We start from the raw sequence: 519,310 nt of genomic DNA on the forward strand, positions 1-519,310 counted from the left end.
TGTAGTACTTTAAGGAAGGATAGAGAGTTAGAAAATAGAATTTATTTGCAACTGTGGAGAGAACTTGGCAGATTTTTTAGCTGAGAAATCAAGACTGGTGGTGGGAGCTTGTCAAATCAAGGCTCCCTAACCATTCTCTTCAAACCAGCTTAACAAATTCACCTGGATTAGATGCATGACCCAAGTAAAATTAATTCTTTAATCTTTTAATAATACCAAGCAATTAGCTTGTCAGACATTTGTAGCTGACTCAAAAAATATTTATTTTTTTTAGACTTGAAATGGAAAAGACCATTTTGCCCTAATGTCTTTAAAACTGCCAGACATTCAGCTGACAGCAGCAGGAACCTGAGGAGCAGAACGCCCTCAGTGGAGGCCACACAGGGGTCAGGTTCAGATCCCCATCTCCAAAGCTCTGCTGGGTCTTTAACTCTTGCAATATTCCCTCCCAGACCTTCTGGTTAGGGTAGTTCCAGGACACTGACACCTCTTTGCTTTTTCCTTCTTTCCCTCTCAATTACTCATCACATCTATCTCTGTTTATTTTGAAGTTTGCTATGACCACCTACCACATAATTGCAGATCTGAGTGTAAATCAGGAAAGGCACCTGGGGCATGAGTTTTATAGTCAATAAATCATCAGGACAATCTGGGAGCTGCAGCAGGGTGAGGTGTACCTGCAGGCCAAAGGGGTAGGACGCTGTAAGTGCAGTGAAGCAGGGGAGAGGAGAAAAAAGGACTAATTAATGCTTATTGAATAAAACTATTCTGCTCTTTATCTGTGGGAATTAGATTTAGAAAGAATTAGATTTAGAAGAGGCTCGAGCAGGCTGATTCAGTGCCATGGATTTTGGTGTAGCACTGAGGCCAGCGTTGTTTGCAGAAGCAGACACCAAGGTCGTGTCTTTGAACTACACATGTTTTTGATGGGAATAAAAATGAAAGACATTTGTGGTGTCTTTGAACTGGTATCAAAAACAAGAGCTGGAGGTCACAAAGTGACAGTGAAGGAGAGGATGCACCCGAAATATTCATGACACAAATTTCTTCAGCTGGGTAGAGCTTGGTGCTGCACAAGAACTTGGCTGCTTAAAAATACCCTGCAAGAAAAGGCTGGAAGAGAGCAGAATGGGTCTGCTTTGGGAAAGCAGTGCTGTAGCCTGTAAATCAAATTGTTTGGAGTGATGGTTGGGCCAGTGCCTCAAAAGTCTGCTGTGGAAGCAGCAGCAGCCAGGGACCAAAACAGGACCTGGTTCCAAAAAGGTCCCTCCACGCCTTTGGTGGGGGACAGATGCTCCTCTCTGCAGCTGGTTTGCTACAAAGGACTGGCAGGTTGGTGGGTGAGGTGAGAGAGGCAATGGGAGTTCAGGCTGGTTCCTGTTTTCCACTGCTCTCTTGCAGCTTTTCCTGGAGGTTTTACCCCTGCAGATATCTTGGGTCCCTGCAGCAGAGCTGCTGCTGGTGCAGCAGCATCCCTCTGTGCCATGACATGATGGGCATGTCCAGGAAGAGTCCCCAGCACAGCCGTGCCACTGGCAGGTCCCTCTGTGCCGTGACACGATGGGGCATGTCCAGGAAGAGTCCCCAGCACAGCCGTGCCACTGGCAGGGCTCCTTCCCAGGTGGTTTCTTGGTTTTTGGTGGGTGTACCATGTCTGCAGCCTTGGAGCTGGAGCCAAGAGTCTCCCTGAGACAAAGGCAATACAAGGAGGTTGTTTGAGTTGGGCAAGGCTGAGCCAAGTCTCTTGAAACAGGTAATAACTGTCGAGTGTCTAAAATACCCCACATTTTTTCTTTATGGACAGTACATGGCTGCAACAGGAGCCTGCTGAGACCCCTGACCCAGCTCTCCATCTCCTCCCACCCTGTGAGTCACAACTCAGCTGACGCAGAGCTCCTTGGAACTCAGCTGAGCTTAAGGAATAAAGTTTGCCTTGACTGTGTATCTGGTTTATTCCCTCTTACTGACCTTTCCTGGCTGCCTCCTCACCCTTCCCTGTGATGATGCCTTCCTCCTGCCTCTGATTGTGTCAGCCTTATCCATCCATCGAGGAGGAGTGTCCTTGGGAAGGGCTGTCACTCCTGATGATTGACAAAAGGAAGGGCACTTGTCCTTTTGTCTATCAGTGTGATAAGCAAATCCAGTGCCAGTCATTTGCATGCAGGGAGGACGGTTTCATTAAGAATTTCATTAAGATGGTAATGTTTAATGTTTCCTGGAAAAAATGAGTTTTTAGGTTGTTCAATTATATAATTAAAGTCAGAGAATTAGGGAAGATTGCAAGCTGCTTGCATAATGTGGGCAAGTTTAATGGTAAAACTTGTAAATAAGTTCAAAGGAAATGAGCTTTCTTTATGTTACTTGCCTTGAATGGAGTTTGTCTCCTGCAAGGGTGAGGGATATGGAGAAGGGCAGCCGGGCACTTAACAGGCTCTGGCAGAGGAATAAATTAACAGACAGATGTCAGTTTTCCCTGAGTTTGAGCAATGGGAGATGGGTTACATGGTAAAATGCAGAATGTGCTGCCAGGCTGGATCAGGCTGCTCCGTGAGCTGTGCAAGGCTGGGATTTCAGGGCACTTCTTCCACTTTATTCAGCACAGCACTGGGCTACAGAGCTTTGGTGTTCTGCAAGGTGGATTTTCCCCCTCTGTCCCCACACAGTGGGGTTGAGATCTGCACACAGGTTGTGCTAAAACTGCCTGCTCCATGAGTGCTTTCCAGAGCTCAGGAGCATCTGGACCTGGAGTTCATTTGTGTCCCACTGGCTCCTGAGGCTCCCTGACTCCTGTCCTGCACCAAAAGCCCTGATCTGTAAGTGGGGATCTCCCAGGGAGCTGCTGTGCTCCTGCCTGCTCAGGGTTACCAGCTCCATGGAGTCATTCCAGAAAATCTCCAAATATTTCCATAGCATCCCTCAAATGTCAGTCCTGAAAAGTGACATATAAAGGGAATTTATTAGGGAGAATTCCCAGCAGAAGCTCAAGCAGTATAACACCTTAAAAAGAAAATGGTGACCTGACAGAGCTGTAACAGTGCCATGTATTATGTGCCTCTCCTTTAGTACTTTATAGAGGTTATTTTAAGGAAATAACCGTTTTGGATGCACCATTATTCTTTATAAAGAAGATCTATATTTGAGTGATTTGAGAATGACAGCTGTTTCCTTCTTGCTTATTTTTCCTGTTTTTCACAGTATTCCAGTTCATTTCATTGCAGGCTTTTATTTTGTTTAGTTCATGACTTTTGATTGCTGTCCAGCATATTAATATTTCATATGGAAAATAGTTTATATGAATTAATTTATCCAGTACTCTTCTACTAATTCAGCTTGTGAAATACTAAACCAAAATTCTTTAATTTATTAAATCCCATCATTTTTTTCCCTAACTCAATATACATTTTGTAACCATTCCTTGGGTTGTGAGATGGTTTAGAGCACTTCTTTTGGGGAATGTGGTGATGTTGCATTTTTGGACACAAGATCAGGCTGTGTATTTTCCAGTGCTAATAGTCTGGTCTTGGTGGAAGAGTCCCTTTAGCTCCTGAGTGAGCTTTTGCCTCAATATCTGTTCTCACAGATGAACACTTTTGATTTTCTTTTTCTTCCCCTCCCAGCCTCTGTGCATTCAGCAAATTTTAGCACATTGACAAGAATGATGCATAGGTCTTTCATTATTATTTATCTGCAATGTTTTATGCATCAATGAATCCCATATTTTCCTTCTGCCTGATAAATACTTGGCTGCAGGGAGAAATGTGCCCACCTGGTCATTAGCAGTCAAAGAATGGTGCGTCCTGGGAGAATACTGCTGGGTCAATAAAATTGTGTCTAGGCATTATGCTGGACAAAAGGGGATTACTGGGGTATTGAATGGGAGGTGAGTGATTATTGATTGAAGTATTTGTGTTTTGAAATAGCTCTGAATAAAAACATACCTCACGTGTTGTCACTTGCCAAACTTCTGGTTTTTCTCTGTGCTAATGGGAGGAGTCCTTTTGTGCTGCTCATTACCAGTGGTGTTATTCATTCACCTGCTCACTTGTGGAGCCTGCCCTGTACAGTGTTCCAGAGTTGATTTGTGGTTCTGAGTTGTTGCCAGTGAAGCTGGGAATATTGGGACCCACAAGGTCCAAAATGCACCGTGTGGATTTGCCCCTGACTCCTGGGTCCAGCCTTGCCCCACGGCTCAGTCTGGTGATAACAAAGTTGTCTGGAGCAACTCTCTGCTTTAGCACCACTCTCCATTTAACATTTCCGTATTTCCTGTCATCAGAGCATTGAGAAGATTGGGAATGTATTTTGCTTCCCAAATTCCCCGGAGGGATTGGATTTCCTACTGCAAAGTAGTTAAGAATGCTGCATAGATGGGGAAGATTGATGAGCAGTAAGTAAAATATTTAAAGACGTGTGTAAGACAAGCTTTGCATGGTATCCATTTATCATCTTGAGCAGATTTCATCTCCAAGCTGAGTTCAGACTTTTAAAGGAGCAAATGAGAGCCTCTGCTCTTGGAACTGCAGCTTCAGAGAACTTCAAGGAGCAGCAGCCCCTGCAGAACAAGTCTGTGGATCTTTATTGAACTGGTACTCGCTCCACATTTACTGCTGCAAAGGTTTGCTTGCTGCTGATGGCAAGAGGGACACAATCAGACATTTCAACAGTGTAATTAGTCTGGTGTGGAGGCAACAAAGTTGTTCCAAGGTCGTGTTGTCACATCAGAGCAGGCTGTTTCCTGCATCTCATTTTTATGCCCACACACAAAGAGACACTTTTCTGGCTGATATTTATAGAGAAGTCCTACAGTCATTTTAATTATGCACAACATACTGATGCCTGCTTCACTGATCATAATTGCAGCTCTGACCTGTTTTATTTTGTGATTTAGATGCTTTCTCTTAAGCATTGCTCTGGGCTATGATTTACAGCAGCAGGTACTGGAAGTGAGGAGACAGCCATTGATAACACAGCTTTGGCTGGTGGAGGCTGAGCTGAGCTCTGGGCTGTCACTGAAGGGCTCCCACATGTCTTGAGCAGTCTTGCCATGTCTCAAACCCCTGGGAGGGAGGAGACCAGGTGTTTGAACCATGGCCTGTCCAATTCTGCTCCAATGGTCTTGTCCACCCCTTCTAACTTTGTTTTCCCTCCTGGCACTTTCCAGCATGAAAAGTTCAGCCAAAACCTTCACACTCTGTCTGTTCCTTCTCAAAGGGATTTTATTCCTGATCTGAATGACTGGCCATGCAAGGGGAATGCCCTACACAGGCAGCCTTGTGCAGGGTGGTGTCCAACAAAAAGCATCCCAGCAGTGCCCCTTCCTTTTGTCACATTAAAGTTTCACTGAGAGGAGAATTCCATTTCTTGTAAAACAAGGAAATGTAGGAGCGTGGCTGCAGCAGTGCTGCCAGTCTGCATGTTGTAGCAAAAGCACCCGCAGGGAGTGTCTGGGGAGACTTAATTTTTTAAATCCCTTGTCATGCTGTTGTGCCACTGCTGGCTTACCAGCAGAGGTGTCACAAGACAAGTTCCATGGGGCCTCTGAAGTGCTTGACAACAAAACATTTGTCACCTAATGCTTTTAAGTGGTTCCTCAGGGCAGGAAAGATGTGTTTGGGAGAGAAGATGACCCATTTCCATCTTTCAGAAGTCTCCCTCACATGGAAGCTTTGCTAGGAGGGATTTCTGCTGGTGGAGGAAACACAGGATCCAACAAGCTCTTTGGAGAGGTGTCTGTCCATGGAGAGTGGGTTACAGAGCTTTGTTTTGATCACTTTAGCCCCATTAATAGGTCAGGGCTTGCATCTCTCCTATCACAGTCAAACCCACTGTAACCAGCACAGCAGTACATGATCCCTCTGCACACAGACCTTGTGGTGCTGAGCTGAGTCTGGAATCATGGATCCTAGAATTGAGTCCTCCCATGTCTTGAGGCTCCAAATAAAATCATTCTGGCTGCAGCAAAGGCTTGGGGAATTCCACAGGGTGAAAGGATCCTGGTTGCTGGGTCAGTGAAGGCACCAGGCCCCCCTCTCACCTGGTAGGTACAGAGCAGGGCTGGTCCCTGTGACTGCTGAGGGACCTGGAGGCCCTTAATTTCTTGTTGTGCATATTCTTTTTTTCTTTTTTTTTTTTTTAAACAAATTTAGCATTTCCCCATAATTCTTCACTTTGTCTTAAAGCAACTGGTGGTGGTGGTTGGATGCACTGGAGAGCCACAACCACAAATGACAGAAGTTTAATCCAGAATTAGTGATCAGGAAGGTGGCTTGCTGCTTGCTCTGCTTCTCCCCTGGAGTCAGTCTGACTCTATTCCCCTCCAAGGATGGAGTCTGCCTTTTTTTTTTATTTTGGTGTGTCTTTCTATGGTATTTTAAAGAAACATGACGTGACATAACTCTTGTAGGAGAATATTGTGTGTTCCATAACATGACACTTTCATGGCTGTGGGGCTGTTCAGCACAGGGCACCAGCAGCCCTCTGCAATGGACTGTGGCTTTTCTCACCTCCAGAATAATGGTTTGCAGTGCAGTTACCTGCTCTGGATTGGGCTTAATGCCACTTGCTGAATCTAGTTTGGACAAGAAGCCTTAGGAAGAGAGGAAATGTTGAGATGTATTTCAATAGGGTTGTTGTTTTGTCTGCTTTTTTTATTTTTTTCTGAGGGTAAAATAAATGCAGGGAGTGTTGGCCTTATTCTGTAGCATTCACAGGCTATTTCTGCTGATTTTTTTAGCAGAAGCTGCAACAAAAATTCTCCTTGTCTCAGTGTATCTCAGCAATACCTCTTCATCCCAGGTTCATTGCACTGGTGTGAGAGACTTGGGAGCAGCCATTCACTCCATGCTGCCCTGAGGTGTGAAATTCATTTTATCTAAGCTACTGAGTTGCTGTGATTGCTCCTTATTGTGTGAGAGGACACAGTATGGGAATCCTCTGTGTTCCCTCACCTTCTGTAGCTGCATCACATCATCTGCTCTACAAAGCCTGGCAGAAGCTGTAAACTTGTGCAGGGGTTTCAGAGTGGTGTGGGGTTTGTTTGTCTGGATTTGGTTTTGTTATTGTTTTGGTTTTATTTGTTTTCATTAAAAAGAGGGATAAAAAGGAAAAACAGCCCACTGACATACTGAAAACTGACAATTTAACTTCTAACAGAGGGGTGATTTCAAGCATGGTGCTGCTCTTCAAGTAAGGCCAAGTGTTCTCAGTAAGAGTAACAACCTCTGGAGTCCAAAGCAAATAAGTAGCAGGTTTGGACTGGTGTTTGCTCTGTATCAGAGCTGCATCCTCAGGCACAGAGCTCATGCTGTCATTCTATCCAGAGTGTTTTGCAGACCCTGCTGCTCCACCTGGCTCTTGCTGACATGGCTGGTCACTCTTTGTGGTGTCTGGACCCGTTCCCAGTGGGTGAAGGTGTAAAATAAAACCAGCTTCCACTGCCCCAGCTGCTTATCTCCTTTTCCTTGGGCTCTTTCCCCCACGGAGGTACAAAATTCTGCAATTTCCAGAAGCAAATGCCTCAGTCTGTTGCAGACCAGGCTCCAAGTGGCAGGTCCTTGAAGCAGATGTGACAGCTGCAATTGGGTTTGTCACCCAGCTGGTGCCATCACAGCCAGTGACAGCCACAGCAGAGGCCCTGCCAGAGGCAGAGGAGCCCCTGAGAACTCCTCAGCACAAACCAGCTCCTGGACAATTGACCAGCAGTGCTTAGGCACTGCACAACCTGCTGGGATTGGGATCTGCTGCTCCCCTGACCAGGGCTGCAGGTAGATGGAGCAGCTTTCCCCTGAAGGGGGATATTGCTGGCTGCCTTCCTGAAGAGGGGCTGCAGGGATTTCAGAGCTTAAACAAGCCCTTGGAGCGTGGAGCATGCATTTTTCCTGGGTGCATCTCTGAGCCTTGCAAGGAGGCTCAGGCTCTGTCTGTCCTTGCAGGGAGCTCATTTCAGATGCTTTCTCTGCTGGGTGCTCATGCCACCTCTAGAGCACAGCTGGTGAAAATAAACTAGATGAGATGGATTATGTAGCTACTGAGTGATGATCTGTCTTGAGGAGCTAAAGGCTGAAAGCTGTTTTGCTTTTTGTTTTGGTATCCAATGTGTTCCTGCTTCCTTGCTTGAGTCAAGTGGAAGTTGTTTGGAAGCTTTGAGTTAAATGGATTTGGGTACTTGGCTCATTCAGTGATAAACCTCTTGATGTTCCTTTGCTTTCTGTCCTGACAATCTCCAGGTGTCAGTGAGTGATTTCTTCTGTCCTTTTGCATGATGGAAAGAGGTCTGACAGTGTGGATAGATGTCACTTGCTATCAGGTGCAGATATGAAATGGCCAAGAAAAGCATAATGAAATCTTAAGTAATTTCCTTTGCTGTCTTCTGAAGCTGGGAGGATGTTTTATTTTGACGTGTGGTTCCTTCTTTTACAAAAAGGCATTTCTCCTTCATTCTTAACCTTTGGTATTATCAGGTCAAATGAGGTTGGCAGGGCACGAGCAGAAAGCAGCCTCTGAACCCTGCAGCGTCAGCACCACACACCTGGGTGAAGCACTGCTCTCCTGCCACAGCCTCCAGCTTGGTCCTGACTCGCATCCATGTGGACACTGGTTTTTTAAGCATAAATCTTGCTGGGATCTGCCTTCCTCACTTAGCAGTTGAAGCTTTTGTGCTGGCACGCAGTTATCGGAAATCACCGAAACGCTGCCCGCTTGCATGTCATTAAAACCATCACTGTCAGCCTCCTAATTCCAGAGCACAGCAAAATGCTGACAGCAAAGACTGAGGAGAGTGATAATGACACCAGCAGGACAAGCAAGGGAGCTGTGAGGGGTTGTGTTTGCCCCGAGAGAGCCTTCCCCAGCAAGCAGCAATTGCATGGCTCACCTTCCTGTTCCGACCTGGCAGTAATGCACCATCAGCTGAAAGCCAGGAGCTGTTTATTGATTATTACACACCATCATTAACCTGCGCATGCTGAACAGAGGCATTGAAGTAGAGAGGGAAAATCTGGCTTTCAGCTCCTGGGACTGATTTTCCAGGGAGGTGAAAGCAAACCTGTGACAGTCAACAAATTGGGAAATTCCTGATGTGTCACACATCACTGCCAGCCTGTGGAGCAGCTCAGGAGGTTCTGATGCAGAAATATGAGCCATTAACAGGCCTCATATGTTGTCCATATCCTCATGGATGGGCCAGGGTATAAAATTAGCCAGGCAGTACAACAGACTGCAAGCCTGGCATTTCAGGAAAGTTCACCTTCCAGAAGTGCCCAGGATGGGGTGATGTTGCTTTGAATGTGCTGCCTTTCTGTTTCAGAAAAAAATTGGCCCAAACAGCTGGGGCAGGCACAATGTGGCATTGCCAGCTCAAACAGGGGAGGTGAGCTTGTAGGCAGGCAGAAGAACAGGACTGGTTTTTTTTTCCTGTTTGTGGAAATGTGAGCTGCACACTAAATATGGAATCCTTCAGAAGCGATGCCAGGGTTTGTGGCTTTGCCCTTTTTTTCCTCAAGCCAGGTCCTTGGGTGTTGGGAGTGTGTTTCTGAGGCTGCTACCAGTCCACCTCTGCTCATCACCTGAAGCTATCTTATGCTGTAATTGGTGAGAAAATGTGCCAGAACAGGCATGTGTTAGAGCAGCTTACTAATTTTTATCAGACAATAAATATTTTCATTTATTCTCTGTTGCTGAAGAGGCCTTGGTTACTCTTTGGGAAAATTGAAAAGAGATAATAGGTTTCTTCTAATGCTGCTCTTCTATCTTGCTTACTCAGAGCTGACCCTGTCTCTGTGGTGGGGGACCAGCCTGTGCACTGAACATGTCACTGCCAAAGCAAACCGTGTAAATCTAATGATATTACACACTGCTCTCAAAGATGGAGAAAACATTTGTAATACTCTGGCTTATCACTAAGCTGCCCAGTCATGAAAGAAGCAGAAAGCTGATGCATTCAAATAATAGTATAAAAAGTAACAGAGGAAGAAAAAAATGTTTTAAGAAATCCCACTGTGGTCTTAGCTTTTCCTGTCAAAAAGACCAATGTTTTGGCTGGGTCAGCATGATTCTAACAGAATTTCTGAGATGTGGTTTGATGCAATAGTTGTGAAGGTATTGTTTACTAAATTTATTCTAGTTTTTCCCTACCAATCTCATTCCCCATTCCATAGTTACACTGAAAAAAATAGTCATTATGCACACTCTAAATTATTAAGTTTTTCTTTATGGCGACTACCCACTGGTGAGCTTTAGTAACAATTATCTTCCTCCCAAAGTACAGGTCTGCACAGCAGGAGATTAGATTGGTTTTGTGACTTTGCAACCAACTTTGTTTCTAACCTTGAGTGAACCTTTTGATCACAATTATGTCTGAGCACACCATTGTTATTAAACCTAATGATACTTAAACACAGAATTTAAAACAAATATTGTGATATTAATGGGCACTCTGACATTAGCCTGCTTCTTTTTTTCCCCCTGAAAATCTCACCTCAGGGCTTTCACTGAGCTTGGGGACAGCTGACCTTTTGTAAGGCCAAGGACTGCAGGTCCTGTGCAGCTCATGGGGCTCAGGGAACCCAAGGCAGCTCCTGTGCTTGGAGAGGACACCCCAGCTCCTGCAGCACTGTGCTCTTGGGCTGTGCAGGGTATCTGGGGGTTCAGGGGCACCTTGTCGTGGGCTGCTTTGGTTCACATCCTTCTGGGGCTGTAGGCATGGCCTGGGATCTGCTCCCAGTCACACCAGGAGTGCTGTGCTGCTGGGCAGGTGCTGCTGTGTAAGAATTCAGAGCCTCACGCTGAGCATGGCTCCCAGCCAAGGTGATTTTGCCATGACTGAGCTTCCCCTGTTGATGGTTTTGGTGCCTTGAGCCTGATTGAGTTGGTGTCTTCTGCCAACAGAAAAAGTGAGAAGACCTCTAGTGTGCCCAGTGTGGTTGATGTGAAATTCCCAAAGAATGGAAATGATTGCTGCATCCCTGATCTCTCTTATCTCTGGCCGTTTCTGTCTCTTTAGTAGAGCAATATCCAGATAAAGCTGTCTCATTGCTTGGGAAATCTCCTTTCCAGGCTCTCCACCACACCTCCCAGGAGGTGCAGCTGATAAGGAGTGCCAGGTGTAGCCCCAGGGACATCCCCCTGCTTTGCTCAGTTTCCCTCTCAGGAGGGGACCGAAGGTCACAAGGGGGGTTCCCAGAAATGATCCATCAGCACAGTGAGTGCTGTCACTTCCTCCCCATCACTCACTGCAAGGGGACACTGCATTCTAGATATCGGGCTTAATTGCTTTCTGAATGACAACACATTAGGTTTAATTACCCATAAAATTGAAGTACAGAGACTTTGGGTCCAAAATAATTTTCCAGCTCAGTAATCTATATGTGCCCAACCTCCCAGCACAGTGTCCTGTATTTCCAAAGGCGTCTCAGGGTGCACTGGTTACACGTGTGCCCATCAAAACACTTTTACCTGGAAAGACTCCTTTTGCATGTGACATTTTTTGTGATTGCAACCAAAAACCAAGAGTTTTGCTGGAGCTGAAGTCTGCAACTGAAATAACCTCTAGGATTGCTAAGTAAATGTGAAATTTTCCTAGGTCAGAACTGTAGCATTGCCTTTTATCTTTAAGCTGATTGCTCTTGTAAAAAGTTGCACTGGGAAAAACTAAACTCAATAAAATAGATGACATGCATCCTCTTTTAACTCCATTGATATTAAAAGAAATAAGCCAGATCAAATGCAGAGGAAATAACTACAGAGAAACTTTAATCTGGCTATGAAATCTTGTAAAATTAAAAGAGAAAGTTGCTCTTGCTCCTATATTGAAGTGAATAGAAACAAGATTAAAAGAGACATCCTTAAAAATTCTATTTCTTTCTGTTTTTGTTTGTTTCCCCCTCCCTGAATCCAGCCATTGCGTTCTCCTGACCAGGGTCTGTCTGTCTGGAAAGTGCTTGGGCACTTTCAGCTGCATGTGGTGTCTCAGGTTTTCATGTTGTCATCTGCTGGGGCTGCAGAGGGAATCAAATTGGGCAACACTTAAATTGCTTTAAAGCGTGGTCGAGAGGCTTGACAGAATGAAAACAGAGCCATTCTGCCACTGCTTTTAGTGGGTTTCTTGTGGCTTTTCCCCCCTCTTTTTTTCCCCTTTTCCACACACAGCTCTCATGTACTTGTAGGAACCCATTGCTAGAACCCCCTTTACACTCCACAAACATTTCAGGGAGGGAATGTTGTTCTTTTTGTGAATATCTGGAATGCAATAACTAGCATTAGAAGCATTGAATATTTTAAAGAGGTTGGGAGATGACTCCTTCATACATTGGGATTTTTTATTTCAGAGGGAAAAATTGCTAAATAGTGAGAGTTCTGTGCCAGTGTCCGTGCACAGGCCACAGCACTGGGAGCCTGTAGCCCTGAATCTTGCACCTTCAGCTACACCCTGAATAATTCCTCCTTCATCTGGAAGGAAAACAGCAGACTCTAGGTTTACCCTGTGTAGCTGTGACTCCCTTCCCATTTCTGCCCAGTCTGTGGGAAGAAGGCACAGCAGAGTCTGTTATTCATGGTGGCCCTGAGTTCAAGGAATTAAATAAGAGGGTAGAGGTTAGGTGAGCTCAAGCACAAGCACATATTAATTACCTCCATTTCCATGGTGGCTGGCTGGGATTCTGCTTGCCTTGAGTCACAGCTTTGCTTATGCCTGCTCTGTATCTCAAAACCATCATGAGATTTCCTGTTGCTTTCCCTATAAATCATTCTTTGTCGAACAAGCTGCATACCTCACTGAGCAAAAGCTGAACATTCCCTCCTTTATCTGGAGTATATATTATTCTGCTAATGCTCATATGGCTACTTTTTATTTTTTTCAAGGTCATTAGTCACTTGCCACGATGGTAAAAATGTGATGAACAGCCCCATGAAAAGTTCAATGAAATGAATAACTAGCTTTAAACTATTTTATGGGAGGAAAAAAAAAGGCAGCAGTAAACCAGGCAGTGTGTTTCATGTAGATCAGTTTTCTATGACTAACCTTGCAAGGCTGAAATTCAGTCTTGTGCTTTGATTTTTAGATACCCTCATGAAATTACTCTAATGATCAAGAATTTCCTTTATTATTTCCCTGTATTCTTTATCTTCTCAGATAAGATGTGCGGTAACAGAAATTTCTCTGCCTCTGAGAAATAATGCTATTCCTTGTGTGTATTTACTTTTAGTAATTCCAGAGCTTTCCCCCATAAGCCACAGAGTAGATGACTAATGAACTGGTTTCACTTGGAGCTGTTCTACTCAATACAGAACATGCTGTGACAAAGTAATAAATTCACCACAAAAAGGGTTTATCATAGTAGTGGGTATCCTGATATAGTGAGAGCCTGGTTCTTCAGGGGGAAGGATGCTATAAAGATATCAACCCTGGTGTTTGTATTTACTTCTTCAGGTGAATAAGTAAATAAATCAGATGCAACTGGTGTAAGAAAAGAAATAAATTATAGTGGCATTCAGGCTGAGCTAGGAGAATGACCTGTGCCATGGTCCAGGCAAATGATCCAACACCTTGCTGTGAACACATCAATCTTCTCCTGTAGTGACACAAAGGATTAAAGACTCATCAGTGGTGTTATCTAATTTAGAGGTGCCCAGTGAGACCTCAGGAGGGTTAGCAAGTTGCTATGAGCTATTGTTTGGAGGTTGTTTTATTTCTGGGTAAAACACTGAGCTTATGAACAGAAATGGAAGTGAGTATGACTTTTTTTCCCTGCTGCATTTGAAGGTTTTCATGTTTTCATTTCTGGAAAATTTTTGTTTCTTTAACTGCTGCAACGCACACAAAGGTGAGATTTGTCCTTCTGGGAAGCTCAGCACAAGTACATTAATCTATTTGAATCCCAAGGGCTTGCTGAGAGAAGCCTTGCATGGATCTTGATTCACCTTTGAATAGGAGTTAATTTTTGTTACAACCATAAATGAGTAGCAATTTCAGTGTTGCCTTTCCCCCCTCCCCCAATTTTTTTTCTTATGGTTATATTCTAAATTTTATGTTATTTCACTTAATAAATAAAAGCTCTTCAAAAGGGTCTTTAAAAAGAGCAGGCTTTTGCATAGAAAAATTTTGTTTCTGCCCTTCAATCAGAGTCTCCCATATAAGTGAAAGCCCAGGGAACAAGCAGAACTAAGTTTTTTCTTGTCATGTCTTGCCACTGTAATTTTTGGAATATGGCAGATTCAGGTTTTTTGACAGTTAGTTGGTGGCAACTGCTGTAACACTTTGCATTCCTTCCAGTTAGTGTCCTGTGCAAAGGTAAAAAGGCATCTAAGGAACTTGTTATATTTTGGAGGACCACCAGATGCCAGCAGAGCTGGGAGACACCTTTTGTCACCTCTGTCCTGGTCCCTGGGGTGGCACTGCTGCTGCAGAGGTGACTTGCCCAGAGCTGGAGATGCTCAGAGAAATCACTCTGAGCCAGTCACCATCTCCTCTGAGTCCTGCTACTCCCAAAGCTTTATGCTCCCAAATAAATGAGGGATAGACCCCCTCACTTCGTGGAGTCAATGTGCTAAACCAGCAATATTTTGGAGATATCTGCTCTGAGTTCTGGAGTGCTTGATGCTGCCCAGGGCCAAAACGAGCTGCTCTGCGGACAGGCCTGGTGAAGAAATACCTCCCTGTGTTTCTCCTGGGGCTATAAGTGGCTTGAGTTTCCTGAGGATGGCTTCTTGTTGTCAAATTATCAGTTATTATGCTGTTGTTGAAATGCTAGAGTGAATATCTCAAGTGCCACTTGAGCTGCAGCAGCAGATTTGTTGGCGAGCGGAGGAGACTGCGAGAGAACACAATGCTCGCCCAGGGAGAGGTTGGAGTTGTCACTTCCCTCTTTAATGGAGACAGGAAAGGTAATTAACAGCCAGCCTTGTGTACAGATTCCTATTTCATGGGGAAGATGACTCATTTTGGCTCTGAGCAAGCATGAGAATGAAATTAAACCAACTCCTGGTGCCACGCCAGTGACTTTGGCATTTTAGAAATATCTCCCCTCTGTGTCCCAACACAAGCTCACTATATTTTCAAAATCAGTATGTGCTTTGTGGGAACAGGGGTTTCCAGGCTCTCTCTGTAGGTGAAATACAGCCTTTATTTTCTTACTTGCTTCCAAATTAATTCATTTAGTAACCTCAATGTATTAGTTGTGTGTTTTTTATGTGCACTAGCTTGTTTCCATAGAGTATTTAAAGTGTAGTAGCTCAAGGTTAGATTTATTGGAGCAGTCAAGAAGTTTGTAGAAGGGTGTGTTGGGCAGGATACATGGAACATGATGCTGGCAAAGGCTGCAGTTATTGCCTCTGCTAAGATTGTGCTCCCTACAGCTCTCTCCTGCATCCCTGATAGGATGGATGAGCCATGCTCTGCCTGGAGCTTCTCCCCATCTCCAAAGGGCTGTAGGTGTTTTGTGTGTGATGAGTCAATGAGAAACTCCGAAGAAAGCTGCAATTTATGCATTAAAGTTTGGACAAAACTGCTGCAAACAAAATGCAAGACACCATAATAATTAGAGCAATGTATTCTTTGTTCAGTGATATGGGTTTACTCTGTTGTCCTCTTTGGGAAGTGACTGATGACCAGTTAGCCCTGCCTTGTCCTTGCTTCTGTTCTTCATGCTGCAAACCTTTGGTTTTTCCCTCTGAACAATCTGTTTCCATATTTGTGTCTCTCAGTGGGTGTCTGGGTATCCTCCCCAGCTCGAGGAGAGGCTCTGAAGGCAGCGCTCAGGTCTGCCCCAGGCTGGGTGGGGAACATTTGTGCTGGGTGGGATGCAAGGGGGCAGTTACCTGCACCCTCAAGGACACAACTTCCTAAATGGCACATCCTGACACGTGGGGATTGCTGCTGGATGTGCCTCCTGCTCTGAGAGGGAGCTGGGCATGAGCAGCAGCTGGCTGAGGGCAGGACTCTGCTCCCTGCCCTGTGCAGCAGCCAGGAGTCTGTCCCTCTGTGCTGGTCACAGTTTCTCCAGGGTCACCTGTGCTAACACTGAGCAGTGAACAAATGGGTTGGAATTCCAGCTTGTATTTGCTTTTCACAGTTGTAAAGGACTATCCAGTGCCTTTTTACTACCCTGCCAATGTAATAACCAGACATTTCTTGAGATATTCTAAATAAATTCTGGTGCTTATGCTGTCAATTTTTTGTACAATGTGGTAGAGACCTTGGATTATTTTTAAGAATTTATTTATTAAGGAAAAACAGCCATAAATAACCCTCTGCTGATGGACTGATTCATTACCTCCTCCCCCGCCCATTTCCAAAATAACAACCCAGATCCAGCTCCCCACCAGCTTTACCACAGCAGGAGCAGAATTTAGATAATGAGGGCATGAGGAAAAGGTTACTAAACAAAGCTAAGAGAGTTAAATTTAGAAAAGAAAGAGCTAACAGGTGGCTGGAGAAAAGGGAGGGAGGAAGACTTTGGAGAGGCAGTGAATAGAAGTGTGATTGCATTCGTTATGGGGTTTGTATAATAGAGAAAATGTTGGGAGTAAAATAAACTCCATAAAGAAATATTTAAAAATGTATTGTTTGCAGAAAACTGTAATCAATCTAACTGACAGTCAGAAAGGTCTATTTAAATTGCAGGGCTTCTCTCCCTTGCACTCCTACCAAAATCTGCTTCAATAAATTGGGAAGAGTATAGAAACAGATACTGAACATGACAAGTTAAACAATTTTTAAGTTCTAACTGGATTTGCACCTCCCTTTCCTGTATTTTATGGTATGGTCTGACATGATTTTGGTCCAAGAGCTCATCTTGGGATGATAATGCCAAGATCCAAAAGACTTCCAGACTTTTGCTGGCTCATGTGTCTTCATACCAAGTTGTTTTTTTTGCCTCAAAGCCAACTTTTATCAAAGGAAGCATATAAAAGCAGAGATATAGCACAAAGTCATTTACCTGCTGCTTTCATTTGGCAATGATAGCTTTGACTGCAACTGTGCTCCATAGACTGACTCCTAAAGCAGAGATTAATTGTCCATGTGGGGGACTGAGATGTAGCTAAAGAAAGAAACTGAAGTTTGGCCAATGCCCTTGGTCTCACTTCTTATGTTGGAGGATATTGCCTGGAAGAAGGATTTGGTTCACAGTATGTGATAAGCGTGACTTTGTGAATAACACAATGCTGGGATTTTTGTTGCTGTTTTTTCTTCCTTTTTTTATTGGTACCAAGGCTTCTTTAGTTTTTTGTTTTATTCAAAATGGAAGAAAACTCTGTCTTGGCCACAGAGCCCAGAGAGTTTTCAGATATATTTGACTACAGAAGTAGTATTCATTTTTCACATTACTTATCTGCAGTGCTTCTTGGCTCAATCTATCAGTAATGGACTCCAGAAATGCCTAGCTCTTCACATATGGAGCATAAATGAATTTTCATATGTAAATATTAACGTTGCATGCATTTGAAGTTGGACAGATGAATCCCAAATGAAGTGCTCCCTGTACAGAGCTGGAATTTGGGAGTCTCAGCTGCACAGCATTTCTGAAGTTTTTGTCAGTAGAGCAGTATTAAGCCCTTAGGTAATATATTATTGTTTATACTTAGTGGAAATCCTCCAAGGATTACTTTCTTTCTTCTCGTAGAGTTTGACTAGATTAAGGAGGTGTATTATGACAGTGCTGTGTCACTACTGGGCTTTAGCTGAAGGAGTAACTTTAATTTCTACTGTCCCTGAACCATTCATTGTCAGCTGTGCATTGATAAGGCCACAGCCCTTTTTTGGTACCTATGGTACACACCTGTGCCTGGTGTGTCAGAGCACAGCATCATCCTGAAGATGATGTTTCAGTCTCTGTTTATGATTCAGGAACAAACTGTTGGATTTCTTCTTTGACATGATGGCAACTGACACCATTTTCAGAAATATTGGTTCTGAACAGGAGCATTTAGGTAGTGCCACAGCCATTGTTCTGAAGAGAATAATGAGGTTTTTCTTTCTCTCTCCTTTGTTAATCCCTGGAAAACGTAGCCCTGGCTGCCTCAGTCAGCTTTAGAAAGGAAAATGCAGCATGCAGACTCCTGGTCTCCACTCAGTGGAAATACTTTTATTTTGGACATCCTTTTTATTCAGCAGATTGGCCCAATCTCAGATGGCCTTTCGATCCAATTCTGCCCTGACTTTGATTGATGCTATCTCTCTATTTGGGGATTGACTAATTAAGGCTATGCTATCTAAAATCAGTTTTCTTTGTTTGTTGGTTTTTTGTTTTGTTGGGTTTTTTCCCACTCAACTACTTTGAGTTTGAAATGGAGCAGGGCACCCTGTTGTACAACTTCTTTTAAAATATTTTGTTTCCCAATGTTAAAACCAAATCAGATTTAAACTCTTTATTTTAGAGTTTTCTCTGATCCAATCTACCTGTACTTATTTAACCCAATCACCCTGTTTCAGATTACTGTGTTGTTAATTATAGTATTGATTACCTCCTCCCCTCATTCATTTTTTAATTTTTTTGGCTTCTTTACCCAGTAGCTTGAAATACTGCAGGCAGGTTTGCATAGCACATCCTTGAAATTACACTTGGAAACTATTACTTGGACAGTTACTTTAGAGGCATTCTTGGAGGTCATTACAGTTTTTGTCAAGAACAGTTTAATTCTCTGCCATTTTCCACTTTTGTTATTATTGTGCATTGTCATGGGAGCAGGTTAATTTGGTCCAATTTCCTCCTCGTGTTCTGTCCCTCATCTCATGAATGCAAACACGTGGAAACTGGACTCTGCAGAAGATTAAACCTGTGGCAACAAGTAATTCCTGTGACAGAGGCTTTAATGAAAAGAGAAAAAGACCTTAAAATATCTCCTTTCACTTAATAAGGATAATGTGAGCAGTGGTAGGAAAGCCACAGGAGGACAGCTCTGCCCTGTGCTAGTCACATTGCAAGCCATGATGGGACTGGCCTTTGGGCATGAGCATGTGGGAAAGCGACTGCATGGGCAGGCAGGATCAAATCCCATCTCCCTGAAAAGCTGAGGAAGCTCCTCAGTGGTGCCTCAGGAGGAAATGTGCAGGAAGGGCCAGCTGCTCCAGTGCTCATTGCACGCTGTCCCCTGCCCTGCTCAGTGCCAAGGACAACGTGGAAATGGAAACAGCCATCACCTGGCTGGGGGCAGACGTGTAGAAAAAGGCAGGAGAAATGAACATTGAACCTGTCTCATACAAATCTTTCCAGTTTTTGGCAATTGCTGGCTTAGGGGTGTTCAAGCCATGCCTTTGGGTACTAAGTCTTCATGACTTTGTCTAATCCTTCACTGAATCCTTTTAAAACTCTTTGTCTCGTGCAGTAACTTGTGTCAAGGAGTTCCATAAATTAACTGTGTAAAAAAGCACTTTATTTAATTTGTGTTAGACATGCTGCCTGATCATTTCATCAAATTCCACCCCTCACTCACATTTATTAAGTTGGTAGTAGGTGCCCTCTCATTACCTTTCCACTCTGGATTTTGCAGACCTGGTGCTCCCCCTTCCATCACTCTCCTTCCATGATCTAGAGAGAGCCCTTAAGGAATTCAGCCCTGTTCAATGGGAGAGGCCAGCTTGGAGCTGCTCCTCAAGGTCAGAGTCAGTCCAGGAGGCTTTAGCATGGCTTTTAGGGTAGATTTTTGTAGCTGGAATCAGAGTTTGTTGCCACCTGCCTGTCATCCTAGGGAGAAAATCATTGCTTTTTGTGAGTTTATTGATAGCAGGGCTGTGATTGATGACTAATCCCAACTCTGGGCTTCTCCTAAGACTTGTCTCTTGCTGGCTCCTCTCTTGACCTAGCCCTAACCCTCAGCATCCTTTGACCAGAGGAGGAAAGGGAGCAGGATGAAGAATAGATGCTGTATTTCAGTGAGATTGCCTGGTCCATCATTTAGATGTGAGTGTGAACTTAGCTGAGCAGGTCAGTCAAACCCTGCTGTGCTGGCATCTCAGTGACTTCACTAAAAGCCAAACACACTTCAGCCATGAGCTTCTGGCCTCTCCCTGGATCAGGATGAGAGTGATCCCCTTGCTGTGGCTCAGCTGTGACCATGGTCCCCCTGATCCTGACCTGCTGGGGTAAGAGTCAGTGCCTGCTCTGTGCTTCCAGGCTCCCTGGGTGTCATTTGGAGCAGTAAGTCCTCTGCCTCCTTGCAATCTGTGCTGCAGCATCTCTGTATAACTCACAAGTGCTGCTAAAAGACTGCCCTGGCAGCAGCTTGGAGGTTACACCCACCAGCTGAGAGGCTTTTCTTGCTGCAAACTGGCTCCTTTTTATGTGAAGAAATCAATATTTTTATAAGCTGAAGGTTGGGGTTTTTTCCCCCCAGTTCTGGGTGTTCCCAAAAGCAAGAATGTTCCCATCAGGTATTAAAATCTGGCTTTTGCTTTCAGCAGCAGGCAGGGATGTGTGTTATTACTGTACTTGGACTAAATGTCACTCAGGATAATACAGAGCTGCAGACAAGCAATGCTCTGAAAGCAGGCCCTTGTCTCTCTGTATTTCCTCAGCACACTGAATGTTTGGCTAAGCTCCAGGAACTTTCCAAACACAAACAAGCATTTATGTTTTAAGCCTTTTTATCAGTCTATGCTCTGTCTGAGCTGGGATGTGGGCAGCCTTTCTAATAAGGTGTATGCAGAATTGTTAATGGCTTTCCTACCCACCTGTGCAACAAAAATATCCCAAATTTTGAATATTAAATCACTAAAAGTTTGGGTTTTTAGAAATACATCACTATCTTCTTTTCACTAAACAATATTAGAAGAATGGGGAAATTATGGATTTGATAAAAACCACAATTTTTTCTTAAGTAAACGGATAGCTGCATGTGTATGGTGAGGACATGAAATGCAGGTTGAAGCTTTTGGATGTGGCTTGTGCTGGAATGAACTTAGCCAGCACTGGCACATCCCTGTCCCCTGGTCAGTGGGTGACAGTCCCACCAGCTTCCAGTTAGAGCAAAAAACAACCAAGCTAATAACACTTGTGCAGCTGTGTGAGACAGCCAGCCACTCAGGATTTCTAAATGTATTTCTGACAGAAATAGCACTAAACACCTTTAGTGGCAGGGAAAAGTGGGAATTGGGAGCAGTAGGATGCTGTGCCATCTCCAGTGCCCCAAAACTGTTTGAGGGTGTTGCCCTGCAGTCATTGCAATCTCACTGGCACTTGATGAAGTTTGAATTGCTGATGCTCAAGATGAGCTTGTTGCAAACTCTAGTAAAGAATTCCAGGGCTTTTACTCTGTTCTCCTTCCTTCCCCAGACTCGCTGAAATGAAAAAGAGATGCATTTAAAATACATACATTTAAATATGTAGATGTATTTTAGATTTGAAGATGCAATCTGTGGCTCAGCCCTTAGTTTATGTCTCTTATGGCAGTGGGACAATCTCCAAAATAAGCTACTAGCTCTGAATGCTACCACAGCAAAACTTGGTCCCAAATAGTGCCTTGAAATAAAGTCTCATCAGCTGCAAGATGTGCTTTGTATTCAGAATGTTGATCATATGGACTCATTTCCCATACATTTATGGGTCCCATGCTATCCTCTTCCTCCTTAGGCAGCAGCAGCAAGTCCTCAAAAGTGAAATTTAAACATAAATGTTTGTCTCTTTGGATTCAAATTTCACTTGCATCAAATAGCATCCGAAATGAACTCATTTATGTTTTCATCAAATAGGTAAGTAGGAGTTATTGAGTAATACCCTGGATCTCTGTGGGGAGCTCAGAAGAAGCCAGGTGCAGGTGTGGAAAGGGACAGGACTGGGGTCCCCCAGCTGCATTTCCTGTGCTCCCTTATCAGGATCCTCCTCACTAAAACAGCTGAGAAAGGGACTCAGCAGCAGTGGGGCAGAGCAGCTCTGGAGAGCAGGGAGAGCTGGTGGCACCTCAGGAAGGTGGCTGAGGAACACCAGGTCCTGCCTGTGTCCAGACTGAAGGACACAGAGACCTGTGAGGGGGGACACTGCTGGGCCAGCTGCTGTCACAGGAGGGGGTTCATGTGCTGAATGAATTGGGCTTTGAGGAGTAGTCTTTGATATGCTAGATTTTTCTTAAAAAAATCAAATATTTGTGTTCAACCACAGTTCAGTTTTAAAACTCTAAGGCAGCGCTGGAGTTCATCGTGCCTCTCTTTCATTCCAGGAGTATTTATTTATTTTTTTTCTCATCCCTGTTTCTGGCTGGTCCCTGTTAGCATGCAGCTCTCCTTGCATCTAGATCAAAAAATCCTGTCTATATGACAGGACTATTGAAAGTAAAAAGGGGATAAAAGACTGATAGCTGGGAATAAAGCCAATGTTGTGATTTCTCTAAAAGCATCCTTCTGAAGTGCAAGTGCTCCAAAAAGGCACCAGATGTTGTGTGTGTGTATTTTTAATATAGCTTTGACTAGAGGGAAGAGATAAAGATGGTTATCTCTAAAAAAGGGGTTTCAGGGCAGGAGATGATGAGCTGAAGACCAAATGCTCCTGTTCATCTGTACTTGTCAGGGAGAGGAGGAACATTTCAGCTGATTGATCTTTGGGCTGGATCATCTGTGTCTAGTAGGCAACAGACACTTCACACCTCGAGTTTCTCACACATGAAGAGGGGATGTGTTTGGCACCTGCTGTGGCTGGGGATTCCCTTTATTCCTGAAATGGGATCCCCTCAGTGTGCTCCAGGCAATGAACCTTCCCTGCAGAGCAGATCCCCAGGTCTGCCAAGAGAGAAGGAAAAAGTGTCAACATCTGGCCCTGCCCACCCTGCAGTCCTGCTGGTCCTTGCACACCCATCCCAGCTTGGGATGAGTTGGTGATGGGGGTTCTTGTATAAAGCTGTTCTTGGAGAGCTGTCTGCAAGGTAGGGTAAGGCTCAGGGCTGCAGAGGGAGTCAGATTGGTCCCTGCAGTCCAAGATCAATGCTGGGGCTTGGCAGCCAGTTTCAATCCTCCCAGACTTCTCCCTTTTCTTTCTGTTCCCCATTTTAGCAGAACAGGGTGTCTCTGGCTGCCCCAGATGTGCATTATCCCATTATCCCCAAGATGCAAAATGCACTTATCTTGACCCCTGTGCATCTCTTCAGGGAGAGCTCCTAATGTGACTCAGGTCACTCTGGGACAACTGGGAATGCTCTGTGAGAGAAATCCCCTTGTTAAATGTTTGCAGGCACGCAGCTGACACAACCTCACTGAGATCAGAGGAGCTGTGGCAGAAGTTTCTGCTCAGCAGCTGTGAATTGTTAGCACTGCCAAGCCTGGGTTCTCTTTCTGAACACATCTCCACTGGCAGGAGAAGCTGTGAACAAAACAAGGTGCTTGGGAGGAAAGGGAGTCAGCTCAGTGGGCTGGGAAGGCTGAGAGGTTCTTTTTTTTCCCCAGTCATTTATCTGAACAACTCAAATTACAAAATGAGGCTGCTAATGCTGAGGTAGCCTGATGATTGCCACAGGGGTCAAGGAGCCACTGTGCTCCTGGTGCCAAATCACTAATGCTCTGAGCAGCTCTGAGTGGTGTGAGTCCCTCTCTGTGTCAGTCATTTCTGCTGTACAAGAAAAGAGAGAGAAAAAGAGCAGACAGGGAAGGAGCAGGCATCTCCTGGAAAACCTGGGAGACTGCACCAGAGCATGAGCCCTCCTGGGGCACATGAGCAATCTCAGTGTTGTTTGTGGGCATATTGTTAAGGAAATGTTTCTAAATAATAGCTCTGCTGCAGTTTGTCTATGAAGAAAGCTTATTTAAGCATGATTTCTCCCAGAACATTTAGTGGTTTTCTTTTGTTTGGACAAACATAGAAGGGTAAGATGGATCCATCCACAAAAGCCCCAAAAGCTTCTGCTTTCACCAGCAGAGCTGGCTGTCAGCTGGGATGGCCAGGAGCATCACTCTTGGAGCATCTCAGTAATTGGACTTTGCCAAGGAAGAAGTAAATAAAAGGTACCCAGTGAGGATTGCTCCAATAGCTTGGATTTCACAAATTGAAAACATATTAACTTCTGACAGCTCTGTTCTTCTATAGACAAAACAGCTGCATTCCCAGGAGCTCTGTGCTTAAAGTTTTAAACCTTTTCCCTTCTGGTGAATTCTTTGTGCATCTAAAGAAGGCTCCCAGAGCATATAAAATATAAAAAAATTTTATATTTTTTTATACTGTTTTGCACCTTGGTTTATCATTCAACACCAAAGCCAGAAGGCTCAAAATGTTCTTTCGCATCTGATTTGGCAGCATTTCACTTCCACTTGGCACTGGGACATGTGTTTATGTCTCTTACTCCATGGGGTATGAGGCAGTAACAAATGTGGCCCTCTGGATATTTATTACATTTGAACCCAGGGTTAGATATATTCTCTGGGACTCGGCAAGATTTCCATTCATTTTTTCTTTCCTCTGCCCATTCTCTCTCTGTTCTCGGTGCCTGCTGATAAAATTGAAGATAAAACCTTACTTTAAGTTTTGGAGACAAAAAATGTCAGGTGCATCTTAGAAACAAACTTTTAGTTCTAGTTCATGGCTGCTCTGCCCTGCTAGGCTGTGCACAGTGTATTCCAGACTGGAACAGTTTGGGAGGAGGGAGACTTGTTAATATCTCATAACAGTTCTTTCTCAGGCTCCTAGAGGGAAAGCTCACTGCTTTGCCTCAGTCTGCCAAAATATCTGAGTAGATAGGGGCCTTCTTTTTTTCCTTTTCCACATGAATGAATTTGGCTTGTGGATTTTCCAGTAAATCACTAGAAAACTATTTGTGATTTGGCCTTCTCTGTATGACTTCTGCTCCAACTGCCAGTTACACCAAATAGAAAAACTGACAACAAGGCTGATTTATACTCCTTGTCTTAATATAAATTTGGGACACTTGCTTTGTAATGAATTGCAGCCAACCCTTTCCTGTACCCATGAGAAGCAGAGGTAGATCCAAGGTTGTTTTGTTAACAAGAAAAGATGAGTGGAACATGGAAGACTTGTGAGGCAACCATGCCAGGTAATGTTGAACGGAACTGGGAGCACTGTTTTCCAGGCTTCTTGGGAAGCTGATGTGCTGCTTTTATGGCATTTTCATGCAGACATCCCTTGAAAACACCCTAGCCTTGCATACATCCTTTTTAGCCTCCAGTGATCAGATTTGTGCCTTTGCAGAGAAGATCCCCAGAATTCATTTCTACTGAGCCTTTCCAGACATTGCTAACTGGCTTTCAAAACTTCAGCTTATAATTACTTTTGATTATATCAATGTTTATATGCTACTGTGCGTGCTCTGGGCCAGATGGTACCTCTGTTGTTACCTGCATTGCAGATGCAATTTGGCCCAAATGGTGCTGTTAAGTCACCCCCAAATGCTTCTCAGGTGTCAGAGTTAAATATGAGCTTGTGTGAGTATAATTTTTCCCTCCTACATATGAAACAGGGCAAAGTAGGTAGTGTGAAAGGAAAAAAAAATAAACGTAACCAAGCAGTACAGCTGATACAAGGCTAATCCCTGGCAGCAGCTTGGGGATGTCACAGCACGAATGAGACAGCAGCCTTCAGACTTCACTAGTCATCCCAAAAGAACAGGTCCCAGACACCTGGGATAGGATTAGGAGAGTGCAGAAGCATAGAGGCTGTGCTGTTTTTGCAATCCTTTCCATCCCTGAGCTGCTCTCTGCAAAGGCATCCTGCAGACACAGCTGGGCAGAGGCGAGGCTGGAGACAGCAGGAAATGTCAGCGCTGCTCAAAGTGCTTCTTCCTCATCAGGGGGATTTAGTGTGGTCACTTGGAAAACAGGCAGCTGGATTGATTTAGCAGCTGTTGTACTGTGTGGTACCTAATATGCTTGACATCTAATGGAGGGAAGGCAAAGAAATCAGGGAGGCAGGTTGAATGACCATAATCACAGCTGGCAGCACTCCTGATTTCACCAAATGTCTTGGGGTGTTTGGTAGTGTTTGAGAGTCCTGTGATTATGCAAGACTGTTCCTTTGCAAAGAGGGAACTAAAAGGCATTTCAAGAGACCACAGTGTTCTCCCTTTCTGCATCCTCCCTGCTGTCTCTGCTGCATGTCCTGTTATCTGCCATGGCTCTTGTCCTCGATGTCTGCAATGCATCCAACCATAGGCTCCCTCCCTGCTGTCTCTGCTGCATGTCCCAACATACTCATCACCTTATCTGCCATGGCTCTTGTCCTCGATGTCTGCAATGCATCCAGCCATAGCCTGAGCATCTGAAATGACAGCTTGGAATTAGGCACCCCAATCCTAGGAGTTTGCTGGACTTCGGCATCATTACAAAACTCTGCCTTGGTGATGTAATAATAGTGACTCTCTTTTGAAAACCAGAAACCCAGGATGTGTCTCCCCATTTCTGTTTGCTATTTATAATAAAACTCGGTTTGTGCTCTGTCAGTTTTTAATCTCAGCAGTACGATCTGTGCCAAGCTAGGTGGGTGACTTTCTGGAGTAATTTCTTGTGTCTCTTCACTATCCTATCAGGTACCTCCTGATATTATTTTTGTGTGTTGCTGTTGTGTGCATAAAAACATCCATGGGAGCCACAGTCAGATGAGTTCAGTTCTTCAGGACTTCCTGAAGACTGTGTGCTTTTCACAGGCTGCCTATCCATTTCCCCAGAGGTCTCCCAAAGAAGTCAGGGTTTTCTACACATTTTATTGCCTTCTAAATCTTTGAAAAGCCAGTTCCCTCTGGGCTGGGCAGATGTTGCAGTGGTATCACATCACTGGTGGGATTAGCTGACTTGGGTTTCCTTTTGAGATCTGCTGTGAGTTTTCCACGTTCAGGTAATAAAACATGTCAAGGAACTAATATTTTCTGTTGTTTCTCAGCTGCTAAGTTGCAGTTCCTGGCAATGATGGTTATTTCTAGAAGCAGGCAGAAATTTGAAGTAGATGGAATGAAATGGTTTTATATCTGGATGGGTCTTCTAAGACTTTGGACTGCTAAATGTCATCCAATCTAGAATAAAAGGATGATACTCATTATAGTCACACTTGTATAAAAGGGAACAGTCTACAGGATTTGGGGGCAGCAATTTCTGGAACTTTTACACATAGGGGAGGTACTTAAAAATCAATTTTGCAGCTGTTCACATTATCAAAAGTGAGTCTGACCCAGCCCAATGCTCAGCTCCTACATCTCTCTGACTGCAAGCAGAGATGGTTATTTCTTGCAGGGTTTTTGCATTTCTAGGGGGGTTTGCTCTGCTTAGCTTAGGCTGGAGTCCAGGTACTTAATTTTGGAATTTCACAAAGAAAATTATGTCAATTTTTTTAAACATTAGCTTGTTGGGGATATTGAAATAGAATTGATGTGCTTGGTGCATGAGTCCTTTTCCAATTCTTTTTGGTTTGTGTAACTCGTGTTTTCCTCACGCTTCACATCCATAACAAAAAAGAAAAGTTTCTCATTTGCTTAGACTTTCTCAAGTTTCAATACTTGTTATTTCACAGAGCATGAAGAAGCTGAACGCTATTATATTTCCTATTTACTGTTTGCAGTTATAATACCCCTCTTAATGGTGTGAAATATAAATGAATTATGTGCCCTCATTTGTGGTTGCAAGTTGCTGTTATAAATAATGCAAACGGATGCTCATGTGGTATAAATGAAAATTTTTCAAAAAGAAACAGCAGGAAGAATGGAAGAAAATAGTGTTTTTGCTTGGCTTGTAGCATGCAATAATGCGTGTGACTGAGTGTGCAGAACTGTCCATAGACACACTCCTCTTTTTGTTTAGTTTGTTTTAATTTAAATCTTTTGTCTTAAAAACTGCTTATTTTCCAAAATGCCATTCTGGTGTTGCCTTGTTTTTCCTGTTAGAGATGAAAAGTATGCTTTAAAAATAACTTTAATTGCAGAAAAAATTAGAAACTTGACATATAAACCTTTTTCTAGGAGTGTGGAAATAAATGTTTTCTGCAGGGCTTAGAGTGCAGGTCTGGTTCTGAAGTCAGTGAAGCAACAAAGTTCATTTCTTATACCTAGGATACCATAAATAATTCATTTAGTGTTGTAATTTATCATTACTCACAAATAAAAAAAAATTAAATTTCATATATTTGTTTTAAAGAAGTTTTCCAGCACTGTTTTAGGAATTGCATCCTTAAGTGTAAGTACAGATCTCCTCAATTCAAGATTTAGATGTGCTGGTGCTATTTACTGGGACTGAAGCCATATCTGCCTCCCCCTGCAAAAACCTGCTGCTGCTGCTTTTGAAAATGAGAAACTGGTAGAAGAGAACCCAATGGCATCTGACAAAAAAAATATTCTGGTCTGAAATGAATAGAATTGGTCATGTAGTTCATATTATTCATTTAAATATTTTGTTGCATTGGAATTGCAACACAGATTGTACAGTCTTGAGTGATGAGGGTCTAAATACATTCTTCCAGCTTTATTCTTTAATAACTGAAGTAAAACTGATCATAATTCTTCATTATGTGTTAAGTTTCAATAAAGTATTTTGTTCAGAAAAATACATATGTTAACAGCTCTCTGAATTATGCAAGTATTACATTCAAATACTATCCTTCTTGTTCCTTTTGGCATTGCATATTTGTTCCCATTTCTCTTTTATTCTTCATTGCCACTTTTGACTGCTTGGCTCAGGCATGGGAGTTTATCAAAATAAAAAATGTTTTGTTTTAGATAAGTGTGAACATGGGCTGTGAAATGATTAAATGAAAACAGGAGTGAAAAATATCTCCTTGAACATCAGCAACTAGAGTGAGGATTGGGTTTGGGGGTTTTTTAATTATTATTTTGGTTGGTTTTAAACTCCCTGTTAAGGTTGTATGTAAATATCCCCAATTAGCTGTTGTGACAACTGCGGCAGCATCTTGTGCTTGCAGCTTTGAGGTTACCTAGAATAACTCCTATCCATGTTAAAGATGGGAAGCATCAGGGCTGGTTTGGGGGTTTTGGAGTGTCTGGATGCAGTCTGAGCTCTCTGCAGCTCTGCTGAGCCTCTGGCAGAGTATATTATATTATTATTTTTTGTGTGGAGCCCACAGTGGTGTGTCCAGCACCCCGCACCAGGACAACATTCACAGTCTCCAGCACACAGAGAGTTGTTCAGTTTCCCCAACAAAGCCAAGTCAGTGCTGTGAGCCTCAGCTAAGGATGTTCCTGTGGGTGCTGAGGTGTTACACAACACACACGGTGCTGCTTTTTGCCAGACCCTTTTCCCTGGTTGGGTTTTAGGGACATTTTGTCTTCCCTGGGCCCACTGGAAAGGGGATTCGATAAGTGCACGCTTCAGATGATGATGATAGAAGGAAAAGACTGCCATGAAATCACAAGGATCCTCCCTGACTCTTTTCCTTGCACTCTACCTTCATTTATCTGCAAGCCTGAATTGCAGTCCCATTGCTGTTAACCTTTTGAGTTCTGGCGTGCTCCCAGGGAGCTCAGCCCCAGCTGGCAGCGGGAGGGGGAGGATTGGAGCAGCTCTCAAGTGATGAATTGGCCTTGGCACTTTGCTCAGTAGCCACTCTCTGGAAAGTGGGAATTGTGCTGTGCAGCTCTGTGGTCTTAATGCCCTCTGGGTACCACCTGTAAAAGCCTAAAATCCATGAGCAACAGAAAAGAGGTGGAACTGCAGCGTTGGAAGGGTTATTTTATTTCTTGCCTTCCACAACTATTTGCTTCCTCTCTGAAAAAGGAGACAAACTTTGCCAGCTCTCATGGCAGCCTGCTGGAGGGGAGCACCAAGGTGGACTGATCTCCCAAGGGCTGGCCTGTTCTCTCCCAGTTCCAGACAGGACTGATGCCTTGTTGGGACTACCTGAAAACACAGGCCAGACAAAATTAAGGGAATAGAAAGCAGTTATATTTATTAAAGGGCCTTCAGGTACATTTAGGACAGACCACGCCCCCCTCAGGGGCTACACCCAAAAATGGGCAATGGGTGACAGGTTTTCACACTTTTATAAGTTTGGTCCATTTGCTTATTGGGGATTAATATTCCAATTATGGCTTCAGATAATGAAGTAATTTACTCCAAGCTTGCTCCTCCCTAACTCAGTTTTGTTTACATTTCTCAGGTTCTGAGACAGTGAGGTGTCCTTGATTCCCAGGCCTGGAGAGGAACTGTGTTGTCTGACCAAAATGGGAAGGCAGCAGCTAACCCTCTGTATGGAGTTCAGAGTTACACACTGAATAATCGCAGAATTACAAATATATGAAAAATACAAAAGCCAAAATCCTAAGGCACCAGGGCTGTGCCACCAGGCCTCCAGGTGTTTGCTGGCCCGAGGTGCTGATGCTCCACGCTGCTGTCAGTCCCTCCTGGAGCTGTGCTGGCTGGATCCTGGCTGTGCCAGTGCCAGCGCTGCCATCTGCTCGTGCAGGGCAGGGAACATTTTGTCCTGGCTCTGTGTGGCCTCCCAGTGATTCACACAGGTGCTCTCATAAAGCAGGGTGATGGAGCCAGTGCTCCCTGGCAGGCAGGGAGGGAGGGGGAGGCTGCTGTCCCTGGGAGCTGCTGGCAGATCCTCTGCAGCATCTGAGCCTGCTGGGCCTCCCAGGTACGGGGCTGGGCACGAGCAGCCTCTGTTCTGGTGCCTTCATCATTCTTCTCCAGAGAACTACACTACATAAATGTCAGCAAATGACTCTGTCTCCAGTTAATGAAGTGAGCTTTTTGCCTTAAAGAGCTAATTGTCCGTCTCTTCTGTATGAGAAATGCAGGGCTTTCTTTTTCTATTTTTTCCCCTAGCAATGTGGCAGAATTTACAGGTGTGCAAATACTGTGGGTGACATCTATTATTTAACTTTCATTACCATTAATATGAATTAAATTGATGGCATTTGTCAGGATGGTTTATGTGTTGTAGGAGATGCCTTAGGGAACTGCTTTTGAAAGAGGAGAATTTCAGGAAAAGAGAAGTTGTTTTGGTGGCTAGAGGGAAAAGGCTCTGGAGATTTGAGTTTAGCTCTAGTGAGAGCTGAATTTGCTTCTCTGTAGGACCTCATGTAAATATTTCAAGGCCAGAGCTTCTCCCAAACTCACCTCCTGTTTAAACACCTTCCCAAAGTTGCCAGATTTTCATAACAGTCCAGTAACACAACTGAAATATGAGTTTAATAATTTTGGACCCACTTGAGGAGAAAAATGTGCAAATACAAGAACAGGTGGAAGGTAAAGCCCACTTATATTTGTTCAGATGTGACCAAGAAATGTTGGCTGTGATTTGCACATTCTGTAGCCCCGATACTGCAGTGATAAAACTGGAAAATCATTCATGTTGGAGCTCAAAGGTGGCTATGTCTGAAAGGAAATTAGTGGAGATATCCATGTGTACAATTTGAGAGGTGTAAGGGTAATAAAATCACATATTTAAGCATCAAATAGCATTGTTGCCTGGGCAGGCTGGGCAGTGTAGAGGCTGGGTGAAAAGAAAAAAGAGAGGGGAAAAAAAAAGGAGTTTGAATAGATTTTCAGTTTAAGAACAGTGGAAGTGCAGCAGGAGCTGTTTCCTACCTCTGCTGGCTTCTGCCTCTCAAGGGGCTCTGCCCAGGCAGTGTCTGGCAGTGCCTGCTTTAGTCTTTATTGTGTCTGTGTGGGTGAGTGCAGTGCAGGCAGGAGTCCTGCTTCTCTTAATCCCTTTTACATTTCAATTCTTAAGCAATTTCAGAACAATAAACTCTTTTTCTTTTCTTTTTTTTAAGTGGATTTAAAGAAATGGGAGAAAACAAAAAGAAAACTCGAATAAACTCTTTTTCTTTTCTTTTTTTTTTTAAGTGGATTTAAAGAAATGGGAGAAAACAAAAAGAAAACTCAAAATCCAAGACCTTAATACCCAGCCACTGGTATTATGCTTAACTTAGGTTAATGCAGGGGACTCAGTGTGAGATAAGCAAACCCAAATGCCTGGTTTTGGGGTTTTGGTGCTGCAGATCTCCCTGCAAGTGGGAGGTTTGAGCTGCTATCCTCTCCTCTTCACTCTCTTTCATTTTTTTTTTGGTTTTTTTTGTTTTTTTTTTTTTTTTCTGGACAAGGAGTACTCTTTTAATAGAAGCATTGACTTGCACAGCAGGCTCTGTGAAGGAGCCTCTTACAACGAGTACGCTTTTAATAGAAGCATTGACTTGCACAGCAGGCTGTGTGAAGGAGCCTCTTGAAATCCCCCAGGCATTGGTGCTGGGCTAAAAGTGAAAGACGACCCCAAATGCAGTCGTTGCTGGTTTCACCTAAACCACTTAGGCAGTAGGTGCAGTGTAGCACAAAAACAGCCAGCAGCTTTTCAGCAGCTTTTCTAGGAGCAGGAATCAGTCCTGACTCGACACAAGGCTCATTGCTGTCAGCCTGTGGGTAAGGAGTCATGGTGTGCCAGGAAAGCACATCAGTGTTTCTGAGAGAGCAGTGGGCAGAGAGAGCTGCTCAGAGCCCTGGGGCTGCCCTGCTTGGGCAGGAATGTTCCTGGCATTGACACTGGGTGCAGATCTGCTGGTTTGATTTCCAAAGCTGTGTGGGGACTGTCTGCTGAGGGACAGTGAAGACTTCACCTTCTTTGGAGCTGAGCATGAAATGGTAGCAATTTCATAAACTTTCTTGGCCAGGGATGACCAGATAAGGAGGGAACTTCATCTCTCATTGTGAATCTCCAAAATCTCATGGTTGCATTTTTAATATCTACTAAAAAAACATGTATGGCCATGAACCACCTGTTTCTGATTCCTACACACCTCTGAGGAAGTGTTCCCATTAAAAATTCAGAGTTTCTGGCTGTCTCTTTGGTGTATTCATTCTGCCCATGCCCAGCAGTGGTTTCTGTAAATGCTGGCCAGCAGAGCAGTTTGAGCTGCACTTTATCTTGGTACAGAATATGGGCAGGAGTTCTTGTGAAGAGAGAGCTCCCCAACCTGGAATCACTTACACTTTAAGATGAAAGGTCACCTACCTGTCAAAATCCTCACAGCACTGATTTTTCAAGCCATTTTTCATAGCAGGATGAACTCAAGATCCATTCAATATTTTCATAGTTACTAGATATGGTCTTTATTCCTGTACCTTGGATCTAGAAGAATAAGATTTGAGAGAGGCTCTTAAAGCTTCATGTTCTGAGACAGAAAATGGGAGAAGGAACCCTTTCCTTTGTCTTATTTTCCAAGGGAAGGGGTGTCACTTCCTCAGAGGCACCCTGGATGGGACAAGTGCTACACACCAGGCTAAAGTGGTCTGGGAAGTTTTGAAGAAATATCCATGCCATCTATGAGGTTTTTATACATCTGTAATGGGTTTTCTGGCTGAGCTGTGGGATTTGGAATTCTCCATCTGGGTCCTCTTCTCCAGCTTCACCCTGTGTCTGATGCAGAAGAAGTATAGACATTACTTGCCTTCAGACATAGGGGAGGTTCAAACATTTTGAGATTCAAGACTTGATAGTCTTCTTCAAGTATTGAGGCTGCAGCTCCAATGTTTTCTTGAGAAGACATTTCATTTTACATTATCAGCAATGTTTGAGAGAATAAAAACAAAATGAAAAAGAAAAACCTTTTCAGAGAAACTGCTTCAGCACTCACAAAAATTCCATGGTTTTCCTGGGAAAAAGATTTCTCCGTTCTAATCTCTTTTTTGACCAAGGTTTCAACCAGATCTAATTAACAACAGCAGCTTGCTATTGTATCAGGGCTTTTGCATGATAAAGGCTCATTTCAAACTCCTGCTCTGCATTCATGTTATTTATTCAATGTCAGACCACTGCCAGGGGACAGGTGAGGTCCTCCTGAAACAAGCAGCAACCAGCAGGGGAGTGAAGGGGGATCAGAACAGGAGCTTAACTCACATTTCCTTCATTCTATGCAGGTGTTCTCCCTTTATATTGGGAGTTTTAAAATTGCCATGACGCAGAATGAGAAGACTTTCTAAATCCTTCAGAAATTTTACAAGTCCCTGAATTCGATGTCCCCAAATTAGTAATTATGTCCAGAGCACTCAATATTTTAATACAGTAGATCTCTACTCATGTGAGAAACTAAAGGTTGGTCTATACATTTACATTCATGTTTATTTGAGGAAACTTTTCACTGACCTTCCAGTCTCTGAAAAGCAACAAGTGTGGAGGTGTTGGGCATGTAGTTATCTGGTGTAACATCCAATGGGTAATTTGTTCTGACAATTTTTATGAGCAGGAAAAAAACCCCTCATCAAATGCGTGTCTCACTTTCTGACCCCTCTCTGTGGCTCATTTAGCTCCTGGAAGAACCACCTGCTTTCTGCTTTGCTGCTCCATTTGCAGCACTTGAGGGAGGAATGATTATAGTGGCATGCAGCCACTGGTTAACTTCTTTCCAGATGTGTGCTCCAGATGGCCATCCTGAGGATCCACCCCAGACCCAGATTTCCTGTTTAGCACTGACAGGCTGGATTCAGGCTGGAACACAATCTTCTGCTGTGCTGTCCTCCTTCCTAGCTGGTAGCATCCATGGAGTGCTGCAAGCCAAGCACAATCCATACTTTATCTGTTCTTGAGACACAGGAAACATTAAAGGTGATGGGTTTAATTAGCCCTTTAAAAGCCTCTTGGTGTACACAAATGGCTAAAGTTTGCTGTATTTCATGAAGATCAGGACTGACCCTCAGAAACTCAGTGTGTTGGAACTGGACAAACTGTCTGAGGAAATGCAAATACTATTTTTATTAAGCATTCAGTGGGTTCACACAGAATAATGGCTTCTCTCCTTGTTGTCTCTCTCACGTTTTCTGTTCCATCTCTCTGAACAATAGCACCAGCCTCTCTATTCTTGAGCTCTCTAAGGATATTTTTTGTTTATCATCTTTCTTTAGTAACAACCAGTGTAGCTGGGTGATATAATTCAGCTTTGTGGAGTCCCAATCTCAGCAGAATGCAAAGTGGCTCCTCTCATTCCTCTGGAGTTCAGGAAAGCTGAAACAAAAGGCAGAAAACAAGCCATGCTCTCCTTGTGCTCACTTCTCTGCCTGCTTCCTAACAGAAGTCTTGTATCTCTTTTTTGTTTTTTAACATGGAATCAATAATTTTTTTTCCCCACAAGTTCTCTTGATCATCTCAGGGTACACAGCAGAGCTAGGCTGAGCATTGTCCTCTCAAACCACATCTCCTGCAGATGTGAGCTGGGCACACAGAGCATGTGAGGGCAGCTCTGTCTTGAGCTGGGACCAAGTGACCCTGGGGCATTGTGTGACTCTGCAAGGGAGCATCTGCTGGGGCACCAGGATGCAGCACAGATCCCAAAGAGACAGGGCAGCCTGGAGACCTCCAGCAACTTTGCTGTGGGAGATTTGTTGTTCCCTACCAGGCTACAGCACAGAGCTGTGTGATCACAGCACGGGGAGGTGCTGCTGCTGCTGGATCAGGAGAGGTTCAGATGGGACCTTCTGGAAGAAGTCACACCTTTGAAGCTGAAAAAGCCTCTCAAGCAACACGCTGCTCTGCCATTGGTGACACCTGTAGGAATTACAAAAATTTAGAAATTATAGAAACCAGGCAGGAGAGCATGGTGCTCCATATTGTCACTTTTAAAAGGCTTTGCCCTTGATGTGTGTGTCTCATAACTCTTTTCTGGGACAGAGCAAGGGGATGTAGCAAATGCTTGAAATTATATTGTTAATTAGAAAAAATTAGAAATTATAAGAAACCAGGCAGGAGAGCCTGATGCTCCATACTGTAACTTTTAAAAGGCTTCACCCTTGATGTGTCTGTCTCATAACTCTTTTCTGGGACAGAGCAAGGGGATGTAGCAAATGCTTGGAGGATGTGAAATCTGGCCAAAGCCACAAGGACACTGAGCTCCCCAAAGCCTCTGTGTGGGATTGTGCCAAGGAGCCTGATGACCTCCAGGGTCACCTGCAATCACAGGACACAGGGTGTCCAGCACAGGATCACAGCATGAAACCCCAGGTTTTGGGAGCCTGTGGCAGCTGGAGCCTGGCTGTGTGGTGCTGCAGGAGGGGAGCAGCACTGCTCACTTTCCATCAAGTCTGTGAGAACACTTTCAACACCTTATTCCAGGAAATATGCCAGGAAAGGGCAAACACACCAGTTATTTATAGGCCTTCTTATGGCCCTCCTTATTACTGCCTGGAGTCCATCAGGGTAGGCATTTATGTACTGCTCTGACCTTTTCTGCCAGTTCAAAGAACACAGACCCTCTGGTTCTCCACTGACCTTCCAGTGTACTCTCTATTGGGAAGACTGGAATAAAAAGAATCTTGAAAGGAAGAAACATTTTCTCTCATTAAAAGATCCACTGTAAGCATAACTGGCAAAGAAAGAGCTTTTGTAGTCTTCTGGCTTCCTTTGTCATGGGTGTGAATCAAGCAAGGAATTTTTTGTTTTGTCACCTTGGCTCAGGAGGATAGGGATCATTTTTGTTTGTGTGAAGTCACTGCTGGGAAAGTTTTCAATATCTCTTATGAACAGAAGTAAAACTCCCACAGCAGAGACTCCATTAATCTCTGCTGCCCTGATCCAGACTGACTTATTCAGTGCATCACCAGACCATCAGCAGCATCAGGGATTTTTCCTGGTCCTGTGCTGGAGAGAATGAGCCAGTGTGGGTGAATGTGCAGGTTGATTAGTGAATGCACACATATTTTCATGCTTGGAGACCTTTGTAATACCTCCCCTGGCATTAGGTGCTGCTTGTTGACTCCTGTGTTGCAAAAGGTCAGTGGTATCCCCCTCCCCAGGGCCACTGCTTATCACAGATGGTATTTATGTTTGGCTAAACTTCAAACAATTCTGACTTTTTTTTTCTTAATCTGTGTGATTTAGTGGCTTTGGAGGGTGGGTGGAAGAAGAACTCTTCTTCCAGTCTTTCCAAGAGTCACCCAGGGGAGCTGTTTCTTTGCAAAGGCCAAGTTATCTCCTTTAAGATATAATTTCTCTGAGAATAGAATAATTTAAAACCTAATTTTCTTACTTAAAACTCAGAAATCTCTGGTGTGTGGGTGAGGGAGATGCAGATGTTTTCAGACACTTGGGAACTGCTTACTGGTTGGTTTAAAATATTTAGCTATTTGCATGCTTCGTTTTGAGGTATGTAAAATAAATGGAACCATAAATCACTTCTTAAATATTCTATTTTGTCCTGGGTGACTGGAAATAACAGATGGTTGCTTACAGGTGGGATTTAATTTTGCTCTAAGTTAGCAATGGGTTAGAAACCAGAACACCAGATCTCAGCCCCCTAAAGCTTTGGGTCTATTTGCATCTGTTTGAGGAATTTTGTGAGGCATAAGACTTGCACTAAGTGGGTAACAGCTGCAACTCCAGATCAGAGGCATCTTCAGCACGGGGACAGCTGAGGTCCAGGGCTGAGGGAATGTTCCCAACCTTCTGCTTAAAACTGCTGTGAAATTAAGGAGTTGTTTGGATGCTGTGTGTGGGGCTATAATTTCTCCCTTTTGTATAAGCTTATTGAAAACACTAAATCTGGAGAGTAGGAGGGTGCCAGAAGGAAACCCCTGGCACAGGCTGGGTGGGTCAGAGGTTTGAAGCCCACTCAGATTCCACCCAGCTCCTCCTGGCAGTGTGTGCAGGGAGGTGAGGCTGAGCCCTGGCTGCAATGTGCACACCATGTCCTCACTGCCTGTCTGCCCTGCCAGTGCTTTTTTCTTTTCATGCAAGAGAAGAAGAGAGTGGGATAAAAGAGGTTGTGATCCTCTGCCAGGAGACTCGTGCTCTCTGCACAGCTCCCTTTGCAGGGACATTCTGCAGGTCCAGATTCAGTCATGAGGAAGGCACAGGAGAATCAGCCATGCCATGTTTCCTGCATCTACACAAATTTATAGAGATGTAGAATTGTACCCAGCAGCCAGACCATGGGTTTTAAGCAAAGTCTAAACTGGAAGTCCAGCTGATGGGACCAGGCCTCTCTCCAGGGTATTTCTGAGCAGGAGGAGCACAGTTTACAGCTGTGTCTGGAATCTCTGCAGGCAGCTGCTCTTCAGGGATCCAGATCTGGGCACTTGTGTGGTCACCAGCTCTTGCTGCAAAGATGAACCTGCTGAGGTTGAGAGCTGCCCATTTCTGTGCCAAATGACTTCCACAGAGCTGTGTGTTGTGTCAGACCATGCCCCGCTTCCCCAGAGCCTGGCTGTGCCATGGGGGGCTCCATAAGGATGCTGGGGTGAATCTCTGGAGGAAGAGATAGCCCACTCCTGGAGATCTGCTCTGAGTAGTCATGCTGAGTCTGGGAGTACCTGGAGGTCCAAAACTCTCATGACTGACAAGAAAGATCATTTGTCTTGCACCCTGTCCTAATTTATCTTTCATCTACTATGCATGGAATTTGAGATCATTTTGTCAGGCCACTTTAAGCAGGTTCCTGCTAATATATTTAGAAATTTGACTTACATTTAACATTTTTCCATTTCCTTACCTGCTTTTTCTACTTAATAGGATCCCCTGTGACTCGGAAGTCAAGAAAACTGCAAGTGATTCAACAGCAGATGTGGCTCCTGTTTTCATTTGCCAAGTCACTGCCTGGTTCAGTGCAAACATTTATTTTTTCTTTGAGCTGCAGGTGAAGGAGTCTCTCCAGCAGTAATCCTATAGAGCCCAGTGTACACATTTCATCTTCTGTGCTGGGCCCACAAGGCCAGATTGGTGAGGTTTGGCTCAGAGAACACTTTCCAAGTTTACATTTAAAGTTCAGCCTTGACTGGGAGGATTCTCCAACACAACAGCATCTTCATTACTACCAGCCTGCAGAAATGGGGAGAGAAGGATCAGCACTTTTGAGGTGGATTTGCAGGCACAGTGCTCTTAGCCTGTGAACAAACTGGGTTTTGAGGTGGTGCCTATGATTTTCTTGCATCCACCAGAGAAAGGTTATTGAGCATTCAGTAAATCTCATGGGGATCAGTTATAAAGAATGGTATTTACAGGAGGGTAAACCATAAATCTTTATGACCTTCTAGCAGTTAGCAGCATTTAAAGTTGCATTATTCCTTTCTTCCTGTAGACAAGGCTTTGATAAAACTATCTGTCAGTTAACTTAAATTATCCATGGACAGCAGGGTCTTTCCTGGCTAAGAGGAGAAATTACTCAGTTGAATTTTAACTTGTTTGCTTGTTTTACCTCTTGACAGGTTTCTCTTTCCCCTCAGAAGATTAAAGATGAATTTCATGTTTTGATGTATTCTCTGGGGAACATTTGCCTTGACAGAAGGCAAACCCAAGCCCCCCATGGTCACCACTGTCTTCCTTTCTGATCTTGTCAGGTGGGCGATGACAACAGGACTGTGGAGAGTTGAGCAAGGGAATCTCTGTCATTCAAATTCTTGCATGTTTGATCCCTGCTGTCACTTTTCCATGAATTTCACATTCATAACACGTGTCTCCCCTTGTTACTAATTAGCACTTGGGATTTTTCAGGCTACATGGGATAACCTCTCTCTTAAATGATTGAAATGTATCTTATTTTGATTTTACGGGTTTTTAGTCATGGTGTTTTGATTCTCAGTATTTTATTTACATAATAAGAAATTTGAAAGCTGCTCCTTTACCTTGTTCTTTCATTACTCTCGTTCAATGCCGTAATTTCTTGTCCTTTGAGTTTCACTGACTCTTTGACACTTAGTGTGAACAGATTGCATGTCTTATATTTATCAACTTTCCAAATCATTCTTCATCTTTCTGTCAGCAGTTTTGGGCTGCAGTAGGCTATGGGTGCTACAGAGCACCCATATTTGAAGTAATGTGTGATTCCCTACAAAAGGAGACATGAATATTTGAAAAGAAAAGCAAGTGTCTGTGGCTTGGAAGCAGACAGTTTTGTTTTGTCATTTTTAAATTATGCAGTGCAAGAGCTTTCATAAATAACTGGTAATGTATAAACATTTACCGTCTGGAGCAAGATTAATTCATACATTTGTTTGAAAGAAAGGTACACGTTGCTCCAAGGGTTTGGTTTGTGAAGCGTTTAAGTGCTTGCTTATGTCCTGCCGAAGCCAGGGAGATACTGTAAGTACAGATGGAGCCAGCTTTCCCTATCAACTTCTGCTCAGGTGTGATTTGCAAATGAAGTATTTTGGCTGGGGGGAAGCCTTTCCCTGGAAAAGCAAGCAGTGACACATGGCACAATCATTGCTGGCTCCCAGGCGCTGCGTGGGAACGCGCCCGCCGCAACAATGGAATGGGAATTAACTGATGCTGACAACACTCTGATGGGGCAGGCATGGCACAGCGTGGGGAGAGTGGTGCTGCCTCCTAGTTCTGTGTGCCCTTTGCTTGAAAATTAAGAAGCAGATGGCTGGTTGGAATGACTTGCTTCCCCTTCCCTCCTCAGGTGCTCATTTTATGCTAACGGCAGCCATCTGCTTAGGACTGTTGACTTGAACCTGTGGAAAATAAATACTGAATAGGTTTCATTCCACTGTAAGTGACTTTTAAGCTTGGAACATCGTGCTGAAGTATTGCCACGCTCCTGTTTGTGCCTGTTTCTGCTGTGACACAGGGATGTATATTTCATACCCTAGCAGTGGGGTAGTAAGGACTAGTTCTGAACATCAGTGTGTGATGTTATGTTTTGCTTCTGTCTGGGGGGTGATTCCTGCTCTCTAATGGGCATCTCACTGTGCTGCTTTGTACAGTGCAGCTGGACTCCTCATTATTTACCCTTTTTATTCTAAAATTATCTGCCAGTGCTCCTTCTGCTCATGACCAGCTGAAGGCAGGCAGCAGTTTCCTGCAAGCCCCTGCCATACATGAATGAGGGCACCATGCTCTATTTTACTTGCAATCTGCTCATTTAAGGAAATACTTTATCATACAATTTCCAGGCTCCAAAGCAAATGCCTCATTATTTCTCTTAGTCCTCCCAATCTCTGGGGATCCATCTTTCTTTATTTCCCTCTTTACCTTTGTTGCTGTCCTCTTCAGTGGATGCCAAGCTCCTGGTAAAACAGGTCTGACTGATCTTTTTATTGGCACTTTGCTTCCAGCTCTGAAATGCGTCGAATTTGTTTTTGAAATCCTACAGCACTGTGGGAACAATGTTATCCCGGTGCTGCACACCTCTGTGGCCCTTCCTGCTGTGGTGTGTGCCCAGCTTTCTGCCCTGCCAGGCTCTGGGCCAGTGGCTGTGCCCCCCATTTCGTGTATGTGGGTGCAGCTTGTGCTCTGAAGGGCAGGTTTTGTCAGGAAGGGAAGCATGAAATAGGATGGCATGAGCAAAATACGTGCAGATGGAAAGAATAAAGCTCAGAGCTTTAGAAACTGGCTCAAAACCTTTTTGAAAATGCAGCCAGTTGGGCTAGATGCATCCCAGGTGTAAAACTGTGGACTTGAATTCAGCACTGATGTAACCCTGGTGCAGTGGCTGTCTGATGCACTCAAAAACAATCCTGGAGCAGAAACCATTGTCATGAGGGGTTTACTTCTTTTACACCAGCAGACACTGTGGTCTAATGGGGTTTTTTTGCATGGATGAAGGCATGTGTACAAGGAGATCACTTGTGATCTTCCCACACAGAGGGCATGTATTAAATATTGAAAATTTTAACACTAGATTCTGGCTCAGACAGAAAAATCCCTTTGCCATTACCACACTCCCTTGTGTTGTAAATGGTGCAGCTTCTCCAAAAGAAGGGCACCTGTGAAATAATGAGCACTGCTGTCCATCAATTCCTAGCAGAAAGTCAGGAGAAATGTGAGTTGCTGCTAAAAACTTTACTGAGGAAAATCATAATGGGGGTGAAGTAAAATAAATTAAAAATGAAGGCAGCCAACATAGAATAAAAGGAATATGACTGAAAAGGGGTGAAAAGCATAATTTGAGTAAAAAAGAGTTCAGTGAAATCATGTTCAAATGGGCTGAGTTTGCAGGTGAAAGGTGCTCTTTATTTATCCATTAGAATTGCATTTTGAGTCTTTTGTCTGCTTCTTTGTGCAGCTCTGCTACCTCTTCTCAGGATTAAGTCTCCCCAAATGAGCATAACTAATCCTTGCTTGCCTACTTAATGCCTGCTCCCTTTTTTCTTAGAGCCTCTTTGAGAAAGCTGTGGGCACTGTTGCAATTCTTAATTCAGTCCTTCCAGGCTGGAGGAGGGAAAAAAAGAAACTGAGCAGCAGCTGGTGATGCAGGAATTTGCTAAGCTTTGCTCTCAGGTCTGCACAGGGCTAGATAATTCATTTTTTTTCAGCTTGGGGCTGCAGTTACCTGAGAAGGTGAAGCAATGTTTGCATGAGGCTTGTGAGGTGCTGGGGGATGCTGGCAGTGTTAGTTTGGGATTAGCCACTGCAGCAGGAGAGCTGTGGTGGCAGAGCTGCAGTCAGAGCATGATCTTCTCCAAACCTGGTGCTCTCAAAGTGAAAGCAGCAGAGGAAATGGGCTGCTTTGTGTGTTTATAGCATTTGCAGAACTCAAAACTTCACCTGTGTCTGCTGCTTCTGTGAGGAACAGGGCAGTGTGCTGTGCAGCAGACACTGTGTGAGCACCCAGGGTTGCTTAGGTTTGGGTACCATGTTGTTCTTGTTGCTCTTTTCTGGTTTTCAAAGTACAACAGTGCTGGAAGTCTACAAGGGAAACTTCTGCTGTGTTTCTCTCTGTCACAGCAGACATCAGGAAAGCTGGAGGTCCTGGCAGCATTTATGGAGTTTTTCAGCATAGTTTTGAGGTCTGATGGTAATTTCAGATATGCAACTTGGATGTGGTGATTTCAGTTGCCCTCTGAGACCAATTTAGCTTCTTAACATGATAATTTTTTATAGTTAGAAATTGTCTGCACCAGTAGCAGGTTTTACCAGTCAGTATGATTAACCTGGAGACCAATGACTTGTTTTTCAAAAAATGACCAAAGTGCTGTTCCCATCTTGTACACTCCTGCTGCAATATTCCTCTTGTCATGCAAAGAGAGGTTAAAAATACACATATTTACTACAGCCACACTCCCCATGTATATGGAACTCAAAACACAATAAGATAGGAGTATCAGGCAAAAAATATACCCCTAAAAGTTCAAATTAATTTAAAGAAATTAAAAGTATCAGAAATTCCTTGGTTGTGGGTGGGACTGGAGAAAGCGTTGTGGAGGTTCTTGAACCTGGACTTTTTGCTTGATTTCTGCTTTGAAGGAGGGTTTGTTTTCTATGGCAAATTCTTCATGGTGTTTGGACTGTGTGATCTGTCAGTTGATCTTTACCTTGAGGAAAAAAATATCCAGAAAACCAAATCCTGACAAAGGACTGTGGAATGACACAGGTTTTACTGTATCTCCTATTAGCAATGAAAAGTGAACTAACTGCTGGTTCCTCTGGGTCTGCTTCTGCCTTGATGATTTCTTAATATCTTTTGTTTCCTTCAAAGGTTAATCTCCTTTAGCTACCCTGTGATATCTGGCTCCTTTCCACAAGCAGCTGCTTTCCTCAGCTGGGTCTTCAGTTAGTGACCTTATAACTCTGTAGACAAACACGATCATTGTTGATCTGTCAAGTCCAATATCCCTTTGCTTAAATGTTAGATGGATTTATGTTATTGCTTTGGGAGGCTATAATCCAGAAGGGAATTCATTTTTCAGGGAGGTCTTCTGCCTTGCTAAAGGGCTGTTGGTTGAATGAGTCACCTCTCTAACATCATCCCAGTTGGTTTGCTTCTTCATTTGCTCATGCATCGATTTGTTTCTTGAATCAAAGTCTGATCCTTCCACCTGAGGTTTGGTAATCCTTGCTTGCAGCCAATGAAGGGCTGTCTCTGACTTAGCAATGCTGGATTTACGTGCCTGAGGCTTTTCTGTGTAATGCCTTTGCACAGACAAGGCAGCAGATGAAGGCCAGTTGTCGTTTGGACCCGGCTGCTGCTTTGTTTGCTTACCATAGCAGTTTGGGAACTCAGGGAAATGAATAGTAGGGACAGCAAATAAGAGTTAACCCAGCCAAAAGCCACAAAACCAAGTGCAAGTGGCTTTGCTGGAGGCTTTAGGAAACCACTGTAGATGAATGGCTGGGATCTCTGCTGCTCAGACCTCCAGATCAGTGCCAGAACTGGAGATGAATGCTGCTGTGCTAAACATTATCACATGCTCTTCTTTCTAGGGGTGGGGAGAGTACACTGAGCTTAATGGAATAAAAATCCATTGCAGCAGAGTGACTGAAATGAAGTTTGTTAATGGAGGGACATTTAATGTACCTTCTACGGTTGTTTAGCCAGTAAAAAAGCATTTTCCAGCTGGCTGTGGGTCTGGCTTGGCTAGAAGATGAATAAATATGCATTTGGTGTCCAGGGTTTGTGAGCTCTCACCTGAATAGCTGGGCTGTGTGGGGGCCTCTCTCTGGAAGCAGGATGTGTTTGCCTGAGCTGCAGATCTGACAGACCCCCCTTTCCTGAGACATTGATGTCACTTTTGGCACCTCCACTGCTCAGTGGTTGCAGCAGCAGCATTCACTGTTTCCTTTAAAACATGCACTTTTAACATTTAGCTGAGGAGTAAAAACATCTTAATGTGACTAAGAGTTGTTTTTTGCTGACCATGCATTCAGCTCAGACAATTGTTTCCCCTTCTGACCAGAGAAAATAGTTGTAAATAAATCAAAATCAGCACTTTAAGCACAGGCTGTTCCTTTCATGGGTACCCATGTGGAGAGCAGCCAGCCCAATGGAGCCCAGCTCCACAATGGAGCTGCTACTCAAGGCAGGAATATAAATATTAACAAATTCAAAAAGGCTCCTCAGAGTGATAGATAACCAAAAGTAGCTTGAGGTGAGGTTACTTCACTTTATTATAGACTTGTGAAAAGACACAAGGACCCAAATAAACTGCTGAGCTAATTATTTTTCAGAAGTGTTTACAGCTTTAGTTTATTTGTCTAGTAAAACCTCACAGTGATGTTGTCTCTATATATAACTATTTAATTGTCATGTTGTTTGCACAAGCCCTATCTGTTCATATATTATGTTCCCTGATTTAGCCCAGGCAGGATGTGATGCAATTTCTTGGAGCTGGTATAAAAGCAAATGCTTGCATTTATCTCCTTAGAAGCTGATCTATTATTTCATGATGTGTATTTGCTTGAACAGGCCAGAAGGAGGGTGCATGCTGAATGCTTTGTACTCCGTGGTGCCTGAAGGCAGCTGCACTTGTGCATTTGAAAATCTCCTTTATTTGCAGCTGTGAGCATAGCAATGCAGGATGTGGGCACCTCTGCATTATGAATATTCACAATAAATGTCAAATCATTCAATGCATTTGCTCTTCCTTTTCTATTTTTTTTTTGCTTCATTTCTTCCTTATGTGCCCAAGAAAAGGGAAATTGTTGAAAGCCATTCTCTACCTGAATGCAAATTACTAGAAACATCCCATGGTCATTCAGCTGTCCTTTCTTTTGTGTGCTTTGGGTAGAAAAGACAGATCCCATTGCAACTGATTCTAGGGGAGCTCGTGCCTGTGGGGGGAAGGAAATCATGGCTTTTTCCTCCATAGGACTCCAAAAGTTTCTCAGAATATTTTTATTCTGATGTTCTCTGTGCACTTTCTTCCTTGAGGTTGTTTAGAAGTTCTAGGCAGATTCATGATGTGGTTTTTGGTCAGGGTCATTTTGAAGGGATTACTTTGCCTCCTCTGACCTGATTAGAAAGTTAACATTATTGCAGTCATCTGTTAGCAATGGGACTCTTTATGGATTACACAGAGCAGGGGCATGAATTGACCTGGAAAACAATTTGTTGTGAGTCCCCAAAGGAATGTTAAAATTTCAGTAGTAAAAGATTGTTCTTTGCTCACCTCTGCAAGTTGTGAGTCATTAGGGATAAGCTCATTTTTTAGGGAGTGCTTTCTGTGGTTAAAAATTCATCCTGCTAAATATTGCAAGAGGAAATACATTGATAAACTTGGAGCATCCAGCAGTCACAAGTACTCAACTTTTCCCAACTTTATAACAAATGAATACCACAGGGCTAGGATGTGTTTTCCATCCCTTTTTTCCTTTCCCAGCCTGCCATGGATGGCTGGGCAGTTGGAACCCTTGGAGTCTGTGTTAAGAGCAGCAGACCTTAGAGAAGGAGATAAGGTTTTGTGAGGGTTCAGAAGGAAGCTGGGCAATAGCAGCTGGTCTTTGCCATGGAAATAAGCTTAGCCCAGCTTTTGCAAATTCAGTCAGAAGGTGGCTTTGCTTTTATTTTTTTTAATCTGGAAGGACAAAGCAGCTGGAGCAGCACAGTGGGAACCCCCCTTGCCTCAGCCTCAGTTACCCCCAGCATGTCCTTGTGCCTGTCCTGATGGTTTGGACCAGGTGCAGCACCAAAGGCAGAGAGCCTTTCTGTCTTGTTGACAAAAATACAGGCTTAGATTGACAAAAAAAATGCAGCAAGTGGCATTTATTCCTTAAATTCTGTTTGCTGGCAACAGAACCCCATGCACATCATCAGTGGCACTTTCAATGTCTGCTGTGTTTTGAGTACAGATGTTTGCTTAGGTATCCTCCTCTGCCAGATGCTAGATTAAAAAAATCTTACCATTAAAAAAACAAGGCATGAAATTATGTTTCCAATATTAAATAAAACTCCAGAATTGTTCTTTAACTGAATTTTTAAAATGAATCTATGTGGATGGTGAAATGAGTTTTGAGGGAGATTAATGTGGTACTGTGGAAAGAGCTGAAGTAAAGTTTGTATTTCTGCATGCTGCAGTACTGGAGAGATATTAGAGAAATAAATAAAACCAGTGGTGGTCAGTATAATTGGGAGGAGGATAAAAAATGGAGCCGTTTGGAAAAGTTTGGAAATTATATTATTCCTGTTAAAAAAAGAGGCAGCTGCTCAATGGAATGAAGAGCTAAAAAGCAAGATTTGAAGGGACTGGAAAAACTCCAGAACTGCATGGAGTAAGCTCTGAAAGGTGATTTCTACAGCTGGTGACTCCTGCCTGTTGACTTGTGCAGGAAAGATGAGCATCCTGAGATCCCCTAAGAACCAGGAATGGCGTGAGGTTGGTTCACCTCTTCCACTGTTAGGAAGGGCTGTATTTATTTGTAAGCCAAGAACTTTCTTCCTGTGATGTGACACGAGCAGGCAGCTGCTTCTCTGGGAGGGATGAGGGCTGGGATCAGAGTTTAGCTCAGGGCACCAAAGCTCCCAGTCCTCATGGATGGGGAAGGGCTGGAGAGAAAGGAAAGCAGAGCAACAGCTTTTTTAGTGGGTGAACTTTCCCTGTTCCTGACCCACACAAACCATTTCTGCTCTAAGTTGCAATAACTTACAGTTAATAATCCCTTTAAAATGACCCTGACCAAAAACCACATCATAAATCTGCCTAGAACTTCTAAACAACCTCAAGGAAGAAAGTGCACAGAGAACATCAGAATAAAAATATTCTGAGAAACTTTTGGAGTCCTATGGAGGAAAAAGCCATGATTTCCTTCCCCCCACAGGAAGGAGTTCCCATAGAATCAGTTTGCAATGGGATCTGTCTTTTCTACCCAAAGCATACCAAAGGACAGCCGAATGACCATGGGATGTTTCTAGTAATTTGCATTCAGGTAGAGAATGGCTTTCAACAATTTCCCTTTTACATGTGTTTCCAATTTCTGCTCCTGGAATCAGTCATTTTCTATTTGGAAGAACACTTCGTGTGGGTATGAAGTCAGATTTTGCTTCCACAAGGAGGGAATTATTTCCGAGGTCAAATGTGCTCATCTTGTGTGCAGCCTCACTGACTGAGTGAGGTCCACTCAGCCCCATGGCAGCAGCAGGCACATCCTCCCTACTCCATCTACGTTTTGGGCCATGGGCTGTCCTGAGAATCACAGCTTTTATTTCAAATTCCCTGTGTTTTGATTTTAGTTCATTCAAATAGAAATTAGAGTTAGCAGAATACCTCTGACTTAGATTTTTGCCCTCTCATTTATGCTCCAGGCATTCTGCTTTAGGCATCAGCTAAAATGGGATCCAAACTAAGAAAAAGCCCACAGGTCCTGACTCAAAACGCTGTTTCATGTTTAAAGGGAAAGGTTGAGTTATCAACACTTTGTAGTGATGCCTACTCAGTGGGGATGGTCCATTGAAACTTGCAGCGTGTTTGGATCCTGCTCTGTAGCCACAAAGAAAGCAAAAGGCTTGAGGTCCAATTTGAACTGAACGAGTGAATTTGTGGGATGCATAGTAAATTGTACCTGGAGACTTGAAAAGACCCAATTTCTCTTTTTATTTCTCTTTTTGTACATGACTTCAAAAACGCAGCAGGACTCATCTAGAAAAATTTAAGTTTAGAGTTTTTTACATGCAGTTGGAGCTTTGCATACATAAGCATTTTTGTATAGTTTGGGGCTTCTGCAGTCTTTGGATACAAACTCAGTTCCAGAGGTGTGTAACAATTTCCTAGAGGAAAGGCTGCTGCTCTCCAGTGCTGCCCTGGCACTACACCTGCTCCCACACGGATTTACAGACCTTGGTGTACACAGGATATCTCAGTTTTACTTGCTCTGCCTCTGCTGTTTTTACAGTTGTGCCATTCAGGGCATAATTTTCTGATTCAGTCCAATTTGCATTGCTGCTGTCTCTTTTTACAGCTATCTATTTCCAGCTATGCCTGCTTGCTGCATTAGCCTGTAAATGTAGACATCAACCTCTGGAACTTCCCAGAGATTGATTTTATGGGACTTAACTGGAAATAAAATGATACCAATAAAATCTTTTTCTTACTTTGCCTTGACAAACTGCAGGAACACTCTGCCATGCATCTTCTGAAGGGTTTTCCTTTAGCCTGTGAGTGGTCCCATTTTCCTGGGGAAAAGGGAAGAGGGGAATGCTGCTCATGGTGTGTGCTTAGAGCAGAATCTGTAGCCCTGTAAATAGGGGACTATTGCTCTCAATTGGAGTCATAAACTCCTCCACTTTTTTTTTTTTTCCCAATTACCAGCAGTTGCCATCATTTGAAAGGTGGTAGCAGTGCTCTAGCTGAACAAAACTGCTTTAAAAATGAGAGAGAAGGGTTTTTCCCTGGTTCTCATTTCTAGTGGGAGAGGAGGGGATGAAAAAGGATCTGCATCCAACGCTGCTGAGCGTGGGAGGGCTCTGACCTTGGCAGAGCTGGTGTTTGAACTCAGGAGTCCCTGCAAGATCTGTAGGAATTACTTACACAGGAAATAGGGGAGAGAGGATATGAAAGATTCTGCCTCAGGAGAATGAGTCTTGTGACTGTGAGCAAGTGGAAACCTTACCTTTCAATGGGGAATGCTGGAATCTGAGAACAACATGGCAGGGAGGTAAATGCTGGCAGCCTTCAGAGAGTGAAAGATGCTGGGAGAGGTTATAGGGGAAGGGATAGGTTAGAATAGAGTGCATAGCAAAGGAAAACCTGGCACACAAATCCTTCTTCAAGAAAATCCCTTTCTAATAAAACCTCTCTCATTGTATAAAACTCTTTATTGCTATGCTAATTATGCACCTTTCTTTTATGCTACTTTCTTTCCTTTATCTCAGACCAAAGGTTATTTCCTCCCTTCTGTTCCAGATATCATCAAAATACATTTATTTGTCCTTGAGAAACAGTTTTGTTGTCATTAATAAAGCAGTAGCTGTGTTCACAGGGTAATGAAATATCAGAAATGCTCCAGGTTGCTGAGCTAAAGAAATGTGATATACAGGAAAATAGTAAAAGTATGGTGACATAAATTTAGAGAAAAAGCAGATGGATTTTACTCTCACTTATGTGGGATTTACTTTTTAGTGCCTTATTAACTTCTTCTTTCCTGATGACACTTCCTGCTGGTCAGTTGTTTAGATTGGGGCTAGGAGCACATCTTCATGGCTTGGACATTCTGATTTTGATGGCTTTTTAAAAATTGTATGTTTGCCAGCATAAAATCTGTGTCTCTACCTGCTAGGCTGTAGGACAGAAATTATATTAAAAATTAAGCTGATTATCCATGTGAATGGAAACTTTTTAAAATTTAGCTGCTGGCTGTTTGTGCCAGCTTGCTCCTTTCTTTCCTCTCCATCCTAGCAGAGGTGCCAGTGGCAGGCTCATGCCCATTACTTTAATCCAGTTTTAGGAATAATTTCAGAGCAATTCCAATTTTAAAAATGCACTTTTACTTGAGGAAAAGCAAGGTGATGTCACAAGAGAATGTGAAACTGTTCTGAGTTATTCTCTATGTTTCAGTTCAGGGTTTTCCTTTCCTGTTCCTTCAGTCAGTGGTCCAGTGCCTCCTGAAGCACCTGTGAAGTGGTCACAGGGAAAGATCAAGGGCAAGACCAAGAAAATATAAATATTTTTGTCTTCACTTGATCTGTTTCCAGTGTCTTGTCACAGCCCTGCTCTCTGGTCAATGTTTATGTACAAACTCCTCATCCTTCAACTTTGGTGCTGGTACCTGAGGAACCAGCTGGGATTAGAAGGGCTTTAACTGCCTGGCTTTACATCAAGAAAGAGATAATTTTATTTTCCCCACCTCTCCATCCCCACCCTCCCCAGTACAAAGGAGAAATCCAGGGAAGCTGAAGCCTCCTAATTTTCCAGATTCCAGTGCTCCCAAGCCCCCGAGGGAGCTGCAGACAGATCTGATCCCAGCTGCATTTGGCTGCCCTTGGCTTGTGGAGGCTCAGCCAGGAGGTGGCTGCTTCCCCTGGAGCAGCAGTGCCTTCCAGACTGGCCCATGACCACGGGAGCTGCCTCAGAGCCCCCGAGCCAGCAAAGAAAAAAAATTGTGAGAAACCCATGTTAATATGCCAAGAGCTGGCCAGGCCACTGGGGCACACATTGGCAGAGCTGCAAAGCAGAGAATGGAGCTTGAAGCGCTCGCAGTTATTTACAAAAATTACATTGTTTTACAGAATAAATTGCTTCATGGTGCTTTTATATAGAAAAGAAGGCAGGGGACAGGTCCTCGGCTGCCTTCCCCGCGACATCCTGACCATAGTGCAGCTCTCCTGCAGGTTCTGAATAGCAAACCAGGCATGGGTGAGGAGGAAAAGGAAGATTATCCATTAAGGAAACAGATTCAAAGACACTTTTTTTTCCTCCAGTTTTAAATAACAATATTTTCCACAGATTTTCTTGTTCTTTGATTTTAGAATGTGATTTTAAAGATGAATTAAATGCCCTTGGTGGTTGAGGGGTGTCACCCTCTCTTTTGATTCAGCAGGCCTTCTAAGGCTGAGGTTTACCAGTTCTGCCTGCAAACTTTTAATGCAGCTTGAAATCACACCCTTTCCAAGTCTGTCAAAACCACTTTTAGGGAGAAGGGGTGAAAATGCCTTTGCAGCTGGTTTTAATGTGTTTCTGAGCCATAGATCTGATACATGATTTTTTATTAATATACAATCCCAGCAATTCTCCCCCAGCATAACTCAAATCTTTTTTTTCTCCCATGAGACATGCTTTTGGTACTAACCCACAGCATTAAAATCTCCTGTCCTGTGGCATTTTTACCCATTGCTCTTTTGTTACCATATGCATGTGTCTGATTGACAGAATTACTAATCCATTATAATCATATTTTCGTAATTAGTCCCACTGAGCCTTCAATGCCTGCATGCAAGCATAGGTAAACTACAGCCTGCCACAATATGTTTTTACTTACTGACAGCTCAGTGTGAAGGAAATGTCTGTCTAGTTCCTGCCATGGTTATTAGAGATGCCCTTTGTTTTTCCTTTCACTCTTTCGTTCTCTTTTTTTAATTTCCAAGTCTCTATTGATGTAGAGTCTTTGTTGATTACAAAAATCACAATTATCAATTTCTAATCTTTAAGAAAATCAGGAAATACTGGAACTTTCAAGTCAGTTCTGAATAAAAACACATGGAAATGCATCAATTATTCACCAGACAAAGCCTGAGCAGACATAGATGCCAATATCTGTTTGCCTAATGGAGGAAAAGTTGCCAAAGCTTTCAGATTTGTCTTTTTGCATCTTTCACATTTAGGTGTTATGCCTGTGTTCTACATGACATGAGCTCTTGTTGCCATCCAGCCTTTTTCAGTCTTGGATGACTTTGAGGCATCAGCTTGTTGCCTGGCACCTCATTCCAGGTTTGCTTCTGCCAGTGGTCATGGATGAGTCTCTGGGAAGAAAGATCATGGGGAGAGCTCAGCAGAATCCTCTGAAGGCTCTTGAGCAGCAAACACTGTCCAGCTCCCTCTCCCTGCACCTCCTGCCATTCCCTGCTGCTTGCCCCACTCCTCCAGACATTGCAACCATTCTGGACTGCTCTGTGACTTCACTGTTGGTTTCAACAAGTCTCTGAAATTTACTTTATTTCTAGCAAGATTAGAGTAAATATTGGATAAATTTGAAGTGTTATCTTCTAATTTAAAAGAGAGAACAAAAAGTATTTAAGAACATCCAAACAAGATAATTAAAAAAAAAATCTGCTAAAGGTAATGGCTTGGGTTGGCCATAACTGTAATTATTTAGAATATTCCAGAAATCACTTAAACAAAAGGTTTGCAAAAGTTCATCTCATTTCAGTCTGCCCTGATGTTTCTACACTGTGTACCAAACCTTTTCCCCAACAACTCCAGGGTTTCATTAAAGCAGAACACCTTATCTGCCTTGTGAGTTCTTGATTAGGATGGAGGGCTGCAATCCCCAGGCAGCGAGAAGTGAGACATCCCATGCATTCTCTGATAGAAAGATAAATCACTGCTGCAGGCACTGTCAGGAGTTACCTGACTGCAGAAGCTGAGGTCCAGAGGGGAACAGCCAGGACTTTACATGTGAAAATCAGCCACCTTCTTAATTACTGCTATCATTAATCACCTGTGTGTGTCATACGCTCTGTTCTGATCACACCGTGGATGGCTCCTATGGCAGCAAAGGTAACTTAGGTGACTCTGTCTGGCTCTGTGGTTTGAAGAAGAAGGGGGAAAAAAACCTGCACAGCTGCAGATGGGAGAGAGGAGTAAGAGAAAGGCTTGACCCATGAGCCTTTAATTTTATTTTCTCTCCCCTGTCCAGCTGAGGAAAGGAGTGATGGAAGCTTTGGTGGGCACCAAGAGTTCAGCCAGGGTCACCCCACCACAGCTTTACAATTTTATTGCTTAACTAGTGTGCTTTATGAGGGTGGCCTTAGGGTCTGAGGGGAACAGAAGTACCCCTGGGCTGTGCCTGGCCAGCACCTTGTCTGTGGATCAGGACAGATGGAATACACAAGTAAAAAGAAAATTTCCCTCTCCAGCACCTTGTGGCTGGAGCACACCCAGAAGGGTTCAGGCTGATGATCTGGTAATGCAGTTTTTTGTATGCTGGGAGCTCCAGCTGTAACACTGTGAGAGATTTTAGAAGTAAAAGGTCTGCTGGCTCTGATCTCAGAAGCCATATGCGTGTGGTATGGCTTTCTGTGCCTTTATGACCTGGATTTTGCCTTTTGGCCTCACTGCGACACAGTGGTTGAGTTTGCAGTCCCCAAAGGTCTCTGTAACAGATTGTGTGGCCTGCCAGCCCCACAGTTACCAGTCTTTGTTCTGGTACATATTTGAAATACATTCCTTATGCCCAATACAGACTGGCTGGCATAGTTTTTAACTTAATTTTCAAAAAGAGCAAGTAGCAGTGAATATTTCTGTATCTCTAGACACTCTTGAAAACTGTGAGGGAATGGAATGGAATGGAATGGAATGGAATGGAATGGAATGGAATGGAATGGAATGGAATGGACAGCAGAGCTTTGGCTTTTTGGCATGGGGTGCCTTGCAGTTGCAAAGGAGATGCCTTGAAGTATGAGAATGTTAAGATTTACGTAAGCTGATCTCATTACTGCAGGAGATGGGCTGATGCTCTCCAAGGGCAGTACATGGCTAAAAAATGTAAAAAGGCACTGAAGCAATAGGAAAGCAGCATCCTGGCTTTTCTAGTAGGAGTCATAGGTGAGTGTTGGTTAACTAAGCCTGTGGTGGTGTTTGATGGAAAACTCGGGTCTTGCAGTCTTTCATGAATAAATTCATTAGCAAACCCTTTAAAAAGGTCTAATTCAATTTTCCTTTCCATTACCCCCAAAACAGATTCTAGCAGAGAGTCAGTTAAGAGGAACAAGGAGGGCAGAACCTGATCAGATCGTGCCAGTGTCTTTTCTCCCTGCCTGATGGGAGGTGAGGCTGTGCACGGGACAGGAGATGATGGTGTCCTGCTCCATCTGTACCTGCAGATGCAGAGCCCAGGGAAGGGCTGCTCAGGGAACAGCTTCTGCCCTGGTTCTCTCTCCAAGCCTATGTGGGGATGTGAAGTAAGGCTGGGATTGAAGGTGTGAGCTGATAGATCTGTGTCTGCTCTCTCCTTGTTAGCATCAAATATGTTAACAGCAATAATATGTGTGGGAGAAAAGAACCAGTGTGTTTTCATGTTGTTCATTGGCTTAGACTTCCAAGCAGAGCAGGAGACCAACTTATCTTTAGTGCCTGGAGTCAGCACTCCCTTATCTATATAGACACAGATAGAGGTTCACAGCAGAGAATTCTCCATGGAGAAAAAAGTGGACACATTTCTTGTCATACAAAGCATTTCCATGGGCTGTGTGGGCACTCAGGGGTGGGTACTCCTCTCTCTGGCCCCGGGGCTGTGGCAGCAAATCTTTCCACCTGCTGTGGGGAAGCCATGGATGGCTGATCTTTTGAGGAGAGTTCAGCTCAGGGTTATATCAGGAGGTCTGTTAGGTGCTGAATAATGCATCCTGGCAGCAGGGTTTCAGTCAGTGACACAAATGTGGCATTTGCCTGCATCATGTCTTTTTTCATCCGCTTCTCTTAGATCAAGGAGGCTTAAAATCTCTCTGGTGCTTTGGATGATTGGTCATCTGTGGAAAGGGGACCAGTTGAAGGTGAAATGGCTGAGACAGTTGCATCAAAACATCCTCAGAGAAACAAATAGACCCCAAATGTGAGCATGGTCCTTTCCCCAACAACTCATACGTGATGTGCAGTCATGAAAGGAAACATTCCAGGAAATCAAGGTAACAGGCATGGCTCACACTGATAATTGTCTGAGGACTTTGAGGAACACCTGCCTGGCATGGACATATTGTTCTTTGTGAAAATGCTTAGGGTTACTATAGACTCCACAGAGTTAGGTCTGCAACTTCAAATGCCACAGGGGAAATAACTCTTATTCTTGGTGAGCTTGCCACAAATACATATTGAGGAGGCTAGTAAATAAGAAGTTGAGAAAAAGCTCAGGAAGGGGAAGAGGTACAGCCAAAATACCCTGTGCATGTGTAATTTATGCATAAATTAATTCAATGCTTGGCAGTCCCTCAGAGAATTTTGGGTACTTTATAAATCTTGACTTAAGTAATATAGGCAAAAAATACCTCCATACCAGAGGCCATGAAATTTTATTCTTGGTAAAATTAGGTCAGCATCAGGATTTTGCATGGTTCAGGTCATCATCTTTTGGTGAGGTTTCAGGGCAAGTAGATTTCTCAGTCCTGTCTTCAGGGCAGATGGCCTTGATGCCTGCTAGTGAGGTCCTGCTGAGGACCACCTCAGAATCCATCCTGTCTTTTGTATTCTGCAGAGAAGGAAAAAGGGATTGCCAGCCTGGGAACTAATGGGAGTTTGGTTCTCACAAATCCTTAGCTCACAGCCCTGAGGCAGCCTACCCCAACTTTCAGCCTCAAGAGACATCCCTTGAAGTCTTTTCCCTTCTTTAAACACTACAAATTCTTTCTTTCTACATGTTTCTGGGCAGGACTGATGCCCTAACACTTTACATAGACAGTAAATCTAGATGCTAATAGATGTGAAAGGAAGAATTTGTGAAGAAGATGTGAAAGGTGAATTTCTTCCTCTGATGGTGATGTCAGGCCATCCTCCAGCTGGGTCCCCACCCCTTTTGGAGAGGATTACTTGGGGAGGGACACTCTGGAAAACACCTGGTGTGGTTGTCCTGCCTGCCCCTCAGAACAAAACAGCACTGGGCTGCTCTGCTGTGTGAGAGGACAAACAGAAAATGAATAGACAAACCAGCTCCAGGTGATTTGATCAGAGGAAACCTATTGTGAATAAACTTCCCGAAGTGGACAAACTGAGCCTCACTTTTGTCACCTGTCAGTTCACCTCCCACCCTCAGTGCCACACTGCTGAGCACTGAGTGCTGCCTCAACTGCTTCAGTTTGCTTGATTTACATGTACAGGAGGGAATGGGGATGGAAAAGCAAGTATTTACCTCTCCATCAAAGTGTGGGATCTGGGGAAGCAGAGGAGTGCATGGAGTAACAGCCTCTGTGGGATAATTATAAAGAAGACCAAACACACTGCAGAAAGACTAATTGTAATAAATTGGCCAAGGAACTTAAAACTTTGGTTGTGCATTGCAGCAAAACAGGAATTAATTCTGGGGAGCAGATAAGCCCCAGGTTGGCAGAAGGCTGATGTAATTGGCTCTGGGTGCAATCAGACAGTGCTGGCAACTCAGTGCCTTGGCATTTGAGAGGGCGGCTAAGGAATGAGAGCCTGCCCTGCCAGCCACAGCACTGGAACTGATGGGATTTGGTGCATGTTAAAGCAACAAAGATCCTGCAGTGTGGCCTCTGGATGATCACAGAACAAGTGAGCAAATGTAGATAATCACACAGTGAGAGTCATGGCAAAGGAAAGGCCAGCGGGGCCTCAAGCTGGGAGAATCAGAATAGGCTCTAGATACAGGAAATATGGGATTGCTGGCTGGAAAATGACACTCCACCTGGGCTGGGAGGATTGCAGGCATCGGGCTTTGTCTTGCCCAGCTCTTGCTAAAATAGATTAGCAAAAAGAAGCGGGAGCATGGCTGGAGTCAGAGCTCCCTTGTGTGTACAGATGTATAAACATGCTGCTTGCTGTATAATGTAATGGTTTTTGGGGTGGGATTTTTTTGTTTGTATGGGTTTGCTGTTGATGTTTTTTTAACTGTAGCTACTATATCCTTCCATGTCAAGAACAGGACTACACTCTGAAGTAAGAAAGGTGGATTCATTGGTCACAGTTTGCTGAAAAGACTGTACCTAAGGCAGTCTGAATTAGTTTCTCAGTGGGGAAGGTGATCTGGGGTAACCCATACAATTTAAAACATTTTAAATGTTTTAGATTGTGGTGAAGATATAGAGTTATTCATGCTTTACAAGCCCTGAGAGAATTAGATGTCACATCCATGTACAAGGGAATAATAATGGATGGACTGGATATGACAATTCACATTTGCCAATGGAGTAAAAGCATCTCTTGCCCTGCTGCAGTCCTGCCCTGTGGGCTGCAGCTTCCTACACCACTCTTGCCTCTCCTGAACCCCCACATTTGGGTAGATCCCCTTGCAGTAAACAAAGGCTCTGCTGACACATGGAAGAGCTGGCAATGGGATATACCAAGTTTTGCAGCCCTTCATATCTAGTTAGCTAAAAAACCAAAAATACAAAATACAGACTATGCATTTCATTCATTCTTTCTCTTACTTTACCTTTGGTAGTCTCCCCAGGGCCATCTGAAATCTGCTTTGTTTCTTTGTGAATCATTTATTGCCAGGGTCTGAAATAACAGATCTGTAGTTGTGCCTTTGCTGTGTTTGCTCTCAGTGAAGTGGGAAGCACTTTGTTCCTGGGCACTGGCTACACCCGGGGTGGTGTAACCTCCAAGGGGGGCTGCAGGGTGAAGAGATGCAGAGGAGGAGCCCCACAGGAGCCAAATGCTTCAGGAAAGTCAGCATTTACACCCTGGACAGGTAAAGGACAGGCTGTCTGAGCACTAGAGGAATTGTTCTGTTAATACCCACAGCTGTGTCAAAAATTTCTGCAAGTCCCCGGTTGCATTTTGCACATTAAATGGGCTGCACTGACAAAAGCTCCTCTGTCCCGAGACCCTGGTAGCTGCTCATTTGCTGGGCTGGGTTCTTCTCTCCTGTCTGGCATCTGCAAAAGGGATTTGGAATCTTTGTAGCTGGGGTTGGTTGGTCTCTTTATGTATCACTGATTTGTTTATCACAAAACATTGTGAATAATTTGCCTCTGGGTAACTGCTGGTATTTGTGCCTGGAACCTGATGCTTGTTGTGTTTATCTGTTTTGGAGATGCTGGCTTCTTGCTCTTCATACACATGTATTGTGTACATGCAGTTACTTCAGAAGGGGCCTCAGGAAATCACATTTGAAATGGATGTATTATTCCTAAACCTGTCCTGATTCACTCTGGGGAGAATGTGGTGCACAGCCCTGGAACAGTAAAGATAATTCCATCAACTGCATTGGCTTCATGGCAGACAGAGAGAACCTCTGAATCTGTTTTCAAGGGGTCATGCAGCTTCTCATTTTGTTTTTATCTGCAAAGCAAAGGCCAGTTATTCCACTTGAGCTATTACAGCAGGAGCACAAGGTAGAGAAATCCTGCACAAGATCCAGCAGTTCCCTGGGACTGCTTTCCCCCTCAGTTTCCCTGTCCAGGTGCTGTCTGTGCAGGGTGGGGCTGTCCTGTCCCAGACCTGGGAGCAGCTCTGTGCTGGAGGGATGTCACTGCCCTCCTGCTGCTGGACACTGCTCCTGGAGACCTCTCCTCCTGCAGTCACACAGAGTGTCCACAGACTCCAAACATTGCTTTTTGCTTCCCTCCTGCTACTGCCGAGCTAACAGACGGGTGCTCTAATCTGCTGTGCAGATGTCTGGGTTGCCTGAGAAGAGCTTTTCACCCTCAGTAGTTCAGAAATGTATTTGTAATAAGATATGTGACAAACTGTTATAACCTGACAGTTCTTCACAATCATAGAAAAATACCAATACCATGTGTTCAAAAAAGAAAAAAATAAGTTGTCTGTGGTCCAGTAACTTTTCAGACTACTCAGTGGTATGAAATTACCAGCACAAAATGCTTCCTTATATAAAACAGTAGGAACTTCTCTGTTATAAGTATATTTACAATGCATATCTCCTGGGTAGTTGTTAAATGCATGAACATTACACTGGCATTTCCTCTTTAAACATTGTCATTTTATTGCTTTATCTATCTAGAGGAGAGCAGAAATTATCCTTTAATTACTATGAATGTAATAGCATTGGTTATACAGCATTTTAGCTCCCACACAGCAGGACTGAGCTTAGTCCTATCACACATCATTGATTCATCTTTTCACCCTGGAGTGCTGAGTCTTTCCTAAGCCTTTGCTAAAAGCAGGTAAAGGACTGTAAGCTGATGCTCAGACTGCCTTAGTCAAAAAGAATCAAAACGGGACTGCTGGAAGGTGTGGGCAAGGGGGGTTGTGCTGCTACTTTGCTACACTGATTCTGAGAAGGAAGAGGAAAGCATGGGAATAAAAAGCCTGTCATTATCAAAACACAACACAGTAACACGGAGAGGTGGAGTAATTTATCTTTAAGTAACAGGCTGACCTATTCAGAACTGTAATTTTAAATGTAAGACTAACCTTTGAAAATAGATCAAGTGATATGAATTATTAAGGAACAGACATTTGTCAGATAGATGGTCTCTATTAGTAATTTTATGCATGAATGGTTATCTTCAAAGGTAGTGTTGCTGTCTGCTGAGAAAGAGAGTGCAAAAGAAGGTTACCTTAAACTGACGTGTAAGACTGACTTTTAATCAGTGTTTTTCTAATCCAGTAAAAAAAAAAAAGGCTGAAGCAGGGTTGTCTTGCTACCCACACTGTGTAACTTCTGAATTTCTTTGCTAGTAAAAGAAACTCCTGTAACATTCCTGAACTATTTCCCAGTAGTTTCAGGATCAAACAGGTTGGCTTGTTCCCCGTTTGAGAATGGCTGCTCCACACTGGTGCCACTGGGATGTCCCAGTCCCTGGGCAGAGCAGAGCAGGGACCCTGCTCTGTGCCATGGCTCCTTCGAGGTGCTTTGAATCCTGCCTGCAGAGGAAACTGCGGCTCCTTCCTCTCCCTGCCCGTAATCAAAAGGAATGTTTGATGATGGATTAGTGTCTGTTACTTTGATGGTGCTTGGTCCATATTTTGGACTTGGAAAGGGAGGAGAAAAAGGCAGAGATGAAGCTATTTGTGGAAGATACTTTTCTACCCCCTGATCACTCTGCCTTTATTTTTGCTTTCCCAAATTTCTCTTTTCATGAGTTTCCCTCTGCTTTATTTGCTTGTTTATTTTATATGCAAACTACTTCCGTGCCCTTGTGAACTTGTGATCCAAGTACTGCAGAGCACTTAATGTAAAACTGAATTTGACTTCTTTTGAGAAGCTGTTGGAGGGAGCCTGTGGCCATAAATTTGCTTTTCCCCATCCTCCATTCTTTGCATATCTTTAGCATGGAAAAACAAGAGAGCAAATCTAAGTTTAAGCTATGCCCTCCTAGCCTGTTTGCTCCTGCAAACAAATGCAATTTCATTTTTTAAAATTAATTTTTCTTCTGTCTGCAGCTTTTTTAAGTCTAGTCTTCCAGACAGAGATGCTACTACTGCCTGTCTTTTGAATGGGATGTTGGTGGAAGGAATTAAAGCTTTTCCTCCAACCTGCAGTCACTCTGAAGCCTGTAGCACTTCAGGAGAGATTGTGTGCACACTGGAGCATGTCCCTGTCAAATGGGACTTTTACTCACAAGGTCCCTGCACTGATGGATTTGCACAGTGGTTCCACCATTGTCTTGTCTCTACAGCAACACATAATGTATTTGATCTCTTCTGACAACTTTATTCACTCAAAAGTTGAACTGGGGCTAATCTACAATGTTTGGTGTCTGCAATTCTCCTAGACCTGAATTAAGGCCCCAAGAATGAGATTTCTAAGGGTACTGGAATTTATGACCCTTTTGACGATATCTAAGAAGAGATTTATTTTCTGAATCCTATTTTATTCAACTCCACTTGAGCAATTGACAGGGAAAAATTGAAATATAAACAATTACTCTGGTGTGCGTAATCCTACTGACTTCTCTCTTTTCCTCTTTTATCTTCATCTGGCTCATTGCTGTGCCAGGATGAATGGTTTATGGTTAAAGCACTGCAGTGGGATGCAAATGATGCAAGCTTAAATTTCCAGATATGTCAAAGGCTTCCTCTATGACTACAATTGATATTTCTGTGATCTCTGCATGTACTGTTACGTACAAAAGGTATCTAAAAATATGACCTTCTCTCACATTCTTTTTGTCTGTTTAGGCATTCAAAACCAGGCTCTGGATGTTTGAACCCCCTTCACTCTGTTCCTTTGAACAAAATGCCTCCTGTTTGTGTTGAAGTGATACAGGTTAACACTTTGAACAAGAAAAAAAAAAAAAGAAAAATAGATAAGCATTTGGTGTACTAATTTCAGGAGCAACTGTTTCCAGCAGCCTGGAACCTTTCTGCAGTATATTGATGTTTCAATTTGTACAGAGTAGCAGCTGCCCTTAATGATAAAGAAAAGCAAGTGCTCTGCTCTGTGAGGATTTGACATGGCAGCAGTAGTCTTGTGGAAAGTGACATGACAACTTGAAGTAATGATATGTAGATACGATGCCACAGACATGTCACAAAATAACACAAATTACTAAAAATTATGGAAAGAGAAAACATCTTCAGAGCAAAAATATTGTCACTTATCACATCTGAGGGGAGTATGGCAGTTTGTGATTCCTGCTGGAAACAGCTTAGCCTAAATGGTCCTTTATAATTGGAATTTTGCAAATCAACATTAGTAGACTCCAACTTGTCATATAGAAAAGAAAGATGATTTTCCAGCATCTGCAATGCTTTTTAATGCAAACTCTTTGTGGCTATGGACACGTGTGACCATGCTCAGGAGGCCATGAAGGCTCTGCACATATTAATGAGCAGTGTTCTCAAGGGGGACACAGCTGTGGAGAAAAACTGCAGGTGCTGCAGGTTCAGGCCCCACTCTGCACATTTCAGAGGATTTATTTCAGGTAGCTGCAGCATGAGGGGTTTCCTGGAGGGCATGAGTGGATCCTGGACTGGAACTTCCAGTCTCATTTTACCCCAAGATAAAATGGGGTGTTCCAACACAGGTGATGGGAACCAAAGCCCAGGAAACGGAGATAACCATGGCAGTATTTTGAAAAGCACACCCTGCTCCACAGTAAAGCACTGACACATGTCCAAAGACATCTGGGCTCTCTGATCACTTCCAAAAGATGAATCAAATTGTTTATTCAAACAATCAGATTAATCCTGCTGGAGGTAAGAGAATTGTCATTGTGCTGATTAGAATTGGATCAGTGGTTGATCCTTTTATCCAGGAGCTACCTTCATCCGATTGGGCTGACTGATTCTAATAAAATGGAAATTGTTCTGAGTCCTCTCTGATGATGGGTAATGGAGAAGCCAAAGCCTGACCTCTTTGTATCATTTCCATTACAAATAATGTCAGTGTGATTCCTTAGATACCAAGCTGGACAGAATCATACCAATGCCTATTCTGAATTTCCTTTTTCCCTTCAGCCTCCACTTGCTGTAAGAAGAGAGACTGTGCTTCACTCTTCTGTGAAGGCTTCTGCTGAACAAAAGCAGTTGACTCTGAGACTCATCCTCTGACATCAAACCCTTGGACTTACCAATGCATTGCTCAGGGTTTTAGATGTGAGTTTCCAACTGGATTTAATTGGAGCTGTGCAGCTGCACCAAAGCTTTCAGGATGCACACCCTGAAATATTCATGTTGTCTTTCTCATTTTCCTTTCTCTCAGTCACGTTTGTTAAGGTCTAAAGGAAGTGTATTCTACTTGTTGTAGGTGCAAATTCGTGCTTGTGTAGTCTATGAAGACATTAGCATTTAGACACTGAGCATCCTTGATTTGTATGCACCAGTCACTTGGTAAACAGCTGAAGTGGTTGCATTTATGCTGTCAGTTAATTCTGCTAAAATGGATTTCCAGTTTTTGAAAGTTGGGTCCTATCAGATCTCTACTCTCCCGTTGCTTGCACGTGGGATGATTTTGATTCCAGCCTTTTCACATTCCCCATGTCTAGGCAGAAGATTCCAGTTACTGGTTGGTTTCCTCTCAGGTTTGCAGTATCCCAAGGTAGTCCAAGGTTGCCTTCCTTCTGGAAGGAGAACATGACACAAGACAGAAGTAGCGTGCTAAAACATGAACACGTTCCCTCCATTTGTGTACAACCCTTGAAGAGAAGGTCTGGGAGCAAGACTTGCCTTTGTCTGAGAATGACAGAATGACAGAATTCATTCTGTCATTCATTCTGAGTGGGGAGGGACTCACCAGGATCATTGAGCCCAACTCCTGACCTGCACAGACCCCAACACTCCCACTCTGTGCCTGAGAGCATTATCCAAATGCCCCTGGAGCTCTGGCAGCCTTGGGGCTGTGACCATTCCCTGGGGAGCCTGGGCAGTCCTGACCACCCTCTTTTCCTAGAGAGTGTGTGAATTCTAGGCACAAGTGCACTACAGTCTAATAAGGATGATTTATCTTAATGTAGATGATATCACTAATTTTAGAGCCACACATGTAGTGGGTATTTATCCCAGAGGAATCTCATCTTCAGAAATAATTGTACTTACTTCTTTTCACTTAAATATAGATCCTTCAAAATTTGCTCTAATTTTATTTCCAGTCTTACCCATCTCTGAAGGTGGCTTACCATGGAAGAGTTCCTAACTGGTCAACTGCAAAGCAAGTCTGCTAAAAATGTTGTCTGCTAAAAGAAGTGGGAGTGTTTCTGTTTATAGGGAAAAGTCCATGAGAAAATAGCAGGAGTGCAGCTTTTCAGTCTCTGCCTCTTTACTCATAAACTGTGTAGCCTTGATTCAGTAACCTCTTGTTGCCTTGACATGCCCATTGGTAAAATGGGTAAAAACATTGGTAAAAAGGGTAAAAACAAGAATAATAAGAATAATCAAGGGCAAAAGCTGACTTCTTCAAGGTACTCACCTTTTCTTAGAGTTGCTGATATTCCAAGCATGTGAGCTCCTGTGCCTCATAATTTCCTGCTTGTTGCTGTACTGATGAACTGACCACATGCCTGGTCCTAATCTATTGCAAACACAGACTGAAACGCATTATCTTGAAATACCATGAAGGCTGATAAGCAGAAAATCACAGAGATCTGATCACTCATTTGTTTGTAATTGCAGGTCCACACCCATAATTAATGTTTCTGGGCTGATTTGAGGCAAGCAGAAGCAAAGGGATTTAGGAGAACTTGTTGTACTTGGGTTTGTGGTTGTCAGGTTTTGTAAAATCTCTTGCATGAACAGACTTTGGAAATACTGCTTTATCCTTCAGCCTGGGAAAGATTTGCCTCATCAGCAAGGTGCTGCTGTTTTAGCTGCCTCCCTTTCTAATTGAATTTGGAATATAACAGAATCATTGCTAGCAGCACTGCAAACCTTCCCAATTTGCTCTGGATAATTTTCTCTCACTGCTGCAGGGTTTTCTGCATCGTGTTGGGAATACCCAGGGAAAAATGCAAATGGTGACATTGAATTGCTCAGCTCCTTGCAACAGCTGACAAGATCTGAGAACATTCTCTGTGTCTGTCTCTGACTGCTTCTGATTTCACTTGTTGCCATGTGTTTAGATTGGCAATTGTTTTGTATAGCTAGACCTGTAGTGTTAATATCCTGCTTTGATAATAGCACTCTTCAGGAATATTAATGAGTGGCTTTTGTATGTGCCATCTTTAAAACCTTCCACTACTTGTATGTTCTTTTTAATTTTTTTTTAAATGGTGAAAGAGCATTGCTGAAGGCCCCTTGGGTAAATAGTGTTTAAAGCAGTCCATGCATTTTAATTAGCAAAGAAATACATAGATAAGGATGAAAGATTTGTTTTCCTCAGGCAAACAATAAGAACATCAGGCCCACAGGTAGCTTGGTTTAACTCCTGAGAGATTACATTTATATCTCTTCATCTTAATCTTAAAAATGCCATTCTGATACAAGCAGTACAAATTAAGGCAAGATAAAGGTATCTTCTCTGATGGAGGTTTAAGGTCCTTTATTCTGAATGTTATTAAGGTGTCCTGTTCTGGAGGGGGAAAGGGAAGCAAAACTAGATTATGAAAAACACAGTATTATGTGTATATGAAACTGTATTTCTGTGTGCACAAGGAATTTAAATTAATGATTGGTCATAGAAGATGGGTATGCTGTGTTTTCTGGTCATAAACCAATGGAATCATGATGCAAATTTACATATTTTAATTATTAAAGACTAATTTTCTCTGCTAGTTAGCCTTTGGTAGAAGATGCATGTCTGGTACTCACCTTTGCTGTGCAGCCACAGGCTGGTCATTTAACACCCTGAGCTGGGTTTTGTTCTTAAACTTGAGGTGTTTAACCTCTTTTGGGAGGTTAAATGACTAACCTTTGGCTACACAGCATTTTTATGAGCACTCCTGTGGTGCCCAGGGGGGATGTTTTGAAGGGAGGATACCAACAGCTCAGAGAGGCAGGATTGTTTCAGTCTGGTCACTCTAAACAAGAGTTACTGCTTGCTTCTCAGAGAGAGGAACTTAAACACTGAAAGAAGATGAGGCCATCCATGGAAAAGATGTTTTGCTGTGAATTTGGCTGCCGTAGCACTCCCTCTCCCTGAGGGGCATGGAGATTGCTGTGCTCGGAGGGCAGCCAGGGGTGCTGCTGCTGGGAATGTCAGGAGGGCAAGGATGGTGCTGCCCCTGCAGAGTTCCTCATAGGGCTGCAGCTCATTTCCATGTATTCTCTAGTTTTCTAATGAGGGCATCAGCTCAGCAGCAAGGAAACCTACACAGAATGTCTGATAGCAAGGGGAAGGAACACAAACTGATCAGGGGCACCAGAGGTCCCCAGGGAGAAGGCTGAGCCACGGATGCTGCTGCTGCTTCCTCTTTCTTCTCTCTTTCAGAAGCACCTGGACTTGCTCATGCCAAAGCAGAGTGAGTGACTGAAAAATAATGGTGAGGTTTTTCTAAATGCCTGCCTAGAGACCAATGTCAGCTCAGCCCAGATAAAGATATCTGTTAGGCTGGAGATAAAGGAACCTGTCGTGGTTTGCGGTGTTCATGGTGCAGGAGCTGGTCTTAAAAGGTGTCTGGTCCTGTGCTGTGACAGTGCACAGACCCAGCACTGCCTCAGGAGGAGACTAAACATGCCACAGACTTCACTGAGATCCTGTGAGACCAAAAAAAAAAACCCTGTAGGGCTGTTGTGTGTTATCCAACAAAGCAAAACGCTTTGGAAAGGTGACATTGCCAAGTACATGCAAGATTGATTTTATTTCCAGGCCTAAAACAGATTATTTAGTATTCCTGAGCCCAAGACCCAAATGGGAAAGGGATGGTGTTTGCTCCCAAGGTTGAGCACTGATCTAGGTAGCCTCTGGACTGCTCTAATTAATCTCTCCCCTGATTTGGGATATTCTGAGCAAGAAGGGCAGGCTGGCAGCCAAAACCACTCGGTCTGTGCTGGCTGAGGGTGCCACGCACGGGTGGGGTCAGCAGCTCTGGCTCCCAGAGCCCTTGCTGTGCTGGTGCTGCCCAGGTGTGGAAGCTCAGAGCTGGGAAGGGTCAGTTTTTAAGTGAAATGCTCTGAAAAATGTGTGCCAGGATCATAACCAGCATCATGCATGACTGTGGCACATGGAGGGGTAGGTTTGTGAGACAGAACACAAGCTGGAAGAGTCTTCCACCTCCTCAGCAGAAGCCTTTGCTGTAGAAGCCATTTAATGGCCATTTTTTGTGGTCTTTTGAGAAATAAGTCAGTGCTGTCTCCAACCTAATTACCAGTGTAAAAGACAATTTATCACTTACCCAAGCTTTGATTGCTTTTTCAGCCTTCAATGGCCTCTTGGTTGGTAGGTGGAATTGTGTACAAGATTGGCATTTTTAAGGGGAAGTTTAAAGAAAAAAGAAAGAAAAGAAATAAAGTAAGGACTCAAAACCTCAACTTCCAATTCTGTGGTTTACTGTCTGCATCATGTTTTTATTTTTTTTTCAATGTAAGCTTATGGTATTTCACATTTAGAAATCAGAAAAAATAAAGCCTCATTTAAGAATTCTATCTCTGGGTTCATATTTTTTAACAATGTTGCCCCTGAGAATGAAGATGCAGTTTCCCATAGCCTAAAATGCAAGAGTCAGCAGGAGAAATAGCTCACTTGAAAAAAATCTGAGGCATAATTACTAATTAATGTACAAGAAAAAGATTTGGTGTGCAAAAAGCTCTGTCTTTTTCTTACAGTTATCATTGATTTCTTCTGGACTTTAGATGCAACCCTGAACAAGCCATCTTATGTTGTATTTTTGCAGATCAAATGATCAGAAGAAAGCAGGTCATATGTTTTGATATGTACCACATAAAAAGGAAATATTTAGACTGGTAGAGCCATAGTCAAATTTAGGAAATTAAGTTTCTTCAAAGCAAATGGCTTTCTTGTGCTTCTCATGCAATTAGCAAGTTGATTATATTAACTTGCCTGACAGATGATATTACTGATCTTATCAGCTTTCACTTATGTATACAGGGCTTTATTAATTTCTTGTTTGCTTATGAACTTCTTTGTCAGCAACGAATTAGTTGGGTAAATGTGGAACACACGTGTCAGGGTAATACGTCGCTTATCAGTAAATAACAAACTCTTGGCAAATAAATAAGAACAACGAGGGAGCAGGTGGGTCTTAGGGGGATCTTTTGCACTGTTGGTCATGTTGCTAAGTTACAGTAGCTTCTGGCTCCTACTTTAGAGAGCAGAAGTTATTTTTAAATGTATAACAAGCACAGTACCAGGGACTCCCAAAACTGCTCTGGAAGCGGCTGGAATACAGGAAGGATTGCGAATGCTGGTCAAAGACCAGCCCTGAAAAACACTTGTCTTACACAAAGCCAGTTCCTACCATCACATTTCACTTAGAGGTGTGCATGTTATTTAATTTTTTATAAGCAGCAAGCAGCAGTGATGAGCTGCTGGATTGGATGGCACCTGCCTGTGCCTCGCAGAGTGTAGGAGGAGTGTGGCCCAAAGGGCTTGGAAAAAAACAGTGACAGTGACGTTTTGCACAGCCAGATAGTGGTAGGACAAGGGGGAATATTTAGATTATATATCAGGAAGAAATTCTTTACTGTGAGGGTGGTGAGGCCCTGGCACAGGTTGTCCAGAGAAGCTGTGGCTGCCCCAGCCCTGGAAGTGTCCAAGTCCACGTTGGATGGGGCTTGGAGCAAGCTGGTCTGGAGAGTGGAATCCCAGTCTGTGGAAAGGGGTTAGGATTAGATGATCTATCAGGCCCTTTCCAATTCAAACCTCTCTATGACTTTTTGAAACTGTGGGAATGATTGTGACTAGAAGTAAAAACTTTCAGATTAAACTTCATGGAGAGAATATTCCCAGAATAGATTATATTTCCTTACTGAAAACTTCATTCTTTGCATTACTAGTAAAAGTTTTTATTCCTCCTATTGCAAGAGGGATTTCATTATTACTGCTATGAAGAGAATAAGCAATAACACTTGTTATTCCTTGAGCAGGAATTTTGTACACACTGTGAGGTTGCCTGGCATGGTCTTCTCTAATCCCTCTCAGACACCAAAGGAGAAAATGAGTGGCATTACTTAGACTTCAGTTGCTTGGTGGCATTATGAATGCTGAAGCTCTGAATTGAAAAATGGAATCGGCTTTCAGACTGAATTTGGAATACACAGTCAGCTTTTTATTGATATTTCAGTTTGTGAGAGGAAAGCATCATTTTCCTGCTGGTTAGAAGTTGCACTCCACCATCTGTTGCTGGGCAGTTGAGCCCTTTGGAAGGGCTGGAGTTCAGATCCACTTGGCTTCAGGTTTAACCTCCTCTCGAGTGGAGGAGAGGAGTCCAGGGGGTCAGATGGTGGCAGCATATGACTCAAAGCTGTTGGGGGACACTGAGGGTGGCCTGAGTCCAGGGAGATGAGCACAGGGGTAGCTCAATGCAGAAAATTGCAGAGTAATGTGTTTTGGCAGCAAATTGTCTGTGCAAGTGCCATGAGATCATATGGCGCAGTGGGAGGGTAAGGGTGGCTTTGTAGCAGAGGATTGAAACCCAAAGAGAGATGTGTGAAACCAGCGAGTCTAAAAAAAAAAACAAACCAAAAAAGACTTACTGTCCTTTAGTTAAGTTTCTGATTTATATAATTTAACAGTTTCCAGGTGGGGACATAAACCCAAAGTACTCTACTGAACAGAACTGGGCAGTTTTGGTAGATCCCAATGTAGCAGGAGGTGAGTTGACGGTGTGTTCTCTAATCTCAGTTCTTCTGCATGGAGATATTTTTCTATCCAGTCTTTCCTTTCCCTCTGAAATGGGTCCTGGACCCACTGTATGGTATTTTTTAAGAGTTCATAGGGATGTCTCAGCTCTGCTTCTGATGAAGTTCAGAGGTGTCCTGTTCCTGCTTTGTCCATGAAAGGGAAACGCTCTTTGCTTGTGCGGAAGCTGATAAAAGACTGGATTATTTTTTTTTCTGGATACTTTCGTTTTCTCACAGACTGAATTGTCTAAATTATAGATTCTTATCTGTAAGTGAAGAAAGTCTGTGAGCCTCACAGACCTGGCAGGGAGAAGCAGCAAGCCCCAGGACATTTGTCTAAGGGTAAAACCAGAACAGCTGTGAAGATGACACTCATACTAAGCACCTCTCTGGCCAATGGTTACAGGTCTAGGCTGACTGGCACAGGCACTACCTGAGGCACTTCTCCCTTCTGCCTCTAGGATCCAGCTGGGATGTCTGATTCATCCCTTCAGGCTGAGCCAGAACCATCCAGCTCTGAAAAATGGATTTCAAGGGGATTTTGCCTGTCTTGACATGGCACTCTGCAAGACAGCCAGTCCTCTGAAATCATCATGACTGTGCCCACACTTCTCAGAGAAGGCTGTGCTGGGTTTCAAGCCTCCCCTGGGATCTGAGCTCCTTATGCAGAGTGACATGGCTTTGGAGATGTCCTTTCCTAGAACAGATGAAGTCAATGGGAGGTCTGCAGAAACGAGCTTTTGAAAGAGTCAGTGGATGCAAGGGGGAAGAGGAAGCTTTTCATATTTAATTTTCCATCTTAAATAATATTTAATCTTAACCTACCTTTCTGGAATCTAAGATGATTACATCTGTGCTCAGATTTGTAGGTAAGGCTCTAAAATGCAGACAGAGGGTCTGGTCAGGTCTCAGTCCTTCTCTGCTCATATATGTTGGGGGAATACAAACAAAAACAAGAGTAGAAGATCACAGCCTTGGGTGAACTTTGAGGAGACTCAGTGGCCAGAGCCAGGTCTGCCTTTTATTTTTCTTTTTCTTCTTTTATTTTTCTTTAGAGCACAGAGAAATTCTTAATTCTTACCCCTCCTGCAGGACTGCTGATGGAGGTTTGTGAAACAGGAGCCACAGCTTTGTATTCTCAGTGATTCAAGAGCAGACTCAGCTTAGAGCTCCTGCCATCTGTCACTTGTCACCAGCACTGTCCTTCCAGGCAGAGCTGTGGTGGGACAGTGCTGCAGCAGCCAGTTGTAGGGCTGGGAGTGGAGAAGCAATGCAGAAGGGTGATCATTCACTGTTTTTCACAATAAGGGAACAGGGGAGCATCTGAATCTCACAGCAGGCTAGAAACTCAGAAGAACCATTATTTCCACATCGTGCATAACTGAACTGTGGAGTTTGTTACCCTGTGATTTGGTGGGGATAAAAGGTTTGGATGGCTTCCAAAAGCCATTAGGAAACATTCTGGAAGGGAAATGCAGTGCCTCGTAATCACAGCGATGCAGAAAAGTCTGAGGCTGGTAACTCCCCCCAGTTCCTCACCATGGAAGGGTCAATTCAGACCTTTTCTCCACCATTCTGCCATGGCTGAAATGTGCTGTGTTAGAACTCAAGAGCACAACCACCACTTTGACAATTTCCATGTTTCTTATGCTGGCTTTAAAGCCAGGAGCTTTGTAGGTTGAGAAGATTTTTTACTCCTTTTGATATTCAAGCTTAGTTCAAAAAATGACAAGAAGAATGAAGAGGGAAGGGACAATATATGCATGAAGGATTTGTTAACATGATTTGCTATGGAACAGTGTGGCAAACCATTTAGTTCAGCACTCAGTTTGTAAAATAACACCTGTGTGACCATGGAATGTCTGTATTGAAGGATTTTATAACTGAAGTAGTCACACATGCTGGTGAGAACAGCCACAAAGGCATTGCAGCTTGATGGTTCCTGGCCATGAAGAGGAGCTGGCCTTGCTTATCCTGCCAGCCCAAAGTCTCTGCCAGCATGGATCTCAGGCTTCTTCAAGCAGCAGCAGCTTCTAGAGAGGCTTGGCTTGTCAGACAGCCCAGGGTAAAACACAGCAACCTCAACCTAATGAAAGCTTAAAAAAAAAACCTCTTCATCTTGGTGGTGAGCTGATTTGTGCATGTGTGCAGTCACTGCAGATCACCAAGGTGGCAGAATTCATTGCACTGCAGCAGTTTGGTCCTTCTGGTGAGCCCTTGAGCTTCCCACTTACTGCAAGGGACTTCATTCACAGCCAAGCTCAGACCTCTTTGTCTTTCAGTGAGCAGTTCCACTGGTGTTTTATGCTCTTATGCAATTCCTGCAGCATTTGTCTGAAACACACCTCAAATTCCAGCATCAGGGTATAGAAACTAGTAGATGTTGTTCTTAACCTTTCTTGGAACCTCTGAAGGAACAGCCCTGGAGCTCTTTCCACTGCAGAGCCCTGACCCATTTATATCTATGACAGATGCCTGAGAAGTGCCAAAATTCAGGTTTCCCACCTTGGGAAAAAGTAAAGGTCTGTGCTCATTCAGCCCTATAGAGGGTTAATTATTGTTTTGCTTAAAAAAACATTCAGCTGCCCTTAGGTATAGGAATTTATTTAAGCCTTATCTGCATAATTATCATGTTTATTGCTCAACACAGCTGGATGGATATGAAGCGTATGCAGTTTTTGATACACACTTTATGTCAGAACCATTACAAGGGAAAATGATCATTCTCTTATAGCCCCAGCAAAGAGGCTGGCAGTAATAGTTTTCTGACTTTAAAAAACAAATCCTAGGCCCAAATTTATTTGGTCTATTTACATATTTTTGTAAATATGTAAATAGGCCCAATAAAGCTCTTCTTCCTTTTATGGGCATATGTGCTGTGGTGATGAACAGCCTGGATTTTGAAGGGTGATTGGTGACCTGAGATGTTTTTGCTTAACAGACTCAAATTGCAGAGAGGAAGGAACTGCATCACATAAAAGTCATTCACCTCTTTCAGGGACTCCTGTCAGGCACACAAAATCACTGCTTTTCTTCAGAAATTTCACCCACTTGTGACATTGTCGTTATTGAGATATCAGCATAGGAACTCTAGAGTAGCCAGAGAAATGTAGAGAGCATTTTGATATATGATTTATATTTTTAAATTACACTTGTAAGATGACTGGCGCTGTGTTGGAAGCCACAGTTTGTTGTATCCTTTATAGATAAACTATCATGAGGCATTGGTGGGTAGTTCTGTAATTGTAACAGGGTGCAAGCATTAAAACAGTCCAGCATTGACCCACTCATTACAGACAACTTCTTATTTCAAATTCAGATTATTGCATGAGGCAGCACACTGCAGTCTGAGGGTTTCTTGGTGCAGCCTGCAGTTTACAGAAGTCTTGCAGATACCTGCATCGCACAACCCTGGGGCAGCAGCTGCCTCCTATACTGCTGTGGCTGCCAGCAACCCAAAATAACACTGAAAATAAGTATGAGATGCACACAAGTGCAAGCTAGGGCAGGAAAGGGATCTCTGCTGTACATTTTAGCCATGAAAAGCCCTTTTTCTTTCTTAAGTGGAGGGCTGTGTGGTGCTATACTGGAAAAAAAATAGCATTTAGTATCATTTGGACAAAGCTAATATTGTCATAGAGTGGTTTAAAAATAATCTAATTCCAGCTCCTTCCCTTGGTTAGGGTCACCTTCCACCAGACCAGATTGCTCAGAACCTTATCCACCCTGACCCTAAACATTTTCAGTGATGAGGCATCTTCAACTTTTCTGCACAACTTGTGCCAGGACCTCACCAGCCTCACAGTAAAGAATTTCCTCCTCTTGTATTATCTTATCTAAACCTGCCCTCTGTCAGTTTGAACCATTTCCCCTTGTTCTGTCCCTATGTGTCCCTGTAAAAAGTCCCTCTCCAGCTCTCCTGGAGCCCCTGGAAGGAGCTCTAAGCTCTCCCTGGAGCCTTCTCTTCTCCAGGTGAACACCCCCAGCTCTCCCAGCCAGGAGCAGGGGGGCTCCAGCCCTCACAGCATCTTCTTGGTCTCCTCAGGGCTTGTTCCAGCAGGTCCTGTTGAGTTTCTCATCAACCAACACCTCAAGTCCTTCTCCTCAGGGCTGCTCTGAATTAATTCCCTGCACAGGTTGTGTTTGTGCTTGGAATTACCCCATCCTCTGTGCAGGACCTTGCCAGGCTGCAGCTCATGCCAGACACCCACAAGCTGTTTTTAACAGGTCAAGGAAGTGTCACAGCTGATGTTAGTTATTTAAAATTTTATTTGCCTCTAATTTGTTCTCATGAAAACACTCTAGTCCATTTGGCTTTTGTATTAAGACATATCACCAGGTAACAGCTGATCTCAACAACTGGGTTATGAAATGAGAATACAAAAGATCTAAAAAAAGTAGCATTTCAGCTATGATCACCTTCATGTGAGAGCTATTTAATTTAAAGCCCAGATCTGGTGTGGTAGGAGTAGGTACCAGGTACCAGTCAGTCTGTTGTCATTAGCTGGAGTGCTAACTACTTCTGTCTCCTGTTTGTTGGTTATACAAATGAACCTTTTAGTTGTGGCTGGCAAGGAGAACATGGTGAAGTGACAGGATGGAACTTTTGCATAAAATCCAAATTAGCTGGAAGGAGAACATGGTTGGCAACACCAATAATGGTGAAGTGACAGGATGGAACTTTTGCATAAAATCCAAATTAGCTGGAATGGAGGCAAACACCCATCAGCCACGACTTCTCTCCTTCACTCTGCTAATCTCCCCATGTTCCATAGATGATAAATTACCCATCACTTCTTTCTTTGGGAGGCATCTCTTCCCATGCTAACTTCTTGCCCTACTCCTCAGTTACGCAACTATCTTCTCTTTTGGTCTAATCAGTATCTCTAGTCAGACAAATTGCTCTGACTTGCTTACTCTGTAGAAGAGTGTGTGTGTAACTTCCAGCTCTATGAGCTCTCTTCAAAGTTACGTTTTCCATTCCTACAAATATTATCTGGCTCTCAGTTACTGTTATTCACATAAAATAGGGATGTCATTATGGCCTGATGATCACGGTACAAAATACTGATCACACTAAACAGCTGCTCAGATGTGGGTACCACCTCAAGATCATAAATATTTATAAATCCCTTTGGCAGTGAGAAGACTTCCTGGGCCATAGCACAAAAAATTATTTGCCCTTTATTCTCCAGATTGTGAAATGTGAGTCAAGAATATAGAAAGCATTTGATTACCATTTTCTCTCCCAAACAATGTAAAGGCATTTCAGGACTGAGCAGTTGTTTAATCTTCTTTCCCACTTCTGGTCTACAGTTCTGCAGATCAGCAGAACTGCTGTGAGAACAAGTGTGAACAACTTGTTGGATGGGCCAGGGGATCTGTGTCAAAATCAGGAGTCTGAGCCTTGGTGGTGAACTTGAGGCTGAAGCTGAAGGATACAGGGCTAAGTGTATTTAAAAGGTGTTTTAATTGTTCCTGACCATGGCCAGGTGACTTCCCTGGACCTGGACATGGGGAGCAGAGCACATCAGCCCTGAGGGGCACCATGGGTCCTCTGCACATGAGGATTCCTGATTATATTTTTTGGCATCAGGTTTTAACAAGGTTTGAAAATGCACAACTAAGCTTTGGCATTCAAATATTTTTCTCAATCTTTTTTTTCAAGAACGTTTTAAAATTGTTTTCCCCCCAACTTTTACTGGAAATTCACTTGCTGTTATTCTGATTCCAAAGTGTTGAAGTGAGAATGAGAAATTGGTGAAATGTTTTCATTACTCTTAACAGACTGGCCATGGTATGAAGAGTAATGGGAGAGACTTTACTCAGCATTTAACAGAACTATTTTCCCACCTTGCCTTGTTAAATTGCCATCACAGACAGCACTTTCAAGGCATTGATTGCACAGAGGGGTCTGCAGTTTATTAAAACATCTTCCTTTCTCTTCTGTGGCTACACTTCAGCATGTTTCCTCACTGTGGGGTAAACAAACCTTACCACAGGTGATCAGTACAACATATGGCCTCAAATTAGGAAGCAGCCAGACCTGGCCATTTCCCTTCTTGAGTAGTACCTTGCTCCAAATGAGGTGTCACTGGAGCGAGAGCAACCCTGTGGAGAGGCAGAGGAGCTGCTCCTCAGATTGCTTTGGTTTTATTTCCTGTTGTGTCTTTGCTGCAGGGAGAAACAGGTGTTTTAAGAACTCACCCTGTGGCTGAGGCAGTGTTACAAGCCTTGCTGGTCGAGTTAAATGCCCTGGAGGGGAGATTTCATGGAAATGCCTCTTTTGAACCTCTCTACATTGATGCTGGAGTGTGGAATTCCTTGTGAGAAGTTGCTGGGTGAAAGTAGTGTTTGGATTGCTCAGAACAGAAAAAAAAAAAAAAAAAAAAAAAGGAAGAGGGGAAGAGTGAAGACCATAAAAGTTTCATGAGCAATGAAGAGCCTGGTTCCTTGGGAACTATTGAAGGATAAACTTCTGAGGCATTTAAGGCATGGTCCTCCACTATCTACATCCCCAGGCAGATATTCCTTCTTCCCTTTAAAGGCTGCAGTGCAATGCTCTGGCAGCCCAGATTGCATGCAGCAGGGCCCTGCAGTATTACACCATGTCATGGTAACATGGCACGAGTGAGCTAATGTAGCTAAAGCAGCTATGATGGTGTGGGACATCACAGGAGCTGAAGTCAAGAGAGTGAAAAAAAGTTGAAGAAAAAAAAATTAAACCACAAACCCCTGTTGCTTGAAAAGTACAGGACATTGTTGAATTATTAGCAGAGATTTCAGCAATTTTGTCTGGGGAGGGGGGAACTTACCACAATCTATTTCTGGCTTTTCAGGGTTTATTATCTTAAAGTATTTGCCAATGGCTTATAGAGTATTCTCTAAATATTCAGCTTATTTTCTATTTTTGGTAATTGATTTCTGAAGACATATGTTATAATTTTTGCACCTTAGTCAGCTAAAAATAAACAAGGGATTTGAGGTTGTTTCTGCTAATTTCAAATTTCCTCTTAAGAAAACACTCATGACCCATAGTGGTTGAATTGAACAGAAAAATGCCTTCAGGAAGAATTTGCTGGTGCTGTTATCAAAAATGTCTCAAAATCTCATGTTAATTCCAACAGCTTTTGGGGAAACAACAGCACTGTGGGCTCTTTAGAGAAGCAATCTATTAATTTGTGCTTTAGGAGCAATGTCTGGTGTGCCAGTCCTCATAAAACCCCAGCTGCCCCCAGCCCCAGGCAGCTCCTCAGGGACTGAGCCCAGTGCCAGAGCCTTGAACCCAGTCCCACTGATGTTATCTTGCACCCTTTTGCTGTGCACCAAACCTCGCCCCAGACTGGCCAAAGTGCAGGTAGTGAAGATGCTCCTTGACATTTGTGATTCAGGCAGAGAAATGAATTCAGATACCCCCTCTGCAGGACAGGGTGTTGGGCTAGGTTCCTCCCTGCTGGACCAAGCAATATTTACTTATGTAAAGTAAATTTTAAAAAAGTTAGATGATAGAGATGTATTTCTGGTGAGGTGGTCTAAATGTCATATCTCATTTGAATGGAATTCTGCTCTGAGCAGGTTTTTAAATATGGAAAATCAGCTTTTGACCACTTCAGGGTACTTAAATCTGTCTGATTTGACCACTGACTCTCTATAGAACATGGGGAATCTCTCTAATTAAGGTCTTTTCTATCCTGATTCATCTCCAAGAAATTTTGAATCAGTCTTCTAATAAAAAGCCCACTGTCCTTTTATATTAAAAATGAATTCCTTACAAGTCCCATTATTCTGGATTCATATTACTTTTTATGTGTTACTGCACTCTCGCAATGAGACACAGTTATGTGGAGAACACCTCTAATTTCAGATATCTCCCTCCATCTTCATTGACATATTCCTGATAAAGAGCTCAGAGAAAAGAAACAAAGTACTTATGAGCTCAAGTAAATGAAATTACACAGGAAAATTAAGATCATACAGTGTGGTATCTGTGGAAAGAATGATTAAGTGGAGTGAAACAGCAAAGAAGGTCTTAGAAATACCTAAGAAATATGAATTTTGGGACAGAGGAATTATTTACAGGTAGAAGGATTAAGGGAGAATAACATTATGAAACGAAGGAAAAGTTATTTCAAATATCAGCCAACCTTCTGACACTGAGGATTCTTGTGTTATATGGTCTCTCTGGGCAAGTGGCAGTAGTTCAGTGTCTACTATGATTAAAGCTATTCCAGGTGAGATATTTAAAAATTAATAATAAGAAACAACCCACAAGTGACAGGAAGATGGACTGGAAAACCCAAGTTGTTGCTATTAATATCAGGTTTCTGTGTTATCACTCCACATACATAGAGCCCAGGAAAAAAGGATGTTTTTCTGTATTCATGCAAGGCTAAGTGTTTGACTGTTACTGTGTAGTTATCATGTCTTGGCTGGGGTGGAAGGAGAGGTGGTGCCTCAGCTGGCCTGAGCTCTGAGCTTGGAGATCCAGGGCTGGGAGCAGCCCTGTGTGTTGGCTGGGGTGTCTGAAATGCTTCTGTGAGAAAATGTAGAACAGCAAATGTAGTAATCTGTCACTCTTCTGGATGTCTGAATAAGTGATTTCTCAGGGAACTGCTAACCACAACCTTCAGATTGCTTTATTTCCACCACCCCTGCAGAAATAGCACTTGTTTGGTGGCATGGCTTGTGACATATGACAAACTTAAGTGGCTTGAGCAAGGCAGAGTTGAGTTTACAGCAAGGGCAGTGTATAAACTCTGACCTTGACTCCTTCTTGCAGCAGCTGGGCTCTGATGTATGGCTGGGAGTTTGTTGGACCCAGTGGTCAGTGGTGAATGGCTAACACCCAGAGAATGGTGCAGTGTGGATCCCCACACAGCTTTTACAGGGAAAACACTCCAGCCACTACAGAAATGCTGACCCTTCCCCCTGGGGCTGCTGCAGTTGTTGTTGCCATGGTCCTGGGGTGCAGAGCTGCAGAATCTGTTGGTCAGTGCTGTGGGCAGCAGCTCTTGGTGCAGTCTGTGCCCCTGCTGTGACCTCCAGCCCCCTCCTCTGCCCCTGCTCCCTGCTCTGAATCCCCTCGTGCCTCCTGGCCCCTTGCCTTGCCCTCTGTAACCCTCCCTGTCACCTGACAAAATTCAGAAGATGTTCAATCTCCTTCTGCAGAGCTGTTTCACTGCTCTCCCTGCCAGCCAGCAGCAGCTCTCAAGGTCCCTGGAGGGTCAGTCCTGCCTTCAGCACTGTTAAAGTGGACAAGGATAAACTCTTCCCATCCAGAACAGAGGGAAGTTTGTGTTGTCTCAGTTGAAGGTAGCATCTCCAAGTCCTTCCAAGAGAGGCATGGACTGAGAGAGGTTTGAGGAAGCCCAGAGTCAGAGCTGGGAGCCTGCTGGTCCCAGCCTGCCCAGGGGACGAGCCTGCCACTCTCCTGGCTGCTGCAGAATTTCAGGCAAGGACGCTTGAATCAATATTTCATTCAGTGTAACTGCTCTGACTTAACCTTCCTATAACCTTTGCATGACTGCAGAGGCTGCTGGGTGTGAGGAGATCCCAGTGGGGCATTTAAACCCCTCCACACGGGAGAGCTCATTTCATAAATACAAGCTGTGCAGGCAGCTTGCTTGGGAACTCCCTAAATTATTGAGCAGTAAACGGCACTTGTGATCTGAGGAGAGCACTGCAGACTGGTAAACTGACTTTGGAGAGGTCAGCAGCTGTCACTGGCTCACTCCAGGGTCCCCACTCGGGGTGTCCCCCAAGTGCCCCTTGCTGCAGTACGTGCTGGCAGGGAGCACTCCTGCCTGGGTGGAGCAGCAGCTCTTGGGGCCAGAGGAGCTGATGCTGTTAGAGCAGGTGGTGCCAGGTTCAGTCTTCCAACCTGGCCAGCCAACAGTCCTCAAGTTCTCATCCGAATCTAAAAGACCCTCAAGGAATTCTGTGCAGGTCCCATGGAGCACAAGTTTGGGCTCTAAAGAGAACTCATTTGAAAACTTTTACACTTTTACCTGCTCTTTTTTCCCTTCCTATTTTACCTTTTCCTCTGGTACTCCCTGAGCTGATGCTACTATCCTGATTTGGTCCCAAACTAGCAATTTCACACCTGCTGTTGTCTCACTGGCCTTTTGTTATATTTTGACTAAAAAATGTCAATTATGGACACAATTATTTGCATTGCTGAAGAGATTTGCACAGCGCTCTAAATTTCCCATGTGTGCAATTCTTTTAATTAAATTTGCATTTTCCTTGCATCTTTCCCAGGGTTTTGGCTGGTAGCACTAGTCTGCAAGTGATGAAGCTCCAGTTTCCCCGGATTGTGAAGGGATTTCTGCTAACAGGTACGTTTCTCTCCATGTTAAGCTATCAATTTTGTGAGATGATCATTAAGAAGTGATAGTTTCTTTTGGAGGTTGTACGAGTCAGTAATTTTGGAAGTTGTGACTTGGCTGTTTCTGTATTGCTGAGTGGCAAATTTGGGTTTTGCTGAGGGATAAGTTTTGGTTTTGCCAAGTTGTGACCTATAAAAAACAGCCAGTTGTGCAGTCACAACTTGCTGAGAGCTGGAGATATCCATGGTGCTTGGGGTTCTGAGAGACAGTGATAAAGTTGTTCTGTTTAGGCTTTTAAATGTGCTCCCAAACGGGCATCAGCATAATTTCTATGTTAACAAAACATGGAGCCACAAATTCTTACTTTTAGATGTGTGACTGTTCTCTCCTAAGGAGAAGAAAGGACACCTCTGTCCTTGTCTTCTACTGGGAAAGGAAATAACTGCATTGATTTCAAGGGATACTGGGTTTGGCTCCATAAGAATCTTCTGCATTTTATTTAATTTTAGTCCCACCTCTTGTGTTGGTGGTGACCTAAACACAGCCCCCTGACCATTCACAGGGAATGGTGGCTCTCAGCCCTTCTCACAAGCTGATTTTAAAGTTGTTTCAGAGTTTCCCTTGGAAATAACCATTTTAAGAGCACAGGTGAATGGTGAGCATCCAGGGCTAGAGCGCTGGAGTGCTCAAATGGTCCTGATGTCAGCCAAATGAACTGGATCATCCAATTATTTTCAATTACAATCCTGATCCTTTCCTTAATGTTTTCCTATGCTGATATCTGTGTGGGTAATGCAGCCAACTCTGGCTTTATGATCCCCCTTGTTGCAACGTGCTGTGCTTAATTACTTTGTCTCTGTAACAAACAGGCATTCTGAACAATTAGACAATAATATGGAAGCAGGAAAGGAAAATAGCTCAATATACTTTCATTTTAATTATGCTGATAGTGCACCCCATGGTTTTGAATCAATGCTGGAATAATGTTCTTTTGATAGTCTTCAATAACTTTAAACGACATCTAATAAATTTGTATTTTTATGTGAAGTTTAGAAGGAAAAATCCCTCATCGTTGATTTTATTTTCAATGGAAAATCGCAATGCCCATGATTTGTACACTTGTGTTCTAATTGAATGTCCATCCCCATTGAACAAATCACTTAAACACCTTAATTACTATACCTGAAGGGATTACACTTCAAGCACATGTTTAGTACTTTTCTGAGTTACTGCAAAAGCAACCCTTTTGTGTTTTAGAAATTATTGACATATGAAAAATATATATTTAGGGCATCCTGTTCCTATACACAATCACAAGCTTCTATGTATAATTAAAAAAAGGAAAAAACAAGGCTGAAGCTGGCAATAAGCAGAATAGACTCCTTGCAAGTAGGAAGGAAGGCTGGTGTCATAAAATGAATGCCCATCTACTTTGTTCTTTAAAATTAAATTGATCTGATTTGGGAAAAGCTGCTACCAAGGTATGTTGACATTAACACACAATTTTGCTGTGTTGTGCTGCACAGCCACGGGTGTGCATTTAGCTACCTACATTTTCATCACCAACAGCCCTCTACTAAAACAAGCAGCACTAAACCAGTCAGTTTTCACAACTGGGAACTTATTTTGCCTATTAAAATAAGACATTTATTTTCTTACTGTTTTGGACTGCACAAATTTTTACAATTTACTTGGAAAAAGAATTTCATCAGAGGTTTTATAAACAATTTCAGAGTGTCTATATAAGCATGGGCTGGATGCAGAGTCAGCTTAGGGTTTTTAAAAAGTCAGTGAATGATGTGTAGCAACCTTTGAAAAAGGGTCTCATGTAAGTGTGTGACATTGCCTGTCATACAAAGCAGGTTCCAAAGTTATTACCCACTACTGAAAACCTTGGCTATGCACACTGAAGCCCTCACTGTGCTAGACCAGGCTAAATCAACATGATTATTTCTATTGCTGCTCAGAATTGTGGTTTGATTTGCTCTTCTCCAAAACTGAGTGTAACACTACTGCTGCTGAGGTAGATATAGCTTGTCAAACGTTTTTATAAACATTAATTTGTTAAGCTAACCTTTGTATCAGCTGAACACAGATCCCAGATACTCAGGCAATAGCATTGCTGCTGGAGCCTCCAGACTGACTCCTCAGTACTTTTCTTTGCCCAGAGGAACCCTTGAGCAAAAGTTTTGGAAGGAAAGGCAGAGATCTGCTGGATTTACAGTGATTAGGAGGACAAGCTGCTGCTTTCCAGGCTCAAAGTTGTTTTGTGCTAAGCAGCAGGTACAGCTGTCAGTGGGAAACATTATTTGGTATCAGCTGAGTTTCTCAAGCACAGCATTAATGAAGTGCTTCCTGTGATATGGAGCATTTATGGATAATATTTGTAGAGTAATTGCTGTGCAATCACTGCTCCATTGCTGAAGATCTCAGTCAGTTGCTATGAATCTTGCAGTAAAAATCCCGTTATGAACAGTGCAATGAAAACATCACAAGTGTTTGGGAAAATGAGGTGAGGTCAGTTGGTTTGATTTGACTTGATGTGGGTATTCAATAGACTGCACTGCCTGGTGTTAAGAGCACTTTCATTTCAAATCTGAGGAGTGGGAAGCTTCTCAGAAGAAAAAATGAGTGGAAAGTTGGAATGCAATTACCAGTATTCATGTTATCTAGAAAGGAACAAGAACCTGTTGTCCTTTGGGTGACTCCATAGGTTGTGCTCTTTTGGAAAAGGAACAAAAAATCCAGGTCCAAAATACAGTCATTTTTTTCTTGTAACATGGCAGATTTTTGATAAACATTCTTATCCTTTTCTTGAAAGATGCAGTCTTTTCTTTTTGTTTGTGGAAATTACATTCCTGGCAAATCCTGCTAATCTTTTCTCTGAGTTTTCACCTAACACAGAAAAATTTATATCTAATCTTAATCCAATGTCTTATATTTTTTATTTTTCTTATCTAATATTGAACAGTGTCCCATTGTATTTAATTTTAGCTCTGAGAGTTCACTGCTTTGTCTGCCTGGTGATAAATATTTACTCGATTACGCTCCCTGTGGGATACCCCTTCATCATAATTTTTAGCATGTGTGATATAACTTTTTGATGACTTCTCCTCAAAAGCACTGAGAAAAGGGATCAATTGTCAGCTGCCTCTTGTAACTTTTAAAAAGTTGAGCCATGATGTGGTTTCCCTGCTGTTCTGCAAACTCTGCTCTTTCCAGAGTGTCTGTGCTGAGTCACTAAAAGCAGGATCTCACTGTATACCTTTTGCTGTCTACATTACTGACCCACCTGATTCCAGTGTTTTACTGCCCAAACTGAGCTGTCAGAGGAGCCAGCTGATTGTTTCTCGTTAAGGTTCTGCAAAATGCTCAGCTGTGTTTGGAAGAATTTGCTGTAAGGTGGCTGAAACTTTCCCTGACCTTTAATATAATTTATTTGGTTTTCTCCCACCAAAGTTCTCAGTCAGCAAAAGAACTATTCTTACTGGGCTGATTAACCTGAGGAAGTGGCTCACTTAGATGAGGGTGTAAGTTAGGTGAGGGACTTCTTTGGCAGAGGGAGTTGGGCAGAGATGAAGCAGCCAAAGGCTGGCTGGTGTGAAATGAATTTTAATGGGAATGGGCATTTTGGTCCAACTTCTGTGGCAAAACTTCTCCTTTGACATACTATCACATTCAGTGCCTTCCCCTGAGCTCTGCCCAGAGCAGCCAAGGTTGACATGGTCAGCAAGGACTGGTTTTCCACCCAGGAAGGCTGGGGCTGGATGCCTTGGCCTGCAGGGGTGCTCCAGAATTCTAGTGGGAGTTTTTGTTCAGAGAGGAGCAAAACCTAAATGCCATCAGTGCTGTCCTTCCTGTTGACATTTATCCCTGTGAAATTGATTTATCCTTTTGCTTCCTTTACTTTTTCAGCTCCCTTCCAAAGAGGAGCCATTGCTGTGGGGGTGCTGTGGCTCTGTGTGATGTGGGGGTGTCCTGTGGGATTCATTTTGGGTTTGCTGCTTTCTGACCTGCCAGCACCTGCAGACGTCAAGTGTGCACTTGGGGTGCTCAGTGACCCAGAGTGGAGGCTGGCTCTGCATGAGCACAGCAGCTTCTCTCACAGTGGTTGTGGTATTCCACTGAGACTTTTTTTCCTTCACAATTTCTTCCCTTTTCTTGATGTGCTTCACCAGTTTCCAGAAGCTCCCTTCTTAAGAAAGCAGTTTTAGAGTCTTGCTCCACAACGACCTGGAAATGTTCTCATTGCTAATATTTTCTTTATAAATGTTGTTTCTGAAGTCTTCTAATCTAGTGTTCACCCAAACCAGGAGCTAAAAACATAATTTTTGCATTTGTGTGATGGTTCTGTTGTAAGCTGGTGTTGTTACTGTAGCATTGGTAGAAGTCCAGTGGGAATTTGTACATTGTGTTTGGGGGGACTGCTTGATTCTTCCCTTCACTGATCTGCTTTTTTTTATCAATATTTGTCACACTCCAGCAATGTTATATTTGCTCTTTCAGCACAAGACCAACTTCTGGTCTGAAAATTCTGTATTTTACTCTCCACTGAGTAAGGAATGGATTTCTTCTTGCTGCATAGTCGGGGTCTGCACAAATATCCTCTCTCTGCCACTTGGAGGAATCTAATAGCTTAACCAGCTCATTAGCAGAGTACCAGCTTCCTTGCTATTTCCTGTTGGCAGAAGGGGCACTAGAAGAAATATTTAATATTTTCTTTACCCTTTTCTTTTGGTGCATCCACAGAAACAAGCTTATATTCAGCTTTTTGTGCTGGGAAAACTGGCATTTTTATTCAAAACAGGAAAGTTATTTTGCATTCAGTGGATGCAGAATTGGGTGAGATAAAGTGTGTAACATGAACCTGCAGGAATCAGTCCTGTGGGTGAAGAAGAATCAATGACCCTAAACATAACTAAAAATAAGTGTAGTGCTCTTTGAAGTGTTTGCATTGTCACTCTGGAGTAGCTATGAATGCAGGGCAGGTTGGGTACTGTCAGCTCACACCACCACGATCCAGAGAGAAATTCTATTTCATACACACGCAAGGATTCCTGTGGCTTTAGGTAAAGACTTTGTAGCTAAGTTGGCAAAAATTATGTGGGAAAATATGATGTTCCATAGCTGATTAGCTCTGGAGCACATGATAGTAGAGTCAAGACGTGGGATCCTTTGGAAACAAATGAGCAAATTTTATTGAAAATTATTGATTTTCATGGTCAGAGGTTAACGAGGTTTGTCTTTCATTTAGCTCCCCAGCTCTTGGGAGAATAATGAAATTGCCTGAAGACACAGACCATTCAATTAAAATCAACAGATGAGTCAAGCATATTAGAGTTGATTTCTGGTACTCTATCAATTTCTTGGGCATTTTACTATCTTGGGCTTTTGAAGAAGTGTGTGAAGGGACATTTTTTGAAATGCATGGCTTCTCTCAGTTTGTTTTCTATATTTATATGAGTCTCCAATGCCTGAGTGATAGAAATGCACCCTCAGAGAAAATTATGTGCATTAGACTGGCAGAGCAGGATTGATTAGATGAGAGTGCTGGGGAGAGGGGATGCATATAGAAGAGAATAGGGCAGGGAAAAAATATCAGAAGATGGCAAGATTATTTGTCTTTTCTGTACTTAAAAACTTCATTATCAGTTTCTCTAGTACATTAGATAGAGCTAAGGCATGCCTTTCATCCTTTCCTGTTTAATTTCTGGTATTGTATGAATACACACAAAAAAATAGGGGTGCCTGAGGGCTGCAACTCTGATGCCTTCCTCTCTCTGTATCTCATTCCAGTACCAGGATGCTTTTTTCCCCCACAAATTCAGAGGAACTTAATACTTATGAGATCCCTGTACCTCTGACAAACCCGGGTAAAGCAGGTCATAGGCTCCTTGCGAGAGAAGATGGTGCAGTTTTCACCTTCTCAGGGCTGGCTAATGTCATTTCTGTGCTGAGAGGGAACTACTCAGCCTTTCAGCTGGCTCTCTACTCCTTCAGGTTCCTGAATTCTGAGGGAATCCCTGTCTGCCTCTCTGTGGCAGTTGTATTTCATGGTCTTCTCTCTCAGCTGGACCAAGTTGCAGAGATGCTGGTGGGATTCCAGGGGGAGCTGGGGGGCTCAGCAGGCCACACCACGGTGTTCTAGCTGCTTCTGCTCAGGGAAGCTGCTTTTTTACCCAAAAATAATTCCCATCCTGCTTCCCACACTGTCGTTACCCTGGCAAAAAAATTGAGAGTCTGCTGAAAACTGCAGAGCTGTCACCACGAAGAAGAGGAAGCTGAAAGTAAAGCCTGGCTTTTTCCTCCTTTCATTTCTCTTCCTGTGTAGCCTCCAGACCATTTCAGGATAAAATGAGAAGCAAAGACAAAAACAAATGCCTTTTCACCTAATTTTACCGTGTCAGTATTGCTCATTGCTCAGGGAAGGGGAGTTTGTGGTTAAAATGCCCTTTTTGTTCACTCCAGCTGGATTAGACACGACTCCAGCCGACCCAAGCAGTTAGCATGTACTCAGTGAGTTTCAAAGCTGCAGGCTTTCCTAGGTGTTCTTTTCAGAACAAGAAGAAATGCACTGGGGCTCAGAGATTGCAGTGGTCTGTGCAGAAGGGTGTCCTGGCCACACAGAGACCACAGAGGTTGAAGTTACCCTGGGGGTTGCAGGAAGACAAATGCATTGGTGAACTATTGCAGCAAATCTGCTGTTTGATCTTTGTCTAAAAGAAATAGGTGTGTGTATCTACGTAAAATATCACTTTCTTCTGCATTTCTCTTATTTCATTTCCCTGTTTTGAAAGTGCAGAAAGTAATTTTCTACCTCAACTGTGACTGACTCCGTTCTGCCAAAGCACAGTGGCACATAATTGTTATCCTCTTGTGTATGAACTGAGGTCTCTCAGAAAGAATTATTTGTTAAGTAGTTTAGAAAAAAAGGAACTAGGGGAAATGTAACCTTAGTAGGTGAAATTAGTTGCTCTGTGGTGGTTATTCACAGATGCAGATCTGAGTCACTGACCAAGAGGAGCTCAAAAGTGGGTGCCAGTAAAATCTCAGCACTTGCTTAATGCCCCAGTGGCATTCTGGCTGGCTGAAATGCAGAAAAAGCTCCTGGGTGAATTTATAAAGGCAAATATTTGGACAAAGAAATTTAATGAGAGCCTGTGGGGCTTGGTAAATGAGGTTTGTGGTGGTTTGAACATGCTGGTCCCTAAGGAACTCTGCCTCTCTCCCTCTTTTCAGTTCTTGTGCATCTTCCTTGCATAATGGGGCCAAAGCACTCTGCAAGTTTGGTTTAACAAATCCCAGAGCTCTGCTGTTCCAAGAGGAAAAGGTGAGTGGGAGGGCTCAGCCTCACCATGGCATGTGCCTGAGGTGGGACCCCCACCCTGTTGCAAACTGTGAGCAAACCACAGCAGAGCAAACACACAGGAGGTGACTTTGTCCCATCACTGCTGCAGGTGATGAGCTGGAAGCACTGATGTGGGGAGGCCTGGGCTCTGTGCTCCAGGGGGAGCGTTGTTCAGCCCAGCAAGGTGGTTCAGAGGGCCAGCACACACAGCTGATGCTTCTGCAGCGTTTTTGACCTTTTACACAAAGGAGTAGAGAAGGTGCCAAATGACTGCAGCCTGGTTTTTGTCCTCTCTGTGGGCAGAGGCAGCAAAGAGGATTGTTTCCTCTGAAACCAAGCTGATTTCTTCACAAAAGGCTGCAGGACAGCCTAAAAAATGGCACAAGGTCTTTAGAACTTAAAATTCCACCCCTGTGGGATACCAGAAGTTGTCTGATAATCAACAAGGAAATTCTTAGCCCAAATCAGACTGGAGTGGCTAATATTGCTTCTTTTTTTTTCTTTTCATGCTGGTGACCTATGCTACATAGGCCAAATTCCTATCTGATGTAAGGATAAAGCTTACAGACATGAAGGAAATCTTTGGGCTGTGGGACAAACCAGGGTCATGTCAGGGACATGCAGGACAGCCACCAGGATAGTGGCTCTTCTTGGTGCTCTGAACCATCTATTAATAGCAGATTGCTGAGTGATGCTGCTGCCCTGCAAAATGGAGGATTTCTGTTACAATATGCATCTGTTGCAAAGTACTTTTTGAGAGAAGTGTCTCTTTGAGCACACTTGGATCCTGGAAGAAATGCTTTCTATTTTGGAGGGGGTGATTTTTCACACCAAGTGAAATATTCACCATTTTTTTCACCAAATATTCCCAGGACAGGACATGTCCTTTATTTTTCAGAGGGACCCAGAATGACCTGGAAGCACAGGCAGTAGGCAGTGACAGTGTGTGTGATGTCACATGTGTGAAGTGAATGTGAGACCAGGCAAAAACACCTCCAGAAGGTGCTGGGCAGAGGGGGGAGTCCCAGTCTTACTGCTGGGAAGGTTCTGCCCTCCCTACCCTGTCGTTTGCTGCTGGTTCATTAAACTGTCACGTTTTTGGGAGAGTTCAGAAAGATTTGATAAAATTTGCCAAGGAAATTATTATTTTGAGGGTTTTCCCTTTTTTTGGTTCAACTTCAGTGGTGCTGGTGTGGTCCAAAAGGTGGATTTCCATACATATCCTGCTCAGGTACCCCCTGACTAATCATGACCTACAAGGAAATGAAATTTTATTAGTCTCTCAGAGGCACCAAGAGCTGAAGTTGCTATTACTACCTGGTTTTGTTTCTAGGGTGTCCACAGCAGCAGAACATTGTAAAAATCAGCATTCATGCTTTAGTCTTCACCAGTTACTCTGTGTGAATATCATGAGTGCTATTTCATCATCATGAAGATTAACCAAATGAAATAGAAAGGTCAAACAGTAAAAAACAATTAGATGAGCATTTCCATCTACTGAAAAAAATCAATCAAGAATGAAATTTGGTTTTCCAGTTCCAGTGACCTCAAATGTATTTGAATGTGTATCTCTGAGGAGCTGAAAAGACAAACTGCTCCTGTCCCTCCCCTCCAATGAAACACATTTAGGGAAAAATGAAGAAGGGATTGGTTTATTTCAGAAGTTCCAAGCACCAACAGCTTCTACTCAGCTCAGAAAGGGCTTCTTGGATGGCTTTGAACTACAGGTTTGTGCTTTCCATGGTTTGCTGACACATTTTGAGGTTTCCCTTGCACTGTGATGTTGGCTGTAGCTGGGAGAAGTCGATGTGGCCAAAGGTTTTCTCTGCAACACTGAAGAGAATAACTAGAATATATCTTTAGGAAGGGAATATAGGCAGCAGTGAGTGTGTATAACAGTTCTCCTCCTCCCATCTGCTTCTGCCTGGAACCCAAGCTTGGTGCTTTTGGATTATTGTATTTATTGGTCCTGCTAGATCTGTCCTCGATAAAGGCACGCACACCCTTTGGGAAATGTTTTGTCTTCTTTTGCCTCATCCAGGTGCACTGATGGTGCCCTTCATTTGTTTCTTTAAAATTCTCTAACAATCTCTCGTGGTTTTCTTGCCATTTGTTGAGGATTGGTCTGAGTTTCCCTGGGAGCTAACCAGAGGCTGCTGCGTCCATACCCTGAATGGCAGCAGCCAGTGCAGAGCCTATCGATTGGCATGAATAGATGCTTTTCCCAACATGCAATCCTTTCATCAGCAAAACTGGATTTCCTCTTCCATTTCATCATCCACTTCCTGAGTACTGCAAGTTCCTTATGCAACAGTTCACGGTCTGCTTTAGATTTGATTATTCTGAATGATTTTGTATCACCTGCAGAACTTTGTCTTTTCACTATTCATCTCTTTTTCCGGATCATTTATGAATAGAAGTGAACATTTTCTAGTCCTTAATGATCTACCTTCAGAAACATTGATTTTTGCCTCTGAAATTTGCCTTTTCAAAAGCATTACAGAATTCAATAAGAATTGAGAATTTTCACAGAATCCTTTTGGGGCTGTTTCATGAAAGGCACATATTCGGTAGCAGAAAACATCAAATACCACCACTTCTGAGCAACTGCCCTATAATTTTTTTGATAGAAAAGAGCTGCATGTGTGGAAGAGGTTGATATTGAATGTGTTTAGTGGTGAATAAAAGTGACTAAATAAAAGTGAAAAGATTTTTTTGTTAACTTCCCAACCGCTGTTTGTGGGAAAACAGCCTGAAATTTAGGACCACAAAACTTTCCACCTGTATGTTTGGTGTTTTATATTAGAAGGATTTTTATTTACATTCAGTTTGACAGACTTACAGTCTCTTATCAAAGCAGTGAAACCTCTGTCCCTAACCTTGGCAGCAGTAAGCAGTCTGGTTTTACTGAGCTGTCCATCTTTGCTAGAACATACTGTCTAAATGCATAGTTTTTAATAAAAAGGTACAAAATTTGTGGCCAAAATAGTTATTTCCTCAGGGATAAAATTGTTTGGAGCTTATTTTCCTGCTCCCAAGAAGATGTTCTCATTCACCTTCTGGCTGTGTGCCAGGACTGAGATGTCTCCTCTACATGTCCAGGGTCATGAGATTACAGAATCTGAGTCTTGAAGCCACCAAATCTAGGCTTAAGGCTCCAAAAACTTCATTACTTACATGTTTCCTGATGGATGTTATCACCCTGAATTGCAATTTACCTTCGTTGTAGATGACAAATTAGGAAAACAAGGAGTAAAGTGTCTTTGCGGAACTATTGTGAAAATCGGCCTGGATTTATCCAGATATCTATAAAATAACAACTGGTCTTTTCTTGTGTTCCCTTCACTAACTTCTGTGTCTCTTGTTCCAACCAGGAATTTGATTTTGTCACCTGTTTTTTTGCATGTTCTTCCTTGTGCCTGAGAATCCCAACTTTTTTTTTTTTTTTTTTTTTTTTTTTTTTTTAACTTTTGCCACATAACCTCATCAGTAAACTCTGGAACTCTAGGTCAGCTTCTCACTTTGACACTCCTGTAAAGAAAATCTGAGTTCTGGTGTCATTGAGCCAGTGGCTGGGTGACAATCACAGTTAATACTATGCCAATTTCAAAAGTGTCAAGGTTACTTGTCTGGGTCACAGCACAATAAACCTATTTTAACCAGATTAAGCCCTATTCAATTCCTATTACAGAGCAGTTCACTACAGGTGCAGCCCATTCTGACATGGCACCCAAGACATGAATTTATTTTTATAATTTACACTATTAGTTCGAAGGACTGAAAATATAAAAGTGATATGTCAGCATTCTTATGTCTAGCTACTTAAAAATCCACTACTGTGGTTTAAAATAGCTTATTTGAGGCTTCATTTCACTGTTCCTCAAACAGATGAGCAGCATTAGCTATTATACAACTGTTACTGCCTAAGGAATCCAAGTAGAGCAGGAACCAGACACAAGCAATAACTTTTCTCATGTAGCTGATTATTTCAGTGTGTCTCAGGTATTAAAGAATACCAGGTTTTTAGAGCAGCAGACAGTTGTAAGATGACTCTGAAACATGAATGCTTTCATAAGATGGATAATATAAAAGAATGTAAGAGGTAATGACCAGGGGACAGCTGCCTCACTGACGGCAGTCACAGTTCCTGTGCTGAGAAAGTCAGGCTGGAATTTTACCCTGCAAGTTCAGCACAGGAGCCTGTTTTGCCATTAACACCTTGGCTCCATCAGCTGAGAGTGAATCAATTCTGCATTAGCTCTTTTCAGAGTTCAGAGCAGTTTTCTGGGGAGTCACAGTCCTGGAGAAGCCAACTTCAGGCTGAATCGGATTACCATGCGAGTCCAGCCACCAGAACAGTAATTACACCACGGTGATTCTGCCTTGCCTCTAATCCTGTTTTCCATTCTGTAACTCAGCTATCTCTTTTTTTTTTTAAATTTGCAGTTATTTCTGATTTAATTCGCTATGCTTATTGCATCCTGCTGCCCTGTCCTGAGTGCAGGCAGAGGTGTTGTTTCCTATCAGAGACCCAGCAATGGCAGTAGGATTTTTCTGTCTAAAACCTCACAAAATGCCTCCTGTGCTGTTTGCTGGTTCAGAGTCAGAGCTGTCTGCTATCACAGTGCATGGCTGAAGAAGTCCAAGCACTTCCCAAAAGAAGTGTCAGGGATGGTGACACTGCCACTGTGGACTTTGACAAAGCCCACTGGAAAAGGGCTTAGCTGCAGCAAGTGACATCGGTACACGTGTGCCACTCTGAGGTGACACATCTCTGCCTTCAGCACAAGGATATCAGCGCCATCTAGTCAGCTGGGGACTTGGGTGCAAAATCCTTTTAAACAAAGGTGACACTTCTGGCACCAGCTGTGACAGCTGACCTTTCCTCAGATCATTGCACTCCTAATGGATCTCTTAACATGAGCGGCACTGACACATGACAGGATTCCTCAGGCGTTCAGACGCTCCGCACAAGTCCATTAGATGTTACAGTTTACTGTCAGCCACAGTCACATCCTGCAGCTGCTGGGGGAGCAGGGCATTGCTGCAGGTGATGGCAAGAATATGTCACCAAACTAGTGCTGTGCACGGTCCGGGCAGCTGGCACTGTCAAGTGCTCTCAGGCGGAGAAATCTGCCTTTCAGGATTGGAAGGGACAAGCGTGCGAGAGCAGCCGAGGTGGAGACAGAGTTATTCTTTGCTTTCTGTCTCAGAGATGCAGTTAACTTTTCTGGTGATGCTGTTACACTTTTCAGAGGATGCAGATAAGACACCGATCTGGAAGGCCACAGAACAGGGCTCTGGAGCTCAGAGAGTCACAGGGCAGGCTGCGGCTGAGCGAATGTCAGCCCAGGGGTGTGTGCTGAGGGCACTGGCTTGGGGAATGACACTGCCTTGTGCTCCTTCCAGAGCCCACATCCAGCATTATTTGCATGGGTAAAACTTAAATGTATTCTACTGGTGAAGTTTTGCTGATTTTCACTTTAACCCCGTTGTGAAAACCCTTCTGTGATTCTGCGGCTCCTGACTGTGAAATCCTCCCTGCTTGCAAAGGAATCTCCTGGATTTACTTGTGGTTTACTGGTGCTGGGTTGGACTTGATGAGTTTAAAGGACTTTTACAACCTACCCAATTCTATGACTTTAGCTTCTCAGTGGAGCTAACACAGCAGGCCTCTCCTCTTGCCTTTGGAGGTCCTCTCAGCACACCCTGCTCATCTCCTGTCCAGCAGCAGACACTGATTAGATCGTAGGCATGGGGAGTATTTTCCAGTATTGCTTGAAATCTTTTCCAAGATATATAGTAGGTCATGCCAATCGAAATAATTAATCCACTTGTTTTGGATTACTTTGTGGTTGGTTCAGGAACAGGAGAGTTATGGCGTGTTTTGTCCAGCACTTCAAGAAGATTTCTAAGTACTGGCCACCTTTGTAAACATCGCTGTTGGCAGGGCTGGGGGTTATCCTTGAAACAAATCTCTTTGATATTCACTTATTGCCCACTTCAGTGAAACTTGAACTTTATAGATCCAGAGATCCACAGGAACACATGTAACTGATATAATCAATTAGCTTTTATGAAATTAATCTTCCTGGATTAAGTGGGAAGCCCTGTTGTGGGCTGTACAAATTAGGGAGTGCTGCTTGTAGTACGGCTCTCCTCAGACTACAGTCAAAGCTCAGGGGATACTTTAAGAATCTTATTTTTAAGCTTTAAATACTATTTGTGGCACGAGTAAGAGAATATTCTTTCATTACCTGTCAGCTTCCTGAATAACACAAGAAGCACCAATGAGAGATGAGTCGTTAGTGAATCACAGGAACTGGAAAGGAGCTGAAATTTTAACTGCCCCTCATAAGTGAACTCTTTAAAGTTGTAGACAATGCATATAATGCATGCATTTTCCCTGGGTACTACTTGGGGATAAAATATGTGTCGTTTCAGTCTTGTGCTTACGAAATTCAGTTTCTGTAGCAGACAGCAATGAGAGCAAAGTTCTGCCTTCCCCTGCTGCCAGCCATGCATTTTGCCCCCCTTTCCCTATAGCTTTAATATTAATGCCATCTCACAATGAGTTGTATCTGTCTGATGTAACTAAAAACAAGCTCTGCAAAATAAATTCAGCTTGCAGTCAGTGTGCAGCTAAGCCTGGAGAAGCAAAGGGTATGAGCTGCTTGTTACTGAGAGTGAGCAGGGAGAGAGACAGGGCAGCCCCTTCTGGTCATCACACAGATTGTAGATGATCAGCTGTGGAGATTCACCTGAACTTCCAGGAGTTATCTGGGGATTCTTGGAAACATATGGGCCCCTTTCTTTGAAGTTTAGGGGCTTCTCTTGGAGTTTTTTTTTTAAATGAAAATATGACAATGTCTGCAGTATAATATACTTCTGCCACAATACATATGAGTAACTCCTTCCACTATAAATGCATAAATAGGCTTGTGCAGGCTAAATAAACCTTCTTGTGTTCCAGTAAGGCAGGCGAGATAGAAACCTTACAAAATCTTTTGTAAAGTTTATTTTTTGATTCTTCTAAACAGGAATTGCCTCTGCATTGGTGCAATTTCTGGTGCCTTTTGCATTTGCTGGGGTGGGTGTGAATGTGCTGCACCTCTGGAGTGCACAAGGTAAACACAGCTATAATTTCTAAAGTAGTCTGAAAGCCATGAAGGGAGTTCTGGTAAATCTAGATCAGGGGCTAAGAAATGATGCTGCTACCTGTCTACTCTCTGAGTCTACAGGCATTAGGGCATTTCTCTAAATGAAATATGTTCACTTCATATCAAGTTACAATACATCACGTTGTAAAACAACATGACAGCGTGTCAGGATGTGACAAACAACTGGTGCACTGCATTAAGAAATTTAAATGAAAATTAGTTTAGACCATTTTTCTTCCCATCAGCTGGAAGAACAAGGGCTTGATCTGACATTTGTGGATCAGTTAAGTAACAGAGAGGAGCTGCGTGTGTTTTTGTGCCTTTGCAGTCCCTTGCAGGTGGTCTGTGTGGGTGGGCATCTTTGGATGTGTTTAATTAACTGATGGGGCTCTTTGAGAACACAGGATGCAGTCTTTGGGAAAGGAAAATGGTCAGTTGTCACTAACCTCAAGTGCTGTTTGACATAGATTTTGGTAGCTTCAAAGAAAATTTTTTTCATATGCACACATTAACACATTATTCTGCAGTCACGCTGAGTGTTCTGTCTTTTTGAAGAGATAAGAGTTTCTAGCTTTCAACTTCTCTTGCTTGGTCTGCTGGGTTAAATTTTATTCTTGATTGTTTTGGAAGGCAACAGATTTAGGTCCTTAGAAAACATTTCCCTTTATTATGTTTAACAAAGAGCAGAATGTGATCTGTAAAACCAGGTATTCTAGAAGTTATATCCAGCCAATCTTATTACAGAAGACTGGGACAACTCCTATTAATATTATGCTACAATGAAAAATGGCCAGTTCTTAAACCTTGTGCTTTAGTTAGGAAGCCAGAATCTTAGTTAAGATTCAGAACTCATTCCTGCTTCTGAGTCCATGACTGCTTAGTTTAATTAATGAAGTCTTATGAAAAGCTTCAGGAAAGGCTTTAAAAAAGTCAAAGTTTTTGGTGAAGATGGTTTTCAAGACTTTGCTGACCCTTTGGAAGAATTTCAGGGTTGATTTTTCTTTATAGACTTTGTGCTGCTGATATCAATTATGTGATTCTCATCTAGATACTTTATAATTCCATTTTTAATTGACTTTGAATTAAGTATCCATTTTTTCATTCAAAATCACTCTCTTATCAAAAACTCCTTAGCCAGTCTAGATGGCACTTAATTTACCATTTCAGCAGTTTCTTGCAAGAGCGATATTATGTGAAATGATTTCAAATGTTAATATTTTGCAACCTTGGGGGGAAAGAAACTTCTAAAAGTAATTCTTTGAGAAGGAGTTCGTGCAACTTGTTACAAAAGTTACTGAAATAAGACAGACAAACAGCTTGTTTGGACAAACCTTGTTTCTGTAGGAAAACCAGCTGAAGGTAGAAGGTCTCAAACCTGCTGGACACCTGATAAACTCCTGATCTGGCATGGAAGAGTGTGGGAGCTGGAGAGTATTTTTACATCAAATGTTTCAGAAGAATCCAAAGCAGCACAAGTCCTTTTTTTTAATACACAGAATTGGGATATTTAACATTTAATGTGCTCTATTCAAAATTAAAAACGTGTTTATTTATTTATAATTTCTTGGTACTTGGACTTTCAAGGTAGATATAACTTTAGCCAGTGTTTTTCACCTCCCTCAAAGAGAAGAAAGCAGATAGGCATTACAGACCATGCCCTCTTCCTTATCATTAATTTAAATGGGATCAAGATCTGACAGGGAGCCCTGTACTTTCTCCTGGTGTAGTAGGTGACTTGGCTGATAAGCTCAATCCTGGGGAAATCCTTGCAGGAAAAATACTCTCAGGAGGAGCTTTGCCTAAATCTTACAACAGCAGTTGGGAACTTCATTAGAGCTGGTGAAGGGGATGGTAATCACAGGGCTTGGAACAGCATGTCCTGCCCTCAGGGATATGAAAATCTGTGCTCTAAACAAGATTTCTCCAGGAAATCTCAGAGAGTTGAGATTACAGCACTTGCAGTGTTTTTTACCTCACTTTTTGAGGCTAAGCATTTTTATCTGCACCTCCAAGTGCAAACTTAGACTTGTTTGCTGAACTAACGATTGCAAATTTTTGGCGTGTTGCTCTGCAGGTAGGGAGCTGTAAGGGTAATTGAAGGACTGAACTTAGTGTTTAGTCCTTTGGAAAATACATTCTTTTTGTGCACTCAGAAATGTCCATTTTCTTTCCCTAATGTATTAGCCATGAAATAAATGCTCATTCAGGTAATATACTGCATTAGTATTTCCTGGAGGTTATAAAACCAGGTTTGGTTCCCTCAGTTGGTGTGGAGGAGACAACACACCCCTGGAATGGGGCATCCTAAAGAAGGACCAGGAGTCCAGGGAATGGTGCTTCTCTCTTGAAGACCCTCTGGAATTGCCTCTTCCAGACCTTCAGGAGCACTTTGGAACTTAGGGGAGCAGTGGCAAGGGAGTGGAGCTGTCACTGCTTGCCCAGTGGTGCAGTCCAAGGCTCAGGACGAGGCACTCAGGGTGCTTGGCTGTGCCTGGTGGATCCACTGGACTGATTTCACCTCTCCCAGCAGGACAGTCAAGGTTTCAAACACATGTGCCTCTCACTGGGTTCTGTCCTGGGTGCTGTCCCTGCTGCTGAACCAAGAACTCATCTCTGCAAGGGTGGAATTCCCCATGATCTAGGGGCAGGAAGGTTGCACCCTCTGTTCCCTCTGAGATGCTTTTGGGAAGAAAACTCTGTAAAAAAACACCCTTGCAAAATTTGGGTGATATTTGGAATAGATGGAGTGATTTGGTTGCAGCTTTGCAAAGGTTCTCCCTTTTTCACTTTGTCATTATGAGTGCTATCATGCAGAGTAGTTCAGTCCCTGTTGAAGACAGTCCCTAAATGTCAAACCTGAAAAGATACAGCCCTTTAATTAGCAGAGCCATTTTATTCCATGGATGCTCCTTAAGAGCTTCCCTAAACCCTATAATTTCTGCTCTGATAGATTGAAAATTTTTTTATGTTCACTTCTAAATGTCTTTGTTTCTTCTGTAATGGATTAAATGAAGTTTTAACAAGGCTTATGGTGAGATTCCTCATCATTAAAATAACAAATGGTTGAAAAGCTGCCTTCTGTCTTGCAGAAATCTAACAGCATTAGTGGACCATAATCCAGCTGGTAACTGATTGCTGAACAACTGCAAAACCTTTCATACTTTGAGATGCTATCAGTTCATAAAATATGTTTTCATGAAGTTTATTGAGCAGCTTATTAGCAGAGGTTAAGGCAATGGAGCTTCACAGATTCCACTTAGCATTCAAAAATATTTTATCTGAGCGTTTCAGATTTTTCAGATTTAATTGAGTTTCTTTAATCTATTCTGGATACATCAAGGTAATGGTTTCTGAAATATGTGCAATGTTTTCTGGTTCTAGCTCAGTGTTTTTCTGGTTCTAATCAGATTTGAGAGACTAAAAATATTTGTAGCCTCCAAAGAGGGATCATTTTGTTTTTTTCATATTCTTAAGGCCCTTTTTTTCATCAGAAGGATTCTCTCATCTGTCCCTGGAGCTTTTGCAAAACACTAAAACATTGCCAGCATCGTCCCAGTGATTCTGTCCTCATTTACAACTTTCCTTAAAATCCTCCCTGGTGAATGTGCTCCATCCTAGCTGGCTTGCCCAGAGACACATCCATCCCAGCTGGGGGCTTTGCTCTCCATTGCACTGCAGGTCTTTGATGCTGTTCCTGCAGAGCAGAGCTGACACATTTCTAGGATTTCCTGGGGCCAAGGGGAAGCACTGGGTGATGCAGGGCTGCACGTTCCTCCTTCACAGATGCACAAGAAACAAAGGACACAAAGGTTGTAGGAAAAGCACACACGCATCCTCCAGCAATTCCTCTCTGCCCTTAACAGTTTCTTGGAGCTTGTGGGCACCCAAGCACAAGCTAAAGTTGTCCTGAGGCTATTCTTGTTCAAATCACAGATCAGCAAGGAAAAGTGCTCCAGCCCACTGCATCTAATTGAGGGACAAGGCTGGAGCAGTGCTGGGAAACACGACCTCTCTTATCTCTCTCTCTTTGACAGCCAGAGCCCTTCCATCAGGCAGCTGGCTGGGAGCAATCACTGGAAGCTCCTGCTCAGTCCATCTGTCTGTCTGCATCCCTTGATTGTGAGAACCTCAGCCTGTGGATGCCTTTTTAAACCCATCCTTCTCTGTACAAATCAAAGCTCTTTTTCTGACTATCGCTACGGTCTCATCCCAATTCCTTTCTGGACAGTGCCAGCCTGTTCTCTAGTTAAATCTAATGATCATGCCTTTTGTAGTGTGTTAGCAAGAGCATAAAGCATTTCTTGACACTTCTTATGCCTCCTGGACACTGAGTGCTTGACAGTGAGTTTTATGGATTGTTGGCAATGAGCGCTATGAGTGCTCAGCTCGCAGCTGAAGAATGGCACCACACAATTTCCTCCTGGAATTGCAATTTTCCTTTGTTTTCTTTAACACTGATAAGCGATTTGGGTCTTGCTTACATGCTCTGCACACCAAAATGAAAGGGGAATTTTGTTGCTGTTTTTCATGCTGCCAGATACCAGACTTCAGATTCATCTTGCTGGATACAGCATATTCTCGCCTGTATAGGAGTTTCTAAGATCTATGTACATTTTTGTGTCACTTATTTTTGCCTCCTGGATGCGCAAAGGAGTTCTGATGTCAGAACTCAGTCTGAGGAATTTGGAAATTTAGCAAAACTAAACCCAGTTTACACTGTTCCTTAAACATAAAGAAACTGTAACAGTTCTGTAAAATTCTGTAACCAATACCCTTGAATTTTAAAACATGTTCTTCATTTCTTAGATAAGCCTCTACAGATGATTAAAAATATTTTCATTGTGTTCTGGCTAGCAGATACAGAAACATAAATGTTGAAGAATTTTTACTACCCAGGATTTGCATTTGAAGCCATTTCATTAATTTCATGTTAGAGACTATAAATGTCCTATTAAAAATTAATTGAAATATTGCATGGAAACCTGTAACTATTACTAGTCCAGACTTGTCTTTCTGACATGGCAATTTCACAAAATTTTAAAAAATGAGGTTTTAGTTTTCTCTAGAGGTGCTTTGAGAGAGCTCCACGTGAACAAGCTCCAAGGTCACTGCGGTGCTGTTTTGGAATGCCTTTAAAAACATGACTGGCAAGAGATCTCTCAAAATTAAAAGTCTCTGCACAGATAAAATATGACAGCCCTGTCTACTGTGATTACTTCAGTTCTGCAGAGATGTCAGTCATTCCCAGTCATTCCCTTTGACTTTTGGAGTCATGCTCTCCACGCTTCCTCTCCGCTGCCTGCCCACCCTGGGGCAATCCTGGGACGAGACAAGAAAGGTCTCATTCACCTCCTTGGTCATGCCTCCCCTCCCTGTAATTTCTCTGTCTGCCTTGCTATCTCCCCCAGATAACAAATCTGATTTTCACCTGTCTTTACCCGGCGTCTCTTGAAATGCAAAGACACTTGGCCAAAAGGGATAAGGAGAGAAGGAGGATTTTCATCTCTGCCCTTTGGCTCCAGAAGGGATATATAACCTGTACCAGGCTGCAAGAGGAAATCCCTTCTAGGTTTATCTATCTATCTATCTATCTATCTATCTATCTATCTATCTATCTATCTATTTATGCTAAGGCAGGGCTACACTTTGTAGCCTCTTCCTGTGTCATATCCCCATGACAGTCTTCAAATACCAGGGGGAAGTCATTGGTTTTATTTCCTTAAGGAAAGTCAGTGCCTTTTGTTCCTGACCTGGGTGCCATCTGGTCTCTGCTGCACTTGAGTCTCTGAGCAGCAGGAGGTGTTTGTGTGGGTCCAGGGAAGTATTTTTATATAATTCCTAAACCAATTCTAAACTGATCTGTGTGCTGATGATCTGTGTGTTAAAAAATAGGTTGCAGAGCTTTAAAAATCAGGACTGCAAGTAAATATCTGTTTACTGCCTTGTTTCTAGAGGGGGAAGTGGAGAGAGGTCAAGGGAGGAGAGAGAGGCAGCTTGAGGCAAAGATTTGTATTTAGGTTTAATTGGTGAGGTAAGCAGTGGAGATACCCAAGGGCCTGAAATGTATCCAGTCCTGAGCAAGTGCAATTAAGACTTTGGCAGAAATGCTGATTGACCTAGTTTTGGAGTAAGGGCATGGGGAAGTGAAGGGACAACCTGGCCAGTCCCTCCCCTGTGCTACTGCCAATCCCTTGTGAGCAAAGACAGCCAGACCTGGCCCAAGTGTGGCAGCTGTCCTGTGCCAGCAGCTGGCCTGGGGAAGCAGGAGGGGAAAAACACAGCTGGCCTGGGAAATTTGGGGATTAGATTTAGAAAATGGTGGTGTAGAAATTACACATGTGGAGAAGAAGGACCTGCTAAAGCACAGGATGGGTCCTTGCCCTCTTACCTGAGTGTGCACAGCTGATACCCCTGTTCACAGCTTGGTGACAGCTTCTTCTTCAAATCCCCAAAGCTTCTCAGAAGAAGCCTCTCAGTGAGCCAAGTATAATCAGCAATGGAGGAATTTGCATTTTTTGAGCTGCTGAGCTCTGCTGTGATTCCCTGTGCCTGTCACCTCCTCAGCATGGCTGAGTTAAGCAGAAACTCCTTTCTGAGAACTTACTTGATCACAGTTGGGTTTGGGGACAGCTGCTGCTATTGCAGCCTGCTGGGAGTTCATCCCTTTCCTCCCTCCAGTGCCAATCTCATTTTAGTGAGGGGGTGACAGCAACTGGCTTGGGTGAGGAATTGATCAGCTGAGCTCAGTAGCATGAGGTTAACAGCCAGGAATTTTGGTAGATCCCAGAGCACAGGAAATTGAGCTGGTGGTACATTCATCTCTACTGAGGAGTCACATCTAATTGTACAATTTCACAACGAGGAAAACTGGTAGGAAGCAGAAAGAGACTGAGAGGTACATGTTGGTCCTGCCCTGTACATCAAGGCTTCTTGGTTCCCATATGTGACATTCTGTCATTCCACAAGTCCAGAGAGACTGCAAAGAGAAAAGGATGTGAATCTCATCTCAGCTACGTGCCTGCCTCTCTCAGACAGTTTGCCAAAACTACTTGTCTCTTCCTGAGAAAGACATCAGGAGAGGGATGTGTTTCAGGTGCCTGTCACTCAGAACAGTGGTAACAAGCTGTGCATCCCTCACTGTTATCGATCATGAAAAATGCTTTAAATTAGCCAGATACCCCCTAGATCTCTACCATGTTCTGTTCTCTATCAATAAAATTGATAAAGGCATCGCTCTTCTTCTGTTGCTTCCTATTGCACTAAATTCACCTTGTGTTTAAAACCATTGTTGGGAGCCTGTGAAGGATTATTGCAGTAATGAGGATAATTCATAAAGGGGCTTTGTGTTCTCCAGAAGTATTAGTGCCGGAACTACAGTGAGGGCTGTCCCAGAGAGGGTAGAACATGCTTTTCCATGAACTTAGGAGTGTGCAGGTCTGGGGCTTGGTGCATGGAAATTCCCACCAGCATTAGTGACTCATGAACGCCACTTCAAGCCTGCTTCTGGATGCTGCTGCTGTAATTGAGCATGCTCATTATTTATAGGCTCCCAAATTAAGCATTCATTTATGCTGTGTTTGGAATAAATGGAATTAACAACATGCCTTTTGGTGAAAGAGCTGCAGATGCAAACAGAAGCGTTCACAGCTTTCAAGTCTTGTGTTTGTTTACGTCAGTGAATGTGGACTGTTAGAACAACTTCCACCGCTGATTATTTTCAATTAAAGCTTGAGGAATTCTGAGAGGAAACTGTCACAATACTGTGATCAGGGATATTATAGCCTCTGGATGCAAATTAGCCACCAAACTTTCAAACAACAGATTTACAGGATCTGCTTCAAATTAATTGCCAACTGGCCGGGAGCACCTCCAGCTCTGTCTGCCTCCACGGCGGGTGGAGGAGCTGCTGTGAGGGTGGCCAGGCTGCAGGTGGTGGTTTGCCTGGGAGGAGAAAGGGATGGGGACAAGTTTCTGAAGTGTCCTTCAAGGATTTTCCACCAGAGTCTCCTCACTGCCAGTGCTGGATGCAGCTCGGGTCCAGCTGATCATCTCTCTCTTTCTCTCTCCAGCCACCCCCCAGAGCCCCTGAGCTCTGCAGTCAGGCAGAGGAAAAGTGGGAAGCCAGGTCCAGACTGCACTAATTTATTCCAGGCAGAACAAAGGTGTGTTCTTAAAAAATGCATGTTGGTGTGGGATTGAAACAGAAAAGACTTGTTGTACCCAGGACTGAGGTCTGCAAGATTCTAAAATGCAGAGAAAATTTACCTGCTGTCTTTTTGCACTGGCCTGTGCTTACTTCTACTTCTGTAAGCATTTAAGCATTCTGTAAGCATGTGAGTAAAAGAAAATACCATTTTTAATACTCCTTCAAGACGTAAACACTGTTTCTTAGATTTGTGTCTAGTGTATAGTCAGTAGAGAGAAATCATTTTTCATTCTCCTTTTCTGTGGCATGAGATCTAATAGTAACTTCAGATGCTTAACAATTTGTGCATTTACTTTTAAGGCAATAAGACAGAGCCATTTATTCCCACAAAAGAAGTCCTAGTAAATTTTGGCAGTTAGTGTTTCTATCCTAATACACATTCCTTTTTATAATTTCTTACGGGAATCGAGGTAATTTGCCTACTTAATGTTATCTTTAGTAAATCTAAATAAAAGAAACTTGAGCAAGATCTCCTGTGGCTCTGTGGTAGATTTATGCTTCCTTTGCCACAGTCACGGAATACAGGCGTGATGTTGGTAAAGAATTTTTTATTTTGCTCCAAGATCTTTTGATGTGCATAATTCTTACTGGCATGGGCTGCAGCTTAAATTCAGGATGGTTTTAAAGACCACCAGCTGTAGCCTTTGGTCAGTAGAGAGTGTGGAGAAAGGATGAATTGTTTATACTTTGGTGCCAGAGCTTAGACCAGAAGAGAGTTTGGGTCCAGTGGAGTAGTTGTTAATAATTTGAAGGAATTAATAAGTACCATTAATGAAGTGACATGTAAAACCAATGCAGCATGTGCAAAGCATTAATGCATGAAAAAAACAAAAACCAAACAACAACACCAAAGATAATTTGAAGGAATTAATAATTACCATTAATGAAGTGACATGTAAAACAATGCAGCATGTGCAAAGCATTAATGAATGAAAAAAACAAAAACCAAACAACAACACCAAAACCACCACCCAAAGGACCCAAAAAACCAAGTCGTATGTGAACCTGTGAATATTTTTGGTGTTTTCCAGAAATAAGAGAGATTTTAACTAGTAGAAATCTTTTCTCACATCAGCCCCATGACTTGGCAAATTCTAGCTCACAGTTGCATCATACTGAAACACTCTGTATGGACTGTCCCTGCCTCCCTCAAATGGGAGCCTGCAGGGAAAGGAAAACATTTACTAGATCCCACCTGTTGGAAAGATAAATCAGAAACCTCAGCATGAGCAGCCCCACTGGAAATCTCCTCACCTTTGCATTGGTGTGTTTAGCCCAGGGACTGAATTAAATAACTGCATGTGAATTAATTGCTATTAGATTAGTTTGTGTATTGTTTGGTGCTTAGATCATAGAATGATAAAATAGGAGCTGCAAAGGAGTAGTAAACAACTAAAAGAAGTTGTTTGGCACCTTCTAGCTGATCTTTCCTGTGTATTTCATGTGTCACACAGGGAAACCTGGGACAAAAGGCACAGCAGTGAGTGAGTTCAGCACTGGAATATTTAGGTGGAAGCAAAAGCAAACCAGAAAAATGCTGGCTTTTGTGCATTGTCCACCACAAAATCTCTTTATAGCTCTGCTGTAGCTCTTAGTTTCCCTTCATCATAAACCAGAATAGATTAATTTCTCCAGCTGTGTAGATTGTAGAGCAATACGAGTAGTTTTATGTTCAAGTTTAATGCAGTAATCAGTCTTTTGGAGGATGATAAGCAATAAACAGCATGCAATATTTAAAGACAGATGCCCTACCATGACCTACAGGAGGGTGGCTGTGGCAGAATAGCCAAAACGTTGTTAAAATGCTTAATATTTAATTTGAAAGTTATGAAAGGTATTATGCTATTGAGCGATTAACAGCGTCCCCACTGAGATAAACTATTTTTACCAGACACAAGTAATTTCTTCTGGCCTCTTGTCTTCAAAAGAGATGAGAAAAGCAAACATTTTGCAAAGTTGATGCATGAATATAAATAATGCTAGGAATTAAACTATCAGCTTGACCCTGTGTTAATCTGTGTGTGTGACACAGCTTCGAAGAGCCACAACTCCATCTCAGAGCAGCAGAAGCTCTAAGAATAGAAAACATCATTTCATGTTTGTTTGAAATCTGTGGTCGATTCTGATTCAGCTGCCATTGTCATTCTTTTGTGTTTGTTTTCTGTAAATGTTTCTGTGCTCAAGCTCTGTTAATGAAATTACATCCAGGAAGTAAATATTTATCTAAAATAGTCACCAAAAATCAGATTGTGAATCCCATAATAACATTTGGCGTTGTCATTTTGTACTCTTGTGGCCATTGCCATCCAAAATGCATGCTGCAAGTCCCAGGGAGCCATACAACATTTATATAAATTACAGCATAAATGAGGAATTATGAAAAATTGATTGCAATGTACATTATTCAATTAATTTGCCAACCAAGATTATTTGCTGCTGACAGGCTGAGCAGATGTATTGAAGTGACTGGATGTCCACCAAGAGAAAACGTTCAGAGAAGATTGTTTTTTGGATGCCTTTAAAACTAGTTCAGATAATGACAAAACTTTGATACAGACTTTTTCAGTGACTGGTAAAGCCAAAAAGCAAAATGTTGCCAGTAAAGGCAACTTTTCATCCTTAAATACACTTAATATTTTTTTCATTTCAGAAGGAACTATGATCATCTCATTAGATGTAAAATACAGACCAAGTGCTTATCACCCACAACATTTGCAGTGAGCTCCTGGTTTCTAAACAAGACCAAAGACATCCATTCTCTGGCCAAACCAGAATAAACTGCTGTTCTCTTTGTAGTGGAGGGACAGAGGTCTTTAGATCTTGCTCCAAAGGTTTAAGAGTGCTGCTCTTTTTTGCATGTGTGTGTTATCTACCTGGGAAAGATGGAGATCAATGGGATCATGCAGCCGTGAAGCATGTTCAGCTTGAAATCATATTTTCAGGATAACTTAAAAAAATATTGTGTTTTCTTTTTTGAGGGGAAGCTTTGAAAGGAACCTTACAACACCATTCTCTAAGTGATAAAGTACAATTGCTGTGTAAGAAACACATGGTGGAAAAGCATAAGGAGGAGAAAACTTGGCAGAAGCAACAATCCATAATTTAGAAATGATGCTGTCTTATCGCGTTCTGCAAATGTCATTCCCACCAGGAAGTTAAATTACTGCACCAAAGCATAGGCAAAGAGAGCAAAAAATGACCCAGAAGTCTTCCTCTCATATGGCTGGGGGTGCATTCCCTGGGCTGTGTGCACAGCTGGATTAATGCCTGGGAGCACAGTCCTTGTGCTGCGCTGTCCTTGCACGTGTACCACGGCACACAGGGGTTCTCTTCCCCCACCCTGGAAACTCTGCTTTTTCCACAGGCAGAATTATCCTTGCTCACAAGCTTTCTTTGCTTTGTCTTCCCAGAGAGAAAAGATGCTGAGGTCAGATGGTTTTTTAAAAATTAAGCAAGACACAATGCAAAGTGTTTCCAAGGAGCAGAAGAAGGAAAGTGATATAAACCCCTCTCATGTGGGCAGTAACTAGAGGCTTCTTGTTGAAACATGCAAACATTTGGTGTGATTGCCTTTCCTTGGGTTCTCTGCTGCTGTAGCTGCAGTTAATTTGTGCTGCAGGAGCAATTCCCAGCTCTAAGCAAGGAATGGCTGTCCCAGGTCTCACGGGCCAGGTATAACAAAGCATTTCCTCTTCCAATAAATGTCATGTGCTTTTACCCCAGCAGATTCAGCTGTAACTGTCCCTCCCTGCCTGAGGTCTTACCTGCTCAGGTATAAGCCAGTTCTAACGTTGAATAAGGCAAGATTCACCTGTGCCAGGCTGTATCCAGGTGTGTGCCTGGATTTGGGAGTCTAAGCACCTCAGCTCAGCCACTGGGATGCCATTGGAGTGTTTGGTTTTTATCCCAGAGCTGGATCACATCTGGCTGAATTGAAACACCAGCTGTGGGGCTTAGGTCCTCTTGCACCTGCCTCAGAATTGTGCCTTTGGGAATATTTCAAATATAGCTGCATTTTCAGGGGACAGAGAAATGTTCATGTTAGAAGTGTTTCTTAATTAACTGCATCTGAGTAAATAATTCACAGTGAATAATTAACTGATGGATTTAGCCTGCTTCTTTTCCCTCCTTCCTCCTCTTTATTTCTTTCTTTTTTTTTTTTTTCATGCACAAAACGTCCTTGAACAGATTGCAGGTTTCTTAACTTCCTACCGGAGTGAGTCTGATATTTTATCTGCCATTTTTATTGGGTTGTTTGGAATGGGTTCCTTACTTGCCTTAGTGAGACTTCTAAAGACAGGAACTGAAAAATAGAAACACTGCTATCTGCAGGGCAATTTAAGCACCCATGCTAGGGGGGGAAGGAAATTTTAAGATTTGCACACTGTTTTTATGGGTAAAGCTCATTTCAAGGTGTTAATTCTATGTCTGTACATAACAGACAATGGTGCTTCCTTTGATGGGCATTTCCTAAAGCATAGCAGCTGAATTCCAAACCTGAAACATATTCTTTTTGATCTTCATGGGCCTTTTCCTGTCTGAAACCTCCTGACAGAATCAAGTCCATTGCTAAACAAAGAGCCTCACCCTGTGCAGAGACAATGTCATTACTCAGTCCAGAACTGCCCTGCAGGACAATGCTATCCCAGAAGCTGTGTGGCAGGGACAGCCAGCTGAGTCTCACCAGGTTATTCTGTCAATAAGATGGGCACTTCCTTTTTAGCTAGGAAATCATCACTTTTTGGGATGTGAAACTCGCTGCCAGCTCAACCCATCCATCTTTGTGGTGCTGCTTTTGCAGCAACATCACCCAAATGTAGCAGCTCCTCTTGCTTGCAGACAGACAGATGCAGCCTATTTGCCTCCTGCCTATATAAGCAGAAAATTTTTGCATAAATCTCTTTTGGGCACATCACAGTGAAGCGGCCCTGGAGCAGAACCCAGCTGAGTGGCAGTTCTGTGTGGCTTAGGTGACACTGGGATGTCACCTCTGCATTCTGGGGGGCAGAGGAGAGAAAGCAGCCGAGAGGCTGCAGGTTTAGTGATGCCTCTAGGTTGATGTAAAAATGGGGAAAAAAGAAAGTGGGACAACAAAATGCTCACATTTGGGGGGTGGGTGGGTATCAGATCTTTCGCCCCAAACCTTTGGAGTGGTAAAATGATGCTTCTAAATTCCTGGTGAGAAACATTCTCATGCCTTGTGAAAGGGCTGCAGGCACGATGTGAACCCAGCTTCAGCCCTCTGAGCTCTGGCTTGGAACAATATGGGCAAAAAAAGCCCCAAAGCTGAAGTGCTCCTCGTTGGATTAGCATAATGGGAGGATAAAATAAAGCAGATCATTTGCAGCTGCTTCATGCACCGTATCTGGGGCAGGGAGTTTCAGCATCCTGCTGGAGCTCTCAGCCCCGTAGCATCCTGTGGCTGCTAGGAGGAAAGGCTCAGCCATGTGGGTTAATGAATGCTGTTTCTCACTCAGGAAAACCAACAGAGAACAGCATATGGACTCTGTGACAGGAGTGACTGTAGGGTGCTGGACTCCACTGATTTGATAGTTTTCCTTACATCCTCCTTAGCTGTAAAATTCTAATAAAGAAGAAAGAGGCCATTACATGAATGGCATTATAGGGATTGCAGCGTGGTCTCTTGGACTCATGGGGATTCCTCTGATGTCCAGAATAAATTCTCTTCTATTCTAATGACCATAAACGACCTCTCTTCAAACCTGGTATTGATGAAATAGCTTTAATGTTTCAACATCAATGCTCCAAGCTTTGCTGAACAGTGACATTAATCTGATATCACACAGCACATGGGGAAGAACAGCCAAAAAATATGCTGGCACTTATGAAGTTATGCAGCTTCCCAGCCTGACAGCCTTCATGCTATTTTCCCACCAAGTGGAAACAAGTCGTGGGATACAAATGACAGAGAGATTTTCCCTTAAAGCATGATGGAAGGAATGATGATGGAAGGAATTCAGAAGTGGTTGGAAACTGCATATAATTTCGAAGGAAACAGAGCAAAAAGAGGAAGTTTAGAGAAAAGTTGGTGTACCTGTGCTCCTGTGTTTGCTTCTGTCAGGATGCAAACCATTTTCTTTTTCCTAGCAAACGTTTTTGATTACTTAGCATATCTTAATTAATATGCAAACACAGACATGGATTTTCACAGCATAGAGGCAGAGCCATTGGCTGATTTATGATTTTAATCAGGTCAGCCTTAGCTGATATGCAGTAAGAAATAATTAGCTGGCTGTTTGTACACAGAATTGCATTGTACCTAACCCCTAGGAATCAGTTTTTCCTGATACTTCACCCCCCTGCTGATTTTGTTTTCTTAGCATTCCTTCTGGTCTCAAAATAGGAGCATGTAGTAGTTTGGCACCTCTGAGGTCATTGTCCTCAATTCTTAACTAAGACTGGGTTGGTCATTTGCAGGCCTTAGGAAGAGGTCTGGTATAGAATTGGCTGAAAGACTGAATTAGGGGATTGACTAATCATCACAGTGGCCAAAAGAACTGCCCAGGAAAATCTCTTTCTGGGTATTTCAGGGCAGCTCTTGCTTTCTGCTTTGCTGTTTTGGATGTTACCAATGTGTTTCAAATGCATCTACACATTTTTTAAGTACACCTAGGGGCTCAGAGAAGTGTAATGTAGACCAGTTAGGACATACTGGTATTGACTGGTCTAAACTGGACCCCAGCCTTTGAAAAACTGGGGCACAGATCCAGGCTTCCCTCAGAAAGAAAAATTCTGCTGCTACAAAGTGAGTGACTGTTTCCCCCACTCCTCTCCCAAAATCCCAGCTGTACCAGCATCCCTGGCAACCAATTATGCTGCTGTTTCTGTCCTGTGAAAAGAGGGGTTTAGCTCACAAGACTATTTATCACTTGAATCAGTTCCATCTGTGTATTTTGTGTGCCTGGCACACACTGCAGCTGCTGGACATTTTATGTCACACTGCACCATGTGAAGAGTAAATGCTGTTGGTGGCTCTTACCTGCTGCTTCCATGCTAATGTGGGAAGTTTGCAAAATACGGAAACTTTTCTGGAATCCTGAGTTTCATTAACCCTTTGTGAAAACCCGTAAGCCTCTTGTGTTGGAGCCCAGACACAGGACATGGTTTCTAATGTTGCCCCTCTGCAAACTAATTGATGTATCTGGCACCAGCCAACCGACATCAAGACACTTGTACAGATGTGAGGCTCTGTCTAGACTGGATAATTGCTTCCCCTTTTGGCTTGATTTCCCTGGTTGCCAAGTTGGGTAACATTTAACCTTGCCTTCTGGAGGCACAGCCACTGCCCAAGCCCTCCTAACGAGGAGCCATCCAGCAATCTGACATGACAAGACCACGTTAATCTGAGCCTGTGAGGCTGCTCTCACTGCGGTCAACGCCGATTAATGCAGCTGCATTAATCCTCTTTCTGCCCATACATCTTAATTCACCCTCAGAGCATGGCTAAGTTCTGTTAATTGTTTTCTCCCTGCCTCCCCCCGTGAAGCGAAGTTCATTCCGTGAACAGCACCGATGCAGCAGGTTAATAACTACTGATGTCGCCACGTTAATAATGGCCCTGCTGCCCATGGATCCGAGCCTCCCCCTCACGAGGTGCTGGACACGACCTACTTAATCATTACATCTCTCTGTCCATGGATCTCAGCTCACCCTGCGAAGTGTTAATCATTCTGACTGGCTAATCACGACCATTTCTCACTGTCCAAGGGTGTGAGCTCAGCCTAGAACAGCTCCGGTGCCCTTGGTACTCCTGGCAATCTCTCGCTGCTCAGGGCTGCAAAGGAGAGAGATGTCTCTGCTGATCTCTTCAATCCCTCTCTGCCTGGAGGCCGAGGAGCTCCCAGTGCTGTCCCAGTGATGCCCAAGACACTTTATTCTCCTTCCAGCCCAGTTCTGAGCCGCTGCAAATCCTCTTCCCCAGCAAGGTTTCCCTCTGGCAGGTGCCTCAGTGCCACCTCCCAGTGTCACACTGAGTTACAGAGAGTTTGCCTGCAGAGCAGCCCGGCTCTGTGGGCTGGATGCTGAGCTCCTGAGAGGTGAGCTCAGAGCTCAGGAATAAGCATTAACTCCACGAGACATTGCAGCTCCTTCTGCTGAGGTGCACGTTGTGCTGGGCAGGCCTGATAGGAGTGTAAAACTAAATAGGTGTTGATGTGGTGCCCCATGCTGCTCCCTTATGCTGGCTCCAGCATGGGGCCCGGGCTCTTAATGAACACTTGGAGCTGTTAATGCCTCTGCCTCCACCAGCCGGGAGCATTGTGCCAGCTGAACGGGCATGGAGAGGGAAGATCAATCACAACTTCAGGGCATTGTAAAGTCCCACCACTCTCCCACCTGTGCTTGCAGGATGTGGTGGTGATTGAAGCTGGAAAGGGCATCAGGGAGCTGTTGAAACCACACAAATTGCAGAAGGCATTTTGTGAACTCAAGCCCATGTCTTTAATGCAGACAATATAATTGCATGTAGTACCTGAACAAGAAACCTGGCTCCTTGTCAGCAGGTTTCCCCTACGTGCTCTGTACAGCTCCTCCCAAGGCTCCTTGAAGTGCTGGCTCTCTCTGGAAGCCCAGCTACCTTCAGCTGCAAGCAGAACTGAGCAGCAGCTTTAAAGGAATCTGCTGAAAGCAGCTTTGTGAGCCGAAGAGGTGGAAGTAACAGCATGAAGCAAAATCTAAAAGGAGCCACCTCCTCCTTCAGAGAGCCACAGAGCCACTGTCAGCAGGACCTTCGGGAGGCAGAGATCTTTCCTGCTGAACCCCGAGTGCTGCCCTTTTCCCAGACACTTGGGCAGCTCACTGCAGTTTTATTAGGTGGCACAGCAAACTTGTTGTCAAGTTCTTGTTTAATTTTGCAATTTATTTCCACCCCCTCCTCCATCCTCAGATTGGTTTGGGAGTTTAGTTTAATAAACAGGCAGTTAGTTGATTAAAAGTGGCATATGTTTTGCTGTGGCAGAGGCAGACTCAGGGCATTTCATGCATATGCTTTGAGAATAAAAAAGTGTCACTCTTGGGTACATGGCAAATAACTTTGTCCCCAGCAAAATACTGGGAGTTCTTTCATGCAGATGATTTTATGTTTTATGAAAATGCAAGGGAAAGGGAAGACTGGTGTTTTGGAAAACAAGAAAGGAAAAGGTGGAGGGAGAGCAATTTATACCTACTGTAACTAATTAAAATAAAGCAAACTATGAAAAGGTGAAACCAAATGCAGCAGAAATGCTGAATTAAAGGGACAGCAGCTAACAAAGACGGATCTTGAAGAGGTTTATGGTGACATTTCCCACCGGTGTAATCAGAGGAATATGGAAATGGTGCTGCTGCTTTTGTACCAATGCTGCTGCCAGGAATGAAGGGAGAAAATGCATCCTTTTATTTGCTCATGTTAGGCTGTCTGGTCGAGGTTGTTAAGGCAGGTGAGAGGAGCTGAAGCTTCCATGGCCATTCCTGGGTAATGAGAAGTGACAGCTCCCCAGCACCTGGGCTACTGCTCTGCAAAGGGAGCAGGTAAATAGACCAAATTTTCATTATTGTTTGTAAACATCTCATTTGCAAACACGAAGTGGTTTTTTAGCACTTCACTTCTGGGATGCCCTGAGCACACAGCTCCCAGTCCCTCCCTTCTCTGATTAGCTCTGGAGTGAAGCAGCCCAGCCTCAGTCCCCCCGACAGCTCCATCCCTTCACACAGATTTAAAACATCTCCATCACTGCAGCAGATATACTGTGCGTGGGCAAGGAAGTCACATTTTTTAAAGGAGCTCAGGAACAGAAATCTCATTCCTAAAGATAATTTCAGCCATGTCTTCACTGCCATAAAGCCCAAGACTAGGTGTCAGGCTGCTGTTTATACTCACCTTAAATCTTAAAGTGTAAGCTTTTAAATGCTGTGGGGGTTTTTAACCAGGCCAAGAAGCTTTCTCCAAGCCAAGATCAGAGCACACTGACTGTATTTACCACGTGTAATTCATTTTAAGGAGAGTGACAAAAACACTTATCTCAAAAAACATGAAAGCTGGAAAGAAGAAAAGGCAGCAGGGACATAAAGTGTGAACTATCAGAGATTTTTTCATAAGCCTAGCTTCATGAGAAATGGAAATATTGAAGTTTCTAGTTTGGGTGTGTTATTCTGGAAAGCCCCTTGGAGAACTGTAGTAACCAGACTGGTGTAGCATCAGGAGAAGGTATGAAGTGATCCTGTTAGTGCCATGAGGATTTGTTCTGTGGAGTCCCCAATATTCATCCACTGTGTTTATGCTGCAGTTTTTCTTATGCTGCTGTGTTTGTATCTCACACCTGACAGGTAACTCTGGTTTTCTAGACAAAATTACAGCAGGATCTCAGTGCTGTAGATGTGATAATTCAGGTGTGATAACTTCTCAGCCCTCTGTGGAGTTATCTTGTGAAATCTGTTCAGCCATGAGTTCCTGACTCTGTTCAGGGACTCCTCAAGATAAAGCCTTCTTGGGTTTTATTTCAATATAAATGTTTATTTGTTATCAATGGTTTAGGCTCACCAACTGCTGGCATTTTAAACTTTCAAATAGCTCTGACTAGCAAACATTTGTATGTTTTCCACCTAATGCTCATGGTTTAAGGGGGAAAGCCAAGTGTGGGACTTAATCCAGTCCCCACAATTTCCTCCATCTGAAGCCCTGAAGTAGCTCAAAATCAAGGGATAAAATAAAACAGAGGATCTTCTGGCTTAGGAGTCTGGGAGGATTTTCTCCAGCTTCCTGACACTGCTTCAGGATTTGATTCCACAATACCCTGCACCTACCCCTTCTTAATACAGACACTTCCCAGGTTATTAGATTCTGTATTTCCCCTCGTCCTGAGAGCTCTGCAGACACCCCATGGCTGGGCACAGCACCAGCTCCTGCCTTCCACAGGCTCCCAGTGCTCAGTGCCACCTCAGCCCCACCCCTTCCCAGTCCGCCCCAGATGCACACCCAGTGCAGGCTCCCTGCTCTCAAATCTCAGCTCCCCCAACTCCCCAAATCCTCTTTCTAAGATGAACATGATAAAATAATGAGGAAAATGTCATTTGTGCAGGTCTGCCCCTGCTCTTTGCCTGATCTCAGACTCCTTTGGGGAAAAAAAATAAAACCTGCAAAAGGAAAAGAAAGGGAAGGTCACCATCAGGAGGGCTATCTCTAATGAATATATTTAGGACTTTGGTGCAAATGAAAATGAGGAGCATCTTGGGAAAAATATGGACTTTATTTTGATTTTATATTAAAACTCTCATAGTCTGAATTTGCTTGGATTTGCACAAGCCTCCTCTGCTAAATTACTTTAAAAGAAAATATAATTTCCAAGCCAAATTATCTGCTGGGATGAATAATTTTCCTGATTTTGAATGGATTTTTTCCAGGAGAAAATCTGGCCCATGTTGCTGAACCAAATCACAGCTTGGACTGTGGGCCTGGAAGCAGGACACATTTGGATGTTTTAACCTCCAGTGAATAGCAAATAGAGGATGCTGATGTCATGCAGTGCAAAATAAAATAAAACAATATGTGTAATGAGCTGATTTAAAATGCAGCTTTGAAAAAAAAAATCACTTTCCATTTTCTCACAATCCATCAGGGCGTCAATAGGTCTTGTATGGCTTCAGCACATTGTTATTAATAGTGCAGAAAAATGCAAACCATAGGCTTGTGGGGGCTCCATAAGTTTCTTGTGAATATTCCAGGAAAAGCAAAATGCAGGTTAGATGTGCAGTGGCACAAGGGAAGGGGAAGGGTGGGAAGCACCCTGGTGAGCCCTGGGCAGCCTGGAGATGCTCAGATTTTGTCAGAAATCGTTGCACACATGAATTAACTTAATCCAGTGAAGTTCCATGTGGGTTTCTCTGTTCATTACTGTGAGTAGCTTTCAATGAATTTGGTGCAATCCATCTCCAAAGAGAATAAGATGAATTCCAGTAGAGCCATTCCTAACCAGAACTCCAACTGGCAACAATCCTGGTTAATATGTTCAAGGGATGGATTTCAAAATTTCATTTGGATTTGTTCTCCTGAGGACTCCTGTGTGTGGAAACCCTGAAGCCTGTCACCATGTCCACACAACCTTACAAAAGTTATAATTGCCAGTGGTTTCCTGTTCCTCCATTTCCTGCAGCTGATCAGTAAATATTGTGCCTCTCCATCCTCCACCCAGTGAGACTGGTGTGTTTCACTTCTGACTTCTGAGTGCCATTCAAAGTTTATTACAAAAACATTATAAAATAGATCCTTATTTTGTTCCTGATGTCAGATCTGATGTTCTTTGGAGTCACAGCAGCTACCCACACAATTTTGACCTGAGGTCTCTGGTGATTATTAACCTATTTATAAGGAGTACCAAGGGCTGCAGGAGTATTTTATAGCCTTGAAGAAGATGTTTCTCTGAATGCTTCAGTTTAAAACCCATTAATAGGGATTAAAGAAACTTTCTGGTCTCCTTCAGATTGTGGTTGTTTTTGTCAGTCAATGCAGTATAAAAACAGAGCTACATTTTTCAATATTAATGATCAGCTGTAAAAACCTGACATAACATTTTTAGAGCACTATAACTAATCTTTTTATTATCAAGTTACAATGCTTTGCATCAAATATGTATCATCTGTAGTTAACTTTAAAACTTCTACAACTTGATGGTGGACTAATTAAGTTTATAAATATATGGGTTTTTTCAAAATACTGAGGATTTTGCACGGAAGAAGTAAAGCTGTCTGCCAAACTTTTCCTGCTGGAACAGCTCTGACAGTGTATCTCTGTTCACAGGCGGAAGCAGAGCCTGGGAGGGGAATTATGGCTTTGCCTGTGGTGTTAGCTTAGGGCACAAACCTCTCTGCTGGGGTGGCAAATTGAGCTTATCTCTCACTTGACCCATTAATAGAACTTAAAATTCTCCTGTGCTGGGCTTGAGGGGATGCACTGTTGCCTTGAACTCCTGGGAGTGTAGCTTTCAGAGGTCTTGCACAGTTACAGTACTCTGGGAATTTTCATTCTTGAGGAAATAAGAGGGAAAGGGGTGAGGAGAAGGAGGGAAGGATGAAAGAGAAGCTCTCTGGACTCATAGGTAAGAGACTACAGGAAAGCAAAATGGGCTGAATCACAGTGCCTTGGCTAAATTGCATAATGGAAGTGCTGGAGAGATAATTAAAGCCTGTTTTAAACTGCTTCACCTTGCTTATTCTCAGTGACTTGCCAGAAAAAGGAACTGGTACAGGCTCATCAGAAATTGCTTTTGTTTTACCAGAGCCAGCTCTACTCTCTGATGCTTTGGCAGTGATGCCACCTCTGCCTTCACACAGCATCCCCTCCTAGAGTTCTGGCAGGGTCTGCAGAGTGTGTCTTGGCCCCTCTGGGGTTGCTTTTGAAGGGAGGCACAGGGAAGGTGGAGGGACCTTCTCTGCCAGGGGAGCCTGGCTGGTCACGCTGTCTCTGAAGGCTCAAAATACATTTTGCAGAGCTTGTGGGGACTGGGATGACTAAAATATTTGCTTGGATCTGCTGGAATTGTCCCAGCAGTGCCCCTGAAATATCTTTTGTGTGTGAAATGGAACCACTTAAAAGAGCTGCAAAGGTTTGACCATGTGCTGGATGTACCAGTGCTGGCCTTGGAACAATCCCAAGTATCCCATATATTCCTGAGGTATTTTTTATCAGTGAGGTACCAGTGATGCAAAGGTATGATGATGCACTGGCTGCATCCTTTTAGCAGACATATAAGTTAAAAACATGGCTATGAGAGGCGTCACAAATTGGAGCTTAATTACAATGTGTTGAAAAAGCTCAAGTGATTGTGATTTCTGAGCCTTCAAACCGAAGAGGGGGGGACTCACTGAAGCAATTCCAGCTGATTACAGATATTCTGAACTTGCCTGGTCTAAGTGAGTTTAATTTTTTTCACCTGTCATTTATCTGCTTTCGAGAAGCATAATTGCAACATTTGTTCAGAGCTATAAGCCTCTGGAATGGCAAAGGGATTTTGTGTTTTTTCCTCTATGCAAACATTAAAAAACAAAAGGGGAAAGGAAAGACTATTTTTGAGACAGACTGCCACACACACATGCCTGTGCACAGACACATGGCCTCTTTTAGTTTTTCTTTCTTTATTTTAATACCTTAAAAATACATATATCTCTGGGGGAAGCTTAATAAGAGGCAGCCAGCTGAAGCAAGGATTTTAGGAGGAAAAAGAAGGCAGGGGACTTGTGCTACAGAGACAGCAGTCCAAACAGTGAAAAAGAGAGCACAGCTGTGCACATCACAAATCCACAGCTGGGCAAGTGAAAGGAGAATATTCCCACTCCTTCCCTTATAAGTCTTCCCTCACCTTTCATATCCCTTAGTTTTCTGTTGTGCAGAATAATTTTATATAGCAGGAGAGAGAGTTATTTGCATTTTGCTCCTCCTGCTGTTTGTGATATCTAGGTCAGTGATACCTACCAAAGCCCCAAAAAAAGCACTGAGGATTTCTTCAGTGTCCTTCCTAGCAGGGTGTTTTTCTTATCCTTCAAAGTCAAGGATTTTCCAGGCTAAAGAGCAAGGGAGGCCTTAGCTGCAGGTGAATGAACCAACACACACAGACTCTGTGTCCAAAAGACTCCTGAGGCAAGGTCTGAGGAGAAGGTGAGAGCAGATTTGTTTTGAAAGCACCTCTCAGGACCTTGGCTGAGCATCCAAACAAGCCAGGCGTGGGCACTCCCTGAAACTCTGCTGGGAATGGGGGTAAAGGAGCAAAGCACTGGACCTTCTGCAGCTCCAGGAATTGTGGATTGCCTCCCCATTCTTAACCAAAGTTAAAGACAGAGCAGCAGAAATGCTGTTTACACTGCTTCTCAAGGTTTGAGTCTGAGCAGCACAATGGCCAGAGCAGGTTTGGTAGAAGGATTGCTCAATACAAGTACAAATAGATAGATCAAAAAAAATTATTTTGCTAAATTTTCAACAGAACTGTGCAAACTTGGTACCCTAGCATCAACAAATATTCAAATGTTGAATATCCAGATTCCTATTTAAAGTGAAGCTGGGCTTGGAAGCTTTTGGTGTTTGTGTGTTCCTCGGTTTTGATGCAGAATAACTGATCATAAAATCTGTGTAGAGCTGGTCTACATCTGCAAAAGTACAGGTGCCACCACTCATAGACTGGAAACTGTGCTCCAGAGTTGAACTTTAGTAATAGAAACTAGAGAATTTTGCTTGTTCTGGCTAAAACAAGAGGTTTTTGTGTGAAGTAAATCACTGAAGTGCCTTTTGCTTGAATAATACACATTACCTAAAAATTTAAAAGAGAATTTCCAGCAGCCAGCTTGGTCTGCAGTATTCCAGTCCTTCAGTGCTGTAGTGCATCATTATAAAATGAGCAGAAGGGAGGGAGATTCTCCCTGGGTGAAGGAAACATGGTGAGAAAAGACAGAATGGCATTGTGGCCACTTCCAGGTTGGATTTTCTGCCTCTTTAGCTATAGTCAAGTGGAAAATTACCTTTAGTTGTAATAACTATAGAAATGCTATACTTTGGGAGCACCTATTTCCAAATGAAGGATGACAGCTTTGGAATGAGTCTATAAATTATTGTTGTTCTAGGAAGGAAAGAAGTTGGGCCTTATATCATTATAATAAAAGTTTATCTAGCAGTTTAGTAAGATTATATCTAGTAGTAAGAGGAGATCTTTCTCATACCAAATCTGAGCAAGTTAATGTTCATTTTTTATTGCACAGTGGGGCTGAATACAATCCCTGGTGTAATGCTAGTGAAGCTAAGCCAAAGATAAATTATGTTACTGATTAATTAGTTCGAGAAATCTGTGGATAATGTGGGAGACTAAAGAATGGACACGTGGAGTTCACCATATGATAAAAGCTCCCCTGCTTGTCTTCTTCCCCCCGTCCATGCCTCACATTGAACAAGGCAGTTTGCTTCCCCAGAGGTGGCTGAAAGTTCTGTTTTCCACAAAAAATAAAAAAAGAAAAGTCTTGCAGTCTATTTCAAAGGTCTTTTTTAAAATATTAATGAGAAAAATAATAAGAATGAAAATGTTTTCACTTCCTGAGAGCTCCCCAGAAAAAAAGAGTGAAAGCTGATAACCATTCTCAAGTTTCTAGTTAATTCTTTTAAATGCTTGACTTGAAAACAATCCCTAAAAAGACAGATTAGGTCTAGGCTTTGTAGTCATAAACACCCTGAAGACATTAGATGCCATTTTATAACAATGAATCATTTCTGTTTCTGAAAAAAGACTATTTTGAGAAAATATTTTTAGCTGTTCAAATCAGTGTTTTTCATCAAGCGCTGTAAGAAAACATTTAAAAATGACCAGCAAGTAGAAATCAGAGTAATCTGGACTCACTTTTGCCCAGAATCTGTAAGCTTCCAATACTGCATGGTGGGCCAACATGAGGGGAAACATAATTAGTACAGCACAAAAGCAGAGTATTGACACCCTGTCATTGGATCAACTGGATCTGTTCTGGAGGCTCAGGGAATAAATTGCTGTGTTAAAATATGATGTTTTCTTATAAAACACATTAATTTTCTCTCTCAGCTTTTTAAAAATAACTTTTCATAAGCAGAACTTAGGTGCAGCCTCTCTTTACCAGGCTGCCTGAGCAACAACTTGCACAAAGCCATTTTAGAGGGGATGCAGATCTCAGAGTTGGTGTCCTTGGGTGACAAGGGACAAGTGGCAGAACAGACTTGAAACATGCCTTACAGCAGCCTAATTATCTCATGTCTGGATGCCTATCTACAGTAATCTAGACAAGTCTGTAATTTGCTTTTCAGTACAGTAGGATGAGTCTAATTAAATATTGTCCACTGCATAGTGTGGCCAAAAAGCCAAACAGGGCCACAGTGTATGAGAATAGACTGCAGCCAGGTCTTAGCCTAAACTCTTGTGAATGTACAGTGATTTTGGGGACAAATATTATTTTGTGACGCTTAGAAAGCTTAGAAAATTGCTTGTGTTCCCTCTCTGTGGTCTCAGAGGTCAGTCAGGGAATGAGGAGAGCTGGAGACATGTTTGCTCAGTCAAAAATATACAGGTCAAAATCCTGCTCTTTATTTATAACAGGACTCAGACTTGTGAATTTGCATTTTCTCATCTTTGCAAGCCACTCTTAAGTCCCTTTAGTTTTCTTGAGTTAAAGCTTGTGACAGTCCAGGAACCTCCCAGCAGCAGCGAAATGTTGCCTGGATTTTTCATTCCCGCGGTGTAAGTAGTTAATGTCACAGGATTTTCTGCTCTATCATAAGCTCAGTGATAAGGCACTTCAATTTATTGTCCCCTCGTGTAAGGGATCAAGTGACTAACTGAGCTATGGGAGGGCATCAGTGATGCCTGCTGGTTTATGGATGTGCCCTATTTCCAGGAGTCGTGTCTGCCCTGGCCATTTCTTGTGTGCCTCACTGGCCACAGCCATGTCATCACTGAGGTCTGCCCAGATCCTTCCTTTTTTTACCCACCACCCTCCAGGCTACCTCACTTTTTCCTTTGTGTGCTGTCTTCCCCCTTGCCCTTTTTCCAGCATTTTCCTGGCCCCAGTACATCAGTCTTGTTCCCATATGATTCCCACTAATTACAGAGCTACTTGCTGCTTGGTGCTATCACCTCTTTTCTAGCTGGTTCTTTTAAAACACCATTAGCTAGAAATACATCATCCTTCAGCTGTGGGCCTCAAGTCCACTCAGTAAGCATTTTATACAGTCTTAAATAATGAGGAGACAAAAGGAAAACAGCAGAGGAATACAAAAAGGATCCTCTGGGAGTAAGGTTGTCACAAAGTCATGGCTACTTCATAACTCTGGGCATTAGTAATTTTTCTTGCCATGGGTGGTCCTAATATGGGCTGAATTTTTATTATTTTTTTCTTGCTGTTCAGCAAAGATATGACATTGTGGAGTGCTGGAGGAGAGGTGAGACCTGCAGGTGCTTGCCCTCCCTGCCATGAGAGGGATGAATCTTTCTTTCAAAACTGAATCCTGCTTGTTCTGAGCTTAATTTGGTGCTTTGTGGGAAACCCTGACTGCTGGGAGCAAGGTCCTGGGCCTGGAGCAGAGGTAAAGGAGAAGTTTATCTCTTTCTGTGGCTGCTGGGAGCAGGGTGGTGCAGCTGGGCCTGGAGCAGGGGTAAAGGAGAAGTTTATCTCTTTCTGTGGCTGCTGTGGACTGATGAGGTAGAAATCTAAAAGGTAGGAAAAGGCAAATGATGTGATCCTGATTAATTGCTGCAGTAATTCAGAGGAATGAACTGAGGGCAGTGTTGCAGCTGCTGGGGGTGTTTGGATGATGCAGTGGTCACTTCCAGAGTGTGGAAGGAGATCATTCTGTTGGTTTTCTTAAAACCTACCAAGCTGAGTGGTTACAGTGAAATATGGAGGTGTGGTTCCTCCCTGCTTGGTGCTGCCTGAGCAGGTGGTGGGGAAATATTGCCCCATTTCACACCACTCACTCCACTGTGTCACACAGCACCACGTGCACACTCTTGTCCTGGGAAGTCCAGAGGCTGAGGAAAGCTGCAGCTGTGCCAGGCTCCTGTGCAGTGGCTCTGGTGGCTGTGGAGCCCGTGCTGAGCAGAATTGCTGACCCAGATATCTGTGGCCCTTGTTTTTATGTGCCCAGATGGTCCCAAAGGGCTGCATTTCACTGTGTCGCTCCTGAGCTCACATTACACCCACCAGCCCTGATATGCATTAACTGAAGCTCATTAGAATGAAAGGGGAAATACACATATTTTAAAAATATTTTATTTGGAATACTGATCTTAATTTAGAATTCATGTTAAGCTGTTGAATCCTTGGCAACTAAAATGAAAACACACTGAATCATAATGAAATACAGTGCTACTGTATTCCATTACACACCACACCAGCATGACAGCAGCCTTTTCTCTTACTGAAAATAGGATTGTTTACATTTTATTTTTATTTATTTTAGGGGAACAAGTAAAAAAGCATTTTATAATGAAATCCAGCTGTTAGCTCCTATCTTGCTGCATGTAGTAGCAATGAGAAGGGAGAGGGGAACTGATGACAGCACAAAACTATAGCAAGTATTTTACTGCTTGGTATTTCCATTCTGGACAGTCTGGAGAGCCAAATAACAGAGAGCAGTGATGCAAGTGCCTGGCTGGGGGCTGCAATATACAGCTCAGGGGCCAGAGAAGGGATCCAACGTGCTCTATATCATCATTGCACCTGAGGCAGAGAACATGGTGGTGAAATAGGGAATAATCCATGGCTGGTGCTGCTTCATGGCAAAGAGTTGCTGTGCAGCCATAATTCCCTGCAGGAATTAACACACCACAGGCTACGCCCTCCACCCTCTTGTAGAAACAAGCAGCTGCAGAATAGGGATTATTGAGGACATTAATTGGTGTAAAGCCCTTCATATCCCTTCCCTTGACAGATGTAAGATTGGGGCTGAAGACTGAGGCTGGGCTGCTTTGGGAGCTGCAGTTCAGAGATACTGATGGAGCAGAGCAGAAATACACAGCACCCTGAGTGGGCTGAATCATCCCAGCTGGTTCACTCCCCTTTATGCCGAAGCACTTTATTTTTAACAAACAGCCTGAGATACAGAGATTTAAGGCCCAATAATAGCATGGTATGAATGAATCAGTCTAGTAACACCAGACACTGCCTTGGAAATGCACCACACTTGCCTCGATAATTACTAATTTTAAGAAAGTAGATTATACCAAATACCCTATATTTTAAATTCCTGTTTTCATGAAGAGTGTTTCTTTTGTGGGATACAGCAGAGAAAATAGCAGTCGTTCAGAATCAGGGGGAAATGTAAAGAGCAGAAGGATAAAAAACCCTTAAATATAGGGGTGTTTTATTTGTATTGTAGTTCAAACCAAGTTGTTTGTAGGTTATGGATTCCTTTCCTCAAAGATGTTACCAAGAATTACCCAGCTCAGAGGAAATGTTAAGGGCAGTCAGGAGAGGATGCAATATATATTCTCTGTTCTCCTGCCCAAGATGTCAGTCATAAGTTAATTTTCCTCTGGACTTCAGATTTCAGTTAGTTCTGCTTGCTGTGTCCTTCATCCTGCTGGATAAGCACCTGAAATACCCCCTTGCACTGTCTCTGTCCTCTGCTTCATTAAAGAAGTGAAAAAGCAGGAGATGCTATGTAGAGGAAATAGGAATTACAAGGGTGGAAGGGACCTTGGGAGATCATCTAATCCATCTCTCTGCCTCAAAGGAGGTGAACATGTAATTAACTGCTCCTAAGGTCTGTGTGCCTGATCTGTTCTTCAAAACTTACTGCACAGGGATTTCCATCACCTCAGAGTTTAGCCCAGCGTTTCATTAGTTTCACACTGGAGAATTTTCCTGAGTCTCTTACTAAAATCTTCTTTGCTTTTATGTAAGCCCCTTGAGACTTATTTTCATGCTTTTCTCATACTTTGTGAGAACTTTTGTTATTCTTGTGGTTCTCCATTGGAGTTTTTCTCACTGGCCTCTAAACTTTCACTGAAAGCCCAGGTTAATCTGTCAGTGCTGCCCCCAACACTGAGAAGAAGTGAATTATTTCATAGTTCATTTCCAGGTAATGACTGAATCTATAGCTTAAAGATATTCAGTGCTTCTGCAGTTTGGTCACTTAGCTTTCCATTTCAGATAATTCCACTAAATATTAATCTAGAAAATTTTCAATTTTCCCTTTTAGAGAAACATTGCTTATAGATTTTTCTTTAAATTTGCTTTTAACTTGAAGAAAATAGACTCATGTGAACTCACTTATAACAAAATAATTTCTTATGAGTAGAGTCCCTATCTGAATTTATTGCTCCCCTAAAGCCAAATATTAAGCATCTTCTTTACCCAGAATCCATGCAGCAAAGAAATGTGTTGATAACCATAATCAAGTATCTGAGGCTCACTGTAAGAAGTAGCATTTGTTTTCCTATTTCCATCTAGAACATTAAAGCCTTCCTACTACAATTCCTGTAGCCATAACTGCAGTGTCATTCACATCTCTAATAACATCATACAGATTTCTGTTCATCTCATATCAGATATAGCAGCGACTCATCTTGTTTTTCATCTCTGTCTTCAAAGAAGGCATCATTGTTCTGAAGATGCAATGATCAGCTTATCTGAAGTGTCCTGAAGAGATATTGGCTCTTTTAACAGCATTTTTATCAGCTCTTTAATTACTTGGAATTTTGTCATGCAGCCTGTGGAGCTGTGTACACATCATGGAGAAAATTCTGGGTTTCCCCCAAGCTGCTAGAACAAATGGGGGTTTACACAGAAAGCTGCTTCAGATGACCTGCTGCTGCATTCCCAGGTACAGCCCCAGGGAGAGATGTCCTAAAATACTCTGCTGATCTCTGGAGCCAGGGAAACACCCAGCTGCAGATCCATTTTTTCTTGTTTAACTCCCCTGAAATGCCTCTCTGCAGTATGCTAGCAGAGAATCCCAGACTTTTTCATGCTCAGAACATCTTGTTCTGCCTCAATCTGATTGTGCTTTAACATCTTTACTTGCCTTCCTTACCTTTAACCTTAGCACTTTCTCTGGGTTCCATTCCCCCAACCCACTGCTCATGTATTTCCTGATGAAAACTTGAGGACTGAGGGACTGAAGTTTCTGCATTTTAAAGCAAATAATGCTGGCCAGAGACTGTCCCTTGCTGGCATAGAAGCACCAATGTATCAGCCTTATCTAACTAGTGACAGCCTAATATTAATGTAGCTAGAGAGCCATTTTGTTGTTTATTGGAGACAAAACTCCATCTGAAGTCCAAGAATGGTTTTGCCTAAATAAATGGTGTATGGTAGCTGCAGATAAAAATAATCACCTGTCTAGTTAAAGTGAAAGATGCAAGTAGGGATTTTGTGGGGTTTTGCTAGAAAAGTAAAGTTTAACTCATGTTAAACAACCAGGTTTGTTTAAAGTGGTGAGTTTTCCTGCATTGCAACAACACCTGGATGTGCTTTATTACCTTTGTCTGGTACTTCTGTGCAGAAGCCCAGTGAATAGCAGTAGAGACATCAGCAAAACCCTGGCCACAGAGTGGGATCCACAGCTCCCAGCCAGCACGGCTGAGACCTGCAGAGGTTGCTGTGGGTCTCTGTTATCACCAGCAGAAGGAATAATTTGGCCAACAAGGGGGCAAGGATGAGCTGCAATGCAAAGAACCTAAATGTTGTCAGCTTTCATGCTGGGTGGTTGCAGTTGGCTCTGGTGGATCCCAGAATTTGTTTAGCTGTTCCTTGAGCATTGCCCATGGGGAAGCACTGCTGAGGCAGCACAGGTGAGGTACAGCATCATTACCTTGGCAAGGAGCTGGACCAGCACAGCTCACCCACAGGATCCCCAGCTAGTCTGGCTACCCAGCTTTGTACAGAGCATGGAAAAACACCAGCTACAGCTGGTCTCCTCTCCTACATGGGTTTCCAGGATGAAGTGTAGGTGTCCTTTCATCACTGGGGTTAGGCAGTGGGTTTTCAAAGAGCTGGGTAATTTTTGTGTCAGCCCTCTCCCAGCCTCCCTACTGCCTTATCTTACAGCTCAGAGGTGCAGCAGCACCGGAGCAAACCTGTCTGCTTCTTTCTAAAGCCTCCTGCAGTAGCAGCTCTAGAAGACCCCTGGAAAAGGACTGACTTCCCTCAAAGGACAGCTCATTTTTTTTTCAGGGGAACAGTGGAGTTATAGAGCTCTTTTTTTTTCCCCCAGGAGCCTTCCTTGAAAAGTGAAAAATAAATTCAAAGAAAGGTATGTCCTAGTTCAAGGGCAGAAGATTGAGGTTTATATGAGGAGTGCTGAAGTGTGTGCATTCTGGTTCTGTGTGCAGAGAGCCCAGTAAACTCACTGCCTAAATCTGAACTGAGGCATGGAGGAGACAGAGACATCATTTTCCCACTCTTTGTCTCCTCCCAGAATCTTAGTAAGCTGAGGAGGCAAAGGGAGGGAGTATCCAGCAAGGGAAGGTAATCTGTTGTCAAAGCAGGACACAGAATCCAGCAAAACGCACACCCAGCCCTTTGTTGTGAACACTGCCACAGGTACCTGGCCAAAGGTCCTGATACAATTTATTCCAACAATTTCATAAGAGCACAAGGGGGTCCTGAAGTCCTTGCCTCCAATATCAGCTGTAGCAGTAATGGGTAAAAAAAGAAAGAAAAAAAACCCAGTTATAAATCTGTCCCTCATACTGTGAATACAGTCTCAGATACCCCAAGCACAATTTCAGCTGAGCTCTCTGAGAGTTGAGACCTTCAAGAGGAGGCACAGCACAACTTTAAAGGCCTGATGGTTGGAGTTCAGAGCCCAGCCACACACACATCCTGTGAGCAGGAGACAGGCACATGTGACACCTTAGAAGAACAATGGAAGCAAAAACCAAGGTGTTGAGCAACCCTAGTTTAATATAAACTCTTTCCAAGAGTCCCATCCTCGTCACTGCATGCACAAGATGATAACGTTTTATCTTGACATTCCAACTTCTCTTTGCTTTCCCCCTGGTTTTCTAGAAGTTTTCAAGCCCCTTTTTTTCCACAGCACAATTGGACCAGAGTGACATGAAAAAGGACAGGAAAATCTCTGATGAGAATGAGAATGGTTGGCCTGTCAGGTGTGATTAACACCAACATGGCTAAACACCTTTCCAACAAAGACCTGCAGGATGTGCAGGATATTTTAAAAAGCCATTTTCTTTCCAGCCATGCCCTCTTGGTAAATTATAATTTCAGTAAATTAAGCAGAATGCTGATGAAAAATATAATGTGGAATGGAATCTGGCCATTTTGACAGCCCAGCAAAGTCTATAATGTCCCTCAAAAAAACTCTTGATACGATGATGCAGCTGAGCATCAACACAGCCACGTCCATCCTCCAGCAGGCTGCACACCAGAAGCCGATGAGCGCAATTAAAATTAAATGGTTCTCAAACAATCACAACAAAGGCAGATTTACTCAGCATTATCTTTGCCTCGTGGAAAGGCCCCTAAGAGAAAGTTCAGCCATCGTAATGGAATTACAGGCTGCTTCCTGGCCCCGTGTTAGCAGAGCTTGTGACAAGACGAGCCGTGAGCAGGGCAGCCTGCACTGGGTGCCGTCAGCGGCGCCACATCACTGGAAGCAGAGTCAGAGCTCCCGAGCTGTCATGTACAAATCTTGTTATAATGAGAAGAGCATTAGTAATAGAGGCTGAAATTTTCAAGCTGCCTAAGGGATTTAGATGCTCAGTTCCCATTAAATTTAATGGGATGCGGGCCTCAAAATCCCACCCACAATAAATTTTTACCAACCGTTCCTTGTGCAAAGGAAGCAGCGGGGAGAGAAAAATAGAGAAGGATGGAGAGAATCAGACATGAGAGTGTTTCTTCCTGGGACTGAAGGCCAGCTGGGTGCTGTAAAATAGCACCTAAAAGGGGACTAAAATGAAATATGGCATAGGGATCTCATCTAATACTCAGGTAATTTGAGTCTGGACTCCACTCCAAACTGTCCTGTAATGCCCTCTGCGCTTTGAGACTTCTATTTCTGGACTACAGACCTACTTGCAGTCATTAAAGCACATTTGAAAATGAAAATTAGGTAGAGAGACATAGATGGGATAGCAGTGGTCTTCTGAGATATGTAGGGAGAGGATGAAAGGAGGCTGTGTTACACCAGTTCACTTCTCTAATTAGGTCTGGTTGCATTTACTTCTTCAACCAGATCTATCTGTATTTAAGTCAGGTGCTTTTTTAAGTGTCAAAGGCACTAAAGATCAACATGTTTCTTTGTTAACCGTGGAACCCATGACTTTGCTTCCAGGAAGCCACCAATTCCTTGGCCCAGCTCCAGCCCACCCAGGTTCAGGCCCCAAATTGAGCAAGAGCCAGTCTAAGCTTTCTCAAAGAGAGGAGAAGAATGATGCACTCATGGTTCAGATCTTGCCCCTAGGGAAGAGAGGGGTTCACCTCATTTAACTTCACCCACTCAAATGTTGGGCACCAGCTCATAGATCTCTGCCTAAACTTCCTCCATAGACTGTCAGGTAGTTATGTATTTTATGCACTCATGGTTCAGATCTTGCCTCTAGGGAAGAGAGGGGTTCACATTTAACTTCACCCACACAAATGCTGGGCACCAGCTGATAGATCTCTGCCTAAACTTCCTCCATAGACTGTCAGGTAGTTATGTATTTAAGATTGGCGTTAAATACTTATATATTTAAGGTTGGTGCCCTGGTAGGAGCCTATGGTTCCATGGTCCTGGCCCAAATGAATGCTCACATTTAGCCAGGATGCCCAAATAGGCAGTGAAGAGTGAATCCCATTTGGCTCCAGTTACACATGGTTTTGATCATTATTTTCATATTTGCTTGTAATGAGGGATTCCCTCATGCCCCTTCAGTAAATCACCTGCAAGAACCCCAAGTTAACAGCAGAAAACAAATCTCAGGTGTGGATACTTCCAAACTTCAACCTGTGACTTGTATTTCAGTTTTTTCCTGGAGAAGAGTCTCTTATCAAGATGGTTAAAGGTGTTTTTTTGTTTCAGTTTTTTTGTTTTAGTTGCTTGTTTTGTTGGGTTGTTTTTCTTTGTTGGCTCTTTCCACAGCTCGATTTTTCCATCTGGAAATAAATAAGGATAAAACACTCCCTTCGCCCTGTGTTTGCCCTGCCTGTTCAGCATGAGTGATGTGGAGGTGGGTAGGAGGGATTCCAGGCAGCCTGCTGCAATGTGGCATCTGGAGACACAAACTTGGAGGGGTTCCCAGGAAGGGAGTATAACATTTGGCAAGGAAAGAAGGAGCTTAGATGAGAGAGGGCTGAGAGGTTTCCCCCTCTTCTGTCCCCATCCTGTTGCTTATTTCTGAATATTTGTTTTATTCCTCAGCCATATTAGAAGTGTAAATTACACAGATGAGCTAATGAGATCATCTGTGCCTGTGCCATTTGGGGAAGTGGGCATGGAGATGCTTTCTCCTTTCTATCCTTTCTAATAATTTACCTTTGTTTTGAGACTAAGGATGCTCAGATTCTGCACCCTCAGCTCTGCAAGCCTGGAACAGATCCTATGACATTTCCTCTGTAACTTGATATATATTTCTCCTTAGTGTTTACATGGCTTGCCATTCATCCCAAAGATCTTTGTTGTCTTTTGCCATATGTATGGGGTGAAGTTGTGGTCCAGGGAAGTTTTGAGTTTATGGGAGCAAGATTTGGATTTCACCCATGTAGAGCGTTAGGTTAAATAAATATGAGTCACTGTAAGGAAAAACGGGGTTGATAGCAATCTCCTTGTCCTCTTTGTCTCTAAATTCTACTGAGAAATGACTGTAGGCAGTCCTGGGTAAATGTTCAGCTGGCATAAAAGTAGGCACCTTCACTGCAGCATGGCTGATTTATTGGGATGTGACCCTATGTTTGCAATTAAGATTATGCCCATAGAACAGATGGGTCAGAGTGATGCATTTGCCTTTATGAGGCACTGAATCAGATTCTCTGCAATAGATCATTCATATCCCAAATTGATGCCATCTTGCTTTGAATGAGCGGTGAAAAGGGGGATTTCTTGCAGCAGTTGACAACTTTCAAACTTTAACACATGAAGTTGCCTCTCTTGTTAAACATTGATTTGCATGGAAGGAAAGCAAGGCTGTAAGACATTCTTAGTTTCTGTGCTGAATTTACAATTCCATTTTTAAACCGTTTGAAAGATGCTTAGCTAGTAAGAAGCCTTTTGGTGGGAGGATGAAGACAGTTCTTTATTCAGCAATAGTTTGTAGATTTTGGTTGTGAATCCCTCCACAGAGGCACTGTACTTACATTTAGCCTCACTCCTGGTAGTTGCCTCAAACGTAAATTATCAGAAATACACAAACTCCAGTTGGGAAACACACACTGAGTTTCTCAGCTGAGACAGGGACATTATTACTTAAGTGCTCTGATGCTGGAAATGTGCACTAAGAAGCAATATTTACTTGGGGAAGAGGAAACTTCCATGAGATCATCAGGCTACTGTCACATCCCCATTACCTGCTGCTTTTAAAAGACATTTCCTGGTCAGTGGAAGATGCTGCTTCTGCTGAGGCCAGAACTGGCAATGCTGAATTTCATTACTGTCACTCCTTTAGGAGTAGAATAAATGGTTGTTGGTTCATTCACCTCAGTTGTCAGTAGATATTAGAAGACATGAAAAGGAAGTACTTAACAAGAGAGATCTGCAGTATCAAGAGAAAATGATAAAAAGATAAAATGCCTTCTGTAGCACAGATCTTTATTCTCAGCTTTGCTCCCCACCAACTTGCCCTACCTTCTTTCCTTTCTTACCTCACAGGTAAGCTTAACAATAAAGTGGAATTTTGTTACTCTGCATTGTGAGGGGTCTGTTCTCTCCCTCCTGGGTGGGAGGAGGGGAATATGGGATGCCCAGTCCTGCTCCATGTCCTCTTCCAAATTTTACTTGCACTGCGATAATCTACGAAAGAGAGGGAAGGAGGAATTATATATTTTAATTTTTCTGCACAAGATCCTTTGACAAACACTTTGATGGTGCTGCTAAGGTCTGGCTTAAGGCTGCTTTCCCATTTGGATGCCTCCAGACAGCAGCTCTGGGAATGCAGAGGTTAAACTGGGCAACCCTGCTCAAGGTCACTCACACGGTGGGGCTGGGCTGCTGGTCTTTTGGACAGTGCCAACTTCTATCTCTTTTTTTCTTTTAATTTTGAATAGGAGAGCAGCAAGGGTTTCTGTGGAATTCCCCATCCCCTCCAAAGAGAAGGGTCACATCTTGTCCCTGTGAGTTCTAATCCTTAGGCAAGGAAATGCTAAGGCAGGAATTATATCAAAGGGATGTCTGTGCTCTGTGGTTGGGGCCTGAGTGGAAAAGCCCTGCTCCTTCCTCTGTCTGAGGGGTCTCTCCCACCACCCAGACCAAGGTGTTTTCTATTCCTGACTCTGGTGCACTTCAAACATGGCACAGAAGACAGTAAGAGCCCAAAATAAGGGCTTCCCTCCTTAATCCATAGCACAGCGGGAATTCTTCTTTTTGCATATGAGTCATTTGAATTCAGAATGCTTAACCTGTGGCAGAAATAATTCAGATCTGTACACATTAATTGTGTCAGGTCAAAGGAACAGTTGTTTTTTGCATGGATCATTTCAGAATGTTTTTTTTGCGGGTGTTTGTAGCAAGCAAATCACAGGATGCAGTTGTTGCTATAGCAATGAGCCTCCCTAAGTGAAGGAGGTAGGGCAGCCCCCTTCAGATAGACTCCCACCACTTATCACTGCAATGGAGGTACCTGAAATGCTTTAGTTACCAGGGATGTGATAGGTATCAATAAATCCTCATTTCTAGGAGTAAATGGATCCCATGGGATTTACATATTTCTAAAAATACTCCTTTGTTTGAGGTTTGAGTCACCAGTGAATCTGAAATTTGCTGACTATAATTGCATTAATTATGCTAACAAGTGATTTTTTTAAGTTGTGTATGAGCTGAGTATGGGATGTGTCATTTAGGTGTGTGTGATGTGTTGTAATTTAATTTGGAAACTCAGGAAAACACAGTAGCTTGGAGAGCCTCTGTGATAGCTCTGCAAACAGTCTGGACCAAGCAGGGCAGCTTAAAAAGCATCACCTTAATTCTCATGGAAAATATCCAGTAAAGTACCCTTGAAACATTTCACCGGAAGCCAAAAATTAAAGCATGAGGAACACTTACATAATAAGGCTTATAATAATACCTGTTTCCTGGTGCCAGCTTTGTTTAGAGGTTCTACAGTGATCATGGCACAGAGTCTCCAGGGAATGGATGCTTTGTTTTTCAGCAGTCTGTGGGCAGATCCCAGGAGATCAGCCAGGCAGGGCTGCCTGCATCCACACCATGGGAGGTGCCTAAGCCTTGTTCCTCCTGCTTCATGAGGAAATGGCTCCAGTCCAAATCCTTTGGGAATCAGTGCAATGATGGCCTGGGATTCTTTGAAGGGATCTCTTGGATTGTGTCCTGGAAACGGGATTTAAGGCTTGACCATTCAGCTCAGCATCCTGACTTGCTTTCTGAGTCATTGGAGTGATTCTGAATTTATGCTGATGTAAAGAGAGGGAGAAGCAACCCTTCTTCCCAACACCAGCACATAATGAGGAACTACCAGCTCAGTTCACTGCGCTGCTGCTTCTGTTTCCTCCCATCTCTTCTCTCCCTCATACTCTTCAAACACTTATGTTATATATGAAAAACAGATCCTTCCAGATGGCTCCTGTAGGTGCCATCTAATTTGTGGTGATGATGGGCCAGTGGTTGTTGGAGAAACAGAATAAAAGAGAAAAGCAGTTGCAAAATTGCTACTTTTTGTGGGCTGCTTGCACTTGCCTGTAAGTGTTTATTATCCTAGATGGTAATCTCACTGATTCTTCTTGATGTACTCCAGCACTAATAAAGGAATTTCGCAATATTATTACAGCAATTTTAAATCAATTCACTCAGTGAATGCCGTTGTGCTCCAGAAGTCAATTATAGATATCACGTAAAAAAAACCAGATAATGCAAACCCAGCCCTGTGTTTTCATCATTATGCAGAAAGCAAAATAAAAACACAATGAGGCAAATGCACATTAGAAAACCAGAGGTGCTGTGAAGGGAGGGGAGCAGGAAAGGTGATGTTTCTGCTGCAAGGTTTTCTTCAGGCTTCAGAGCATCACTGACACCACCACCTGCTTTGCCTTCCCCTGCAGCTCCCCAGGGGCCTTCAGGCACAAACAGCACATCTTTTTATGGCTTTTCTTCTAGAACAGCCCCTGCTAAAGATCATCATGAAAGCATTCAGGAGCCATGTCAGGACCTCAGGCAAATTAAAAGACACTGCTTGAGGTTAATGGTGGGTGCATCCTTCGAGGCCAACAACAAGCCAGAAGTTGATAAATATAAAGCACATCCCACCATCTGAGGTAGATGCCTACTTTTTTAATATTATGTTTCATTCCCTAGGCACTGAAGGCCCACATAATTTTCAGTTTCTTCTGTCACCATGTCCTTCAGAAAAGTGTTTTTTTCTTGCTGTTAAGCATCCCGGAAGCATTAAGAGGATATCTATTATTGTGGCTAGAAACAGTGACTAGTTTTTACTTCTTAAATTCCCTTTTCCTCTCTTTTACAGAGATCAGCTTGGAAGGATTTTGGGTTGTCAACTTGGGCTTACTGCAGGGGCAACCCTAGAAATAAGAAATAGAGTTAATTTGTAATTGCTCATGACTTGAGAAATTGAGTCCTGATCATTCAATAAAAACATTGCCTAAATTAGGGTACATATCAAGCAACTGCTGACAAGAGATCTTTGTAAAATAAGCATAATAATAGCCTTTTTCTATTTTTTTTCTGTGTTACAAAGACTCTTCAGCAAAATCTTACTTTATCTATAGAAATGTGATTCTGATTCCTATTATCACACCTCTGGGCAGGGGGAGTCTGAAGTTTCAAGGTAGATAATACCATGCCAACACTATGATAAACAGCCAAGCAACTGTGCTTTATCTCTGGTAAAAGATAAGCTGGAATAAGGAGTGTGATTAACAGTTGTGTTGAAGATTTATGTAATCAATTTGGAGAGCAGGCCCATGTGTTGTCTTGACAGGATAGTTAAGGTAAAGTTGCAAGTTCAAGCAGCTTTGACCTCTGTAAACTTGCAGTACAGCCAGGGAGCCTCTCTTGATTATTCCCTGTTAAGGTTTATAGGATAATGAAAAGAAAGCAGAGGGGAAGATAGAACATAAAATGTAATTGCTTTTTCCTCCATCCACCCCCTCCAGAAGCTGTGCTGTCACACAGGGCATGTCCTAGTCCCTGCCAGTCTCTGAACCAGGATAGATGAGCTCTAGCAGCAACAGTTTTGCAGAAGGGGAGGATAAAAGGGTGTTCTGGGCTTTTTGGTCCCCATCAAATATGATCTCCTGGCTTCTCCACCCAGAACATGTGTGCTCATGGAACCTCGCTTTTAAACAACAGTTTAATTTAATTTTATTTTAATTTTTTTTTCATTTTAAAAATGTGTGTGTGTAGACACGGAAGGGAGAGGAAGTGAAGCTGGAGCAGCAAGTCCTCCCTGGTTTCCACTCAGGATGGATCCACCATCAGCCCACAGCCACCTCCATGGCAGTGCCAGCTCTCAGGGAGAGAAAGCCCCAGGAAAGGAAAGAACATAAGCACAACAAGCCTTAACATCACTCATAATTGCACCAGTACAACATTTTAGACCACTTCCAGGGAATTCTGTTCTGTTCTCCTTCCACTTATAAGCTCCTGTATGTCCTGGGCTGATAAGAACTCTCAGCAGCCTCCTGTTGCTTGAGAAGAGGTAGAATTGCTCAGCCAGCCTTGGGGCAAAGCTGCTGCCACGTTGTGCTCCCAGCAAATTGGCTCCATTATTTGTCCCTGATGGAGATGTGTACAAGGCAGAGGAGGGGAGAATTATTGTATATAAATGTTGCAATATACACAATTCCCACTTAGAATTGATTTTTCCCTTGTGAGATGCGTTCTCTCATTGAAAGAGGGAGAAAAGTATCGTTTTAAACCATACTCCTGTAAGAGGAATTAAACAAGGGGGGAAAAACAGCTGAAAAAGAGGAGGCATTATCTCAGGGGTGCCATTAATCATTTTCTTAGGAAAATGTAGCCCTGCTGTGCACCTTCCTAAAGTGGTGAAGCAAACATTCCTGTATCTGCCCACTGTAATATTTACTACTGAGCCTCTCCAGCTCTTTTTCTCTGTATTCAACACCAGTGTGGCTTGTTTGTTGCAAGTGGCAGATTGGAAAGAAGTGGAGGTTACCTCTGACAGAATTGTCAAATTAAATTTATCCTGTTCCCTGTACCTTCTCCAGGAGTACCCCTATTTATAGTAAAGTACACACAGCACTAAGCATTGGTTTTCAAAATCACTTTGACAGCAAATAATAAATACAAAATAATCTGCAATACAATATGCAATTGACTTGTGTGCCTCCCAGTCAATGCAAGTGTTATCCAGCATATAAAATTACATTGCAGGCAGCACATCCTTTGCCTGGGAATGACATACTCTGATAAAAAATAAATAATTATAATAGACCCCCCCTAAGTATGCACCACTGGGTGTCTTGTCTAAACGAGGCTATGAAGAATGAATGTGAAATTAGCACTCGATTAGAACTGAAGGAAATGCAGGATGTGAATGCAAAGCAAAGGACTATATCAATGTCTAAATATGAATGTGACATTTGGATGGCTGAATAAATAATCTCCTTGTGCAGCATGGTTCAGAGAGGAGATCTGCCACAGGAACGAGAGAGGGTAGGAGAAGTCTGGATTTAAGATGGTTTTCTCAAGTGGAAGACCTGTCCTTCACTCCTCCTCCCATTCTCTGCTTCCCCTGGGATTAGCAGGGACCTGGGAGTACTGCAGTTTTTTCTTCCTGTCCTATTTATCTACTGTCACCATACAAGATTCATAGCAAGTGGTTTTCTCAGAATTTTTTTCCCTCAGGTTTTTCCATAGAGTTCAGACTCACTAAATCTCTGAAACGGGCTGATGATATTTGTATTTATATCTTGCTCTTCCTCCCCGGAACACAAAGCAATGAAGGTGGAGTGTTGGTCATCCCTTTCCCACAGCCAGGCACTGGCCAAAGAGCTTTTGGCCAGGCCAAGCACTGACTTCATGTCACACAGGGTCTGAGGGCAGTTTTCTGCCCCACCAGCATGAGATGTTCTGCAGCTCTGCCCTGTCACCAGACAGCTTCCCACCCCTCCAGGGGTGCTGGTGTGCTCAGCACCACCCTGCACCTTCCAGCCCCTTTCCCAAGCACCAGGTTATGTGGGTCCTTGGTAACTTCTGTCTTTTGTTTTCACACCCTGAGCATTCCTCTGAAAACAACAGAATGTGTTTGCTTCCCTATTGGTTTTCACCATGAGAATTAAGATGGGACCAACATCTTTTTTCCTGTGAGCTGTCTCCAGCCAAGGCTCTGTGTATTATTTTTGAGTGTTGTGTTTCTTGCCAACTCCACTTAAACAACAAGGCAAGCTAAATTCACAGGTTTTGCTCCTGGTGTGTGTGGTGCCACCCTCAAATCAGATCAATTCAGGATCTAAGAAAAACATCCATTTTAGGAATTAGTTTTTGACATCTTCCAAAGCTATCAGGAAAAGTTTGCATTTGTTACAGCCAACTTCACCATCTACTTGACCTTAAAGCTAAGAATTTATGTGCTGCTTCCCAAAATAGGTATCAGTAGGTCTGGGAGAATGCCTCAAGGGTGTGCAAGCCAAATTGTACCAGTCAGAAAGATGCTGTTTTTAAAATCAGCTCTACGGGTGAATCTTCCCATCACTGTTAACGTTTAACATATCCCCCTAAGCCTGGATGCTCTTTGAAGCAAGTTACCAGCTTAATTGGGACTCTTTAATAAAATTTAATGCTATTTTTTTAATGAAGAAAGATGAAAAGTTGCCTAGAGGGGAATCTTGAGCACAAGGTATTTAAAGAAATTATTCTTTGAGACTGTTGATCTCTTATCTCATTCTTCACAAATCATTTAATGAAATAACATTAACATTTCACTTCTAGTTATATTAGCTTCTTCCCTTGCACACTTTTCCTTATTTTGAGGGTTCTTTTTCTCCTTTTCAAGGAAAAAATAAAGTCCAACAGGGCTCTTGAACAACAACCTTGTGTTATTAAGAGACAATTAATATTGTCTCATTCTTTCAAATGGAGTGGCATAGTTTTTTTTTTCCAGGCAATTAGGTAGATAACTTTCTCTTGCATTTTTAAATGCTGATCTAAAGTTTAACAGGCTTGGCTTTGCAAGTTACATAATTACTGCAAACTTGGGCATCTGCAGCCTGACTTCAGACACAAACAGCCCTATCACTGCTCCCTGTAGGCAAAAACCTAAAACAGGAGATGGTTTTCTGCTCCAAATGGAGATATTGAGAGCTCTCCCTTTAGATTAAAGAATTATTGAGTCCTGCTCTCAGTACCTGTCACTGAATTCAGGGCTTGATTCCATGAATGGGAAAAGGAGGCATTAGCTTTTCCCTGTAACTTCCTTAAAAGCCCCAGCTCTCCACAGCCACCTGTAAGAGAGGGACTGTTGTGTTCTGAGCTAGAGAAGGGAACATTTGTGATGTCCTTTCCTTGATGAATCATTTCACCTCTTTGCCACTTCACAGAATCACAAAATGCTTTGCATTGGAAGGAATTTTAAAAATAATCTTGTTCCAGACCCCTGCCATGGCAGGGACACCTCCCACTGTCCCAGGCTGCTCCAAGCCCTCTCCAGCCTGGCCTTGGACACTTCCAGGGATCCAGGGGCAGCCACAGCTTCTCTGGCACTCTGTGCCAGGGCCTGCCCACCCTGACAGGAAAGATAAACACTTGTTATTTTGGGTCCAGTGCCCCCTTCTTAAATGAATTATTTGTCCAGTTTTGGTGCCACAGGTGTTGGATGGATCAGTGCTGTCAGCAAATCCATGTGTCACTGCAGGTCTGACCAGGAAGAAGAGGGATGGGCTATAGGAGCAATGAGAAAGATAAATCCAGCCCATTAGCTTTACCGTCCAAGGCAAGAATTTATCTCTTCCAGGCCTGTCTATAAATAATTGTTTCATTATTTTGACCAATTCATAGTGGTTGTTCAACTTTCAATACACTAGACACTTCTTCCCATATTTGTTAGTGCTTTGTTTCTCTTCTGTTTTCAGCATAAAAGAGACAAGGGTAAATAATTTCCATAGAACCTGGCTCAGCCACATTTCTCTCTATGACATTTTCACCTAATTTCAAGGCTCTGTTATTTTCTGTAACACTGTAATATGATCTTCATGGTTCCTGCAAGCTTTAGGAGAGAGTGGCTTATATGAGAATTTCCTGAGCAATCTCCAGTTTTGTCTCACATTCAAATCACCACACACATCCATAGGAAACAGAAAGAAACAGGTCGTGGTGCTCCTTCCCCCAGCATACTAATTTTACTCCTCCAAAATGAGTGGGGATAGCTCTCCTTCAGCACAGAGGGAAATGAATACACACCCTGGTATCTGACTGTGGTGCTGAATCTCCTCATCTGTCTACAGCCCCACTGACTTTGAGTCAGGTTGAAGGAGTAGGATGTAGCTTTGCACTAATATAAAGCTTGTTGACCTTTCCAAAAAAAAAAAAAAAGAAAAAAGAAGAAGAAACCTGTTTTTAAATGATGGAGATTTGTATAGACACACATATAATACAAAGATATTTTTTAAAATTTCAATTTTTATGCCCAAGAGAAAACAGGCATCACTGCACCTCAGCATGCAAAGAAACAGGGTCAAAAGAGGGAAACTTCTGTCTTCATTCATATCTAAAGTCCTTCAAGGTCCTTCTGTTGTTTGTGAGCTCTCTGTCATGCCTTCAACACTCAATAAACATCAGGTCAAGCCCTCTTCCAGGCTGGCAAATCTTTTCTCCCCATCAGGCTGATCCCGAAAGGCTCCCTCACACCCAGCCCAGGATTCCTGCTTCAGAAAAGACTCCAGATAAGTCACAAGCCAGGCAATTAACTAAATGGCAAAACATGAAAACCACTTTTACTTCCTAATGAGGACTCATAATAGCTATGCTGGATTTTTTTCTTTTATATTTATCAAGGTATGATTTAATTGTCATCAACATCCAAAAGACAAAAAAAAGCCCCTAAACTCAAACTGACAGACAATTCTGGGGGGTTTAGGTACTCTGTAGTAATGATTCATGCATTTACAGCTGGGATAATAATAGTCTAATACCTTGATCATATTGCATTTTACATAATTTTACATAATTGTTCATAAGGGCTACAATTATTGTGACTGTGAAGTGTAAAACTACAGGAAGAGAATGAAAAAGCCAACTCAAATTAATACGTTTAGCCTGATTTTCTTGTACTAATTACCACTGGGAAAACACATATTTTAACCTAGCAATGTTTGAGTGTTTTTTGTACCGCAGTGCTGCCACAAATGAAACAGTATAAAAAATACAGTTGTGGTTTAACCCCAGCTGGCAGCTCAGCCCCACGCAGTGGGGTGGGGGAGAGAATCACAAGTGTGGATGGGAGGAAATGAGGCAAAGACAGCTTAATAGGCAAAGCAAAAGCTGTGCACACACGCAAAGTGAAGCAGGGAATCCCTTCTCCACTTCCCCTGGGCAGGCAGGCTCACACAACTCCAGGAAAGCCAGGCTCTATCAGACATAACGGGGACTTGGGAAGACAAATGCTGTCACTCTGGAAGTCCCCACGTTCCTTTTTGTCCCCCCATGCTGAGCATGACACCACATGGTCTGGGATATCCCTGGGACAGGTGGGGTCAGCTGTGCTGGCTGTGTCCCCTCTCAGCTTCCCGTGCACCCCTGAACCAGGGGATGGGGAGCAGAAAAGGTCTGGGCTCTGTGTTAGCCCTGCCTGACAGTCATGGAAACATCCCTGAATTATCAGCACAAACCCAAAACACAGCCCCACACCAGCTACTATAAAGTAAACTCTTCTCCAGACAAAAGCAGCACAACAGTGATTGGCATCCCAAGTGACAAATTACCAAGGACTGTTAAATGTGCTCACAGGGCCATGGAGGTGTCCTGGCTTCCTGAAATATTTCTAGCAAAGCAAGAGTGGTTATGAGTGATTTAAAGTACAGATAGTGCTCACCTGTTTGGTTTTTAAACGTGTTATGTTTCTGCTCTCTGCCATACCACACAGCACTCTGGCTGTCAGTGCCGTGAGGAATGTGATGGGTTTGTGTTATTTTTACCATTTTCTTATTGCTCTAATTGTTCCCCAGTGTTTCTGAGGAAAAGCAATGCTCACTTTCAGGAAAAGAAGCAAAACCCACTCATTTGGAACACCAAGGCAGGTCTGAGGAAGGAGAGGCTGGAAAAGCTGCTCGCTTTGGTAGATGCAAATTTCTGTGCAAAAAATAATCCCTTTGGCTGGTCTGGTCTGGGTGGTGGCTTGCAGGGACAGACAGACAGACTCCCACTGCAGGGAGCCACCTGCAGCCACAGCTGCCCACTGTGGGCACCAGCACCAAACCTCTCTCCAAACAGCCTGGCCAAGGAATCCTGCAAGAAGCACAAACACCGTGAAGGGCAGGAGGCTGAGAGTGTGAGGAGATGGGCTCCAGGGATGGGGCTGGCAGAGATCTGTCCCTGGCTACTGCCAGGAGCCAGAGCCACACACGCTGCCCCTTCAGGGTGAGTTCAGTGCTTTGGCTGAAGGTGGGCTCACATTGGTATGCCATCCTCCACGCTGAGGGCATTGAAATGCAGGCACATGTTTGCCTCTAATTGTTTGGGGGAGAGTGGGCTGCTGGGAGCACTGACTTTTTAAATTGCCTGTGTTAGATCCCTCAGAGCTCAGCTGCAAGAGCTGTCAGCCCTGTTTAGAGTTGTGGAAAGCCCACCAGACTAAGGTGGGAACAGGTCTTGGGTATGGTCTTCACCCTGTGCAAGGGATGGATTTTGCCCAGGAAGCTGCAAATAAGCTGCAATTGTGTGCATTAAGGGCACACAAACTGTGCCTCAGAATGCTTTTCATTTAAAAGGAACAATACAAGGCAGGAGCAGACACAGGCTTCTGGTTCACAGGAAACCACTTGTGTGCTGCTTTTGTGCCTTGTTGGAGCAGCCTTTAGGTGTGATCAGTCTCTTCTGGTTCAAAAGGACCCTCTGGCTTGTTGTTGGGTGGAACAGGACACAGATTTATGTGCCCCACCTAAATTGCTCCTGAGGTGTGAGAAAACATTGCCTTCCCTGCATTTCCTCTGTGAGCTCAGGAGCAGGGTGAGATCAAATATTGTGGGCACTGACTTATGTTCTTCATAGGGAAAGATTTTCACACAGATAAACTCAGACTGTTGGTACATTTCTGTTCTCTGTTGGCTCCTGCAACAATGGGAGGGAGGAAAATAAATAAAGTGTGGCTGTGGAACAGAAAGGCCACCATGGCAATTCTGTTTGAGCAAAAGGTTTGTTTTCTCAACAATATCTTGAGTTTAAAATCCTTCAGGATGGATTATAACAAAATTTGCTCAGTCCAGTATTTTCAGGAGCCCTAATGACCATCAAAGCAATGACTTCATGGTAGCACTTCTCCAAATCAGCTGTGTTATCTTGGAGCCAGCTGACCTCCTCTTTTCTGATTTCCCATCCCTCAAAGGCAAACCACGCTGCCAGCACAGCACTTGGACTTCTCAGGACCTGCTGTTCTGGCAGATCAGAAATAGATTTTTGTGCCCCTCTTATGTCAGTCTTCAATCTCTGGAGACTGACCTGCACAAGTTTAAATTAGCTGGTTCAGACAGTGTGTAAAAATTAAAGCAGTCAGCTCGAGTGTGCTGGTGGCTGTGCTCGTGGTCCCTGAGCCAGGCTGGAGCTGACACTGCTCTGGCTGGGGAGGGCTCAGCTCTCTGGGTCTCCTCGTGGAGGGCTGGGATGGGCATGAGGTCCTGGGTGAGGCTGAGAGGAGATCTGGAGCTTCCTGCAGGACACATCCGAGGTGGGATCTGCATTCAGCCTCCCCTGAATGAAATGAAATTATTTTCCCTCCTCACCTCCCCACTCACAGGATGACTGCTGTACAGTGGGTGTTTTCCATTTGACTGACAGTGACATTCCTTCATGCTCTGTCAGAGGGTGCTTAAGGCAGGAGAGAAACCCCACCATCCCTGTCTAATGTGGGACACTCTTTGTGTGTCCCCTGTGCCTGTGTTGACTGTGAGAGGGTCACAAAGCACAGGAGACACACCAGAGCACGCTGGCACTTCTCTGTGGCACAAAGGGCTGGCAAGCAGCAATACTAGGTCAGGTCTGGAAGACAACATTAACTGCATTCTCTGCGTGTCACCAAAGCATTCAATCCATCCCTCTGCGGGATCAGCACTTGTTTTATTCAGTGAGACTGTTCCTCTGAGCTATCAGAATGGCAGGAAGCAACCAGAGTGAGGAAAGCATCTGGTGCCCAATTTAAAAAGTGCTACACTTAATTTAATTTATTAATTTGGTCTTGTGGTCTGCAGTGTTTTTTGGCCGTCCCTGTGTCCTGAGATTTCTTCTTGTATGTGAGAAGACCCTGCTTAGGAGTGAGCACCCACATTTCCCTACTTCAGGAGCTCAGCCTGCCCTGCAGGGCTCTGTATGGGGCAGATTAGCACAAACTGCTTGATGGGGCTGCAAATTTCCCCTATTAGCAGCATGTGTGGCTGGCAGTGCTGCGTTGTACTCCTTAGTTACACGTAAAGTTCTCCTGAAACAAGAAGACAAAGGCAATATTCTCTGTCGTCATTCTCAGTTATTTCAAAATTGCTACCCACAGCAGAGCATCATCAGTCATTAGAGTCACATAGAGGAGCATTATATTCACTTTGTGGTCTCCCAGCTCCATCGCCAAGGACATCACAGCCACAATGAGACATAATCAGCGTGCTGTTGCCAATTTCAAGACATTGTAATTTAGCAAAAAAATTTCCTGTGTTCGGAGCCCTCTGAAGCTGGAGGGAGCTGCTCTGCATTCCTCTCATCAAGCTGGGGGTGAGTGGCATGGAGGGAGCAGGAAGGGCTGAGGCTCCTGGTTAAGATGGCACAGTGATGCCCAGGAATTGCAGGGCATGTGTGCTGCGTGATGCCAGGCACGACTGACAGGACAGGGGACAGCAGGAGGGGGCTGAGGAAAAGCCTCAACCTTGAATGACCTTGCTGTTGTGAATTTTTAACTTGTTCTTCTCCCTGTTGCTGCTATGAATTAAAAAAAAAAAGTTGCTACACACAGAAATACTCTTTTGCACGGAAGTTTTGGGGGGGAAGCTTCAAATGACACAAATGTGAGACAGTTGATCTGGTCCCTCAGGTTTCTCCAGATGGCATTTAGCTGTTCTTATCTTTGTTCTTGATTGGTGATGGCTTGATGGGAGACATCAAGCAAATCCCACTCTGCTATGCCTCATTTTTACCATGCAGAATTTTATTTACTCAGGGTTTGGTGAGCTAAGGAGGTTTTTAAAAGCCCTTATAAGAGCTGGGGAGCATTTGACCACTAACTGCACACTGGTATTTCATTTGTAATGTATCTTACAGCAGCATTTTGTAAGTTGCAACCATTTAAAAGCTGTTTTTTACTGCTAAAAATCTGCTAACAGTGGGGCTCAAGAAATTCTCTATCCTGTCTAAAAGAAAATAAAAAGTGTGAATTTTCACAATCTGGAAGTGGGGCTGTTCCCAGAAACTTTCCTCTCTGCTCAGGAGAGAGATGATTGCCCACTGTTACAAAAACATTGCCTCCCCTGGTCCCCTTCCAGCCTGGCCAGGTTGGGTTGTTATCATTTTTGATTACCAGTACTTGGACTTTATTTACCCTCTGTGAAATGCTTATGAGCATTTGGCCATGCACTTAATGTATGGAACTTACTTTGGGGTCCTCTGCATGAAGAGACATAAACATAAATGCAGACAGATTTATTACAGTCTAATTTAATAAAAATGTCAGCAAATAAATGCACATTTGACAGGGGAATAAATATCAAATAGGAGCGGAGCAGACAGTGGAGTAGGTTGTAAGAAATTAACATGAAACGTTTTGGTTTGACAGCGACTATAAAACAAAATTGTACTTTGGAGACTCTGGGAGTCATTTAGCAGAGGTGGAATCACTTTGCACCAGCCGGGCCCAGGGAGATGGGTTCAGGATGAGACCACATCGCTGCAGAGGGGAATGGTTTGTGATCTGTCACTTCCATTTGTAAACTGACATTTAACGCGCGGGGAGCGCGATGCTGCCTTGATTGGTTTTCTGAGCAGGCTGCGGGCTGTGCCTGCACGTTGCTTAGCAGCAGCATGGCAGCCTGGGCCAGGGCCAGGACGCTGCTCCTCCTGGACCTGCTTGGCCCCTTGGCTTCGTGCATTTGTGCTGGTGTGAGAGGCAAGGAGGAGATGTCACCTGTATTTCGCACCTCGCTGCATGGCAGCGTGGGGAGTGAGGTACCCAGGGTGAACTAGGAAGGAGAAGCTGCAGCGATCCTCTTGGTACCCCACATGCTCACAGCTCTTGAATTTTAAATGTTTAATGGCCTCAGCCTTTTCCCTGTGTCCAGTGCCAGTTCCCCCCAGGACTTTCACCAACACAGCAGCAGAGTGAGTGTCCCACTCTGCTCCTCCCAGCCCTGCAGCCGAGCGAGCTCACCAGCTCCTGAGCTCCAGGTGAGCCTCACCTGGAGGGAACCTGCAGTGCTCCAGCTGTGGGCCTTATTTTTGTGTCAGGCAGAATTAAAGAGGGCTGTACAAGGAGAATTTGAGGGCTCCCATGGATATGAGAGGGCAGAAGCAAAGCACAGCAGCTGGCTGTGATGCTAATGGACTCCTCTGGTGCTCTCCATTGATTTCATCAAAAAGAAGAGTGTTAGGATGCAGTTCCTAAAGAAAGCACATGGCAGATTCTTTTCTGTAGCAGTGAAATAGCTGTTTGGGTGTCTTGCAATATTTGTTTTCACATTTTTCTTTCTTTTTTTATTTTATTTTTTTTTTATTATTCCCTCTTTCTTTTGTCTTTTGGGCTTCAGTTTCTCACAAGGTTCCCAGGCAATTACTGAGGTTGTGGTTGCCACAAACATTGTTCATTTCATTTTATTGCAGAAATGCACTGAAATCCTGGGAGTGGTTTTGTTTTAATGGCCCAGTCGATACGTGGTGCTTATTCCACCTCAAGCATTAAAAAGAGATTTTAAAAGCACACTTGTTCATCTTAACACTCCCGTTAAGTTTCTGAAATGCTTCATATATCCTATGTGTTTCTTAACATTTCAGCACAAATCCAATACCCTACTTTCACTGTAGGCATGGAACCATCACTCACCGTGCTGGGGATCACATCTCAATGCGTGTGTGCAGAAATTTAAGTTCAGCCAGTTTGCAGAGGGTAGAAGTGCAGTGACTAATGGGAAGGAGCACGTGGGGACAGAGTTTGCCTCACCATAAGTGGAAAAACAGCTAAAAGTCTTCCACAGCACATGTTGAGGGGAGTGGAGAGTTGTGGAGTGGAAACTTTTGCTCCTAAAGTTCTGGAAGAATTGATGTGTGAAATTGCAAATCTGGTAGTAAGAGTTTTTAATAAATCTATCAACTCAAGGGTGGCACTGTGTGACTGAAGAATAGCAAACACAGTGTCTGTATTTGAGAAAGGGAGAGTAACAGAGAGACCAGTGTGTACAGGCCTTTTTAGTCTGGCATCAGCTCTACAGAATCAAAATTTCTGGACAAAATTATGTCCACTTTGTGATGAGTTGTGAAAAGGACACAGCTTACATCAGCAAAAGTACTGTCTGCATAGGTAAGGAGCTTTTAGCATCCTTGTTTGTTACAGCCATTTGTGACTATCTAAGCTTAAAAAAATGTGAATTAAAACAGAGACCCACAGATGTGGGTATTACAGAGATCAGGAGAATGGAGAGACTGATTTACAAGGGGAGGCTAAAGGAGCGTGGCTTGTTGATCATAGGAAAATAAAGGATTAGGAGGGTTATGATTACTGCCTGTAAAAACCTGAGGGGGAAAAAAGGACTATTTGCACTGGGGACCAATAAAATCACACAAAATCAAAGTAAGTTTTGTAGCCATTAAGACAGGGAGGTTGGAACAGCCTTCTGGAAGGAATGACAATGAACAGAATCCCAACTACCTTCCAGCCACAGCTCAGTAAGTTTATGGAAAGTCAATACAGTGGAGTGCACATGATAGAAGGGACTGCACTTGGTGACCCCAGAGATGACTCCCAGTCTGTATACACACGCAGGAACTCTATTTCAAAGTCCTCATTAAACTTTCTGTGTATTTCTTTTTCCTTATCTTCTTTTAAAAAAGGATTATCCTGTCATAAACAGGGTGGTGCCATCTGCCACAGTCTCTGGCACAGAAGGGAGGAGTTGCTGTTTTCATCTTAGTTAGCTGTATTGAGAGGGCTGGGGGGAGGATTTGGGGCTGCTTCCATCTGGCATTGGGGCTGATTGAAGGTGAGAGATAATCTCTTGAAAATCAGTGAGAAATGATGGGTAAGGCAGATAAAAGTTGGGAACGCCTTGAAGATACAGACCAAGCAGCTTAGGTTTGATGTGGCCACTAAAGAGTGGTGAGAAAGAACACAGTCTGAAGGGAAGGTAAGAAAACTCCCTTTACAGTGTTGTTCTCAGAGGATACAAGCAGGGCAAAATGGCAGTTTTCTGTGTGAGAGAGAAGAAAATTAGAGTTGATCTGTGGTCTGAGATGATGAGACACTCTGCTGTGCTGGGAGAAGGATGGCCCTATTTCAGCAGAGGGAACTGCTGTGATGATACATTGATCTAGTGAGAGCACACAAGGCAGATCAAAAATGATGCCCAGGTTCCAAAGCTGGGAGAAACTGAAGTATTTCTCCAAGGCATTGGTCTGCTTCCAGCACTGACTGTTCCAGTGGAGCAGATTAGCAGGAAACCTGTCTTTTAAGGTATTTGAAGTATGGTTCCTGCAGGCTCAGCTCCCTCCTCCTGGGAGAGTAATGTCCCAAGGAGGCTGGGCTCACTCCAGTGTGCTGTTGGACCCATCCTCTGGCCCTGGGAAGGAAGAACTGGGTCCTGACCATGCTGAGGCTGGTCTGGAATTCATGAGGAATTGGGAAAAGGTCAAAAGGAAAGGGTGAAATCTGAGTTTCTTTCTCTTGAGTTTGTTCCTTAGGGAGTTACATTTTCAGATGCTTCTCTCCAGGCACAAGAATCCGAGATGTCTGCATTGAACCACTCCATCCTTGGTTCTTTCTCAGAATTAAAGACTCAGAGGAGATTCTGAACTGCCAAACTCCTGATTTCATTTTTCACAAATCTCTGATGCAGACTCTTCTTGTCGTCCCTGGTCAGGACTGTAAGATTTGGCTTTTGCAGCATAGTTATTAAGAAAATTCTTATTGATAGTCACCCACATCCTGTAGTCCTTTCTTGTGTTTCTCCTTTATTTTGGGATGGTTTGTCTGTAATGCTGTTGGCCCAAAATTAAGGGTGTGATAAAGTGGATGATTAAAATGGCACTGAAAGCTTTGTGCAGAGGAGCTCAGTCAGGCCTTCATTAGCCTAGCTTAAATCACTGCAGGCTACTTTGATTCTGTGCAAGTTCACAGAGGATTTTTGGATTAGTTTTCCCACATAAATTCAGGCAAGCCCTAAAAAAAGCCAGTAGCATACACAGCATGACTTGAGGAAATGAGCTTCTTCTAGGGCTCCTTCTAGGAGCTCTTCTAGAGAAAAGTACCTCTAAAGAGATGAAATTCTGACAGCATGAGCTAGCAAAGGGGAGTGACATGACAGTGGCAATGGGCAACCACAGCCTTTCCTCCTGCTTCAGAGAAGCTTTCCCCTGAGCTGGCAGAGGCTCAGACTCAGAGAGAAGGTGACAGTAAATTAAAATTAAAACTCCAGAGTATGGCCTGTGAGAAATATCCATTTCAGTTTCTGAGCTGCAAGCATGTGCTTGTGTTTCTGTCTGACAGTCCAGATATTGCTCCTTTTCTCAGTTTTTCCAGATATAAAATGGGGTAAAAAATATTGGTCTCCTTGGGAAAGTGTTTTGATACCCAGCACTAAAGAACTTCCAAGAGTTCATTATCACCATCCTGTTAATGCTGCTGCTGTTATCATTCAGTGGTTTGCTTTACTGGAGTAATGACCCATTAATATTATTTTGTTGACTGTACAGATGATCTTTCAAAGCAGCAGTGAAATGTGCTATTAAGAAAGAGCTCCAGACAACTTACTGGCCTAATTTATAAGCAGATGCAACCAGTAATAAATAAGAGATTAAAATTAAGCAATGGTTGAGAAAGTTTTTACATGAAGAGCTCTAATCTCCTCTTGCTCTCTCCCCAGCCATCAGAACCTCTCATGCTTCAACACCCAGGTCTGAGGATAAGTAAGTGGCTTCTCTTTCCATTACTCTGCATCCACTGCTTTTGCAAACACTAAATTTAAGTATAAAAAACACTCCCTCGAGCAAGGCCTCTGTTCATACCTCCTGGAGACCCTGCTGGGGAGGTGGCCCAGGGAGATGTGCAGGTTTCCCTTGTGGTGCAGCTTTGCTGGAGCTTCTGCAGCTCCCCTGGCTGTTCCCAGGAACCCCGAGGAGCCCACACAGCCCCTGACTTCTAGGCTGCTACAAGCAAGACAAAGAGTGTTTTAAAAGTGATGTCAAAATAGCTAATGGAAATATTGGGATGCACTTTACCTCTCAGTAGGGAGAGTTTGATGGTAACCCTCCCTGCCCAGACACTGATGAATGTTTCATTAGCTGAGAAATGCAAAGTCGGCTTTTCCAGCAGAGACTGCAGAGGTGATGGGGGGTCTGTGATGTGGGGCAACATTTATTCTGTCTTAGCACAATCAAAAATTGTCTCAGCTCAGTCAAAAATCTTCACCCAAATAAGCCCAATTAAAAAAAAAACAACGTAACACAAAGGATGTGGCAATTACTGAAATGTGAAAGAAAGAAGAGAATACACTATTAGTTCGTGGAATACATTCTTGTATCCAGCAGACTAACTAGACATTTATACCAATAAAAGAATAGCATAGTTCAGTCATAATTCCTTGGCTTTTATTTACTTTCTTAAGAGATTAGGTAGAGGCACAGCAATTAAGGGTATCTCTTGCCACATCTGAAACAGAAACGGATACAAAAAATAGATCATCCTGTTATGAGCTCCTTTGAAAAAGGTAGGATTTTGAAAGATAGACTCTCAATGGAAATTTCTTCTTGTTTTTCATTAAGCTAACTATAATGGCTTCCCAATTCCCAGTGCCAGGAAACAGAGGCCCCACTATCCTGCCTGGTGTACCTGTTGCTCTGCACTAAGGATGGGTTAAGTTTCCAATTACATATCATCATTATTTTCTTTCCCTGTCTCTCTCTTTTATTTTTTTTTATTTGTAAACTTCAGAAGTCCAAGAGAGAATGTGCTGCTTTGCCTTCCCTGTTCCCTGCTGACTTCATTCCCCTGATCAAAGTGAAAATAAGTAGGGCTGGTTTGTTTAATAGAGAGGGTCTTACCCAGTCACGCCTCTTTGTTTGCAGACATAATTGAGGAGAAGACAGCTTGGGGAATAGTGCTGCTTAATTGCTCTCACACTTGCTTCGAGGCACTCACTGGAGGGTTGGGCTAAATTTGGCCTATTGTGGATTTTTCAAAAGCCTTGGTAACAGAGGAGTCAAAAAAAATCCCCACCTCAAGCCCTTATATAACCAGCAAAGTAACCTTCACTGCAGCGTGGGTTTTTCCTGCATAAAATTCCCTTGGATGATCCAGGGAAATGGTGCAGCTGCCCCATCCCCACAGATCTCTGGTGGGCATGGAGAGAGAAGGGGTAGAATGGAGCATCTGGGTGGAACATCTCTTCTATTAAAATGTTCAGCCTTTTAATAAAGTATATGTATGGTGGTAGAAGCTTCCTCCCTAATGAGTCCCGGAGTGCAGAAATCACTGCTTCTCAAAGAAAGACCAGGCTGTAACTCTCTTGATTTTAAATCAAAGGTTGGCTGTGACTCCTCAATCCTTTGCAGTCCAGAAAAAGTCAGCAGAGCTGCTAATTAGAGCACTGGTTGTGGTTTTTTTTGGCTTGAAACCTTGAAATGAAGGGCAGGTCTGCTCTGCGTGTTTGACAATGACGAGACCTCGGATTCCTGGTGAAGGTTTTTAGGTGAAAGAAATGGATAAGGGCTTCCCAGGGATAGACTTCCCTGGCATTGGAGTGGACAAGCCTTCAACAACTTGGGGATGACACTGAGGGCAGAGTCCCTGGGGGATCACAGGCTGGAGACTGAGAACTGGACTCTAAATTTAATGATGCTGAGACTAAACCTCTCCTGCTTTTAGAAACTGGTCTTAGTTCTGCAAAATTATTCTATTTTCTGCTATTATTAGGTGGGATTCAAACATAGTATTGATAAGTATTCCTGCACTGAAGGGGAGAGGGAGATATTTTATGTGACAATGGGGACAAAAGCCTCATTCTCTCCCTGTTATATTCATTAGAGTTTCTTTTGTTTACAAGACTGTCTTACTCCATCAGAGGTATGGCAAATTGTCTCCTGAAGGAGGCAATGAATTCACTAGACATACACCTAAACCTTGACAATTATTGTCTCTTCCTATATATTTTTAAAGCCTTGGATGCTATTTATCACAGAGCTCAGGTAAAAGCATATGACCTTCTCTGTATCAGTCTTAGAAAGATCTTATGTATTAAGAAGCTGTCTGACAACAAGAGAACTGCAAATGGCTGAGCAACTCCAGTCCCCGTGGTAAAGAGAGTTAGAGAAGCCGCCAGGAACCCTGATTTATCTGGGTACAAGTGCACACCTAAAGTTAGACATGTGGTTTCCCTGAGACTCTCCACAGCTTGGTTCTCTGTGCCTTCTTTTGAGCCCTGCAAAAATAAAACACCAGCAAATGTGTGAACACATCCTTCTCTCAGTCTTGTTTTCCTCTGGAGCTCTTTCAAAGCTTCTCTTTCCTAGAAGTAGATCACAAATTTCCCAGTGGCAGAAGGCATTCACAGTGCAAGGGGAGTTAAGAATTGCAGGTTACTTGATATTTTTGCCAATAACTTGGTGCCCTAAAGCCACTTTCAGGTTGCTGCTTCGTCACAGCTCTCTGGGTTGGGGACTATTCTGTATGGATCTATTTTGAAAAAAAATAAAAAAGTGCTGACAATAGTACAATAAATAATTCTAACATTTAACATTTGGCACATCCTTGAATGCCTTCCTGCAGTAGATTGAAAAGCCTGACCAGTATTCAAATTATAATGGGAAACTATTCTAGTTCAGACTTAAAGGAAATGGATTTTTGAAACTTCATATTGCTAGAACTTATCAAGCATATAGCTTCAAACAGAGAAAAGGTTGGGAGGGAATTTTTTTGCCAGACTTTCTCCTTTATTTTGCTAGAATGACAGCTGGGAGTAAACAGTGGCTATCCTCAAAGTTGAAAGGAGATGGAAGGTTGGGAGGGGATTTTTTTGCCAGACTTTCTCCTTTATTTTGCTAGAAATGACAGCTGGGAGTAAACAGTGGCTATCCTCAAACTTGAAAGGATGAGAGACAATTTAAAAAAAGAAAATTTTCTCCCTGACATGCTGCATATATGGCAGCAGTAGGAAAGAGTTAACAGGACAATAATGGGATGGTTTTCCTGTTATGTCCTTATCCTTCAGAACTTAAAAGCCCTGACATGGTTACAAAGTATTTTCTCATGAAAAAGAGGCTGTTAAGAAAAAAAACCCAAAAAACAACAACACAAAAAACCCAAAAGACAACAACAAAAAAAACCCCAAAACAACAAATCACAACAGATTTAAGCTTTGTTTCTTTTGGCAGTGCTGTAAAAGTCTCTCTCTATTTTGGAAGATCTCCAAAAGTTTTTTAAATGTATGTTCAAGATGGCCTTCACTTTTACAGATATTTTAATAACTGGGAGCAGGGAACCCACATTCTCTGTGGCTGCTTCTCTTCAGTCGCCCAGCAATCTATTTTTGGTTCAGTGTCACAGAGCATCATTATTGATGATCTAGAAGAAAATATCCAAATTCTAAGACAAAAATCATGGATGATAGAAAAACCAGCAAATTAGTAAATAATAAATCAGTTCTTCAGAGTGATCTGGATCCAATGAACAACAAGAGTCCTTGGAACAAAACAAAAAATATGAGGTTCAGGAACCAGGAAAATAGGTCATGCTGAGTGGCTGAGGTGACTGTGTTTTTGAAATGATAAACACCTCAATGTGAGCTGCCTGCAGTGGCTGAAAAATTAAATAGGAACCTTGAATGTGTGAACTGGAGAAGAATGAGCTCATGCAGATATTGCCATGATACAGAGAAATAAAGGCAGACCATTTCTGCCACGCTAATGTCACAGATTTAAAAGTGGTTCTGAAAAAGAAAAATTACAGAATGGTGTGTGTCCTAGAAGTCCTGGCTTATAGGATAAGAGTTCAGTTCATTAGTTTCTTTGAGAGGAGGTGGGACGTGTTTTACAAGCATTAACACTGAGGGAGGCTCTGGCAGCAGAGGACCCTTGGATGTCACAGAGAACATCACAGCATGATCTGAGAGCAGAAACTGGAGAGGGAAACACTCAGAATAGAAAAAAAGGCAAATGGTTTTAATAATTAACAGCTTGCCATGATGGATTTCCCAACATTAAATACATTTTTAAATGGGTTTGGGCATCTTTCTAAAACTCATGGCAGGGTTCAGCCCAAAGTGGTCGGTTCCTTGGTACAGTCACTGCCTGGAGGTTCTTCTGTCCCCTCCAGACCTCACCCCATGATGTAGAGGCCCATCCACAGTGTCTCTGTCAGGCTGCTGCTGCTCACGAGCCAAAAGAAGGAAGCACATTTGTGTGTTTGCCCACCCTGAGGAAGAGAAGACAGGGCAGGGAAGAAGTGGAGCCTCCAGGGCCAGGCTGTGCCCGCAGACACCGGGCACTGCCCAGCCTTGGCCATGCTGCCTGCTGCCTCCCACCATCTGGAAGCACTCACTGTGTTCTTTGAGGCTAATGCAAAGCACTTTGCACCAGGCAATCAGTGATGGCAAGTAGATAAGTCCTTCCCTTTTGCAGTGGAGAGAGACTATTAGAAATACTTCTCCTGGAAAAAAAAAAAAAAGGTGCCCTTTTAGAAACGCTCTTTGGATTTAGGAACTCTGCACAGTCCTTCATCTGTCAGCTTCCTCACATTTGATGGTTCACTGCTTTTAGATTTGCTCCTGCCTGGCTATCTGTTCCTGTTCTCCTGTGACTAATATGCAGTTGTACAGTACCACTGAGAGCCTCTGCAAGGTGGTAGCACGGTGCATATGGGGCCCAGAGGAATTCTGAAACGACCTTTTTAAAAAAACAACAGCATAAAATAAATTAGAAAAGGGAAGCAGCTTTGGAGAAGGCTTGATGCTTAGAGCAGCAGCTGCAGCAGAGAGAAGTGAACTGATTTAGATGGAGCTTTTCTCCACCTGAGGTCAATAGGGAAACTCTTCTTGGGTCTCAGTATTTACTCAGGTTCCAATCTCTCATCCCTCTTCTTGCTCTCCAGTACTTTTTTCATCTTCAAAACTAGAGAATTATGGTTCCATATTTAAAAATACTTAATATTTTAGACTTACTGGTACCCTGTTGCTGCTGCCCAATGATTGTGGCTGCTCAGGAGCTGATGGAGCAAACAGCAGAAGAGCATCACATGCAGAAGTGAGTGTCCAAACCCTACTGTTGGTTTTCCTAGTTTTTACTAGAGATAGGGTAACTGAGAGAAAAACCAACACCCCACATCCTTCTGGGGCCAGGTAAGGGAGGAGTGCCATGAACAATTCACCATGAAGCATAATTAAAACTCCACTGCTGTAATTTTAATATATGGCCACAAACTAAAAGACAGACCAAGCCAAGGGCTGCCAATCCCTCTTTCTCCTCTCTCTTCCCCTAATGTGCCCCCAGAAAAACACAGACCCTTCAGGGTACAGTGGTTACTACAAGAGCAATCCCATGATGAATGTTGCTTTTAACAGAAAGCCTCATGTCCAATTGTAGTGTGGATGAGGGGGATAGAAGGCTCTGCCACTTAGCAGAAATGATTTGGGACAGAAATTCAGTGCCTAATATGTTTGTAAGCATCTAGTGAAGGTCTGGGTAGTTCCTGGGCAGAGTAATAACTGATATTTTCTGTTTCATATTTATAATCCAGAAGAGTTAGCCCTACAGTAAGTGTAAGCAGCACTTCCATCATATTTCCATTTGGGTTATGAATATTTCACACACCTGCAGTCTCAAAAGCACATAATTGCAAAACCACACTCAGACAGGGACTGAATAAACACTGTTGCTGATTCTTAATGAGCCATTAATCAGATGTTTAACTACAGGTAATTCCCTTGAGTCCTGATGTCCCAAGAAAAATCTGTATTCCCTCTAAGTCACAGAGAAGCAGATGACTTAAGAACAGGAAATTTTGAGGTGTGGGCTGAATGAACAACATTGGCTTCCTGTAGCAACTCTTAATGGTGAAAAGTAAAATTTTTTACATTTTGTTTGGGTGTTAAGCCTCACTGCCATGAGCCATGGGCTCTAGCACCAGACAAGGACTTTGTAGGAGCTAAAGACTTTTGTTCCAGTTGTTGAAGGGTAAATTTGGGCCAGAGCTGTGAAGATGCTCTGCTTGCCTCCTGTCAGTCAATGTTACCAGCTTTTCATGGAGGGCACTAAGAGTGTGATTCTTCACACAGCGTGAAGTCCCCTCTGGAATCCACTGTCAAAGGAGGGTGTGTATTCCAGCTGCATTTCAACAAGGGATGGATAATTTTATGGCCACTCTTATTTGTAGCTTTGCATGGTAAATTAAGGGTAATAAAAGGATAATAAAAGCAGGTATTTCAAAGTGTTCAAAGTGTACTCTGCAGGAGTCAGGAAGGAAATTTCTTCCAGCAGCAGTATTGTATTGCTGTTTAGCTAAACTGAAATGGACATCTCTTTCATGGGGAAAATAATAATTTCAGAATTTTATTTAAGTCCAAATAAGCCCAGTGCTATATTTTGAGCATGAGTTGATGTGCTGAAAAATCATTGTTCAAAAGCATTGCAGTCTTCCACTAGAACAGCTCAATGTGTTTGAAGGTTTTTTTAAAAAAAAGAAAAAAAAAGGAAAAAAAAGTTTTTCCTAATTTCTAAAATTGTGTCAAAATATGTCTGGTTTCAGTCCCAGTTTTGCTGGCACTAGAATGTCATATTGTGCTACAATGGCTTGGTGAGTTACTGATGTTCATGACAGATCTCTGTAAACAGCATTTTGTAAAGGACACGAGGGTTTTAGGAGCTTATCCATTTCTCTTTGTCACACATTCTCCTATCAGCCAACTAATGAGTGTAGCTGGTGTTCCTCTGAAGAGCAGGCACATGGAGGTGAAGCCAACCTACACATATCAGACACCAGAGGAGCTCCAGGTTATTAGCTATGGAGAACAAAAGGTTTTAGAGGCTGTCTCCATCTGTTTCTCCCTCCTGTGCCAGACACACGGTGTAGCAGACCGTGTCTTCACAGACATTTTCCAGGTGGAAAATGTGCACACAAGAAGCGTCTGCATCAACTCCTATATCTCCTTCCCAAAGCACAAGCTCCTTCCCTCACAGCTAAAGGAGCCATATCCCAACAGCAGACATCCATAAAGTCTCACTCATGCTTTTAATCCCTTTTTTTTTTTTTGTGGAGCTGTGTGCAAGACCCTGCTTGAGAGAGCAGTGGATGTGTTTGTACCCACCTGCTTGCAGGAGGGATCCCATATGGCTGCACTCCTGCCTGTGTTGCCCTCTTCCCCAGAGACCAGCAGAGAGACTGAACTGGAGGTGGCTGGGGGAACATTTTGGGCAGCAAGGCACTGCTCTGTTGAACTGCCATGGTCCAAAGTGCTCCCAGGCCCAGGAAGGAATAGATGGAGAGCATGCACAGGTCTTCCTGAAGGGATCAGCCACCAGCAGAGCTGCCCAAACAAGCATGCCCCACCAACGTGGGTGCTAAAGAAAGTTCAGACGATGAAAACATGCAGCATTCACTAACAGGAAGGTGCTTTCTTCATCCCCTCCTGTGGGAAGTGTGGCTTGCTGTCAGCAGGCTCGGGATGTGCTGAGCAGTCAGGGGCTGCAGCACATGGCAGTGCTGTCCCACCCTCACAGCTGCAATCACCATCTCTGTTTTGCCTCTTCTCTGCTGCTGGCACAGCTCCCAGCAGCTTTCAGGCCAGGCATCATCTCCTCCTCCTGCCGCTGCTGCTGCTGCTGAGGGGTCCTGGTGTATGGCAGGGGAAAGGAAATGTGGGTTGAGGTAAAGGGTAGCAGGCAACACCAACAAATGAAAGAGGCACTTCTGCCTTCAGACTTGCTTTTGTAGGCAGAAGCATGTGCAAAACCCGCTCTGTGATTCAGCAGCATCTGCGTGGCCATTTCACATCCAAACAGGGGCAAGGTGCTCTGAAAAACTAATGAGAGCAATGTAGAAGTCTTGTTAGGCTGCCCTCAATAAAACAACACTTGTCATACAGGCGAGAGGGTATATCATTCATCATTGCTGGGCACACCTGCCAAAAGAGAGCTATAAGTTTTCTTTTTTCCATCCACAAATCTTGAAGTTCACTGTGATTCGTCTGGACAGTTTCTCTCTGGGGAAAAAAAAAAAAAGTGTTTTGAATTTAGTAAATAATCCTCAGGAATATTTACAGAAGATACATAAATGCCAACACCTCCTCTAAAGATATAGTTCAGTGTCTTAAAATCAACATATGCAATGGGGTGAATATTCTCCCTAAACAAAATCCCAGCCAGGGATCCCAGCAGGCCAGCAGGGAGCTATGCACATGGTGAAGAGCAAAGTTCTGCCTTCATTGCAGGCTTAATTTATGAACTAGATTTATTAGGTCTTTTTTATTGAGTTACTGCATATCCTGCTTCTTCCTGTGTCACAGCTGAGTTCAGGGAGAAGACAAAAAATAAAAAGAAAACTAAGGACCCAAAGCTTGGCACCACTTTGCACATGCAAATTCAATATATTCAATATTGCAGTGTGAAATGGTTTCACTTTCTGTCTTGTACCCAGAAGAAAAGAGGCCAAAGTGGGCACTGCAGTTGAGAGGGAAGCCCTCTCCCAGGGCATCCTCAGCACAGCTTGGCATTGCTCTCTTCCACATGGCAGCTCAGCCACAGAAAATGCTCCAGGCTCCTGCCCGACACCCCTTGTTCTCCACTGCCTCCCAGGGAGCAGGAACACAGCATGAGGAACTGGAATGGTGTGCTCAAAAATGGTCTGAGGTTGTAGCAGAAAAAAAAAAAATAGCAGGAAAAAATTATATTGTGCACATCTTGAGCTTCAGGTTACTGTCCCCTGCTGTATGCTGGGTGCTGCTGGTAGCTTTTCAGGACATAACTGAGTGTCCTTTGGCTGTAGCTCTGCAGTCCCATAAAAGGATCCACTTCCTGCAGACTCTGATTGCACATAATTACTTTTTTCCTTTCTAAATTGCAGTTTAGAGATTCCCCCAGCTTCTGCGCCTGACAGTTCAGGAATGATCTAAAGTCTAAAATCAAATTACAGACAAGGTAATAGAGCTAAAACCACCTTAATGTATTATAAGTATAACGTTTCACACACACCTAAGAAATATTCCTAGCACTGTTAGATCAAACATAATAAAATTAAGTTATGGACTACTAAAATCACAGCAATTCAGCATCTTGTCCTTGGAACACAAAACAAGAGACACTGAGATATTAGCCCTGATCTTCAAATCATCTCCAAAGCTGTATCTATTATTGTTGAGGTTTTTGTCTACATGCTGTGCTTTTTTTGATATCTATTTATTTTTCTGCTAAAACACAGATGTTTGTGCTGCATTGTATTCATATGAACCAGCCAGATAAGCATTCAGCTGCTCTGTGCATGTAAGTACAATCATTTTGTATGTAAGGCAAGGAAAAAACAGCCCCTGTCAGCTGAAATAGCAAAAAGGAAAAAAAAAAAGAAAAAGCAAAAATAGGAGTGTGTGTGAACAAGCATTCAGTGATAGACGCCTTATCTCTGAGACTGATCTCAGAGATTTTGGCCCTTTAGCATGAGATTGATGTGGAACAGTTTTCAGTTTTGACATTGTGTTGGACTCATCAGAGATGTTGCCATTTTTGCAAGGAGGGAAAGCTGGTGTCTGCCTCAGCAGGCAGCAGAGCAAAGCAGCACAGGCTCAGGGAGGTCTGATGTGTCTTCCTTATGGGATTTCCCTGCAATACTTTCTATTGATCTTATGTTGTCTTTTCCCTCAAACACCCCTGTGCCACATTTGCTGCTCTTGATCGTTTTTGGCCCCAGCTCCAAACAATATTTATTTGCCTGTAACTTCAAGGGTGTTCTGAGAGGTTCAGGGATCCCCCAAACACTTGAGGAATACTCAGGGAATTGGATGGATGATAGTGTAGGCTCTGCACACACACAACAGGGGGAAGCAGAGCCAAAGTCTGGGCTAAACTAACATGGGTATTTAAGTAGTTTAATTTTGAACTAATTTTAAAATAATGGAATTAGATTTTCTATGCTCCTAATGCTGCCTGAGTGAACAATAGAATCAAATTCCTTCAGCCCATGTACGCTGTGATCCCAAATATTCAAATAGAATTGAAGTGTCACTGAGGGCTGAGCCTGCCCATGTAAAGCTCTGGTGATCCTCAAGTGCCCAGGAAGGGGAACTCAAGGCATCACTTACATGGGCACAGAATAGAACAGAATCAAGGCCTTTGTGTTCAGTAATTTTGACATACTAATGCATTCAGCTCTCAATCACCTAAGCATCAAAGCAATTAAGCTTTGGTTTTCAGCAGTGCATCCTAATTGTGCAGTCTTCTCTGCAGAGATAGATGATCAAGCTCACATGGCAGTGCAGAGCTCAGGACAGGGATATCCATCTCCCACTCAGCTCCTGCCTCTTGGTTTTCCCTGCAGAGACAGTGGCTGGTGCTCAGGGACATGTACCCTCGACCTGCTTCCCCTTCAGTGTCATTGATCCCATTTTTGGCACTGCCTGACCTTGAAACACCCTTTGTTTTTTATTTTTAAGCAGATTAGGAAGAAAGCTTCTTGGAGGGCTTAAAGGACTGTATGCTAAAGATGATTTCTACAACCTGATATGGATTACCATAGTTACTCTGTCTGAGCATGGCAGCTTTCCAACTCCTCTGCCAGGAATGATCTAAAAGCTTTTCTTTTATTGTGTCTTGAGGTGAGAGTCTGGCTTTAAAAAGCTTTCAGAATTCTAATTCTTTCCTCCAGTTTGTTGGCAGGGGGAGTCCAGGGCTGCTCCATCTGATGTCTGATATCACCGATAACCTACAAACGGCGCGCTCGGGATCTCTGATTGTGCATGTCCAATCACTTCATTAATTGAGGGAAATGCAGCTCATGGCATCCCCATTATCTCTGCAATCTCTTATTCCTCCAGCCTCTTTCCAGGCATGCTGTTCAGGGTTTGTGGCACTCCTTCATGGAACATGTGCATTTGCTAGGCCAGATCTGCAGTTAGCAAGAGCAGCAGAATGTAAAGGGCAGTCTCTTGAGTCTTGTTATCTTCTTATGCACAGTAATAGCACAGTCTGCATGCCATTCATGATTTTTATTTAATAGAGTTTCCTGGTGTGTATTTTAGGATTCATTTAAAAATACATCAGTGATGAGCAGGGTAGGAAGAAGAAACTGAGCCAAAAATTCTCTCTAAACCCAGACCAATAACAGTCTTCTCCTGCCTGCAGCTGACATTTAGGAGTATTCTTAAATCATTTTAAGTGATTTTTAAAAATCACTTCCAAAAAAAGGAGTCTGAGGGAGAGACTATGTGTGGATTGCCTGATGCCAGCATGAGTAAGGTGAAGAAACTGGGTCCTAAGTTAATGTTGAATTAATGTTGATAAGTGATTAGAGGGAAACTGGAAATGGCAGACTGTGTGTGGAATATTTCAGCAGTGCTTATGGCACTATTTTAATGATGAAAAATCCATGTTTCTATATATAGCACTGATTTATTCCTTGGCATTTTAACTGGAGCTCTTTCAGGATTCCATGGACTGTGGCATGGACCACCCTGCTGGCCACACCTGAGTAGGGAGCACTTTAGCACTTTTTCAGTTTTTTGTCTCTATTTGGCAGGTCCAAGACTGGGACAGACCCATTTCTCCTAGTCTCAAATTAATTCTTTATCCATGAGACTATTCTTTATCCTGCTGTACTGTCTAGAAATTATAAATTATTGCTGTAGATAACAAATAACTTTCTTCTTCTTCCTCCCCACTGCTTAGCCCTTGTTCATAGTGCTGTCCTTCCTCACCTCAATAGTTGGGTTAAAGCCTGTACAAAACCCCAAGTCATAGTGAAATGTCAGCACGTAAAACCAGTCCAAAATTCCTGGATTGCTGATACAGAGAAGCTGCACATTCATCCATCTCCCTCCTGAAATCAATAAGGCTCTCAGCAGAGCCTTCCAAGGGGTCCCAGCAGAGCCTTCACTGTAAGTTTTCTGCTCTGATCCGTGTTTTTGGCCAAACATCCTGAGGTGCTGCAGCCCAGGCTGCTCGGGGACTGCCAGGGCTGGTTCAGCCCATCAGGTCAAGCCAAGCCCAGGAGATATTTTAAATACCATCAATATTTAAAAAGAGCAAAAATCAAGCCCTCGAGCATCCTGCTTTTCCAAATTGTGAGAGCTGTGACCAAATACTGACACAGGTAGTTTACATAATTAAAATTAAGCCTTCTTTTCTTTTTTCCTCCTCTTTCTTTTCCAGCAGCACCCCATTTAATGCCTGTGGCAAGATTCATCACCTGGAGGCTGTTTTTTATGAGATTTGACAAAGATCATTCAGGAGTCAATATTTTGCCAAAAGCTAAGTGATAAGTCTAGTGACTTGCATATAATTACTCCTTTTCTTTTATGTCTTTCTTTTTTCCCCCTCCTCTTTTCATTGGGGCTTTGAGTTACTGACAGCAGAGCAAATGAGCTATGCTCAGGAGTTATAAAGGCTTCAGGTTTGTACTTTGCTCACTGCCTCAGCTTCATTTTGCATGATTTCTGAATAACAGCAGGAGCACAGAGACACTGTCATGTCTTTATATACAAAACTCACAGCTCTCCACTGAATTCCTTGAGGTTTCCTTGTCATTTGATGAGGTAGGCAAGAGGTTCAGCAGGACAAAATGAACTGGTTTAAGGGAGCAGAGTATAGAATGGGCAAGGGGAATGAAGCTCTCAGATATATTTAGGCTCCTTTAAATAACCTGGGCTGGATTTTGGAACGAAGGTAAATTTTGGTACAAAGAAATTTTTGTCTTTGTAAATGGACCTTAGGCAGAAACCAGCATAAAAATCCTCTTGGCAGCTGGCTCCCTTCCTATGTACGATCACCCTTCAGCCCATAAAATTAGAGCTCTAGCTTTGTACCAATGCAGTTAAAAGAGCAGATTTATCTGGGGCCCTAAATCAGAAGCTGATGTGCAGCAGTGGCTGTGTGCTGCCAGACCCATGCACAAATGCCCCAAGTCACACTTGCTCAATTCTAGTAAAGATGTTTCTGAGATTTTGCAAAGAAATTTATATTGCAGATTTTTGGGTTTATTTATCTGATTGCCTGACAAGTACCAGTGGGCTTTTTAAGCAGGTCACATGTGAAGGAGCAGTAAAAGGAACTGGATACTGTGGCCCTGGGTCAGGAATCTGGTCCCATCAAACCCAGTTTACCTGTGAAACCTTCCAAAAGGGAGAAAATTCAGTCGTGTCTCCCTGGAAGTAAAGAGTTTCCTTGTGACTGAGTTAATGCTCACAGGGTGGTATGAAATGTGTCTATATTGATTTCAAAGAGAAGGTTGTTATGAGGAAGCATTTCCAAAGACTCAAGGCTGGTTAGTTCACAATCATTTTGTGTTAAATAATTCAGAAGCTGATGCAAAAGTAAATTAGTAAGTAGTCCAAACAACACGGTTTTGTGGCAAACTTTATCAAAGAGACCTAATTTTTACTCTCTGATTATATTATGAGTCTGGTTGACAAAAATGATCGTGCAAATTTAGTGCATTTAGACTTTGTGAGGTGTTTGACTTGGCGGTGAATGGCGTGCTGATTAAACATTAGCACCATTCAGCAACATTAGAATATGCAATAAATGGATAATGAAGTGCCTGGCAGAGCTCAAGGAGTGGCTGTTGATGGGGAATCAGGACTAAACAGACCTGTGGCTCCTGGGGCACATTAGGGTTAAGTAACAAAGCTCTCTGCTGTTTGTATCAATGGTCTACAGCAAAACACAAAATGAAAAATTTTTGCAAAATACTAAGAAGTAGAGAATGGTATGCAGTGAAGAGGAAAGGAGGCTGGCACTGGGGAAGGTGAACTTTTGGGTAAAGGGGATGAAGAGCCCATCAGGCCCATGCTGGTCTGTGCAAGGGCACAGCCCTGCAGGCTGGAGCACGGGGAGCACTCATGGGATGAAGGGAGCATGATCCAAGAAGCCTCTGCACATCGATCCTGCTGCGATGGCCTGACAGAGGGAATTTATGTGGCCTTTAAATATATAAACAGGGGAGCACTGAACAAGAGGAAAAGAGGTGGTTTTAACTTTTATTGCAGCGCCGCTAAAGCCAGGTCTCAAGTAGCAAAATATTGAGTCAAAACTTTGTAAGGATATGAAAAAGTTGGAAAGTGGGTAGGAAAGAAAGGCTAAAATTATTTGAGGGTATGATGAAATGTTTTACAGTAGAAGGACTGAAAGGTTCAGAGTTTCATAGACCAAAAAATGGTCTGAGGTGATTTTTTTTTTGGTGCATGAGTCTATTCTGGGAAGAAAATAACTCTGTCCTAAAAGGAGAGAAAAATAAAAGAAGAGCCCATCTCTGAAAGCTGAAACATATAATTAAATGAGGTGTGGGGTTAGTGAGAGTTTTTTGGGGTTTGTTTTATTTTAATTGGGAAGTGATTTTAGTCATTAGAGCACATAATCAAGAGAACAAAATAAGAAAATTCTTTGCTTTTTGATGGCTCCAGAGTAAGACTTGCTGCTATTCTCCACTGCTGACTTTTTTGGGACTTACAGTTCTGTTCAATCAGAAATAGCTGAGTAAAACACACTGGTCTGTTATAAGGTCAAAGGAAGATCTAATGAGTGTTCCTGATGTTTAATTTCTTGACACTATAACTGGGGATGAACACAGTGATATTAAAACAGCCTGCCCCAGTCTCCAAAGGAAAAGCTCTCCCACTGTTATTAGCTTCCTGGTGTGTGACAGTTGTTGTTCATACATTTTTAATGTTTTAATCTGGAAAGCTCATTGACATTTTGTTCCGGAACACACGGCGCTGCTCCGCAAAGGAGGACATTTGTTCCTGCAGCTGCACCATCTGGGCAGGGGAGCAACAGGGCTGCCCCAGAGCGCTCTGCCCTGCCCTGCAGAGGCCTGCCAGGACTCCTCAGGTGCTGGAATTGCTCCGCTGCCATCCACAGGTCTGTGCTGAACTAATATCAAGGCTGTCTTGGGTGGCTCCAGCATGGCCGGGACTCTGCTCTCTGCTCAGAAGGATCAGCAGCAACAGGCAATGGTTTGATAAAAGAGGGTGCAAACCTGATTCCAGCATCAAGCCTTAAAGTTTTGGATGCAAAAGGAAGAGCTACAGTTATGAAATGTGTCAGGAAGTATTTTCCATCAGAAAGTAGCGAATGAACTGACCACAGCTTGGTCCAGCTGTGTCTGTATCTTACCCAAGCTGCAAGCTGCTGTGTCAGATATTAAAGCTGACCTTGTGCTGTGCCTGTTCTCAGGAGGGAATGTCTCCCTGCTCTTCAGCTGCTACTCACCCTGAAATAACTCCTTTTAATCCGTCCCAAAAAAACCAAAACCAAACCAAACCAAAAAACCAAAACAAAACAAACACCCAAAAAACCCCAACCCCAAACAAACAAAAAAGAAAACACAACAAAAAAACAAACCCCCCCCAAAAAACAAAACCCCCCAAAAAACCCCAAACCAAAAAACCCCCAAACAAACCAACAAACTTTTGGATACAAATTCTGCTGTGCTCTCGCTCCCAAATCCCTGCCAGGCAGGAATTGCTGCCTTTTCTCCTCCCCATGCTGAGACTGAGAAAAGTTTTGTCTTAGATTGACCCAGCTCCAGCCTCAGCATCAGGGATTTGTTACAGATTTCCCCTGGTTCCATTCCTGCAGTGACTTACCCATTTCTAGCAGCTAAACCCCAAATGCATCCACGTGTCACCTCGCTGGCAGTGTCACAAGGTGCTCCAAGGCCAGTGCCTCTGAGCAGGGAGGAGGGAGTGGTGCACAGAAGCCTCTAAATTCCAAAGCAGAACTATAAAGAGCTGTAATTGTACCCAGAGTAACTTCCCTGCTATAATTCTCAGCAGGAAAACAATTACATTGCAGCAGTATAACCAGACAGACACGCTGTAAATACAAAACATCCTTTGGAAATATATGCTCCACATTCTAAATACATTTGGAATTAAGGCAAACAACTCTTTTCCAATTGGGATTCAAGGCAGACATGCCGAGGGGTTTGGTATTTTTTTTTCTTCCCCCTTATGCTTCTGCTTTTCTGTTTAGCAGACAGATAAAGGTGCTGTGTTAGTTGATATGTGGATGGCACTCTCAGGCTGTTGTAGGAGAAATGGCAGGGGAGAGCTCAGTCCCTCACCCTCCCCACTGCAGCTGGCTGCTTCTGTCCTCCTGAGATGAAGACAAGTGAGAAGGGAGGATCTGGTCGGTTTTTGGCACCAGAGAGGGCAGAGCCAGAAGCACAGAGCCAGCTCAGCTGCTGGTGCTGGGATGCAGCAGCTCTGCTGAGTTCAGCTGGTTCCATACCCTCAGCCTGCTCTGGGCACTAGGGGAGGATAGAGGATCACAGAGCCCCTGGGTCATGGACACAGCCCTGAGGAAAATGGGAATGCTGCAGGGTCTGCTGCCCGAGATCTGCTGCTTCTGCTACAGCAGAACCCGGAGAAGCAGCTAGATACAGAAAGGAAAAAACCTGTGCCTTGTTTTCTTCATGCCTTTATTTGGTGGACAGGACTCAGGGTTGGTATTTGGGGCACGTTGTCTTTCCCCAAACATTCAGGATTTGATTGATGGTCGTTTTTAAGTAGTAAGATGTTGGTCTGCCAGAGGTTATTTTAAATTACTGAGCTTGAAAGATATATCTGAAGTCTATTTAGAGAGCCTAAAACGTATATAAATGCAATGTTTTAGTATCTTCATTCATCTTTTGAGGGATTTTATGCAGCATATGTTCCTACACTGCTCAAAGAAGTAAAATTTGGCCATTTGTTGCTGCCTAGTCCAGCCCCTCTTGGAGAATGGCAACTTGGCAGGCTGGGAGAGTTTTTTAGTTTCTACCATCCCTCACCCAGTTCAGCAGGAGAAGGAGATGGGGCAGGGGGAAGCAAGGTCCTGAAGAAATATGTTTAAAAATATACACACTTCTCTGGGAACAGAGATATCTTCTCTATATGTATTTTAAAACCATTCTCCTGTAGTATGTTTTACAAACCTACAGAAATTTTTCATTGGATAATTTGGGAGGGAAAATACAAGTTTATGTGGTTGTATCAGTCAGGGTATGGTTTGCAATGCTTCATGCTGATTCTGGCTGTGACTTATTCAAGTTATTCAAGTTATTTTGAGGTATTGCAACACTTTCTATAAGTGTCCACCCTATTTCCACTGATCAGTGGACATTTCAGTATTGTCTTTAATAAGACTGCTGTAAAACTTAAGGACAGTAGGGTGAGTTGAGGTTAGGAATGGTGTATATCCACAAAAGGGAAGTATTGCCCAAGGCAGGAGATTAGGCCAGTGCTTTCTCCAAAGACAGGAACAAGAAAAAGTTCACATTTTGAAAATAATAATGCAGGACAGAGAGAGGGGAGGAAGAAATAAAAGAGAGATCTTCCAGAGATCACAAAGCCAAACCTAGCAGCACTTTATTGCAGCTCTCAAAAGTTTAGAAGTGAAGCCCATAACAGTGAAATGCATGGCTTGAGGGCCAGAGCTAAATCAGGCTCCCAGCACAGAGCAGGGGCTGTCCTGCAGATCTGTTTGTCACTGCAAGTAAAGGCTGTGAAGCCAACTAAGGGGAACAGAGCTAATGTTTAACAGCCACTCTGCAGCCACAAAGCTACTTCTGCCTCCTATCTGAGAGCTTCTATATGGAACAAGTGGTAGGTTTCTCCATGCTGGCAGGTCAGACACCTGAGTTTTCCCTACACGTGCCCCTTTTCCATGCTCATTCTCTCTTGCTGTGAGTAAGGAAAGACAGGTTGGGATGGAGCTTTTGATGAATAATTGAATTCCAGTCCTGAGTTCAGTGAAAACAGTGGTTTGCATGTACCAGAGCAGGAGCTTCTAAAAGCACAATCACTCAGTGCATGTGCAAAAGTGCACAGACATGTACACACACAGGTATACACACCACAAACACAAACAAGCATCATTCTGCTGTGCACTTGTAGAGCTTCTGGTCTGAAGCTGAACATGAATTTTCTCGTGTATTTGTCTTCCTTACAGTGTCTTCATTGCAATGATTTGATTTGCTTAGAGCAACAAACAACACACGGGGTAGGTAGGGAAATAAGCAATTGTCTTTATGTTTTGCCTATATATATACCATTAGCTCCACACAGAACATGACTCACCAGCAGCAGGTGTCCTGCTGTTATGTTCAGCAGATTAGTAATGATAGGGAGGGGGCTGCTCTCCCTATATGGCATCCCAGAGGGAACCTAAAAATAGCTCAGACTTACAGCAAAGTAAAAGTATTTGTGGGCTTTGAACAAAGTCTGCTTCTGAAGGTAAGAATCAGAGCTGATCTGTTTAATCTGCCATTCCTTCCTTTTTTTCTTTTTTTTTTTTTCTTATTTCCTCCTGTGTGAAGCTTGCCTTGGCAGGGAGTTTAGAATTATAAACAGTTTTGTTCTGTGTTTATAGAAACAGGGTGGGGATTGACCAGTTAGAAATCAGTGTTAACAGCATTTGCAGCCGAGGCAGAGGCAACAGGGGAATGTGGCTCTGTTAGGAATAGTTGCCTTTTTTCCCCTCCCTTTTTCTCTCTCAGCTGTTAGGGAATCTGAATGGCATATGAGCAATCCCAGCATGTGACTGCTCTGAGGAGCAGGCGAGCTATTGCTGGTAGTTACTCCCACCACGAAACAAGTCCAGTAAGCAAAGTTGTCTGCAAAGTTATTGTAGCAGCAGAATTTGAGAAGAGAGGAGCTGTTTGTATTTCCAAGGTGTGTGCGAATCAGGGTGCTGCGTGTGCTCCATGCGAGTGTGGCTGAGGAGGGTTTTCATTTTTTCAGCCTTGCTGCTAAATGTCTGTGTGTCTCTATGCTCAGGCATATTGTGGGTAGACAACTGGCCAAAGGTAAAATACTGCTTTTCAGAGGAAAGCTATGGAGGATAACTGTATGTTTATTATATTTACATGTGCATATCCACACCTGCACCTACGAGTAGAGATCTTGAGCTGCGGGCTGGAGAAAAGCCCCCCAAGCTTTGCTTTGAGCCCCTGCCTCTGTGCAGCACAGAAATGGAGTTGTGAGACCTGAGTTGCACTGCTGAAAAATGAGGTACAAGGGCTGCTCGTTACACCAGAATAACCTCCCGGGCTGTGATGGATTTCCCCTGACTTTTTCGAGTGGCATTGCCAATATTGCAAACAAGCAGCTTTGGTGTTGTGGGGAGGGGATGAAAATCCGACAGCCCCGCGCAGGGAGGGTCTGAGGACAGCGCTGTGTGTCACACACAGGTGCCAGCATGTGTGGGCATCCCCAGGAGAGCTGCCATCCCTGACTTCGAGCCCCCAGGGGAAAAGGATTTTCTCCGTGTGTCTCCTTCTCTGCCCTCATTTAGTGCTGGTTTTGGCAAATGAGCTCCAGAGGGGTGAGCACGGCCGGGGCCCGGCTGTGACCCCACTCTGCTGTGGGGTGGAGGTGGCACCTGGACCATGCTGGGTCCCACTGCCTCCTGCAGCAGGCACTGGAGCCCAGCAGAGTCATTCCCAGGATAGCTGGCTGTTCCTTGACTTAGTGCTGACTCCTGGCTAGGCCAGTAGCTCCCTTGGCTGCTATGGGGAAGATGGCAGAAACAGCCTAATTTTAGCTCCTGATGTTGGGCCAGCTTTTCCTAAAATCAGCATCAATGGCAAAACCTACATTAATTTGAGTGGGAAAAGGACTGAACCCAAATGAATATATGGTGGCCTTTGTAATTATCTTTATTAGCTGATAGGGAAGGAAGACCTTATTCACTCAGTGCATTTCTGTGGCTGCCTGGCTGTGCTCCAGTGAGGCACCAGCCTGTGAGCAGACGGGCTGGGACAGCAGGATGGGAGTGCTGCATTCCTGCACCAGGGGCTGGAATTCACTGTCATCCCCAAATGATGAAATCCTGCTTATTTCAAACTGCCAGGCAATGGGGCAACACCCACAAATATGGTGGGTAGGATTTAGCTCCAGGTGCTTGTTGAAAAACTTTTCCTGTTGAGTCCAAAGTTCAAAATCCTGATTCCCTGTGAGGAGAGCATGTCGGGTTTAGTCAGTGTTAAACATTGCATTTTTAGACTGGTAAGAAGAGTGAAAATTGAAGAAAGCTGAGAAGCACAAGAGGACAGGTCAGCTTGGCTAAGTGCTGGGGATGGACATAGACTAAAAACAAATCCTACTTGGTTGGCAGCACAGAGAATCTGCTGGGGCTGGCAGTCTGAAACCTGTTCCACAATAACTGTTTTCTTCTCCAGTAAACCAATGTATTGATGAGGATAAGCAGAAAGGATCTTGATAGAGCTCTGCAAGGTGTTTTGCTACGTCTTGGTTCAAATGGCCACAATTGATGTTCATGTTTTCTCTGCTAAGCAAATTGGATATGACAAAAGTCAATATAATTTAGGGATTTTTTTTCTCTTACTGAAGATGAAATCCTACATGAGATTTCATATGCTTGTGCTTGCATACTTATGGGGCATCCCCAAAATTTTCCATTGTGCCAGCTCCAGTTTAGCACAGATATAATTTTGCAACTTCTTTTAAATAAATTCTCTTGACAAAATATTATGGCATACTGAAACAAAGCAGACATTTCAATAGCAGCATGCTGAAAGCACACCCCTGATATCTTGGTGATAGCTCAATAAACAATTCAAACAAGGTAGGCCCAAAATGCCACAGAAATGTAGCGTTGGTTCTGACCCTTCCATGGTTTCTCCAACGCCCTTGGATGTCCCTGTTTGCTATGAGAGTGTGCACAAATGATTTGCATTTGAGAGGTCTTTCTAGCTTGTTTATTCCTCTTAATTCTTTACAAGGACATCAAGATGCAAACTATGCCAGGCGAGCTCATAGGAAGGAGGCCACCATGGTGGATGCTGTCAGTAATCCTCCTGCAAAGACTGGAGCAATTCCTTGGGCTGGTCTTTTTGCTAGCCATCTGCTTAGCATTCCCTGGTGGTACTTGGGTTTGGATCTCCAGTTTGTTTGTCATTTCAGTCTCCCACTTTATTATTTCCAGAGCCAAGTGAACGGCTGCCAAAGCCAATGCAATGAGATTGCATTGTGAGCTTTGTGACATGGTATACTTTTCTTTTTATCTTGAAGCCTCAGCTCCTGGAATTAGTTGATTATGTTAGAATCCCAGCATTCATTTAAAAAAGGGGAGAAAAAAAAGAGTGGATCTCTGCTCCTCAAGGACCAAGGAAAAAGCTTGAAAAAAAAGGATCTCTGCAGACTTAGCAATCACAGGCTAAATGAAAAGAGGCTTTTTTTTTTCCCTTCCCCTCGACATCAGACTGTTTTACAGACAATCATCCTATTTCTGAGTCTCTCACAGTTTTTGAGTTCTGGGTGCTGGCAAACCTGAGTAGCAGCTGTTCCTTTCTAAAGGCAGGGAAAATAAGTAGAGTAATCTCTAAGAGGAGCAGTTATTTAATCTTTTCCTGTGCTGCATTTCCCTCTGGCCATGCAGCCCAGTCCTGCCAGTGGCCAGCCCAGCACTGGGAGCCCTTGGCAGCAGCTCCAAGAACCACCCATACCCCAGTAAGCCCCAGCGAGAAATGGAGGGACAAGAGTTTGTGTTAACCCAGGACTGTGATTCCCTTGAGGTCAGGGCAGCAGCTGCTGCTGTCACTGACCCCATAACTTTAAATAATCTCAGCCATGGCTGTGTGTGGCACATCTGAAATGTGATTAGGGCTTGCCCAGTTCTGGGGTACACACTGTCCCCCAGCTTGGGAATATATTTGGGATAAAACTACTGGAGCTAGGAAGGGTCTATCATTTGTATTTCAGTTTGCCTAGTGGACTGTTTTCCTATTTTTATTTTTCTGTGGGAAAAGACAGGACACATAAGACTGATTTTAACAAAAATATGTTTGTTGATCTGGATTTTTCATCACTGTGGATTGAGGCCTTAGGGAAACATATTTTTTTTATTGCTTTTTTCCGGTAACTAAATGGAATTAGCATTCCCTGCCATTGCTGGCCAACTGAATCCACTTGCAAATCAGTGCAAGCAAAAGAAAACACCAGTTATGAAGTACAAAAAAGGGAAGTACTAAAATTAAAAGAATAACAGAAAAGAAAATGAAGACCTGTAGGTCAAATTTGTTGCTTGATAAAATAACTTGATAAAATTTACAGTGTAAATATTTTACAGTGTGAAATACTTGCCAGTTTTGCTGATGTGCTTTTGTTTTCTTTTGGTCTGTCAGATTTCTTCAGTATATTTTTAAATCTGGAGATAAGATTAACTTTTTTTTTGCATATAATGTACAACAGGAATTTTGCATATAATACAAAAGTGGAAGGAGTGCATGTGTAGAGGCTTTGGTGTAGGGTTATATGGAGTTCTTTAGTTGGGAAATGATTTTACACATTTGATGAACCAAACCTGGCACTTCATTGGAATTTTAAGGGAAGGGAGGGTCTCAAGCCCATTCAGGGAAGGGAACAGCAGCAAGTGGACATGTGATGTAAAGCTCTCCTGGAACACAAATTTAACCTGTCCTAGCAACCACTAGTCAGTAGCTACTGAGCTTATTGCAAATTCTACCTTGGTACTGAGCTCCAGAGTAAAACATGGAAGGAAAGCACTCATTGCCATCTGCTAGACCCAAAGCATTTGCATATGATTGCAAAACAACCAACTTTTTGGAGTACAAAAAAACCCATTTCCACTGATTCCCTCTCCAACACATGGAGCTCCAAGGGAAAAGGAGCTGTGTTGCTGCTGGAGCCTTTGTACCACTCTGGGTGGCCGAGCCCCTGCTGCCTCTTGGCTGCTGGGCACAGTCTGCTGTGCTAAAAGGCTTGGCAGGGAGAGGGATGGGGGGAAAAAAAGGAGGAAAAATCAATTAAAAAAGGAGGAGCAGAGAAACAGTATCCATAGCAGGGCAGCAAAGCTGTTGAAGGGTCTAGAGCACAAGTCTATGAGGAGCTGGGAGTGTTAAGCCTGGAGAAAAGGAGGTTCACAAGAGATCTTACCGATTTCTACAACCACCTGAAAGGAGGCTGTATCCAGGTGGGCTTTGGCCTCATCTCCCAAGGAGCAAGCAGTAAGAGGGAACAGCCTCAACCTCCCACAGGACAGGCTTGATAGGATATAAGAAATAAATTCTTCACAGAAAGGATTGTCAAGCACTGGAACAGACTGCCCTGGGAAGTGGTGGGGCCAGCATCCCTGGAGGCGTTTAAGTGATGTGCAGATGTGGTGCTTTGGGACATGGCTTAGCAGTGGACTTGGCAGTGCTGGGGTACCGGTTAGATGTGATGGTCTTGATCGTAAAGGTCTTTTCACACCTGAATGACTCTGTGATGCTACGAAATGCACGGGAAAATGGGGCAGGTGGTTGAAAAGGGGAAAGGGGGTAGGAAAAGGGAAAGGGGGCAGGAAAAAGGGAAAGAGGTCGGGAAAAAGAGCGATGGGAAAATAGGAGTGAATGGCGAGAAGGGCAGAAACGAGGAAAGAACAGCGGGGTGAAAAGGGAGAAAAAGATGAAAAGTGGAGTGAAAGAAAAAAAGCAATGAAAGGGGAGGGAGGGAAAGGAGGGCTCCGCCGGCATGATCTCCTGAGGGGCCGAGCCCGCCCCCGCCCCGGTGAGTGCCGCCGCGGGCCGGGCCCGCGCTCGGACTTGGCGGAGTTTGGGGCTCCGGCCGGCGCTGCCCTTCGCGGGGGGACGCGGCCCTTCGGGTGCTCCCCGCGCCCCGGCGAGTCGCGCTCGCCGTTTCCCCGCGCATCGCTCCTTCACATCGCTCCCTCGCAGCCCTCCTTCACATCGCTCCTTCACATCGCTCCCTCGCATCCCTTCTTCACATCGCTCCCTCGCATCCCTCCTTCACATCCCTCCCTCGCAGCGCGGTGCCTCCGTGTTGGCATTCCCTGAGGGAAAAGTGTCTCTTGGCAGCGGGCGGTCGCTGCCCGGCCCTCTGGAAGGCTCGGCCGGGCTCTGCGGGGGATGCTCGGTGCCGGCGCGGGGCGAGGCTCCCGTGGGGAAGGGACTCTGGAAGTGACCCTCGGGCTGAGTGCTCGCAGCGGGCATGCGGGGGGAGCTGCGGAGAGCGCCTTCGGCATCTGCGAGCAGCAGGTGAAAACGGGCACGGATCGGGCTGAATCGGGCAAAAGCGCCGGCAGCCGCGGGGGATGCGGCGGGGACCGCGGGCCAACAGGTGCGGTGGTCGCGGCTGCTTTGGTGCCGGGAGGGTTTTCCCCACCCCGGGCGGGTCCCGGGGGTCGGGGCCGCGGGCGGGTCCCGGCAGCCGCCCCGGAGCCGCGGGGCTGAGCGCGGCTGCGGAGCCCTGCTCCGTGCGAGCCCTGCTCCGTGCGATGCCGGCTCGGAGGTGCGAGGTGCTGCTTACAGGTGAGAGCGGAGCTCCAGTGCTTCTCCTGCGTGGATCGGTGTTTGCCCCCGTTGGGAAAATGTATCCGGTAATGGAAACTTTCAAAAAAAAGTAAGGGGTTTTCGATGAGAGGCTGATTTCCCTGGGTTTTGCAGAATTTCGCAGGGTTGTTGGTTGTTGATGATGCACTTTGTTTTCTGGTGGTCTTCTTAGGGAGTAGCTAATGTAGAAGATGTCTTTTGGTCTGCAGTATTAAGAATGCTTGTTGAAGTGCCTTTGCTTTAGCATTTGTGAATTTCATGTATAATATGTAACAGGAAAAGAAAAAAAGTCTGGTATAAATATATGTATCAGATTACGAAAGGGTATAAAGCCTATGGAGATAAGTGCTTCCTGTTAAGTCAACTTTTAAAACAGCTTCTCCCTGGGCAGTAATTCACATTTTTCAAGGGGAGAAAGGATGGGTGCAATTGAATTGTTCAAATTAAGTCAAAATGAATTGCTTAATATTCAGAGGAGTTGATGAATGAACCATTAAATCAACACTTGCATAGCGTTTCATTGAAAAGAAAAATGAACAACTCTCCATTGTGTGCCGGGCAGAATAGGTCAGCCAGTGACGTTGCTACATCAGTGTGCTGAACTGAGTCCTCCTCCTGCTAACAGATGTGTTTGCTGGGTGACATTCCACAGGCATGGAGCTCTTGTGCCCTGTGTGATGAGGATCAGCATCTGCTGGAAATGAATGTAATCGTCCCAGCCTCATCTCGAAGGAGAGAAATCTTGGTTAGGTTTCATTTGGCATAAATTAACATAATTTTATTGACTCCTCATGTTGATGTATGTCTGTTGAGAATCAACTCCTCTATTTCAAGCTATGTTTTTGTTTTGTTCCTCCCCTATGGAAGAGCTATATTTTTGAATGCCAGTTTGAGGAAGAAATTATACTGATAAATGGAAAAATAAGGGTCATTATTTTGAAACAAGGTTCCTTGTAGTAAAAGCTATTTTCAGAGCATCACCTCTCAGCAATACAGAGGATGAGCCTTGCTTCCAAACACTTTGATTAGCCTAGGCACAACTGTTGCGGTGATCTTCTTGCCACAGAAAAATTACATTTGTCTTTGCCCCTTGAAGTCCTTGAAGTCCTTCTGTTGGAATGCACTGAGGATGTTGACTGTATCCTTATTGTGCCTTCTGGAAACTTCCAACACTCTGAAGAGTCATGGATGGTATGCCCCTGATGTTTTCAGTTGCACCTCTTTGCTTTGCAGGTAGCTTAGAAGAGCTAATTTTGCTGAAAGCTTTTAAAACTGAAGACGTGACAGCTCTTCTGGTTTGTGCATGTAAACTGAGTGTTACAAAAGGGAAATTATGGAGGTGCGTTTTTTTTTGTTTGTGGTGGGTTTTTTTCTTTATTTTTGTTATTTTTTTTCTTTAATTCTCAGAGAAACAGATTATCCAGGCTCCAGCTGAAGGTGGGATTGTAAATTTATTTAGGACTTGAGAAAGCTCCCTGCCTACAAGTCCAAGAGAGAGCTGGTGTGCAGCCCTTCAGACAGGCAGGGACATTTATTCAGGTGTTCATAATTACACAGAAGTGTGTCATGTAATGTGGTCTGCTGCTGTTTATTTTGGGTGATGTTTGGACCCAGCAGTCCTGCACAGATCCTTGGGGTGATGGGTTATTAGGAGGGTGCAGTAGGAGTTGCTCGGATGTATGGGGAGGTTTTTTGAGGAAGCAGATGAACAAGTAGGTGTGTTTTCCTCATGGGAGAGGAGGTTCTGGATCTGGAAATGCCTTTAGGTAGTGCCTGATGGTGGTGTGCATTTTTCAGATATTTTGCTGCTCCTAAAGGCCAGGGTAGCTGCGGGTATTTTTGTGCACCAGCAGTGTCTGGTTTAGAGTAGTTTTCATTTGCTTCTAAGCATCCTTAGGAATAAAAGAAGTAAAAAAGTTTTTCTGAAAAGCTATTGTGCTTTGTAAGGTTACCCTGCTGTTTCTGTTTCTTTGCTTACTATTTTTCTCTGAAATCATAATGCATTTCTTTAGTTCTTTTGATAAAGACTTTAACTCAAGCTTACTGGAAAATAGTCACTCTATACTGAGAGAGTTCTGGCATCTTATTGACTTACTTTGGGAATAGTGGAGAAGAATATACAAGATTCACTTTCATTGATTAAATCCTCCAGGGCAATCTTCTAACACTGCAGTTCTCTGGGTGAAAAATTAACTTCCTTCATTGTCTGCTCCTGCTTTTATTTTGTTTGTGTGAATCCCAGGCTCTGTTACCAGTTTACATCAAGTCCCTTAGGTGTGCTTGGAGTGGAGAGTATCTCAGTGTGAAAGCTCACACACACTGTTGCTCTCTGAGCCCATTTGTCTCTGGCCACCACTGATGCCTTGATCCTGTTGGCCCTACAACAATCCCACAGGATTTGCACCAGCCCACGGTTCTTTTCACCTGTGAAATGTTTCCTGAGTGATTGTTAAAAAAATAAAAATAACAGCTACCTTGATGCTTTTCCAGAGGTTTGGGCAAGATGCACTTTAGGTGCAGCTTAATGACAAACTTTGATTTATGAGGTAACTGAAAATGTTTGTATTGTTGGATGTGGAGTGAAAGCATAGGAGCTTTCTGCATTTCATCTGCAGCTTTTCCAGCACAATGTACAGCTAACAGCTTGTCTCTCACTGATTTTAATAGATTTCTGCTGAATATGCCTGGAGTAGTTTGAAAACATACTAACTTTTTGGGGGGCAGTAGGTTACTAAACACTATAAAGAACTTTGCAATGTCTGCTTAGATAACCTTGAAAACTCTTAGGTTTTAGCTACTCTTTGCATTCTCCCCCTGCCTGGGTTTAAGGTGGACCCTATGGGAAGGCTGGTGTATTTTTCCCTTTAAGGGGAAATGTTTAAAATAAACATTCTTTTTTCCCCACCCACTGTCAAGGGCTGCTATGACTCCTGTATCTCTGTGTTTTCCCTGTGAATTCTTTGCCTTCTTCCTCTCTACCTCCATCAGCTGCTCTCAGTAACAAGTCACGTCAGGTGAGCTGTATCTGGCTTGTTTGGAAACGGTTCAAAAGGATCCCATTGACATTACCAGGCAATGGGTCACGCTTGAAATCTTGCCATTCTGGTGTTAAGCTTTTTCTTTTTTTTCTTTTCTTTTCTTCACTTGCACCTTGATTTCTGACATACTTTTAGCTGCTGTGAATTTGGATAGAGCTAGTGAAAAGGGATTTGGTATTGGGTTGTTTTTCTTTTTTTGTCTTTGAGAAATAGGGGATTTTATTTTTCACTAAAGATGGAGCCCTAGGGTGATTATCTGTTTTTCTGCTTAGCAAGGAAGGATAGTGGTTCTTCATGGAGGTGAATACTTTGTAAAATCTCAGGACTGCCACTCAGTTTAACCCTGGAATCTGATATGGATATTGGAGTCCTGTTATTTTTATTTTTTGAATTAATGGTGCTTTTAAGATTGTGGTGCTGCACGGAGAACTCCATGAATCTAATACATTGCAGAGTAGTAAGCTTGGTAGTATTGGGTTATGGTAATATACTTATTATTTCCCCTCCAGGTCCCATAGGGTTTGTCAGGTTGGGTGCTGGAGAATTCCTATGAATGCAGAAGAGCAGTGCTGGGCACATCCAGGGATGTGCTGCCCACTGTTGGGAAAGCCAAGCTTTGCTGTGACCTCCCCAGGAGATGAAATGCTGCTGTAGTGGCTTCACCTGTTCCTTGCATGCAAGCCATGTGAGCAGTTAGACAGTCTCATTTCTTTGGCAGTGTGGCAGCAAGGGGAAATGATTTAGTTAAAAGCTTCCTGCCTTCTCCAGGGGTTTCCCTGGTCAGTCACCAGCGGAGGTTCTGCTTTCACCAGCCTGGAGTAGTGTGGAGTCGGCAGCCCCAGCCCGGCTCAGTTCACATCTCTGTGGGCAAGGAGGGAGCAGGAGGCTGAGCACATCTCTCTGCCCTTTTCTTGTCTTTTTTTGTGCTGTAAGCCTGAGAAATAAAGTTTGTTCTTGTGTAATCCTGACACGACTGAAGAACCTCTTGCTGCAGGCAGCTCTGTCACTCTCTGTAGTGCTTGGATTGCTCAGCAGAGGGAGAAGAGACCATAATGCTGAAGGCACCCAGAAACAGCCAGAGCCACATTTCTCTGACAGACAGCCAGGAGATGAGTCCCAAAGCTTCCCTTCCTGCTTGATTTTTATTTTTTTTCTCGTCTCTGCTTGTTTTGAGGCTTGGAGCTACGCTGTGATTTTTCACCTCTTAATCAAAAGTAGCTGCCTCAATGTGTAGGTTAATGGACTATTTCAGATGGCAGAGTGGGTGACTGTGATAGAAAAGATGAGTCCAAATCCAAGAAGCAGCATGCTTGAAAAAAACCTCATGCATCCAAGCACTTCCTAAATATTCAGGAGCTTTCCTAAACACTGATGAAAAAATGTTGGAATTGACCTTTAGTGACTGAAGCTTTACAACACATCCAGAGATAAACAAAACATAACAAAACCAAACCCTTTGAATTAGTTGCAATTGAAGCAGCCAGTAAAGCCCATGACTCATCTCCAGGTCAGATTTTAACTGTCGTAAATCAGTGCAGCTCCATTACTTCCCTAGGCACTGTGCCAGTGCTGCCACTGGCTGGAGGGCTGGACTGCTATTTTTGGGGGGGAATGAAGTTTGAACAGAAGATTGTGATATTGTGACAAAGTTGTGGAGTTTCGTTTGTTTGGGGTTTTGCTTGTTTGAGGTTTTTTGTTTGTTTGGGATTTTGGTGGATGGGAAAGATACTTGTTTAAAGAACAAAACCTGTGTTGAGGCTGATTGACAGCATTGCTCAGTAGAGATTTGCTCCCCTGTAGCATATTGTGAGGAGATCCAGGAGAAGACATTAGACATTTGTTTTTTTTGTCAGAGATGTTGGTTTAATGTGATAAGAAAACAGCTGTTAGAACGCTGCCAGATAAAAGCAGGATGCTAAGCATGAAAGGGAACAAAACCAATGGGAAGTTCCTGCAATGTGATTGAGCAAATCAGTGTTGTGGAGACCTGGCTCGTTCCCTGTTGAGGGTGATGTGGTCAGCTTTGGGGCTGTGCTCTTCAGAGCAGAGAGTGTTAGTGCTCCTGCAGTGCTGAAATTAATGAGGTGCCATTTCCTGAGGGTCTGAGGAGGTGGAGCAGATGAAGCTGTTGGCCCTGGTGGAGGCAGCTGCAGTGGAGCAGGCTCCAAACTTTCCCCTGCACAATCAATGACCTGAATGCACTGGGCACTTCCTAAATAAACGTGTTCTCTTAAAGCATGAGCCAGGAGCCCATAGGAGGTGAGGATGAGGGTCTTAACTCTCTTTTCGACAGGGAAATGTGCCTAGAAGGCAAATCTGGAATGTGCTGTTAGGAAAGCAGAAGGAGCGTTGTTGAGAGGTGCTGGTCACCCAGGGAGGACCAGTTGATGAAGGCTTTTCCATCCTCTGCACTGGAAATCCCACCAAGGCCAGCTCTGGGTTCACTTTCCTGGTCCTTCCCTTCCCTCCAAACCAGTTATGAAGAAGGGTCTGTGTTCCATCCCTGCCACAGACCAGGCTCCATCCCTGATTCCAGCCCTACCTGTGTGGGCTTCTCGTGCTTGCTCAGGGCAGGCAGAGGGTGACCAGATGGAGCTGATGCTGTTTAACAGCCCAAGAAACACCTCTCTCCTCAGGAGGGTTTGTCTCTGCTGGATAATGAGCTCTGCTTCACTCGGGACGGAGTTGCTGCAGTAGGGATCAGAGAGAAGCACAAATGAGGATGCAGCACTGGGCACTTCCTACAGCCTCTTTTCTACATAGCAAACAGCTAATTAACTGGGAGCTCTTGGGCTGCTGCTGGCCTGGCTTCCTGGGGAAGAATCTTGTGCAGTTTGTCTTGCTCCAGTAAGTTTTTGAAGTCTTTCAAAACTGTGCATTGCAGCAACGCCCCGGCTTTTATTCTGACTTTTGGGTTTTTGCAAGTGTGACATCTGATAGTGGAGCTGGGCAGTGAAGCTTCAGCTGAAGGGAGAACTGTTCAGGTACAAAATTCATAGCCACGAGTTGGGGCTTGAGAGCCTTTCCATGACTTAAAAAATAACCTGCCAGTGTCTCTGTTTATATTTGAAGTACAAAATCCTTTATGCAGAAAGCATAAACTTTTTTTTTTTGGGTGGCAAGATGGGCAACCTTGTTCCTCTTGCAACTTATTTTATGGCTATAAATGGGATGTAAGTGGATTTTCTGCCTTGCACTGTCTGTCTGAAGGAGGGTAAATTTTGCTGTTTTTACTGTCCTGCTCAGGTAAAACGGTAACCCTGAATTTTAGTGGTTTCACCTTATGAAGTTCACAGATACTGCAACTTCAAAATTTTGTTTTTTAGTATACATGACTTCTTGAAGAAGTGAAGCCAAAGTATACTTTAAATCAAGAAGAATTTACCTTCCTTAACCTGACTACCCTACAGAAGAATCATAGCCCTCACAGGGTACAGCTCAGTTTTCTGCTTACATGTTGCTCCTGAAGAGCTGAATTATTTTGCAGGTTTTTTTCACAGAGCTTGCACTAGTGGTTTGCAGGAAATCATTAGCTGTGTTGCTGTTTCACTGTGGGCACTGGGAAATCCACTTTTATCTGTTCCTGCTTACCAGTGTGCTGCTAAACGCTTGCCTTGCATGTACTGAAACATGATTAATTTGGGGGGGTAATGATGAAACTGCAGTGCTTTGATAGGCTGATTATTTTCTGCTCTGCCAGAAATGGATCCTTAAAGAAGATATTAGATCTGAACAAGATATTCAAGAGCCAGTTACTGGCTTGAGTTAGCTAATAGGGAATAGGCCAATCCTACTGCCACTGATGTCAGTAAAAATACTGAGCGTGAAGTCAGGCATGAAATAATTAATTACCTACAGATGATGGTTTTGAAGGTGTGAATAAAAGATTTGAAGTGTTGGTTGAATTGTCTGAAAACTAAATCTGTTAGATATTTTTCTCTTTTTCCCCTTTTTTCTTTGTTTCCTTTCTTTCTGTCTGACTTCAGCAGTGGATTTCTGCCTGCTGAGCAACAGGTACTTCTGAATTCCTCTGCCCTGCTGGTGGATCTGGCAGATGTGGCCCTTACACAGAGTGATGTTATACACCATTGCATGTTTAATTTCTCTACTTGAAATTATACTTGAAGGTGGATATTTTATTGGTTTAGGGAAAAAGGACCTACACACTGATTCCTGAGTGTTACAGTAATGAAGTTTTCTGGAAACAGGTATTTCCTGAAAGAGCTTTGTGAAGTCAGAGGTGAATGATTTTAAGTATCATGTTTAACAGTTGTCTTATTACTGGCATGGAGGATATTATAGTTATTATGGTTGAGTCAGATATTGAAAAATGGTGCACTTAAATGTCTCCATTGTTCTTCTTTTCAACAGCACTGTTATGAACTGCCTTCACTGAAAGGTTGAAGGACGATAGTGCCTGTGAAGCTGAGCTGGTGTTTGTGAGAAAATAGTTAAATCTTTTGAAAAATAGTACAAAGCATGGAAATTTTGTAAGTAGCAGAAGTGTTTCTTACATGATTTTGTGAATTAGTAGTTTCTATGTAGGGATTTTCTCAGCATCAGAATGTCCAGCAAGCCAGGATTTTTGTCATTTAATTGTATTTTTGGCTCATAGAGAGGAAGAGGCATTATGAGCTATGGGGAGATTAAAGAACTAAGTCAACAATGATTTCTGCAAATTTTACATCCTGGGTTGGTGGTTACTCATCAACATGGTGGGAAAAGTTATGGTGAGGGTGGAAATTATGCTTTTAGGGATAGGGTCAAGATATTAATGTGTTGCTGATGTAACAGAGCAGCTGCCTCACATGGCTGGCTCCATCCTTGCCTATTGTTTGTCCAGGAAAATGAGATTTGATTTTCAGGTGGGAAAAGGCTGTTTTATCATTAATGGCACAAACCCCCTTGGTCTTCATGTGCTTCTTGTGCTAAGCAAGAATGTTCTTACAGGGATCAAAATACTTATTTTTTGGCACTTCTGTTTTCCTTTACTTATGGGAAGCTTCTGATCTGTTTGAATTTGGCTTTTCATTTAGTTTGGACCTGAATCTTTGGGTTACAGCAGCATAAATTGTCTAATGGACCTGGGGTGTTCCAACCCAACCTGACCCTATTATCTGGTATTTTAGATGTTCAGTGCTGTGCTTATGTGTACTCTTTATACACAAAAGTTGTTTTTTCCCTCAGCTTTTGAAGGCAAAAACCAGAATGTGCAGCTTTTCATGTGGAAATAGAAAATACAGAGTTCAGCTAGCTTGAGCCTGCCCTTTTTGGGATAGGAGATGGCTCTGGAGGGTGTTTTTTCTTCTCTAACTTATGAAGCAATTTGAGTCTAATCTACTCCATAATTTCAAGCCTTGTATGATATTTCCCATTTGTTACCCTAATAAGACCAAAGGTAAAATTTTATAGCACATTGTGAGCTGAATGGTCAACGTCTTATTAAAAATCTTTGCTTCCAGGGCAGGTGGAAATGAGAGAAGTCTCTTGCAGATCACAGCCCAATTAATACAATTTATCTAAACATGCCCTGGCTTATCCTGCTAACACTTCACAGGGAAGTAGAAATTATCCTTTCTGTGTGTTCTACCTCACAAGAAAATAAGAACAATGCAGGTGTTGAGAAAAAAGGCTCATGTAGCCCAGCATCCTGTGTGTGGTATGGATCACACCTGGCTGGGCTGGCTCTTCTTCAAGCTGTAGAGTCCAAATGTACTCCTACTTCTGATGCATTCTTAGCAAAGTGAAGCTTTTCGCTGTTCACAAATATTTTTGGTCTTCTGATCCATCACATCATATGATGTCTTCATATGTTTTCTTTTAAAGATGACATAAGCAGAAATAGATGCATTTTTAAAATGTAGATAAATCATGAGTTTCTGACATTCTGTTTTGTATTTCAGCCTTGATACCTTTCCCTAGCAGTTCCAAAATTATTTGCTTATTATTTTTGGGTTGCTGCTGAGCTGATGTTTCCAGAAAGCTGTCTGTAGTGACTACATCTCTGCATTAGAACAGCTAATTCAGAGCCTGTCAGTCTGTGTGGACAGTAATACTCCTTTATTTCAGTGCAATATTTTACATTTATTAACATTTAATTTATGCTGTCATTTTGCTATCCAATCACGGTGTCTTGAGACTCTTCTGCAGCCTTCACGTTGGTTGTAATTTTGCCTACTCCTGTTTGTTCTGTCTTTTCAGCATAGTTGGACATTTCATTGCCTCCCTGTCCCCTTTCTCAGACCAGTAACAGGTATTTGAACTTAGCACAGATGTTGAGGTGATGTGTTAACAGCCTCTCATCATTATGACAAATGATGTAAATTATTTCCTTTATTTCCTTTTTTATTTTTTTCCCAGTTGATGATCCATAAGATGCCCTTGTTTTCTCTCTCACCATAGCCTACCTTTTTAAAGGAATCTTTTCTTAAGATTCCTTGAGACTGTTTGCTGAAGGATTTGGGAAAAGCCCTGTGTACTGCATCAGCCACCTGCATGTCCCTTGTTAAGTCCTTCAAGGAATTCTAACAGATTTGTTGGGCATGACTGCTCTCTGCAAAATATCTGACTTTTTCCAGGTATATCATGCACCCACTTGTTCAATTCTTTATTATATTTTCTATCAACTCTTCTTGTATTGAAGTTAAACTCAGTGGTCTGTATCTTTGAACATTTGGTGTTTTAATGAAATGTTCAACTGTGGGAAGACAAAGAAGTGGAGTATGTTTTTTGTGTGATATTTTGTGGGTATTGTGTTTTTTGGGGGGTTTTGTCCCTCTCTGAACTGTAAGGTTACAGCTTTGTTCAGAGTTGTGGGGTCAGAATCAGAAATCATGGAAATGTGGCATGGGCATCACTGCCACATCACCACAGGGTTACCACTTTAAACTGCATGACAATGCCAAATTTCACCATGGAAATTTTCAAAGCAGCGCCCTGGGGTTTACAAGATCGACTTTATCAATGGTAATAAGCTTAAATCTATTTATTGCAAGGAATAAATCAAACATTAGAACTAATGTGGACTGAAACCAAATGTTGCATTACAGTTTTAAGCCTTTCTTATATATACAATTATCAAGACACAGGGCTGTGTGCCCACAAAAGGAACTTTAATTTCACATTTTAAAGGTTCCAGAAATAAATTTACAAGTTGGGAAGATACTTTTGTTTTACTCTGTGTTCATTGCTCTGCAAAACCCTAACAGAATGCCATTACTGTAGGCTTCTGATGCCAGCATTTGTCACTAGCCTTGGATTGTGACTCTGTTTTATAGAAAATTTAATGTTAGAAGCTTATCTATATTCTCAGCAGGAGAATCTGAAATGTATATATATGAAGTCTTGTAATGAAAAGCTGTAGGAGAAAGCTGCAGCTCTTGTAAATACCCACTTCAAGGAGGGCTGGCTGGCATTCCAGGATCTCGTTTGTTTTGCACTGTGGGTCTCTCCTGAAGCCCCAGGTTGTGGTGGGAACCTGTGCCCTCGTGTGCCAGGGCTAAGGGAGCTGCCAGTCCTTTTCACTGTGTCAGGAGAAAGCATTTACTCACTGAACTGTCCTCTTGTTCCCCAAAGGTTAGGGGAATCTTGTCCATGGGTTACAGGACTGTCAAGTGTAGATCAGCACAGTCTCCAAATTTTGCCACATCAAGAATGTTCTCTCTGGTCCACTATGGTGACCTTGCAATTAAAGGGCTCATTTGTTGTAGATTAATGTATTGTCCTCTTAAAGATGAAACCTGGGCTACCGATCTTGAGTGAGCAGATTTTGAGGCTCCTGTAATAGCTCAAAATCTTGTGATAAAATTGAAAAAAAACAGTCAGTGGAGGACCTGGACATAAAATTAAATGGTATTTCCACTTAATTTTGTTGTTCTCTCTTCCATTCTCTCTGGGATTTGCTGTCCTTCACTTGGCAGTTAAAAGGAAAAAAATTTTTGCCATTCACGGAGCAGCTGGGCTCTCAGTCCTGAGTCATTTTAGGGTTGTGGCACCCAGAAGGAATAAAATTTCCACAGTTCCAGTAATTTGGTCTCGAGGAGGCAGAGCCCTGAGTGTGACAGTAGCTCTTCATGTTCTTTGACATGGCTCTTAGTGTCAGGAGTTGTTTACAAGTGCAAACTCCATTCTGCCCTTGTGCTGTGTCCCCAAAACTGAGGGGAGTGGCTCTGGCCACTCCTTGCTGTGCCAGGTCACTGTTGGTGCAGCTCAGGCAGCCCAGTGACATTGCTCCTTGTGTCTTGCAGCACCTGAAATTCAAGCCTAGGTTTATTCCAAATGGGTGGTTGCTCCATGGGGTCTCTTTCCAATCACATAGGCTTTAATCTGGTGCCAGCAGAAGACCTTTCTTTTTTTTTCCACTCACTGCTCCTATGACATTACTTGAGCAAAAACGTGTTTTCTTTTCTGTTTTCTCTCAGCACTTTAGAGGGAGTCATGGGTTTGTTTGAAGAGGACTCCCAAAGATAGAGAGATAGAAAAAAAGTTAATAGGGAATTGTGGATCACAAGAAGCTCAGCTGAGCTCAGGTTACAGATGAACCTGCAATTGTCACTGCACTATTTATGCCTCCAGCTCCATTTAATTTCTGAGCTAACTTCTTGTCCCGGTGCTGTACTTTAGGGTTCCCCATACGTGTGACCGCTGGTTTAATTGTCCCTTTGCACAGAGAGTGAAAATACCATGGGTAGGTAGAAATAAGGCCTGAAGTCTGACTCATTCTTGAGTGAGGAGAGTTAGAAGCGCATTTCAGAGAAACAAGAGAAGGCAGCTCACCTGCTCCTGGGAATGTCTAGAGCTGCGTGGGAGCTGAGAGGAAATTCCTGCTGCTCCACTCATGGAGATGGAGAGAGCCCACTTTGGGATGGCAGGGTTACTTGTGCACACAGTTCATGGTGCTCAAGCCTTGCTGGTGCTGCAGTGGCTCGGAAGAGTGACAGGTCCCAGAAGCATTGGCATCTGTGTGTGAAGAAACCCTCCAGCTTTCCTTCCTCAGACTTGTGATGTCTTACAGAAAAATTTAAATGCTTCACTGGGGAGAAACCACTGAACGAATTTTGATCATTGCGGTGCCTTGATTTCCCACTTTGAAGTGTGCAGGGCTGATGGCCACATGGGTGTGAGCAGTTTCTTGTTCCAGGCTGCCCTGCCCAATTGCTGGCAGGGCTGGGCAGTGCCCTGGCATCTGCCTTGGCATGAGGTGTGTGGGATGTAAGCTGCTTTTTAAAGGTGCTGCATGAATATTCACTGTGTGCCAGGTGCTGGAAGGTGCCTTCGATCACATCTGATCTCGCTGGGTTTCATTGCTCTTGTATAAATAAAAAATCGTTGCCTCAGGTTTTTTACACAGCAGGGCTGATATTGGCAGTGGTACCTTGTTAAAATGAAGGAGTGTCTGTCTCATTACAGATAATGTGAGCCCAGCCTGCATTTTCTGCTTTGTGACAATATACTGCACCAGATGAAAGTCCAGTGAGAGTTATGTGCAAGTTCAGAACTTACTGTTCTCAAGAACTGAGAGTGTTTGTTAGTTGGGGAGAGATGAGAATTTTATATTTGCTTTCTTTTTAATTGTACAGCAATATAAGAGTTGTTGCAAAGGATAGACATGGCAAGGAATTACGAAATCTGATTGATGACTGTTTTTTGCAACGCGATTTGCATCAATGTTCTCCTTAAAACAGGTTTTCTGGTTTTGCTTGTATGCATCCTGTCAGCATGAAGTTTGCTTTGTTCATGTTTATAGCAAATACATAATTTAGTCTGTATTATTTTTAAGGCTGAAAGACGAGATATATGAGTATAGTGTGCTGCAGGTAGTAAATGTGTAATTTATACTTGTGGGTGGTTCAGGGTATCGTGTACTGTCATAACAGCATTGTCCTCACCAAAAATGAGACAAAACTCTTGAAACTGTTGTCGCTACAGTTAATCAAGAATTAAAAACAGCATTAGGTGTCCAAATCCCTCTAGCATTTACTGCAAGCAGCATGGCCAATAGCTGTAGACACATGCAAGTTCAGATATCTAATTTGGGAGCCCCAAGGCCACATACAGTCACCAGAGCTGCCACAGGGTGATTCAAAGCTCTGAATTTAGAGCCTGATTCTCTCCTCTTGACTATGTGAGGAATTGAGTTTCTTGACTTAATGTTTAAATTAGCTGCCCAGATTGAATTGATTCTCCACCCCTCCTCTCTGATTGCCTTTTGCTGTTTCCTGATTCCTTTCTCCTCTTGTTTTTTTTTCTTTTTGAAAATTATCTAGTAAGTGATAATGGATATGGATAGTGGATTCAAGTGATGGAAAATATACCTAAAGAAACTGAGAATGGAAGCACTTTCCTCTCTCTTGAAAAATTGCATCTTGTCTCCATTTTCAGCCTTGGTAGGTCTGGCTTTGATTTTTCAGACACTGGAACTCTGCTAGATGAGGGAGCCCTGTCACAGGAGATGTACTTTCCATGTGCAGGAATTACCTAGCTGTAATTAGGTTCCTTCACCTTTCCACTAATAAATGAAATATCCGTACTTCCTTTATTCTCAGGCATTTCATTCTGATTAATAACCAGGTATGGTACTGCTATTAAGCTGCTCCAGCCTCAGTGTATTTTTATAAGCATGGTGCCAGCACTCTGCACTAGTGTGTGTAGATAATGTGGGAGACATGGGGAAACTTTTGATGTGGTGACACTGCAGAACTCCCTGTAGTGTTATGGTTTGAGAAGGGTTGGGGGTCAGTGGACATCCAGTGTTTGTGCATCGAAGAGAAGTTCCCAGGAGTCTGTATCTCTCATAGGAGTTTCCTCTTACTTTTTGTCTTTTTTGTCTTGCTGGCCTTGAGACACTTCCCAGAGAGAAGAAAGAAATGGAGAAAAAGACTTTTTAAAAATTATTTTGTTTTGGTTTTATTTTTAGGCTTTTTTGGTCCTTCCAGAAAAGCCAGAATTGTTTTTGCTGTTTATAACTGAGATTTAGCAATGCTGTTGTTTCTGGCTTGCCAGCTGCAGAGACCCAGAAGGGAGCAGCTCCTCTGCCCCAGCCTACCTCTGCAGCCTGGGCTCTTTTGCCAAGGCAGGAACACATTTCTGGTTATCCCATTCTCAGAAGCAGCTGAGCTTTTCTTCTGTTTGCAAAGACAAGAGTTCCTTTTCTGTCACACTCATTTATTTTGAGTTGAGATAGTGAAATCCCAATCTTCTTTTGTGTTTACATCGGCCTGGATGACAGAGCCGTCATGTTCAGGGAAGGAGCCTCAGATAAAGCAGCTCTGGCTTCCTGTGCCTGAATTTCCCCCTGCGCAGGGCTCTGTCCTCTGCAGTGGAGACACAACTGTCAGGAGGCAAAATCAAGATTCCTGAGCAGGCTGCAAACTGAGCAAGCCATTCCTCAGTTCCCTGCCTTTCTTTTCCCTCCCCAAGGGGTAGAAAGGCGTGGAACAAGCCATGTGAAAACTTGTGTATTTCCATTGAAACCAGACAAAAACAGAAGTGAAAGTTAAAATGCAGTTTTTGTAGCAAAGCTGAGAGTATAACAGCATTGTTATTAGGATCAGAGAAAAGCACACCAAAAATATTAGAATGTCAAATCAATGAAAGTTATGCTGAAGATGACCAGTCCATCCTCTTGTTCACTTTCTGTTTGCATCCTTGCTCATGCAATTTTCAGAAGTTTATTTTAGCTATTTGCATGGGTTTTAATTTTTTTTTGTTGCTTTTTAAAACTGATTCAGGCTAGAGATAACTGTGCATTCTCTTCAAGAAGTTTTTGCTAAGCATGCCTGGTGTTTAGTGAATAATAATGATCAATAACAGAAAATTAAATCCAAGAGTTGTCTGTTCCTTTGTCTAATTAACCCTGAGAATTATCTCCCTGTGTTACAGCCCTCTCAAGCAGGATGAGTGAGGTGCACAGGTAGCTTTAGTAATAACATGGCACAAGCAGCTTAGGACATGTTTTGATGGCTCTTTAGTATTTTGGATCAGTAATACTTTTTTGGCAGCATCGAATGTGGGGAATGCATAATCTCTCTGAGCAGCCAATTAAAATGACTTGGATGGCAAATTCCTCTCCTTTTTCCTCTTGTGTGTGGCTGTACTCTTCCCATCAAAGAAGTTGTATCTTAATTGGCAATCCCCCTGCATCTGCTCACTCTGTCACCCCCCACAGAGAGGCACTGTGCTTAATTAAAAGGGAGTTTGTGTTTGTTTATCTCTGGAATTTCACTTGTGCTTTTGTAGAGGTTTCAAAGGCAGATGCATTTATAGAGACCTTGCTAAGTAATTAATCCTGTAATGTTATTACTTTAAAAAAAGGGAAAAAAAAAGCTGAGTTCACAGGAGATGGGAAGAAGCTCCAAAGTTGCCAAACTTGGGATGGGTGTTGGAAAGGGACCCACCAGAGGAGCCAGTCCTGCTGTGAGGGTGATACAACCACCATGAAATGTGGTGGTTTTGCTGCACCATTTCTGCAATGTGCTTCTGCGTGTGAAGGAGTGGCTGTTTCTGGAAGTGGCAAGATGAATCTACCATCAGAGACGACAGAGAAACTTCAACTTGTGGCTACTCAAATGGACTTCCTATGGGGGGGAATGTGTTCTAATAATAAAAAATACTGAAATCGGCAACTCATTTCTGCTAAACCTATGGTTTTATAACCGTCTCAGACCCTTTGGAGTTTTGTCTGATCTTTAACTCTCTAAATTACTTGCAGAGGACTGCATACTTTTGGCATCAAGGTTTTTGTTGAAATCACCTCTGAAGTGCAGTAGGATCCCCTGAGAGAAATGTGAAGTTCTTCACTTGGCTTCAGATACCAGTGGTCTGGAAAATACTGCCTTTCATTTTAAGAGGAAATGAGCTGAACGAGGTTCTTGGGAGCAGCATTTTCCCAGTGCCATGGCTTTTTTGCTACCTCATACCCTTCCTCTTGTTCTGCCCAAAGGAAGGCACGTTGCCAGGGATCCACTGGCTGGACTTTGGGAGCTGCTTGGAGAGCACAGTCATCCTGCCAGGCTCTTGCTAGGGCTGGACTGACCTTGGGCTGGGAAAGCTGCTCTGGATACCTCTTGCCCATCTCTTCTCAGGCTGAGGGGTTCAGCTTCTGCCATGCCAGACATGCTATGGCTCCAGCCCCCTGTGAAACTGAGGGGTCTTAGTATTTCACACCACTTGGGTTTAGAAAAGATGCTTAAAATCAGAGGATAAAATATATAATCATTCTGGACTGGGTTTCTTCCCCCTCTCTTTCTTCCCCCTGCCAGCTGCCTGTTTGCCAAGGCTGAAATAAAGGCAGTGGTGGCACAGTTGTGACTGGTAGCAGTGGCACATACATATTTCATAGACTCATAAGGGACAATGTTGGAGTTTATCTTGCATGAAACAATGCTGACATCTCATGATTGGAGCCACGCTTCATAGATGGGCAGGGAGTAGTCGTGCATAACTGTGACTGCTCTGGCATGGTTTGAAATGTGTGCAGAGTTGGAAATGCCATTTGAATAGAAAGCTGCTGAGTATTTGGGCTTGACTCAGTGATGTCCTTTCACAGTGACTTGCAGGGCACTTGGCACAAAGCTGTGGCTTAGTCCCTCCTAGACTTTGGCAGTGCTGGACCACAAGCACAGCACGCTCAAGGGGACAACAACAAAAATAAACAGTGAAATTGAATTTATGCTGGTGGTGTGGGCCAGAAATAAAGCTGCTGGATAGATCAGTGAGAGCTGTAGTACTTACTCTACCTCCCCTGGTTCATTAAATACAATGAATCTAAGCAAAAAAAGGTCACTCTCCTGCTTTCCCTTAAGTTCGGGGGGATCTTGCTAAAGTGGGCCTGTATTGAGCTCTCTGGTGTGTGGTAGGAGCAGGGATTGGAGCATGAAGTAGAAAGTATTTAGATATGATGTACTGTAAGCTGTGTTTCTGCTCCCCTGAGCCAGAGAATTTAACTGCATGTCTAATGTAGTTAGTGCAGAGGCAAATCAGTCCCTTACTGTGCTCACTTGGGTGGGGGAGGAGGAAGTCAAAAATCAAAGCATGAATTGCCTGAAATTTTGGTGGTATTTTCAGTTTTGTTTGTTTGATTCCTAGGAAGTGGGGGGAGAGGGTGTAAAGAGAAGCTCTTCTGGAGTGGAAGTGCTATAAAAGGAATAGGAAACCATTGAACAAATGGATTTTCTGTTTGCTTTATGCACTCTGCTTTTCAGCTCCATTAGGACACATTAGACTGACGAAGGTGACCAGCGAAATTGTCTTGACAAAGATTTCTGCAAGGAGATAAAAATAAATAAGTTAGCAAAGAGTGACTGGAAAGACCTCACCAATTACCAGTTCTTCAACCTCCTTACTTAATTTTCTTGTGAGCTAATATGATAGGAGGAGGAGGAACACACCTTCATCAGAATGCTGCACAGGAGAACAGGGTTGCTATTAAAAGCCCAATAATGACTTGTATCGGTTTATGCAGATTTGCTCTGCTGGGTTACTCTGTGCCTGGCACTTGGCAAAGCACAGATAACATTTAAATCAGGCAGTAAGTGTAATTAAGTACTACCCTTCAGCGCATCTCTCCTTTTAAGACATTTTTATACACCGTGATTTAGAATATGACAATTGGGTGAGATTAAAGCAGCAAATTGTGCCTATAAAACAAGCCCTGAGAATAGCAAGGGACTGTAAAATTTTATAAAGGGGAATACAGCACATGCCTCCAATCCGATAAAACTTTTGTGAGCTGGGAGATTAACTGTGAAATACAAATAAGATGATACAGTATGCATAGCATTCCGATAGTAAATTACTTGTTATTGTAACAACTTATTCCTTCTACCCAGAAGAATTTCTTACTTAACTTTTCCAGAAAATCTCACCATGTGAATGATTCATTAAGTGCTGGAGGTGTGGAGGGAAGGTAGGAAGTCAGCAGTGGTGTCCCTGTAGGGAGAGCAGTGGTGTAAATGTAGCATGAAGGATCATCTGTGCTGAAACACATGCAGTCAAGCTTGTGATTGGTTTCTTCCTCAGCTTCAGTGGACTTGTATTTGCAAAGTGAAAAAAAAAATTCTTCCTTTATTTCAAGTCCTTAATAAGACCCATTGGAAGGCTTTCTTGGAGAACAAAAATGTTGCTTTATGTGAGAAGTCTAAAATGTTGTTTCCTGGGGGCCTTGACTGTGTTTGGCTGATTTGGTTCTGCTGCACTTTGAGGGCATCTGAGCATCTTCATCAGCTTCACTGGGCACACCTGAAAAAAAGTGCTGTGAGCCTTTTAGGAACTTCTTATTTAATTTGTAACTCTCAAACCTAGTGGGCCACAAGTCACCTGGACACATCACACCGAGGTTGTCACTGATAGCAGTGAAAGACAGAGACTCCTGAGATATCACTGGTCCCAGAGGCTTCTGCTATTCATCAGCTGCTGTGTTATGGCATTGTCCTTCACAGTCTTATTGATCTCACATTTTCTCCCTTTCTTTTCCGCTCACACTAATCCTCCCTTATTCAGTCTTGCAATGCTTTTTTTAGATTTTTAAAACTGATTTCTTAATTACCCTCAATTGATAACTTCATTGTCCTTTATTAAGAGCCATAGAGCCTGATGATACTCAGCTTAAATGTCTGGTGAAGGCATGTAGAACCCAAAAGCCTGCTCATGTCTTCCCAGCTGTATTGCTGTACACAGAAATTGTGTTGCATTGAGCCCATTGCATGTCAGTCACGTTAGAAGGAAGATTTGTGCATGTGGAACAGGGAGGAGGATGATGCCTGGATTTCTTACTGTCGTATCATTCTCTGACCACCTGTGTTCTGCATAAAAGAACCCAAACAACTTTATGACACTTAGTTTTAATGATGTATTATGTAAGGAAATAGTAAAACTGGAAGGAGAGGTTTGAATTATTCTGGAGGAGAGTATTACATTTCAGTAATGGGACAGTTGGGTTTTAAAGGATGAGCATCACTGCCTTATGAACAAAATATAAGCCATGGACAAATAGCAGAGTGAGGAAGGAAATGGAGAAGAAATAAGTAGGAGCCTCTGATGAAAATGCAGCTGCATGGGCAATGAAGCATTTTGGGGGCACATGTCATGCTCAGCCCTTGTTTTGATTGGGGGGATGTTTATAAATGTGTGTTGCATTTATGCTTGACTTCCTTTTGACTTTCTGATTTATTATTCAGTACCATATTTATGTTTGAGATTGTTTTGATATTGTTAGGGAGATGTCAATACTTCTGAATCAACGTTAAAAACGTTCTGGTTTATAGAAATGTTGACCTTTTCTTCTTGCTTGGTTTGAAAAGTCAGTTCAAAATGGCAAGGTTTTGTACGGAATGGAAATTCCTTTTTCTGTGTGAAGCAGGTGCAGCTAAAACAGGTGTTCTTGTCCCACACTGGTCCCATCTTTCATCCTATCCTGTTTTCCTGGGGAAGACAGGAATTTTCTTCTCAGTATCCTGAGCAGTGAACCCACCCAGGATCTTCCTGGACATCCAGTTGCTGGTGGATGTCCAGGAAGGTCCTGGGTGGGTTCACTCCTGCAGCTCCTGCTGCAGTTCCTCAAATCACACCATCAGCATCTTGCTGAATCAAACCAGAACAGTTAAAACATTTCAAAACATCTGTAGGAAGTCATTAGCATAGAAAAGACTTTTGCGAATGGAAGTCCCAGACGTTCTAGGCATGGTTCTGACGAGCTGTCAGCGAGCAGTGTCTCTCCTGGTCCCTCTGGCACCCCTGCACCACGGCTGTGCAGGCAGAGCCCTGGGGAGCCCAGCCTGGCTCTCAGCTCACGCTGCATCTGACCCACCTTGGCCTCCTCACTTGCCCAGGAGCTGTTCCAGCTCACTAAACTGCTGCTCAGGGGAAGTTTTTCCCCATGTGATGATGTTGATACCAATTTTTGTCCATTCCAGCGTCCACACTTCTTCGCTTTTTGTTTGAATGGTATGAACCCACAGTCTTTCATTAGATGTGTTCTAATGGAAGCTTTTGGCAGTAATGGACTGGTCTTTGGGATTTTGCCTCTGCTGTTTGTATGTTTGTTGGTACCTATGGTGTGTACCAGAGAATTACCCAGCCCACAGTGAACTTCAGAGTGACCTGGAGCACAACTGAAACTGCAAGCTGAGAGTTGCCTGCACTGACTTGTTTGACTGGGACCAGAATACTTTAGTATTTAATTTTTTTCTTTATTTTTACCCAGGTTTGCTGATACCTCTTGTTGCTTAATCTGCCTTTCGGAAGCATCAGCTTAATTTTTTGTGTTGGAGCTGGTAGGGAATAAGCACAGAAACTGGTGGGATATTTGTTCTATTTGGAATGCAAAGGGCTTCATCTCAAAATTTGATCAATAAGCTGTATTTGACTTATCTGTATACTTTAGTATTAAAATTTGTTTTGTTATTTGAATAGGTTTAGGATTGGTCTATTGGGATGGCCATGCTTGTTGATTAAAAAACAAAAAAAAGCAAAATAATGTATTTTCTTCTCAAAGTAATGCTTATTTTTTCTAAAGTTTACATTTAAAGCTCCTGCAAGTGAGCAAAATGGGCAGAGGTTAAATAAAGTGAATTGCTCTGCCTTAACTTCAGGGAAAATGTGCTGCAGTAGGAATGCCAGTATTCCACCTCAGGTAGGGATTTGTAGGTCCAGCCCTGTTGACATTAATGGGAGCTAAGCAAGCAAATCCTCCATCATAGATGGGGAAAATGGAGCTATTAATTGAAACTGCTGCTCAGCAGTGCAAATGGTTATTTTCAGCTTTCCTGAGCAAGCATGTGAGCACTTCTGTGTTTGGGAATACTTTTTAATACTACTCAGCTGTGTTGGTGCTCCGATTGTGACTCTTGCTTGGGCTGAAGAGTTAAATTAAATGCATTTGGAATGTCCTGTGTCACCTGGGCAGTATGAGGAGATACCACATTAATTATCCTATTATGCTACATCAAAGGAGCTTCTGACTTGTGAGCAATGGACTGACAAATTCAGCTGTGTTGGTGCTTTGGTTGTGACTCTTGCTTGGGCTGAAGAGTTAAATTAAATTCATTAGGGATGTCCTGTGTCACCTGGGCTGTATGAGGAGGTACCACATTAATTATCCTGTGCTACATCAAAGGAGCTTCTGACTTGTGAGCAATGGACTGACAAACTCCACGGTGCTGATGTGTGGGACTGCACCCCAGATAACCTTTCCTGCTGTCCTGAAGCCATCCCCCCTCAAAGTATTTCATGGCTTCTTGAAGCAGTTGTATTGCTTGAGTAAAGACTGGGAAGTGATGGTTCTGAAAAATGTCAAATTGCCTCGCATGGTCATTCCTTTACATGTAACAGTGATTTGTCAGGGATTCTTGCTTAATTAAAGACTTAATTAACTTAGGTCAAGCATAACTATTATATTATTTTAAAAATTTAAGAGGATTAAAGCCCCTGAAGCCATCCCTTCTCAAAGTATTTAATGGCTTCTTGAAGCAGTTGTGTTGCTTGAGTAAAGACTTGGGAAGTGATGGTTCTGAAAAATGTCAAATTGCCTCGCATGGTCATTCCTTTACATGTAACAGTGATTTGTCAGGGATTCTTGCTTAATTAAAGACTTAATTAACTTAGATCAAGCATAACTATTATATTATTTTAAAAATTTAAGAGGATTAAAGCTAAAAATACCAATGGCTCAGGTGTTCTTTGGCTGAAAAGCCAGCAGCTAATGTGATTTGTCGTTGTGAGCTGCACTTGTCTCATACAAATTATTTTTGGTCTTTCATTCTCTGAAACACTGTAGGTTTTGGCAGGATTTTGTCCTTTGAGATATTTCTGCATTAAATAATGTATTCCATTAAAACTTCAGTAGTTTTGTAGCTTGGTTAATAGTTGATTTGTGGATTAGGTAAGAGGTAAATACAGGAAATATATATAAGGCATGGTATAAAGTCAGAACTTCAAGAAAAAGTTACTCTGTTTTGAGATTTATGCTTCAAAGTTTCTGCATTAAACCTTTGTGCCCTCCCCGGTCCAGAAAAAAACTTTCCATGTTTGTGGGTTGTTTTGTTTTGTTTTTTTTTTTTCTGAGTAATTCTCTTTACTGTCTGCATTTCGGTGATAAAACCCTATTCAGTGCTAGGTTGGGAGTCCTTTGAAGTCACTAATAAATAATTTCTCTTAAATATCTGCTTTATTGCTTCATGGTTGTACTATGACTGAATTCTGTAATCATGTAAAACATATTGTGTGTTTCTGGGAAGAGCAGTGGCAACAAAATATGCTGCTGCATCTTCTCTTCAGGGCTTGATTGATGCTGTGAGGACCTGGATCAGAGGAAGGAAAGGAAGCACAAATGAATATGGTATTTGCATCCTTAACAGTCTGCTTTTCTTTCTTATTAAACAAGAGAAGTCAAATGTTAGTTGAGGTATTATGATATTATCATGCATTACCTACCTAACCTGCAAATTAAAGTGATGCTGTTGTTCTCTAACCTCTTTTGGAGAAGCTGTGTTTGAAAATACAGATCATTAAAAGCCCAGGAAGTCATCCAACAACCCAGACATGTGTTTTGGCACACTTGGGTTCCCTGGATTTTATTAACACTAGTTGTTACCTGTCATTTCAAGACAAAAATAGATTTATCTTGGAATTTCTGAAGAACAAATCCTGGACTAACTTGGCGGTGCTGGGTTAATGGTTGGACTAGATCATCTTAAGGATCTTTTGCCCTGTAGAGGATTCTGTTTCAAATGAGATCCTCTTAAAACATTTTTCCTGTGAGACCGAAGGCAAACATCAGCAGGTCTGGAGAAGCATCTGGCCTGGTATCTCCTGTGCTGTTTTTCTGGAAAAAAAATAATAATAAAATCCTTGTAACATGCAAGCAAAGCATCTTGTAACTTTTTCATTTGAACACACTTATGCAGCCAAGTGTGGGCAGTGAGATTTGGGTGGAAAGGAGAAGCAGTAAATGTATATGTCATCTCAGAGAAACTTTGAAATGAGAGGTGATGGAAGAAGCACTAGGTGTGTTGGGAGAAAGAAAATGCAGTGGAAGCTCATTTTGGAATTTACATCAGTGCCATCACACTTGAAAAAAGCAATTCCTTCTTGTGCTGTGTGCTTGTTCCTCAGGCTGTGCCTCTCTGAAGAGGCATCTGGCAGAGTGAGCAATGTCTGGGTGTCTGTGCAGGTCCTGCTGTGCCACTGAGACAGAGCCACTAGCATGGAACCAATACTGAGAGCCTCAGCAATATGGATGGCTCAGATGGATTTCCTGCCTGGAGGAGTCTGAGAGAAGAGTGCAGCAGGTTATCTGTTTTGTCTCCAAGCCATACTTATTTCCTGTGTGGAAGTGTATTTCATAATCTTCAGCTGAACCGTGAAGTAAAACTGCTCCTACAGTTGGTTCAAAATAAATGGTTGTTTATTATCATCATCACTGCAATAGAGCTGAGTGGTCAACATTTCTGGGAAGTAATGTTTGGTTAAAAAAACCCTCTCCTTGAATGTGTTCAAGACTAAGAGTCAGACTAGCAAAAGCTTTAGCATGTTTGTACTTAATACCAAATCAAGTAGACCAAACTATTCCTTCTTCTGTTTATCAGTGAACTTGTATTTGTATTGCTATAAATTAAACGAGTTGTTCTTGTCTAATCATGGGTGCACACAGGGACCAGCTGTTCTTCTTCCTCATCTTAATCACTTTATACATTTGGTGGTGGTTCTTTCATGCTTTTCTGGGTTTCTCTTTTCTGTAGTGCTTGTTTAGTTGTTTTATTTAACATGAACATTCCATTTAGCATGTTGGTGTGTTTGGAGTGCCTTCTACTGTGCTTTCCGTGGTTTGACCCTATCTGTTTAATGAGCAGTACATGAAACTGAACACTCTGTGCTACCCAAAGTTGCCTCAGTGTTTAGGACATATTTTGACATAAAATATGGCTTAGATGACTCCTATATAGTGTTTGTGATAGTAGCACTTAAAAAAAAAAGTGTGATCCTAAGCACTGCTAAGGATTTGAGCTGTAGTAGTCCAAAGGCACAATATTGCACATCCTCCAGGCAGGAGCGAGTCTCCAGCAACTTAAATCTCAGGTGGGAGGTTGGATATGTCTTTCAAATCCAAATAGCCATATATTTTACACCATACAGACCAGAACAACTCACTGGGCAATTCTGCTGTTGGATTTATAATTTCTGCTTAAGACAGAACACAGTGTTCTAAAACACATCCCACCCTCTGCTTAAACCAATGCCATGAAGGAACCTTTCCAAAAGGAGCATTTAAAAAAAAGGGAAGGGGAAGACATTCCCAGCCTTGCAATTATTCAGTGCCTGTCTGTACCCAGTGGGGTGGCTCAGGACAACTGGCAGTGTGTTAGCAACTACACTGATCATAAACTGAAGAGAAATGGACGTTCTTGAGCCAAGAGAGCATAACTGCAAGTATGTTTATTTTTGGAGGGATCATAATGCCAACTGGCAGAGCAAACTTGGCTAGGTGGAGGGTCTGGTGCAGCTGCAATAAAACACAAGGATACTGAATTTAGCAAAGGAGCAACAGGAATTATCACTAGTATTGTTGCTGGGGAGTACAGATGCAGTCTGGCATTTTATCAGCAAAATCTTAGTTTCAACTTAATGAATAAAATTTAATATAGGGAGTTTCAAATAGCTGGTGCTGGATTTATAACCAGAGTGCAGGTACATTTAATTTCAGTAAGTACATTGTGCTCCTCCTCATTGTTTGTGTAGTTTGGATGTTAATTGTTGTTTATCCATCAGGTTTTGATCTTTCAGAGAATTTCTCTGGTATAAATTATATGTTTATGATACTTTCTTCCTGTGTAAGACTCTCCTCAAATAAAAACATGGATTAGTTTGTGAACTCCTGGTGAAATATCTGGATATATCAGATGGGCAGAATTTGTGCAGCAGCTCATTTATCAAAGACTGGAGTCATATTGTAAATTTTTATTCTTAGTGTTTATTCAATAATTTGGACTTGACTGTGGTTAATGCAGATCTGCCCAGGAACAAGTCAAGACAGGATGGTGACGTGCTGGCAGTGCTCTGTGCCATGATGAACAGGCATGGCACGACCCACTGCCCCTGGGGAATTTGCCATCTCTGGTGCTCAAGGTGTTCTGTGCAGGCTGGTTAAGGGACGCACGTCTGGGATTAACTGGAAGGCAGCTCCTTCGTGGTGCACATATCACAAGCTGAAAACTTGGCTCTGAACTGCTGCTTAAATCTGTTTCCAAATTCACAGTGGTTCTGCAGAGCTCTGAATCTCACCAGTTTCGCTGGGTGCACTCCTGCAAAATTTTGGGTGAGCTTGCTCCCTGAGTCAGTGGAGCTGAGCAGATTGCCTGAGGATGAGACACCTGGCTGGATCTCCTCCAGAGCAAGAGCACTGAATCCTGGCAAAGTTTCCCTCATCTTCACTGGGGAAGAGTGTTCAGAGAGTTTGCTGCAGTTCTGACCCATCCTTAAAAAGGACAGTCAGAAATAGAGGGAGTCTGCTCACACACTCTGGAATCCCAAGCAGAACAGCTGCTCCCTCCTAAAGAAAGGAGAATTGCAGACCCTGAAGGCAGAGTGGCAGTCTTTAGGAAGGATAACCAGCTTTTGTGTTAGCCATCATCAACCCAGAGGGGAACAGTTTTTGCAGTTCACCTCCACTTCAGCCACTAGGTATCAATGTATGGATTTAATTGTAGTTCAGTTGATGAGAACATTAACTGAAGAGCCTCTAGGTACAGCTCACACATTTCAGGTTGAAAGAGCACGTTTTGTAAAATTCCCACCTAGCTGTTCCTACCTGGCAAGTTCTGTAAAAATATTTTTAGACTCTTAAAGACTTCACAGTCCTCTTCATATGTGAGAAAACTTCTTTAAGCAGACCATTTTCCTAATGAGGCTACTCGATGGCACTCTGCTTTCAGTTCCAAATGGCTCAAAAATGCATTTTAACTGTATTTCATATGTTTTAAATTCATTATTGGTACCTTTGAGCATTCTGGAAAGAGACTTTCTCTATAGTGCAGATGGGGAAGAGAAGAAAAATACCTAATAATGAAGCATTCCTGTGAACCCAGTGGCAGTACGTGGTGTCTGGTTTTGACCTCTTCTAACCCACATCCCTTTGCTTTTATCTTTCTTTTAGATTCTCCTCTTTTCTTCAATAAAGCTCATCACAGGAAGAGCTTTGGAGCAAATCTCTTTTGTAATGCATATCTTTGAGTGGAGGGCTGGGAGGGAAGTGGTGTGGGATGTGTGCCATAGTGGAAGATCAGGCTGGGTTTATACCAAGCTTGCAGTCCTTTTTAACCCTGTGACTACTGGGTTTCAGAACTTGGTGTGTGTGGATGTCATCCTTATATTTAATGCCTCAGCCTTTGAGAGGTTGGAAATGATATGTACTGCTGATTATACTTATTTATGATTGTATGGTGGAGTACTTTTCCCAGTGCAGTTACTGCTCTTTCTGTCATACTGGCATCTATGACGATAATTTGTGTTTTCTTGTGCCATTTCTTGTCTTGGTGCACACTTTGAGGTGCTCACTCCCTTTACAATGTCCGTGGGAGAATTTGTGGAGAAGAAGCCTTGCCCAAAGCTGGTTATTGGTAAAGCTAAACCCCTTCCATTAGGGATTTCACTTGTGCTGGTAACTGTGGGAACACAGGAAAACATCATGGCCAGAGAGCAGAGCCCTTTTACTGAGCGAGTCCCTGCCTGCCCATGAGATGAGTTGGGTGCTCAGTTATCCTTCAGCCTGATGGCTGCACTGACAGTGCACTGTGTTTTCAGCTTGGTGGAGGTGCAGCTGCTGCATCTCCCAGAGTCCCAGCTACTCTCAGGGATCAGTCCAGGAGGGAATGGTGCACATTTAGGTCCTGGTGTAGATCCCAGCCCGAGGGGATCCCTCCTGCACCCTGTGTTCCACCAAGGTCTTTTTGTTAGTGCTGCACTTTCATTTCCTGCCTTTTGGCATGCTTAAATCAAATTAAAGGCAAGAGCCGAGTTCCAGCAGACTTCTGGTTTAGGTCTGGTCCTTTATCATTTACAGTCTGAAATGCCCTGTAGGAAACTAATGCTTTATGTAGACCAACTGCAGTCCCATTTGCTACACAGATAATAATAAACCCTGAGATTAGTGAAGGTTCTTTTTTGAATTAAAATATCACTTTGGGGAAAAGCTGTCTTCACTTGCTGTTGTGCACAGTCAGTGTCTTTTCCAGCTTGGATTGCTGCCAGAGCTCTGGCTTAGGGCTGGCTCCTGACCCTTTACAGGTTCTTATAAGTGTTGCTTGGGTTGTGCATGAAGAAACTGCAGAGTGCTGTTTGAGGGGGGTGGGATTAAGAAATGGTAGTAAGGGAGAGTCCAGCAAAGGTTTGGTTTAATGGCACAGTATTGAGAAATTGAATAATTCTTGAATTGTGGATTGCTTTCTTTTAAATGTGGCTGTGGTAGCTTGTTAGGCTAAGAATTCCTTCCTCCCCCTCCTTTTTTGTTTAAGATATTATAGATACTAAGCACAATTTCGAACCTAGACCCAGTTCAGTGTAACAATTCCTTGGACAAGTATCTGGCCTCTAAAAAAAAATAAAACCATAAACCCTTCTTGTGCTGTTTGACTTGTTAACTAGCCTCACCCCTCAGCTGCTTCCCTGGATCTTTACCCTGGGGCAATGCTGCAGTTTTGAAGCAAAGAGAACACTGAATGTTTTTTTCCTTTCCAGAAGAGGTGTACCCATGGCTGACTGCACAGTCTCTGAATAATGCATGACAGTTTATTTGCTTGTGTGTATGGGAGATATCTTCCCATTTAACATTTGTCTTATCCTTCCTCTTTCTTGCATGTATCCCTTTTTCCTCTCCTCTGTCCTTTTTGTGCACCTGAGCAGGACATGCATTCACTTTTGGCAGATGAGGACTTTCCAAGCTTGGTGTGAGTTTGGCTTGATACACATTTTTTCCATCTTATCCTGTTGTTGAGGGCACAGAACCACTGTGGTGGTGTTGAGCAGCACAAGGGGGGCAGATATTCCCCTGCAGGGAAATGAGTGTGGTTGAAGGGCATCTAACCAGTGAAGGTGGGAAGGGGCTGTGGCTGCAGGCACTGCCTTCACAAGAGATCTCTTCATTTTGGCCTCGAGACTGATGCACATTACAGGCACTGGTACATCCTGAACGTCAGATTGATTGACTTCTTGGAGATCCACCTGCATTCCAGCATATGGAACCAGCACCTTTTCATTTAGGTGGCAGTCTTAGCTTCAGTGTGGATGAGGGGAGGCTGTGATTTTAGAGGCAAATGAGTTGGAGAAGCTCTTTTTTAGTATGTGCAGAATTAGTTTGATTGATCAGATTTGACACCAGTCAGGGGAGAGAGAGGTATTCAGGCTGAGAGAGCAAGAACACATTCCAAGTTGGTTTTCTCTTCTGTATTCTCTGAGTATTATGAATATTTTTTCCCCTCAGCTGTCATAGTCTTCTAATAAATGCTTTCCTTCCATTAAATTTTTAAAAATTAGATTCTCTCTGTAACAAAATCCACAGTTTAAAAATAACTTCTGTGATGTACTTTTATGGTGGCAATTTCAAAGCCTGTGGAGATGGTGCTGGAAGATGCTTCTAATCTAATAATGAAATGTGTATAGCATACATGGAGAAGAGAAGAGTAGCTGGAATCAGCTTATTTTTCTTTTCTTGTTTTCTTGCTTCTTCAGCTGTTTCTGGTATCTTCCCCTTTTAATTGCAAGACAGGGCTGAGGAATATAGAATTGTAGCTGTCAGAAAAACTAGAAGAAAAGGTCTGTTTCCATAATCTTGCAGCTTTTTCTGTTTCAGGAGCCTGCTGGAATCACTGCAGCCTCTTTTCAGAAAAGAACAGCATAGTCTGCTTCATCTCTAACTGCTGTCAACTGTTTAAGCTTTCCGTTCCCCAGCCCTCACTCAGAACATGTTTTCAGCTCAGCCAGGGATGTTATTACTAACTGATGAACAAACCTGAATACTGAACGTGGCGAACGATTGACATTTTTAAAGGTAATCATAGAAACTCTTCATCCAGCAGCGGCTGAGGCTGCTCTGGATGCTCATACCCCATCTGATGCCAGCAGTGAAAAGCCTGTACAGTGTCAGCTCGAGACAAGTGGCTGTAAAATGGCAAAAAAGAAGTTTGATTTTCACGACACTGTCATCGTTTGTGTCGAGCACACTTTCTTGACTGGGAGACCAACAGGAGACACATTCCTGCTGATAACCTGCACACTCAAAGTGTTTGAAAACACCTCTTGCACAAAGCTTAAAATACCACATTAGTAAGAAACTGTCCTACTAACTGAACAAATTGCATCAACTATTTTTTTTTCTTTATTTCCCATTTTGATGTATTTCTGGAGAAAGAAATATGACAGATAACTGCTTTAGCACAGAGGGTGGGAGTTTGTGGGCAACTTGTAATATTTGGGATGAGCAGAAAAGCCATTGCTGAATTTAGAAAGGCAATTCATTCATGGGGAATTAAGCTCCTAACCCCATTTGTTTCTCTGGAAACATACTTATTTCAGAAGCTCTGATCAATGCCTACAGTGCAGGCTCTGCTGTGGCTGTCACCATTCTGTGCTCTGCTGACCACAGCGCTGACACCTGGCCTCTGGTCCTGTTTGTTTGACCCAAATCTAGCACTTTACTTTTTGAATAATTCAACGTATCTACTAGATGTAGATGTTGAATTTTCTCATGCTCCCATCTGCAGGATTGGCAGAATTGAATGGAGGAGTCCAGACTCCTTTCACTCATTCTCGCCGTTTGTGGTGGGCTAGCCCAGTCCTGTGAAGTAGCAAGTGAGATTTTTCTCTTCTTGGAAGTAGAATTTACACTGGTTTTGCTACTGTGGCTTGGTAGGATTTCCTTTAGGTGGGTAACTATTGCTTTGCAGTCTGCCCCAATTCTCCTCTTGTTTCTTTGGACTTTGAGCCTTTTGCTAAGATCTTCCCTCAAATCTGGGATGTTTTCTGCTGGTGAGGTCCCTCAGCAGAGAGCCTTCAGCTCTCACTGTGCTGGGAGCAGATGCTACCTCAGGGGCTCTGGGTTTAATTGTTTACACGCACTCAGATCTGCTGACCCTGCAGCACACAAGTGTGAAGAGGAATTGTTACACTTGTGCTTGGCAATGTGGATTTTTAGTAAGCACCAAAATGAGCTGCTTCTCTGAGAACAGGTGTTGCTGGGACACAGACGAGCACCAAAATGAGAACAGGTGCTTCTCTGAGCTTCTCTGAGAACAGGTGTTGCTGGGACACAGACTCTTAGAAATCCCAGTACTTTCTAGGATGGCTATTTCCCCCTTAATTTTCATTTTGTTGAAAACTGCCCTGTTTTGAGAAACAACTTGATTAGCCACCCTCTTCCAGTATTGTGTAACCCCTTCATCTCTATTGACTTTCATCTGCTGAGATGTTTGAAAAGTATCTCGCTGTAGTGATTGGCATGGTGGTAGGACAGGAGGTTTTTAGGTGAATTTCCAAGTGGTTTTTCACCTTTTCACCTTGCTGGATGGGAGGGCTGAGGGTCTATAAGGAAGCAAATGCATTTTCATCTGCCCTATTTATACTTTCAGAAGTGTTTCTCTCAATAAAGCAGTGGGCTGTACATCTATTAATAACATCCTTACATGGAAACAAGTGCTCAGTTACATCTCAGAGAGAACAGATCAGCTTTTTTGAGGTTTGCTGCCTCCTGTGAACTCTGACACAACCTGATTTAATTTGTAACAGCAAAGACTTTCAGTGGTTAATTACATTAACTCTAGGGACCAGCCACTTTGAGGTCATTAATATATTCAGTAGTATTAAATACTACCGAATATATTAAATAATTGAATAAATACTTAAATAATACTACTGAATAAATACTTAAATACCCAGAAGGAGCTCAAGTACAAATCCCATGAACGCCCCCAATGGAAAAAAAACAGTATCAAAACCATAAGGACTTGTCTTCACCGTCTGGAAAATATTCCTTTTGCTGTACTTCTACACATGTCTTAAGCTATTTTTTATATTAAAAATGCTCACTTTAGTAAAGTCCCCATGTGACAAAAAAATCCCCAAACCAAAACAAAAACCAAAGAATTAATCCTAGACATCAGGGTAACAAATCTGAAGGATTAATACATATTTCTGAATTTCAAGCTTTATAATTCAACATTTGTAATTTATTTCATACTTTTTTGCCTGGCCAGACTGAACATTTTTATTCAACAACTGCTCTCAGAGTAGGATTTGCTGAGCACTTTCAATAATAGTGACACTATTTTATTTCTGCCCTGGTGTTCTGGGACCACGGCTTGGTGTTGGAGGCCACATCTTCCCGGAATTTTATACAAGAAGCAACAGAACAGAACATTTATCTGACAGAGCCACAACTTCACTGCCAACTAAAAAAGAAGAGCCAACAGATTCTAACTTGGATTAAAAGTCACCTGTGAACAGAGGCAAAATATTCCTGCAGGCACAGGGCATCTCTCTGAAGAGAAATGGTTGAAAATGCAAATGGCTGCAAGAGGGTTCAGTGTGATTGCTTCGTGTTTCACAGGCACTGTGGTTTCGTGTGCCCCAGGTCAGCTCTCAGGAGATGAACAGCCAAGATTTCTGATTTCTGGAAGACCTGTGGCAGCTTTTCACATGCCACCTTCAAACTCCTCCCGTTTGCTTTGCAGGCAGAGTCACTCTTGTGAAGGATTCCTTCGGGGGCCTGGATAACAGATGTGAGCACGGCCCCCTCGTGCAGCCTGACAGCACAGGGCAAATACTAGAGAAGAAGAAAAGCAACTTTTAAAAAAATTATTCTTGTTTTTTTCTCCAAGCTCAGAGCTGTCACATTTAGCTCTTCCAGTTGTGAAGGCATCCTTGACAGGACATCACATCTTAATAATGCCAAGCATCATCTTCACCATAACCCTTAAAAGTAGGCAGAGACTCATAATCAGTTCAGACTCCATTGGAAGGCCATCAGCTGGAGGAGGAACAATTGACCTTTCAGGAAGAGCTGTACAATTAGAGGAAAGCTAGATAAAAGTACAGACAAGATAGAGTGAAATTGGAAAGCAGCATATTTGTATCAGATAAGAACAAGAGGGTGCTGGGATATAGGTTCTTCCCATTTTCAGGCGGAGAAAATGCATCTGAAATCTACTTTCCAGGAGGTGGGTTCACCACAACTGTGTGCTCAGAAGCGTGTGATAAAATTAATGACTGTCCTTCAATTTGATGATAAATCCACGTGCCAGTGGAGAAGCCAGTCACACACACACAGCACCATCAAACTCCCTCTTCTTGCTGGCTTAACTTGACAGCACAGTCTGTTATGTCCCTGCTTCACATCCAAGGCAATCCAGAAGTTTGCTGAAAATTGTTATTAAATTTTGTGCCTCCTATCTGCCTCTCATGTCTTGCTCAGGAGAGCAGGCAAGTGAGGATAGATTTAAGGAGGATGAGCATGAGGAGATCAGAGTGAAAGCATGGAAAGCTGAAATTTGGAGTTTCCAGTTGAGAAACTCTCAGGTTTGGCACAATGTAAAGGCCAAAATGTTCTGACCTGAGCAGGGGCCATTCATTTCTCTCAGAGGCTGTTGTGGTCCTGGGCTGGAGAGAGGAAAGGCAGGAGAAGCAAACAGGCAGCAGTCTTCCTGATAGGCAAGAGTGATTCCACCAGCAGTACTTAATGAGCAGAAAAATCATTGATTAGCTTAGTGTAGTGGGCAGACTAGAGAAGAGAAGCTCTTGAAATGAGACTTAGAGCAAACTGTTTGTGAGATAACATTAAAGTCTGTCTGGTCTTTGATCCTAAACTTGAAGAAAGTAAAGGAAAGGGATGGTCTGAACCAGTGGTCTGATGCCTTGAAAGATTTCAAGTTGAAGTGGAGGGGCGGAGAGGCACAGATGGAGAGAGGTACACAAATACTGTTCATGACATTTTATCTCAAAATGTCAAGTGCTAAAGCTCTGAAAATATGCTTACATGGTAGAGGCAGCACTGCATAATTGAAGCCCCATGAGAGTTAAGGAAATCTGTACTTTCTGGCCTTTATTTGTTTAAAAATAAAAGCTTTGTCAACAGTGTATGTACTGCTGAGTACATATGGCACTAAATCTCACTGCAAAGTGCTGAGGTTTCAGGGATTGAGCAGAGATGTTCCCTATGGCACCTTTGCCTTTGATCTCAGAGATTGACCTTTGGCGATCTTTGCCCCTACTTTACATCTGTCCTGCCCTTTCCTGAATTCCTGGGTACAAGCACTGACACCATTTTGCTCTGGAACAAGGGCATATGTGTGTTGAGTTGGTATATGTAAAAAAATGGTGAAAATGCTCATCTTTATTTTTATCATTGAGGAAAAGTGCATCACTGAGTGTTGAAATGTTAAACCAAGAATTCTGGAAGGGTCCTAGCTCAGCAATCTCTCCCAGAGACAAGCGAGTCTTTTGCTTCTTCAGCTTTTTGGTACCCCAAAAAATGTGCCCACACTTCTACAGGCGTGCCCTTGAGAGGGTCTGGCCTGGAAACTGGTTATGGATATTCCCCACCCACTCATGTTTTCCCAAGACTTAACTGACCCCTGCACCACTCTTGGCCAGAAGCTCCCCTGCAGAAATGTCGCTGGGCTGTCGGCAGGAATCCTGTGCAGCAGCAACAAACATGTGGGACACGCTTCCCTGGTATTGGAGGGAAGCCTATTTGTGTCAGCTGCATTAGAAAGATTGTTCCAGAACAGTTCATCCATGTGTAAAGTTGCCCCTGTAATTCTGCCAGGGCTGAGGAGCTCAGGGAGATGTGCTGGCAACAGCGCCGGCAGCTCTTTCCTCCACCCAATTTTTCCAAGGTGCTGGAGGTCAGAGAGGAGCAGATCTGTAATTTGCTTGTCTGAACCAGTCTTCTGCCTTGTTTAGTGTAGCTGGAGAGTTTTCATGCTGTGAACCGAACTTCCAGGGATAAAATACTGCAGAATTTAAATGGGAGAGCCTATCTCCCCACCCTGCAGTTCGCCTTATGCAGATAAAAATGGGGAGAGAGCTTGTTGCAGGCTCTCCCCTTTGGAAGCTATTTAGCATTATAAATCACAGGTACGCTTTGCAGTCGGCCTTCCTGGCTGTTTACCTTTACATAATTACACACCATGGGCTATTTTTTCCCTCTCTTTTGAGGAAAGTACTGTGGGAGTTACTTTGATTTCTTTGAATTTGACCTTTGTTAGCTTTGGAGGAAAAAAATATGTTTTCTCTTACTCAAAGTAAATTAGATGTATTCATTATAGCAACTCAGAGGATTAAGCACAACTACTGGGTTTTTTTTTCCTCGGGGTAATGATTTAATTGCTTTGATTTTGTTTTGTTCATATCCTGAGGAAAAAAAATTATGATAGTAGAAGAAAATGCCTTTAACTATTCTTTTCCATACAGTGTGTGCTTCTGTATGCCTGGCAGAACTTGCCTTATGCTAACCTTGTCCTTTTAGTGCTCTAAGTAGAGATTTCACTTCTTAAAATTTTAGGGCTTTGTGTGTGTTTGTAGGTGTGTGCGTATATATGCCAACACACAAAAATAAAATACATTATGCAAACATACCTAAATATATGTTTTCATTAAAATACTTTTGTGTGTGTGTTTATATATGTACACACATATATAAAAATAAAATAAATACTGGCGTTCCCTTTAACTTTGAAAGTGTTTTGTTTTCTTTCAGCTCCAGCAAACTGGATTGAATTACAACTGAATTGAATGCACTTCTACAGCACCTTCCCTCAGGGATCTAAACCAATTTTCTCACCATTGCTAAATGCTGAACTTCCCCTGTACCCTCACAGAGTAAGTAGGATGCTGCTATCTGAGCTCTAGGGTAGGAAAATTAGGAAAAGTGTTGAATGCAACATACTGGAAAAGAAAGTGATAAGATATTTAGCTCTTGGTTTTGAATATTGTTGTGTGTTCACACAGTTGTACTTTTCTGCGGAACTGAAGCCTTGCAACATGTAACCTTACTGTGGGAAAAGGGCAATACTCACCCCTGTAGCAGTGTGTTTGGTCAGTATTGGGCACGGCTTTGGCATGGAGTAGGAAGGAACAGTAAAAGATGTTTTTGAGAAATATGGAGCGTATTTCTGACTTGACACCTGATCTGTTTTATCTTGACCAGTCTCAGTATGGGCTCCAGCTTCTGAAAAAAGGCATTTAGAAATCAATTTAGGGAGGAGAGGGGAAGAAAAGAGCTGCAGTTCTCAGGTGCTTGACCATTGCAACACCTGGCCAAGGCCAAGGGAGCTGCTCTGCTCCTACATCAGATCTGATGCAAAGGGTTCAATGTATGGTGACAGGGACAGAAGATTTGCCTCCCAGACTTTTTTTTTTGGTTCAGTTTCTTGTGTGGCCATTCTGTGTGTTTAACAAACAAAGGGAGAGTGTGGTGATACTCACCATCCTTTGGCGATTCCTCGGTGGTTGTGTTCCTAATAAACTGTAAAAGGAAAGCTGACTGCAGGAAGGTTGGTGGCTAGGTTAATATACACTGTAGTGGAGTCATTTAAAATAACCCAAGCAAAGAAAGGAGATTTATATAAAAGTACATTTCCATTACTTGTGCCTCTGGCACAGTAATGTCTCATCTAGCATAGCAAAAAGCTAACAACATTATTCTTGTTTCTCTTTGTAACATCCATAGCCTTTAGTACTGCTATCCTTTGTTAATTTTCCAAAGACTAGTTGTTAATTAAGAGACATATTTGACTCAAAGGCAAGTCTTGACTGAAAAGAGCTCAGAGAACATGGCAGGAATCTTGTGTTTTGGGGTTTTTACATTATTTTTGAAACAACATCTAATTTTGAGCATGTCAAGATCCAGTTAAAATTTTGATGAGTGGGATCCAAGCTCCCATTGATGTCTTCCTGGCAATGGCATTTGGTCTCTCTTAGTTGGAACAGTAGGACAGGTCTAATTTTTAGATGGGTGAAAGAAGTCCACTTTAAAGCAAGGAAAGCAGACTACAAGTACAGTTAGGTTTTGGTTTCCTTCCTACCCTTTTCCCCCCCAGAAGACTCAAGATCAGTCATTGAACACCACAGGTATGGCAGCACATTTAAACCCACTTTCTTTTACATTTTTTGTAAGGGCTTAGCACCTGGTGAGCATGAAAGTAGAGTTACTACTTAGCAAAGTCTGGCTACTTCCTTTGGTACTGAAATAGAAGCAGATTTCTTCTAAAAATCAATCCCAAAGGGCCAAGACTAAAGTGTTTTGTATTCCCATTACTTTGAATGGAAATTTCTCCTTACTAAGGAGTTTGGCATTGGGATTGCATAGAGAGCCAGGCACTCCTTTTATGTAGGTCCATTAATTTCGATTCTGCTAAATGTGTACTCCTAATTGCAATAAGTCAATGTACCTAAAAGGATCAGAGGAAGGAACTGATCCAGAAGGGGGAAAACTTGTTACTGTGTGCTTTGAAGCTGTGAGATTGAGTGACCACATCTTGGCTGTGACTTTCAGACGAGTAAAGTGAATGTATGGCTTTTAAGAGATACATGGTATAATTAATGATTAATCAGGGCCCTTTGTTTTGCACAACTTTCAATTCTGCAGTCAAGGCTTGTGTGTATAATGGATGGTTTTTATTTTCTTTCTTCTACAACTTACCTTTGCTGACTGCACCTCTTTGCTCCTGATGTCTGTAAGCTCTAATAAATTGAGGAGTTTAGGCAGACAGTTCCTTAGGCAAGAGCTCTCCCTTGGCTGGTGATGCTGGTGAGACCTGCCTAGACTATAAAAGGCTCAGAAAAAGGGACAAGCTTTTGGCTGGAAGGCATAAGGGAAGTGGAACAACTTTTACATCCCTCCTTCATCTCTTTTCTTGGATATTTAATTGGCATTGGAAACAGAGCAGGTCATTGGATTAATAAACCAGAAAAAAGTACTGTTTGAGTCAGAAATACCCTTAGGAATTCTCCTGTTGGTAGTGCTTGTACTGATGTTATGAATTCCAAGACATTTAGTGGTTTTTAGAAATATCTTAGCTGTTGTCAGGTGGTGTGATAAAGCAAAAATCTGAGCTCTCATCCTAGAAAAGATGCTTGCCCACATATTTGGGGAGAACAGCCTGAAGATGTGAAGCTCTGGATTTGAGTGCACAATGAAAGCTCACCAAGCAAATACAAAGACCCCCACAGCTTTCATTCCTGTGGTGTTACTGTCTTGTATAAATATCCAGAAAGTACTGGCTTATAATTTTGTGTTTATTAAGAAAATATATCTTTCACCAGCTCTTGCTTCCTTGCTCTAAAAGCCTGCCTGACTCATACTTAATGCCATAATACTGCAGGTCAGATAAGAGATCCTATATAACACAGTCCATTGTTGTTTCCCAGGCAGTATCTGCATCAAGCCAACAGCTTCCAGTTGACTGGAGAACATGGCTTTTTTTCCTGTGTTTACCTAGAAACTCATCCCTTAAAAACATGGTCAACAGCTGCTTCTCTCCTCTGTTTATTGTTTCTCCCCCTTCCCATTTTTTAGTGTTGTCTCCTGGCAAAAGCCTGTGACTTGAAAGGGAAAGGGTCAGAGAGATGAGAATGGCTGGACTCCATATCCTCATAGAATACCAGCTCTGTGGTCATGGGAGGAAGGATCATGACTCTCCCTTCATCTTTCTCCCCTGTGCCAGGGCCTCTGACCCCTCACAGGGAAGGATTACTTCCTTTTCAGCTAAACCTGTCCTCCTTCAATTGAAAGCCATTACACCTTGTTCCATGGCTATTTGCCCTTTTCCAAAATCCCTCTCCAGCTCTCTGAGTCCCTTCAGACACTGGAAGGGTCTTGAAGGTTTCCCCAGGGCATTCTCTTCTCCAGGCTGAAAGAACTCTGGCTGTTTTCACAGCTGAGGTGCTCCAGCCCCATGAGCATCTTTGTGGCCTCCTCTGTCCTGACTCCAACAGATCCCTGTCCTCCTGTGTTTAAGAATAACCATTTGTAGGCAGGACAGATAATTTAATTTCTATCCTATTACCACATGTTACTTTTAATATGCCATCCAAAAAATCAGATTACAAACCAAACAGAGTAGAGGGAATGGCAGTGGCAAAAATTAAAACCTGGTGGTTGAGTCTGTCACGACATTCCTGCCCTTTTCTCCTGCTGCACAGGGGAGGGAAAACACTTCTTGTCCGTGGGGAATGAGGTGAGAAAGAATGGGCTTCAATTGTAGCAAGTGAGATTTACTTTTGTGACAAAAACTTTCTAGGATGAAATATACCGTTAGATTGCTTATGGGGGTTGTGGCAATTCCATCCTTGCAGGTCCTTAAGAATATGTTAGAAAAACATCTGTCAGGAATGATAGCTGTAGAGCTGCTCCTGCTGTGGGGTATGCAGGTGGACTAGATAACCTCTGGAGATCCCTTTCAGCCCTGTTTTCTATGAGCTCTAATCCAGGACTTCTCATTACTCATCCCTTGAAGCCCCAAAGGTGACAGGACTATCACACTTCATTTTTACACTTACACAATCTTTTTTACTGGATGGTTTTTGCTCATTCAGTGGTCTGGCTTCAGTTATATTTGTCATATGATTCCCTTACAGCCTCTATGTATTTTTTTTTTCAGTCCATGCCCTTTAGGCCTTTTGTCTCTGTTTTTTAAATGGATCTCACTAACTTTGAAACTTTCTGAAAGAAAAAGTTGCTGAAAACTTAGGATTTTTTTTTTCAATCTGAGATTTCAATTTAGACAAAATTAGTTAAAGCTGCTGTTAACTAGTAATGTCATGTTCAGTGCTGCAGCAGACACAGGAATAGGAACTGGTTTTGCTTTGTTGAAGTGAGATAAATGTGAACAGGAGCAGATGAATGAGGTGGGGAGCTGCCCAGGACAGAGGCTATTCTGCTTGTTTGTCCAGGGCTTGGTACAGCGTGGCCCTGAGCTGTGAGTGAAGAGCTGCTCTAATAACCTTATTTATGATGGGAAGCACTCGAGGGACCAAGTACATGTGTACAGTGTGCACGAGGTGCTGCTGAAAGGTACAAAAGAACTAAGGTTTGTGCTTTGAAGTGATGGTGTGGTGATTCAGGGGTGATTTAAAAACACAGTAAATTAAAAGATAACCAAACCAGTGTGATCCTCTAAGTGCTGGGTTTTTATTCAGGAGTCATAGTGGCAGTAAATACCCTGCATAGCCCTCTCTCTCTGGCACAGCTGGGCATTTCACAAGCTGGTGTGAAATAATAGGTTCCCATTATATTTGCCCTTTTTCATCTCTTCCTGACTTGGAATTAAATTTATTCTGTTATTGGTGTGTGTTGATTTTTAAGTGGTTTCCTTGCAGGTTTGTTTTAGGGCTTCCCTGACTCTCAAATTTGGATTGGTAAAGTGAAGATTTCACAGTAAAAACAAAGGTGTCAGGCTCGAGGTAAACAAACATCCTACTTTATTTCATTGTAGTTTTCCAGTTCAGCTCCAGGGTGCCTTGGTCTGTGAAACAGCTGTGCTGATTCTGCCTGTGGCTGGGTGCAATTGCTCCAGCCAGAGCTGGGCAGAGGAAGGTGCTTGGAGCAGTCCCTGCTGTGGTGAGTGCCCCACTCCCTGCTCTGGGTTTGGGGAGAAGCTCCAAACAGCTCCAGACATTCTCAGGACATCGTGCTCCTTTCCACAGCTGCCCACATCTTCCTTGGCCCTTTTGTTGGCCTTCTTCATTTCCTCCCTGGCTTAAACTGACAGCCAGAAGATGAGAAATCCCTGGGGGTGTTCTGCATGGGGCAGTGATTCACTTGGGCGTTTTACATTGCCCTGAATATCTGATGTCCTTACAAGGCTGTGAATTTGCAGCAGTGGAGCAGAGGGCAGTGCCATGTGGGGTGTGACAGGCACAGAACTGCCTTGGGACACCCGTGCTGGTCTCTGCTCATCTCTGCTACATGCTGCAGGGTTTTCAGGTTTAACTTGGGTAATAATATTTAAATCATCATATCAACCCCCGCTCCTCTGGACTTTAATAAAAGTTTCCTAATCCAGTTATGTTGTTTTTCTGAGGAGCTGACTTTTTTTAATAACTAATTATTTTGTGCTCAGCTGTTTGTTCTGAGTTCTATTTGCTTCATGGCTGGGTTTGATGCATTCTATTTAATTATGCACTTTTAACATTAAAAAAGGAGGAGAAAACTCACTTTGGTAGCTTTGGGCTGCATGAGTTGATGCTTTGCTTCAATCTGCCTGCTCCTTCTAAAGGCTGTGGAACCCATGGACCCCTTCAGCAAAGTTATGAAGGCAGAATTGGAAAAGCTTGTCTTTATGGAAACTTTGATTAATCTTTTTCAAGGGGTGACCAGAGCTGCTGTGTTACAGAACTGTCAGATACCCTGTGTACAGAAGCCCTGTCATCTGAATTTCAAAGTCAGAGCCATATTTTGAGAGACTTGCCCTTTTCATCCTATCTGGTCTGTGGGGGTGTTGCTGGGACTGAGCCCTGTTTGGCCACGTAAAAGCAGCCTGCCAGGCTTCCTTTGCCAGGGACTTTGAGTTTAAATATATTTCAGGCCTTTAAAAAGGTCACTCAAGGCTGCCAGCCAGAACCTGTGTCTTAATTCAGTGCTATTAGAATCAGAGAAAAATAAAATCCGCAATCTCGGCTTCTAGGGCAGGAAGTGGTGGAATTATCAGAGCCTTTCTAAAGTGCAGAATACGCTCTTGTTGCAGATTTCTGCTGTGGTCTGAGGGGAGCAGGAGGATCCCTGGGCAGCAGGAAGGCTGCTCAGGCACTGCTGTAAGCTTTGGGCTCCACCAGTGGGGTTCTCATTGCTGCTCTGGGGCCTGAAGCAGCTTCCTTTGCTTGCTAGGAAGTCAGGATCACATTTTTACCCTAGCTGTTAGGTGGTGTATCTTTCCAGGTGGTTTATACCTGGCTGTTTAGGCTCCCCACTGCTGTTTATTTGGGTTTTTGCTCTGCAAGAAGGCAAAAGGGAAGCAGGAGTTGTGTGGGGGTTTGGGGTCTGGATTAGGGATTATTGCCCTGCTGGCTGTGCCAGGTGGGGAGGGAGAAAAGCTGAATTTGAGCTCTCAGTGGCCCATTCCCACCCTCTGCTGATGATCCCAAAGAAGGGTCCGTATCTTTCTCTTGCTCTCTATCATCTGACACACCTAACTGCCCTACTGAAAAATTTGTGTGGACTCCTACTAGACTAATAGGTTTGTTTCTCCTTAATCCTTCAGTTTGTTCTCTTATTTGTAGTCCAACATGGGTTCTTTTAAGAGTGGAAGGAGCTGACATCAGCAGTTGGCAGAGCCAAATGAAAGATTTCTTATAACAGTAATCAGCCTGGCTGATTTCCCAGCAGCATCCTGGCCTGCCAGGGTATGGAACAGCCAGCACTAGGGACAGAGTCTCTTTTTCCACAGTTGAGCCTAATTTAATAATACTTCGTTGAATTGCATTACAAGTTTGATTCTGGATTTTGACTGGTATCTTGGAATGTGTTTTTTGTGATCTGGGTAATTTTATATTTGTTTGGAGTGATTTAATTTTGTTAGCATCTTTACCAAATAATCTGATGAATGTGAAAAGCAGCTTTAATGTGATTTCTCATTGATTATTTCAATATAAAAGTTCTGTGATTTGAAGAGTAATAGCTTTGCGCTTGCTTGCCATCTTATAAGTAGGCTTTAGTTTTAATCTTGTAGGTTTTCAAAATTGAATCAGCAGAAATTGCAGAAAGTATATTTTCATTCACTTGCTATCTTACTAATGGATTTCAGCTTTAATCTTTCTGATTTTGCAAATTGTTTCAGCAAAAATGACGTCACCAGGATTTGGTTAAAGCATTTCAGTTTCATCTTAGTTCTTTTCTAATGTGTTAAATTTTAATATGCCAATGCAAAAAAACCTTAACAATATTAACCTCTTACTAGATCCTTATGTCCCAAAGTACTTTGAAAGCTTTGTGTTAAGTTTACTGGGTTTTAAAAATTAAAATCTTGGCTGCTAGTAAAACATACTTGTCAATGTGTAGTTAATTGCTGCATTAGTTCTGAAGTTATAAATCAAGTTGGAAAGTAAATTTGGTATCTTGTATTATGCAGCAAAAAATAGTTGTTGAAGTAGGAATGCTGTCTGCTAATTCACTTGTCTCCTTTTAGCTAATCACTGCATTTATTCGTGTCATGCATTTTGGCTGGATGATCTCCATCTTGATACAATAATGGCTGGAATGCCTTTTCCCCCTTCTGGAGGCTGGTTTCTGTGGAACAGATATTTGTCCCAAACAAGAGGCAGATGAGTAAATAAGCCTTTAGGGCAAGCAGATAGGACTATGAATTTATTTCTATGATTCTTTTTTTTTTTAATTAAGATTTTCTTCTTTAGTTTTTTATTTCTTCTTTAATAATGCAAGGAGCATTAGTAAGAAAAAAGTTGACTGAAACGTGATTTTTTGGGATAAAATTATATAGCCCTAAAATGATAATCTCAGGTGAGGTAGTAGGTCTGCATCTGTATATTTTGACTGAACAACAAGGAAAAAAACATACTTACTCCTCAATTTAGAGTGAAGCACCACAAGTCCCCTCTCCTTCTGTACATGTACAGGGCTCCCCAAATCACCTCTTTAAATCCTGAAATTGCAGCTCTCTGAGTGGCTCCTGTGCTGTCAGCAGGCTGTGAGCACCAGTGCCAGGGTCCCCTCTCTTGCAGGGGATTACAGGATCAAAGTTGGAGAGCACTGCAGTATAACATGGTACTGTTTTAGGAACGTCTCAGTTTTTCACAGAGGGAAAACCGGTGCTAGGTGAGCTGCTTAGAAGGGCTTTTTACACAGCTGAGGCTGAGAAATGTCTTGAGAATTTTGGTAAGAAATACAAGTTGTGTTTTGCATGCAGGGAGCAGCACCACCCCTGATGCTGTAAATTTTTGAAGTCCAGTGCTCCCCAGCACCCAGGTGTGCCTTCAGCTGGCTTTACTATTACCAGAGCAGAAACCAATAAAACTCTGCCAAATCCCAAGAGAGCCTTGAGGAGATTTCTAGGAGCACTTGCCACATTTCACGTCTCCCACGCAGTCACGTTGTGGGAATGGTGCAGGCTAAATGCCTGTGCCTTGCTGCTGCTGCCTTTGTGCAGGGCTGGCAATTGCCTTCCTTGCATCCCCTCCTGGGAGCCATCCCCCTCCGTGTGCTGCCTTGCTCAGAGTTCACTGCAGCAGCCTCTGCGTTGCCCTGGAACTCTGCTTTTGCTTTCCTCATCACCCTGAGTTTTGCCTCTCCATTAGCAAGTTGGATAAAGAGGACAACAGTGTAATTGGGCAAAACGCTCCTAAATGAGCATTTCAGTTCTTGCTGAGGGCGTGTAAGGAGGGCTGGGCACTGACACCTGCGGGAGTGCGTGGCAGAGAGGAGCACGGAGTGGGAGCAAGGTCAGGTGAAGCTAAAATGATTTAAGCCCATGCTTTCAACAGCAAATGATCATTTTGGAGGTAAAATTTACCACTTAGGCTAAAAGTTAATGTGAGCTCTTGCAGGCTGTAACAATATCCTGCCCTTTATGAAGGCTGCCACCACTTACTGAGGAGATGCTGAAAGCATCTCTTAAGTGGCTGCTGGGGAAGTCAGTGCTGTAAACATCAGTGAGGTCAGGCTGCTGACCTTCAAAGAGAGTTTTCCTTTCTGGAGGAGTAAACTCCTGAAAAGGCAGTCTGCTAACAAGATTTTGGGTGTTTTATAGTGTGCAGTGTCCATAATTTTATAAATGGTCTCTCCCTGCTGCAGGCATGCCCTTTTTCATCCACTGTGCATGGGAGGGGTGGATCAGCACCTTTTAAAATATAAGTTTGGAAATTACGTCGCACAGGTGTAAAAGTCTGTGAAAAGATTAAAGAGGAATTATTTGGGGGAAGGAAGATATGACGACTTTGTGGCCAGAAGGAGAATGTGACTTGCTAACATTTTGAACAGTGTGAGGCTCTGCAGGTAATCAGTTTTGTAAGGTTTCATCATATGACACAACTCACTACACGGCTGAGCTTAATGCAGTAATAGATCAGTGTTCTTTCTTTCAGGTAGCGATGCTATTTAAGCAGAACATTCATTATATCATGATAACAGAGATCCTCAAAGAGCTAAATAATTGAAGCCAGGTGCTGGAAAAACAGTGGATACACATTGCAGTTTTAAAGACTGCTATTGTGGAAAGCCACCTAATTGCATTCTGCTGCAATTAATAATCATCTTAATGGCTTTGAATATTTATGAATATATAAAAATAAATAAAAAATACACAGGCTAGGATAAAAATTTGGTTCATAAAATTTTATTGCTGGAAAGTAATTAAGCATGCTTCTAATCACATCATCATTTTTCATTGTGGGTAGGTTTGGGTGGAATGAGAAAGTTTGGAAAAAGAAAATGTGACTGTTCCATAAATTACGTTGTATGAAAGATTTCATATCACAGATATTAAAAATCAGACACCTACTTGCTTTTCATTTTCCTGCCATTGCCTGTTTTGACCTGGGATACCCTGAGTATGGTAGGGGATCACTTTTCATCCCCATTCCACTCTCAGATGGGTGGTGAAGCTTTTAGCTTCCATCTTCTGGTCTGTATTGAACAGGAGGTCACAATGAAAGATTAGAGCAGCCTTTCCTGGCCTTTAAACAAATACTAATAATGTCTGAGGTTTTGAGATTAAAATTTGTCTCCTGAGCATGCAAATAAAAACACAGGATAAGAGCACAGAGAATATTGCTTGAAGTTTTGTCCCAGGTGGAATTCCTCTCTGCTTATATCCATGTAACTAGACATGAATTTGACTGGCTGAAGTTTCTCTTCAATCTGCACAATAACCACTTACTCTCATTAGAAATCTTTTCTTCTTTGCAGCCCTGTGCATTGCAAAATGTTCCTGCTTTGTTTTGACTTGACCTTTCATAGTCACTGCAAATCGATAGACTTTAAAGCATTTATTAAATAAGGAGAATTCTTGGGATTATCATGCAAGGTTCAGTGCTGGAGCAAGAGGAGAAGGTAAAGAGTGGAATATTCCTGCAGAGCCAAGCCAGGCTGCTGTGGCTCTGGAGTGCTCTGCTCCTGCTGATCAGGCAGCCCAGGACCCCATTGCTGCCTTCTCTTCACTCTTAAACTTCCTTCAAAGGAGGAAGCTTGCTCAGCTCTCTTTTCTTTTTTCTTCTTTCTTTTCTCCTCTGAAGAGAAATGACTTTTTTCTCCTGCTTTGGTTGAGCTGTACTTGACTTTGTAGGGATAGGGAGTAATGGGACTTCAAGCACAGCTGGATGTCATTTGGGCTGCAAAAAATATTGAAGTATTTACTGTGAACTATGCCTTGTTTCTGAGAATACTCTGGCTCTTGTGACCTGATTTTTTTAAGTAATAAGATTTGTGCAAAGCTTGTGCTCAAGTTTGGTGTTCCATACCTGTGTGTACTTACCCATCCTTTCTGTTTCTGAGTCTAGCTGCCCATTTTTGTGCAAATCTCTGGTTTGCATATTACCACAGGATGGCTGTCCTTTAGCCTGCTGCCACGCATGTGCCTGCATGGAATGTACAGTTTCAGGTCCTTTGAAAGGGGAATAAGAAGTTTGGCTTACTATTTTTATGTCTTTATTGCCAAATATGAACCTATTAGCTCATCTCCTCTGAGTGACAAGAGTAAATACTATTGATTTCAGCAGGTTGGCTGAGATGTACCTGATAACACCAATTTATGTACAAATATATTTGATTTGACTTGTTAAAATTCAACTGATGATTTTGAAGAGAGATTTAAGGTAGGCTTTTTCTTCAGCATTTTATCAACCTGTTCCTGATGGACTAAAATTAAAGAACATGGATGTCCTGGCACATCTTTTCTCTCAGTGTCTGTCACTGGGCTTTTTATTCCTCTTTTTTATGGGTGCTAATTAGGAAAGCATTGTTCTTGTGTGTTTAAAGCCAGTAATTTTCTCACTAATACTTTGTAATGCCTCTTTGAAAAGATTGCAGATTGATCCCCCACCTCATGATGAAATCAAAAGTAACACTCAAAGTCTGGGCATGACAAGCTTCTCGTGGCATGATCTGCTACAACATATTAAAACCAGATTTACATATATGAAAAGTTTTCTTTCAATGCATGACAACTCTCACAGAATTGTATCTTGATGTGTCAACATGCATTCAGATCTCAGCATATTAAGAATGATTTGGAAGGAAGCAGTGTCAAAACACATTGATCAAATTGTGGTGTTGCAAGATTAATTTTTTTTTTGCCCCCTTAGCTGCTACACAGGGAACAATGCTTTGTGTAGGTTAAAAAAAAAATCTACCACCCTAAGTAACAACATAAATAAAATCTTATACTGAACAAATCAGAAGTGGAGTTATATAGCATTTTTGCTTTCTTAGGACATAATCATGTCTAATCTGCAATAACAAGAGCAATAGGTATGCACACAGAGGCAGTTAGATGATCAGTAATTGATTGTGTTCTTCTTAAAGAGCAAACTTATTGTATACCAAAATGTGAGAGTGCTTTCCCTTTATGGGTCAGCATTGATTGTACATAAAACGTGTGATAGAGGGTTTCTGAAAACAGTAATTAAAATTGTAGGGTTTCAAAAGTGAGCATTGATTATATTTCAGGGCCTCTCAGTTAAAAGTTAAAGAGTAAACAGAGTTTTCAGCTGAGGCATCAGAACAAGGAGGGCCTGGAAACTTCAAGTTTTGCCTGGGTAGTTCTAGTCAAGAGTAGAACATCACCTGTTAATTACATTTAAGAGAGGAACTTACATGCTTTTCCCCCTTTGCTACTTCCAGCAATTTTAAAGTGATTAAAGCTCTTAATGAAGCAGTTACTGCTTCCTGTGAAACGGGGCTTAGGTGCCCAAAGGGACCCTTGTGGTGCTGGGCTGGCAGGCAGGGAGAGGGGACTGGAGGGAACCTGCTGCCCCAGTGACAGTAGCTGGGCTCAGATATTGCTCAGGTGGGCCATATCAAATACATTTCTGTGTCAAAATACATTTTGAAAGCTTGGGACTATGTGGATCAGCCACCCTTTGGTGTAAATCAACAGGATTCAGAATTATGCTAGTTTACATCACATCAGAAAGTAGCACGGGGGGATGCAGTAATTTGTATAACTCCAGCTGCACACTGCTAGAAGCAACACAATGTTTTAAAGATGTTTTCTATTCTGGTACCAGGAGATTGTGTTTAATTAAATAAAAGTACATGTTGGAGTTGCCTTATTAAGCACTTGTACAGAAGGTAAAAAATAAATTGTCCCCATATGATAAACCAGGACTTTGATTGTGAGACTTACAGCCTTGTCACTTTCCTTTAAATAGGTGAAAATTGAGAGTGCAAGTGTTTCTAAGAAACTGTGCTTATGTGATGTAACTGTTACTGTTGTTGGTTTCAGGGCACAGTGCTTTTGCTGCCTAAACCACACACGCTGTCAAAAAGTCCCAAAGTCTGTTTTGGCTTTTGGTAGAACACAGGCAAAAATAATGTCAGATTGTTGATCTTGAATCACTGGATATCTGCTCTGAAAAATTTGCATCAGTAATTTAGACCACAAATAGGGTCATATATAGTTCCTAGTCTACTCCAGACAAGTTCTGTTTCTGCAGAAAAATGTACCAAGCAACTGAAGTTTTACCACAAATGAAAATACTAACTGCCTTTGAAAATTAGGTTATTATTAGTCCTTAAATTAGTGTTTTGGCTGCTGGTAGTCCTTGCCTTGTCTACCAAGAATGGACATCATGTCATGTCCCTAATAAATGATCAGGTTAGCATTATGAGCAGCATTAGATGATCAGAGAACAGGAACAGGATCTGAAGTGCTCACTTCTCCTCCATGTCCAGCAGTAGTGTACCTGCATTGTTTAGAATGACCTTGGCTGCGAGGTGCTGTTTTGCAGTGAGAATTTGCTGCAGAAAAGCTAAATCAGCCCAGTTGATATTCCTGTTTTCCACCAGCAAAGGTGAACATGGGGAACCTGTGGCACTTGAGGTAGTTTGACCTGATTGTTCACAAACCGTGTGGTTGATCACTGGACTGGAAGACAGTGTCATCCCTGGAAAGGGACTGGGATGGCTTTAATGCAGTTACATCCCACTCCTGTCATAGCAGGTGTGGGAGGAAAAAGAGTTTATCACCCCCACATTTGCATTGAGAGGGTAAATTCCTGTCCTGTAAGACTTGGTGGCTGTGAGGAAGCTTCTCAAATCCTGTCTTGCTGCAGTCAGAGTTTTGTTTATTACTAGAAGAACTCTAGAAGCTGCAATGCAACTGCTGTGTTTCATTATTAAACAGCAGAGTTTTCAGCTTGGTTTTAAACCTGGTGTTTTTAAGTCTGCAACCTCTCATCTGAAGGACATGCTGAGAAGGGCTTCCTGCTTTCTGAATTAGTGTTTAATGTGTGGGAAGTGTACATCCCAATTGAAGTTTGTCTTCAGAAGCTTCTAATTAGGACAGAATGATTTGATTTTTCAGGTGGTAACTTTTGGGTTTCCAGAAATAACAAGGCAGCCACAAGGGTGATGCAGAGCAGGTATCACAGGTTACTGTCATCTTTGCAGCTGTCAGAAGTGTTTTAGTGGAAAGCAAACCCATGTGTTTGAATAAATAAATATTTTTTACTTAATTTATGGTTTTCAATCCAAAAGAAACTGTCAAGTTTGAGGTATAATGACTGACTTTTTTTTTTTGTTTGCAGTGGCATGAAAATTTTCAGAAAGACTGAGTGATGTTTTAAGCTACTTCCCTGCAGGATGCGGAGCCACTTAGGTATTATTTTCCATATAACTTTATACAACAAAGCAGGAGAAAGGAGGCAGGAGAGCCAAGTGTAAAGTGGCCTCTCAGGGGGTAATGATATGGTATGCATTGCAGAGAAAAAAAGGCAAGTGTTTGAAATCACTGCAGTCAATCTATGATGTGTGAATAAAGACGAGAATTACCCTGTGTCTGGTTTCCTGTCACAGCTCAAAGGCTGCTCATGCTTGCTCGTAGTGTTTCATTTGGAAACTAAGTTTTCCTGGTCCTGAAACCTGGGTGCAGAGGGGACACCTTGCCACTGATGGTTCCATTTCAGAGGGAGCTGCCAGAAACTGCTGGACAGACTCACACAGGAGATAGTTTTGTATTTAATCTCCCTTCCAGTAAGAAAAGCAGCATGTTATCCCAACCCAGGAAGTGTTCAAGGCCAGGCTGGATGGGGCTTTGAGCAACCTGGTCTAGCAGAAGGTTTCCCTGCCATGCTAGGTGTGATGATCTTCATGGTGCCTTCCAACCCAGACTGTTCTGTGGCTCTTATGATTCTGTGTTTGTGGGTTTTGGAGTGACCTGTCTTCATATTTTCCTGATTAACATTTGGAGGCACCTTGAACCTTCCAACTCCAGCAGGTGTGCACCTACAAGAGATTTCTGGAGGTTCAGGTCTTGCATTGGCAGTGTGACCATTGTGGGAAGCTGCACTTCAGAGCCTGGAGCTGTTGAGCAGTGAAGGTCTCCAGGCTGGTCTGTGTGGCCACAGAGTGCTCAGTGGGGTCCTCCAAGTGGCACTGGGCTCTGGCATCCTTTGCAATTTAAGTCTGTAAAATCGAGGCAGGATTTCAAAGCCAGGCAGCAGATGTGAGCCTTTGGCCTGTGAGTTCATTGTTCTTCCCTGGCACCAAGCTCCTCTGTCAGAGAGGGGAATTTAGTGCAAGCTCTGGTAGGTAGAGACACAGAGGCTTTCTGTTTCTGTCTGAAGTCACCTCGTCGAGCTTTTGGGCTGGTGTGTTGGCAGCTGAGCAAAAGGCTGTTTATTCTACATGACTTCTAACAGTTTTGGAATAGCTTCCAAATACAAATCCATGGCATGTTCCCCCAAAAAGCCAGTCAGAAATTTTTAGCTCATCTGTCAGTAGCTGCTCTGGCTTTTATGGGTCAGCTCTGAGGAGCCAGTGTGATTAGAGCACCATGTGTAGTCTCCAGGCACATTTTACAGCTTTGCCAGTGGAATGCAGATTTTGCTTATAGTTTTAAAATACTATCAGTATACTTTTGAAGACCTTGTTTATTTAGCTATGCCACTTGCCCGGTCTCAAAGCTGGCAGAAGAGAATCTTCCTCCCTTCCCTTCTTGCTTTTCCAAATAGACACAAATAATGCCCTTTTTCCTCAGTCTCGTAAAAATATAGGTTGTATTTCAATGAGAACTATGAAATTGCAGGTAACTTCTGTTCCTCTCATATTCCCTTTTGCAGAACAATTTCATGCAATTGCAGTCTGTCTGTGGAATTTGTTGATCCTTGTAGGATGAAATGCCTGAAATTCCTTTTGCTTTTCCTCCCTTGGAGATCCCTTGCACGCTGTCTGTGTGCTGCATATCAGCTGTAGCAGATACGTGCTGGTAGCTCTCTCCTCAGCAGTCTATTACTGTTCAAAGCTTTGAAATGATCAAAGAGGAGGATGAGGAGTAACAAACTGCTTGAACATTTGTTCTGGCAGGGATGGAGCAGCTCATGTGAGGTGTGTTGTGGGGCACGTGCTCTGGAAGGTGTAAAGTGTTACTGCTGCTGCTTTGACAGAGCCACAGGGAGTCTGACACAGAAATAAAGAAATTCCTCTTCCTATTGGCTCCTTTTGATATAGTGCTCCCCAAGATCTGCATTTCCCAAAGTCTTGAGCTTTCACTGGCTTTAAATTATTCCCCAGTTTTGAGGGGAGGAAGGGCATGACCAGGATTGTTAGACAGAAGTACCCAAATTCAGCTTTTAAGACCCTTGTTTATGGAAATAGTTTTTCCTCGTAGGCTCCTTTTTCCTCTGGAAGATGAAAGTGCAGATTAAGTAATGTCGCCCATGGGAGCTCTCATGATGGTTATTGGCTTCCTTTGAAATACTGAATTGTTCCCTGTTCCACAAACTGTGACGCTGGCAATAGGGATGTGGGGATATAGATTTTTGCAATAGTATCTATCCAACCACTGTTTGAGATATTGTTTTCTTATTTTATTTTTTAATTCCTCACATGTTGGCCTTAGGAAAAATGGTAATATCTTCTCAGTCTGAAAGGGACTCTGAACAAATAGATGGTTTTGAAGAGCAGCAGAATGTTATGCCATAGTTCCTTCAAGCAGCTTTGTAGGTCAGATCTGCAGTTTCTTTTCAGCTCCATGTGGGACCAAAAGTAACATGTAAGCTTCATATATGTAGCTTGAAGTCAGAATGATAGTTTTAAATTTAAAATCACTTTTTATGTTTAATTGATGAGTGTCTTTATTAGCTCAGTAAATAGAAAAAAGCAAAACAAATTGCTGCTGTGGCATTGTAAAAGAACTCGCGTCTACCTTGCTTAAAAGGAATTTCTGTGAAAATGATCTGCAAGAAAAAAAGCTACATGGATGCTTCAGTAATTCACAGTGAATATGAACTTGTCTACTAGCACAGGTTTCATCTTGTGGGAAAAGAAAATTGCAGCTGATTTATGATAGAAATGTGAATGTCAAGAAGAAGGAATTAATAGAACAGACAAGAAGGAGTTATTCATTCCAGGAATGTGCATTGCTCTTTTCAAAGAAAAGTTTTGGTTCAGTTGTGTTCTGCTGCTTCAGCCTTCTCCAGATTCATGTATAAGCATTTGGACTTCTGGGAAAGATGAACAACTATTTCGAGTAAAAAACTGCATCTGACTTATGGGGGGGGGTTCTTCATGTGAATTGTTCTACCAACCTAACAAGCTCTTGACATATTTTTATCCCACAGGATAAATAATTAATAATGATTAAATGTGACAGTTCAGACAATTGTTTTTGGCCTAATTCAACATCTGAAAGTTGAAAATTCTTTTGCTTGTGTGGTCCATTTACTTTTGTTTCAGTCATGGACTTACCTTGTACAGTTGTAAATGAGCACCATTGCGTCATATTTGCAGATAAAAGGTTATTAGAAATTCTTATGTCAGTGTGGTTGCCCAGCAGAAAAAAATCGGATTGCTCTGAGATACCTCAAGGGAGAATAGAATGCTTTATGGAATCTGATGTCACAAGTTAAATATATTGAATCAGGTACTTCAAAAAGCAGTTAGGAGAAAAAAACCCCTGAATTATCTGTTTAATAGAAGTTTGTCTTTTGAATTAGGTCACCTGTACTGTACTAAGCTTCCATAGTCTAAATCTGTATATCACACATGCAGTATTTTATCTCACCCAAACATTATGTGTGAAGGGGGGAAAAAAATCAGAGAAGTTCTGTTTTACTCAGCCCTGGCTAAGAGAATGTGTGTATGATCCCCAGCCTGCCTAGGGAAGGCTTTGTATTAATGGGGGTAGAGGAAGAGAGAAGTCAGTTACTTATCCTTGGGAAAAACCCCAACTTTCCATGAAAGAAAACACAGTAGGTGTTATCAGCTGCATTCCACTTCGTCTCTCCAGATGTTTGTGGAAATAGAAGTGGCTTCAAGTGTCCTTAAGAATCGTGTGATTAATGAAATCAGCCAAATTCAGGGATGGGCAGGCATCTTTCTGCAGCCTGTTTTAGAATTTGATTAATACACAGATTTCTTGCCTCCTGTTCTTGCTGTCATTAAAGTGTCTGAAATTAGTGGGAAGAAAGTGGCAACTTTGGTTTGAACTCTGTTCCTTTGATGCTGTATATAAAAAGTTCTAAATGTATTGTACTTCAACAGTGCAGTGTACAGGTTGGTCAGCAGAGACTCTGAACTTGTCAGAAACAAAAGTGAATTAATTTTTTTTTCCTTGAATGTTGCAATTTTGTTTCAGCTGATGTGGGCTCTGTCATACCAACTGCTGTGGAGTAAATTATTACTAAATGTTAGGTGGTAGTGGTGATTATTTCAAAGATAGGGTAATCTAGAAGAGACAGCTTGCACAGGAAAAGCAGTCAGTCATATTAACTAAACTGGCAATAACTGCCACAAAACATCATCATCATTTTATATCCCTTTTGGTCATGATGTTTAACTAGATGAACTATGTCCTTGTTTGTGTTTCACAGAAGAAATCTGGAATACAGTCACTTCAGGGAAAATGCAAGAGCCTTGATTTATTGATGTTATTTTATCAATTTTGCACAGGTTTTATGGGGAGGAGGGGAGGAAGGAAGATTAGGAATTTGAGATGAAGACAGAAAGAAATGGCCTCAAATACCTGTCACACCCAAGAGAAGTAATCAAATTACTGCCACCAAGTAAAATGATAACATTGATTATGAAATTTGAAATTGGTGCCTAGAGCACTAGGAAAGCTGACATGTGAGGCAGTGTATTTAAAAAGGAGACTGGGTGCAAACATATTAATATGCTTTTAAGGAGAAGGAATCTTCTGCAGGAGGGCATGGTGTCAGTAATTTATGGGCATGAACGAAACTCTGCATCAGTGATTTATAGTGTCAGGCAGGGCTATTAATGTGATTAGGGTTCAGAGTTTAATTTACTTCCCTCTTTAAAAGAGAAGAATTATCTACTGTAAAGACACACATGAGTTGTTTTAAATGGGGTGTGAGGACCCTTCTGGGTTAAACTGGAGGAACTGTTTTAAAGCAGTCAAGAGATTCAGTGGGCATTGCATGTTCGTTTTTCTTAGGTCTGTGGTATTCATGAGGAGTCCCTGTAGGTCCCACCTCTCAGGACAGAGCAAGCAGGGGCAGGTCTGCTTCTGCCTGGGCTGGTACCAGTGAATTTTGTTAGTTATTTACATATTTTTTTTCTAAACTGTGGGAACTGTTCTCTTGGCACAGATTTGAAGTTATGTGACTTTCTTAGTTTGAAGAAAAAGAGGTGTTTCATTCTTAGTGAAAATTACTTAATTTCTGCTGAAGATGGTAAGACCAGAACTGCCTCTTGTTGTGACTGTCTTGGTATCCTTTGTGGTAACATGAGTGATACTTGCGTTGTTTTCACAATAGTTGAAGTACTGCTTGCAGGAAGACTCCAGGAGCTAGACATGGCATCATTACTCTGATTTATGAATGAGAAATGAAGCTCAGAGAAAATTCTGGTTTTCAGGGTTGTGGAAGTCAGAGGCTCTGGAGGACTCATCACCCCAGAAGCAAGGCTTGTGTGTGTAAAAAAAGTGTGTCTCATTGCTTCTGCCATTAGGAAATCTGTTTGCAGTCCCAAGCCCCAGTGCCTCTAGACATTCGCCACCCAGTTCTCTAAATCTGCTTTTTAAGCACAGTTTCTCTTCCCTGTTTGCCCTGCAGAGCTGCTGCTTGCTATCTTGAGCATCCTCCTCTTTCTCAGTTTGCAGTTAATCTCTCCCCACTCATCCCAGCCTGTTCTCTGGCTGGCACAGAGCTCTCATCTGTGGGAGGGCAGTGTGATTTAACGGGGAGGAGAGAGAAGCTGAGTGCTTATGCCTGTGAGTGGTTTTTGAGCTGTGGGTTTATTGCCATATACACCTCACCTTGCTTAAAGTCTCCTCTAGAATTCTCTTCCATCCCTTGCAGCTTTCTTTAAACTTTTCTGGACAAACTTCTTGGCTGCTTTTTCCTCTGCTGCTCTGAGTAGAACTTGTGGCAGTTGCAGTGCTTTTGCTGTGACCTTCAGTATCACTCCCACAGCTGATATGAAATACCATACAAACCTTGATGCAATTTTCCACGGCTGCTGTAGGCAAAGTCTCACATTAATGGAGGAGCCGTGGGGGATTCTGATTGTGCTGTTTCTTCTGATTGTCACACTGGCTTAAAGATAAGTTATGCTTGTGGTCATCTGGCTGTATCTCCCTGTGCATTTCACTTAGGTATAAAATAATCCACACCTAGGTGCTTTTCTATTATCTGAATGCTTCAGGTGAGTTTGGACTTAAAGGCTTTCTATATAAGGTTGGTCCAGGGGAGTAATTTGTGAGGGATCAGGGAGCAGGAGGAAGGATTGAGTCTGTAGAGTGAGAGGATTTCAGAAGCTGGTGAGAACTGGATATTGGATGGGGAAATTCCTGCTGGGAGTCCAGGAAGGTATTTCAAGAATGGGTTTGGATGGATGTTGAAGTATTGGTTGGGTGTGTGACAGCTGTGGGTGCTGGGTGGAGTGGACATCCTCCAGCAAATGAAGAGGTGGAACCATCATATTGTAGCAAGGAAATAATTGGGCTTGTGTGAAGAGGAAAATAAAAAGAAACTAAAATGATTCTTTTGGTCTAAAATGCTTGGTTTGAAGGCAGCTGGAGTGATTGCAACTTTCAAAGAGCCTTTTTCCCAAGACGAAGTTTCAGCTGGCATAAAAGCTAGCATTTGACATCTTTTTCATATAATGATTATATTAACAAAAGCAGCCCTCGCTGTTGGCTGCTTTTGTAAAACAGCTCCAGCACGGCGCTTCATTCTCTTAACTCCTGCGTGCGACTTGAAGTCAGCTCCAAACTCCTGCTGGAATGCAAGCAGGTCAGCTCCTCTGACACAGTTAGAGCATTAGAAAGTGCTCCACATGGCTCGACAAAGGCTCTTTGCAATTGCTCATTTCTGTTGTAGCGGGCAGTTCTAATACACTGATGTTTGCAGCAGTCTCGTGTTTAATGTTCTCATCCCACAGGCAACAAGAGAAGGATTGCTCAGACATCTGCCCTGAGATGCTGCTGTACAGCCCAAAAAGCCTACAGTTACTAGGAATTCCTTTGTAATTAGTGATGTTTTAATTGTTGTAGCAAATACTGGCTTCTGCTGTTTGCTGAGGGTTAGGTATTCTTACAGCAGTGAAAATAGACCTCACTGACCAGAAGGGATTTGGGGAGAGCCTGTGTTGAATTGTCCTCATATTTCTGGTGTCCTGATATGAGGCTGGCTTTCCTGAGACTGCTGTTTGATTTCCAGGTTGTGTTACAGTTGTAATTTTCTCTAAAGTGCCCAAACAGAGATTTGTCTGTGCTCTCCCTTTTCCTTGTGGGATGCATCCACAGTTAAACCTTGCACCTTATGGGAAATCCATATCACCTCTTAAAGGCTCAAATCCCCAGTTTTTCTCCTGTGTGTTGCATGCTGTGTGATTTAAATAGCAATCCTGATTTCTTTTGTCTCTAAGAAGAGTGCAAGGGTTAGGGCAGGACTGTGTAAAGAAGGAGGCAATCTGTATTTTAAGCCCTTCCAATGACACAGCCTGGTGGGGTGTGTATGTGGGAGGAGGTTTCTAAATAGGAAACTTGTGATGTGAGGAATCCTAGGAGCCATGAGGATTGTGTAAATGTTTGCTCTTTAAAGCAGAAATAGTCTGCTTTCTCTACTGAGAGAAATCACTTTGCTTATGAGAGAGCACAGTTTATTAGCTGTGGTGACTGGAGATGAAGCAAAGGGAAGGGACTCATTTTGTAGTCTTAGAAAAACCAAACCCAAAGGAACATTTCTGCACTGTTCTGATTTATTTTTATCATGTTGTCTTCATCTGGTTGCCATCATTCAGATACAGCTGAGTAGAGGCGTAGGGAAGCGCAGAAATTTTGAGCAGAGCATAAATATGACAATGAACATTTGTTTCATTACTATGAACATAGCCTGGATAGGTGAGAAAAAAGAATGTGAGATAAGTGCTAGACATCAGCTTTGTTATAATACGCATTTTATTAATAAATATTATTGGAAATCATTATCCTTTAGCCCCTTATTGAAAACTACTGCTGAGATTATGTAGCTCCTATTTCTTACTGGTATAAATTGGTGTAGCTGAATTAGAAGTGTGATTTTCCACTACTCTTGGAAGCTGCTCCAGTTGGACAGGGAAAAGTTATCTCTCTTTGTCAGACTGAATTGCAGAACTGGGCTTTGCTCCATTTTGCATATCACTGGGACAGATAGCAGGCCTTTAATTTGGTGGAGGAAGGCATGTGAATAACCAACAGCTCCAAATTAAAGACAGGAAAATTAAAAGTTGGACACTTCTGGATAGAGTAAGCCTGGATAGAGAAACTGTGTGTTGATTGTACATTTTCTTGCTTTTCATGTACTCAGATCATGACAGAATGACTTTCTGGGAGACTTTTGATTGGACTGAAGGTATGAGCTTTAATACAGGGGGACTCTGGGAGACTGCCTTGTGTGACTGATCAAATGAAATGAGCTAATGGTGTGTTGTGGTCTTCAAAATCCCTGATATTCAGTGCAAGCTACCTTGCAAGATTCCAAACCCTTTGACAAGCAGGTGAATGTCTTTCTGAGATGGTTTGTGTAGTCCTTTTAAAATGTAATTCCACACAGAAAGAGAAATCAGCAAATGCAAAGCATCCCCTGACTGCAAAAAGGAGAATGGTTCTGAGTGATTACTGAGCAAATTTGAACAGGTGAGCATTTTTCCCCTGAGTTTTGCTTGTGTGGTGTACCCAGGAGCAGAAGTTCAATTCTTCCCAGCTTTCCTTTGGTCAGGTCAGCAATCATCCTCTTAGTCCTTTCCACCCACTCCAGGGATAAAAATCAAATTACCCACATGAGAAATTCTTCTCAGCAATTGCTAATACTCTAAAGGGGAAAAGCAGAGGAAACTTTAAAGGACAGCTGAACTGAGAATCTTTTAAACTTCTGTCTTCTGGTCTTTGTGAAGAATGTCATCAGTTTTTTTGTTTCATTGAAGCTGTGGCTGTTGAAAAATTCCAAGCTCAGCAGTGTGAGGAACATAGGGGTTTTCATCCTAGAGTTTCTCTAAGGAAAAAGTCAAAGAGGAGAGAACTGGGAAAGTATTTCTCATGTAGCACAAATAATTTTGGGGGGAATTGTGGAAAGTAATGCTGGATATGGTGGTGTGAGGTGTCATTGTAGACCTTGTGGCAGAGATGTTCCTCCTGAAAAGGGTTTTTGGTATTCTGGTGTGATCCAAAAGAATCTGGGCTCTCCCTTTACCAGCTCTGCTCAAGATTTTATCTCTTTTTAGATATGCTGTAGCTGCATATTTCTTTCTTCTGGTCAATGAGAAGTCAAATTTCAAACCATTCTTTGCCAGGCAGGTGATAATAGCTTTAAATTTAAAGAAAATGATGAAATGACTCAACAAATAGCTTTAAATTTAAAGAAAAGGATGGAATGACTGAACAATTTTGTGCATGGAAAAAGAGCTGGAAAAGAGGTGACAGTGGGAGGATGATGTTGAAAGTTTGCTAATCATGATATGGAAAAAGCTAATAGGGGTACTGTTCATTCTCTTTCATAATTGAAGAATCAGAAAGCATTGTATAAAAAAATTCGAATTAGTTTAAAAATACAAATCAAGACTATTCCTCACACAGAACCTGCTTCTGGAAATCTCTCTGGAGAATATTCTGTTAGCTGAAAGTTCCTGCAGGTGAAAGATGTGGCTGTGGGAAATACACTGGTGGTTTCCATGTGAAGAGAGACAACCTCTGCTGGCTCAGGAAGCCCTGGGGCCACACGTTTTGGGATTATTTTGGGAGAGGATGGTGGTTGTATCCTGTTCTGTTTTTCCCAGGTCAAACAGTAGGTTTTTTTAGTTCAATAATTTAGGTAAATTGATTTAAGTTCAATGAACTTCTGAACTCGTCAGGTCCAGCTGTTTATGAAGTGGTTTTGTATGTATTGTATGTTCTTGTGTGTCTTGTGAACTTTTCATCTTTACAACTGGTAAATATTAGGATGACTATGTTGGTTAATAGCTCCATTTAAATGCTGCTGTGTGATTTTTTTTTTCTAACATGCACATTGGCCCTTGTCTTTCCAACTGAAGATACCCAAAAATTTCAAAACTTTCTTGCTGAGACATCGTAATAGATTTTATAGGAAAAACTACTGGAAGAATTAGATAAAGAGCCCTGAAAACATGGAGATGGGAAGAGGCATTACAGTTTGTATTTAAGCTCAAGCCTCTCTGTTCCATCGTGGGGAGATGTTTGAAAAAAGCTGTACCAGAGCTCTGAAGGGTTCTTCAGCCTCCAGCACTGAGCTCTGGGAACTGGGCTGCAAACTCCTTGAAACTTAAACAGATGTTTTGGTACAGAGCTTCAAAGCTTTGAAAGGCTGTTTTCCCCACATGCCTTCTTATGTGAGGAGACTTTTAAGAGCTGCTGAATAGATTTTATTATCTCTTTTACAAAAGCACTATCCACAAGGAAGAGGCAGGCTTGGAACAGCTGTGGGCTCAGACGTGAGACAATGACCACGTAATGCAGCCCCAGCTGAAGAAAAATGGAATGGAGATGAGGGGGAGATGTGTCAGCCTGTTCAGGACCCAGAGGGGACAGAGTTTGGAGATGCTTCAGTAGCTCTTTCATGAAGATAAATAAACACAAGGGCTTTGGCTCTGCCATGTTACATAGAGGAATTCCTAATGTTGGGGAAGAACACTGATGAATAACAACCCAGATGTTCCTCCTAGTGCTTTATGTGCATTTGGAAATGAATCTGACAGTGATGAGTTTGAGTTGAGAACCCACAGAGATCTGAATGGGTAAAAATGTCAGGAAAAGGCAATAAATGTGGCTTATCCTGTATCCTTTCACCCCCTTCCCACACACTTAACTGGATGTGTGCTGGAGGCTGTGCTGGACTGGTGCTGCACGAATGCCCAGGAAAATAAAACCCGTTATAAGAATTTATCAAACTTTAAAAAGTTAAGACAAAGGAAAACATCTAGAAATAAGTGAATGGGACATGAGAAATGAGATCCAATTCAGTTGAATTACAGTGTTTCCAACCTGGAAGTCTGGGGTGCTTTTCAATACCTGCCATCTGCTACTAGAACAAGAAAAGATTGTGCAGTTATGTTATCACAGACATTATCATATCATCAACAATTCTGATTTCTTTTATTGTTTCTGGGGGGGAAATATAAAAATTTAGGTGGTTCTCTTATTAGGACTTTGTATTTTTCTCTGTCCAGGAGCAGACCAAATCATTTTAGGCGGGCATCATGCAAGAATTCCCTTACTGTTCCTTGTTGCAATTTTTGCAGTATTTGTTCTCCTCTGTGTAGACTTTTGTTTTCCTTACGGCATTGTAGTGAGTTGGGAGGTTGGGAGTGGGGAAAAAAAAAGAAATATTTTTATCATTATGAATTTTCAGCTTAAATCTGAACCAATAATAATTTTTTTCCCCCAAAAGAGAATGCAGCCCTTAACCACACAACTGCCAGAAACTATGGCCCAATTTTTAAACTATCTAAGGCAGGATGGAGTTCATTTGTAAGACCAAGATCTACTTATAAGTAATGGCACTTCCTGTGGGGAAAAACACTAACCCAATTTGTGAAAGTTATTTTATTTGATGGTCAAATAAACTCGATAGCACATCAGGAATAGGGTTCCTGGCTGTGATGTGACACGCAGAGCAGCATTTAGGCAGAAGGCTTTGTTTTTCCTATGAATGTATTGATGGATTTTCATGTGGATGTTTGACTTTTGAAATCATAGCTTTGGTATTCTGAAAGACAAATGAAAACTGCAGGATAAAGGAACAAAGCTAAACCAGCTCCAAAAATATAGAAAACATGGCAGCAGGAGGGTCCACTCAGGGAAGATTATAAAGCTTCACATTGCCAGAGCCTCTTTAGCAGCTCCTTCGTGTTGTGGGTTTGGCAGGAGGAGGATGACAGGGCTGCCAGCCTGCCTAATGATCTTCATCTAACATTTACCTTATTGAGAGGGGAATAATTCTGTTAAATTAACATCCTAGCATATTTGCTGTCCAGCCAGTTGATGAATTAAATAGCCTGAACAAAACGTTTCACGACTCGTTTATCCATAAAAAACGCTGAATTTTACGCGCCAAAGGGAGTGGCTTTTCAGCAGCTGTCTGCTGCGATGCCCTGTACCCCTTATCTGCAAAAATATACGTGTTGGTGTGTAGAAATAAGATGTTCATGAGGCTTTGTGAGGTGGGAGAGCACGCAGACAGACCCTGCTCTTGGAGTGACCTGGGCTCTGGTGCTTTGCCTCCTGGCATCCTGCTTGGAGGAAGCACAGGCTGTTAGTGACAGCCCACGAGCCTGTGACACTGGGATCACTCCATCCATCAGAGCTGGCACCCCGTGCCAGCCCTGCCAGCTGTCCTCCTCCATCAGTGTCCGAAAGTGCCGCGCCGAGGGCCACAGGTGCCAGCTGCCAGCCTCGAATAACCCCTGGGCCTGCCCCAGGATGGAGCGTATTTAGGCAACCTGTTCAGATTGAATTGTCTGTCCTGACAGTCCCTTTTGAGTTTGTTTGGAGGAAGGAGAATAAACAAATTGCAGACTAATAGACAAATCATCACATCTCTAACAAGAAATCCAAGCCTAGGGCTTTACACTCCCCAGTTGTGTGACACCACTGTAAGTGCCTGTGACAGCAGGAGATGATGCTGAGGGTGCAGTTGAGTTTTCCTGCTGGGTTTGACCAAAATTTGTAACCTCACAGTGAAGTCTGCAGTTCATGGATCCACCGACCCACTGAGAATTTATGTCACTTCTGTTGATGTTTGTTGGGTGTGCCAAAGAGGACGTGAAGACTCAGTTTTGTGAGAAAATATATTATAAAGATGCTCATTAGAATTGAATTAGAATTTGGATTAATTACTTAATTATTTATATATACTGGCATGCTTAATTATATTAATTCTGATAGCAATTAGAGTTTCAATGTGCAGCTGTGGAGAGTGTGGCTGTGAGCCCTTAGCTGAGGTTTGATTGCTGCTGCACACCTGAAAAGGCCCCATGTATGACAGGCCCAGCAAAACGGGGTGAGCAGGTAATCAAGTGATTTTCAGATCCATGGGCAGAGATGCTTCTGCATCCTTAAGCCTTGAGGACTCCCAAGATCTTGAGCATGTCAGGCTGGGGAGCCTGTAGGTATAAGAGGCTTATATGGGCAGTCGGGCTTTTACAATGAAAACAAGTATTTCAAGGCAAAAAAAATTTCTCTTGCTGCTGTAGCCCCCAGACTGATACACAACCAACAATTTAAACTGTTTTCACAAAGTTAGTCTGCTGCTCTTCTGGATTCCAGTGGTTCCAAGTGCAGTAGTTTGCCCTTGTACATATATATTAAGTATTTTTTCTCCTATTATCATCACCAGATTCTTGTCCTCACTTGATGCTTTCTAGGCTCCTCATTCCTATTCTCCAGCATGTATGAATTTTCTATTATTTGCTTGCTGAATGCAATCACTTGTAATTTCCCAGGTTCAAAAAAAGAAGTTCCTTTAAAAAAAAAAAAAAATGTAATGGAACATCCTCAAGTTGAAATGGGCCCTGAGCACAGCTGATGGCTTGGGGACTTTAATTTACTAAACGTCAGTGGTTTGATGGCAATTCAACATGACTGGTGATTGCCTGCATCGTGTTACTGCTGTGGCTGAAAAGGCTGTTTACTTTTGGAAGACAGAAAGCTCAGCTGAGCAACACAAAGAGCAATCTCCTGTGACCTGCTAATAATTTTTTTTTCCCCAAAGATTCCCCAATTGATGAGGAGCACAAACCCCTGGAGAAAAAACTTCTGTACGCATATGCTTGTTTATATATCTGTTACAAGAGGTCAATCCAGAAAAATGGTGTTTGCAAAAGAACTCTTTGTATCAGGAGTTTTCTTTGCTGCAAAGTCATCCTTAATTTGGCCAGTGCAAGACTTTTCCTTTTCAAGAGATTTCTCTTTACATTTATCATCCCAGCTTGACACAGCACTGAAATATTTCTCTGTATTTCTGATGTTTGTTGTGGTACTACTTAGAGCCGTGAGTGGCCCAGTACACGTTGGAGAGCAATGGTTCAAAAAGAAAAAAAACCCATCTGGTTCTCATTAATTTGCTGAAATGATCAAAACCTTTCATAAGAGAGACTATGCTGCATGTAGGGAAGATAGTGGCAGGGGCTCTTCATTTGTGCAAGTGGATGCAAACTCACCTGCCTAAGAATGATCTCGTTTCTAAAAATGAATTTGGGGTCCAAGGTCCTTAGATAACATCAGACTTGATGGACTTTCATCCATAAACTCCATTTCAGGCAGTGGTGTGTTCGCTTCCTCCCACTGCCAGGCAGGTGATTATGTAGGGAGGGTTTTTTTGTGTTAAAAAGACAGCTAGGCTCTTGCTTACTATTTAAAGAAAAAAGTTAATAGTTTAGAAAAAAGATTTTTAGACGTGCATATGTGCAAGTAGAGCAGCTGAAGCTGAGACACACATCCACTGTGTTTGGGTCAGCTGCCCCTGAATGGCAGGTTCAGGAGCTTTGCACAAATTTCTGCATCTCTAGTGTGCTGCTTTCCTTTTAACATTTGGCCTTTAGGCCTTTTCTTTTGGGCTTTTGTGCGTGCAGAGCAGAATTTGTTGAAATACTGGTGTGTGCACCCTGGGCTTCTCCAGCCTTTCAGGGCCCATCAGTGCTGGACAGGACTCACATCCACTCCCCGCTGCTGGGGAATCTATCAATGACCAGCTTGCTAGGGATGATTTTATAGGTTATGCAGCTGATTTGTTTAAAACCAGATTACTGTCACATTTAGAAACATTTAGCGCCACTGGACTAATGAGGAATAATAATTTAAAGAGGCTGACTAGATTTAATCAGTTTGTGGGAGATGAGACTTAATCAAACATAGGAGGTTGACGAGGCTGATAGAGCTGATGAATTTGAATAGATAACACAGACCCTGCCTGAACATTTTCTGTCCATGCTTGGTTTAAAATAGTAAAGTGTTTGCAAAAGTTATCGAACAGTTAATAGCTATAGAGTCCTTTGTGTGAGGAAGCTTGCAGTGGGGAGAGAAAAGTGCCTGAATTGAAATTTAAAAGTAGACATTGAAGGAGATTTCTTTCAATGTGGGAATTCTAAGACTTAGTTTTCGGTATCTTTTGTAATATGTAAGAAAAGAGAATTGGGAAATACCTTGAAGAAAAATACCCCTGTGAGCTGTATCCCCTGGGAGGCAGCTTTTGGTGCAGACCTGCAGCATGTACTTACTGGAGAGCCCTGGCACGTATTTTAACTTCCCTGACCTTTGGTTCTCCATCTGTAAAATTCATGTGCTCAACCTTTCCTACTCTGTTTTGTCTATTTTATGTGTTGTAACTAGAGAAGTGTTGACTTTATAAAGGCTGGCTGAGGTAGATGCTGTGAAATGTGTGCTACAGCAATCTCTGCCTTTCTATTACCAATCTTCCACCTTTATCTTACCCTCAAGCCCAAAAAACATGGATGCCTCCTCCTCAGTCCCCCCTTTTAATCAAAGTCAAGGACAGGTGCAACATTAAGATCAGAGTTTGTGAGACAAGTAATCTCTTTGATACTTTATATATTTGGGTTGCTTTAAGTGAACAAAAAGTAACTAGAAGCTCATAATTTGAAATCCATCTGTGTGTAGTAGGAGCCTGACCATCCCTTCATGTTTTCAGTGGAAAAAATTTCTGCCTATTCTTTCTTCAGCAAATGCAGCAATTGTAAATATTTTTCAGCTTCTGCTGAATTAATTGTGAGAGGTCCTGCTCTCTGCCCACCTCCTTCTGGCAGTGCTGGCAGAGCTTTGCTGGGCTTTGGAGGAAGTCTTGTCTCATACTTCTCCTTAAAGAGAATCATAAAATCATAGAATGATTTGGGTTGGAAGGGACCTTAAAGGTCATCCAGTTCCAGTTCCAGCCCCTTGCCATGAGCAGGGACACCTTCCACCTGACCAGGTCTCCCAGGGCTCCATCCTGGCCTTAAACACCTGCAGAGGTGGGGCAGCCACAACTTCTCTGGGCAAAGAGAAGAAATATGACAACAGAAATCCTCAGAGATAAATCCACACCATATCCTGAGATGTACTTTTAAAACATGCAGAATTTGGGGTGCCTGAGATTTTTTTTTTTTTTTCTCCCGGTAAAAAACCTCTTTCAGCTGAAGAAGCTGGTGGGGTCCATTCTCCTGCCTTAATCAGGTCAGGTCCTTCATGCTGCTGGAAGAAGGATAAACTCTGTTAACTGTTGACATCAAGGTCCCCTGTGAAAGACAAATATGCCATAGGACAGTGATGAGGGGAATTGGATTGGGATAGAGATTTTTAATCAGCATCAGGCCTGACAATGAGCTAGCACCACAACCAGCTGAATGATGGAGAGTCCTGAAATGGTGGAATATTCAGTAAATGCTATATTTTGTGTAATGCTGTGGCAGTTGCTGAAGCTGTGGCTTTGCTCTTTTCTTCTCAACAAAGATCAGAAATGTCTTGTTCTGTTTGGGTTTTTGATATCTTTTGTCATAGTGCTCAGAAATGATGGAGCTGCATGGATGGTGACTTTCCTTAAATCACTGCGCTTATGTGAGAGGCTTGGTTGATAAAAACATAAGGGTTGCAGAATATTGTTTTTGTTGTTACTGCATCAGTAATGTGAAGTTCTACTAGAAATTAAATCTTTATTGGGCCATACACTGTAGAAGGCTGTCCTTCATCCATATTTCAATCCAAGGTGACCATGGTCATTGTGAATTATGAGGGAAGATGTGGCATCCCTGCCTTCTACCTGCAGATTTGAGGTGCAGAGGAGTCTGTGGCCAGTTTATGGTCACTGAGGTCATTGCAGTAAAATCAGACTGAGCTTAGCTTTAGCCAGCAAAAGATACCTAGTGTTTTTATTTTAAATTCCCACTGTAAGTGTTGAAAATAAAGGCATGTCCATACAGTGAATTCCTTTATCTTTGACTTCTGTCTTAGGATATATTAAAATGTACACTAGACAGGGTGGTTTTTCTCCACTGACTCCATAAGGGGCCTCAATAATCACTTTGGATGGAGCTCTGAGGATCCTGGTCTGGAGGAAGGTGTCCCTGTGCATGGCAGGGGGGTCAGAACTAAAAATCTTAAAGGTCCCTTTCAACCCAGGACATTTTATGGTTCTGTGACCCCTGTAGGTGGGTAAATTTGTGATGAGCCCCATCTCAAGTAGAACAGAGAATGGACTTCAGTTTCCTCCTGAGTTCCCAGGGAACATCACACTCCTTTTTTCCACCCTGACACTCTTAACAACATGGTCATTTTATTACCAAAATTATTTAAACATCAGGTGTGCTGTTCTAACTTGCACTCTTACCTCTGTGAAGTCACATTTTCCTCCCCAAAACACCCAGTTTTAGTCCTGCTTAGTATTTTGCGTCTGCAGTGCAGGAAGGTGTCACTCGTGTCAGTCTCATTTTGTTAGGAGCAGTGCACATGTTCATTTGGAGTTTTCTTCATGTTTCTAATGGCAGGCAGCATGCAGAGCTAATTAATGGTGTATGGGCAGAAGTCACTGATGAGTACAGATTGAATATCTTCAGACAAAAAAGAGCTACGGGTCTCCTGTTGAGTTTAAAGAACAGCCCTGCTGAACCTTTGATATGTAACCAGATGCAGCATGCAGAAGCAACCAAATCAGGGGTTAGAGGGGATGAAATGAGTTCAGTTGACTCTTATTTTCTATGTGTACACTTCCAGAAATTATTATCACCTTGCGGGTAGCTAATCTAAATACAGAGCTGCTTAATTTTTTGCTCCCTAATTATAGAGGTCAGTACAACAACTTTCATTATCTCGTTCAGTGTTTTCTTGTGGATGGAGAGATTGGGATTGTCTTGTATTTTCAGCATATCAACCTATTTTGATGCCTTACAGTGTAGAAATTTAGCAGGGAAAACCAAAGAGCCATTCTTATATGGGGCTCCTTATGGTAATACATTTAGAGTTCAGATGTTTTTAGCTGTTTTCCTTTCATGGTGGGAACATCAGTGTAGGTAGAATGGTTGTTGATGAAGAACCACAGAATTGAATGGTTCATGCTCAAAGCAGCAGCTTTTCTGTCTAAAATGAAAGAAAGTAAAAGTATGAACAGACAGGAAATGCAGCAGGAGCTACTAAACCATTTTGATTATACTGGTTTCTGCTTTGAGGGTCGAGAGGGTAGCATAGGATGGGACTTGAGGTGGATTTCTTGTCCTGCTGATCTGGGGTTCAAGCAGAACTGATGGACAAGGAATGATTTATGACCACATACACATTTCATCAGTAGGAATATTTCTTCTTATCTTGAGTAGAGGAGCATTTTTCAAACCTACAGTCACTGAGGCACAACATGTCCTTGTTGCACATCCATTTACTGAAGGTTAGAGGTGGGTGCCCTTGATCTTTTCCACCAGATCTACTCCATGGCAAGTGTCTTGCCTTCTTTTTTTTTTTTTTTTTTGGTGGGGAATCCCATTGTGTCCTGCACAGACAGCTTTCAGTGCTGCAGGCATTTCAGCCTGGCACAGCACCTCCATCCAGATCTCTGCCCAAATCCTTGTTCCTGTGCAGGGGGACGAGGCTCACAAGGAACAGAAAGATGGGGAGAAAAGATGGAAAGGTTTTCATCTTCAGGGCTATTCTATGCCATTGCACAAACTTCCTGAAACAGTCAACCCAGAAGGAAATCCCTAATTTGGTGTATAATTTCTTTCTAATTTCAGTCTATAAAGTGAACAGGGGCGCATGATTCAATACTGAATGAAGGAGAACATCAGTGTTACTCCTTGAAAACCTTGATTTTGATATCTTCATGAATTTGTACCCTGAAGAATTTTCTGCCAGAACAGCAAGTGGCCTCATCATTTGCTGTGAAGGATGAGAAAGATTTGCTGTTGGATGCAGTTCAGCTGTGGGGTTTTGAGTTAATATGAGATTTTTCCTTTTGGGACAACGTGCTTGCTGTACTTCCTGCATTGACTAGTCATTATTGATATCCCCATCTTCCTCCTGCTCCCTCCTTGACTCCTTGGGAAGGTCATATTCCTGGGATTTACAGCCTTTTTTGGTATATGGTGAATGTTACAGCAAAGATGGATGGGAAGGAAAGCTCTTGTATGTTACTCTGCCTGAAAACTTTCTCAAGGTTAGAGATCATGGGTGACTTTTATTGTAACTTTTTCTGACAACAGCCTCTCAATATGAAATAGAAACCAAAATAGAAGAGTGGCAACTAACTGGAAATAGACCTGAAAGGATTGGCATGGAGATACAAATTGCTTATTGTTTATAGTATTTGTCTACTTAAAGCCCACTTCTCTCTTGAGAGCCTGGCTTACTTAAAAAGGAATTTCTGCACTGAGAGAAGTTTCCTGTATCCTCACTGTGTTACAGAAACATGTTGTGAAAGCAGTTGCCATGAAATTGAATTACAGGTGTTGTATTCTTCATTGCATAAATTGCTCTATTATATCACAGGCTTCATAGTTTTGTTTTGAGCAAATAACTGCAATTTAGTAGGATCCTAAGAGACGATGGTATTAGCAGTCAGGGGTTGTTTAAGGCTTCCTTAATGATGGAAAATTGTTCTTACCCATTTACCATGTGTTGTCTTCGTAAAAATGCATGTGCAGTGAATGGAAAACAAAAACTGTTCCCTCATGGCATCTTTTTCCTAAGTTTGTTTTTATATTTTTCAGTGTGTGAAACAAACCCTGGTAGTGTTTTAGATTAGTCAGGGCAATATGGTCATTCATATGTAACTTTGACACAGCTCTGATACATCAAATGGTGGCACTGGATGTGGTCAGATGTTTCACTTCATTCACTTTCACTTTGCTGGAATTAAATACATGGCTGCTCAACCTAAAACTTCCCAGGTTTTCATGGACTGGGGTTTTAAAAGATCCTTCAGGAAATTTTTAAAAATAACTCTCACTGGTGAAAGCAATTACTGGTTTAGACCAGAATTTAGAATCATTTTGTCTGGGTTTGTCTAGGTTTAGGTTCCTAATTGCTGCTCTGTGTGCTGCTTTCTCCCCAGCCCACTCAGGCCCAGTTGCCTTTTCTTGGATGTGCTTTGCAGCTTACCCTGGAGCTTAATGTATGTGAATTGCTGCATTTGGCTTGGAAACAGGGTAACTCCAGCAGAAAAGGGCTGCTTGCAGAGATCTCGGGCTTGAAAATTAACCTTGTTTCCCCTACTTCCTATCCCGGTCTGTATTAATGTACACAAGACACTCAGGACTGAAATTCAGAAGGAAAACCTGCTGTATCATGTGGCTCAGAACAAGCTTTATCAGTTTCCTCTGTTCCGACCCGTTACTAGCCTAGAGATTCGGTAAAGTGTTACATATTCCAATTTCACAGAGAAAATGAAGTTAGGAAGGATAGGGAGAGGTCAGTTCGTCCATCTCTTGCCTGAAGGCAGGACCTGTTCTTCCAGGTCCTGCTTTATCCTTGACAGATGGCTGTCTGACATGTCCTTAAAATTCCTCAGCCATCGAGATTTGCTTACTTGCTTCGAGGTGTCACTTGTGGAGAGCCTATTAAATCTGCTTCAATGGTCTTATTTTGCCCGTGTTCCATTAGCAATTAGGATCCATTTTCTTGCTTGTTTCAGGTTTTTTATATACATGTTTTTTGCATGTGTTTTTGTTTTATTTTCCCCTTTCCTGCTCCTCTCCTGATCTGAAATGTGATTTTTCAACATCTGCTTTTAGCCTGTTTATGTGTCAGGCCTCTGATGCTCTGCCCACTTAGCTGAAAGGAGTATGCAAGTTCCCCAATACTTCAGAAATTTCAATTTCATGGCAACCTTTAAGAATAAAAAAGGGAGTGGGACAATTTTTGGAGTGAGTTCTTTTGAATGCATATTTTTGCTGACAAAACTTCTGTTGGTGCTTTTAGTAAATCTTTTTCTCTTGTCTCTTGAAATGTGATATGAGAAAATAAAACTGCTTCACAAAGGTCTGTAAAAAATTAATGTGTACTGTAATTTAGAAGATGGATCACTGGAGGGCATTTAAATGTTATGTTTTTGTTTCCTGCAAATTTTATTTTAAGGGAAACCAAATACTTGGTAAGGACTATTTCAGAAATCCAACTAAGTGCTGCTGGTACTAAAAGAATTAAGAGATGAGAAAAGAGGGGCACAGACTGCACAGCCTAATGAGGGGACATAAGCCTAATGATGCAAAATTGCAAATTGCCCGAATTACAAAGCGCTGTCCCCTGCATGCAGCTCTGCTTTTAGGGCTCTCCAGAGCTGCCGTGTGGGCTCAGGATTCAGATGTGCTGGCAGGGTCCTGTGCCTGGTGCCAGTCCCAGCAGCCCCAAAGCCTCTGTGTGACTCCAGTGAGTTGATGCCATGTGCTGACAGTGGGCAAGGCAGGGAATGAACTTTTGGGATAACGGGAGAAGTGGTGGGGTGCAGTGCCACAGATGCAGGTTCCCTTGCTCAGCACCTCCTTGATTCTCTGCTGCTGGAGGCAAACTGGTTGTTGTGGTTTGACATTGACCAAACTCCAGGCACCCACAAAAGTTGCTCAGTCACCCTCCCCTGCCACAGCTGGGCAGAGGAGAGAAAAATTTAATGAAGGTTTCATGAGTTGAGAGGAGGACCAGGAGAAAACACCCCAAGGGCAAAACAGGCTCAACTTAGAGGTACAAAGTGAGTTTATTACTAACAAAATCAGAGGAGGATAATGAGAAATAAAATAAACCCTTAAAAACACCTTTTCCCCAGCTTCTCCCTCCTTCCCACAGATAGCTCAGAGGAACAGGGCATGGGGTTTTGGTCAGTTCATCACCTGGGGTTTTCATCTGCTGCTTGGGGAGAGGAGTCCCTCCCCTGTGAGGCCATGGGGTCCCTCACATGGGAGACAGCTCTCCATGAACTTCTCCAGTGTGGGTGCACTCTCACCAGCAACCACACCTGCTGCAATGTGAGTCCCTCCCATGGGCACACAGCCCTCCCAAAACTGCTGCACCATGGGCCCCTCTTCCACAGGGTGCAGTCCTCCAAGGACAGGCTGCTCCAGCCTGGAAGCAGGGCTCCCTCTCTCCACTGCATCACACTGGGTCACAGCCTCCTCCAGGTGTTCACCTTTCTGGGTGGATCTCTGAATCCCCCTGGATCCCCAGGGGCTGTGGGTGGATCTCTGCATCCCTTGGGGATCCCCATGGGCTGGGGTGGATCTCTGCATCCCCTGTGGATCCCCAGGGGCTGTGGGTGGATTTTTGCATCCCCTGTGAATCTCTGCATCCCCCATGGATCCCCTGGGCTGCAGGGTCACAGCTGTTTCACCATGGTCCTCACCCCAGCCTGCAGAGAAGTCTCTCCAGGTGCTCAGCTGGAGCACCTCCTCCCCTCCTTCTTGGTGTCTCCGTGGTGTCTACCTCACATGTTTTCACCTCCTCCTCCTCTTGTCTGGCTATGAAAAATCTGCACCCCTCTTGGTTTTGATTTCCTTCTTGCATGTGTTCCCACAGAGTCATTATCATCATCTCTAATTGGCCCAGCTTTGGCCAGCAGCACGTCCATCCTCAGAGCCATTAGGGGCTGGCTCTGCCAGACACGCTGGGAGCTTCCAGCAGCTTCTCACAGAATCCACCTCTGTGGCTACCAAAAACCCAGGCTGTGCAGAACCAGCACACTGGTGCATGAGTGATGGTGCAGCTTCAACTTCCCCAGCACATGAGGGCTCCTGCCTGCAGCCAGGGAAGCATTTGCTGCACCTGCTGCACTGCAGGGTGGGTGTGCTAAAAGGGCAAAGGTGTTTTGGTGGGACAGCAAAACCAGAGCCCGGGGCTGCAGATAAAAGAAAGGTGAAAATGCAGTTTTTTTACAGAGGAGTGTTTACCTTCTCGCTGCCTGCTCTTCCTGACCCATAAAAGCTTCCAACTGTGGTGTCAAGCTGATAAAATGTTCACACAGCTCTAGCCAGAGCAATGAACCATAACCAAAAAAAACCTGAGGGATTTTTGGGGTTTTTACCTTGGCTTTTGCCCAGAATTCAAACAAAAGTGTAAAAATGTATTTTTCTCACTGGTGTCACTTCCTACTCCTAAAATCCATCTGTATAAGCATGTCTGGCTTACCTTTGGGGTGCTGGTTATTCCTCCTTTAGTTTGTACAGGTCAAGGATGAAACACAGCCTTAGCTTCAGTTCTATAATTTTGATAATAGTGCGATAACCTGATAATCTTGTGCAGCACGTGTGCCTCAGAGATGTGATAACCAGATGTTTCTTCTGCTGATGGCTGACTGCTCATCTGAGTAAACTGGAATAATGCAGGGGAAGTCTTAGGTTTCCTGTAGAAATGGAACAAAGTATTTTGCATCGAATGCAAAATCGTTTGAGATAAGTGGTGAGATTACTCAGTCAAAGCAGAATAAAAACTGGGAGGGATGTAATTCCTTGTTTTATTTTTTTCAAGCTGCTGACATGACGTGAGAGTTGCTAATGCAGTCTGAAGTACAAATGATCTGCAAAATTCCCTGATAACTACCTGAGAATTCTCATTCCATCAGCAGCTTCTGTGTTATCATAAATGAGACAGCTTTAAAGGCACTTGTTGCATTTTGTATTGCATGCAGAAGTCATTTACACTTCAAATGAACTAGCCTAGATTATTTTTTATGCTTTTTTTCTGCCAGCTTTCATAAGCAATGGAACAACGCTGAATTACTACTCTATAACATTTAACAATTCAAGAATCATGGGGTGAGGAGATGTGGCAAATAAACACTGGTGAAGCTGCTTAGCAGCTGGGGTTGTAAAAACAGGGCTTCAGTGAGTCAGATTGGGATGTCTGATCACCTCCTAAAGCTGAAAAATGTTTAGATTTGAATTGTAATCTGTTTTTCTGCTCTGATAACAGAGCTCAGAGGGTGAATGTGTATTTGTCTCTTGGGACCCTCAGGCTCAGCCCCAGTGTGAGTGGTCAGAGGCATGGATTCAGGAGTGAAGCAGAGAGGGAGGATGAGCACAGAGTTTGGTTTTCATCCTGGAGCTGAAATAAACCCAAGGGAGTCTCTCCAGAGCTCCAGGGCTCAATTCTCAGCTGCTGAAAAGCAGCACAGTTCAGTATAACTGAGGCTGAGGATCTGTCCATGTGGCTTTATCTGTGCCTCGTACAACAGATGATGAAATACAAATGCATTTAGGTGATGTGTAAGGATGAAGCACGAATGTGCCTGCAGTTCAATTCCTGCTGTTTATCTCCCCATCACCATTCCAGTATCTCTGTACTAATCTGGAAGACTCTCCATGCTGAATATAATCAATGTACAGAGGTCCAAAAAGGCCTGGGATGCTCATGGTTGTGGTGTTAAAGATAATTATCTGGTGTTTCTAGTCCAGATGCAATCCTGGAAAGCATGAAAACAGCTTTGGGATGTACACTCATGCTGCTAGGAGAGGTCAGCAGGAGGTAGATGCTCACAAACTAATTGGACTTCTGGGATTCTGTTTTAAGGAGTGCTTTCATATAAAACAATGTACCTATGTACCCAGGATGTGCTGCTCAGTTGTTTCCTAAACTGACAGTTGTGTTGAGATAAGAGATGTTTTTATTTCACCAAAGCCCTTTTTCTCCAAGTCCAAAAGAGCCTGGAAACTAATATCTCATGGAAAAATACCCAGGGGTATGCATGTGAGAAAGGTGATGTGTTCTGCAGTGCTGGCAGGGTCACCCTGCGTGCCTCAGTCTCCTTTCTGAATGCTGTTTATGAAGGAGAAGAACTTGAAATGCAGAGGATGTGAGTGGCTGTGGGTTTTATCTAACACGGTACAAAGTGGCCCGTCGTGAACTGAGGGAGGTGTTGGCACCTGGGGGAGGCTCTTCATCCTCCCTGTGTGGCTGGAGTGATACAAATGCTGTGTGTTGACTTCCAATGAATATTCATCAGCTCTGTGTGTGTGTGGAGGGTTTTATAGCCTGTCACTGCAGCCTTATCTTAGGCTTTAGGGAGAGGAGGCAGCTCCTGGGTTTGGTGTCTGATGTTGGGCAGGGTAAAATACAGCACCCTGTGAGCCTGGAGGGGCCAAAGCTTGTGGGTACTGAAAGGGAGCCCTGCACTGCTCAGAGAATACCAAACAGGGAGTGCCCAAGGACAAGCAAACACAGGAAATAAAAAGGAATCCTGAGCAGGCAGTAAATATTGTGCTTAGGAGGCCTCTCTTCTCATCCCCTGAATTTATGGCCTCAGTGCCTGCATTTTCCATCTTGCATCACTGTTCTGGGCCTGCCTAGGTGATTGTGTGCTGACCTTTTTCATTGTTTATAGCTCTTGCGTGCCAGGATAGTACTAGTTAGGGTTGTGGGACACGTTTTAAAGCCCCCAAAGTTGGTTTTATTTCCCCTGTGATGGGGTTACCCATTCCCAGTACTCTGCTGGTCTCTCTAAAAGGCCCTTCCTGATTCCCAGTGCCCTTCCAGACACACCTGCATCCTCTGTCCTTGACATGTCTGGGGACATTTGGGTTCTGCCATCTTAGGCAAAGCTCTGAGTTTTGGGAGCCAAGTGGGGATACAGTGTGGATCCTGCTGCTGGCTTTTATTTGGATTCATGTTCTCTGGACTTAAGTTTGTAAGATTTAATAGTCCAGCCTAAACTCCTGGTGTGGGTGTCCCTTTCAGTGAGAGGGCAGAGGTGGCTGCAGGTGCTGTGTTTGTTGAGCACCATCTCTCTTCTCACTGTTGGGCACAACCAGTGTGCTGGTTATGGGAATACAAAACTCCCACACCAAGGGGTTCCTGGTCTTCCCTTCTGGGCTTCACCTTCTCTAGCACAAAGTACAGGGCAAAATAAATTAAAAACAGAAAGTTCATCTTTAAACAAGATTGCTCCACTGAGTATTCCCAGAGCCTTGTGTAATGCAGACATATCACTGTCCTTGTTGTGGGGAGGGGGGTGCTGGGGTGAAGAAGGGAAGAATGGAAAGAAAATTGCCTCTATAAAGCAGCTTCTGAGGTGGATGAGGCAGATTTGACATGTCATGCTTGGCCTGTTCATTGTTTGCAGGATAACTTTGCATCTCAGCTGATTTTGCCCTTTCTTTTCCTAGTACCTTGTATTTGGATAATTTTTTTTTCCTTTGGATTAGCAGAAAATCACTGTTTCTTTGTTAGGTGATTGAGAAGGTTTTAATTTTCCATGCTGAAAATCACCCAGCAGCTGTTTAAATGAAAAATCTGTTTCGTAAGAAAAACAGAACAACCCAAAAATTACCAGTAGCTAAAAAGTACTTGCAGCATCTGTTGTTTAACTGTATCTGTGTTGCAATTAACAACAAACTGTAATAACATATCAGCATTTAGCTCCATTAATTTTATTTTTTTTTATATTACTTTATTATTCTTTCAAGTGGGTTCTGCAAAAGCACAAAATATACGAACCATACTTAATAAATGAATAGGCAAATAGATAAGCTTATTATAACTTTGTGCAAAGTCTGTTGGAGATGTATTTTTCATAAAATAAACAAATTGATAGAAAATTATAACACTTCCAGAAAAAAGATATATGAGCAATGATTAGACTCACACCTGTTCAACCACTAAAGCTTAATTGGTCGTGATTTTGTGTTTGAGGGCCCCATATCTCACTCCTGTCATGCTCTTCAGTTTGGGATCTCTGTATTATTACTTTCTTATTTCTCACTTGCACGTGGCTACAGAAGGGTGTTCTATGAGTTACTACAGTTCAATATCAGCCCCTGAGTTGAGGTTTAAAGCTGTTTCAAATCAGCGTAAACTGGACACTAAGGTTGGTTTAAATATAAATGATGGAGGCAGCTCCTTGGGCACATTCCCAGCCCCTTGCCCTGCTGTGGAAGGACATGGTTGCAGGCTCACAGGTCTGACTCATCTCTTGCCTCTGGCAGTAATTTAGCTAATTAGCTCAAATATACCACCTGAACTTAGATGAACTCCTGTGTGCAGGTAAAATCTGGGGTCCCAGTTTCATGCACTGCTGACATCTATGTGTGCACTGTCTGATTGACTGTAATTTTTCTAATTTGTGAAGCAGAACAGGAGACCCATTCCATGTGTTCCACTTGCAGACAGTTGATTGAATAGTTCAATCAGCTATTGCTTAAATATATCTGCAGAAATACCCTCTCAAATGAGGACACTTGTATCAAATGGAGACACTTAAGCTGCTTTTTACTTTTTCCTTTTTTTACTTTTTTCCCTTTTTTTTGGTGTATGATGGGAAGATGATATATCATGTGTACATCTCTGTGTTCCACAGTATTCAATGTAAGATCTGTTTATAAATGCAGCTAATGAAATTGGGGACCATGTGGCCTCCAGCCATTTAAAATAATGGCATGAGCACTCTCACTCCATTACGTTTGAGTGCAGGCTGAAGTGCTGGCTCCCTCAGGAGCCAGGGAGCCCTGATTGAATCTTACTTGCAGAATGGCCAGTGAAGATAAGTTTGTTGCAGGGCAGATGACAGCTCTGACTCAACAGAAACTGCAGTGCTCAGGGGAAGGGCTGCCTCAAGCCTGTTAATGCATTTTTCTTTCTCTTTCACTGCTGTCTTTGCAGCTTTGCAGCAAAGGCAAGTGTCCTGTGTTCGTGTTTGCCAGAGGCACTGAGGTGCTGTGGTGCCAGCAGGGTTGTTCTGGGTGATGCTGCTCTGCTCTTGGCTGCCATGGCTTTGGGCTTTCTCCTGCCAGCTCTTGGTCCAGAGCAAATAGTTCCTTTAAGAGGGTGGCTCTCCAGCATTAAAAACTCTCTCCTGTCTTCTGGCATACTTTTAGCAGAAGACTAATTTAAATTGATGGGAATTTTCTTGACTACCACGAGGTCCTTCTAACAAGGAGGGTGCCCAGGCCGTAAAGCAAGCAACCCTCCTTTTTTGTCCTGTTGTAATGTGTTTCAAAACACAGAAGTTGTTGGAAGATGCTTAACAAATGAGTTTTGACAGAGGTTGATGAGCTGATGTGTGCTGTGCTGCAGTCTGTCTGTCTGGAGCGATGCCCATCGCTGGCGGGGTGTTGTTTCTGTGAGGAGACAGCCACACCATCCCCTCGTGGCCACTTGGCAAGGAGAACTCACTTTCTCACCACCACTGGTAAATGGTGTGGGGATGAGAAGCCTGGAGATACATGATGCTCCATCCTTTGGCTCAAGATTCACTGTGGATCCTGAGCCTGCTTTCTGTTCCTGCAGGAAAAGCTCTTGGGGACTATTTCAGCACTCTGTGCACCATCCACCAGCATGAAACATCCCTGGTTTTGCAGAGGAAAAACAAAATTGCTCCAAAGGCCTGTAATATTTGAATATAAATACATCTGACAGAAGTTGCAGCTGCATGCATATCAGGACAGGGCAGTACTTGACTGTAACCATGAAGACTGAAGTGAGCTCACAATTCAGTAAAACGCTACAGAAATGGGCTCGCAGGGTACTGGCCTGTATCGAGAGGAAACAGGAATTCTGCAAGACAAATAACAATTCCCAAATGCTTATCTAGCATAAACACATTGAGCAAAATAAAGTTGACTCTTTCAAGTGAACATTTCATGCTGATGAGAAAACCTGGTGACGTCTTCAGTGGTGGAAAATAACCAGAAAAGGGGACATTTGAGAGGGAGAGAGGAGTGGAGTTGGAGATGCAAATCTGTAAGAGGGACAAATCAGCTGCAGCTTCTTCCAGACTCTCTTCACCCCTCTTCCATCCCTGGGATTGTGGGCAAGGGCTGATGTGATGTGGGCAGCAGCTGAAGGGAGCAGCAAGGTGCATCTGCTGGACCTCCATCCCCCTGGACACAACAGATCACTCTGCTCTGTCTTGTCACCGTGGTTGCTAACTTTGTATTTTCTGTAGTGACATTGTGCAAGGCAGCCTCAGCCTTTGGAGAACCTCTGGCTGCTATTTTGCATCTTCAGAAATAACCCTCAGCACATCCAGGATCAATCTGAGACTGCCTTTTATGTGTGGCTTTTCCCAGCCTTCCCACAGTTTTACAGGCATATAATAATTCTACCAAAAGCAACGTTGCAAATCCAAGGAATTCAGTGTTAAGCTTAAGTACATCATAAACCTCAATGAGAGGGTTATTTTGCTGTACTGCTCTATCATATTGGGGAATTAATTTATCAGAAGTGCAAGAGGAGGTTGGCGCTCCTCTCTCCCACGTAGCTTAGCAATGTATGGGTGAATGTAATGGTACTTCTCAATTTCCTGGAATTGGAGTGCGATGGGATTTTTTGAGAATACTGAAGGACTTCTGTGTTTTTAATTGAAAATGGCACACGAACAATGTGCCACAAACATGGTTTGCAGAGCCTTGTTTTTCACTGCCAAGCTCAAAGCTTTCAGCCTTGAGATTCCCTTTGCAAGTTTGTGCAGGGAGAAGGAACACCTGGAAAAACTTGTGATGTTCTGAATGTAGGGGGTGTAGTTTATTGGTACAGTTAGCCTGGCACACTCACTGGGGTAAATCCAAAATCATGATGGCACATCACATTTCAGTGTGTGGACAATATTACATTTGAATGCCATTTGAAAAGTGTGATGATTCTAGTGCATAATTGCAAATCATCTCATGCTTTTATAATTAGCTTTGCCTAGATAAAATGTAATAAAATACAATATTTGTCCTCGTGTGAGACAGTTGATTAATTTAATCACAGCTGTGATGAAGAGCTCATTTTGCTTCTGAGTTTCTTTCCAGTTTAGTTTCTTTTGCCTTTGAAGATGCGATGCTGCTGATTTGGGGATCACTTGGAATTCCTGTCTTGTGAGAGGCAGGGCAGAACACTGAGTAATACAGAGTCTCTTGAAGCTGATTCACCCTCTCAGATCATTTTCAGATTTGGATTTCACTTGTGTTAATGATAAAAATTATGCATAAAATACATTTCTGAATTGGTTCTAAGTTTGGTGTGGCTCGAATCTGAGCTTTGGGTTTAAACCTGCACAAACGATTAAGTTTTGAGTTATTAATAACTTTTTTTACTAATAATTTTGAAAGAGATGGAAATATAATCCAGTATGCATATAACCTGCTACTGTCAGTTTGAATATTTGTAATATTTAGCACACCATGACTGCAAATGAACTTGTGAGTTGGGACTGAAAAATTCAGTGTTTCTGAGTTTCTTCTCTCAGTTGGGCAGGTAATCCCCCCACTAACCCCGTGAATTTAAATATTAAGCCTAGATCAGATCCCAAGGCTTTAATTTTTTTTGTTTGTGTAAAGGCTTTGTTTTGACCTGATGGAAAGGTCATAACTCAGGGCAGCAGTTTCCCATCAGTGTCTTTCAGGTGCGCTCACCTTTCACTCTGTCGTGTTTTGTGGTTTCCTCCCATTTCACACTGCTTGGTTTCAGATCTTCCCTCTGTCCTTCCTTTGCAACCATCTACTTTATTTTAATCTTCTTGACAGGACCCTCTTATCTGTTCCTGCCAAGCTCCATTTAACCAGGTCTGCCTTGAGCAGATTTGTCTTTCTGCGTTCCGATTTCTCCGCGGGGTGTGCCGTGAGCTGGCCCCGAGCTCCCATCAAAATATGGTTTTTTGATAATTTTAGGCTTTTGCATCCAGGATTTCTGTTCTCCTGGGAATATGAAAACTGGATGTGGCCATGGGTGGGAGGATCTGTTGTTTGTGTTTTCCACTCTTCTCCAAACCCAGTCCAGGTCTCTGCCAGTCTGAGGCCTCCTGTTGTAGGAAAAAAACCTCAAAAACCAAAGACCCACAAGAAAACTGCCTTGTGCCTCCTGCTGAATTCACCCCATTTGTTTCAAAGACCAGGCTGGCCGCTGGCTCTGTTTGAGTAGTAGAAAATGATTTTGTAGCAGTGAATTATTGCAGGGCTGGTGGCCAGCAGCCTCTGTCTGAAGCCTCTTTTTTGGAGCTTGTGAAGATTTATGGGCAGCTCAGCAAGTGCTGAGCATGCTGCTGTGTGCTGGGCCAGCTCGCTGCTCTGCACGTGGAAGCATCTGAGCTCGAGATCTTTTTTAGTAACTGAAATACATTCCTTGGGGAGCCCAAAGTGGTCAGAGGGTTGGGTTGTTTTTTGTCTGTTTGTTTGGGGTTTTTTAAGCGTCTAAAAATGCCATGTACAGAAAAGGTTATATGAAATTAAGAGCATTTGTGTTTTCTTTTTCTCATTTTTTAAACTCAAAATTAGAGACTTTTTAATTTTCTTTTCATCCTTGTGGCTGAATCTTTCACAGCAAAGAACTGCACTTTCTCTCCTAATTCTCCTCATTTCACGTATTCCTTTGAGTAGTAATTTCCATCCTTTCTTGATAAACAAAGAATTTTCATTTTGGGACACATTTGAATGCTATTTTAAAATAAAATTGATTTTCCATCTTTATGTAATTAAATTGTGTAGTCAGAAGGAAATTGTATTGGAATAACAAACCTGGTGTTTTTTCCTCTTTTTAGGTGTGTACTTAAAAAAACCCAAACAAACAAAGCAAAACCACTAGCAAAATATTGCTGGAAGGGAAGCTGTAGTGTCTGATCCAGCAAGGCAAAAAGACTTATTTTTTATTCTGTCAAAAGAGAGAGGTCACTCTGAGACTCTGGCACTGAAGTTGCCTTGTGTGAAATAGATTTTGGAATTGCAGTGTGATTCCTCACTTTTTAATAAGCAGAGAAGTGAATGAGAACTTTCACAAATTAGCATCCCTGTCCAGTGCCCTCTGTGGGGGTCAAAAGGGAAGAAAACCTCATGAGAGTAGGATGATTAATTGGTTGAAACATTGTGTAATTTAAAAAAATCTCTGACCTGGACTTCTGTTCAAGGCATGTGTCATCTGGTGCTATCCACACTTGTTTTATTTAGTGTGTTTAATATCACTGTAATCCATTAAAAGGTATATAATGGGTTGCTCCTCAGGTCTGGTTGTGTTCTAGTAGCTATTTTCTTTATTAGTATAAATATTAGCTATGAGAGAGCAAGCATGCTTTAAATTTCTCTTTGTTCCAAAGTCTGTAATTAGCTGAAGTTCATCCTTTGCTAAGGGGGAAATATCTTATTTGGGCTTTTGTTTTCCTTCCTCCTTGCCCAGTATTTGGCCAGAGCACCTTGTTGTGGTCCAGCAGCAGTGGGGTGTTTTGGATGTGTCATATTCTGTATATTCAGAGGTGTCTAGCAATAATTTTCTACTATTGCCTCAGTGTGAGCAGGTAATGGGCAGGTGCTCTATAGTAAAACATCTACTTCCACCTGTTATGAATGTGAGCTTTCTATTTCTACAGTTTCCCCTCAGAAAAAAACCCCAAAAAACAGAAACCAAAAAATAACCCAATGAACAATAAAAAGATCTTTTTGTGTGTGTTTTAACACAGCAAACTTGCTTTTGTGCATTGGGTCAGTCCACAAGCTTGTTTGTTGCCATACAGTGCAGTCAATGCCCTGATTTTGGGTGGCTAAAGATGCCTGTTCTGAGTTTCATTGCATCTTCTTTTCCTGCACCCTGAAGAATGAAGACTTCAAAATTGTTTCACCTGCACAACTTGTAAATTACATTAGGATTGGTCTCTGAGCTAACATTGGATCTTGTGAGGTGTTTGATTTGAACACATTTTTTTGTGTGAAAACATGCCAGAAAGTCTTGAACTTGAAGAAAAAGGTGTGCTTCTGCAATTCAAGGAATAACTGAGTACTTTGTGGTTCATACTGGCTCAGTGTCAGGCAGCAGCAGCCTGGCCTCAGCCTGCAGACTGAGGCTGTGTTTTGGCTGTCCTGAACCTGTCCGTGTCAGAAGCTCACTGCAATTAAAGTCCCAAATGTTTAATGAGATCCAGGCAGATAATTCCGTCTGGCATTTTAGATAATACTCAAGATGTTGGAAAGCTTCAAGGGGCATTAAGGGGAAAGGATGGGCTGTTCCTGTTGAGGACAGAGTGATTGGTGAGGAGATGCAGCTGCATCCCAGTGGGGTGGGTACCAGCCCTTCCCTCGCCCTGTCTGGCATTGCTGCCTTGGACCAAAAGCCTGGGGAAGTGGCACATCACAGCCATCTGCAAAAATGACATGATTGTGATTCTCTGCCTCCTGGGGATTTGTGAGAATAAATCTGATCATGATGAGGTGCTTATGGGTACAGCAGTAACAGGGCCAAACAAGGCTCTTCAGACAGGAGGTGGGAAGGGGCTGGGAGCACAGCCTGGAAAATGATTTTTTTTTTTAAAGCAACCAGAATTTGCATGCAGGAAGTTTGTATCCATGCAACACAGATTGTTGTCTGTCTCATCTGACAAAATCGTTCCTGTTCCTTCAGCATTGCCCTGTGTGTGTCTCAGGGGAAAATCAAGCTCTGAATTTTGCCGACTGCCTCGTGCTGCTCGTTCCTCCAGCCCCACCTCGGCCCCGCAGAGGAGCCAATCTTTCTCTGTGAGAAATCTGAGTGTTAATAATTTCTGGCAAGTGTTGTGCTGAAGCAGACAATTCCCTAACGCCAGGCAGGCCTGTTGAGGAGTTACACTGGACAGGGCAAGGAAAACACTTCATTCATGTTTGAATTCCACAGCCTCCCAGGGCAGCCCTGGCAGCCAGGGCAGATCCATTTCACACGGATGCTTTCCTTTGGAAATGCCTCTGGTGATGGTCTGGTATGCAGTGGTGGCTGCTTTTTCTGTGAAAATACCCTCTGGCTTGAGATTCAGTATTTTTGAAAATTTTTTCGTGCCTTTTTTAAGGTGGATGAAGTAGTAAGGCTATCCAAATTTAATCTTGCCTCACAATAGGGTGTGTGTTCCCTAATGTCACTCACTCAATGGGAACTGTGGGCGAGGTATATTCATTTGGGCATATTCAACATGTTTATTTGGTAAATGCAAGCGTGGTTAGTTATTTTATTGTTAGCTTTATTTTAAATTAGACCTTCCCTTTTCCTCTGCCCTCAGTATTTTTATCTGTTTTTTTTTCTTCAGTGTTTTTGAGCTGTTTTGCAAATTAATGTTAGAAATTGGAGTGACTGGAAAAAAGATTTATGATAAAGGAAAAGTCTTGACTGTGTTTCCAGTACAGTTTTATTTAAAAGTCATTGGGGAAAAGAAAATAAAGGTGGGCTAAACACTCCAGCATTTCCTTGTGATATTTTCAATCTAGAAAGAAAGGGTGCTTTAAGACTAAGTCTCACTTGGAATTGCTGGTGCTTGCCTGAACTCCGTGGGGATTTCTGGAGTGTGGTTGTCCATGCTACATAAGGATCTCCCTTCCCTGACAGACAGGAGATGTGTGAGAAATTAGCATCCGTGCCATGAGAATGTCATTAATAGGCTGCTTGCATCTGGGCAGGCCTTTTTCTGTTCTTTAGGGATGAAATCCTGGAGCTGTAGCCTATTGATTCTCCTCTCAAGTGAGGCTCTGTGGGGTCAGAAGGTGTGTGGGGGCTCAGGGATAACGAGCTGCTGGATCCCACTTAATCCACAGGAGCTGACCGTGGGTAAATATGAGGTAGCTCAAGGCTGCTTGACTTAGGTTTAGCAAAATATTTGTAATCACAAATATCTTTTTAATATCAGCAATTTCCAGGCCAAGGAGCTTCAAGGGTTTCTGGAACAGTTTCAGATTTCTGTTTCATTGCATTAAATAGGATATAAACACAAAATCAAGTGTCTTTTAGTCTTTATGTTCTCAGTGCAAAGGATATTTTTGTGAAATATGCACTTAAAGATTGTTGAGAGTAGTAGAATAGTTTTGTTTTTAAAATATAACATACTCCATGCAAGAAGAGATCAACACAGTGCAGTTTAATGCTGTGTAAATATTTGGATATAAATAGAATAATCCTTTTTTAAACAAATAACTCCAAGGAGAGTAGATTTCCTTTGTGCATGTAACAGTTGTCACCTAGCAGTTTAGCAGTGCATTCAGACTGTAATTTTATTTGCCTGAATTGTACCAGGGACAATGGCAGAGGAAGCTGCCAGCACTGCTCCCTACATGAAAACAGCAGTTCAGGCACTCACAGGTATTCTGCCAGTGACACTTTCCCTGTCTTCCCTGTCTCTTTCTCATGGATCCCTGATGGAAATTCCTGTCCAGTTTTCAGAGGGACAGTTCGTGGCAGTTCATGCTTCACTAAGAGGTTTCTAATGAAGTTACAAAAGTGTAAAGTGAGATCAAGTTTCACTAAGCAAAAGCATATTATTTCACAGCTAATATTTTTTTTTTTTAAAATAATGAGCTGTCTAGATGTACTCCATTCTAAAATGGATGCCCTTTAGATGTTGGTAATGAAATAGCATTTGTGTTCAGTGATACTTAATTTTTACTTCCCTCTTTTTATTTAGAACGAGTGAAAGTGACACGTTGCTGCAATATTTCCAGATTGCTGCATTATTCTTACGAGGTGGAAGGGTGCTTCGTATTTCTCCTGGCAGTCCTGAAAAAACACTGTTAATGATTTAAATTAGAAATAATTTTCCCAGACATCTGTAGGACTAAATCTGTGTGGCAGAGGCATTTTTAGAGATGAGGATCCAGCTTTCTGCACAAAGTTCCCCCATACCCAAGCAGGATAATAGAAGTGATTGATGTCTGAGCTGAGTTGTTTGGGTTTTTTAATTCTTCTCCTATTTATAATTTCCTCTTGCTCTCACCTTATGCCACATGAGGTGGTAGTGAAGCAGCTGTACTAGGATCTAATATGAGATATTTTCTCAGCATATGGTGGGAGTTTGAACTCGGGGTGTGCCTTGAATACCAACAGCTTAATCTGCTGCTGTGGAATAGAGGTGTTGGGATAACTGGAGGGAGACACAGTGGGGCAAATCCCAAAGGCAAAATCCACTTGCTGGGATGCTTCTCCTCCTCCAAACCAAGATGACTCCTTAAATCTGTTCATTTATTTTTATTTGTATTAAAGAATAATTGTTAGCACTGAAAGTCAGGTCTGTAACATGAGCTTTGAAACAATTCACATCCTGAAAGTGAAGTGTGAGCTGGAGCTGGTCGATCAAAGCCCAGCAGTGAGTGCTGGTGAGGGACAGAGCTGGCAGGACACACACGGGGACACAGCTCCAGCAGCTTTAAATTAGGTGAATTATTGTTCAGGTAGAGTCCTAGGGCACTGCCTGTGGTGTTTATTCTCAAATCCTGGTGCCCAGCATAACAATACATCTGCTTGATGTATGGAAAGAGTTTACGTGAATATCCAAACAAGCAAGTTTTTGGAGAACACCAAAATGAGCAAAATAAACAGCCTCAAGGGGGACATCACTGAAAATTCCAAAGGAAACAAAGCAAAAGGTTGGTGAGGTGCTGAAAGACATGACTCCCAAGTATTTCAGTAACATTCAAAGACCTCATTTTTTTGGGCAGCTATGGGCTCACTTTTAGTTATTTGGAGCCCACACTCAGTGCTGTCTGTCTCTGAAGTGCAGGAGTGTGTGCTTGGCTGATTCTCCTCACGCAGCTTGAAGGAAGCAAACAGCTCCAGTGCTGCTCTTCTGGGCTTTGGTGTGAAATGTGCTTCTTTTCCTTACAAGATTTATGTGCTGCCTTCAGATACACACTGGTGGCTTCCTGCTGAAGTTCCTGCTTCTAGACTTCCAAGTGGTAGAAATCCACATAGATTTGTTACCTTCAGTGGGGTGATGTAATTAACATGAGCTGAGATCTAGCCCTTAGGGAAATTCTCAACATTTTAAGCTAATTTGAGTATAATTTTTAAGGCAGTCGTAGATAAAATTTAAACTTCTTCTTTAGGAGTGGTTATTTTTGTTAATGCTATTCCCATTTTCTTGTAATCCACTTGGACATGAGTAAGCACAGCGGAATAAATCCCTCAATGTTGATTGTTTCTGGAAAGGGATGCTCTATGTTGACTAAGAAAATACTGAATTATTAAGTAGTTTTCTAAATATGTTGCCTGTCAGAATAAAATTAATGGGATGGTAGATACAATTGTTACACTGAGGTTAAGACCTGAGATCTGTGGATGGAATAGGAATTACTTTTATGTAGAACAACAGAAAGAATGTATGAAAGGCTTCTGTTCAGTAAAACCATGCTGAAGTCACCAGAATTGGTGTTATTTTGCATGGAAATGGTTTGTTATCTTGCACTGAGATTTTTCACCAGGAAGAACCAAAATTTTGTCTCAAGCATGATGCTCAAAAAAGCTTTCTAATATGTAAAAACGTGAAAGACTTCTCTTTATCCTCATCTTTAAAATATACTTATTCCCATCCTTAAAATAATAGAAGAAAATAATCATCTATGAAAGGCAAGTGTTAGAGGCCACAGAGGATACTGGGAATGGAGGCTTTCTACTTGTGTCATAAGATACCTGCCTCTAATTAGCAAAATCAAACTCATCAGTGGCCATTCGACTCTGGATGCCTTTCAGTGCCTCCTGGAATTGCCATTTTGTTGACCATATATTCTGTGGTGCCTCGGGACCATTGTTCATTTGCTCCTGTTAATTCCCAATTTCCACTGTGCCTATCCTTTAACCTCACATCCAGTTGTTAGTGAGGCTGCCTGGCCAGGGGTGTGTGGTGTTTGGAGCTGCTCCTGGTTCTACTGGGACCCCCTTGGCTGTAACAGCAGCCAGAGATTAACCAGGATTCATTTCCTTGCAGGGATTAAGGTGAAAAAGGAATTTCTCTTCAGATCAGAGGCAAGAACTGTTTTCAGGCTTGTTTTGTACATAGGAGCTGGTGTCTTCTGGGATAATTTGGGCGTTTTCATCCAACTCTTCCTTCTGCTGGTGTCTGACTCCTTTCTGCTTTGGGCAGGGTCCTTGCTGCTCGTTTGTGATGTGCCACAGGGAGGGTGGTGCAGCTGGGAGATGGGGACAGTGGGATGGCACTGCTGCTCCTCATGGACCAGCTCACCCCTCGGGGGCTTTGCATTCCTGCCCTGACCCCCAGGCTGAGCCCACAGCTGACAGCTTTTATTTTAAAAGCATGACTCTCTCCCATCCCCTTGCCATGGAATGTTGCTGTTCAGGGTGCCTCGTGTGCTGGTGTAATTATATCAAAGCAGGGAGATTTGGTGGTAGGGAATAGCATCTGTAAATTCTCGTTTGTTCGATGACAGAATGCTGGAAGGGCCTGGCAGTGCCATGCTAATTGTTGTATGTATTTAATAAAAGCGGCTGTGTGGTAAGTGTCAACTGAACATTAAAATCATATTATTAAATATGGATCTGTGCAAGCTGCTAACTGCTTTTGATCAGTTCGTATAAACATGATGCATCCCTTAATTGTATTAAATTTAAGTAAATTTAACAATTAATCTTCATTTAATTAACACTGCAGTTTTGACAGCCTATCATTTAGGGATTGTTGTAGACTCTTTTAAGCAGTCAAACCAAATGCTCCTGATTTATTTATCTGTGTATTCATTAATTTACTTTCACTGCTTTTTGAGAGGACATGTTTCAGAGAAGCACCTTCTAAGGTAAATGCTGGATAAATCATTTGAAGTGTGTGTGTAGCTAAAATACTGCCCTGATCAGCTGATCCGGCTTTGAAAGCATCGTGCTGCATTACAAGTGCACCAGAATCTTTAGATTTTTCTTTGAAACTTGTTCACAGAGACTGTCTGGCAAACAAGCCCATTCCTTCTGCTTAGGGAGGAAGTGCAGAGCTACAGAGTTGAAGAAACCTTTTTTATTAATCCTACCTCTGGTCCTTCAGCCTCACTGATTTTTGACATGGCTACTGGAAAACCACTAGCTTTTTATTAATTCACTGTTCCTTCAGCTTGCTTTTTTTTCCCTTTTCTCTCTCTTTTTTATTTTTTATTTTTTTTTGTGATTAGCTGAGGCTGAAACTTTCTGGGAAGAATTCAGTGAATATTAAAGAAACAGTAATTTAAATTACAGGGCAAAGGTAATAAATCACTGTGCTTGGTACTCATTCTAAACTTCATCTCATTTAGAGACTCTTTTCCATGGTGACAGAATTAAAATATTAATTTGGTTTTCAATGATTCTCTTTCAGCTGCACTTTATGTTTCTGCCTTAGGTTTCTATAGATTTTGTCACTTTAAAAAATGTACCACTGAGGGCAGGGGTTTAATTATCTGATTTGCTTTTCCATTGAAACTTCCAGAATGATTTTCATCTAAAGATCTCATCTGTTCTGTATTTGATTATTGGATGTAAATCAATCACATGGCAATATTTGTATCATCTGTCACATACGTTGGAAAGTGGCATTCAGAAATCAGAGTCTGCTGCTCATGTGGAGTTATCCCATTCAGATGCAGTACTGCTCAGGAAGGAAAATCCACTCTGGATGCACCACTGCTCTGTGATCATGGAACTGGACTGGCAAAAGAGAGCAAAGTGAGGCAAAGTAAGCTCCATTAAAGTTAAAAACAATTAGATAGGATAAAGTATTTCTATATCTTAAATCTCCAAAAATAAAAGCATGTTCCAAAGCCATACCTCATTGTGATGAGATGTGAATGATCTTAGGAAACAGGATTATCCTATTCAAAACCCATGGAATCCCTCAGGAAATGCACTGTACATATTTCCTTGTAAACTCTTCAATCCCTGCATTTCCAGTTATTCAAAAAAGCAAAATATGAACTCTTTGGTAGGGTTTTGCTGTGATCCCTTTGGGCTTATGCAGTCATGAGTAATCTCTTGCTGTGTAGAAACTGGACATCTCCAGCTGGTGCCACAGCTTTTAGTCTTCCCCAAAATTAAATTATTGCTTGAATACTAAGTGTGATGTAAATCTCTGGTTCTTCTCTGTGGCAGACAAATGGGATGTCCCCACAAAGGGGGTGCTCCTGCAGCATCTGCTGCAGTGATTGCAAAGTGATGGTTGATTAATTCTCTTCACATTTTAGATGGGTTTATGCTGTTTCAATGTCCTGCAAGGCTTTTTGCTCCAGCATAGATGGAAAATGGAGCATTCCCAGTTGCATGTGATGTAACAGTTGCTGACCTGCATCTGATGTCAGAGGCCAGCAGACTCTGTGGAGATGGGAAAAGGGGAGGGAATAGGTGAGATACAGGACAATGACATAATTTTTAGCTTAATAAAACTCACTGGCTGTAAAGATTTCACCCCAGGCTGCTCTGCCTTGGAGGATTCGTGCCCGAGGTGCATACCTGGGGTCTGAAATACAGACCTGGCTCCTGTGTCCCTGGTGCTAATTCCACACATAATGAGAACTTCTTAATTAGGCCTGTTCCACAGGAGCACTTACTCTCCACTTATGCAATGAATTTTCTGTAAGTAAAAGTCTAGTACAATAATTGTGATGCATGATGGGCGTGTTTAGATAACCCTCCTATTATTTTAGGAAGTGCAGTACTTCAAAGAAAACTTATCCCAAGGTGTCCCTTAAACTTTTCTTTTGTATTACCCTCTGGATTACTCTCCTATCTTCTTCCTTTGATATGTTAATTCAGTCATTTTTTCTACCAGGGCTCATTGCTTCTGCTTTTTTTTCTTCTTTTTTAAACTGTAATTTAATTTTGTGGAGAGTTAATGCTTATCAGTCTTGTTTTACTAGTTGACAATTTCTGGGACCATTTTTCTTCTTTGAAATGAAAGTCTGTGTACTGTTCTGCCTGACTTTTGTGTTTACTAATCCGTGTTACTATTTTTTAACAGATTTTCCTTGTTACTGTTTGTTCTTTTTGAAACAGCAGCACTAATTTTTTTTCTTGGTTTTAGTTTGAGCTGTTTGGATCTCATAATGCTTTAGCATAATTAAGAAACATATATCAAAGCTGCTGACTGAAAGGTTTTGTCAGTCTCTCTTCCACACACATACTTGTCAACTTTGAAACTTCAACCAAGATTAGTCAAATTTACCCACAGTTCATGAAAACTTGACTCTGGTGGGAAACAAATGCTTAGATTTGAAGCAAACTATGCCTCAAGCATTGGGAGCTTCAGTTTCTTGGCCAAAAGCTTCACCTGTCAGTTTTCAGGAAGGCTTGTACAGCATATGAGATCTGACTTCTTTTCCATCAGCTATACAGCAAATGGTAATGAATTAATTTACAACTCATTATTTAAGCCCTTTGAGCAATAGCTTTAAAGATCTGTCTGCTGTTGTCTCAAAAATTAAGCACCCAGCTCTGCCACCCATGTACAGTCTGGATGATGCAGATTCTGCAGGGCTGCAGTTTGCTCACATTGAATTGTAAAAATCTAATTCTTTATCCCTTTCTAACTCAGCATAAAGCCGATAAACCAGTTTTGTTGTTTGTGCTTCAAATTTAGCAGAAGTCATGTGGTTTAGCAGGAGCTTAATTATGTTTACTGATGAGTTCAGCCAGCTCTTCCAGTGGGTTTTTTCCCCTGATGGCACTGCAGAAACATGCTGGCAGTGCAGCTGAAAATATCCCTTCTCAGTTCCTTCCCAGCAGACAGTGGTGCCTGTATAATTCTGATGCACTAATACAGGAGGGGAGCTTCAGCCACCGAAAGAAGAGGGAAGATCCAGGTTTAGCAGTTCATTGCCATGTGGCTGTTCCTGTCACTGCAGTGATCCCAGTGAGGTGCTGCTCTTTGGGTTTGTGTGGTCACGGTGGGGGCTGAAGTGTGGTATGTTCAATCAGCCTCACCAGTCCCAATTTGTCCATCAGTGTGGAGTTACCTCCTTGGCTCTCTGTGGGTTTGCTTCCGTGCTATTGGTGGCATTTACCTCATGCTTAATTATTCCACTCGTTTTGATGTTTGCTGTGAGGGTGGGGAGGCCCTGGCACATGTTGCTCAGAGAAGCTGTGGCTGCCCCATCCCTGAGCTGTCCAAGGCCAGGTTGGATGGGGCTTGGAGCACCCTGGAATAGTGGAAGGGGTCCCTGCCCATGGCAGGAGGGTTGGAATGAGATGATCTTAAGATCCTTTCCACCCCAAACCATTCTGGAGTTCTGATTCTATGATGCTGATGTATTTAACAATACTTTTTAGCTCATTAGAACTGTACTGTGTCTTTGCCTCCAGGCTCTTGAATAGCAATTAACAGGATCAGTACATAATGAGATACTCTCTGTATGTTAAAAGTCCTTCTTTTCTATTTATGTGTCTAGAGTACATCAAATGAAATTCAAACCTCGTGGGTGACTGTTTTTTCTCCCCACCCTTGTGCTTTTTCATGGTGTTTGTGAATCTTGGTCTCCAAGGATTATCACTCATGCTGATGGAATTAGGTGTCTCTGGTCCATCAGCCTAGAAATATTCCACTGAATATCTCCATATAAGATTGGCTCACCATCAGAAGCAAAGCTGGACAAGCTCTGAGCTTTGGGAATATCTTCACCTATCTGAACTGCATCTTTTTGGCTGGAGCTAGATCCAAGAGCCAGCTGCACTCAAAGGCAGGGAAAGTTTGCATCTGGAGATGGATTTCAAGTCTTATCTGTGCCTGATTTTTCCCCAGCTCCTCTGTGAGCTCCCCTGTACCACTGTGCAGTTGCTCTGACAGGCAAGACAGAGATTTTGTAATTAGGAGCCTTCCATCATATGGTGTCCCTGCTGCGTTGCCTCGCCAGCTGTCTTCCCGGGGCTGAGGAAGCTTTGCTTTTACCATGCTTCACACAGCATTAAACTGTGTAGAAAAGGCTAAATATTGTAGGCCAGATGCTGCTTTCCCTTTGCCTTTTATCAGCCTAGAGAATAATCTCACTCCTGGGATGGCGCTTTGCTCCTGTTAACCACTGCCTGACTGCAGAAGGCTCCTGTTCCCCCTCAGTCCTCCTTGTCCCCTGGCTTTGGCAGAGGATTATTTCCTCTGTGGGCTGATTGTTTGGGACCACCTTTTCTTTTTCATTTTGGGATATTTTGGTGGGCTTCACTCCAGTTGCATCATGAAGGCAAGCAGAATCTGTAGTGTTTTCTCTTTTATTTTTTTCTCATGTATATATATTTTTAAGAAATCCTTAAAACAGGAATGGCAATGACATCTGTTGATATGACTGGAGCTAACTTCTCTAGATATTTATCTAATGAAACTGAATTTTTCTGCAGAAAACTGCAATTTTTTGTGTTCTCTTTCACAACACCAAGAGGCATTCTTTGAACTCCTCCCCATTTCCTTCTCCATTTCTATTTGGAAGTGCTCCTTATCTGGTTTTATCCTGCGAGGGAGGAATTTTTTGAGCCTGAAATGAAGAAGCAGCCCCTAAGGGGACTTTAATACAGAGAGGTTACAACTCAGACAATAATTTGGGTCAATTTAAATGGCATGTGGGTGTGGGTTTAAATAAATAGCTTTAACCTTTAGCTTACTGATGTAACTGAAAATAGATACAGGGTTGGGCATATAGGAAGAAATGTGCCATTGCTGCCAGCATTACTTTGAATAAATAGATCTCTCTTCAGGGCTGTCAAACCAGTACCTTTGCCAGTAAGAAGCAATAAGATATTTCTTCTTTTTTCCTTTTCTATTTTTTAACCAGCAGCCAAGTCTATAACAAGCTCTTACTCTTTTTTTCCTTTGGTGGTTTTGTATTCCCAGGCTTTCACTTTGCAATTTTCTTATATCACCTAGACTTTTAATAACATTCATAGATCTTTGTAGCTATTAATTTGCCCAGTTAAACCTACATGTAGACTTTCCCTAACCAGTTATATGCTAAAGGCAGGAATTAGAGAATGTGTTGACCTTACTCAATGTTTGCCATGTTTCAGCTAGGAACTCTGTGAACTGCTTTTTCCCCACCTTTTATTTGTGGCTTAAGTAGAGAAGAACTCATGGAATTATTTGCTTGGTTTAGAGGCCGCTTTTTGGCCTGCTCTAGTTTAATAATAGTCCTCTAGGCTGAGCTCTGCCCCTGCTGCCCAGGTAGTAGATGTGGAATAAGTGTGAGCTCCTGTGCTTTGCATCTTCAGGAGGACAGCAGAATGATGAGCAAAATTTGTCTGCAAGCATTTATCTGGTGAAGAAATACGAACTTCATTGTTATTTTAAGCTCATACCCATATGAAAATCTGATCCATGGTATTGTAATGTGGCAGCTACTCAGTTGTCCACAGGGTTGATTTAAAGCCAAAATTTGCAGGCAGTTGGTGGGAAGGGAGGAGCATGTTGTTGCTTTATCTGAGAGGACTGAAAAACCTCTTTGAAACTCAAATGAAATAAAGAAACCCACAAAGCAAACATCATGCAATAATTTTCTTAATATATCCGAGCTGATGGGTGATACTTTGGCACTAAGTAGCAGCCTTGTAAATGTTTACTTGTAAATGTGGCATCCTACAGCCCCTAACCCAGTCAGGCAGCTGAGTGCCCTTGCTCTTCCAAGCTGCATCTGCATTTTCTTTTCAAAAATCAGTGGCATTAACAGCAGTGCAGGTCTCCCACCCTCTGTAAGGTTGAAGCTCAGCAGCATGGGAACTGCCTCTGTAAATAAGGTGCTGATAAAGAACTACCAACTTTAGATCTTGTAAAGGCAGTGAGGCTTCTAGGAGGAGTGCAAAGCTATTTTCAGCTGCTGATTTGCTCATGGAGCATAAATGTGGGCATGATGAAATACGCAGATAATGTTTCATAGTAACCATCTGATAGCTAATAATGGTGAAGAAAAATAGAGTCGTAAGTTTGGCGTGGGCTGCAGTTTTAGTGCCATTGCCTTCTGCAGGTTGTTACTACTGCCTGTACCTGCTGAGCAGCAGATAGGTAGTTGCAAAGCGTGCCAAGGGCAAATAAATTCATTTTCACCTTTTATGCTTGAACAGGTTGCCACCCCACTACAAACAGGTTGCAGCCTTGTGTTCTGTAAAATGTAGTGCAGGGTCAGCCCAGTGTAACTGTGCCACACCACAGAGTGCCACACTCTGAGAGGAGATGTTCTGGCATATATTTCCATCATAAAACACCTTAAATTTGCCTATGCCAAACAGATTTGGAGTGACTCACTAATTTTGCATGGAGCCTCTTTCAGAAGAGCAGCACAGCTGGTCATGGGGTTGTGATTTCATTATTTTATGGGTGTGGGATGGGCTGTGGAGTTGCTGGGGTTGGGGGACAAACTTCAGCAAGGTGCCACCAAGGACAAAAGCTCAAGAGCTGAAGTCCAGAGGGTTGGACATGATTTCACAGCAGTGAGGCCATTCAACATCAGTGGTAAGGAGTGAAAGGGAGATGCTTGAGGGAGGTAGAGAAATTCTTCCTTTTCAGGTTATCTGGCTATGCTCTGGTGAATCAGGATGAGGAAGAAAGCAGCCCAGGTGGTTTAGTTGTTGTGTAACTGTTTGCAAAGGTTGCTCAAACTCTTCCCTGAAGCATCTGCTTTTGCTGCTGTCTGATTCAGCTTTATGGTCTAAACAGAGCACTCGTCTGATCTGCTATGGCAAATTTCAAATTCTGAATATCATAGAGAATAATCCATAAGTAAACAGTGATATTCTCTGTAAGGCATTCAACTTCATGCCCTGGGCATTTTCATGGTTTTATGTGCATCCCTTTGAAACTTCTGCTCTGCTAATCAGTGGAGTATTCAAGGATGTGTCCAGCTAAGGAATGCTGATCCCTGTGAGCACTGACGGCCAGTTGTTGTGTTACCTTCATCTGCAATTCTTGTATGAAGAATGGTCAGTGTTCTCTTCCCTCATAAGAGCAGTATTGAGCAAGCCCCTCCACCTGTGTGCCTGTGAGGGCCTGCAGGGAGCAGTCTGCTGCCTGGGACAGTGTCCATGGCTGTGTGTGCACAGAGGGAGGGGGACAGCCTGGCTGATACCCAACATTTTGGGTTACCTGTGCAGAATATAAAAGCAGGTGTCTGTGTGTGCAGCTGGAATCAGTTAGCACAAACAGCAGAAAAGGTGAATGTTGCAGAATGCCCTCGGGGGGAGTGGGGGACCCTGCAGTGACAAAACCTGTCCTGGCTGCACCACCTGATGTGCAGGAATCAGCAGCAGCTTGCCCTCTGACACAGGGTTGGGGTGGGAAGGGGGAGTCTAGGGGGAGTCTGGGGTGAAGATGTTGCTTATTCATGTAACAATTTGTGTCAAGTAGGCACTTTCTTATTCGTTCCTTTTGATCTTTTTTACATACCCTAATTATGGATACAGTCTTGACAAAGATGATAAAGGGCCTCAGGGGTTATAAAACAGGAGGCAAGGTTAAGAAAATTATGTTTATATTCATTAGAATAGAAGAGATTAAGAGGGGTCGTGACCAAGGTGTACAAAATCCAAAAAGTATTGAAGAAAAAGTGATGCCACCAGAATATTTAAAAGGGAAGCTGTGAAGACAGGGGTAAGTGGAGAGCAGCTGGCATTTTGGTTGGAATTGGTTGTGGGACATTTTTTCAAGGGTGTTGCTCTTGGTGCAGTAAATTAACTTGTGCTGACCAGTGGGCTATAGGCAGATAACTTAGGACACAGATATGTTGTGGGCCAGAATTATAGGATACATCATGTAACTTCATTTTGGAAGGTCTGAGTGGGTTGGATTTGGGCAGAGATTAATGCGTTAACAAAGGGATTCACCTTTTGAGCTTATTTGGAATAATGAGCTGGGGTGCCAATATTGGAAGAGGGAAAGTCCCACTTCTCATATTGAAAATGTTTTGTGCAACTTGTTGACTAAAGCAGTGCTGTGGAATACAGGCTTTGAGGGGCTCTGTGCACAAAGATAATTTTGGGGGAGTAGCAAAGAAGACTTTTCAGTATTGTGTATTGGTACAAATGGGACAAACCAAAGATGTGTGGCCAAGAACACCACCAGCCACATAGGCTAAAATCAGAAGGACATAGAGGCAAAATCAGTTGTGGCTATAAAATGAAATTACTTAAGACACAGTGGAAGTAAGAGGAAGAGAGAAGTCCATCAGGAAGAAAGGGAAGCAAATAAATGGACTAGAAGAGAGGACAGAAATACAAAGTGCCATTATTTTGCACTGCTCTTCACAGAAAGGTTAATAACTGTGTCAGATCTGTAACAGTGTTCCCTGTAAGAGGGCTTACGAGCAAAGGCAAGAACAAGATAAGGAGTATTAGGTAACTGTGATATATTTGGGTCAATGTGGCCTTATGAAATGTACCAACTGAATTATTTACAACTCTCAGAAGCTTATGGAGAATAGGGCAATTGTCAGAATTCTGGAGGAAGGCAAACATAGTACCTGTCATCACAGAGGACACTACAAGGGAAACAGAGATTTGTAAATACCCAAGAAGATCCAGAGCAAATTACCTGTGAGCACATACCTGTGAGCAGCACATAGTAACTGACATGCTTTAAGCCCAAAATCTGATTTCTTTTTCTGATTGTGTGACTAATACCCAAGAGAGGAGGAAAGCAAAAGCACTTTATAGCCAGGAGTGTGATGCTCACGTGAGCATCATGTTCTCATACCTGAGAGAAAGCTCAGACTTGTGACTGTCAAAATTCTTGATCAGTGGATCACTAAATTTCTTTTAGCAGAGTTTCATATGCCCAGGTAGCAAGGATTTCACTGTGCAACAACTACCACTGGCTATACACCTTGGCTTTAACAAAGTCTTAAAAGAAGTATATTAATGTTTAACTCAGATGTTATTGGATATTTTAGCCATGGGGTGTGAGAAGTATCTGCCTTAATAATTTGTTGTTTGAATGATGGACCAAAAAGTACAATTCTCAAGTGTGGGTGAGCCCCAGTCATGAAAGATGAAGCCAGTTGCACATATGGAATTGTTGTATGGGGACCACTGCTTCAGGTGAGCTCTGGACCCTGAACTGAGGGGTGGCTGCTGTGACATTGTGTTCCCTAAGGATGTGGACAGCTTTGGAGGGAAGCAACAAAACCAGGTCTAGTACCTCTGTTATTAATTTGGTGTCTGCTGTACTGAGAAAATGCTGCAGTTTTACTGAGGGGGGTTCATGTGGGGAAGTGCTGGCACATTCAGGACTGTTTTAGGGCAGCTTCCTAAAACCTGAGTCATGGCCTCTTGTTACCAGACTCAGAACAGGTAGACAGTTGCCTTCATAACAGAACCAAAATGTCACAGTCTGTATGACGTGGAGCAATTCATGCACTGGTAAATCCAGTTACAGTCCTGATTTAGAAAAACACTGAAGCATCTGCTTAAGTTTTTGTCTGACAGGTTTTAACAGGTGCTAAAAGCTCTGCCCTGAATGAATTACTTTGCTGAATCGAGACCCAATCAAGCATATGCTTGTGTTAGGAAAAGGATAGATGCTGTGCATAAGTTCTCTGAAGGGGGGAGGAATATACATTAGGATATTTTTAAATGTCTATTTTTATATGTGCTTTCTCTCAATGGAAATTGCATAGACTGCAGTACCATCCTCTTTGCTCTCTCTCCAGCATCCCTTTCCCCAGTGCATTTACTATGAAAGAGCTTTGCCGTGGGCCATAGCCTGTATTTCAGGGGAGTATCACATACTGAAAACTTACCTAACATCTGCAGAAATGTGATGGGTGGGTGGAGGATGGGGAGCTAGAGGTAAGCCTTTAAAAAGTTTTCATAAAGATAATTATTTTTAACCACTCCTCAGGCTTTTGCATAAAGATTGCAGAGTAGGCATTCCAGCTGCTTAGAGGAGCCCTGGATTTATGCTCTGTAATAAATGTATCCATAGGGTGCTGCGTTGTTGTAATGATAGCAAATGACAGTAAAATTAGGAGAATTAATAATGACCCAGCTGGAATAATTTAGCACTGTGATAAGTAAACTCTAACCTAATACTCAGCATACTGGCAGAACTATTTACAAAGCACATTGAATGCAGGAGTCTGAGGGGAATCTTCTATAGAAAACAAAGTGAAACCCTAATCACAAACAAATGCCATAGCATGTCATTAAGAGGATTAAGTGGCTTGAAATTGATGTCTAAGGCATTTTGGTTGATTGTTGCTAAAAATACCACATGCTTGACAATTATCTTCTGTTTGCCATCCTCTCTCCTGCTAGTAGTCTGTCATGCAGTATTATTCTTGTTTACCACCCCTGCCTCATACCAGGTTTTTATCTGTGAGGTTTGCAGCTTGGTGCCAGAGCTGATCTGGAACTCACAGTCTGATGTGTTGGCACTGGTTGGTGCCAGACCATTAATACCTTGGTAGCAAGGGAGAGGCCAGGTTCAGCAAACACTGGGCTGAAACCAAAGTGGAACAGCACAAAACTTCTGGAGTTAGCTTTTTGAATAAAAATGCTTGGGTTTTAGTTTGAAATACTGTATTTTCCCTAAGAAATATTTGTTACTTTAGAGTTAACAAAGTTCTTAAAAACATTTTAAATTCCAGTGAAGCATTTTACGAATAAATGAGTTTTATATAGACTTGAACTCATGGTAGCTTTTTGAATAATTAGTATTTCTGAAACTTTGACCTTTGGTCTAAGTAACAAATTTTTAAAGTTAGAAAAACTTCTTACTCTGCCTTGCTTAGTGATTCTGAGCTATTACCTCATTGGTGTGTGCTTTGCTGAGAGGAAGGAGCTGCAGATGTATTTAGGCAAGTCAGATATTTCTGAGGGAAAGCCTGGAAAGTAGCATCGTAGTATGTGAGTGAGTGTCACCATATGGATCCTTTCCGATCTGCTCAGGCTGTCAGTGAAGGGAGTGTTGCACCAAACTCCCAGATACAGACAGGAGCTGTGGCTGCTTCCATGGCTGTTGGATGTGTGTGAGCTGATTGCAGCCCTGAGCAGAGCAGGCAGCAGGGAAAGCTCCGGCTCTGATTTAAATCCCAGAATTTCTGGGGAGCCTTGCACCCTGTGGCCATGGGAATTGTGCACGTGGAGCCTTCACCTGCAACCCCCAGGATGTCCTGGATGTGGGCATGGACCAGCTCCAGCTCCAACCTGACTGAACATTCTCACTTGAAATATCACCCCATGTCATTCTGGGGGCACTGAATGGATCCAGTCAAAACTGTGTCTTCAGCATCACTGGTTGGGTGTGGGTGTGAGCAAATTCTGCTGGCTTCTCCACTTTTGTGTCTTGTAGCCATGCAGTGCTGGCTTATACTGAGCTGTGCTGCTTTTGTAGTCAAGGAAAATTGGTGCTGAGAGGTACTGGCGTATTGTCTGCCCTGTTGGCAAGAGGATCAGTGTCCTGCATAATTTGAGAAAAGACAGAAATCTCTTGTAGTGTGAAAGCTACACATGGACAAAGAAACCTCAGGTTTTCAATTAGAAGTTTTGGAGTTTGATTTTTCTTTCCCCTGTATAATAATAATAATAATAATAATAATAATAATAATAATAATAATAATGAACTGTCCTGAATCAGCCATGTGAGATGGCAGTGTGAGATGCAGATATTTAAAGCCAGTCCCCCAATACTGAGGTTCAGACATTCCATGTTTCTGGGCTTCAGGCAACTGCAGAGGAGTTGCAGGAAAGAAAATAAGGATAGCAAAGTTTTAAACTGTGGTTCAACCCATTCCTTCTCACTTAAGATGAGATGCCAAGTCCCCTGACCTACTGCCTCTCTTTGAAGGATGCTTCTGCCCTTGCTTGGCAATATAATTACAGCATGGTTGGGAGTTCAGACTGTAATCTGGATCTAATCATCCTGTATTGAGGACACCTGAATAAATAAATATTGATTGAAATCCTAGTTACTGTCTCCATGAGGCTGCCTCAGAGCTGCCTCTTCAGGTTAACCTGTGCACCCTGCAGACCTCAGTCAAAGAGGGTTTTTACCCCCAGGGAAGATGAAAGTGACAGAAGTCCTCCCTGGCTCCTGCTGGTGGCCGTGGTGCTGCAGCTCTTCAGTGATCCTGCACCTGCTGGGAAAGTCACATATTTAAGGAGCGTAAGCAGGAAGGGAAGGTGTCTGCTTGGTGAGACTTTGCCAAACGGAATTAGGATTTGTTTCTAGACAGCAATCAAAATTAGCCTTTCATCCTGCATCAAGGTAATATACAAATTGTTCTGTAAGCATTAGTAAGTTAATTGTATTACTTGGAGGATGCATGCATAAATAAGCATTGAATATATTTGCTATCTTGCAAATGGAAATGGAGCTAAAATAGCAGCAAAGGTGGAAACTCCTCACTACTGGTTTTTCTTAAACCTCCTGTTCTGGCTTTGAGGTGGATTATTTTGGGTCACTATTTCCCTTTTCTGTTGATTTAACCCAGTGTAATTCTACATCCAGTGAGTATTTAGATGACCAGGTGAGATGCAATCTTCATAAATTATTAAGACCAGTGGAAGTCCCTCACACTGCACAAAGGATTTTGGCTGCAGAGCAGAAAAGGAGCTTGCTCTGAGTCACAACCAGCATCTTTATAAAGGAAAAAAAAGTCTAATATTTAAAAAAACCTAAATGTAACAGACTATAAATGAAAGAAATGTAGTTGTATATCAGAGCAATCCATTAAACACACAACCTGCTGCGAGATGCTACAGTATCACTCACTCCTCTGTAAGTCAGTACATAAACTTGTTTTTAATTTTTTTGGCAGACTTATGAAGGCAATTATCCTGGTAATAAATATTCAGCTTTAATGGGCAAGTAAATAATTAATGTTATTGCCTTTGCAAATTTAGCTTTTCACTTATAAATTATCATAATTAAAATAGTAATGTTTCAGTACGCATTTTACCAGCCAAATTCTAAATCAAGCAATTAAACTGTAGGTTTTTCACATCAAATGAGTTGAGTTTATAATGATACAAACTGTGGGCATAAATCTGCTTTTCATGGTCAGATTCATTATAGAAACATGAAGAAAAATTATTCTGCAGTAGATGTAATCAAGCATATTATTTGAAAAACCATTAATATATGCTTTAACTACTTCTTGCTGTCCCTTCACAGTGAAATAGGAAGGGTAAAGCACATTTCCCACGAGTCTCTGGCCCAGCAATAATTGCCTGTGTATAATTGTAATGGCCACTGTACAATGGCTGTTAGTGCATAGTAGCTGTCACATCTCTTTGGATTGATTGGAAAACCACAATGCACAGTATGGATCTGAAAATGAAAAAAAATTACTCTGTAATCATTAGCTTAAAAAACTCCAGTCTGAGTTACACAGACTGCAAATTTGATGATACAATTTTTCTCCTCTACTTATTTTTATATTTTTTGTGAGGAGTGTGTGCTGTCCTCATGTCAATGTTTCAGCTTAGTGAGCGATCAGAGCAGAAAAGCTTTTCTTGGTAAGAGGAGATGAGTTAGTAGGAATGTGCAACTATTTCTACTCTGGATGTGGCTCAGAGCTGGTGAAATTGAGCCCTTTTGGTAGTTGATCCCCGGGAGCAGAGTGTGAGGCTGTAACTTCAAGCTGGCTCAGGGGTTCAGGAGGTTGCATCAAAATTTCTGAATTTTCTTGTGAGACGCAGTGAAACTCTATGGCTTCTGAAAATTAGAAGCTTCAGGGACATCAGACTGTAGGAACTTGAGCCTTTCTCATTTTGTTTTTAAACTGGGGATGTCACAAGAGCATTTCAGTTTGTATGACTGGTGTCAGATTTTGACTCTTTAAAAGACTACATTTTGTTAGAAATGGGAAAAGCTCAGAGGTGACTCTGACATTCATCTATAGACAAGGGCACACACAGATGAAAACTTGAAGTCTGAAAATTTGCTCAGAGAAGTCCTGAAAGCTTGTACTGATAACCCAGAGCTTTAGCCATTTCTGGTCTTGCAGTCTCCACAGATTATAATTTATCATGGGCTGGACAGTCTATTTATAGCTCCTCAAAATGTTTCTAAGAGCAGCATTTTGCAAGCTGCCAAAGGTTTGCAGATTTGTAATGAGGAGAATTCCTTGATGCATGGGCTTGCCCACATCCAGACCTGCTCATTGACATTTCTACAAGCTGTGATTTCATAGTCCTTTCGTGTCCCAGAACCCAGGGGGCAAATTTATCCCTGCAAAGGCCCACTGAAGTCACACCAAAGATAAATTCAAGTCAATGAATATTATTTTAGTGGTGTTTAAACCATTTGCAGTGCTATGCAGATAGGCAGCTGTAGGCTTTTTGCAGTGTCCAATTGTTTAAGCTTAAGTGGACTGAAAAAAAAACCTTTGAGCTGAATTTGTGCTAGTTGGTTTAAATGCATGCAGAACTGCAGGTAGATGTGGTTTTGACAACAATATTATCTGGAGTTTTAGAAGCACTTTAAAAAGAAGAAAAGCATGTTAGACTCTCACGTGTGATATCTGTGGGTCCATATTTCCGATGATATTTTAATTGGACACAAGTATGTGCTGGTGTGATGAGCTGTGGGTGGGAGAGCAGCGACGCCAGCACCTGATGGCACAGGCAGTTCTCTTGTGAGCACTGCTAACTCCATGTGTCAGTGTGCACCTGTAGGAAATACAAATTTTTATCAGTGAAAAGGCCAATTTCTATCTCAAATGCTGCCCTGTTAGAAGTAGTCTTAATCTGTATTTAATTACTGTACTTTAGCCATGTCAAGGTTTAGTGGGGGTTCAGGTGCCCTGTATGGTTTCTTTGCCAATAGTGGCTAAATGAGTTTTTTCATGTCATGCCAAGCTCTACGTGGGTTTAATGACATATTTCTGGCTGGGTCTGGCCCTGCAGTCAGCAGGGCCGTGTCTGACAAGAGTCCAGCCTATTTTGTAACAAGAGTATTCTAAACTTCCTGACGTTTGATGGTCCCCTTTTAGCTGTTTTGGTTTTCAGCACAAATCAAATTTTCTCTGAGGCACCTGAGCACTGAAGGCAGTTCAGGCACTGCTGTTCAGGCTGGCTCTGCTGGGAACTGTATTTTTGCTCCTTTCTTTAGGATTTACAGCACTTTAAGGCAGCGTTTCCCCATGGAAGCACTGTGACACTGCCTTGTTTTATGGGTGAATTAGAGTATTGCAGGTATTTGCTGACTTTGTCGAAATCCAGCAAACCTTCTCTCTCTCAGAGCAGGCAGCAGGAGGTGTTTGCATGGCTGAACTGGAGATCTCTCCCATGTGGAGGCTGAAGAGGGATGTGTGTGTGTGTTTGGAGAGGAGGGAGAACATTAAGGGAGTTGTGGTTTGCAGTTACAGGTGCATTGTAGTGGAAGGTCAGCTTCTGGGGCTTGCAAGTGCTTTTCTTTCCTTGTGGTGCTTTTTAACTTGCATCAGCTTCTCCAAACTTGTGACACTTTTTGTAGAGAGCTTCAGCATCCTCCCACAGCCCCAGGCCTGCTCTGGCCTGTCCTGGCTCCCCACTGCAATCCCCAGTCCCTGCTCACCCTTTTCTCATTTGATGCTGTGCCAGATCACATCCTGCCCTCTCCTGTGTCCTGCTTGGTCCTTTCTAGTAATATTAAGGCACTCAAAGGCTCTCGGGCTTTACCAGGCTTCTTTGCTGGCTACCAGTTCAAATTTAGTTTCTTTCTCTTCAGTTATGCAATCCACACAGGAAAAAGGACATTTTGGAAGTCGGGCTGGTATTTGGAAGTGTTGTTGAATTTGATGCACTCTCCAGGCTAACAGATCTCTGCACTGAGGGACCTTTCTGTGTCATTTATGAACTTTGTTGACTCCTGCATCCCCTGGGTTGTAAAAGCTGCAGCAATGGGTGGGACTTCGTAAATAACAAATTTATCCAAACTTTTCAAGGTTTGCAAAATGACCAAAACACAATTATTTTTTCTAATACAGTTAAAGCTGACTTAAAGCATCAAAGGAGAAGCTCATTCTCAGGAAATGTGATGCTATTAAAAAGTGTGGCTTTTAAAATCAAAAGTTTGAAAATAATAGCCTGATTTCATAATGGAAAACCCTGTTCAGATTCTAGCTTGGCTGACACCTGTGTGTCCCTCCAGGTGCCACAGAATCCAATATACTTGTATTTTCTCTAACATTTAGGGTACCAGCTTATCCCACTGTGTTCCACTGAGATGAACAATAACATTACAGGGTTAAGTGACTTCGGAGATAAGTAACTTAAGCAAAGGACAAAAGGTTTTCTTAGCAATGATATTGAATAATAGATGGAGGTATATGCATTTCCTTATTAATTTTCCAATAGGACATGGGTTAGAAGTGGCAGTAACATAAAACAAAAGTCTCTGAACAGTGACAGTTCAGAACAGCAGAGGCAGTTGTTATTTCTGACCATTGTAAATGCAGGCCATCATAAAACTCTCTGGTTCCAATGAGAGTAGAGTGCAGCCAGTGCCAGAAAGGTTGGGAAGTTTTATCTGAAGAGACAGTATTTTAAATTTATTTTTTTAAAAGAACAATCAAATTATTTTTTAAAAAAAAAAGAAAAGGGAGAAAAATAGAAAAAAAGTCAAAAGCACATCTGAAGAAGATACAGAGAAGTCAATTTTAGATGGCATAATAGAAATTTGCTCAGTTCAAATGAGATTAAAGTTAATAGTGGTCAAGTGAATACCTTTGATAGGGAAGTATAGTATGTGTATGAAAAGCTTATGCTCTAATGTCCTGATCCTGCTTGCTTTGCTTGTGTAGAAGTTTTTGTTGCATGGATGGATCAAAAAATGTTTTTTTCTGTGGTTAGTGCAATTCTGTGATGTTGCACATGTTGATGAATTTTGTTTCCTTTGGGTCAGCTGAGGATTTCAGAGCACATCCCAGCTCTGCAGTGCTGTGCTTGTAGAGTGGAGCACTTGCCCTGGGAACACCCTGGCAGAAATGTGTGGATATGTGAGCCACAGGAGGAGGGGGAGAAGCTGGAAAACTGGTAATCTATACTAATTTTTGCAAAATGACTGTCCCTGACTCAGTGTGAAATGGATGAAGTGATAATCTGTCCTAATTTTTGCAAAACATCTGTCCCCGACTCAGTGTGAAAGGGATGAAGAGGATAAAGAAAAGGAAAGGCACTGACTTTGCCTTATCAATGAGTTAAGGACTCTGTCATCCTAAATTTGGAAATGAAGCTTTTTAGTGAGCTGAGAAACAAGGTGATGTTGATGCTGTGCACTTGGAGAAACTTGTTTCAAATTTGTGATGAAGGGACCTGCTTGAACCTGTAACTGTGAAAGGGAGACCTGCAGCTTAACTGTGACACCAAGATGAGTGACGGGATTGTTTCCTTGTTAGATTCCCATTTCAGGCTAGAGTAAGAAGAAACCCACTTAGATCTTGTTCCATCAGTGAGGGTTGTATCACACAGCTGCTTCTGGTACAAGCCTGTCAGCTCTTGTTGGGAGAAGTGGCTTCATTTCATTAGTGTGAAATGGATGAAGAGGATAAAGAAAAGGAAATGCACTGACTTTGTCTTATCAATAAGTTAAGGACTCTGTCATCCTAAATTTGGAAATGAAGCTTTTTAGTGAGCTGAGAAACAAGGTGATGTTGATGCTGTGCACTTGGAGAAACTTGTTTCAAATTTGTGATGAAGGGACTTGCTTGAACCTGTAACTGTGAAAGGGAGACCTGCAGTTTAACTGTGACACCAAGATGAGTGACGGGATTGTTTCCTTGTTAGATTCCCATTTCAGGCTAGAGTAAGAAGAAACCCACTTAGATCTTGTTCCATCAGTGAGGGTTGTATCACACAGCTGCTTCTGGTACAAGCCTGTCAGCTCTTGTTGGGAGAAGTGGCTTCATTTCATTACTCGATTATTTTGATGATCTGTCTGGTTAAATGGAAGCTGCTTGCTACTCACCACTGAAGTGAGTTCAGCATTGCTTTTTTCCACCCACAAATGTGCTTCCAGCCCTTTGAAAGCATTATTTGACAAGGACATATGCATTGCAGTGACTTCGTCATTGCTTTCAATTGAACTGGCAGAAGAAACAATAATCTCCTGAAAGAGCTTCAGTACAAGGGCAGATGTAAACATCTAAGGGGCCCAAGAGATCTTATTTTATAGTCTAAGCAGACTGTAATGGTAGGAGTAATAATGATAAAAACACTTAATCGTGTAATGCAGCTTTGGCAGTTGGAGAGTTAGACAGTAACCTGCAACTTAATGCTTTTGAACTTGGGAAGCAGCTTTGGTTAAAACCAAATGCCTGCTGAAGAAAGGAGTTTAAGTTATTTCAAATTGGAAGTATTTCCATGGCATTTCTTGGGCTCATTTTCAGAAACTATTTACTTACGTGCAACAGCAGCAAAACCTGTTCAGTGTCATAGCATTTTGTAACACAGCAAGGTATTAATTACGCTCTTGAACCTGGTAATGTAACATTGATGCTATTATGATGGGAATAGTTCATTCAACAAGGGTGATTAACCACTTATTTCCTTTTTCCTGAATACCATTACTTTGTACCTGGATAACAAAAATCAATGCTGATCTTCAGCAGCATCACAGTATTCTATTGTATTAATCTCAGTCAACATATTCTTCATTTTATTATTGCCTGCATTCTTTAATTGAGTTCATTTCCCATCACACCACCAGCCCCCACCAAATTTCTCATTGTGGGTTTTATTACTTGAATTGGAGCTCTCCTATTTCACTATTTGTTTTGTTGGCAGGGAAGGGAGAAAAAAAAAGCCTCCAAACAGCTGAGTGCCAGTAGTGCTGATGACTTCTGTTTTATTTATGTTTTGCACTGAGCCATGGTGAATGATAAAGTGTGTCTGGGACACGGCTGTGGGCAGCACTCTAAGTGTTATAGTTGGAAATCTGCCAGAGTTGCATTGCTACCAATTTTTTACCCTTAGCCTTCTGGAAGGAAGGATTCAAAGTCTCATTTTATTCCCTTCTTCACCTGTGTCACCTTTGCAGTAAATTAATGTGAGATGTTTAGCAGAGATGGAGCTGACGTGGTGAGCTGTTGCTCCCACAGCTTCCCCTGGCACTGGAGCTGTGAGGAGTCAGGAGCATCCTTTGGGATAACAGAGAGCTTGGCTTGCAGCTGGAGCCTGTGGTGAGGTTGTGCTGATGTTGTCCTGGAGCTCAGCAGGAAACTCTGAGCTTGATCCCGAGGAAAAAGCAAAAAGCAGCAGTTGTTCCCTGCTCAGCTGTGTGGGGACTCGTGTCCGGGGCTGTAATTAGAAGATATACCTGCTAATGAATTGGTGTAATCCCCTGCTGTGTTCAGAGTCTGTTGGGGGATCTCTTTTCCTGCCTTTGCAGAGGCAGGTGACCTTGCTAAATACTTAGCAGTAAAAATGTGTTTTCCCTTGCTTGTTTCACAGCCTTTCTTCTGGCTCTGCCAGTGGAGCTCTTCTTTATTAATTGAAAATACTTACTCAAGCTTAGTTTCAGGGAAGGAGGGAAGTTAGAAGAATGAACATGAACATGTTCCATATGTGTCATGGATGCACACACATATGGAATTCTGTTTTCTTAATGGCCACACTAGCAATAAAAACAAAAGAAATGTAATATTTAAGCAAGGAATTACGTTTTCAATTACTTTTCAGTCACCAGCCACTTAAAATATTTTATCTTTTCTCCTCCCAACTAATTTATTCAATTGCAATTAGGTAGATTGTAATTAATATTTGATGAGACAAACTAATACTAATTTGAATATCTACTACACTGTAACATTTGCTCACAGATGTGTTGTTTAGCTCCTAGATACCTCTTTTCTGCCCTTGCTGAAGTTGCAAATGCTCATCAATGTTGCCACAAGGCCCAAGCTGTACCTCAAGCTGTATGACACACAAATATAAGGATGAGTGTGCTGGGTCAGAGGAGGGTCCAGCCAGCTCCTGTCCTCACCCCGACAGGGATCAATAGTTGATGCCTAAAGACAAGAATTAAGAACAGGGCAAAGGTACAGCAAGGCTTCCTGAGAGACAGAAAGTCTCCCAGACTTCATTGATTTGTGGCCTGGAAACATCCCAAGGTAGAAATGGTGTCTTCAAATTTAATATTTGAGCTTATTTGTTACGTCTAAAGTATATAGTTATTTTGTATAATTCATGCTTCCATCAGCAAAGGACTGAAATTCCTCCAAGGGAAATACTCTCTTTTTACTGGAAAAATGTCTTGTCTGCCTTTTCTGATTAATGAGAACATCCATATGCCGGCTTTTGTGAGTGGAAGACGGATCTGATACCACTTAACTATGTTAACTGAATGTAAAAATCTGAAGTGGTGGGCTAATGAAAGTAATTTGCAGTTTGTCGGCGTGTTCCCTCTGATCAAAGACGAGTGGGGGAGCACAGCAACTCAGAAACAGCACAAGCAGGCTGTGGGATTTCTAGGACATGGGGCATTTTTTTGCAAGTTCAGACTTGGTTTTGTTTCAGGTAGGAACAGCGGCAGCTCCTACAGCAGGTGCAGGCTTAAATGGATGATTTCTGTGTCAGGGATCATATGGATTTGGGAAGGATCTTAAAGACCATCCATGGACAGCTTCCACTGTCCCAGGTTGCTCTGAGCCCCATCCAGCCTGGCCGTGGACCCTTCCAGGGATGGGAAGCCACAGCTTCTCTGGGCACTGTGTCCTCACTCTGCAGCTCCTGAGGCTCTGGGCTTGGCAAGAGCTGCCCAAAGCCAAGGAGGTCCAAGGAGCACCTTGGCAGCTCTGTGGTGGGCTCTCTGAGGCTGTGAGAGGGAAACCAGCTAGACACTGACCATCAGGTCAGGACTGACCTACTGAATGTGAGGGGGTTTTCTTGCCAAACTGTACAGGTTTGGGCAACACAAATGGCATACATTCCTTTTTTTTTTACTATATTTTTTCTTCTTTTTTTTTTTCCTTTGTATGGTTCTGAGCCAACACAAATTATAGCTCGTGAGGGTTTCTATGCATTTATCTTTTGTAGCTTTTTACTTTATTGCTGACTAGGATGGTCCCTGGCCTGGCTCCCTGCCCCTGTATTGTGTGATACACATCAGCAGAGTGTGGAGGAAGCACACTGCCTTCAGACTGGAGCATCTGCCCTTTGCTGCTTCCTGGAAACCTGGCCATTGATTTAATTTCATTAAGTTGCCCCATCTTAGTTATATCATGAGAGATGGGAATTGTGCACACTCACTGCATTTTGTCGTGAATAAAGTTGTTTTCACCTCGACATCCATACCTCCTGTTACTTTTCTTCCTTCACATTGCTAGATATTCTTTGGCAGACTGTTCTAAACAGAAACATTCAGAACCCCACCTTTCCCAGCCTGAGCTCAGGCTCCTGCACTCAGGTTGCAGTGATGATCTGGTCCTCTTGCTCTACTCAGCTGATGCTCTGGTTAGTGCACAAAAATGTGGCACTGATTTTCTTTAGTGACTATTCTGTGTTACAATTTACGAGTAGAAATGAAAAAGTAATTGTAGCTGTGGTCTCCAGAGATAAAATCCTTAAAAGCAGTAGAATTAGGTCTTACTGCTGCCTGCAGATCAAACTGGTGCAGCATCAGCCATTCCTGTGCCCATAAGTCACTCAGCAGCCATTTCAGTTGGCAGTCTGATTTTTCATGGTTGGCCTGGAAGAGAGCAGGAACTGAAGGTCCAACTTTTGTCCTTCATGTCTGAGTTCAAGAAAGGCAGGAATTCTGCAAATGTGTACAACAATCATGGGGCTGAGATCTGCCACCCTGACTCTGTTGTGGGTGTCCTGCAAGGTGTTGTGGAGCCTTTAGGGGTGTATGGAACATATGAGGTCCAGTAAAGTAATTAGTGCTAAATGAAGTAAATTTATTTGATTGTTCTGATCTGTGTGACTATGCGTGCCGTGTGGACTTCAACAAAAAAAGAAAAACCCCATTATGTACATCTGTGTGTGTATATATATGTAAAAGGCACTATGATGCTGACTTCCAGAATGCACGATTTCATGTGCTGGTTGCTGAAATACTCGTTCTTGCAAGCCCAAAACCTAATGTGTTTTCCAGATAGGTGTAACCTTTCATGGGTTCAGGGTTTCTTGTGAAGGTATAATGGGATTTTGTAGGACTTTGAGCTACCATGGGCTTTCTACTCTCTGATGTTTTTCCCTTTGCTTTTTGTAAAATTTCTAGGCAAGGTCAGAGTACATTCATGGCTCAGAAAAGCATCTCTGGGTGTGGTTTAAGGCTATGAGCTGTGGATATATCTGACATAGGGAGCTCAGATCCTGCTCTTTCCTCAGTCCTCACCTGTTTTGTGCTGCTGGGCATAGTTTTGCTTCACAGGCTGTATTATCTGGGTGGGGGAAGGATGGTCGTTTGAGTGTTTCCCATCTGCCAGGGCTTAGGGATGAGCATTTGCACTTCACAGAGCTGCTGTGAGGTTTCTGCTTGCTGCTGGTGGTGCTGTCTCTCACCTGGAGTCTGCAGCGAGGCCCGCATCCCTGCTCAGTGCCAGGCTCTGACCTCTTGGGAGCTCTGAGCACCTCTAGCAGTGACAGTGGCTAGAAAATGTGTTGAAGGCAAGCCCCCAACTCCCAGAAAACCCCAGGACATTTCCTAGTCTCTGGCAGTTGCGTTGGAGTCAGAACTTTGGGAACTGCGGCGTGTTGGGCTGGCAGTCACGACTTCCCATCTGCTGTGAGCTCCTAAGCTTTGAATTTCTTGAGTAAGAGCCATTTTATCGTGCAGAGTATTAAGACTGAGGTGATGGCTCTGCTTTTAATATGAAAGTCCTGTTATTCTTCAGAAATGCCATAATGAATTAAAATATTCCCTACGGAGAAGTGCATTACATACTTTTGTGTTACAATATTGGACTGGAATAAAAAGCAGCCAGGCTGTCACTCATTTCCTGGACTAGGGACACTATAAAAGTACTGTAAAGCAAGAATAGCTTTGCACCACATTTCTTGAATTCAATGATTGCCCTCTGAAGGTGCCACACATGATGGATTGTCACAGATTCTCTGTCCTGCCTTGACATTTCATTCCTATCCAATGTTGTCTTGTGTTCTGCTCTGAATCTGCCAAACAACTGACCCTAGAATTTAATGCCACACCTTCTTCTCTTTTCTTTTTCTGAGCAGCATCCTCTGCAGCTGAGGCTCTGAAATACTGGAGGACACTGCATCTTCCTCAGGGACACGGGCAAGGGAGAGCTGGAGCCTCTGGGGGGCTCAGAAAGGAATTGTGGTTGGTGGTCGCCTGAGGAACTTACCTTCACCCCAATGTTGCTCTGAAAGGAGTCGTGTCCAACAGTCAGGTTTGGTAAGGTATGTATTTTTTCCCCTGCTCTTGTATTTTTGCTCTTTTCTGAATGTCTACATGTGGGGAAAGCAGAGCATTAGCAGCCTTTGAGTTTATTGCTGTATTCATGCCATGCTCATACTGTGTCTGTAAATAAGCTTTGCTCTCCCTGAATTTAGAAAGCGTTCAGCAGGAGTGAAGTGTTTTTATTGTCTTGGGCTTGAGGGGGTGTCTGTTTGTGTGAAGTTCTTTATTGAACGAAATGCTCGCTGATGGTTGTGTGTTGCTGCTGGTGATGGATACTTGGTGATAGGAATCTATGTTTTGAAAATCCCACTTGTTGTGTTTCACTAATGACTGTAATTCTGAGGGTCAGAGATGGGGAAAATAAAAGGAGATGAAGTAGCCCATTTGTAATTCAGCCCTGTGCTTTCCTTTGTGCTTTGTATATTCTCACTGTGTGCAAAGGATGGAAATACCACTACCAATTTCCTGTATAATAGTATTCCCTCTTTTTTGTGTAGCACTTAAAATTTTTATTTGTGTGAGTGTTCTCATACCCACACAAATGTTGCCCTGGCTGTGCTGGAACTGTAGCAAAGCAATATTGCAACCATTTTCTAACAAGAAACTGAAGGCCAGGATGTATTGTTAATGAAGATTGTGCTAGATGGGATTTTAGGGTAATACAGTCTCTATGGCTTCTTTTACCTAGGTCAGGTTATTTTTGTGAAGGCAAAGTTTTCTGAGTAAAAAACCCCAAACAAAGAAACAAAAAAAATCAGATTTAAAGCAATGGTTCCAAGATCTCTGTAGAGTGATATCTGATGACATTATCCTTTTTCATTTAGCACATGGGTATTGACTTCCTTCATATAACTGAACCAGCACTATAATGTTGCTGGGAAAAGTACAGCAGCAATATAACACCTGTGCTTGGTGTCAGTGGAGGAGCAGGGAAAAGAAGTCAAGACTTTCTTAAAAGCCTCTAAAATAAATCACAGTGCAGGTGAGTGTACATTACTTCTCCTACTTTTGATCTGGTTGGACTTGTCATGTTAGCTCTGGAAATTGTGGGCTCTAACTCTTATGCTCCAGCAGAGCTCTGCCAGTGTCTGGCAATTGCAGGGAAAAGTTGGTTGGAACAGCTTAAATTGGGTGCTTAACTTTTAAATGTTGAGGGTCAAGAAAGGTCTGTTCCAACCACAGCATGTGCTGTTAATTTGTACAGGAATTTCAAGCAAACAACACGGTTGCCAGGGCAAGGTTCCCATCATTACAGCACAGCACAGCTCTGCTTGTCTGCCTGCTCTGGTTTCTGGAAGAAGAGCTTGTTAGACATTGCTCCTGCCTTTATTATCCTCTTCACTTCTGTTTATTTCCAAGCTACTGCTCTTGTGATTATAACACTTAAAAGGGAAGGTTGTAGGAGAGGTATTTTGTAATCAAGAGAGCTTCTTGACTCTCGCAGAGAAAAATTTGGCACTGTTAGAATATAGAAATCAAAGCAGTTTTGTTTATTCCTTGTTTGGCTTTGAGATTTCTGACTTGAATTATGTAAATCTTTCTTTCAGTGAGGGTGTGAGTTTTGCTGGGTGCCCAGGGTGTCCTGGGGTGTGTGAGGATCTGCTCCAGAGATGTTGGTTGTTGGTATGTTGCTGCTCCTGCCTTGGATAGCGGGGCAGGAAAGAGCTCCCCTCTCATTCCTGAGCCAATCCAAGTCTCACTCTAGGTCTATATAAATGATTTGTGTGAAATTATTGTTAAGGCATTAAACTCTAGGTTGGATTTTGATTATACTTTTGCATTTTACTTCGTTACCATCAAATCTAAAACTTGGTTTTTATTTAAATCTCACACTTCTGGAACCTTCATCTTTAAGAAGAACATTTCACTTTGAGAAGGTTGTGCTAAACTATAAAGATTTGGCCAAACTGTTGTTGCTCACTTGAGTAGATGAGGCCTTTCCTTATTGTTTCTCTTCATCTTGGGGACTCGTGATTACCAAAGTACTTGACTGCCATCAACTTTATCTGTTCCCACAACACCCTTGTAAGACAGAAGTGCTACTTATCCCCATTTTGTAAATGGTGAATAAGAAACAGAGTCACTTCCAGGTCACTTTTAAGTGGCAAACATCTGTCCCTGATTTTCAGGCTGTCTTAGTGCACAAGCTGCATCTGCAGCCCTGGCTGAGCACAAGATTTAGTTATGGATCTTTCTGAGGTCACTGCTCCCACCCAATCCAGTTTCTTCCATGTGTCCTGCTCTCTCAAGTAGAGAGGGTTTTAATTAAGTGATTACAGTAACACTTAATGACATCAGGACTCAAGGTTTCCCTCTCTATCTCTACTGAAAACTGAAACATCTGTTCAAGTGATGTGGGCTGAATTCATTCATCTTTGCAGCACAGTGTTTGCTCACGTGAGACGAGCAGATGCCCTTTTAGCAACACTTATGAAATTGTGCTGATGGTAATCTTATTGCACAAGGAATTAGTTTAAATGGGTCTGAAGATGATGTGCAGAGCAGTAGTTTTTTTTCCGAAATTGCCCATTTTTAGATTAGTAGAATCTGGTTAGTAAAATGCTCTGTTCGGCTGAAAAGGCACATTTAATAAATATGTAAGAGAAATTTTTAAGTAGCCATTAAACATAGTTAATAAATTTTATCTTGCAAGTAGAATTGGAAAAAAACCTGTTCATTTAATGTGTTTTATGGCTCTCATAGCAATTAATTGTCTTCATTACATGAACATAAATCCTCAATGTAATTCACCTTTTTCAGATTAATTGCTATGGAAATTTTCCCTTTGCTTTGTTTAGACTAGTAATATTATTTCTCTTTTCTAAAAGCTGAATCTCAACACCACATTTTTTTATCTTTTCCAGATGTTCTGTAAATCAGTTCCAGTTAAAAAAAAATCTTTTTGTGCTCCAGGCCAGTGCAGGGGTGGTGGTGCAGCTGTGATGCTCTGATCAGGTGAAGCAGAGACTTCAAGCCTTGCTTGACCTGCAGCAGAGCAGTGGGCAGGTCTCCCTCTCTCATTCATTCTGTTATGTGGTCTGATAAAAACTTATTATTTCTTTCTTCAAATTTTTCTTTTTTCTTGCATGATTTCATTTATTAAATCAGGAAAAAAACCCTCTGACTTTATATGCCTCTCACAGTAAGACCCTAATGCAACTTTTTACTGTTTTTGCTGAGGGATACAAGTCTGAAAATTCATCAGTAAAATTGTCCTCCAGCTTTATTGTGGGAAAATTTTGGTTGGAGTGTCGCGGGATTGCTGCTTGAATTCCCAAAATTAAATTAAAAGCTGCATTTTGATTAAAGCCTTTATTCCCCTGGATTGAATTTTGCACACCAAACAGGACAAGAGGACAGCATGCAGGATTGTGTTTTACATACATTTTTTATCAGTGAGCAGGCTGAGCTTGTTTGCATGAGTAACATTTATGCAAATGTTTTCTAATGTTCCTCCGGACTGTTTTGCCAGGGTGAGGATATGAAACAGCTATAATATTTGCATGTTTTTGTTGCAAGATCAGCAGACTGGCTGTTAAGGTATCAATTCCCTTGATGACGCCACTTCTGCATCCCCATTCACTCAGCTTCTCCTCACAGGGCTTTTATTGAATCCATCAACCTGACACATATCAAAGCACAATTTCTGATAACAAATATCTTGTTGTAAAATGAATTAAAGAGGTGATAGCAGCAGCAGAACCGAGTTGAATTTCTGAAAGAAAATAAGAAACTCCAATGCTAACATGAGATTCTTAAGATACCAATCACAGAACAGAGATATAATAGTCCTTTACCTGTTCTCCTGAAGTACTGAGAAGTCAGTGGGTCTGTCTGAAGTCATTCAAAGGGCCTTGCTCCTGGGCTGGCAGCTTGTGGCTCTGCCTGCTGCCTTCTGATGTTTGTAGTGGTGCTTCAGAGAGCCTGGTGAAGTTGGGGTTTGTTTTCTTCTGGAGACCTTTCCCCTGCAAGGAGCAGCAGCCTCCTTGTAATAACTCTGCACTCCAGTCGTGCAGAGACCTGGAGACTGAGGAGAGGGAAAAGCTGGCTCTGAGTGCAGCACACATTCTTTCTCTCAGAAGCCAAAGCAGTTTGGAGCCCCTTGTCCTCTGCAGAGCTGCTGCTTGGCAGCCCATGGGCCATGTCTTTGGCAGAGCCCAGCCAGGGTGGAAAAGGGCCTGTGTTTCTTCGGGCTGCAGGTGTTTTGAAATTAGCTGGCTCAAAACCTTGGTCTGAGAACAGATTTTCTCTGTCTCCTTGCAGCCTTCTTCTATCTGTTTTGCTCTCTTTGTCCTGCTTTTTTATTCCCTTTGGTTTTGCATCTCTCAGAGGACAAGAAGCTTCTGGCAGGGCTGCCTTTGCACTGGTACTGCTCTCACTCTGCCCAGGCTCACTTACCTCTGATTTTTGGCTAGCAAGCCCTGTAAAATACTAGCTAATAATAGTCATGCTTTTTTCTCTGTGGCAGGCCTGCTTTCTGGATAAGTATCCACTGACAGTTTGCAGCCTAGCAGAGAGGAAGAGGAGGGCAGCCAACAGTTGATGTGGAAAATTAATTATGAGCTGCCATCCTCCTGCCATGTAGTTAAGGCAGTTCTGCATTGCAAGCTTTACATCCAGCTGTGCATTTCCTTCCTCACATAGTGGGAATGCTGCCAGAACAAAGCTTAGTGGAGAATGTCTCTTGCGGGACTGATCACTCAGGATGCTCTGGAGCCTTTACTGCTCTGCTTTCAGCTGTGACACCACCCAAGGAGTAATTTTTTACTTTTTGTTGGAGGAATGTTTAGCTTAATTGTGCATCCAAGTTGATAAAGATTTTTGTGTGTGGTGGGGAAGTCACCCGTGTCCCCTCTGCAGTCAGGGAGCAACATTTTTGTGTTCCAGTGTAGTGGTGTCCTGGTAACATTCAGGTTTAGAGGAGCTGCAGCTTTTTATATTTTCATCCTTCAGGATGACATATTTACTTCATAATGATCCTCAAAAACTGGCCTTGTCCACAGAAGGAGGGAGTTTGACAGGCACCAGGCAGCCCTGGGAATGCAATTACCCAAAGGAGCAGCTCTGTCCCTGTACAACCTCTGTCTTAATGATCCCAGAGGCATTTGCTGGAAGCCCCAGCACTGAGCAGTTCAGGAGCTGTTCTGGTCTCATAATTGAAGATTGGCTCCCACTACCTTGAGCTGAGCCCTGCAGAGCCAGCACAGCCCAGTCTAAGTGCCAGAGATGCCCTTCCTTAGGGAGCCCTTTAGGATACATGAAAGAGTCTGAAAGAGGGAGGGTTTGGGAAAGCCCTGACAAATTTTAAGTGGCAATTTGGGGCTGAGCTAAAGAAATGAGCACTTGGTGTAACTTTCCTCGATGAAGCCTTTGTTTAGTTCAAAGGGTATTGAAGGGTGTGGTGGAAACACAACAGTAACAGGTGTGAGGTGTTATGGAAATACTTTTCTCTATAACAGTGTCTCTTCAGACCAGAAAAACCCTTTTGGCTGCTCAAGTTTTCAGTTAAGGTACCAGATGTCTTCACTTTGTACATTTTTATTATAAAATTAGTTGTCACAGTTGCTAATTTAATGGTTAATTGAGGGGTGATCTCTAAGAAATACTGAGGATTTTGTAAAGGGCCAAATTGCTGCCTGGTGGAAGTCATTGACTGAAATCATGATGGTGTGAGCCTCATCCTCTTCCTGAGCTCTGCCTCCTGACTGACATAAATTCTACTTTCTTTCTAGTGCTGTCATGCTGATTTTTTGCAGCCAGGGGACTGTATTTGGAAGCACAAACCCATTGCACAGGTTTAGATGTGCTGCAAATAATTGTGAATGTCTAATGAAGGGAAGCTAAAACATACTGAAAATGTTTGGAAATAAGAGGGGATGTGTGCAGCCAAGCATTAGCTGTGAATGGGGAGTTCCTGTTGGCATCGTTTAATGGGAACTTTCCAGCTCCCAGTTTCTGTGGTGAATATGTAGATAACAGCAAAACCAAAAAGGCAGGGTTGCTGTAGGCAAATGGAAGGAGCCTTTCACCTCTGGGGTGAAAGGGACAATGAAGTGAGCAGCATTTCTGTTTATGGCTGACACCCCTTCAGTCTTTGCCTTCCAGTTACTGGGAAGGAGCCAGCAGAGACCCCAGAGCACTGCCCTCCTCTAAACAAAGTTGTGTCTTACTCCATCACAACACCAAATACCATCTGTTTTTTACTCCTGGCTGTCCAGGAAAAAACAGGGAGGGTTTTTTTTTTTTACCTTTTTTATTTTTTTTTCTCTTTCTCTGTTAGTTGGAATAAGGTACTTCTATTTATATCTCTCCAGACAAGCTTGGGCCTTTGGCTTGAGTGGCCAGATGACTTTTTGTCCACCTCAGGAAGTGGTCCCTGACCTTTGTGGAGATTCCCCTCTTCCTTTCTTCCCAGTGCTGCTGTGCTTTCCACTCTCAATGTCATGTGAGAAGGAACAGTTTAGTTTTACAGGTGTTGTATAAAGACTTGGGCTTGAGCAACCATCAAATTGATGTGCACTGAAGCTGTGTTGTGATGCCATCACCCACGTGGATGGAGAAGCTGAAAATCAAAGCATTCTGAATGAAGAAGCACCACGAGGGTTAGGAGTGTGCCTTTTCCCTGCAGACCTCATGCCTCTGTTGGGTATTGGAGTATGTCAGCTTCTCTCCTTCTGTCCAGTCATATTCTGGTGGGTCTGCACCAGCATGCTGGAAATACAAATATAATAAAGAGGAAGAGGAAATAAAATATAATAAAGATAGTTCCAGAAGTTTTCTCCAAACCCTTTTGCATTTTATGTGTTAGATTGAGTGGGAGAGGTGGTGCTTGACTGGCACTGTGGGGTGACACCTCCCAAAGTGTCCTGAGTTCATGACTGAAGTAGGGAGGTTGTGAGTCCTTCTCTGCACTCTCGTGCTGCCCCCACAGAGCATCACTGCAAGTTTCCCCTTGGAATGCTCTTAAAAGGGGGCAAAACAACAACAAAAAAGGTTTTTGTGCTTAGGAAGGCTTGTTGGCACCTGTCCTTGGCTCAGGAGCACGGGCACAGGGGGGTGGGCAGCCCTGCACTCTGCTTGCTTTCTCTCTGGGAGGAATTTCTAGTTATTAATGATTAATTCAAACGTTTCTTGTCATGAGTACAGTCTGCAGAGAGTGATAAATCTGTGGTGGGTTAGAGGTGGAGGTTGCTGAGTGCTGACAATTAGTTTGAGCCACAGGCTTTGCTTTCATTGGCATTTTCACAGAATTAACCTGGACCTTGTCAATTAAAATCCAGACACATTTTGATGAGGGACATCTTCTTCTAATGATAATTGTAATAATACCACTTTTCTTCATTTAAAACCTGTCAGGCAGGGCATGTTTCCTGCAAAATAACTGCCCAATTTTCACATTGCCTAAATAACTAGGAAGTATTTTTCAGTTTTTTTGAGCTGACACTTCATCACCAATAACTAAAAGCATATGAGGCCAGAGCTGTTAATCTTGGAACACTTACCAACTTCAGTCAAGGTAATTTGACTTTATCTGCTAAAATAAGCAGGTTTATTAGCCTTCACTTTGGAGGCTAATAAACATTTGATAATTGCCTCAAGTCGTTGATGGGGATTTATCCTGTTTAGGTCTTCTATTTGACAGTGTGGCTCCAGAGCATGTCCTAGGCAGTGATCCATTTCTGCAGCTCATGTATTCATTAGGTGGAGGAGGAAAGGTTGATTAAGGAACTCGTCTGAGTTGCACAAGAAGTCTGCAGTAGAAGTAACCCTGGAAATCCTCTGTCCTTGTATATTAACTACAGTGGTTTTTTATGTGTCTGTAAATACATTTAGAATCTCTCTCACACCAAAAAAATTACTATTTTATAGTTGCAATAGGATGATATATCAGGTTTCAATTAGAAACCCATTGTGGTTTTATTTTAGCATGGCATGAAAAATAAAAAAGGGAAAATCATGTTTAGTTTTGCATGGAGAAATACTTTTCATTTCTCTGAACGGTGGTTCAAGAGTGAAATCCTTCACAAATAGCCAGAGTAGGGAAGCAAAACACTCTTATCAAGTAGAACTATCTAGACCTTCCAGTCTGTCTGGTTTGAGCTTGTCCATGTGGGTGGAAAATGCTGCACTTCCTTAATAAAACTTGCTTCTCCTCTGGTCCTTCTCTGAGAGGTGTAGAAGAAGGAACTCTGATTAATTATGAGCACTTCTAGGTGATGCCATAATATAAGTAACAATAACCCACCTTATTTCTATAGCAGCTGGAAAAATGTCATCGGTAGTTTGTAACAAAACTCTTTTGTTTGTTTTGTTGTTTGTTCAAAACTCTGGCCATAGCATGGACTCTGAGTTGGAGATCCAGGCTCAAAATACTGCACTGGAGAAAGATTAAGGAATGATAACTGAGAACTAAATGGGTTTGGGCTGCTGTGCCTGTATTCTAGAAGTTTATAGTGTGCTTTTAGTCAATGCAGAGTAATCCACCTCCTCTGTGGCAGAGCTTTTCTCTTCCCTTTGCAGTGTGAACTGGCAAGCCTGTAATCTGCATTCTGGGGAATATGGAAATCACATTTACAACAGCATAGCTTGAAGGCTGTAAATATTGCCAGATATTTTTCCAGTGAGCCTTCATCAACTGAGCTGTGTATCTCACTGCTCTCATTTTTTTAAGAGTGCATTAGGGGTGATCAATAAAAGCTGACCTACCTTTGCAAGTTAAATAGGCCTGATTTTAAATGGCTAGACTTAAAGAGATTAAGATTTGCTAACAGCGATTTAAAGTGCAAGCAAGGTCCATTTACATGCCATTTCTTTTCCACTTTTGAGGTTTGAATTGCAGAGGAAAACGGGTCATGTTGGGCATTAAAGCATGGAAGTGGAAGCTGATGCCCTGTTGAACATGTCTTTATGTAGGGGCTGCCTTCCTACCCTGCATTCCACTGTGTCCTACTGGAAACATAATTTAATTCCTAGCTGTGGAACACTCCTGACTGCAGAGTGAATGCTCCCTGAACTCGGACTATAAACAGTATTTCTTGTTTGGTGCTTTTGATTTTTGGGAGATGCCCACGGAGGAAAAAAAGAATGTGCAAGAAACAAACAAACAGACACAACATAATAAAAATATGTATCTGCCTTGAACTACATTGTGGAAGTGGAGGCTGGAAGAGCAGAACTTCCCTGCAATGCAGGTCTGGTTAGGCATGGGGAAGGGATGGATTGGTGCTGTAGAGCTTTTATTTCCCTACCTCATGACTTTTAAGAACCTGAAAGCCGTGTGGAATGGTCTTGTGTCATGAAAGACAGGTTTGGTTACACAAATGAAATATTTTATTGCCTTAAAGTTAGTCTGAAGGGTGTTGTAATAAGCAGGTCACTGAGTCAAAAGTGCTGAAACAAAACCTCCTGGCATGAATGCTGTATCCTGCAGACATCATCTCTGTTACAAAGGACTGATTGAGAACATTTTAAATATTTTTGTGGCACTTGTTAATCATAACCACTCAGCTACCAGTCTGCTGGGCTAGTTCTGATTACTGTGGTGTGTAGTGTGGTGCCTCTGGAGATTCCAGCTGAGATTGGGTGTAGTACATGCATTTCTTGATGGTGTGTCTCAGTTTCACAAGCTCACAGTGTGCCAGCTGCTCTTCCTCTCCCCTGCATGGTTCATACTGAGAGGAAGAGGAGTGTGGACTCAGTGAGAGCCATCAGAAGGTGCTCAGATGTCTCCATTGTTTCACATGGAGCTTGTGTGTGTGACTTTTGCCTTTAGGCTTGCGTGCATGCATGCTCATACTCTGTTGGACTAGTTATTGATAAGAATTATCATCAATTTTGTCCCTAAATGATTTGATCAGTCTCTGTGGCCCTAGTTTGAGCCCTGCTATGCTCAGTGCTGGCGAGCGAGGTCATACATGACAGTCCTTGGCCCAGGGAGCTTCTGTGTGGAAAATCTGAGTGCAGTGGGAGGAGGAGGCACGGGTTCCATCCAGTGTGGAGGCAGCAGATGGAGCACAGCGGTGGAGATGAAGGATGTGCTGAGCTTTGTGTGTTGTGGGGCATCAATGATCAAAACTCCTCTTTGTTGTGGTGCCTGTACGAGGCTCACAGCAATCAGGGATTTGGTTTGCTGAGACTAACTCCTGCCTTGTTAACTACTACCTCTTGATTATTTCTGTCTATATCCATCTGCTGTCTCTTTGCTGTTAGATCTGCAAATTCCTCAGGGTTCAGACGGCTTTTTCTTTTAGTGTTTGTGCACTACTGAATTCTGTGGGGTTCTGGCCCAGGGTTAATGCTGGGAGTTGTTATCAGTGGCATTTGCACATGAAAAATAAGGCATTAGGAAAACAATTATTTTCACATCCTGATTATCTTTATTTGCATTCCAACATCCTCTGAATCTTTGAAACTGAAAACATTATTTAAATGAAAGATACATGATTATAATTATTGTCATAATGTTCTGTAACCACAAATAGGTCAGCGCAGGAAATGAAATTTTTTTTGGTGTGTGGTTGTTTATATATATATATACACACACATCTGTATTTGTCTGGCAGGTAGATTTTATCTTGCAGCCTCTGGCTGTTGCTTTCCTAGGTGCTTATTCATATTTAATTGAGCTCCCCCATGCATTTGCATACATAAATACACACTTGTTTTTAGCACCTGTTTGCATCTTTTAATTCTAGATGGCCCCTGAGGCTGCTGGCTTTGGGGTTTGTGCAGCCCCAGGTCGCTGGGTGTTGCACATTGCTCCTCTTTCCCCAGCCCTGAGCCCGTGTCACACTGACCTGCCAGCTGAAGTTTCCCCTGCTGGCACCACGCCACAGCCAAGTGCTTTCAGCGAGTTCTCAGCTATAATCCTGAGCTGATTTCTGGGATGCTTTCACTGCCACGGTTATCATATCAAAAGGGGAGCGATTTACATTTCCTGCACGTCTCCGTGTTGCCAGCCCTGGAGGATGCTGCAGAGAGAAAGTTAAGGCAATTTGATAAAATAACGAAAATGAGCCTATTTACAGCGCTGCATCTTACTCTGTGGAGGAATTTGATACAAAGTTGGCATTAAGTACAAATTTAGGCTGTGCAGTGAGATTATTTTGGGGACCTTCTTTGGCTGTCAGGGAAAAAATAGGAAGATTGTTCCTGAAGACTGAATGCGTGGAGAGCTGTGTACTTGGCTTTGTGTGCCGCAAAATAAATCTTTATCTTGATTTCTTATTGTGTTGCCCCTTAAAGTCTCTCTCTTCTCCTGATATTCATCCAGAGCAGTGTCTGCATAACACGTTATCTTTGGGTTTTGTCTGACCCCCTCAGCCCTCTGCAGTTTCCTCACTGAAAAAAGCATTGAGCAATCACAGCAGCATCATTTGTACAAAGTGAAACACTTTATGCTGAGGTATTTTAAGCACGTTCCTACTGGAAATGCCACAGGAATGGCAGGACTGCAGCGTTTGCTGCTGCTGCGCATTCAGCTGCCCGTATTTGTATGCAGAAGCACACTCAGTGGTGGCTTCACATTCATTTCCTGTGTATCAATTACTTATTAGTAATCCACAAGCCCAATTAAGGAGCTGGAGGTAGGATGTAATGCTGAGAGTGTGGCCATGCCTCTCCTGTTGGAGTCTGGAGAGGGAAGGGATGTATCTGGGGCAGGTGACAACTGGTGCTCTTATCTCTGAGACAGATTCCTGTGGTCTTGTCTAACTTTGCCTTAATTTCCTATTTTTTTATGAGCATCTTTCTTGGCTGTGTAGACTGTGCTGTGATGAGGGGTTGTGTAAAAGGGGTACTTAAGGAGAAGAGGGCAAAGCACTTTTGGATTTTCTGCACATTATCTTTGTCATTTGAGGTTTTGATATTGTGTACTTGCAGCTGCAAATGCAAAAATATGTGCCATAAGTTTCATAAGCTTTCCAGAAATGGCAGCAACTCCTCTGCAGGGTTTGTAGTCCCAGGTCAGGGGGTTTTTTAGGAACTGGTGAGTAGAGGTAAAAAAATTCAGCTTCAGACTGTTCAGGACAGGGTATGCTTTGCCTCTCATTTCGCTTCCCTTTTCTTCCTCATATTTCAGCAAAGAAATATCTTTGTTCATGCTTGTGTTTTACCTGCTCTTAAAAGCTTTGAAGCTTTACGTAGTTGTCACTTAACTTTAGCAAATCCTTTAAAAGCAGATCACAGAGATTGACCACACCAGGAAAATATCACCGTGTCACCTTGATTAGTTTGGGTGCCTGACCTCCTCTTCCTCCTAACTTTGACTACTGCTTCTTGTCATCTTTGATTTCATCTTTCTCTTTTCTGTTTTTCCCCCCTTTCCCTTTACTGTCTGTGAAGATTTACACTGCCTGATACTATCACCTCTCCACATTGCTTGAATCTCAATGCAGGTGCCCTGGGACGAGATTACTCTCACCCTTCAAACTGATACATCTCTTTTAATGCATGATGTCCAAAGAGAAGACCATTCCTGGATCCTGGGAATTAAAACCAACATGTTCACATGTTGCTTTATCCAGGAAAAATGTAAATCTAAGTGGAAGTCAGATGCCAGTGTGGGTGCTTGGCTGGCCTGCAGCAGGTCAGGGCACTTTCCTGTGCAAGTCATCACTGATGAAAAGGGAAGCTCTGCACTTTTCTTCTGTCTCTCTCCTTCTTTTTTTTTTCCCTCTCTATTCTACTTTTTTAAAAGAGCTGATTTCCTTAGGGAGTTGTTAATGCTCAGGGCTTTTTACCCTGACATTTCGGACAATGATGTGACAACACAAGTGCATCTATTACTCTTCCTCTGGAAGCTGACTGAAGCTAAGGACTTGATGGATAATGGCCACATTTTCCAGGAGCACCTGATGTACATGTGAGAAGAATGACTGAGTGACCTGCATATAAAGCCAGACTGTGTCAGGCACAAAGTCTGAGCTCAGTCCTGGGAGGGAAGACTGAGAACATGAACCTTTCATCATGAGGTCCTTATTTTGCTCCCCTTCTCTCTTGCAGGAAGTCTGGTGCTGTGTTGAGGCAGTGCAGGTTGTGATGTGGGAATGTGTAATCTGCTTCATGGGAAGGAGCAGGCTTGTGTGGCATGGGCAGCTTTAAGAGAAGGAGGCTGCACACCTGGAAATGGAGCATCACTTCACCTCTGGTTGCTGAAGAAAGCTGATTCTCCTCTGCCTTGGGTAGTCAGTTTACAAATTGAATGTAAAACAGCACTGGCTGGATCTTGCATTCTGTGCTGCTGTGGGTGCCCTTCAGGGAGAAAGGAGGAGAGCTGGAAGCCCTTGGGGCTGGTTGGGGCTTTGGATCTGGAAGTCACAGGCCACTGGAGCAGGTGAGGTGTGCTGGTAGGATTCTGTGCCCTTGCTGCTTTGCTGTAGATGTGCTGTAGACCTTTTGCTTTGCTTTATATTCTGCCATGCTGACTGGCTAAAGATGATTTTGAACTCGTGCAGCTGGGAAGGGATGGGGAGGAAGGGGGGTCACAGTGGCAGGGCTGGGTGCTCCCCCCTCCCTGTTCCCCAGGACATCACTCAGGCACAATCCCACTGACCCCTGACCCGTGTTCTCCCAGTTTCTCTCTCTGCAAGACCACAATGAGAAGTGATCAAGGGTTCAGGTAGTTCTCATGGAACTGGAGAAGGAGAAGTGTAAGAAGCAATGCAGGACCGTGTGCATTTGGCACCAGGAGCACAAGTGTGCAGGGAGTGGATGGATGGCAGTTCTGCCCTCAACTGTACTGTGCTCACGAGCTGCCAGAATGCCCAAAACTTTTCTTTGCTGATCTGCTCTGGGGTATCAGGAAAGTGCATTTCATTATGTACTTTCTTCTTTTAATGACTTTAATAATTATTGCGTAAGCTTTTAGGCTTAGGGAGTAGCTCACAGTGAGGTGTGCTGTACAGTCCATTGCATTCTTGATGTTGTAGCAGCCCAAGCTACAGTCATGCCTCAGGACAAGAATGTCCTGAGCAAGATCTGCTCCAAACAGACCTTGAATGTTCAGGTTTCATGGAGGACACACTCATACATATTTGTGAACCAATAAGAAGTTGCAGTGTGCCAACAGAAAAAAATAGCATAGTGGAAAAACCAATCTGAGGTTGAGTATCTGTTTCTGGAACATATTTTCTGTGAATAAATTCCTGGCTTCTCTGTGCTTCAGATTTTCCATCTTGCCAGGGGCACTCCCTCACCCTTACCTGGGATTTGGAGAAAACTAGTAATTTGCCAGATGTGAGGTAGTCAGGGGCCACTCTGGAGACACCAAAGAAAATCAGGCAGAGAAATCAGAGTGCCTTCTGTAGCAGTGCCTGCTGTCATGCTTGTTCTTCAGTTTGCATAAGGCAGAAGTGTCTGCAAAGCTTCCTTTTTTCTACCTACTGTAGCTTCTAACTGTAGTACCAGTTGCTTCACATGGAGTAGGGTGCTGTTGTTTCAAACAACAGAAAAAAAACCCTATAAAATATTCTCCAAAGAAATGATGATATCCCTTGTTCCTTATTAGCAAAGATTTTGCCAAGAAATATGTGCCTGTAACAGGGAGGCTGATAAACATCCCCACTGTCACAGCATTAAAACATAATTGCCCCGGGGTATCTTGATTATCTCCAGCACAGCTGTCATGCTGCCCCTTTGAAAAAAATGAACTCACATCACATGCACAAACTTCAAAAAGTCTTTTTTTTGGTTTGGTTTTTATTTTTTTCTAGAGACAGGCAAAATTATTTTCAAGCAGTCTCTGGTGTTTTTACCAAACTTGTTGGAATATTGCACTGAAGTGGGGACCTGTTGCTTCTACATCCCAAGTTAAATGATTGTTCAGGTTTCCTGTCACACTTGGGCATTACCACAGCAGGACTCCTGCCAGGATTCTGTACCTGCTGCCTACATATGTAAGAGTATTATTTATTAGCTGTGGCTGGAACAGGGGCTCTCTGTTCCCAGGATGTAATCCTCTCTCCACTGCAGGAAAGGTGCCCTCAGAGCCCTTGGTGCCTCCTGTTGTGGTCCCTGTGAAATGGGAGCAGTGATGTTCTTTCATATTGCTCCATCCTGGAACAATGAGTTGCTGCTGTTCAAAATGGGCCCATTTTCCAAGAAAAAAGAAAGGAAGTAATACAAGAACAGTAAAAAGAGATAATTTTCTGAGCTTTCAGCAAGTACAAACCTGCTTCCCCAATAACTGAATATAAATTTCCCTCTAATTGTGGGTGTTTTGAACCTATCTTGGTCCTTAGAATGGCCCCTGATTGGTAAGGAGGATTTTCAAAGCATTAATCACCCAGTTCCCTGTGGCTTTTGGCAGGAGTTTAGTGGCTGATTTCCCTTTGTGGCTGTTCTGTTAATCTCTCCTTGACCTCCTCTCCCAGGCAGACACGAGGGTTACACATCCAACCACCCTTCCCAGTTCCAGGGTGGTGGATGTCCATGGACAGCCCCAGCCATGGCACAACGTGGTTCTAAGGCTTGATGAACCACTCTGGGCTGAGCAGGACTGTTACACTTGAGCTCTTTTTTACTCTATGAGGAGGAGAAATGGCTTAATTTTAGGTTCAGTTGTTACTCTGGGGTCCTATGAGAGTTAAACCAAGATTTTTACGCTGGCCAAAGTGATTGTGAAGGTGAACACTTCAGAACTTGGGAAAAGCTTCAAAAGGCTGAGTATTTGGTCAAACAGAGGGGGTGTTGCTGGCAGGGGTGAGCTTAGGGAAGAGTTTCTTGCAGGATTTTGGTCTCGCAGTCTGGTCCAGGGCTGGTGGAGATGAGGGGATGGGATGGGCAGAGAGCCCAGTGTCTCACCTGGATCTGTACCCACCCAGCTTTTGGAGCCTGCTGGGCACAGCCTGAGCATTGCTCTCTTACCCTGGTGCAGTGGGAGATTGCAGATGGCAGAGATGTGGAGAAATTGGTTTAGTTTGAAAACAAATCTCCTTCTCTCCTCCAGATAATTTCTGTTTATTTTTGAAGGGGGAAAAGCAATCAGGCAGCTAAAAACAGCATAGCCATGACAAGTTGGTGATGCCTGGCCTCTTCCAGAAGGCTTCCTTGTGTGTAGTACAAAGTGTTTCTGTTTGTGCAGATGAATTACTAAAAAAGAAAAAAGCTCATAGCCTTTTGGAAGCCATGCTGAGACTGAAACTGCTCAAAGAGGAAAGGAGGAAAATATCCCCAAGTGGCTGAAATGGTGCTGATGCCTCAGGTTTTAGCTTTTACATTTTTCACATTCTGTGATGCTTTAGTGTGTGGGTCTGGTCATATGAGGGGATGGTGAGCTCTCTGCACAGAGCAGGGAGACAAAACAATTCCTGCTCTAGCTGGGGACTAAGGACAAATGATCCAAATTTCAGGCCCAAGAGCAGAAGCAATGTGGGCTGAAGAGAAAAAACAAGAAGGATGGGACTGCATGGGCTAAAGCTCAATTGGACAATGAACTCCAATATGCAAATGGAGCAGAACTTGTAAAAGTGTGAGACCTTGTGGCCAGTTGTCCATTTTGTGACCATTTTGGTTCATCTTGGGTGTATCCCTGGCTGGGCTTTTGTGCTGCCCAAGGTGGATCCATGGAGGCTTCTAATAAATCCCTGCTTTACTCTTGAGCTCTGCCCAGCCTCTGGTCTAGGTCAGCCTTCTCAAGGCATCAGTGTCACCTGGGGAGGAGCAGTGGCTTGCAGGGGATCATGAGAAATGTTTGCTTGGGCATCAGAGTTGGGCTGCAGCCAACCAGCCCACCCTCACTGAGGCTGGAAGGAGGTTTTTTCCTGTTTTTTCTGAAGGTGGAGAGGGAGCTGACACTGCTGGAACGAGCAGCCCCCTGCATGGGCCGTGCAGTGCCTGTGCAGGGTGAGAGGGAGTGTGAAATGCAGCAGGGCAGCAGCTGGCAGACGTGGTGATAGCCCTGTAAAGGGAAATGTTTGCAAGTGAGAAGAGCTGAACGTGTGGATGTGCTTGTAGGATCCTTGTTACCGTGTTATCGAGGATCTCCAGGGACAAAATAGCCACTCATGTGTGGAGCGTAAACAGACACACACTATGTATAAATAATGTGTGCAAGAGCAGCTTCTGAATGCAATTCCCATCATTATTTAAAAACCTGCTACTTAGGCAAATGATTATAATTCCAGTGACACTAACTAATCCATCAGTAATTAGGATGGGAAATGGGAATAAATTCCATGGAAATGATCTTGGTATTTCACCCATCCATTTGTATAGTAGTCTTCTTGAAAAATAAGCTGTCATTTGCCCAGAGTTTTTTGGAGGGTTATAATTTAGCTGATTAAAAAAAAAAAAAAACAACAAAAAAAACCACAGGAAAATTCCCATGGAGATTTCCATGTTGGGTTGAGAACACTTAAGTTTAGAATAATACAATTAGTAGTGCTTTTGCTGCTTTTGCAGTATCTTCTCTTAGCATAGCTGATTATGTAAATAGTGATAATAATTCCATCTTCTCTTGGCATCAGTGGCATCCTGTGGGCTCAGTCCTTCCCAGGCTCAGTGAAGCCTCATGGCTTTTTACCAGAGATGATTTTGCTGTTCCCTTTGAAGAGCTCCTCCATAGCATTTCAATTTTTCAAAACTTCTTCCATGAGTAACAGGAACTGCAAATGTATTTACTAGAGCTGGGGGTGTCTATCCTGGAGAAAAGGAGACTGAGGGAGGACCTTGCTGCTGCCTACACTGCCTGGAAAGAGATTGGGGGCATCAGTGTATATCAGGTATCAAGTGATGGGATGAGAGGAAGTGGCCTCAATTTGTACCAAGGGAGATTCAGGTTGGGATTTAGAAAAAATTCCTTCACCATAAGAGTTGTCAAGCACTGGAATGGGCTGCCCAGGGATGTGGTTGAGTCACCATCCTTGGAGGTATCTAAAAGCTGTGTAGATGTGGCACCTGGGGACGTGGTTTAGTGATGGATTTGGCATCCAGCACTGGGGTTGTTCAGCATAGCTCAGTATTCCTGCCTTGAGGTAAACACAATTTGCCAAAATAACAGTGCAATGTTGGGAGAAACAACTTGTGAAAGCCCTTGAGTGATGTTCCAAGTGCCGGGAGCTTTAAAATTCACCTTTTTTGATCTGCCAGCCCTGTGGCCAAGAATCCCAATTTTTTACATACTCCTAAATATGCCAAAGGAGTCAGCTCCCCTGTACAGGAAAATGTGTTTTTTAATACCAGTTTCAGTATCTTGCACAGAACCTGGTAATCAAGTGAGTTTGTTCCTTGGCTTTGCTCTCTCTGGGGAGTAGATTAAGATCATCAGATGTCTTTCACTGGCAGCCCAAAACAGGTTTAAATACCTGTGTTAGAGGAGTGAGGCAAATGCAATTCCTGCCTTACATTGCGTGCCCCTATTGAAGCAGGTCACTGTCAATGAAAAACTCTCTCACTAACCTTTAAAAATGGGTTTCTCTGTAATTCTGGTTCTGCTGAAGGGTAAAGCTGTGTACAGTAATTGAATTGGTGGGGCATGCAGACTGAAATTTTGTGGGATGAAATTACGGGGCTGTAATAGATTGTCTCTGTTTTCCCCGCTCTTCCCTCTATTGTATCTTTTTTTCTCTGCCTTACCTTCTCTTATTTCTGGGTGTTGGAATTGGTATCTGAAAAGTTTTAAGTCGTTCAGTGAGGAAAGTTGAAGTTGTGATTCAGGAAAATTTGGATTTTCAATTTGTTTTGAACTCTTTACATCTTGAAGCCCTGGTTATTTCTGCTGGCTAGATTATGTTGAAGCAAACATCTTGTTTAGAAAACCAAACCAAAATCCTCAGTAGAGTAGGACACCTCTTACACACATTGCCACAGAGCCCTTGAAAAGCAGGGGAGGAATGCTGAGATCCCTCTGTCACAGGAGGAGGGAGTTTTGGTTGCATTCCGATCCTTCCAACCTCCAAGCTGGCTCTGCATTCAGGACAAATTGACATTTGAAATTTGTGAGTAAGAACGTGCACAGCTGCTTCTTCCTCTTCAGATTTTAAAACCATGTAAAAAAATGATAACCATGGGGTTTTTTTCTTTGCCTGCTGTAACATAGAGGTTGTTCATCTTCTTTTTTAGGATGTGTTCCTTTCCTGATAAGATGCCTGATTCCAGTGCCTCTCTCAGCAGGCAAAATTGCTTGAAGGTTTTAGCTTTAATTCTGGAAAGTTTCTTGGAGCATCCAAGTAGTTGGGCCAGTAGCAGATACTGTCTCAGTCAGTTCTCTTTCTCCCCAAAGTATTGTAATGCTTCCTACATTTTTTTCAGCTATAACATACTTCAAATGAGCTATGATTCTTGCTAAAATATCTGGGAATGTTGAACAAATACATGACATATTGCATCATTGAACAAAACTCTGCTTTCCTTTTCATTTTGCTTTTTCCCCCTCTTTTTGTTTCAGCTGTTTGCTCATATCTTTCCAAAGTCAAAAGCCAAAAACTCACCTCAGCAGTGCCCCACCAGACCTATGCTGACCTAATTTCCAGGAAGCCCAGAATTAAATCCCCATTTATTCAGCAAGTGCTAAACCAACAGAATCTGCTTTCCAAATACCAGATCAATTGTGGATGTTGGAACAAGAGATTGAGTTTCATCAGGGTTTGTCTGGGTGAAATGAGAACCAGGTCTCAGACAAAGTGATGCCTCAAACAGAGGTGAGAAAAACCCCCAGGGGACATCTCTTCACAGCACCTGGTTTAGGATTACAAACAAAGCAACAGGCTTCTGATTTTTTTTCTTTTTAAGACAAAAGTATGCTATGCTTTTTGTTTGGAAGAGAGGTGGTTACACACTCAAAAAAAGGAAAAAAATGAAATAATGCTGTGATCAGATTTCCCAGCTACAGCAAGCAATGTGTAAAAGCCCTGAACACTGAATAGTTATGTGAAGGAGGCAGAAGACAATCAGAGTTTGTTCCTTGACAGTACTCGCTGAACTACATCTCTGCTGACACTTTGGCTTCTCAAATCCCTCCCCTGCTCCTCTCCTCCACCTCCAGGCTCTGAGGGCTGTCCTGCCTCAGTCCCTTTGGCCATTGCCCCACTTTGATCCAGCCTTTCCAGAGCTGTCCTTTGCTGCCACTGGCAATAAATCCCAGTGCACAAACCACAAAGGTTTACACACAACCCACCTTCAATTCCTTTTTAAAAAGCAAATTCAGCTGTGAGATAAGTTTTTTCCCCCCAGTGTTTGCTGGGAGTCTGCACTAGGATTTAGAAGTAGGGCTGAAAGTTTTAGATCCAGACGAGCAACTCTCCTTTCATTAGCTAATGCCTTTTCTTTAGCAATAAATAAATAAATAAATTACAAATCCCTCCTTTTTGGTCTTTCTGCTTCGTATGCCTGTGTCACAGCCTTTTTTCCATATAATTAATCAGCCCATATCTCTCATGCAGCTCTGCTTGTCAGCAGGGATTAAAACCTGACAGTATTTAATCATCTTGTATTTCATAGAAAACTAACACTCTCCCTTTGCTTCCTCTTCCCTTTTTTCCCTTTCATTTCCTTCTCTTTTCTGGGTATGTAGCACAGTGTCTGCTCTGTCTAAAGTTTTTATACAGGGAGTGACAGGTATAAAATTCCTTTCTTGGCGTTTTTCTTCTGTGACCCATGTAATTCCCTCATGGGATCATTTGCTGTGACATTTTGGGTGTACTGTGACCTACCCTGTTAGCACAGAGCCCCACCACATGCTGAGGCTGTAGGAGTATGTATTGAATCATGTTTTACTGTTATTTCTTTCCCGCAGGAAATAGAGTAAAGCTGTGAGCCAAGTGGGCTGAATAACTAAAACAATTATTATTTCATGTTTCTGGGGTGATTTAGCTGTTTGTTTTGAATATATGCAAGCAGCTTGGACATTGACTTTGATTCATTTTATTAATTTAGGAATCTCATTAAATTATGGATCTCAGTGTTTGACCTACTCACAGAGATCCCCTTCAAGGGTAATCAAGGGGTGGAAATGGATCCTTCCTTTAGGCACAATATCTCTATTTCAAGGTATAAATCCCCATGGATAGATGACTCATCTCCTAGAAGGGCTTCTTTGTCTCCATTGATGTTTAAATAACTTGTCCAAATAGAGATATTTTCGTTGTAGTTGTGGAGGGAGGTAAGCTCCATGATGGTGATGAGGTTTAAGTCTTTGCCTCAGGAGTTCTGTCCCGAGGTGGGAGGCTGAGGGAGCTGTCCATGGTCCTATTCCCTGGATTTGAGGAGTTCCAAGGGACTGATCTGGGTGCTGTGACACACAGAGGGATGAACCTGAGGGGTTGGCTCTCTGCAGAGGAAATGCTCTGTCTCCTTCTTCCAAGAGCATGGATTGCTAATTGCTCAGATTTAAAGCAATCACTCTCTTAATTTAATTAGACCCCCCTTTTGGCATGGACGATGTCAGATGTTATAAGGTCTGTAAATCGAAAGGCTTGAATGTATTCTGTTTAATTTGAATTTGTAGGTTAAGTAGTGTTGACCCTGGCTAGCTTTGATATGGGAGACTCCCAAGAAATCCCAAGTACCATCAATGCAAATGGCATTTTGCTTCCCCCACACCAAATCTAATGCCACTGGAAAATGTTTGCTTTCTGCTGGTTTTCTGACATGGCAATATTGATGGCTGAAAATTGGAGGAGGAAAGGAAAGGGAGAGAGAGACTTAAAACAGTTGAAAAAGCCAATTATTTTCATGTCCTAGGTGAATGTTTTCTTGCTGCAGAAGGAAGTTCTATTTATAGCAGGGTTCAGGTGCTGAGAGAGGTCATAGGAGGTCGCAGGGTAAAACCTTTGGCAGATGTTGTCCTAGAATATTCTTTTTCCTAATTCAGTTAAGAAGACTTCACCTTCACTAATTCTTGCTGTAGGAGGCAGCTTATTGTCTTTGGTCTCTTTTACAATCAAATGGTGGATGGAATGGTTGGTTACAGTTTTGACAACAAAAGTTGAAGAATAAGTCACAATCATTGATGAGAATTGGGTGTTTTTTCTTCATTGACTGAAGTGGTGAAGTGAAAACAAAAAAGAACAAACAGATCAAAAGACAGTGAAGAATGTAATATTTGCTGGTTTCTTTCAGTTCTAACATGGACAACTTCAGATCAGCAGACTGAAAATCCATACCTAAAAGCAGCCAGGTGGCTCTTAAATGGAATTTGCTTGTGCCAGAAATCTCAGGGACAAATGTTTGTTTTGTGTTGAATAGGCTGTCAAACTAATGATCAGAATAGGTCTTTTTGGCCTCAAACATTTTATCAATACAGATTCTTCATTTTTCTTCCAAGACTGGCTGAATGGATGTTTGTATTTTATGGGAAACAGCAAAACCATCAGGCTGAAGTAAAAGCCAACAACAGTACAAGAAGTTGGGGCTTTTTTAAAGGGAGGATTTATGATGTTTAAGCCTTGATTTATTTAAAAAAAGAGAGCACAAGCAGTGGTTTTTAAGCACATTTGCCAAGGAAGAAGAGGTAGAAAACTGCAAAATAAAAGTTAGGAAGTGATAAATGCAGACATCATTTAATGAAGAAAATTAATTCTACAAGCAGAGTGATACAGAAAGGAAACATCCGTTATTGAGGAAGGGGCATTGAGGCAGAGGACATTTGTCATCTCAAGTGACAATTAGATGAGCTCCAAAAAGAGCAGGGTAAAGGAGGTAAAAATATGCAAGGGAAGAAAATGAGGCGAGGAGAATTGAAGGAATACAGAGCAGGCTTTTTCAGGTCTGTTGCCCTGATTTATGCTTTTACACCCTCCTTAGCATACAAACATCCCTGAAACGAAGAGCCTGCTTTGCTCTCATTACTGTACAGTCCCTGTGAACACCACGCTGGGTAAATCTGCTTGGCAGCAGCACCTGAGAGCAGCTGGGGCTCTGAGCAGAAGGTGGTTCAGCCAGGGAGAGGTGAACCATGGGGGATGCCTTGTTCCCTGCCCTCTTTCCAGAGGCTTGGGCAGGAGGCAGCAGCAACCAGGTGAGGGATGAGCTCAGGGCTGTGCTCAAATCTGTGCTCTGCAGAGCAGAACCCTCTGCAAAGAGTCGAGCTCCACTCAGTGCATTTACCATGACTTGCCCTACTGAAAAAACCAAGCTCTGTTTCCTTCTGTGGAGAGCTGAATAGAGATGAGAAAATCCTGGTTCTCTTGGGGTACATTCCTCTTTACAAGTTATTTCCTCTCTATGTTTCTGCGTTTGGATAATACAAGACCCCCCTACATCCCATGGGTGCTGTTTCCACAGGGGTCTCAGGGCATTGGGTGTAATGACTTCTGCCCAAATATTCATGTTTAGAGAAGAGAGGGCTTTATATTTTTGCACTTAGTATTTTGCATTGGCAGAACAAATTGGCAGTCTGGTTTGGAATAGAAGTGCTGACAAAATGGGCAAGTTTTCTGTTGTTGATGCAGTTCAGATGATCCTGATGGTTTCTGTCACCAAGGGGCCCTTGTAATCCCCCCCTTCCCATGGACTTCAGATGTCTCCTGTGTTCACTTCCATGTCTCTTCCATTGCCAGCGCCCTTTTGACCCATTTTTCTATGGCTAATGTCAAAGGGTAGCCCACAGCAGAAACTTCCAGCAGTCCCTTTGCACAGAGCTCCTGTTCTGGGGACCCTCTCATTTAGTCCAGGATTAATAATTCAAACCCAAGCTGGGCAGGATGTGCCAGCCTGGCTCTTGTTTCTGCAGTTCCTTTGGAAGAATATCTAACTGATGATCCAGCCTGACACAGGTACTGGGATGTCATGGGGAAGGGGGACAGGGGGACATCCGTGCTCTCCAGGTGTGCACTCATGCCTCAGGTACCCAGTCCTGCACTTGAAAAGAAATCTTTAGCTACTCTATAGAAAAATCAGGCAGGGGAATCACCCATCAGGCTGTTTCAGCTTCTAGAAATTTAGTCTGTTTTAAAGATTTTATTGAGAGTTACAAGTGGAAGCAGATTCCTTCAAGATGAACAGCAGCTGTTTATGCCTATTTTTTAGAGCTTGCTTCTTGTTCTTGGTGTGTTTGGGGTGTTTTTTTTAAGTGTTGCATGAGTAAACTGTCAGTGTTAATCTGTGTGTAACACCCTTTCAAGTGGCCAAGTTTGGCAGGAATTGAATGTTTTGCAGAAAAAGGGGCTGTTCAGTCCCAGGTCAAGTAGGGTTTTAAGCTCCAGAAGCTGAGTGATCTTGTGTCAAATACTGTGCTTGTGGTTTTGATCCAGCTTTCAGCAGTTCTGTACCTCTGATTAGTGCTGTAAAAGAGACAGGAAGGTGGAAAGTCCTGTGGTTTTAAAAGTCAAACTTGGCCCAACTCAATAAGATTCATTGAGAGCCCTTGAGGCTCAATTCTTACAAACATAAACTTGTCAGGACTGCAAGCCACGAACCTTCCTCTTCTTTTGGGATTAATAAACTTACAACTTTTGCATGTGAAATGCTAGAAAAGTGGAGTTATTATTTATTTGGTTCTTTGTCATTGTTTTTTATTCTACCTATCTTACTAAAAAATAAAACAAACAAAACACAACAAAAATTGTTTCTTTAGGCACATTATACGGTAGGAAATATTTAGTCTTGAAGTCAGCAGCTGCAAACTGTGATTGTCTGTGTGGAATTGTTACAGGGAAGACCTGTGCTGAGGTGCTAGGCAGGACAGCTTCAATATAGTGGGAACTTCATGGTCTCTTTTCTGTTCAACAACTCTAAATAAAAGAGAATAATCTTTTTGAGCTGCTAGTCTGGAGTTGGTCTCCCCTCTGTGATACACACCAGAGGCAAAGGTTCTGTGGTCTGTGGCTCTGCTGTTTCAATCCTGTTTATACATCATTTATTTCAAATTAGTGAGACTTAGCAGGAATCTAGAAATTTGCATCTGCTCCACTGTCAGGGCCAGATAGGCAAAAAATGGAGCAAAGCCACAAGGACTACTAAGAATCTGGGTAGTATTGTTTAAATGCCATGGCTGCTTTCAGGGAATACCTTTGTTCCACATTGTTAGCTGCACCAACCCTGTGCAGGCACACAGGAGGAGTGTGCTCAGAGGGGAGCTGCCTTTGGGCAGTAGGGAGGGTGTTTTCAGCCCTGGGGGTTGTTCCAGAGCTGTGCTGGGTTACAGACACCTCCTGAGGATCTGCCCACTGGCTCTGTGTCATGCCAGGAGCTGCCTGAACAAGGCATTAATTATTCATTCCTGAGCGTTCTTGGTTCCAATTAATTTACAAGCTTAATCTTTCAGTTTGGTTATGCAATTTGCTCCATGAAATATGGCTTGTGTTCTTTCTAGTAATGAAAACCCACAAATAATCCCCATGCCCTAAGTACCTGCCCCCATTATCTACCGCGTTCATAAGCGCTGCCTGCAGAATTATTTTGCCTGGTTAATGTTTGATTTTGTATTTATTCTAATTGCCAGTGTTGCTATTTTAGAAGTTGCCAACCCATTGGTGGATATTCTGGTTTAATCCTTTTTTGCCATCCCCTACAAGCTCCACTTTGCTTGCTTTTACAAAAGCCATTCTGGGTTCCTGTGCAGACACAACTGTTCACTGGGGCTGGCCCCTGCTTCCATATGGTGCACATTAATCACAATTCAGATATCTAAACATAAACTTGCATTTCATGCTGCATACGGTTGCCCAGCTGAGGCTGAATGAAAGATTCATTTTTGTAAGTTGTATAAACACACCTGAGACTCTGAACACAGTGACTCTCTCTGTTCTATAGAACACATCAGTGTGCTAATTAAAAATCTGCTCTTATGGTTGATGCTCGTTTCTTTTTATGAAGCCCTGGAATGCTATTAAGCAGGTCTGGAATGGTGATGTGTGGTTTATTGTTTCTTCTTAAAGTTGTTTCCTGCCTATTTTGTCTGTGATTTCATTGTCTTGAAGAGTCACTCTTTGCTTTTCATTTATGGTTTTCATAGAGTAAATCTGCAAGTATTGTTTATAGTTGAAATGTTCTCAATTGTATATTTTCTGAGCAGCTTGGATTTAATAGCTGGTTTATGTTTGGAATAAACAAGTAAAAAAAAAAAGTAAAGGGCCATGAATCAACTGAAGGAAAATAAAAACAGTCTTTAGACAAGTAAGTAACAAGGCTGTATACCTTTTAACCCAGAAAATTCATCAATTCTTTTGTCCATGTGTACGCTCATGATTTTGCTTTGATTCATGTGTACTTCAGGGACTCTGGTGCTTACTCTATGTGGGAACTATCAATAGAGCTATTATAACAAGACAGAAGGAACAGAGACAGCCTGTCTCAAATATTCAGCTCTTTGGAATTTTTTCTAAAATACTGCCAGTAGATAAGCTGCAGCATGTTACTCAGGCATAAAGTTATCCAGCTTTTATAAGAGCAGGGTTTAATATAAAATAACATCTTAGGCTGCCAAAACAATATTTAATACTCATATAGCAGGGAATGTGTGCTTACAGCAAAGGGAGAGACCCAGAGGTCATTATGTCTCATATATAATTATTAATGAAGAACAGCTTGAGAATTTGATATACACAAATACAAAACTTCTGATGTGTCTTTCTATACTTGTGTGGTTTATAAGATTTGCTGTGACCAAGAGAGACTCCCACCTTTAGCAATTCTTAAGTGTAAGCACACGAAAAACCTAGTTTTGATCAATAGTTTTTATGGCAAAATCCATAAAACAAAACAGACCCTTTATACAATTCAGAACAAATAATTCTGACTGCAAGCCCTGAGACAATTTCTGGTCAAGCTTGGCTGCAGGATGATGCAGTAACATGCAAAGTGGGCTTGTATAACATTGGCATTTAAATATAATCATTGGAGTAGATGGTTGAGAGTCCAACAAGAGCCACAAGCAACTGAGTAAGTTGCTGGCAAGAGGAGCTGATGGGAAGGACTGCAGTGATTGCAAATGAGGCCTGACCAGGAGCTAATGTGATTAGTGTTCTCTAAGAGCAAAGTACGTTGCAGAAATTAAATGAAGCCTGGAGTGAGGTGGAGGTGGGGGAGAAATCCCATTATTCCTCCAATTTCATCTCATAAGAGCTGTATCATTTTTGGTTGTGGGCTTTTGGTTTTTTTGGGGTTTTTTTCCCAAGCCTTGTGCCGAGGGTGTTTGAGAGTTATGGTGAGATTTGAAAGAATGCTGAGGTTTTGATCTTGTCACGACTGAGAGTCCTTTATAAATGTCAGAGTTGGTGCCTGAAAATCTGGGACGCTGCTTGGCTGCTTCTCTCAGAGAGCTCGGTTAATGAGGCCACCAGAGAGCCACTGCTGAGCAGCCCGGGGTGGTGGCCCTGCTGCATCCAGCCTCTGGAGAGGGAGGAGGCACCTGATGTGTGATGGCCAACAAACTACCAAGCCTAATTAATTAATTAATTAATCATAATGTCTGGCATTCCCACCACAGGAGTGTTTTTGGGATGCACGGCAGTTGTGGTCACCTCGTTCTGTCCTGGCTCTCAGGATGTGGGGACCATGTCTTGAGGTTCTGGTGGTTTCTGCTGCACTCTCACTTCATCAGAGCAGGGTGAGATAACCAGAGCAAGGCACCCGGAGGGGCCCTGTGGGCTCTGCAGCTGGGGCAGAAGCTCTGTTTGCCTCATCAAGGTTTTAATCCAAGTTAAGCCACAGAAGCAATGTGACATCAGCAGTCACCAAAAATGTGAAGTGCCTAAATACACGGGAGATGTGATAAGTTTTTCTGGACAACTTTTTTTTGAAGTTTCATAAACATGCAGCTCTTTTAAGGCTCACTAAGGAGTTTGCTTTTTCAGGAGCAGTGATTAAAAATTTCCGCAGTGTATTTGAGAGGAACGGGAGGGTTGTTACAGGAGATCCCACCAGCTGCCACTCACATGCCTGAATAACTGATTTGCACTGGAGTCTGGGAAAATTGCTTTTTTGATGATACTGAACTAGAATAGTAACTTTCTCCTGGTGTACCAGGAAATTATATACGTAGGTATATATTGATGACATGTTTCTTCCCTCCAAACTACAGCTGTGAAAGGGCTAAGCAGTTTCCTGCTTCAGCAGGACACAGAGGCCCAAGTTGGCACACAAATAATTTCCTTGAGTTGAAGAAAAGTTCACATGTGCTTTAATTTATCTGCTTAAAAGGTTTTGGGCTGAGCTGTGGTCAGTAATGACACCAGTGTCCTGCAGACTTGTTCCTTCCCAAACCTCTGCCAACATCTGTCTCTACTGATCCTGAGAAGCTCAGAAGAAAAATCCTGTGTCTGAAGGGAGCATAAAGGATCCTCGACAGCAACTCAGATGCACAGATTAGGAAACCACTTTTCTAAAGCCGTAGGATGCCACTTTTCACTGCCTAAAAATTGGGTGCTTATGTTCTTCACGGGTTTTGGAAATGGCAGGTGTCAAGCAGAAACTGTGCTGGTGCTATACTAGAAAACTCTGTTACTAAAATGTATTTTCCCCAGGAGAAAACAGGATTTTCCTGAGTGCTTGCTGTGCAGGGCATGGGTGTGGTTTAGACAGGAGGTTCACTCTAGGAAACAGCAACACAAATGGGTTTGTGTCTCACAAGTATCACTTTTTAAATGTGACCGTGGCCGTGTAACTCTTGGTAAATCTACTAGAACATCTGGAGATCATTCTGTAAGACAAGAATGTGTAAATACCAGTGAGTTGTGTATAATACAGCAAGAATATTTCTACTGAATAATAATAATTTTTAATAAGAAGAATAATAATAAGAATTTTATTATTACTCATAAATAATAAGACCTTCCTCTGCCCCAGCCTGCTTGATCTGTACTCTCTTGCTTCAGGTAAACCAGCTTGAGCTGAAGTACACATGCAGGACTTTCTAGATTCTGTCCTGCTTTGTGAAATCAAGTCTCTGGCTGGTTGATTAATTAAATGGTGATGCGTGGCTTGGTTTTGGAGTTTCATGACCGTTGATTTGGAGCACTTTAACACCACATCCATTTGGAGGTGTCATTTATTGTAGGATCTCTGAGCATTCAGGCCTCACCTGGGATGTGTCTGCTGGCCTGTGCTGGGCAGGTTTGTTCAGTTTGGGTTTTGGGGAATGGAAAATAAAGACATGGTAGCTGGACAGCAGCAGCCCTATTAAACCATTGAGACCTGACATTGTGGCTCTGGAATTCCTGGAGGATCAGGAATCTGGGGAGAAGAAGATTCAGTCATTCTGGCACTAGCTCTTGTGTCTCTCATGGTAAAACAATGATTTGGAATTTGTTTCCACTACAAAATGGATCCTTGATCCCAAGGCAATAAACAGTAAAAAGGCAAGCAGCAATGAATCAAATACAGAAGCTCATGCTAAAACAAAACCTGAGATTTCTATTGGGAATTTTGTGTGGCTTTTCAGCAGCAGAATCTGGAATGCATCAAACACTTGTAGTATGATATTTTTAACAATTAGAAGTCCAAATATGTGCAATTAGCAACAGTAGGACTTCTGTCAGGAATGACTGCACCAAGTTTAATTTAATGTACTCAGCCTTGTAATTGTTTTTTTTTTAATCTTGCTGTGCCAATGACAACATTTTTTTGCTTTGTAGTTTTTATGTTTTATATCCTCCACAAATCACACATTTAAGACAGTTTTGTTTTGCAACATCTCTGAAATGCTGGCTTATTAGCAAGCCAGTCCATGCCATATTATTTTAATATTGATAGACCGTATCAGCAGTTGAGTTTAAGATTCATTCCTCGTGCTGTTTTGTTAAGGTTTAGTGGGACTAAATCACAAAACATTGCTTTGCTTGGAAATTGAATTGAAAAGATCCATCTACAGTAGGATTACTTGTTTAGAGAAAGCTGCTCTTGCATTCTGAAGATTTTGGTGGTTTTTACTTGGAGTTTGGGTGCCTGAACAATACCAGGCAAATTTGAAGTGCCTCAGTGCTCTAGCACTGTGCTGAGCTGGGATCTTGCTTACAAAGGATATTTTCATCTCCACTTCCCAAAGCTGTCTTTGTCATAAAAAAAAAACAACCAGGAGATAGGAAAGCAAACTTGAATTTAGAGTTGTATGTGACATTAATTTTCTATGCAATATAACCATGAGCTACTAGACCTGCTGGTGACAAATGATGCTGGTGCCTGCGTGTTCTTACTCAATCTTTTGAGGCTGCACATGATTTTAAGGATTAGTTGTGCAAACAGGGGTGTTTACTTTTTTATTTTTTTACTTGCTTTGCACTAAACACTTGCATGTGCATTCAGGATATTGCTTATTTCATTCTGGCACTTTTAATGTGAAACTTGCCTGATTTTTATCCTGGGCTTGATGGATGATTACCTCTGGGGTGTGTACAGCCAGTGTGCCAGGGTTTTGTGTGGGGCGGTGGAAGTGCCTTAAAGCCTCATGCTCCTGGACCTGCAGCAGCTTCTGCTGCCTTGCAGGGAATTACAGAAGGTAAGTAGGGAAAACAAGGCTTCTGTCAGGATTTCTGAATACAATCCCTTGGTCTGCACTTCCTTTGGAAATTTTGTAGGGTTTTGTCAGGCAGATCAGGTTGATCACTACTGACTGTGACTGCTTTTGTAGAGCAGATTACAGGGTATTTCAGCGTGTAGCATGTTCCAGTGCTTGAAGTTAGCTGGGTAATGATCTGCATAATCTCATATATACGCCTTTAGCAGACACAGCTGTACACCTTTAGCTTGAGTTGCTCAATACATAACTCTCTGTATCCTCAGTCATTAAAATATGAAAATTCACTGTGATAAAACATTCAGTAACTCCTGGAGTCTGGAATAAGAAGAATTATTGTTGGACATACCTTGCAGGCTGTGTTTCAGATTTTAGGAGAAGTCTGGCTCATTGTCTTTTGTGCTGTATGTCAGACCTCTGACATTAATCCTTTATGTCTCCTGGCAAGTATTTCACATTCCAAAAGACTTATATGCCTGGGGGGAAAACAAGAAAGAACCAGGAATAAAGACAATTTCAGTGACACAGGTTAAACTAATAGAGAGTGGGGCTTAGAGAAGGTGTGGAAGTGTTTACACTTCTGTGTGGCAGTGATTCCTGCCTGGACTGTGGCCCATTGGATCAATATTGCTGTTCTTCAGCAGATTTCCCCTCCCAGCCAAGTGCTGAGTTCCTCTGCACATCCCTTCTTGTGATGGGGACAGCTCAGACTTTCATCCTTCTGGATGGAAATGAAACCCCCAACATTCCCACTTGCTGTGTTTCATCCCCACTGGCTGTTCATGCCCTTAGGAATTGTGGAAAATCCCTGGTTGCAACCTGGTCATCCAGGGGCAACAAACGTGGCTGAGGTTCTGCTCCTTCCTGCAGCTTTGGCTAGAGATGCAGCTGAGATGGCCAAAATCCTACCTGACCTTGCCTGCAAAGAACTGGAGCCTTGCTCCCCTGGTCTTGAAGGTTCTGTGTTAAACTCTTGGGGTTTTTATACTCTTTTCTCCTGGAGTAATTTTCTGTGCTCCTTAATTTTCCATTAAAGCAGCCAGGGAAATGTTCTTATTTGGAGCAGTAAATTTATCCTCTTCCCCTGATCTGGTAACTGCCCTCTGTGGGTCTTCTTTGTGGATGGAGGAATCCACATCTGCACTGAGAAATCCAGATCAATGTGTTTGGCCCATGGCTGGAGGTGCATTTTGAAGGCTCATCTTGAACACCAGAAACTGTTGTGTTTAGGTGTGCTGTGTGTCAGTGGGAGAAGCTTTGTGAAATCTTTAGGAGATGATTTTCCCAGCTGGGCTTTTAAATGCAAGGTTTTCTTGCATTTTTGGCAAAAGAAAAATGGGTTTTGTCAAAGAAAAACGAGGCTTGTGGTCTCATTTTGAGTCCTAAAACAGAGATGTGCTCATGAACATTCCATGATGTAGACAGTGGCAAATTTCTTCAATATCTGTTGACTTTATTCTGCAGTTGTTAATGGAGAGAATTTTTAAGGCAAAAAGAGAGTGTGTGATTTGACTGATTGTATCCAGCAGTGGAATTGGCTCTCAGGAGGCAGGAAGAAATTCCCAAACCATCTGATCTTGTGGTACCTGCTGGTATGTAGCTGTTACCTGTTAGTTACTGAGTGTCACTGCAGCAGGGTGCAAGACCCTCAGTCTTCAACGCCTGGACATAAAAAAGTCTCCAAGAAACACAGACTGCACTTTTTCTAAGCGGTAGGTCCATCCCCCTAGTGTGTATTTCTGTGTGAATTATAATCAAACTCTAAGGACTGGCCAGTGTTTTGCTACCTTCTGCTGACAGCTTTTGGCTTTTTTGGAAATATTTTAGCTTGGCACATACTGTAGCTGTCGCTGTGATTCAGAGCCTTTGGAAGCAGAGCTTCCTCTCGTATTTGTTATTTGCTTAGCAGAGCTTTGACTTTATGGCTATGTATTTCAGAATCTTTTATGCCAGGGAATCATTTATATTTCAGAGATACGGGAAGGCACCTTGGGGCTTGCTGCATGTCTTGTTTTTTAACCTTAGCCCAGTGTGATATCCTCTCTAAAGAATATTCTCACGTAATCCTGCAGGGAAGGATAAAGGTAACACCGTTGCCTGGCATTAAAACTGTAAATCAGAAGTGTATAATGACAAGTCTGAGAAATGTACTAAAAATAATAACAAGACAGGCTTGTTTCTGAACAGTAACAGCCATTAAACTTTGCTTTGAATTCTGACTTCCATCCAAAATCTGCACCCACAGCCCTCAGCTGTGTGTCAAGGGGCTGTTTGCTTGTTTTGTACTTCAGAGGAGCTGACTTAACTTTATGTGCTGGTCCAGATGTGACTCCCCCTGGGGGTGTTCCTTGGCCCGGCTGTAGAATGATGTTTCTGAGAACCCAGAGAGAAATACAAAGCTGAAAACCTGGCCCGCACTGCCTCAGGGGCATTCCTTTCCCTGAGAGAAAATCTGGGAGTAAGGAGGGACAATGGCTAATTCTGTATGACTGAGAGCAGGAGGGTGACAAGCAGAAGAGTTTGATGGAACCTGAGCTGCTTCTTAAGCCCAGCTTGCATGGATAAGTGTGGCTGTGAAGTGATTACAGTGAGGATTTCTGGGGGAAAGCTCGGCAATGAGGCTTTCCCAAGGATTTTGGAAGCTCTGTGTATAGTTCTGATTTCCTTCTGGAGGTTTTGTCGGAGACTGTATCAGCTTTGCGGACATTTTTGGGATACAGGAGGCCCATCTCCATCCAGGACAGCTCACCTGGGCCTCAGCAGGGCAATTTTTGTGGAAACTGGTGTAGCTTTCTTCCCTGGTGTAGCTTTCTTCCCTGGGTGCTGGAGAGTGGGGCAGGAGCCTTTTCCGGGGGAGGAGGTGTGGACTGCACATTCCATTTTACTTCAAGGTCGTGCCATTTCTCTAGCAGGAAGGACATAAATGCCTAATTTATGATCTCATTAGTGGTGCTTGATTCACATTGGCATTCATGGGCTCTGAGAAGAAAATGTTTGCATTTAAATCTTTTGCGAGATTTGAAATTAAAGATATGTGAAATGGCCCGAGAATCCCTTAAAGACATAAGGGTGAATCATCCATTAAAATAAAGGTCCTGAACTGCTGACATGGGGAGTAGATGCTCTATTCAAGGCATTGTGGCTTCTCCTGACCCTGCTGTGCAATGCAAAACCAGCCCAAAGCAATGCAGCTCTGATAGACAGCACTCAGTCCTGCTGCATGGCAGGAACCCCACAAAAACTCAGAGCACAGACACACTCAGGACTATGGGCTGTGGAAGGTGGTTTATTCAGGGATTCTGGCAGTCAGAAGGGTGGAGAGGTGAGGGCAACATCTGCTTCAAAACTGTGTCATCTGGTGAGGGGGTTCATTGTGAACAGATGTAGTTTGTACCCAGAAACCTGCCTGGGAGTGATGGCATGAAGGCTCTCAGTGTCAGATGGGAAGTTACACACACACACACACACAATCCCATCTTGCTTTTTCCCTCTTTGACATAAGTGTTGAAGATTTCCAAGCCTGGATAATTGGCCATTCTGAGGATGAGAAAGCAAGAAAATTATCAAAGCAGATGCTGGACATGATGATAACATAGTGTGATCCTAACAAATCAGTGCCAAATAAAGTGAGAACTTTGACTGCTGTGGGAGGAGAGCTGCCCCAGCAAGCCTCAAAGGCAGGCTGGCTCATTTACCATGAGCCTAATCAACTGGCTCCTTCTAATTACCATGAAGGACTGACCTGCTTCTTTCATACGTATCCCTCTCTTTTGGCAACTTCTCTCTAGTGCCTGGTGAGCTAAAACCAGGAGACCAAGCTGGGCTGGTTGGGACAGTCCATGCCACCCTCTCTAGCCCATATATGCTTAATTTCCATGTCAGCATAATTAGGAGGTGGCTACAAATATTGGGTTGAATGTATTCTTCTGGGAAACTCGGTAGAAAACACTGAGTTTTGAGCAACTTCCCCCCATGCTTCAGGAGGGGCTTGCTGACAAAACAGCTCATGGCATGGATATTTTAATTGCCATCCAGAGCTGATGATTCACAGATTTCTCTCTTCCCATTCCCTTTTGCTTGGCAGACCCTGGATGTCCTGCTGACAACTGCAGCCAACAGCTCAAACCCTGAGTCTTGCCTGTCCTTCAGAGCCCTCCCAGCTGCCTCCTTTCCCCGTGGATGCTGACAGCTCCAGCAGCACACCGTGTCCCACGGGCTCACAGCAGTGCTGTCACTTCACTCTCCTCCCTCTGTGAGCTTTAGTGAAATGCTTGTGCTTATTTGTGCATCTCTGAATGCACCTTCTCTCCCGGGTTTCTGCCACAGGCACAAACTCCAGCACCCACCTCTGTGGCTTTCCTGGCTCTGCATTTCCCTCCCCTTTCCACATTTCTCCACACCACGAGCTGGTGCTGGTAAGGGGAGAAACGGGCAGTAAGGCAAAAGGAAACTGATTTTAATGTCAGAAGACCACAATACTCTTGTTGTTACTCCCAGAGGAGCACAGGCTTTTGTGTTAATCCAAACATGAGATTTCCTGGGTTCTTCATGCTTTTGTTTGACTTCAGTGACAGACACTGCTAAATTGGTGGAGGTTTTTAGCAGAATAGGGGAGATAGGGAAATGTGAGTTGCTCTAAGTTCATCCTGAAGTTCACAAATGGATATTGCTGCCTGCTGGGGGGGCTTGAAAGGTGTGTGTGAATGAATCAATTAATTTTTGAGATACTTAAGTAAAAATATATATAAAAAATCAACTGGGAATATTTCTGCCCTCAATTACACGCATAAAACATATTCAAATAGCTGTAGCATATTCAGTTCAAATCCTACTTATTCCTACAGCCTTAGGCCACCATATTTATGTCAAGGATTTCCCACAGAGACATGTGCAGTGCTCAGTGTAATGTCTGCAGAGAAAGTGCAGAGTTTCTGGGGTGCATTTATTTGCTACTCTTGGTCAACCATAATTTGCATAACGACATCCATATTAAACTCTAGCATGAGTTTGCATTAGTTAGCAGGTGTTGTTTATTTAGAAGTAGCTAAATACATTTTTTTTATATACATGAGAGACAGAGAAATCAGCTTTTTATGTTTCCTAGGGTTGCCAGGGTAGCAGTAGTAAAATATAGCAAATCAACAGTGAGATCTGCAAGAATGAATACAGACTATGCCCAGAGGCTATGGAAGGCACCAAGACATATTTCAGGCTTTATCAGGAATGAGGCAAACATTTGCACGGCCCTGAAAGAGCTTCTGGCTTTGCAGTGAACTGCCACAGAACGGTGTAATTAAAAGTTACATTCTGTTTGAGCCTTGTCTCACACTCAGTAATCAAACACCATAATCAGAAGGAATTATTGCATTTGTATTCTGCCACCCTCTGAAAAAGAGGCATTGCTTGGCTTATAGCCTGGGCTTGAGTTATTAGGTCTAAGTTCAGAGGCTGGCACAAGAAGTGAGTCAGATTCCTGCAGGACCTGTTGCACACAGGCACTGGTGCATGTTGGTTTTGGTTTTTTGGGGTTTTTGTTTTGTGAGCTTCTCATTGCTTAGAACAAAACTCCAGGTTGTTTTTTAAAGCTGCTTGGAGCATGCAGACAAGATGAAGGTTAAGCTGAGGAAGGGTTGATCAGGACATGGACGTGCCCAGGTCACTGAGGTTGGCAGCTCCAGCTCTGATGTGACCTCCAGGTGCTGTGGATAAAACCACAGGATTAGTAACAAGGCACACACTAAGCTGAGTCTCCTCTGACAAGACAGAGAAGGGGAAAAAGAATTTCTATTCAGAGTATCAAAATCAACCCTTGAAGCATAGCATTGCTTGTTGATTGCAAATAATGGAGCTGCAAAAATGATTTCTGCTCAGGAATGCACTGTTTGGCTTAGCTGCAGACTATTTTTTCTGCCCATTTCAGCACAAAGCTGGGATGTGATGACCATGAATTGTTTTGTTTGGTACAGGTAGGAGTTTCCTGAAAAAAAATGGGAAAGCAGAAATAGAAATCCTAACGTTTATAGAAATAGAAAGCTAACATTTTTTACATCAAAATTATGCTTATAAGAGAAAGTAAATTGTGCATAATCCAGCAAACTTTGAGGATATCTGGTAAAGCAGCAGTCCAGCTCTGTCCTTTCTGAAGGACACACTGTGCCATGCACTGGCATTCATCAGAATCCAGAAATGGCCAGGAAGTTGTAGGCAGTAGTGTGTTTGTTTCCAAGTGTTTTTTCAATAGATGTGAGACATTCAAATTAAAATAAACCATTCAAAAAAGTGGCAAATGTGCTGCAACTGTTGGAAATGTGTGAGAGTCTGCAGTAGGCACAACAAACAGTTGGCAGAATAAACAGTGTCAGGCTGTGGCTGATGATTTTGTGATTAACAGCTGCCAGTTGTTTGAACAAAGATCCTTTTTCCACCAAAGTCTTGCCACTCCTTCGGGGAGGACTTTCTTACTTGGTTCTGAATTTACCTTTCAGCCTGATTTCTGTACAAAACAGTCTGGAGAGCTGAATTCAGATACCAAAGGCTAAAACTGTAGGTCAGATCCAAAAGGTGGAAATCCAGTGGGGAAAAGGGAGTTTCTGAAGAGGATTGGGAACCTTCTTGGGTTGTCTCTCCATGATCCTCCCTCACACCCAACCACAACCTGTGTCCCAGCTCCAGGAGCAGAGATGTGCATCTGTGGCCCCCTCTCTGGTCAGATTAGCTCAGGTTAATGATCTCCAGCCTCTCAACACAGCAGCCTCCTGACTTCTGGTGGCTCCAGCTGCTTTGCTGGTGCCTCTTTTCCTTTATTCTTTGTCACTTTACCCTGCCTGGCTTGTCAAGTCAAAGCTACACGAGCCCCTCTGAGGAGGTACAGAGTAAACTTATTGGATGCTCTGCCCAGGGCTGTGATTTATTTGTCCCTGTGTGTTTATTAAATGGAAAATTGCCTTGCTTTTCTCACCCTGTGCAATGCCCACGTACTTCATTTCCTGCCAACATTTCAAATGCTGGGACTTGGCAAGCACACCCAGCTTCTTAAAATGTAGGCCTTGGAGGCAAAAGTTTTTTGAAACTAACAGGTGCCTCTGAACTTTGATTTAAACTTGTAACTGTCACCAGGGTTTTGACAGATGGGTAATGAAAGATCAAGACAAATGCTGGTAGGAGTCTTTTGAGATGTGCTGCTATTAGCATTTGCTCTGAGCACATTTTAAAGGGAACAGAAGACTAACAATTTAATGTCTGTTAGTCATCTCACACTGGAGAGCTCCTGCCAGAGAAGGTGAAATGTCTAACTTAGAATTGGTGGCAGGGGATTGGTAATAAAGAAGAGGCAAAGGGAGGCACCAAAACACCAGCTGTAACCGTGTGCCAGGAAAAAAATAGAAACAGAGACAGATCAAGTGTGAGTTTTCAGATTTGGGGCTATGTCAGTCAAAACCGAGTTTCACAGGGTATGGGCTGGGAAAAAAACACCTGTAATGAGGTCTCTGCTGGATTTGGTATTAGCTGGAGATGCTTGGGACACAGTGGAGGAAATAAGATGTTTCTTAGAGTGACTGTTAAAGTTGTCAGTGGAGAGTGGTACAGAACAATGCAGATAAGCTTCTTAAGCCACCCCTGGATGGCAGCTTAGTGGTACTTCTGCTTACCCTGGATCTGGCTTTTTACATATTCTTTAATATAATACCTGTACAAGGGCTCAGAGTGTGATATTTTATCATGCTCTGGTAGCCCCATATTCCATAAGTAATGAAGTGCCTGTGGAGTCAGAGGGATTGTCTTTCGAGGAGGGAGTCACTGCACACACCCCACCCTCCTCTGCTGCTGGATTTCATTGCATTTCCCTTGCACAGCACTGAGATGTCTCATAAGCTGCTAAACTGCAGCCCTAAACAAGCCAAGTAATTCCTTTTTGTGCCACCTGTGTGTGTCACCGATAAGGCAAATCCCTGTGTGCCAGGTGAGGGAGGGAGCGAGCCAGGGGATTGATGCTGTGCAGGGCTCTGCTTTCTCCCCTTCCAAAACCTGCACTGCCCTTTTTCACCCAGAGAAAGGAAAGAAAGGGACAGGGGGACTGTGCTGAATTGTGTGATCCTCCTCTCCAGAGCCTGCCAGGGACCTGCTGGAAAACCCTGAGGAGGAGAAGGCTCAAAGCAGCACCAGCTGCTGCTGGGGGGATGTGTGGGGCTCCTCAGTCCCCAGGGGAGCACTGAATCCCCTTTTTCCCTTCAGTGTGTCTCTAAAAGGATCCAAAACAACGACAAATTCCACCACAATAATTTTTGCAAAAGGCACAGGCTTTTTTTTTTTTCAGTTCCCTCCTCCTTCAGTGTTTCCTGGCATCTATCAGTGTGTTTTCTAATGCTGTGTCTGTCATAAAATAACAGATCAGGGTGTGAAAACCTTAAGACCCTGGGAGAAGTGTTGGAGGTCACAGGGTCCCCTCTTCAGGGCTATCACCATAATTCAGAGCCAGTGACACCCACAGATTAATTGCCCTTTTATTGATTCTGAATTGACTTTCTTAATTAAGGAGAGTGCCACTTGCTTGCATGATTGCTCTTTTTTCATTTTCAAATTATTAAACCAAAAGCTTGGAAGTGAAATTCTTTGCTGTGTATAAGCTCTTCCCTGGAAAATATTCTGCTGTGTTTAACAGACTTCCCTGCCTAAAGTTTTTATTTCCTTACTCAGTTTAGATTAATTGGTGTGATTATTTTGATATAAAGTGCACTGGGACAACTGCAGCTTGTGGGGTTGTTGAAGCAGCAAGGGGCCGTGTCTGTGTGGGATATTGTGATAGAGATGCTTTCCTCAGAGGAACCAAAATAACTGGAAACTTGGAGAAAAATGTTCCCTTTTCACACAGCTTGTCAATATGTTAAGTGCTCTGGAGACAGTGCTTTTGTGCTTCTGTGGACATTAAATCCTGTACATTTCCTGGGCTGTGACAGTCCTGGTTTCAAATGTTTTAAGCATTGATTGTGCTCAGGGTGATGAACCCAGTGGTAGAAACTCAGCTGAGGGGATAATGGTGGTTCTAGAAGGAAGAGGGTGAAGTATTTTTCTGGAATAGTAGCCTTTGGTCCTTCCCTCAGGCTGTTCTTTGCAAAGAGGCTTAAAACGTAAAGCAAACACTGAGATTTTGGAAAGGGAAGATGAAGGCCATAGTTAAAAATTTGAAAATTCCCATGTAATTTTTCCCGGTTCTTCCCACCAGGTGTGAGGTGGTGGCAGTTTGGGTTGATTCTCATGTGGGATTTTCCTCTTTTTCCACTTGACCAAGCCCACAGGGAGGGAGGTTATGCTGAAGGGAGTCATGTTGGTTCTCAGGCTGCAAGGCTGATGGGGATTTTGTTCCTTTGAAAGGTTTTGAACAAATTGGAGGGGGGAAAGCCACAGGAGTATTCTCCACACTGCTCTCACTGACATCCCCCATGCAACAACAGCAAAGTCAAAAAACTGTAGTTCTGGCAGGGTGAAGGGGGAGGTCTTTGGGGAAAAGTTGAAGTCTGGGGTAATGCGGAGCTCTGTGAAGCTGCTCTTCAGGAAAGCAAGAAAAAAAATGGGAAAACCAAGAAAAAAGTCTGTCATTGCCATCTGCTCCTGGCATCTCTGAGTACGCAGTACCCCCAGAACCTCCAACTCACAGGGAAAAAGACTTTTCTTTTCCTTCCCTTCTCTCTTCACCCTGCTGCTGCTGGCATCCCCCTGCCTCTCGCTGCTGGATCTTCCATGAGCTCCAGCTCCTCAGTACAGATAATTGCCATGGGAGGAGCAGGGTGCAGAGTTAAGCTGTCCTGGGTCACCTTCCAGTGCATTGTGGCTGCCTTAGAGACTCCAAGGAGAATAGCTGGTGGTTCTGTAAGATGACATGGAGCAGGTTGGATGTCCTGGTTAACTGGGAAGTTTTAGGAAAGCCATCACTGCAGGTGATGTGGAATTGGGTGGTTTTTTGCTCTTCCCATCTGCAGGATTTAACATCAGAGCAGCAATTTACTCTCTAGGGACAGATCAGGTGCAATCCCTGCTGCTTACTCTTTGTCAGAAGCAAAGCATAATATTCCTGCTTTGAAAGAGAAAAGTACCTCTCAAATGTATTATTCATTTTTAAGAGATAAATACTGGAGCTGAAGAAATAATCATAGTGCAAATATTTTCAAATATATTTCCATACATAATAGCTTTCTGAGTGTGTATATACACATGTTCTCCACAGTAAATATATATTCCAGTTAAAATTAATTTGTATAGTCATAATGGAACTATTGTGGTTATAGGTGATTTGCTTCTTTAATGGTTTGAGTTCTAGTAGGGTAAGAAAACCATGGGTTTGTTTTTAAGTGAGTGCAAGTTGGTGTAGCCCTACATTGTTGTCATTCTGGACTTGATATTCCAGAGTGAAGGTGGTGGCAAAACAGCATCAAGAGCATGAATTGAGCCAGAGGGAGCAGGTCAGGTCACCCTCCCTGGGTTTTGCCATGGGATATTTTTAGGAAATCTGGGCTGGATGCCCAGAGTTAGCTGGAATTTAAGACAGTTTGAGGAGGAAGAGTGTTGTTGAAATATGCCCTGTGGCTGCCGTCACCTTTAACAGCACCTCAGAATTGCAGCCATGACTCAAAGAAGTTCAGTTCTAATTTGGGATTTTTTTTGAGGCTCCTCTCTCCCCAGCTCAGAATTCTGTCATCAACTTGCCAAAAATCCTTGCTGAGTTTTTTTTTCCTCTGAAGATACCTTGTAGAGAACACAGAGTACAATCCACATGTGCTGCAAAAACTCTTTGAGGTTGTACTGCACTGATGGCATGATCCACCCCAGTGCAGCATCTTCCAGAGGAAATCCACCAAGACCAGCCTGTGTTTGAGAGATTTATGCAGAGAAAACTGTGAGGGAATGCAACTGGACCAGGAATCCTCAAGAGGGAAACAAATCCCAGCTAAAGACAGCATAGCTGGCTCTTAAAAACAATCTTCTCCCTATTTATGTCTTTTCCCAAACTTACCAGTAGCAAACACAGGTGGAGGTCATTACTTGTTTGAAACAGTAAGGAAGGAAATGGTGTGCACCTATTGGGTATAAGGCAATGAGAATGTGCCTTTTTCCTTGCCTGATGGCTGAGCTATGACAAAGGATCAGCCTTCCACAGCTGCTAGCCAGAAATTGCACCTTTGGGTTAAACAAGAAAAGCTCTCACTTTTAGGTTTTATTTCCATAAATTGTTGAGTTGCTTTGATAAATCCATGTGAATTCAGTAAGGGGCTTAAGCAGGCACGTCAGTGACCCTTAAGCAAACATCTCAAAACAGATGTGGCTTTATGGGCCCAGGTTAAAGAGTCTTGTCCCCCTTCTCCCATTAGGATGGTGCAGAATGTCTCACAGGCAGTTCTCTCTTGTCAAACACTTGGTGTGGATGTGCTGGCTTGGCTTTGTGGTGCTGTCCCACACCCTGGCTGCTGTTTGGCTCTGTGGAACACCCTCTAACCTGCTCTCTTCATGGAGGGATTATTCCTAGAGACATAAGAACTGTGGTGCCAGTCTGAATGAAGCACAGAACGTTTCTACTTTTATCTGTTGCTGGAAGAGGATGCTGACACACGAGCAGCAAGCAGGATGGATGGAGTGATCCATCCCAGGCCATATGCTCCTCATCTCTGGCAGTTTGTACTTTGCAAAGACTTCCTGAGCCAGCAGTCCTGTTTAGAGCAGCACGGACCTGCCCTCTAAGACTGTGTTAACTCCCTTTGAAAACCATTTAAACTTTTCAGTAGTTCATGAGCTTGAAAATCATCCGCTGGGATGATGGCTTTGCTAATTACAGTGGTCGCTGTGATTTAAAGGAGCACAGTTGCTTTTGTAGCCAGGCAGAGACTGGAGGCTGAAGGCAGGTAGGAGAAGTGCAGGGCTTTGCCATCTGCTCCTGCTGAAGTCGGTTGTTTTGGGTAAGTGGCTGCCCAGTGCATTAATGGCCCCTGGTAGCAGCACAATACCTGGCGTCCATTTCTGGCTAATAGAAAATGTCACAGTGTAAGCACCGTGTTCTAATTGCATTGGCACGTTTCCATCACAAGCATTAATTCAGTGTAATGCTGTTGGGGAATCTCAGTGAATTGCTGACGTGGGGCTTGCCAGCTGCTGGAGGTGCTGCTCTTCTCCCCATGGTGGTGTGGCTGTGCTGCTCCAGCAGGAGCAGAGCAAGGGCTGAACTGAAGCAACTGAAAGCATTTTAAAATAGCAGACAGATAATTTTTACCAGTGGAGCCAGGGCAGGAAGAAGCAGTGCCAGTTTGCATTGGGAAAGAGAGCAAAAACCAGAGGGTTTTGAACACTTTCCAAAGCTGCAACACTTTTAATGCAAGCTGACACTAATTCTGGTGTAAGCCATGAGAACGCCAGCAGATCCCGTGAGTTCCACCAACATCAAAAGTGGCAGAGCTGCATGGAAGGAGGGATGATTTACAATCAAACAACAGCAATTATACCAGGGATACAGATTACTTTATAATGAGACTGAGCCAAGGCCACATGTCAGTGCATTAGGCTTCCAGTTCACATCTAATCATAAATCTTCAGTATGAAGGTTATAAAACTCTTTTCACCAATATTTGTCTGCCTAAAAATCTATGAAGCATTATCAGCAGCTTGAAGCTATGAAGAGGAACCACTCAGCTTAATTTACATGTAAAATATATACAGTACAAGCTGCAAAAAAGATCTCTTGATGTTTTCCCATGATATAAATATTTGATGTTGTTTAGATTCCTTTCCTGTTCTTTTATGGAGGGTTTTCTGCTCAATTAGAGTTGGGTGGAAACACATTTTCTGCCCAGTTTTGTACCAGAATCATGGAGAATTATCAAATGAACAGATTTTAAAATTAAATTTGTTATTGCAAATGAGATTTATAGATATTTTCTCTTTGGGGAATATGTTGTTATATCGATTTCTTCAAAATAACAAATAATGATTTGAACTATTAGAAGCTGTAAGGTGGTGAATCCAATTCCTGACAATTTTATTATTCCATCACTCTGAAAAGAATTTGTTCAGCTAATTCTTGCTCTTGCTGGTACAAAGTAAAGATGAAAGGCTCTGTAACTTGATGGCTGAATTGATATCTTAATTTCTTAAGCTATAACTGAATGGACAGTACAACTTTCTCTCTAAAGAGATTTTTTAAAAATTATTTTTAATGGAAAAGAAATCTTGGCTTTGCCTGATTTTTAGGTACTGAAGAGCAGCTGTGCTGGGTGCAGTGGTTGGGCTGTCCTGAAACTTCTGAAGAAACAGATGTGATGCAATATTTTAGGGCCCAGCCCTGAGCTGTGCAGACATACCTGCAATAAGACTGAATCTGATTTTACTTTGTCTGGGAATCAGTCAAGAGAAATTTGCCGAGGGTAGATGTGTGATACTCATGTGAACCTGATCTCAGTATAGTTTACCATGACATTTGGTTGAAAAAGAACCAAAGAAATAGGGTTGTAAGGTGAAATCCTCCTCACATGGCTCTTAAGGGGAATTTTATGGACTAGAGAAGTATTTATATGACATAAGAGAGTAAATTTGGTCTGCTTATTCCCATCCCTAGTACTACAATTAAGGTGGAGTACTTGTAATTTGTATATTTTACATGTACTTGTATATTTGTATATTTAAATAGAATAGCATAGTTACTACCTGGTGGAAGTCCCCACTTTTATGGTCATAATTCAGTGCTTTTAAATATATATAACATATTTATGTAATGCACAGGGGGGAGAAATTCCTGAGTGTGTGGTACAGTCAAAATCAGCTATACAACAGTGCAAGCCTGGTTCCTGTTTTTGCACATTCTTCTAATGATCCAGCAGCCTGCTGAAAAAAAAAATCCCATTGCAAAGAAACACAGATAAAAACAAAAAAAGGAGTTGAAATCACTGATACCTAGCAATTATATCCAAATAATGATGATTCAAGTAACAAGCATATAACTACGTTTCCTGGCACCAGCATTTCCACTATGGCAAAACAACACTTTAACAGAGTTCCTAATCAGCATGTGCAACAAAACAGAGCCTCAGCTCAGTGCTGCTTAAGTGGATGCTTTTTTTTTTTCTCACAGTGTTTCATAAATATCTTTAGGAAGTGAATCTGATGATAATAATTATACTACTGCTGTATGCAGCTAAAGACTTCTCCCAGAATAACAAATAACCTGTTAGAAAATCTCTGAGAGCTCCCCATGCCTGCCTACACTAATAATACAGTAGAGCTTTGTGTATACATAGGCTTTTTAAAGGCACTTTCATGTTAATTATCTAATTAAGCCTTACAATTCTCTTTGAAAGTAAGTAAGTATGATTATACCTGTTTTATGGAGGTGGAAGCTGGAAAATAAAGGCTTGATGTCATTTCGTCTAATGTTCTTTGACCTTCCCTGGCTTTCTTTGACATTGATGAGATTGACTGAGGGTTTAGGTGGGAGCACAGGCACCCAAGATTCCCTCTAGGGAGCAGAGAAGGTGATTTAACCCATGTGAGCTCTGTCAAGAGCTGCCCTGGGATCACCAGTGGGATGTTAGGTCTGATCCCACTGCCAACACTGCCTAAAATTTGGGGGGGGGGAGAAAAAACCCCAAAGTCCAATCAGCAAAGCTCCCAAACTTGTTTCTAGCAGTGCTTCAGTGCCCAAGCTGTCTTCAGCATCCTCCTGAGGTGGAGAAGGTCCCAGCACGTGCAGGGTGCACTGGCAGTGCAGGTGATCTGCCTGGCCAGCAAGGAAGCCATCATCACAGCAGGGGTTTGTCACAGGCTGGGGCAGGGCTCCTCACCCCCTGCAGCCTTGTGGGGCTGCATCTTGAGTCCTGCAGGGCAGCGAGAATGAGGGGATGGCGTTTGGGAGCCCTCTTTGTTCTCTGGAGTGCAGCATTGCTGTGCCTGTGAGCTGGGGTCTGGCTGTGAGCAGCAAGGGATCCCTGGGCTGCCACAGCTCTTGTTCTTGCTGCAGGCCCTGGGCTGACTTCAGCACCTGTGGAGAAGCTGTTTTTTCAGCCAGGAATCCCAGGCTGTGCTGTGGTGGGTTTTTGGTGGCACTGAGTTTGGCAGGGAGAAGCATCTCCAGCCCTCCTCTCCTGCCTGGCAAGCCTACCCAGCTTGTTTCACTGTTTGCAGTGCTGTGAAACAACTTGCGGAGGCATCTGTGGAAGTGTTATGTGTATAGCAGCTGATGTGGTTTCCAAATGAGTATAAAAACCCCTAAGAACAGAAATGCTTATCACAAGACAAGAAATGAGTTTGGTAGATGATAGTTTATAGTGATGTCTCCTTGATGGAGTGGTCTGCAACCTTTCCTGGGGCATGGGCACGTGATACTGAAGGAACAAACACCATATTTAGGATATTTAGGATCAGGCTTGCTTTTCTTTACTGTTTTGTTGGAAACTTCTTAATTTCCCCTGGCTGCTGGTAGCACTGAAAGCTCTTACAGGCAAAGTACAGGCTGTGGGCTACTGCCTTAATAGCTGTATTTCCTAAAACTTTCCTGTGCAAATTCAGTAAATAATTCATAAAGTGACTGAGGCTGATAGAACTTCTTCCTGTGCTTGCAGTGGTTCAGACATCACTTTTATCTTTTCTAAGTCCTAATGTATAGTTGGTGAGTGGCTTCACAACTTCACAGGGAGCCAAACTGCTGAAAATTTAGGGCTTGGATGCTTAAGCTTTATAAAAATTATAACCAACATATTCAGGCTGTGATTGAGGCAGGGAAGTGCAGTGATGGAGGAGATCCAGAATCACATTTGTGTGTGGCCAGGGAGAACCACTGTAGCTGGGAGCCAGGCTGGGAGCAGAGGTTCCCCATCCACTGAGATGTCCCTGCTGGGGTGTTTGTCCCTCTGGCAGGTGGGGTTGTGGCAGCAGTGATTTTCAGATGCTCAATCCCCCTGTGGAGATGAATCAGTGCCCTTCAGTACCTGCCACTGTCACAGTAGAGCAGGCAGAAGTGTGAAGAGAAGCTGGATGGAGGGAAAGTTGTCCATTAAAACTCTGCATTCCATAAGGAAACGGGGAATTTAACAGCTCTGCTTGAACCTGCCAGGTATATTTATTTACTTCTATCCACACTGAACTGCTTACAATAATGAAAAAGTGAATATTGTACTGAAGTTATGTTTCAGAAAAGCAAAGGTAAGTCTTAGAGGAGGGGCCTCTCACAGGGCTTGTTAGTATTTGCTGTTCCCCTGAAAACCTCAAAGGAGGTATATGCCAAGCTGAAAAGAGAGCAGAGCTTTTCAGTTTCCTTTCAAGTGCTGGCTGGAGGGGAAACCACAAGGACTCTCCTCTTATGTTGACTGCTGTAATGATGTGCTGTACTATTGAATTTCCAGGTCTAACTGATGTGGATCAATTATTTGAGTTTGATGGGCCACCTGCTTAGGAAACTTCTGTAGTATTTGTAAAAAGACCTGGCAGTGCTCTCCTGGCAGGAGATACTTTTATATTCGCTCCTGTGGAAGTGCTGTCCAGGTTGAATTATAAAATGAACCAATGCCATGCTGGCAATGGGATGTTACTTGGGTTTTCAAGTTCCACAGTAGGACTTCCTCTGTGTGTAGTGCAGGATAGATAATTAGCTTAAAGTATGAGCCAAAACTTGAGACCAATTAAATGTTGCACATAAAAGCTCCTTTGTGTGAGAAACACTCGAGTCTGTGTCAGCACAGGGTGAGTGCATTGCAGGGTGTCACCCAGAGATTGTGGGTGGTGCTGGCAGCTGTGAGAGTTGTGCTTTTGGAATAACCCAGCCAGCTTTTATCAACACACTTCCCATGGGAAATGCCATCCCTGCTGCTCAGCAGGAAACCACTCCTGCTCCTGCAGAGCCCTGCCTGCCCCTGCTGCTCCTTTCCAGGTGTGTCCCTGCCAGTCCTCCTCTGCAGAAGGGGGATGTGCAGCACACTCCTTTTCTTAACAAAGGAGATGATTTTAGATCTCTTTAGTTCTACCTGTGTAGTCAATGAAATCAGCACTGTGGAGTTGTTCTTACACAGGTTTTTTATTCTGTGTTTAATAGCTGGGGCAGAATTCCTTACAGATGCCCAACATGTGAGGCATCTGCAGTTTCTCCCAGCACTGAAATTCTTCAACACTTTTCTTGTGCTATGACAAGAATTTGATAGTCACTCTGTCCCCACAGAGTATTTCTGACAACAGCATACGAATATTTTCAATATTTCATTTAGAAACATCTGGCTGCTTTAACCAAAAGAGAGATTCCTTTGGGATTAGGTTCATGAATTTAAATAAAAGTTATTAGTTGCTGTGGTTTGGTTTCAGTTTACTTGTTGGCTAAGAAAATAGTCTTAAAGTATACAATTATATTTTCTGAGTGTGCTTGCTTTGTTCCTTCTGTCCTTTGAACGTTCTGTTATGTCAAATGCTGTATTTTGATTCACCTTATGACTGGACTCCTTTTGCAGAGTATTTTCCTGCAGAAGGTGCAGTTACAGGTGTGTGAAAACCCTTGAAATTTTAAGTTTTCTCATTAAATGAGATCTTTGTACTCTTGAACTTCCAGCATGTAGAGATCAAACTGCTTTAAAATGCAGAAGTGGAAATATTTATGTGTTTAGATGGGTTTTTAGATGGGTTTTTTAGTTTGTTCAGCTTCAAAGAAATTGAAGAGGGGTATATAATGTATATATTGCTGGTTATTTGTAAATTTGCTGGAGGAGTAAAAGAATGTGACCAGATTCCATTTCGGCTGTAAAATCAGTGAAGCCCTGCAACCACGTTAGTGTTCCTGACATTTCATCAGAGCACTGATTTGGCAGCTCCTGACATTTGGATCAGTGACTAAACTTGTTTCCTTGTTGATAGCAAGTCATCTGCAGTTAGAGCAAAACATGGCTCCTAGACCTGACAGATCTTCCTTTGCCTTGAAAATAAATCCTAACATTGCAAGGTCATTTGAGAGCTCTCACTGGAAAAAAGATTCTGCTCTTAACCCTTATCTGGGTCAGTACTTCTTTACATTTCCATGGTCTTTACTGGAGGATCAGAAAGTGCTTTATAAATATTAGATAGTATTAGATAATTTTTCTGCTGAGTTTGATAAAGCAGTATTTCCTTCATTCCATGCTTTAGGCTCAGAGTAGTTAAGTGACTTGCCCAAAGGTAGAGCTGTGGATAAAATTTATGCTGATACCAGGTTGGCCTTTCTGTACTGTGGTATTTTGTTCAAAGGGTACCTTAAGTGGCTCTACTGATTCAAGTGAAAATAGGATATAATATGCTTTATAAACAAGTTCAGGAGCTGACAGGAGGGAAAGAGAATTATTATTTTAACAGAGGACAGTACATTATTTTTTTTACAGAATAAAGTAGAAGGGGTGTGAACACCTGGCTGCTCCCCTTGCCTCCCTAACACTGGACTGAGTGCAGGCGTGAGCAGGTCTGGTTAGTTATGGACATTAAGGGATGCTGTAAATCCTTTTTGCAGCACCAAGGTGTGTAGTCCTAATCCAGGCACACATTTCAGGCATTTGTGGAGAGCCTAAGGAGTGATATTTCATAGTTACACTACTAAACTCCTTTTTGGTTTGGTTTTTTTTTTTTTGGTTTTTTTTTTTTTTTTTTTTGGTACAGATGCAGAAAAAGATCCTGTAAGAGCTGACTTCATTAATCATGTGATTCTGACCTCACATATCTACATAACAGCCATATTCTATATACTCTGTTCTTCTGGCTTCACCTTAATCAGCCTCCTTATTGATGCTTGATTGGCAATTTGGTGATGTCGGATGGAATTCAGCTCAGCATGGGATTGTCAGCCTGGAGTGAATGGCTCCTCTCATTGTGGATGTATTTTTTCTGGAATATATCACTTTTGCATCAGTGATTCTCCACATGACCTCCTTGCTTTTGATTTCCTATTTGCAATATCAGCTTTTTCAGACAAAATCAATGATGAGTGGTATAATTAATTTTTACGTGTTTTAATTAAGTTTTCAGCTGCTCCAGTGCTTTTCATTATCTTAGCATGATCTCTTGCTGCTACCAAACATTACAATGAAAAAACCTGTTGATTAAATAAATTATTATTTAAAAAGTCCCCTGCAAGTTGTCAAAGTAATTAAAGCTCAGAGATGCAAAGTGAATATAATACCTATTGCACAAAGAAATGTCAGGTAGAGCAAGGTATTTAGAAGGGCTCAGGAACCAACAACAGCTTGGGGCAGGTTCTGTCACCTCTGCAGTGGTTTGTGTGGCACCTCATCATCCTTCTGACATCTGGTGCCATTTATGTTATCCCAGTCATGAGGCTGAAGGAGCCTGTGATGCCTCCAGGAGCTGAATTTGCAAGTTGAACAGAGATCACCGTTATTAATATGGGATGATACAGAAAGGTTTGAGTTCTTGACAACTTTCGAAACTCTGCTTTGCAGAAAAAAATACAATATTTAACCTGCTACTAGACAGGAAAGAAATTGATGGTACCTTGTCTCTCAGGGGTTTATTTTTAGAAGAATTCATCTTACTCTATTTCACTGGTAAATTAATCTGTTCATTGGGTTCTTGGGTAGAAGACAGACATTGCTTGGCTGTTGCCTGCTTAATTATACCCTGTAATTTTGATTGACAGTGGAATATGCATTGAGAAGCAGCTGGAAGTCTGTCAGCTAGTTTAGAAACTGGAGAGGGATCTCTGCCTCCTGCAGAAGCTGCTTGCTGTGCTAACCTAGGCCCAGTGAGAGGCTGGAGGATGGCTGGGGGGCGAAAGCAAGCAGCCATCACTCTGTTCTGAGCAGTCAGAAATTAGATGTTTAAAGTGAGCCACAGCTACTTTCAGCAAACACTGGGCTCCCACTCAGAATCTGAGGGTTGAGCATGAAGAGCTTGTGTTTCTGTGCAAGGCATTAATTGGGATTTCTCTCTGCTGGAGTGCCTGTGAGGATGCTTTTGTTGGGTTAAATTGAGATTCTTAGAGTGTGTTTGGCTTTTATGTGAGGCATCTATAAGTGATTCTCAGTATTTCAGTGAATTGTGTGACACTCCAAATCATGAAGGTAAAGGTATTTTCAGGGACTTTGAGGGGGGTAAAATGTGGGAATGGGGGGAAATTGAATGGACACACTTAATTGAAAGCTGTGAGCTATAAAAGGAAAAATACTGAACATTAATGATGGTGTGTGAAGTTTGAAGCTATTAAAGTGGCTGGGAGACAGTTTGTGCAGGGCTGAGCTGGTGCTTTCAGGGCCCTGTGCAGATATGTGGGGTTTGCCTGGTCTTCATCCCCTGTTTCTCTGTCCACGATGTTCTGCTGCTGCTGCATCACTGTCCTGCCTCCTCTTGATCACACCAGTGCTGTGGAGGAGAAGGAGAATGAGGAGACTGTCAGAACTGTAATATTTTTGCCAGCAGCCTCTATTCCCTTATTCCGGGATTTTCGTCCCAGGACAGCCTTCCCAGTGGTGAAAGCAGGGCATTTTTGCATTTTTGCATTTTTCCCTGTTTGCCAAGGAGCCGTGAGCCAGTGACTGGGGAGAGAACAGCAGATGGAAATGAAAAGCTGGGGACAGCCCTAGTGAATGTCACCAGCTGAGCAGACCTGCCCAGGCCAAGATCCTCCAAGCAGTGATCCCTTCTTTGGTCAGCATTATCCCGAGGTTTGTTGCCAAAAGGGAACTGGAGAGGGAGTGTGTCCATTTGTTGGGATGCTGTCATCAGGTCTGGTGCAGCAAGGAAAGGAAGTGGGCCATGGGGACAGCCCTGGGGACAGTTCCATGAAGTGATCTTTGCAGCCAAATCACAGCTCTAGCTCTGACTGCAACTCTCCTTTTCACAACTTTTAAATGGGCATGAAGTGCCATAGAAAATAAGCAGGATTCTCCATTCAAAACAAGGAGTGTGGCTTACCAAGTGATTTAAAAAACTGTTCTTTCAGAAATGTCTGTGCAACATGACTTGACTGATTTACCTTATAATGGCTCAAAGCCAAGAACATAATGAAATTGTGAGCAGAAGAAATTACTCTAGTGCTTTTTCCCTTTTGCTATCTGCTGATTTATTGGAAATGCCTTTCATTCAAATAACTGTCCCATTAACCCACATGCTGCCAGAACCCTGGGAAAGAAAAGAAAAGCAAAACAGAGGCAGTGACTGCTCTGGAAGAGAAGAGAGTCAACAAGCTTAGGCATTGTTGCACTGTGTGTTTGCAGTTTTGGAGGCAGAGAGGAAAAAAAAAGTTTATGGTTTCAAGCTTAACTGTTACTCGGGGAAGCTGGAAGCTTAAAAGCCCAATGGATAGCTAATAAAAATTTTGTGGTGGCATGTCTCAGCTCTTCTGACGTGGGCTGTTTAAATCCTAGACTTGTATTGCAGTAATACTGAGATATTCCTCCCGATATTGATTCTCTGCTCAGGCTGGGGCTGCCTGTGCATCCTCTCACTGCGGTTCGGGAATGTTGGGTCTGGATCTTCATGGCAAAATTTCCTGAGTGTCAGGCAGGCTCTAAGAGCTGTAGAGATGGTGCTGAAGACCAGCACCACGTTGGTATGGCCTTGTGGTGCCTTGTGGCTGGGGTCTCACAGAAAAAGGGCAGGAGGAGGAGAGGAATTCAGAGCTGGCAGGGAGGCTTGGCTGTAAAAACTTACTTCCAGCTCCTGAGGGCTGCCTCCAGTCCTTCCTGTGAGAGACAGAAAATAAATTGCTGCTGTTGAACATTTTATTTGCACTCACAGAATATTCATCCAAGGAGCAAAGAAAGCACCAGAGGAGTGTGATGAGGGCTCGTTTTTTCTTAGCAAGCCAGTAGGAAATAATGCCAGAATCAGACACGGTGGAAGATTTTTGACAACATGGAAATTCCTCTTTGTGCACTGCCAGCTAACTCCAGCTCGGTGCAATTCCTCTCACCTCGAATCAACAGCAGCTCCTAGAACTGCTGCAATTTCTTAATCAGTGGCTATTCAGCATGGCTTCATCAGTGAACCTTTCCATTGTAGACACAGACCAAGTGTAGCAACTAAAAAGCTTTTGTTTCTGCCCTTCTGGAAGAACAGAAAGAGAAAAATGCTGGCAGAATTTCTGGGTAGTGCCTCTGTTAGTTGGAATCTGTAAATTCTTCTGAAAACTGTGGAGTTTTTTTGAGGGGGTTAAAAAAAGGGGTAAATTCAATGCAAAGAGATGTTGTTGATCTGAATACATTTAAACAGAAAATTAGATTCTTTCCAATTGTCAGAATTTATGGAATATTTTCCTGAAGAGATGTTAAGGACTGAAAGTCTAACAAATCTCATTCGTTTGGGGTAAGTTTAGGTAGAAGTTTGGGTAGGTAAGTTTAGGAAGAAATGAGGTTTTGTCTGAAAGAACAAACACATATATAGATGATGTTCCTTTTGAAGTGGAAGTGTTCTTGAGCCTCTTAAAATGCTTCAAGTCCCCATTGTGCTCTGCTGGTTTTAGATCTTGTTTTATCTATCTCCCACTTTCTGCATCAGCAGATGGACACTGTGTCCATGCCATGGCAGTGGCAGATTTTGCACCTGCATCTGTTTTTCAGTTTTGAGACTGAAGAGGCTGTTTATTTCTGATGGATGTCCAAAAGGAACGTTGATGGATACTGGAAAAACCCAAGGGTTGGAAAAGTACATCCTCAGTGGAGGTGGAAAACTTTCTACTAGGAAAGCAACTGTGTTGTTAAAATTTGGCACAGCTCCTTGGGGTTTTTTTGAAGCTGGCTATAAATCAGGGGCCATTTGGGACTAGAAGAGAAGTAAAAACCCCTTTACAGTGATCAGGCAGCCCTTGGAAACTCCACATACAGGTTAAGATCGGGATTTAATTGTCAGTATAACCACTTGTAAAGCTCTTTGAGTTTGGACTCGCTGATCAAGACAGGCCAGGCTGAAAAGGCCTTGAGACAATGTGGAATTTGTCACAAAATAAGCGTTTTTTTCATTGCATAAGAGAATATCAGCTTGCAAGACAAAAATAACAATTCAAAGATGTGTAGCTAAATATTGTGCCTCAAAGTTATGTTGGAAGGGGAATTTCAAAGATTATTCTGCAGCCTTGCCAATTAAAATAAATGATAAATATTTGCATTCATGGATGCCCTGGAGTCCTTTCTCTGAGAAAGAAAGAAAAGGTAGAACAAGGTTTGGAATTCAGTACTTGCTAGGAAAATAAAGACCTGGGGCTGTGCACAAGTACTCACTTAATCCCTGTTGTATTTGCTGTTGCTTTGACACTTCTCTCTGTTACTTCCACTGATGCCTGGTAGATGGCATTAGCGTATAACAAATTTCTGAAGTTCTTTTCTTATTGGAGGGGGTTTATTTTTCATCCATTTTACTGATAATGCTGTCTTTTTCTGGCTAAGCAGTTTTAAAGCATTTTTTTTTCCCCTCAGTGTTTCAGTTATGATTTGACTAAATGCTTATATTATTCAACATGCTTTTTTTCCTCCTCCTTGTGCCATATAATTATTATTTCTTCTAGAGGGCATCAATCACTGAGAAAGAAAAACTTGATATTTTTGGCTGACTCTGAATTTAGAACCTCTGTTATATTGTGCACTGTTTATATGCAGTACCATATTTATTTCATATTCTGTCTTAGAAAGGGGGATGGTGCTCTGAAGGGAGAAGGAAAATTTCTCACACAGAGAGGAAAAATGCAGATACTCAGAGTAGTAAATAGAGGTGCTTACTACAGGGTTGAAGACATATTTGACTGCTTTGCAGAGAAAGAAGCTCCATAAATATATTTTGTCTTTTTTTTAGTCCACATAAGCATTTTTAGCTAATTTTGTGTGCTCCAAGAAAATTAATAGGACTTCCATGACAAGGGGCCATTTTGCATAGGAAAACAGTCAGTCCTAGGGATTTTCTTAATCTGGACCAGAAGGAAGTTTCATCCACAGGTAACCTTTGGCAATAGGGTTTATGGGTCTGCCAGTAGCTTCACCTTCATCAGGACTCCCTGGGGAAGCTTTTGTGCTGAGATATACATATTTGTCCTTGATTTTAGATTCAAGAATCAGGTAACATTTTGAGCAAAAGTTTTGGCTAAATGCTGGTTGGAAGACATTTGGAGCAGTGGGACAATACCTTTTTTTTTCTGCTCCCCACATTCTCCCCACCATAGAAATAAGACTTATTTCCTTCATAAATAACCAGAAGGATTATTCATAAATAGCAGAAGGGAGGAGTGGAGTGCTGGGGGAACATTTTGTGGGTACAGTAATGATTTTAAGCAATCCTCAAGAAGTGTCTGTTTATGAAAATGATCCTTTGCAGATCAGATGTGCTTGATAGCAAAGGACTAAAAAATTATAGAGATATCTTTGAGGTTAATTTTGTATAAAGACTATAAAAATGCAAAACATGCTAAGCACCAGGTTTTATTCAATCTATCTAATTATGAGCAACTAATCAGCATAATTTTCCTGCATTTTCAACTACATTTCTTTGAGATTGAAGTATTTAAGGCAATTTTGAAGAAATGTCAACACCTAATTGTGACAAATTTTATCTTTAAGGAATCCTTGGGGTTGTCTTTATATAGAAATGCAAATAACTGGGGACAGACACGGCTAAGCACTCTCTGGGTCCTGTTGTAAGAGGCATTTTTGTGGTGCTGACTCACTGCAGTGAGTAGAGAGCTGAACACAGGTAGCCAGCTTTCTTTTCTTCTCTTTTTAATACCTCCTAAAGCGTGTTGGTTTTGAGGTGTTTCAGGACCTACAAGCATTCCTTGCTTCAAAACACAAGGCCAGCTTCTTCATCCAGTGGATGAGGGAAGTGTGTGGGTGCATTTCTGTCCTTTTGCTGGCAACAACCTGTAACTTCCAGCATTAAGGTGTCATTTCTCTTAAGTGGACACCACCAGGGCTTCCTCTCGAAGAAAGATGGACTAATTTCACATGGGCATCACCATCTGAAACGTGCTGACTGCTGTAGCACAGCAACAGGCTTTTGCGGGTGGAGGTGCCCTTGCTGGGGTTTCTCTGCTGTGTTATTTCCCCTCTCTGCCATCCTGTCTTTATGGTGGTCTTCTACTGTCATTTGCAGGCAGGTTGTCTTACAGCTGTTATTGCACCTTTCCTTGGCCTCTGTCATCTCTCCCAATTACTGAAATAGTGCTGATTGTGGGCTGCTCTCCAGTGCAGAAATAGCATGTTGTTGTCATGTAGAGCATTAAAATTCATGGGCTGTAGCCTGTCTGTTTCTTGCACTTTCTGGACAGGCCTGTTAACCTTTGAGGATTTGCTGTTCAGATCTTGCTGTACAATAATAAAAACAGGGAAGTGGGAAGGAGCCCTGCTGGGAGAAGGTTTATGTGTTGGGATGATGAACCCATAAAACTCAGTGGCTGTTCCACACCGTGCTCCCAACACGTGTTCCCCCACCTGCTCCCATTCAAGCCTAGGAACCACCTGAGTGATTGAGGTTCCAGGAAAGGCTCAGGCTGGGCTCTTGTGCTGCAGGCAGATCAGTTTAACCTCCACATGGCAGCCAGGATGGAGACTCCTGTGCCACTGTGCTAAGCTGCTCCCAGATTTGTGTGAGGATGATGATGATAAATAGCTGCAGGGGTGAGAGGGGGAGGCTTTGGTTAGCAGTGCTGATGTGAACACAGCCCAGTGCTGCTCCTGCCTGATGCCCTGGAACTGAGGAACTGTTGCTGCAGAATTCACATCTAACCCCACTGCTACAATGCATTTTTTGTGACTTAAATATCACACTTCTTAAGTACATGTGTTTATTTTCATAGACAGCTGAGGGTAAATGCTCTGCATTGATTTATTTTGTGCTGGTCTCCAGTAAGGTGAGGAGTTACAAAAACACCCAGCTGTTGATTAGAACCACAGAATCACAGAATATCCTGATCTGTATGGGACCCAAGGATCGTGTGGGTCCCCTGCAGCTCCTGGCCCTGCACAGGACAATCCCAACAATCCCACCCTGTGTGAGACAGCATTGTCCAAACACTCCTGGAGCTCTGGCAGCCTCGGGGCTGTGCCCATTCCCTGGGGAGCCTGGGCAGTGCCCAGCACCCTCTGGGGAAGAACCTTTCCCTGATCTCCATCCTGAATCATCCCTGGCACAGCTCCAGCCATTCCCAGGGTCCTGTCACTGTCGCACAGAGCAGAGATCCGAGCTCTCCCTCAGGAAGAGCTGCAGTCCCTGGGGACGTCTGACCTCAACTCTTCTCTTCTCCAAGCTGACCAAACTTGGTGACCTCAGCTGCTTCTCATAGGGCTTCCCCTCTACACTCTCGTCTTTGCATTTGGAAATGGGCTTTGTAGGAAGGGGACTTAATTTTTCACTTTGCATATTTCCTGCTCTCATGGAGAGGGAGTTTACCAGCTTCAGCATGTCCCTAGCCCAGAGAAATGGAGAAGGCAGGACAGATTTGGAAAATGAGAATAAGACACAAGGCACTTATTTAAAAAAAAAAAAGGCAGAAGCAGATAAGCTTTTTGAAATTACCTGTTAGTGACTTCATAAACTATAATTGTAAATTAAACCTCTGGGTGAGGCATAACATGAAAAACACTTCTACTTTTTAAGAAGCATCCACATAAACTTTTGTCATAACCTGGGGAAAAATGTGGGCAGGTAAAATCCCTCACTTTTTTGGAACATCTCTCTTACCTCCCTGACAGCTGCTTTGCCCAAAAACAAAGTCTGGATGAAAGACAAAAGGCACCTCTCTCTCCTTTCCTCTCCTTGCCCTCTCTCCGTTTGTGATTCTTATTGGATAACACCAAGATATCCAGGAAGGTATTTTTAGCCTGAGGGAATGGAGAATTTAGGGCAGAAATGATGTTGACATTAATCACAGCAGTGATGAAATTCCACTTCAAAATGTACGAATGTGGCAAGGTTTTCCCTGTGTCCTACTAATGAAAAGAAGATCCTGTTGCTGCCAAACCACAGGATGTTTTGCTCACACAGAGGAGTCACAAAATGAGCCTCTTATTTTTCTGCCATATGGAGATGAGTATTGCAAGAGGAACTACATTCCACTCCTCTACCTCTGCAGTGGAGATTCCTGCAGCGTGGTGCTGGGGTCTCTGTGCTCACAAGGAATCCAGGACCATAACTGTAAGGTTATGTAGGATAACTGTAGGATAAAGAGACCAATGCCAGGAACCAAACTGTGTGCTGGCTCTGTGGAGGAAGGGATAGCACATTTGATTCTCTCTTCTGTACTCTGAAGGGAACAAACATTGCTACACCACCTTTAGCATGACCCTTGGGGTCACAGAGAGATTTGGGAGCAGCAGCAGCAGCAGCCCTCTGACACTGCAGTGAGGGTTAAACCTCACCAGCTGCTGAATCAGATAAATGTTTGGAAGAGGAGAGCAGACCAAGTGCAAATAGTCTCAGCAACTCTCTTGGATGTTGCAGCCTTTATGGATGCTGTTGAACACATAGGAAATCCTCCTAGCCCAGGCTCCAAAACCTGCTTAGCTATAGGACAGCACAAGGAATCCTCTCAGAAACTGAGAGGTAATAGCTGCAAAAATAAAGGGATTTCCCAATTAAATGGCTTTTTACCCTTTGTGACATCCTGCCAATAACTGAAGCAGAGATACTGAGATTGAGGGGCCCTTGAGTGTATCTCTGTAGAGAAATTCAGGTCTAGAATTCTTGCACAATGGCCTTCTCATGATTCTTGGAGTACACATCCTCACCAATATGCCTCTGCCATACTGAGTTCTCTGGCAAAGGTCAGGTGTAATTACTGACATACAACATGCATTCATTTCTCAAGCCATTGCATCTTTTTTCCTTCCTTCTGACACAATCTCAGTGTAGCTTAATTTTCTAAGGAATTAGCTTTTTAAACCTTCCCCAGTGTTCTCTGTTGAAACTCAAAATATGTGAGTATGTGTGCATTTGTTTATGTATCAGCACAATCATTCTTTAATGTGCTACAGCTCCAAGTGTCTGCATTCTGTCAGGAGCTGCTTTATGAACAGCACGTGCCTTAGCACCTCTTGCAGAATATAAGCAGAGAGAAAAATTTGCAAAATTTGGCCAAAGATTCCTCACTATTTTGATTAGCAGATCTGTTGTGTCCTTGTTCCAGAGCAGAACATCAGATTTTAGAGTCACAGAATGGTTTGGGTTGGGAGGGACCTCTAAAGGTCATCTGGGCCAAGCCCCCTGCAATGAGCAAGGACATCTTCAACTACATCAGATTGGTCAAAACCCTGTCCAACCTTGAAAGTGTGCAGGGTCCTCTCTGGGCAGCATGTTCTGATGCCTCACCACCCTCACTGTAAAAAGATTTTTCTATTTTATTTATTTATTTATTTTTTAGCTATATCTAGTGTGATCCTGGATGGTGATAGCCTAATGCTGCCACAGGAGGAGGAGGGCAAGAGTTCTCCTTTGGTCAGATATTATGGATGAAGGTCACTGCTGCCCATCCCAGGAGTCTCACAGGATCATGCAGAACTGTGGCAGTCCAGAATGACACCCCAGAGCTCATTAAAGCAGATGGCTCTGTCCTGGGCTGCTGACGGGCTGACAGGCCGCCTCGTTAGTGTTCTGCAAGAGTCCTGCTAATTGCTTTGAGAAAATACAGATCTGCTGCCTACGGAAATTGTTCCGTGGAGCCAAATTTGGGAGCATCGGGTGGTGCTAAACTTTGTGATATAATAGGATACCTAAGTGTAAGTACAAGCAGAGCTTCTTTCTTGACAGAATAAAAATAGTCAGGGTTGGAAAGGGAAAGGCTGTGATGAGCACAGGCTGCTGAACAGCTCTGCCTGACCAGAAACTGCTCTGCATCAAATGTAAGAGTGGCACGTCCATACTCAGAAACTCTCCACTACAACAGACCTAGCAGAGAAACTGAAATGTTCCCCCAGAAGATGATTACTGCAGGCTGAGGTGATGATGTGTCATGGTCAGGGCACATATCTAAGGAAAGCTCAGAGAGCAGCTCCGTGCCTTGAACCTAATTTCTGAAAGAACGAAGCCTGAGGCTGCTCAGATAAGAGTAATGAATTTGGATACTGTTAAGACTTTAATAGTAGAACAATTATTGGCCTTGCCAACTGAATATTTGCTCTTATATCTGTATGGAATTAATCTTTGCAGTGAGGTTTTTTTTCCCCTTGCATTTCTTATGCCAGAGGAGTAAAGCCAGGGACATGGCAAATCTTTTTGCCTGGTGACACCCATCCTGCTCCATTGTGGTGCTGCAAATGGACAGACCCTGTTGTTTGTAAATGAACACCTTTCTGATTATTGATAAATAACCTCTGGATGGGAAGTATGACACATGCTGGCTGGAAGAACAGGGCTCTGTAATGGTAATATTGCCTTGAAATTACAGCCCACGTAGTTTGAGAATTATGCAGGATAATTACATTAATGTTGCCAGAGAAATGAAAAGGAACACTTTCCATTCTACCTATTAACAAGCTCTGCTGGCCTTAAATTATTCCTGAGAAGAGCCTGAAAATGGCTGAAATCATCAAAATAATTATGAAGCAGCAGTTGGGGTAGAGGGGTGGGCTGGGTGAGGTCCTGGCTGTGGCTTTTTTGGCTGGCAGGTGAACACTGCTGCAGCTTTTGTGGGGAAAGGAGCACGGCACAGAGGTTTTGGGTTGGGAACACTGCAGGCTCAGGGCGTCTGCAGGTTTGGACCCTAAGGAGAAAAGAGTCTTAGGAGCAGTGTAGGTGCTCTCAGTGTAGGTGTTGCACATCAGTGTGTGCACAGGGGAGCATGAGCCTGCTGTTGTTCTGGTGTGCTGGGTACTTCCATCCTCCACCCTCCCCTGCAGACAGCTCTCCTGAGCCTGTGCAGTGGAAGGTGCCTTTGGTGATGACTTTTTGCCACTTTGATCCTTGTCTCATAGCAGCAGCAGAGATGTGAATGTTTCTGAACTCCAGAGCCAGAGCAGCAGCTCTCTGAGTCTGGCCTCTCATAAAATCTCAGTCCTTCTCTTGAACTCAGGTTGTGTTTTTGGCCTTGTGCAAGCATCACTGGCTCCTGCCCTGATCTGCTGTTGCCCAGCTCACTTGTAACATGACTATGAAACCAGGACTTTTTGTTGTGTTCCCATTGATTTGTTTATGTTATTGCACTATTTGCTAAGTCTGGGATGAATAGGAGGGGAAAACTTAGCACTCAGATCTAAATAACTCATTATCATGGGAATCAAGGTCTCCAGGGTCACTTCTACTGATACTGGAGTTTCTCATCTGCATCAAATTTAGAGCATCCTTGGAATGCATGCCTACAAGAGCAGCTCTGACCCTCTTTCTCTTTAGTCTCCAAGAATTAGCAGATCTTGCATCTTATGACCAGTGCTATATTTATATTCTTTCTAAAAAGTAGCCATATTTATCTCCTGTGAAGAAACTGGAGCAGTGGGTGAGGGCGTAGGGGGTGCAGGGACTGGCTGCTTCCAGCACACAGCCGTGTTCAAACACACACACACATTTCATTTTCTCCCATTTCCTTTTCACTTGTCCGACGAGTCCATCTCAGCCCTGTGTGATTACTTGATGACCTGTGTGCCTTCAGCACTCCCAGCACTTAAACAGGGTTCTGCTCCCTGCCATCAAGTCAGGCTCACTCCCTGCACACACACACACACAGAGGGAAGGGTTTTATCCCTTCACTGCAGCATTCCACCCCTACAGCTACTGCCACTCCCTACAGAAATTTGGGGAAGCCCTTCCTTGTCTCATGGCATTGCCCTCCATCCTCTCTGCATGCTCAGGGCTGGGTGAATCCATCAGGAATGCCAATAGCTGCCTTCCCTCAGCTTGCTGCTCCCGACCCAAAATAGTTAACTTTCTAATCCATCAGCTCCCTTAATTCTGCATTTAAGGAGATGGAGCTGAAATGAGTCTTGGCTTCTCCCTTTGCACATGGGTACTCGAGAGATTGCTTAAAAGACTCCAAGGCTGAGGGTGATTTAAAATAATAATAATTTGGCAGATGATTTCTTTCAGTTGAGACATTAAAAATATTTAAACATTTATATTTATTCTATTGTGATACTTCGAGAGATTTAATGGGTTTTAAAAGAAGTCATTTGGAGGGAAAGCTCAAACCAAGGGATTGCTTAATTATTTCAGATAATAAAATTTTCATTTTGACTTCTTCCTCTACTCCAGGTGCACCCACACCTGCGTTTACATGCTGATTCTTTCTGCATATTTGGTTTGCCCTGAATTTTTTAGGAAGGTTTGGGGAATGCTTGAGAGACTTTCTGGAAATCTGCACAGCATGAAAATCTCAAGTTTCATTTTGTATGCAAATAGAGATTATTTGCTAAACGAAATTAATTATGAATATTGATAATTCAGCAGTAAATATCAAATAAATTCCAGCTGCTTCTAGAAAATGCTGTCAAAAGTGAGGGTGGGTATAAATGGTAGAGAAGGAACTTTCCTTCCTGTCTTTTGCAGGTCTCTTCATAGTGTAGAAATTCATGGATCCAGGTGGATTGGATCTCCTGCACAAAATGGAAGTCCCTATGTGTTACAGTCTCCAGCTGCAAAGATACTGAAGCTTTGAGGGGGGTTAATTTGTTTTCATCTTCCCAAAGAGCTCTAGAAGGTTTTTTTAATCCTCATAACCCTGCCAGTTCTGAGGAATAATAGCAGTTACACAGATAGTTATGTCGACATCAACTTAAGGTTTATGCTTGCAAGGTTCATATATTTTTGGTCGTGCTGGCACTAATACAAATGATGGCTCAATAACAGAAAAATAGAACAGTCCCTGAGCCACAGTTCTGATGCTTGAAGCGTCTTTAAACTCTGCACCCAAATGAGAGAGAGATAAAAACAACCTACTCAAAGTGGCTTAGCTTGAAGGAGCATTTTATGTGTTACTTGATGACAAAATAGTGAGGCATTAATGCAGTTTACAGTAAGACACCCCTGAAGTTATCAGTGAGGTTGGTGTGATGCCTGACAGATTTAATGTAAATATTTATAGACTTGGCCTACTAATTATGCCAGTGGAAAAAATGCAGTATTAATGCTGTCACCTCCCCATGTCTCTACCTGCCAGCATGCTGCTAGCTCGCATAAATATTCTGAAGATAGAAAGTACCTCACATAAACAGAAGAGATCATTTAGATTTTTAATAAGGGATTAAGTTATCTCTAGCAGCAGTTTCCAGCCTGTGGTCCACAGATGTATGGGAGGCCTGGGGACTATCCCCAAGGGAAAAATGACAAGTTAAGAGGGGGTTTTGTAAGGTATGTAGGAATCTCTCTCTGTGAAATGATTACAGGGGTATGCACCACCTCTGTCAAATATTTAGGGGTTCTGCACAGCAAGAAAAATTTGAAACCCACTGATTTACTGTATTTATGTAAAGAACTAAATAATCTCAAAGTGCTGTGCTGCCATGTTTTAAATGATTGGACTAATGATCCTGCCAGAGCCAGGCTGCCATAAAAAGTCCTGGGCCACAAAGCACTAAAGCATGTGCTTAACTCAAAACACATGGCGATGCACTGACGTTGCTGCCTGCCCCATCCATAACTGGTTTGCTGAATAAAGACCACAGGGAAATTTAAGACAGAAGGCACGGACTGCTATCATCTTGCAAACAGCTCTGCTGATGCCTGATTGTCTTGTACAACTGAAAATCTAATTATGTGAATCTGCAGTTCATATTTTTCTGTTTCAGCTTATTTATACCAAGAGACTTTGGTACAGGCGCCTTTGGTTTCAGCTGGTGCTGGTTGCCAGCCCAAAGAATATTACCATGGCTGTGGCAGTTTGTTGAGGAGACTCTGAGCTGCACAGACAGTTCTTCTGATCTGTGATCCAGATCTCTGCCCTGGCACAAGCTGACTCCTCACAAGCTGTGCAAATAGATGTGAAATGCCACCACCAGTGGTTGTGTGTGTGTGTGTGCTCGCCTTTTGTTTGAAAGTCTTGCAAACTGAGGCAGGATGACTGTGTGGTTTCCTCCTGTCCCATCTTCTGCAGAATAGCATCCTAGTCTGGATCCATCCCCATGGATTGCAGCGTGGGGGCTGCCCACATCTGGCCTGTGCACGAGGGCAGTGCTGCTGACCCCCGTGTGGCTCTGTGCAGGAGGAAGGAAACAGCATTTTGGTAGCAGGGCAAAGTGCAGGCGAGAGCCAGGCATGGTGTAGCCACAGCAGCTCTCACAGCAGCTTGGGTGGATGAACTGTAGGCTTTCCCTCCATAGGGGCATCCCACGTGGGTTTTGTAAGGTCTCACTGCTGAGGGGTGAAAGGCAGGTCTCACATTCCTGTGGGTGAATGAGTCCTTGCCATGGGCTGAAGCCACAGCCTGTGGAAGGCAGCAGGCTTCCTCTGCCTTTAGAGAGTGCTGGGTCAGAGCTCCCTTTACTTCTAATCATCACTGTCTTTATTTATCCTTGTAAACACTCCACCTGCCCACCACACCTCTGCAAACCACAGAACAGAATAACCCCAAAGAACTGGAGTGCACGGTTTGAAAAGGAGCATTAGGAGGGGAAAATCTCTCTCTCTCTCTTTAAACTGTCTCTTTTCTATATTGTTACCTTGACAACTCTGCTGCTGTGTTTCATCTTTGGTGGGACTTAGCCGTGGTGGAATAAGGGGGACATCCATGTGTGCTTCCACATCTACTCCAGCTCTGCTTGCCAGGCACATGCCAGGCACAGGGCATCCCGAGCTGCAGAGCCCACGGTTGCTGCCTTGACCCATGGTGCTGCCTGGAAATGATTACAGATATTAAGAACTGGGACCCGTTCTGATTAAAGGTATAACATTATATCTTGTATTTCTTTTCCTTAAGCCAGTGCCACAGCGGTGTTAATGCTCTTTAAAAAGAGATGCAAGGTGCTTAAAATATTTTGGGTTATAAAGGTTAGGACAGCTGGAAAGCAGAGAGGGATGAAAGTACTCAAAAATAGTTGTATTATTTTTAGTATAAGCAGATACAGGAGTATGTGTCAAGATTAGGATACAGTTCTGATGTGCTGAACTGAGTCTAGAGATGCTAAAAATATGCTTTCTTTTCTCATAGTTTTAGAAGAGTCAGGCAAAGGTAAGGGGAGAGTAGTGGTAAATTGAAATTTTAATTCCTGTGCTCCCTTGCTTGTTGGGGTTTGGCAAAGCTGGCTGTTCACCTGGGAGCCCATAACACCAGCAAAGCACAGGAGACAGGGTGAGGTGTTATCAGTGGGAATGGGATCCCTCCCACCCCATTTTTCCTTCTCCCAAAGAAAATCTCCACCAACATAATCCCTTTATTCCTTTTAGCCGAAATGGCAGCGAAGGCAAGGCAGGCAGGCTCCGGGGCTGGGTGCAGACGGGGGTGTCTGTGTCTGAATGTGTGCAGGGAGAAGGGGGCTTTTAATGCAAAACACATGTGTTTTCAATTGCTTGCTGGAGCCAGCCCAGTAGCTGTAACTTGGCCTGACAAAGCCTTATTGAAGTACAGACAGTGTGGTTTCAAAGCAGTTAGAAAAAGAACGGGAATGCTGTTCAGGAAATTCTTCAGGCATGGGCAGGGACTTGGCTGCAGTTCTGCTGTTGGAAAATCTGACAGGGGCAGCTCATGAGCACAGGCCAGGCCTCGTGCTGCTCTGAACACTGAGCTGCATCTTCCCCAGGCTCCTGCACCCCCCAGGCTTTCATCCATCCCAAGGGAGAGGTAAGAGCTGCCCTGCTCCGTCCCGCCAGCGCCGCACGGATTTGCCTCCTTCTGTGCCTCTGCAAAGGGGCTTCTTGCTTTCACACTGCTGCTTAGAGCAAAAAAAAAGAGTCAGAATGGGAAGTTGTGGCATAATTGCGAAGGGTTGGGAGCAGCCTGAGGCTGGGTGGTGGTTTCTGGCTAAATTCGTGTCGATAGTAAAGCTGCAGGCAAAGCGACGCCCGCGCCGCGTCTCTGGCTGAGGGAATGCTGCACCCAAATAATCCCCAACTTTTCATTTTGGGGAGTAAGTGTGTGCATAACCTGAAGCTACTGAAAGGTTGGCTCTGGACCATGTGTCAGTCAGATATTTGGATGAAAAATGTGACTCAGTTACAGTAAATACGCTTATAAGTGCATTGTATTGTAGTTGTTTAATGAGTTGAAAGCATGTTTGTCTGGGGGTTGTTTGCCAATTCCTGGTACAGCGAGCTTGTGAAGAGAGGCAGCAACTCAGTAATAATCACTGCCTTGTGATTTGTCTGCGTGGTTTTTTTTCCTGTATCTTATAAAGCATGAGCAAACTGCAACAGACAGCACGGTCAGAAGCCACATAGAGAAGATTAGGAGGGAAAACATTAATTTAGGGGCTGTTCGATCTGCACCTTCTCTTCCCATTTGCGTTTCTTTCCCCAAATAACTGAAGAAACGTTTATGATGAAAAGCTCACTCCCTCTTTAGGGACCTGCCAGATTTAGGCAATGTTCTCTCATCCTTTTAGTTGCAGCATTAAAGCTTGTCTTGCCTTTGCAGAGATATCAGCACCTTATATGGCAGGCTTGGGCTCGGGATTCGGGAGCGCGCGTTCGTCAGGGGATGGAGGTGTCAGGAGGAGTCTGCCTCGCCTCGCCTCACAAACTTCCTTGCCTCTGCCACTGCCTCTGCCTTGGATTTTCAGAGCAGTGTTATTTGATGTGTTGAAAATGCTTTTTTAGCTGTGTTTTATGGTGGTGGTGGTGTTTTTTATTTCCTTTCAACAAGGAATGAATTAAGGGTATTGAATGATGAGATGGGGCCATGCTAAGAATCTCTGACTGGTTCAAGGGAGCAGACACACGGTTTGCTTTGTCTGCATCCAGCAGGGCTCAAACAGTCACTTATCTTAGGAACCCAAAAATTAAGGGAAAAGGGGAACTTCCCCACCAAAGGGCAAGAGATCCAGAATGTGGCAGGACCAGAGCTTTCTCCCAGTAATTCTGCTGAAGAGTGTTGAGTTTTTTGGAGCCAAGTGAAGACTCTGTGGGTTTGGAGTGCAGGAGGGGCATCCTACAGGAGACATGGATGTTCTGTGGCTTCTGGAGGCTGATGAGGGGCAAAGGCCATGAGAGGAAGGACAGAGATGAGCTCTGAAGGGGGGAGGCATATGAGGGAAATAAAGAGGCTTGATAAGGTTGAAATCTGCTTTGCATAAAATACACCTGCAGTGAAAATGCTGTGTTAAATGAAGATCTTGGATGATCTGGAACTTCTTGAGCCTTCACAGTCTACCATCTTACCCTGTGGACTTGGATCTCTATTGCTTTTCTCAGCAGCTGAGGCAATCACTCAGCCTATTATCTTCACTGCTAGCTATAAGCTTATTGTTAAAAAAACTAAATAAAATTAATGTTCCTGCCTCTGATCATGCAGCATGCCACCTCCCAAATCTGATTGTCAGTGTTGAAGAACTAGAGCTGTAAAGAGGCTGGAATATGTCCATCTCAGCCAGCAGCACCAGGGCCATGTGAGCTGGTGCTTCCTCCCTACTTTGGCAGCTCCTCCTGACCCTTGTGCAGCTCCTGGGTCAAGCATTCAAGCCTTGAATCCAGGAGGACTGAAGAATGTGCATGTGTGGGCAGGGTGGAGAGAGCCTCTTGATTTTGGAAGCAGATAGTTAGGAGAGCCATTAGCACACCCTAATATGTGTATCCCTTCTCCTGGTCCTTCCCAGCAGCAAGCCAGAAAGAGAGTCTGTGCAAAAGAACAAATGGATTAGCACAGAAGGCACATCATGTGGAGGGAAGATGGAAGATGCAGCAGAACAAGTTTTAACTTGTGTGAGCAGGAACACTGCAGAGACTGCACTCTGGATCCTGGCACATGCTCAAGCCCACAGTTCTCAATTTGTGCCGTGCTGGTTGGGTTCCAGCCGTATAAATCCATATTATGATCCTGCTTTGCACATTCCTACAAGCCATATCTCTTTTCTTGGTGCTGTGGGGTGAGAGTGTGTTGGGGCAGGAGTCTGCAAAGTGTCACCTCCTGTGGCTTGCTTTCTGATTCGAGCTCAGTTGATTATATCCCCCTTGCTGTTCCCACAGCCTCCTGCAGTCACACCTGCTGCTGGCTATTTTGGTGTAGTTCTCATATTTGTGCATCCTGCTTTGAGACACTCTGGTGGGAAAGAGCTTTTCTAAACTTGGCACCGATGGACAGAGGCTGTGAGTGCTTCACATCATCTGAGTGGTGCAAAGGAAGCAGCGTGTGAATGCAGCAAAGCTGGTGTGGTGTTTGCATGCAGCGTGAATTTTTCACCACAAATCATGGGGCATTTTGTGAAAGACATTCTCTGTTGACTAGCTTGATACATTAAAGGACTCACTGCAGAGACTCTTCCTTGCTAGCTTTCCATTTTCTTCTTAATTCTGAAAAAAAGTATTGAGACAAGCTGACTATCAAGGAAAAAGTGTAAAATTTAAAAGAGGCTGTCATAAATAAAAAAGCAGACATGTTTCTGTCCTTCTCAGAGAAGAGAAGCAATAGTGACATCACATCGCTCACAGATTCTTGCAGCATAATAAAATATCACTTTTGGCTTAGGAAATGCAATTCAGAGATGGAGCTGCCTGTTACTTTGGTTTGTTCTGGCAAATTCTAATAGGTTTAGAGTTTTACTGTGAGTGCTCTTTGAATGCAGAGAAGGGACAGGACAGTCCCATTGTTCAGCTTTTGGTTGAGTCCATCTGCTCCAAGCTACTGGTTTATAACTGAGGTTCTTGCAGTTCGCTTATCCTCAAGCACATTTGTTGTGGAAGTGCTGCCAGCCCAAGCAGCTGGGGAAATTACGAGAGCTTTCAAGATGTTGGAGGTGGGAGTAGCCTGAGGGGTCTGAATGAGATGCTTTACCAGGAGATGAATCTCCAGGGTCTCCCCAGCTGCCTGTGCTGAGTCCATTTTCCACAAGATGCAAGAGGAAGGAAAGGTGTTTTCCAGTGGACTGGGCAGAGTGTGCCCTGATGGAGTACAGATCAAAAAAAGCTTGTTGATGTGCTTATGTTTGCCAGAATCAGGCCAGGTGTTTGACTAACACTACACGTGGTGTACCCCACTGAAAGAGACTTCTCCTAAAAGGAAAGAACATTTCTTGGAATGTTTTCTTCTACTTTTTGTCCCTCTGGCCATGTATCACATAGCAGTGATACCTGAGAAATGGGCATTGAGTGGTGATGGTGTTCCCAGCTCAGGGAAGAGCTGCTCCTCATATGGAGGGATAGGCACTGTTGACAGAAATAGAGGGACAAGCAGGGAGCAAAGATGTAAGCTTTGGGGACACCAATAACAGTCACAGAGGCCAAGTACATGGCTTAGATGGTTCTGGAGAAAAGTGCTATGAGATTTAACTATCCCAGCAAGTATTTCATCACGTGGGTTGTCCCCCAATACTCAGCCCTTGCTGGCCATGCTGCAAGTGAGAAGTCATTTTCCAGAGCCTGATCCTTTTTATGGAGACCCAGGTTGTGGTCTGACCCATGTGAATGGCTATAAATCAATTTTGGGTCATGCTGCTGGTGGATTAATGGACCTGGGGGTGTCAAACTTGAGAGACTTTTATGGGGAGCGAGACGGAAAATGTCTTGTTGATAGATGGCTCAAAACACTCTTCTTCACGCCAGATTTTGTTCTCAGTCACACTCCAGAAATGTCTGTTCTTTTGAACCTGGTGGATACTGTGCACTTAAAAAGACAGAGAAATTAAAGAGGATGAATCTGCAGAGCATTTACAGATGGTGAATACAAGTACAATGCCTTCCAGTGATATGGCAGAGAGCACCTCTGAAGGTTTTTAGGGCTTTTTTTCTCCCTCATTTCAGCCCAAAAGAAAAGGTTTTTGTTTCAGGAAACAAAGAGAAAGAGAAGAGGATGTTGGTGATATGGACACAAAGAGAGGGCAGATGTGGGAGATGTAGGGCCAAGACCTGAGGGAATTTGAACCCCTCTCTCATCTCTGCAAACGTGTTCCCATCACCATGCTTCAGGTCAGCCTGGGCTCAGATGCTGCTGGTTTTTCTGATGAGGCTGTTGCACCTCAGTTACAGGCAGGCAGGCTGGGAGGGGAGATGCTGTGTTGGCTGTGCAAGGCTCAGGGCCATTCCTACAGCAATGAGCTGATTCCATGAGCTCCAGGACACTTCCAGCAGCAAATTTCAAGAGGGCCCATAAGACAGAAGCTGCCTTCCCAGACTGCATCCTCTTGCAGCTTGAAATTGTTCTGTTACTGAACATACATCCTTCAAGTGCTGATCAAAGAAACTCCCACGGCAGAGAAACATTATTGATTCCTTATGTAACACCTCACCCTGCTCATAGCCCTCACTGAGCCTACAGAGGCAGCGTGGCCAGGAATGTTACAGTGCCAGTGTTTATGTGGGAAAGGTGTTAATTCATCCCTGTGCATGTAAAACACTTTTCTGCCTGAGGAATTGCTAATGTGGGTTGCACACCCTGAGCGAGGAGCTCGCTGCCAAGAAGGACTTGGTGGAAGGAGGGAGGGGAGGCACGGAGCAAAGATTTGCCCTAACTGGTGAGTTCTGCTGTGAATTTTGGAAGCTCAGAGCCAGTTCTGCTTTCTGGTGGCTTTCAGCTGAGCCTGGTTTAGCTCTGCTGAAGGAAAGAGCTGAAGCTTCTTTGCAGAAGCACTCTGTGAGCAGCCTGTGCAGATCAGCAGGCGGGGTGACAGGGCTCTTCCAGTGGTCTTAAAAAAACTAATACATCTTTCTTGTCATGGGCCATATCTCTAAGGTATGCTAAAGCAAAAGGATGAATGGCTTTTCTAAGTGGACTGGATTTTGTCTCAGGCCCTGTTTGCAGTGTTGGTGTATGTAAGGACTCAGTGTACAGCTTTTGTGCAAAATCTTACTACATTTTTTGGTGCAGAACCAAGAACTCCTTGGTGAAATACCCACGTTCCAGGCTGTATTTTTGTAGTCATAGACACATTGTCTGTGGCTAAATTGCAAAGATTTGCTGCTGCAGTTTTTCTGTTGTAGGTGGGATTGTTCATGCTGTGGTGGTGATCCAGTGCTGTGCACGTGTGTCTTTAAGCCCTTTCCCTTTAAATGTTGACCTTTGGAAGGCATGTTTCTTTTCCAATTTTTGTATTTGTTTCAGTATTATCTTTTCTCCACTGTTACAGAATTAAGTGGTCAGTCCTAATATTTTCATGAAGAAGAAATGAAAAATCCTATTAAGCAGCAGCAGCCTTTCCTCTTAGTTCAGTAATTGAAAGGAGGGAGGTGTCACCAGCAAGTGCAGCCAGTGGATATTCTTTCAAAGCAGTATTTTTGTCTGGTGCCTTAATTCTTTTCAATGTTTGAGCCAGGAAAAGTTGCCAAAATTTAAATTATGACTAGCATACTTGTCCCTCCCACACAGTACAGATTATTGATAGTGGATATAGCTGGTTCCATAGGTAGTAGCCTTGCAGACTTTCTTATTCTGCTCATTTGTTTAACACACCTCAGCACTCTCTGTCTGTCATCCTGTCTTCTCTCTCTGAAGAACTACAGACATGAGCAATTTTTTGGTAGTATTTACATTTGTGGGGGGGAACACTAGCTAGAAACTAAATATTGCTTAAGTGTGGCCGTGTGAGAGTTTGTATAGAAAGAACATGATACCTACAATTGCCATGCTATTTTCTTGTAATGAATTTATACTGTATTGCTAAGTCTTGCTCATCACACATGTTGTAGTACTTCAGTTGCTCTATCTCTGTTAGGGCAGCTGTGAGTTAAATATTTTATCAGAACTAGAGAAATTCTCAAAACTGTGTGGATGTATGGATGCAAGTTGCTCTTTGTGGTTGTGTTCTGTTGCTGTAAATTTTTTTGATGCTTGTAAAGTTTTGCCCCAGCTGGATATGCTATTTTTCTCCATCCTAGAAAGAACAAGTAAAGAAAAAAAAAGCAGTGACAGCAGCAAAGAGATGCAGTGAATAAACAAGTTTTGCAATAAAGCGGTATTTTTAGCTGGGTATTTCATATTGTTTCTCCTTGGTCAAACCTTTTCCATGGTTTGAGAGGGTTAGCAATGCAATTTATTCATTTTTCTCCAAGGGAGAGGCTGTATTTAATATGTGCTCTCCAGGATACCCTGTTAAAATATTAGGCAATAAAATCCTTGACTGTACAGTAGTTGCAGTTATAATTTCCCCCAGGTAGAAGAAACTCTGTAATTTATTGTTGTTCAAGTGTGTGGTTGTGGCAGTGTGAAAAGATCTGCTTTGCTCCAGCCCAGTGTGTTTGTTGTGTCCCAGCTGCCCTCCCTGAGCAGCATCTCATTCCTAAAACTGCCTCATTCCAGACATGCACATCACAGTCCCTCAGGGGAGCTCACACTGTTCCCTCCTGGGATGTAAATTTTGTAATTCTCTGCATACAAACATCAGTGCCAACCACCCTGAGGAAGACACTCGTAGTGTTGAATCCACAGTGCAAGAACATGTTTGGTGGCTTCCTATCTGTCTAGAGTCTAAAATGCAAAACATTCAGCAAACTCTGTGTTGCTAGAGATGATCTCCCCAATCTGTGCATCAAAATAAGCTGAAAATGTCAGAAATGATCCCTGGGGAAGCCTGAGAACGTGGCTTTCCTCAGCCTGAAAATGGAGGGTGAGAACATGAATTCCTTCCTTCCTTCCTTCCTTCCTTCCTTCCTTCCTTCCTTCCTTCCTTCCTTCCTTCCTTCCTTCCNCTCCGTCCCTCCCTCCCTCCCGTCATAATTGTTAGGGATGTGGCAGCTGGAGAACCTTTCTTCAGCTTCAATTTTTTAGGCAAGATTGGTGTGTAGGAAGGGGAAAGGCAAACCACCCCCCTTTGCCTTGTTTGTCTTTGGTTGGAAGGAATGATTTTACCTGAGATATTTTATTTTTTTTTTAACTAAACCTCTGAGAAGTCATATTGCATGTTCCAAACAAACTGCTGAACTCAACTGCTTTTACCAAATGCATGCAGAATTTTCCCCTCAGGATCCTTGGAGGCCCTGGAGTGCCTGCCTTGCAAAACTTGGGGCAGTGAGCAGAGTCACTCCAGAGTGATTTCCATAGGATACCTTCAGACAGAGTGCTTACGTGTATTTATAAGTGCATTCATACACATTTAACACATCAGATTCTCTCTTGGTCTCTTACTGCGCACACCAGGCAGAAGGAAAAATAACCAAGCTTTCCAAAGAGCTGCTGCCCAGCTGGTAAACCCTGAAAAAACCCAGACCCTCCAAGAGGCACAGACAGAAGCAGTTTTTATCACTGGCTCTCTCCTGGCCCTGAATACACGTGGTTGTCTCTTTGTGATCATTTCAGATGCCTCAGGAACAGTACCCGCAGCGGAGCACCATGCAGACCTCGGAAGGACCCCAGGTATACAAAGTGGGGATTTATGGCTGGAGGAAGAGGTGCCTCTATTTCTTTGTGCTGCTCCTAATGATTTTAATCCTGGTGAACCTTGCTATGACCATCTGGATTCTGAAGGTTATGAACTTCACAATTGTAAGTAGGGGTTACCCTGGAAGGTCTGGGGAAGATGAGGGAGGGTGTTGGTCTTTCTTCTGAGCATGACTTCAGATACAGCTTCAATCATGGGGTGTTTCGTTGCCATGGACAGTCCTTTTATAGAGAGGAACAAATTTACACAATGATCCTCTCTTTCTACTGGACATTGCCAAGCTGAGGAATCAGCTCAGCACTGCAAATCACGTTCCTCTTGTCTGCTGTATATGTATATGTACATGTATTTATGTAAACAATACATCCCCAGTTTTCAATTATAAAGTGTTTTAAAATTAATGAAATTGGTTATTTTGAGCTTGGATGTGGAATGGGTTTGAGCTTTTGTCTTAGACTTTTTCTGCTTTTCTCTGTGACCAGGAAGACAAGAACCTTGATTTGTTTTTTTTTCTTTGGGAAAATCCATGTTGATGTAGTTCTGGAAGCTTCATGAAATAAAATAAAATTTACGGGGTATCTCCCTGTCTGTGGTCCTTAGGTGGAGCATGTCCTTATCCTGGTATTGCTGTGCTTGGTGCCCATCAGTCCCAGCAGCTCCCCCTTGCTGCACAGACTCCCTGGCCAGGGTTAGCTTTCCACTTCCAGGGCTGGTGAGCCTTTATGTATGGCACATCCTTGTTTTTCACTAGATAATTTGACCAGGCAGAGTGAAAATAAAGTTATCAGTCACCTCTTCTTCAAAGTAGTCATTGCCATCTTGTTCAGGTGAGATTATTCATTTTAAGATGTTTGAGTCTTTAGGAGAAGCCAAGTATGAGGTTTTAATCCTGGTTTTACTTCCCAAGGGAGCTGTAAAGCTACACTTTATATCCTAGACAACTTTCAAGGACCTTCCCAGCCAGGCTCTGATACGAGCAGCATGTTTGAAGTCTTTTTGGCATTTCTTCCTCTGCTTTGGTCTTGTGCAGTCCCAAACAGCTGTGGCCAGCATTATGTCATTAATGGGCCATGAGAAGTTGAATAAACAACCTCTGGCTTCCTGTACCCAGCAGATAAAATGCTGTGTCAGGGGAATGTGCAGTGTTCATTTTCTCTAACCAGGTTGCTGTCAAGGTGTGCAGAAGATTGCAGTGCCTGTGTGCATAGGGGGCAGGCAATTATAAAGCAGTAATCTACAAAAAGCTCCTGTGAGCGGGCAAAGAGTGGCCAAAGTGGAGCAATTAATGCTTAACCAGAGTTGTGGTTTAATCTGGTGAAATGGATGCTGTTTTGATACCCATTTCATGCTGAACTAGGGTCTTTAGATTAATGGAGTTAAGAAATAGGTGTTTCTGAGGTGGTGGAGGAGTTGATCATTCAATATACAGGCAGTGCTGTGGGTATGAACCTGAGAACAAAATAAAAAGATTTCAAATGATCACTTTTCAGGAATGCACTTTTCTAATAACATAATTCAATCCCATGCTTTTTTGCTAATTGGTGGTGGTCAGTCAGCTCCCTACAGATTGCCTGGGAGGTCAGGTGAACATCTGTGCTCTTTCTCCATCCCTGCCCTCTCATGATGCACTGCATTTTGCAGGCCAGGTGCTGAAGTGCCACATTCTAGGGATGTGTGCAGAAACCTCCCATTTCCAGCAGCTCTGTCCCCTCCACTAGGACACAGAATGGCTTTTGGAGGCATGCACTGATCTTCAGTTTCTTGTCTGATTCTGTTTCCTTACTTGCCCTCGGATTACTGGGGATTATTCCAGGGGAAAGTGTATTTGTGTATGGCTTAGTTAATTCATATCTACTAATGCCAGTGGATGATGAACAGCATTTGGTGATAAAAACACAGGTGGTGCTACTGAGTCCTGCAGTGGGAGCAGCTTTATGGTTGTAGGCATGGCCACACTAGTCAGGGTGAGTGTTTCTGGCACAGCCAGTTGGAAATAAATACAAGAACTGGGCATGTAAAATGTGAGTCTTGCCCCAGTATGCACCCATTCATCTCCTGATCTCCTGCTGCTCCTGCAGCCTCGCCAGCTGCTTTGGATCCTGCTCTGCAATCCCTCCTGCACCATTCCCTGAGGCTGAGAAAACCACTTGGCTAAGTGAGTTTTTAGAGGCAGACTTTTATCTCTAAATAACAAACATGGGAAAATTATCAAATGAACAGATGCAAATATGGAAAAATCTTTCATTTGTTCCTGTTCTGATAAGAGGAGCTGAGAGTCCTTCTGGAGCAGAGGAGTGATCTGAGTAGTCAGTGAGCAATAGCTGTTTAACAGGTCTGAGTTACCCCAGTGCTTGCAGAGCAGAAAGGAGAGGAAGGTTTGTGTTTCTGTTCTTCTGGAAAATGTCATATTTCTAGCATCTTCCTACCCCTGAGCTCTCCTTCCAGAACCTGAGTCTGTTCAACTCCACAGAACAGTCCTGGCGCTTACCAGAATTTAATGATGCTCATTATAGCCAATAAGTGCTCACAGTATTTTAATGAGCACAGCAAACCTGCTCAGGAAAACTCAGGGGTGTTTTAAATGCTGATAGTGGGGAGTGGAGAGTGGAGAAGGAGGAAGGAGATGAAGCAAGACAATCTCAGGATAAAAAACCTCATGATTGCTGTAGCAGTATCCATCCTCTCTGCTGCCTTGTCCAGCCTCCCTTTCTCTGCCCTGTGCCTGTCCTCCTGCCTTGTGCTCCTGGAGACAAATCCTGTGAAAACGAGCCATAAACTTCTAATCAGTGACTTTTTACAAGCAAACATCACTAATTTTTTTCTAGGTTTTGCTTTTATTTTTTTAATTAAATGCATAAGCAAATGTATGTGTGTCTATTGCCTCTTACCCAGGGCTGTCAAAGCAGTGTCACACCTCTGTGGGGACAGCTGGTCACTGTCTGCTCTGTCCTCTGGCACAATCATTCATTTCTCATGTACTGTTTGATACTCTCTATGTTTTAAATGCTTTTATCAGGCACAGGCTGTATGAAAAACAGGCCTAGAGGGGACCTCAAATGTCACCTGCCTGTCCCACGGCTGGTTCCCATGGCCAGGTCCATTTGCTGTGCTCATTTACATCAGGGCTGAGCTGCTCTGGGCAGGCTGCTGCCTCTAAACCTTGCTTGGATTTTTAAGGCAAACCACAGAATGAATCTGGACCAAAGCCACCCATTTGGGTGAAAACCAAATGTACCCTGAAGGTGGCCTAACCTAATGGAGGTAGAAACCACCATCCAGCACTCAACTTTCCAGTGATACTCAGATACAGAGTGCCCTGCTTCATTCAGATCTTGGCTGGTATTAAGTCTGTGGTTTGCACATACTGGGCTGGAGGAAGTGGTGTTACTGCCTGTGGGTTGTGTGAACCACTCAGTCTGCAGGTCCCAAACAGACACAGCTGCATCCTGCAGTGACACCAAGGTGGCAGAGGGCTCACCAGCAGCTGGGGAAGCCTGCAGCTGTGGTGGGCTCAGCCTCCAGCTGTGCTGCTCACAATGTCCAACTGTGCTGCTCTGAATCTCCAGCTGTGCTGCTCTAAACCTCCAGCTGTGCCAGGCTCAACCTTGAGCTGCACAGAGCTTGGCTGAGGTGGGCGCAGCCCCTGCATGGGTTTGTAGGTCCCAACTTAATTATAAAGCTGGAATGAGAGCTCTTAACCTTCTCTTTCTGGTCCACCTGCATGAGCAGCCAGTGATGCAGCTCTTCAGCAGCAGCATGGCCTGTGACTGTGCATATCAGCACATGGATATTTTATGCTGCACACCAGTGATGTGCTGGGGATCTGTATTTCACCTATTACTAGTGAGTTTAAAGCATTTTTTGAAAAGCTTCCTGTAGTATTAGTTTCTGAATATTACAAGAAAAAATGTGCTTACATAAACACAGTAAACCAATATCCTTATTTTAAGCAGTCCGAAGCTAGAAAGCTCTGATAATGGGCAATGACAGTGCACTGACCTCTTTCCACAAGGCTAGCACACAATGCCTGGTATTTTAAATGGTGTTAGGAGTCTGGAGCACAATGCATTAGTACCCCTTTATAGCCTGTTAGGCAGCAGGCAGAGCTTTAAACAGGAGAGATGAGGGCTGTGTCCTGTTGAGGCTGCATTTAAATGTCAAACACCCACCTACTTGTCTGCCCATCAAACCATATAGGAGCTTTTACTTTTTCTTTGCCCTTCACCGTGTTTCTATCCACAGCTCCTGTTGCTTGTTATGGATTGTATTTTATTGGGGCAGGAGCTGTTTGCATATGTAGTGTTAAATACTGACAGTCTCTACTAGACTTTAAACTGTAATAAATAGAAAAGAATAATATTTTGCCCCAGTCAGTTGAAATTCCTGGAGAACTGTCTTCTAAGAATCATCCAAAGTAAAGGCTTCAGATTAGTTTTGTAAATAAAATATTCTGCAACTTGGTATTCAGGAGTGCCTCCATGAGCCAAACTTAACATGTTCCTCCAGACTGGGAGAGCACCATCCCTGGAGGTGTTTACAGATGTGCAGCTGTGCTAGTTAGGGACAGGGTTCAGGGTGGACTTGGCAGTGTTGGGTTAGTGGTTGGACTCAGTGATCTTACAGGTCTTTTCTGACCTAAATAATTCTGTGACTGCATGTGCTGTGTCCAGGCCTGTGCAGGCTGCTTGTGCCACCTGTGTGTGCAGCTCCAAGGGGATGCAGGGTGGGATGGGCAGGCAGTGGCCCCCTCCTTCCACCTTCCACGGGGCACAGAGAGGGGGATCTTCCCCTCCTGGCCCAGTCAGGCTCAGCCCGGGGGTCCCTGACCACAGCCCTGCCACCTGTGGCTTCTCCTTCCAAAACCACACGAGGTTTGCACCCTTTAGCATGAAGTTCAGCCATATTTTATTATTGTAATTGAACAGGAACAAATTACTTCAATTGTTCAGATTTTCCCCTTTTTTTGCCTCAGGCTGCATTCATAGCTGAAGGGGTCTTGTTTAGCAACTTTGAATGAAATGTTGGCAATTTAGAGGGACAAAATGCTGCTGTGGATGGCACAAATGCTAAATATCATTATTATCTTGCTTTCTTTATTAAAAGTTGCTAGGAAAAATGAGCTTTTAAAATTTTGTTATGAGCAGTTATTTCCAATACAATTACTCCCTCTTGTGTGTAAACTACCTGCCACATTTCAATTACAGGAAAACAGTGGGGTAATAACACAGCAGTAAAGATGGATTAGAGTTAGGAAAGCTCATTGCCCTAGCTGGCAGGATTCTTCTATTAATGATTTAAAGGAATAGACTTTGTTCTGATTTTTTAAAATTTTTAAATCAGAGATTGGCTCAGAAGAAAATGACTGTTTTGTTTATGTTCCCTTTTTGTGATTTCTCTGGGGTCTCTTAGGTGCAATGGCAAGGCCAACATGGGAAGGAACTCTGATCAGCTTTTCAGCTTCTGCTGGTGCAGCTGTAATCAGTCAGCTGAAATTGGCTGGAGTTAGAATTAATATTACTATATCCTTATTAAGGAAAGAGTGAAGTTCTTTTCTCTCCCGCTCCCCCTTGCACACACACACACACATTACAGAATTGTGCACTTTCCCATCCTAATTCATGTTGCTCTTTCTGTAGAACAAGTAATTGTTCTGAGACTGCATTCACAGCCCAAGAGCTTTGTGTATTTCCCTCCTTTCCTCATTCACATGGACTGCATCTTCTGATATAAAGATGTTAATCTTGCAGTGGCCTGACAACACCAGCAGTGCTGTGAGTGATTGTACTATTAAGTGAAGAAGTTCCTATGGGTGAAATCCTTCCTGGCAGGAATTTAGCAGGAATCTTGGCACTGACATCAGTGGATCAAGCTCTTCAGTGTAATGCTTTTTATTTGCAGTTTTCTTTACAGCAACTTCTAATTTCTTTCCTCTAGATTGAGGATGAAGTGTGCTATGCTTTTCTTTTACTCTTTTTTAGACACTCAAATTTCATTCCTGGAGGGTTTTAGTTTGTTCATGAAAAGCAGCTGGGATTACTTATCTTTTTTTAAGATACATATAATACTTTTTGCTTTCACTCATTTGGAGTTTAGAATAATATAGTCAGTTTAAATAGGATATTGTGTGAAGCTGTTGAAAGTTTGCCCCTTCATTGCTGCATCCTCCAGGGCATCAAGGATTTGGTAGTGGTGACTTGTTGAGTTAAAGTGCATCAGTTTCTTCTAGTATTACACCTTTGAAACACTGGTCTCTCATAATATTTCATTTTTATTATCTTAATAACCACATTTTCTCAGCCAGTACAAGCACATAAGGCTTTCTTCATCCTTGTTACCAAAAAGTGATGAAAGGTCCCCATATTTTAACTCGCTGTGTCTACTCTCTGCTGAACTATTGAGTTTCTAGAGGCCTGCCATGGCATTGGATATGCTGACAGATTATGCAGTGGGAGCAAAAGGAATAGTGAAATATTAAGTGTTCTACTCGTGCCACTAACCCAAGCTGCATGTGCTGCACTGCATCACTTAGGTAACTCTCTGGGTTTTTTGTTTGACAATTGCTCAAGGCAGTCTGTGGTATACAGAGTATTAGGATGGCAGATGGCCCTTTGCCCTCACATATTTTGTGTTTGGTTTCACTAGTTTCACAGGTTTATGTGACTGTGCTTCCATCTTGATCAACAGGATTCCAGCTCTCAGTTCTCAGATGTTTCTGAGCCACTGCTCATACTCAAGTCATCTGAACATAACTATGCATCCAGGAGAAACAAATATCTCAAACAGATTTAGTTACTGCATTTTTCAGAGGCAGAACAAAGAAGTTTTATTTATTGGTACCTCTACTGTGAAAGAAGCTGCTGCATAAATTCTGTACTTACCACTCGCCAGGAGTGAAAGATTGTAAGTTATAAATGTCCCCACAGCAGAGGAATGTTTTATTGGTGCTGTTTTCCTACTGGACACCAGAGAATTTAGCCCTGACATGCAGATACTCCAGGAAACATCCCTTGGTTATGAGTACTTCTGATTTGGAGGATACTCAGCAATGCCCATCTCCTCACACCTGCAGTTCAGTGCACGTGTGCAGGCAAACCATCATCTGCCAGACTTGCTGTGTGGGCCATGCTGAGACTCAATAACTGGTCTTGTGTGTATCCACAGCAGGAAAATACCTGATTGCATTAAAAATACATGATGGCATTGTTTGCTGTCTCCAAGAACAGAGGGATACAAATAAATGGGGAAGGGAGGAGAGTGGCAGGGATTTGGGCAGTTTGCAATGGGAGGTTGATCATTTGGTTTTTGGAATAACCCTTCATTTCCAGGCATTTCTTCATTTCTCCATTTGCATTTCATTTCTGCCTGTGAGGAGAGAGGGCCCTGTCTGCTGGTGCCCCAGGTCTCTGCTGTGATGGGGGGAGCTCGATGGGAAGGGTTAACAGCCCAGGAGGAGCTGCTCAGTGTGAGGTGGAACAGCAAGGAGGGCATGGGTGGGCTGTGCAGGGAGTGAGTCATAAACTCTTGATCCCAGATCCTCCCTCCTGCCACCTCCCTCCAGAGGAGATTGTTCTCAGCTTCTTTCATCTGAGGAAATAAGATATTTCATATTAGCATTCATCTCAGTGCCAACAAAAGATCTTCAGACTAGCAGTTCTGAAGCAGAGAGAGATTTGTCTCTTAGAGAACATGTAAAAGGTATTATTATAAATGTGCAAAAGAACAAAAACAAGCTCGCTGCTAAAATGTCGATAATCAGTGAGTCCTCTGAATAGCTTACAACCTGATCCTTCCTCATATTCTCACAGTGCAGGAGCAGAAATTATTTAATTTGGGAATCCACACAGAAATGACATGCCATGCTGAGCCATAGAGTCAGTTTGCTGCTGCTACTTCTCTTGTTCCTTGAGTTCTTCTTTTTCTTTTTAAGCTTCTCAACATCCCTCCTGAACTCTCTGCACAGCAGAGAGCAATGGCCTTCCAGGCTTTCAAAACCTAGCAGCCACTGCTGGAACAAAAATACAGTTCCTCTGAAGCACCTGTTCTGCATGGCTGCCTTCAGGCTGAGGTGCTGCTTGGAGCAGCCTCCTTCCTCTTGTCCTGGCACTGCAAAGCCATCAGCTTTTCAGAAAATCTTTCTTGGCATTCTGAGCCCCTGCTGTTGGAGCATAACCATGGAAAGGGAAGGGAGGTGGCTTTCTCTTAGAACTGTAAATGGCTGAGGAAAGTCTGAAACGCTGAGGAGCAGAAATCTTCCTGTGCTTTGGGTGAAGCTGGGTCCTGCCTGCTCAGTGGGATGAGCTTGTGTTGGCTGAACAAAAAGTAAAAGAGAAGTGCCCTAATCTTCCCAAAGTTGTGCATTTACTTTATTTACCTTCTGCAAGTGTCTTCTGCTGTGATGACTGAGGGGTTTGAGGCCAGAGCTGCAGCCCTGTGCTGTGCAGAGTCTGTCTGTCCCCTCATGCAGGGGGGGAAATATTATCCCTGTATTAGCTCTTCTCCACTCCCATGCCTCATTTGATAGATGCTTTTAAAATATGTGCTGCCATTTCCTGTGCCTGTTCTTCCAGAGCTCTGCAGTGGAGATGAGCTTGAATATATCACTGGAATTCATCATAGCTTGAGTTTAGTTCTGGCCATTTCCACTTCAATTGCATCTTCCCCTGAACCTGTCCTGCCTCCGCTGCCATGGCCAACAGCAAGATGGACTGAGGTAATTATTTGTATTTTGGCCTGTTTCTGAGGGACTGCACTCCAGTGCACTTGCATGAAGGACAGCCTGTTAGCACGGAAATGATGTGGTTGCAGCCAGACTTAGAGAAGAGGAATAGATTCACACAGGTAATTCAGCCTTAACCTCTTGAGTTCTCATTACTTTGCGTCCACCCAGTGCTACTGCCCACCTCTTTCCTTTCCAAATGAGATCCAGTAACTAAAGCAGAAATTATGGCAATTTTCTATATGAAATTTGTGATTATTTGCATTTAATTAAAGGCTTCTCTTGGGAAAATGAAGGGCAGCTTAACCTCAGAGAAGCCTCTACATCTCCAGTAATTGCTTCTAATTGAAGTGCTTTGAGTTCCCATCCCACCACAAGAAAAGGAAAAAAAAAAGCCTCAAACCTGAAAAGTTCACTCCCACACACAGGGTCCCTGAAAATTATTTTATCCTTGTGCAATTAAGGTGAGTGAGGGTCCTCACAAATGATTCTTCAGTGTGGGCTAACCAGCTAAAATTAAAGTTTCATTACTGCAAAGGCTGGTTTGTGGTGTGCTGATGAGAAATCCAAGGCACAGCCCATACTCCTGAGCTGCTGTGCTGACAGGCATAGATGCAGGGGTGCAGGTGCACATCTTTTGCCGAAGTGCTCCTGGTGGTTTCTGCTTTTGTACAGGTTTTTTTGACTTCCAGTAGTATTTTGCTTATTATTGGCTGAACCTTTTTGGCTCAGTGTGTCCTGTGAAGCACAGGAGAGGGGTTTTCTCAGCTGGAGGTGTGCAGAGCTAATCAGCAGGAGAGCTTCTGGGCTTGGGAACATCTTGGACATTTCCCTGCATCTCCACCCATGTGAGCCTTAGTTTTTGATGCTGCAAAAAGTGTATCCTTCTCATGCCAGCTCCATCCCCTGGTCATCCTGGCACATGGAGTGTGTCCCTAGAGCAGGGGTGGCATTTTATAAACCACCCATCGCTGGCACAGGCATTTGGAACCAGCCCTGCCCTGCCCAGGGGCTGTGGTGCCCAGGTCAGTGGGACTGGGGGCTGTGGGGTGCCTGAGGGTCCCCTGTCTGGGGAGAGGAGTGTGTCACCTCATGGTAAAGCCACCACCTCCACTCAAGCAGCACTTCCATCTGCTTAATTACAGCTATCAGTATTTCCATACAGCTGCTGGCAGTGATGTCTCTGCTTGCACCCTTTGGTGCTGTTAAATCCCTCCTTGTGTTGTGGGTCTGAAAACAGGCCTGCCATAAATCAAAGTTTATATGTTGTAGCAGCAGGCATGGCCATTTTCTGCTGTTTATTCTTTCCACTGAAGACACCAAAGATGAGAAGCTTGGGAGTGTTCTGCTTTCCTGTGTTCTCACCTTGTTCATTAACATCTGGTATCACACCAGTCAGCAGGAATGTGCATCTGATTTCTGCTCTTTATCTTCCCTGAGGTTCTCTTTAATATACACTGAAACACAGAAAATCTCTAGATGGACTGAAATCTTTTAGAGTGGCCTCTGAGGTGGCCATGGGTGAATTGTCAGAAATGGAAGCATCGTTGTCTTTTTTTCCTGAAGTTGCAGCTGCAGGTAAACACATGAAAACATTTGTGACCTGCCCCTGCTAACTTGGAAAAGTGCACCTCTTCTTGTGAAGAATAGGAAAAAAAATGTTTTAATTCTTTATGCAGAGTCCTGAAGTACTTGTATTTCGTGTAGGTGCAAGTCATATAGACGTGTGTAGGTGCTGATTTTGATTCAGGTTATTTAACAGGGTGGTATTGTTTCTGACAACAAATATTAATCTTTCAAAACAAGACATTAGAGAATTTTGTTCCAGGAAACAAGGAAATCAAATGCCTTTTATAGTCTTTATTTTCTCTACTATAGTAAAAAGGGAATTCCTGCTAGTTACATATTTGTGCTAGTTGCACAAACCACTTCTGAATCAAGCACTTATTTACAGGGAGATGTCATCAGCAGAGGCTGATGGAAGGCTTGCAGCAATGCCTTGAGCCTTGTGAAGGGGAGGAAATTCAGCCTGAGCAGCTGATGGCTGAGTTGTGGAAATAGCAGGTGGATTTACAGAAAACTGCTTTGTCTAGAAGGGAGAACAATTCACTTCACCAGCAGGTATAGATTGAAAGGCAAATTTCATCTTTATTTGAAGTTTCCTATTGACCAAAGATATTTGTCTTTGTTGGTGTGATAAAGGATTCAGCCTTGTGCTTTGCCCAAGAAGCAGGCTGGATGTTAGAAAGCTGATGTGTAATTCCTTTCTTCTTCCCAGTGGAGCTACATTTACTGCCATTACACCTTTCTTCTAATAGGAAGCTTTTGTGCAGAACAGTTTGCCTTGTCAGTCCTTTTTATATTGAGCTGAGAATGAGGAGCTTTTACATATTCAGGGCTGAAATAACAATTCTCTGTACAGGAAGGCTGAGGCCAGTAAAGACCCTGTTGTTCTTGCCATGTCAGGAGCTGGGGCATCCTTGGCACTTTTCCCACCACCACTGGGGTCACTTTCCATCCTCCCAGCTGCCAGCCAGGGCAGCTCATAACAAATTTGCACTCACCAAAATGGCATTGAGAGATTTCCCTACAGGAGTAATCTGCACAAGGGAACAGCTTTTCAACTTGAGAGCAGAAATCTGTGCTGTAGGTGGGGTCAGAACCCGGGGTGGGAAGGCAGTTAATTCCAGTTTTGCTTGCAAATTATGCTAAACAGACATGGAGTGGCCGGTCAGTTGTTGCATGACTCGGTTCTCCTCTTGCAGGGATGTAAATGAGTGGCATCAAGTTGGGGTTGCACAGTTAGAAGTGAGGAAAGAACAGACTGGCAGCATAGAGCTCCAGAAGGCAACTGCAAAGGACAGGGATTTAAACTTTGAAATATGGACAGTGTCTGGGCAATTGCAAAGAAGTGTCTGTCCTGGTTTGGGGGTTTTTTGGAATTACTTTTCCCCCCACACAGGCAATAGAAGAGCCTATTGCTTTGGTTTGGTAATAATCTGCAGGGTGACACGTTAAATGGGTTTCACTCACCTACGAAGTTTGTCAGTTTAAAACAAATACATAGATACGGTGTGGATTTATGCAGTACAGAACATATACAAGGACCCAAGAGAGCTCTGCAGACAGAAATAGCTGGAAAAAAATAATACAAATCCATACTCTGAAGTCTTGCAGAAACAGGCTTCCAGTTTTGGAAACATGGCATAGGAGCCTGGACATGGTGGACAGTTACATCCCTGTAAATGAGAGCAAACTAATTAGTTGTGCTCATTTCTCTTTCCTTTTCTTCATTGCATGTTTTCCTGTTCTTGAAATGAATCCATCCATTAAGAAATGTGAAGTTAAATGGCTGAACTCTCTGCTCAGTCACAATTCTCCTTGATGCTCGTGTTGGAGGCGCTGGCTGAAATGCTCACTGAGAGCCAGTGGAGAGATGAGATCCATGGTGGGGAAATGACCACCATCCATCCAAAATGTTTTCAGCAGCAGCACTGGGAAGGGAATACACTGGTGCAATCTGTAGCTCTTGTTTCTGTTTTAAAGGTCTCTAATGAGCCATGTGTGCACTGCATTTCACCCTGGGAAATCCCACTGAAATCTGGCACTCGCGTTTCATTTCTTACACTGCTATATTTAGGGCAGAAAGCAGATCTCCCAGCGTGGCTCCTTCTGGCTTCTAGAAACCCTGCAAAGTGTCTTAGTAATATACACTAATTGCTTACCAAAGCTGCCAGCTCCCTGTGAAAATCCTTTCAAAAGATGGGAAGTGGAAGCAGAGCAGTTGCCTGCAGTTTCTGCAGGCACGTGGCAGTATCCAGTTGTGTCTGTGCCATGGGGTTGAGGGACAGATGACCTTGATGGACATGATGTTTTCTTCATTACTGAGGGCTCACACTCAAACACTGTGCCTCTCCCTTTTTCATTCTGTGGATGAGGAGTCCAATCAGAGGTGTCTCCATTGAGTTTTAATGAGTGAATTAGATATTTCTTACACCTGCAGTCAGTGGCAGTCTCAGAACATACATATTCCCTTCCTCTGATGTATTTATTTTTAATAAGTTCCCATCTTTCTTGACCTTAGTTCCACTAAAAGTCATTCACAGCCATGCCAAGTCAGGCATTCAACATCATCTTGTTATAATCAAAGGAATGGACCTCTGTGTTCAATAAAATCTCTTTCCTGTGCTGAGGCCTGCCAGCCCAGCTGTCCCCAGATTTCTGCAGTTGAAGTGAGAGGGTGGTCCATGCCTTGTGTTAAAGAAATCTGGTGCCATGCATGTTTTGCTGTTGTGGGTAGGAGGGAGAAGCAATGCATGTCAGTATTAGCAGTGTAAGGTGAGAGTATGGTATTTTTATATTCTGGTATTTAGAGAAATATTTCAGTATTTCTTAGCCTTTCCATACTTGTCTATATAGGAAAAAAAATCTTTAAAACTGAAGAATAATGGAATGACTACAGTTGGGTAGAAATGACATTCAAAATCTACTAAATTAAGGAGAGAACATGTCCATCCCAGCAGCTTTCTGTTTTCTTTCACAGTTCTCTGATAGTGATATAATTTTTCTGTAATCACTCAGAAAGATGGTTGGATATTTTTTCTATTAAATTCTGAAGGACTTAAACCTTTTCTGGCTTACCTTTGCTATTTTTCATGTTTATATACAACAGTATAATGCATCAGCATTTTTATACATTTCACATATAAAAATGAGCCATGTTTATAGAGGCTGTCAGACTTTCTATTCCGCAGAATAACTGGGGCATCACTGTCAGTTGACACCAGCCTAAAAATCACATATAGTTGCTGAAATGTCTTATTTTATGGCCCTGTTGCTGTTTAATAGCTAAGCTGTGCCCATTTCTTAATTTACCATCTCTTTCCAGGAGTGCATTGGTGTTGGGGATGCTCTGCAGAGGTTCCAGGGTGGCTCTGCTACTTTTGTGGGTGCCCTGATCAGCCAAGCTGCTGTTGGCTGAGGAGCTGCCCAAGCTGTGATAATTACCTGGTGAGGTAAACCACTCTACACTGCTTTAACCTTCTTCCAGCAGGTTTCTCCTACCTGGCACTGGAATATAAAATGATTACTTTTTTCCTCTCTCTCTGCAGCATTTAGCCTCGGGAGATTTTGGATAGGTTTTGGCTATTACAGACACAGTAGATGCCTAGCTGGAAGCTATCTGGTATTCATAACCTTAAGGTATTTAGGAAATCATAAAAGCTGAATGATTTTTTTTTCATTTTTTTTTCCCTCTGTTTTTTTTTTTTTTTTTTTTTCTTCTTTTTTTTTTTTTTTTTTTTTCTTCTTTTTTTTTTTTTTTTTTTTTCTTTTTTTTTTTTTTTTTTTTTAAGAAGAATAGCTCCCAGAGCTGAAGGCACTGCTTGCCTTTCAGGTAGATTCCATTCAGGATGATAAATTATGGCTGAACTGAACCAAAATGTTCCTAATGGCCCTAGTCAAAAGGCCTATTACAGGATGTCTAACTCACTTAAATTCCTTTTGGCTTTAAATTGTTAATGATTAGGTGTTTTAGGGCTAAAGTGATATACACTTAAAGGGCACTTTGCTTTCAGGTTAGCCAAACTGAGCACCTCAAGTGAGGGACACAGATTCACTTGAGTGACCTTCAGGCAGAGAAATCAGGATGTTGTCTCTGCAGCTGGGTAATTTTATGGGAATATTTGCAGGACACCAGGCAGGTTTGTGGAAGAGGAAGCAGAGGAACATTCTGGAGCAGAGAGCAACAGCAGCTTTGGCCAGCCCTTGTGGTTTTTAAATGGCACTTTTGACACTGCAGAGGGAAAGTTTATTTGTCTTTGGTTATGACATTTGGAGGAGTAAACATTCTGTGATGTTGAAGGTGTTTTCCCAAAGGAGCAGCTGGTCAGCTGTAAGGCACCAGTCCTGTGCTGACTGCAGTTCCTTGGGTTTAAGGGTGGTTTTGCAGCAATGGAGGTGCCAAACCTGTCTGGTAATTACAAAGGTTTGGACTCCTGTCCAGTTCTGTGCTGCTGACCAGTGAGCAATGCCATGTGTTTGTTTGAAAGGATGTGCAGTTCTGTTGTAGAAATCCCATCAGCATTGTCAGCTTTAGGAGCTTCTCAATTTCGTAGATTTTTAATGTCTTCTGACAGTGAATCACAGAAAATTCCAAGTCACTTCACACAGGCACTTATGGGACCTGGGTACTCACAGCAGCCTTGCTCACATGGATATTAATGTTCAGTTTGGCTTTTTTTAATTCATGGATGAGTTTATTGGAATTGAGTTTTGCCTTCTAATCCTTTTCCCTGAGCGTTATCAGCACATGGATTTAGCAGCTGCACATGCTGCCTTCTGCTCAGGCAAGATCAGAGGTGACCTGAAGATCCAGTCCCTGGATCAGACTCACACTCACCTTCCTTTATCCAGGGCTTTGGTTCGGGGCCAGCAGGCAGCACATGCAGGAAAAAACGCCAAGCAGAAATACCAAGAGTGGCCCCCTAATAAAACATATGCACAGTTGGCTTGCAGAAAAAGCTGAAAGGATATTTTCCAAAATATCCACATTGCTCCTCGGGCTGCACAGACAGCTTGCAGGCATCCAGGACCATAACACTGCCATCTTCTGACATTTTTATTGCAGAATAAAGGAGGAATTCTTTATAAATTTCAAAATACCCATTTTCCTTTGGTTTTTCCCCTCTTGGTGATGCAGCTCCCCACTGGGGAGTTTAAGCAAACATTGTTCCCAGCTTGTTTGGGATGCTGTTAATGGGAATTCCTGGCCCAGTGCATTGCAGACGTCTGGCTCCTCCTGAATGTTTCTATTCCCTGCTGATTCGCTTCCCCTTTGATATCTGACGAGTCAGCAGGTCTTTAATTGCTGTTCCTCTTAGCAGGGAGTTCTCTCGCTCGATACATTAAATATTTGATTGCCCCAGGTCTCCAGGCAGAGCAGGGCACACAGGGGGGTTTACAGCTCCCTAAGCAAAGCCTGTTGCCCTTCCAGACAGGGAATTTGGCAGCTCAGCCCGAGGCCATGCCTGGGAAGCCTCTCGGGGGAGCACAGGGATCTGAGCAGGCCAGGTGGTTTGGGATGCTGGGAGGAATTTTGGGATGGCAGCAGCTGTGCTCAGTAAGGCTTGCTGCATGAGAGTCTGCACATCACCAGGGAGCCCCTGTATGGCCAGGAGGTGAGTGTGGCCACGTGTCCTGCAGCTCCCAGAACTCCTTTTTTAAACTTTCTTTAAAGCAGCAATGCAGAAATACCCACTGGGATACTCCTGTGCTTGGTGGATTGTGGAGTGTGCCTTCAGGGACTTAGTAAGATGGGCTATTATAGCAGTAAAATTATCTTCTGGTAACTTTCTTGGATATTATGCATGTATTTCATACTCAGTGAGCTGAAATAAGGACACTTTTAATCGTGTTTTCCAAGTGTTTTAGATGAATGCACCATGCAGGGACAATATCTGTGCCCTGCAGAAGGAAGCCTGGCTTCCAGGTGGGGCTGTTCCCTGGGCAGAGTTGGGGTTTCAGCCTTGCAGGTGGCTCCTTGAGAGGGGAAATCCAGTCCAGCATCCACAAGCAGGCTCAGAAATTTGGGATTTGCTGATGGCTGCTGCCTCCCCGCTCTGGGGAGGAATCTCTGCACACGATGCTGTGTGGGAGTGTGCAGGCTCACACTGGGGGAAAGCAGCAGCAGTCCTGGGGATTGTCAGCACTGTAGGCTTGAGGCAGGAGCTGCAGTTCAGTCTGTGGAGGAGAATATCCCAAATGTACCTCTCTGCATCTGCCTTTGGGCTTCCTCTTGCTCTCAAGTCTCAGAGCCTCCGAGTTTCTTGTGGAGTGTGGAGTTGTGTTGGGAGTAGAACAGAAAGAAGGGCTGAGAAATGCAGACAGCAGCATGCACTTCACACACACATTCCATCACTTCATCCCTGGTGGGTGGCTCTGGATAGAAGAAAAACCTTGGTGGGGATAATGGGGGAAGGAAGAGCCCTACAGCCTCACTTTGTTAATCCTATTAGCCTGGTCCTAATGTAAGAGAAGCTGCTTACAGTGCACATGCTCAAGCGATGACTTGAAAAAAATCACACAAGTTTCCCTCCCACTGAGTCAAAGAGAAGCAATCTCACTCCCACTGAAATGAAGTAAATGTAGCTGCTATTAGAGCAGAGCAGTGAGCAGCAGAACTATCATTTTGTGGAGCAGACCTTTTAAATAGACCTTCAGATTAAGAAAAATCGGTGCAGAATAAAATTGTGTCCTGAAGCAAAGTTGGCAGTACTGCAGCAGTGAGACAGAGGAACCCTATGAATACATAAGTGGTGTTTTCCCACATTATTCAAAGTGCCCACTTGCTGAGCAAGTGGAGCAGAAAGTTCTGGGCAGATGAGGAATGGGGAGAGAGCAGTCAGTCCATCCACACAGAGCCTTGACTTCTGCAAGGCTGTTAATATCAGGGATGTCTGTGACCTTCCAGTCAAGCAGGGGAGAATAACTCTTGAGCAGTCAGGTTCAATCCAGCTACTGTTTCCAAGATTAAATGCATACTTGCAGACTAGATCTGATTGCCAGTTTTACTCTGAACCCTTCCTGTCTGCACAATTTCAGCGTTCAGGCTGCTGCAGGTTTGGAGCTGTGGTGCTGTATACAAGAAGAGAGCTGGCAAGAAATGTGGGAGAGCTTGAGAGGCTTCCTTTGCTCTGAGCAATGCAGAAAATCCCCACTGGAGAGATACCTGGAGAGAACCATCCTGTGCTTTAGTATCTGCCCTCCAGGTGGGACAGTTGTCCTTGTGTCCCTTCAGCCACATCCAGCTCTCCAGGAGCTCAATCCCAGTGGTTCTTCCAGGGCTGTGGAATCCCAGTGGTTCTTCCAGGCTGTGGAATGTGGCTGAACAACCTTCAGGGATGAGATTGGCCCTGTGGCACTGCAAGGCTTTATTTTTGAAGGATGCCACTTAGAGATTTAACCAATATCTTCATTAATGGAAACCAGTTGATGGTCCAGCCTTGTCTAAGGTAATAGAGCACACAAGGCAATTTCAGCTAAAGCTAAAGGCTTTTACAGCAGTAATAGGCAGTGTGTTCTAGATTGGAACATCAGGGAGTTTGCCACTCTACACAAACATCTCAGCTCTCACGAGTGGATTTGGAATGGAGGTGGGCTGAGTCACCTACTCAGTGCCCATGTCAGGGAAGATTTCCATAGAGCCAGTTTACCTGTCTCCTGTTGATAAAAATAATTGGAATTATTGGAGCTTCAAAGCCGTGGAGAAAGTAATGGATGACCAGCTGCACTTCAAATGAAAAAGTAATCTGTGGAATAATTGCTGCCAGTCAGCCCGAGCCCAGCTGTGAAATATTAATGGGTTGCTTGATCAGTGTATACAGAGCTCTCAATCATCCTCCTAGAGAGCAGCACAAACCCAGCAAACAGCTCAGGATTTGTACTCAGCCAGATTATTGACAGGGGCAGAATAAGATGTTCTAATGTGGTATTTGCTGGAAGCAAGTAACAGTTATTGGGTGCTAATGGAAAACTTTTTCATAATATTTACGTGTTCAGAGATGATCTGTCTTGCTCCTCTGCCAGCACCCACTGTGTCTCTCACTGGGGACAAGCAGTGGCAGCCTGGGGACAGCACTGCTGTGAAACCTGGCAGCCACTGATAGTCTAGGATGGAAAAAAAAACATTGCACAGACGGCTTGCTATATTTAATAGTGACCTGTGTGCCTCAGAGCCTGGTGAGAGGGAAGCTGCCACCCTGATCCAGCCAAGCTCTGCTCTCCAGGTGTGTGCATGCTCCCGTTTGCTTCAGAGAAACTTTGCATAAGCTGGAGCACTTTGTGAGATTGAAGTCTACTGACTATGAGTTCATAAGTAAAAGAGAAAGATCTGCACAGGATTTCTCTTTTGGAACCCTTGAAGTTTACAGAAGTTCAGCTTCAAAAAAGGGAGGCAGCCAGGGAGTGAACACAGGCTGCTTTGATTAGGAAAGCTGCAAAGTTCTGATTGTCCCACAAGATGTGGGCCTCATGCTGCATTTTTTAGTGGGAATTACCTTTTCTTTGATGTTTCTTTGTGTACCCCCTCCTGGTCACAGCAGGTCTGAGCATCTCAGTGTCCATCCTCCCACACTGCCTTGGTGTGGGCACAGGACAGTGCCAAACCTCAGGGAAAAATCTGGTTTGTCTCTGAAGAGGGTTCAGCTTTGGGATTGGGGACTGCCTTCAGTCTTTTGCAGAAGAGCAATGCATTACTTCAGAGCTTCTGTTTAAAATTAGGAAATGAGGGATTTGGATCTCTGTAGTGTACATGCTGTACAGCTTTGAGAGTGGATGGGTTTGGACTCCCTGAGAAGCAAGTGGCCCAGCCATCACCCTGGAGAGTGCAAGACTTCCCCTTGTCCCTGCAGCTCCAGAGCTGTGCTTTTGTGTAACCTCATGTCATTCTCTGGCCCTGTTTTCTCCTTCCCAATCCCTTGCTTATCATCACTGTGAGATTTTTTTGGAAGAGACAGCTTTTATATCATAAAAAACATTATTGTTACTATTAGATCTGTAATTATTATATTTGTGTATCACAGCAAACCTATGCTCAGATTTCAGAATTAACCATCCTCAGCACTCCATTTGTTTGGCTGTGGAGCAAGTAGTACAACCCAGAAAACTTTGATTTTCTGGGCAACATGACCTGGAGGAGCAGAGTCTTCCAGAGCCTGCAGGACAACACCAGACAGCCTGTTGAGCCACATGTTTAAGATGATTGCTTTAGGTATTATTGCATTATAAATAGCAGCTAATAATAGTAGCATAACAGCAAGGCTCTCAACTGATGTAAATTGGAAACTGTAATTCCGTAGAAGTTAATGGAGCTCAACTGATTTACACTAGTTGGCTGTCTGGACCTTAGCAAATGATTCTAAATCTGATAAAATTAAATGAGATTCAAAGCTCTCTCACATAAGAGAATATTAAACCCTATCTCTGCTGTCAGACTTCTGCGTGGCTGTCAGGCTTTGTAGCTGGGACTTTAAGATCCTGTTTTAAGTTCTTGATTTTATTATTTGATATTTTTTCACTTCTCTCTCTTTTATTTTGTTTAGTTGGTTAAATCTTATTTCCCAAAAAGGAGAATTAGAAAAATCCCCCATTTTGAGGCATCATTAGATGCCATTTGTTGGTATTAACGAGCTGTTGGCAGAGATTTTAAAGCCATAGACATTTGTGTCCTTTAATTTCAGTTCAGAATGCAGACACTGAAAACATCTGTTCAGCATCCATTCTGGAGAGGTCTGTAACCTCAGTGTTTTTCACTTGTCCTCTGGAAAGTACTGTAAGTTTTATTTAATGTGACTGCCTCTAACCTATAAATTAATTTAAAAAATCAAAAACCACAGGTTTTCGAATGTGGTGGAATTAAAACTGAGTGTTAAATTAGTTCATGACAAGCTGTGGGTTGATTTGGAGCATGGATCAACAAGGTGACAGCTCCTAGGGAAGGGGACCCAGTGGTCAGAAGTGACGAGCTGGGAGATCAGGGAGAAATTCACTCTTTGAAGATCTCTTGCATCTCCTGGCAGAAATGTACAAACCTTTTTCCTTCTGTTGGTTCTTCTGCAGGGATCCCAACTGGCTCGAGCAGTTTGAGGAGCAGAAATCCTGACTGGTCTGACAGGGGTGGCTGGGCGCGGGCGGGAGGCGCGAGCTCAGCAGCGCCTTCATGCAGAGCAGCCCCTCTGGCCACGGCTCTGCTGCAGGGATGGAATTGGCCTTACTGGGTGTCAAACACAAACCTGAAGCAGTGGTTGCCCCCTGAGTCCCTGTGGAATGGGACCTGTGTGTCTGAGTCAAAGGCACTGGGAATGTGAGGCTCCAGTGCAAAGCTTCCCGAGCATTGGAGCCACTGCAGACAGGATCTCTGAACAAGTCCCAGGACTGGGACTACTCAGAAGGGTGGAAAAACCTCTCATTTGTGCCCATGCTGCTGTGAGCAGCTTTGGGCAGCTTTCACAGATGTTCATGTGAGGTAAAACACCAGAAATTTGTTTGAAACCAAGCGTAAGTCTCAAACTATAGATTTGTTTTCTTCAGTACATTACTGCATGCTGAGGTCTCCACTAAAGCAGAAGGTAAATGAAATCATCAGCATCATCTTTGCTGAATTTGATTAAAAATGTAATGTATGTTTAAAAATTCATGGCACAGACCCACAGATGCTCATGCAGACATGCAGGGTGCAATCAGACAAGCCTATGTTTCTTGTAGGAAACTGGCACTAGAAGTTGCACCCATCCATATTTGAGTTAGAACATCTTGGTGGAGCTTTTTTTATCTGCTAATTTTCTCCCTGAATTCATCTTCCCAGTCAGCATTGTACAAGCAACTTCCCATTGCCTCGTTTCTTTTGGATCCATTCATAAAGCTGAAATCTCAGGGCAGACTTGAAAGAGTAATACATAAAAAAATACAGTCACATATATTTTTCCTAATTCTGGTAGCGAGCTGAGAAAATCTATATTCTTTGAATATTGGAGCTTTGGATTTCCCAAGGCATAAAAACATCCCTGGTGTGTCTCTTGCTGTAAATCAGAAGTGGCATCTCTCTGCTGGCATGGTTCCTTCAGCAGTGGAGGAACTCCACACTCTTGGGGCCAAACAGCTGCTGCTTGAACCATGTTTCTGTTAAAATCCTCCCAATGTTGTTGTTGTGAGCAAAGCTCATAATTGCTGCCAGTGAATTTAGAACAAACAGCAATAAAATATGTGTGAGCAAAAGCAAATTTCATCTGCAAGCCTAATGGAAAAGGAACCCTGTGTGGGTCTCTGGAAATTATGTGTTACTGGATTTGGTGAGACTAAGCAGAAATGCAGCAGCCCTGCGTGCTCAGATCGTTGAATTGCTGCGTGTGAATAAGGGTAACAGGATTTGGACAACACTGGGAGGGAGACAGGGAAATTAATTTTCTTGGTGTGCTGCCTGTAACTTTCAAACAATTCTGGGAGACTCCTGATAAGGGCCGGTGAGACTTGTTCTGGGAACAAAATGATGTTAACCAATCTGTGAGTAAACTCTGCTCGGCACTCCACTTGTCATTATTCAATCTGTCCTGACGAATAACACAGATAAAAGGATGCTCTCACTCCCTTGATGCAGAGGAGTGACACACACAGTGAATCATAATCAAGCCAGGGACCCGGTTTTTTCCCTTTTTTTATTATTTTTTTCAGATAAGAGAAGCAGTTACCGGCTTTTAAATAGCATCATAAATTATTTGTTCTCTTTTGGCAAAAATGCTTATTTGCATCTCATAGCGAAAATCATCTGGGCTTTGGCAAAATTATTTAAGACTTGTTTTAGTGTGTGTTGTTATGTTTTGCTTATCCAAGCTCTGGGCCAACTGTAATTTACTTGATATTAATTAGTCCAGAGCTCTGAAATGGGCATATTGAGCCAAACTGCTTTTGTGCTGTGTTACCCAGGTTTAAAAAATGAATCTACAAATGCCCAAATCCCTGTCTTTTCCTATATTTTACATCAATTCAAGTCCAGAGTTTTTGTTTGATATCATTGCCATATAGCTAAATATACTATGTAAGCTACTGCTTCTACTTATTCCATGCATTTTAAGAAATGTTTTTAGAGGTGTGTATGATAAAGATATTCCAGAGAATGCTTTTAGGACTTCTAATGGAACTCCAAAGGCACATTTCCTCTCATTTCAAGTGCAGGACCAGGGCTCCTCTACCATCATCCTGAAGGGGAAAGGGGTGAGGGAAGTCAAACACAGCTCCTAGAAATCTGAGTAAATGTTCTTAAATGTGGTGCTGATCAGGTTTTCCTGGAGCAGCAATTGACTGTGCAGTCTCCATGAAGAGCTAACTTTTGGCATCCTCATGTGCTGGTGGTGTTCCCAGGCTGGCTCCAGGCACCAGCTCCTGCTTTCCTCTCCCTTTTGCCCTCAACCCTTGTGCAGCCCTCAGCTCTTCTGAGCTGAGCCTAGAGAAATAGGATAACTCCATTAAACCACCCATTAAGCAAGACATTGGGTTTTTTTTTTCCCCTGTGGTAGAGAAATTGTGTACTAATTTGTCTAGACCAAAGACATAAATATTTGATTTTCATGGAGTCACCATATTAACAACAAGTATGCAGAGCTCACTTTTGTTTCATTAGTCACAATAAGCTAAGGCAATTTCAGTTCATAAACACAATTTTTGATTGTACTGGCACGGTTTTAAAATACATTTAAAATCCTGTTACTTGAAATCTGTAAACAAAATATAGTTCTTTCATCTAATTTATGTTGTCAAGAGCAAAGTAATTTACATAAGAGGGTTGATAGACTATCAGGAACAGCTATACTTTGAGAGAGAAAAGCCTATTAGATCTTAATCCATCTGATAAGCATATTACATCCACCAAAGCCTACTACTTTCGTATTCTGTATAAATAATTCCATTTAGTGTAATTGATTATTTTACAGCAGGAACCAAGATAGATATTGTTGGAGGAGAATCAGCCTATTAGTCACGTTTTGGAGGTTGTTCTGGAGAAGTCAGATTTCGATAAGCTGGAGGCCTGAGCGATTTGAGGAGAGGATCACCAGCCAAGTTGTCATTGTGCAGCTTGTGTTCACTCCCAAATATTGGCTGAGCTGTTGTGCTTTGGTTCACGAGAGCAGGAGGAACAAACCAGCTGCAGAGGGCTGCAGGGAGGCACCATCAGCACTGATCTGGAGCTGGGCTTTACCTTGAAAGGTGTCAGACAATTTGTGCAGGAAAGCTGTGGGCTGGGCTTGATGATCTGGGTTGGACTGGATGATCTTCAAGGTCCCTTCCAAGCTTGTCATTCTGTGAATTCTGTGAAAGGCTGCTGATTGCAGTGATGCCTCAGGTTTTAGCTTTTATATTTTTCAGATTCTGTGCTGCTTCAGTGTATATTTCTGAGCTTCATATCAGGGGATGGTGAGCTTTCTTCACAGAGTAGGGAGACAAAACAATTCCTTCTCCAGCTGGAGACCGAGGACAACTGATCCAAATCTCATATGAAACTAAAACCTGAGGCATCAGCAGAGCGTGTCAGGAATTGTCAGTGCCTGCTCTGGGGGTGCAGGGTGGGTACCCCAGCAGTCCTGCTCAGCTCTGCTGGGCAGGGATGGATGCTGCAGCAGTGTTGGTGCCTGGGGCAGATGTGAGTTACAGTGGCCTCATTGCAGTGCAGCAGAACTTACTTTGGGTTATTTTTTTTGGTGTAATGAAAAGGTTGGCATGGAACAGCTTTTGCCCATCTCTTTTGTCTTACTCCTTCCTTCTTCTCTCTGTCTTTTGGGTTTTGAGGGGTTTTTTGGCTTTTCTTTCCTGCCTTTTTGATACCTTTTTCTCCTGGCTGCATGATTACACATTCACCTTTTGTTTGTTGCATTCCTGCAGCAATTGGAATCCCACACTTCTCAGTGAAATGTGGTTCTGCCAAAGAGCATGAAGCCCTGTTTTGTGTGTGAGGACTTCTAAAGTTTCTGTTTAAAAGAGCAGGCTGTGGCTAAGCATAGGTAGAATCCATGTGGTGGCATTTCAAGGTTCTGGAAATCCAGAATTGGTTTCCACACTCAGTATTTAAACTTCAGCAATGGCAACAACTCTTGTCTTCATGGTGGTGGCTGTCACAGCAAGTTAGTGCACCTTGAGCAGGAAATAATTGGAAAAGGTGGTTTTCCTTGAGGGAATGGTGAACATATTTTTAATTGTAGCATTAAGAGGCTTTTTGCAGAAGATCTCGTCAAACCATTATCTATGCCAAATGAAAAAAAAATTGAAAAAAGGAAATTGTTCTTTTATTTCTGGGAGTGAATCTGTCCCATCTACCCCTGGACACAGCACCCTGCACAACCTGTTCTGGAATCATGGCATACTCTGAACTGTGACAGGCTGGATTTTGGTTCAGGCTTTAGTGCTTTATTCTCCACCAGAGCAGATCCAAATTGTGGGGCTGACTGCCCAGAGCCCCTGGTTCTTGCTCAAACCTGAACTGCAAAGTGAATCTCATTGCTGAATTCATTCCTCTTGCTCTGCTGCTGTCTCTGAAGTGCATTTCTTTCTTTATTTGTGTATTTTTCAAATTGAGAGAGTAAAACATTACATACAAAAAAGACATACGAGTTCGGATTTCCAGGTAGTAGAATAAATGTGAAGTTTGATGAATTTGTACCAGAAAAGTTCTTGAATGAAGGCACAATGTAGACTTCATTTGAGAGCTGGGAGGTTTTTTTTATTTTTATATTGCAGCCAAAACATGAGAATTTACCTTACAAAGATTTCTGAGGAAGAAAGTAAAACTAATAGATGTGCAGGGTGTTGTGTACGTGTTGTAGCTTTTATATTAGACCTGTCTAAGGCCAACGCTAGGTTTAATTGTTCCTTAGATGTTTAGATTTTTGGACTGTGGCTTTCAAGGAGGGGGAAAGTTTCCCTCATCTACAGCTAGGCATGCAAATATAGCAGCTACAACTACAGACACAGCTGTGAACAAATACGCACATTTTTGTCAGGAAATCCTTAAATCAAGCCAAAGGAAGCTCCTCATGTTGTTAGTTTGTAGCACCTGGTTGGTGGCATCCCACAGAATTACTTTGTGGCTTTTCCTTTACAGGTTTTTGTGCTCCGTGCTCCAAGGAAGGACAGACATGACAGAGTGACTGTGGTAATCAGTCATGGATTTATGAGAGCACATAGATGAATTTGATTGGGATGAATAGGGAATCAAAAATCAATTAATGGCTGATTATTGTTTCTTCCACAAATCGATTTCAGAATTTTGGCAGCCTTTAGGAAATGTTCTGCCAGGTGTGATGAGCTTAGCAATGTTAAAAAACCAGACAAGAATAAAGTCTTCATCTTGTGGCTCAGTCTTAAATACCTAAAAATACCTGAAGTGAAAGATGAGAATAAATCACACCTTTTCCATCTTGTGCCCACTTTCCTTTTATTTTATTTTTTTCCCTTTCAATCTCAGACATCTTTTCTTTCTAATTGTTTGTTAAAATGCATTAAACAGGTTTGGATGTGGATCCTTCTCCTTTTATACATGTGGTGGCTGTGTTTAAGTGCTGTCCCTCTCTGTGTGAATTACAAAAGGGTTCATTATCAGCTTCCAGAGACATGTGTCACTGTTATTCAACCCATCACCATGTTGAGGGATTGTTAGTTAGTCCCACAGATTGTCTGATCTCTGGGATTATTGTTGGAAGGACAAAAGGGAGAAGCTTGAATTGCAGCACAGGAGGAAGAGACGAGGGTCAGACACACTCGGGTGCTCAATGTCTTCTGCAAACTTGGAGCCTTTCCTGCAATTCAGGGTAAATTGAAAATATTCTGTGCAGGTGAAGAAGAAATCTTTTATACCCAGAGAAATGAATGCACTGGATTCTAAAGGGATTAGTGACTCTAATGTGCTTATAAAGAAAGAAAGTAAAAATATTTACTTTTGAAAATATGGGAACTGAGGAGTGCTGTTAGTAGGGAAAGAGAGGTCACCAGTGGGAGCTGAGAACATGTAAATATTATCCAGCAGCTCTATAAATGAAGGAAGTTAAACATGTCTTTGGAGATGGGTAATTGTTAAATACTCTCAAGCCCTTTATGAAAACTATGAAAGGTTTTTCTTTCAAAAAGGGAGGAGGACAGACTTCTTTATAAAGCTTCATAAAAGCAGGAACGGGAGTCTAGAGTGCAACACTGTTTCTGTGTGTCTTTAGGAGATCTTCTTTTGTATGACTTGAGTCAAAATCTGAGAAAAACCCTATTCTGAATAAATATGTTTTGCTGAACTGATTAAGGACTCGAAGTTTTGAACTGTAAAGTGCAGTGAGCACAGAAGGAGAAACAGGGATTCATTTTCGTAGTGTGTTCAAGTTTCACAGTACATGAAAAGCTCAAAGCATTTTCTTGTGCTTACACATTTGGTGAGTTTGGAAACAAGACTGGGGGCAATTTGAGGCCCTCAGCAGTGCAACAGTGTCTATGTGTCCCCTGCCCCAGCCTGCCTACCCCAGGCTTGGGCAATTTGAGGCCCTCAGCAGTGCAAGTGTCCATGTGTCCCCTGCCCCAGCCTGCCTACCCCAGGCTCTGCTTGCAGGTCACACGATCCCTCTCCTTTTTGCAGAGGTGGCACTCCGAATGCCCAGGAAGATACAGGAATACTTAGTCACAAATCATACTTCTTTCTGAAACTTCAGTCAGGAGCCAAAGTAATTCCTCATTCTAAATAACTTTAAAATTTTGGTGATGCTGTCTTCTTGCCATGTGTGTTATCACTGCTGCTGGAGGTGCAAGTACTGAAGCAAAACATGAAAACTTGACCGTTACTGTTGCTCACCCAGATCAGCTATAAATATGGGAATGTTTCTGTATTGAACAGCATGAAAACACATGATTTCTGAAGGGAAATGGTTTTGGTTAGTTGTGAAAACGGAGGAGAAATGTGTGCATTTACAGAGAGCACATAACATCCCTTTTGTCAGAGGCAGGATGTAGGTGAATGAGTCTGTTCCCAACCTCAGGGAATTGTGAGCTGGTGAGGGTGAGGCTTGAGTGCCCCACTGCTGGTAAAGCCCACCTGAGGCAGTCTGGATGTTCCCCTACAAAGCCCTCAGTCATATCTTCAGGAATTTCCATGTGTGAGCAAAGCCCAAGGAATGTTCTGTGCAGCTGAGTAGATCCTGTCCACCACAAATACAAGAGAATTCATGTTAGGTAAACCCTGCTTAACTGCAGAATGCTCATTAGAGTTACCCAACTCTTACCAGACACTAAAAATATGAGCAGGCAGGATAAAATGTCTCAGTAGACCCTCACCACTGCCTTTGGCTGTGAGGAGTTACCTGTGTGCCCAGGTCTTGATTCCACAGACATAAATGTGGGGTTTTCTGGCTGCAAACACCCAAAACTCAATCTTCCAGTCTGTTTTTTCTCTCAAAAAGTTTAGACTGCAACCTTTGAAAAGGGACAGGCAGAGCTATCAATTATTTAATAAAGATAATAGCCTTTTGGGGATAGGGGTAATAATGAAAGTAATTACTAATGAGGTTTTGGCAGATTAAATGGACTCTCCAGATGATGTGAGATTTAGCTCTTCCCTGTGTCAATATGGGTAGTGAAATATTTGGATGTGTTTTTCAGTGATATCTGTCAGCCTCTCCTTTTTACTCTCCACGTAGTCATTTACCTCAAGCAGTCCATGAATGAGAAAGAAAAAAAAAAATCAGTATGTAATGTAAAAGCCTGGACTGTTACATTCCTGCAGTGTCCTCAGGGTTTTGGTGGCATATTTGAGGCCCAACTCCTCTTACTTAATAAATTCTGGATGTGAAGCTTCACTTTTACACATCATATTAAAAAAAAAGTTTGGAACATTAACTTTAAGTGGAGTCCCTTTAACAAGCCCATTTTTCACTAACTTTCTTTGCTGTGGAAACATGCACTACATAAGTGTGGAATGAAAGTTTTTTCCCTCTGGCAACGGGATATTACTTTTACTACTCTAACTTCAGAAGTGAGGCTATAATGCGAGGCAAAAAAAAATGAATATCAATGTCACAGAACAGCCAAAATGATCCTGAAGAGCTTTTTTAGCACGACATTGCTGATGGCATGACTTGGTACAGAAAGCCAGCACCTGAGCTGTGCAGGTGGGGCAGTGCCCTGCTGCTTTTAAATGTGGCTGCTTATCAGAGCTTATATATGAAGTTTTCTGTTCGGTGTGGTGACACCACCAGAAATGGGTGTGCTGGAGTGCCAGAGCTGGTCCAAGAGTTTTCAGCACCCAGTAAGTCCTGACCCAAGTTCATAATGATGCTTCCCTTCATTATAAATTGCTTTTCTTCTTGACTTATGCCCCATGGTATATATATTATTGATCTCTTCTCTTGACTTCTCTGACCATAGAGTGATTTGTCTTCTCTTGCTTTCCTGACCACTCACAGAATGTGTCATTATCAGCTCCTTGTCTCCTTTTCTCTTTCTTTTCATGTTTCTATCCTTCCTTTTTTCCCCTGCTGTTGTCTCATTCAGTAACTCCCAGTGGCCTGACTTGCCAAAATCAACAGGATGGAACAACCCTTTCTTAATATGTAGTGATGTCATTAAATTCTTCTGTTTCACAACTAACTTGAATAAGCTACTTTTTATACAGAATTGATTTTTCTCTTTCTGGTGGCTTTCTTAGCTTTTCCCAGGTTTAACATTTACATGACCTTGTGAAGGTTCAGGTTCCTCAGAGGGCTCAGACCTCTGGGGCAGTGGTCACTCACTGGTGCTCTTGCCCAGCCCACGCCACCTCAGTGGTCAGGGAGCGTTCAATAAACCAAGTTTGTACTTAATGATTATAGTAAGACATGAAGCATCCATATTTCCTTGAGAGATTTGCATAAAATTTCAGTGAGGATGTCATACTTTCCTCAAGCTTTGGAGAACATTTTGTTGCCAGCAGAATGGATGTGGTGCATTGTACAGGAGTTCTGGGGTATTGCCACCAAAAACTGCAGCCCGTAACAAAAGGTGTGTGTCACCTCATCTGGCACACTCCATGTCTGTCAGCTCACACAACTCAAAGATGTTCAGCCACATTTCCACTGAGATCTGCAGAAATGTTCTAGACTCTCTCAGATCACTTTGCATTAATGGAGTAATGAATTTAATTAAAATATATTAATGTCACATTGGGCTTTTAGCCATGATTTTAAGAAATCACAGGGGAATCAAACTGCCAACATTTCTCAAAATATGTCTCAGACAAGTTGGAAGATATAATGAAAAGTAATTAGAAGCACAAAAAGAAAATGAAGTGGTGTTACCACAACTGGGAGAGGCCACTGGCTTAAGGAATCAAGAATATTACGCATCTGATGTGAAATTTCCTTTGCCAAGTTTCAGGTATCCAAAGATAGAGTTCAGTGAGCACATCCCATAGTAGGTATCTGACTTGGGCAGGATGAATTTGCTCTTTGGTAGCTGCTTTTATTTTCCTTGGCTCTGGAGTTAATCTGAGCACCTCCCTGGAATGGTGCACCTCGTGCTTTGGTGACTCATGTTTTGTGAAGGTGTAATGTGAGTTTGAAAGGACAAGAGCACAGGGAACAAAACGTTCCTCCCAAAGTTAAGAGCAAAATGCCATCCAAGTGATTTGGGCTGTGAGTGTCTTACTCCTCACCCAGGTAAAGAGAAAAAAGTATGAAAAAGCCTGACTTGATGCTGAAATTTCACAGTTGTCATTAAAATCCAGTTTTGTCTCTCTGTGTTTAGATTGATTTGTGGAGCCAACGGTTTTGTTTCAAATGGTCTTAAATTTTTCAGATTTTCAGGAGATTTTTGCAAACTTCAGTACTATTTCAGTGTTTAGTCTCACCTCATTACAGACCCACAGAAAAGCCAAACCCCAGTCCAGGCTGCTTTGCCATTTCACAGTGGTTTTGCTGGTGACTTTATTTTGATCTCGCAGATTCTGTGATTTCAAAGATTAAGAGATTTAGAGCTGTCAGCTTGCATTCAGTGAGTTATTCTGAAAATCCCCAAGGTGCCTACAGCTGGCCATTTATACAGCCCTGGGAATGCCCCTGATGAGCTTCCTTGGATATTAATCCCAGGCTAAGCAGCTCATACCTGATATTGGATGAAATCTGCCAGCTGGTAGTGAACAGGTCCCTTCCCCATGAACCATCTGCACAGCACTGAGAAATGAAGGCTGGAATTGCCAATTGTAATTCCAGAGCTCGGAAGCAGCAAACTGAGCACAGTTATATGAATATTATGATCCCAGAACTCTGTTATCTGCTAGGTGCATCCATATCGATAAGTGGTTATTATTCTGTTCTAGCTGGCTGACATTTATGGTTTTCAGGATTTAGACTGGGGTTTTCAGTTCACTTAAATCAGATGTCTGCAAATAAGCATCTGTTGTGTTTTAAGTTTCCCAAAGCCTTCCTTTCAAACCTGTTATTTTCTCTGATTCAAATGCTTAGCTCAGCAGAGCCTGAAAATGAAAACAAACTCCAAATGGTCTCCACAGGACAGTTTGTGGAAAAAAAATCTGTTTGAAAAGATAAGAAAAAGCCATGACTGGGATAAAATGCCTGTATCAATATTTATTATTTATCCAGAGCTTTCTAAAAAAAAAATTGTTGCTAGAAAAAAGTTGTAGACTTAAAATTTACTGCAGAAGTCTTGAATTTTAGTTTAGGTTCTTTATTAGGCAGGAAGATAAATGATGTGAGGAAAGACCATGGTATCATGCTTTTCTATCTCCAGCGTTTTTTAAGTTGGGTGGGAGTTGTTCTTGTCTGCTGCAGGTGGGTGATACCTGGTAGTCTTGGCAAAAGATGCTCTGAACTTTCTGCCTCTGTTTGTTTTTTGGTTTTTTTTTCATATTAATTCACTACTGGAAATTGAAGAGAAAAAATAGTCTGAGGTGATGCTGAGAAAACCAAATTAATCTTTCAAAAAACTCCTCAGAGGCGCTTTCTCACCCCATGCAGATGTTGGCTTTCGTAGAATGCCACACATAAAACAACATGGAAGATTTTTAATGTTTTGAAGGGTTTCTAGAAGAGGATGAAGGAAGAGATATTTTCAATGAAGCATGACATTTAGTGATGCAAGTGAAAGAGCAAAGCAAAAAGGTAAAACAGCTGGAGAATTTGTGATAAACATTATTCTATAATGGATTCACTGGCGCAGGTTTTCCAAGGCCTTATACCAGATTTGCAGTGCAGATTGCAATAATTATCATGAAAGATTTGATTTACTCCATAAAAAAATTATTTTATACGGATTTTTACCTCTGCATTAGATAAAATTGGAAGTGATGACTAATGAGTGCAATCCTAGCAGATTGAATTGTGCCAGTCACTGTTTTAGATGGGCTTTAAACAGTGTATTAAAATGTATTTAATTTATCTTGAATTTTTTAAAATTTATTTATTTATTGAGCATTTTAAAGGCAGATAGGGGTTGTCGGTATGAGAAAGCAGTCAGGAAAAAACCAAAATTACATCATCATGCAAATAATCAATATAGTCACAGTATTAGCAGGGTCTATCGAATTCTTCAAGGACCTTCTCTAATTGTCTCTGCAAACTGAATTAGCAAATTAGCAAGATGGTTTCACTAACATTTTTCTTTTTTTAGTGGCAGCTGCCTACCCAATTATATATATTCATTAGCTCCGGTATGATTTCATTAACCAAAGTACAGTAAGTGCCTGTTAAGCAACTTGTGCTTATGTTCCCAGACAAGCAGTGATGCATCTTCTGGTGAGTGTCCTCACCAGCCCACTGGCCTGGATAAACTGGTTTTATTTATATTTTCAATTTGTCATTACTCGTGAGCAGTACGAGCCGAAGGATAAAATGTAAGAAGGTAATTAAGCTGGTTAGTTTAATTATTTTCAACTGTCCCTCAGAACCACAAACCTGGCTGGCCAAATGAGCATTAATGGATGAAGGCACATAATTAAAACATCTGTCACTGTCCTAGTGGGTCGATTGAAGGCTTGGATTGGCTGTGGAAAACCAAATAAGCCAGAGTTAATGTTCTCCTAATCCTTCACCTGTTAAGGTGACAGTGATGGGTAGCAAACATGCACAATGAGCAGTAATGAAGTCGCTTTTGGATTGGTTCAGCACAGGTTTTTCAGGCTAATTAGGTAGACAAAAATGTTAATTTAATCAAAGGAACGTGTATTCATTAAAGAAGGTGCATAAGATAACTGAAGTGGAGAATTAGCTCAGTCAAGAGGTACGCTGTAGCTCCTGACTAAATTGTCCAGATTATAAAGAGAATGATGTATTTAGGTACAATATTTTTTAATTATTTTTTTTTTTAAGATGCAAATCCATGGTTTTGTCTCTGTGTGTCAGAGGATTTACACCAGGGATCAAAATGATCTCCCTGTATTCCTGTATCTGGTGGGTTGGGGGGCAACAGGGAGGTCAGGACTCAGAAAAGGAAAGCAGGGAGGGATTGAGATGTTCCTTGTGCATTCCAGGTGGCACAAGCCACACTATCTCATTATTGCTCAAATGAGCTCATTACCTTCCTTCACGGGACTTGGTGTAGCAGTGATGTAGCGTGGCTGGGTTTGTCTCGTTTTCCTTGGTCTTCTTTGGGCCCTGACTGATGTGCAAGGCACAAATTGAACAATTTTTTCATACTTTAGATCCACTGAGTGTCCTTTCGGGGCACATTAGGGAAAAAAACCCAATAAATACAGATTTTCAGCTGTTAAGATGTAAAATACAGTGAATTACCTTATCAGATTGTATCTCGTCTAAACCCAATAAAAAGGAAAGATGATTCCCTAAGATCACACAGCTGCGGTAGCACAGAAAATAATTAAAACATTGTATTAGAGGCTTGTTACAATTTTAACCTTCTCCAACCCCACATTCTATTTAGATTTCGGATTTAGATAAGCAGTGCAAATGACAGTTTATAGTTGGAGAATGAGACCATTTGGGTGCATTTTAAATACAGCCCTTCATCCCAAAACTGGCTGCCTTCAGCTCTCTCCGTGCCACCACCCAGGGAAGTTGGTGCTGATTGATGCAGCATTTCCCAGAACATGATGGAGTCTGTGATTGTACAATGACACATGGTGACCCACGAGACAAACATCTGGGAACAACAGATGTGGGAACAGGCTCAGTGTTTCCCACAGTCAGTTCTGAGGGATTGGACAGCACAAACATTATCTGAAACATAAATATCTTAAATAATTATATATAATTAACTGTGTGGTGCTTTAGATGAAATAATAATTATCACCTATTGCTGTGGTAGGTTGTATCTGTTATATTTCTTTTCATGGCTGGAAGTCTTTTATCTTATTCATTCCAAAAGGATGGAAAGTGTTCAGTGAGGCTTATGGATCAATTATTTATTTCTAAATAGAATGTGTGGTTGGTTGGTTGGTTGGTTGGTTGGTTGGTTGGTTGGTTGGAAAAACGTCTGGAGAGAAGGAATATTAGAACATGCTGGCATTCATGGATTACTTTGCTTTATAATATAATTTTCAGTCTAATGGTTAATGGGACTGCTTTAATTCTTTTAATGTCTGTTGTGCTGTGAAGACAAGTTAACAATTACCTTTTTGATTGCTTGTTTGTTTGTTTAGTCCATGGTTTCTGGAATTGGTCTTCTAGGACAGCAGATGGTAGAAAGGAGATTGAGGTAGAAATTAAGGTTTCTTGTTATAACTAACAGTTTTTATGGATTGCAATAGAAGTTTCATTTCTGTGGTTAACCAGCATAAACAGTTTTCATTAGCATCTAAATTTAACATAATTTTCAGGAATGTGCAAGTTCTGGTAACTGGAGATGATGATTGATACTGATCTAACAATGAAGGAAGAAACAATTAAAATGCTGAAAGTTGAATTTGAGAAGATGAAGATGAAGCTTTTAATTTGGGATAAATGAATCAACAGCATGCATGACTTTGAAAATGCAATTTTTTTATTTTTTTTTTTATGTTTATGAATAAATGATGCAGCTGTAGTGTGAGGTGTTAACAGAGCCCATGTAATGTGGACAGAACAGTCCTGGAGAGATGTCTGGAGGAATCCAAACTGGGTTCTTGGTTCATATAGTGAAATATATTGAATCTTTGAACCGATCATGGCATGTGGGTCTGTTCAGATTTATACGAATCATCTTCAGAAAGAGAATATTAACTAATTGCTTTAGTTTCAGCTAAAGGCACTTGAAAAATGTGCAGATTTGGCTGTAGCTCCTGATGCTTTACAGGTTCTTCTCCATGCACGTTGCACGTGGGAGCCAGGTCTGTGGCGCTGGGACAATTCCCCCTGCCCCTCTGGGGGGACCTGAATGGAAATTTGGAAATTTGTTCCTGGGGAAACTGCACTGGGAGGTCTACATTGGGAGGGAGGATGTGCAGGACAGCTCTGGGGCTCTGGCAGAGGGAATTGGGGTTACCTTTGTGTTTTAGGGGATCAGAGACACTGGAAAGATTTTCAGGAAACAGGTGTCCCTCAGCACCAGCTTCCCAAGGGGCTCTCAGGGAGCACAGAGGGCTTTGTACCGCTGGAAAATTTCCTCTTTTATTCTGATATGAGAGATTGGCAAGAACTGGCGGTGATGGGACCCCAAGGGGCTCTCAGGGAGCACAGAGGGTGCTCATTGGCTTTGTACCGCTGGAAAACTTCCTCTTTTATTCTGATATGAGAGATTGGCAAGAACTGGCGGTGATGGGAGCGTTGTGTTAGATTCCCTGTGAGCTGCTGTTGCTTTTTGGCTGCTGTTGCAGTGCCAGCCACGTGTCCTGCAGCCCAGCACAGCCCTGCTGCGGGACACACTCTGCTTGGCTCTTCCTTTTGGCACAGAGGTGCCACAATTCATCACTGCACCAGCGAGCAGGAGAGGGGCAAGGAAGTGTGTTGGAGTCCTGAGATCAGTGACACTGGGAAGTGGAGGATAGTAGGGATTAAACATGGCCTTCATGACTGGGGCTCATCCCAGCTCTCAGAGTCAGGGATTCTCCAGCCTCTGGAGCTTCATGGGGTGCCTCTGTTTGCTCAGTGCAGCAGTGCCCTGCAAGGGAGGCAGGGTAGCAGGGGCTGGAGCCCATTCTGCAGCATCCACGATCATCTCCTGCCCCAGTTCTCCACCTCTTCCCTGCAATGTGGCTCAGGGGAGGGAAGAGCTATGTTTTCCTCCCTATTTATGTCACTCCAGTGAGCAGAAGCAGGTAGTTCATTTTTCCATGGTTCAGTGGCTGTTATCAGAGCAGCTGATCTTACGGTTCTGTGATTCAGAAACAAAGAAATCTGCTGCTACTTTTATATATATTTTGTTTTGTTTTAAATACACTCCCAGAAAACCTGCATATTTTAATGCTTATTTATCCTTCACTTATTTTTCTTCTTTCTCTTCTATTCCTGTTGACCATTAGAGAACCACTGGTCTGCTGAGATGAGTTCAGAGCCAGTAGTGCCACCTCTGCCCATTTCCCAGTTAACAGGGGACACCAAACCCATAATTTTATTATTTTTCCTCACATTGACGAGGACCATAACTGGGAGAGCTGCAAGCTGCTCTGGCAGCAGTTGGGTGCGCATCCACACAAACACATATCCAAAACCCACTTTCACTTGTTTAGAAGTTGAGAACTTTAGCAAGTTTTCAAAATTTGCAAAGCTTCTCTCTTGGCATAGGCTAAAGAAAATTAGGAGGGGATTAGTGCTTATGATATCTTTGTTTTGTTGATGCTGTGATAAAATTCTCCTCTGGGGCAGAGAACTTTTCATGGGGTGAGTTGGATGTGAGGAGCTGCTGGGAGGGGATCCCTCCTCCCATACCCAGCTCACAGCAGAAGCTTTAGAGTGCTCGTTGGATATAACAACTTTAAAAGTTCTCAATTGTTCTTTTTTCATCTGATAGAGGTGCCCAGGAAGGGCTCCATTAGCTTAAGGAAGAAATGCTGAGTAGAAGTATATTCCAATGGAATTTACCAGTTTTAAAAACATTTATTACTACAACTTTGTCTTTGCTCTTAACTCTGACTAATACTTTTTTCTTACCTTTAATGTGGAGTTTCTGTTAAATTTTTTAAAAATTTACATTACCTTTTTTTTTTTTATGAAGTTGCACCCTAAGACCTTAACTTCTATCTCCTTTTCAAATATTCTGAAGGTATTGATTACTTCATTTCTCTTAAATACATTTCAGTGTTGGAGAGGGCTGCCAGCATATTACTCATTTGCTGCTGTGCTTTATTATTAAAAAGGTTTTGTGTCTTGCTGTGATGACCATCCAAGGTGTTTGTCAATTGTTCCTTGCTATTGTTGATCAGAATTGCTGTAGTTAGTGAAAAGAAAGGCTATGCTGCCTTTCAGTTAGCAGAAGCTATAAATATCAAAACATGAAATGGTAAGGTACTGATTTGAAATTTCTACTAAAAGGCTGTCAAAAAAAATCTTAAAAACATTTGAAAAGGAAATAAAAACCCCCTAAAATTTACTAAATGTCTGTCATCATGAGAGTATCATCCTCAGATAATCAGGTCAAATATAAGCTGTTCTTTCCATCTTAATGAATGGGTTGTATAAAAAAAATGATGACACGGAACATCTTTGGCCAAGTGCAGTAATAATAATAATAATAATAATAATAATAATAATAATAATAACAACAATAATAATAATAATGACCAAGTGTGCTTTATTGCAAGGAAGAAATGTTATCACTCCAATTACCCCATACAGGAGATTTGAAAAATCCTAATAAGAAACAGTTTAAGCGTAGCTGTGAAGTTATTATTTCAAAACTAGATGTAATCAGTTACCAACAATACACAGTATGGCTTAATTAATGGCTGAAGTACAGGAAATCTCCAGGGGGCCTGTCTGCACTGGTGTTTAGGGACATATTATAACTCAAGGTAATTGAATAGCAATTAAGTAGAGTTAATGAACGTGCATTCTTGGGAAGCCACACAACAGTTAATGGATCAGCCCGGAATGAACCACGATTAAACACAGACCCCTTTTTTTTGCTGAACAGGCATCTACTGAATGTCCACACCAGGATACATAAGGCCATTAATTAATTTGAATTAATAGACATTGGTTCTTCTCCCATTCCAAGTGAAAGACACTCTGTAGGTGATGCAGGGACAGCTGTTGATGTTTCATGGCCACACCAATTAAAGATATTGCCCCTATTAACCGTGGCACAAGCTTTTGTTAACTGTGGGTCTTTAAAACAATGTGGGCAATAAACAGGAGTTTGAAGTCTATGAGGTGGAATTCATGTTGCGTTAGAGAACTAACAGAACTAAACTGGAGACTGGCTTTCACCAAAATTTCGTGCAGTGGGGAGGAGAAAGGACATTTCAGCAATGCCTTGCCTGTGCTCCCCTTTTCCATGTCAGCTTCTTCCAGATTTGGATACAGGCAGCATCTAACCACTGAACCAGGGTCTGCATCTAGCAGTTGAAAGAGAAACTGATTGCCAAATGTTCTCTCTTTGTTCTGAAAATAAAAGGCTGTTTTATGCAAAATTCCTTGGGTGATTATAGGGACAGATAAGATTTTTCTTGGAACTTGAGGAACACAAATATTTGAATGCAGTCCCAAATGCTGCTAGGAGCCAAAACATGGAGAGCTCAGATTTAAGTGACTTTTTCTGAAAGATCTATGGAGAGCTTAACAAGACACTAATAATGTACACAGTACATTATTAAGACACTAATAATGTAAACATTCAATAGCCAGAGAAAATTTAAAAAGTGAATGTATATGTAAGTTGTTTGCATTATCCAAAATTAAGTAAACAAGACTTTATTTTTCACTGATTTAGGAATCACTGCCTTACTCCAACAAACAGGAAATTCTTTAGAAATCGAGCATAAGATCCAGCAGAAAAAAGAGACATTAAAAATCAGATACTATGCAGGCAAAGGATTTCTTTTTGATGATACAGCAAAGAGGAGGTCAGTTCATTCGGTGTAAATGAGAAACTGCTGCAAGATTCCTCTGAAAGTCTGGTGCACCCACAGGCTGGGCTTGATTCTTCAGTGATGGCTGCATTTGCTCTTCTTTTTAAGTAAAATGTGGTTTCACTGGAAAAGGCCAGCAAGTAATGAAAGAATGACAAAGGACCTGCAGGAAATGAAACAGGGGGAAATCATGTGGGTAAATCTGTGGTGTTGTGCAGTGCAGTTTTATGTCACTTCACAGTGAAGTGTGGCACTGATGGAGTTTGTGGTGCCTCCAGCAGCTCCCGGGGGTGTTTGGGGGCACTGGGCAGAGCCACGTGTGTGCCCCCTTGGACTGGGAGCAGCACTGGGCTGCAGCATCCAGTGCCAGCTGCCCAAGCCCTTGGGATGTGTCCAAACTCACAAATCCCTTGGGATGTGTCAGATTCCTGTGTGGCCGTTGGGGAGGGTGTGCCTGTGGTCCCTGACAGAGCCATCTCTCCATTCCACACCTCTGCAGAGCTTCCCTGTCCAGTTCCAGCTGGAAGGGTCCATCCAAAAGTCCAGAAAATTGGACTTGTTTCCTCTTGATCCATTAATTATGGTGTGGGGAAAAAAAAGTTTCTTAGCAGTGTCCTCTTTCATGTCAAAATAAACAAAGTAGCTCAGAGGTGGCAAAGTTTTGTTTAAGGGGGCCTTGGGTTCTCTTTGAGGCTTTAACCTGTTCAAAAATTGAAAAGGCAAAGGCTCCAAATTAAATCCTGCTATAAATTAACACAATTAGTGTGTTTCATTTCAGCTACCTGCACATCATTCAGGGAGCTGTCTTGAAAGAGACAAATTAATTACTAACAAGAATTCTATACCCTGCTATTTTCTCTATTTACTGATGTTACTTTCCAACGCTTTTCCAGAAATACTCAGTCTGATATTTAACAAGTGAAGCTATTATTATCTTAAATTACATAAGATTTTCTTCTCTCATGGTTGTGATAGAGAAGGATGAAAGTAAAAAAAAAGCCCCTTTAGCAGGACTTTAACAAATTCACTGCAGAATTTCATAGTGGATATGGAAGAGTTGAACAAGCTGAGACAAAAAAATATTGAGATCAGAGAAATGCTGAGTGAGGGAGGGTTTGAGTCAGAGATTATATTTTTGGCTTTGCATAGCCTCACTGTAAATTTCAATGTTTCTATGAAATATTTGCCCTAGACACATCAATAAGCTTTGAAAGTACAGGTTGTTAATGAGTTGCAGCTGAATCCCAATTTTCTTTCTGTTTATTTTTTTGAGTAGTAGAAATACTCCCTGTGTCTATATAATTAGTGTTTCCATATTTGTTTTCCTTTGGTAGAGTCTGCCTTTTGAGATACTCCTTTGGTTCTTTCATCATTACACAAAAATTAAAATCCTGCCCAAAATAACTCAAACCCATCCTTAAGTTATATACAGAGAATTTTCAGCTCCAAAACAGGTCTTTTCAAGCTTATTCTTAAAAAAGGTCTTTCAAGTTGCAAAGACTTGCACTGCCACTTTAGAAGAACAGTGGTTTGTTTTTTTTTTTTCTTTTAAAAAATATTTTATTTTCAAAAGGATGCTGTTGACCGTGAGAAAGTACTTAAATAAGCTTTTCCTTTAAGAGAAATACCCTGTATTTAAGCAATGTCTTTCATTTTTAAGAAATCCTAGGACTTCTGACAAAGTCATTTTGACCCACAGCATTTGCTGCTTGCATTTGGTAACAAATGTTGGGAATAAACATTATGCCATAATCTCTAAGCATTAGATGAATAAACATGGTTTTCTCAGGAATGTCTTCTACAGCCTACAGCAACTTAGAACAGTAATTAAAGTAAGACATTTTTGTCAGTCATTTCATAATTTAGAAATTGTTTGATAAAGCAGAAAGCAACCCATAGGAATGCATTCTGGTGTGCTGGTCCCATTTCCCATGTTAGATATTTATTCCCCATTTTAGATATTTTTTGAATATTTCCTAGAGATATTTCCTAACCAGTGTATTGCACTGGTTACCTAGATTGCTTAGGTCTTTAAGACCCCACCAATAACTAAAAGGAAATAATCAGATATTTTCTAATAAACCATGACTGAGAAAAGAGCAGTGATATGTAGCCATAGCCATAGCTATGAACTGTACATTTTTAACAGTGTCAACAAAAACAGACTGGAAAGAGCCAATTAGAATAATTAACATTTGCACTAGTACTTCTGCCTTGATAACAAGTCACTGACCACATTTAGCACAGTTACCCTAATTAACAGTCCCATTCAGGAAAGATATTTATAGGTGCAGTATTTCACCCAAGCATGGAAGGACTTCACGAGGTATCCGACAGCTGGCATTGAGTAATACATTCAAAAGCATATCCCCAGTAATCCATCTCAATTCCTTGTTTATTACCTTTGCAGCTTTCTAGCACTTTTGTCAATAAGATATTGCTTCCAGCAGTTCAACTTTATTCTTACATTAATATCCCAAATTTATCATAGGGTTCTAAATTTCCTCTGGTCACCAAAATGTCCCATTGAGCCATTTAAGCTCCTGGAAGCTCCGTTCTTTATTGGCAGCCTGGGAAAAATATTTTTTGCCCTCTCTCCCTGAGTGTTTTGAGATTAAATTCACTAACATTGTCAAGTTAGGTCGGTGAGGAAAGCCAAAACAAGAGAGAAAAATGTTGTTGAGGATTCAGGGGGATGAAAAGGGGAGGAGAGGGGACCGAGGTGCAGAGCTCTGTCACAGCTGTGTCCTGGGCAGAGCTGCAGATGTGCAGAGAGGGACTGACATCTCCTGGCTTCAGGCAGGCTGAAGGCAAGGTCTGGGTGCTCACCAAAGGACAGCCAAAGGGAAATACACGTGTTAGCTTCTGTGCTTTTTGTCCTTTTAATGGATAAAAGTTCCTTCTCCAGCAGTTTTGGTCCCTAACCAAGTGCAGCAGTTGTTGATGAATGTGTCCTTATTCCCCAGAGGTCCTTTTTCTTGGAAAGAAATATCTTATTCAGGCAGTTACAAGCACAGGCTGCCAAAAACAGTCAAAAAGCTGTAAGCAAAGTCTAGGTTACCCTCAGAGCCCTGACTGGAACATAATGGAGAGCTGAGTTGCCATTTGCTGCCCCTGAGCCAGCCCCACTCTGCCTGCAGAGAGCTGTGTGGAGGAGCATGCCAGTGACCTCCCAGCCAGCAGCACTGGCGGACCCAAAGCATTTCACCAAGTCCATTATTTTAATGTTAATTTAACATTTTTTAACTTAGCCTGATGCTGTCTCCCATCTCCCTGCCTGCAAGCACACCAAGCCCCGGGGCTGCCCTGTGGGACGGAGCTGCAAGGGCTGCATCCTCCTCCTGTGCTGGTTTGTTTATTTTCTTTGCAGAGGTCCCAGGGAGCATAACCAGGGGCTTTTGCCAAAGCCTGCAGACACCCAGTTGAGAATACAACCTGTTGAAATTGCTGGCATCACGTGCTCTGCTCACCCTTGCTCATTCTGCCAGGCTGGAGGGGAGGGAGCATCACTTCTGACTCACGAGGGTGTTGCTGCTAGACTTTGCCCAGCAGCAGCATTTGGGCTGCAGGAATGCTCAGAGGTTCTTTGTGATAAAGGAAATCCAGATATGACACTTAGTATCTATTTCAAAAGGTTTTGTGATTTAAATAATCTTGGTGCTGCTGGAAAAGATTTTTAAAGCTGAGGTTGCACGCAGTGGGTAAATTAATAATTATGCAGGTTGTGAGTCACTGCATTTGTTTCTGCTGGTGTCATGTTTCAAAAAGGAGCAGAATAAGGAGGAAATGCTAATATCCCCAAAGAAGACATATTTCTGCAAAGAAGGGGCACACAGAGCTGCGCTCTCTAAAGGCCAAAGCACAGTAAGAGCAATCACTTCCCTGTGGCTTTAAGACCCTCTGTTTAAAAAAAGTATTTTAAAAAGCTGCTGTCTCTTGCTCTGTTGTCACTTGCTGATGCCAGCTGTATATTTTTGCATGTGATTTTTGGCTATTTCAAGTAACCACCTGACTTTCACACACATAATATTGTACTCCTGAATTCCAAGAGAATCTCTTGGCATGTGGTAAAAGTCCCCTATGACTCAGTAAGCACCCACTCAATAAATAATTTGAAATGAAAAGCATCCCACGCATGAGTTCTGGGTACAAAAAAAAACACCCAAAAACCTTTAGTGTCTTTATTTTCTTCAGAAAGTAAACAGTGGGAAAATTATCTCACTGTTGCTTTGCAAATGTGTAATCTACCATAATGATAATTTGGGGTATTACATCAGGAAGTGCTGTCTTGCAGGAGGCTTCTGGATTTGGGTTGATGGCCAGCAAGTTCCTTGTTCCCTTGCTGTTCAATCATCATTGATTTTAGTCTAGTAAACACTTCTGCATGTGCATTAGAAAGCTGTGAAGAAGACAAGGGGCATTGAGCATAATGCACCTTCTGGCAATGAGGCAGAGGGATGCAAACTGCAGGGAGATGAGAGAGGAGCTGGAGTCTGAGTTACTGGCATTTGAAAGTTGCTAAAATTAACCTCTTGTTCCTCATGAGCAGGATATTTATAGTTTCTCTGCTGCAGCACTGTCACACAACAGGGTGTGAGAGACAAACCATGGCTGGGTTTCCCTTGGCAGTTTCCTCATGGATTGTTGGTGGATGCCTGACTTCGTGCCTCAGTTTCCCCTTTGAGGGGAACCTGGTCTAGGGGGGGTTGAAATGAGATGATCTTTAGGATCCCTTCCAACCCAAACCATTTTTATTTCATCAGTGATTTCCTCCTGCTGCTCCAGGGCCAGGTGGGTGTAAATTGATGGAGCAATTTGAAATCAATATCTGCACTCCACGGATCAGATCTCATTCTTTGCCCACCATTCTTGGTGGTGAGGGGCCCTAAACACACTCATATATTTTCCTCTATGAATAGTTATTTACTGGCAATTGTTCAAAAAGCAATGGAAGCAATATCCTTATTTCAGCCTCTCTGGGAGCAGCACTTTCAGTTCTCTCATTTCTTCGCTGTCCCCATTTCTTTGCTAAAAAAATGTCATAGACACACTGTAGATAAGTCTGGAAGACAGTTTAAATTATTTTTCTGTATATTCTGATAGTGAAAGAGCAAAATAATACATTTTTTGTGACAAATAACAGCTATAAAAATTCATTGGTGGTTCTTTGGTCGTGAGGGCAGTTTCTTAACCATGGGACTATGGATTCCTCTTAAAAAAGAGAATTTGATTTTAAAGAAAATCTCCTTTACCTTCCTGTGTGAATAAATTGAATGTGCTCTATCTCCTATCTCTTATTGAAAGTAGGAGTCTTGATTAAAAAAAAAATCATTAAGATAATCCCTGGAGTCCCTCTAGGTGGATATACTTGGAATTACATTTTTAAAATATACTTTATTTCATGATATCTGTTTATTGACTGGCAACCTGTTTGTTTTCTTGTTGAGTCCAGTTGCACTTTGAGTGCACTTGGCACTGAACTCCAGGTTTATTGTAGAAATTTGCATCCAGAAAAGATTTCTAGGTCACCTTAGAGGGTGACTTCACCCACAGCAGTGGGTAAGAAGCACTTCCAGGGAGTGGTTTGGGTTCTAGATGGACACTTTTGCCATTTTCTCTGCCCTGACTGCAGAGACAGCACAGGGTGATTATCAGCAGTGCAGGCTCATCAGCTAAATGCCTGATACTGGCTGATTGGGGGCTCAGAAGTGATTAATTCAGGAGCTTTTAAAATATTCCTCCCTGCCCACCCTGCTTTCTCCTGGCTTCTGGAAACAGAGGAGGTAACAGTGGAGTAGATGGAGCAACTGGAAATCCACGTTCACATGATGATCACCCTCCTTTGGAGGCTGGGGTGCCATGGCAGGAGTTTCTCCCACAGGGGTGGGGCTGGGAAGGTCAGTGCAGCCCCAGTCAGTGTCCCCACAGCCTGTAAATCCATCTGCTGGGCTGGGATCATCACATGTGCCCTGGGGATGGGATCGGGGAGAGCGGTCACAGCCCTGCTGGGTCTCCTCACCTGTGCTTTGAGCTCTCTTGGGTGGTGGTGTGAGTTTGGGATGGGACTGAAGGCACAGCATGTTTGCATGGGCCTCATTTCTTTGCCCAGACCTGGTGTTATGCTCTGATTAATGCCCCTGGGTTGTTTTGGCATGTTCACATCAGACAGAAATGGCCCAATAATTGCCCCATTTCTGAGAGCTCACCTTCAGACATGCCACAGGATCTCTGCTGCTTTCCCCCTCACTGTCAGGCCTCGATCTGCAGCTTCACTGCTGGCAGGGGCAACTGCTAAATGCTGTATTAGTCAGAAAAATCTTACTTTTGTGTGAGGACAGAACAGGGATCCACTAAGACAAAGGAAAAAAAAATCCTTCTTCTCTCTGGAAACTTCTTTCAGCACTATAAAGATGATGAGTCCAGTCAGCCTTGGTGTAACTTGGAGCACCAATGCCACAGAGGACTTTGTGTCCAAGATCTTTGTAGTCTGGAAAAAGAAGTGTTTGTTCTATTCTTCATTTGGTGATTGACAGATTATCATAGTTAAGGAGCATTAGGCCGTAATTTATAAGAACTCATTCTGCACCCTCTGCATCAGTGGGTTTCTTTGCTAATTTTATTATTAAATCCCTGCATTAGAAGACTTCTTGTTCCTATGAGTATAAAAATCTTTTTTTTTTCCCACTTCTGAGTGAGCACAAATTTGTGCAGGATGGGACTTTTCCCTTTTAGTTAGCATAATTATGGTAATGAGCTGGACTAAAAAAGATGGAGAATTCCAGAGACACATTTGGAATGGATGTTGATGGTAAGATGTGAAATCTTACTGTTTGTGTTGGAGAAAAAAAGCAGAAAAGTGCTCAAGAGAGCGTGGCTCATTTTGTAATGCTGCAGTGCCAAAGTGCTCTGTAACAAGGAGTTGGAGGGGTGAAAGCCAAGTTTCCATCTCTTCCCTGCTGTACCAGTGGAAGGGGAAATTATAACCCTAGAGGGAAATTGTGCATATGATGGTTGAGTTGTAGTAACAATGCTGGGATTCATAATAATTTCCCCAGAAGGTCTGCTAATCTTCTTCCCTGCAAAATGAACTCTCAGATGGGGTGGCTTAATTCATCGAAATCCTGCTTTTGTGGTGCCACACCTGACCATACTTTGAATAAACTCACTTTGCTTTGGAAAGAAATACCTCCTGCCTAGAGTAATTCCAGTACTATGCAGTAAATCCAGAGCTGAGCTTTCTTCAAGCTCTGGCTGAAGGATTTGTTTAGAAATTGTTCCAACAGTACTCTGGAATTGTTTCAAGGGGTGAGATTTAGTTGCTTTGGTTGGTTGTAACTTACTTGAAACAGTAATTGGAAAACCACATATGAGCCTGTTCTTCCTGTTCTTTAAGACGTTTCTTCTTAACTTCCACTAAAGCAAATTGATCAAATTTATTTATTTATTTTCCCTTCCACATGAGCTTCATGGGGCTCTCTGAGTATCTTTTGTCATGAATGGTGTTGGCTCTGGGGAGCACCTGGACAGTGTGGGAGGAACAGACAGAGGAGAAGGGGGCTGTGGGGATGTGCACATGGAAATCATCCCTAATGCCCTCCCTAATCCTGTGAGCCTCATGGGAATGAAGCCAAGATATTCTGCATCAAATCTCATTGCTGTGGCTGGGATGTCCTCTCAGGTCTTGTGCTCTTCTTGTTGTATCCTCTCTTCTCATTTTCTGCCTGTGTTTCTGCAGTCATGCAAAGGAGCTTACAAAACCATGAGTTAACATTGGAAAGGAAGGGCTCTGAGCTTTGCAAGGGCTTTTTTGGGTTGAGTTTTATAATCACCCATCATGGTGTGCAGGCAATTCCCTCCACTTGCACAAAATTCCTTCACAAGCTCAAAAACCATCTGGATTTCCTGTAGCTGTCACAAATAACTTCGTACCCATGGAAGGAGCTAAAAGTGCCTACACAGCTCACACTACTTCAGCATCAGCTTGCAGAGGTGTTTTTCCAGTGGGTGACTCCCACAGCTGGTCTGTGTTCGTTCAAATCCGTGTCTGCTGTGACTGATGGCTGCAGCACCAGAGATTATTTGGAGCTGTCACCTCACAGGCTGTCAGGAGGTTCTGGATGGAGCTTCTGCAGGGAGCAGTGGGTTAGCTGATTGCTGCTCTTGCTACATCTGTAATGTTGTTTTAGTGCACTGCATAGCTGCAGGATTTCAGCTGTGCTTCACCAGTGTCTCCCTCCTTCCCTGGAGAAGGATAAGCTCTGTCCCACAGGGATCCAAGGCACTTGGGGTCACCTTCCTTCACCCCCTGAAGTCTCAGCACAGTTTTTCCTGCCCCGTGCCTATCACCTTGAGAGGCAAATGCTGCCAGTAAGGCATCAGACAGGGACATCTGAGGTCAGGAAGCAGAGGAAGAGGGAGGGAGGTGATGGCAGTCGTGGACATGAGACCTCACAGTGCAATTCACAGCATAATCCTGGATCTGTGCACACAGGGAGATGGTTGTATATGCTGTGTAATGGTACATTGCCTTGGTTTTCTCTGCTGTCCACACAAACCTGAGTCTGTACACGAGGTCTCAAAGCAAGGTCTTACACCAGAGGAAGTTTTCACACATGATCTCCTTACCTGTCTTGCTCTGGACCAGATTTAATTTCTAGGACTGGTGCTGCTGGTGGGTGGCTTCCATAGGAAAATATTGCTGCTGATCCACAGCTGGATGCTGGGATCCTTATTAAGATGATGAATTAGCTGAAGAAAATCAGGGGAAGGAGGGAGGGCAGATGCAATTAGAACAAGTTTGAGGCTGTGAAGAACTGGCAGTGATATGTTCTGTACCTGGAATCTGGAAACATTTAATATCAAGTCAGAGAGAAAAGGACAGCACAGATATCGTCCCAGGAGGGGAGAAAAAAACGAGGTCACTTGCCTTTGCTGAGGGTTTTTTTCCTAACTTTGGATGTATTGAGCTGTGTAATAACTTGCACATATCTGGAAGCAATGCAGAGCACAGCAATCAATAATACAAGCAACGATAATCAGGTGTTTCAGCCATCTGACACAAGCAGTCTCCAAAGATAATTCTCTCCCACAGGACATTGCTGAACATAACTTCAGTTTATTCCTAGCAAAAAAATAAATGCTTACCTGCTGTGCAGAGACAAACCTTGCCAACCACTCTGCTCCTGAAAACTGGAGAGGGATGGAGGTGCAGGGAAACCCAGTGGGAACAAGCACTGGAGCTGGTGGTGGCCAGCAGAGCTGGAGCAATCTGTCACCCGTCACCAGTGTCCTTAAAATCCTTAGAAAGACCTCAATAAGCAGGAAATTTGTTCAGCAATGCCAGGAGAACAGAGGAAAGCACAGAAGAGTTTGAGGCTGCATTTCATGTTTGTAAAGGACAAAGGATCCTGGCCCAGGGGACACAGTGAATGTGTGTCACTGTCACCTTGGTTCTTGAGTAGGTTAAGCTGCACTGTGAGCCCAGCTGGTCTCATAAAGCTGCCACTGAATGAGACAGCACTGAGAATTCCCCCTGCCCCTGTGTGGAATCAATCCAGATCAGTGCAGCCAGAACCAATCCAGGTATTTACTGTAGAATTATAGAAAAGTTTGGGTTGGGAGGGACCTCAAAGAGCATCCAGTTCCACTCCATCTTCCATGGGCAGGGACACCTTCCACTATCCCAGGTGGCTCCAAGCCTCATCCAACCTGGCCTGGAACTCTTCCAGGGATGGGGCAGCCAAAGCTGCTCTGGGCACCCTGTGCCAGGGCCTCAGCACTCCCTCAGGGAAGAATTTCTTCGTAATATCTCATCTAAACCTACTCTCAGTTTTAAGCCTTTATCATGTCTCTGGTTAGGGTGGCTGTTTTTTTCTTATTCTGTTAGCTGAATCTTCCTGCTACTAGCCTTGTAATTAAAAAAAATATAAATAAAAAAAAAAAAAGTAAAATTAAAGTAACTCGTTTTTTCTTATTCTGTTAGCCGAATCTTCCTGCTACCAGCCTTGTAATTAAAAAAATATAAATAAAAAAAAAAAGTAAAATTAAAGTAACTCAGATTGTTAAAAAGCAAAATAAAACAAACATAGGGTGGGCTTTAACCACTTTTGTGGCCACATTGCTAATGAAAAGGCAGAGAGGAGCTTTGGTGATCAGACACCATCAATGCTGAGCTCTTCCCCTAAGAGGAATGCCAACATTCATAATTGGCTGTAAAAATGAGATGCTTCTCAAGCTACTAAAATCCAAAATTCCTTTCTCATTCAGCATCACCAAAATGACATTTATGTTATTCAGGATTGCTATCCCCTTTCAACCCAGAGCAGTCAGCAACAGCGCATAAATTTTTATGCCTGTCTAGTACAAGGCACTGCATAAAAAGAGAGAGGGCATAAATGATGTACTTGATGTGAAAGTTTTTGCCATGCCCTCCCAAAAAGCAGAAGAATTCACTGCAGGTGGTGAAGGAGGAACTCTGTGCCTCCTGTTTGGAGCTTGCCTCCTGGGAGCTCCCACAAACCAGGCTTGTGCCTGCACTATAAAGTCATTCACTCTGCTGAGGAGTCCATTAGTAAAAAGGAGAGAAACAATGATTTTCAGATGGCAGAGTATGAAATAATCAATGCTTCTCCTTATTCACAAGCAGAAGAGTGGCAGATAAGGATATATACCAGTCACAGACACAATGTTTAATAAAACATCTTGGTCTTTGTCACTCTAGGCAGTTTTCTGCTACATTTTATAGGTCACAGTCCATGAAATTTCATAGGAACTTTCATATCTATTCTCTGTAGCAGAATATGACATTTATTTGTTATTAAACCATATAATTTAGGGAGGATGAAGATACTTTATCCAAAACAACGTGTGAAGTAGTCTTTCCCACAATGATTTCTCTCTAATGTATCTGTATTTTGGGACCTCTATATAATCCTGCAAGCATCTTTATTTTTTACTAATGGGAAATAATAGAGGAATATAATTTTATAATGATTTTATGATCACAGGCCAAGATATTTGTTAAATTCAGGGTGCAACCTTTGCTTGTTTTTTCACCTGCTGAGGCAGACTGTCACCACAAAAAACTGTCAGCTTTAATCATGAGAAACATGAGCAGTGGGGAGTTAATCGTGGTAAGTCAGTGCTAAGCATTGATCCACTCCCAAACACCTGGAAGTCAAGAGAGGATTTGTGGTGGGCACAGCTTTTATTGCTTCTGGCAGATGCAGGAGGAGGGAGAAGTGAGTGTGGAGTGGAGGTTGAGAAGGATTTAAGATTGAGAAAAAAGCTGGGAAAATGTCTCTTTCTCTCCAATCTGGTTGGTTTGTAAGAGGATTCACCAACTTGATTAATCAAATGTGTCCTTGATGTTTTGGTTGTAGTACATTGTCCCTTAGGCCTGGTGCTTTTTTGGGATGTGTAGGACCTGCTGGCTGTCAGCTAAACTCCCCTTATGTATGGTTTTTATATGTAAAAATCCTTTGGACCACATCTTGTGAAGGAGAGAAAGAGAAACACACAAGAGAAGGGCAGAGTGGGATTCTGTATCTGTGTCATTACAACAAAATAGGGTTGTGAGTCGTTGAAATTGCTGGTTTGCCACAGCTTCAGTGGTGGCTTGAAAATTCCCTTTTTATCCCTAGGTCGATGTTCTGGAAAAGTATTGCCCCATTCAGCTGAGGAGCCAGCCCTGGAGGGGTCAGCAGTGCATGTCCGTGGAGCTGGTCCTTCCTGCAGCTGGCTGGGGCACAGAGCAGCTTGCCTGACCTGCAACTTTCTGATTAAAACCAGAGAAGACACTGCTATGTGAAAGCCCTCAGGGCTTGTAACCTTACTGAGATAATCTATTTTGGGGAAAAAAAAAAACTGTAGAGATTTTTTAGCAGCCCAAACCGTGTGAGGGTCTGTAGATAGCTGTAATAACTCCTGCTTGCTCAAATCGCAAAGCACACTGCTATCAAAATTTAATCTGGGTTTTTGGTGAATAATCATATTTCACTCATTTTCCGCCATACTTCTGCTTGAGATAAATGAACCCCTTCTATGCCACCACCAAACCAGAATTCATAGGCCAATATTTTACACCTAGGGCCAACAAATGTGGGGAGTGGCATTTTATGACCCATCTCAGTAGCATTTCCAGCATCTGCCTCTCAAATTCGCTCACAGCCTTGAGTTCTAAATGAGATGACAGCGGTCACTTTATCAACCAGCATCACCTTTGTTCATGAGACACCAGGATCTGGCAAGAACAGTCTTAACTTGGCAGGGAACTACCTGGGAATGGCTCTTCTTGGAAAGGGAGAACCTCTGGCAGGTGACCAGCGCTGCTGCTGAGCCGCGCGATGTCTCTGATTTTCATCCCTCCACATCCAGGCCTTTGGCAGCAGTTCATGGAAATCTGTCTGGGTTAGATCTCCACTCTCTTGGAGAGACACTGATTCCTCATCTGGGGCTGGAGGTGCTCTTACAGTGGGAGGAAGAGGAAGTAGACAGGTGGGGTTTCATTTTTGTGTCTGGATTGGAAAGCATGCTAGGCGTGTATGCAAATGCACGTGGTTCTCCTGGATTTTCCTCGTTTCTTCTTGATCTTCTTATGCCTTCTACCCAAATGCATTCCCCTTTCCTATAAAATCCCCAAAACAGCTGTGAGTTAGGCATGGAGGTGCTAGTTTTACTTCCATGGTTATTTCAGTCACTTTTCTGCTAAAAGTTATTCTTCAAACCATCTTTTTCTCAGAACAAAACAGTTTACCTGAGTCCTTGCAAACTTTGACAATCACCCTGAATCTTGGAAATAATATCTTCCATTTGATGTGGTTTTGATAATAGATGTACCTGTTTCTTGCATACCCTTTGTAAGCAATTATAGCCTAAGTGAAGCTAAATCCCTCATCTTAATAAAAGTTAGAACTTTCATGTGTCAGAGGTGAAATATATTTTGGTACAGTTCTCCTCTCTGTGAGTGTATCTGTACAGATATTAATCACACAATCTTTACAGGGATTTGCTATGAATGAGCAGGTATATTATTATATTATAAAGGCAGGCAGTGAATATTACAGTGAATAGTTTCCTGTTAACACAGAGCATCACTGCCTCTCTGTGAGTAGAGGATGACTTAGCTTAAAGGAACATCTTTCATCTGTGTAAATGGTTTACTGGGGGGCATTGCAGATAGTTCTGAATAGAAATTTTTTTTTCCACAGAAACTGAGCTACAAGGATAACACAAGTAATTTCATTCTCCAGTGCCTCCCAGTGCTATACATGTTATCTTCAATGAGAAAAATCAGCTATTGGCAGCCTGGTGAATTTAGTAATTGTAACTAATAGGGTTGTTTCTTTTTGCCTGTCTTTCAGGATGGAATGGGGAACCTGAGGATCACAGAAAAGGGTCTGAAGCTTGAAGGAGATTCAGAATTCTTGAAACCTCTCTACGCCAAAGAAATCCGATCAAGACCAGTAAGTTTTTGGGGAAGGAATAAGTTTATTTCTGTAGCCCTTACAGAAAGAAACCATGGAGTGGCAGGGTGACATGGCTACTGGATAAATTTCTTTGGCCATTGGCCTCTCTATACAGATGCAGTTTGGGGAGTGAGGTTTTGAGGGCTTCATCCAGACACTGCATCCTCTGGGCAGTTCCAAAGTTGATACCGTGGCTCTGGTTTGTGTAAGCCACAGTTAAAACTCTTCAGGACCTCTGAAGTTTCACACTGTCTTTGCTTTCTTTTGAGGTAAATCATAAACAACCCTCAACAGGAGGAGCTGTTCTTTCTGAGGCAGAGGGATGGCTGGCAGCTCTGAAGTGCACCTCACTTCTAACCAGTTACAGCTTCTAACCAGTTACAGCTTTTAACCAGTTACAGCTTATCTGGATGGCAGAGAGGTGGTGCCTTGGCACAAGGGCCTGATCTGTTCATTAGCACAATGAACCCATATTATGTCCTCAATCCTATTTCATGTTGTTTAAAAATATGTGTAGTTAAAATTCAATGCTGCTAAGAGTGACTGCTTGACAAAAGTAGCAAGAATGTTAACTACTGGAAATGAGAAAGAACCCAAGTGTGATTAAAATAACATTTTCATAGCAGCACTTTGTTGGCTGTTGGTGACTTTTGGTCTTTCTAATGCAATCCTGTATGTCCTGAGCAGCTTTAAAATAACTGGAACAATTACACAGTTTCCAGGATCTATGTCAGAAGATATCATCTGTCTTGTTTCCTGATCTAAAGTGTTAATTCGAGTCAGATACCAACCTTCCCTTCTGATAACAATGGCAGATAGCTAATTAAATAAACTTAGCATCCTTTTATCTTAGCATTTCAGTGCTCTTGTAGAAATTGGAACATGGAGCATAATGAACAAATAGCCAATACCATACCCCATTTAATTATTGAAGGCTGTAACCTCTGTAAGATGGCTAGGAATTCATTTGAACAAGCATAATCATTCAGGAAGAAAACTTAATAAGAAAACCTTCATATCTATAAATGCTTTCAGCCCTGAATTAAAACAGAACCTGTAAAGCCTTACATGTCATTCACCTTTTAATATAAAATATGTGGGAACCAGGTGCAGCAGTTGGTTTGATAAATAGGCTGACAAATCACTACCTACATTTCTTTTTCTCTAGTTACATTGATGGAAATAATATTTGATTGCTAAGAGAAGTGAGAACTACTTCTTGCTCCTGGGGAGTTTACTGTTTTCATATTATCATATTGATCTACATTTTAATACATCAGGGGGTGCAAAAGGTGTCCCTTTCCTGGGGCTGTGGAAGTAATTTCCACACACCATTGACAGATTACTGAGTGCAAGGAACAAGAAGTATAAGGTAAGGCCTGTGTGTGTTCCTTCCTTGCTTTATCCCCCATCCAGGATTATTTTTGCTGTTAGCTGGAGGAGGGTGTAGCTGCAAGCCAGAAGCTCTGATCTGCGGGAGCTGGAGCTGGAAACTCTCTTAACCACATAGTGACACAAACCATGCCCATTGTTCCTCTGACTTTCGGAATAAACTGGAATAGCCTGTGCTGGCTTTTAGGTTGTTTGTGGTAACCCTAGAATTGTTTTTGGGCTGGGGGGCAACAGCAGAGATCTGAGTGCATTCAGACAACTTCTGCTTTCCTGTGCTGTGTGTGAATTTGGCCTCTTGAAAGCAAATGAAAGGATTGCAGTCAATGGAAGGTTTATAGTTACAGAATATTTGAAAATATTGTTAAATAATCAACACTCCATCTTTTTAAAGAACAGTAGTATGACCCAGTGTTGTCTTGGAGGGAAGTGTGGTAGCAGTTCCTGGACCTGATGAATATTGTTAAAATGAAGTGCCAAACTCAGAGCTCAGTAACAGATGAACATCCATACTAATTCTAGAGTGAGCTTCCCTGGGCTTTCAGAAGTGCATAATGTAGCTTTAAATATGTAAAGAGTAACAGAAACAAATCTGACAAATAACATAGTAAAGAGCATCCCAGAAATAATCTGACATACACAATTTTTCATATGCTTAATTAAACAACCTAAGAGCTGTGTACAGTAATAAATAATGGTTTCATATAAACTCCAAAGACTTTTAGATGCTGGTTATTTATAGAATAATTAATTTCTTTTTTTATAAACTCAACAAATTTAACTTCAGGTTGTTCTGTGTAGTGGGTGAAAGAGCATTGCTGCTGCATGGAAAGAACAGGGAAAATCACTTTTCCTGCAAGTGGCTGCAGTTCCATGAGCTCTGCACCCTGGTTTTTCCCACTCGAGTGTCTCTGTGGTGCTGCTCCCCCATGTGCTGCAGAGCTGCACACAGAGCTGGGAAACCCCTGCCAAAATATCTCCAAAATGGGAATTGTGATGATTCTTGAAAGCCTGAATTTGTCATTGGTGCCTCTTCTTCTCTGCTGCATCTCTTGAATCCCAGGAAGTTGGTAATTAAAATTACACCCAGATTTGCTTTCCTAGGAGCTCTGCCTTCTGTTTCAGTGATAGTTTTGGATTTCCACTTAAAAGTGGATTTTTTTTCAAATTGATTTGGCTGGGAGGGAAGATCAAGGGTTAGAGGGGAGGAAAAGCCCTCCAATATCATCTCTAGAGACTGCTGGGTGGGCATCTCTGAACTTCTGTAGTTTGTGCCTTAAAGAGCCCTGCTGGGTTCTGCTCCCTTCATCACCTTAACAGACAGAGGAGCTGCACTGAGATGTGCTTCTCATTCCAACTGAAATTCCAGATTTTAGCAGAAGGGTTGGATGGATGTGGTTTGGCCCCTGGCAGAGAAATCACTGACATGAACTGACTTTAAATCTGCTGCCAGCCAGTTTCTTTCTGCATCTGACACCCCCAAGATTTGCTTCCTTTTTCCCTCACCCACTGAAGAGTGGCCCCCCCAAATCCCTTCTGGTTTTATAGAGAACAGGATCTCTCTTCCTGCTGTTTTCTATCCTAGTCCTGGCTCAGTAGTACTGGATTTGTAGTATGGATTAGGAACCTGTTTTCAAAATGGAAAAAAAATGGAACCTTGCCATTTTCCAAGCCTAAAGTTTATCTGGAGGTTAATGAGTGGGTGGTAGCAGTGGTTGCACCCTTGTAGCTATCTTTTAAAAAAAGGAGATGGATGGGATTCCTTTTTCCAGGGTGTTCAGAGCATCCTGAACTCCCAGCTGAACATATTGCTCACTGAGCAGTGTTTTTTCCTTGCATGGAATATGAGCATCTTGCTGCCTTTAATTAAGAAGATAGCTGGACCATGAAGTATTGCCTGTGTAAATAAAAGTGATTTGTACTTAGTCAAGGAGCTGCATTAGGAATTCTCACATTTCTTTACTTACAGATAAATTATGAAGATTATTAAAAATTGGAAGGGTCATCTATAAACCCATCTGTAGCTCAGCTGCACTGTCACTCTCAAAATGTAGCTGTCTTTCTAACTGTTGTAATTTATTGTGGACTATCGTGTGAACCATCTGCTTGCTTATAAATCAGACCAACTTTTGACTGAAAGTTGTACACAGCAGTAGAAATCGTTAATTTTATGTCCTGGAAAGTAGTGGCAACAGTTTAGGGGACTTCAGTCTTCATTGCCTTAATTGGAATAGAAATTTAAAACTGGAATTTTTCATGCCTGTGTTGAGATGAGCTGCTAAGAAGCAAGTTGCTTGCAATTTAGAGTTAGCCCAGATTTAGCTTTCTTAGTGCAGCTGGGGTGTTTTGAAGCCTGGCACATCCAGGTCTGTAAGGAACTTGAAAGGGGCAAGACACAGAACAAGCTGTGTGCATTTTCCATCCAGATAACAACAGAAATAAAATCCTGTGCCGTGATTACACAGGAAAATCCAGTGAATTACTTCTCTCAGGAGCTGTCTGACAACCAATGAGATGATAATCTCAGTTTCAGGAAGGAGAGAAAAACATTGCCGTGATAGGATTAGGATGGGTTTGCCCTTTCAATCTTCGTTCCAAGTGCATAGATAGGAAAGAAAAATAAACTCAGTTTGCAAATGTTTACACCTGGGCTTTATTTTTCTTACACTGAACACTTTTAAAGACAAGAATATGGATTTGCCTGAGAACTTTGACTTTGTTTCAGTAGAAAGCACTTGACCTCCCTTAAGCTCTCTTTCTGACTCTCCTATTGATGGGTCTGGGAGCACAGAATTAAATGTGGGCACCAAACTTTCTACCTGGGAGAGCTCCAAGCTCTGCTGTTGCACAGGTAAAAGGGATGGCAAAATTCCCTGAAAACAGATTTTGAGGAGATTTTCAAGTGTCTTTATAAAGAGACCTCTTAGTGTATGTAGCTGTTTTCGTGCTGAAGGTCTGCTTCTGGTTATTTTTAATCAGCTAAAAAAAATTAGTTTAAAAGAAAAACCCGATACATCAAAGAACAAAGAGGCAAAGGAACATGTCTTTGTTATTTTCCTTTTTTGGGGGATGTTAGAGGTCTCTGTCCCACTCAGTGTGGCAGGGAGTGTCTCTCTGAGAGCACCCTGCTTGCTCAGGTTGTTGGAGCAAACCTGCCCTCGTTTGAAACCATGCAGAATAACTGGTGACTCCAGTGGAAGGAAGGCTGGGGCTCTAGTTAGTGTCACTAACATTGGCTGGGATTCTGCAGGGGCATCTGTTTGGCCTGAAAAATTCACAGTTAGAATTAGGGCTGATAACTGCTATTCCCTTTACTGGTGTTTAGTAAGTTCTTATCAGAATAAAAGCTAGACCAACGAGTGCCTAAAATATGTTTCTCTGTTCTTTGCATTCTCCCCAGCCAGTATTTGAATGATAAAAATTTTAAAGGAAGCTTTTAAGGGTGATAAATAATTATTTTGCCAATGTACTCATCTCACTATGTTCAGTTCTGGAATAAGAGTGCTGTAATTTAAAAGCACAGAAGCACTTCTGTAATGGCTGTATTCTTTGGTATTATTTGCTCTGCAGGTCTACCTGCCTCCAAGCTAAAAATACTGACTGCAAAACAACAAACCATGTATTTGGATTAAACAGTGACATGTGCCCACAGTGGGGCATACCTGCCTTGTAGCCATAAATACATATTTATAAGCAATATAACATACTAATTTGGATAAAAGGAGAATGCAGATGGCAAGATAATTGCAACTTTTTATGAGGCTCAAACTGTGTAGTACAAATGTAGCTTTTAGATAGATGGCATGAAAGAAGGTTGCTATTTTTTGAGGGAGAAGACAAAATAATTCCTTTTCTTCCTTTGTCAAAGTTCACAGAGAAATAAAAGGACGTTGATTTAGCTCCTGGTGATTTGGTCTAGCAAAGTGCTGAAGGGTTTCAGCATGTTCACTGAAACCTCCCCAGGGTGGAAATGAGGAAGTGCAGTTTGTGTCACCGTGCTGCCACCACTCACTGTCCCTGCTCCCACCACTGCTCCCCCAGCATTTCACTGTTCCTAGGGACTGCTCCTTCAAAGAGCAGAGGAATCCTCTTTGCAGAATGTGGAACATCCGAGCCTGTGAGCGCTCCTGCCAGCTCTGGAGGTGCTGATCTCCTGGCACTGGCCTCATCTCAGCTGCCACTGTAGCTTCAGGAAGAAAAGTCTCCTACAAGATAACTTCTGCAGCACCTCCCCTGACTGCACCTTCATAGCTTGGTGCCCTTTGGCTGAGTTTGGGTTCAGAAGATGACAAAAAGAACAAGGCTGCTGTGGGTGGCACAGCCAAGACAAACAAGGTTCTTGCAGCCATGCCTGGCCCCTCCTGCCCTGCAGGGTTTGTTAATCATCCCTTGTGGCACCACTCTGGCACTGTGTTACATTCCAGTGTTCTGGGGCTGGAGATGTCTCTTTGGTCACCTTGAGTCTCGCTTGCCCCACAGAGGTCAGCAGGGAGGAGAGCTGGCAGTCAGCAGGGGATGCAGTGAAAGAACAAGCTGCCAAAGGCATCATTTTGGCAGAAATGCCCTCACCTGATGTACAGATATTTTTGCCATCGCCATCCACAGCAGATTTGAGTCCGTGGACAGCAGTAGGCTGTGAGTGCCCAGTGGGATTTATAAAACTGATATGCTCTCCAATAATAAATTTTATTCTGAAGCAATGAAATCCAGAGAGCCTACTTCAGTCTGAACCTTGGCTGCCCCAGTGCTCTGGGGGCAGTTAGTGGCTCTGTGATATTTCCAGTGGGTTGAAGAGGTGAAAGTTAAGTAAATTTTACAGCAACTATGAAAATATTTCCCTTTACATTCATAGTAAAATTGGACAGAAGTCTCTCAGCTTTGAATTTTGCAGGGAATTGAATTTTGTAGGCTGGCTGAAGGACTATGACAAATGGCATCAGAATTAAATCCTGCTGTGCCTGTTCCTGGTTGTTTCTGTCAGGAGCTGGTGTTGTGTGCCTCACATTGAGAGCACAACAGGGAACTGAAGGATCCCACCAGCTTCCAAATCAGAGCATCCCAAAGATGTGCAAGAAAGGAAGCTCTGATGTAAACAAACTTTCAGAATAACTCCACAAGTTGCATTTCAAAGCAAAATCTCATGGAGACTGCCTATGGCATTTTAAGAAGGATTTCATTAGATCTTGCTAACTTGTCATAAGATCTCCTAAATGGAAGGGTAATGGCTCATAACATTTGTAAGCTTTTTAATTTCATGCAATATGAGCAGTGTAATCAACACCTACTAAAGCCAATCAGCTGTGCCCAGTGGGCTACCTACCTCAGCTTTTGTCTGTATTTGCATTTTGGGTGCACCTCTGAACTAACCCTCAGAACCAGGTGTCTGTGGTTCCTTACCCTGACATCAGTGGAGGGTTGGTGTCCATAAAATGTGGTGTGTTCATTGCAGAAGTATCTGACCCCATAAGGTGCATTTTATACTCAGTGCTTTTCACCTTCTTGTGAGGGAGTTTGGAGTTGGTGTAGACAAGGTAACAGCGGTGGAGCTAAATCTGAAGGAGACAGAGAATTTCCCAAATGATCTCTCAATGCATTTTGCTTTTTCCCTTTGAAAAGTAAAATTTCTCTCTTGAGCTGCTTGTGTGATGGGAGAGAAACTGTTCAGATCATGAGTTTGTTTTGCTGCTCTGATCCCATTCCCACCTCCTCTTCATTCTAAACATTTGCAGCTGGACCCTGTGACAGCAAAAACCAGTGATGGGCATCCCAGCTCAAAGTGAGCTCTGTGGGCTCTCAGCTTTTGCATTGAATTTTTTGCCACAATGCCAGAAATCGTTTCTATTTCAGCTGTGAAAAGGAGGGCAGTGGGGCACAGAAAACATGAGCCATTCTGGGAGCTGTTTTTCTCTCTCTGAAGTGCAAAGGCTTTGAGTTTAAGGATTTAGCATGTCTAGACATTGCTGCTGACAATCAGGATCCTGGCTGCTTTGTAGAGGCTGAAGTACAAAAACAACTTCTTAATACTAAAAATGAAAAAGAAATAAAACTCAATGCAGTATGGTAGAGGGAAGATAGAGAAAAATAGAAAATGGAAACACTGAAAGACAAATAGGAAGATCCAATTATAAAGAAAAATGATGTTTTCCTCATTTTCCAAGAAGGCTGAAGAGCAGAGCTTTGTATCCTCTTACCACAGGACAGCAAACACTTCTGCAGCTCTTCTGCTGATCAAAACTATTTGGGCAGGAAAGTTCTGTATTTTGTAAGGCAGGAGTTGACAAGACAAGCTGTGCTGTCATTAGGAAGTGCAGGCGCACAGAACTGGTTTTACAGACTGCTCAGTTCCTGGGTGCTTTGATCTATGACAGGAAAGCAAAGTCACATTTTCCAGGTTTCATTTACCAGTCGCTATACCTCTTTGATTGTTTTATTTCCAAATAACAGATGTATTTGGAGAAGGAAGAACACAGGTGAAAACAAGAATTACTTTAAATTTGCTCCTTTTCTTTTAGGACAAATTTGCTGATGGTCTTGGGAAAACTAACTTGCTGCTCTTGAAAGATAAAGTACCATTCTTTGGCTTTTAAGATCTTCCTGGTTGGAAGATGTTTCCTATAAAAGCACATGCAGTAAAAAGTTGTTCTTGTTGAGGGGTGGTGAAAGAAAGCAGTTTCCATGGTGCCCATTTTTTTGTTGTTTCTTCTTGATTTACTCTAGGTTTTCAGTATAAAATGTTACATGTCCATTGATTTCCTCCTGATGTGCTGTGATTCTGAGTCCCATGGGATTTTAGGCCTGCTTCTAGCCTGGCCTTAAAATTTTCTGAGGCAGGTTGTATGAAGTACTAGCAGGAGTCTGCTCTTCGTTTTCCCTCTGAAACAGAATAACCTATGGAACAAAAAGAAAACTTAAAATGCCTCAGCTGCCAGTATTTTTTTCCTTGTTCATCTATCAAGCACAACCATCCTTACACAAAACTGCAGGAGATTCCTCACTTTAAACCCTCAATTTTTTCATGGGTAGAGCTAAAGCCTCCTTGGCTTTTGCCTTTGCACCTCTGAGGTTCCCCAGGAGTATCCAGTGCTGCTGTCATCCAACTTCCCCCAGGAATATCCCTTCTAAGGGATCATCTTCCTTTGGAGAACTCTTCTTTATGGTCTGCAAGGGAAGGATTTTTTTAAGTTTATTTCAAATTCAGCAGTGATTTGCAAATCACTGTTAATGAAAATGCTGAGGAAATGCCAAGATTTTCACTGTATATTAGTTGGTGCAGGTTACTTAGTTGGATTCTTGGTAATCTAAACCTTGGGAATCTAAACCTAGGCTCTTAAAATTGCTTTTATGACCTAGGCTTTTTATTTTCTATTTCTTTCCAGCTGCAGCTTGTTATTCTGCTTCTAATTCCTTTTTCTCCTTGAGTAAATCAGTATGTGATTCCAGTGCTTCTCTCTTGATTTAGACAAGGGGCTGATTTGTGGTGGGGCATCCAGTGAAGAAAAGTGGTGAACAGCTGAGTCCTGATTCTCTGCTAAAAACCCAGCAGCAGCTGCAGGAGCTGTGGCACCAGGAATGGGTGGTTACTGATTCGGGGAGAAGCTTTGCTGTTCTCTGAATCATCCGTGTTGCTCTTCCCAGAGCCTGGGAATTCTTTTTGATGTGCCAGTGCAAACTGAGCTTTCTTGGATGTGATCTGACAGGACTGCAGCCCAGGGCTGCACACTGAAGAGTCAGATGTGTTTTTTTTCCAAAGAGAAGCTTTGTAAGACATCAATATTTAAAATCAGAAAAACAAATAAACTAAAGGCAGTGGGTAGATTGAGGGGAAAAGAGAGGTCACTGTCTGACAGATCAGGCATTACTCTCCAGAAAGTATTTCAGTTTTTCAGCCAAAAGCCTTTGACTTTCTTTTGATTAGGTTGATTGGTAAAAGTGTGAACAATTCATTTTTCTCAAAATCCCATTTTTTCTAGGTGTATTTTGCAGGTTAGGAGTGGGCACAGCTTTTCATGACCGTAGAGCAGCTGATATTCCCCTTTAGGCAGAGTCACTGTTGTGTCCTGTAAGCAGGTGAAGCCCCCCAGTGAATGGCCAAATAATCCATAATCCAAGCACACAATAAGTGCTGAGAGAGGTCAGGAGTACCTGCTCAGCTGAAGCTGATTTAGGGTCTTGGTGGCCATGGTGAGAAGGCAGTGAGTTGATGAGATGAGCCACAACAGGTTTCCTCTCCTGCTCTCCATGGTTGGGTGTTCAGAGCCTGTACCTCTGTGTTTTTTTGCAGAACATCCCTCACTCTTTAAAGGCCACGCAGGGCAGTGGCATGCATGTTCCGTGTTTGGGGGTTCAGAGCCTGTATCCTCCAGTTTTTTTTTGCAGAACATCCCTCACTCTTTAAAGGCCACGCAGGGCAGTGGCATGCATGTTGTCACAGCTGCTGGCTTGAGGAGCACCTTTGCATGTCTGCTGTGGCTTCAAGCCATAATATTTTATCTCTATTCTGCTACCTTGTGAAAACTCCCTTGTGAAACTCCTGCAAACTGACTTCTGCTCTTTGTTTTCTGAACATCCCAGCTGTTATTTATAAATGATGAGCCTTGATGTTGGTACACAGCTGGGGGAGTAGGAGGCTTTTTTGTTTGTCTCTGCAACATTTTTATGCAGCATGCTGGGAGGTGTAGCTTAGGTGAAGCAGAAGAAACAGGAGCACACAGGCAGGACCCTTCCTGTGCCCTTTGCTGGTAGGAGCCACTGGTTGGGTGCTTTCACTGATCAGTTCTGTTCCTCCAGAGTTTGGGAACAACTTCAGGAATAAAACCACCAGCAGAATACTTTTTCAAAACAGGAGACAACAATCAGGCTGAGCCACCCTGCTGATTGCCCAAAGAGTAATTGGGGTCCTTGGCTCTGATATTCCTCCCTGGGCTCTCTTTTCCCTTCACACATCCCATTCTCTTTGGCTGCTTTTGCCATTGCTCACCATTTCCCCAAACAACTTTCCTGTCTTCTTCCAGGCATGGAAAAAGCATCTGCTGCTTTTTCTGCCAGCCTGACATCTCCTGAAATCCCACTCCCCAGCTCCCCAGTGGAGCTGGTCAGGGATGTGTTTTCCTGTACCACAGCAATACCCAGTGCTCTCTCCTCTCTTCAGCCCTGAGCAGATACACAGGAGTGTGTCTGCTGACTGGCAGCCTCAAGATGCACCCAAATCCCAACACAAACATCCTGCTCCTGCACTTGTGCTGCTGATCACAGCTTTGCTGCCGTGCTCTCTCTGTGGGTTCATGTGTGCAGTGTGGCAATGTCCTGCCTGATTTAGGATCTTCCCTCTGGATCAGCCCAATTCCACGTCCCACGCTTAACTGCATCTGTCATTTTACCTGTGCAGGTGCCCTCTCATCTCAGCTCTTGGACTTTCAGCCTCTCCAAAGCAGTGGAGGTTTGCAGTTCTTCCCCTCTGAGACAGTTCCTGTCTGACATTAACTCACTTGAGCTGTTCCAGCTCTGCAGCTCAGAGCTTGGCCCCTCTGTTTATCCTGGGGAGGAAGACTTCTGTCATGCAGACCCTCAGAGCATCCTTCTTAAAGGCAGCTATTGATCATTTCAGCAGAGGAAACAAAGTGGCTGGACTTCAGCAATTCAAAACCAGTTTGTGCTGATGTTTCTGTGACCCCATAACCCTGTGTCATAATTAAAGCAGATAAATCACTTTGGTATCAGAGGTACAGTCATAGGCCCAGCCTTCCTTTCCTGCCCTTCCCCTACAGGGTTAACTGAGCATATTTCTACAATAAATATTCCACAACAAGGCCTAAATATGGTTTTCATCAATCATTTTATAGCTGCTTCCAACCTGTCATACCAGAGTAGGCGTTTACAGCAGCTCAGGAAAAAAAAATGCAGAAAACCACAAATAAAAGAATTGAAATAGAAAAGCTGAATTTTCTACCAGGAATGGTCAGATAATCTTTCTTTATGTCTTGTGCAGTGGCAAGTGGACAGTCTCTAATGAATAAATAATTGTAGATCCAGGAAATGAGATTATTACTCCCATGAAGCAGTTAAAAAGGAGAATTCACTGTGCCCTTCAAACATATTTCCTGAAGCACAGTCCTGCATTTACCTATGGAGCACAGCAAACCTGAACAATGGGGCTCATAAAGAAGAGCTTTTTAATTGTGACAGGAGCCCGGAAACTGAAACACTTTTATTGCAGGAACATGTCTGGGCTGCACCTTGTCATTTCACAGGCCAGATGCATGGGAGAGAACTCCAGTGGGTAATCACAGAAGTGAGGATGGCTGCCTGCATCTTGCCTCCCAGCCCTCACCATGCTGTAATATAGTTGCTTTTGCAGTGTAATTGCTTTCTCTGCAGGGCTTCTTCCTATTGATTCTGCTTGTGTGGATTTAAATGGTTTGCAGGTTGTAACTAGACTCAGGTTGGTCTGCACCTCCACTGCTCTGTGCTAGGCAGCTCACGAGGCAGTTCTGAGAGACTTCAAAGCTATCTAGATAGCATCACTCCCTGGCCTGCACATATATATTTGATTGGAAGAGAGGGGCTGGATCAGATAAGTTCAGAACATCAATAAATACATGTATTTTGTTTGGTGACACTTGTTCAATTTGAGTCTTTTTCCCAGGAAGCAGCTTGTGTTGTGTCATTTTTTCAACGCGCTGTGTAAATGCTCTGCATCTGCAACTGTCAAGGCTGGTGCCATCCCCTAGCAGCACCATCTGCTCGCTCACAGAGTGCTTTTTGCACAGATAAAAAATGTGAGGTGTTACTCATAATTAGGCAAATCACATGCTGTGATCTGTGATTGATTTGGTTCCTGTTGCTGGTTACCTCGCATATGTCTGTGTGTCCATAAGTATTGTCTACATACCAGCATATGGGTGCAGATGAATCACAAATCCTTTTTCCCCAATCCAGACAGATGGAAATGTTTTCCCTTCTTCTTATTAGCAGCAGCTGAATTTCAGTCACACCAGGGGCCTCTGCTAGGAGCTTGCCTGTGTTTCGTGCTGTACACGCACCCGTAAGTTGGCATGGCCATTTATAATCTAATACAAGAAGCAAGCCATCCATGACATGCAGCAAAGGAAAGCTGTAATTTCAAAGCAGTGTTCAGAGGTATCCACGTTATTAGCCTTCCTGGAGAAAAATATCTGGATATATAACTTGGCATTACGCAGTGCAGTAACAGAATGCCGAAAAGGACGTGTGAGCATTGCAGAGCCCCAGTGTCTCTGCTGAATCTGACTTCTGGGAAATATTGCTGTGCTTTTCTTAGTAATAACAGTATGTGTTCTTAAACGTGTTCACCTCACTGACTGAGATCTTAATTGTTTCTGGTTGTAGTATGGTCCAAGTAGTGCTGGTGGTAATGGAAAGTAACTCAGAAATTAGTAGTTCTCTATAATTTTGATATTGTCTTCTAATGTCTTTTATAGATAGTGAAGTATGATTTACTGGCAGTTTTAAAAGATGTTTAAGGCAGGCAGTAGGGACACCAGAAAGGCCATAAAAATGAAAACACATGAACAGAGGTCTGCACGCTTGACTGGAGTAAAAGTTACAAGCAGTGGAGTAGCTGTAGAGTTGGATGATTTAGAATATTTTTAAGCCTCAGCAGAGCTCTCTTCTCTCCCTCTCTCCTGTGCCTACCTACAGTGTGTTTACTTCAGCAGGAGATCTGTCACCACTGGATTCTGATCATAACTAGGACAGCCCAAGGCAGAAAATAGGATATAACTTAGCACAAATCCACAGTCCTGCTGCTCCACCACCTCCTTGCAGATTGGATCAGATTGGAGCGAGATGCCGCCGAGCAGCAGCTGCAGCCTGGCTTTTCTGCAGAGGAATTCAAGGAAATTGAAATGTTTAGAGAATCCTTGGTTGATTTCATGCTGGAAGGGCTGGGCAGTGTGCTGAGAATCCAGATCTGCTGTTGACCTGTTTGGGAGCATTGGCTTGAGCCTGGCTTTGTTTGTGCAAGGGAGAGCTGTTCCCCAGGGATGCCAAGTTTGCATCAGCACACGTTTGATTCACTCTGGTGTGTCTCCTTTGGCTGAGCTCTCAGTGCAGGGAAGAGCTTGAAGCATTTTCAGAGTTATCTGGTCATTTCACAAGTTGTGCTGCTCTCTTCATTTCAGTCCTCTGCCTTACCACAGGGCTCCTGGAACTGAGCTTGCTTCAATGCCTCAGACTTTTTTCCAAAGCCAGTAATGATCTCTTCAGTCCTACCTACAGAGAAAGTTTTGTGAATGTGCAGCAGCCTTCAGATGTTACAAACACCTGATGTTTGTAAAGCAGATCAGATGATACAAACCCAGATTTCCCACCCCTGTGGATACTGAATAGAACTCCAACCTGCACAGTTGCATTTTATTTTCATGTGTATGTCTGTTGGTTTCAAGTCACCTGTGGTTTTCCTTACATTGTGAATAGTCAATGAAGTAAAAAAGAAAGAATAACAGCAATGAAGTCAAGGCAGATGTAATGCCTTGGAAATTTTTCAGTGTTGTTTTTTAATATCAGCAGACATGGTGTAATTTAATTTTCAGAAGAGTCTCAGCTGCAAAGTAGCTGATTAGGCATCTTGAAGAAGCAGCCAATCTCTCAAAATACTCTGTTCATGAGATTATTACAGGTATTCTTCTAAAGAGAGAAACCCCTAGATTGCCAGAAATAAATCACTGTGAAGGATACAAACCCCCTCGGGTAGCCTCCAGAAGCAGAACCCAGTCATTTAGATCTCACATCACAGACCTGCCTTCTTTGCACTTCAAAAAGAAGAGTCAAAGATAATTGCTTTAATGGAGCAGAATGAAATTTATCTTTTGTTTCTATTGTTATTAAAATTAACTTCAAGAAGTGCCATAAAAGAGAGGGGTTTGTGGCATTGGACATAAAGCTCAGACCTGCACTATCTGTGCCATTAAAATGTGTCACACTGGGTGGGACCACAGTGTTTTCTGAGCTTCATGGTATCAAAAAAATATCATTCTGTGAAGGTGACTGAACTTGGTTTGCATAGAAAACAGAACTTGAATTTTATTTTTTTTGTTTAAGCATTTGAACATTTGATAAAATGTCAGAAGTTGTAACACAGCACACTATGATGCTTCATTTGATGCTTCATTTATGTTTTTGAGTGTCCAGTGCAAGTCAGATCTGGTCAGCTTGCATGACCTGGGCACATTCTGCTTGTAATAAACTCTGTTTCCTGGAAGAAGATGCAAACTACGTTTTGTTACATCTCCACTGAACCTACTGCCTGCTTTCTAAAAATCACCATTTCAGACACACATCTAGCACATACTGGGGCATTTTAAAGCATTTGTTTTAATCTGTTTGTTACCAATTCTATTCACAGTTTGCTTTCATTCTGCTGTGAAAAGCTTACACTGTCAAATCAGAAGTTTTACTGAGAAAGGGATTTAGTAACATGAACATTATGTTCAGCTGTTTGAAGGACAAAATCAAGATGAAAAGAGACTCAGTGATTAAACAACAAAAAGTATGTTTAAATCATATTAAGGACTATTTTCAATCTATCACCTAAGGATTTAACTACATGCCTTAAATTTTTTGTGCCAGGAAGCTTCTGGGGGATATCCTCTTGTTGCAGTGGGGATCTAGACCCGAAAAAGGAGGCAGAGCTTTGACATAGAAACAGTAATGGTTGGCTTGCAAGTTTAGCATGAAGTCTAGATTTTCTGCTGGTGTAGATGGAGACCAGGCTGCTGTTCCAAGCAGAACCTTAGGGATGGGGTTCATTAGATACTCCCCAGGTTTTTTTCTTCACAGGCAAAGGTAGATGCTGTCCAGTGCTTCCAGGCTGCTCTTCAGGAGGGGCATGATGCCTGTACAATGTTCTGTGAGCTTTGCTGGGGCTCATGGTGGTGCCAGTTGCCTGATCCTTGCAGCATCTCTCAGTTCTGAAGTTTTACTCAATCTCCTCTAACTCTACTATTTTAGGGGGCAGCTCTGAACTTTTTCACCATCAGACACTCTCCAAAGGAGCTTCTGTCCCCAAGGCAGGAGTGGGGGGAGGAAATTCCCCCCTTGGGGACACGTCCTGTTTTTTTTTTTCCTGTGCTCACAGCGTGTTCTGGAGATCTTTGTGGTTTGGAAACTCCAAACCTCAGTGAGGTATTCCTGAAAAGAGGAGCAAGTGTTGTGGGAATGTGCAGAGCTGGGTCAGGAAGACTCATTTAAGCATGTCCCTGTCAACTGACCAGAAGGGACAGAGGAAGGGTCACCAGGTCAGCTATCCTGGCAGGTCAGGGACATGCCTGACACCTGCACCAACGAGCTGCACACTGTGTGGTGTCCTCAGCAGTGCTCTGGGCTGGCCACACAAATGGAAACTGCACAAGTGGGATGCCTTTGTGGCTTTCCATTACAGGTTTGCCATTTTAATGAAGAACTTTCAGGTGCCCTGAAATTACTGCTTTGTCTCTCAGTTATCAGGTGATGAATTCTTGCTGCATCAAACCGGAAAAAACTGATGTGCTGCTCTGAGCTGTCCCTACCAGTGGAAAATGCAGTGCAGGAAAGTGTCACTGCTGTTATTGCTGTTATCACGTTTGGCTGCTGGTTGGATTTGAAGGAAGGAATATATTTATTACCCACACAAAACTTCCCCTTGGAACAGCACCCAGGGGTGCAGGCAGGTGAGTGCTGCTTGTGGCTGTAGGCAGAAGCAGGAGAGCTTTTGCTGGCTGCTTGCCTTACAGAAAACAAGTTTTTGCCCTCTGACAGTTCAGCTGAGCACAGAGCAGTGTTTGCTTCCTGCAATGTCAGTGAGAGGTAGGGCTGAGCAGGCAATTGGTGCTCTGAATGACTTCTCCATAGACTGCTCCTTGCCAACTGAAATTATGCTTTAAGATTTTATTTTTACCATTATTTTGTCAAGCCTGCAGGAAATTCACCATTCCCATTATTTCCACAAGCTTCCCTTGGCACTTACTGTGTGAAGTCTGTGAATCCATAGGATCAGATCAAAGCTGTTCCCTTTGACCATCTGAACTACAAACATGCCAACTGTGAGGCATTATTTTTAAATTGCCTGTAAAAATTTAAAAGGATTTCCAAATATTTTTAATAATTCCCTAAAACAGTCTAAGGACATCTGTTAAAGTACTGAATTTCCCAGAAGACAGCAGTAGTTGGGATTGCTTCAGCTGCAAATTAAGGTTGTCAGTCAAAGGGCTTTTTCTGTTTCATTCTCTGATCTGGGAGTTTTTAGCATCTCTTCCAAAGTGAGCCAAAGAAAGACAGCTAGTGAGCTGTTCTGGCTTGTTTTGCCATGTGTTTAACCTAGCAAACAGTAAGTTGATACCTTTTGTGAAGTTTTCTGTATTTTACTGGATACCTCTGCTTGGTGAGGAACCAAGCTATGCAGTTTTGACATATTTTTGCACTTTTCATACTCTTTCTTCTGCAGCATGTGTGCAATATTTTTATATATTGAGTAGCTGTGGGAAACGCTATTGTGTGTCTGCAAACATTTGAATTATTTTAAGGCAGTGGCTCTGCTAATGAGGAGCTGGAGTAAGAGGCAGATTGATGTATTTACTCTCCAGGATTCCCTGCAGAGATGAATAGTAGGTTCATGGTGAGCTGAAAGGACATGACCAGCCCAAAGAGTGTTTAAAAGATGTACTTGTTTATTGCATGCTGGTATTCCAACTCCAGCTCCATCAAGGGCTATGACAGTTTATGAAAATATTGCTTCTCTACATAACTGTTTTATGGTGGTGCTGATGCTATACTGATTTAGATTTCCACTTGCTCATATGCATCAGAATCCTTCATTTTGTGTCATGGTAACATGAAAGTGTAAGAGAAGGGGAAGGCTTTGTCTTTTCAGTTGTAAATCCTAACTGGCTTTTAAAGCTTTCATTATTTTGTTCTGTGTGATTGAAAGAAGCTGGCATCATCACCAAGCTTGCAACAGAGGAAACTTTTTTTTTTAATATTCAGTGTTTAAAAGATGTCAATGTTATTTCCTTTGTAAACAGAAGATGATGGATAGAAAATCTGCCGAATTTTCAGCAAAGGGAGTAATTTCTTCAGTTCTTTTTCATTCCTTAATGGAAAAAGAATTATGGAAATGAGAACAGGCATTGCATTAAGTGCTTCCAATGTTCTTTCCCTTCAGACCAATAAAAACATAACTCCTCCATTAGGGAAATTTAGTTTTTTGAAGGCTGTGTGAATTTGAGTTCTGAATGAGTGAATGAGATTACTATGCTGGGGTAAACATTTCCAGGTCTGATTGTGTATTTTAAGCCTTTTCTAGATGGATATCAGCTCTTTCCTTGTCTTGTAGGTCTTCTTCAGAGCAACTTTCTGTGACTTTTTACATGTGCTTGTCTTGTAGTTCCTCTATAATGCAATCTCATTTTACAAAGAGCAGCAACAGAGTTTTCAAAGTCATGGGAATTGAACTATTTTTCTTGCCTGACTGTGGACAAGAGTTCCTGGCTTTTTCAAAACACTCCAGCTGCTTGAAAACTCCATAAGCAAAATTCAAACAGTACAAGTCAAAAAAAAAAAAAAAGACATTTCTGTGCTTCCTATGGTGTGTTTACAGTAGCTACAGTCTCACCCATAACTATGCATTATGCAGATCGTAGCTGTCTGCTTTTAAAAATACTCTTTATGTGTAAGTGGGAAATGGATGTGCAGCAGTAAACTGCTGTTCCTGGGTGTGTTCAAATCAGGTCCCTGAGCAGGGGGCATCCAAGTGAAGCCATATTTTCTCTCTCAGCTGTTAACCATAAAAGAGTAATAAATAATCAGCATTCATTTCTGGAAGTTCTAGAAGATAACAAAAATTAGAGGAGAATCATTACAAGTCATTACCACTGACCCTTACTTATAAATTACTAACCATAATTCAGTTTTGTATACAATAATACTTAAGGTGCCAGGTACATTGCAGATGTATAGAAGGATGATTTGTCCTCGTGTAGTGTAGGAGGGGACAGAGGCACCAAGAGCTTCTGAAACTTGCCCAAGATCTGGAGATGATTAAGTGGAATTTTTTTTTCATTATTGTTTTTATTTAGTTGTAAATAGTCTTGATGTAGCCAAAATTTGCTAGTTATAATTGATCAAATAAACCCCATTTTACTCTTTATTGGTGAAGTGTTGCCCATGGGAACATGCTGCAAAAACAGTGAAGGCAACAAATGTAATTACTATGAATATTTGGTCATGTGAGGCTGGTTTTGTTTTAGTTTTTTGAGGTTTATTTTCTGAAAACACTGCTGGGAATTGTTTGTCCATCACTAGAGTGTTCCCTGAAGGCCCAATCCACCACAGGACTACCAGGAATAATTTCTGTGTTCCTATTATATTTCATATGCAGACAACTTAGTCCTTCTGCCACAATCCAGAAAAATTTGCATCTATGAAAATATTGTGTTCATTACAAATTCAGGAGGCAAGGAGAACATGCCTGACCCACACAATTCTCTGTCCCCACCCTGATCATTCATTCCTAACAGGAAAATTTTGAAATGCTGGGAAAAGACATTGGACGTAAAAATTTTCAACTTCTTGCTGATTTTAAATGGAAAATTTTTCAACTTCTTGCTATTTTATGTCCTCTACCTATCCTGTGTCTCAGTCAATTGATGAATTGATGAATTTTCTCAGTCAGTTGATGAATTTGATAGTAATGCCTGCTTTAAGCATTATGAAGAGATGCTGGTGGTGAATCTCCACCTCTCGCACTGGATTTTTGGCTGATTTGATTTGGGGTCACCCCGTGCTGCTGCTGTGGGTGGCTAATTGCCCCTGAGGAGCCAGCTGTGCAGGCTGGGGCTGCCTCTGGAGAACACGAGCTCCCGGTGCCTCGGCTGTGTTTGCACACAGCAGCAGCCAGATGGTTGGAGCTGTGGGTTTGCTTTGCTTCACTCTGCAGGAGGAATACCTGAGCTGGATGTTGCCAGGTCACAGCGTGGCTCCTGTGTGCTACCAGCTGCTCTGGCTCTTCTCTCAGAAGTGTGCTTAAAGCATTACAAGGAGAAATTGGTAGAGCTCTCTGTGGTGCGGTGGGAAGTGGGGAAGAGTTTGTTCTTGTGCTCTGCAGACCCTGTGGGATGGGTTTGGTCACAAGCTGGCATCCCAGCCCACAGTGTGGTGGGGAAATGTGCCAGATGCTTCACAAGCGCTTTGAGATCTAAGGCACTCTCCACATGTAAATCACATTTTCTCCTCTCCAACCCTTGGGCATGGCTTGCTCACTTGGTGGGCACACACTGTCACCCACTGGAGTCATCAGACGCTGTAATTTTGCAGATTTGCCTCTGAAATGCACTGCTGCAGTCAACCACCCTCCTGAAACACCTTTGGGAAACTTAGGTCAGGTCCCATATCACCTTTTAAAACTACAGGTTGGTTGTTAGAGGCAATCATCCCTAAAGCAAGGCACTCTCTGGGCCAGACAGAGCTGTGGTGTCCACCCTGGGCTTGTCCTGGACAGGAGGAGTTACTGCAGGGTAGGTGCAGCCCAGCCGTGCCCCAGCCTCGGGGCCAGTGCTGGGCACAGCTCCATCTGTCTCACCCAGGCTGCCATCCCCATCTCACAGCCTTGGTCTCGTGGTCTTGTTCCAGGGCAACCCCCTGTACTTCCAGTCCGCCAGGAACGTGACCGTGAACATCCTCAACGAGAAGACAAAAGTCCTCACTCGCCTTGTAACAGGTAAGGAGGGGGAGAGGCTGCTTGGAGGGATTAAGGAGGGATGAAAGTGGGTGTTTTGGGATGCTGTGCTGGCTTCAGACAGCTCACAGAGGGGGCCTAGGTGTCTTGTGGAGTAGAAATGAAAACTTCACTCTGTAGAAACAAAGGCAGAGACAGGAAAGCTGTGCTGGAGAGGCAACTGGCTGGGGCGGAGGGGGCCTGGGTGTGTTGTGGAGTAGAAATGAAAACTTCACTCTACTCTGTAGAAACAAAGGCAGAGACAGGAAAGCTGTGCTGGAGAGGCAACTGGCTGGGGCTGTCTGACAAAGAAGCCACCATCATTTTCATCTGAAAGCCAGTCCAGAGTTAGAAATGTTTGTTGTATGACATCAGGGTCGGGAAGAACATACGCCAGGCTGACATTTCTGTTGTAACAAGCACAGGTTTTTCCAAAGACATTTATAACTGCCTGGAATCTTGGGAACTCTGGAGCCCAACTGTGGCAACAGTTTGCAATTTAAAGTCCTTCTGCTGATGAAGAATTCCCTTTGCACCCGAACAAGAGTGTGTTGGGTGGGGAAATGAGTGTTTTGTAAATCCCCAGTGCACAGCAGCTATGAATGAATGCATGAGTAATTTGGGTTGAAAGAGCTTAATGCATTATATAATGAATATGGCATTGTATATATGGTATAAAATATATATTTGATATGGGACAGAGATATACTTACTGAGATTTGTGCATGGACTGTGAGAAGTATTGGTGTGTGGCAAGGGCAGTAATCCATAAACATGTTTCTAAGTTGAGACTGGGTTGCTTGGTTTGCTTATATAACATCTTGGCCTTTAGTCACAGTATTAAATAATTAAATATGCAGCTTCAGTGAGCAATTATTCAGGCAGCATGTGTGAAACTTGCCTGGAGGAAGGAAATAAATTCGACCCCCAGGCTCCCTGATTCTCACATTCAGAGTGAAGGTCTTCAGTTTGTTGGCTCTCTGTGTATTTCCAAGAGGGTGTTTGGTTCACTTAAGCACCTCTGTGTCACGAGAGTTTGGGACTCAGTGATCCCTCCCAGTGTGATGCTCTGGTTATTGAGCTTTTTATGCATTCAGCACCAGCTTTGGTCTCACAGTGGAGCAGAGATGTGGTCCCATGTTGTGCCTACTGCAAGGATGAGTGGGGAGATGGTTAATAAGCAAGACACAAATCAGATTTTTACTGGATTTTCTCAGTGTGGCTGCACAAGTTTTTAAGTATTTCCAGGGATCTCAGCATGGCCTCACTTGTCTGAAGTGCAAACCTCCTGCATGATTCTGTGTGTCCAGGTGCCAGCACAGGTGACCTGTGCAGGGAAATGCTGGCTAGGGATGGAGTTTTTAAGAAAATACTGGCTTTCAAGTGTCATTTCTCTTTTGAGAAATGAGACTGGTCTTGAAGATGGCCAGAATTAATGCAAAGTCCAATCACCTGCCTCGTGCAGGATGATATTCCAGGAGGGTTGTGGTTTAGATGGAATTGGGAGGGCTGATGAGTGGTGAATTGTCCAAAGTCTGGCCTAGGTCAGTAACCCAGGGCAGGCTCTTTGTCACTCTCTGCAGCCTTTGAGCCACAAACCTGCACAGAATGGCTGTTCAGGCAGCTGGTGTTTATCAGCCCCCACAAGAAATCACATTGCCAGAGGCTTTCCAGCACTGTAGGGCACAGCAGCCTGCAGGAAAAGCAGCAGAATTGAAATAAGATCTTCAAAGGAAAGTTCTACTTGTCTAAAAGCTTTCTGCAGTGTGAGAGGATGCCATTCTTCTTGGCCTGCACATGATTGAAGGAGTCTAAAACAAAACATTTGTTCCTGTGCTGGTATTTTTCTTTTTTCTTTCTTTTTTTTTTTTTAATTGGGCTGTGCATGACACTGATAGAATTTTAATCCAGGTATGTTTAAAAGCTAGAAAACCAGGAATCTTTTGCACAGCAGCATCAGTCCAAGTAAAATGGGCCCAGGAGCTCTTGATGCCTCTTACACCTGCACCAATACTCTCAAGGCATGGCTGGATATGTTCATTGCTCTTTCACAGATGGGTCTGTCTTTTTGTAAAAATATCCCAGCTATCCCAAGTTCAGTGGTGATTTTATGGCACATATAAGCATTACAAAAGCATAAGTAGAAATAGTTGAGCAGTGTTACTTGGGTAGAAAAGTGCCCTTTCCTAATAAGACGTAAAAAGCCTCCGTTTGGTGTCTCTGATGCAATTTGTTGAGCTATTATTATTCAGCAAACGGATTTATTGAATGTATGAAGCTACTGTGTGATTTTCTTACACTTTTCCCTAAAGTAAAGCTTCTTCCCCTTAGGTCCCCAAGCAGTGGAAGCACACAGCCAAAAATTTGAGGTGAAAACCCTCTCTGGAAAATTGCTGTTTTCTGCAGATGACAACGAAGTGGTGGTTGGAGCAGAGAGATTGAGAGTTCTAGGTAAGAGATTGTTCATTAAACCACAGTTTTAATATGCACCTCTTCATGAGTATAGTTTTGCCTGACTTTCCTTCCTACTTGCTGAAAGCTTCTTTTGGAGATAAAACCTTCTGCTGTCTTTATGGCTTTGAATCTTCTTCAAGCAGATAAAGGCCAGGAGTTTTTGTGTGAGGGCTTTCTTAACCTGCACAATTTGTCCTTTCCCCTCCAGAAAAAAACTCCCCTGGAAGTGGTTTGTCTGGCTGAGTGAAATAGCTTTAAAACCAGTTTTGGAACCTGAACAATTTCATTTCTTGGATCTGGGGTGGAGGGCAGTGAGGGGCTGCCCCAGGGATGTGCCCCTGCCTGCAGTCACTGTGCAAAGGGAAACCTCAGGGTTCATGGTTTGGTGCCAGCTGTCACCAGCTCCTCCTTCACTCTGAAACAAACAGCAGGAGGATCTGCCTCCCCAGCTGCCTGCCAGGCCTTATTCCTAATAAAGTAGGAATAAATGGTATTTCCTAATGAGAACTGGGGATACACTCTGGGTTTGGGATGTAAGGGTTCTTTCTTATTTCCTTGGATTATTTTTTTTTATTATTAATTGAAGAAACAAAACAGTTGTGACAATTGGAAATTTTAAAGCATATTTGATAGTTATATAAAATTAACTGTCTGGAAATTGAATTTTTGTGCTCCCTAGTTCAATCCAGGCTCTTTGCTTAGTCTGGGATTTGAAGTCAAGTCTGGGATTTGGTCAGGAATGTTTTCACACAGGACCATGGGCAGCTCAATGCTGTTCACAGTCACACAACAGTGCTGCTGGTCTCTGTGGAGGCATCAATATCTGTTTTATAGTGACTTACTTTGGATACATCTTTACATTCCAAACTGTTCCTTACTTCTCATGTAAAAACAGATCAATAAGGAGCTTGGAATTATATGTAGCTATAGATAGTATTTTATTATTATTGTTACTATAATTTCTAGCTATTTAATATTATATTATGTATAATATAAATAGGACTTGGTATCCAACCTTAACATTTTTTGCTGCCTGATGTCCTGCTGTTCTGGATGGTTCCTCTTTGGGGATAGGGTGGGTGTAGTTCTCTGCAGATCACTGTTGTTACACCCTGGACTAATTCAGTCACCAGCTATAAAAAGTTAGGTGGGCTTCGCAGGATAAATGCTGAACTTCACAAAATTAAGAGTATCTTTGTTAGCTTAGAACTTCAAAGAGGCCCATTTAAAGTTCTCGTGGCGCTCCAGAGCTGGGGACATTTGTAGCAGTCCATGTTCTCCAGCAAAGCTCCCTTCACACTGCACCTTTCAGAGGTAGTTCATGCAGGGTAGATGAAGTCAGGAAGCAACAGTTTTTAAGTGTTTTCTTGGAGGCCTTAAAATAAGAGAGATTTACATTGTTGGTTAAAAAAAAAATGCAGAACCCTCTCCTTACAAACTACAAGTACTCCTTTTCAGATTACACACTTAGAAAAAATTGCTTTTAAGTTCCTCTGTACTTTCAAGAAACCAGGAATTAATTTTGATAGCTATTTTGAGTTTCTGTCTTATTTTACTCTCCAGAATAAACAGTATCAAAAATCTGCTGATCACTGTAGTGCACTTTGGTTTTTACCTGTAACTGAGTGTTTCTCGAGGTTGGTTTGACTTTTGCAGATCTATCAGAAAAGAAAAAATGGGAGGATACTGCTGGTGATGTTACATAGCAAATATTCCAATGACCTTGAGCTGAAATGCTTTCTGAGTTCATTCTTGGCTTTGTTTTTCTCCAGCTTTGCTTCCCCAATCTAATTTTATCTCCAAAAGTGTTTGCCGTGGCTGTTTGCCATGCTGGGAAGTGTTACACCATATGTTCGTGTTTCTTGCAGTGTTTTTGTCTGCTCTGAAGGCCAGTCCGAGTTGCAGCACACAGACAAATTCCTTTGATCATTCTTCTGGTGTTTGGGCTCTCAGGTGCTGCTGGAATGTGTCTGCTGACACCCATCTAGGCCATGTAAATAATTTCAACTTGCTCTTGTTATTGCTGAACAAATACTTCTTGTAGAGGCAAGTGTGTGTCAACAGCCTGGCATGAAAGTCATCCCACAGAGGTCAGAGCAGCAGTTCTTGTGGCCAGCTTTGAATATTGCCAGAGACAATAACTCTTTTTCTTTGTACAGACTCCAAAGTTTTTTTCTGGAAGTTTGTGCTACAAACTGATGCTTGTCCTGAGGAAAGAGATGCTCTCCTGTTTTGAAATGAACCTTGCTCTGGGTATCTGGAGGATTTTTCAACATTAGCAAGGGATAAAAAAGGGAAAGAATACACAGAATTATAGATTAAAAACAAATGCAAGTAGGACATACGATGCATTTGATGGTGCTTCAAAAAACTGCGCAGCACGGGCAGTGCAGATTTCCATATGAAAGTGCTTTTTATTTGATTTGTATTTTGGGGAGTTATTTCTGATTTATGAGCATTAAAGGACACAGAAAGAGAGAGCTGGCCACCTCTGCTTTTCATGTATGACGTAATTTAGAGTACTTCAATGATTTTATTTGATATAGTGAACCCAGTCAAACCTGTCATCATAGAAGAGGCAGGAGGATGGCAGGAACTTCTGTTTGAGGGGAAGGGCAGATCTGAGCCCTGTGGCCATGGTGAGCCCTGGTAACACTGGCACAACCTTGTGCAGACACAGAAAATCCCCTCTGCCTTGCTCAAGTTGGGTGCTCAGCACTGCCTGGGTCCAGACAACCCTGAGGGAGCTTGTGTTTGCCTGCAGGAACCCCATAAAAACTGAGCTCTACAACGACTCCACTCTGCCCTTCTTCTTCCAAACTCTTCTGCCAGTGCTCGTGTGCTGATGGATGGGATGGGATGGGATGGGATGGGATGGGATGGGATGGGATGGGATGGGGTGAGAGATGGGATGGGATGGGATGGGATGGGATGGGGTGAGAGCACATTCTCACTCTTAGCATCCCTTTCCTCTCCAAATGGAACTGGAGCATCCCATGGTGTTTTGAAGGATCCCATGGCAAAGCTCACAGCTGCTCTCCTTCCCCAGAACCTCAGCTCTGCCTTGGCAAGGCTTGGATTTCTGAAGGCAAAATCTGCCCCTTCTGTGCCCGAGGTGGCCCTGGGGGTGTGGGGTGATGTGCAGCCCTGCCCTGCAGCCCTTGCCCTGGTCAGCTGAGCTTTGGGCAAACCCCACAACACAGAGCCTGGCTGGAGCCCCCGAGGGCTCCTAACACAGACCCTTGTAGGGGAGATAAATGAGCTGCTCCTAATTGAATTTGTATTTGCTGCCTCGTCCTTACTCCCTCTCTCCAGAAATTAAACGTGTCCAGAGCATCTGAAAAACAGGGTGTAAGAAATGCTCTTTAGTTAAAAGAGTATTAAAAATAACTTTGATATATATTAATTACAATTTCATTTAATAGCTTATTGAACGTTATAGCATTTATAAATAAAAGACAGTCATAAAGCATTATTCTGACTGTTAATTAGCTCTATTTATTCTCCAGATTAGTTTTTAAATATGCCCTCTAGATGCCACTTGATACTAATTAACAGAGTTACATTATTATCTCTATAGAAAGGCATTTTTAATTAAATCTAAAGCAATTTAAATTAGCATGAGTTTTTACAGAAATTAAACTCTGGTCAGATGCTTAATTTAGCCTTATAAGACAACATCTGATGACATGCCAGTGTCAGTTCTCCCAAGGGCCTTGACATCTTTTTTATTTCAGATTATTTTTTGAAGTTTGTTTTCAGGGAAACTTGCCTCTATACTCTGGTGTTTAATATTTATGATGGATTTAACCAATTTTTTTGAAAGCTAACTGTTGATGGGAATCCACATGCATTGCAGTGAGCTGAGATAATACCACAAAAGCCACACTTCAGCTTACAGGAGTCTGGCAGTCCCTGGGTTTGTGTGGGAGGTGGGATTGCATGGGCTGGATGTTGTCCCCTTACAAACCTACCAAGCTTTTTACCACTGTTAAAATTACTGTTTTGCTTTCCAACAAGGATGGGATTAATCACAGCCCCACAGGGTCCCTTCTCTGTAACAGAACAATACAGGGATTGCTGCCCCTCCCCAGAAAATGTCTCAGACATTTGGATTAGCATGGCAGAAGCTTTTCTCTTAACGGAGCCTAATGATAAAGATTTGGCTAAAGCCTTCTCCTGTGGCAAACTCTAACTAAAATAGCTGTATTTAGAGTGGGGCAGGATGCCTTTCATCTCCCAAAATAAAGACTGCAGGAGCAGTGTGAGGGAGCCCAGCACCATGGCTTACGTAAAATCACCTTTGATCTCATCAACCTTTCCCTACTCTCCTGTCAAATAATTAGCCATTCTACCTTGTAGCTTTTTTTCCACTGTAGCAAACATGCTTTGGGCAGTGAACCATGTGGAGCATGTCCATGCTGACCACAGGTTAGACTTTTGGGACTGTTAGTTTGGGAACATTTTTTTTTTTTGCTCAAGTTTCTCTCCAGCTGCCTGGGAATGCACCTGGAAAGAGGAATCAGCTGTTGAAAGGTTATTGCAAATTTATTAATAAGTTTGGAGTAATTAAATCCAAGGCACATTTCCAGCATTTTATTTATGAGCTGTTTATAAAGGAGTTTAGAGGATTTAGTGGAGGAACACCAACAATAAAAGCAGTGTGGTCCAGGAGTGTGTGGCTATTTACAAGAGTAAGCAGTGACAGGAGGAAGAGGGATGGCTTTAAACTGAAAGAGGTTAGATTTGGATTAGATATCATTAAAAAATGGGATACTGTGAGGAGGGTGAGGCACAGGAATGGGTTGCCCTGAGAAGTGTGGGTGCCCCATTCAGGTTGGATGGAGCTCAGAGCCACCTGGTCTAGTGGGAGATGTCCCTGCCTGTGGCAAGGGAGTTGAAACAAAATGACCTTTACTGTCCATTCCAAGGCAAATCATTCTGTCATTCTGTGACTGGAGAGAGCTCTTTCAAATGACAGTGTTGGGGCTGTTGTTGGAGACCTGCCCTGCATTTATAGAACACAAGGTGCTGTGGCGTGTTACTCATGGAAGGGTTTAAAAAGCCTTTGCAATAATATACTTTACTTCGGTCAGGAGGAGAACAGGATTTTATGTGGATGTTACTGAGCTAACACATCTGTGCAAGCTGCCCCAGCTGCCTTAAGCTTCACATCTACAAACATTTTCAGAGTTCCATGTATTAGCTTGATCTGGGAGGAGCCCTGCAGAGCTGTGGCTGCAGTGCCAGCCTGGTTGGAGAACTCTGCTCACATTTCCTCCATATTAAACTTTTAGGGACTTCTTGGCATGTCCTTTTCAGCTTCTGCTTGCTGCACTAATTACAGCAGGATAACTTTAATGGCTGCAAGAGTCGTTACATTTCATTAAATAATCCACAGCAGTATTTGACTGGTATCAGTCATTTCAGAGGGTGGGGTAAGCTAGAAATGTAACAGTTTCCAGGAATTACCACCCATTTTTACAGCATGTACCCTTCTTCAGCAGTGATTATTTATGGATCAGGACGTGCATGGTTGCCCTTTACAGCAGCCATTATGATTTCCAAATGGCATTTTGCTGATGTGTTTGTGGCAGAGGGAACAACTCTGGTAGCCAAGTGTTGAAATCAGGCCTGACCCAGAGAAGAAATGGAGTTTTCTGTTCTCACCACTGAGTCTGCTGCAGCTGTATGACTAAGGGTAAATGCCAAGCTTCAATCTTTGTAGTGTGGATTTTGGGCATTGCCCTGAAAAATAAGTCCTTGCTACAGGTCTGTAAGTAGCCTTCTAAGAGGAGCCAAGGTGCTGCAGTACTCATGTCTTGTGAGACTGAGACATTTTCCACTCTAATCCTTTTACTTTACAAAGGCAGTGGAGGGGAAGGTGCCTTTAACCCAAAGGACAGGGAGCTTCTCTGGGCTACCTCACAGGGATGCCTTGCTGTGCCTCTGGACCAAACTGCACCACCAGCTGGGGCCACAGCCCTTTCCCAGTTCACCCAGTTGCAAATGAGCTCCAGCTTGCTTAGGCTGCTCCTGAGCTCCTTCTGTGCTCTCAGCCAGGGAAAGGAATGAGCCCCAGCCTGCTGGGACAGGCATTTGACCTTTGCTGGAGATGTATGAACTTCTCTAGGAAGAGCTGCAATCCCCAGAGCTCCCTGCCCACAGGTAATTAGGCAGCAGCACTAATGCAGTCCTGGAGCCATTGCCAAGCTGTCGTGTCGTGGTTGGTCCTGCAGGAAAGGGATGGGGAATGAAACGAGGGGAGCAGGGAAACGTGCTAGCAAGTGAAGAGAGCAGGGTTTAGCACTGGCACCAGCACTGGAAGCTGCCTGCACTGTCTTAGGCTCTCATTTGTGGCAGTGCAGTTCTGTCAGATTTCCTTGAGCTCGTTGCAGAGCTGTGATTATGGGAAAAAATTATGTTTAGCAAAATTAAGGAGTAGTGGAGGGCAAAAACATATGTTTACTCTCAGTGGTTAAAGCCACAAGAGTTTTTTTTTTTTCTCTCAGCTAGGAATCGTGCTGTTGCTTATCCATGAAGAAGCAGGGGTCACAAAGTGATTTAACCTGTAATCAGCAGTGACAGAGAATTTAAAAGCTGTATAGAAAAGAAACGTGATTTAGTTGAATTGGGTGGGTTTAGGTTTTTTTCTGCTTTCTTTCCCCAGAGGTTGAGATGCAATTGTTGGATGTTTTCTTTTAAATAAAGTATTTCTCCCATTCTGCAAGGGAAGAAATTAAAATTACCAATTCTTGAGTGAATACTTCTGATAGCTCCCATGCTTTGAGGGCAATAGGTGTGATGCTGTTTTCCATTCTTTTAAATGACAAATCCAACTTTGATTTCTCTCCTTTTTCAAAATCCACTCACCCAGATTGCAAATTTGTCTTTTTATTGGCAAGAACAAGCTGTGTTGGGAGAGAGAGATACTGAGGAGTTTTCTTTGTGTTTGCTTTTACTTAAAGTACATTCCAGGCTGAAAGGATAGCATTTATGTAAAGTGTATAGGCTTCGAGTCCAGGCTGAAATGTGTGTTCAGATTGTGTTCCCTTAATCCTGTTTAAGGAAAGAGAGGAATCATCCACCATCAGATTAATATTGATTAAATGTCACAAGGATTATGAAAGAAACATACTGTACACTTACCAAACACTGAAATCAAGTTTAAAAGTGTGGCAGATTTATATTTTATTTCCTAAGTGTCCTCCTCAGCTGATCTGTTTGAAGCTCACACAATATTCTCCATGATAAATTTCCACTGTGTATTCCCACTTCAGGTGCTCCCCTGAGTTCCTTTGCAACTTTGCACAAGAATGCTGAGAGGAGCTTCAAAGGAATTCAGTGATGACATTGCTATTGTTGAGCTGCAGGAAAAGTGTTCAAGGACCCCAAAACTAGTCAAGAAAGAAATATCTAGAGGTCAGCATAAGTTGTAGCAACCTTTCTTCCTGTACCTGTTCTCAGTTTGGGTGCTCTGTTCTGTTCTTCCCTTTGTATCCTCAGATAAATGAGCTGTGCCAGGGAGGCTGTGGAGATGGTGTGACTGCAGGCACATACATCACTAATGACCCACTTGCTCATCTCTGGGCTTGCAGCTCATCTCATTGTTTGCAAGTTTTCCAGCTTAAAATCCAGGCTCCATTGATTCCTTGGGACTCTGAGTCAGAGAATTTTTTCTTCTCCACCCAGCAGGGCTGGAGTCACAAGGAGCTCCTGTCTGGCCTAACTCAGCCATAGCCCAGTGCCTAAGGCTTGGCTCACTCCCTCTGTGCATACAGTGCCAAGACCAAGGGCTAAAAATAATCTGTAATAAGAAATAGAATCAATTTTTTTTAAATTATATTGCATTTTTTATTATAAACACTTTGTTGATGCTGCACATGATCTCATTATTGCCCTTATTATTCAGGAATTTTTGATTGCCCTTAATAGAACAATTGCCCAACACTTACACAAAAAAGGAAGACAGACAGACCTTTGCAATGAGCTATTTTTATAGGATCCTGGAAAGAAACGTGAATGAAGCTTCATGGCTTTTGTTCAATGCACTGGCTTAACCTAACCAGGCTATTATTGGACCCTGAAATAGAGCTCTTATTGATTTCAGATTTAATGGGATTCAAGGGGAGCAACAGCAATTACTATGCTCACCCATTTAAAAACATAAATTAAGGATGAATAAGGCTTTTAAAGCTTGGAATTGGAAGAAGCAGTCACAAATAATTTTTACCTGCATTGTATTGGATTTACTTCCTGGGCATCTGTTTGCACACACTTTCTGAGACTGTCACATATTATCCTGATGAGACCTGCGGAGGAGAGAACCTCCTCAGATGGATGTTTTCATGAACAAATTGCTGAATGTGTCCTGATCAATAATAGTGGGAATAAAAGTAGTTTATGGAGACCAACAGCACGCTGTGCATTGCCTCTTGACTTCAGCTAGAAAAAAATCACGGCAAATCCTTCTCCTTCCCCCCTCATTTGCACAGTCCTGCAGAGCACTCAAGAGAAGATGCACTGAGGCAAACTTAATCACCAGGTTCATCACAGGCCTCTGAGACCCCACTTTCATTTGGAAGCAGTGATATACAACACTAAGGATGTGCTGCAGGTCTGTAATTATCAGTAAAAAAATACAGAGTGGGAAAGAAATGTGTTGTCTGGAAAGAAAAAGGAAAGTGGGGAATAGCTGACCAGGTGTATCTGCACCTGAGTGGAAACCTGCATTCTGCTCAGCCCCAAGAGCTGCTCAGCTGATTGCCACCTGCCCCTGACAGCAGGAGCATAAATTATTAGTCTAAAAAATCCTCTCATGGCATTGTATTTGAGCTCCTCTCCTCTCTCTTCCAGCAGAGAGCAGGGGAAGCCCAGGGGAGGTTTTGTGCAGAGGGAGGGGGCTGTCATCAGTGTCTTGGCACAGTGGCTGGGTCCTGGGAAGATGCCAGGGAAGGTGCCAGGTCAGTGCCATGCAGCTCAGGCACTCCTGCAGCATGCAGGGAAAGCAGGAGGCAGCAGTTTTGTGCAGAGGGAGGGGGCTGTGATCAGTGTTGGCACAGTGGCTGGGTCCTGGGAAGATGCCAGGGAAGGTGCCAGGTCAGTGCCATGCAGCTCAGGCACTCCTGCAGCACGCAGGGAAAGCAGGAGGCAGCTGGAAGAGCTGAACAGAGATTCCTGTGTTCCTCTGGTTGGAGCTGCTGTTGGTTAAGATTCACTTCCAGCTGAGATTTGCTTCTTTCCTGGGGCATTTGTGCTCCTCCACTTCCAAACCATAAAACTGGACTGGAAATGTTCTCTTGCCGTGAGAGTCCTGATTTTTGTTCTTGGATGAAATGAACACATACAGGGGTCTTTGACACCCCACACCTTATGCACTGCAACAGGGGAAAAAAGCCCAAAACCCCAAAATACTCTCTGAATGAATCTTTATGGTGATTCAAAATATTTCAGGTTGATCCTGTCATATGCTGTATAAGTTCCCGACTGATTGTATGGAATTAAGTTATTGGGCAGAGAACCAGCTAATGGAAACACATTGATGAAATCATTTTTGAGGGACATTAAATGGGACTTAAAATAAAGCTGAAATGGCTTTATGGATTTTTCAGTCAAACTGTTTATGAACATTTATCGGTGGTAAATTACACAGTGTCAGAAGAGGGAATCAGTATAATGGAAGCCTCTCTGATATAATACTGTGAGAAAGAATAATTTATTGCCTAGAGATGTACAGTACAGTGTGTTTAAATCCAAATGATATTATTGTTTTCTTCTGTCTTTGGCTGATTGCACATAAGTTACCCTTAGCAGCAGCAGAGAGTCTCATATGATTAACAAAAAAAATTAGTACTTTGCAATGAAATAGAAATTTTCTGTATGCATTTTTCATGGCAGATAGAAAATGTTTTAATAACTGATAATTCAGGAAGCAGAAGCTGTGTTGTACAATAATAAATGTAGGTTACATTGGCTTTATACTCAGTAAAAGAGGGATAGAGCAGCTTTGATTGAAAAGGGAGATTGTAGCAGCTGATTCTTGAACTGTTGGAGCTGTTTGTTAATACCATTTGCCAAAACCCATCGTTTCTCAGGTAGAGGACAGTGAAAATAAGACTAGAGTAATGCAAGACTAGAAGGAAATTGCTGGTCCTGAAAGTACTGCCCCTTGGTTTTGGGACAGCAGATCTTCCAATCAAGCATTTCTCAGATCTGTCATATTGTCTGTCCCATCTAAGTGAAAAGCTGCTCCCATTGCTCTTTTGGCCAGAAAACCCTCACTTTCCTTCCCAAATAGACTCAGGACCAGTTTACTGCCACTCATATAAGCACTGGCTCTCACACAAACATATAAAAAAAAGTGGTTCTTTTCCTTTGGTGTTATTTACCCTCCTGATGTATTTGTGCACAGCATGAGTACCCTTCCTGAGCACATCATGCTGCTCAGCCACACAGCCAACTCCTTCCAGACTTCTTTAACAGGACAGATAGATTTCTGGTTTTGCAGTCAGGACAGTTTGTCCTCTCTGGGGGTGAGCAGTGGGGGCACACAATAGTTTGAGGATTCACTGATGATTCTTAAAATGATGTGGTTTCCTTTCTCTTTTGGTGTTCCTGTTAGACTTTCTTCTTGCCTTTCAGTTCAATGTTGTGTTTGCCTTCCCTTTGTCACACTGCCATGAATCATGAGCAGCATTCAGTATTTATCCAGGGATATTATATCTTGGAAGCCTCCAACATGTAAAAGAAATTTTTACTACTTTCTAAGCACATGAACTTGGACTTCATATTTTCAGTCATTTGTTACTCCATAACATCCCAGTTTCCTTCAGCAGAGGTGGAATAGCCCAATTCAGTGACAGCAGCACATTTCCCTCAAACTTTCCTTCCTTTTTTTGCCAAAGCCTTGAGTCACAGTTGGATTCCATGATCTGCGGAGTCTTTTCCAACATCAGTGATTGTGTGATTCTAAAACTACTAAATGAGGTCACTTCCTCCAGCCTTCACTTTCAACACCATCCAACACTGGTGCTGTCAGAGCTGGCTGGGGACTTCCACAGTGGCCAAAAGCCAGACTTTGACACAAATGTCCAGTGGAGCTGAATTAGTCCAAGGCAGCTTTTCCCCCCCAGGCAGAGATTGAGACTCTCCAGTGTAGAACAGGGGGGGCTGGAGGGAGTGGGCATGTTTGAGGTCCAGAAAATTCCCAAAAATTTTCTGGAAATTTTTCTGGAAGCACAGAAATTTTTCTGGAAGCACAGAAAAAAGACGATGGTTCTTTAGTGAAATCCTCAGGCAGCAGGGTGAAACCAAAGGGAGAACTTCCCCAGAGTGTTTAATTCATCCATCAGCCCCCTGCTACAGAAAGGGGACACTTAGGATGAGGATTAGGTGAGGGAAGTTTATCAGTGTTTTTGACAAACTTACTCTGCCTACTCAGGGGGCCCTCAGCTACTGACAGCCAGAGCCAAGGGAGGGATGTCTCACTCCTGGTCCTTCAGCATCCCCTCGTGGCTGGTGTCCTGCTCAGTGACAGAGACAGGTGGCCCTTTGAGAGATTCTGTGTTATTAAAGAAGAATATGAATTATACAGTCAAGGCAGAAAGCCCTATCAAGGCAGGTAGCATTCACTTCAAATTCGGATCAAAGGAGAGAAACAGAAAGGTTTGGAAATCTCATTCCTGTTCCCAGTGCATGAGGGACTTTTTAATGGATCTGGCAAGAAGGGAGACAGGAAAAGAGGGTTTGAGAACTGTGTAAGGAAGGGAAAACAAGAAAATGGAGGAAATGAATACCCAGCTCTTTCATTTTCAGCCTTCTTGAAATGACTGCATTGGGGTTTTCATTGACCTTGATTCCAAAGTTGCTTCCTGCATTTAATCTAAAAAATAAAAGCCTGGAAAACCCCAAGTTTAGAAATAAGTTAAAGTTTCTCCTTATTCTGCAAGTACTTCTGGTTTAAGGCAAGTAGTTCTTTTGAGTTTGCATGACTTGAGTATCTGACTTAAGGTGTCTAAAAATTAACTAAAATACCCAGCATAAAGTCACCATTTAAGCCATGTGGGTGGAAGGGGTACAAGAATATCTGAGTGCATCTCTCCAGCTGCACCTCCTCATCCTCCTTCCCTCAAAAATCACTGTTCCATTATGCAGATAAGTGCAGGCTGGATGTTTTGCTACATTTCGTTGCAAAGCCAAGAGCCAAGGCAATTGTGTTGGATAAAGCAGAGATTTAAATCATTTGGAAACTGTTGAGAGAGGACAGATCTGATAGTAACAACCTTCATGGTTGGCAAGTTACAGCTGCTTATGACAACTTGTAACAATGAAAGCTTATGGTAAAGTTAAAAGCTCAATATCTGTATTGTGCCATAGGATCAGCTTCAATCCCCAAGTATAAACCTTCAAACTTTAGACTGCTTTTATAATCTTTGAGTTTACTATGTTTTTTTCGGGGTTAAAAAGAGTTGGGTAGGTTTTTTTTATAAATGTTAGAGTGCTTGTTTTCATTCTGATTTTTTTTTTCTTTAACACTCTGGGACAGCTTAGTTAATTTATTTCAGTGTAAAGAAAGTGGAGTCATACTGCAGTCATAGGTGTTTCTCACTTATGGCAGCAGTTACAGCAGGATGTTGTCTTGACACGCTTTGGACCATCTCAGAACATCTGTTATTCTGTAATGATGACTTTCAAACTGCACACAGGGAACAGCTACAACAGCATGTGTTAGGAGTGCTCTCAAACTGTACATGTAAAAGTTTTCATCAGGATCTGTAGTTTGCACCAATAACTTTATCAAACTAAAATCTAAAGAAATAAAAAAGTGCCACCAGTGCTGTCTGCATGCTGACACTGAAATTGCTGTGATGACTGCAAGTAAAGAGTGACTAATTGTTCACAGTGGGTCTGAAGGCAAGACCACAGGTTTGTATTTAAGAATATAGGTCATACTTGCTCATTGGCTTGGCAGCTATATATTGGAGAACAGGCACATTAATTTCTAGTGCACACACTCTGTGTGTGAGGCAGTTAGTGCCACTCTCGGCTGTGTTTTAATTGGAAGTTTCAGTGGGAGCAGGAACGTGATATTCTGCAGCAGAGTGTCAGTGACAGCACCTGGGGACTCCTGTGCTCCAACAGGGTATTTTAAAAGTAGAACAGGTTCAGGAAAAAAAAAAAAAAACAAACCAGTGAGAAGTCCAGAGGATTTGCTTCACAGTGATTGATTCAGAAAGCCCAGAACTTCTGAGAGAATCTGAGCAGGTTGGGGGAGTTGGGTCACCATCGGTGTCTGACTAAAGTCTCCTCATGCAAGGCTGGTTGGCACACGAGGACTCGAGAAGATTCAATGGCTGAAAGATTAAATGAGACCATTTCAGATGAGATGCACATTTTAAATGAGAACAGTCAGTGGAAAGGGTTGCCAGAGGGTGCCAGGGCTTTGGCTTACAGCAATGGTGTGAGGAGAGAACATCTTTCTAGAGAAGAGATACCAGGGGTTGGTCACAAAATATGGGCCCAGTTCAGGGATAGTTGGGTGAAATGACCCAACTGGGCTGTGCAGGTGGCCATGAAGAGGATAGCAGTGGTCTGGAATTTGACAAGCAGTTTGTAGTACCCAGCAGTTCACAGGTCCAAAGCCAGTCAGCAAATGGGGCAGTGCAGCTTCCCCATTGTCTCTGAGAGAAGGGGGAAGGAGCAGAAGTTAAATAATTTCTGGGTCACATATTGAGCTGGTGGCCAGACTGGGACAGGCCAGGGTCTGCTTGTGCTGCCCTGCATGAGGGTGCAGCTCCTCCTTTTCCCCAGGCAGGAGTACAGCCTGACTGGAGAGGTGTTTGCAGGGATCAAGTCAAAATCTGCTTTTCTCCCTTGAGTATCTCTGAGAGCCCAGTGAAAGAAATGATGTTGTAACGTGCATCCATGTTCTTCCATGAGGGATGCAGCTGGATTAGATGCCTGCTTACAAAGGGTGTCTTTTCCAAGCTCCCTGCATCAGTTGGGTCAGCAGACTCTTCCCAGGTCGGGGTGCAAGCACCTACTTTTCCAGCCAGAAGTGCAGTTTACAGGCAAACCCCACATGTAATCGAGGCAGCCCATTGCAGATGAACAAGGTCTGGCTTTTCTGGGGACAGAAGGGATGTGCAAGAATGACATGGGGTCAGGCAATGGGTTAAATTGCACCTAGGTATGATTTGACAATCACTCCCCTGATAACAGCTTATAATGTTTACAATTTGTCTTCTGTTTTGTTTTGTGATTTCAGGAGCAGAAGGCACAGTGTTCCCTAAATCTATAGAAACTCCCAATGTCAGGGCAGACCCCTTCAAGGAACTAAGGTAAATTTTGGAATATGGTTTAATGGTAACTCAGTGGAGCCTTGTTGGAGTTGTGCTTACTGCTGGGCATAATTTCTGCTTTTGCAAAAGAGCTTGGGGATTCTCTTTGGAAGGCATTACAAGAGAGGATGCCATGGAAGGGAAGGGACCTGCCATATTTACATGCGATATGACCAAACTAAAGGCAATCACAGGTCATGAGAGCAGCATTTCTGCTCTGCAATGTGCTCTGCATACCCTGGGCTCAGCATTTGGAAAAAAAAAATGGAGTAATCTTTTCCTGGTTGTGCAGGGAGGTGCTGAAGGCTGTGCTGGATCACAGGGAGTAGCAGCAGGCAAAAGGATAATGCTGTCCAGTATTATCTGACTTGCAGAATTGCAAACCCTCCCTGACCTACACAGGGCACAGCTGTGCACATGTGTAACTGCTGACACTTGCAGAGATGCCACTTGCTGACAGCATTGTGCCATGGGGGAATAAACAGCACAGCTCCTGGAGCCAGCTCTGCACTCAAGCTAAGGCTGGGTGTTATATTTACTTCTTTTTTTTTTTTTTTTTTTCAGCATTCTGGTTGTTAATCCTCAATCTAAGGCTGGGTGTTATATTTACTTCTTCTTGTTTTTTTAATAATTTAAAAAAAAATAGTGTGGCACCACAGGTTAACTTGAATGACTAGCCTCTGGAAAGATACTAATCATATGGCCTAAAAAATTAATGACTGAATCTCCTGATATTTTCTGACCAAGAGTGCTGTAGGGGTTTGCCTCAATACTCAAATTATTCCTCCTTATAAAAAGAGAGAGAAATATTTTACAAAAAAACCCCCACAAAAAAAAAAGCAGAAGGACATTTTGTCCTTAAATATTGGGTTGCCAGCTCTCCTTCGCTGGAAAATGCTGGGGATGGAGCAACCCTGAGCCAGCTGAAGTTGAGCACGAGTGCTGCTGGTTTACTGCAGGTGCAGGGGGCTGAGAGAGAGCCCCTCTCATGGATTCCCTGCTCTGGTACCAGGGCCCAATTAGGTCACCAGGGAAGAGGAAGAATCTGCCTTCCCTTGGGTCTGTCTCTACCTCTGAGTTTCCCCCAGGAAACCCTCTAATTGTTCCAATTTCCCACTCTGGGGATCACCTGTCAGACTGCAGGAGCAGTGGAGGCGTGATGGGGTTTGTTAGGAAAGTTTGTTCTCTTCCTCCAGGCTGTGACTTTACCCTGCCTCGTGGTTTTCCCAGTTTGGGTCTGCTTCCTTTAAAAAAAAGAGGAAATGTGGTCTTTACTCACTGTGACATGCAGCTGGCAGGGCAGGGGCTGTTGTGGGGAAAAGGAGATGTGAGGGCAGGGAGTGGTGGGGCAAGGCTCTCCATTTCCCTGGAAAAGCCAAGCTAAGGCTCCTGCAAATGGATTTTTAGGTGACCTCCAGGTGACAAAGGCTTTCTGGCACAGCCTGTGTTTACTGACATTTTCATTTAAAAAAAAAACCCAAAAACCTGCAAGATCATGGTTAAAATACCCAGTAGCATCTCCAAAATTTACCATAACCAAAATTTACAAAAGCAGGTCTTGAGTAGTGCAAAGAAAGAGCAAGATTTAGGTCCAAGTTTGTGATGATTTAAGACTTTTCTAAAATGGGAAGGGGGGGGGAAAATCCAAATAAATGTAGGATGTCATATTGGAGGGGGAAAATGTGAATTGAAAGAGCCTTAACCTGATTGACTATGCTTCTGTTCCAACGCAAATTGAACTAAATGAAACTGAAATGAATTAATGGCAGTATCCATGGAAGGGATTGATTCAGTATATTTGATCTGCTTTAAATTCATGTTGTTATTTCACTTGTTTTATGTGGAAAGCTGTTAGGTAACTGATTTCCTTTCGAATTAGTGGACTGGGTGAAAAAAAATCCTTTAAAATCTGTTGTGGTTTTTATACTTTTTAAAGGAAAATTATTTAATAGAACTTACCAAATCTCATGTGGTTTTTGTACTTTTTTTGAGGAAAATTATTGAATAGAATTTACCTGGAGGAAAAAAAATCCCACAAGGTCCTAAAATACTTTGTGTGCTTCTGACAAGTTTATCTTGGCAAAAAGAAATGTTTTTACAGCATCCTGAGGAGAAAAGAGCCAGTGGTGGCAGTGTGTAGGGAAAGCAAGATTTTCCAAGAACAAATGCTCTACTGCTCCCCAGACCAAGATCCATCCATCTCTCTCTACATCTTGCATCAGTGGCTGCTTCTTAGGTAAAACGGTGCCTTTTGGGGGCAGTACAGAGTTAACAGTGAAAATAATCTTACTCTGAGGGGAGATATTTTGGTTCCTTCCTATTTTGATAGGAGAGTGTGTGCATAAGGTGTCCTTCTTGCCTATTTACAAAGATGCTGCAGTGAAATGGGACTGGATGAGATGGGCCCTGAGCTGTCACACATTGCTGGGAAAGCAGCAGTGAAATCACACCCTCAGTAGCTGGCTTGCCTCTAAAAGACCTTTTTCTGCAACAAACTGCTTTCTTTCCTGCTTAGGCTGAACTTCTCGGGTGGAAAGTGCACATTCAGCTGCTGCAGGTGCCCCCAGGCAGCACCAGCCTCCATCTCTATCCTAAAGCAAGGATTATGATCCTTCGGGGATTTCTCCCTTTGCTCGTGTCAGTGCCCACTCCTCTTCTTCTGTTAAGATCCCAAAATGAGGTGGCAGCTGTCACAAAGAGAGGAGACCAGCTGCTCCTGTCACACCTGGGAGTGAGGATACCTGGATGTCCTCCTTGCCTTCCTCCTCTCCTGGACAGAGAGACTGATGGCCTGGCAGGACAGACAGACTGATTCCCTGGTAGGACGGACAGGGCATGCCTGCAGTCACACCTGTGTGTCACACAGTGACAGGACTTGTTCTCACCAGGCTTTCTATCCATTTGGCTGATGAATGGTTTTCATAATTCAGCTGTACTGGTAAATCAGCTGCTCTTTCAGGTGCTCATCATCCTGGGGATCCTCTTGGCTCAGTGTCCTTTTAAAACACCTTTGCAGTGGTTTAGGAGAGAATCCCAGTGGGAATATGTGCAGCCTTTTCCTGACATGCTAAGCCCCTCTCAAGGCTCCAAGAATTGCTTTTGTGCTTGCTGGAGCCAGCACTGGAGTTTGCTGCAGACTCACATGCCCCAAGACATTCCTGCTCAGTGACCACTCTACTAGGAATGCCAGGGCTCATTAATGTCTTGTTTAATGCAGGGTGTAATTAACAGCACGTTTCCTACCTAGGCTCTAGAATATTCTTTGATAGTAACCTAAAAACTAGAGATGGTAGACAAGTTTTTGATTTACTTTTGTGAACTTCTTCATGCTTTTACATATTTGAAGAAATCGTAGACTCCTGAATGTATTTGTTGTTGCTCATTGGGTTCTAAACCGGTCAAAAGCTGTGAAAAGGAAAGCAAACAAATCCAAATTAATTTTAAATACTTGGGATGTTTAGCATTGCCATCTGGTATCGTCCCAAAATAGTTTAGGGGAAAAGCTTGGGAGATTTGTTTGGACATTGAAATATTTGCACTCATCTGCATTGACGCTTTTTAGAGCAGGTTGGTGCCTTTGACATATGGTAATGTGATTGCTTATGTATAAAAGTTGAATTCAATATGACCTTTTCTCACTGGATTATTTGAGTAGCACCCAAGTAACTTGTCAAGAGGCTGCCTTGAGAACCTCTCCTTGACATTGGCAGGAATCACCTGCCTTTTTCTATTTACATGCCTCAAAAAAAAAACAAGTACATGCCAGAGATGCAAACAGAAATTGTCCATCAAACACCAGATCAGCACTCTGCAGAGGTGAGGGATAAAGGCTGCACTAGCCAGTGAATAAAGAAGAAGAAAATAGTTTGAGGGGAAAGGATTAAAAGGTGGGTGATGAAATATAAGATAAAAGAAGCAGGAGGATGCTGTTAAAATGCCAAGTGCTGGAAGCTGGGGATGGGGTGGGGTTGGGGCAGAGCTGCCTGAAGTCCCAATGTCCAGGTTGTGCTGCAGCTTGGAAACCTGCTCTAGGGTATTTCTGTTCCCAGAGTTAAGTAAAAATAAGTCAGACATGAAATTCACTCCATGAGGGGCAAGCACACACCTGGAATTCATCCACAGATATTGTAGGTTGAAAATGCAGTGAATTTCTCATCCAAGGCTAGGAAGCCAAGGGATGACTGTTTTTTCTATAATGCACAAATATATAGTTAAGGGAGAATTAATCCCTTGGCCTTAAAAGGGTAATTTTTGGCTAAAGTTAATTATGAAGCACTGAAAGAATGAAATGGCAGATGAAATGTGCTTGCTGCTTGATTTTATTAGTGCAATTCCACCTCGCCATGTAGAATACTGAACTATCCAAATAGTCCAAGTGAGACCTGTTGTAACAAAAAACAATTTAAATACAGTGCTGAGCTAACATAACAATACTAATTTTGAAAAACAGGAATTCTTACCAAGTCAAGGCTTCTGTCAGCTGTGTTTCACAAGGCACCATAGAAAAGTTGGTACAAAAATAATATTTCTGTCTAAAACCAATTACATTAATAATGATTAAGAGGAGAAATATTAGAGGAAATGCAAAAAATTAATGGTATAAAAGAGGAAGTTATTGGTGAGAAATGAAAGTCATTTATAGAGAGTAATATATTATACTGAAACCCTGTTTAGCTCACAGTGATCACTTGTGGATTCCTGTGAGGTGTCAGCAAGGGGGAGATGACCACTGAAGGAAAGGGCAAATTTCTACAGGAAATTGCTGCCAAACAGCATTGCCTGTGGGACAGAGAGCAGTGGGAATATCGCTCTTGTTTGCTGGTTGATGCATCAAAAGATGTGGGAAGATATCAAGATTCATCTTCTTCTGCACATAATTAAGCAGCACAATTGCAACTGCAGCAATGGCTCCAGACAGAGACCAGCTGAACTCTTCCTGGGCCCTGAGCAAACCCCAATAGCTGGGTTCATTATTCTCTCTCTGCATTTATTCTGTGGGGGTTTCCTAACGCAAACAAAGTCTTTTCCTGGGAGATATTAATCATCAGTCCTGGCTGTTATCTCAGATTGAATACCTTTGCTGTGTACAAGATCTGTATCCTGCCTAGCTGCCTTGTGCCCAGGCTTGTCATTAGCTTTCAACAGCAGAATGTCACTTGCTCCATAATCAGAGCATCCATCTGACCTTCGAGTGCTGCTCACAGAGGTGTGTGAGCCAGAAATCCTCTGGGGCTTGAGAGAAACCCCATCCCTGTGACCAATCTGTACAGTCAGACATGCAGATGTACCCATCTGAATAACAAAAAAGTGAGCTTGTTTGGCTTTTTTTAACTCTCTGTGCAGCACACTGCTAACCTTGAGTAGAAAATAGATGCTAATAAATGCGAGGTCTTAAAAATGTGAATTATAGCCATTTCACACTCCATGGCAGACTCACACTGGTGAAATGGCTTAATACTTAATTACAATGCTTGTCCTTCTCTCAAGTGCAGATGACATTCCTCAGATAGATTTTGCAATGACATCTGTGGAAATAAGTTGTGAAACTAATTAGTTATTCATATAATACAGAATATTGACTCCACACTGATTAAAAGGATGTGGTGACACATCTAACATGATGTATCTGTCGAGTAGGTTAGTCTGAAGTGGTATTTTTGGAAGGGCTTACAGAAAATGATGAAAATACCATTTGGCCTCTGGAATGCAGATGTTTGTAGGAAATGTTGCCTTTCATTTACATTTTGATGGTGGTTTAGGAGGACTGCCATGCTCTGGAGTGACACTGCCCTAGCAGCAGCACCTGGGCTCCAGGCTCTGAGGACCATTTTTGGGGTGCCAACTATAAAAAAGTTTGCAGGTTATTGACTACTTGCAGCTATCAGTGCTCTAAAAGCAAGCATTAGACAGCTCCCCAGAGAGATGGGCAAGGAAACTGCTGGGTTTTTTTCAATGTTTTCCTTGCAGCAGAGCCTGGCTGGAGCTGCTGTTCCTTAGGGCAGTCAGGAGATGCTGCAGCAGGAATCAGTTGGTGCTGCTGCTCAGGAATCCAGCATTTGTCACGCTCTGTGAAAGGCCCCAAAACCATTCTTTTATCATAACATTTGTACTTGAGATAGAGCTATTTGTACTGAGGGTATTGAGCATGAAATACAGAAGTAAATAGAAAGTTGGCAAGGAAAGCACCTTACCTACCTATCACTGTGATCCCAATCCTTTGCAAATACTGTGATATTTAGGATGTAATCATATTCAAAATGACTGAATAGCTCAGAAGAGAAGGAGATTTTCCTTTGACTGAATAGCTCAGAAGAGAAGGAGATTTTCCTTTGAACACTGTTCTTATCTTAAAGAAATGAGAGGAATGTAATCCACTGAGCACCATGTTTGCTTTTGGGTAGAAAAATACCTGGTTTTCTTTAATATTTCTCTCTATCCCTTCATACATCTCTCCAGCTGTGCATCACATATTTCTGAAACCCCAAGTGAAGAGCAGAGCAGGCGAAATAAAAATCTCTGCGTTATTCAGCAGTCAGTACCTGCTTCTGAGAAGGAATATCTCCCTGCTAAGGCTTCACCTGGGAGCCTGGGAGCTGTCTGCAGGCAGAGCTCCCTGTTCCCACTGTGCTGAGCCCAGCACTGGAACCACAGCTGGGATTTCACCTGCTGAACTGCAGCAATCCACAGCCTGAGAATGGGGCATTTAGCACAGACTCCTCATTAACCTGGCACAAAGTAGGGAAGGACACTTCACTGCCCAAGTGAGGAGTTCCTCAGGGTTTTGTTTCCCGCTGCCCTTTGCTGGTGCCAGAGGGTTTGGCTGGGCCACAGCAATAATGTTTATTAGTTTGAGTGAGGTACTTGGAGCTACAGAAGTCCCCTGTGAATAAAAAGGACATTTTTACAAATACTCTAATTGTACTTTAGGCTGTAGTCAGGAATCAATAGCTGCTGCATAATCTTATTAAAGAGAAGGGAAATATGTGTCCACAACTACAGTGGGGTCCTTCCCTTTGAAAGCAGTACTTTGTATATACTTATTAAGAGAAATGACAAATGTTCACCGTGCCTACAGAATCTTTATTCTGAATTTGTTTCATGTGGAATGGAGTTGCTTTCTTTAGGCCAAACAGGAGTAGCTATGTCCTTTCATCATGAATTGATTTTATCTTTTTCATGTGTGGTGACTTCCACTGCTCCGCTTCTCTTGTGTATTCTGCAATATGGATTTATCCCCTGGGTTATTGGGGCACCTCTGGCTCTCTTGAATTGTAATAATTTCTGGCCAAATAGCGTTGCTGAGTTCACTCTGAAGGAATGTCACTCCCAGCTCTGGAGTGGTGTTTGGAATCAGCATGTGGCTCATGAGAATCCCTTCCTAAAAATGACCAGCAGCCAAACCTGGCCATTCTTTGCAGAGCCCTGCACAGTCCACAGTTGCTCCCTGGTCTCTACTTCATCTGGAGTGATAAGAATACATTATCAGTGTGTGAGCATCAGCTGTGGGCTGCCCTGCCCTTCCTGGGCTCAGCGGTGCTGCCTGGAGGAGGTCAGTGACCCATCTGGCACCTTGTGTCCTGTGAAGGGAGGAAATGGAAATGCAGAAGCTCCTTTGTGCTGCCAGGTGGGTCCTTTTTCTCATCTCCAGTTTAGGAAAGCTGAGAGCCCACGGATTTCACAGCCTCATTTCCAGCTTCTGCTGACAGCTCTGAAGCTGGCAGTCCCTGCTCTGCTTCCCAGCTGATCTGGTGTTGGAGTGACTCACTGTAAAAAAGGAGCATTTTGGGGGCCATACTTGTGAAAGCACCATGTTAAAGGTGGAGCACTGGTTTGAAAGGCAAGGTGGCAGCCACCATTTCATCTGTCCCAAAGCTATAAATACACACCCCAATACACACACACAGCCCTGCTGGCAAGGAAAATAATGCCCTGCTTCACTTCAGCTGCACAAGAACATCCTTGGACAGAAGCAGCCTTAAAAAAAAAAAAAGCTTTTCTTTCACATGATGCTGTGTGGCTTCAGGGCCATGCAGGAGATGAGGAAGCAGAAATGGGATTGCACCCCATTAATAGTCCAAAAGCAGATGAGTGGCCTCAGGAAATCTGAAAAACACAGAAATACCTTACAATTTTCCAGAAAGAAGAAGCAAAAACCCCAGGGTGGGAGCAGTAGGTGCAGAAGGAGAGGAGCTTTTTTCTGACTTAGGCAAACAGGGATGGGTGTTGAGATCTTGGGACCCTCCTGGCAATTCTTCCTCCAGCTGAAACTCAGCTGCAGTTCTCTGTTCTCTGTTGAGGTGACCTCAGTTCATGAGTTATCTCCTGCCTTTTGCAAAACAAAAAGAAAAACACATTCTCTGCCTTCTTGCCTGGTTTCATGCCATTAAGGAAGGCTGGCTGAGGACATGTTATAAAGTGGCACAAGGGAATCAAGCAGGAAAGTAAACTGAAAAACCCCAAACTTAGGCCATCAAGGATCATAAAAGAAGTTGTAAAGCAGAGAGGAAATGGTCTCCTGGTGAGCTGGAGAACAGCTGATAGGGCTGGATAATGAGGGGATGTGCTGCTCCAAGGAGATGTTCCCTGCCAGTGAACTCAGAGAAAACCTGCTTATATTTGATATAATAAGGGCAAAAAGCAAGACACAGAGTTTACACTGCCAGTCCCAAAGTGTGTGGCAGTGATAAAAATATGTCATGTCCTGTCCACTTCCTTAAGTATTAGCATTTTAAAAGACAGAAAAAGAAGTAAAGTAAAATGTCAATTTAGGGTTTTTTTATTAAGGATTTGCTGTCTTAACTTTAATGAAGGAGTAATAAATATAAATGGATATTAATGGAAGGTTATTAAAGCTGTCTATTTTGATAGAAAATATGCAGTATCTTCTGCTGCAATGCCAGAGGTTAAAGATTATTATTGCTTCCTAAGGCTTCTGAAATTAAATTCTCTCTTATATGACCCAAAAGGTATGATTGAAAATGTGTGCAAGTGAAATGGTTTGTAATAAATTCATATTGCAATAAAAATCTCTTTAGAAAAACAGGATATCTTACAAGAATCAACTGAGGAGCTCTGTCTGAAGAGGGAAGCCTTTTTATAAACCATTTTGGAAATTCAAAAGCTGCCAGAAGGATCACCCAGAAAGCACACAGCAACTTGTGAACAGATTCTGAGCTTTCACCCAAAGGTTGAAAGCCAGAGTGCCCTGGGTTAAAAACTGACTTGAACAGGATCTTTTCTGGTTTATGCAGTTCTAATTAATTACAAATGACATTTCTGACAGAGCCTCTTAGGGTGCAAAAATTAAGTCCTTCATAACTGCTGTTTGCCTCTTTCTAAAGCCTTCAGACCTCTAAATACCAGATAATCAATTCTTGTTCCCCTGGAGCAGAAGGATCTGTGCTTGAAGCTCAGTGGAAAAAGCCATTCCCAGCTTAGAGTGCCAGGAGATTTGGGCAGTTCATCTCTGCCCCTCTCCAAATCCAAACCCGTGGGTGCAAATCCTACTGCAGGCTCTGGATCAGTTCACTGAAGCTTTTTGAACTACAGAAGTTTTGGCAATGTGGGGTAACCATTGTGGTGTTGGTGTTTCTAATAATAGGCTGAATTCTGCAGGCAGAGCCTTGCCTTTATTCAAAGCACAGTTCCCATGAAGTCACAAGGTAAGGTTGGCCCTGCACAGCACGTTGTGTCCCTTGGTCAATTCTGTATCATTTGCTTCAGTATAAATAGACATTAATGGAAGGTTATTAAAGCTGTTCATTTTGATAGGAAATATGCAGTGCCTTCTCCTGCAATGCCAGAGGTTAAAGATTATTATTGCTTCCTAAGGCTTCTGAAATTAAATTCTCTCTCTAACGACCCAAAAGGTATTATTGAAAATGTGTGCTTGCAGTCACACTGTGTGCAACCACACTGCATGTGTTCCTGCAGGAACTGCACATCTGAAAACAACCCAGGCCCTGAATTCATCCCTGGGACCTGGAAACTGCTTTAGCCTGGGCCTTGGCCCATCTGTGCCCTGCATACTTCCAAAAATGCTCAGTTTTATCTGTATGGGATCAAACTGATTCTATCAAGAAGAGAATATCTGGTTGTTTACTTAAGCTCAGTTTCTCATCTCCACCACTGCTTAATCCTTTACAAAAAAAACCCAGCAAAGTCTTATTGAAAACATCAAGGGCAATACTGCTAAAGAGATGGAAAATGGAACACTAAATCTCTCCTAGTTCCTTTCCTGTTCTTCCCTGCTTAGCATGTGACAAATTTTCTATAACACCCACTAAATATGTTGATTTTATGGGTTTTCAGTTGAGCAGTAGGGCACCATTTAATCTCTCCATCCCTTGGCATTGTGCTGAACACTGAGAGAGGACCAAGCAATGAATTTGTCGGAAGGTTTTGCAGAGCTCTAAGGTGCACAGCATTCAAACAACATCACACCAGGAGTCTAAATCTATGAGTCTAGAGGTTAGTTACAGATAGAAAGAATAAATCAAGCAATAAAGGATGCCTATAATAAAAGGATGCTGCCTTTAAATGAAGACACTTCAGAGTTCATCATAAACCTCTGACATATATTCAGTCACTCTGCTTGCTGTCACAGACTGCAATATATTTGAAGGTGCCTGCATATTTTATGCTGTAACCTCTGATAAACACATGCACATTTCCAATGATGTTGCCTCAGACCTTGCGAGCTGATGTGACTTGAAAGGGGAATCACTGCCAGGGAAATGGGAGCTCTGCAGGCAGGGGTGCTCAGAGACACATGAAAAGTGTTTCTGTGACTCACACAGTCTGTCAAAATGTCCATGCAAAACCAGAGTGTTGGTTTCATAACCATCTCTTTGAGGAGGCTCTCCTCCAGCTGGATGCCAGTTCCCAGCTTCCCAGTGAAGCAAAGCACAATTCCCTCAGTGTCTGGCCAGGCTGGGGGAGGTTCCAGCACTGGCCAACCTGCCAGTGGGACTGTCCTGCAATAAACAATTCCACAGCAAAATAATTGCTGCCTTTGGTTTGAATTTCCAGGGGGAACAAAACAAAGCTCAGTATAAACAAAAGCAACATCTGGCTGGACTTTCAAAGCAATGAAAAGCAAAATCAGCCTTCAAAAGGCAGACTGAAATTCCAGCAGGGCCATTGTAATGGTTCTCTTGCTTCTCACATGGAGATTATGGCTCTCCTGAAAGAACAACTGCAAGACTTATGCAGGGCCAATACTTAAAATTGACCATCCCTTAATTTTTTAGTGTCTGTCAAGAATTAATGGTGTGGCATTGATTTATGGAGCTATCCAGGCCACTTCTGCAGAGCTCCCTTCTTTTCAGAGATAAGTATTCTGGGAAGCTGCTGGTGTGTTTGTTATCCATCAGGACCCGTCAGCCACTCTCCATATGGTTTGCTGCAGTCAGAAAAATGCAAAATTCTTCTTAAAAGTGTCATTTTCTACAGTTCAAGATGTGCACTTTCTGAGAGATGGATTAACACTAAAGCAGAGGAGGCAATAATTATTATTAGTCTGTCTTTCAAGAAGTAACTGAAGACTTTTGAGCACCTGAGAGATTAATATTTTTAATCCTTGATTTTTCCAAGTAGGATTGTCCATACTGTATAAATTATCAAGGGGTCACAAGCTGGTCATTTTTTAAAAGAATTTGACATTTCTGGCATTTTCTACAAACTAGATAAAGAAAAATAGAGGAACCAAATGCAGAACAAATAAAATAGCTGATGCTTTAAGTGCTTGTGGTCAGTATAAGAATGTGCAGAGTTTGCAAATCTGACTAAGCTACTTGAAAAATGATGGGATCTACTTTCAGTGAAAGGCTGAGGCATGGAGAAGAGACTGGGATGATCAATTATCCCATGAGAACAGTGCAGTGTCTCCCTGTGGCATGCCACCAAACTTCTCATAAAAAACTGTGTAATCTTGGCTTCAAAACATGTCAGCATTACCCTGCTTTTTTAACAGATCTATGCAAATACGTGTAGGTGCTGTGTGTTATAAGGGAGAAGTGATGCCTTGGTCTTGTTGCTTTATGGGCTTATCTGTCTTCTGTTGGCATTAAAGTTGACATGATGCCAAACTCAGAAGAGTTTAAATATGTAAATTGGAGAGTTTGGAGGGTGTACGAAGTGTATGGATGGGTAGAGTTGTTGTTGCTTCCCTTCTGAGTAATTACTGATTTATCTTGGATGGCAGAAGAGGTATTTTCCATTCCAAACCTGAATATGCTCACAGAGAGGGTGAAGCTGTTCTATTTGTGAGGGTTATAACTTCGAGGGAGGGCTCTGTTGGAGATGCTGGATTTGCCCCTGTGTGATTTCCCTTCTGCTGTGATGTGTGGAGCCCTGGGGAGTTGAGGAAGCTGTGAGGATGGACAGGCAGTGCCCCCAGCACCTTTGAGCAAGTCCCTCAGAACTGCCATTAGCACAGCTCAGCTTTTCCTGCTCTGCCCTCAGCCAACACAAATATTCCTGAGCTGCTTTTATACATTCTCAGGCCACCAGCACGTGCCTGTGTTCTTCCTGAAACTCCATCATTCCTTCTATTGAACTAGGAGAGTTTCGAGCTATTTGAGCTCTGTTTGTGCTGTTAATTCACAGCACGGTGAAAGTAAGAGCTGGGTGTTGCAGCTGCAGGGAAATATGCATTCCTCTCCCTGAATCCACGTGGAATGGGGTGCCAGAGGTGCCCAATTTCCACAGCAAACTCCCTGACAGCCCTCAGTGCACAATGCAGAACAGTACAGAAAGCACCACATGGCTTAGGCACCGAGCAGGGACAGTCCTGCTGCCCTGCAGCTTTGAGTGGTTCAGCCTCTCACGTGTCTTGCTGCAGGTGGAAATATTCCCCATGGATCAGCCATGCCTGCTGCTCTGCTCCTCAGCAGTCAGTGCTCTCAGCACAAGCCTGACAGGACCCACTGGTAGCTCTGACACCTCCAGCAGCAGAAGGCATTGGTAAAATTGCCTCAGAAGAGCTCACAGTCTCATTTGCCAAGCCTAGTGCCTAAAGTGTAGCCTAGTTCACTCTCTCAGTGGAAAGCAAATAGAAAAATCATTTTCACAGTGCCCAGCAATGTTTATCTTCCAGGTTGGCTGGCCTGCAGTGACATTAGTGTCCCCAGAGCCTCTGAACTTAATGATTTCCAGTTGCTGCTTGCCTGCTTGAAGCAATCCTAGTCCAGCCTCCACTGTGTTCCTCCTGCCAGTCACTATGGGAACAGCAATCAAAGCTCATATTTATGGCTCTGTAGATGTCCAAGGTCACAGAGCACAGGTCTGGTGGGAACAATTAAAACAGACCTGTCCAGTTATATCTCTTTAAGCTCTCCCCACATTACACCTCTAACTAGAGCAGTAAAGTTAAAGCAGCATGACTGGCAGGATGTGGCTGCTTTTTAGAAGATATCCTTTACAGAGATAAAGACACTGGGAATGATGTGGAAGTGTGCTAGGAGTGAAGTCAGTGTTGCTGGATAAAACCTTTCCCAGGTTTCATTTCACACCCTTCCATGGTGTGCAGCCCTGGCAGGTGTTCACAAAATTCACAGAATTCACACAGAATCTCTGGGTTGGAAGAGACCTTCAGGACTGAGTCCAACCCAGCCCCAACACCTCAACTAAACCCTGGCACCCAGTGCCACATCCAGGCTTTGTTAAACACACCCAGGGATGGTGACTGCACCACCTCCCCAGGCTTCCATTCCAGAACTTTATCACCCTTTCTGTAAGAAACTTTTTCCTGATATCCAAACTGTATTTCCCTTGACACAGCTTGGGTTCCCCCTGGAGCAGCTCCTGCCTCACCCACGCCAGGAGCAGGTGGGCTGAAGTGGTTTGAATGAACTCTTCTGGAGAGCAGAGGATGTTTTCTCTGGTTTGAGGGGTTTTGTGGTTTCAGTGGTTTTGCCCTGAGTACTCCATTACTGTCATCACCTATAAACTAAGAATGGCAAAATATGCATTTTTAGGGTAACAGCAAATGTTGTTTACTCCTGGGGACTTGCTCTGTGGCAGAATACAGGGGAAAGGAAAGGACTGCAAAAATAATTAGGATAAGATGGAGGGAAGAGCTGCAGTGAACTTAATGTCTGAGAGAGAGACGTAATTATTTGGGAATTTCCAGGTTTTGCAAGAGGCAGCTGTTTCTCTCTCCATTCCTGTTCCAGGCAGGGTCAGGTTCTGCTGAGGGACCTGTGTGGTGGGACTCATGAGCCATTGGGTTTTACTGGGTCTGTAAAAACAAATGCTCTTATTGGGTTTATAAGAACAAATGTTGTCATTTCCTTGGGATCAGCAAGTGAGGACTGGACTCCCTGCTCTGGAGCTGGAGATGACCACTCCTGGCTGCTGGGCCTTGGGGTGGAATGCTGTCCCCAGGGGGGTGACAGGCCAGCCTTGGCAGGGAGCCCTTGCAAACCTGGAGGGTTGGCAGCTCTATAAAGGGTAGAAATGAAGACATTTCTCACAGCCTTTGCCTCAAAGAACAGGAGCACCCCATCATTTGGAGGAGCTGGGAAGGCTCCAACTCCTGCCCTGCCTGGCTGGGTGCTTTGGTTACTGACACAGAGGAAGACCACAGCAGGAATTTTCACTGGGAAGGTTTTAGAAGTGATGATCACCCATAAAAAAATTATCCACATTCCAGTTGCACTGGAGGAATCTGAACAGAGTTAAGTCCTTGCCTGTTTTATTTTTCCTCCTGTTTCCTACCAAGCAGACAATCAATAGTGTTAATGTGACTGCTGAGAGGTGCCATGAGTGTGCAGGCAATTCAGAAAAAGCAGGGCATTCCAGGAAAAAAAAATTATACTTTGCAGCTTTGATCATTCTTGGTTTCTAAGACCATAAAAACCACCCATATTTCTTTTTTTTTTCTCTTGCAGTGTTTCTTCATTTTTATTGCTGTTATTATTATTATTATTATTTTGTTTGGCTGTGCAAAGGGAGAATTAAGGTTGATTTTAAGGTCCAATTTCCTTTCTCTTGTTGTGTTTCCAAGGTAACTCTATTGAGTTCTTTTAAGGGCAGTACTTGGGGTGAGATCTGTGCACCTGGGGCCATTCCCTCCTCACAAGCCCATCTGGTGAAGTTCCTTGTGGAGGTGATGGCTCAGGCTTCGCAGCAGAGGGGGCATTCTGTGAGGAAGATTTCCAATGAGTTGGATACTAGGAAAAATCAGCAGCAGAGACTTGTCTGTCTCAGTTTGCTGTGCTGGGGAGAATTCTTCCTCCTGGGCTGTGCTGAGCCATCCCCACCAGGCTGCAGGGAACCCAGGGACCACTGGATGTGGTCACAAAGGCGCTTCATCTCAGGGCTGGAAATTGAATCCCAGCTTCAGCCACAAAGCCAGTTCTCCTGCCTGGCTGCCTTTTTAAACTCAAAATAAAATAGTGCAAAATTAATTGAAAATCACAGCCAAAAGCCTGTTCTAGGAAGGGGTTATGCCACTGAGTAGTACAGCAGCTTTTCTGACATCAGTTCTTTTTTGGTTTTTAATCTATTTCACTTCACCTCCATTTGACCTCTTCCATTAGCAACTGGAATTGTCTTTGTTACCTGCTAAAGAGACATCCAGGGGAGGTTATTACAGTCAAAAGGCAGACTTGGCCAAGGAAGGATGGAAGGAACCTTGCAAGAGTTCAAGAAATGTTGAACATAATCTTATTTGGCTGTGGTTGGCCCAAGGAGCAGGAGAAGAGGTTTCAATGCCTTAAAATGAACAAGGTCAACAACTCACAGCAGCAGCACCATGGAACATACCAGCAAGAGGAGAGGCAAAAAGAAAGGGAGCAGAGCTTCTTGAGACACACACCTGTGAGCAGCAGGGTTTCACAGCTCCCAGTTCCCTCCAGGTGTAGCAGGACAGGGATTTCCCTCCCCCAGGAAGAGGTGGGTTCATGCCAGTAGGGCCAGCTCCCAGCAAAGGCTGAATTGCCACCACCAGGCTCAATAGTCTCTCTTGCAGTTCAGAAAAATATCTGGCACATCTGTCTTGAAGGATTGCCAAGCCTTACCTCTGAATGCATGTTTTACTCAGGAGTGATTATGTGCAAAAGATAAATAGAAAACACTTTTGGTTTTAGCTGAAAATAAATTGATGCTAAGAATTTGCAAAACATTCTCTTCCCTAAATTAAAGTAGTCCCTTTGGAGACATCTCTATACTCTCATTTTCAGTAAGTTGGGCTTTTTTTTTTTCCTGATCTCTTTATCTCTCTGCTCCTTTCCTCCCTCTACCCTCCCACACAATTCCTTTATTTCCTTCCCTACACCATTTCCCAACCTATATTCTTTTGCATATTTGAAAGCAAGAAATTAGTTGGAAATCTCAAAGAGCTGTAAGATTTTCTGTTCTGCACTATCAAAGAGCTTTGAGCCTGACTTGTTCAAATGCTCCTCATCCCTCCCATTGCCCTTCCAAACTCCTCTGTGCCAGAAAGGACCCAAGGAGGAGCCCTGGGCCTCTCTGTCCATGGTGGTCTTGCCCATCCTTGGCTTTATTTTAGATTTCCTCCCAAAGAAAGGCTGTGAACGAGAGATCTGGAGGGGGAAACATCTTCCCAACTCGGAGCTGGAGCCCAGCACTTTGGAGAAGAGGATGGTGCAGCATTGTTGCATGATAGGGGCTGGATTTGAGGAGTTTGGATCATTTCTGTGCCCTTGCACATGCAGACATGGAACCACATTGCTGGTGTAACTTGTGACTGTGAAAGAGGCCACAACCTTGGCATATGCATCCTTTACATTTACAATTTATGCACATTTGCAATTTTTTTAAGTATACTGGGAACAGAAAATGGTATATCTTCTGCATAAAAATGAAAAGTAACAGAAAACCTGTTATATGCTCTATATAGCTCTGATCAGAGGGGAAAAGATGACTGCAGATTTGTGGTTGACAGCCTTCAGAAAAGGTTCAACAGAGTGTGAAAATTGACATTTAGCAAATAGCAATTCAGCCTTCATTTTTAGTGGAGCTGCTTGAAATAAATGGCAGGTTTTAAACAAAATGTTTGTTATATTGGATGTTGCTTGTCTCATTACTGCAGTTAATTAAAAGGGGGGACAATAAGTCAAAGCCAGAGTCAATAAGTTTGTTAATAAAGATTTAATTTGGTGGAATCATTATAAATTGACTGTGCAATGAATGGATATGCCACGGGAATGTGAGTGTCTGCAGGTCCATGAATGGGTTTTCAGAAATACCCATCAGGTTGTAGCCAATTTGTCATGCTAAATAAGCTCTTCAAATCCACTTAGGCAAGTGTGTACATATTTCCAAAGGGTTTCACCACTGAGTAGGTGATGCACAAAGACACACCTTTTCTCTTTTTTTTATCAGTTTTTTTTATTCTGCCATTTTAAATCCTTTTTAGCTTTGTTATCTCTGTATTTCTCATTGTAAGTGATTAATGCCAGTCTTTTTAGAAGGAATAGAATAGATCTGCAGAGAGGAGAAAGAGTAAATCACCACTGCAGTGAGTGCTGGAGGCTGAACCTGAGTACTATCCATGTGAGATTTTAATCCACCTGACCCTTCTCCTTTATTGCTGACCAAACAGCAGGTGAAAACCCCAGGGGCAGACAAACTTCAAAAGTAATTTTAAAATGAAAATCCAGATGGACATCTCTTCCTCAAGCAGTTCTGATGCAGGAGACTGCATGCAAAGGCTGATGCTCATGACTGCAATATTTGCATAGTGCTGCACCCCTGCCAGTAATCCTCTCATTGGAGTATGGGTTATCACAGGAAAGCAATTTCTCTGGCAGGGATGGCATGCTGGTCTGCCCTGCAGGGTTTTTCAACACTCTGAAAAACAGGAGAATAAGATAAAGAATTTGCATCATGCTGCCTTCTTTCAGAGTAGAGCAGAAGAGCAAATCATGAAAGTAGCAGAGATTTGAGCCAATTCCATCCAGCTGCTGACTGCACATGACAGTCACCCCAAATCAGAGCACCATGTACTGTCTATGTTAACAAATTGTTCATCCAGCATGTTTTACCTGACTCAAGTATCCATGTTTTCACGGTGTTTTATCATTTTAGCCTAACTCAGGTGGCTTTTGTCCTCCTGCCACCATCCAGCAGCCTGTATAAACCTCAGGAGGAAGCTGATTGAAGCCTGGACTGTCCCCTCCAGGACAGCATCACTGTCCCTGTGCCAGTGGCTCAGGGCTGCTGTGAAATGTGGCCCATACAGCCCTCTGTGATGTGTTCATCTCCTCTGTGTCCCTGAGGGCAGCACTTTGTGAGACACTGGGTAGCAAACAGTGTCAGTGGCCCCGAGGAGCCACAACATTTGGTTTCTGTTTCTTTTTCTCCCCCCTGGCTCAGTGACAGTGCATCAAGCTAATACCCAATCTTAGCAGCTTCTTCTGCAATTCTGCTTGAAAGGGTTCCTTCCAATTTATGCCTTTTAATTAGAAGCTTTCAACCTGTAATTAGAAACTTACACCAGCCCAACCTTTGTTTCTTAAAAAATGCATTTGTGGTTTAGGCAATTATGGTAACATGAAAAGTAATTATTTCTCTCAGTGTGTGAAATGAGCCTGGTCGTTAGTGCAGCCAACAGGAGGAGGAATTTATTTTCTTTCCATTTGTTTTAATTTATTACAAGAAGTTACGTAATAAACAAAATAAATGGGTGGTTTAGGTAGTAGATGAGGCATGTGTAACTCTGGTTTGGGGAGTGCAGGGAGGCTGTGGGCAGTGGGATCAGAGGCACAGCCACACTGCAATGTCAACCCCCTGGTTACCACACACAGGTTGGCCATGAAGAAATTTCCAGAATGTCATTTGAGCAGTTTTGACCTGGTCTATGTAAATGTTCAAGGAGCTGTGGTCAGGTGTTTGTAATAAAAATAATTATGGGCTCTTAGGTGCCAGCCACCAGTGGCGTCAGCAGCAGCACTGTGCCTTGGTTAGAGCTCAGCCTGCCTTGTGATAATGTCATTTTCTGTCTCAGTTCTGACTGTGCCCACCCCTGGCACACAGATAGCTCTGGGTGTCCCAGCTTGTCAGGTAAGGCTGAAGCTGGACCACCCCAGGTGAGGAGAGGGACATTGCAGTCATCTCTACACTTAAAATAGGAATCACTATTTTTACACCCCTGAATCCCTTCTCTGTCTGCTCAAACACACCATCTTTTTAAACCACATCTGTATTTACCACACATCGTGTTCAACTATCTCCCAATTTCTATGATAATTTCCCTCCTTGATTTATAAGCAACAGAATTTTTTAATTATCCAGATGATTTTAATTTTCTCAGCCATACCTCCACTTTGTTGAACATTAATCTTGCACTTTTTTCTTAGGCAATCTCTGCCCTTCACCACTTCTCCAGCTCATAATGAAACTAGATCTCAATGGTATTACACAGTCATTTTTCTCCCTAGATGAATTTGATATCATCTGCTTGATCTCAGGTTTTGTCTTCTAAATACTGTATTTGACTTCTGGTAACCTATTCCAGAAGTTACTTTAAAACCAAAATCAAAACTACCCTAAGACATTTAAGACAACTTTACATAATTCCCTTGCCTTCAGCAATTCCTGTGCTGTAGCGTGGTAGGCAATCACAAGGAATTTACAGCTGTATTTTGACTGCTCCATGTTTTCCTAGTTCTGCTGCTTTTTAGTGCTCTGAATTAGCCTCAGCTAATGCAAAGTGTTCTGGAAGACTGCAGCAGGGGATTTGCAGTGTGGTGGGAGGAACCATATGTTCAAACCTCTCCTCTTACTGAGGAATGGCATTTTTTTGGAGGGAGAATGAAAGCTGGTTCTCACCTGCTTGGTGCTGCAAGACAATACCCTCCCTACAAACTCCTCTGATTACTCATTTGTCTGCACCCTCTCAAATCTTCTTTTTATATTAGCTGAGCATCTTCCTGATGCTGGCTTTGCCCTCCTTTGTGATGGTTTCACTGCTTTAGTTAGCCCTTCTCACAGAGTTGTGGCCTCTGAAGGGATGATAAGATAAGATATGTCCATTACATGGTCAGAAGAGTATTGTTTTAGCATCAGCTCTCTTCAGGAAAAGTTCACTAAACACAGAGCCCATAACTGAAACTGGGTGAAAAATACCTGAACTGGTCCATTGGGCTCTGAGATGAAGTTACCAAAACCAGCAGCAGATTTATTACAGTGCTGGTGATGAAGCATTCCTGGAAGCTGTAAGAGCTCTATTTAAAAAAGAAGAAAGAAAAGTTGTAAACACAAGGTTCCCTATCCAAGGAAACAGTAAAGCTTACAAAGTTAGCACAAGGGTAATTTTCAACTCCTTTTTATCTTTCTCTTGACTCAGCTTTGTACAAAATCTCTTCAGCATCTGTGTTGCCCAAACACAGATGAGAAAATTTGTTGCACCCCCTGCCATTTGAACCAGACTTATCTCTAACTCAATTACAAAACTGTAATTTCCAATAAAGCATCATTAGACCTCTGCACCCGTCAGGTCTCTGACAGATTTAGGTGGGTTTTGCTTGGGAATTACCTGTGGTTTGTGGAGATAGCTAAAATAATTTTCATTTACTGTTCAGTGTATTACATTATAAATTGCATAAGGTTTTGGACCTGAAGCCATAACAATCTCTTTCAGATTATGGCTGCACTGGAATTGTCACTCATTAGATTTGCAGCATAAACACTGGAAAGTGTGGTGATGCACACTGTCAGACTAACCAGTATTTACAGTGATAGGCAGGATTTACAATTGGATGACATGATAATAATATATCCTTGTTTACTTCTGTAATTAATGTTTCTAAAGAAAATACCCTGGAAACGTTCCATAAGCAAGATTTATTTCTGTTGATTGAGACTGTAATCAGATGTCTCTATTCAAACAGTAATTGGTGTGCTTCATTAACATGTAATTGAAAACAAGATTTATGTCAACGCTAGGCAATAAATAACAGGAATACATATTTTCTTATTAGTGATGATCTCTTCTGTAAGCTTTCAGAGTGCTTGCTGCTTTTGTACTGTGCCACTTAGGTCATATTTTCAAAATCATGGTGTCTCAGAAAAAGACACACATTCAAAATCCTCTGGATTTTAACCTCTGGCTCTGATGTACCAAGGCTAGCTCCCCTTTTTTCTTTTTCCTGCTTTATATTAGACTCGCTGTTCTTGCCATGTTTTAGCCTGTGTTTTCCCCATGAAATGGCAATACCAGTAGGAAAGAATTCTAGTGATGAAGGGGAGAGCTCAAGGTGCTTGAACTTATTTTCGGTTGAGGTTTTCGCCAGGTTAGTCAAGGCTCAACCTATTGCTCTTCCTTCCAAACATTCTTCTGTTCCAATACAAGTAAAGACAATTTTTTAAAATGGGGAAAAAACCCAAAAACATTTCTAGGCATTCTGAAAATAGAAGCTAAGCATGGCTTCTTTGCAATTCAGTAAAACCTAATTAAACTTCTTGTTAATAGGGAGAAAAGCATTGTGTTTTGTTCTAGGAGTTGACATATATGAGATAACACACAAATAATGAAGTCAGAAGTGTAACTCACTAGGAATGGGTGATCCCATTGATTTCATTGAAACAAGGGAGTTAAAATTGAAAACAAATTTCAGCTAAGAAGCTGGTTCATTACCAGCAAATTGATGGAGCTCCATGTTTACTTACTGAAATAATTTACCAATTGTATGAGATATAAGCAGGCACGGTGCTAGCATTGGCTAATTTTATGCTCAACGTGAATCTTATGGCTGGTCAGATGGATACCATAAAAAATAATTAGAGTCATTAGAGGTAATGGGCTACAGCTGCAGTAATACATGCTCTATTCTCAGTCCAGAGGTTTCTAAGCAAAATTAAATTAGCTCCTGTTACCACACTGCTGCATCATATGCTCCTCACCTCCTGTGCATGAACTTCTCTTCCCATTTCCTTACTGCAAGCAGCATTTGTGCCCCACACAGAAAAAGCCCCTTGTGGGGACAAGGAATTCTGAAGCTTGAGGCCATTCCTAGTTAAAAAAAAAATTAAAATAAAAAAGGAAGTATTAAAATGAGAACAGTTATAAAGTGGCAGCAGAAGGTCCTCAGCTCCCATGAACTCCTTTCACATGTTGAGGATCATCCCTCTCCTCTGCAGCCTTTGGTGCAAGGTACAGATTGCAAGTCATGTTTGCATCACTGCTGGACCTGGACAAATTTGCCCCCTGAAATATTTACATTAAAATTAACTTTTTAACAGAATTATGCCCACTGTATTGGAAGCACTTCAGCAGCCTCCAACTTCAGGTGGTACTGCCTGCACATCTTTAATACCCTCCTTTTTTTCCAAAATTCAAAAGGCTGTTCAGAAGAGTAAAGAAAATGCTGCATTGTCTTGGAGCGGGTGAGGGGAGGGACAAGAAGGAAACATGGTGCTAAGGTGATTAATGTGACTGTTTATGCTGAAGGAAATGAAAACTAGAAATCTGGGTAAGTAATGATCTTTCCAAGTGAATGAATTTCTCTGGAACCACAATACAAACTCATGTGCTGATTTCCTTTAAATTATTGCTAAAGTCCCCAAAGCAAAGCAGGGATGACACTGATTTTTTTTTTTTTCTTCCTTGTTGATTTTCAGGAGCACAGAATTCCCATTGATTTTCAGGGGTTCCCTGCGAGATGCCCACATGCCATCACCTCTCTTTAAAACAGGAGGTGCTTTGGTGGTGGGATGGAGTAGAAGGGCTCAAGAGGCACATTTAGCACTGTCCATTAAGGGTGGTGAGCTGGAGCTGAGTGTCCTCAGGGTGAGGAACAAGAGTAACACCATTTTTGATGAAGGTACAGTCCCAGTAGTGCAGCTTGGGAAGGATCAGTTTTCCACGTGCCAGCCATTTATCCCTGGCCATGGTGACTTCCCTGGCCTCAGTTATAGCAGTATATAAAGGCTTCACAACTGCTGATATATTTATCTTCTCATCCTCCCCGTGGGGTTGGGAAGTGCTATTACCTCTGTTGCAGAACTAAGAACTGAGATTAAGGGTCAGATTTGTTATGGCATTTAGGTGCTCAATGGGATTTTCAAAAGTAGCTAACACCCGTTGTAATAAGTGGAACTTGGGAACTTGGATAGTTCTGAAAATCCTGTTACTTGTGTCTTCTTTTTTTTTAATTTTGGACTTACATGAAGTCTTGGGATCCAGAGGAGTAGTTCCCAAGTCACCCAGACAGGAGAATGTCTCTTCATTCACCTCCCAGGAGACTGCAGGTGGGACAGGAGCAATTTCATGGCAGTAGCTTATCTCAGTGCTGAATTCAGCAAGCTGTAACTGTGCACAGCATTGCATTTACCCTTCCTGCCCAGCTCTGGGAGAGAGGTCAAAATCCAGTCCTGCAAATACTGGAGCAAAAATAAGCAGCACCTATGGTCAATAAAAAGGGCTTATGTGCCAATTGCTGGGATGGAAAATTCAAGAGCAGGAGCAAATAATGAAACAATTTATATTCATGCAGCCACCTTTCCAGCCTACTGCTCTAAGTACAGGCTTACACCTCACCAGGAGATGGGAATCCCACTAAAAGCTCTGGAGTATCACACTGGAAAACAAATGTTGATTTTGAATGAATTATCTGTTCATCTCTAAATCATTTTCTTTCATTATTAGTCTCCAAATTGGTTCTGCTCTGGAAGGCAGAATTAGGTTTAAAAGCAGAGCATCTCTTAAATGCCTGCTTCAAATGAAAGTGTTCAGTAAACATTGCTCAAACCCCCAGAGCATAAACTCCTCAGCTGCTTTCTCTGGCTTTGCATAGATTTTGCAGCTCCTGGTTTATGGTCAGGTGGCTCAGGGATTCATTCAGGATATCAGAAAATAATCAAATGAAATCCCTTACAAACATATGCCCCTTAAATACCAAGGAAACTATTTTTAAGATGTTCCTGTCCTCCTTTACAGTAGCATAAATTGGAACAAGAGTCCCAAAAAGATGGATTTACAGGAACATGGAACATGGAGGAGAGAGAAGAGTCAGGTTCCAAACTGCAGACCAAGGTTTTCATCACTGAAAGAGCTTCACTTTGCTGTCATGGTGTTTTCAAACATTTCTGTAGTTTTAAGATTCTAAAGAGATCCCTGGGCTTTAAAGTTGTATTTTCAGCGTTAAAGGGCTGGGTTTGGGTTGACTCCAAACCACAGCACGAGTACAGAGCCATGTGGGCTGCAGACCAAGGTTTTCATCATTGAAAGAGCTGCACTTTGCTGTGGTGGTGTTTTTCAAACATTTCTGTAGTTTTAAGGTTCCAAAGAGATCCCTGGGCTTTAAAGTTGTATTTTCAGCATTAAACGGCTGTCAGTGTGTCAGCAGGATTGCAGCTGTCTGAGGCTGTGATTTGGGGTGGTGGAGGGGGGTCAGCTCAGTGAGGAGGGTGATGGAGCAGCAGCAAAGCCCTGGCTGTTGTTGTGTCCTTGTCCCACGTCACACCATGGGCTGTTCATGCCTCCATGAGGAAAGAAGCTCTGCATGGATTAGAGTGCATCCAAAAATCACATGGTTTTCAAAAGTGTTTGCAAGGTGCTGTTATTCCACTTCTTCAGGTGGAGGAGGGAGAATAACTCTGTCACTTCATTACACATGAAAGAGAATAAAACTCTGGGGCAGTGTTGTCTAGGACACTCTAGATCACTGCTGGTTTTTTCAAAGCTTGAATTTTAACTCAGTTGGCTGTTCAGGGGACCTGTGTGCCCAGGGAAAGATGTGCAAGAAGCTCCTCTATTGATCCTCCCCCAAGACTTCCACAGATTTCCCAGCTCTCCTCTCTCTCCAGTAAAGGTGTGGGACTGGGGGGCTGCTGCTGCACAGAGTAGGAATTGAGGGCTGCTGCAAAGAAGTGTGTTTGCACTGTGGTGTCTGAGCACTGTTTTGTACCTAGTAGATTTATTTCTCAGTGGATAGAAGAGCTAAAAGATTAACAGATGAACAAATATGTTGAGACAGCCAGAACATCAAAGAAATTGGAGAGTCACTGAGATGCTGGAGAGTCACCAGGCCATGTTCTTAGGAATTATTTTATCCTCAGATTACCTCAGCTGTCTTGGGGTTTGGACACATCCTCTGGTGAATTTAGCTACATGATTTAGGGTATAACTGGCCCAAGCTCTCTGCTGCTCCTCCTGAGGATCCTGCCTGTGGAGAAGGAGTGTGTGCCTGTGTGCCAGACCCTGCAGCACAGATCCTGGGGGTCCTTTGTTTCTCAGGACAAACACCAGCCTGTGAGATACACCAAGGGTGAGAGTGTACTGAGTCCCTGGGCAGAAATCTCCAGGGAAAATACGGGTCAGACAGCTTTTGTCCTCCATGCAATCTGCAATTCAGTCAGGCAGGGAAAAAAAAAAGTGATTTACAGCAGTCTTAACCTTAGGTTCCTCACACAGGAACCAGCTGAGGGGTGATACCAGTGGAAGGAATCAGAAGTTTACATAAAAAGTGGCTTCCCTGCAGAAAACAAGAAGCAGCTCAGAAGGGTTGTGCAGAGGCTGCTCATTCCTTAGGCTGCATATGCCTCAATTGCTCCCTGCAATTTAGATTTAGTTAAGTCAGCCAGGAAATTATGGATAAGTTTGGGGTCTTGAGGGAAAGGAAAGCAGCAGTATGAAGACACTGAAAAGGGGAAAATCGTAACTTGAAAAGTGCCACACAGAGGGAGCTGTGCCTGTGCTTTATTGAACTGTTGGCTGCAATAAATACAGCTGAATTCCCTCAGTCTCCCATAATGCTGTCTCAGTAGCAGCAGGAGTCCATTTAAGAGCACACTTACATGCACAAATGATTATATCTATGGAGAGCAGAGAAAGAGCTGATGCAGGCAAACCCTGAGAGCTGCCCGGCAGAGCTGGAGCTGCCCCGTGCCCAGCTTTGGTCAGTGCTGCCAGCCCAAAACTGGCAAAGCAGAGGAGCCTCTGCTCCAGCCCTCCCACCTGCTTCACCTGAGGAGACCACAGCCTAGATCTTGTGATCCTACAGTAAATAAATGATGATGAAGTCAACTAAGAGGATATTCCCAAAGAGGGAGAGGTGGTTTTTTATAACCATTTTCAATACAGAGAGTAATAAGAGACTGTATTATAAATAAGAAAGAGACAAGTGCAATAGAAGACCAAAAAATGGATGATGAACAAGGAAGATGAACCTTGTGCTTCTGCTCTTTACAGCATTAACCCCAATTGCTGAAGGAAAAGGTCTGGCTGTGTTACAGGGCTGTAGCAGGGCTGTCAGAGGCTGTGCAGTGTGTCCGTGGTTAGGAGGGGCTGACGCTCTGCAGAGCACATGGTCATGCCTGGTGTGATGTGAGCCTAGGACTGGAGACCACAAATTTTGGGGTCTTCAGCCTGATTGCTTTCATTGATTTCCTTGTATCCTTAAACCCTTCCAAACCTCACATTGTAGGAAGTCAGGAGAACTAATTCATTCCTGTTTGAACAGTGGTTTGAGGAAGAGAAACACTTGCACCCTCTGTGTAGGTGCTCAGCTTTACTGATATCCTGTTAGCACTGATTAGTGAGAAAGCTGAACCAGAAATAAGAGCAAGCTGACCTTGGGGGTGGCTTCATTGCCCCTTTTCTCTTGGTCCAGCATAGCAAAGCTAGCATGGAGTGTTAGCAAATCAGATTTGTGATGTGTTTTACCACACCGTGCGTGAACCTTTTCCTCTGGTAGCAGGTGAGAACCTGCACATGAGCAGGGTCTGAGGGGCAGCAGGGCAGCACAGCAGCCTAGCAGGAGCATGGAGCCCATGGGCTGTGTGAGCCCTGTGTGCTGCAGGATAGGGATGCTTAGCAGGAGCAGGAGCCCATGGCTGTGTCCCTGTGTGTTGCCCGAGCAGGAGCCCATGGCTGTCCCTGTCTTGCAGTCTGGGGGGTTCAGCAGGATCAGGAGCCCATGGCAGTCCCTGTGCTGAGGCTGGGGGCTCAGCAGGAGCAGGAGCCCATGGCTGTCCCTGTGCTGAGGCTGGGGGCTCAGCAGGAGCAGGAGCCCATGGCTGTCCCTGTCTTGCAGTTTGGGGGGTTCAGCAGGATCAGGAGCCCATGGCTGTCCCTGTCTTGCAGTCTGGGGGGCTCAGCAGGATCAGGAGCCCATGGCTGTCCCTGTGCTGAGGCTGGGGGCTCAGCAGGAGCAGGAGCCCATGGCTGTCCCTGTGCTGAGGCTGGGGGCTCAGCAGGAGCAGGAGCCCATGGCAGTCCCTCTCTTGCAGGCTGGAGTCGCCCACGCGCGCGCTGGTGATGGAGGCTCCCAAGGGCATCGAGATCAACGCCGAGGCCGGCAGCCTGAAGGCCACGTGCAGGACAGAGCTCAGGCTGGAATCCAAAGATGGAGAGGTGAGTGCAAAGCCCTGCAGCAGAGCCAAGGCATGGGTGCCCTGCAGAGCTGTGGCCCTGTGGGTCACCAAGCTGCTGTGAGGGAAGCCTGGGGACAGTGGGCTCTCCTGACTTCATTCCTTCTCACCCTGATTGAGCACATCCCATGCAAAGCAGACTCACTCCGTGGCAAAGGCTGATTCATTATTTTTAAAGTGCATGGATAATAGCATCTGTTGTTCCAGCAGATTTATGCAGCTGTAAAATGCACACTGCTCCTAAATTCTTTGTTTCCTTGTCACTTTAAAACAAGATTTACTTGGCCAGCATAATTAAATCTTTTATCATATATTATTCTATAAGAAGAGCTTAATTCAGTAGTATTGATCTGGAAAGCTTTTGTGGCTGATGTTTCATTCTGGAATGAAAGGGAACATTAGGAGACACAGGTTGTTGCACTGGAGAAATTTCCAAAGGGGAAGAGAGAACACTTAAAGCTGATAACATAGAGTAAAAGTAAAGTAGGTGTTGAGTTAAGCCTCTTCTGGTGTCATAAACTCATGTGGGCACATGGTTTTGCTGGTTTTCCCATCCCCTCCTCCTGCCACAGTGATTGAAGGCACCAAAGGATGAGGCTGAGGAGCTCCCAGTGGGGAAACCACTGAGACCCTTGTCAGGAGGAGCTGCCCATGGAACACAAACCTCCAGGCAAGAGGGCTCCCACAACAGTTGAGATTTACCTATCTTAGTGTCAGGGGTAAAATAGAAACACTCTTTAATTGCAGTTTCTGTTTTTTCTAAACATTTGCATTTTAAGACAGTCCAAACCTAGACCATGGCTGTTAAGAAAAAACCTCTGAAAAATACCAGAAAAAAAAACCCCAAAAAAACCAACCTAATACACTGAGATTGAAATCCAAGACATTTCACAACTTCAAGCAGTTGCTTTCAATACTAAGATGCTTTTAAATGCATAAATTGACTTGTATCTTTCAGGACATGAGATGGGTGGATACTAAACTGGGAGATTGTTACTGTCATTGCTGATATTCTCAGTCGCCCTGTATTATTCTGGGGTTCAGGTTATTTTACTGTATTCTGGCTGATGCCAGAGCACTCCCCTGCAGCTGCCACATGTCTGAGAGCTGCCACATGTTGTTTGCCTTATGTTGTTTTGTAAGGAGGAATTTAGGACTGTTAGAGCATTTGATTTATTTTTAATATACACAAAAGTGTTACACATATACATAAAATATGCATAAAATATGCATTAAATATGCATAAAATATACATAAAAGTCAGTCCTGGGAGCCTGCAAGTGTAACTGGCGATGGGATCACAGTGACAGAGATCCTGATGGAGGAGCAGGGTGTTGGGTGGGTGTGAACCATCCATGCTCTCCATCTGACAGTGGGCTACCTCTGGTTGGGTCAATCCAAACCTGGGATTGGGTTCCTGGAGGTGTCCCAGGAAGCTAAAAGCCAAGGAAATGGTGGGTACATCAGCAGAAACAAACTGGAGGTCGTGGTAAAGGCAGATAATGTGCCCACACAGATTTGTGTCAGACTTTCCCATCCTAAAACACTTCCCTCCCCAGCTTTTGCAGCATCTGAGCTGTCTGGAAGAATCTTCTTTAAACACAGAAATCGGAAATAACAGCTCTTTCTTTAAATCAGAAGTAACAGCTCCCTGCTAATTCTCTCTCTTTTTTCTCTCTCTCTCTCGCCACCACTGACTCCAGATAACGTTGAATTCTGCAAAAATCAAACTACCTAACTTGCCTCAAGGATCTTCCTCTTCTGCAGGGTCCAGGCAAAAAATCTACGAGCTCTGTGTGTGTCCCAATGGGCGGCTGTTCCTGTCTCAGGCAGGCAGCAGCTCCACCTGCCAGATAAACACGAGCGTCTGCCTTTGAGAGACAATTTGCAGAGGGGCATCACAGGCAGCACAAAAGCCAGTTCTGGTCTCACAGATCCAGCTGCCAACTATTTTTACTAGAACACAGAAAGCCTATCAAAGACTTTTTTTGTGTGTGCGCGCGCGTGTGTGTGAATATATATATAAAAAATATATATAAGATATATATATATCCTCTGTGTAAAATGATGTTTCAGTACAAGGAATCCCAGGGTGACCCTGTTACATTTGTGTAGCATTTCTCTTTCCCACACCAAAATTTACTGGTACAATCTACTGAATTGGATCTGATGCTCCCCTGGACCCTTCTGTATTAAGACAGTGCAATGATCACCCCTCGTTTTTGATCATGTTCTCAGAGCAATGGGATTGCTGGCTGGGCAAGACCCTGGAACCAATGCAGACCCACCACCATCCAAAGGGAAGAGAAGCATCTCTGATTATTTTTGTGCCATTAAATCGGTGGCATGAAAAAGAAATAATTTCAAAACCAACAAAATAGCCAGATGTGCTGTGCTGATCACCTGCAGTGATCCAAGATACCTGAGGTTAAATTACTCTTTAATTAAATTATCACCTGAAGCATGGCTCCCTGCTGGGACAGAGGGATGCACTTGGCCAGTAGGAAAGTCCAGACCTTGCTGAAACAATAAATGTGATTTTCTGAAGGGTTCAACACTTTCCTGTGCATGGCCAAGGACGCCTTGTGCTATTCAGGTGTGACACATCAGGTCCAACACTAACCTAAAATCATCTCTGTGCTGGCAAAACTGGTGTTGTACTTAGTCATTGGAAAGGAACAAACTTGTGAAAGTTGGACTAAGCAGAAAAATTCTGAACCTCTTTTGCTAACAGGTGTCCTGGATCACCCTACAAACTCCCCAGTAACACCTTCAATTTTGAACATATTTGGTGTGAAGGTGTGAAGATTTAAGATTTGGACATTGCCTAAATACCTATAGAAACAGAGAAAATCAGCTAGAAACTGAGAAAAACAAAGAATTAAGCGTATTATGTAGATGCTACACCAGAATTGTTGTCATCTTTCTTTTGAAGATACACAGTCCAAGGTCACTTAGATTTGGTGGAAACTGCAATTATCAGAGATGCTGAAAATGAAAGACTTTTTAAAAGGATTTATAAAGATTGTGGCAAAGCCAGATTACTGAAAGGAAGGGCTTTGGATGCTGGTTCCTCTAGAATTTGAGTCCCCAAAACTCTGTGGTTGAATCTTATCATGGCTGCATTTTTTCCTTATTTAAAAGTCTAGAAGTCATGGGCAGGATAAAACACAAAAATCTAATCTGGCAACATTACTTCCACTTTTGAAGTTTTGGAAAATAATGATAAGAGCCCAGATCATTGAAGTCTGACCCATAATTTCATCCACATGTATGTAAAAATCCTTAAAAAAACCAAATATACCAATTAAGGCAAAAATTTCCAAGTTACAATAAATCTCACGAGGACAGCAAGGTTTCTAAGCCACTGAGATGCTTTTGAAATATTACCTCATGTGCAAATAAGACAGATCTGTGCCCATCCCTAGTGATATCTAACCAAAGCTGGTATTCTTCAAGGGATTTTCAAGATAAAGCATAGCTGACAGAAATCTTTAGAAATAATTTAGTCAATTCCCTTTTTTTACAGCTTTTCACGTATTTTCTTGTGGTCTTGAGAGTACCAGGGTTTGATTTTTTTTTAAATTTTTTATTTTGTAATTAACAATTCTGGCTTAATCCAAATCTGATTGGACTCAGAGAAGATTTCTATGGAGTTTAGATTAGATGTGTTGCTACCTAACAAAGCAGCACTCCCAAAAATATTTATTTCTGAAAGAGGATTGAATTCTTTCCTTTTATTTCAATAATGCTTTCTGATAAATCAACAAACTCAAACTATTCGTTAATGAATGATTCCTGTAATTATTTTGTCTTGAGTCAACATTTGAATGCAAAGGGTCACCCAGGGTAACAATTGTATTGGGACACAGGACTGTACCATCTCTGTTCAAAGAGGGGAATTGTGCCTATGCCTTAAGTCAATGCACTCAGCAAGGAGAAGCACATCATATTTATCTTGTTATTAAATCTAGTTTATTTGGGGGGGAGGGACAGGAGGGTGTCTTGGGAACTGGTTGTGCAACTTCAAACAGATATTGATGAAATACATTAAGACTGTAGGGGCACCTAGAATGATACAGACTTTTTTTTTTTCTTACCATGTTAAATATAGCAAAATACTGTGTATGTTACCTCTGGGACCATGACTGAAGTCCCATTCATAGTCCTACATTTACTGTAATTTTTTTTTCCCTCTTCCATTGAATACTGATCACAAACCTCATAGCAAGCATGGCCCAGTCCATAACCAAATCCTGTGTGAGCAGTTTGAAGACACGTGCTGCAGAAAGAGTTCCCTGACAATGAATCAGATTAATTCCCAGCCCTGGGAGTGTTCAGGGGGGTGAGGAGGGCAGGGCTGAGGCCACCAGGGATGCTGCATCCTGATTTCTGTTCACAGCAGTGTCTCAGTCCTCGTCCCTGTGCCACCCTCTGGCTGCTCCCAATTTCCATCCCAACAAATTAATTTAGAGTAGCTGCTTTTCCCAGCTGGGCTCTTGGATGAGGTTATCACCTTCTCATGTCACAACAGCCATGAAACTGCTAAGGACATTCATATCTTGGTGTGAATTTCTGCTGGGGAGCTGTTAGGAAATGACCTTAACATCTGTGCCATCACTGCAGATGCTTCTCTGAGGTGAACAAAGGGTACCTTAATTACATCTACTGAAAGAAATTCTTATTTCAATATATTTTACAGCCATGTTTCCATCTTAGAAAACATGAAATTATGTGTTGTGTTGAAATGTGAGGAATTGTTTCTAGAAAGAATGAACCCCTGTAGGGACTTGGAGACCATTTGAACACCACTTGAGTTTTGAGACAGTGGTTTGGGTGATGCTGCCTGTGCTGGTCAGAAAGTGGCAAACATAAACACAGGCTGGGCAGAGAGTGGGTCAGGAATATGCCTGAGGAAAAGGACTTGGGTTGTTGGTTGGGGAGAAGCTCAACATGACCTGAAGTGAACTCACAGCCCAAAAAGCCAGTCCTGTCCTGGGCTGCATCAAAAGCAGTCGAGGGAGGGGATTCTGAGCTTGTGACACCCCACCTGCAGTGCTGTGTCCAGCTCTGGGTGGTCCCAGCATCAGAGGGATGGGGACACATTGGGGTGAGTCCAGAGGAGACCACAAAGATGCTCTGAGGGCTGGAGCTCCTCTGGGAGTGCTGGGGGTGCTCACCTGGAGAAGAGAAGGCTCCAGGGAGACCTCAGAGCCCCTCCAGTGCCTAAAGGGCTCCAGGAGAGCTGGAGAGGGACTTTTTCCAAGGGCAGGGGTAATAGGGCACGGAAGAATGGCTTCAAACTGACAGCAAGCAGGGTTAGGTTAAATATTAGAAATAAACTCTTTGCTGTGAGGGTGGTGAGGCCCTGGCACAGGTTGCCCAGAGAAGCTGTGGATGTCCCATCCTTGGAAGTGCTGGATGGGGCTTGTAGTAGCCTGGTGTAGTGGAAGGTGTCCCTGCCCATGGCAGAGGGCTGGAACTGGATGATTTAAGGTCCCTTTAATCCCAAACCATTCTAGGATTCTGTGAAAGCAGAGCAAACAGGACTGTGTCTCAGATCCCAGGGGAAAAAACAGGCATTTTCTTTAAAAAGCTGCCTGCTAACACATCCAGCCATCTCACACTCACAGTGGCTGACTCTCCTGTTGCACAAGGCAGGTGCAGGAGAGTCCCTTCTCCTGCCTTGCCCAGAAATCCCTCGCAATGGGATTCCTCACTACCTGTGTGGGCTGCTTTTCCCTGAATCCATTCAAAGCAGAGCTCCCCTGACTGGAATTTCATCCACGTGCTCTACCTACCACTGATAAAATACCAGAGACAAACAAGGCTTTGTGTATTCTGTTGTGAATTGGGCCTGAAGTTTAGTTCAGTGGAGCATTTGCTGTGTGGGAGGTGGGGTTGATCTCAGAATGGAGTTTGGTTTGTGGCTGCTGAGCTCCGTGGGAGAGTTGGTGATGACTTGATGGCCTGAGCCTGGGCTGGGCAGGTGCCAGTTGGGGACAGTGGGAGCACTGCCAGCCCCTGGGGTGGCTCTGGGGCTGAACCAGACCCTGCACTGCAGCTGTGAGCACTGAAACCCCACCCAAATGCTAATCAAGGGACTGTGCCAGCAGTGCCAGTGTACCTGGGGTGGCCGTGCAGGAGTCATAAATGCATTTATGTGTGCTGGCTCTTCATAGGACTGCAGGACCCTGTCCAGTTTGCTGTAAATGTGACACTTCAGGAAAGGGTCAGGAGAATGACAGCCAGTGCTCACCTGTGACAGGAACCTTGTCCATATGGAGTGTGTGACCCTTCTGTCATGGCTGAGGCAGGATGGTCTCCTAAAAGCAAAAAGATTTTGCCTTTAGCAAAAGCAGAGATCCTGGGAATGGCTGTACATCTGTGCCCATTCTCCAAGTTTCTTTGTGGGGTTTTTTTTTTGGCTGTTGGTTTGTTTGGGTTTTTTATTCATTTTGAAGCATATTACCCCATAGTTAAACAGTACAAAGAAATGTTAACAGTAAAGGAAGTCATCAAAAGGGGAAGCCAGAAACTACTACAATATGTATAAAGCCTCTCCTAAGTATTCATTTTTAGAAGAGTGAGTATGTGCAGGAGTGATTTGTATTTACCTCAGTCATGTGCTGTCTAACAGCTGTGTTTTGGAAGGGTTGTGGGGTTTTTTTCTCCTGTTATGATAAATACCACATTGCACAAACAAACTTTGAAGGCATAAGCCTGAAACTCTGCAGTATATGGTATGGCAAAATGATAGCTAAATAAAAACCCCTCCCTAGAAAGTGCTCCAAGGTTAAAGGGAGATTCCTGTGGGACTTGAGAAGGCTAGCTCACATCACAACCTAGTGAAAACTCATTTTGTTGTCATAAGATGCTCACACATGCACACAAATACACACACATACTCATACACACTTGTTTACAACAAAAGCCAATTTTCTTTATGTTTGTTTTTATGGCTTTAAGTTTCACATTGCAAAAGAGAGTGAGACAAAGACCAAAGACTTCAAGAAGTTCATCCCTCTCTGGTTGCCCTCATGCCTGAAATGCATTAACTTTAATGGTGCTTTTTCTGAACTGGATAGGAGAAATGCAGGTGTACCATAAAGCTGCATTTGAGAGAATAAAGTGGCAGGAAGGCTCTAACTTGGTTAAGGGGGAGAGGAGGAAATAATGTGAAAAATCTTGAAATGTGTGCAGAGGGCAAGGTTACCTGAAATCTGAAATGTGGAGAAATAGCCCAGAAAGCTTAAAGACATCATCCTAGGCTGGAAGTATAAATAAACTGAGTAAATGGTGCCAGCTGTTCACTTGAGCATTAGCAGGGCAGCAGCTCCAGTGGGGAACAGTAACTGCTGCAATGATTTCATTTTAGACATACCTACAGTAAAAAAAAAAAAAAAAAAATATGGCTGACATTTTAAATTTTGAAATGTCATCATCCAGAATTCACCCCAGCAAGCACAGGGCATGTTCCTGCCAAGCTTTGCCAAGCACTGCTTTGGTGCTTTCTGAATGTGAAAATACCAGCCTTTTTATTGCCCTGGCTGCTCAGGAATGTGATCCTGGCAACTGTTCCCTTTCCCCCATTTTAATCTTCTTTTTCCTCAGCTCTGAAATTGCTGTGTAATGTTTTGGTAGCTGGTATCCTGCTCCCAAATCCAGCAGCCCCCAAAACCCAAAACCTGCATGTAGCAGTGGCATGGCCATAAAACTGGGACTTCCAGGTAAATTCTGCCTGGCAGTTGCTGTGTATTCACAGCTGATGTAGCCAAGTTTATGGCTGTGAGTGGAGCAGGGTTAAACACTGACGTGGTGCTGAGGTTATTCAAGCAAGAGTGGAGTGAATTAAACAAGGCAGGTAGGAGGGAAGGGGAAGAAATGGGGAGAGACATCACCCTAATCACAGTAATGCAGTCAACGTCTCTGTCCCTTTGCACTATTATACTTTAAATTAATAACATCCATTTTACTAAATATGGTGGCAATTATGCTTGATCTTTTCATGGAGCTCAGTGGAATTACTGTCACTGAAACCACTTAGAGCTCGGGCTGTTCAAGATTGCTGGGGTGTTGTTTCCATCCACAATAACCACAGTGGCTTGGGGCTTGGATGGAAATTATAGTGAATAGCTTGTATTTAGAAAGCTTTTAAGTCTGCTGTGGTTGAGAGGCCCCTGGTTATGCACATCCAGCCCTGAGGCTTTATCATTTCAGCCTCTCTTGTCCTGCCACTTGAATTGTATTGTGCCCTTGTGAAAAGCGACACACGTATAAAGAACACAGGGAAGATGGATATTTAAAGCTGCAGGATTTTTATCTGCAACGAAGAAGGAAATACAATCAAGAGTGCCCCACTGAGATTTCCCATCCAAATCACTTTAAACTAGAGGTGCAAGTCCCTTAAAAATTAATTTGCTACAAGTGTCGTTCCTGCAGCAAAGTTAGCACTGGTGTCTCTCCCAGGAAATGTCTCACCTTCTTGCAGCTGGAAGCCCTGTGGTGGCTGGGATTTGGTGCCACCAGTCAGGCTGGTGAGCTGCCTGTTTCAGGTTTCCTTTGAGGCAACTGATTTCCATGGATGGAGCTTTTGTTGGCTTCTAACAGGGATTAAAGAATAGGACGGATAAATCCACTGTGAAATGATATGTAATTGTATGTTTGCCTCATTTAGTTGGTTGAAACTTTCCACCAGGAAGGGAAAATATCAGGAGCGATTTCTGTGAAAATGTTACATTTACATTGTGCCACCAAATGCTTCAGATAAAAACATGCAGCTTTAGCTAAACAGTCTTCTCTTGAGATTAAAAAGGGCTCTTTGGAGCCTCTCACCGGGTCCTACCCAAATGGAAAGTTTTACCATTTCTAGTATATTTGTCGTTATAGGAACAGGCCCATTGCAAAGCACTAGTCATGTGCATCTTTGCATGTAACAGGAATTTTAAATTGCATTGTACTCTTACATTTTTTTCCCCATTCAAAGGCTTAACCACTGATAGGAGATAGAGCCCTCCGAAACCTTTCCTGCTAAATGCATTATCTCTTTCTAAAGCAATGTATGTCCTTTGGTCTTTCAAAAATTTCCTCATAATGGAGTCCTTGAAACATCTTGAGGCAGGCTCACTCTGGAGAGCAAGAGAGCAATTATTTGTGGGTGGTGCTATTTTTGCTGAAGTTTGGATTGTAGCTGAAAAAAAAAAATATTGCTGTTAGAGCTTCTCCCACACTCCCTTAGCTGCAGATCCCACCAGGCCCCCACACCAGGGCTGGATCTCTCCAGGGTGGCTGCCTTAGGGCAGGGAGTGACCTCCCACACCAAACCACAGCCTGATGATTTTGTCTTCAGCTGGGTCCTCCCCAGCCCTGTGCACTCTGTCACGGATAGAGACACTTTGGCAGCTTTAGTGGCTCTGCAGATGGCACAAGGTGATGTGTACCTGCAGCCTGAGTGGGATAAATGATGCTGTTCTCACAAGCCTTTGGCCACCTTGGGAGCAGTAACTCCTGAAGGCAGGCACTGCTGGAGGAATCCACTCTCTTGTCCCTTTTTGTGGGTTATCAGAGTGAGTGAACATGAACAAATCCTGCAGAGTAAGAGTGTGCCAGAAGCCTGAGAAAGGGCAGATCTGAGCAATCAGTGTCCACTGTGTTTGTCAGAGAAGGGCTAAGTGGACAGCATCCACTCCTGATTCCTCCCTAGGCCAGAGCTTCCCTGAGCTGTGACCAGACCTTGGATCTGCCCTGTGTGGTGGTTTGGGAGCAGGGAAGGGACTGACCTGCTGGATCTGGATTTTGCTTGTGGCTTTGTTTGTTTTTTCCCACCCTGTATTTGAATTAGTTTCCCTGTGAGCAAATGCCAATAGAGTTGTCAATATTCACCCAAAAAAGCTCCATATATGTAGAGCCAGCAGCAAAACATTCAGTGAGAGTCAAAGGAAACCTCGTTCATCTACAGCAGCAGCAGAAAAGGCATGACCCCTGTGCTACAGCAGTTTTCATCTGGGATGGGAAAACACCTTGTCTGACCTCTACTCTGAAAACCATCAACGACCTTGATCGTGTAAACAGGACAAAATGAATTTAAAGTCTTACCACAGTTCTCATGACAAAATTCAGATTTGTTTGGCTTTTTTTTCTTTTTAATTTATGTATGTGTGTGGTTGTGTGGGAAAATATAAAGCTTTTTTGTATCAAATAACATCAATCCTTGCACACTCTATGCAAAATTTTGTAAGCATTGCAATAATGCTATGAATTACACAAGGAACTATTTTAACTTTATTACACTTTCTGTATAAAAAAAAAGTTTGTATTTAAATGATTTCAACTGCAATCTTGTAAAATACATTAATAAAATAATGATTGTTAAGAAGGAAAGAGATGTTGGGGTTATTTTGTTGATCACTGCAGTGATCTGTTTCACAGGAGCAAGAACCTGGATGTATTTATGCCAAAAATGCTGTAGAAGATGAAATGAGAATTTCTGTGAATTGCTGTTGGAAGAAAACCTGAATCAACAAAACAAATTATTTTGTCTTTGGAGGAAGTTGAGTCTTTCTTATATTTGTAGATTTTCTCACCCTTGTCCTGGCATTAGAGACTCACAGCCAAGACCTGCTGCAGGCACTGAGGTCCTGCCTGAGCATCACAAACCTCTCAAAAGGCATCACTTTCTGCTGCAGAGGATCTGCTGCTGTCTGAGCTCCAAACCAGCAGGAGCTCAGGGTTTTCCAAGAGTCACCAGAGCTGGGTGCACACATCCAGGAGCAGATCCCCACCTGCACACAGTGGAGGGAGCAGGAGCTCCAGTGTCTGGGAAAAAATATTAATTTAAAAATAAAATTAAACCCTAAAACCAGCAGCCTCTGGACCAAGTCACAGAAAGCATTTTGGCTTTCTTTTTAGCAGCCTCTGGCTGCTTTAATGATCCATCAGTTTTGTTTTAATTGGCCAACTAATCAGCTGCTCATTGGTGACTCTGCACATGCCAGGCAATCACTTCTGAGGGCATTTTGCAGGAGCTGGGTTTTAAATATGAATTTGTTCGCCCTGGATTTTGTCAGTAAATGAGAGCATTGATTGAGGCTCATTATCTGAACAAATTGCAAGATTTCAATCCGGGTGGAAAGTTGTTTGTGCTTTCCAAGCCCCTCAGAGGAAAAGCCCAGTCCCTGCTGGGACACAGCCAGAATCCAGGCTGGAGGAACACTTGTTTTCCAGTTTGCAGGGGCTGCTGTTCACCAGGCTCCACATAAATCCCTCAGTTCTGCTGGGTGGGCACACACAGTCTTCTGGTCCCTCACTGGGTCTTGGGCTATTTGTCCTTTAAAAAATATTTTTAAAAAGAGAAAAGACATCTTTCAGCTGAACGTCAGCTGCAGTTGTTGGCCTGAATTTGGAATTTCAAAGTGACAATGAAATAATTCCTTAATTAACCCTCACCAGGAAGCATTTTGGCAGGAGGTTCCCAGCCCTGGGACTCCTCAGCACCTGCCTCTCCATGGGCTGGGTTTCAGCACTGGGGAGTTCAGCACAACAGCACAACAGCAGCGTGTCTGCAGTGCCCCATGCCAGAAATGATGGGTGGTACTCAGCAGCAGCAGCATCTGCACCATTCTTTACGTCTGGGAAGCCAAAAACAGGATTTGGCTTCCAAAATCAGCTCCTGGGAAAATCCTCTCAAAATGTAATTTCCTCCCAAGTATCTTGCCCTTCACTTTTTAAGAAGTGCTTCCCAAATTTTTCTTGCTTTCTTTTCTACCCCTCCAGGTGATTAATTGTTTCCTCTTTTTTTTTATCCTAAATAGCCAAGATAAACAAAAAATAATTACCAAATAAAGAATCATTAAGATAAAATGAGTCCATTTCATACTCTGTAAAATGATAACAACTTCCACAGCTTAAAATTTTATGTGCAGCTGGCTTTTCATATTTTTCATCTGAGTTCAGTACAGAGAAGTTGCTGCTGCTGAAGTTCAGTTGTTAAATCTGGGTGATTATTTTTTATTTTTATGAACAGTGGCCAGAAAATCAGCAAGGAGAACTATCTGTTTTTAACAGTTTTTCTCCAGTGCTATGACCTTGATTCTTCTCTCCTTAAACGGAACTGAAAAATCTTCCTCAATTTAGTGATGAAGGTTCAGACCTAAATAGCTCCAGTGCCAAATGCATCCCAGAGGAAAATTATATGGCCTCATTTAATAGAGAAAAAGCATGAAGTCAAGCCAGCAGCAAGAACTTGGCTCTTTTCTGCAGTCATTTCAGGATAAAAAGCAGAATGTAAGTAGTCTTTAAATATTTGATTCACACTATTGGACTATTGTAATCTACATTACTGATATGATCTGCACTTATTAAAATTGGGGTTTGTGAATAGCTCTGCACATAACAGCTCTGCTTCAGGCCATCACACAACCAGGCCTGTGTATCACCAGCTCTGGTATTTCCCCTTTCCCACCTACATGGGCATTTTTTTCCCCTGTTTCTGGGCTTGGCTTTCAGTCTCCTGAGCAGCACAGCAGTGCAGGCAGAAAAGCAGCCCACGGCCTCCTCACTGAGGAATTCACTCCCCATCTGCTTGGTTGCATTCCCTGGGTGTGTGGAGGGAGGGGAGAGGCACAAAGCACCACTGATATCTCTGGAATGACCTCCCTGATCTGGTTTTGTGCTCCCCTCACTGCAGCAGAGCTGGCACCGGCCCAGGCTCCCCCCTGGAGCCCCATTCCCTCCTCTCCTCCCTGCACACTGCCTGGACCTGGCACTGCTGGGTCATGGTGGGACTTCCTGCAGCAGAGCTGGCACCAGCCCAGGCTCCCCACTGGAGCCCCCATTCCCCCCTCTCCTCCCTGCACACTGCCTGGACCTGGCACTGCTGGGTCATGGTGGGACTTGGTGATTTTAGAGGTTTTTTCCAGCCTAAATGATCCCCTGAGAGCCCTATTCCCATGCCACCCCCTATCCAGGCTGTGAAACTGGAATATTTTAAATGCCAGCAGAACCCACAAGTACACAGGGGGCAGTAAGACTGCAGTGCTGCTTGGTAATTCAGCATGTTTTAAAACAAAAAAAAAATACATTGCTTGGCCTAAACTCTACCTGCAACTTGAGTTCAGCAGCTGAGAGCTCCAAGGATGCTGCACATGACTGAGATGGGATTTAACCACTGGATGTGGGTCTTGCATCTGCTTTGCCAGATTGGGAAGACAAGAAAACAAACAACAAAATAAAAAACAAAGCCCTTTTTGCATATTTTACCTATTTGTACAGGGTTTAATGCTTTTCTGGGAACAAACTAAGGAGGCCCCAGAGCTGAAATAAGCAGTGTTAGAGGTGACACTGCTCCCAGAGAAAGCCAAGTTTGCTGTAAGACCCACCCAAAAAACCAAAACCTGCCTTGGGAAACCAGGGAGATTAAAAACTTCTCATTGCTGTCCAGCATCATCAGGTTTAGGACTAATAAATGACTGACTGGGAAGTGTGAGTGCATATGTGTGTATGCATGGGACAGGGGAGGTGCACTTCTGGATAATTTGTTATATTTCTGTCAGTTGTAACTACTCCCAAAAATCATTTGAGTATTACAATAAACCCCAATCTCTCAAAAGAGAGTTTTTGCAACACAATAATCCTGAACCACAGTAACTAAATTTGAGGATAATTATCATCTGCCAGAAAGACATAAAAACATCTATAGCAGAACCAACAGGCTGCAGTGGGAGCTCTGCACACACACAAGATTAACACAGGAAAACGAAAGGAGAAAAGCATTGCCACTTCTAAGGAAACCCACAACCCACCACCTACACGATGAACTTTAAAGCACAGGGTGCAGCATCCAATGAATTATTTATGAATTAATTTCCAATGAGCAGTTTAGCAGTCAAAGGAAACACAAACAGGCAGCGCAGCCCTGCCTGGGGTGACAGCAGGGGACACAGGAGTGCTGTTCCTGTGGCAAGAAGACATTTAGCAGCGTGCATGATGAGCTGCACACTAATAAAGTTTAAAACAAAGATCCAGTTCCTAGCAAACACCAGGCTGTGCAGTGTCCCAGCACAGCCTGTGTGATCTGCACGTGGCACGTGCCAGCAGTGCCAGGTGACAGCACTTCACCCCTGCCACACTCATTTTCTGCCACCTAAAATACAATGAGCTGCTGCTTAAGGGTAATGGTGGGACAAAGAAATTGGGAGATAGAAAGGCCACATCCTGATTTTAAATTAATTCTTTATAGCCAGGCTGCAGAATGAGCTGTCCCTGCCTGGTGCTGGAATGGGCTCTGCACTGAGGGCTCCACACCAGCAGTGGCCTTTAGCATGACATTAAATTAATGTTTTGTGGGCCTTTTTCCTCCCCCTAGGCTGAGACACCAGCTTTGGCTGTGGCTGCAGCTGAGCCCCAGTGCTGCTGCTGTCACAGCTCTGCATGCCAGGCTCTGAGGCTCACACACTGCTGAGCACCTTCCCAACACCAGCAGGGCACAAATAAACCTGGGTGGATTCCTGAACTGCATTCAGTAGCTCCTGAGGCTGGGACAGGGGAGGTGTGGCAGGAAAACAGAGGCAGGAGAGGCTTGGGAGCAGCCCAAAGCAGAGCAGGCAGCTTGGCCTGGGCTGGGCTGGGCTGTTCTGGGCTGGCTGCAGCATTTCTCACACAGCTCCTCACTGCTGCAGCTGGAAGAGCTTAAAAATCTTTTCTTAAAGCTCTTTTCTTTTTCATTCATTGCCAGAGCAACACCAGAGTCCTGCCCAGTTCCAGGAGAGGGCAGAGATTGCTGCTCCTCTTGGAGCCCACGCTGCTGAGCCTGGTTTAGCTCACTTCTCACACTGGCTTTTATAATGGTCACTTTTGTGATATTCCCAGTGTGACAGTGCACAGCGCTGCCAGCCAGGTGGGGAATGGGTTATTTGGGTTTTTTTTAGCAGTGCCTCAATGGAAACCCTGCATCCAGAGATTTCTCTGTGGGAAGAGCAGCATCAGGTTCCTTGGTAAGTCTGACACCTGTGTAGGCTCTGCATGATGAGGTGAAGCCAGGATGTTTCAAGTGAGAAGTTGCCCTTTATCCTGTCTTCTATCAGAAAAACTGAAGGCAAAAGCAGAAAGATGCAGTGATGGTTTAAAGAAATTGACTTCAGCAGAACCAGGTGAAACACTTAAGACACCAGGCTGGTTCAAATCCTGTCCCACTTTGGCTGCTGGGTCATTGCTCCCCTCCCAAATTGAGCAGACCAGGCAGAGCAGCCAAGAACAGCAGAATCAAGGGATTGTTTTCCTGGTTTCTGCCTTTTTCCTCTTTTCTGTTTTCTGCATTGACTTCTGGACCTGAAACCTTTTCCACATCCATTAAATCAAATACTTGAGCGGGACAAACCTGATGAGCACAATGTGCCAAGGGGAAACCTGGGGTGCTTTTTCCCATTTTTGCAGGACAAGGACACTACAGATAGAACTTGTATCACAGAGAGGCAGGAGCATGATGAGCCAGATGGAAGCTGGTGGGGCCTGAGGGTCCCAGGGTGAGAGATGGGCAGGCACAAGCACCAGCTTCCTGCAGGGACCGATGCACCTTGATTGTCACTTCTTTCCCTCTCACTTTGTAGCACCTAACAAGTGTCTGTCTGGGGTTTGGAGATGTCATTTGTTCCTGATGTGAGGATGCCTCCATTATCCATGGCATTTTAAGACATGCCCACTGCCATACTTCTTCCTTTCTCTAAGAAGATGACAGAAGAGAGCAAAAACAACAGCAGAAATATTGAAAGCTCTGCAACCCTGGAGCAAGTGCAGTCAGTCCCCACTGAAATCAGTAGGTGTTTTGTCCACAGATAGATTTTCACTCCTGTTTTTAAGAGAAAGAACAGGCAGCTTAACACATCAGGAGGCAGCTAACACATCAGGAGGAATAATGATCCATCTTAATATCTGAAAATAAAAAAGGTGTTATTCTTTCTATTTTCCATGAATCCCTATCTTTGTTCAGATAGTAGCTAAATCTAGTGAAGAGTGAATGGGAATGTGAGCTCCTTTTTGCCTTAAAGGCAGCAATATTGTTGAAAACTGTGAAAAAATGTGAAAGGGCCAAAGTTCGGCATGATGTGATTGACAGTTTGGATCCAGAGTCAACCGTGGGCAGATTTGGCTCAGGAGAGTTGATGTGGGCCACTCCCTTCCTGAGAAACACAAGGGTAAAACAGCCACCAGGGCCAAACAGGAAAGGCTAAAAATAAATTAATTAATTAATTATAACAAGAAGTATCATCCCCATCTGAGAGCTACTGAATTGTACTCTCATTCCTGCTTTGCACGAGACCTGCCAGGAGGAGTTTATGATAAGCCTTAGAGGGTGCAGGAATGGGGATGTCAGGCAATTCAGGGTAAACAATTTAATAAATTACAGTTGAGTTATTTGCAATTAAAAAACATTTTTAAGCTGATAAATTCCATTAACACTGCATGGCCTCTATAAAGTGACCCCTTACTGCATATTAAAGAAGGACTTGTCTTTTTACAGTTTCATCTCATCACATAAAACATAATTAGGAGAGGAACATGTTGCCCAGCCTAGCCCAGAGCTCTCCTGCACATCTTACATCTTTGGCCTGCAGCAGAAACCTGGATGCCACAGGAAAAAATGCAGCATGCTTGGGACCACTGAGAAAGAGTTCCTCCATCAGATGCAGAGCTGAGCTGAGGCTGCAAGAACTTTGGTGTTGTGCACCAGAAGTCACAGCCAAGCTGCTGTTAAGTCACATGGACTCCAGCAGATGCCTGACAGCAATTACTCACTCAGTTTTGAGAGCACTTAGGACTTCAGGGTGTTGTTATTTGGTTATTATATTTACTGTCAGCACCTGCACCTGAACAGAAACGTTAAATGCCATGGTGCCACGCCAATGGCTGCAAATCCAGGAACACTCCAGCAAATCCAGAAGCAATTGCTCTTTGGTCAGACCCAGAAAAGAATACACTTCCTGGAGGATTTGGCAGTGGAGTGACACTGGAACTGTCCTGGCTTATTTGGGTTTGCTGTGTGCAGGGATTAAGTCGTATGTAATGATCCTGTGAAATGCTCAGTTGGCTGCAGTTAGATAAATGGCCCATTCTAAATGATCCTCGCTGAACTGCAAAATCTAGCAGGCTGTGATTTCTCACCTTGGGTTTTTCTACACTCCTCAAGATTTCTAGCTGTTGGAATTTATCATATCCATGAGAAATTAAGCACAGTGCATGGCTTTAGTGGCAATTCCTCTGTCTTCCCTCAACCCCAGGAGCCAAGTGGAGTCTCCTGGAGTCTCACTCCTTGCAGAGGAAAAGGCAGCAGAGGAATGAAAAATAATTAAAAAGAAGGACTCCTAGAGGAATTTAAGCTTTTCCTTTTCTGGCATTCAGGAGGAGGATTCAGGACTTCACCCACAATTCAGATGGAAGATTGTTCTGCGAGAGTGAGAGTTTTAAAATGTCAGAAGATAAAGAAGGTCCCTTCAGCCATGCCGGGTGTTTCAAGCCCAAAGACAAGGTGTGCTGGAGGAGTGTGGGGAGCACATGGAAGTCAGAGGTGAGGCTGGAAAAGACCTTTCATCCACTCGGGTTCCAGACCACACTGAGGCACTTCAGTTCTGGGCTGGGAAAAGGCTGCACAAATCACACAGGAGGTGCTGGCAGCTCACTCATTGGAGCACAAGCTCTGCCAGTGGCATCATTTGGATGTTTAAAGCCCTTGGCTCTAATTGTAGCACTTCCATGCTTGAATAAACAGTACTGGGATTACAGTCATTGTGGAAAATGGGATGGATTAGGTCCCAGTTTGCCTGAGAGGAGAAGCCAGTCCTGGCTCTGCTGGGTGGGGAGCTGGCAGCCAGAGCCTCTGACATCCCAACAGATCCCTGCCAGGATTTCCCTCGGGGTGAGAGGGCTCACCAGGGGCAAAGGGAGGAGCTAAAGCAGGATGCTTCAGCATCCCTTCAGCAAATGTTCCATTTAAATTAAACTTTACCCAGCCTAAGTTGAGGATTTGCAGCCAGTTCTGCAGGGGGTGGGAAGCCACAGACTCCTCTGTCCCCCCCGAAGGGAGCAACACTCCTGGGGACCAGGAATATTTCCCACTCATGCAAAGAAACACCAGGCTGGGAGTCTGGCAAGAGGAAGACTGGGCTACCAAGACACTCAGCTCTCACTCAGATTGCCTCCTGCCCTGTGGTATTCATTGTCTGTGATGTGCTCAGTGAATCCTCAGCAGATGGATGAATCCTGTCACACAAAAAGCCAGAGGCAATGCTTAGAGGCCTGGACCTCCAGGTCTTCATCTTTAGAGATAAGCAAGTTTTGAGTCTTTGGAAGAAACAGTCTGACTGCTGCTAATTATTACTGAAGCCTTGACATCTGCTGCTGCATGGCAAATGTGGAGGCAGTGTCAACATGGGATAACAGGGATAGAGGACAGGCAAATATCACCATTGTGATGAGAATTGGTGTTTTGCTTGGCTAGTTTATCTTCCATGCACAAAGAAAAAAAAATTATATGGAATGTCTCCCTGGAAAGACAGTTCCTTTCCTTCCTTCTTAATACAGAGAGTCAAAAGTTAAACACAGCAGACAAAATACATATAGAATTAATGCAATGTTGGAGCAACATCCAACATCAATCCCTCTTGAGCTCCTGTTTCCTTTCCTCCTCTGGCCAGGTGGAGGATTCTCTGTGCCCTTGTGCTAGGGGGAAGTGAGGAAGCAAGGAGTCAACTACAACAACACACACACACACATATATAGATCCCTGAAATAACCATGACTTCTCAAACAGGGGTAAAGCTGGAGGCCTCCAGCATTCAGACTTAGCTCATTCCAAAGGAAAGAAAATAAATTTGTAGTACAGCAGTAGTAGGACAAAGCAGCTCTTTTCAGTAGAGTTTTTATGGAGAATTGAACACTAGCTTGAGTTCAGCTCCTGTCTCTAAGAAACTTGGGACTTTCCCCAGAAGAAAGACAATTTGAGGAGATGAGTCCAAAATCATGGGTGCAGGAGGTGCCCCATCCAGGACTGCTTTGTTCTGCCTTTCTGCATCAAATGTCCCTGCACTGCTTCTGGTTTCTCCCTGGAGCCCTTCCCAAGGTGGGAGCTGACACTGAGGAGCAAACACAGCCCTGCCTTGCACACTGGGTAATGAGATGCCAGGCTCAGGGAGCACCTGACAGGCAATGTTCTCCAGGTCCCTGTTAATTACCACTGTTTGCTTAGCAAATAGTTGCTAAAATGCCTCAGTGCACCAACTTTTCTGGGACCACTTTGTATTTCCTAGATGTTCAGCTGGCAAGAGGCTGACAGATGTATTCCTCTGATTATTTTCCCTCTAACTGGCAGAAGTTTGGAGAGGTTGATTTGACATTCCCTGCAGTAGATTCTACAGCCATCGGGTCAGACACTCTGAGATGCAAGCAGTTGCTTTCCAAAATGATAAAGGCAAGCAAGTAACATGAATTTAATGTGGAACCAGCATTTTTCCACCCCCTGGCTAGACGTGAAACCACTGTGAGGAGCAGCACATGGGGATGACTCTGGTTATACAGATCCTAATCCTGAGGCTCATCCAAGTGAGTTCACCTTGCTCCAGCCCAAGAATTAAGAGAGATCTGAGTTACCTCCAAGGCAGAATTAACACCTGACATATGGTTAGGCAGGACAAAAGAGCAGAACTTCTCCATTCAGGGCCCTGAAAGTGCTTGTCTCTGCCAATACCTCACACTCATCTGCCAGGGCAGCCACTGCCAGGCACAGACCTGGAGGAGCTCCCTTGGAGGGGGAAACATTTCATATTCAGCAAAGAACCAGCACTTCTGCTTTCTCACTGCAAAGTGGAACTCCATCCAGACTTGCAAATTTTCAGTCTTTTGATAAAATTAGGCATAGCAAACTGTTTGAGAAAATTGACTTTGGGACAAATGCATGAAGCCAAGGTTCAGGAAAACGTGTGCTTAGAACAGTTCCATATAAGCCATTTAGTATCTCTGTTCTGGGATTAATGCATTTCATGGGACATTCTTCACTAATATCTACTGAAATAATTAACTCAAAGAAGCTTCAGATAACCTGAATACTGAATCCTTTTCTAGTTCTGGTCCAGTATCTGTCATTTTAGGAGAAATGCACTTTTGCAGCCCTCTTGCAGAGGTCATCACAGAACTCTTCTATTTGCATCCTACATATCAGAAGCTGTTTATCTAACAAGCTTAGACAAAATGTGGGAAAAGCAGAAGCTCAGGGAAAGAAGAAAAGAAGGAGAACCCACGTGTCATCACTAGAAGATACCTACAGCAGTTGTTTTTGCTGGAGTCTTGCAGCTTGTATTGAGTTTTGAGACACCTAGGAAGAGACAATCTGCTTCCCCATGTCTGTCTACAGGCTTTTTTACTGCAGTCTGGCTGAAACTTATAAAAGAAACCTCTATTTATCCAGAACTGGTATAAAATGAATGATTCCTGATACCATGGAGGAAGCTGACCTTCTACCTTAAGCAGGAAGCCTGTCAGACCATATAATTTTAGCTGTCATCTAAAACCCATCAAGCAGCAACTTTAACTTCTGTTCACTGCTAAAAAGAGAGGGATAATCCCTCTTATAAAGCTGAACTTTGGTTTCTGAAAACTCATGCAGGTTGCTTTGATGTACAGGTCAACACTTCCATTTTCTGGATGAGCATCAACACCTCTGCACTGAGCAGAGCTTTTGATCTGCTCTTCAGCTCTCTGAAAGCAGAGCACTTCACTTCTCCCCCCAGGGCTCCCTAAACAAAGCCAGTTGAGGATGATCACGACTCAGCACAGTGTTGCATTTCAGTGCAGGTGGCATTTTAATGGCTGAACAGCTCCATTAGCACTTAAGAGCAGTTGCAAGCAAGTGTTCACACAAGCAATCTTACAAGCATTGGTGGGCTCAGGAACCTGTCAGTGAGGATGCAGAGCTTTGTCAGGCAGTGTAAGTGGTGCTGGGTGAGCAAGGGATGGAAGATGCCAGCTTTGAGAGCAGGAATGGAGGGAGAAGGTGGAGAAGCTCTTGTTCCAGATAACTTAGCTCCCTTATTTCAGAGGACACAGTGAGGAAATGTTGCAGTGAGGGGCAAACCAGCTCCCTTTAAACTGTCAAGAGATTCACACAGACTTTGGGAAGGCCAAGTCCCTCACTGAGGGGATTTTCCTACATTTTGGTAGGCATACAGTGACTGCCTTTACTGCACTTTGATTTCTTCTTTGGGCACATCAGCTCAGTTCCCTCATGGACCCATTAATTTACCTGAGATACAGTTCAGAGAATAAAGTTGCCATCAACTTTTGCCTGTTGTGGAAAGATCAGAGGTTTTAATCACTTAAACTCCCTAATCATTGTCTCCATATGTTTTTAAAAGAGAAAAGAAAAGAAAAATCAAAGTCAAGAACAGTTTTGTTAATCTTACCTAATTGTTATCTGGGTAAAAATATAAAAGAGAATTTTAAAAATCAGTTTCTATCGCCTGTAATTAGTGCCTGGGGAACAGATCTTCAGCAAATATTCATAGCAATGAAACATTTATAGACATGCTGCCTAGGTTTACCTACAGATTTTCTAGCCATGTTTCAGAAACAGCATCCAGGTCTCATTAGGCTACTCTGAAAACTCATGACCTGCACATCTTTAAAAGTATCACATAAAAAATTCTTTCAAATCATATAGCAGATGTGGTAGAGAAGTGTATATTGTCTGAATTTCCAGAAATAAGTAAGATTTCATAACCAGGCCACAATTTATAGCTGCAAAATTCCTGTTGACTTCAAACAAAAGAGAATTTGGATCTCTGATCATTAGTACAGCAAATGTAAAATTTCTGCAAACGAGCACCTGTCTAGGAAGAAGACTGCAAAGGATATCTGGTTTAGTGTTTGGTTGAAAAGAAAGCCACAGGTGAAAATCCTTCTGGCTTGTAAAATACATTTCACTGAACCAATCTGTCATCTCTGCATCCTGCTTCATCTAACCAGTCTCTCTATTAGCACTCATCACCATGGTATCTGAACCTCTGCTGCTGGAGGTGTTATTCCAATTATTTTAGTGTAGCTGCTGACATGTAACTGAGAGCAAAATGTGAGGTTCTGTTAGAAAAATAATGCTCCAATTAGCTGCTCCTTCTTCCTCTAACAGCTCAGAAAGTCCCACTGGGGGGATTGTTGCCAGAGCTTGCTCCCTGTGGTAGTCTCTCCTTATTGTTGCCTCTGCAGTGTTGACACAGGAGTCTGGCAGTGCCCAGCCTGAGTCTCATCCCAGAGCTGGAGCTATTTGTGATCCTCAGTTCTGGTCAGATCCTGACCAAACACCTCCCAGCTACAGCAGCCACTGCTTAGCTCAGTCTCCTGCCTCTCCTGTGCTGGCCCAATCAATGTAGGAGACAGAGAAAATATTTTTCTTGTGCATCTTGACTCCTTTTGAAAGCAAAAGCTCCTGAGAAGGAGAGCTGTAAATATCCAGCAAAGTCTGAGGGAACTGCTGGTTTGTGATCACATACAAGCTGCTTCTTTCTCTCTCAGCAGTTCTCTGGGATTGGGAATACATTTCATGACTGACAAAATATTTCATTGAGACACAGCATAAGAAAGAATTACAAACAATTTCAGAGACTGCTCCCAAGCTAAATCTTTGTGTATCTTCTAGCTTAAAAGTCAGATATCTTGGTTAAAACTGGGATAATCAGCACTCCAAGATTTTCACTGTGGACCCTCCTATACCACCAGCAGCTGCAGTTGCTTGTCAGGCTTGAAAGCAGCAGCTGGAAACCACTTCCTTCCACTTTAGCTCTTGTTTCCCAGAAAATGAACCAAGAAGGAGATAACAGATCTGAGGAACAATGTCTCACCCAGCTGCAAACAGATCTTCTTGACTTACATCCCATCTGATGGTGAACTCACACTGCTGCCCTCCCCATGCTCAACCAGCATCCAGTGCCCTGAGGGAGGAGTGGATCTGATCTGGGGAACATAAAAAAAAATAAAAGAGTTGTTATATAACTTGTAAAAACATGTTGCAGCAGAGCTCCTTAAACCTCAGCCCCAGCCACTGTTATATGTGATGGATCTCAGCTTTCCTGGGGATGGCTGAACTCCTGCCTGCCCATAAAATAGTTGTTAGATAACTTGTAAAAACATATTACATTATACCTCAGCCCCAGCCACTGTTACCTGTGATGGATCTCAGCTTTCCTGGGGATGGCTGAACTCCTGCCTGCCCATGGGAACTGATTAAAGGATTCCTTGTCTTGCCTTGCTTGCCTGCCCAGCTTTTGTTTTGCCTATTAAATGGTTTTTTGTCTGACATATGAGTTTTTTGCCTTTGACCCTTCTGATTCTCTCCCCTATCCCACTGGAGGAGGGATGAGTGGCTGTGAGTGGGGCTGGGGTAAAACCATGACACAGGAGTTGGGAAGGTTGGGGTTTAGGTTCTTTGGGTTATTTTAAGGAAAGGTTTTTCCTTCTCTCAACAGGATAAAATGCCTCTGCATAACAAGCCAGCACCTTGCAGGTGCCTGTGCACACACACACATTGGTACTGCAGCTCTGGGGCTGAGATCCACCTGAGCAATCACTTGCAGAGCTTTCCAGTCAGACTCTCAGCAGAACAGCAAATAAAATCTGTTTATCCATTAGAGATGGGGCTCAGCCTGATCACTGTGAGTTGTCTGGACAGTTCTAGGGAAGGGTACAATCCCAGTTCCTGCTGTGACAGAGCTGATCTGAAATCTGTCCCTGACCATCCCTTTTTGGGGCAGCACCTGTCACTCGCCCTGTCACAAACCCTCACATAACACAGAAAGTGATGAGGAGGAACTTGGGAAAAGAAGAATTAATTCTGCCAGCACATGAGCCATACTTGCAAAGCCTTGAGCATCAGCCATGGCCATGGGGACACCTGCTCTGACCCTGTCCCTCATGAGGGGGGACAGCAAGAGCTCTGATGGTCCCTGGCTGCTCCTGGCTGCAGATTCTCCCTGAGCCCAGCTGCAGTGAAGCACCCAGAGCAGAACCAATTCTGCTTAATGTGCCTCTGAAAAAGGAGCTGCTTTGAAGCTTCGTAGATCATCACAAGCAGCAGAAGGGATTAGCTGGTGGTTTTGTGAATGAGGTGGATTAGGAGATGTGCTGGATGCAGCTTTACTGGCTTACAACAGGCTGGCATTCGGAATCACTGATTTCTTGCTTTCTCTTTTTGAAAACAAACCAGCAACAAACCTGGAACCTGTAAGGGCTAAATCCTGATTCTGTCTCAGGCAGCAGCAGACATTCCTTTCCTCCAGCTCTCTGCTGGTACAGGATCTGCCCTGAACCCTGTGGCACTGTTCCTGTACTCACTTTGTTGAGGAAAACACCCTTAAAACTCAGAGCGTTGAAGGAAACACCAACCCCTATCTACAGCAAGATCCAGCCAGAACCTGACAGCAGAAAAAGCATCTCGAGATATTTTATGATTAAGTAAGACATTTTGAGATTAACTAAGACATTTTGACTCACTAAAATCTCCTCCCTCCAATGGCTCTCAGAAAAGTAGAAAGGGGAGCAAACTGCCCAGATTTTTACACCTCTGGAAGAATTTCATGGGGATATTCTTCTGTCTCAAACCTGGACAACAAGCACAGGTATTGGGTATTGACTCCAGAACCATGTTAATATTAATGAAAAGTCATTTATTTCAATCACCTGATGGACAAAGAGCATCCCCCACAGGGCTGGGGGATTTTGCTGCCCAGGAAGAGATGGTTTTACACACACATCAGCCAAGGTTCAACCTGCTGAAGGAAAGTGCCTGTTCTATCAAAGAATTTGCTACCTGAACAACTTTTAACATAGAGAAGTCAAATATCTCTCATAGGCATGAAGGTTCTTCAATAAATAATGAGCAGGAAAAAGTGACAACGTCTTTTAAAAAGAATTTATGAAACCAAAGTGAAGGATCAAGGATTTTGCTGATCTGAATCTTTTTCAACAGCTGCCTTTTTGGTTTAATAAGTAAGACTGACCTTGAAACCCTTCCTAAGAAAGTTTTTCCTTTGAGAAGTCACCTTCAAGTTGGCAAGAGCTGAAGCTTCAATATTCTATAGTAACACCACCACCTCCACTCCCCCAACTGCAATTAAATTCAGATTAAAACTTTACACAGCTGAAAGGGAAATCATATATTTTGGTTATTTTTACAGTTCCTTTGGCAGCTCTGAACATTGTGGGATGGTTTAGTTTTTAAACCACCAGGATTTAACTTTTTCTCCAAATAAAAAGAAAAAGCATGGATCCAATGGCATTACAGGGCTGCAAAGATTTCAGTGTCCTCACCACAGGTATGTGAATACAAGTGAAGCAAGACCCCAAACCCTGAATTCTGCTTTGTTTTATGCACTGTGGAAAGCAGATTTACTTTCCAGAGTATGAAACCTGCCACCACACCTTTGCTGGGAACCAAGGAGATAAGAAACTTTCTTTTGGGGTAAGTTGGGGGTGTTTTCTCTGCCAGCCTCTGTGACTTGTACACTTGTACTATACTTAATGTAGATAAAAGTACAAATATTTTGCATAATTACATGGATGTTAACATTCACAGTGCCTGTGGCATCAGTTCTAATTTAGCAAAGTGAATCAGTTCCTTTCTCTAACAATTCATCACTGCTGTGCCAAACAGAAAGGCTGCATCGTGCCTGGTTCTTACCACACTCCAACATTAGCAATTCTAATTGCAAAACTCTTTTAAGTGTTACTCTACTGGAAAAAAAAAAACCAAAAAACCAGCCAGCCTTTTAAAAACATAGAAGTTTCTCCTCAGATCTGAGCTTTGACATAATACAGGCAGAAATGGCAACAGCAGGATGAAGTTATGATCATGGTGAAAGTGCAAGACTTGCCATATTTTCCTTTCCACTCCATTGCCCTGCCTGGCTGGTCTGTTTTACATGGTCACAGATGGTGTGTGCTGTTAATTTGGACCCCATTAGCACCAGGACGTGCTACCAGAGCAGAAAGGAGCTGACACAGCTTTCACCTCAAGTATTAATTGAGGCAGCAGAGAAAATTCTTAGAAAGTAGTGGGAAAACGTCTATAAAGCAACAGAGGAAATCCTTGAAAGTCACAGAAAAAATTGCTAGAAAGCACAGGGGAAAGCAACAGGGAAATTCCCCTAAAGCACCACTCAAACTTCTGGAGAGCAGCTGGGGGAAACTCTTTGTGATTTTGAGGAGAATTCCTACAAAACTAAGGCAAATGATGGAAAGCACCACATACATTCCTGGAAAGTGGTGGGAAAATCTCAAGGAAATCAATAAAATTCCTAGAAAACCACAATTAATTAGTAATTAAATTAATTTGTTAGCTTAATTTTCTGGAAAACAACCAAGAGCACCAATTTACAGGACCAAGAGGAAACAGCCTCAAGTCTCACCAGGGGAGGTTTAGATCAGATATTAGGAAGTTTTTATTTCATAGAAAAGGTTGAAAAATGTTTGAACAAACTATCCAGGGAAGTCACCATCCCTGGAAGTGATCAAAAACTATGTGGATGTGGCACTTGAGGACATGGTTTAATGGTGAACATGTGCTGGGTTGATGGCTGGATTTGATGGCCTCAGAGGTCTTTTCCACCCTGAAAGCTCCTATGATCCTATGAACTGAATTCCCAGAAAGTAGGATGACAATTATTAAAAAGGCATGAGAAAATTCCTAGAATGCAAGGGGGGAATTCAAAAAAGCAACAGGAATTTTCCTGGAAAGCACATGTGGAAAGGCTGTGAGAAAATTCCCTACTGAGTCACAAAAAACAAGTCTGAAAAGCAGCTGGATTAAATTCATAAAAAGCAGCAGAAATTTGCCTAAATGCACCAGGAACATTTCTAGAGAGATTCTATCCTGAGGAATTTCTGAAAAGCATTATGTGAATTCCTAGGAAGGCTCCAGATTGAGGAATTTCTGGAAAATCAGGCATATTGCTCTAAACCTTCTGATGCAAAGATACTTGTAAGGAACTGGGAAGTCACAGAGATTTTTTAGAAAGCTTTTGGGCACAGGGATTCCTGTAAAGCTGTTGGAAAAGCCTGGAAAATATCTAGATTGAGGCACTGCTGGAAACCCAGGGGAGGATTTCAGGAGAAGGGGTAGTTTGGGACAATTCTCAAAAGCCATGGGAAATCCCTGGTCCATTTTTTGGGAGCTATTTGTCCTCAGGCACAGCAGAGCCCTGTCCTCCCAGCAGGTTACAGCCACCCAAACACTCCAGGGGGAAGCAGCAAAAGGACATTCACCCCGGGGGAGGATCTGATAAATATTTACCAATTTTGAGCTGAAAAACACGGGGTAAGGCAGTGGAGTCTCACACACATCCTTTTGGGGAAGGACAGCACAGAGCTGAGAGGCTTTTGTGGCTGCTTACATGACATTAATTCAAGAAGCCCTTTGCAGCAGCTGAAGCAGAAGAGAAAAGACCCACTCATCAGAGCTGATGCTTGGTGGAGAGCCCATCTAATTCCTAACGAGGTTTCTCTGTGTGGTGCAGCTAAACAAATCCCAAAAAAATGCCCTGGCAGAGGGCAGCCCCTGTGTGAGCACGAGCTCCTGCACCAGGGTGCTGATTAGCTGCTGGTTATTGTGCCAATAATTAAAAAGGCAGCACTGGGCACAGCCAGGCATCCCAGGAGTCAGGCAGGTTACTGCTGTGGGTGCCTGAAATGTTAATCTTTTCCTTCTCTTGCTTTGCTTCTCTGTGTTTGTATGTCTAGTCTTTTCCTTTTCTCTTTTTTAATTCTTTTAATTCTATTTTCCTTTCACTCCCTTTTTCTTGTTTGTTTGTTTGTGGTTTTGTTTTGGGGTTTGGTTTTATTTTTGTTTGTTTGTTTGGGGGTTTTTTGGTTTGGATGGTTTTGGTTTGGGGTTTGGTTTCATTTTTGTTTGTTTGTTTGGGGGATTTTTGGGTTTTTTGTTTGTGTGTTTGGGTTTTTTGGGTTTTTTTGTTTGTTTGTTTTGCTTTGTTTTCATGTCAGTAAGCCAAAAATTTGGGGTGAAATGCAGGCAGGATGGGCTGGTAAAAGGTGCTTTTTATGGCACACTGGTGCCTCTGAAGACACAGGAGATCTGCCTTGAGCCTGGTACAATTCAGCACAATCTTGAAGTGTCCTCTGTGGATCACCTGGGAGCTGTAAGGACACAGCTCTGTCCTGGGCACAGCAGCTCTGCCTCCAAATTGCTTTCTGACACTTCTGGCCACTACAATCAACTCCTTCACCTCGATGATTTCTCTGATTCCAGCAGAACATCCAAGCTGCTGATGAGGAGAGTGTCAAAAATTGCACAAAAAGCCCAAAGGTTTGGGGCTGTCGGGTCCTGGCAAGTCTGATGGCTGTGCCAGGGATGAGCATGGCAAGAGGGAGGGATGATCCCACCCCACAGCATCTGCCACCACCCCACAGCTTGAGCTGCCTGCAGCTCAAGGGCTGCACATCACTTTGATTTTATGCTTCCCTTGTCACACCCTCTGGGTGGGGGGGTTGGTTTATGCAGGTGGGGAATTGTGTCTATATTCACATATAAATTGAAAATGTATTAAGCCTGTCAGTTATCCTGGTTTATGTACATATTTTATTTCTGCTTCGTATTCAGCTCCTTCACAGCCACAATATTTTGTGTTCCTTGTACGAAAATTAATAAAAAAAAATTGGATCATCATGAAAGGCTTCATTTCCTTAAGCTAGCAGTGGTGAGAAAAAATTCCATCTGCTTTATGTCACCTCAGTTTCAATCAGTCAAAAGTAAATTTCCATCAACTCAATCCATATACTTTTCCTCTCTGTTTACTCTCCCTGTACTGCATGGAATCAAGCTAAAGTGCAGGAAGACTTTTATGGGCCTTTTAGATCAGTGCATATGGTGCTGCACAAACACAAGAAATGCATCTCACTCGCACCCTCCTGTTGCTGCCCAGGGAAGCCACTGAACATGTTCCACATGCCTCATTTCCCACCTGGATTGATGTTGCTTCTCTTTACAGCCTTTGAAATTTACTTATATTCTTTCCCTCAGATTAAGAAACTATTCTGCCTGCTGTTGTTACTGCAGGCTGTGGCTGGATCACCTCTTAACACTCCCTTGGATAAAAACTCAAAATATCTCAGCTTCTTCAGCCCAGTTTTCAAGTTTTATTGTTATTTTTTAACCCAGTATGATTTGATGGACAGTTTTGGCCAGGTGGAACCCACCCAAACCCTGTGTTCCCTCTCTGGCTTCTTTGGGGTGGTGGGAAGAGACCCCACCATGTCTCTCCTTTACCTGATAATTACATTGCTCTACTAATTGCTACTGGCTGCCTTTCTCCACTCCCCCAATATAGCTCACAAGGGAAAACAAAGCTCCACCTGGATTTTAGGAAATGGAAGAAGCCTGGCTGCCCAGATTTTGACTGGGAAAGCTGCCCTTGACCACCCTACAGACCTCACCCCTGTGATGGCTCCTGGGCAGCTCCAGCCCATCAGGCTGGGGAGAGGAAGCACTGCCATGGTGCTCAGAGGGAAAATTCTCTCTCCTAGCTTAGAGAAGTTTGCCCAGACCTGCTGGCAGATATTCTGGTGCTGTGGAGAGCTGTCCCTCCAAGGCAGGGAGCAAGGGATGGGCACTAAATGTGAAAGAGCCCCAGGGCAGAGCCTGCAATGCTAGACAGTGCAGGGCCAGCCCCGGAGCCCAAGGCAGCCAAGCACACACCGTGTTTGTGCAAACACTGTGCAATTCATTTGCCTTTTTTTTTTTTTTCCCCAAAGCTCGCTGTTTTTTGCCAAAAAGACTTTTCTGATTTCTTTCCACGCCTCTCCCCCACAGCCATTACATGAAAGTTATTTGCTCTCAGTAATTGAGAAGGGATGGGCAGGGCAAGCAAGCCACTCACATTTTGTTCAAAATCCTTTTTGTGCCCTTCTGGTTTAGTTAAATTTGGTCAGGCTTTTCTGCTGCCCTTTGGACCATAGCAAATAACTCATCACTTCAGATTTGGGACGGTGCAAAGAGAAGGAACAGGAGTGCCACCTGCAGCAGAAGGACTGAAATGTAGGTTCTCCTGCATCCTCGGGGATGCGGGTCTGCAAGTCAGGTATCCAGCAGGGATTTTCGTTTGGTCCATATATAGCTCTGACTTTCAGGGAAATCATCCTATGCAAAGACAGAAAACATTTAAATATAACTGAGAAAACTCAGTTTTATTTAAATGTGGGGATCTCTAGTTGCCATTTTCCTGAACCACTGGCTGAATGAAGGCAGATGATGGCTTGGCTTGGAAGGGACCCTAAATATCACCCTGAAAGCATTATTTTCTGCAGGCACCACTGTGATGCTTGCAGGAAATACCAAGTGAGCTCCAGCCAGCCAAGTGGATTTCAGATGGTGCCTGCCCAGGCCAGCAGCACTTTGCCAGTGCCCTGGCAGGAGTGTGTGAGCAGAATTCCAGGGGCTTCAGTCCCTGCAGCTGCATCTCCCTTCCTCCACAGCTGTGGGGAAATGAGGGGCTCTCAGTGGCACTGCAAAGGCCATCACTTCTGAACAATCACACAGTGCAGTGAAAATGAGTTGTAACAGGGAGCAAACCTTCCCCTGATTCCTCCTGTGCCACCCCCCTCACTGGGGAGCTCCACTGGTTTTCACATTGTCCCCTGAGGTCTCAGGTGGTTTTTTCCATCAACTCTTCTCACTCTCCAACATAAGAAGGGCTGAGATTAAGACCAGCATTGCTCCTCATACTGGGCTGTAGGACTGGAACTTCTGCTCCCAGAAGGATTGCACTTGGAGCTGCTGCTGCCTTAAATCTTGTTTAATATCAATTTGCTAATGCCAATCTCCTGATTTAGTGAAAACAGACTTACGCAGTAACACCTTAGTTAAGTTTTCAATCAGTCAGCAGGAAATTAATGGACAATCACTGCTATACTCTGCACTCATGGGTAGCACAGAAGAAGCACAACACAGCCACAGTGAGAAGACACACCAGCTCGACCAGATTTTCCATGCACACCAACATAGCCTTTTTTTACCCTTTTTTTCTGAACTACAACAGTGCAGAACACTTGAGTTGCCCAATGTCCCAGACAGCCCATCTCTGACCACAGGCTTTGCAAGAAGACTTGGTCACAGACAGAGTCCCCATGTGCTGTTGCACAAGATTTCCAGAAGCAGCCCCAACCAAACAGTCCTTGGGGTTCCCCAGCTCCAGCCTCTGCTCACAGACCTCCTGCACTGCTCCTCTTCCACTGGCACCGAGGCTACAGCCAGCTGAGGACACAGCTCACATTTATTCACAGGCCAGCACAAATTCTGCTGAGATTTGGGAAAGGACAGGCAGCTCTCAGAGAGCATTTCAAAGAGCAAAAGTCCCAGGAATGTGGCAGAGAGCAGCACACAGGGAAGTCCTGGGGGAAAATGCTCTGATCTGATCACACAGGCAGGATCAAAAGCATGTGCACAGAAGGAGTATGTCAATTAACTGCTAAAAAATAAAAAAGCCAAAATACAAAAACAACTGTAAGTTTCCATAAAAACGCCTTCTATAAGAAAAATCCCATTTCAGCTAAGTTCAGACATTCTGTGGACACTTTCTTGCTAATGGTTTCTCATTAAAGAAAAACACAGGACATCCCATAAGAATCTTGGTAACATCTGTCTTCTAGTCTGAAAATGTCAAGATGAAGCACTTCAACAGCTTCAGCAGCAGCATGGTGTGGCTTCTGCACACAAATATATTCCAGTATTTACTTTGCATTATGGAAAACATCAACTGTTTCCACAGACCAACCAAACAAAAAAACAAATCCAAAAATACAGCTTTGTGCAGCATCAACCTCGCTCTTTAAAGCTCATTTTGAGCAGGAAGAGGTTTTTCAAAATCAAGGAATTTTCCAAGTTTGACAACCTCACCTTAGCCCATGCTCCTAACATGGGGAGCAAACAGGAATTCCTGAGGGAGGACACAAATCTTGTCTGAGCACAGCCCAGTTTGAGTTCACAGAAGAAAAGCCAAACAGGCAGAAGTTTTTACAAACTCACTGGGGTGGATAGTGCAGTGCTTGCTGCCTTTGGCTGGGAGAGCAGGTCAGAAACAGGGAATCCAAGAGGACATCAGGACATTTTTTCTTGTATTGAAAGATCTAACACACCAGCATTTGATGGGTGATGGCAAAACCTCCTGTAAAAAACCTCCTTCAGCTCATTGCAATGAGCTTTCCATGATAGCCAAACAAAAATTACTGCACATCAAACTTTTCCTTTCCTTTCCTAAAAGCATCAGAAGATCACGTCCAGATTATAGCCCTTATTAAATCCTGGAGGACTCAGGGTGTACAGCTGGGCCCCTAAGATGATGCTTTAAGTCTTTAATATGCCTTTCAAGCATCTGTATGTCTTTAAATGTGCCTTCCCCAGAAGCAATTTAAACAGAAAATTGCCTTGCCTACTTCACACAGATGCAGAAGACAGCAAAAAAAACCCCACAAAAACCAAAACTACTGCAAAAGAGAAAATACAAGTATATCAAAGAAATGAAAAACCAACACCAAAGTCATTGCAGATTAGTGGAGCACATCTACTAAGCTGATTTTTCTATGAAAACTTGTAAGCAAGCTGATGAATCCCAGGGAGGCTGGAGCAATCTGTGGATCCTCCATGGAGGAGGTGCTTGGCAAGAGCAGATGAGGGCTGGGGCTTGTGCAGGGGCAAAACTCATGAGTCCTCTGGAATTTCTTGAGTTGCAGTGTACAGATGCTCTGATGGGAGCCTGAAAGAGACCCAAACCCCTCAGCCACAGGAGACTGAGACCTGGCATGAGAGGAAAATGCTGTGCTGGGGTGTTGATGAAGAGAACCATGAGAGGGAAGGTCTCAGGTGATGGGAAAGCAAACACAGCCTCCATCCTGTAAAGACAGAGCTGCACTGGCTCCTCCAAACCATTTGGTCTCCCTGAATCCCCCTGAACAGCCCTTTTCAATGGCTCACTTAATCCTGCAAAACAGCCAGGATGTGGCCCTAGGCAGGGAAAACCAGGCCAAAAGGGGCAGAACCCTCCCAGCAGAAACTAAATCTCTGTCCCTCACCCCTCACCAAGGTTAATTATCTTGAAGGGATGCTGAAGAAGAAGGAACACTGGGATGGGGCTGGCAGGCTCCTGTTGGTGCCCATTCCCCCTCCTGCCCTCCCTGAGTGGGAGCTGGTGGCTGTCAGACCAGTTTGGGTCAGGTTCAGCTCCAGCCTGGAGCCCCTGCCCTGCCCTTCAGTGCTCTGGAGCCACCTGCAGCCCCAGAGCTGAGCCCTGGCTGCCTCCTGAGCTCACTGAAGAGCCCTCCTGGGCCTGAAGGTGCTCCTGAATCATTCAGGAGGAGAGGTGGAGCAAACATAGAGGCATCAAGGAGTGACCTTGGGCAGAGGCACTCTGTCACCCATGGAGAGATCACTGCAGGCTGCATGTCCCTAATATAGGGATATTAAAAAGATTAAAATAGAATAAATAATGCCTTCCCCACCAGTTTCCTTCACTTCACATGTGGACAATTTTTCTCCCAGCAAGGTACACTGCAGAAAGCTGGAGCTTTTCATTTGCTGACTGCAGAAACAGCAAACAAAATCTTTGTCAGGAGCAAAACCCAGGGAGTTTTACATCTGCAAGTCACAAGTGACTGGGTTTTTAAATTTAAAACATAGTATTTAATTAGTACTAATCTAGTTAGTTCCCTAGAACTAAGATGTAAGTTTGCTATAAATCTTTCAAATTCTTCTGAGAAAAAAAATTAATGCTACAGCTTTCCCCATGTAAGCCATCATTCTCAGCTGAGTCATTACAATGTGGATGCAATCTGAGGAGTCAGTGCTGCTGTTTGAGGGTTGGCCAAGCACACATTCATCTTTTGTTGCAGAAGACAGTGGAGCAGTGCAGTAATATAGACTTTGCTGCCAGGAAATGGCAGACTAGCCTCTCTGACTTTGGGATTATTCTGTGCTGCTTTCAGAGTCCTTGTTTTGACCAAAGTTATAAGAGAACTGAGTGGCACAGTCAGAAATATCAGCAAAATGACTCCCTGCTGGACCCCCTAGTTCTCCTTGTTATTCATGTATTTTTCTTGGACTCCTTCACCTTCTGCAGTGCTAAAATGCCACCCTCTGCACAAATTCAATAGTTACACCCTGGAGCTGATGATGGAATTATCTCACAATTGCTACCTAAAGAGATTTGAATCAAACAGAATATATTGGCTGTTTTCATTCTGGGCGCAAGGGAGCTGCTTCCTGAATTTCCAATCACGTTAAAGTGGGGAATCAAATTAATCAGAAATTGGATGAAGTGGAAGGTTCTTGATCAAAAAATTTATTGTAAAGTTCTCACATGAATTAAACCTGTAGGCTGAGGAAGCAGCTGCACTTGGCTTACCCGGACTGAAGGAATTTGTGTCAGTTGGAAATGCAGCAGAGAGTGGCACCTAATGGCCAAAGATTTTCAGGGAACTGCTCTGTTCCTCCTTTTCTCCACTGCCACCATTCCTGGCATTCCCGTGTTACACCCTGCCCTGTTCTGCACGATACAAACCAAAACACAATGCCTTTCCTATCCCTTTTTTTTTTTTTTTTTTACTTTGCTATCACATATTGTGTCTGTGCATCTGAAATAAAAAAAAAAATATTAACAAATCAAAATGTAATTTATCTTTTCTTCCTCTGATGTATTAGTGGCTGCTGTTGCATTGAAGTCTGAATTGTGTGAGCCAGCACAGCCTTCTTGTCCTCACATTTACCCCAAAGATACCCCAAAGGATGGAACAAAATTCCTCAGGCACTTTCCTCCTAAACTCCCAGGACTAAAAGTGATTCATGCCCAGAAAGGCAAGGTTTCATCCCTTCAGCATGGAAGAAAACCAAAGGCAGAGCCAAACCTCCCTTTGCTGTCCCTGGAACATGCTTAGGATTGCCAAATTTGCAATTGCAAAGTGAGATTTGGGGGGTTCTGGTGCCTAATGATCCTTAACCTGAATGGAAAGGGCAGTGGAAGCTGTGCTGTGGCAGAACTCTCCTGTGCTCCCATTTCCTTGGGGCAGTTTTTGCTGCAGCTAGTTTTTGCAGCAATCTAAATATTAAAACTCCAGCAGCCTCTTCCCAGGAGAAGGTCAGTTCCAGAGGCAAATGGAAACACTGAGTTAATCTGATCAATGTTTTATAACAAATGGAAAATTTGAAAATGCATGTCCCATACACAGTTTCTGTAACAATGCCTGCATTCTGTGTCCAGAAACTGTGTCTTATTTTTGCAGAAAATGGCTTTAGATGGAAAACAGTACTTTTTGTCCTTGCTTGGAGGTCAGTAAACCCATGAAATTCACCCAGCTATACCAGCAGAACACAAGAATCTCCCAAATATCCTATGATCTAAGGACTGAATTATGCTATTTTTATTCAACAGGATTCTGCTCCCGTGACCAGATTCTCATTCACCCAGCCTCTGGCGCTCTTGTTTTGGACAAGCAAATGCACACAGGTTAGTAAAACCACGGGGCAGAGATTTTCTTTTCATTTATATTCATTTGCAGACCTGGAGAGCAACAGCACTATCAGGGCTCGTTAGCAACACAGCCAGCATCAACGGGAGAGTGGGAAGGAAGAAAGGAAGGAGGTCAGGAAGCCAAAGAGGCCAAGAAAAGGGCCATGAAACACCTCTCTGGGTGCCCACCTGCCCATCTGGCAGGTCCCAGGACAGCTCTTCCCATCACATTTTCCCAGTAACCCACTTTCTTCCTATTCCCACCCTTGCCAAGAGCTCCATCTCATGAATTTCCTATTTTAATCACTTAGTCCTATTTTCCAGCACATTCATCATCTCATTAACAGTAAATGCCTTTATTAAGTTAAATATGAAATCCAGCACTAAGCTGTTCAAATGGGTTTTGAGGGGCATGGACAGGTTTCCTTCTTCCCTCCTCCAATCTTGTAGCATCCATATTCAAATAATTCTTTTATATATTCATGTAATTGTCTGGTCTCAATCTTTAATTAACTGTATTTTTATGGAATCTCGATTTTCCCAAGAGAAAGCAATATTTAATATGGTTCAATGTTCACCTGCCTTTTCATGGAGACAGACAAAACAGTGCCTGATTAATTTTATCCATTAGTTCTCTGTTAATTTGAATCATGAGGAGGGGAGAGAGGAAATGCATTTAAATGCCCAATCCTTTCTCACAGTTTGTCTATTTTGGGGTTCCAGAAAGTGGGCCAAGAGCACAGAAATTTTCTGGTTTGTGATCTCTGACCTGGACCCTGCTGGCCTGCCCTGACCCTTGTCAGGAAAACTTCCTTTGCAGGGAGACACCAAAGAGCTTCAGTTCATTTGATTTCACCGAGGGAAGGTGAAGAGGTCTCTGAAGTATCCACATGATTTTCTATTAAGGAAGAGCTCTTTAATCCATCAGACAGGGGCAGGACAAGACCCAGTGGCTGGAAGCTGAAACTGGATCAATCCAAGCTAAGTATGGGGAGTCATTTTCTAATTATTATTTTTCTACAAAGCAAAGGGAGTAATTAACTACGGGAACATCTTCCATTAGTGCCTGATAGATTTTCCATCACGGGAAGCACTTGAACTACAGAGCCTGGACACATCCAGCTCAATCACACAGGGCCAAGCAGAAGAGGAAGGTGAGTTTTACTTCCAATTGTGCCACTGGGGAGAGAAATCCAGGATGCTTGGCTCCACTCTGGTGCCAATGGCTTTTAACAGCAGATTAAAAAGCTGAACCAGCTGAAAAGGAGAAGTACAAAACAATTCAGGATTTAAGAGTCCATGGGACATCTTAAAGGTCAAATTTGTTTAGCAAGAAAAAGTCAAAGCCAGTCAGTATTGGGAAGGAGTGTTTTCCAAGGGAAGGGATATTGGTGCTGGGTGGGGAAAGGCACAGTGAGAAACTACAAATACTTGAGGAGGTGGAAAATAAAAAAAGAAATTAAAAACAGAAGGGTTTTTACTCTTCCTGAAAAGACTTGAGTGGGTTTGTCTGCAAGACCTCTGTGTTCACATTAGCAGCCACAGGAAAGCCACAGAGGTGATTCTGAGTGACAGTTCCAGCAGCCAAAACCCTGCTGTGATGTGTCTCAGCAGCTTTTCCATCCTGCAGTGAGATGGGGCAGGTTTTGGCACAGCTGAAGTCCTGGAATTAAGGTGTTGCCATGTCCTCAAACCTTGTGAAACAGAGTGCTGGCCAAGCAAGGAAGGAGTTTCACAGCACAGCCCAGCTGCCTTTTGGTGTTATTTTTACTGTGAATCCAGAGGAAGGGAGAGGAATGGCTGCAGTTTAGGGAAAACAAGGGATTCTCTAACTGATGGAGAGTGATGCTCAGGCAACCCAACAAAGGAAAGTGATGAGAAATCCCAGGAAGGGACTGTAACTCACATCTGCTGTGCATTTCAGGACAGGAAAGGATGAGAGACACCCTGGAGGGAAGCAGCTGAGGTGGAGAAGGCATCCTGCTCAGAGGGGCTGCTGTGCTGCTCTGGGCTGAGATTATGGTAGAAGCAGATTTGAAACCAAACAGAAGTGTTCTGCAGTCCCCTGCAGCATCACTTGGACTAGTCTGGGAACATCCAAAAAGGTTCCTACACCAGTGGGAAGTGCACTTTTTCTGACCTTTTAAAACACTAAAATCCCATCATGACAAGAGGGTCCCGCCCAGGGGGGTGAGGAGCAGCCCCCTCCAGAGGGACCAGACTCTGGGAGAGACAAGGGCTGTGCCAGGGCACTGAGGAACGTGTCACTCATCTGCATCCATGCCTGTGACAGCAATTCCAGCTGATCCCAGTGCCCAGGAGCCCAGCACTGGCCTTGCTCTTTGCTGCTGTTCCTCACTAGACAGCAAGAATGACCTGCTGGTTTGCTCCCATATTCTTGGAGACAAGTTTGTGGGATGTGGTGGGCTTTGGGAAGTAAAAAGAATTTCTACTTGTATTAAAATAACACCAACAATGCCTAATAAAAAAATTAGGTCCCATCCTCCCTTTCTTAAAGGGAGGGGAATCCCTGGAATGAAATATTTGGGCAAAAATAGATGAAGAGAGAGAACAGAGTCTGAGCCTACTACATTGGGTCTGTGTGACAGTCTGGGTACATATTCTCCTGTAAAGCTCCCTAAATATCCTTTGCACTTCACCTCAGTGGCTGAATAGTAGCCTAGAGCTGTGTGAGAGCACAGGAGAGCTCCCTGCTTTCTGTTTTTCCCATGGGATTACCCCTTAAATGGTGGGGGTTGCATCACTTGGAAAGTCAGAGGAGACAAAAATATTCCTGATAACATTTTGCAGGGAGTAAAATGCAAAGAAAAGAGAAGGCACAAAAGAGTTTACTTAGGATTCAGTCAGAGTATGATCAGCTGGCTGATCAGTAGGTTGTTGGTATTATTAATAGAAAAAATTAAGGTACTATCACTAAATGAATTGACAGGGAAGAGTCAACCATGCTAACAGATGCCACCAAATACCAGTCAGGAGACAGCTAAATAATGTATTGTAATAGCAGAAACACACTGGTGACCCAGTGCTGCAACATGAAATGAAAATGAATCAATAGAAAGTAATGAGAGAGAATAATACGTGGATTAGTGAGGACAGAGATGGATTTCTGATCCAGGATTTTCCCCAAAAGACAGCTATGTGCTCTAAGAACTATAAATCTTTAATCAGTTCATCAAGTAGCTCAGTTATTCCTCTGTGCATGCATTCAGGGCCAGATAAAAGTACATTCTGCATCTGAAATTCAGGCCTGGCAGTTTCTGGGGCTGAGCAGAGGTGCTTGGCTGCTGGAGCACATCCAGCCCCTGGAGTGAAGGGCCTGGAAGAGGGGCACTGCACAGGGATCAGTACCTGCCTTGGAAATGATCCAGCCAAATCTGACCATCCACAGAAATGATCCCCCTGCCAGACTCCTGATGGGCAAAAGGGGCAGGGGATTTATGGGGGTATAAACTGCTTGCTGAGACAGCCACAGAAAAGGAAAAGGACTTTGTTCCTGGTCCAAAACCTTGTGAATTTGGTTGAAAGGAAAATGCAAAGCAATGGGAGGACAAGTCCAGAGCCCAGGCCTCTCTTTCACTGGACCCCACTCCATTCTGGCAGTAATTTCTGCCACCAGCAGAGCCCAGGAAAGCATTCCTACTCCAGAGCAGCTGCCAGCTCAGCCCCTCTCTTGGGAAAAGTGGCTCTAGACTCTCTGAGAAGGTTAGAAATGAATTCCTGGATTCCAATGCATGAGCACACACTGTAACTCATTATAAAGAAGAGATTTTGCCCTCAGCACCTCTTCTCCTTCTGGCAATGTCTTAAAAGAGAGCTGCAGCAATTACATTTTGAGGGAAGCCCTTTTTGAGGCATGGCATCACCCTGGGAGCCCTGGCTGAGCCCCCTGCAGGTGAGGGCCAGCTGTGTCCTCATTTCTGGGTCTCTGGGGGCTCAGAGGTGCTGCAGCAGGAGGATGGCAGCTGACACTCACTCAAGAGTGTGGATTTTATAACCCACGACTACAAATGGCAGGAAGTAAAACTGTCTAGGGGCTGGGTGGATTTGATGTGGTAGATTTTGGTATGAGGAGAAAGCACAGTAAACTTTGGATCCCAGTTTTCACCTTGCCTTGACCCCACTTGTGCCTCAAATGAGAGTTCTTTAGAGAAACTTTCTGAAGTCAGGAGATTTATATCTTGTTTCCAAATGGAACAGACTTTGCTGAAAATGGCATGGATTTTACCAGGTCAATACAATTTATGATAAAATAGGAGACGTTTAAATCTAGTTCTACATAAATAGCCCCAGCAGGAAAGTACTGGAGCCTGATTTTAAAAAATAAATAAATAAATAAAATAAAAAAAAATTAATCCATTTTTAATGCATCTGCATCAGAAAATGTAACATCAGCCAAGGAGATCTCAAATCCTTCCTGCAGAGGGTAGGAAAGGGAACACACTGCTCATGCCAGGGAGTGTGAGGGCAGACTCACTGACTACACTTTTACTAAAAGGATTCATACCACCTTTCCTGAGGTGACATTCAGACCACATCCAGTGCCAACACTACACACAGTTAACAGACCACAGCTTGCAAAGTGATTTTCCAAATTATGAAGTAGATGGGTAAATCTGGCAAGAGTGAGTGCAGCAACCACCGTGGGACAGAACAGGGGCTGAGGACAGCAACCTGCTCTGCTGAGACCAGACCCCAGTGAGCTGGACACAAAATCCAGGCTGCTAGGGAAGAGAGATGCAGTAGCAATGTGGGAATACATTCACCTGTAGAAAGAGAGGAATTCAGTTCCTCCAAGAGGCATTTGGTCAAAGCCCCACCAGGCTTCCACAGTGAGCACTGGCTCTGCAGCAGCACAGGATCCATCATCACCAAGCAGCTCTATGGCCACCCAAACTCTCTGAGATCCCTGTTCCTTGAACTTGCACATCTTTCAAGAAGAAAAACAGGGATGAAAGCTAACTTGAAAGCTGGGCTTTACTGCCTTGAGCCAAGATTCACACGATACCTTTTAACAGCCTTTCCTTCCCCGGTTTTCAATTAACTGCTCTGCACCGAAGATTGCAGACTGTCAACTCATGCAAAGAGTAAATCCTTTCCTAGAGCTTTTTAAACTATTTTCTCAGGCTCCTGACTGCAGAGGGCTTTGAACAAACTGCTTCCAAGGAGGGAAAGGAAAATGAAGTGAATGGTTTGTTGCAGTCAGCAGCATTTCTCCCAAGGTGCTCGCGCGGCTGCTCTGCTCCGGGGAAGAGGAGCTGTCACATCTCCGTGGACTTTTTCCAGGCAGAGCCATCAGTTTTGACTTCATATTTCCTTGGGGTTAGATGGAAATTCCTCAAGAATGAAAGTAGGAGGCAGAAAGGCACCTACCTACCTACTTATCATACACAATCTGCGAGAGGTGAGACGAGAAGGGACTACAGAATGCTTCCAATTTGCTTCAGAGCAAAAAGAAAGAGCAAAAGAGAACTGAAATGCCCTGGTAAAACCTGACACTCCTCATTTTTCAGGTCAGGAGCAAAATGGAGGTGACATTTGAAAAGGATGCCTGCTTTTCCAGGAATTTGTTTGAAAACTAGGTGCTGTACACTGCAATAACTGATGCTGCAAATGAGCTGGTGAGAAATACAGGATTTAAAGAGAATCCTCCACTCTGGAGACACGAAGTGAGCAAAATAAGAGCCTTTTAAAAATCAGAAAATTTGATAAACTGTTAAAAGTGACTACAAAACAACCAAACTGTGTTAGCAATTTGCAGAAGGGCCCTGAAAGATAGTAGCTGCATGAGGGGAGCAGGTTTTTGGTTTGGGTTTGGTTAGTTGGGTTTTTTAAATTCTAAATTTGTATCAGTTTCCTTATATAGAGAGAGAGAGTACATGACCTTCCAGACCTGACATTCCAGATTAATTTTTAATTCTCTCATAAAGGGGGAAATTGGAATAAAGAAATAATGGCTGAGAAAGCAGAACAAAGCAGTCCCAGAATCACTGTTCCCTCTGGGGGGAAAAACAAAAAAAAACAACAACAACAAAAAAAAAAAAACCCAAACAAAATAAAAAACAACAACAAATCCAACCGTATATAAACTTTTAAACCCAAACCAAAAAGCCATGTTCACCATGGATGGCAGCCCAACATTATTCCCTGCATTCAAGCTTGCAGAGACACAGCCCTGAAGACTGCTCAAAGGAAAATTCCAGTGTTAAAATCTGGTCATTTTTTTCCATTTCCATCATTGATTGCTTCCAGATAAGGAAATGCACTCCAAAGTCACTTGAGAAGTAGTTTTTAATGTACCTCCAAGACTTCCAAGGGTTTAACTGGTCATTTCCTCTCTCAAAGGTGCTGCTTCAGACCACTGGATTGGGGCAAGGCAACCTCAGCACTGCTCCCATTGCATATCAGCATTTTATTTTCCATTGTTAAAGGAGGCTTCAGAAATTTCTCAGAAAAAAGAGGAAAAAGACTAAGAAAGAGGAGCCTATTGTCTCATCAGCACAAGGAGCAGGGACAAATATAAGTAGGAGTATATCTACACTTAAATATGTATATATTAAGAGTGAAATTGTCACTCCTGAAAGAGTGACAAATTGCAGTAAGCTGCATCTCTCACTGTTTTACTGTATTTTGTCCCTTCTCAGGACATTTCCCTTGCCAAGAGGAAGAGCTGGAGCCCTCCCATCTCCCTCCCTCCTCCATCATCTTGGCTCTAACCTGGCACAAACCCATTGCTGCATTTTATATAACTTCATTGGTCTGGCTTTCCAACTGCTTAACAGCCCTTATCAGCAAATAAAAGCCTCCAGCAGCAGATGAGCAAAGTGATTGAGAAAGCTATAAAAACTGAAAAGAGAGAGCTGTCTGTAGTTAAAACAAGCCTCAGCTCCTGCTCCCCAGCCAACTCCCCCAGTAAGCAGGGAGGAATAGCAGGTTTATTACCCTCCCTTTGATTGTATGTCATCATTACAGCATTGTTTTCCCACATACCAATTCCTTCCTAGCTCCCACTTGCAATAAAAACCAGAGATTTGGGTTCTTTTAAAAGATTAATGGACACAGCTGCCCTCATAGTCTAAACTTGTGGAGTGGCTGGATATCACTCTTGAAATTCCAAATTCTGGCAGTTTTCTGCCAAGGCTGGAGTCAACGATGTTGTGAATTACAGAAGAGTTGTGTGGAGGGAAGGAGGTGGCACTGTGGAGAAATGCGACCTGTTGAGGAACAACTCATAAACAAACTCCAGAATTAACAACCCTATTTGATGAAAACAATGAAGAGCGAAAGTAAAAATGGTTTACATAGAGGGTTACAAGAGGAAAAAAATTGCACAGAACAATTTGAGACTTGTCTGTGCTCTGCTTTGAGGATGAGTAGGAGGTGATGCTCAAAACCAGCATGAAATCATTGCTCTAAACACAACAGTTGCTTCCTGGGGGAGAAAAACACATCTTGGGGTCTGATTTGGAGGTGCTGGGATGTGCAGAGTGAGGGTGGGAGCCAGGTGGCCAGTGCCATGGGCAGGTTACACAGGTCAGCACAGGAGGGGAAGGGATGGATGGAGTAGAAAAGAAAAAAGAGAAGGGTCTTTTGGCTGGAAAAAAACAAAACATGGTTCCTTTCTTTTGCTGGTGGGAGACAGTTTGTAAGCAAGGGCTGATTTCTGTCAGTCTCTCCCAGCCCCAGGAGGATTGGTGATTGCCCTTGGCCCTCAGTGAAGCCCTTATCCCTACAAAACGTCCATGCAGAGACTTGCTGTGGATCTGTAAGGTCCCCAGGGCCATCCCATGGTGCCCCCTCAGCTGTCAGGCCAGGACAGACTGACAATTCACACAGAAATACAACAAGCTAGGCAAAGCCAGGCTGCTCCCAGGGGTTAGGAGGGACAAGAGGGTGACATCACAAAGGACTGGTGGGGCACCCTCATGTCCCCAGAGCTGGGGCTCAGCTCCAGTCCTGCTCACATGCCTGACCAGGATGGGACAGGACCAGCTGGGACTCCTTGCTGGCAGCATTTAGGAAAAGTGAAAGTAAACCCAACATGACCCTCACTACAAGCCTGTGGGGGCTGTCAGGACACAAAAGAAGAAACCCAGACCCGTGGAGCAGCAGTGAGTCTCTTGCCAAGCAGAAGCACTGTGTTTTCCCTCTAGCTCTGATGTCTGCATTTAGTATTCACTGCCACGTCACTGATCCTCATGAATTCCTCCCGTGTGCATGTGCCTCTCTCATCCATTTCTATCAGCATCTCACTGTAATTTATTATTAGTTAAGAATTAATAGACACTTGGAAGTATAATGTTACATTTTTGTCTTCTGGTGCTCTGAAGCATTTCAGGCAGCAGATCAAGCATTAAATCTGTCATGTAAACACATTATTTTGTCATGTGATGCATTATGATAACCCACTACCAGGAAAATGAAAAGCACTTAAAGGTTCGTGTTTGATGTGTACTGTCAACAAAACTCAGGAAGAATTTATAGGGTGTTGTGGTTTAATGAGTACCTGTTTAATAGGGTTTGAGTATCATTCAAAAATGTGGCTTTACAGGAGACATGTGATACATTGAATTTCAATGTGAATTATAAAGCCCGCTCTAGATCTCCAGGCTTCTACACAGCAAAGATAATAAGATCCAGGGAGCTGTTTATTAGCAATAAATCATGACCTTTTCTTGTTTTCTCTTGGAATATTCCTCTCTCCTTCATCGGGTTTTATGAAGCTGCAGGGTTCATGTATGGAGGTGCCACCCAGTGTCTTTGATCAGGGCAGAATAACTCAGCTATAGTCAGGGGATGAAGGAACTAAAGAGAAAGGAAGAGCTGATAAATAGGAACTCCACCAAACACCCAGCCACTGGCAAGCCTGGCAAAGGTTAAGGAAGAATTTGTTAATGACGTGAGAAAGTTTCAGCGACTGTGGTGTTTCCAGGTGGGATCTTCACCCAGCAGACTCCTAATAAAAGCCCCTCACACCTGGCCAGAGGTATCACAACAGCAGCACAAAAAAAATTGCAAAAATCTGAACAAAGATGGAATTTCTTCTCCCTTTCTTCCCCAGGAGGCTGCTGAGAGTGATGTGTTAGGGTTTTAGTTTGTATGTTTTTCATGTATTGGTAGTCCTGTAATTATTTAATGTATAGCTCTGGACTCCATATAGAGTGTTAGCTGCTGCTCTCTCATTTTGGTCAGACACAACAATTCCTCTCCAGGCCTGGGAATCAGGGACACCTCACTGTCTCAGGCCCCAAGACATGTAAAACAAAAGTGAGTTGGGGGGAAGCAAACTTGGGGTAAATGACTTCATTACCTGAAGCTGTAAGTGGAAGATGAAGCCCCAGTATGTGAATGGAGCCAAACTTATAAAGTGTGAAAACCTGTCACCTGTTGTCCATTTTTGGGTGTAGCTCCTGGGGGGCTTCATCTGCCCTTAATGTACCTGAAGACCCTTCAATAAATATACTGCTTTTGACTCCCTTAAATTTGTCTGGCCTCTGGTCTTAGGTAGCCCAAAAAGGCATCAGGAGCACCTCCCACAAACCAGAACAAGATACAGTGTGTGATATGACAAAAAAACAGAGCAGCCTGAAGATAAATCCCAATCCCTTTGTCAGCCCACAAAGGAACCAGCCAGGCAGAGCTCACAGAGGGAGCCCAAGGTGGATCCACCAAGAGGATCCAAGTTACAGCTCCCCTTGACCTCATGGTTCACAGGGTGAGAGTCCTAAAACCATCTCTTCACGCCGCTTTGGTTAGAATTCATCAAGACCTGATGCAATTAAATGCTCCAAGTTATTAATACTAACAAGATTTACTGCTCCCCATTTACAAATGATTTGCATTTTTATGCATTCTTTTAGCATGGATCATCACGACTTTCTTTGGTATTCATGAGGTTGCAATTTGTGTATTTCCATAATTACCTCATCATATTCCCCATTAGATAATGGACCAAGGGCATAAAGCACCAAGCAGAATTCCAAAGCAGCATTGACTCTGCTCCACTGAGAGACTGAATGTCCCTTGTCCTTGAAGCACAGCTCAAAGGAAAGCCCTGGGAAAGGGCTCTGCCCCAGCATTGGCTGAGGCTTGCAGGTAGAAATAAAATTTAAAATCATTAAAATAAAAAAAAAAAAATCAGTGCTTGATCATTACAACCTCCAGGATTTTCCCTCCCCACCCTGAGTGCATTGACACTTTCTCTGCACAGCCCCTGTGGACTAAAGAGGATTGTACCATGTGCATGACAAGCTAAGGAATCTCAACCATTTCCATTCCACAGCTTTTGAAGCAGAACACAAGTGAAAAAAACAGTCCCCCATGCCAGGACACTGTCACCACACCCCCTGAGGGACAGCTTGCAGCCCAAACCCACCCAACACAAACCTCATGGATAATTCACCAGTGCACTGGAAGGAGAGGGAGGAAGGAAGGGAGATGAATTTCATGTACATGGAAACCTTTTTGTACACTTAGGAATGGAGACAAACAGATTTAAAATTAACTGGCTGAGTTCACTGCTGGGCAAGTGATCTGAAATGGCCAATAAATAATTTATGCCAGCACCATCCATCACTGTGCAGCCCGGCCGGTGACGCTGCCCACGTCGGGGACTCGCTTGGTGAAAAGAGACAACTTAATTCAGCACAAAGTGAATAACCCAAAATCCCATAAATGATTCATTGCTGGATTAAAAGCTAGAGATTTCTCCATAAATTTCTCTGCCCTGCATTAAATATGCAGATGATTGTGTGATGTTTATTAACTACTGGATGGCTTAGTTAAGAATGACACCAGCTCTGGTGTTTGAGAGCACCTTTGAAGCCATGAATCTTCATTAGATGTGCATTTAAGCATGAAAAGGGGTTACCTTCCAGGATTCAGTGTTCACTTACATCAGTAGAACTACAGAATATGTATATGAGATAAGAGAGTCAGGCCTTAGTATACTCTGTTTTAGAAAACATAAATATAGACAGGAAGGACCATGAGGACACTGGATTTATTCCCTTGTTTGGATTACCTACCATATACTTCTCCTAGGCATTAAAAAATACTAACCCCCTCCATAAAAAACCCCAAAACACACCCCCACTAAATTTTCCTTTTTTTGCTAGATACTTAAAAAAAGAATCTGCATTTTGAAATAGTCAGAGAACATTCTGCTTCTTTTCTTCTAAATAAAAAAAAAAAAGTTATTTTGGGAAGTGGCAGATTTCCCTTCCTCTTGGAGGAGGGTCAGTTCTTGAAAAACTAAAGAAAGGCAATGAACTTTTACCAGAGATAATTTCCCAACACCTTCCTCCCCAGTCCTTCCACTGGTATTTGCACACTCCAGTTTGCCTCTCTCTTCCCAGTGTCCTCATGATCTTTCCTGTCTCAGTTTCAAACTACTTGGAGCTCTTTAGCTGAGGTTACAAGTCCCATGAGGAGAGGCTGAGGAAGATGGGGGTGTTTAGGCTGGAGAAAAGGAGACTCAGCAGGAACCTTGTTGCTCTCAGCAGCTCCCTGAAAGGAGGCTGTGGCCAGGTGGGGATCAGGCTCTGCCCCCAGGAAACCAGCAACAGGACAAGAAATGGTACCAAGCTGCATCAGGGAAGGTTCAGGTCGGACATCAGGAAGAATTTCTTCACTGAAAGCACTGTTGGGCACTGGAAGGGCTGCCCAGGGAGATGGTGGAGTCCCCATCCCTGGAGGTGTTAAAGGAAGTGTCCCCCAGTGCTCTGCTGTGGGTGACAAGGTGGGGATCAGCCATGGGCTGGACTCAATGACCTTGGAGATCTTTTTGAACCTCACTGATTCTGTGACTCTGCACTACAGGGTGAGGAAATGAGGGTTCTCTGTGGGAAGCCCCACTCCAATCAGTGTTCCTCAGCTCCTAAACACTCTCCAGAGTGATTCCTTGGAGGGCTCCGTGCCAAGACCCCCGTCCTGCTGGAAGGCAGGAGGGAGTGGAGGCTGGGATGAGCTGTGGGTGTGTTTAGGGCTGACATCTCCTTTCCCAGTTCACTGCTTCCACAGTGTGATTGCAAGAGCTGCTGAGTCTTGGGGTTTGTGTTTTAAATTAGCAAGGGAAACCAAAACCACCCTGCTGCTCCCAGCTGGGGTTAGACAGCAGCAGGAAGAGGAAACTAAGAATTGTGTGCTCACCCCAGCCTCAGGAGCACAAGAAAACCAGGGGCTCACTGGGACTGGCAGGAAATTGTGTTGCTAGAGGCCACACAAGGCAGAGACCAGGCCAAGTGTGCTGAGAGCATTCCCTGGAGCCATGAGCTGAACTGCTGGCTGGGACCTCCATCCTCACTGGAGGAGGCTGCATTGATTCTGCTTGGTGTCAGCAAATCTGCATCACCTTTACAGCCTCTTCTCATCTCTCCAGACTCTGCTCAGTCTTTGCAGCTCAATTTTGCCATCTGCTGTCATGTCCGTGGCAGCACGTCCTGTTTCCTCTTTCTACCAGGCTAAAATTTTCCACTTTTTCATGCATTCACCTCACACTGTGTGTTATCTCTGTTCTTTCCCCAAGTCCCATGATGCTATTTATTCTTATTTCTAATTTCCTATGTACTCAGCCACATTCTTCCCTTCTGCTTGCTCTTTCTTAAGCCCCAATTACATTTCACCTTTGAAACCAAGAGATTTATTTATATTAACCTTAAAAAATGCCTGGAAAAGCACATTAAAGCTAAGAAACAAACCAGGAAACATAATGAAATGTGCTGCTGAGATGGAAAGGGACCATGAGAACAGTCAGCTCCAGTAAAGTCTATTAAGAGAGGTCTCTTATTAATCTCAAAATGATATTTAATTCATTCCTCTGGCTTCTCTTTAAAGGGTTGGTATTCCTAACTCAGCACTTGCCTTTCTTATTTTATTTCCTCCTGTTTCCTCATTAGTCAATCCCATAGCCCAAAATATTCAAATCTCCCTTTTTAATTGCTTTTCTG

The 519,310-nt window shown here is 43.0% G+C and overlaps 1 protein-coding gene across 16 annotated transcripts; it reads left to right on the top strand.

Moving 5' to 3' along the window:
• The first annotated feature begins 165,484 nt into the window (after positions 1–165,484).
• On the top strand, positions 165,485–472,862 carry SGCD (sarcoglycan delta). 16 transcript variants are annotated; one of them, XM_039701182.1, is made up of 12 exons: positions 165,485–165,505; positions 178,992–179,110; positions 206,359–206,480; positions 281,960–282,145; positions 282,971–283,128; positions 354,797–354,982; positions 406,459–406,560; positions 426,592–426,679; positions 429,008–429,127; positions 443,397–443,469; positions 470,671–470,794; positions 472,515–472,862. In XM_039701182.1, exons 6-12 carry the CDS (start codon positions 354,797–354,799, stop codon positions 472,686–472,688), a joined length of 867 nt encoding a protein of 288 aa, XP_039557116.1. In that variant the 5' UTR covers positions 165,485–165,505; positions 178,992–179,110; positions 206,359–206,480; positions 281,960–282,145; positions 282,971–283,128; the 3' UTR covers positions 472,689–472,862. The 16 variants fall into 16 exon arrangements, with proteins under 16 accessions (XP_039557116.1, XP_039557117.1, XP_039557120.1 ...); XM_039701183.1 differs by lacking the exon at positions 282,971–283,128 and adding an exon at positions 295,149–295,479; XM_039701174.1 differs by lacking the exon at positions 282,971–283,128 and adding an exon at positions 220,359–220,429 and having other exon boundaries at positions 165,487–165,505.
• Positions 472,863–519,310: the final 46,448 nt, after the last annotated feature.

The sequence above is a fragment of the Passer montanus genome, unplaced genomic scaffold, assembly GCF_014805655.1.
Source record: "Passer montanus isolate IOZ18808 unplaced genomic scaffold, ASM1480565v1 scaffold15, whole genome shotgun sequence".
Classification (NCBI taxonomy): domain Eukaryota; kingdom Metazoa; phylum Chordata; class Aves; order Passeriformes; family Passeridae; genus Passer; species Passer montanus.

Coding starts and splice junctions, on each gene's coding strand:
- SGCD (XM_039701182.1), top strand. CDS start 354,797: ATGCCTCAGGAACAGTACCCGCAGCGGAGCACCATGCAGACCTCGGAA. Junction 406,561..426,591: donor AAGAAATCCGATCAAGACCA/GTAAGTTTTTGG, acceptor GTCTTGTTCCAG/GGCAACCCCCTGTACTTCCA. Junction 426,680..429,007: donor CCTCACTCGCCTTGTAACAG/GTAAGGAGGGGG, acceptor TCTTCCCCTTAG/GTCCCCAAGCAGTGGAAGCA.